This window comes from Cricetulus griseus, chromosome 5 (assembly GCF_003668045.3).
Source record: "Cricetulus griseus strain 17A/GY chromosome 5, alternate assembly CriGri-PICRH-1.0, whole genome shotgun sequence".
NCBI classification, from domain to species: domain Eukaryota; kingdom Metazoa; phylum Chordata; class Mammalia; order Rodentia; family Cricetidae; genus Cricetulus; species Cricetulus griseus.
Genome location: NC_048598.1, coordinates 120064454 through 120641169, shown reverse-complemented (window position 1 = coordinate 120641169; position 576716 = coordinate 120064454). Strand labels below are relative to the sequence as shown.

The 576716-nt window shown below is 45.1% G+C and overlaps 6 protein-coding genes, 1 non-coding gene and 2 pseudogenes across 22 annotated transcripts in view; 5 read left to right on the top strand and 4 right to left on the bottom strand.

The window, feature by feature from the left end:
* Rgs6 (regulator of G protein signaling 6) overlaps positions 1-71978 on the top strand; it is a 499978-nt gene extending 428000 nt beyond the window's left edge. For 2 of the 6 annotated variants that reach the window (XM_035445272.1, XM_035445267.1), the window contains exons 12-18: positions 11756-11866; positions 23473-23598; positions 32399-32585; positions 47760-47849; positions 51517-51570; positions 63313-63379; positions 71815-71978. In XM_035445272.1, coding sequence (XP_035301163.1) covers positions 11756-11866; positions 23473-23598; positions 32399-32585; positions 47760-47849; positions 51517-51570; positions 63313-63379; positions 71815-71978 — 799 coding nt within the window. Of the gene's footprint in view, positions 1-11755; positions 11867-23472; positions 23599-32398; positions 32586-47759; positions 47850-51516; positions 51571-63312; positions 63380-71814 lie in introns of those variants that run through there. The other 4 variants (XM_035445269.1, XM_035445268.1, XM_035445270.1 and 1 more) reach the window with 3 other exon arrangements.
* Positions 71979-127376: 55398 nt separating this feature from the next.
* Dpf3 (double PHD fingers 3) lies at positions 127377-404262 on the bottom strand. 2 transcript variants are annotated; one of them, XM_027418438.2, is made up of 11 exons: positions 404162-404262; positions 283829-283989; positions 265318-265425; positions 245486-245613; positions 238576-238671; positions 228549-228627; positions 208179-208316; positions 191749-191877; positions 142939-143051; positions 130811-130892; positions 127377-130292 (listed from the first exon to the last, which is right to left on the bottom strand). In XM_027418438.2, the coding sequence occupies exons 1-11, from the start codon at positions 404191-404193 to the stop codon at positions 130222-130224; spliced, it is 1137 nt and encodes a 378-aa protein (XP_027274239.1). In that variant the 5' UTR covers positions 404194-404262; the 3' UTR covers positions 127377-130221. The 2 variants fall into 2 exon arrangements, 1 of the variants encoding a protein (XP_027274239.1); XR_003485948.2 differs by lacking the exons at positions 127377-130292; positions 130811-130892; positions 142939-143051 and adding exons at positions 178640-180332; positions 187772-189103 and having other exon boundaries at positions 404162-404260.
* Positions 159055-159127, bottom strand: Trnak-uuu. The gene has a single exon. It is a non-coding gene; the product is annotated as a tRNA-Lys (tRNA).
* Positions 252528-253328, top strand: LOC103162140 (60S ribosomal protein L7a-like). The gene has a single exon (XM_035445273.1). The coding sequence runs from the start codon at positions 252534-252536 to the stop codon at positions 253326-253328; it is 795 nt and encodes a 264-aa protein (XP_035301164.1). The 5' UTR covers positions 252528-252533.
* Positions 333266-333364, top strand: LOC113836038 (annotated as a pseudogene).
* A 24838-nt stretch (positions 404263-429100) lies between the features above and the next one.
* Positions 429101-452054, top strand: Dcaf4 (DDB1 and CUL4 associated factor 4). 7 transcript variants are annotated; one of them, XM_027418443.2, is made up of 15 exons: positions 429160-429246; positions 431619-431725; positions 436053-436149; positions 438447-438547; positions 438873-439030; positions 439581-439663; positions 441656-441758; positions 443429-443572; positions 445353-445402; positions 446306-446385; positions 447647-447748; positions 447877-447974; positions 448889-449062; positions 449379-449493; positions 450732-452054. In XM_027418443.2, exons 3-15 carry the CDS (start codon positions 436061-436063, stop codon positions 450962-450964), a joined length of 1530 nt encoding a protein of 509 aa, XP_027274244.1. In that variant the 5' UTR covers positions 429160-429246; positions 431619-431725; positions 436053-436060; the 3' UTR covers positions 450965-452054. The 7 variants fall into 7 exon arrangements, with proteins under 7 accessions (XP_027274243.1, XP_027274242.1, XP_027274241.1 ...); XM_035445027.1 differs by having other exon boundaries at positions 431619-431817; XM_035445028.1 differs by lacking the exon at positions 431619-431725 and adding an exon at positions 438333-438370 and having other exon boundaries at positions 429231-429246.
* A 3260-nt stretch (positions 452055-455314) lies between these two features.
* Positions 455315-509456, bottom strand: Zfyve1 (zinc finger FYVE-type containing 1). The gene is made up of 12 exons (XM_027418447.2): positions 509226-509456; positions 506722-507650; positions 482624-483128; positions 477882-478096; positions 468708-468814; positions 466135-466243; positions 465595-465692; positions 465381-465498; positions 461970-462140; positions 460793-460973; positions 460086-460199; positions 455315-456949 (listed from the first exon to the last, which is right to left on the bottom strand). Exons 2-12 carry the CDS (start codon positions 507202-507204, stop codon positions 456717-456719), a joined length of 2334 nt encoding a protein of 777 aa, XP_027274248.1. The 5' UTR covers positions 507205-507650; positions 509226-509456; the 3' UTR covers positions 455315-456716.
* Positions 509457-512601: 3145 nt separating this feature from the next.
* LOC113836027 lies at positions 512602-515670 on the bottom strand (annotated as a pseudogene).
* A 14061-nt stretch (positions 515671-529731) lies between these two features.
* Rbm25 (RNA binding motif protein 25) lies at positions 529732-572924 on the top strand. Of its 4 annotated transcripts, XM_027418449.2 has the most exons (21): positions 529732-529915; positions 536133-536198; positions 539106-539223; positions 539332-539452; positions 541566-541615; positions 543093-543260; positions 544594-544651; positions 546059-546219; positions 553252-553437; positions 554826-554879; positions 555095-555178; positions 558515-558795; positions 560517-560733; positions 560844-560933; positions 561889-561962; positions 562898-563048; positions 564469-564793; positions 565175-565449; positions 567162-567260; positions 568586-568633; positions 571305-572924. In XM_027418449.2, exons 3-21 carry the CDS (start codon positions 539182-539184, stop codon positions 571395-571397), a joined length of 2577 nt encoding a protein of 858 aa, XP_027274250.1. In that variant the 5' UTR covers positions 529732-529915; positions 536133-536198; positions 539106-539181; the 3' UTR covers positions 571398-572924. The 4 variants fall into 4 exon arrangements, with proteins under 4 accessions (XP_027274250.1, XP_027274251.1, XP_027274252.1 ...); XM_027418450.2 differs by lacking the exon at positions 536133-536198; XM_027418451.2 differs by lacking the exon at positions 539106-539223 and having other exon boundaries at positions 529733-529915.
* Positions 572925-576716: the final 3792 nt, after the last annotated feature.

Genomic DNA, 576716 nt, shown 5'->3' with positions numbered 1-576716 from the left:
ACTATCTCACTGCCTAGGCTCCTTATAGTCTTCCCAGAGATTTCCAAGAGACCTAGTCCAAGGCTCAGTTTTTTTTCGATGTCTTCCTAGCCAATGTCTCTGCCTTACTTTGTAACTTCTTTTTGCAACTAGGAAATGGAATTGGACCATCTAGAAGCAAGTCCTTTCAGTCTCTGCCTTCAGCTTAGATTTCCTCCCGTATAAATGCTCAATGCTTTATTTTCTCCCTGCATCCTCACCTCAGAAACTCTAGCTCCCAAGAATAAGGCCCTTCTAGCCCAGATGGAGGACAAGAGAGAAAGAAGGCAGCCACAGGTGTGGAGCTCAGGCCTTGTGACAGTCTGATGAGGTGGAGAAGTAGAAGAAAAGAAAGGCCATCCCTGTCTGCCGGATATAAGGGATTCTCTAACCTCATCTTAGTAATGAACCCTTTTTCTCACCCTCTCTGGTAAGATCTTCACCCACAAAAAACCAAAAACAAACAAACAAAAAAAAAAAAAAGCAAGAGAGCAACCGAGGCAATAGACTATGAAAATCCGAGTGACCAATATGAACACTCCAAGGAAATGCACATTACTCTGGAGAGCACCATGCTAAGCTAAATAGGCCAGACTCTGAAAGACAAGTATCATGTTTTCTCTCATTTGGGGATCCTAACTTTTATATAGATACAAAAATATAAGTGTGTGTGTAGTAGAAAATATATACTGAAGCCCATCACAATGTACAATGAACTGTCCTAGTTAGGATGTCTGCTGCTGTGATGAAACACCATCACCAAAAGCAACTTGGGAAGGGAAGGGTTTGTTTTGCTTATACTTCCACATCATAGTCCATCACCAAAGGAAATCAAATGTGGCAGGAACCTGGAGGCAGGAGATTAATGCAGAAGCTATGGAAGGGTTCTGCCTATTTACTGACTTGCTCTCTATGACTTGCTCAGCCTGCTCTCCTATAGCACCCTGGACCACCAGCCCAGGGATGGCCCTGCCCAAATGTGGGCCCTCCCACATTAATCACTAATTAAGAAACTGTCCTACAAGCTTGCCTATAGCCCAGTCTTAAGGAGGAATTGTTTCAGTTGAAGCTCCTTCTTACCAGATGACTCCAGCTTGAGTCAAGTTGACATAAATTAGCCAGCACAAAATCAAAGAGAGAGAGAGAGAGAGAGAGAGAGAGAGAGAGAGAGAGAGAGAGAGAGAGAGAGAGAGAGAACATGTTTATGACTCCTGTCTTTTCCATGTAGTGGGGTGGCATTTATTCTTGAACACTGGGTTTCTTTGTTGGCATGAACTATGACAATGGCAATGAAGTACAGCATGTGGCCACCATTCCCAAGGCATGTCTACATCTACATCTTTCTGTAGATGACTTTGCCTTCTGCACCAATTCCTGTGGAGTGACAACTGCGATAGGCAGAATAATGATCTCTCAGAGATGAGCATATCCTAATGCCTGAAGTTAGGTTATCCTATATGGCAAGAAGAACTGAGATTGCAAGTGAAGTTAAAGCCAATAAGTACACTTTAAAATACATACATTATCCTCATTATGGGGTGGGCCAGATCTCATCATAAGTGTCATGAAAAGATAGACTAAAGAGCTAGAAAAGTCAGTGTCAGTGAGATGGAATGTGTAAAGATTTACTCAGCTATTGCTGGCTTTGGAGATGGGGAAGACCATAAGCCAAGGCAAGTGGGACGTCGCTAGAAGCTGGATGTGGTTAGCAGATGGATTCTTCCCTAGCATTTCCCCCACACCAAAAAAGTACTGCCCAACTGACACCAATTCTAACTAATGAGACCCATTTCAGACTCTGGCCCTCAAAACCAGGCTAATACAGTGATGTTACTTTATACTACTGAGTTGGAGGTGATTTACTACAGTATTATTAAGAACACATACGCAACGCCAATGTCTCCTTCTCTCTAAGATTCTGGTATATGCGTATCAGCTACATGAGTCGTTCACCCTCACCATCTTTAACATCCCTACATCACAAAGCATCTTTTCCTCTGGCAGACATACATGGCTGAATCTGACAATTCAACAGATCCCATGAAATGTAACACTGGAGTACATATGATTTCCTGACCCTTTATGAAGCCTCCAGTCAACTTCACTTATGTAAAACTTAAAAAAAAAAAGATACATTCCCTTTGTCGGTAGAATAAATTTTCCTCATGACCAATTCCACCCATCACTGTCACTGTGGCACTAAAATTTAGCCATTGTCTGAGCAGATTCAGATTGCTAGGGTTTTCCATGGAGAAGTCCCTACACTTCTCCCATGTGTTCCTTCACGGTCTATCCTGTTACCTGTCTGGACCCTATCTCGGGAACAGTTCCATTCATGCCTACTGCCTATTACAAAACCCTGCTTGTCTGCTCAGCCCATCACCATTCAGTCTCACCAGCTCTCCTCCACCCACTTCTCCCCCTGTTCTCTAAAACATCTCTAAGAACCTGTGTCATTCTGGCTTGAGTCCTCACAGTCCTTAGTCACTGCCTGGCCCTTTGAAATTCTACTACTGAAGGCTGGGTCTAGACAGCTTCCTCAGTTGCTGTTTGTGTGTTGTCAGACAGGCAACCTCACCCTGTAGGTCATTCTGGATGCCCAAGGGCTCCCTGAATTCTCATCCCAGCCTTCCCTGGACTTTCTCCCTCTCTTATGTTGCCCCTGTTCTCATTTAGGGCTCCACCCAAAGACTTAGACCTGGGCCCTGATCCTCAGAGTTGGATGCCTCCTTCCAGGTTGGAAAACCCCAGCCCAACTCTCAGAAACCCGAGGACAGATGAAAGAGGAGTGGGGAATTTGTTTCCTCCATTCCCATATTCTTCTTCAGGAAAGTCTATTTCTAGCGTTTAAAAAAAAAAAAATCCCCCAATTTGTAGTTTAGCTAGATAAGGAAGTCTCACCTTTTGCCTTCAGCTGTCAAGCTGATGCCTTTTCTTTGAGATGCAAAGCCAATTGTGCTTTCTCTCTGCCTGGAAGACCCGCCTATCTTCCCTGCCTAGCTATTGGCTGTTCAACATTTTAGTACACCAATCACAGCAATACACCTTCATACAGTGTACAAATATCCTGCAACAGAACACCTTAGCAGGACCTGTCATCCTCAGACCTTGAACAGAATTTAGGTTTTTTTGCTGATGACTTATGCTGATCTGAAGCAATCCAGTGACCCAGTATTGTTCCCTATACCCCCACTACTGTTTACAAGTTCCTTGCCAGGGGGTTGACGAGTTTCACCCCCTCTCCCCAAAGAGACATGTCCAGGTCTTGATGTGAAGAGCCTAGTGTTGCCTTGTGTGTGGAAAGTATCTTTGTGGGTGTGATTAAGTGGCCCTGGAGGACTGCCCATGCTCTGGGGGTGGCCCTACACCCATGCACATATGAGCAGTACTAAGTGGACGCAGGGGGTTAGGAAGAAAGAGCACATGAAGACAAGAGTGTGAAATGAGAAGGGGAAATGGAAGCCCTTGGAGGGGAAGAAAAGGGGGTGCTTTTGAGGAAACCACATTGTATGCATGTGTGAAAATTTCAAATAATAATTTCTTTCTTTAAGATCTTGAGATGAATTGTCCGGAAGAACCTTAAACCCAAATATAAACATTCATACAAGGAAAAGAAGGAAAGGGAAGAGTAGGGAAGGGAAGGGAGGAGACAGGAGGGGGAGAGGAGGAGAGAAGAGGGAAAAAGGGAGGGGAGACAGCACACGGGAAGCAGAGGCAGGCAGAGACCAGGATAGGCTCCAAAGCTACACTCAAAAAACAAAAAACAACAAAAAAAAACAAAAAAAAAAAAGAAGAAGGGGAGAGAAAGAGAGGGGAGGGGTAGGGAGAAGGGAAATTGGAAAACAAAGAGATGGGGTGAAATAAGGAGAGACATCAAATTGCCAACACAGAAGAATGGCACTAGTGACAAAGACTGGAGTACTGCAGCCACAAGCAAGGACTGGACTGTCCAAAGCCACTAGAGCTTCAATAAGGAAGAATCATTCCCCTCTGGGCCCTTGGAAGGGAACACAGTCCTGCTGAGCCCTTGATTTCAGACTTTCAGCTTCCAGAGCTGAGAGCACTCTCACACTATTTGAAGCCACTAAGCCTGTGGTCATTTGTGACGTCAATCTCATTTCTTTCAGGATGAATGAAATTAGTCCAAGTGACAAAGGAGTGGCTCCCAGTTGTGGGCACTCGTGCATCCTGCTCCTGGTCCCTCCTGAGCACACTTTCCCTGTGCACTATTCTTGCTACACTGTGAAGTTCTTTCAGATGACTCCCTACCTGTCAGGACACAAACCTCAAAGCAGGCTCACAGGGCAGGCGACGGCCCACCCCCACTGTCATGGTGGCTTCAATCGTGTATCCTATGTCTGCAGAAGATGTTCAAGATTCTTTTGAAATATTTTCCTGGTTTTTATCAAAATGCTCTTGAGTATTCCACAAGGTTGTTATATACCATATGTGAACTTGATAAAGATCAGATAAATGACCCACCCAAGAACTAAAACAAAGGCCTTCAAACTTAGACCACTGTTTCTTCTGCCCTGCTGGTGGATGGTCTATACTTAGGAGGTCAAGGGGGCTCTGAGATGTCAGAAGGTCGACTTAAAATTAGAATTAACAGTTTCCTTAATTATGGTGTGTGTGTGTGTGTGTGTGTGTGTGTGTGTGTGTGTGTGTGTGTGTGTGTTGCATGCAAGGTACATGTTCATCTGTGTGCAGGTCCATGCACATGTGTCCTAGTTTCCTTCTGTTGCTGTCATCGAACACCCTGGCAAAGGTAACTTTAAGAGAGAAATTGTTTACTTGGCTTACAATTGCAGACTACAGTTCAGCATCCCCATCATTACTGGCAATTTAAGCTAGACACTTGAAGCAGCCAACTGGTCCAGAGCAGAGAAGACGAATACACACATGCCTACTACTCCACTCCCTTTTTATATTGTTCAGGACCCAAACCTAGGGAATGGTGCTGCCCACAGTGGGTGGATCTTTCTGCCTCAATTAATGTAATCCAGACAATTCACCCACAGACACACCCACAGGCCAATCTGAGCTGGATGACCCCTCACTGAGAGTCTCTTCCCAGTGATTCAAGGTTGTCTGTGTATACATATGAAGGCCAAAGGTTAATGTCATTCCTCACCCTATTTGTTGAGATGAGGTTACTCACTGGACCTAGAGCTCACCAATACAACAAGACTGGCTCGTCAGTTAACTCCAGGTATCATCCCATCTTCATCTCAGTACTGGGGTTACAGGCACGAGCCATTATGCCCATCTTTTTATGTGGGTACTAGGGAATCTAAACTCAGGTTTGCACACCAAGTGTTTTACCACTGAGCTATCTCCCCAGCCCCTCCTTCACTATGGCTTAATGAATAAAACACCATATATCCTGTACTCTTCAGAAAATTGATCCAATTTTTAAAACATTCATGTGCATACAAGTCACCTGGGAACCTTATTAACATCAAGACTAACTGGGAAGATCCCAGGGTCTAAGAATCTGCATTTGTGACAGCTTGTAGGGGACACCTGTGTTGCTGCTTATGAACTACACTTCATGTAGCAATGGCATCTCAGCCTTATGACTTTACATTTCCAATATTAATCTAGTTAACCTTATTGTCCCTTTTCAATTTAGTAGCTGTGACTTTACTGTGGTAGAGGAAACTGGTGGCCCATAGATAGCCATACTTATGGAAAAAAATGTTATTGTGGATTAGTAACTATAAAAATGTTCATATCTTTGGGCCATATTATTCTGGTTACAGATACGATTTCTAAATAAATATGGCAGAATGTGTGTTAAGTCAGCATTCTGTTGCTATGACAAACTACTTGGGGAAATCAACTAAAAAGGACCAAAGGTTTATATCACAGCTTCAGAAGTTTGTATCTGTTGGTTCTGTTGTTTTTAAGCCTGTGGTAAGTCAGAATAGCATGGCAGAGCCAAACTGCCTACCTTATAGTGGCCAGGAGGCCAAAATACGGAGTGAGAAGAGCCAAGACAAAACACATCCTTTGGGGGCATGAGGCCAGTGACCTACTTCCTCCAATTAAACTCCATCTCCTAAATTTCTGCCCCACACTGTGGCCTATTAGTCTATGAGTCCATAGAAAGACAAATCCTCTTATGAGGTCAGAGCCATAGTAATTTATTCACCTCCCAGGACTCTGAATCTGAATACAGGGAAGCAGGCCTACAACACAGGAATTTTTAGGAGACACTGAAGATCCACATCACAGCAAGATTAAAAAGAAGAAGAAAAAGGAAAACACCCTGTGTGAGAACAATGAACTATACCTTACTAAAAATATATTTAAAATCTGTGTTGATTGTAAAGAAGATAAATTATAATAACTTTAAGTAAATTGTATATAATATATTGCACATATTTTATATATAATATGTAATTGTATATAATAAACTGCTCTTTTTCTTCACTTACCCCCCCCCAGTCATGCCACTAAATGAATGAAAATAATAGGAACTTTTCACTAATGAGATAGCAGAAGGTTTTCTTGCTATACTTGGATAGTAATCACATGTAGTCAAGGAGTAGGTATATTAGTTACTTTCCTTTTGGCTGTGACAAAAGCAACCAAAGGAAGGAAAGGCTTACCTCGCCTCACAGTTTGAGAGTGTAGCCCATCCTGGCAGGGCATTCTGGTGGCAGGAGCCTGAGGCAGCTGCTCACATTGCATCCACAGTCAGGAAGCTGAGGGTGATTGCTGGTGCTCACCTTCTCCTATTTATGAGTCTAGGATCCCAGCCTAGGAGATGATGGTGCTGCCCACTTCAATTAATCTAATCAAGATACCCCTGGAAGACATGACTAGAGGCTAAATGTAATCTAAATAACACCTTGAGGCTGTCTCCTACATGACTCTATATCCTATCAAGTTGATGATACTTTGACTGGCAGCCCTCAAATCCTGGTCTTTGGCAACTTTTGTTTCCCTTGGTGCTTGGCAGCAGGAAGCAATGACAAGTGGTATACTCCAGTGTCAGGGTCTTTGTTCAGTTCCTAGGTATGGAGCCTTAGCCCTGTGAGTGTTCTAACCCCACAGGTAAGCTTCAGGCATCGGGGCCCTCGGCTCTTGCTTGGTAGTGTCACAGCATTCAGTTTGGGGCTGAGACCCATAGTCCTGAAGACTGGACAGTTCTCTGGAACTCGTAGGGACTGAGGTTGTTTTTCTGGCTCCTTGTAGCCTGTTACCCTTTAGGCACCTCTCTGCTGTCTTTCATCTTCCTTCTTCCCCACTTCTTCCTGGCTGCTCTCAGATCTCGGATCTCAGATCTCAGATCTCTGCTGCCAGCACGCTGTTGAGATGACTCAGGATGTCTGCCTCGTCTGGGACATCTTTTGGGAGCCAGGGTGGCATCGACACTCAGGAAGCCCATGTCAGGCACTGTTGAGATCATTCAGACAAGGACACTTAGAAGAGCAGGACTGCTAGGCAGTAAGGATCACCAACTGCTGGCCATGCCTGGGTCTGTGGCCACTTCTTCCTCAGCCACAGAGCAATCATGCTAAGGCCACTACCTGCCTATCAGCAAGGTAGCAACCAATGCCATCACCAGCACTCTCCACTGTCTCTAACTTGGTGCTATCAGCTCAGTTGGTGGCACTGCTGAAAATAAGCAGGGCAATATCACTGTGGGGAATTCTTTTTGTCAGGTCAAACACTACAACACCAGAGAAGGCAGCACAGAAAAGCTTCTCCCAGCTCACTCACTGAGTGAGACTGAGCAGACCGTTTACATAGGCCTGGGTTTGGACCAAACACAGCCATTTGGGGGGGGGGGGCAATCAGAATCTTACATTTTAGCACCTTTCATAATTATTGAAGCTTGTTGTATTTTGGGCCACTTAGCCACTTACCTCTTAGCAGTAATTAGTCCTTCCACCAGGGGCAATGTCTTCCTCTTCATCCCGCCAAAATGGAAATGGTTGCAGGGTCATCTAGAGTTCATCCAAGTTTCTGATAACAAAAAGCCTGGCACAAACTGTTTCACGCAGCCCTGGCTTGAAAGATCCTTTAAGATCCAGGGCAGTCAGCTGTGTTCTTTTCATAATTATCCTAAACCATCCATAGAGTGTATAAAGTAAAGGGTGACAGTGTGAAAGAGGAATCCGGACAGCTGTTAGGCTTGGTCATTTTGCTCAGGGTAGCAAGGAGGAGTCCATAGCCGCTAATTAGGAGATCAGGTTGCCCCAGCCTTAGTGTATGCCTATAATATCAACTTAAAGAGTGTCTGATTAGCCGGGTGTTGGTGGCTCATGCCTTTATTCCCAGCACTCGGGAGGCAGAGACAGGTGGATCTCTGTAAGTTCGAGGCCAGCCTGGTCTCCAGAGCGAGTAATAGGATAGGCTCCAAAGCTACACAGAGAAACCCTGTCTCAAAAAACAAAAACAAAAACAAAAAAGAGTGTCTGATTAGCACTGACCATGACTTAACAGTGCTTGAGCAGAGCCTAACACCTGCCCAGTGCCTAGGGAGGAGTGGATCCTTCATCTGTCTTAAACTCAGGATTAACAAATTGACTGATTAATAGGTTCAACACATTTTTTGGAGAAAGAAAATCTATGAAATTGAGAAACAAAATCCACCAGCCTTCATTTCTCTATTTGTTAATATTTGAATTTTTTCAACCAGGCAGTGAGTAATGTCATTCCTTATCATTTTTGTTATATAGGGTTGGTTGGTTAGTTTTGAGATAGGGTCTCTCTAAATAGCCCAGACTAGTCCACAATCCACAATTTTCTGCCTCATTTTCCCAAGGGTTAGGATTGCACTCAACTGGCTCCTAGCCTTTTGTAACTTTGCTAGCTTATAGTATTTCAGAATTTGATCAAAAAGGAAGTGGGTAAGGACAGAATGAAGAACACTGTAATCTACATGCTGAAGCAGAACTGTGGTTAAAAGTGGGCTGGTTGACCTAACAGGTGTCATACTGGCCCCCAGAAGCATGAGAACCATGGGAGGCAAGAGTGAGCCATGAGCTGACGGCATCCAAACAAGCTCAGTCAGCCTCTGGAGACTTCTGTCCTTAGGTCACCTGCCCCTCCCAGAAACTGGTCTCTCCCTTCTCTCTGGGGAAACTGAGCCACATAACCTCAGAATTCAGATACATTCAACATCACTGATGCCAAGTGAAGACAAGAAAGTCAGTAGGCATTCTATTTACTGAACTATGGGGTTTCTGGGCTGGGGAGGAGCAGTGCTCCCCATCCTCTCATTATAACAGTGGAAGAGCTGAGATAAATACTATCTGGCCCACAAAGCCTCAAACATTTACAACACGGACCTTGCAGGAATGGCTTGCTAACAATTGCTTAGAGAAAAAGAATGTCCTCAGAGGAAAGACTCTAGCTCCATTTCAGATCTCTACTGAAAAGACAAGCAGGCTGGCTGGGACCTGCCCAGGATGTTCATCAGTTTACAAACTGTGCCCCCCCCCAACACACACACACACCCAACCTCCAAGCAGGTGTGTGTACTGAACTCTTCAGTACCAATGGATGACCAAAGATTTTTCCAGGACCTCAAGGAAAGCCCTGGACTGAGGGGGCATCATTGACATATACAAACAGAAGGAAGGGACTTGTAGAACCAAAAACAATTCAACTAACAGAAAATTGTAAATAAATATGGAGGATTAGAGACCTTTGATTAGGAGAGGACATGTCATTGCTAAAACAAGAAACTTGGTGCTATGATAAGAGTAAAGTCTTGAGAGTGTGTCTACCAACATTTTATTTTATTATTTTATTTTTGTTTTTTGAGGCAGGGTTTCTCTGTGGCTTTTGGAGGCTGTCCTGGAACTAGCTCTTGTAGGCCAGGCTGGTCTCGAACTCACAGAGATCCGCCTGCCTCTGCCTCTGCCTCCCAAGTGCTGGGATTAAAGGCATGCACCACCAACGCCCGGTCACCTACATTTTAAATACGTAACTAGATTTGTCAAAAGAGAGTCAAACAAGGAGACGAAATACCGAAGCAAAAATTGGAATCATAGTCCTGGCTGTTCATGTGTTAATAAAAATTGTCATGCTGAATGACAAAATTGGGAGATTAAGAGTATTAAAATAGCAAAGAAATAAAATTTATGGGAGTATTTTAAAATTTATTTCACATTGTGCTCAGTGTATTGAATAAAAACAACAGGCCATTATGAAATTGCAGAGCACTTTAGCAATAAAGCAGAGGCCCTAAATCCACATAGAGAGAAACTGACAAAACAACAGGCTACATGGACCCAGAGTTCTCAATAGCAACACCAGATGCCAAAAATATAGGAGCAATGCCTTCAGAATTCTGAAGGAGGGTGATTTTTAAGATGGTGACCTATGCCTATCACTATCAGTCAAATACTGAGACTAAGGGAGCATTTACTTTTAGGCCTCCGTTACTCAAATATTTAACTCTCAGGAACCTTTGTTAGAAAGCTACGAAAGGATGTGTTTTATCACAGCTGAAGAGTAAAACCAAGAGCCAGAAATGGAATTGATGGAAGAAGGACTCGATACATAAGTGAAAAGAGCCCCAAGATGATGGTTTTGTGCCAGATGGGGGGCAGTTGTCCAGATAGAAACATGGGGACTAAGGGCTGCAGAGGACTCCTTCTGGAGGCAGGGAAATCCTGATGGAGTATCTCACATAAGATGTGGAAAAATCTATTTCTAGATGTGTTATAGATTTATTTTAAAAAGAAGGAAGGAAGGGAGAGAGAGAGAGAGAGAGAGAGAGAGAGAGAGAGAGAGAGAGAGAGAGAGAGAACCGGCTGGGAAAGAGTGGGGCACTGCTTAGCTGAGCAGCCAATTGGATCCATTTAAATAATATGGACACTGATTTAACAACAATGAGTTCATCTGGAAGCTTGTCAGGAGGCAGGGATGGGGGTGCTAGAGGACCAATGAGTAGAAGGTAAATCCTTGTCTAAAATGAATAAATCAAGAACAGTTATAAAGCATATGCTTTCAGCCAAATGCTGGAAGAAGCAAAAGGGAGAGGGAAGGTGCTTCTGCAAGAAAAGATGGGGGGAAAAGCCAGTACTATTGCTCCCCCATACCCCCATTCCCACCCTGCATACGACCATTAGTACTGTACAATAGCAGTTAGGTTCACTGGACTTATCACATGTATTTATGTGTGTGTATATATGCGCACACACCATACACATATGCACCCTACCCTTTGAATGTCAAGATAGCCAGCATTGCCCCTAGTCATTTTCTGTTTTCGATATACATGTTAATCATATCTATTAGATTGTAATTATAACTATAAAAACTAAGTTGCTTTTGAGACTAATCCTATGTGAAGCTGTGGTCAAGTAGAATTTAAGAGTCTACATAGCAAGTGAATCATTTGTTTGGGAATTCTGGTGGAACTGTGGAATTCCCTGTGGACTTTACTTACTCTTGAAATCCATAATCTTTGGAGGTTGGGTATCACACCAATGAGTTGGGACCTCTGTATGATAAGCCTGGCATAAGCAAGCATCAAGGTTCCAGGAAAGAGTTAAGTATTGGGAAAGGATATCAGTGTGTGTACTAAAACCTATGGCAACAAGAGGGCAAAACTGACATTTGTGACAGGAAGGGAGAAGGACAACCGAGTATGGCTCGAGTAGTCAGAAACAGAAGTGGTTTTCCTGTGGATACTATTGCTGGAGTGGTACAGAGCTGAGTGCTTTCCTAGGAAATCAGTTCTTCTTTTCCTTGCTTCCTCCCACAGCTTAATCGCTTACACAGAGCAGTACGTGGAGTATGACCCTTTCATAACGCCAGCAGAGCCATCTAATCCTTGGATCAGCGATGACATCACTTTATGGGACATAGAGATGAGGTAAAATAATAATAATTATAATAATAAATAATGAGGTTCGGGAGTGGGAGGGATGTTGAGAAAAATCCATGTCACGCAATCACTTTATTCCCTGTTTTCATTTGAATAAGACAAGAAGAGAAAAGGCCCGAGCGCTCTCCATGCTGACATCTGTTTGCTTGAGGTTCCTTCCTCCTTGCAGCTTTGGTTTGTACATGAGTTCTTCGTGGCTTCTCTCTGGCCTCTCTCTGGACCTCTGTGTGTCATGGTAGCTGGCCCAGTTCCTCACCATTTCCTAGCAATGTATACTGGAAGGGAAGACGGCTGCCTCAACTTGTCTCCTTCCTTTCAGATGGCAAGAATCCTAGCTAGCCCCTCTCCACACTTGCCCTTATCCAACAGCACTTCCGCCAAACCCCTCAGCTGCAAACACTGTTCTCACTGAACAGATGAGGGACCTGAGACAGAGCAGAGCTGGGGAACTTGTCCAAGGATGCACAGTTGGAATGCAACAGCACTGAGGCTGGGGCCCAGACAGAGGACTCCGGAGCTGTGGCTGGCCTGATGCTGGTCTTCTGAGGTCACAGGCATCAGTAGCTTCATCACTGCTTGTCTCTGCCCTTGGAGGGAAGCAAGTGTGTTGACTTAATGGCTCAGAGGAACTTGGAGCACAGTCAGAATTCCATGACATGCAGGGACAGTTCTGTGTGGCACCGCTTCGGCTCTGCTTTCGGAACATGACTCCAGTGTTCTCTTTCTCTCTGCTGTTATCTTTCTCAGAAATGGAAAACCTTAGTAGCAATTAATGAAGTCATAGAGGTTTACTATATAAAAAGCTTATCCTATCCCTGGGTGCATGTAGAAGAAAACTCCTCTCTTCCTCCAACCTGCCTCTGCCCATAGTCTGAAACCCTGGTTTCCACACTGCACCAGGGTGTCCAGGGCACTGGGGGGCTTCCCGGGTTTTGTGTACTGATGGAAACTTCAAGACATCTGATGAGTGGGACATCACGTACACTATTGGCTTAGATGGATTCAGTGTGAGAATTAGACCACATCCCATCCTTTTTAATGCCACATCTTTGCAAAACTAGATTTTCAGAGAAATTTTGTAATTAAAAAGCTATGCTGTACAAAAATCAATATGGACTAGGAAATGAAGGTGACCATGGTCCTGTCAGATCCAGTTTGAGAAAATGTGCAGTGTGTAACATATATACATAGGGGTTGTCATAGTTAGGATTAATATCAATGTGATAGAAAATTATGACCAAAGGAAACTCAGGAAGGAAGGAGTCTATTCTGCTTACACTTCTGGGGAAAGTCCATCATTGAGGGAAGTCAGGGCAGGAACTCATACAGGGTAGGAACCCAGAGACAGAGACAGGAGCTGAGACAGAGGCCATGGAAGTATGTTGCTTACTGCCTTGCTCCCCATGGCTTGCTTAGCCTGCTTTCTTATAGAACCCAGAACCACCAGCCCAGGGATACCAACACATATAATGGACTGGGCCCTTCTCCATCAACCACTAGTTAAGAAAATGCCCTATAGGCTTACCTACAGCCCAATCTTTAGTGGCAGTCTCTCAATTGAGGTTCCCTTTTACCAGATGACTCTTGCTTGTGTCAAGTTGACACAAAAACTAGCCAGGAGAGGGATTAAGAATGAAATCGAGACATTTTTTCCTTCAATGCATGTGCATTTCACATAGTTGCTGTTGCTAGGAAACAAGCACAAAGTGATTGGTCCCAACCTTAGATAAACAAAAATTTTAGGTGTTTCTTTGAGGTCAGGGAGACTATAAAACTTACTGAGACCTTAAGGTGTCATGGACTCAGAATGTTTGAGGGGCTCTGAATTAGTGACTATCTCTTTAAATCTTTTATACATAGAAAATATTCTTGTCTCTAATGTAATTATGTTCTATATATACACATATATGTGCTATTTTAATTGGATATATATATATATATATATATGCACAGATCTACCTTATCCTTTTAATATCTGTATAATATCTCCTGGCATGAATGAAGTAAAATTTATTTAACCAATCCCTGGGCCATTAACTGTTTAACTCATGTCTGTTTCTGTAATATAAACAACAAATCAAGGAACAGCCATCCCTACACCCAAGTCTAATTAGTTTTTTAGTATCAATTTTCCAGAAGTAGAGTTACTTGGAATGGAATGCATATTTTAACTTTAGTCCACGTGCCAGATTTTCCTAATTAAAACTGAACCCCCCTTTTTCTATGACTTCAGTTTAAAGCATTGTTGTCAACCCCAGTGTTAGCAGTCTTTCTATCTTTGTAAACCCAATAGGTTGAATCAAATCCCATTTTGCTTTCTATTTCTTCACTGGTGGAGAAATATATCAATGGTTTCATGTGGTTATCAGAGATTCATTCTTCTGTGACCTTTCAGTCACCTGTCCTCTCCCCATTTTCCCTCCAATAGTGGCTTTGCTTTGCATATTGGGATACAAAATTACCCTTTGCTTTGGCTTGTCTTTTTTCCAATTCCTTCCTTCTTTTTTTATTTCTTGTCTTCTCCCCCAACTTTTAATTTTCTAATCAACTTTTGCATTACCTCTTCAAATTCTAGCTTCTATTCTAGCCATAGTTGTATTCTACTTTTATTTTGAAGTTTAAAAAATCATTGATTCATAACAGGGCATTGTGGAATTGAAAGCACAAGTTTCCCTGTGCCTTCCCATTTTGCACTCGTCCCCAAAAGGTATGTTACCATGATGTATTTTAAACCAACATTCTGAATTTACATTTCGGTTAACATTATGAGAACAAATAGATGCAAATGGACATCCACTTTTAAAATTCTCTTTCTGGTGTGACCGTTATTAGTTACTTTTCGGTTGCTGTGATAAAATACCATGGCAAGGCAGCTTTTAAGGGAAGGTTGATTTGGGCTATCGTTCCACAGGGTTAACAATCCATCGCCATCCTGGAAAAGTGGCAGGCATGGGCGGCAGGCATGGTGGCTGCTGTGAGTTCACATCTTGAATGCCAAGCAGGGAGAGCCAAGCAGGAAGTAGAGAGTGAAAACTGGGAGTAGGCAAGGCCTTACGCTCTCAAGGCCTGCCTCCAATGGCATACTTCCTCCAGCAAGGCCTTAGGGGACCAAGTGTGCAAATGCCTGAGACTATGGGAAACATTTGTTATTCAAACCACTGCATAGGGATAGAATTTAAAACTTTCATTATCTCAGGTTGTGTTTTTCCTCCTCATCCTCCTGTTTCTAATTACCCTAATTACTGCTTCTGTATTTCCTACATTATTCTCTTTTCTCTTTAACCGTATTAGGTGCATTTTAGTTCATATGTCTAAAGTTTTTTTTTTTTTTAATTTGTTCTTTAAGAATTCTCTGTCTGTCTGTCTGTCTGTCTGTCTTTCATTCTTTAGTAGGAACTCTAGGCCTCTGGGGTAGACCTATCAAATCTTTTTAGAGGTCTCCCTATATTACTCAAATAGATTTTGGGTTTTGTTTTAGTTTTATTTTTGTAGTTGTTGTTGTTTTTTTTTTTTTTTCTTTATGTTCTTGCCAGTCTGTCACCAGTGGTGGCACTATGCTGTGGTGTCATTGGTCATTGTTTTTTTTTTTTTTTTTTTTTTTTTTTTTTTATATCAGGATCTGGTCCCCCTCCACCACCACCACCACCACCACCACCCCTGAGACACACACACACACACACACACACACACACACACTTCTTAGCAAGAGACTTCCATTATGTAGAGCCTGTGTGTCTTTCAGAGCTTCTAGCCTGTGCTCCTGCCTCAGGCTACCCCAGTGCTTTTTTGAAGTCCTGCTGTTCAGAGTTCAAGGCTCCCCAGCTGTCCCCTTCCACAGCTCTGCTGCAGTCATGGTTTGTCCTCTCTCTATCAACTTTGTTACAAGTCTCATTTATTTGTTTCAAACCTCCCTGAAATGCCTGGACCTTACCATTCGCCCGAACAATATGTCTTTGTCTCTACATATTATGATTGGGTTAAAACCAAAAACAGCAGACAAACAAAATCTGTTTTACTGAGTTTCAGGGCCTTTCCTGTTTAGTCTTTCTAAGCCATTTGTCCCTCCTAGATAGTTTTCCTTCTCACTCAAGCCTTCCCAAGCTTGCTGACCCCCTAGCATAATGGCATGGCTGTCCCACTCCTCCAGTTGCTATGTCACACCCCCCTCCTCTAGTTCACTTCTAAAGAGGACCCATGATTGGCTTTAGCATCTAGTCTCCTAACTGGCACACAGCAGGCACTCAAAGTGCAGATTGGGTGGATGGTAGGTGAATAAGTTATTCCTTCTTTGGTCATTTCACAGGTAGTTGGAAAAAGAAAGGCAAGTGTCCAAAGCTAATTCACTATGATAAAATGAAATTTCTCACTTATCCCTAAATAGATAAAGAAGCACTTGGTGGTTTGGGGAAACGGTAGCCACCTTGTCACTTGATTTATCTCAAACTATTCAGCATTCTATCCACCCACAATGCTACCTGCCCTATGATAGGCGATCCAGTTCTGTTGTTACTGTTAATGCTTCTATGCTTTTCTTATGCCTAACATAAGAAAAGATTCCAAACGGAGCTCTATAGACACAGGTGAAAATGAAGCCCTAATTCTTCTCCTGGCAGAATGTCTGTACCCACTCAGAGGCGTACAGAGCTGCCAGAAGCAACGCAGAGCATGAGATCAGCGCTGACATCAAACTTCAGCCTAATGACTCGGTCCCTGTCTATACAGTAAAGTTCCAAGACGACCAAGAAAACAATCAAAAGTTAGTTTTTTCTGTGTCACCTTAATTCAGCCTGTATGGATTGAGACCTACTTTGCACTGTGTTCTGAGAAGGAAATCCTCTGGATAAAAATCTAACAAAGTCAATTAAGACTCGTTGTCTTACCACCTGACAACAGAATTCCTCCTTGCTTGGCAAGGGGCATTCAGCCACTTGGGGTATAAATCAAGTCCTGTGGGCAAGGCTTTGGCAGACTCGAGCAACAAAGGAGAGGGTTAGACTGTGCCCAGGGAGAAAGTGACAGGAGTCTGTTTTCTGTCCCTGAGAGAGAAAAACAGAGTTTAGGGGTGGGGGAAGTGAGAGGAGGGAGATGAGGCAGGGCAAGATTAGAAACCAGGGAAATTCTAGCAGCTAGTGACAAAGGTCTTTTCAAAAGCAGGAATACTAACTGAGTATGTTAGCTGCCAGGAGAGGCCATAAGTGCCCTCTTCCTAAGGCCTTGAATGTTGTCCAAGTCTCCTATCTCCCCAGACATCATGCAAACATGGCTCATGGTATATGGCAGAGGAGAAGCCATAAGTGAGCAAATAGGATTCTCTGGAGATTTCTTTCTGCTCACTGGCCTTTAGACTTCTGGGCTCAGAGAACTCCAGGTGTGAGGACACGAGAGGAAATGCTTGGACTCTACCAAAAAGAAGAACATATTGTTTCTGCCACAGGATGGATGCAGACAATGCAGTGAGGGACAACAGCCAAACAATGGGCAAAACAGTGTAAGATGTAATATAAAATAACAGGGAACTGTTCTTGGATCCCTTCTCAGTCTCAGTTAAGATATTAGATCCAAAAGTCTAAGAATAAGAAAGGGTATAAAGGGGGGAGCAATAATAAGTTACTGTTTTAAGGCATGGCAAACTCTTTCTGATAGAGTTTCTGAGAAGTCAACTTTCATTAGAGAAAATAACAGTATCCAGGGCTTAGCATTGAGGAGCAGTCAGCCAGAAGTCACTAGACCACAGCTGGAAAAGTGTCCTAGGGAGGGCTAAAGGGGGTAGTTCTGGTGATAACATTAATTGGAGGGTGGGACCTCATGAAACTGGTGTGGCCTGCAGAATCACAGTGAGCCATTTCTTCCATTCATGGGGAAGGTCTAAGGCTCCCTCTCTACTGAGTATCAGACACCTGAGCAATGGTTACATAGAACCTGGTTTATTCTACTTAGGTGAAGGAATCCACTCCCAGCCAAGCTGACCAGCCAAGAGGCAGGGCCTATTCCTGAGTTGCCAGCATGCAGCTATTGTGGCAGAACTATGAAGATCCTTTAAAAAAATAGATTTACTTATTTTATTTTATGCCTATGAATGTGTAAGTAAGTATGGCATGTGCCTGCCTGGTGCCTGTGGAGACCAGAAGAGGGCACTGGATACCCCTGAACTTGAGTTACAGACATTTGTAAACCATAAATTGGTGCTGGGAACTAAACCTTGCTCTGCTACAAGAGCAACAAACACTGTTAACCAGTGAGCCATCTCCCCACCCCCCTTAAGCTTCTTTCTTAAAGCAGTCAATTCCCAAATGTGGCCCCTTTGGTGCCTCCCTCCTCCTGTGCATATTCTGGTCCTGATGTCAAGGGAAGGCATTCACTTTCATATGCACGGGCCTTGATGCCTTATTTGGCCAACATGCTGTGGCACAGTGGCACTCTGAGAGGCAGCCATGCAGAGACCCAGCAGTTTCTAAACATTTGCTCCTAAAGTCTTTGAAATTGTCCACCATGCTGGGAGAAGTTCAAGCCATTGAGGGAGCCATGTAAGGCCATTCAAGGTAACCCTCAGATGAGCTATTGACCAACAGCAAGTGTCAGCTGCCACAGGCACCATTTAGACAGCCAGCCCATGCCAGCCCTTAAAGTTACCTGAGTGGCCACAAGTGAAAGGGCACAGGCAAGTCCAGACAAACGGAGAATACTGAAGAGAGTAATGAATGGGCGTAGGCTGGGCCACAACCCATCAGAATCTTCAAGACCTTTCAATGGTTTTTGGGGTGGTAAATAAATAAATCAAGACTGTTTCTTCACAGTGTGGCCCGAAGATGGGGTCATTCGGTATACTTTACTTGGAGGACTGGCCCTTGTTTCATAAATTTTCTGATAACTTATCTTAATCCGTTCAGGCTGACAAATGAAAGTACAATAGACTGTGTGACTCACACACGAGAGAAATCTGATTCTCATTGTCCTGAGAACTGAGAATGTTAAGGTCAAGGCAGCAGTGTGTTGGTGTCTGAGGAGGGCCTGGATCATGGCCCCATCAAGGCGTGTAGTAGTTTGAAAGAAAATGGCCCCCAAAGGAAGTGGCACTAATGGGAGGTTCGGCCTTGTTTTAGGAAGTGTGTCACTGTGGAGGCAGGCTTTGAGGTCTCATATATGCTCAAACCAAGCCCAGTGAGACAGTTCACTTCATGTTTTCTGCAAGATGTAGAACTCTCGCTCCTTCTCCAGGACCATGTCTGCCTACATGCCACCATGTCCCACCATGACAATAATGGACCAATCGTCTAAAACTGTAATCGAGCCACCCCAATTAAACGTTTACCTTTATAAGACACACATGGTCATGGTGTCTCTTCAAAGCAATAGTAGCCCTGACTGAGATAAGGTGGCATGTCACTATTATCTCATTGCTTAGGAGACTGAGGCCAGAAGGATCACAAGTTTGACTTGGCTACAGAGAGAATTTCTTATTTTCCCTCTGTGTTCTCTTGTGGCAGCCCGGTAAGAGCTCTGGGTTTACTAATAAGGACACTAACCTCAGTCCTCACAGCTCAATGACCTCCGAAGGCCCCCAGCCCTCAATACCATCATGTTGGGGGTCAAAATATCAACAGATGAGTTTTGAAGGGACAAAAATTTTAATCTATACCATTTTATACCTTCCCCACCTCCAGTTTATGAATTCTAGTATGCAAAATGCATCTAATATGCCCCAATATCACTAAGAAGTTTTGCTCTAATGTCAGCTTTAAAGCACCATCTAAATAACATGAGGGTGAGTCAAGATACACATCACATCCAGACAGAGTCCTTGCCATTTGTGAAGCCACCAAGGTACTTTATTTCCAAACTATAATGATGGGGAGTATGAGATAGACCTTTCCATTCCAATAAGAGAAGAAATGGGAACAAGTCAGAGTACAATAGGGCAAAGTTCAAGCTTTAATTAGAATAATTTTCTGTCTTGACACTGTACCCATTAGACCTGGACTGAGGCAATAGACCCACTCACTGAGGCAGTGAACCTACCTCCTCAGCTCGTTGGCCTCTCTGTGCTGTTGTTTTCCATGCCCATTTGGGTGGCAGCATCAAACAGCTCAGTGAACACCCTGGCTCTGCCACATCTTTGCAGCTTCCCCAGGCTGGACCACTACTCTGCAACTGTGTCATGAAGGCTTGTCCCAGTAGCTCCTCTGGTTATAGTCCACCTTGCAACTCTCTGCAGGGACTCCATCCTGGAGATACTAGGCATGGGAATCCTGGACTGCTTGAACTGGAAAGATGGCTACACCTACTAAAACTGTCCTGTCCCCTGCTCCCCTTGATTGCAGCAGTCTGAGGCTATAATGGGAGTCACAGGCCTAGTTACCTCTGAATCATTTTCCTATTGTCCCCCAAAATAGCTCCTGGATGGCAGAGCCCTACTATTATGTCCTTGTAACAGTTATTTGATTACACCACTCATAGTCTCTTTTTTGTTGTTTTGTGTGCTTGTTGTTAGAACACAAATAAGCTAGGGGTTTTTTCTCAATTCTTATTTAGATTCTAGTCCTATCTTTAGCTCATCCCTCTCTCTTTATGTACTGCTAAAAGCAGTTAGGAAAAGTCAAGCTACTCCTTCAACAAATGACTTAGAAAATTCCTTGGCTAAATATGTAGACTCATCACTTGCAAGTTCAACCTCCCACAAAACGCTAGCATTCAACACAGAGTTCAGCGAGTCTCTGCCACTTTATAACAAGAGTCACCCATCCTCTAACGTGCTCATGCTCACCTGAGACTTGTCAGCATGACCTTTACCCTTCATTAACACTCCACTCAGAACTATCAATATGTTATCTAATAAGAATGTGGGCTTCTCTTCAGCTTTTCTGTTTGTTCTCTCTCTCTCTCTCTCTCTCTCTCTCTCTCTCTCTCTCTCACCACACACACACACACACACACACAATGGATCATCTTTATGGGTCCACTCTCAGCAAACATTTTAAACTCCCCCTGGCCTGTCTTTGCTCCCCTTTCCCATTTTTAAGTATGTGTTACAGCAGCAGCCCACTCTTGGTTCCAATTTTTGTGTCAGCCCATTAGGGAAAAAAAACCCACCATAAATGGTGTGACTTATAAATACCATATATTTACTTTTCACGGTTCAGGAGACTGGGAGGTGTGAGAGCAAAGCGCCCATGGATTCACTGTATGATTGAGAGTCCTCTTAATGGTTCATTGATGGCCAGCTTCTTGCTGTATCCCTCCATGGGGGAAGGGTGAGGGGGCTCTCTGAGTCTTTTCTAAGAACACTAATTCCATTTATGAGCCAATCACCTCCAAGGGCCCCGCACCCAGACACATCACATTGGCAGTGAGAATTTCAACATGTGAATCTAAGGAAGGAGGCAAACCATCACTGACAACCCAGCTTGAGTCTTTTGAAAATGCCTTACATCTTTCCTTGAGCCTTAGTTTAGATACTAAATGAGGAACATGAAGTAGAAGACAAAGTAGTACCTACAGAGGCATTCCAAGATTTCTGTCATACCCCAGACTGCCCCTTTCCCAATCCTGCCATCACCAAGGAATCTGGTGAGGTGATCATGGGCTCACTGTTTTCATCAGAAAGTGGTGGCAGTGGCGGTAAGTGTGCATCCCTGAGACAGTTGTTAAAAATGTTGAGTCACTCTGCACACCAAGTCTCTGGGCATGGTCTTTGACGAGGACACGGCTACCACCAGCCATCTGCAGAACCTCGAATCGTTGCCTGGTAAAAAAGAAAATTATATCTCTGTCCCAGGTCAGAACATGACCCTGGAAGGAGAGTATTCCTATAGCTCTCAGGGACTTAAATTTGCTTAGAGTCTCAACTCTCTACAAACAGTACTTTCGATCCCTTGGAAAGTTACCAACTTCGATTAATTGTGTGGTTTGTTTCCAAGAGAACCTAGGATTCGATTCGTTGTCTTGTCTTATTGTAAAAAGCCCAGCCTGATACTTTACAAGAGATCATTTGTGGAGGAATTTCCCATGGCCTAAGCTAATATATTTAGCCTTCTATCATGACTCTACTGAGCTTTGCCTGGAAATGCAAACTCATGCTGGGAGAGCTTCCCATATCCCCACTTTGCCCTAGAAATAGAAGACACTGGTTTGGAAGGCTAACATCTAGACCATATATCCAGTACCATAGCCACTAGCTACAGGTAACTATTTAAGTTTAAACTTTAATTATTTAATTTTTCTCAATTTGACTTCAGGTCGTCTGCCATACTGGGGCTTTGCTGGCCCTTAGTGCATGTGCAGATGGTGGCTCTAAGCCTGCAAAGCACAAATATAAAATGGCTCTTCCTGCTCAAGCTGTGAATTACTTGCTCTGGAAGCGCATCTATGAGCCAGTTCTCTACTAAGAGAAAGTGGAAACCATGTCAGCTCTATAATAAGAAAAATCCTGTGGTCTTATATACTGACCATTAGGGATTATCAAGAGCCTATCTGTCTTTACAAGGAAAAAACTCTGTCCACACCACTGGTTCCCAGGTGTTGCTGTGACTAAGTCTCTAGGGTCCCTTGTGAAACTGGAGCTTCTGGTTCAGCAGCTCAGGATGTGGCCTGTGACTCTGCTTGGTCTGCAGAACACACCCTAAGCTGGAATGGGGGGTGGGGAGAGAGAGGAGGCGCCAGTGTGTGACTTGTGAAGTAGGAGCTATGGTCTCAGGAAGAGTCAGCCAGGGGACCTCATGAGAGAATCTGAAGGAGTTACTGTACTGGTTGAGTTACCAGAGGAATATGACCAATGCCATTCTTCCATGTGGGTGTGAGATTGCAGAGCAGGGACCAGCTCAAAGTCGAAGGCTGCACTCTGGCTCCACACAACTAGATTGGATTCTTGACTCCATCACTTCCCAGCTAGGAGGCCTGAGACAACTGATAACCAGACCTTGGTCTCCCTATCTGGGAAATGGAAGCAGTCCTAGCATACTTCACAGAGCAGCTGGAAGGACTCAGTCATTGGCAGGTGGATGTAAAGTCTTAGAACACTGTGTAGTGGCCAAAGCAATGAGCAAAGGCAATATGTTGTTTCCGAGCAAATGAATGGGATTTATTCTAGTTGAATCCATGCATTTATATAACTAGTGTATCACTCAAGTCTAATCGAACGCTTCTCTCTCCTTTGTATATTGAAGAAGAAACAGAAGATGGGGAGCCACTTTCTTAGACAAAGGGATGGATTCGTGAGGTATCCTGGGTAATAATTAAAGCACAAAAAGGATAGAGTCAAAAGTTGGATCTGTGACTGATGGGAGTGGTCCAGAAAGGCCCCATCAGTGGTGGGGATAGGCTTCCTTCCAGTAGACAACAGTCACTTGCTGGGCACTTTGGTGACCCTCACAAAACATGACCTCCTTACCTGCCCCTTTTCAGAAACTGTTCAACATCTGTTGCCATTAGTATGTAAAAGTGCACACATGAAATTTGTGTGGAGTTTGTGGTATCTGTCACCTTACACCTGAGATAATTCTCCTTGATGTGTAATGGCAAGACGATTCTTCAGGGAGAATATGATGGCAGCTTTTGTTTGATACTGATCATTTTCCTAACCTTCTCTTCTAACCCCAAAGCAAAGAGCCCAGCCAACAGCGAGTAAAACGGTGGGGATTCTCTTTTGATGAGATACTGAAAGATCAGGTGGGGCGAGACCAGTTCCTTCGATTCCTGGAGTCGGAATTCAGTTCAGAAAATCTCAGGTAACTCAAACATTTGAATTGTATACGTGTGTGTGTGTGTGTGTGTGTGTGTGTGTGTGTATAAATTTGCATAATTAGTCTTTCCACCCCCCTTTCTCAATAAAACATCACTCAGGATTCAAATCCAAATACCAGTTTATCTAGCTAAGTTTGGGATGGAGGCTTTTAATGGGGATAAATAGTTAAATGGATTTGATAACACCATCATCAAGTAAAACTATGGAAGTGTGTTGTTTTAGAGTGAGGGGCAGCTCAGAGTACCCCATCTCAAAAATGTGTTAGCCCTAGAGATTCTTGACCCCTTCAAGGTTAAACAGAAAGGGGGACAATGATGGGCTCAGTTCAGAATTTTAGCAAGCCAAGTCCTTGTTGTACAAGCTAATAAAAAAGTAAATGCTTTCCTCTTGAGAAGAATTTTGTCACTTCCATGAGGTGACTCCCCAGGTCAGCTGATACCACTGAAAATACCTGATTGTTTCTGTAGACTCAAAACTAATGTCTTAAGAGGGTAATATACAAATAATTACTATTTAGTAGGAGAAAAATGAAAACATCTGAAAAAAGAGATCTGATGTGAAAGAGAGGGATAAGTGAAAAGCAAAGAAGTTCTTGGTCACAGAAAATGAGAAGCTTGGGGTTCTTCAGCCTTCTGTTGTGTCAGATAAGGAACCAGGTGACTCACTGGAATGTGATTAGCAATGTCACTAGGTGAGACCCCTCAGTGATTGTCTTAGTTTCGGTCCTTACAAAACCGGAACTGACAGGAGGCATTAAAGGAGATTGTAGCCTGGGTTATCTAACAGTGGCTCTCACACACTGGAGAGGCTGAGAATCCAGTAGTTATTCAGTCCCAGTTTGGCACTGAAGGCCTGGAGGATTCCTGGAGAGCTGCTGGTCTTCCATCTACATTAGAATCCTAGAGAAATTAACTTTCATATGGATGAAGGAATACCATAGCATCAGAATACATAGGCTTGTCAACAAGATTGAGGGCAAGCATGCAAAAATCAAAATTTCCCTTTGTCCCTTTATCTGGGCTGGCACCAAAAGGTGCCATTCGAATTTAGGGTGTGTCTTCCCCACTGCAAATGTTTTGAACAAGAAAATCCCTCATAGGAGTGCCTAGTGGCTTTTCTTTTGATTCCATGTGCAATCAGGTTGACAACCAAGATTAGCCATCACAGTGATCTACCAACTGGTGACTTCTCCACAGCTGAGAACTACCGCCACCACAAACCCCTGTTTACAGCAGGTTCTCTTTCATATACTAAGTTAGTTTCTGCATTCAAATGCTACTTTTTGGAATAGACTTTTATTACTTTTTCTTATTTTTAAGATTAAAAAACACCAGAGCAAGTGGCATTGGGAAAGGACTGAATTCTCTTATGTTAATGGGTAAAGCCCATGTCATCAATCAGGTGATATCTATGGCAAATCTATACTACAGCAAGCCTCACCAGAGTCTACTAAGGGATGCAAGACAGTCAAGATATGTGATTTCTCCCTAGAAACAACCTTGTAGGTCCTTGAAGAAAATGCATAAGAAACAATTAAGCTATTAATTAGACATAAGTAAGTATAGCCTCTAAAGGCATTTTGGAAATATTTAAAGGAGGAAGGAATGGAAGTCAGACAAAGTAGGCAAATCATAAGCTTGACTTCAAAAAATTCACAAGAGATCACTGTTCCAAGTTAAAGGGAATATAGTCTAAGCTGAGGCACTGAATTAGCCATGGGGTTGGTGTTAGGCAGAATTTTTTTATGTTGGTGTTTTATGGCCCCTAATTACAGAGATTTCAGTGGACGGTGATGGAGAGTATGAGACCAAGCAGACACATGGGTGGCCAGGAAGTAGAGAGAGAACCTGCACTGTGGACATTCTCCTCTGCCCGCTTTCATTACATCCATGTCCCCAGCCTATGGAGGGTGATGCTGCCCACATCCAGGCTGTAGCTTCCCGGAGTTAATCCTCTCTGGAAATGAATTGACTGACACTCCCCGATCTTTACCAATATCCTAGACTATTCTCAAGCCAATCAAGTAGAAAATCATAAATCAAGATTAACTCTCACCAAGTGATGGTATGACTGTCCCAGGCCATACAGTCCTGGGATGATGTAGGTACCAATGCTATGTCCTTTCTGATCAGACCCCTGCCTACTGAGAGCCAAACAGGATGATCTCACTTTCAGGTTATAGCCCAGTAGTTCTTTCATCATTTTGTTTTTTAGAGTAGCTCAGCTCAGGGGTTTGCTTTGATTCTTGACCAGGCATTTGTATCAGAAGCCATGACTTCTAGTTCTCTTCATTAGGGTAACATAGAGGCCAGCCTCCCCACTCTATGTAAGAAGCATCTGTACATTCCCAGCTGGTCTCTCTGTGTCATCACCCCAGACTCCATGTCCAGCTGGGTCTCCATAGGTCTTTCTTACCTCTCCAATCCCTGTCACTTTTGGGAACCAAGATGGAATGATACAGACTGTGTCCTTTGCTGGTTCCTCAGCCCACGAGTAGAAGACTTAAGAGCCCTTGGCCACCTGAAATATTAAAGACAGTAAAAAGAGTGACCATAGGCCTGTTTCACTGTGAAGGCCCCAGGGGAATCTACCTGCTTAGCTGCTCCTTGCCCAGTCTGTGGGCTTTACTGTCAAAAGCCGCAGTGTAGCCAAGGGCCGCTTTTGCAATCAAACTAGTTTCAGGAAATATGCATGGAGTCCCAAGTGCACTGAGAAGTGCGTCCCTGGCAGGTGTTCCCTCCCTTCTGCTATTTCCATTTGTGCCTCTGCCAGCAGCTTGCCTGGTGCCAGGAGGGCTACATTTAATCTTGGGTGAAAGAATGTGCATGCACATGTGTGAATTCACCAGCCCCCAGCATGCATGCATAAATCCAGACTTAAAGAAGGTCCCCTCTGATCCATGACAGGAAGGAAGATAAAGAAAATAGAGCAGCAGAGGGAAAATGTACAGCCCAGGAGCTTCTGAAATCCCCTCCGGAGGCCCCGGTTCCATGTTGATGATATTCAGCATAATTGGATACAGGGAGGAAAGTTCAGTTTTAAGTCACACGCCTGGAAGACCCTTCGGTCCCTTATCACAAAACAGCTGCTTTCATTCCCCCTGTTCATTCCTTCAGCCACAGACCGTGGCTAAGCCCTCCCAGGACCCAGGTCCCAAAGGCTCAGGGTTAATCTGACTCTGCCCTTTGTCCACAGTAGCCATGCATGGCTGGCCAGGTGCTCCTCTGTCCCTGTGCACCGTGGCTCCTGGGAACTGGGGGAATGTACAGCATGAAGCTCTTAGTCGTCTGTTGCATTGGTCCTCACTGGCTTGTCCCTTCTCCCCAGCACCGGTCATGAGCCCAGGCTACTGGAATCTAAGCAGAAGATGAGAAGGGAAAGACTGGGTATATTACAAAGCACTGTTCTGCTTCTGTCTTCTGGGATCTCTCAAGTCTCTCTCTAGTAGAAGGAACGCTTCATTCCGCCTAACCAGGCATACATAGCACATGGAATGCCAGCAAAGTAGCCGATTGGTAGAACTTATACCAAAGCTTCAGAATCAGGAAGGGAATGTCCCAAAGTGCTACCTAGCCCTTTCAAGGAAAGTGTCCTGTGGTGACTTAGTATCACAGTGAGGCCTCAGCATGTATGTGGGGGGAGGGCAGAGAGGGTTACATGTTCACACAGATGTGTGAATACATGCATGTGTATGAACATGGGTGAGTAAAACAAGTGTGCAGAAGCCAGAGGTAGGCATCAAATATCTTTCTTTGGCCACCCTCCACATTTTTTTTCCAAGACAGGGCTTCTCTGTGTAGCTTTGGAGCCTTGGAGCCTATCTTAGAACTCACTTTGTAGACCAGGCTGGCCTCAAACCCACAGAGGTCCGCCTGCCTCTGCCTCCCGAGTGTTGGGATTAAAGGTGTGTGCCTTATTTTTTTGAACATGTAGCTCATTGATTTGGTAGACTGGCCTGCCAGAAAACTCCAGGATCCTCCCATCTCTGCACCCCCAGCATTCGGGTTACATGTGTAAAGACTGTCACACCTGGCTTTTCACGGGTGCTGGGGATCTGAACTCAGGTCCCCACACTTATGTTACAAGCACTATACTCAGCCCCACCCCTGCTCATTTTCCCCTGGGTGGAAGGAAGTCTGTGAGATGACTGAGGGTTGTCATCTCTGGGGACAGGAGAGGAGGGCAGGTCCAACAAGACATGCTTTGTTGTCACCATCTCCAACAGAGGCCGCTTGCTCTTGTTCTCAACACCCAAGCCAAGCCCAAAGCTGAGCTGCCTAAAGAGTATGCAGTACTGGGCCAGCAGCCTGGAAGCTTCACAGTCCCAAATCAAGCACTACAGAGCTGCCTTTATCCTTTCTCCTATTTGGGGAATTTCCCCCAAATGGAGACAGTGACATTTGCCGCTGCTCCTGCTCCATCTTCCTGTATAAACCTTTGTCCTCCCTGGCTCAACACCCTCTACCATACTGCAGGGCATGAGTTAAAAATCAAAACCTGCAACAAAGAACGTCCCCCCCTACATTTTTTATGAGCTGTAACATCTCCTGAGAGAGTAGAGTTCTTCTAACCTGCAGATTGATGACCCTGCTTCCACGGGGTGTCAGCTGAAGGCAGAAGCAATTAAAAGCAAGTGCAGGGGGCTGCCAGGTTTTGCCTCAAGAGTTCTAGCTCTGGTTTTAGCTTCAGTAGTTGCCCCAAGCCCTAGGAACACCCCAGAAGTTTCCTTAGGCCCAGTGGGGTCCCAGAATAACCAAACATATGCCAAATCAGAACCGAGTGATTCCACGAGGCTGTGGCCATCTGCAGCAGTTTGGCTCCTGTCCAGTGCAGAGCTTAGCTTGGGGGATGCTGATGCTAGCTGCTCATGGGGGTACCTGAGAGTCAAAGTCAGCTCAGACAGAGACAAAAGTCTGGTTTTGTCCATTGTTCTGAGTCACCCAATGACCAGCAGAGGGCACAGCGACACTTCCTTCTGAGGAGGAGTTCCCTTTTCTCTGGGAACCAGCCCAGGGCTGTATTTTGTAGCCTGGGAACATCCTGGTTTGTGAAAAGATGGGCAAGCCCGTGAGGGCAGAACTGTGAGGACCTCCTGATGGGATGGAAAATGGTCGATGGCTCACAGCTTCTCCTGCTCTAGCCAGTCTGGAGGAGAAAATCCCATTGCTTGTTAGCATCCAGGGGAAAAGGCGGCAAGTCATCCCTGGACCACCTTCTGATCCTGTGGGCTAGTTTCCTCCTCTGCATTCATTTCTAAGCCATTAGTGCAGCTCAAATGCCAGCACACAGCTGCTTCTCAGTGCTCTGACAATTGGCAACGACTAGGGGAGAGGCAGGCCAGGTGGTCTCTGAACACCCTGGAGCCCCTGTGCCCTGCCAGTCCCCAAGGCTCCCTGCTTCCAGACAAGGGCTTAGTGCAGGATGGTTGCCTTTGATGCAGCTGCTGGCATTTGATACCTAACCGCTTCCTCAAAAGAACCATACCTGCAGGCTTTTGATAAGAGCAGGGCCATTTCTCTGTCCTCAGTGGGCCACCCAACCACAAGAGACTATGTAGAGAGCTTTTTGTGGCTCTTTTGGTGATGGGGCGGGGGTCCTGAGCTCAGACCATTGGAGACGGAAGACAGCATGCACAAACAGGCTGTTCTGAATTTCAAATCGCCACAAAGGTTCCTCCAAGCCAAGATGGTAAATACACCTGAGATGTCAGGATGCTGTTGTGACAGGAGGGATAAGGTAGATCATCTCCAAGGCAGACAGAAGGCCGGGCTGAGTCCTGTGTACACAGAAAGAGAAAGCTGTCCAGGGAATGTCACTCTTACACACTATGTGCCCTCCCCTCCGCCCCCCTCTCTCTTCTCTCCTCCCCTCTCACTTCCCCTTCTCCCTCTGGCATGACATGACTGCTGTTTTTCCTTGTGCCTTTAAAACCATTCTCAGCTCTAATCAATGGAGGAAATCTTTTGTTTTTGTTTGTTTGTTTTCGATGTAAAACTGTAACCAGTTTGATTCTGAAATTTTCGTTGATACCCACTCTGCTCCTGGGGACTCAGATTAGGGATGTGCAGTACAGTGTCCCTTATATCACTCTGCAAAAGGGACTCCGAAGCTTCCTGGAACCACAGGGAGCCTGCAGAACTTGGAAGAAGCTTCAGAAGTGTCCTGGGGCCTTCCCACACCTTTCTCCATGGCTTCCCATACAACAGACTAGTCTAGCAAGGGACAGGGACAGCAGAAGGCAACTTCTCGGGACACATTGATGAAGAGGTGAAAACAAAAATCACCTGAGTACCATCTAAGTACCATCTGTGTGTATGAGTTGTCACAGAGGCCTTACAAGTGCAGGAGATTGCTGACCCAAAAGGCTGTCTGAAATCAGAGCCTCAGCCCAGGGGTCCCTTCCCACCTCAGCATCTGCCCATACCAATGGTACCATAAAGCTCTTCGGACTTTCCCTGGAGGCCAGAATGACATGAGCACCAAGAAAGGCAGATGTTGAAAAGCTGGAAATGATACAGACATCAGCAAGAAGCCTGGCAGTGTCTTCCCCCACCTCCACTAGAGAAAGAGCTCACACTGGGAGCTGCTGACTGACCTGCCACTTAGCTGTTCCTTGGCCCATAACCAGAAGCCTGGAAGCATTCCAGAGTTAACTCTGGCTGGGAAATCGTTCAGAAATTTGCTGTATCTCCCTTCACCCACTTTGTACCCATTTGCCAGGTAATAAAAGACTACCTGGGAAGGTACAATTCTAGACTGAGAACAGAACCAAATCCCCAGTTCTCCAGATGGAGGCATGTTCTCATCTTCTCTTCAGATTCAGGGAGGCCGGGCCTTGGTGGTACACACCTTTAATCCCAGCACTCAGGAGGCAAAGGCAGGTGGATCACTGTGAGTTCGAGGCCAGCCTGGTCTCCAGAGCAAGTGCCAGGATAGGCACCAAAGCTACACAGAGAAACCCTGTCTCGAGAAAAAAAAAAAAAAAAAAACAGATTTGGGGAGAAGGGGTTTCTTTAGTTCCAAGACAGCCAGGGCTAGTTACACAAAGAAACACTGTCTCAAAGAAAAAAATGAGAGAGAGAGGGAGATGGAGAGAAAGAGAGATAGGGAGGGGGAGGGAGGGAGGGAGGGAGGGAGGGAGAGAGAGAGAGGGAGGGAGGGAGAAAGAGAAAGAGAAAGAGAAAGAGAAAGAGAAAGAGAAAGAGAAAGAGAGAAAGAGAAAGAGAGAATTAAATTCCTAAAGGGCAAACCAGGAAAGTTGGAGCCTGACTTTCTGAAAACAAGCACACAATCCCAAATATTCCTTTCGGAAATGAGGCTGCGATACTTGCGATACTTCATTCTGCCACTGGGTGGAGCCTTTGAGCCACACATTTGACTTCAATAACATTTCCCAAAGCAGCAGAAAAAACTTGCTAACCCTTTAAAAATAATAGTAATAATAATAACAAGAAGTACATATTACTCTGGGTGACATTCTATGGCAGGTTGAATGTACTTTCTACCTTGTGGTTCATCTGTGAGCATCCTCTCCATTCACTGGCAAGATTGTGTGTTCTATGCCTGCGTCTGTGCAACCCGTACAGCATGGAGCCTGCTGTATCTTACTGAGGACACGAGCCTGTCCCATTTACAGGGAGAATGTGCTACCCAGTGCTGGGCCCCTGTGATAGGATACCCTGGGACCATCCTCGGGGCCTGGGAGCTGCTTTGGCTCTGGTGACTGCAGCTCTCTGCAGAGCGTTGCTCATAGGGGGCTTGTCAATAGCTGTTCCAGGCAGATGCTAAGGGATGATACTGAGCTGATAAGAAGTGGGGGAAGATGTTTTCCTCTCACAGTTTCTAGAGACTTTTTGGTATGGATGTCCCTTCAGCTATGTTTCAGACAAACCCTCTATAAACTTTATGGAATACCTACTAAGCGCCTAGCACCATGTTGAGTACTGATGTGAATGGCCCTATTTGTTCCACTCTAGCATGAATGGCTGACTCACTCCAGACCACATATCCTTTATAATTCCAAGGTTCTGCCTATTTTTGTGACATGTCCCTTCTTAAATTCTATTTTATTCATTTTAGGCGTGTACATGTGCACACGCCTGCTTGTCTGTGTGTGCACCACAAGTACCCATGGAGGCCAGAAGAAGGAATTGGATTCCCTAGAACTTGAGTGACAGGCAGTTGTGAGCTGCCCTGTGTGGGTGCTAGGAACCGAACCCAGGTCCTCTGCAAGAGCAGCGAGTGCTTCTAACTGCTGAGCCATCTTTCTAAGCTCCTTTTCCTTATTTTGATGGCCCCAAATGCCCCCAGCCCGATGTGACAAAGGAACTCACATTATGTAGAGACCTGAATGAATGGCAGTTGTCTTTTCAACCAGGCAGAATTTGCACTTCCCATGAACAGTTGGTAACGTCTGAAGATACTTGCTAGTTGCTGTAGCTTAAGGGATGCTGATGGTGTCTAATGGGCCGGAGGTAAGTGGCTGCTTAGCACTCTACAAGACAGCCCTTCCACACCAAACAAGAATTCCCCAGCCTGAATGGCTAACATGCTGGGATTGAAAAATCTCTTTGCAGAGGGGAAAGAACTTCTTGTGGTCTCTGGAAGCTCGTCTTCTATGCGCTTTTCTTCTTTTCTGCCCGCAACAATACACCCTGTGCTTGTTAGCAGTCCCCACGGAACTCACAGGTGGCAACAAGGCTGGCATAGAGATATACATCCACTCTGGGACCACCTCTAGCAGGATCCAACTAGAACTGACCGTGTTTCTGCTTTCATTCCAGGTTCTGGCTGGCTGTCCAAGATCTCAAGAAGCAGCCTCTGCAGGACGTGGCCAAGAGGGTGGAGGAAATCTGGCAAGAGTTTCTAGCTCCAGGAGCCCCAAGCGCAATCAACCTGGATTCTCACAGTTATGAGATAACCAGTCAGAATGTCAAAGACGGAGGGAGATACACATTTGAAGATGCCCAGGTTTGCTCAATGACCCAAATCATCATGTCCTTAACCACTTCACAACTGACCCTTTGATACAAATCAGAGGTTTTATGACTAGTTAGAATATCAGCTTTTACTATTGTGAGTCAGTCAGTTGAGGCTAATCTAGATAAGTACGCGGTGACATTCTGAGATCTTTCTCTTAGGTTGCGTTACTACACAGAAAGTTGCTGTTCTTTAAGTTAGGATGCTAGCTGGGACTGCATCCTGGTAAACCTGTCATGAGTTGAAACACCCTATTAAAATGCACTCAATACACATAAGAGTTTACCATTCACACAATGCTGTGAGGGACCGGCCCTTTCCCTCAGGAGCACAGGCTGACTGGGAGCTTCAGCTCACTCAGTTCCCAGCATCCAGAAAGAGCATCACACCAAACAACACTAGTCAGAGAAAGATCCAGATCTGAAATAGAGCTTCTATTGAGTGTCCGCTGCTTATGTACCGTTGTAAAGTCAAGGGAGTGTAAGTCAAACCACTATGAGTTGTGGAGCCATTTTTATTTGCCTTATCTTTTCCAGGAAAAAATATTGCACAAAATCTGTACTCTTATACAAGGTCAAGAGTAGATTCAGAACAACAATGCAACATCACTAAAGTAGAAATTGTGAGCTGGTTGGGTCAAGAGTCAAGCCCACACCGGTCCGACTGTGATGCCCACACTCTGCACTGCTTCCATGGTGACCACTCCCATGGACTTAGTATTTTCTGAGCAGCTCCATATTCCAGGCCCTGGATAATGGTGAGAGACACTGCAAAGAACAGATGAAAGTCCCTTGTCCTCAGCAAGGCCCAGGGCCAGGTGAGAGACAGACAAATAAATAGGCCATTTTAGCAGTGTGAGAAGACCCCAAAGGAGTAGGCTCTGGGGTTAAATGAAGACAGGAAGGTCTCAGCCCCACAGAGCACCATGAGGATGCTTATCGATGCTCACAGAGGGTGCGAGAGGCTTGCCCTGCCATGGGCATCCTATCCCACTTAGGATAGTCTATGCAGTTACACCAATGCAAAACAATTACATGAGGCTATTGCCCAGTGTCCCTTGTCATTTGCTCAAGATTTCAGACTGAAAGAAGCTATCTTATACCTCTTCTCTCCTCCATCATAGACTCTACTGAATGAATGCCTGTGCTGGGCAGATTTGGTTCCAAAGCAGTCAGTCGCCTCCCTGAGACATCATAAGGCCCCTGTGCTCTTTGTAATTCTGGAGGAAAATCCCTAAATCATGCGGACTCTTTTTCCCCCTGGCATAGTTTTGTATGTGTATATCCCCTCAAGGACTATATTGATGTGACTCGGTAAGAAGAGGGATGGAGATGTTCTTTGGGGACCCCCTGTGCAGATGGCCTGAAACAGGAAAGCCATCATAAGACACTGATGTCAAGCTGTGATGGTCCTAGTCTGTGTGACACTCCAAGCACAGCACAGGGAGGGTTTGCTTTAGCATTTTCTCGTGGGAACTCTTGAAAACAAACCAGAGAAAGAGCAGAAACACAAACCTTTATGAGCCTTCATCCAATGGTCATCAGTACATAACCCATCTCCTTTGAGATGCGCGCCCCACTGCGTCTTTTACCTGCTGCTGTGTGGGAAGAATACCCTCTTTAACATCGCCACAAGACCATTATCACAATTTAATAAGATGTCAATAACTCCTTAATGCCATCAGGCAAGTGTATGTACTTTTAATAGTCCTGGAAATGATTTTCGAAACACCATTTTAAATCAGATCCCAAATAAGGGCTGCACAGTACTGGAGACCAACACGGGTATTCTTTAATTATACTTTATCTTTCTCTCCCCTTCCCCGCCCCTGTGTATGTTGAATGAAGTTAGATGTTTCATCCCATGAAAGTTTCCCTCTGGAACTTTCTGGCGACAGCCCCGTGGTACTACAGCCTGTTCTTCTGCCACCCATATTTCCTATCAATCAGGTGTTTGACTTTGATATTTAATGAGATTTAGCTTTGACTTTTGTGGACTTCATTGTACTGTCCTGTCAGGAGGCAGGCAATGCAGTCTCCTTGTCGTGTGTGTGTGTGTGTGTGTGTGTGTGTGTGTGTGTGTGTGTGTGTGATTTTAGCCACGTTGGGTGTTTTTTGCTGAAGTCCATTCATTAATTAGGGTTGTGAAATGGTGATGTTCTCGTTTTTTTTCTCTGTCTTTCTACTTGCTGATGATCTGCAAGGCTTCCCAAAGGAGGGACTCCTCTCACCTCCTAGTTAATTAACTAGTTAGTATCACTGTTCATGTAAGAAGAGCGGAAGAATATTTGATTCTTCGTCTTTGTTGCTAGTTTCCAACTCAGTGAGTGGCTTGGCATCACCTTCATTTGGTGGCTGACTGGGGTTTTTGTTTTGTTTCCAGTGTCTTTTAAACTCATGAATTGAAACACATTTATGTGTTTCATGATCTATTTTCCTGATTTTTATTGATGCATGGGTTTTGCCATCTCTAGCCTCTTGATTCCTTCTGATATGACCCCATTAATCTTTAAGGTCATCCAAATACCACAGAGCTTCCATGGTTCTGTGTACTGTCCTTGACCTAGAAAAAGCCTTGTCTCTAAGGACCCCCCAGTTCCTCTTGGTGGCAAATGGTTCCTAGGGTCCATATTGTGGGTACTCAGTGCTCATGGTCGCTAAGTTGTTAGTCTTCTCAATATTTTTAGTGGACAAAGCTAGGAAATATATTGTAATTTGCAATAAGGACACATTTGTCTGGGCACACCTGTATCTCCAACAATTGGGAGGCTGAAGCAGGGAGATAACTAATAGTTTGAGGACAGCCCACACACCACCACCTCGTGTGTGTGTGTGTGTGTGTGTGTGTGTGTAGAAAGAGAGATCACAAGTTCATGTTGACACTTTCAGAGATTTAGAATTACAGGGGGCTTCTCCTCAATCTCTTCTTACTTCCCTCCTTCCTCAATGCTCAGAGTCTAGTCCCCAAGAACGTACAGATAAAATGTAGTTACTCATCTGCTTCATGCTACATTTCTGCAGAGCAGTCTGAGGGCCAGACAATGCAATCACTGCCTGTTTCTTTAACCGTTGCATAGCTTTCCATGATATGGAGGCACCATAGTTTGCTCAGCCACTCTTGCCCTCCTAGATGCTTGTGTTCTTCTTTATTCAAAGGGGATTTGATGAGAGAAATTGAAAAATAAATACATTGTGCCTTGATAAGATATTGAATACCCAGCCTTCATTAGTACAGTTCTACGTGATTCTTCAGGTACTTCAAACATGTTATGTCCTAGGCAAGCCTGTGAGGAAGACTAAACAAGAAGACATCTCTAAACCTAACTTCTATAAATTTATTTTATATTTTTACGCCAGTTCCCATTCCTAGCATCTTCCCTGTTGCTCCGTAAGTGTGTTTCCACATACAAATATACAGTCTCCCTAACAGCCTCACTTTGGGAATGTCACCTGATGCCCTAGAGAGCTTTATGTCAACTTGACACAAGCTAGAATCATTGGGAAGGGGGAACCTCAATTGAGAAAATGCTCTACCAGATAGACCTGTGGAACATTTTTTTTGATTGATTGATGATTGATATGGGAGGACCTAAACCATTGTGGGTGGGGTCATCTGAGGCAAATGAACCCGGGATGTATGAGGATGCAAACAAGTAAGCCACAAAGCTCCATTGTGTGTGCTTACCTCCACATTCTTGCCTTGAGTTCCTGCCCTGGCTTCCTTCAGGGCAACCTGAGAGTTGTAAGCTGAAATGAACCCTTTCTTCCCCAGGTTGTTTCACTCACGGTGTTTTATCACAGCAATAGAAATAGCAACTGAGATACGTAAATCCCCTCCTAAGTCGTCCTTCCCTCTCCTGTAGAGCAGAGATATAGCAGAACTTCGACCTCAGTTGAGAGGTGACAAAATGAAAAAAAAAAAAAAAAAAAAAAAAAAAAAAAAAAAAAAAGCAGGGGACCATAGTGACTGGCCCACAGAAATAAAGGAAAAGCATTTGCTATTTTGTTTTCCTAATGACATTAATGTGTTTTAGCCTTTCAGGCTGAGCACATTTGCCAAACGTTTCAGGTATTTTCATATAATAGCACACAGAGATAGATAGCCCCAATTTCAGTATATAGATGTTTCTTGACTTATTATGGGTTATGCTCCAACTCATTTGTGGTAAGTTGAAAATATCATTAAGTCAAAAGATTCCTTTAGTATACTTCACGGACCCAGTGTTAGGTTGAGCACCATGGAGGCACGGAGAGCCCTGGTGAGCATTCGGTTTTTCCCTCTTGGGCTCCCATGGCTGAGCTCTAGCTGTAGTTTGTGCCACTGCTATCCAGCATTAGGAAAGGGAGCTTGCCATGTAGCCAGCCTGGGAGAAGATCAAAGCTCAGCATATAGTTTGTATGAGATACATGTAGCTTTCTCACAACTTTGAAGTTGAAAAACTGTAAATCAAATTATCCCTTATAGCCACCCAATATCATGTAGGAGATTCCTACACTTCTTTCCTCAATGTGTTAGGTCTGCTTAGGCTGCTGTGACACAGTATCAGACTGGTGACTTATGGGAGCGTTTGCTCATCTCAGCCCTGTGCTGGCAACTCTGGAATTAAAGTGTTTGTGTGACTCTTGGTGCTGACCCTGTCCTGGCTCCTGGACAGCTGCCTTTTTGCTGTATCATCACATGCAAGTAGAGAAAGCTCTTTGGTCTCTTCGTTTATAAGAATCCCAACCCCTTCATGGGGCTCCACCCCCATGACCTCATCTAAACATCATTGTATCTCAAAGACCTCACCTCCATCCAACACCATGGTGTGGGAGACTCATGCCTTCAAGGGCATGAGTTTTGGAGGGACATAAACTTAGTCCATAACAGGGTGATTATGAAAATAAGGTAACTCTGTCTTTTACATTAAATTAGAGAGCAGTTAAAAATAAAAAACTAAACTTTTCCTGTAAGGACTAGATGATATAAACTTTAGATTTGTGGGACATATGGTCTATGTCACAACTGTTCAGTCTTGCCAATCAAAAACAGCTATGATGCCACAATGGAAAACACACATACAGAAAAAGGAAGAGGCAGAGAGAGAGAGAGAAAGAGAGAGAGAGAGAGAGGCTTTGTCCCCAAAAGTATATTTGTTGACAATGAAATTCAACTCACAATTTTTTGCACACACACAAAATCATAATTGCTTTAACTATTTAAAAAAATCCCTAAAACAAGAGCCAGATTGGAGCCACAGGCTATGTTATTTCGAACCAAGCAGTATAGCATGAAAGTCATCAAAAAGTTTCAATGAAGCAGAAAGACAAAGGGTCAGTGACAGTAACTCTACAGCTTCTATGGTAAGTTAGAGAGATGCCATCTTGGCTTGATCACAGCAACCCTGTGATTAATCTCTGAGGACATTTTTGTGTCAGCACAGAATGCTCTGAAGCAGAGGCAGGTGTGCACTGTGACAGCCACATCTTCACCTTCCTAGCCAGTCCAGTCACCTGCACCAAGCAGAGTGTTACAGCTTCAAAGAGATGGAGATGGAAGGGATGTAAAAACCCATAACAACTCATGACCCACAAAGACAGTAAGTGAGCTCTCCCAGCCTGCTTGCCAGGAGTCTACAGCCAAGCCCTGGCCTGGCACTTTAGTCCTGGAGCTTTGTCTGGCCCCCTAAGACCTGGAGAAACTTGAGTCTCCAGAGGCCACTGGGGCACAGGCCTGTTCCTGTGTCTACCCAATACTTTTTCTAGGCTGTATTTAAGGTCATTATACTTCTCTCCTCACTCAGTTTACCCAACTGCTAAGTGTGGATAATGACCCCTATACCCTCAGAAACACCTTGCTTTGAGACAGGAACTCTGTCAGGCTACCACAGTTAGTCCTAAGATAGTGACTCATGAAAATAGAAGCAAGTGCCTAATGCTGGTGGCCAGCAAGCAGGCAGAGTGAAGAGAGGCCGGGTGTGGATACAGAATCTCTGCTTTTCACTGACAGCATTCTGTAGAGTGAGGCTAATTGCCTACACTTGCTTCCTGGGAGGGTTTCGCAAGACATGTTCTACCAGCACAGGCCCAGCATTTGCTGATCCATTTGGTTCTTTTGACGATTTGGGCCGAGACCAAACCTTCTATAAGACTGGGGCTATAGCCCTCAGCTGTTTTCTGTGTTGTTCTGATTTCACAGACTTGGGGATAAATGGGCCATGGGTTGTTTTAAAGGGCTTGATTTTTCTGCTCTCACTGGTAGGGCATCAGTGAGTTTACCCTGTTCCTTACTTGCCCTGAGGTCTTGGGCAAGGTCCTTGGCCCCTTAGACCTCCTCATCTGTAAAATGAAGATGATGTCTTTCCACAGCCTAGTAAGTAGGAGTTTAGAAAAATCAGATGAGCTAAAAGCTCTCAAAGTTCTTTGAAAAGATTGTAAGTGCTATAGATCTGTAAGCGTGATCTCACAAATACTGATGGCTTTAGTATTCCCTGGGACCTTATAAATCCAAGCTAAGATCAAAGGTACAGTGGCACACTCCTTTAATTCCAACACTGGGGAAGTAGAGACGGGGGTTTCTGTGAGTTCAAGGCCAGTTTAGTCCACACAGGGAGTTCTAGGGGCAGGGTCTCCACTGTGAAACACTGTCTCAAAATGAAACAAAGTAATTCTATCATAAGACTGCTCTTGCAAATGCAAGCTGGATGTGGTGGTGGTTCGTGCCTATAGTACCAGTATTGGGAAGTTAAGGCAGAAAGACTGCAATGAGTTCAAAGCCACCCTGGGCTACATAGTGAGTTCTAGGCTAGGCTGAGCTATACCAATGACACTCTGTTTTAATAAAACAAAGAAGCCAAACTGTGGAGGTCCTTGGGTGTCCCCTAAAGGACTTGAATATGTTCATCCTAAAGCACTCATTCCAGAAAGCATTGGAGAGGGTAAGTAAAATGGTTGCAATCTGAAGGCTGGCACTGGAGAGAGATCTGAATCTTGGGGATTGCTCTTAGTCCTTCACTATCAGATTTGGGGGGTGATAAGTCAGGGGAAGTATAGGAACCTAAGGCCTCTTCTAGGGATATCTGTCTCTTGTGAGTCTTTGTGGGCTCTGAAAGAGGATAGTCCAGTGATCAGCCTGGTGACTGTACAGTTTGTTTTTAAAGCCTCAGAGAACCAAGGATGGTCCAAGGACTATGTCTCTAGGTCATTCGATCATTTGTCTGTTCACTGTCTATTGATTTTGTGACCATCCATCCTCCATTTGAGTTGGAAATCCTTGACCTGTGTGGGTGACCTCTATGGTAAAATTACACAGGAAGCAGGAGGTCTGAGTGGCTCTGAAGCCATAGACAGAGCTTGCCTCACTGTGCAACAGAACAAACAGGTCACTGAGATCCGGTTGGATTAGAAACCTGTCCTTCGAATGGACTGACAGCTGAATCAAGCCGAGTAACCTCCCTCATTGGCTTTATGGCGTGTACATTCCCACCTTGCCTTCTTAACTGTCCAGGCTCCACTGCTTCCCTGACCTATGTTGATACTGAGACTCACACTCCCACTCGGTACCTGGAGTGTCTGGACCTTTGATGGAAGCAGGAATCAGTTTTCTGTGCCTTTTGTAAGTGCCTAACCACACTAGGGTACCACTGTGTGTGGGGCTTCAAGTATTTCAAAAGCAGATGTCATGCTGGGCACAGTGGCTCCTGACTGTCATCAGAGTCAAGAAAACTACTTCAAGTCTGACTCTAGCATACATAGCAAGTTCCAGGCCAGCCAGGGATCCATAGCAAGACCCTGTCCCCACAAACAAACAGACAAACCAACCAATGTCCTTGAATCATAATACTCTTAGCTATGTCTATCATAGTAAAGGGGAGGGTGCAATTTGTCCCTTAGCTTTTAACTTCAAAGAGCCTTGAGGAGCAACCATAGTAATCAATAAGGACCAGCTAAATTATGTTTCTAATTTTACGTTCAGCAAAAACTTGGAATATTCACTGTGTACCAGATGTTCAAGTCACAGAAAATCTGCAGCTGTATAAGCAGGTCCCTTCCTGGAAACAGCCCTCAATCTACGTGACCAGAGCTCTCTGCAGTCCACATCCATTCATGGACTGGTCAAAGACTTCAAGGCCAGGATGAGGTCTGAGTGATAAAGAAATACCTTCAAATCTACCCCCATCGTGAGCAGACAGGAAGCCTCTTGCCAAAAGTGTCTGTGACTATGTAAACTCAGATGTTTAAGATCAGTTTGATGGAGGAATGCAAGGTGCTTTGTTTGAAAGCCAAAGTATACGGCAGTAAGGTTTCTGTTTGCCCTAAACAGTCTTTTGAGCCTGGGGAAAGCTGCCCATCCTTACTTTGGGGACATGCAAGTGATGCTGTGGGCCTGCTTCCTGGTACAAATCCTCTATCAGAGAAAATTTCCCAGTCCACTGTGCCCCACACTTGCCATCGTCACTAAGGAATCCCAACACAGCTTGCCTAGGAGGTTACTCATTGCATTCTGTGGGTGGTGTTATTTTAGGGGGACATACAGCAGAGGGGGATGGATGGTTCTGCACAGAACAAGTCAGTCGTTTGTGAGCCAGTTCTGTTTGTCACCAGGCATTCCCAGAGAGAAGGGAGCAGAGAATTAAACGCTAGAGTTTCTATGTTGCTCAATCTGAGCATAGATTTCTAGTATCAAACCCTCGAAGAGGGAAGGAAAAGACGGTTTTCTGTGTTAACATGTGGGAGATGGAAGGGAATATTTGAAGCTGTCTTTGTTGCCCTTATCTCAGAGAGAGGAGCATTAAAATCCTGTGCCTTGGGCCAGTTAAGGGATCCTTTTCTCTCACATTCATGTATGACTTTTGAATGATCCCCTCTGTGGAAACAAGTACGACCACCCCGCAGGCCCCTCCCCCTTCTTAGAAGGCCCAAGAAATCCAAATGGAGGCTTCTCATGTAAGAGTCCTAAAACAGTCATTCGAAGAGGTATTCTTGGGGTAGCTTACTGGTAGATAATTTGCCTAGAAGGTATTTGGGAGGGCCAGGGTTCAGTCCCCAGCACTGAAAGAAGCCAAGCCACCACCAAGCTGGCCTGATCAGGCTTTGCTGGTTGCTATCCATGTCACCACAGCTCCTCGTCTCTTGAGTACACACTGAGCTGGGATGAGAGTCCCATGGACATATATTCTGTCCTGTGAGACCCATCTTGAAACAGTTTAATTTTCCTTAGGATTCAGCTGACCATGCCCAAGGCTTAAAGATCTTTGGTTGAAGACAGTTAAGGAATGAGGCTCAAAGATCTGGATTTGTTCGTCCAAGGCAAGTTGCTTGTGATCTGCTCTTCTATGAGACACCAGAGCCTGGGTCTTTGCCATTTGCATCACTGACAGTGGTGATGGAGGATAGGGGATGGTGAGAAGTGGTAACCCTAGGATTAGGCTGACCCAGACTGAACACTTGAGGAGGAAGCCCTCACACCCCTGTACCTACCCACAGAAAGGCATACTATATCTCAGCCCTTGGCACTCCGGCCAATGAGAAGACAAAAGCCTTGAAAAGTAGCCCATCAGGGTGGTGGAGTGTGGCCTCAAATGCTGCCTCTCTGCTAACACTGAACGAGACATCCTTCCTGGTACAGTTTCAGTAGCCTTGATATTTAACTACTGCTCAGTGATCAGCGTCACAAGGTGCGGCTGAACTCTGTTCTCCGGTCCTCTTTGCTCCAAACCGTTTCTGTCCTCTGGAATCTTCCCCCTTCTGTCTCATCCACGTTGCCTCTCACACACAATCATAACGCAAGGTTATCATTATTACTTGACATGTATAATCATTTTGTAGTGCTTCTACTTCTATTTCTGCACTGAAAGTGTGATTGACAGGACTAGGAACGGGCCAAGTGGGGACTTGAATCCAAGCCTTTGGCTCTGGGCCCAGTTCCTTCTCCTTTAGCCCCCTCTGCACATCACGTTCCGCCCCTCATTTTCCTTCCAGGGACCTGACAGCCCCCCCAAGTGTGGCTATTACACCAGGAAGCTTAGGAATGGAGGGCCACAATGAGGCACACCCACCTGCAGAAAGAAAAATAGGACACTTGAAAAATCACAAGGAGGGCTCTTGGCCGCCATGCACATTCCAGCTGAGTGGTTTCCACTCCAGGAAGGAGTTCTAAAGCAGGAAGATGAGCTCTGTGCTGTTTTAGGAGCCCATAGCCCAGGAAGAGACATAATGATACTCTTGAGAGGTTCAGCTGCTCCGGCATGTGTGCAGCCCAAGGCCTCGGACATTCATGTGAATACGTACACACACACACACACACACACACACACACACACACACATACACACACACACCCCTCTCACCAGAGGCCCAGTGTTTTCCTTTTACCAGAGGCCTGGTGTTTTGTCTAAAAAGAAAGGACGTTTCTGAATGAGGGCTCTCACAGCAAAATATTGATTTGAAGCAGGTGCAGTCTGGAGATGCTGTGTTTGCTTGCTTACCCCAGCTCCCATGTGTTTCCTAGATGCTTAGTGGCCTCAGCCATCTTGCTTCTGTCTTAGTATCCCAGGCAAGCAGAGGACCCATCTACAGATCAGCCAGGCCCAGGAAGGGAAAATGAAGGAGCTGTGTTTCATCAGAGGGCGTTCATCCTTCCCACCCCTGGAAAGTGTGTGGCTAAGACACCCGTGTGGTTTAGGTCCTAAAGTATTGGTTTCTTAACACAGACAGAGCCATTTTTGTCCTCCCTTTAGGAGGTATCCCAGGGGCAGGTGTGGCCATGTGGTTCTGCCTTCTGGATGTCAACCCTCATCTCTCTAATATACAGAGGGAGTTGGAGGGAGGGGGCAGATAGCGGATAAGCAGGAGGGAAAGAAGGGGAAGTGAGAGTAAGACAAGACACGGAAAGGCAAAAGAAGAAAAGAGCAGATTTTTCCCCTCCAGCCCCATTTCCTCAACCAGGACTTGGCTGAGTTTACCAGTGGCTCCTTGCACTTTGCGAATGTAGATATACATTTCCCTTAGGACCAGTTGTCGGCAGAACGGTGAAAACACACCAGAACCCCTCATAAATCAGCAGAGGTCACTGCCAAGAGCTTTGTACACTTGCTGTCCCTGGCAGTGATAAACTCATTGCATTTGGGAAACGGCCAGAGACCCTGAGTCTGATCTTAATTCTCATTCCCAGAAAAATCTCAGCTCTGGGCTCACCCACCCCCTGTTTACTGTCTTTGTGTTTCCTAGACAAAGCTGGAAGGAACACATTTTCCTGACATCAAAGGCAACATTTCTTTGTTTGGGGGAGGAGGAGCAGGACAAGGGAGTCACCGAAACTCTAGGCTGTGGGAAAGCCAGGCTCAGGCCAGAGGGAAGCTGGCACTGTGGCCCCCATAAGGGGCCTGGGAGAGCTGCAGAGAGTCAAAACCCTGTTTTTGTCAGACCTGAATGCCAGGGATACTCTCTCTCTCTCTGTCTCTCTGTCTCTCTGTCTCTCTGTCTCTCTCTCTCTCTCTCTCTCTCTCTCTCTCTCTCTCTCTCTCTCTCTCTCTCTGTGTGTGTGTGTGTGTGTGTGTGTGTACATGCACACGTACCCATATAAAGTGATTTGAGGCTCCATAATGCTAGTAAAAAGTTGTAAGTGGGGCAGTGGGAGCAAGACCATGGTACTCACCCTCCAGCAGTCTGTGTTCACTTGCCTACCCTCCCTCATACTGTCCTTGCCTGGGTGTGTGACTTTGGAGTTGGCCGCTTCGGGGTGGTAACAGCGGTGTCCACACTTTTCCTTGGACCCACACTGACACATGCCTTTGGAGAGTGAGCCGTTGCCTGCTGTTTGCCCTAGGTTGTCCTGCCCACTCTGTGGGAACATTCTGTGCCAGCCCCTTCCCCTCAGCTCCTATAGAGCTGAGACTCACTCTTGTCAGTGTCTGCTCAGACCTTCCTGCCTTGAAGAGACATTTTCCAGTGATGGGCCACCTTTCTCCACCCAGGAAGATTTGCTCATCCCAGGGTCACACGCAAGCATAGCAGCTGTTCCTGGACAGCTTTGCAGCCCTTAGCCCAAATGGCTAAATGCATCTTGGGGGAATGTGTTCTTGTCTATAGATGCTAAGCTCTGTGACAACAAAGCTCTCTTTGTCTTCTTCAGACTATAGCCTCATGGTCAGACTTGGTGCCTGGCACCTACTAGATGCTCAATAAATATCTGGTGAATCGAGCCATGATTAAATGTCTTTTCCTGCCCTATTTCCGGTGACAAGGTCTATTTTGTTAATGAACCAATGTTTTTCCTAAGTGCACTGAGATAATAGGAATTAAGCAGATCTGAGTTGAAGTGTGTTGCTCAGGCCAGAAGGGTCGGGCTAAGAAAAACCTCCTTCTACCTTACAGGGAAGCAGAGGACTGTGAAGCATATACTAGGCATTTAGATTCCTAGGACAAGCCAGAAGCAGCAGCAGAGAGGTGTTGTTTTAAAGAGAGATTTGGAGAGGCTCGAACTGTTGGGACAAGCCTTCACAGATCGCTCAGGAGCCACCTGGCTCTATTGGCCAGACAGAGATGATGCCTGATAAAATAAAAAATAAAAAGACAGTAGGTCGTCTTTACACAGAGTTAACATTTGTACCTACGATATTAATGGTAGAGCAATTTAGAGCAGCAAATGAAAGCAAAGGCCAATGGCACCCCTGGGTCTAGGGTCTGGGGCTGAGAAGGAGGTTCGAGCTAAGAGGTTCACAGTCCTTTGTGGGGGATATGATCCTTACTCACACAGAGTAAGCAAGCAGATGCTTAGGCCAGACATGAACTAAAGCAGGCATGCAGCCTGCAAACTTGAACATTAAACTCAAGGAAGCATTTTAGTGAACAAAACGACCGTGCATTAGTGTGTTTTCTGTTTCTGTAACAAACTACTTGGGGACGGGCATCTGGCAGAGTAAAAAACTATTTGGTTCAGTTTTGGAGCCTGAAATTCTAAGATGAGGCAACCTTGTCTGTTGGGGCTCTGGTGAGGGCCTTCCTATTCAATATGGTAGGGAGTGTGTGATGAGAGAGGGCGTGAAAGGGAAACCAGCCTTCTTGCAGGAATTAACTGGGTATTGGGCCCTTTGGGAACATGTTTAAGCTGTAGCCAAACCACCCACAGCACTGTGTAAACCCAACTAAATGTTTGGCCCTGTGACAGACAGGATGCACCTCTAAAAGATGAAGACCATCCAGGGACTTAAACTGGGAGGCGGGTGGTACTGGATATTTCTGAGTTTTTCAGAAAAACATTTCACAGTAAGATTGTTAAATGAGAACACAGTCTCCAAAGCAGCCACTGTTTAATTCCCCGGCATCCTCTGCCCTTCCATTTCCCTTGATGAGGCTGCCAGCCAACTTTTGTAAACATGGGGCATCTCAGGAAGAGTGAGGCCAATCCCAGGATTCTTTGGGGTTCAGCTGGGCATGGGCCACAGAGGTTCCTGGCATAACCAACACATTTCGTGTGTTCCCTCTTCATTTTCACCCAAGTCATCTGTTTTTATGACGCAAACATCACATTTTGACACATGTATACACTGAAAAGTGCCTGAATCAAGTAATCCAACATGCGGATGATTCCACATGCTTAGTTTATTACGAACTTTTTAAATCAAAATTTCTAAACCGCCAAATACTGGGATGAACTGAAGTCAACCATGATGAACTATCGATACCCTGAACTTTTTCCTCCTGTCTAAATGAAGTGTTTCCCCTGAGGCCCAGCATCCCCCAGCGCCCCTTCCCTGCATCTGTCAGTCCCAGGAGCCATCACTCTCTCTGCTTTTGTGAGTCTGCTTGCTGTGTCAGTTCCACGTGTTAAGCAGAGTCAGGAAGCATTGGTTATTCTGTGCCCAGTTTATTTCAGTTCATTTCACCTAGGCTCATCTACATCATGGTAGGTAACAGCTTTCCTTCTTAAGGCTAAAGACTGTGTGTGTGTGTGTGTAAAATATATATCTCACATTTCCTACTTTATCTGTACATAAGATGATAGGCACCTCGATTAATTCTGTGTCTTGGCTATGTGCCTTTTATGCTGGGTAGGAAGGAATCTTGGCACAGCCTGACCATTGTTCCAGGACTCTCTAGCCAGGCTACATAAATAAATAAATAAATAAATAAATAAATAAATAAATAAATAAATAAATAAATTTAAAAAATAAATTAAAAAAGCAGTTCCCCACCCTACCCCAACCCCAGGGCTAAAAAGAGGAGTCAGCAGCTGAGATGCTTTTCTAGAGAACCAGGTTTGATTCCCAGTTCCCACAAGGCTGCTCAACTGTCAGTCCTTGGGGATCTATCGCCCTCTCTGGCCTCTGCATGCCCATGGAACACATGCATGCAGACAACACACCAGTACATATAAAAATTAAATTAAAATGAAAAAAAATACATCCCCCATGAGCTCTTATCCACTGGGCCATCTCCTCAGACTCTCTAGGCTGCTTTTTGAAGCTGTACTTCTTATTTAGAGACACTTGTAGACTCCCAGAAAGTTGTTAAAGAATGCAGAGATGGGCTGTTTATTCAACTCCCCAATAGCAGCATCTTGCAAAACTATAGTAGTATATAGTATTGTAACGGTGGAGTAGCCATCCACTGATTCAAGGTTACCAATTGTTCATGTACTCGTGTATGTGTGTGCTTCAGTCTTCACAGTTATATTACCTGTGTAGATATGTCAAGATACAGAACCACCCGTCACCACAAAGATCCTTCCTGTTGCCTTGTACAAACACCTACTCCCCCATTCCTAACTCTGGCCACCACTAATCTGTTCTCCATTTCTCTAATTTGTCCTTTTAAGAATGTTCTATAAATGAAATCAGGTGATATGATTGAGGAACAACTTTTTCACCCATCATAATTCCCTTGAGATCCTCCCCAGTTTGGGGATATACCAGTAGTTCATTCCCAGCCCTGATTACAAATCCTTTAAGACACAAACCTCAGTGGTCTCTTTCTCTATAAGAGAAAATTCCATTTTGTTTGTTTCTTTATTTCTTGGTTTATATGTGACATGGGAGAAGTGGGACACACTGCCAGTTGTTCTAGGTCCATCAGAACATCCCTAGGTTTGTGTGCCCACCCGCCCCCAGGTCAGGTGGATTGTCATTTCCTTTTAGCTCCAACTGACAGTTCTTTCTTGTGTCTCCCTGCTCCTCTGCTTCCCCAGGAGCATATCTACAAACTGATGAAGAGTGACAGCTACGCCCGCTTCTTGCGGTCCAATGCTTACCAGGACCTGCTGCTGGCCAAGAAGAAGGTATCTTGGGAAGGGCAAGCTTGTCTTTCTTAGCACTGTTGACCTCTCGCTGCTGCTTGCTGCTGGTGTGAAATGAGAATATCATCCCTTGGGTTTTTTATTTATTTTTCCTTTCTTCTCTCCCTTTTTCTGTCTGCTCCCCTCCAATTGAAAACAGTGAGGAAGGTTACTGTCCCCACCTCCCCCAGTACCCAGAACATGGCATCCTGCCCCTGTGTTCTCATTGCCTCTGTCTGCCTGTTTTGCCTACAGTGAGAGGAGAATGACCAAATAACATTGCCACGGTGGCTCAGCCCCAGAATGTCAGGTTGGCAGTGACCCAAGCAAATCTCTTAGGATATCAGAGAGACTGTCACTGCCAATTCCATTCAGCCATTCCCGACAGTCCTTCCCTCTTCCGCCAGACTAGAAAGGGAGCATGAGAAGTGAGTATTGGGACCTCCTCGTCCTGGGAAAGAAAGTCTTGTCAGTTTTAATGGATCCACCAGACATCTGAACAACCACTAAAATTAGGTGTTGATCCCCTATTGCCATGTCCTTCCTTGCCATTTCTCCAAAGTTTTTCCTTGTTATTTTAACCAGGAGGTCACCACATCACAACCACTTCATCCTCTTCCACTTGGGATTAAATCACAGCTCTTACAGCCCTTGGAGTCTTGGCTCACAGAGCCCCCAAGACCCTCAGAGTGCAGGTAGTGAAGGTGCCTGGAACAGAGACCAGTTTAGCTAGGTTTCTGGGGAAGGAAAAGTAGAATGATACATGGCCTAGGAAAGCGGAGGGTGAGAGACCGGGCTCATGAGTCTGGTGAATCTGCCAACCTTCTGTATACTTCAGCTCCAACCTGAAGGAAGCCCATGTGCAGTTAAGTGTGGCTCAAGTTGTTCCAAATTCTACCACTTGCATTCTCATCACACACACACACACACACACACACACACACACACACACACACACTCACACCCCTCTTCTTCTGGCCGCTGAACCCCAGTCCCCAAGCACATAGCTGTCCACCCACAGGCTTCCTGTCAGGCTGCCTTTCAGTCTCACACCCGTCTCTGTGTATTGGCAACTGCACTTCATGTTTGCCTGTCTGCCTATCTGGTTGGTGCCATGTTAACTTCAGAGTCCTGGAGGGCATTTACTTCCACCTTCTTGTTCTTACACAACCCCCAGAAGAATCCTAAGACTCCAGGGAAAAGGAAAGGACTTCTGGAAGTTCTGTTGTCAAAAGCTCAGCTCTGTTGGTTCCCAAGCCCCTCCTTTGAGTATAGCTCCTGGGATGGGGAATGTGAAGCCTAATCTTTTGCCAACTCTCTTTTTAGAAGGTGTGTTCTTATACAGGGGAGATGAGGGTCCCACCCGCAAGTGACTCTGGTGCCCACTGCACAAGTACTGGAAGATCCGGGTCATAGAGACTTTGGGTGCTTATATCCCAAGTCCCATGGGAGAAAGTCAAGAGAAGAATTTCTTATTTCTTGAGGCTCAAGTCCCCTAAATTGACCCTAGTTTGGGGACATTTAAGGCTCTAGAAATTTCACCAATCTGTGCCTAGTTACATAAACATTTAGAGGAAGTTTCAAAGGCCATTTAGTCTCACCATGGGTATGGTGAGGGAAGGTGCACCTCAATCCAGGAAGCAGGCTGAGTTTGCAGATCCTCCCAACACAGCAAAACCTTCAGGAGGCCAGTGGCGTGGGGTAGGAACTAACCTCCTTCCCGGGAAAGGTTTCACATGAAGTGCATTGCAGTTATTCCCCAGCCCTCCGATTAAGGGATGTTCTTCCAGCAGAAAGCCAGGGGTTCCTTTCTTTTCAATATGGAGGAGTTATTTCCCCAGATAGTGGTACTTTCCCATCCATATCTTCCTGAGACTCTCCAGGCACCAGAGTTGCAACTCCACACCTTCAGGAAGGCCCGGGTGCTCACCCTGTAATAGCAATACTCAGGTTATAAAAGTGTGTGTGAGATTCAGCCCTTAAGCTACAGAGGGTAAGAACCAGCCTCCCATTTCAGCTGAGAGTCATGCCTTCAGCTCTGTTGTCCCATTCTTCCTCTTTTCTGCTATCCTCAGAGGAGAGGGTAGTTGCTCTGGAGAACCAGAGTCTAATGGTGAGTGAACTGGATTTTGATGGACAATGATGTAGCCATGATGATGGGATTCCACAGAAGCTCAAAGGAAACCCAACTGTGTGGCCAGGAGATAAGAATGACAGGTCTGGACTTCTGGACCTGGAATGGGCCTGACTCAATGTCTACCATCTAGTGTCTCTAGGATGAGAGCTGAGCTTTGCCAACTCCATAGCAGACTGTGGGTATGGGCCAGACATGGATCCCACAGATCCTATCTGAGGAGAAAGCCCAGGCCAACTCTATGGTCATGTGTCACTTGTCTTGTGTTTTCCTTCTGCAACTTCCAATGTCTTTCCGGAGCTTGGCTGAGTCAGCAGGGGACATGGGTGGATGCCAAAGATGGCTGCCTTTGCCTGACCCCTCTGCTTCTAGCACATTCCAGACACACAGACACCTAGCTGCTTCTTCAGTTCCCAAGTTGCAAGTATTTGCCCTGTGTGTCCGTGTCCGTGTCCGTGTGTGTGTGTGTGTGTGTGTGTGTGTGTGTGTGTGTGTGTGTGTGTGTGTGTACACATATGTGTATGCATGTGTGCATCCATGCTACTGTATGTGCTCTCTGAATTTGTCAACCTCAGGCTCAGGACCTGAAGCAGGGCTCTAAGTCAAGCCAGCAGCAGGTATTTAGGATAGAATTCTGTTCTTTCCAAGTAGGAAACTTGGAGAAAGGGCCAGACTCGCACTGTACCTCTTTTCCTTCTGAGAGGCCTATAGCAGATCATTTCAGGCTTTTGCCTTCTCTTGCCCCTGCACCTCAAACCTGAACTATCAGTTCCCAAGGGAGGATTCTGAGCCTCCTGGAATACATCCTGAGTCCAGCTTGGAAGTGTCACTAAGGGAACTGAGAGAGTATTTTCTGCTCAGAGCTTGGTTTGTTGTTTCCTGGGGCCTAAGCCCCCTTTGTCGTAGCCTCTCCTTGCTTTCAGGGACACAGAACATCATTAGGAAGTCGTTGAAGTTAGCACATGTGCCTCTAGGCAGGAAAAATCTTGAGAGAGGAAACAGTCCTGACCCACACTTGTGGATGGATGAATCCAGGGCTCCCCAGTGGCGGCTTCCAGTGTCCCATCAGTTCCCCAAGACCACCATACATGGACAGCCCTCATAGCTAGTCTGTCTGTGTCACCACGTGGAGTATGGCTGCCCGGGGGACTCCTGGCCACAACCACCCAGAGCCCCTGCTTCAGAGCACAACACAGAGAGAGTAGCAAGCAACCATCTTGGATAGCAACCGGGGCCCTACGCAGAGCAAAGGTTCTGAAGCCTCCATCGCCCATGGCCCTTCACAAAGCCCATGCCCTCCACTCACTCCCCTGGGCTCCAGAGAGGCAGTGAGTGTGTTTCTTCTGGGCTTCTGTTTTCCCACTCTCCATCAGCTCTGCCGACAGCTCTGGCCGCTTCTCTCTGCCCGTTTTGCCGCATTTGGCTTTTGTGTTTGGTTCTTTAGCTATGGCTGCTGCTGTTTAGAAATCACATGTAAAGCTGAAGATTTTTTCCCCTGTATTTTTCTCCCTACCCTTTTTTTTTCTCCCCCCAAAGCCAGAAAGTGAGCAAGGTCGTAGAACTTCCCTAGAAAAATTCACTCGCAGTGTGGTAAGTTCAGCTGGTTCTCTGCCCTCCATGTTTCTTTTGCTTTTGGTTGTTTTTCAAATCTTTTTTTTTTTTTTTTTGGTTGTCATCTTTGGGGTGGGAGGGAGTCCAGTGCTTCCCCCTCCTCCCCAACCCCTTTTCTTTTGCAAGTGTCTGCAGCTTCTCTTCCAGGGATGGAATTGCAAAAAGGGCAAGCACCCCCCTCTGCAGAAGGTTCACAGCTCAGGGCCCAACCTGAGCCCAACCACAGATGGGACCTGTGGCCTCTTTTCAAGGCTCTGAGGAGAAAGGGACCTTACTGCTCCTGGGGCTGGGGCTGGGGCTGGGCCATCTGTGCATCTTCTACAGTGGCCTGGGGTAAAGGTCATGAACCAAACCATGAACCAAATTGGCTGAGAACCATCACTCACCTCAAAAAAAAAAAAAAAAAATCCAAATTTCCCTCTGTGAACCCTGACAATCGTGTTAGTGCGAGTTGCAAACTGTCATTGCTGCTTTGTAGATGGTTTTTGTTGTGTAGAGAAAGCAACCGTGCTGCATGGGTTGTGGCAATGTGGTCTAGCTGGTGTGTGTGTGTGGTAGTGGCCTCTGCATGAATACCTACAGCCCATAAGGTCCCTTGTCAGCCTCGTTTGCATAGTGTGACCTAGAGAGAAAGACAGTTGCTGAGCCCCATAACTGTACCAAGCACTTGTCAGGGCCAAGGTTTTATCAATCTCCTCTGTCCCTGACTCTGACGATGAGTACAAATAGGATACAGGGTCACTGTCCCTGCAGGGAAATGGTCTTTCCCCTTTACACAGCAGCTTAGAGAGGCAGAGACTCACACCATGACACAAAGGGAGGCAAGTAAGAGCAGTCCATGAGATCCCTCTGGGATCTAAACCATGATCTATACAACACAGAAGCATCTCCCCTTTCCATGGTGGTGTCTTCTCCAAGCCTAAGGCTTGGTACACACTGACTGATCTAGAAAAACCCATTGAGTTCATGGGCCCCTGCCTGTACTATTAATATTAAACTATCAGCAACCAAGATAGCAGTTGAGGAACACATGGGACTGACCACCTTCCCCTTCCCAGAATGGGGCCCACTGATGCTAACTTGCCTTGTTTCCCCACCTCTGTTGAAGAGCAAAGGCCTTGTAAAGCATGACTTCTGTATGATTAGTACACTTTTAATCCTTCTTAAAGAGTCTAAGAAGTCCTGGGTTGAAAGCTACCTAGTCGTTTTCCTGTTATAGCTGGATGCATTTTAACGACATTTAACCATGATTTTGAATTCACCAAATGTATACATCACAACACCTCAGGGAGATAGCAAATAAAGGATAGAAACTCCCCTCTTTGTTTTCATAGGTTCTCCCACCAGAGAAACCAGAAAAAGTAGGCTGTGAGACCTGTTGGCCCCTTGTCCTTATAGCTGGTTTGCTGTGGTCACCTGGTAATGAAGGTGTCATGGTCACTGTCTGAGGCTAGGCCCATGGGACCTCTTCTGCCCCACAATAGCTTCATAGAAAGTGGGTAGAGGTGGGTCTTTCTGTATTGAGCTGAGGCCTGGTTGCTGTAGATGGAGGAGGTTTGCAGATTGAGTTGATGAGTTAACAGCAAGCTGTACAGGCAACCGGGACTCCCAGGTACAAATTGAGAAAAAAAAAGAGTTTCCTTTGTGCGAAAGCTGAGCTCTGACAGCACAGAGTGGGTGCTCTGCAGGTAGACTTTGAGGGCAAGCTATAAGAGAGGAAACTTGGTACTTGGGCAAGATGTACAAACATCTTCAGATTGCTTTCCCTGAGAAGTGGTTATCAGGATGGACAAAGACAGGCTCAGGGAAGCTCCACACGGAGCATTTATTGATGTGCCTTCACCATCAGAAGTGCTGCTGGCTCGGGGGATCTCCAAGGACTGTTGATGAGCACAACAGGAGAGCACCTGCCCCTCCACACATCTGGCATACCATGTGAATTTACAAAGAAGCGTTTGGAAGCAGGAAAACATCCCGGGCTCTTGAGACTTCTGCATTTATGTGACAAAAGGCTCAAAGTTTTAAAAAATGATTCCCTGAGTTTCTTTCATGAAGGGAAAGCTTTACTAGGTGATACATTCAGGCTTTCTGGTCCCAGGATAGCCACAGATTGCTACTGACACTTCCTTGGCCCAAGCCAGTAGAGATATCATCCTCTGATTAGGCTACTCAAACTCAGAGCCCAAGAATTTGGGCTCAACAACCCAGTATTTTAATCAAGCATAACCAACCAACAAATATGCCTGTTTTCTGAATACAATGTACACAAAAGTTTGACTTCTCTAAAAGAAGATTTGCATTGTTCATAAGATGAAGAAGAAGAGGAGGAGGAGGAGGAGGAGGAAGGAGGAGGAGGAGGAGGAGGAGGAGGAGGAGGAAGAAGAAGAAGAAGAAGAAGAAGAAGAAGAAGAAGAAGAAGAAGAAGAGGAAGAGGAAGAGGAAGAAGAGGAGGAGGAGGAGGAGGAGGAGGAGAATGATCATGATGAAGATTTGCTTGTGTTTCCTCCCCTGCTTACCACTAACAAAGTGAAGGGCTGGTTTAGTAGCATTCTCATGTCAGTGAAATCAGTAAGTAGACTATCCATTTTTGCCACTGACAGAGAACTTGTAGGGGAAAGCAAGGCAGTTCACTAATAAGGGCATGAGGCTGACTGCCACTTAGAAGTAATCAATGGACAATGGATTTTATCCAAGTGGTTGGATAGCCTAGTTAGCTGGAGTCTTATCAAGACTGAATGTGGATCCAGAATTCTCCCCCAGAGCGTGACTATGTCCCTTCATTCCTTGATAGAGGATGGGCATCTGCAGAGAGAAGTTGCCCACTCTCCCTGAGTCTACGGGCATGCTGTGGCATGGAGGGACTGCCTGTTAAAGGAGTAACTGAGCATTTCAAGGAAGCATCTAAGTCCATGCTCTTAGAGTACAGAGAAGCCTGGCCATCCGAAAAAGCGGTGCTGGGAGGGCTTTTCCCTCCACTGGAAGTTTCATTTTAAGTCACTCAAGGCTTTAATGTGCCAGGAAAATATTGAAGGTGTTATGCCACATATCATGTCATCTGGCAGACTGGAACCATAAGCTTACCTAAAACCCTGCTTATCTGATGGGCAAAGGCCAGGTTCAGAACCAAAATGTGAATGAAAATCTGTGATGGGCTTGAGCTAACCCATAATGCACTTTGCCTTAGGACAGAGAGCAGGACTCCATCTGGTGGGCCCAGCCCCACTTGTACCCCTCTGGCCATTCAAATCACAGGCTTCATCTCAGCCTTCACTCTCAGCTACCTGTGCACAGTGAATAACCCACACCACTGTATACAGTGGCCCTGTTCAGAGAGCTCTAGCTTCAGAGGACTATAATACACAGTAGCTTCTCAGAGGGCTTTCACACAAGGGCTCAGGCCAAAGGGGCCTGTTTTAGAAAAGTCTAGAATATAAGAGCTAGACACCAAAGGTGGAAGGTGCTGAGAGACAGACAAACCCAGGATTGCCCAGAATATAGTGTATTAGGGACTTACTGACAGACGCATGTGCTGAGCGAGTAGCAGGAAGATGAGAGTCCCACACTCCAAGGTAGGAGGAAGGGGTATGTATGCAAGCCAGACAAAAATGGGTCTTGCCTAAGTAGAATGTACCGGAGCTTTTACAAACACTTTTAATGTATCATATATCAACTGAGGATCAGTCCAGGTTTCAGTGGCCAGTTAAAAATGCATGGTTGACTATCTTTGTTTTGCATTTTCAATTTTATTTTATTAATTGGGGGAATGTGAGTCTGGTGCCCATGGAATCCAGATAAGGGGGTCATATCCCTTGAATCCAGAGTCATAGACAGTTGTGAGTACTGGGGGCTGAACTGAAGTCCTCTGCAGGAACAGTACACACCCTTCGCTGCTGTTTGGCTAACTATCATCACAAACTTGGTTCATCCCATGTCACATGGAACACAGCTGGCCAGGGTCCCCTATCATGCAAGATGACAGTCATTGCCAAGATGTCAGCAGCTGGGTCAATCATCGGGGCAAGGATCCTTTTGTGAACCAGAGCCCATCTTTCCCTAGTCTTCCGCACTAACCACTTCCTTTCTACAGTGGCTATAATGTTTGAAATCAGCATTAGGAAACACCTAGTCATCTTCGTGGGCTGCATTTTCTGTCACCTTCTCTGGGGTCTTTGGTGAGAAGCCTGTCACTCAACATGAAGGGGAAGGATATCTCCTAATAAGGACCGCTTTCCACTACTCAGGGCCCACTAGCCTGCCAGCCTCTACTGTCTTCTGGTTTTGTGGTTGAGAGATGATAGCATGTGGGAAGAGAGGGGGGATGGGTGGCCTGATCTCTCTTTGATGTTGAGTTTAGAGCTGACCATAGACTGACAGCAGGCTGATGCTTCTGCAGGGCAGGACTCTGGCAGAGGACCAGGGGCTTCTGGGGAAGCAGGGCGGCTGAGAGGAAGCAAAGAGGCCCTAGCCAAAGAGCAGCAGCGATGTCATTTCCTCTTTTGGATGGCAGCTGAAGCCATCTGGTGTGAACTCTGAGCTGAGGAGGAGAAAAGTACACTATCCCTTGTGCATAGTACCAAGGAAGATATCTCAAAGTATGATGACATTTAGGATGAAATGGCAGTCCCAGTGTAGCTGGTGGCCTCTCACCTTTACCTTTCCCATTAAAACTCCAGCTGCCCCTTAAGAGTTCCATCAACTCTAGTTATAGACTGCAAAGACAGAAAGCTGGTTCCCAAGAAGGGCCAGGGGACCACAGAGGAAGGACATGAGGAGTGGGTTTCTACCAACCCCTAGGGGAATGTGGAGGGGTGACTTTGCCAGGGCATTCCTTAGACTCCAGCAGTGAGGGCTGGAAACAGGGGGCTCCTTGGCACATGACCAGTGGCATCTCTGCTTTGGGCTTTTCATTCTTTTTGTCCTGCCTGCCAAGAAATGTGGGGTGGGAGTGGAGGAAGTCAGATGGAGATGAAGCCCAGGGAGCCAGCCAGCTGTCATTCCCCTGTCCCCTCCCTCCTAAACAGAAAGCTAGAAAGAACCTGCTGGATGCAGGACTCAGCAGCTCACAGCCGCTCCAGGCAGCTCTGAGGGAAGTGACTCCAGCTCCAGGCCTGAAGTACAAGGCTGGGGCTTTCAAAAAGGGTTGGGGAACCAGGGTAGTGGACCCTGCAGCAACATCTCCTTCTCCCAGGCCGCTTCCTTCTGCCTCAGCATTTCCTGAGGAACGGTTTGGTGAAATGAGTCTTCAAAAGTCCCGGAAGGCCTGGACCTCAGTCAGAAAACCTTTTCAGGTCTCCAGCTAGAGACGACTGGCTGAAACCTCTCACACAGGATTGCCTTTGATGTCAAACAGTCCTCGGATTCTTTTGAAACCACTATGTTCCAGACATTAGAGTCAGCCTCTTCCATTAATACATTAATATTAGGTACCCATAGGGATAACCAGGTAACCATAGGGATACCTGGTTAGGGATGGCTGTCATAATATGTGGGTGGGGACCAATGAAGGTCTGCCTCCCCAGAGCACCATCAATGTCTCCTGGGACTCCTCTCTGCAGAGGAGCTACTGCCTAGCTGTAGGATCCCGGGCAAATAACTAGCCCTCTCTGAGACCTACTGTCCCCTCCCCCACCTTCCCAGTCTATGAGCTTGGACTGGTTAATTGCTAGCGTTTCTTTCTGTCCAGCTGGGAATGTTCTTCAGGTGTGTTCCTCTCTCTACACTGGGACTTCTGAGCCATGTGAATCATTCCTGAGAGTCAGAGAAGAGCTACCTTTTTGTCCCATTAGCTACCTGATTCAGACGTGTCTGCCAGCCTTGGAGGTGGGGAGATAAGTGCTGGGTAGAGTGGAGTCACAAGTATTTACAAACCCCAGACAGGCACCAGCAGGAGGCCTGAAGCCACAGTGTCATATAGGACAGTCCCTTCAACAACCCAGGGCTCACTCCTGCATTGAGTAGCTGGAGAGCCAGCAGAGGTCACAGGGAACAGGGAGTGGAGCCATCTTGCCTTGCCAGCTCAGCAGTCCCTCCTTTTGGTCAGGATGCCAAGTGGCAAGTGTCAGGTGCAGGTTGTCCATGTCAGCTAGGCAGGACAGTGGCTCCCAGTGTTGCTGCTGCTGGATCTGGGTACCATGTGCTGCAAGAATGAGCATCTGGGGCTCATCACTGATGCCCGTTCTTCAACAGGGGAACCTGGGCCTCTTAGAGAAGAGTAAGGGGGTCTGAGAGACAATGATGTCACCATTACAGTCAGTGGTGGGTAAAGTCTCCTGTAGTCTAGGTCCTCTCTATTTTGGTCCATGGGAAGTGTGGTAAAGCATACAGTTTGTAGTTATAAAAATGAAAGTGAGGAAGTCTGTTTTTCATAGGCTATAAAAGCCGCTGAACCAGCCCAGCCGCTGGAAGGCAGGGAAGACACCCTGATGAACTGATTGCCACATCAGGGTCTGGGAACAGGGAGGAGTTTGTTTTGTTTTATCTTTATACAGAGTTTCATTGTCATTTGGTGGTGACCCGTTGTCCCCAGACCCTGCTACCAGAACCCTGGTTGTTACAACCAATGATTCAGTGTGACAGCTGAAGGCACCCCCAAAATACCTTGGCCACCCAGTGCCAGTTCAGAAAAGACTCTTGTGGGTGGTTCAACATGGGGACACTGGCATGAGCAAGTTTCTGGAGTGGTTACTCTCCCCCAACCCCCACACTACCATTCCTGCCTTTCTCAGACCCCAGTGTGCCATGCAGTCAACTGAAAATCCCAGTCCTCTGAGGCAGAAGGGCTCAGCTGTGTGTTTACAGCAACTGATTTCGATCCAGATCTCCCTGCCAGTCTCCCAGTGAGGCAGGCTAGGGGCAGACAATGTGTATGTGCCAGGCAGGGATCTATTTTGGGAGGTGACCTGAGCCCTTTGCTGTCTTATTGCCTCGTGGCCACCCCCACTTAGGAAAGCCATCCTGCTGGAAGGTGATCTCACTTTAGCAGTGGCTGGTGGTGTGAGACTTCAGCCTGTTTCTTGTCACTGTGCAGCCAGACTCAGGCACCTGTCCCCGTGTGCCCACACAGGAACCTCGTGGGCTCCCATCTGTCCAGTGAGAAGACTTGAGGGTAAAGGCAAGCCAGACCCTGCACGGCAGAAGGCAGGCCACTCAAGAGATTGTGTATGCCCCTTTAGGAAACAGATCTGCCTCATCCTGCCATCAGGACAGAGTAGAGAGAGCCACTTCCAGGCATTACTAGGATTACAGGTCCTGGGAAGAGGACAATGCTACCTATACCAAGGTCAAGGAGACTTGGCCCTACCTATTGTCCATACTGGAAACTTGCAAGAGAAGTAGGAGAACTTAAGATCATAGGACTGGCCGGCTAGCAGCCCCACCCCCACACCCCACTCCTGCCTAAATGAGCTGCTGTGAAGGTAGTAGGTACTTCCCTTTGCTAAAGCAGCTAGTGAATTTCTCCTGTTGCACAGGGTCCTAGAAGGAGGGCACACATACAATGTATACATTGTAGGAAAAAACTACAGGATGTTGCTCAGAAGTAAATGGCTGCCTGGGACACTGCAAGCTTAGCACAGGGACTTTAGGTGCTGAGGTGTCTTTTATAAAGCCAAGGGGAGAAGGGTGACTGAGGGGTCGCAAGGCAGCTCCCTATTGTGTGGGAAAATGAGACAGGGCCCAAACGGCAGCAGGTCTTCCACACTCCCTCTTCATGTCCAAGTCCTTGTGGCCCTCACAACAACAGCAAAGTCTCAAACAAGAGTAGGCCTCATTGGCCTAACATTTGGCAGGACGCTCTCCTTTTCCTAGCTGACCCTAATAGCGGCATCCCTACTACGAGGGGCAGGGGGGGATTAAAAGAGCAAAAACCTGTTGTTAGTGAGATTTCAACCCAAAGATTAAAACTAATGTCTACTCCTGCCTACCTTCCTAGCCCCCTGTGGTTGTCTTTTCCAGCTTGAGGTTGTGATAATAGAAATGGGACTGGTCAAAGGCCAGAGGAGTGTTCCCTGCCTTGTGGAGTGTTCCCTGCCTTGTATTGCTCTAGGTATCTTGATGCTAAACCTCTGTATCTCATCCAGGGTTTTGGAAAGCCAGAAGAAATTGAGAAGAGAATTGGGCTGTGATGGTCATGACAAGGGAGACAAGAGTAGATAAAGATGTCTGGCCTCAAGCAAACCTAATGATCATCTTTGTTTCCCAGAATTAACAGGCCCATCTAGATTGTCCCAATGGGTAAAGTAGAACAGGTGGATAGAAGTCATGGGGAGGACTACAGCACTGGAGAACATTCTGACAGCATGTAGAAACTCAGTGGTCAAGAACAGTGCAGAAGAGCTTTCTGTGCTCAATTCCATAATGTCGTCCATCTGAAATTCCGGGATGCACTAAATATTTCTTAAGGGATCGTACCATGTTTAATTCAGTGGTCTACAGGTTGTGGGAAAGGTGATTGGGTTATAAGGGGGAGTTTGCTGAGATTGGATGAGAGGGATCCAGGAGTCTGCCTTGGAAAAATAACAAGTAAACAATGCCACACAGAAAGCAAGGGAAATTCAAGAAGCAGAATCTCTGCCCTCCACACATCACCCATGCTCTCCCCTTCCCTGACCTTGACCATTTGCTGCTGCTGCTGCTGCAGCTGAGCCCCTGGGCAACAGGACTGTCTCCTCTGCATGCCTGAAAGGAGGTCAACCAGCGAAGGACACAGGCACTCGTTGGCACCGGGGGCTGGGCACAGAGCACTGTGGCCCTGGGTTGGAAAAAGCATGGCTTGTCACAGTTCCCATCTGGATGGGTATTTTGTTGAAAACAGAAAAGACCATTTGTCTTTTACTCAACACCACTGAAGATTCCAGGCGAAGAAGCTGACACCAAGAACCTAACATGCCCCAGGGGCTTCAGACCAGAAAGAGACTGCCCTCCCTGCACACCCCTCCTCCCAGGTCCTGCCTAGGGAATCCATCTTAGACCCAGCTCTGGGGAAGGGAAGGAAGGGCTTTCATGTCACATTCTTTTCAGCTGTCCTAAGAACCAACCCAATTGCAGATGACACTCCCTCCTCTCTCAGGCTTCACCAGGGGCTGCTTTCAACTCATCCTGGGATTGTGTAATTATGGTGATTACAGCTCATGGCTTTTTTTCCTCTCTTCATCTTTTGCTTTCAAATTCGTTGAGGCCTCTCATTAAACATGGCGATCCTGGTAAAGTCAGCAAAGTTTTAACAAGAATTTTTTTTAAACTCGGAAGAAAGCTCAGGCAGGGTTGGTGGTAGTTGTGTTCTCAGACATTCCTTTAAATCCCTGTCAGGAACAGCAGGCCCTTGACCTAGGAGGTATGGAGCAGGGAGATTCAGGGATCCAGGGGCACCTGGCCTCATCCACATGCCTCTGACCTTCATCTCTTCCACAAAGAGTAGGCTCATAGACCCTTCATGTTTTATTGAACCCATAGACTATCCAGAAAGAACCAAAAACACAACCCTGTAGTCTGTAGCATAGGTAGCAGGCAGAATTTGTTCTGGGTGATAGATACTATCTGGACACCCATAAAGAATATGAAGAGGAGGCAACCTTTATCCTATGTGGGTGATCATGACCAGAGGTCATATACTGGATGGAGGTTTCCTTGGTAATGATACAGGGCTTCAGACCCCATCATTTGCTAGTCCTCAATCATAGCTTTCTTGACTAATTCCTAGGTCTGTAGGACATCATAAGAAAGACCACCAAGGAATATGGCTTGGATGGTAGCCACCAGGGCCCCTGACCTGCCTTTCAGTAGCTTCTTCCAGGTTTGGTGTCAGGTTCCAAGATGACCATGTTCTCCAGAAACTACTGCCTGGTGAGGTGTGTGTCTTGCCATGAGTGGCCCCTGGCTGGCCCCTCTCACCTGGCTTCTCAGAACCTTTCAGCCTGCTACTGTCCCTAGCCAGTTAACTCTGCTTGTGTCCCCCTAACTAGAGGATAGAGCTGGGTTGTGACTAAGCTGCACTAACTACCTAGGATTGAATGTCAAAACTTGGCTATATGTCCCCACCTGCATTCTCTCCCTATCACAGATGACCTGCTTGTTTCTTCCCATGAGAGCCATGTCCCTTTAGGGCTCACAGGAATTCAGAACAGGAAGTGAGTCAGAATCAAGCAGCCAAAATGACTCCCCACTCCCCCGCTCTACCTGATGCTCACGTAGGAGTCTGGAAAAGTCACTCCTGAACCTGAGGGGTATAACAAACCCTGCCTCACAGAGCAGAGGTCAGCACTAAATGAGAAGATGACAGTGACAGCTGCCATTTCCTGGTAACTCATGGTGTTAAACACATCATGCTGGGCATAGCTTGAGATGACATTGGCTCTCCTCCAATGCTATCCCTGAATTAGATGACCATGAGAAGATACTCTAAGCCTCAGTTTCTCCCTCTATGAAAGAGAGAGAATAGTAAGTGATGAAGTATAAATTTTACATAGAGCACACTGTTTGTAGCCTACGTATTTGACAACTATTTAGTATTATTTATCATAAAACGCACCCTTAGTTCTCCACTTACCACCTTATGTCACTTGCAACAGTGTTCTGTGAGGTAGGTGTCTCTGTATTGATTTTATAGTTGAGGGGTGTAAGTAGCACTATATGCAAGGTGCGTTTACTACAATGGCTGGCATGATAACAACACAGTGTGTGGTAGCCATTATTACTGGCCTGCTTTAAACTTAACTCGGTTCATCTGCTTTCCTGGGGAATAGAGAGGGACTATAGTGCCCGAGGGGCCAGCCTCTGGCACATGACCTATTATTTCTTGTGGCTTTTAAGGACTTCCCAGGAAGCCTTAGAGCTATAAGTCTCATCAACCCAACAGATGGAAGGGGCCATGGTTACACTGATGCTGTGTTGCCAAGACCTGGCCTCAGGACTCCCACAGAGGCCCAGGACTTTAAGATAACTCCTTTCTCCAGACACATACCAGGGATGAATGGCTTTGACCACAAGAGGCCTGCAAAATCCAGTTCTCCAAGCATAGCCTTCACAGCCACATTTCCAGGGCAACTCACCTCTCAGCTGTTTGCCTGCCTGGACCCACCCTGAGCAATGCAACCTCACACCAAGGCCAGTTGCTCCATCTGCCAGATAAACAGAGGTTTCTATTTTTTAAGCACTTATTATACAGCAAGGCTGTTAGGAGACTCAGAAGCAAGTGGCAGGAAACCAGGTGCCTGGGGTGCCAGCTCCTGCTGCTTGTAGCATTGGTAGAAACAGGGGTGACACAGATGGATTTTCCTGAGATTTTGGTTTTTTGGTTTTGCTTTGTTTTATATGTGTCTAAAGGCAAAGGCTTCAAGTTTGCAGTGTTGTCAAAGGTTGGCACAGTCTGGAGCTGATACAAAAATCTCTACCCATTAACCTCACAGCTGCTTATGTATCTTGCATGAGACGCTTACGTGAACGCCTGCCTGGTGGACATGCACACGTGTGTACATGGCTGTATATACATGTGAACAGGAGTGTACACAGGTGCATGTACTACCTATTTGCTACACACCTAGGTGTTCAGTGTATGGTTCATGTGCTACCATATGCTGCAGGCCTGCATGTGCCTTGTGTGTGGACTGCATGGCTGTCCTGGCTGTATGCGCATCTGGGCAGGGGCTCCTCTAAAGCCACAGGTCTTCACGGTTTCAGCTGGATGAGTTATTCTTCACTTCCCTTCCCCCAAACACAATTGCCTAGTGCTGCTGGCGCAGAGTCAGAATGGCCGCCGCGTTTCACCCCCGAGGTGGCTTCCTTCCAGCTGTGGGTGAGTGATCCCAGTGTCTGTACACTCTCTAACCTTGGGGATCCTTCTGCATAGACAGTGTTCTTCAGTCCAGCAGAGATAATCTGTCTGTCTGTGGCCTTGGCTCTGCTCACAGCTCCTATCCTCACACATTGGTCCCACGGACAGTCAGTGGCACCCATTTCTTGGTATCCCTGTTTTTGACACCCATAGTTTTTTTTTTTCTTCCTAAGAAACAAGGGGGTTGAGTATTCCAGAGATGATGCCAACATGAGTCCTTTGTCCTGGAGGCAATGCATAAATACCATCCTAGGTAGGGGTCCTATAGTTCATGTCTCAGGGTACCCACTTCCTAACAACTTCATGGGTGTTTTCAAATCCAATTGCAGTGACCTGGGGTTTCCTCTTCCAAATAAGGCTTTCAGAACCCTTCCTTTGCAATCCCGGGACTGAATCCTCAGGAAAGCCCAAACCTCCCATACTCCTATATGAGAAAAGAGCCTGTAGGGAAAGAGAAGTGGGAAGGTTCTCTGAAGCTAGGAATTTCAATGGCCCAAGGTCCTATCCAGACGACGCTTGAGAGTGCTGCTTAGCTTATCCCTTTCCCAGATTAAGAATGCCCAGGTGCCTATTTCATAAAATGCTGGATTGCTGTCAAGGTGGTAGAGAGGGAAGGGGGATGAACTGCCTTCTTTTCATGTGTCTCCAAGTAGTCGTGGGCATTCATGGAGCATTCTGCTTTGGGTTGACAGAAGGCAAAGGGTAAATCAGGAAATCGTCTCCCTGACTCCTGGGCTCTGCCTTAGCAGCTACCGTAGTTAGGGACACCAGCCAGTGTGTGTGTGTTTGCAGGAGATAAGTGCCTTTGGGTAAATGGCATTGAAGTTTTCACAGTTTCCCAGGAGAATCTCATACTGCCAAGCAAGCGACTTCTTCTGCTGGCTTGTCCATAATATCAAATTACTGAGTTTTAGCTGCATGCACCCTGTGGTCATAGCCCAGGGTTACTTGAACTTCCCTGTTGGAAAAACAGGAGCATCCAGTTGTTGCCAATGGCAACATAGTCATCTCCCTGTTTTCTTGAGTCTTTGGCCTTTTCCTAATTTGGAGTAAACCAGAGCTTAGATCTCCGTGTACATTTAGTGGGGGAGGAGAAGAAAAGCATGAGGCAGACATTGTGCAGGCCCCAGGCAGGTATGCTACTGGAGGGTTTTGCAAGCAAAATGCCCCCTCCCTTCCCGAGACCACCAAGAAGTTCCTGCAAGCTAAGAGTGGGAAGGGCAGGTTGCTCCACTGGAGCGACAAGAAATAGAGACCGAAGGCCCTATGGTCTTGGGTGGGGGTGGGGGGCTTTCCACTGCAGAGGAGATGGAGCTGCAGGGGAGGTGGAAATGTACGACTTGGAAAGGAAGCCGGAGAGTCCATGTCAGGGCATTTTGCCACCAATCCAGGGCTCAGCTGTTGCGCACTCATCTCTCCTGCCTGGTTCCAAATTAGACTCTGTGCAGTCAGAGAGAAATGGAAGAAGGTCTCCCACAGCTCACCCAAATGTACCAGCAAAGATTAGCCTGCAATGATATCCTAAGTAATGATTTCCATGACAGGCAGGAGCCAGGGTCCATGGACACCATCCGAATAGGGTTCCCTACACTCTCTGGGATAACCCAAATAGGGCACTTGGTCTATGACTTGAAATGGAGTCATTTCTAATAGGAGTTAAGTCCACTCTGCCTTATCTATCTTATAAAAGCCAATGTCACATCTGCTTTTCTGTCCTTGAGGTCACTCCAGGAGAGTTCAAAGGCACTAGTAACACACAGTCATGAACACAATAAAGGCTTCAGCTGGTGTGTTCAGGTTCCACTGCTGCAAATCTGTAGCACCAAGCCACGCCCAGTTGCACCCCGGCTCAGTGCAGTAGGCAAAGGTACCTTTTTCCAGGCTTGCCAGCCAACTAGGTATGCTTCCCCTGTCACAGAACTCCCAAAAACAGAAAGGAGAAGCCCTGAGCATAGCCGAAAGTATTTGAAATGGGCTCAAGGATATTCAAGGAAGAACACCCTGTACTGCCCAGAAAGCTGGTGCAGTATGAGTATGGAGGAGTGCCTGGTGCCTGGGTGTTCCCATCTGCCTCTTCCCTTGAGAGTCATGGTCATGTGCCAAGTAGATGGGTGGTTCTTGAGGCCCATCACCTTGGCTCTGCCACTGTGTGGCTATCTGCTCTCAGGCAAATCACTCTAGCTCTACTGGAATCCTTTTCCTCATACATTCCATGATGATAAAGAATTCCTAACCAGCAAGGATGCTGTGGGCATTTGTCCAAGTGTCTATCAAGTATCTAGATGGCAGAAGTTTCACCATCAGGGGCAGCTGCTGTTAACTGTCTGATAACCTGGGTCCCTAGTGACCCAGCTCCACCCTGCCTCCACCAAGGCCTGGGCAATTAGAAAAGTGTGCTTTGCAAAGAGAGGTACATGAGCTGGAGATGCCACCTAATGGGTGGAGAATTGGAAATTCAGAGAGAGGCCCTGGGAGGTCAACAGGTAGGTTGGCCCATTTGCATTCATCCAGCTAGGTTAGCTCATCTTTCCTAAACTCAAGTTGCAAACAAAAATAGAGGGAAATGGCCTGTAGGTGTTGGAGTGAGGGATCTTGACCTGAAAACGGCACCAGTGTTCAAATGATGTGACTGCTGAACAGATTCCCTGGTCCCTTCCCTAACAACGCACCCACCGGCACCCACCTGTTTATGCTAACACATGTGGCATGAGGAACTGTTTTCATGGTTTTTATTCTGGTTGTTTTTTACTTTATAAAGCAGATTCAGGTTCAGCTCTGCCTAAATATATACTACTTTTCAGCTATAAGTTTTTGTTACTAGTTTGAGTTTCATCTACACCTGTAGGTTTTTCCTATATAGAAAATAGAAAGAATATTTTAGTACAAATCAAAATCCTTCAGCCCCCTGAGAAGGATCAGAAAGCTCAGTGGGAACCTTGGAGGAATCAGCCCCCAAGAATCTTGCTGTGGGGTTCCTACCCTATTCCCTGTGGCCGGTGGAACAGCCCAGAAATGCCCTCTTCTTCCAGGCTGCTGTCTGGCCCATTGTGGATGTAGTCCGAGTGGTCCTTAGCATGTCCCATTGCCTGTATTTTCTATTTCCTCGGCCCCCCCTTACATAGTCGAGGGCAGGCTAAGAAAAGATGGGGAACTGAAGATGCTTTGAAATTCTTCTAAGGACAGGATCTTCTACCATCCCCTGCCAGAGTTTCTCAGACACCTGAACCATCCCAAGAAGTAGCCTTCTCCGTCTTCTTTTTCAAACATCACTGGGAAAGGAGATGTCATGGGATTCCTCAAACTTTCTATCCAAATCATTCCTCTTTCCTTACTCAGTGCAAGGAAAGCACCAGGAGTTCTGATCCCCAGGGAAAGACTGATGAAGTTAGACCCTCTGCTTCACTCCCAACTAAGCCCTCACCAGGAACCCTAGCCTTTGAACCTGACTCATGGCTTTCTGGCTGCTCTCCTTGGTCCACCCCACCACCATCCACTGAGCCTGTCATTCTGGATGCATGCACCATCAACTCATAGATGACCTTCACACTCCTTGAAAGGACAGCCCATCTCTGAGTTGGTGTGCCCAATTCGGCAGAACACCGAGTTTCATTAGCAAGGATGAAAAGTGCCTGTGTGTCACACCAAGCGGTTCAGTTGGGATCAGTGGAAGCTAGAAAGAGCGCCTCAAATTAGTCCTACCCAGAGGGATCTGAGTTTCTCCCAGGTGGGAGGAGGGGAGCATTTAGTTTCTAGAATGGCAAAGATGGACCCAGCAACTAACAAAGAAAAAGGAGTAGAAACTCGGTGGCGAGACAGCTGGGATTTTTTCCCTCCCTAATCTTATTTCTTGTGGTTTCTCCCTTGAATTATGATTATATGTGGTAAAATGCAGATCTGAAATATAGGGTTCAATGATTTTGACAAACTATACTCCCCTGTAGCCTACACCCCACCATCCTACAAAGTCCCTTATGTTCCTTCCCCACCAATGCCACTTCTCTGTCCCGGGGCAGACAAACCCTGCTGGAGCCTAGGTTTTGTTTGATAAATACTGCAGACGTCTAACTTTAGTTATATCAGCCAGAGAATCCTATCAGCTCAAATGTCCATATTCCATTATATTAAAAAAGGTGACCCCCCCACCCTGAGACCCTAGTGATTGGCCCTGCTGCCCCCAGCATGGCCTGTGACACCCACCCCCAGATTCCCTCTGAGCCACAGTTCTCCTCTCAGCCTCTGTCTCCCAGGTAAGTAAGTGACAAAAGTTCTTGGTCACGGGCCATGCATGCTTTGCTGGTTACTATCTAGAAGTGTGATGCCCGGAGCCTCGGCATGCCCTCCAGCAGCATGTTGGTCTTTCCTCTAGCACTGCACAAAAGGGAGCTATGCCTTTTGTGCATTTTCTTTCAGAAACAAAGGATCCCGAAACACCTTCTTCCAGGCTTCTAGCCATCTCAAGGGCCACAGAGCTGAAATCATCTGTTGGGGGGCGGGAGGGGGGAGCTGAATGTGCAAGTGTTTGTGAACCAAGCATCAAGTCCCTGATCCAGGAAACTGAAGCATCCCAAGTTCTCCTGGGCTGCACTTGGCCGAGTATGTGGAAGGGGAAAGGTGCTTTGTCTGTGTGCAAAGCTCTGGCGTCTGTGGAATGTACCTTCCGCAGTTCAGTTCTTAATCACTGTACGTTTTCCTCATTTGGACAAAGGCTGCCTGCTAATAGCATTTTCAACCACCCTCTGCTGCTTCACCCAGCTACCCCAAGGCCTCAGGCTGAGCTGGCACCATAGTCCAATCCCAACTGACCGGTACTGAAGAACACCACACACTCACACTCCCCAAACACTGCTGCCACTGTAACTCTATGAGTACCAGGCATGGGCAAAATGACCACTTCCCTTTGTTCAGAATCATCTAAGCTGGAGTCAGGGATGGGAGAAAAATAGAGGGATGAGAGAGCCCTACGGGGTACAGAAGACTCTCCTGTCTCTGGGTAGAGCAGGTGCCTGAAGCAGCCTGCAAACCCACTGGGTATAGCCTCTGGGGCAGCTCACCTCAGAACACAGACAGATTCACGGCTAGGATTTCACTTTGATCCCTGAACACCACAGGAATCGCTGCTCTTCAGAAGGCAGGCTGCTGCTGAGCCAGGGGGAATCTCACAATTTCTTCCCCAGAGCCTCTGGTCAGGCATCCAGCCCTGCCTGCTCCTGTGTGATTAACTTCCTTGCAACCAATAACCCAGCCTCGCTCACTCGGGTGATGGTGTGGCAGGTGGATTGTAACTAGACCATCTCAGCCAAGCAGAGTGCTTTCCAAGCCATCTCCCAAGCGGACCCTCCTGACCTCCATCTTTAGCATCAGAGCTGGCATTTGGTAAATGTGTGAGCTCAGCAGTAAGAAAAGGACCAAAGGCCACACACCACCACCTGGATGCTGAGAGACTGGTACTGATCCCAGGCTGGTTATCTACCTGCTTCATCCCTGAAGTCCCCAGAAATGGGAGAAGGGGAGAGAAAAGATGGGGACATCATTTGCAGGCTGGCCACAGGTCCTTGGAGTCAGAGCTATGAGGCTGAGTTTTGGCAGGAAGAGATTAATTATCGCCTCCAAATCCAGCCAGGCCCTTTCTGTAGATCTGGGAAAGGTGAGGGGTGGGGGTGCCTCAGGGCTAAAATCACTCAGAACAATCCTTCAGGAAAAAAATCTCTAGTCTGCCTCAACCTACAGTGCCTCTGCAGCCAAAATGACCTCAATAATGAAGATGGAACTATAATGAGCTTTTGGGCAACTGGTAAACCTTACCTTCTTTGAGCTGTTCACACACACACACACACACACACACACACACACACACACACACACACACACAAACACACACACACACTGGCTACATTTTTATTCAGATTTAGTGATTTTTTTTCACATGCACTAATGAAACTGGATCCCCAGTGTCATGTATAGCAACTCAGACACAGATATCTAAGTATACAATGTTTAATTTGGGGCCCTGATAGAGAAAGGGTAGAAAGAGAAGAAAAAGCCAGATTAAATGTGTGGTTCCTGGAACAATAGGCCACTCCTTTCATGTGAGTAGGGGTGAACACAGGTGATAGGAAGTAATATTGTCATCCCAGAAGGCCCTTAGACTTACATTTTCCCACGACTCTTGCCTTTATGCCTACACCTAGAAGGCACATTCCTAAATGAATCAACAGAATAACAAGTGTTCCCTGGTCCATGTGAGAAAGGACACCTTGGAGAGTGAGAGCTAGCCTGATATGGAGGCATTAGAAGCTAGTGTCTGTCTTCTAAGGGCATTGTTGTGCTGTCCCTGTTGTAAAAGGACTGGCTGTCCTTTTAGTGATTCTCAGACTGACAAAGGATGGGCTGAAGAGATAGCTAGGCAGCTAGGTACATAACATGCTTGCCGCATAAGCATAAGGACATGAGTTTGATACCCAGTACCTACATAAAAAGCTGGATACTGGTATAATCCCAGCACCAGGGATAGACACAGGCAGATCCCAATGGCTCCCTGGCCAGCCAGCCTAGGCTACTCAGGGGAGCCCTAGGCCAATAAGAAACCATGTCTCAAAAACCAAGGTGGACAAATGCTTCTTCAGAAATGACACCTGAGGTTGTCATCTGACCTCCACATATACCTACATACATACATACACACACATACACACACACACACACACACACACACACACACACACACGCACGCACGCATGCACGCACACACACAGACACAGGCACAGGCACCCTCAAAGATTTTTAAAATCTGACTGAAAAATTTTTAGCCTATTACAAACATAGCCTGCTGCAGGCTGAGTTTAGTGCATTCAACAACTGAGATAATGTTGTCAATGGGGAAGAAAGAGAGAGACAGAGAAAGAGAGAGAGATTTTTCTTTAAGATAGGGGAGAAATGAAGGGAAGGAAAAAGAAAAATTAGAGTTTAGATACAGTTTTCTGACAGTTCCTGGGGGCAATTCCATTTCTGGACAAGCCTCCATCCATGCCATCAGCAGTCCCAGCTAGGTTGACTGTGTTCATCCCTCAATAGAGATCTAAGCCAGATGATACACAGCCCTGGATCCTGCCAGCTCCAAGCAAGCTCTTGTTCATTTATTAGACCTGCCCATTTTCCATCAATTCATCAATCAGCAGGTTTATTGAGTGCCCTACTAGGCTTCACCAACCAGATCAATTTTTTTTAATTACATCCAGCTTACACACAGTCAAGCCCAGTAAACAAAATGAGCCCTCACACCCACTTGGAAATGAGCACGAGGAATGGCTGACCCATGCACTCGCATTGCCAAAGTCCTTGCTGATGGGGGATCATCTGCTGCCCTCTGCAGATGGTGATGGTGTCACTGACCCACTGTCAACAGCAGGACAGGCTTTGAATGTTTTCCCAGACATGGTGAGCAATCTGCTTGGGTACAGCCACACTCTTCCCCGAGACCCCTGTCTAGTAATATGATTTTCTAAAAAGGGTGCATGGGGAACAAGTAGAAACCATGTTTAGGGAAATAAGCAGAGTGATCAAGCCTCATTCATCCATATACCTCCTCAGGCTGTCCAGTGCTGAATTCCCTTCCAGATCATAGGTTCCTCAACCACCCCAACAGAACATGCCCCAGGACCTCTGTGCCTCATGTACCAGGCCTCGTGGTCCTTTTATTCTTTGATTCTGAGAAAAGCCACATAGGATTTAAGAGATCATAGACCTCCTGGTTTGAAGTCATCACACTTGGCTACTGGGTACTACCATGGGGAATCAAGAACTCAGACAGGGCAAGAGTGCACCATCCTGCCACCTCCGGTTGCTCCAGAGAACACTGAAGTTCCCAGTCATGTTTATAGTCCCAGCACCTAGAGCCAAAAGTCCCCCAAACCCTATGCCAAGCCTTCATTTCAAGTAGGTTTCACAGTTTTCAGAATTCCCATGACTAATTTCAAATCATGCAGATCTGTAGTCACCATCTATTTATGTCAACCCACCATTCCTGACCTCAGACTTCCCCAGTATACCTTTTCCTTCCACACTAGAGTAAAATCAAGTTCAAGGGCAGCCCACAGGCATTAAAGGATCTGAGGGCTTTAATGCCTAGGCTTTGGTAAGTAAAACTTCCATACTCCTGCTAGAGTGCTAGCCATATACATTCACTCCCTTAACCGGCCCCAGGTCCTGTGTTTTCAGTTGTCCTTAGCTGGGGCTTCCTTCTCTAGAGGTCCCCTCTTAACATGGTCAGCTGGGTTGGATGGTTGATCGTTTGGCCAGAGTAACTTCTACAACAACTAATCCACCTGTTTGGCTCCCTGTCTCTGTCCCTCTGTGTGTCTGCACACCTGTGTTGTGCTCTCTGTTGGCTCTCTCTGCAGGGAAAGTCGCTGGCGGGCAAGCGCCTCACGGGCCTGATGCAGTCCTCCTGACCGCCCCCACTCCAGGGCCTGGGCCCTCAGAGCACCCGGGCAGGCGGCGCTCCACATCCACGGACAGAGCTTCCTTGAGGGGAGATTTGGTCACTGTGAAGGAGAAAGAGTGAGGGCCACGGAGAGCAATGGTGGGGAGATGCAGTGGGTGTATGAGGAGACCAGAGAGAAAGAGTCTAGCTGTGCTGAGCCAGCTGGAGAGAGGCCCCTGTTGATAGCCTCTCTCTTGCACAGTCTTGCACCAATGCTTATTCTCTCCAAGGGCCCATTTCTAACTTGGTCAGAGAATGTTCCATGGGGTTCCTGTCTGACTATCACTTGAGATGTTAACCTTGCCTGTCCAGTCGTCTGGGGAATCATGCCTTCCAGCAAACTTCAGAGGGCTGAGTGGACCCGGGCAAATAGTATTATGCATCACCTCCTTACTCTCTGTGATGCACTCACAGTGCTCGCCTGCCTCCCCCGCACTGGTAGTCACCCAGGTAGAGTGGACGGACGACAGACACTGCTTTCACATAAAATGTCAAAAATGTCACATCTTCATCACTAATGGCACTTCAAGTTCTTTCCACCCTTTCTGAGGCCAAATTTTAAAGAAGTCTCTGTGGGTATGGTGGCCACCCTCAGGTGCCATCAAATGTCCACGGACCCAGAGCTTAAAGAGGCACAAGTGCAGATGACAGAGTGTGCTGTTGAGCCACCGAAGGTTCTGGTGACAATCTTTTAAAAATATTATCTCTTCTTGTCTAATGACATTTTCCCCCTTGCACCTTGGTTTGTTCCCTCATGTTTTACTCGAAATAAACATGGCCATGCACTCAGGGGCCATTGGGCTTCTCCCCACTGGTAGCCCAAGTTCCTGGAGGTGGATGGATTGCAGGGATGGCACCAGGGTTGGCCAGACTCTTAGTGGGTTAAGGCTCAGTTATTCCTGAAGCTAAAACACAATATTCAATGACAGGTCCAGACCAGAGCCACAGGATTCCCTTCTCAACCTCATTCTGATGGCCCAGCCAAAGCACCCTATTAAAAGTAGTTGATCATCTAGGAAGGAGCAAACTATGCAAGAACCTGCAAAAGATCTGTGTTCTTCCTATGTGTCAGAATGACCGTTTGCCAACCTGACTGTGAACTCATGCCCGCAAAGTTCCACATCAGGTTCTGAACACATAGGGGGTGCTTAGCAAATGGTAGTTAGTACGGTTGTCATTGTCATTGTTCTTGTGATTGCCATGAGCCTCAGACACCACTGTACTAAGCAGCGTGCTTTTAAATTCAAACACAGTCTCCCCCACAAACCTACCCTGCCAACACCTGTTAGGATGGTGATGGCCCTTCTTTTGATCTATTTTGGCCATTGGGGGAAACTCTCCTCCCTTGGAAGTATATAAACAGAGAAGGGGAAGAAAGAAAGAAAGAAAGAAAGAAAGAAAGAAAGAAAGAAAGAAAGAAAGAAAGAAAGAAAGAAAGAAAGAAAAGAGAAAAACATTGCTCATAAAAGCAAATTCACCAGCTGGTGACCAAAGGTCCAAGTGTTTGTTTAGTCCCAGCCTCCTGTGTGCATTACGTGACCTATCTGCCTAGCCCCCACCTGCAAGGCCTGTCCATACCTGCTTCTACACAGCCCCAGATCCACAAGTCTTCTGTCTGTCCATCACAGGGGAGTCACCACAGGCACTTAGATTCCTTCTTAAAAGATTCCCAACCACCGCATCCATTTCCCATGCCGTTCCCTTCTCCTTGAGATAAGGTCTCGGAGGCGGGTCTCCAAAGGCAACACCCAGACTCTCATCAGCTGCTCCCACTGACCCCAGCTTTTTGTAAATACTAGATGAGTATCAAGTGAAAGAAATGAAGCTGAAACCCAAGTTAGGGGTCTTCTGAATCGTCCTCTCTAGATCCACTTTCTTAAAAATCTCTACATAGAAACAACGCTCTAGTTTCTGAACAAAATTGTAGTCTAGGTTCATCTCCACCCAACATTGCACACAGGAAATTCCCTACCAAGGGTCCCCTAGGCCGTGCTGACACCAAGGCATCTCAAACAATGGGTACATCGGTGCCCTCAATCATCCAGGACAAGGATTCTGCTTCTTCCTGCCCCTTCCATGGACTACAGAACACATTCTAAGTCAGGCTGCAGCCCGGGTAGGGCATACTTCTTGGCTGTGGCTTCTGTACCCTTTTTCTGCTGTTTCTGCACTACACTAACCAGAAAACCAGCCGCACTCTGGAGGTCCCCACATGGCCCACCCAGAGCCAGGCATACTCTAGTCCTCAGATGGAATAGGAGGCAAACTTCTTAACACCCCCAGGGGAAAGAGGAGGGAAGTGTCAGCAGGCTCAATAGAACCAAGGACAGACACTTCAGATGGATTTCAGCCTGGAGCAATAAGTCCTCACAACAGGGGTGGGCTCAGTGTGTGGCCACTGTGACCTGTTCCTTAGTAGATCAGTCAAGGAGCTGAGATAAGAAAGTTGAACAAAGCTTCTCCACTCAAGTTGACCAGCCCAAGTCAGTTTGGTATGCAAAGATTTGAAAAATTGGGTATTGGCCAGCTTCTCTTTGGCCTGGTATACACAGACAAAAATCTAGATGTTTGATAATCATTCTTCAGCAATGTGGGTTCCTCTGCCCCGTTCTGACCCCTAGAAGCCTGCTGGGCCCAATATGGTCTCTGAGTCAAGACTCTACCCCATGATGGCTTGTGGAGAAAATTACTTTGGCGGCCTCCTCAGTCTTAGCAGGTGAACACACCCATGGCCCAGACAGGAAAGAAAGGCTGAAGTAAGTTTTCCTTGCATGGGAAGAAAAAAGCTGGAAGATTGTACATCAAAATACCCAGCAGCACCTAGACTGGCCCAGGTAGGCAGGAGAAGCAATCTGACTTTCTAGAAAGTAGCATGTCACTTTCATTCCCCCTGGCAAGCTGCTGCTGAGCCCCAGAAGCAAAGGGAGGCCCAACCAACAGTGTAGTTAGTTAAGTGTATTCCAGGCTTGCCCACAGCTCTGTAGCTAGGTGCCTGGCTAGTACCCAGGAAGGGCCTCTTGCAATGCTAAGTTGCGCCTTGGGCTAGCCAACCTCATGGGACATGCCCAACAGGAGTCCTGGGATGTTCAAACTACCTCACCAACAGGATACAGAACCAGGAGTCTGCCCCCCCATGCTTGTTGTGCAAGTGGGTGTTTTTTTTCCGTGAAATGTGTTCTCCTGTTCTGCTCCACATGTGTGGGCTTTAGAAGACAGCACCAAGAAGCCTTCCCACAAGCGGGAAGGGATTGAGGGCTGTTCATCTTTGGGCCCTGGAGAATTTATTGGAAGAAATTGTTCCAACAAGTTCCAGGAAATAGGAAGCCCAGGGCTGGGGAGAAATAAAGTGTCACCAGACTCTAAAAGGACGTAGCTGAGATGAATATGTGGCGAGGACTGTGGAATAGTTGAATAGTGGTCAAATAAATCGCTAATAACTCACCACCAGACCCTCTAAAAGAGGACTGTGCTCATATAACCATGGCAACAGCAGACGCCAGCAACTTACTCATTAGTGCCACCCAGTGATAAGGCCTCCCCTGGGCAAGACCCAGGGGCCATCAAGTAGCAAAGTAGCAAATGTAGCAATAAGGGGCAGGGACCCTGAGGTGGCAGGATCCAAATAACTGGGGCTCAGCTTTCCCCAAGCCTCAGTGAAGGGGCGGAACCAGCTGCCATCAGCTGTCTGGGGTGCAGGAGCTCTGCCCACACCAACGGTCCTGTCCTATAGCCTATGACCATTCACCGCATGATCACAGACACGTCGGAATGGCCTCCTCATAGTGCATGTGGTTCTCATTAATTTATTTTTCTGGAATTTGGGGACTGGACCCCAGGACCAAACATGCTGGAAATGGTCTAAAAATAAACAACTACTTGAACCCACTACAATCCAGTTAACTATGTGTGGCTCTTTGGTTTGGGGGTCCTACGGGCAGAATGCAACTCTAGGACCAAAAAAAAAAAAAAAAAAAAAAAAAAAAAAACTGGAAAAAAAAGTACTATCTCTCCCAATAGTTGCCTCTGGCTCATCATTCCCCACCACACTCACCACCACACACATACACATATAGCTGTTTCCCTCTCCTGAAGACACCAAAGCAAGAGAGAAAAGCAGATCGTACCAGTAGTTTGGATGGCAGTGTCACCAAAAGGCTGCAACCACTGACTCTGCCAGAGTACCTTTACCTGGGAGGTGATGTCTGTACACAGGAGTGGCCCTGTATCAGGGACCACTCTGATACCCTGTTAATTAAAGTCCTAGGACTAGAGTCTGCTGCATACACACCTCTCCTTACAGGGAGTCTTGGTTTCCTGAGCGACAGACAATCTCATTTCCCCACCGCTGCCTGAGCAGCAGGACACCCAGAGTCTGAAAATCAGGCTGTGGAGAGGAAGAAGAGAACAAAGTCACAAGGACCCTCTGGTAATGACAAGGCTGGCACCTCACAGCACGCTTCAGTGGCAGGAATTTTGCTCCTGGAAGTAGGAGTGATTTCAGAATGGATCCTCAGCCACATCTTTGTCTCTCAGTGTCAGGGCCATGTCATCGTACAGCTCTCCTGATGGAGAAGGTCAGGTTCAAGGTGATACATGCCCCATTCAAGTCTATATCCTGCCCTGCCATCAGATCCTGGCCCACCCACAATATCCATGCTTCCCTGCCTCCCTCAGCCACAACCAACCCCCACCGCTTCCGTGAGCTGGATCGCCTCCTTGCTACCTACCATCTGACTTATCTCCATAATCTTTGTCTAACAAACTGTCACTGTGTATGTATACAACTCTACACACCTCCAAGGATAGATACTGTTCAGACTCAGGGTGGGAGTTGGGGGAGGGACCAGTTAAAACCTAAAGGATGTCTGGAAGCTACCCTGACAACTTCCTATCTCCATCTATCTTTCTCAAGACCTAACAGGTATGAGGCTACCCTTCCCTTGGTGCAAGCTTTCTGCTGTTCACTGGTCCTAGCCTCCAGGGTACTCTTGGGACCTCTAATCCTAAGACTTCTCTTGGTATGTGACAGCCTGCAAACCCAGGTGTTCCTCAGACATGTCCCTTCCCAGGTTCACAAACTCGTTCCAGCATGTCCCCTCCATCCCCAGGAACTCCTGGCTCCTTTGGTGGCACTGTGTATGCCTGCAGCTTGGCCTGGCAGAGTTATCTGTCGGGCACACTCCTCTTTCAGCCTCCTCAGAACCCTGAGCTGGACTGCCCAAGCCTGACTTGTTTCGGCCAACAGAACGGGGAACCGCTACTGATTGTAAAGACATAGTCAGGTAGTCAGTCTGGACACTTGCTTCCCAGGAGAAGATCTGGAAACTGACGTGGATAACTGAGTCTGAACATGGCACACAGCAAGTTCTCCTGAAATAGGCACTGGTGTGAGCACCACATCTAAGATGGACTTGGGAACTGAAGATGATGGGGGATGTCTCAAACCCTGGCCAGGGAGGCAGGCAGTGTTCCCCTGTGGCTTGAAGTGCCACTCCTTCCCACCAGCTCAAAGGCTATGGGTCCTTTTGGCCTGTGTAGGCAGCTACCTCTCGGTGGTGGCTGCCACAAACAACTTGCTGTTTTCTCAGTGGAAGCCGGGATCCCTCCCAGTGTCACTGGGATGACTTCCTTGGATCCCCAGCAGTGTGCTTCAGTAACAATAGAGAGGGTCGCTATTGGGGAGGGTACGCCTCACTCAGACCCTGATGGAGGCAGAAACAGTAGAGACCACATCTCCATCAACAATTGTATTTGCCCTATAGGCCACACAGCTTCTTCCTTGGCATCTGGATTCTGAGCTCACACTCAGAAATAGTTCAGGCCAGACACTCAGATCCCTGACCTAGAACAAGAAGACCAAGCACACAGGGCTTCCACCCTGAGAATATCTGACATCTATAGGGACAAAACACACATTCACCACCACAAAGGGAGAGAGGCTTCAGTCTTGAGCAGTTGACCACAGAGACAAAGCCCACTTTTCCTCTTCCTCCCATTACATCATGGAAAGGAGGTTTGACTTAAAGAGAGGTGGGAGACTCAGGGGGGGGGGGTTACTTTTAAAAGCAAATCAAAGCCTTGGATATCTCTTTCTGCTGTCCATGATCACACCCAAGGGAGAATCCATGCAGGTCAGCACTGAGAAAGATGAGAGAGAGAGAGAGAGAGAGAGAGAGAGAGAGAGAGAGAGAGAAAAGAAAGGTGGGAGGGAGGGAAAGAGATCACTTTTGCTGCTTGTTTACTGAGTTGTAATTCATTTGTAACAAAACTCATCCCTTTTATGTAGAGTGTTATCAATTCTGACAAACTTACACAATGATGTAATGCCCCCAGGGGAGGGGGGATCATCACAATGAAGCAGGTCCATCACCCCAAATGTTCCCTGTGCCCCTTGTAACTAATCCCTCCCCCACCCCTCTGTTCCTGGCAGCTATTGATCTGTTTTCTGACCCTGTGTTTGCCTTTTTTAGAAAGCCACATAAAGGGAATGGTACAGTAGGTGACCTTTGAGTCTGACTCCTCTCTCAGGGTTCAGTGCATTCCTGGCCATTTTGCTTTTATATGGAAAGAAACTGAGGCTCAGAGGGGGCAAAGCAGAGAGGAGCTGAAGGAGCAGAGCTTAGAGCACAAGCCCCCACTGCAACTGAGCACCTGAGCCCATCCGCCACACTTCAGCCAAAAGCCATTTTGTTAACCTCCTGAAGTCTTCAAGCTCCTGTTTGAGAAGGCACGTGATCACAGGACCTGCAGCCTGCAGAGAAACACATGCTTTATTCATCTAATAGAAGCTTCTGGCTTGGAAACAAAGAGTAGCCACGCACTGCAAGTTTAAGATGCTGTAAGGGTGGAGTTACTCCCTCTCTTAGTTTTTGACAGTGGTTGTGCGTTCAAGCAGGCGAAGGTGCTTCTCTGAGGGGGAGCTGTTTACCCCACAGGCAGAGCCGGTTCGACTCTGGGTGGGGAGACCCCTTACCTGTAGCTGTGCAGCTCCCTACACCTTCCCCAAACAGATGGACACAGTGACAACAGCAGGCTGCCAGTGGTGTGCTGGCACAGAGCCCACGCATGAGGCAACCAGGTAAAGTGGCAAGGCCAGGCAAGGAAGACACTGAAGGTCCCTCCCGGATCACAGAGCCCAGAGCTTCCAAATAATAGTGCTTTCTTTGTGTAGCAGCACTGTGAACTCATGAATTTAACTATATTCCATGCATTAAGAGCCACCACAGTTATTAGCCGTAGTGATGTCCATAGTGCCCCTGTGTTGGACCAACTGAGCCCTTTAGTTGTGACCTTGATAGTCTTTGAGGTCTCTGTCTGTGGCTCCCTGGCACGACAAGATAACCTAGAATCCTCATCATATATAATCACACATGGGGGAACCCGTGTTGGTCAGCAGTGAGAGAGACATCAGAGGTGAAGGATGATACCCAATGTTGTCCTATAAGTTTCGCACACAGCACTGTGGCTCACATATTCCCGAACGCACTCCCCAACACACATATACACAGATACTAAGTCATGGGGTCCAATGATAGAATTGGCCTAAAGAAGCTGAGATTTCTTTGCCTCCAGAGTTATCAGAATCCAAAATTGCTTCCACAGTCAACTATCTCAGAGTCTGTACTTGGCAAAAGGGAAAAGAGACTGAGTGGCTCACACTAGGTTCCACAGGGCAGGTAAGGCATAAAAATGGTCTTCCCTCTCCCCAGTCTTTAATGCCGCCCAAGGTCCTCAGCCTCTGTTCTCAGGCTTTCCCCTCCAGCCACATTCCAACCTCCCTTAGATTGCATTCTTCCAGATGTGTACAGAAAGTAGAAAGACACTCATTTCAAAACTTAAGACCTAGATACGAGTACCAAGACAGTGTAATATTGCTAGGAGGACATATCCAAGGAAGAGAGCTGAAGGGCCAAGAAATACAGCCACACGTGCACAGACAGTCGACCTTTGCCAGTGCACTGGAACAGTTCAATGGAAGAAACAATGGCCTTTTAGACAAATGGTGCCAGGACAATCAGATGAAATAGAAGCTGAAGAGTGACCCCCATCTTACACCACAGGCAGAAATCAGCTTACACAGATCAAAGGGTTCAACTGTGAAATTTAGAACAATGGAGTGGACCTACATGACCTGTGAATTAGCTGGCAATGTCTTAGCTCTAACCCTCACATACAAAGAATAAAGAGAGGAGAAAAAAAAAAAAAGAAAACCACCACACACAAACAAAGAAAATTGACTTCATCAAAATTACAAGCTGTTTTGCTTCATAGGACACTGTCAATGAAATGAAAAGACACCCCCAGATCGGACACCGTTTGACAATCATGTATCTGACAGATACAGCTAGGATAGAGATAGAATTCTTGAGCGTCAATAACAAAAGATAAAGGGTACAGTGAAAAGGTGGACAGAAGTGCTCTGAGGATTTCTCCAAAGAAGACAAACAAATGGACAAGGGGCATAGAAAAGATCCCCGACACAGTAAGCCACGAGGGGAGATGCAAATAGAAACAAGAATGAAATACAGTTTCACACCCACTAGGCTAGCAATATCAAAGAAGACAGATAATAACAGATGTCTGTGGGGAAATTGAAACTCTCCTACAATACAAAGATGCACAACGGTGGGAATAGTATATAAAAGGCTGAATCATCTTTGGAAAAATGTATGGCAATTTCTTAAAAGTTTAAGCCTAGAGTTGTTAATACATGACTCCATCGCTCTACCCATAGTTATTATACTCAGGAGAAATGAAACACATAAAAATGTAAGATATTTCTGTTCACAGCAGCGCGACCCCTAATAACCGCAAACTGGAAGTAACCCATATCCGACAACTGGAAAACAAGATGTGTGATGTCCATAAGATGAAATATTATTTGGCAGTAAAGATATTGTGAAGTACTAGTGTATGATACAACACGGGTTATAATGATGGATTAGGGTATCATACGGCACTGGTCAGTCCTGGAAACACAATGCTAAGTGAAAGAAGCTGGACACAGAAGTTTATACTGGATGGTTCCACGCACATAGAATGCCCAGAAGAGGCAAATGTGTAGGGATGAGACATAGATTAATTGTTGTCCAGGTGGTGGAGAATGGTGAGGGGCTGAAAACGAATAATCCTTGCTAACGGATATAGGGTTTCTTTGGGGAGTGATGAAAGCGTTCACAAGTTGATTATAGAGATGTCTGCACAGCTCTGCACTCAGACTTGAAAGCACTGGCATGTGTTTTAAGTGAGTGGACTATATGGTGAATAATATCCCTGAAAAGATACTAGAAAAAGAAGAGAGAAAGAACAAAAGAAAGAACAAAGAGAGAGAGGAAAGGAAAGAAAGAGAGAGACAGACAGACATTATTCTGAGTCATCAGGAACAGGGTTGGTCAGTAGGGAGAGCGGAGTAAGTTATCCACAGAAGACTTTGATACCCTACACAGTGCCAAAGATAGGGTCAGAAGGTACCAGGTCATCCCAGAGTAAGTGAAGTGATCCATTTCTGCTGACTTGACCCCTTCTGAAAATTAAAGCCCTTGCACTCTCTTGGTAGACACTAATGTAATTAGATGGATTTGTGGTCTTCAGCTAAAGATGCTTTCAACAGTCTCTTGTATCCAGTATGAGCCATGTTTCCCAAACTTATAAGCTCTAGGACTCTTGGGTTGTGAGCAGGGGATATCTAGATGGAGGGTCAGAAGACTTTGTCCTAACCTTGGACCAGCAATATTGGCCTTGTATCCCTAAGCAGCTGAGGAGGCAACTCCTATGGGTAATGTTGCCCCAGCAAACCAGAAAGTTTAAGGGGTACTCAAGAAACCCACGTAAGCAAGCATTCATGGATGACTCCGATGCTTAGGGAAGATAGGGGGCACTAGATTGGATGCTGCCTAATTTCTTTGAGCCTGGGAACTATCTGACTCTGAGAAAGGTGAGAAGCCCAGAGCTATGCCTCTTTTCCACCTCTTCCCCAACCTACCTAGAACAAAGAAAGGCTTGATCTGTGATCTGATTGCATCCAGAATCTCTTCAGACAAGTTCCTAGCCCCTTCCCTATCCCAACTAGCTCTCTACCTACTGCCTTTACAAAAGCATGACCTGTACAAGCCAATCATGTGTTCCCCTCCTGAGAGGAAGTCCCTCATTTAAGGGTTAAAGCAGTTGCATGTACATATGCGCTAGCACGCACACACACACACACACACACCACTCCACACACACATACACACAGCACATTCTCTCTCACACCACACCATACCAGTTCTCTCTCTCCTCCTTTCTCTCTCTCTCTCGCTCTCAATTCTCACAAGTCGCACCACACACACACACACACGAATTTCTCTCTCACAAAACGCACCACCTAAACCTAATCAAATACTTTCTCTCTACGTAAAATCTCCCTCTCTGCTCCGTCTCTCTCTCTCACACACACACACACAGCATTACTCTCACACACCTAACCATAGACATTCTCTCCTCTCTCGCTCTCCTCTCGCTCACCAGCACACACACATACACACACTCACACGATTCTGCTCACCACAACACATAACGATATATCGCTCTCTCTCACCACACACACACATACATTTCCTCTCTCGTCTGTCTAACATCTGCTATCTCCACACACCACATACCGACACTCAATCAATCTCTCACACTACACACATAACATTCTCTCTCTCAAATCCATCTCTCACACACACACACCATACATTCTCTCTCTGTCTCTCTCTCTCACACACACATACACACTCACACATTCTCTCACATACATACATTCTCTCTCTCTCTCTCACACACACACATACATTCTCTCTGTCTCTCTCTCTCACACACACATACACACTCACACATTCTCTCACACACATACATTTTCTCTCTCTCTCTCTCTCTCTCTCTCTCTCTCTCTCTCTCTCTCTCTCTCTCTCACACACACACACACACACTTTCAGGACCATGAACTATATGCTTATCTGTTAAGTTAAACGCTTCTATTCATGCAAGACTTTGCCAAGGTGAACTCACTGAGCCCTCAGATAAATGCATCAAGTCAGAAACAAAGGGGAACACTGGATCAACCCAAGAGATAAATTACAAATCGGATTAGTGGATCTTCCTCTCACTTGGCCGTGGAAGCATGCTATTAGCTCTCCAGACATGCCCAGTGGCTTGCAACACCCATACAGGAACACACACAACATCCACAATGCCTCTCTTTGGTCAGGTACAAAGCAGAGGTGACCTTGACATGTCTGCCTCCTAAGCCTTCAGCACTGAGACCACTGGCTGCCCTCCTGGTTCTCAGCTTGGGCAGAAAAATATGAGCTTTCCCTCTGGCTCTCCCCCATCATGCCAGCTGGTGAGCCCACAGAACTGCTGCCAGTTCACACAGTGTTCTGTGACATTCTGTGGTCCCTGCTGCCTCCCACTACCACCACCACAGCCCTGCCTCCTGCATGGCAGACTAGGAATGACCACCCAGCAATTGGCACTACAAGGAGAAAAGAAGAATTGGCAGGGGGGCTCCGAGAGAGCATTTTCCCAGGAAAACCTTAGGGAGAGATGAGGTTGGGCTTGAGGCTTCCCTGATGAAGACCCAAGGGGCCTGTCTAAAGGAAGCATGTCCTGGGAAGTTTACAAATGTAATATATGGGCTAGGAAGATTACTTAGTCACTAAAGCACTTGCTTTGCAAGCTTAGGGACCTGAGTTTGATCCCCAGAGCCTGTGGGAGAAAAAAAAGCCAGGAATGACAGTGTAAACTTGCAATCCCAGCACTGGAGAGGCAGAGGCAAATGGATTGTTGGAGCTCTCTGGCCAACCAGCTAGCCTATTTGGCAAACTTCAGGCCAATGAGACAACCCAGCATCAAAAACAAGGCAGATGGTGGCTGAGAAATGACACCCAAGGCTATCTTCTGAGCACGTACACACACATGCTCCCCCATTCTCTCTCTCTCTCTCTCTCTCTTCTCTCTCTCTCTCTCTCTCTCTCTCTCTCTGTCTCTCTCTCTCTCTCTCTCTCTCTCTCTCTCTCTCCACACACACACACACACACACACACAGACACCACACACACACAAAGAATGCAATGTTTATCGAGATTAGCCATGGGGCAGGTGTTGTGCTTGCAGAGTTGACTAAAACTGGCTCTTGTCCCCAAAAACCACACCTTCTAGGAGAAGGCATCAATGAGTAGCCAACCTATCATGACACAAGCCAGAGACATACATACAAATAAAATGTACATTGGACAGAAGGTATGAAGAACAGATCACATGAAAATGCCTGGCCATTGGGGAGCAGTCGACGGACCTCATGGTGGAAGCATGAACAGTATGCAGGACTGGAGTGGACACAGAGCTGAATGGTCAGAGCCTGGGACCAATGGGAGACACCACCATGGCTTGATTCAGAAGAAGGCTTGGCAGTGAGGGCACAGAGGGGAGCAGGTTTGCAAGAGGCTGCAGCAGAAGGTGAAACCCTGTGGCGACTCTGGTTCTAAGGAGGGCATGGGAGCTGAAGATTTCAGAGGAATCAGACTGGGGCGGTGGGGGGAGGGTTGTGTGCTGTTGAGCTGTCCTAAGCCCTGAGGATGGGACTGGAGGAGCAGGGACAACAGACCTGTGGGGACAGGCAGAGAGGAGAAAGATGGGAGGAAGTGTTCAGAAAGCACATTTCAGAGTTCATTGTTGCAGAGGTCAGCAATTTTGAAGAATCCGGTGTGGTCATGGAGATAGCTGTACTGGACAGGAGCAAGCAGGTGGAAGGGAGGATGTCCAGGGCGGGAGCGGGGGTGGCTTTGGATGCTAGAGATTGTCATTGGGGGCACATTGGTATCCCTTGGACTGATAGCAGTGGGAATGGAGGAAGACAGTGGGACTCAGACATACCAGTTCTTGTCCAGAGGAACATAGAGAAATAATGTGGGGTCCAGAGGTGAGGGCATTGCAGATGATGAGGATGAGGATGGGCTCTCCAGCCAGTGTTCCTTCAGGAGACAGAAAAGCCCCAGACAGAGTTCACCAGCCAGTGTATGAAAGCAATGATGACACAGAGAGGGTGTGTGATTCCAGCATCACCCAGACTTTCCTCAGAGCTACCTCTGGATTGAACCATTCTCCACCACCCTAAACTCCAGGAAATAAAAAGCTCAGCCCGTTTGGATACAAGTGCTATGTACTGTTAGGCAGCTCAGCAACGACCAGCAGTTTAGATGGGATTGACTTCTACCTCTCACTTCCTCGTCTGGCATCCCACAAGTCCTTCCCACTCCTCCCTGGGAAGAGCTGAGACATGTGGAGGCTGTCATCCTGGCTTCAAGGGCCTCCCATAGAACCGCCTCATTAGTGGACTGATCTGATGACCGAGTGCCTTTGATTTGCAGCCACTCAGCGCCTCCGTGGAGTTCAAGGTGAACCACTTCACACTACATTTCAGTCACCAGGAACACAATTAAGGAAAGCTCTCCTGGCTTTCTCTTCCCCCAAAGGGAGCGCAAATTCCACCATCTGTGTTCTCTATTTGGGACACATCCTGCAGATCTCAGAAAAGCAATTTGGGTATGTCTGTTGGTCCACATGAGTATGCTCCACATAGGTATGCTACATGGAAATGCCCCCACCCCGAGGCATACACACCTACAGAGTTCCCAAGAATAAACGAGATTCTATTGCTCTCCCCCAAAGCGGTGTGAGCAGAGTTCTTGCTCAATAACATCGCCCTTTAGTCTATAACGATAACAAACAATGACAGTTGAGAGCAAAGGGACCCAGGTCTCCAACACAATAATGCCATTCCTTTAATGTGCTGTTGGCAGCAGGCAGATTCGACTCAGCTGTAATCTCATAAAATGCTTTTGGTTCCAGGAGCCATCGGCCCCTTTGTTTGTTTTAACTGTTTGGAACAGAACTGTTTCTGGGATGGGGCGCAATAAAAATGAATATCTCTTACAATGTTGTTTTGGGCATGGCCATGGGAGACATGTCTTTCCACACTGTAGTCCCATAGTGCAGACTGAATTAAGCTCAGTCTGTCCCTCTTCCTTACCGTCTATTAGGACGGTGTGGAATCCACCTAAGCTCTTATTCCCACAGAGCCTCTCACCCACTGCCCTTCACAATGTGAGAAGAATGGACCCAGTATGTCAGCAATCTTGATATTAGGAATTAAGTGGGTGTGATAGTTACTTTCTCTGACTCCTCAATCTGACCCCTAGTTTGAGTGACAGGCAGAGGGGTACAGGTGGGTGCTCCGACAGCATTAACCTCTGTTCCCTGAATGCCCCCTTTTATTTATGGAATCATCCATGTGATCGAAGTAGTGAGGATGTGGAAGAAGGTCCCATTTTGTCCACTCCTGTCATTTTCATGTACATCTGCACTCATGTCCCCAGGAAGGACTGTTCCAATAGACATGTATGTTGTTTGGCAGTGGCAATGACATCCAAACTGTCTCTGCCATATCAAACTCTTGGGAAGGGGATATAATCTTATCAATAATTTTCTTTTGCTCAGAATTCTATGCCCATGGTCAAGTGAAATTCATAAGTGAAGGAGAATTATCTTAAGGTTTGGGAAGATGCTTCAGTGGTTAAAGGTACTTGCTACTCTTGCAGAGGACCTGGGTTCAGTTCTCAGCACCTACATACATGGTGGCTCACATGTAACTCCACTTCCAGGGGATCAGATGCCCTCTTCTGGCCTCTGTAAGTACTACACACATGCACACATGCACGCACGCGCGCACGCGCGCGCACACACACACACATAGGCCAATAGTCATCATATGAAATATTTTTTAATGAAAATATTTTTAAAAGAAAGCTAGACATAGTGGTGCATGCCTTTAATGCCAGCACTTGGGAGGCAGCAGCAGGCAGATCCCTGTGAGTTTGAGGTCTTCATAGTGGTCTTCATAGTGAGTTCCAGGACAGCTGGGACTACATGGGAAGACTCCCCCTCTCAAAAAATATTTTAAAGAAAATTCCCTGAGCAAACAAACTGGAATCTTTGCATAAGAACTGCTTAGGGTGGCTCACAAAGGCTAAAATCTAGAGAGAACAAAACCTTTCAAAGAAGAATTGGTTCTCTGTGTTTAAATATGGTCAGAATTCTAGAGCCCTGTAACTTTGCGCTCATCTTAGGCCTTTATCCTTCACCCTTCCCACCTCTATCTTTGACCCCTTCTTACTCCATTTCTAAAAACACCCACGTTTAGTACAGTTCTAGTTGTAACTGTTCAGATGTCACCAGGCAACATAAGAAGGGTCCAACTTGAAAGAAGCCAGATTAGGTTCCCTACATTATCAAAAGGCACAAGGAGGAATGGGTTCATGGCACCTGAAACAACCAGGACACTAGCAGTCCTGTCTGCCTGTCGGACTGCTCAAGACTGGATGAGGCAGATAGAGAAGTGATGTGGGGTCCAGAGGCAAGGTCAATAAGGATGAGGATGGACTGACTCCTAGCCAGTGTTCCTCCAGGGGAAAGAAAAGCCCCAGACAGCATTCACAGGCCAGTGATCCAAAAGCAATGATGACAAAGAAAGGACAGGCTTGTGTGCTTACTGCCTCACCCACATCTCCCTCAGAGGTACCTCCAGATGGAGCCTTTCTTCACTGTTTGCACTTCTCTACGTGTCTGGAAGAAGTCCAGCAGATCACCCATTCGAGGAAGCCATATCTCACATCCTTAGGCTGCTGCTTTCAAATCTGAGAGGTCAGAGGAGCATAGCTCTAATCTGAGCCATAGGTCCCACTGACACAGGGACTCTCTGCTCTCCACAACCACAACACTTTTCACCACACCAGTTAGAGGGGAGACCCCTCCCCCCAGGCAGGCAAAGCACAGAAGCTACAGGAATGGCCTGGGTAAGTTCAGGAGAGCAGCCGAGGCCCTCCTTTGAGGGGTACAGAGTCCTTGATCAGTGAAATGCTCCCTTGCTTGCAGTAGGTGACTGACATTAACTGACCTTCCCTCTGCCTGGGTTCTAGCTTGGCTCATCTGCTTCTCTCTCCAACCAAGAACACAAACAGCCAATCTACCTTCTCTGGCCCCTAGAGATTCACTTCCCCTATTTGAAAGGTCCTTGTTTTACTCATCAGAGAACGGAAATGCTCATAGTATCTTCCCTTGACTTCAGAGAACCTTTAGCGTTTTCACTGGACCATCCCCCTTCTTGTAGGATGTTTCCCTTAGTGATTCCTAACACAAAGGCCTGAGAGTCAGTTCCTAAACCCCCTCCTTCAGCCTCCACACTCAACCTGGCAGCAAATCCAACTTGTGCTCCACTCTTCCCTACTTCATCTGCCTTAGTGGAGGTCCAGACCTTGACTTATCCACCGTAGCATCTGTCTCTAGGCAAAATCCTTTAGCACCAGCAAAGTATATTCAGTTCCTGCTCAAAACAGACCAGTGGCTCCTTCAGCTTTTGTTCAATTCTGAAAGCATCTGTTCAGGACCCACGGTGTGCTGGGTACTGGGCTACTGTTGAGAGTGCAGAGATGAACGAAGCGTAGTCTGAGCCCTTCACGAGTTCATAGAGAGACAGACTCACAAAGGAATCAGGCTTCATAGGGAAAGAGCGAATGTAAAGGGAGCTATAAAGCATTTGAAATCCTGGGGTCCTGGGGTTGGGAACTCCAGGCTTGTAGCATTGAAACTGAGGCTTGGTGGCTAAGTAATCATTTGTCAAGTGGACACTGATGAAAGAGAAACACTTGGCTTAGGCAAAGCCATAGACTTGGGATCATCGTTGTTAGGAATAAATTTTGAGGGGAACCTTGGCAGATTCCATGGCAGGTGAGGCGACGGAGGCAGAGGGACAAACATGACAGGCAGACAAAGCTTAGTGAATTTTATTAGAAAGGGAAGGGGAGGGGAGAAAAGAGGTAAAGAGACATAGAGAGAGGACAGAAGAGAAAAGGGAGACAGGAAAAGTCCTGTCTGCCCCAGGGAAACAGCAGGCAAGAGAGCAGGAAAGAGACTGTAAGTGGGTGGGGGTCTGTCTTTTAAAAGGGCCCTTTGCACCTGCAACAGACTACACAACCATGGAATGCTGCTTGGCCGAGCATTCCTAAACTTCCATCTTCATGCTTGTATGGTGATGGGGGAAGTACTTCTGTGTATGTTTATCTTATTGATTGTTAAATAAAATATTGTTTGGCCAATGAAACAGCAAGTTAGGCAGGACTAGGAGTCAAAGAGGATTCTGGGAAATGTAATAGAGAAGTGCTGATACAGGCAGGAAGTGATACAGGGCACAGATACTGATACAGGGCACTGCCAGAGTACATTCTGCCAGGTGACAGGGGCAGGCCAGCATAACGCCTGAATCCTTACAGTCATGACATTAAAAGTGTTGTGCAGGAGCTTGGAGAAGAACAAGCTAGACTCCTTGAGGAAAAATCTAAGTTATGTGTACCTACCTGCTTCATCCTGGGTTCCCGCCACACCTCCATCAACCCCTTCCATCTCTTCATCTCTTCCCTGGTCCAAAGTGGCCCCCAGGCTCTCTCTCTCTAACTAGATTCTTCATCACTGACCTTGGGGTGATCACTAAAGCAATAAGCGGATGCGCTGTGATAGCCATAGAGAGATCCCTGAACAACTGGGGCCCCTAAACTGGCCATCACTGCCCCTGTTCATTGTTCTCATGTCCCATATGTACCACCTATCACAAAAGGCCATCAAAATGAGGCTAGAATGCAGCACTCAGTCCTGTCCACTGATCCAGACAGGAAGCCACACATCTATATAATGAACCTTGATCAGAATATATCCTCCTTTGGCACCCTCTGAGGGTGAGGGAAGAGAAAGGGGGAGGAAACCTTCATCCTTGTTTGCCCAGAGACACTAAAGAACTTGGGCATGACATTTTTGTTTTTCTGGTTTTGGATGTGTCTGTGGGTGTGGTGTATAAGCATATGTGTATGCATGTTTGTGTGTGTGTGTGTGTGTGTGTGTGTGTGTGTGTGTGTGTGTGTGTAGGCCTAATGTCAGGAGTTTTCCTCATGGCTCTCCACCTTGTTCATTGAGGCAGGCAGGATCTTTCACTGAACCCAGAGGCCACCAACTGTGCTAGTCTAGCTAACCAACTTGCCCCAGGGATGCCTTGTCTCTGCATCCTGAGATTTCAGCCAGGCTACCATGCTCACCCAGCATTTACATGGATGCTGGTGACCTAAACTTCCATCTTCATGCTTGTATGGTGATGGGGGAAGTACTTCTATGTATGTTTATCTTATTGATTGTTAAATAAAATATTGTTTGGCCAATGAAACAGCAAGTTAGGCAGGACTAGGAGTCAAAGAGGATTCTGGGAAATGTAATAGAGAAGTGCTGATACAGGCAGGAAGTGACATAGCAAGGAGACTCATATTTAAGTGAAGGAGAAACAGAAAGGGCCCTCTTTTTTCCCCTTCCTCCTCCAGTGATCCACCGGCAAGGAGGGACGCCAATAAGGCATCCTATAAGATAAGTCTTATAAAATATATAGGTTTATGATAATTAAGACTGAGCTAACAGATGAGAATCCTAGTCATTGGCCAAGCAGCATTGTACCTAATACAAGTTTCTGTGTATTCATTTGGGTCTAACTCCGGCATGTGGCTGGCGTAAAGCTCCCACATGGTGATGGGGCTTGGCGGCTTTTGGTGGAAAGATTTATCGTAACAGAATGGTGTGGGATTTTGTGGGATTTTGTGATAGGTATATGTCTCCTCTTGTTTAGGTATTGTGTTTAAAAAGATCTTTTACCTATAATAGTCAAAATTTATAATTAGGTTACTTAGGTTTTCTAGATATAGGATGTATTTCAGATGGTTAGGTATTCTTCGAACCTTTCAAAGACCTACAGAAATATGGCATTTAAATAGTTTAGGGTATTTCTTGGCAGTGAGACACAACTGCTCCTGGCACACCAATTATGTCAGAAAGGAGGATGGGCATCGAAGAAACTTGTTATAGAGTTTGCTTTCAACATGGCAAGATTAGCCATTTGGGCAAGAAACTGCTCTTGCCTGGACTGTTTGTTGCTGTATAAACTGGACATACAGCACCCACAAGAAAGTGACTGCTGAACTTACAAAACAAGATAGTACTGAAGGGTTCCTGTCGAAATGGAGAAGTGTGCCAGACACACTGTGGCCTATGGGCTGAAGATGGATGTCCCAACATTACAGAGGAACTTTGGGTGACTGTCCAGGTGGCAGATGTCTCTGTCAATTCTAGAGTTTATATATTATCCTTCTGTGGTCTTTGATAGGGTTAAAGACAGATAGTTATGGTTATAGTTTTCTTCAGTTATTATAAAAGACAAGTTATCCTTTTATTTTTGACAGAAAAGAGGAGATGATGGGAGAAGTACTTCTGTGTATGTTTATCTTATTGATTGTTAAATAAAATACTGTTTGGCCAATGAGACAGCAAGTGGACTGGACTAGGAGTCAAAGAGGATTCTGGGAAATGTAGTAGAGAAGTGTGATCCAGGCAGGAAATGACATAGCAAGGAGACTCATATTTAAGTGAAGGAGAAACAGGAAGCATCCCTTTTCCCTGTTCGCCTCCTCCAGCGGCAGGATGTAAACCACCGGCAAGGAGGGACGCCAATAAGGTGTCCGATAAGTCTTATAAAATATATAGATGTATGATAGTTAAGACTGAGCTAACAGATGAGAATCCTAATCATTGGCCAAGCAGCTTTAAACTTAATACAAGTTTCTGTGTATTCATTTGGGCCCTAACTCGGGTGGGCAGCTTTCGTAAAGCGTACAGGTGGCGGTGGGGCTCTGTGGCTTTTGGCAGAAAGATTTATCGTAACAGTATGGCAAGCACTTTACCTATTGAGCCATCTTTTAAGGCCCTGGGCACTTATTTGTGGTGGGCCAATCTTTAGTGACATCTCTCCTGGGATGAGGCATTCCCATAGCCTTAGGATCATGACCTGTAATAACAACACCCTCTGAATGTCGTGGAGACTTGCCTCTTCAGATGCTGGTTTCTGGGCACTCAACCAAATGACTAGAAAACTAGTAATGGACATCAAAGCTCAGATTTGGATTCTGTAAGTCACAAACAGTAACAGAGCTCTTCAGACACTAGACGCCACATAAATATGGTCTGGAGCCATCGGGGGCAGGATCCTGAAGGAGACTGGGGCCTGAGCTGAACCATGGAGACTGGATAGCATCTAGACAACAAGAAAGGGGAGGGAGCACATACAGGGAACTATGGGCGGCAAGATGTTTACCTACTTATCCATCACACTCGCCACTGCAAAACATCCTCCTGCAGCATCTAACCACCCAGCCTCCCAACTAAAAGCTGCCGAGGCTAATGGCAAGAGCTGAATAAAGGGAGAGCATAACAGACACAAATGCTTGCCTGCACTGCTTCTCCTGATAGCGACAGGCTCCTAAACCTCAAAATGGCCTTTCTCATGGCTCAGAAGACCACCCTTCATTCTGACCTTGTATCTCAGCAAAAATATCATCCCTACTCAGGGTGGTAGCTCTGCCCTGCAGGACAAAAGCAATCAGCCTCCATCCTCAGCATCCATATTCATAAGAACTGTTTATGCTCTGACCTGTAGCCCTGAGTGGGATGTCAGCCTGGGAGCTGAGGCTGATGGTCCCCAGAAGGGCACTTCAGGAATGAGTCCACCACCATCTGCCTCTCCTTGCAGTAGCTCGGGCCTGGGAGGAATGCACAGCTGTTGTTGTTGCCTTCCTGGGGAACCATGAAATAGGACAAGGAGGAAGGGAGGCGGTGGCTTTCAGAGCCAAGGCTGCTCCTGGGAGTGTTTGAAGGTTATTAGTGTGGCTGAAATCAGGCTATTAGCCAAATACAGGTGGAGAATGAAGTGGCTTTGAAATTGCTTTTCAGAGAAAGTAGAGTCCGTGTTGGCATAATCTATGCATGTGATCTCTTTTCAAGTAGCTTCAGCTTCCTACCTGACCAGGATGGGGCCCAAGTACCCAGAGAACAAAGAACCATCCACTACCCTTACCCTAAAGACAGCAAGACTTGACAGGCAAAGCCAAACCCTCAGCCAGCATTTCCTGCCTGGTATACGAGCCCTGGGAGGCCAAGTAACTGAGTGACACTTGTCTTTTTCCTTACAGGCAAGTAGCTTCACTCTGCCCTGAGTGGACAGTGCCTAATGCCCCGTGATGCTCAGAAAGGCATCTTGTTCTCTTCAGATTTTCCTACATGGCTCAAAAGGAATCTCATTTCTTTGGGCAGGCTCTTAAGGAGAGAGGGGTGGCACTTGGTGGACCCAAGCCTTCTTCACAAACTGCAGGAAGAGGAAGGCACATTCTCACCTGCTTCTTCATGGGGACCTTTTTCTCAGTTCTTGGTACCACATCCATCTATTTCCCCAAGGCCGAGACTTGAACATCATACTTTCCTGGATCCCATTTATATCAGGTCAGCTGAAAATTCCCAACTTCTTTCTCCTTCCTCCCTACAGCTGGCATTTGTCTGGCTTCTACCATATTGACAATAAGACTAGCTGCAAAGTCAACCCACTGACCATGCTGCAACCACAGCCGTCTTTCCAAAATGGCTTATTGGCCTCTGGTCAATTCTTCCCAGCTCTTTCTGTCCTTGGATGGTTCCAGATGTATCCTCTGATGTGCAGTGTCCCAGGAATTCTTTCACTAGTTGCCTTTGCAAAAAAACACTCTGTTCCATGCCCCTTTCTAGTAGATAAAATCCTGCTCTTCTGCCAGAACTTGCCTCCAGAAGCCTCAGCCTTCAGGAATACTTTCTGGTTCCTCTTTTCCCCATGCTTGTGATGAGAGTCCCCTTTAGTGAGCACTAACAGTATATCCTCTGTGCATTTGTATCTCCCTTCCTATCTGTGGGCCCTGCCACATCAAGGATGTTGTAGTCACCTCCATCCTCTGTCCTCATTACAGCAGAACCGTGAGCATTGCAAAACTATCAAGCAGTTGAACTCATGAAAGACCAAATAAAATAATGAAGGAGGATGTAAATGACCCAACAGGCCAATAGTTTGGGATGAGCCTAATTGAGGACTAAGTAGGAAAGACCACACATGTGACATTAACGGCAGAACCACCAAGATTATCTTCAAACAGAACACCTTCAGCCCAGAGTTCCTCCTACAACTTTGACTGATAAATTGCACCTAGAGCCATCCAATCAAATAAGCTGACTCTTGGTTCTGGGAGCCTCATCACTTATCCAAAGAACACAACTGGGTACAGAATGTAGAACAACACAACTAGATAGTGAATGATTTCTTGGATCTACTGCAACAATTAAAAGTATAGTCACAGTCCCCACCTGTGTCCTTCCTTTCTACCTTATGATGACTAATTTTAGGTGTCAACCTGGTGACATTAGATAGATGCCTAGTTGGTTGGGAAAGCATTGTTCCTGGGCAAGTCTGTGAGATTGTTTCCTAAAGAGACTGGCATTTAAATCAATGGACTCATTAAGAAAGATTCATCTGCATCTAATGTGAGTGGACAATAGCCAATCAGCTGAAGGCTCACATAGGTCCAAAAGGCAGAAGAAAAGCAAATCCATCCACTCTCTCCTTGAGCTGGCATGCCCTTCTCCTATCCTTGAATACTATAGCTCCATGTTCACATGCCTTTGCACTCTGGGACTTAGACCAGAAGGCCCCAGCATCCCTGGCTTTCAGCTTCAGGCTGAAACTCACACCATCAACTCCATCTATTCTTGAGCGATCAGGCTTGACTACCATAGCTTCCATTGTTCTTCAGCTTTTAATGGCATATCAAGGACTAAGCTTTCATGGTGCACTAATACCCTAATATCCCATCTTGTCTGTCTATCCATTATCTATCATCTATCCATCCATCCATCAACTAGTCAATCCTGTTGGTTCTGTGTCACTGGAGAACTCTCTGGCTGATAACTGTGGTACCAGTATGTATTTTTTATTATTAGCTAGCAATCAATAGCCTTTGACATATCTGTCCATTTCCTCAATGGTGGGTCAATGGGAATGATACAAGAGCTAATATTTGAAGATTGCATGAAAAAGTGAAGAGAGGCCATTTAAATTACAACCCAACACATAAAGTGAAAAGTACTTCCCCTTGGCTTAGCTTTCTTCTTGGGCCAATTTTTTCTACCAGTCCTCCTGGACACTCTTAGGCCTCCTCTGGTCTCTTTCATATGTTGGCAGGTGCGTTTGATGAGGTGCTGGCAAAGTGTCACACAGGTGGCCACCCATATGGTGCCAGTTTGGAACCAAGTCCTGGAGTAAATTCTAAGAGCCCAGTCAGCCATGAAGAATACCCCGCAAGCTTCCTGTACAGGATCCAGAGATGACTACTCAGGAGGGACCCTGGTGGGAAGCAGGTGTTTCACATAAGTGGATCACCCTTTGCTAATCACCACCAATCAAGTCGATGGTGCAGGTGTAAACAAAATGAGAAAGAATCATCATCCAAAAGGTGGAATGAACTGGTAGCCAAGGTGGCAGGCGATGCACCTGGGTTCCCATAGCACACATCATATTTCAGGCAGGCTTTACTGCAGAACATGCTGGAAACTCAGAGAGAGGATGTAAGGACTTCAGGTCTAATTCCAGTTGATGCAGTATCTAGAGGCATTTAATATAATAAATTCAATATAATACAAGTCCACAGCAACCAAAAAGCAAATTCACTTAGTCGTTTTATATATATATATAAATTTTATATATATATATCAGTAGGTCAGGAATCTGCAACCTTGTGTTGGAGACATCAGCACCAGTGTCTGAGAGAGTATGGAAGGTGAGGACTGACTGTGACTAGCTTCACAATGCTTACCAGTGGGATGCACATGTGATTTGCACTAGGGCTAGACTTCCAGCTGAACCCCAGAAATAGCAGAGTCTAGTCAAGGTTGGAAATGAAGCAGGTGGAGGAGAGCCTAGAGCTGAAGCATGCCTGGATTATGGGATGGAAGCAGGACCAGGTTAGGAGTATAGGTAAGGAGGAATAGAGGCTAGGACAGCCCAGTGTACCCAGGCTACAGTCATGGTTTCATGTAAGGAGCCAGAGTTCCAAGAATGAAAGAAACCCAAGGATCATGGCACTTTCATTTTCAAGAAACATAGACTAATCTTCCTATTAGAATTGTACCAATTCAAGATTCCCAACCAACCCTAGAAAACTAATGACTTAATCTATTCATTTCTCTTTTATAATGTTTTTATTTATTATTTCATAGTCACACATGTATACAATGTATCTTGATTAATTCTACCCTTTATCCCTCTCCCAAATTCTCCTGGACGCTCCCCCAACACAACCCCCTCCCATCTGTAAGTCATATTAAAAAAAATAATTCACTGAATCCAATTGGTGCTGCCTCCATGTGCATGGGTACAGAGCCAACCACCTTAGCATGGGCAGCCCACCAGTAGCCACATCCCTAAAGGGAAACCAAAACAACCCACCCCATCCCTAAACGACCATCAACTGCCAACAGTTCCTCATCTAAGAGTGGGGCCTCATGAGCCCCTCTTCCTCCCAGCCATGCTGAATGTTGACCGGATGGATCTTGTGCAGGTAGCGATAGCTGCTATGAGTTCATGAGCGCAGCAGTCAGAAGACCGCATTTCATATCCTCATTCACATCCTTGACCTCATCCATTCTTTTACACATTCCTTTTGAACTCTAGCCTTGATTTTCTAATGCCTTGAGATATTCAAACTCAATATTTCCAGCTATTATCTCCTGCCCTATTCATTCCATCTGTGTTTCATATATGAATGTGTAACACCATCATCTGTGCTGCTCACGGGCCAGGAGATTGGCAGTTATAGCCCTGAGTTCTCTGGGGACACTTGGGATGGAGGTGGCCATGAGAGAGGAATTAGGAGGCTCCTTTGAAGACATACACACCTGAGCAAGGGAAGGGAAAGGCAAATTTGGAATAAGGAGGAAGATGAGCCACAGTTAGGCCTCCACCAACCACACCTTGAGTCCCAAAGCAAGAAAGGCCCTTCAGAGTTATTCTGAGTTGGAGTGGGGGACCTAATATACAGCTGGTATACCCAGATATTGACTAATCATTGGATACAGCCAGTCTAGGACAGCAGCATGGACTTGAACAGATAGATATCTCTAGGCAAGGGTAATTCTCCAGGAAACTGGGGAAATGAGTTCTTTAGCATGGAGGGGTGACATAGCACATCCATTCAAACATTCTCACCTTCTTCTCCCTCTGTCTTAGCTCTCTCATCCCAGGAAGGCTGAGTCCTGAGCATCTAGCTTCTGTATATACCTTCTGCCAGTTCTTTCACCTTAGCACAAGTTCAGGACTCAGTCCTACTGCTCTAGACTGATGAAGCCAACCCTTATCTGAACATTTTGGATGTACACTGCTTCCCTAGGCACAGAGCAATTTTAACTAATTTTCCCTATACATTTTCCTTTTTTTGTATGTTATGCATTGTAAAATTATTTTATCATAATTTTTGCTTTTGTGACTCTAGAACAAATTAAGACTCCTAAACTCAGGTGCCAGAGTTATTTCAGAGGGGTGAGGTGGGGAATGTGCTCATTTGAACAAGGTTTTCACATGCTGGCCTCGGCCTCCTCAACAGAATCCATGAAAGAACTGCCTTTCTGATGCACAACACAAACCATGATTGTTTAAGATTCTTTAGTGGCTATGTTCAGAAGAAAATGCGAATCCACCTTCTAATGAAATCTGAATTCCAGATCACAGCATCCAGACCCTTCATGACTGGCCCATTATGACCCCTGTCTCCCAACTGTCACCTCTAGACTCTACTTAGCCCTTTTCCATGATTTAGTATTCCCAAAGTCTTTGGATATGTAGCTCTTTAATCAAAAAGGTCTCCTTCATCTCCATCCAATTTGAGCTTTAGGGCTCAATGCATTATCCTGAAATAAAGTTTCCCAACAAAAACTAGCCATGACTGGTGGGTTTGTCTAGGAAACTTTGGACTTTAGTTGCTTCATAACAGCCTAGTGCTTCCTCTCTTCTCTATAAGACAGAAAGACCCTTGAGTACAGAAGCGATGTAATGTACCAGGCACTGCAAAAGGGAATTGAGAACTGATAAGGACTAAGATACAACTAAGATACAAGGAAGGGGGACATCTTTGACCAACCAGAGATGGCAGTTCCAAGTCAGGTGTCTAGTGGATGCCTCCAGGACTTGGAGAGCCCCCCACTAGATCAGTGGCCACACCAGAAAGACAAAGTTCTTTGTCTTTGAAGACTCCCAGGAATACTGATCACAGGAGCATATCTGGGTGACAATGTTATGATACTACCCGTGACACCATTTGTTGGTTGGAATTCCCACCTGTGAGCCCTTATGAGGCACCCTTCTAGAAGTTTCCAGAAGTACTTGTGGAGGACTTATTTATGAACTCATATATCAGATAATTAGGCATTATATATACTAAATATAAAAAGGTCTCTCAATTGTGTTCATACATGGGTCACACCCTAGAGGTTCCCAGAAAGACCTGGGAAGGACTATTAGTTATGAGGTCATGGTGAACACTGCTGGAGATCTCTCTGTGTAGGGTATGTGGGACACTCTGGGTCCAATATATTTGAGGATCCATGTGCAGGAGCTGGATATTCTACATGATCAGATAGAGGTAAGATCCAATGTAATTTGAGAATTGCAATTCATAAGACCTTTTACTCAAAGGCCAGGGGCACTCATTTTTGTTTTGTTTTGTTTTTGATATGGTGTAATTTATTTGTTTCCTAGTGAAGGATGAACCTTGAATGCTAAGCAAGATCTCTTCCAATGAGTTATCCCCCAATCCAAACCTAGAGGTATCTGCACACTCATTTTGATTACTAAGAACAACACCCCTTTATTCTTGAATAGCAAATGTTTTCTCGAGTCTGAGAATTCTTTTATTTTTTGGTTTGACAAGGTCTCACTATGTAGTGCAGGCTGCCCTTGAACTCCTTATCCTCTGTCCCAGCCTCCCAGGTGCTAGGATTATAGGCATGTTCTACCGACACTGCTGCCATGGTTCTGGCAATTCTTCAACAGAATTTCCTGACCTGAGATCCATTCTGACCCTGTCTGGTGACTCTGCCCATTACTGTTGACACTGGTTGAGACAACAGAATTATAAATGAACTCACAGAATCCAAACTTCTGTTCTGACTCTTTAGAGACCCCCTTCCTTGCCTGACCCCATCGCTGTTTGCAGAAAGAAATGGGACCTTAACATTTAACCTAAATGAAGAAAGAAGTGTGCAAAATTGCATGAATTAACTGTCATTTGCAGGGGCCCCCATGCTGGCCCTAACCAGTATAGTCTACTCCACCTGATTCCAATGCCAAACACTTTAAAACCTCCCACAACTACAATGCCTCTGCTGAGCTTATTGTCATATAACAGAAACCCATTTGGGACAAAAGACACAAATAAACAATTCACAGAAGAAGAAAAAGAAAAAACACTTGGAAGGATGTCCAGCTACACTAATAATTTATGAATTGAAGTTTAAAAGCAACTACCATCCCTAGCCATTAAAGAAACATTAAAAAATACTAACACTATCCAAAGCTGGCAATAGTGTGATAAAGAAGGGTTTCCACCTATTGATAGTGGCATTTAAAAATAATACAAACTTACTGGGAAGCAGTTGGGTGGCAGTATCCAAAGCGGGTGATGTTCTGTAGCTTTTGATCTATTTTGCTTCTAGAATTGTATCCCAAGGAACAAATCAAATTTTTATGAGAAAGCAAGTGTTAAACTGTTGATATTTAAAAAAATAGTTCTACAGGCCACAGAGGTGACTCAGTGGGTTAAGAGCATTTGCTGCTCTTTCAGAGGACCAGGGTTTGGTTCCCAGCGCCCACATAGGGCTGCTTACAACCACCTTTAACTCCAGCTCCAGAGAAACTGATGCCCTATTCTGGCCTCAGCAGGCATCCATGTGCACATACACAGACATACATACAAATAGTCCATTCCAATAGTCCCTCTACACTATGAAATTGTCAAAGAGATAATACAAGAAAAATTTCCAAAGAAAAATACATGAGCCAGCAAAGTGAAAACACCAACAAATGGCGAGTAGTACAATGACTAGGGAGTTGGGGCAGACTGGACCTGCACTTGGCATCTTATTATAAAATTTCAGAATACTATATATAAAGGATAAAATTCTAGACATTTCCAGTGGGTATAAAATAAGTTCTACAACTTATTTATGAAACAAAAGCAGGCTGATTGCTAGTTTCTCATAAGTAATGTTGGTGATTGTGATTTCAGTGTTCTGAGAGTAAATGATCTAAACTGAGAATTCTATAACCAATGACAGAACTGATCAAGTGTTATTATGGAATTTGCCAGGACTCAAAAAGTTTATCCTTCCACACCAAGTCATTGGAAAGTACTTGATGCCCTGTAATCAAACAGAAACCAAAAGGCAGAAAGGAGGAATACCCCGAAGAAGGGGAACCAAACCAAAGAAAAGAATGAGCGATCCCAACAGTATAACATGAAGTCTAGACTGGGGAAGACCCTGGAGGGAAGGGAGTCTCTGGGAAATATTTACTAAAACTTCTCATATCTGATTGGATAGAGTGAAATAGAGATTTTGGTAAAGAAAAAGAAGTGTGGAAACTCAATCGAAACAGAGAACAATTTGGAGACGGCACCTGAGTCCTTAGAGCAATGCTTGGGAGACCGGCAGACACAAGGACATAAGTGTTGTTTACTCCTTCTTAACTCTCTAGATGAACCTGCATGAAAGCGGAGAGCTCAGCTGGTAGAGAGCGTCGTGCGAATGTTGACACGGAGAACTTAAGGTAACATTGACAGGAGTTGGTCTAGGGGATGTGGAGAGGATGAGCAAGCTGTGGGGGTGTCAATATCCTCCGTGTAAAGTCAAGATGACTGTACAAAGCCGCTGAAAGCAAGACTGAAATGACAAAGTGTGGTCTTACACTAAAGTAGCCTTGATGGAGGAATTAGATGTTTTAGCTCCTCCCTCGCTTTGATCGGACTCCAGGAGTACATCTGCATCTGCTTCCATCTGTTTCCGGAATTTCCAGAAGAGAGCTCAAGCTTCTCTGAGCTTGTGGACTGTAGGCTTGGTATCTTTTGCTTTATATCTGGTATCCACTTATGAGTGAGCGCATACTATATTTGTCTTTCTGGTTTTGGATTAGCTCACTTAGTATGGTTTCTTTCCAGTTCTGCCCATTTGCCTGCGAATTTTAGGATGTCATTGTTTCTTACCACTGAGTAGCACCCCATTATGTAAATATACCACATTTTCTTTATCCATTCTTCAATTGAGGGGCATCTAGGCTGTTTCCAAATCTGGTATTACAAATAATGTTGCTATGAACATAGTTGAGCAAATGTCCTTATGGTGTGACTGTGCCTTCTTTGGGTATATGCCCAACAGTGGTATTGCAGGATCTTGAGGTAGGTTGATCCCTAGTTTTCTGAGAAATCGCTATACTGATTTCCACAGTGGCTGTGCAAGTTTGCACTCCCACCAGCAATGGAGGAGTGTTCCCCTTTCTCCACATCCTCTTCAGCGTAAACTGTCATTGGTGTTTTTGATCTTAGCTGTTCTGATTGGTGTAAGATGGAATCTCAGAGTGATTTTGATTTGCATTTCCCTGATGACTAAGGATGTTGAGCATTCCCTTAAGTGTCTTTCTGCCATTTGAGATTGTTCTGTTGAGAATTCTCTATTTAGATCTGTACCCCATTTTTTATTGGATTATTTGGTAGTTTGATTTCTAGTTTCTTGAGTTCTTTGTATATTTTAGAGATTAGTCCTCTGTCAGATGTGGGGTTGGTGAAGATCTTTTCCCATTCTTTAGGGAGCTGTTTTGTCTTGTTGACTGTGTTCTTTGCTTTACAGAAGATTCTCAGTTTCAGGAGGTTCCATTTATTAATTGTTGCTCTCAGAGTCTGTGCTACTGGTGTTCTATTTAGAAAGTGGTCTCCTGTGCCCATGTCTTCAAATGTGTTTCCCACTTTCTCTTCTATGAGGTTCAGTGTGGATGGATTTTTATTGAGGCCTTTGATCCATTTGGACTTAAATTTTGTGCATGGTGATAGATATGCGTCTATTTGCATTCTTCTACATGTTGAGAGCCAGTTATACCAGCACCATTTGTTGAATATATTTTCTTTTTCCCATTTTATATTTTAGCTTCTTTGTCAAAAATTACGTGTTCATAGGTGTGTGGGTTGATATTGGGATCTTCGATTAGATTCCATTGGTCCACCTGTCTGTTTTCATGCCAATACCAAGATGTTTTCATTAATATAGCTCTATAGTAGAGATTGAAGTCTGGAATGGTGATGCCCCCAGATGATCCTTTATTGTACAGGATAATTTTAGTTACTGGGTCAAATTTTAAATATGAGAAATGAAATGAATGAAACAAAACTGAGTATAAAAATGAATTCAAATATATGTGCTTGAAAGAGATTTAAGAAAATATGGACAATAGGACTGTGGGTGCTTTTGTGTTTTTTTTCGTCTTATCTTTATCTTTTCCCAATAATTTTCCATAATAACCATGCATTAAAACAGGTTTGGCTGAAGAATTAATTTTGAGCTCTCCATTGGCTTCAGATCAAAATAATTAGGTAATGGCTCTGTGTGGGGCCAGACACCTAGAAAGCCCTTGGTGAACACTTGTGGCTTTAACAGAACTGAATGTAATGAGGTTTGTTAGCAATTGCTTCTAATTGAGCTCACTCGGCTTTAGCCACTCAATCAGCATTAACCAAGCCCCTACTGTGTCCAGTGACCTGCACAAGACTCAGTGTGGGTGGTAGAAGTGGAAGATGCAGGTAGACATTGACCTTGTGGAGTAGCAGCCAAGTATGGAGAACAGAATTAGCACCCACACATAAAAACAGCTGGACAATGCACCCAAAGCTACATTAAATGTACTCATCAACCTGAAGAAGTAGGCATCTTTGACAGGCAGCTCTACCCTTACTGGTAGAATGCTGATAGCTCTCCTCCCCTCTCTACACTTGCTTTTCCTTCCAGCTCCTCAATGCCTACTCCCCTTCAGCCATACTAACATCAAGAAGGACTGTGTAAGCTTGTTCCTCTCCCCAGTACCAGGATGAGAGACCTCCAAATTATTCACGATGAGAATTAACAGCAACAGACACCTGAGGTTCCTTGTCAGTCAACAACACTAACTTTAGGAGAGTCAGCCTCATTGACAAACAAGGAAAGCATGAGAAGACAGAAAGTGTCCTGGGCTCTCTGAAAATGTTCTCCCAGGAAGGTCAAGAACTCACCACTGTGTTCTCTGGCCTGGGAAATCCATTGCTCCATCATCCGATGACAAGTCAAGGGAGAAGCCACAGGAATTTCTGATCACCCTAAGCCAGATTTGCTAGTTCCCACAAGACCATCTACCATGAGAAATGAATGGCACAGATGCAGGTGCCATTGGTCTCTGTCAAGCATCAGAATTTGGCTTCGTGAACCTTCTCTCCATCTGCAGTCACATCAGGGTCAATGTGAACACTTGGATGAGATGAGGTACCATGACACGGTAGATATGAGATTCCAGAATTAGTTATAAATTTTCAAGGAAAAAAACATCCAAAACTTTAGTTTAGTTTAGTTTAGTTCTTTCTGAACTAAAGTTCTCACCCACATCCTTCTGGAGAGCATAGAGCAATCTGACCCTTAGAAATTAAAGATTTAGGAAGATAAATTTAGAAAAGAAATATGGATGTATCATGAGCCTTGCCACTTTCTGGGGTCAGGGAGATGCAGCAGAGGAATCTGTCTCTCCTCTCAAATTGGTAAAAGGGATTTCGGGAAGACTGCTCAAAACTTGGCATATGTCCCCAGTGATGAGGGACACAGTGTACCAGTACTGGACTCTCCAGCCTGGAAATCTAAAAGGTAGGGAGAGAGAGATGGGCTTGGTGGATGTTCCTACCATGGAAAGAGGGAGCCATTTCTTCAACCTTGAAACTGACCTACAAACTCTCACCAAGCAGCTGGTTTGAGAGGGAGGAGAGGCAGTTTATCATGGCTTCTGATGAAAAGGTTCATCTCCAGGGGTGAACAGTGAACAGCAGAAAAGCTGAAGTGCTTCTCATGAGCTCGGGAGGCAGTGTGAGTGTGTGGGTGTGGAAAGGGAGTGATGAGAGTATGTGGTGTAAGAGAGCCGAAGGACAAGGCAGATGGGAGGGTCTGGTGGTTAATTTCCTCTGTCAACTTGACTGGATTTAGAACTACCTAGGACACTTGCCTCTGGGTGTGCTTGTGAGGGTGTGATGAGGCAAGACCCACCCTGAATGTGGCTGACACCATCCCCTAGGCCAGGAAGCCAGACTGAATTCAAAAGAAGATAGCAAGCTGAGCATCAGTGCTCATCTCTTCCTGCTTCCGGATTGTGGATACAACAGGACCAGCTACCTCCTGTACCAACAACCCTGCCTTCTCCACCATGACAGACTGTGCCTTCAAACCATGAGCCAAAAAAAAATCTTTCTTCTTGGGGTTAACTTTACACAGCTATGAGAAAAGTGATTAATACAGAGAGCCCCTCAAAGACCCTCAACCATCAGGCCCAAGAGAATGCACGGTGGCCCATAGGCCGTATTTGCCCTTTGTAATTTATTACATGTTTCTCTCTTCCTTGCAGCTCTTGTCCCCTGCTTGTTCCAACTCCAAATGGCTTCCACTTCTGATGGAGAGCTAGAGGAGGACAACTGATCAAGAAAGAAGAAACTGGACCAGTGAATAAGAATGCTTGCTGCCAGGCTTAAAGACCTAAGCAATGCCTGAAACCCACATGGTGGAAGGATAACTCCTGAAATTACCCTCTAACCTCCTCGTGAGCACTATGCCCCCACATGTATACACACACACACACACACACACACACACACACAGAGAGAGAGAGAGAGAGAGAGAGAGAGAGAGAGAGGAAGAAGAATGTCGTTGGCCCCATCCCCTCACTCTTATAGGCTCTCTACCTACAGTGGCTCTAGACGTTGTACTGTGAGATTTTTGCTATTGTACTGACACAAGCATTTTAATATCTGGATCTGAAACAGTATTTAGTGCCTTAAAGTAACTTCGAAAGTTTTAATTATCTAAGAGTGATCAAAAAAGCCATGAAACTGGGGCTGGGCAGTAGTGGCACAAGCCTTTAATCCCAGCACTTGGGAGGCAGGGGCAGGTGGTTCTCTGTGAGTTCAAGGCCAGCCTGGTCTACAAAGCTACAAAGAGAAACCCTATCTCAAAAAACAAAACAAAAAAGTCATGGAACTGCATGAATTTATTATAATCCAGATACTAAAAGGAAGAGGTCTTTTCTCCATAAATATGAAAGAACACCATGACATGGAGGTGAAAATGGCATTGCATTATAATAATTATAACTCGGGAGCCTTCATTTATCAAAGTTCATGTCATTCCCTCTGTTATGGAATCCACTGCATTTTACATTTTCAGGAGCACTTCCTCCCCAGAGCTGTACCAATTCTATCCTTTATGTGGGGCGATAGCTTGGCCAATGAAAGTGTCCAAAGGCACAGGCCAGGAGACCACAGAGACAGTTAGAAGCATTAAGAACACAAAAAAGCAGACAGAGGAAGGCATAAGATCAGATAAACAGCCAATATCTTAGGACCCAGATACTCTGCAGTGCTAAAACAAGTATTCCAGCAATGCCAAAAGAACACGTTGCAGACAGAATTCTGGTCTTGGGAAGGAGAGAAGGCAAGAATGAGATGAATGCTCAGCTGCACCTTCTGTGTGCCAACAACTTGCACATTTCATCTCATTTGCTTGTTGCCACCATTGTGTGAAGCAATGCTTTTATCCCCATTTACAGAGGGTACAGATCAGTCAAGAGTTTTGGGTCCGTATGGTTTGTAGAGCCCATCCTCCCATCTGAGAAGGCTGTCCTTCCAGCCTTATGAATGATTTAGATAGCAATTCTAATGGTCAAGGGAATATGTGCATGTGTATGGTAGTGGGGTTAGGGTGGCTAACAGTTCTACCAAGGATGGCCTAAAGCCAGTAGAAGAGACAACATGCTAGGAAGTCAAGCCCTAACATTGCTCTCACCCAAAAGACTACTGCTCCCAGGCTCCTGCTGAAGAAAGGCAGGTCCTGGACTCCTGATCCTCATTCTTAACCACAATGCTGTTTCTTCACTCAGTGGCCTCCTACCTGTAAACTCCAACACTGTGCTTTAGTTAACACATAGCTTCCCCTTCCAGAAGGGTCTTAATGAGTTATATTTAGAATTGACCTAGAGTGTTCTAATTCTCTCCTTTGAGGGTCTCCTGAGGCCCCTATGTTTCCGCTGTCCTGGTTCTGATACTCTGAGTGTGGACAGAAAGGGGATTTGAAACCTTCTTGCTGGTTATCCAAAAGCCTCGATACCATCACATCACTCTTCACTGGCTGCACTGAGAGAAAACCACTTCCTCCTGCTCCTGAGCTGCTCCCGATTCCAAAAGTCAATTGCCAAACCTCAGTTCTGCTGAATTAATTGCCTCTCCAGTCAATCCTTTTGCCTCTGATCATGGAGGAAATATGAGCGTGGAGCTAGAATAACCCTGTGCAGAAAGGAGGGTCCCTTCTTGGGTCAGGTGCCCCACAGAACAGGTGGAGATATCCCAAGGCTAACTTGGTGGACTTTGCCCGGTTGTTCCTTCCACCCCAAGACTGCAATCTTTCCAGTGTGTTCCAACCCCTTTCTGTGGTCAATGGTCATGCTTGAAACTCACTCAGAAATAGTGTCTGAGTTGCCCTTGACAGCCATATTTTCAGAGTCTTTGCCCAGCACGGTACCTTCTATAAATGATTCATGGGAGGCTTCTAAGTGCATTTTATTTTCTAATAACCATCTCTCTCTGCCAGTCCATTATAGATGAACCAAGATATGGAAGAATGGTGAACCCATATGAAAGATTATCCCCTCTGTGCCCAAAATGACCACCCTGACCTTAGCAATATTAATCCCTGGCCCAATTCTGTTGAGTATGTCCTACACGTCCCGAGGTTACAGGGACTAAATACACCATGTTATTTTTTTTCTATCTGTATTAAGCAACCTGTATGCACAGTTTAATCATCAGTGAAAATTTACAGGCATAAATTATAACCTCTATATCCTCCTGGCTGATCACCTGTCCAAAGGTCAACTAATCCATCCCCCTGCATCTTTAAAGGAGGCGTCTAAATCATCTCCAAGCAGACACAAATACAACCTCTTGGTAGAAAAATGGTTTTGTACCTCAGAGGGATGCCACGCCTATTTCTGCAAGCTGTCTTGGTATTTGGCGAGTCCTCCACAGGCCCTCACACCACTGTGATGGATCTCTCTCCTTTCTCTTTACTGTAGATGGAAAACAGCCCACCAAGAGAACAAAGCCAATTTACCATCACTGCATTATGAGACTGTGCCTGTGTTTACATTCCTATTCTCCCATTCTCCATCAAGGGATCTGTTTATTTAATTGATGGTCTCTGCGTTCGTTAAAGGTTACTCTGGTATTTAGCAGGGTGTCGAGAGAGCTTGAGATGTGACAAATTATACCTGTTTTTACTCAGTTCCGAGCCGCCACCATCTCACAGGTACAAACACTGACAGTCCAGACTCCATGCATTCCAGACTGCCTAAATTACTCACTTCCATGGAAATTCACCAGTGAACTGATAATTGACAGATTTAATGATCTCATCTTAGTTCTGCTATGGCTTGAACTTGTCAAAACATTCCTGTGAGGAGCCCCTGAAGGAACCAGGGTCGCACAGCATGGAAAAAAAGACACTTAGGGAAACAATATTTTTTTTTAACAGATCTCACTGTGTAGCTCTGGGTACTCCCTCTGTAGACCAGACTGGCTTTGAACTCATAGAGATCCACCTTCCTCTGCCTCTCAAGGGCTGGCATTACAGTGAATACTGCTTTTTAAAATCTAATTTGCTTATATGCTTTTTGATTGCTACCATAATAAATAAAGAGGCTTAAAACAACACACAATTATTATCTTTCAGTTCTGAGGGTCAGAGGTCATCAAAGCATCATCACAGTGCTTCTATTCTGAAGGCCCTAGAGAAAGTGCTGTCTTTTGCTTTTCTGTCTTCTATACATTTCTTGGCCTGTGACCAATGGTGGGTCAAGTCCCACTCACATCATATACCACTATGATGACTCTTCTTCCTCCCTCTGCCATCTTTTAAAGACACTTTTGAGTTTCCTGAACTCATCTGTATAGTCCAGATTAATCTCCCTATTTTAAGCTAATTAACAACCTTGGTTCCATCTTCGACTCTAGTATCCCCTCACCACATTGTATAGCATATTCCAAGGATTAGGATAAAGATCTCTTTGAGAGGCATGACCAGAAAAACTAAGTGGCAGGGCAGTCACTGCAGTAGATAGCAGTTACTAAGAATCAAAATCAGTCCAGCCCAGGGGTTCAGAAATTGAGGAAGATTTTATAATTATAGCAGCTGAGGTAGGACTGCTAGTGACTGTGATACCCAAGCCCTCCCTGTCAAGGCTGTAATGGTTTGTTTCTAGCCTTACCTTGATAAGATACAGAATCACCTGGGAGATGGAGCCTCTGGGTATGCTTGTATGTCTTTTTGTTGTTGTTGTTGTTGTTGTTGTTTTTCAGACAAGGTTTCTCTGTGGCTTTGGAGGCTGTCCTGGATCTAGTTCTTGTAGACCAGGCTGGTCTCGAACTCACAGAGATCCGCCTGCCTCTGCCTCCCGAGTGCTGGGGTTAAAGGCATGTGCCACCACCACCCGGCTTGCTTATATGTCTTAATTAGATAGATCTGGGTGGAAGAAACCTGTCCACTGTGGGCAGCATTATTCCATAGGCTGAAATTCTGGGCTGTGCAACAACTTGTATGGCTGTGGGATTGATCTGATTGTGGGACAATGGGGAATAAAATGACAGATGCACATACAGAAAAGCTGGGATAGGGTGGGCTGTGAGCTCTGAGAATGATGTACCAGCATCCAGGAACTCAGAGCACTTATTAAGAACCCCTGAAGGAGCTGGGCGTTGGTGGCCCACACCTTTAATCCCAGCACTCAGGAGGCAGAGGCAGGTGGATCTAAGTGAGTTCGAGGCCAGCCTGGTCTCCAGAGTAAGTGCCAGGATAGGCTCCAAAGCTACACAGAGAAACCCTGTCTCAAAAAACCAAAAAAAAAAAAAAAAAAAAAGAACCCTGGAAGGAAGAGGCAGGTAGGTTCATCTCAGGAGGAGGTCTCTGGAGGGGAGCAGTCTCAGGCTGCTGTCCCTTGAAAGGAGTAAACTGTGGTGATATTTTTTGCATACAATGTCTGCTTCCTCACTTGAATCAGGACAATGAAGGTCTCGCCATTCCCGGGAGTCTGAGGTATTTGAGGTCCTTGCCATGCTCGAGTTATTAATGCTCATCTATACAAGGATAGAAGGAGTGCATAAGAAGAAGAAAATGGGCTAGAAAGATGGCTCAGCAGTTAAGGGAACTTGTTGTTCTGGCAGAGGACTGGGGTTCAGTTCCCAGCACCCACATGATAGTTCATAACCACCTACTGCTCAATTCTAGAGGATCCAATGAGCTCTCTGGACTCTGTGGGTAACTCTCAGGCATGAATGAATGAATGAATGAATGAATAAATAAATAAATAAATAAATAAATAAACTTTAAAAAAATTAATGGTAGAAGTGAGCTGAGGACAGGCATTCATAACTCTTTGCTTCCTGGTACAATGTGAGCAGCTGCCTCACTGACTTAGGGTTTCCATTGCTCTGAAGAAACACCATGACCCAAAAGCAAGTTGGGGAGAAAGGGATTATTAGGCTTATGTTTCCATATTGCTATTTATCACTGAAGGAAGTCAGGACAGGAACTCAAGCAGGACAGAATCCTGGGGGCAGGAGCCGATGCAGAGGCCATGGGGGAGTGGGGGGAGCTGCTTACTGGCTTGTTCCCTATAACTTGCTCACCCTGCTTCCTTATAGCACCCCAGACCAGCAGCCCAGGGCTGACCCCACCCACAATGGGATTCGCCCTCCCCCACTGATCACTAATTGAGAAAATGCCTTACAGCTGGATCTGAGGCCGCATTTCCTCAGCTGAGGCTCCTTCCTCTCTGATGATTAGCTATGCCAAGTGATTACACCACGAAACCAATAAGAACACTCACGCTCCTGCTTGAGATAGCAGTGACTTCCCTACTGTCTTAGTCTGGGTTTCTACTGCAGTGAAGAGTAGCCATGGCCACAGCAGCTCTCACAAAGAAAACATTTAATTGAGGGTGTGGCTTACAGTTTTAGAGGTTCAGTCCATTATCATCATGATGGGGAGCATGGCCGTGTGCTTGCAGACATGGAGCTGGCTACATCTTGACCAGAAGGCAACAGGAAGTTGACTGACTGTCACACTGAGTGAATCGTGAGAGCTCAAAACCCACCCCGACAGTGACACACTTCCTCCAACAAGACCCCACCTACTCTAACAAGGCCACACCTCCTAATAGTGCCACTCCCTTTGGGGGGGCATTTTCTTTCAAACCACCACACTCACCGTGTTGGACTGTAACCTGGAAATGTGAGCCAGTCACCCTTCTTCCTTAAGTCCCTTTTGCCAAGGATTTCATCACAGAGTAACTATGACAGGGTTCCAAGCATGGCTAGTCCAAAGAGCTACTTCACCATGAGCAGTACCATGAGGCTACCAGGAGCACATCTAGGATGTAAGTGATCTCTTAGATCCTTGTTTTCCATAAGAATCCCATGAAACACAAGTTATTACGTTAGAGAAGATGAACACTATGTGACAAAGACTAGGGTGAGAATCCCAGCTCTGTCTAACATTCACTGTATAACCTTAGGCAGTTATTTAACTTCACTACTGCTCAGGTTCCCCATCTGTAGAATGGGTAGAACAGTGAATCCCATCTCAAAGGATAGCTCTGAGGATTCACTGTGCTCCTACTGGCACTAGTGCCTTGGGTAGTTGAGCACAAATCAGAACATGCTTAGCCTGGAGTCTGGCTCATTGTCAAGCTCTGTGCCTTGACAATGGCATGGGCTCCTTGGCTACCGGCCCAGCACTGACACCTTCTCTAGAAACCAGAATTCTGGTTGTCAGGCAGCCGTGTTTCTCCCCCTTGTCCCTGACCTCTCGGCCATGACTACCTGAACTAGAAATGGCCACCTGACTCTAGCTGAATTAAGATGTTCTCTCCCAGTAATTTGGAATGGAACCCTGACAGACGCTGAGTTCAGTCTGTGCAGACATTTTCCCTGTACTTGGGTGCAATGGGTATTCACTTTTCACCATGTGTACTGCAGAAAAGAAACAGCTCCGAGAGAGGATTAAGCATAGGTACTGAAAGAAGCCTTGACGAGAGATGAAGGGGCCAAGCAGCCCTCCACCTCCTCCTTCCCCTCCCCTCCTCAAATTGCCCCATTCTTACTAAAAAGGTGCCCCTGAGCCACTCTGGGTCTTCCTTGCATGTCCTGTTTCAGTTAAGTGGCCCTGGAGGGGCAGTGGTATCTATTATTCAAGACCAAAAAGCCCCCAATGGGTGGCATTGCAGTCCAAAGAGTTCAGGGGCCTCATCCAGGTGCTAAGATGGCAGAGCCCAGGACCAGCAGTTAGAACCTCCAACTGCTTAGGTAAATTCTACCCACCACCCCGATTGTCTCCCAATCTGTTTGTTTTGTTGCCCCACCCAACTCCAATTCCAATAGGCTGAGAGTTAGGATAACTACTAAGGGGTAGAACTGGGTGCTGGGAAGAGTCCGGAGTCTCTCAGAAGTGAAAAGGAATTTCACACTGGGAGACTGAAACACCCATTCAAGAGGCTAATTTCAGCACAGGATCTGGAACTCTTCCAACAGCACCTGGATCTGCCTGGATGGTACGGGAAAGAGATGAGCCAGGCACCATTTGCATATATGCAAATGAGGCCTTCCACAGCTGTCCAGAATCCACCACGGCTTAGAGCAGCCAGCTCAGCAGGCACAGGGTGAGGAGGGGGAAAGGGGGAGTGGGGGCTGCTCTTATCCATCTACTCAGCCTTGGAAGACAGAGAGACAGGCTTACCACAGCTTCCCTCCCAGTTGACCAGGACAGTCATCCCAAGCCACAGGGCTGGAGCTGTGCAGACTGTCAACCATCCCAGTAAGAAATGGAGTGGCCCTCCCTTCCCAGCCTTCGGGCAGATTTTCAGTTGGGCTAGAACAGAAGTATACACCAGAGTCCAGGATTCTAACTACTGCGGTGGGGGAACTGCCACCTTTCTGGAAGCTCTCCCAATCTCCCTTTCTCTGGCCCAGAAAAAAGGCCTTCAATACTCTCACCCCTCCCCTTGGGGGTGGGAGGGAGAACAGACTAGACTATTAGTCTAGCTGATGAAAAGCCTAAACGGAGACCTGACCTGTCTCAGCAACCGGAGTCCCAAGTCTCAACTTGTTTTTCTCTTTATAAAATTCTGAGCAAGGAGAAAGGGGAATCAAATCCATCATTTTTCAGTCAAGGGAGTCCCCAGAAAAACCTTTGCTGGGTCACCCATCAATACAAGTGTTGGCACTGGTTGATTCAAATGCTACAATATCACCAACATCCCTCCACCCTCCTTATTCTTTAGCAGCCCTCTGGCCATCAGAGCTGTTCCAAAAAAATATCTGGGTGGCTGATCTGTAATTTTCAAAGCCAGACATTGCCTCCTGACTGCTGAGGACTGAGAGAAGCTAATTGTTTGTTTGTGTGTTTGTTATTTGTTTGTTTGGTTGGTTGGTTGGTTGGTTTAGAAGCAGCATCTGGCTACATGCTCTGCCTGGTCAGGACTTACTGGCCTCACACTCACAAGCCTTCTGCTTGAGTCTCCCAGACACTGGGTATTAAATGTGTGTACAACTATACCTGGTGTTAGCACTATTTTGAACAACAAGCCCCTGTCTGGGGCCAGCCTATGAGTTCTGTGAGTCAACACACATTCAACCCTCAAGTTCACAGTCCTGGGATTGCATATTGGCTCCATCCACACCTGCCCTGGCCATAAGGTCTTAAGAAAACTTGTTTAGCATAGAGAATTCCCTTCTGAGGACTAGCCCAGCCTCTATACCATAGGGCTCCGTTTCTGCCCATCTACCCCCACCCACCCCACTCCACACACACAGAGTTAACTTGTCACCACCTTCACTCAGCTCTCCACTCCCTGGCCAGCTCAGCCCACTGGACCCTGGGAAAATATGTGAACAATACCCAGAGGAAGATCAGGTATCCTAGTGGGGACAGGCCCCTGCAAAACACACAGGTGGTTAATCCCCAGGCACTTCTGGGTTTTCCATTCTTCCCTCCTCTAGTCTCTCTGTTCCCAGCCCTGGGCCAGCTCCCAGTATCCCTGCTCTCCAGTAGACATCCTTCTCTTCTGTCTCATCCTTGATGGCAAGGATCCAGCCAACGCCCACCACCACCACCACAAACACTCAGTTTACTCACATAGCAAGTGAAGGGTTGAATTGGCAAGGGTTTCCTTGTTGTTTAAGATTTTTGAGATGTCATAGAACCCATTTGATGAAAGCCAGGTAGACACACATCACACACAATTTTACAGACAAGTTCAAGGGCTCCTGAAACCAGTCTACGGACTGCAGGGTGGCTATCCAGGGATCCTGCCCAATTGATCTAGAGTCAATCCCCAGTATTGTCAGAGAGAGAGAGAGAAGCAGAGGAAAGAAAGAGAGAAGACAGCTGAGGATGAAAGAGAGTGAGTTCCTATTTAGACAGGGTGTGGAACAAAATGTCTACAGCCTCTGGACCCTCCATACTCACCCTAAAGGGGTGTTTAGAGGGCGTGGGCAACAATACATCTGCCCACATACCCTGGGCATCTGGTTAACTGGGACAGGCAAGTCCCAGCTGTCATCATCTGGCAGCAGGGCCCAAGTGGCAGGGCTCTGGCATGAGAGTCAGGAGCACCCCCTGCAAACCCCTCTCAAACACAGCCCACTCTGTCCTGCTCTCAACATACCCAGGCTCAGGAGCCTTCCTTGGTTCTCTGTTGCTTCTAGTTGATGTCACCAGCCCCTTACTGTTAGCTCTCTAGATCAGAGCCCAACACAGGCTTCCCTGCCTCGTCATCTAAAGTTTTCCTACCCATGGGCCAGCCCGGACCATCATGATTTCTTGTCTCCACACAGATGCTAGAATAATCTCCTCCTTCCATCACTATTCTCGACATGGATCCCCAATACCACCACTACTCTGTGGTTTTTCTCCATCTTTCCAGATGGATCCCTCTCCTCATCAAACCCTGATGGGATACCCATCTGTTTCAATAGCTTTTCCCAAATTATACTCGATACCTATGGGCAAATTTGACAATAAGAGTCAACATTGGACTGCCAAGATGGCTCAGTGAATAAAGGTGCTTGCCTGATGACAGGAGTTCAATCCCCAGAACCCACTTGGTGGGAGGAGAGAACCAATTCCAACAAGTTGTCTTCTGGCTTCAATGCCTACACCATGGGACACAGACAAAATAAATAGATAGATGATAGATAGATAGATAGATAGATAGATAGATGTAATTTTAAAAAATTTAAGGCAATGTTACTATTTGGTTGGAGTTTGTTGCTTGCCAGGTCTGGGGCCAGGAGCTACTTCCCAAAATTGTACCACCAGATCTCCCCACAAATACAAGCTGAAAATAGCAGTTGTCACACTTTCTGTGAAGACTTAAGAGACATACAAAGTCACATCTCCCTTTTTCCCCAAACCTACACACTGCCCCTCTTCGGCCACCTGAGAGGACTTCAGTGTTGAGGGCAGGGTCTCATTCACCTTTAATCAGAGAATCAAGCTCCGTGGGAGAAGGGTCAAGAGAGGAAGAATGAACAGTGTGTGCCTGCACTACGAATTCACTCTGCCAGCAGCCTACAAGGGGGTGTTACAGGTGAAGAAACCGAGGCTCATCGAGTGACGTCATATGCCTGCCATCAGCCTATGTGTGTCCCTTGGCTTGCCTTCCAAGTGTTCTCAAGCACAAAGCCACCCCCCGAGAAGTCTCACTGAGGCCACCAGGACAGGAGTGAGCCCTCTCAACTGCCTTCCTTTAGAAGCAAATAGGTTCCCAAACATTAGAGTCCAATATTTTTTTTTCTAATTGAAAGTATTTTCTTACTGACTTCCATTATGTAATTGGAAATGTGTTTCCTGGAGCAATAATTTTGGCCTCAAGATATAATTAAAAGCATACAGGAGTGCAGTGTATATTTTTAAATGGCACGACGAAAGGAAAGCTAACGATTTTATGACAATAAAAACACAACAAAAAGATCACTCCAGAAGCTGCCATCCAGAACCCTGCCCACATTGGATCCAGTTGGAGAAAATCAAGACTGACTCTTTTAGCCCTTTAAAATCAAAGGGTATTTATAAACCAGCCACTTTAAACCCTGTAGTTTTAGGTGCTTTCTATAAATAGATTTAGCCTGTGGATGCCTGTTTAGGGACTGCGCTAATAATGGATTTGTTTCCAGTGTGCTTTATTTATCTATAGTTATTGTTTACAAAGTTTCTCTGTGTAGCCCTGGCTGTCCTGGAACTTGCTCTGTAGCCCAGGCTGACCTTGAACTCACAGAGATCTAAATGCCTGCACCACCACTGCCCATCCAGGGTTCTTTCTTTATCAGCTCTTTAAAGGGAAAGCTGGTCTTTGGGCCTCTGAGAAGCATGGAGGTCGTTTCCATAATTTATTATTTCTTTAAGCGTGTAGTGGATTTTTCCCCCCCAGGAACACAGGATGGCCCACTTAAAGTGGGTCAGAAGGACTTGAAGAATTACCCAGCAGAGAGAGACAGAGATTGATACAGGCTCCTGCCCAGTTGGTTCCTCGCCAATATGGCTGCCACCCCTGTTCCCCCTCCTTCAAACACACACACACACACACACACACACACACACACACACACACACACACAAGCATGAGAGTGGATCTCTGCTGATGATGGTGTTTAGGCCATCACGTAGAAAGACCTATGTCTGGGGCCAGCTGTGCTTCAGTCCCACCCCTTGTCAGTTCCATTGATTATTCTCCTTCATCCACTCATTGCTCAATCATTTGTTCAAGTAGGTCCATCCATCTTTCCATTTGGTGACCATGTACCAGGACAATGGGATTCAACAGTGAGCCAGATACAGTCCATGCTCTCGGAAAACTCAGTCAGATGGTGCAAGGCTGGCAAAAAATAAAAAAAATAAAGCAGACAAATTGTTCAGGGAACACCACGTGATGTAAGAGAGGTCCCCTAAGCATGGCAGGGCTGTTCCCTGGGCAAGTTAGAAAAGGCTCTGCAGGAGACAGGCTGAGGGGATCTTTTTGGATGCTTTCAGGTGGAAAGAGTGTGTGAGAGAGATAACAGGAGTGTGTGGGGGTTTGGTGGCATTCTAGATAGGAGAATACAATCCAAACACACAGACAAAAAGGCCGAAAGGAAGGCTGCTGGTGGTTTGCTCTGGGAAATGGGGGTTTTAAAGCACCTCATAAAAAGGATTAAGAGGAAGGGTTAAGGCGCTGGGGACCACAGAAGGAATTATCTTTCAAGAGGATGCATAGAGATGGGGAAGGGAGAATTTCATCTGGACAGAGTCCAAGCCCACACATCAAACAAAATGGCAGGAAAGCTGCTGGAAGATCTCAGGCATATTTTTCACAGGTTAAAGACTCTGAGATGCCCTGACAGACATTGGCTCTCAACTGCACAAGGCAGTCCTCTGTGCAGAAGACATGGAGCAGCCAGTGTGCCATAGGAGACTTTGCCCTAGACCTGGAATATAGCCCGAGTCTCTCAGTGTCTAAGACACAGGTCTGGGCCAGCCCAGCCCAGCCCAGCCCAACATCACCAGAATAAGCAATGGTTTTTGCTCAACTCAGCCCCTCTACTTAGAAAGCCAAATCCCTGGTTGCCAGAGACTACACACCCCTCTTGTCTCTGCTTTAGGGCACCTACCCATGAGGCCCTTTTGGACATGAATTCTCTTCCTTCATCTCTTTGGGACCTCAGATATGACCGTCTTTCCCAAATTAAAGCCACCCATGTGCATGCTATTCCTCTTCTGGCCCATGGACTCCACTAAAGGTCTTAACACTGATGCTGAGCTCTGTGCATCTTCTTAAGCCTGAAGCCATCTAAACCTGCCCAGGAATGGGCATTAAAAATAGCATGGAAGAACCTTCCTAACATCTCCTTGGACACAAAGGACCTGGGAATTTAAGAAAAGCAGAAAAGGGAGACAGCAAAGGGTCTGGACCCAGGGCAGCCCATTCTATATGCCTCAGACCCTAGAGGCTCCACGCATTGTGTTTTCCGTCTCTGTTTTGAGTTGTGCCTATGTTTAGTCCCTAGAGGGGCAGCCACTATTTTTCCTCCAGGTTTCAAGGGGGTTTGAAGAACTGTCTCATATTTCTCTGTTTGGCAAATAGTCAGTCCCCTGCCTCCCACCCCAGGAATCATGAATCCCAGAAATTAAATCCAGTGGGAATCAGGTTTCTTTTAGGGAGGGGCCACTAAGCAGATGCCAGTCTTCGAGGCCATGAAATCCAGCCAGGAGTTGGGCACATAGGACCCTGGATTTTTCTGTGAAGGAAAGCAAGGTAAAAAGCCCTGGAAACAATGCTTTGACACCACAGAAGACAGACTTAGATTCCACTCTGAACAGAGAACCTTTCTTTTCTCTGTGTGTTAGAGCCAGCAAGGAGCAGAGGCAGCATCTGTGGGCATGCTTTTCTTTGAGGAGGGACACAGGTGACAGAATGTTCTTCAGGAGAGAAAGGGTGGGAAGGAGGAAGTCCCAACTGAGGGAAACAAGGCCCCAGCCCAGATGCCAACAGCCAGGAGATAGGAGCTATAGGGGACATGGGAAGAAGCCAGGCTTCCAAACAGAGGCTTGGGGTGGTACGCTATGCTTGCAGCAAGAGCGGGCTGACACCTGAATCCTGCTGGCTTCCCCCTGGAGAACACTTTAATGAGGCTCACAGCTGTAATACCACAGAACGAGCATTAACAATGCTAATTACCTAAAGTTTAGCCAGAGAACATTCTCAACCCACCCACCTTAGGGACACACTTTTATTCTGGCTTTGCTAGGCTGAGGTTTACCAGGAATCTGTGACAACAGCATTAGTTGGCCAGGATGGGGGTGGACAGGCCAGTGAGCACGGCAAGAGAGGACCAAGTCACCTCCCCTTGTGATGACTTGTATGTCCTGTGTCCTGCGGCTCTCTATTCAAAGGAAACCCAAAGAAAGAAGCCTGGTGGAGATTGCATCCCTAGTGCATCCAGCTGGGGATGGATTTAATCTGCATGCACCTGGCAGACATCAGGGGCCCCTCTCATCATCATGCTGTCTTCTCTAACCTCAGAGGACACCCCTGTGCCTCTCAAACTATCTAGCCCAAAGATGGTTTCAAATTGTTGCATTGCCCGCCCCCCCATTTCTCCCTCTGTAAAAGATTCACCAATATGGCATAGATCCACTCAGCTCTGTGCTGGCTAAGAGTGTGAGTCCAGATATGAGGCCAGGGGATGTTCTTCCCACCCCTCTCCCCAGAGCATCCAGGGATCATTCAAACCCATCCTTAGCTCTCAGGCCTATGAAGGGTAAGTGGCTTTAGACCCCCTTAAGCCTCAGGCATTCCATCTCAAGGGCCTCCCTGGAAAGCAAGTTTGTCCTCTGCTCCCAGAGGGCCTTTGACTCAGGTGGCTCCAGGGACTGGAGGCCAGGCATGGTTAATGTGTGTATATACACCTTGATCTGCCTGGCTCTTTACCCAAACCTGCCTGAATCTAGGGCTGGATTCACTGTGTCTGTAAAAGCCAACTAGATATGAGATGTGGGATCGCCTACTTCTCTCTTCCAGTGTCCTTTCTGCTGACCCAAGGAGGGAAAGTCACTGCACAACTCTACCTGTTAGCCTGTCCCAGTCATGGTATAAGCAATACAGCATTCAAAGCATAGCAAACTGGGAACCCCACTGGTGTCCCTGGGGTTAGAGCAGAAACATGTGTAACCCTCCATGTAGACAAAAGCCAGCACATGGGTGTTTGTGTGACCTTTTGCTGCCTGGACTTTGTTTTGGGCCCAAGTCCCCACACTGCTGGAATCAGCATTTTAACATTGCAAGCTCAGCTATCACCTGAGGCACTTTGGGGTGAAGGCCTGGCCTTTCTCCTCTTGCCCCTGGATGTGGACACTGCTCCCTCTATAGGGAAGGCTTACCAGCCTGCTCAGTGGCCTGTATCTGCATCAACAATCAATGGCTCTTCTGCTGAACCAGCAGGCTCTCACTGTACTGAGAAACTCAGAGGCTGAAGGCATAGGCGTGGCTCCCACTGATACATCAAGGTACCCATGTTGTGCACACTGTAGTGTACCTAGCTCTTGGTGAAGTATGCATGGAGATTCCTGCTAACAACACGCCGACTGAGACCTGTTCTTTCTGCTGCTTTGGTGCCTCGGAACTGGCCCCAGAACCACTGCGTTCTGTCTGATGCCAGACTCCGAGACAAGATTGTCAACTTCACGAGGGGCCTGGCTTTGTCTTCTCAGCTGTATCCCCAGTGCCCAGCTCATAGCTGAGGTTTGATTTCATATTTGTTTATATTTAATTTAGCTTTGGAAGGCTGGCTCTTCACTTGCAGTCTTGGGAAACTACGTTCTGTGCAACAGGAGATGAGAGGATTCTGGATCTTCTCTGGACAGGTGTTTCTTGCGCAAGGCCTCTGGCTCCCTGCCCAGCACAGCCAGCAAGTGCCTCGTCTAGAAGGCAGTTTCTGACCCTAGAGGGGGGAACAATGGCTCAGCTAACTTCAAGAAGGTCCTGACCTGGGGCCTCTCTCTCCCTCACCATGTTTCCAGCATCTTCAGTGAATCACCTCAGGGTCATTGACTTCCCTCTCCCCAAACTCCAGTGGGCTCCCTTCAGAATGCCCTGTGACCTCTCAGAGGAGCCTCCTGAACATGAGAAAGTGCGCTTCTGCAGAGGAAACCATTGGCTGTGCCCTGAAATTACACCTCCTGCTGTGTTCGTGAAAGCTATATTGACCTTGGCTTGTGTATGATGGGGTCAGACTTCCATCACCCACTGGGAGCAACTGAGACCTGGAATTCATTGTGCTTCTCTGAAACCTGTGTGTGTGTGTGTGTGTGTGTGTGTGTGTGTGTGTGTGTGTGTGTGTGTGTGTGTGTTCATGCACATGCACTCTGCACACATACAATGCAGTCCCCAGACATCCCAACATTTGTAAGTTGTTTTGAAAGATGAGAAAAATAAGCAAGAGTTTCTGAGAGTTCTAAAGCTTTTATTTGTTTACACATTCTCTAAGTTGCAGACAAAAGGTTTGCTACATGGATAGTCAACACTGCTAATCAGTCACAGAACAAGGTACTAACCACAGCAAGGAGAGACCGGGCTGCGCCTCAGTCTTTACCAACGTGCAGGGTTCCCTCCAAGGGGCTGGGGTATTCAGTGGTTCTGAGGGAAAGGCTGCGAGATACTCCTATGCCTCATCATTTGCTCAGATTCTGACATCTCCAAGGCCTCCCTCCTGGAATGGAAACTGAGTCAGGTCAGGAGGAAAGGCAGGGAGGGGGAGGGTCCTGGCATGTAGGCAGTCCTTCCAAGACAACCGAATTTCCAGGCAAGCCCCAGTCAGAGAGGTCAAATCCAGATATGGGCTATTTCCAACCTTCATATTCTCTTGGAGATACGTGCAGTGTGCCAGCTCTCTAGAGAGTCAGAACCAGTGTGTCCCCTTGGGATAAGGGAAGGTATGACATATGTACAGCCCCCTTTCCAATACTGAAATACCAAGAGGTCCCATACATCCTTGGGGTGGGGACAGCACAGCACCTTTCACAATGGGAGTCACAAGACTGGGATTTGACATGTGGGAGAAAAAAGCATCCCCAGAAGACAGGGCAGTGGCACACACGGCTGTACACGTACAATGACAACACACCCGAAAGAGGAGGGAGGTGGTGGGGCCTGGGCTGGCTGGCCTTCCTGTCTGCTTGTTGCTGTGCTTGCTTTTCAGAGCAGCAAAGCAAGCCGGATGGAAATTCATCTTTGGCCCATTACACACAGTTTCCCAAATCTGCAGCCCTTTTCTCTAACCTCACGAAAGCTGTGTCAGCCAGCATCCTGTGCACTGTAGCTAAGCAGCTCACGGCAAAAACTCTAGGTTGTTCAGTCAGCAAGAGGCAGTGTGGTGCTGGGTCCCAAGGTTCAATGGGGGGAAACGTTCAAAGGCATGAAAGGAAGATCTTCATTTGTAGAGATTTCCAGTGATGGAGGCTGATGCTCTTGGCCATCCTTGTAAGATTAAGATCCTCAAGGTGCTGATGGGGTGGTAAGTAAGAGACAAGCAAGCTTGCAGCAACACTGAGGAGAAAGTGCCCGGATGGTGTGTGTCTCTCTCGTACCCACTGGAATAAGTCTGCGTCACCCTTCAACCAGACCAATAGGTACCAATGGAGACCATATATGATCCCCCAGATCATTAGAATATCACCGGGGACAAGAGACCCTTTCCCAAATGCAGCACAAAGCAGTCCAGGGTGCTACACCACCCCACCCCCCGCGCGAGGCTGTAAAACATCTGAAGACTAAACCAGATCCTTCCCAAATCCCTCACGCTCCTGACTTAACAAACCCAAGACCCCCATGCCCCTCTAGAAGCCAATGTAGCCATTAAATTCCCCACAGGACATCTTTCTCTAAAAGACTTCCCACCCCAAGGACCTCCTACCCAAGCTCACTCAGGAAAACCACAGGCTTAATAAACAGTGGTAGCCTCTACCAAAGCCACCAAGCCAGCCTTCCCTAATGGGAGACACAGCCAGGATTCCCCAACTAGAAGAAGAAAACCAACTTTGTGTAGCTTCCCGTGGAGGTCTTTCATGCCTTGGTTTTCAGGGATAAAGAGTAATTTGAAACCGATCCTTAAGGTTGTCCTCAGCCAAAACCCATATAGGGCAAGGAGGGGACACTGGTTGGGACTTAGTTCTGGCCCCTTCTCAAATGGACTGTAATGCGCACAGGCCAGTCACTCCTCAGATCTGCATTTCCTGTCTAGCAGGCCAGCCTCAGGATAGGAAGGGGTCTGAGAACACTAGAGTAGAGATGGGGAGAGGGGCTCCTCTCAGAGCTTGGGGATCCCGGGTCCATTGTGAATTCAGGGGCAGGAAACTCATGGCCTGAGACCCGCTGCCTGAGGGCAGTGCCACCAGTCTGACTTAGGCAGGATCCAGGTGGGTGGCCTTCCCTTCCCCTTTGGTACTAAACTGTCACTAAGGACAGTGGGGAGCTAACCATTCAAAGGAGAGTTGGGACAAAAGAACCCTGCCTGACAGCTTTCAAATGGCTCAAACTCCAGAATGTGTTTCTTGTTCTCTAGCACTTTAACTCCAGATTCACAGCCAAGCTTCATTCTGGCTGTCCCTAGAGACCCCACAGTCCCGCCTGCTGAGAGCTGTGTGCTCCAAATGTTCCAGAAGAGCCTTCTCTAAGACCCTCGACAGATAAACCTAAGGTTGCTTGTGAGCAGGCCTCCCCCAAGGTGAACCTTTAGCTGGCAAATAAGCCTGGTGCGACTTCTTTGGAGGAATATCTAAAAGCTAAACCCTGGTTGTGACATGTGCAGAGAGAGGGGGAGATAAAAGAGAGTGTTTGTCCCCAATGCTGTCAATATCGACAAGCTGGAGTCAGTGAAGCCTGAGCTAGGATGTGAAGAGCCTCGGGCCAGGGGAGATGTGCTGAAAATGCCTGCTGCCAGGCTGCGTGTGCCAGCTACACTGTAACAGAGGCTGGTCCCTAGAGGCCGAGCCCGACCCAGCAGGGCTTCGGGGGGTGTCCACTCCATGCAAGCATGAGACTCCCGCTTTCTCGTGCCAGTTAATTCTCAACGCTGTTCAAACCCTGCCATTACATCTCCCTGATTTCTCCACTCCAGAAATCCAAAAACAGCATTTTGGAGACAAAAACCTCAGATTCCCTGGCTGCCTGACACACTTCACTCAGGTACCCCCATTCCTTCCCAATTCTGATGCTAAAGATGAGCACCTGCTATGGCATCTCTAAGCTGAGGACATGTATATTCTATGGCAGCTAGTGCTCTAGATAACCAATCAAAACAGGAGGCTGGCATCAGTTGCATTCTTCCCAACTTCTAGAAGGTGGAAATAACTAGATGTTTCTACCTGCTCATCAGATGAACATATGTCCAAAACAGAAACTAACATACATATAACCAACCCTTTTTTTTTGGTGGTAGGATATTTAACAGGAGTCCCTGGAATATTTTTTTTTACATTTACAGCTGATAATGCAACCCAAAGGCTGGGCCAGGGTGAGGTTGTTTTTCCAGCCCCTGCAAACCAAGTCCATTGCTTTGCGCATATCCAGCGCCCTGCCAAGTGTTTCAGCCAGTACCAGCTTGCCCAGCACTGACTCTTGGCAGGCAAGAGATATGCTCATCTGCCTCCAGGGAAAAAACTAGGGTGGACAGGCATGGCGGATACCCAGTGGCAACTAGGCTGGACATCCTTTCCCTTGCCTGAGAGGAGCACAAATGCTCGCAAGCACTTGACCATTTATTGCAAAAGCACGATTTGTCTGCTTCCCCAAATGCCACATGGACCGGACACACTGGAAAGCTGGGGCTCCCTGCTTACCCAGCCCACCTGCTCCACATCGTCTCTGCCCTAAGAGTCTGTTTTCATGTTTCACTCATATATTATCTGGCCATGTTTCTTGAGCTGCTTTCCCCCCAGTCCTTAATTTAGGCCTCTTCAACTACACATTGAAAACGCACAGGGGTGTATTTTCCTTTTATGCCACTGTTTCTTCCAACCACCACTGGCACTCCTTAGCATTTGCATGGCTAGAGGGAAGGCAGGACGGGTGCAAAAGAAGGGAGGAGGTGGGCAAGCAAGAGAATGAAGGTCACAGCAAGAATAAACATGAAAGGGCAAACGAAGTCAACAAAAGCCCAGAACTAATTCCAGCCATAAAGTCTTTGCACCTTTTTGATTACAAAATTGAGGCTTTTCTTTTTCTCAGATCCTCAATATTTCTCCCAAATAGGCCGAGGTGAGGGAAGGGCCAAGAGAGTTCCTCTGTGGGAACCTTGGTGAGTGTTTAGACTGATCACTGGAGTTTCTGGCTGTAGAAAACTACAGGGACAGGCTTTCTTCAGGTCATCACGCGTGTGTGCGTGCGTGTGCACACACACACACACACACGCACACACGCACACACGCACACACGTACACGCCGGCACACATGCACTCTCATCATCAATATTACAGTAGAGATGGAGAAAGGCAAGCTAAGGAGATGGAGTGAGTGGAAATACAGGCTGGGAGTTCTCCATGTTGTCTGCTGAGGGAATACAAAGGCCCCAGGGCCTCATGGGCTGTCTCTATTTCCTACAATGTCCCTTCCCAGCCCCAGTTTTGTAGGTTTGCCAGACCCAGTTGGTGCCAACCTGAATGGCCATCTTATTTGCTTCCAGGCTAGAGGTCATTATTAGTAATTGTATCTCTATGGAAGAGGCTTCTGGCTGCCTGCCAGCCCAATGCTGCCTTCCTCTGCCATGCCCTGGGAAATGTCACCATCAGCACAAATGCTCCTGTTCATGGTGAGGCCAAAGAAGGGGAAACTATGGGGCGTTCCTTGTTTGAGGCTGCTGGCCCCTCCACCTGAGGATATCATAGACTTCAACAGGGCATCCCTGTACTCCTGTCCCTATGACACCCCTCACAGCTTCACAGACACCAAGGATCACTTTTTATCAGTTGGCGGGGGTGGGGGGTGGGGGTGCATAGCCAGGGCTCACTCAGATCCCAGAGGGATCTTTCTAAAACACCCCACTCTGGGCTTCCAGTTTTTCTCCTCACAGGGGTGAGTGTTTGTCTCTTCGGAGAGAGGGCTTTGATGTAGAAATGACAAAGCAGGAGCCCCCCCCCACTCCCGGCCTTGACTTCAGGGCTTCCTTGAGTTGCTTCCTTTGGATTTCTCTCCTACAGCCGGATTTGAACAACCCTACAGCTGAGCCTTCCCAGGGGCAACCTCTGTGATGCTCAAAGGGCTCACTCTGTTCATCTTTCCACATCCTCCCCTCTCTCTTCCCTCTGGACTCCCCCTCAGAGCACATTTCCCTGTCCCCCACCCCACTGACCCTCCAAACCCCAGAGGGTCTCCAGCCTCGTTAGAAAGACATTTCCAGCTCTCAAAGATCCCGAACCAATCTATCCGTCTCGCTGTTCCCACACTCAAGGCAGGCAACGGTGGTCTCCCAAAGAGGATCATAAAGACCCCAAGCCCCAGAATGCTGGGGAATGGAAAAGGAACCCAACTCATAGATGGCCTCAAAGGCCTGTCTGACTACTAATAAATTAGATTTGGTGCAGTTAGAGTTACAGTGGGGAGACTTGTGGACTTGGGACAAATAAAAATATGAGGTCCTCCCCTTTCTCAGCTGTGACACAGATAAAGCTGAGCTCTTGGAGAGGTCCAAAAGGACGGCAGAGAGTGGGGGACAGGGAGCCTTGTCTCCTTGGCCAGGTAGTAGGGGAAAGGCTGGCCAGGCCCTCCTGCTTCACTTTCCAGCTGCTAGAGTCAGGGCCTATGGGCCCAAGCCTTGCAGCAGCAGGGCCTGAAATTGCTCTCATGCACAAGGCTGTGGGCCAGGATCAATCTCACTCTGCTACCATCTGTCACCTGACCCTAGCCAATCTAGACCAGAGGGGCCTCAGCAGCTTACATCCGAATATTACAAGGACACGCATCTGTGGGAGTGGAGAAATCCATGCAGACTCAGGCCAGAGCTGGGGGTCCTTCCTACTTTTACTAGGTGAGGGGCACTAGTCCCACCCTCCTTGCTCTCAGATAACCCCCACAACCAATATGGATCCAGAGCTTGGGAGTGGTGGGTGCGGCAGAGAAAGGAGAGCTGGCTCCGTGTCCACAGCCAGGCAAAGGTTTGGCTTTTGTTTCTTTTTTCAAACAATTTTGTTTTCCAGGACCACAGGACTGAGGAAAAAGCATGTTGTGATAACTTCACTGCCCCTGGCCCTTTTCAGTGAGGTCTCAACCCACTCAAGGCTCCTTTTCCCTCTCTTCTCTTTATTAGGTTTTGCCTGATATCCTCACTGACCCCCAAATGCCTGCCCTTCAACTCTGGAATTCTGGCCTACTAAAGGGACACCAGTACACTGCTCCTGCCTGGAGCCAGGCCTGGGACTGAAACACTTTCAGTGGCAATGTGGATGTGACCATGACTCTGGGATTCCCTAAGGAGGACTAAGGTTGGGCATTAGTGAATAGAAGGGGAGAGAATTCTCACCTCAGCCCTTCCAAACCCAGTGGCAGAGGGCAGGCAAGGATCTCAGGATCCTGCCTAGGCCACCAACCAAGCAAGGCTGCCTTGCACAAGTGGACTGGGCGAGGAAGCCATGACCCTCTTCATACCTGCTGCAGCCTGGCTACTGGTGACCTTTCTCCCAACCGCAGCAGAGCATAGGTTTCCTGAACTTGAACAGTAATAACCATCATTTTCTTCCTTAAAATACCTGGATTTTAAATAGGAGGGCTGGAAGGAATTGTTCTTGAAGACTAAAGGGTACCCAGAGTGATACCCAGACCCTCCTCCCTCAAACCCTGCAAAGCCTCTCCAACCCTCCCTGCAGAAGTAACACACACACCCCTCTCCTACTCAGCCATCCACAGGAGGGCCTCTCAGGCTGAGCCAAGGGAAGCAGCTGTCTGTCCACCTAGCCTGGGCTTCCTATCTGGCCCGGAGGCAAACACAATACAGCAGAGTCTTGGGACCTGCTGGCTTCTGCCTCAGGAGGGCTTGATAGATGACAGGAATGTCAGCTCCCTATCAGAGGCATCACTCCTGTTTCCTCACCAGGTTGCCTGTCCTGGATTTGCTACAGGCCCCAAATGCAGGGTCTCAAAAATGTCTAGAAGGAAATAAGAGTTGATTTTCCAGCAGGGATTCCTCAGCCACCATGTAAGATCTAAGGCTGTAGGAGAACACAGCAACCCTGCCAGTGATTTGAGAGGCATTCAACAGCATCATTCTTTCCCCTTAGTGACCTCTGCACAAAATGACAGTGGCTACCACAGACAAGAGATCCTCTTAATAGCAAGATCTACACCAAGATATGTACCAGCATCACTCTGGTATCCCTATTAGATTTCTAAACAGGCCATATCTCTCTACCTCCCACACACGGCCAGTAAGGCTCAGAGAGGCAAAGTGACTGGACCAGAGTTAACCAGCTAGAGAGTGATTCTACATTTGAACAGGAACACAGGACCCTCCACAGAAGTTGGCTCCCACTCCAAGTGGTTCATCATGCTGCTGATGGTGGTGGTGGTGGGGTGTGTGTGTGTGTGTGTGTGTGTGTGTGTGTGTGTGTGTGTGTGTGGTGTGTTTCTGTCTGTCTGTCCACATGCACATGCATTTATGGTATCTTCATCCTCAAGTCCCCAGCACCTCCACAGACAACCTGGCCCTCGACGTGTAAGCTTCCTTCTATCAAAAGGGAGTTTCCAAGAAGGTGTCTAGCCTTGACTAGAATCCACAAGAAGGTGGATTCAGAAAGCAACTGGAGTTCCCGAAGACAAGCTGGGCCCCTCCCAGTGTCAGTGTAGAATGGAAAAAGATAAGTGCCAGCATTTCCATTTTACAGATGGGCAAATCAAGATTTGAGGATGCTAAGTGATTTGCCCAACGTCACATACTACTCCAGTAGAGGGACATTAGAACCCTGAACCCGTGATTGCCACTCATTCCAGTGCTCAGAAAAGATGATAGTCATTTTACTTTACTAGCACCTTCTTCTCTGGAGACCTGGTCTGTTACCCCCTGACAGGGCATCTCACAACCTGACCTGCTCTCCTCACTTTCTGCATGGGGAACTAAATGAAGCATCCAAAGCCGAAAGGCTGAGCCTATTCTTCAGGATCCCAGAGTCTTCCTATGCCACCCAGAGCTCTCGGCCAGCCCCAGCACTGTGGGCAAGCTCCAACTGGTGCCTTGACTTGGCTAGGGAGGCCTGTTACCCCTCAGCGTGGGTTGGCAGAGCAAGCAAGGCTGGCTATAGAACAGGGAGCACCCCTCCATTTGCATTTCTATAGAGAAAGGACTGACACACTCCAGAAGGGGACCTGTCAAGTCTCAGAGCCACAGTTTGGGGTTTGGGGCTTGTTTTTTTTTTTTTTTTTTTTTTTCACTTTTAAGCCAGTGTAGCATTCCAGAATATTTGGGCTCTTTTCCTCCTAAAATTAATTTAAAACGAATCCCCAACCAAGTAATTAGTCTTTGAGGATATTCTGCTTAAGGTGTTGTTGGAAGAAAGAGCAAGCCAGCAGATTCTGAAGAGGGAATGTACCTCTCTGTGGAGTTGCCCTTCCCTGGGCCTTTAGAATCCACACAGGCTCAGCAACCAACAGAAGGAAGGAGAGAGCTTGTGAGGAAGGCAAAAACACTGTCTGGACAGGGGCCCTTTAAATGAGATCATTATGTATGCATCTAACTAGCTCTGAGGCCACAAGGCCTGCAGGAGAATGACCCCCACTCTCTTGCCACAGGTCACTCTGCAAAGGAGTGGGGGTTAGGGTGCACACCGCTTGGCTCCATGCCAGGCTGCCCTGGGTCCACATGCCAAGAGCAATTAGCCGGGGGAGGATGACTCCTGTGGTGTGGGTAGAGGCACTGCTGCATCTGGGCAGAGTGGCCCAACTAGCCCAGGTCTCCAGGGGCTTCTTCAGGAGCTGAAGACTAAAAATAACCCAGGCCTTTGTTGCAAGCTGCTGGACCACAGCGATGGAGCTGATTTCAGGGAAGCCGAGCATGCGCGAGGGTCCTGCTCACTGAGACCTGCCCTTTGGGCAAATGATTTTTCCAGAAATGTGTCAGTTGTCATGCTGTGATTCAAAGACAGCCCAACCCACTCCAGCCCACAATGCTGTCGTCCGATTCACAGAGTTCTCGGAATCTAGGCCTCCCTACCTCTTTCTCTGGAAACTTTCTTATTTCAAACAGGAGTCCAGCTCATATGGGGGGAGGATTAAGGTACAAGAGCAGGTGAGGGTTCTGAATCATTGCCACCTGGTCACAAGTAATCACCATGCTCAATGATCTAGTTAAGTAATGATCATCTCTCCTCCATTCTAAAACTTCCAGTCACATCTCAGTAGTCACTGGCAAACATGGAAGGAGGAAATTGCCCGGGAAAGGAATTCATAGTTAGCATTAACACTGAAGTGTTTCTCAAACCAACACTCTCTTTTATCCAACATTGGACCATTGAATGGGCAGCCTTTGCCCACCTCTCTGATGCTTGAGACCCATCAGCAGAAATTGAGCCAGGCCTTGACACTCAATTCATTTGGGAGGCACTGGGAATCTTCATCACTTTTCTGTGTTTGTAGGCTGTGGTTTGTCTCACCTCAAGGACACCACAGGTCTGAAGGTCAAGGAACCACCGAGTCCCTTGCAAAGTCTCTCTTGATGAACAGCAAATACTGGCTGGTTATGCTGGGTTCCCAGCTTCCCCTCCCATCTCTCGGGCCCTCTCAACCCCTCCTCAGGTGGTGGTGCAGTGGATGGAGACCATGCCAGCTATTCATACCACTGCTCAGGTTCAAAAACTACAAATCTCTTTAACCAAGAGGTTTCCACCTTCCGTCTTCAAGATGGCCTCCAAATGTAGCCATTTCCGGTGAAATTTGTAGCAAAATAACAACTTCTCCACAGCGTCTTGTTCCTCTGTGAGAGTTTAGGATGAAGAGCCTAAGCTAAAGGTGAAGAGACTGTGAAGGGATCTTGAAACACAATAGATTAAAAAACAACACCACCAAATAACACACAAGAGATTGGTGAGCAGTCAAAAAATGGCTTCCTCTAAAATAGGAAGCAAGGAGAGGCATGTACTGTGAGGGCGAATGTGAGGAAGTTTACACAGGGCTGGGGCTGGATTGTTCTTCAGAAGCACAAGCTCCTTCTGGTAGAAAGAGGAAGGACAGGCTGAAGTACCACGTGTGGGGCTGGCGGTCATAGGCAGTAGGTGAGTAGAGACTTTGCCCCCTTGGTTCCACGAGTTCATGTCCTTCCATAACTATTCATTTTCCTTACAGTTGGTCTGTGTGGATATGCAGGAGGAGAACTCCATCTGGATCCAACAGGGCTCCAGTTCAGCCTCTCTGGTGGCTGGTCACACTCAGTGACCTGAGGCCCTAGGCCTGACAGCCAAAGGCTGAGGCTTTCTCTTTGAGTAGCTCCCAGCATAAATGGCAGCTCCAGCTTCCTATAAGAGACAATATAGCATTAGTAGCAGCCTTTCTAACTGTTGGGCCCCAGCCTAAAGGCATTAATGTCTGGTGACTCCTATTTGCCTTTGATTTCCACAAATCAGAGACCAAGTCTCAGCCCTGAAGGTTTGTGAAGTCCATTGCTCAGTGTAAAGTGGGTGCTCAGAGGTAACAGAGGAACTATATAAAGAGTCCCACCGCTTTGTCACACCTCTTAGCCAGCCTTGGTACACCTGTGCCAGTTCCCTTGGAAACTCACACCTCCCCGCTATTGCAGCCACACATCTGAGAAATATCTCCTTGAACCGTTGGTTAGAATGTCATCTGGTTGCGCTATGCCTCAGTCTCGTCATTGGTCCTCTGTGAGTAGCTCTACCTAACCTCATAGGACTGTGATAATGAAATGAGGCAAAACATGAAAACCCCCTTAGCACAAGGCCTGCACCATAGTAAGAGACCAATAAGGGGTAGGCGTGGTAGTTGTTGTTGTTATTGTTGAGTTCATCGTCATTACCTTCCGGGGGTTCAGCCACTGGGGGATTTAAACAGTACATGTGATAACCACGGTCACAGTCATCGCAGAAGAGTAGCTGGTCCTGGCAGATACAAAAGGGGTAAAGTGGGGAAGAGAGATACAATTACTCCAGGACAGTGTCTTCCCCCCACTTATTCCTCTACTCTTATTTCCATAGATAACTTTCTAGGCCCCATTTGGAGTCCTCGCTGTCCCTTAAATGCGGCTTATATTTTATTAACACCTGAAAATCACCCTCTTTCTCCCAACCATATAAATCCTTCACCACCTCGGGGCTCTTCTTAACTCACTATTTTAGAAGTCTTCCCTGATAGCTACCTTACATTCAAGTTCACAGAAATTCCTTGTCCTGGTCTCTCATGGCCAGTGATCTTACGGATTTCTCTGACCCTCCACCCCATGGCAATGACCTAATACATGTATTGAATTTCCACTCTTCCATCTGTGCAATGGGCAACAGCTGTACTGGGTGGTAACATCCATTGCATCTTCAAACTCCTTCAGGATTTAATGTAGATGCTAAGAAAAGCCTCTTCCCTAGCTGGAGACTGGAGCAAGAGAGTGGTTGGTTCTCGAAATAGAAGACAGTCACACTGGTGAAGGCTTGGAGTAAGGCTGTGGCAGTGCGATGAGGAAATAGTCACTGACTGGTGCCATTGCCTGGGCTATGGCATAGTTAGCCACTGAGACATGGTCAGAAAAGTGGCCATGAGGGTAGAAAAGAGAGAGGACAGCCTCAACTATAGATCCAGGGTCACCAGGGATGGATGTCCTGGAGGCTGGAGATCAGGACAGAGGTCTGGGTCCAAGATATGGATTTGAAAGTCATTGGTGGTTAGATGGCAAGTGGAGGTCCTGGGAAAGGAAGTCCAGGGTATATGACAGCAGATGCCTCTGAAAAGGTGTTCATCGAGGGCTATCCATGAAATGATAGGCACAATTTTGCATACAGGCAGAAATGTGTATTTTGAGAAAATGCGTATTTCTGAAAATAGAGTGAATCCATGGCTTTCATGGAAGTATCTGAAGATTTTTCCCAAAGAAAGCCAAGAAGACACCCTTTCACCAAATGGGCATTAAGGGACAGCAGAGACCAAAGAGACCAAAGGAAGCCCAAGCAGGGAAGAAGGTGAAAGCCAACACACCAGCTTGACTCTCAGAAGGTACACCAAGGCATCAGAGCCAAAGGAAGCTGTGGGACTATAAATTTGGTTGTGATATGAAGAGAAGTAATATTAGTGATATCCTAAGACATCAATAACCCCTACCACAGCACTGACACAAGGCTACAGGAAGGAGGGGTACCATAGCCTGGACTCCCCCCTCCCCAAAATTCAAGTGGCTGAAGGTGCAAGCACTTTTGTCATGTGTAGTTGTCTAGAACCATTGTCCCTTCTTTCCCATCTACTTTCAGGGCAGTGTTCACTCATGCTAAAACCCACAAAAAATACAATTTTAAAGGAGCTCTAACTCCTAAATCTAAGAAGCCAGATCCACTGTTGGCTACAGTGCTTGTGGGTTGGGAATCTCATTCTGGGATCTGCAGGAGACCTTGTGAGAAAATCCCCAATGTCCCAGCAACCATCCTACTCACTCATGGACCCTGACTAAGGCTCTGTAATAACACTCTCAGTAAGACCGAAGCCTAGAATCAACCCAAATGCCAGCCAATAAGAGCCCATGAAGCCAAGGATAAAGACTATGGCTATAGATTACTGTGGGGTGACTTCTAGGATGTTCAGTGAAAAAACTCAGAGTGGAGAAAACATACCTATCTCTTACCATTTAGTTATTGATTCGATATACAGCACATATGCTTACATTTAACCATAATGTAAAGACAAGCTTGGTAATTTTTAAGAGGTCATATGTAAGCAAAGAAGGAAATTAAGTTTGGAATCAGAAATGGAAGCTATGTTTTCTTGAATACGTCGTTATTTCTAGATTTGTTTGTGGAACTATTTTGTATAGTCATAAGCCAAAATTAAAATCTTAATATATTCTTAAAAGTGAATTCCTATTAAGTGAATATATTTGTACATCTAGTTAGTAACTATGATAATATATCTTTTTATTTTTTTATTTGGGTTTTCTTTTGATTCAGAGTCTTGCTGTGTAGCCCAGTCTGGCTGCAAACTCATGATCCTTTTGCTTCCATCTCCAGAGTACCCAGTAACATATGATCTTAACAACCAAGCTAAATGTAAATGTGTGTGTTTATTTTTCAGCAATTACATTATTGATGATAATGCTGGAACTGGTTAGCCATCTATAGCTAGTTGCATGTGCATCAAATGTGTGATTATATGGTATCATTGAGAAGCACAATGTTTTGTATGCTTCAGGAAGGTATAGCTATAAGATCAATGAATTAATAGAAAAACTAAAAAATTCGTTCTGGATGCAATCTAGAAGTATTTTAATGAATAAAAGTGTATTTTATCTTTTAAATAACAAAAATATGTTCTAGATCTGCCATTGAAAATGTTCTGAAGCCAGGTGCTAATGGCATGCACTTTTAACCCCAGTACCCGGAAGGCAGAGGCAAACATCCAGATCTCTGTGAGTTCAAGGGCAGCCTGGTCTTCATAGAGAGTTCCAGGTCAGCCAGGATTACACAGAGAAACCTTGTCTCAGAAAAAAAAGGAAGAAAGAGAAAAGAAAACATTCTGAAACAATAACAAATACAATAAATATTAGCCCCTTCAGACCAGCAGTCTTTGGGAGATGGCTGGGTCAGACTGGCCCATGAAATGTGTAGATACCTTCCTTTGTCCAAAAGCAAGAATGCTATTGAAAGCTCTCAGGATAGTATCTAAAGTGCTTAGTCTCCAGCCTGACTGTTCCGATGGGCCAAAGAGAATTTTAACTGCAATGGATGGAAACAAATATATTTAAGTTCTTCAGTTCATAAAGATAGCATTTTTAAAACTTAGTCCCTTTGGAAGATGTTAGGGAAATTGGATGCTTTTATTTATTTTGATACCATTTTAGACTTAGAGAAAAGTTGCAGCAATGATAGTTTCTCTATTCAGCTCTTCCAAATAGTAACATCTTACACTGCATGGTAAAATTACAGGGTGGAGATTGCTGTTAGTATAATGTTAACTGGTCTATAGGAAGGGCTTTAATTTCCTCCATTTTCCTACTTGCTTCCCCTTTCCCAGGATCCTCTATACATTTACTTTTTTGTCAGTTAGGTCAGGGTTTTTGTTTGTTTTTTCTTTTACTTATTTATGGGGGGGGGGGATGCGGTACATACTATAGCACCCATATGGAAGCCAGAGGACACCTTTAAATTGTCAGGTTTCTCTTTTCACCATGTGGGTCCCATGGATCAAACTCCAGTCCTCAGGCTTGGAGGCAAGTGCTTCTATCCACTGAGCTATCTCACAGGCCTTCTTTGTTTATATGGGGGCGGGGGGGGGTGAAGAGACAGGGTTTCATGCAGCCCAGGCTGTCCTCAAAGTCACTATGTAGCCCACTCTTCCTCCACTTCCAAGTGCTAGGATTACAGGTGTGAGCTCTCACACCGGTTTACACAGCATTGGAGACAGAGTTCGAGGCTCCATATGTGCTAGGTAAGAACAATTCCAAATGGAGCTATAACCCTATGTTTACTTGTGTTTTCTTTGTGTCCCTCAAGTCTGTGACAGTTCTCCAATTTATCTCCCATTACCTTGATACTTTTTAACTAATAAACTGTATTCATCAATGAGTCATACATGTTTATAATTATTCTGGTTAGGCTCCCCCCAACCTCTCTTATTTTTCTCCCACCCCTGTGAACCCCATTCTACATTACAAATCTCTTTCTCCCATATTAATTCAACTTCTTGTTTTATTTTGTGCCCCACAGAGTTTAACAAGGATATCTGTGTGACCCTAGGTTTAAACTATCCTTTGGAGTCTGGTGGGCTTGCCAGTCAGTACACAACTGGATACCATGTCCCACCCCCATCCCAGAATAGGTTAGTCACCAATAGTGCAGCGGTGGGTGGTAGAGTCCTGTGAGTCCCCGCCCATCCGTAGCTGACTGCTTATATAGACCCAGACCAGTGCACAGCTGCTGCAAGTTCATGGCTTCCATGGCCATGTCCTGTTCAGAAGACGGATGTCAGAGCCCTCCTCCACCCTGTGGGTGCTCATGTTCTTTGTTCTTTCCACCCCCGGATTCCACAATGTTCCCCGAGCCTGAAGAGGGTAGTGTAAATGTTTCATCTAGGGCTGAGTCCCCATCTGTTCTTTATCCTCAGCGTCTTGTACCACTGTGAGTCTGCACTGACCTCTGTCCACTATAAGCAGAGGTTTCTCTGATTATGGCTGAGGGAAGCCTTTGTGGGCACACACAAATGTTAGGAAGGCTGGCTATGCTATCAGGAACTTAATACTTTTGAAGAGTATGGGTTGGAGATTTTATAATCATTACTGGATGTTTGGACTGGATCTTTTCCCATATGAAGACTGAGGTATGCAAGCATTTTTGTCAAGAACACCATGGAAGTTACACTCTGCCCTTCTCACGGAACCACATCAGGACATCACTGGAACTGGTATGTCTGGTTACTTGCAATATCTTCACATAGCTAAGGTGGTGGCTGTTAATAATTTTCCTTTGGTAATATGTAATTGGGGGCATATTTTGAGTTTTATGCAAATATAGTGCTTACATGCTTTCACTCACCACATTTAAAAAAAAAAAAAAAAACTTAATTCTCGCCTAACTGTGGGCTTGCCTATGATTCTCCTTCTGTATTTGTTCATTGGGATTCTACCATAAGGAAGTATGTACTGTCTTCATATTCCTCCCTTGCCCTTCCTTCCTTTATCCATCCTTTCAACTTCATAATATAAGAAGGGGTATTTGTGTTATTCTTTATGTTGTAGGCTAACAGTATCATTATTTTCTTTCTCGGTTTTCCTAGATTTGGCCATTAAGTGTTCTTTCATGTTGTTGGTTCCTGTGTCCTTTAGACACACAGTGTCACTTTTTTTTTTTTTTTTTTTTAGCACAGCCCTACTTTCTGATACCACCAGATATTCCAGTCATGTCTTTTGTAGTTGGTACCCCATCCCCGGCACCAGTCATTTCTCTAAGGATCTTTGGCTCTTTTCACTATGGAGCACTATTTAGAACCAATCTCTGGGTGTTGGGTGTCCTCATTGTTTCTAGGTCCTTGCTATTTTTGAAGATGGGTAATGTTCCCTAAGGTCTATATGAGCTTGGTACCCAGGGCAATGAATGGTATTAGGGAAGTGCGAGAGACCTCTAGGATGTGGGGTGTAAGTCACTGAAGATAGACTTTGAAAGAGACCATGGGACCCTGATCCTCTCTCTCTCTCTCTCTCTCTCTCTCTCTCTCTCTCTCTCTCTCTCTCTCCCTCTCTCTCTCTCTCCTTCTCTCCCTTTCTCTCTTTCTCTCTGTTTTGTTATATGAGCACTTTGTTGTTACATGCTTTCCCTGTTAAGTATCCTCACCAAAATCCCAGAGCAACCGGGCCACTTGATCTTGGACTGAAACCTTCATGACCACCAAAACCATGAGATAGGTAATTCCTTTCTCTTTATAAAGTAATTGGCACATTGCTGTAGTAATGAGAAGCTGGTTAACAAGTCCTCTTTGCCAACATATCTAGGAAATATATGTGTGCATAGGTACATATACATATATCCATATTGGCATCTATATCATTCATATGTGCTTATACTGGCCATGAGTTCACACACACACACACACACACACACACACACACACACACACACACACACACACACACACACACCACACACACACACACACACACACACACACCACACACACACACACACACACACACACACACACACACACACACACACACACACACACACACACACACACACACACACCACACACACACACACACACACACTTCAATCTAAAGCCACGGGATCCAGGCTCCTCCCCTCCTCTTTTACGGCTATTCTTACTCTGGTGTTTAGAACTATGACTCGCCATCACAATGTTTAATTATTCATTTAGACATATAAAGTCGCTTTCAGAATTACTAATGGGTATGCCCATGAAAATAAATTTCTTAGCTGGGGTACAGCATTTGCGATGCAGCTGTGTCTGTCTTTAGTCTTGCAGCACACAGTCAAAACACCATTTTCAAAACTACTTAGGCTGGTTCTTCTCCCAGCTCCTTAGTCTGGTTATGCTATCTGCTTGTTGTATAGATAGATTCATTGGTGACTGCTTGCTCCATTTTAGCTTTTCTAGCCTCCTGGTTAACATTAAATATGTGTCTGTCTATGAAACTTACTCTTGATCCAAGCTATCCAAAATGTATATTGCCAAGGCCACGATGTTCCTCCCTAATCCGCACTCATTCCCACATCACTGTGTTTCTCCTCCCCGTTTCCATCCACTCCTGAAGATAACCACTTCAAAGATGTACTGACCTCGGTATGGAAACCCAGACATGTGTTACGTTGGGGTAGGGGTTTTGCATTTGTTTCCACAGGAGAAGAAAATCTTTGGATACCATCAAAATTGATCAAGATTCGAGTTGAAAAAGACAACCATCTCGACAAGGACGACTGACAGGTATTAACTGAGTTATATCTCATGAACCAAATAAAAGCCTCCCAAAGGAATGGGAAGTGCTTTGTTTTTATCCTCACAGGAAAACCCACCTCCAGAAGTCAAAGGACACTGCATGGGTAGATACTTAAAGGAAAGAAGGTAGCTATAACCATCAAACAAAAGGAACATGCCATATGGTAAACTTTACAGCTGTCTCTCAAATAACTCTATTTCTCTTCAATTCCTAGTCCCTATTCAATTAAATCAATGCTGGATTTAGAGTTGGATTTGGCTTTCCTCCCCTAAAACCCAAGAATGTTATTTAACAAAATTTTAAGGTTTCTATGTTATATCAAGAAGCCAATTGATGTAATACAGAATAAATGAAGAATTGGAGGACTATCTTTGTCTTTTCTTGGCTCTTTCTTTCAAGGCCTACACCCTCTCATAATTGTCGTTTTTCAATGGTTGCCTTTCCCAGTACACATACATGTGCAAGCAAACATTTCTCTGTTGACACTTATGTTTGAGTCCCATACAGCCAATGAAGAACCACCTGACGACAATCCATGTTCCGGAAAAAGAATTGGGCCATACCTCTCCGACTGCACTGGATTCAACTCACTCCGTTTCGACTGACACTCTGACCAGAGCCTCAGAGTACTGACTTCAATCAAGTTGAGGATTTCAACCTAGATCTTCAATCAAGCAAATCCTATCTAACGTGGACTGGAGATAACCCATTAGAGACTTTCCCTGTGCTAACATTTTTTCCCCCACAAGACCCCACAAGGCTACCATCATCCCATTTCAGCAGGAAGTAACTTAGAAGATGCTACGCCCCCGCTCCCCATTACTGTTTATTAGGGTAGTGTAAGCCTAGTTAGGAATAACTTTCTTATTGCTTAGAGTTGGGATTGGAAGGAGGTGTTCAAGTTAGACACCCTTTCCACATGACTTTAGGGCTTAGACGGAATAGATAGGATTGCAATAGCAGATTATTGTATCTTCTTATACTTCACCTTTATGATTGGTAATTTTGGATGTTTTACACTATTAAGTTTTAATCCTCTTTTAGACTAAAAGGGGAATTGTAGGAAGACACTGTAGCCCCGCCTCCTAGTAGCCCAGACAGGTGTGCTGGGACACGCCTATGAGGGCGTGGTGAGGGGAGGTCTAAAGGTGACGCTGGGAGGATTCTTAAGGGATGGTGGACATGTGGATAGCCCCTTCTCCCTTCTCCCTTCTCCTCTCTCTGGCCTGGCTGCCTTGCTGCCCCTGGCACGCTCTGGCTTGAGCTTGGGGGGTGTTTATCTGAATAAAGAAATCTTAGCCTTACGGACTTCGGATCAATCTCTTCCCTTAGTCTGGTTATGCTATCTGCTTGTTGTATAGATAGAGTCATTGGTTACTGCTTGCTCCATTTTAGCTTTTCTAGCCTCCTGGTTAACATTAAATATGTGTCTGTCTATGAAACTTACTCTTGATCCAAGCTATCCAAATTGTATATTGCCAAGGCCATGATGGTCCTCCCTAATCCACACTCATTCCCACATCACTGTGTTTCTCCTCCCCATTTCCATCCACTCCTGAAGATAACCACTCCCATGGCCTCCTTGTTTATTCTTTTACCTAAGTGCACAGATGTGTGTGTATTTCCTTATATAGTCCTTTTCTTCCAATAAACGCAGCCTACCATCAATAGATATTACATCTAACTTTGTTTTTGTCCACTTATCGTGGAAATTACTACACATCCATGCACAGGCATCCTCCTCATTCTTTATATGGCTTCATTGCACAGCTGTGCCAGTGTCTATCTCACCATTTTTCTATGCATCTACATTGAGGTTATTTGTAATGAATAAACCACCTAACACACATGTATTTCTGTAGTGGGATGTATCCTTCACGGTAGACTCCCACAGATGGGATGGCTCGGTCAGACATTAAGTGGGCAGTAGTCTTGTTAGAGCTCACCAAGTCCCCAACCCCAGAAGGATCATGCCACTTTGCATCCCCTCTAATACTAGATGGAGGACCCGGTTTTCCTATAGTTACATACATTGTTATACTTTAAAAAAATGTTGCCCCTCAGATAGGAGAGAAATAGGATCTTGGTTTTGCTTTGAGTTTCTTTAGTTGTGAGTGTGCTTGAGTATTTATTTCAACGGTTAAGGGCCATTTTTATATTGTTTATGAATCATCTTTCATGCCTATTTCTCCTTGTCTATCAAGTTTCTGGTTACCAGTCTCTCATTCATCAGAGCTCTCAATGTCCTGGGGCCATTGGGCCTTCACCAGCAGCTGCTACAGATGTGTTCTCCCGGCTTCCCAGTAGTCCTTTGGCTGCATCTTGGTTTTTGACTAGGCGAATTTTCATAGAGTCTACTTTTTCAATATTTCATTTTATTGTTTCTTTATTTTGAGTCAACTGGAAAACTGTTGCTGGTGTTTAGATGAAAGAAGAATCTAGTGCTGGTCTGGTCTTAGTCTTTACATTTAAATTCCCAGTCTATTTAGAGGTTGTTCTTATGTCTGGGTGTGAGATATGAAGCTAATTTTGTCTTCTCCCAAACAGCTCCCCTATTGTCCCAGCATCATTCATTAAAAAGTCTATCTTTGACACGCTAATTTTAGATGCAACCTTTATCCTATACTATACTCCCCTATGTAGGTGGATCTATTCATAGGCTTTCTTTTTTCTCTTCCAACTGGTCTACTTGTCCACTCACACATTACTACCACACTGTTCCACTCTGGGAGCTCCCCAAAAGATTTAATGTCTGCCAGTTCCTGTTTCCAGCACAGTTTATAGAATTTTCTTTGTTGAGTCCAGGTTTTATGTAGCCCAGGCTGGCCCAAAACTCACTATCTAGGCAGGGATGATCTTGAACTTCTGATCCTCCTGCTTCTTCCTCCCATCAAAGGCTGGGATCACAGACATGCGCTACTCTGCCTGGTTTCTACTATACTGAGGACTGAACGCCGGGATTCGGGCAAGCTAGACAGCACTCTATGACAGAGGTGCGACCCAGCCCTTCCTCTGCTATCCAAACCCACTTCTTCTTCCATAGGGATGTAAGTGTCAGCCTGTCTGATTCCACAAAGGATGCTTGCTGATGCTGTTATTGCTTCTGGTGTCCATTTGCAAATTAACATGGGCAGAACTGATGTCTCAGCAGTGTTGAGTCTTTTTATCCAATATCACAGGGCAGCGTTCCATCAGACCTGTTATGTTTTCAAACGCATTAAAAATTTTTTGTTCATATAGACTCTGCACATTTGTTGTTAAGCACATTCCTAAATATGACTTCCTGTTGCACTGTAAATATAGCAAATATGTTTACTAATTGGTTACTTTTTGCTTTCATAAGATTTATTTTTAATTGTGTGTGTCTATCTACGTGTGGGTATGCACACATGAATGCAGCTAGCGGCAGAAGCCAGAGGTGTCTGATCCTTTGGAGCTGGAGTCACAGGCAGTGGTGAGCCACCTGGTCTAGATGCTCAGAGCAGAACTCAGGTCCTCTGCAAGAGCACTCTCTTGACCCTGAGTCATTTCCCCAGTTCCTAGTTTTCACTTTGTATATTAGGTTAGCCCTATCATTGATTCGCCATGGTCTCCCAGAATACTGTCGCATTCACATAAAACTAGTGTCTCAATACAGTTAAACGTCCCGTATTTGAAGAGCTTGAAATCCAGTTGTGTATATAATGAGGCATCTTTGAGTTGAACTCCAAGAAGACAAAATCCATGTGCTTCATATATGCCTTACACACATATCCTAAAGATGATCTTATGTGATATTTTTAAACGACTTTACACATGAAATAAAGTTTTGTGCAGTAGAATTTTCCACCTGTGGCACCATGTTGGTAATCATAAAGCTCTGGCTTCCGGAGTCCCCGGTGGACCAGCAATATTCAGCTGGTATTGTCATCTATCATTGTGACTCTAATCTATTTCTCTTGTTAAATGGTGCCAACTATTATCTCCACAAAAATAGTGACTGCTAGCAGGATTGAGGGTATCCTTCTCACACCAAGTTCCTAATGTTGTTGGAAATACATAAAGTATTTTCTCATTAAATATGATATGGGCTCAATTAGAAAATATATTTCCTCATGTTTAGAATCAATCTTGTAATTCATATTTTCTTGAGCGTTTTATTTATTTTAGTGAATGGATGATATTTTTGTTAAGATTTGTTTCATTTTTAATTATGCATATGATGTGTATCTGGGATCAGGAATGTATTTGCCAGTGGAAGTGCCCCATAGGCCAGAAGAGAGCATTCCCATGGAGCTGAACTCGTAGGCAGTTGTGAGCAGTACACTCTCTTAACCATGGAGCCATGTCTTCAGCCCCGTGACTAGACAGCTTAGGTATCATATTATTTGAAAACTAATAAAGGAGAAAAGCAAGAACATATGCTGTCTTTTATATATGGTACCAAAGAGTAGCGTGGCTAAGTTTCTTACTAAGGAATTATTCCAGATAATAAGCAAAGAAGAAACTATCAAATAAGAAAATGCCTAGTTTGTAACTTCTAATGAAATGGTCTCATTGAATGCCATATAGAGGTACTGGCACAAAAAGAGAGACATCAGAACAGCAAACTCCATCAAAAGTGTGTACTGGTGTCTGTAAAGTAGTCTTCCAGAAAAGAGAGACAAATAGACACAGAAATGAGGGAGGTGGTAAAGGAAGAGTCAGAGAGACTCTGGATCAAGTCTCGAAATGCACAAGGCAGAGGGAATGTCCACCATTCAGAAAAATTAAATCCTGGGAACTCCATTGAACAACTGGCTTGTAAAGTGGAGGGAACGTCTATGTCTTATTTGTAAAAAACAGGTATTGAAAGAAACTTCAAGATACATTCACTAGCTGCAATGCATGGACCTCATTTGGACCTCAACTGCAACATTCAAGAGACAACTAAGTAGAAATTTTCATTGGACATTTAATTATATTAAAATTATGTATTTGAAGCTATAGTAAAATTTTGGTTATTTTCAGTTTAAAGGTAGCTATTTGTCTTTTTAAAGGTCCAGATGATATATTTACCAGTGAAATTATATGATAACCAGGATTGAAAAGTGGGGGAAGGATGATGGCTCAGTTGGTAAAATGCCTGCTGCACAAGCATAAGGACCCGTTTCCAGGACCCCAACACATGTGTAAAAGCTAGGTGCACATCTGCCACCCAGCTTTGGGTAGGGAAAGCAGTGTCTGGAGATAAAAAGAATCCCCAGAGCTCATTGGCCATCCAGGCTATCCAAACTGATGAGTTTTTGGATCAGTGAGCTATCAGATGAGGAGTGATGGAGGAGGACAATGGCCAGAAAGACATCCCCTGCTGGCCACCTCTGGCATCTTTCCCTGAAGGCACAAGAGCTCCAAAGGAAAAGTACAAGGGTCCCAAGGGCTATAGAGGCTGAAAAAGCCTGTTGTTTCCCCCGGGAACCCAGAGCCCTTTCAGAGGGCTCCAGCGCCTTCTGTCTCTTCTTGCCCCAGGAATAGCCTGAACTCACATCATTCTCCGAGGTCCCACACAGGATACAGGACTTGCATTCTATACACTGCCACTTGTAGGTCTTGACTGCCTCGGTCATATTCAGGGTGAACTGCAGGCAAGTTGGGTGACCTGAAAGAAGCCAGAAGCAACAAAAGAGTTGTATTAGCACAAAAGAGTGTGACCTGTACCCCAACACAGATGGGGTAGGTCATTCTGTGTATACATTTTGTCTTATTGGTTAATAAAGTACTGTTGGCCAATAGGGAAGCGAGTTAGGCAAGACTAGGAGTCGAGGAGGATTCTGGGAAATGTAGTAAAGAGAAGTCTCGTGATCCAGGCAGGAAGTGACATGGCAGGCAGACTCAGAATATAAGCAGGGACAAGCAGGAAATCGCTCTCTTGCTCCTCCTCTCTTCTCAGCAGCCTCCATGTGAGCCTGACAAGAGAGGACACATGCTGCCAGTGTCCTCGATCCGATACGTCTTTATAAAATATATAGAGTAAGAAATCCTAGTCATTGGCCAGCAGCATTTTAATTAATAAAAGACTCTGTGTGTTATTCTGGGCACCCACGCGGTGGCGGGGCTTGGGCAGCTTGGCGGAAAGATTTATCATTACACAACCCCACTAATTCAAGGCACATCTTGGAAGGTGTATGGAGGAGGGCAGATGTAGCACTGGCTGGGCAACAGACTGGGAGTCTAAATGCAGCTCTATTCACAGTCCTTACCACAGCCACCTCTAGTCATGCCAGGCAGAGGCCAAATGGAGAGATGGATATTCACCTTCTTACTAAGTACCAGCCAGCCCCTTTCACCCCAAGAACCACACAAGTAGAGTAGAAAGCTGTGATCAGAGAGCACTAAACAAGGTGATATGGAGCACAGAGCCCAAGGCAACCTGGTGGGAGGCATCCACATCACCCCTGCCCAAGCCCTAGCTGAAGCTGGGACAGGACAATTTATCAGAGCTACTTAGGGCTGGGACCTCCTATTCACACTGCCTGGGGGTGATATAAGGTTCTCAGGGATTTCATAGGGGTAACAGGTGGCATTTTTGTGGTTCCTTGAGTATCCAGGCCCACAGCCAAGAGATGAACAAAAACCCAAACCCTGAACAGTCACAGGAACAGAAAAGCAAAGGGGTCTGGCTGGGAGGCAAGGCAGTGACTAACCCAGCAAATAACCAGGTCTGTCCTACAACTGTCATGTTAACTAAACCTATAGCCAGATCAGGAGAGGGACTTTAAGCAGTGACCATAGATTGCACAGTCCTGAAGAAAAGTCTGAGGCCTAACCTGCCAAGCAGGACTCCATCATCCCTTCATTGACTCCAAAGAGCAATGCCAAAAGTGACCAGACAGCTGGGAGCCGACCCTCGGCATTCCAGCTGCCAGGGAAGAGAAACCTAGATGATGTTCCCAGTTTCTCAGTGCTGTGACCGGGATGGGCAGAGCCCACTGCTGACTCTGCTGGAAAGAACCAGCAGCTTGGCCTGGCCCAGCCCATCCTTCTCCAGAGTTCCAACTGCACAGAGCATTTGCCCCTCTTGTGTGAGGAATTTCTTTCTTTAAAGGATACTATAAAGAGGGAGCACCAGTTAGAGTTAGCATCACTTACCAAATGTGCTCACAGACAGACTTCCAAGTCCTGTCCCTAGCCCCCAGCAGAGCCGCATTCCAACAGGAACCCCGTGTTTCCCTTTGGAATCTTCAGAGAGTCCATCAGACCATGCTCATTTGGGTAAAATACTGGCTAGTCCATCAGCATAAGGACCTACCAGATTTGGGGCTCCCCACATATAAACCACACTGAGGTTTCTGAGAGTGTTGGTGTGGGAGTAAATAAGCGGTGGTAGGAGGAAAGGGGAAGAGATGAGGCCAGAAAGAAGCCTTAAATTAAAACCCTGCATGAATATTCCTCTGATATTCTGGAAAACGTCCCAAAGTACGATCGGAGGAGAATACGAGCCAAACTGTTTCCTGCGCTAATCTTTCAGAGTGAAAACAGAACGGGACTAGTGGGGACATTTTCAGCGGTGGGTTCAGTGGTATGGGCCACAGGTGCACAGGTTCTCTGACAGGACATTGTTGGAAAGGATGGAGCTGAGACTGTGGGACATACACCCACCTAGGCAAAAGGTTTTATCCAGTTCCCTGGCTTTGGGCCAGACCCCAGCTGTAAAAAGCCAGCTTACACCAAGAAGAGCTCATTAACTCAACAACTGTTTGGTGAGCAGCTGTTAAGCTGGCTGTTACGCTAGACAGAAAAGATACAGTGTGAGTAAGACACCCTAAGCCCTCCAAAGAGACCTCAAATTACTAAAACCCCGTGCACAACTAACACCATAAAAGTGAGGCAGAGGTGGTGGTGAAAACCAATGGGAGCATCTAGCCAGAGAGGTCAAGGAAAACAATCCTCCTGGGAAAGAGGCTTAAGTCAGTACTGGACAGATCAAAAGTTAACCGGGTGGGAAGGAGAGAGAATGCCAGGTAAAGGGACCTGAGCGCCCAGGCTCTGAGCAGCCAAAGAGCTTTGCAAACTAGAGGAAAGAGAGGACCTAGGAACATGAGTGTAGGCTTCTTTGCAAAATGAGGGGCAGGAGGCCACCGGGAAACAATGAAGCCAGACTAAATAGGCCCTTACATCCCTATGTAAGCATTTGGGCCTATAAAGTCATTGAAGGCTTCCAAGCAGAGCAGAGGCCTGATGACTATGTTTTTTAAGAAGCGTTCTTAGGGGATCTTGAAGCTGAGGACTTAGCTTTGGATCTTGGGGTTACATAGGTGATGACAGAGAACCATACAGAGGCATGCACCAAACATTCACAAATATGTATGTGTGCACGAGCCTGTGAAACAGCAAACCCCGCAAAGGGTCTAGGATCGCAATAGCTTTGCTACTGTAAGTGGGTCTCTAAGATGCTCATCACTGGGGGACAGGAACATGGGATCACTGTCATTTCATATAAACCTATAATTACTCCCAAACATTTGAAAAGATCTTTTAAAATAAGAACACACAAATGAAAATGTACATCAGCAGGAAGAAACTAGGGGGTTGGGGAGAAGGTCTGGAAAGGATTTGCTACGAGGCTGAGAAGACACAAGAATTTTTGCCAGGTTTGGTTCTAAGGCTGAGGCTCAGGTGTAAACCTGAGAAAACAATAAATCAGAAAGGGATAGGAACTGACCCACCTGAATACTGCAAATGTGGGAAAGTGAGTGTCTGAATGCAGGAATTGGGCAGAGAGCAGTGTGACTACTGAGACGAGGAACACTGTAGGAAGAATGTGTGGAACCCCGGAGGACCCCTGTTCTGAGTAGTGCACGTTGAATCAGGGAGCAGAACACAGAGTTGAGAGTTCAAAAGACATGTGTGGACTTGAAGTAGAAACAAGGCTGGTTTAGTAGCACACCTTTACTCCCAACACTAGGGAGTCAGTGGCAGAAGGATGTCTCTGAGCTCCAGGCCAGCCAAGGCTACACAGAGACATTGCCTAAAAAGGGAAAAGAAAGAAAGAAAGAAAAGAAAGAAAGAAAGAAAGAAAGAAAGAAAGAAAGAAAGAAAGAAAGAACCAAAAACCTCAAGATTGATTTCTGCTAACGAGGTGGTAATTGAAAATATGAAAATCAATAAAAGTAGGAAAAGGAAAACAAGAGAGAAAGGGGAAGAAAGGTGAAGGGATTTCTAAAAATCTAGGACTAAGATTTGAGGAATCATCTATTTAAAGACAGAAGAGCTGGTGATGGAACACAACACGCCTATAAATTCCAATACCAGAGAGCCTAGAGCGAAAGGACAGTGAGTTCAAGGCCACCCAGGACTACATAGTGAGACCCTGACTTGAAAATAAAAACAAGGGAGAAAAGAAAACCAGAAAAAAAAAAAAAAAAAACAGAATGGCCAGAGAGCCAAGAATCAAACTGGGCAAGTATGGATTGACCATAGCCAAAAGAAGGTATTTGAAAAACTGGCCAGCTGTGTGACACAGCAGGTCTATCATTGTTCCGTAAAGACCCAGAATGAGGGTATTATCTATGGTCATACCATCCTAAATGTGCCCAATCTAATCTGAATGAGGGAGTGTTGACAGATCAGCACAAATGCTGTCCTGCTAATAATAACATTCCTCATGGTGCCATCTTCCCAAGGAAGGAAGGTCAGCACATTCCATGGCCTGGAACTCAGCTGGCAGCTGCACTGGAGCATCTATCTGCCTGGGTGGGGCTGAGGTGGGCTGTGCGGTTCACGTATCTACAACACTGCAGATGCCAGTCATCAGTCTACTCTGTCTGAGTTCTCCTACAGGCACGCCCAATTTTTGACATTACAACAGGATACCATTGTCTACAAGGTTGACTCTTGAGAACTGCTCACTTCTGTTACAAAATGATGATGATGGTGGTGGTGGTGGCGGTGGTATTATAATAATAATATGAAATCTTGATAATCTCACAATGTTTTACAATTTTGTGTTGGGCCACATTCATAGCTGTCCTGGAGGGCACGTGTGTGTCCCGTGGGCCAAACATTGAACACATCTACAGCCTCTACACAAACCCTGTGCTGAGTTCTAGAGACATTTTGTGGTGATGGCTTTAGTTAAACAAGTAAATGGTGGCAAGTGGGTGTCAGAAGCATCTTTAGAAGTCTGTGGGGGGGGGCAGGGGATCACACAGGCTTTCTCTATGTTCTCATGTTGAGAAGCTTGTTGACTTTCCAAAGATCTTCTGACATGCAGGAAAAGACCTCAGCGCCCCCCCCCCCGTGCCTCATGCCTCCAGGCTAAAACTAGCCTCAGCCCCAGCTCAGAACTCAAAAACGTTACTCAGTCGAGAGGAAAAATAGAAGACAGGAATGTTCTTACTACTTCTCTACTAGGGAGGAAGAGGTGCAAGAAGTTTAGTCGCTGTACAGATGGGTCCCAAAACTAAGTCCAGAATGAAGTCATGTGCCTGTGCCACCATACCAAGCTGGCCACTCTCCCAAAACTAGAAACAATAAATGGCATGCAAAAGTCCAAAACTACGATGTCTTACTAGCCATAGAAAGGACATAAGAGCGCACACTGTTTGACAAAAGGGGATATTTCTAAGGAGAGCAGGGGAAGCTTGTTTCTAGAGTCTATTGCTGGACTGGTTTTGTCCAGAGTTAATGCTCCAAGTTCATGTAAGTAGGAGAAGAGTAGGTAGAGGCTTTCCAATCCAAGGGTGCAAGAGTAGAGAGGTTTGTTGCTGTCAGAAGTTTACTGAGGGCCACTTACTACTTGTTTGCTCTTTTGTGAAGTTAACCACCATTTTTAGAGGCACATGCCTGGAAATTAAGGGTGTTTTTTCTCATGTCTCCAGTTCTCTAAAATTTTAAAAATTTCTTCCTGTTTTATGCATATGGGTGTTTTGCTGCATATCAGTATATGCACCATGTGTGTACGATGCCTTTGGAAGCCAGAAGAGGTCATCAGAACCCTGAAACTGAGTTGTGAGTTACCCACTGGATGCTAGGAACTGAACCCAGGTCCTCTGCAAGAGCAGTCAGTTCTCTTAACTGCTGAGCCATTTCTCCATCCCTCCATCTTTCTTAAAGCAACAAATACTTATACTGCTATTTAGCTCAATGTATTGAAAGTTAGACAGCCAAGCAGTGGTGGCACATGCTTTTAATCCCAGCACTCAGGAGGCAGAGGCAGACGGATCGCTGTGAGTTTGAGGCCAGCCTGGTCTACAGGTTAAGTTCCAAGACAAGCCAGAACTGTTTCACAGAGAAACCCTGTCCCAAAAGAAGCAAAAACAAAACAAAACAAACAAACAAACAAACAAAACCAAAAACAAAGACAGTTTACTCCAAGTCCCTTGGTGCATGAAATTCATCAATGGGACATTTGTAAGATTCCGATTGTCCAAAGATTTAGCAAGTGTTGGTTGGTTATTTAGCGCAATAGTAGATGCATGCCTAGAAAGTACAAGAGTCTGCATTGTCTGCAGCACAGAAAATGGGTGGGGTTGGGGGTAGGGACCACAAGCTGTAGCCTGTGTGATTCATCCTAATAGCAACACTAAAAATCAATTCCTTGCTGAAAGTTGAGATTCAAAAGTGAACTTGGTGTAAAGATGCATCCCTTGTTCATACCAATCTGCTCCCAAATTGATCCCAATCCTCTTTAGAAGCTCAAACAGGAAATGTCACCCATAGGCACCTATTCAGGAGGCCTGGCCCCTGAACTAGGCTTTCTGATGATAGGATTTGGCTTAATGGGGTTATTTCAGCAGATGGGAAGGGAAAGGAAGCCAACAACAAAATAGGAAACTTCTCAGACAAGGGAAGATAGAACTCGGAGATTAAGGCATGGGGTGTTCAGGACACAACAGTCTACTGAGCTCAGTAGAAAAGCAAAGGTGGACCTCCAAAAGCAGTGGCCACTGCCTCATCCTCAACGGACACTTCTCCTGTCTGCACAGAAGACATGTGCTTGGTGATGAGCATATTCAACACACAGCAAAGAGCTTTCAGGGGTTTCGAGTCAGAAGTAACACATACAAAACTCTAGATAAAAGCCACACACCCCTGCTTGTGTTCTCATACAAAACTGTCCCCACACCTGGACACTTCTAACCTTTTAGGGAAAAATCACACCTAAATACACCACGCTGAATAAGTTCATGTTCTGATTATGGCTTAGAAGATAACACATGTTTCTAAGCAGCCCGTTTCATGCAGCAGCCATCCCATGCAATGGAATTCAGTTCATTTTCAACCAACCCTGAGCAAAAAATAAATACACAAACTGCTATGATGTTTTTCTTGTGTTATGATCCCTATTAAAAGATGTTTTACTTCATTGTTGCCAATATTCAATTTGGGCTTGGCTAAGCCACATCACCAATTAAATTAAAGGTTGGAGGGGGGAAATCATCTTGTGAGGTTTGAGCTGAAAATATAAATAAAAAAAGATACGAGAAGCATAAAGCTAGCAAGCTCTATTATTTATTCATTGTGAAGTTATAAACATCTAATTAGGTTTTATTACCTTATTTGTCAACACTGAGCTTTTAAAAACTAATTTATCTGAAAAGGAGAGCCTGGATATCCAAGGTTCTCATAAAAGTACATGTAAAACTCAAGATGTGTTCCTAGGTTTGCTGTTTAGCTTATAAAAATTATACAAAATGCATAGCATCACCTCTAACCTGAAACAGTACAAAGAGCAAGTCTCCATGGGCATTTGTGAGAAAATAATCTGGAGGCTGGGGAGATGGCTTGGTGGGTAAAGTGCTTGGTGAACAAGTATGAGGACCTGAGTTCAAGCCCCTGCACCCCTCTAGAATAAATACAAATCCAGGCAAGGTGATGCAGGGCTGTAATCCCAGGGCCAGGGAGAAGCTAACCGGATGATGGTTGGAGCTCACTGGTCGGTCTAGCCAAATTTGTGGAAAGTAATGGAAGAACACATCCAGTGTTGGCAGAAGGCCTCCATATGTTGTACAATGCACCCAAACACACCTGAAGACACACACACACACACACACACACACACACACACACACACACACACATCCATGTTCATATACACAAAATTATAATATTTATATATTGAAAAGATATACAAAGTTTTTGTTTGGTTTTGAACTTTTTATTGATTCTTTCTGGATTTCACATCATGTATCCTGATCCCATTCATTTCCCTACCCCTTCATATCCACCCTTTTGCCCTTGCAACCTTCCCCCCAAAATAAAATAAAATTTAAAAGCAAAAGAAAAACAAACAAACAAAAGTCTCAGCATGGAAGCTGTAGCGTGGACCAGTGAGTCAGACAGTATACCCTTTAGTCCATACATCTTTATCTTTACTTGTAAGTGTTCATTGCAATGAGTCATTGGTTTGGTTTAAGGCCTCTGACTTCTTCTACACCCTCTGTACTGGGTCCTCACTGGGACTCCTCTTGGATTTCCTGTTGTTGCCCTGTGTCATGGAGATCCTGCGGCTTTGGATCTGCAGGTTCACCCCTTCACATGCTCCAGCAGTTCAGAGACGATGTGGATATTGTGAGAGGTGGAAGGGAACTCATAGCTCTGGTTCTAGGCCTTGGTGGTAGCCAGGTTGGTCAGCCTGCCGGCTTTCCCTCATCATTACCACCAGGACAAGCTCTCCAGCACTGCCAAGCTAACTCACCCAGGCAGCAAGACGGCAGGGCCAGTTCTCCTGCTCTCATGCCCTCAGGGTGGCTCACCAGCACACATACCTCCAGGGCCAGCTTTATTATTTCGCCCAGGCAAGATGCAGGGCCTGCACTCCAGGCCTTGTGCCTCCAAGGTGTGCTCTCCCACCTGCCACAGGTGGCAAGGGGGAGGGGCATCTTTCCCTCTCCTTTGCCATCACATACATGGCAGGGCCGACAGGGAGTGGAGTCAGCTCTCTTGCTGTTAGGTCCTCAGGGCCAGCTCACCTGTGCCCCAAAACTATATACAAAGATTTAATGAAAGAATTTATATAAAGAATAATCAAATATGAATAAAAATACAGAGACATTTGAGAAAAAAATGTAATTTGATACCTTGAGAACAGAACTCATTCAGTCAGATCCACTCAGTCTCATATTCTCTCTCTCCCTGCCTCAATTCTTCACTGCCTCCCTTTGTTCCCCACTTTGACACCCAGCCTACCAGATGGGGAGGGAAGGAGGCTCTGAGTCTTTACTTTTAATCTATAAAGGGGGGAACCACTTCTGTAAAATCAAGACTCCAAACTCTTGTAGAGCTGGGACATAGCTCAGAGCTAAAGGTGCTTGCCTAACATGTGCTAAGGGCCTGGCTTCAATCCCCCAGCACCACACACACACAGCAGCCCATGTGGGTGTGGTGCTGGGAGATAAGAAGTCAGTTTTCTTCAGGGTCTGGCCACTGGTAAGCTGAGCATGCGCGTGTAGACAGATAGCACATGTAGGATTGTTTTTAAAAAAATGAAAACATGAAGGTGGAAGAGACACACATTGGGAGCCTGGCAGACTGGGAGAAGAAAGTTGGGAGCAGATATGGTCAAAACATATTGTAGGAAATTGTCAAAGAATTAATATTTTTAAAAAATTTTCCACATATATTACCACAGGTGTATTCACAGATACTTTCTTCTCATGGATTATTTCTCAAGGCCTGCTCTGTTAATCTTTTATAGTGGTCCACAAGCTCACCCTGTGTGCCCCAGATGTTACCTCTACTGCTTGAGACACCTGCAAATTGATGACCGTAATGGAATGGCACTCCAGAGGCACCCGAATGGCTTGCTTTTCTTCTTACCATTTTTCATGTACTTCAAAGAAGACAAAGAAGAGAAAGAGAGTGGAAAGGACAAAGACCAAACTAACAAAAATGCATTAAAAATAAATGATGGTGTGGCTGCCTTTTGCTCAGGCGAAACACCTCACTGTGGGGCAACTTCAACTCATCTGAGAGGTCAGCTAATCCTTACCCTCAAGCTAGCAAGCTGGACAGCACCCACGCATCACGTGACACAGAAGCTAGAGGTCTGTTACACCAATTGTTACTATAAATACCACACATAGGACATTCATGTAACAGCACCAGAGGCCTCTGATGGGCTCAGCAGCCAGTAGCTTATGGAGCCATTCTCATATGGACTGAGAAACTCGTTTGCATGGTCACGTATGGTTCAAGATGAAGTCTCCTAGAAACAACTCTATACCCATCTGTACACCCGAGGGCACTGTGGTTGATCCCCTCAAAGTGAAATGATGGATGGAAAAGTCTTGACCTGGATTTATGTGACTTACTTGATTGGTACAATTTGGGACCAAGGCACAACATTTGAAAAGTGCCAGGTTGCAATAAGGACCCCACCGCTCCTAATTAGTCATATATGATAGCTGAGGGTCAAAAACACCTGTTTGTTTATTCTCTTGATAGCTTTTGTTGTATAAATATATGTGGCAGCACTCTCTTGGGTACCGGGGACATAACAGTGAGCTAAAACAAGATCCTGACTCATGAAGCAACTGTCGCAATTTCAGATATGTGGCAGCAGCCAAGTCTTTTTAGACAAGTCACTTGGCCTCTCTGGGCATTATATTTCTGATATATTAACTTATAGGATTGTAATATGTGGGCCATGAATCCATGGCTCATTCTATTCTACCCATACATGATAAATTTAGAGATAGCTATTGATCCCAAATTACCTGTTTGGAGAAAAAGAGAAAAACAAGCCTTCTAGAGTTTGCTGGATAAAACACAAAATGAAAAGAAGAAATTAAAACAGCCAACAAGTGCTACTAGAATTCATGTTGACAAACCCAGTCTTAGTCCAACACCAACACCAACACCAAATACAGCCATGACAAAAATCCCTAGATATTAAAAAGCCCTAGAATGTTGTGGGATATTTGTACACTGTGTGAAGGTATATTGTTGTGATTGGTGTAACAAAAGGCTGAATAGCCATTAACTAGGAAGGAGGTACAGACAGGACTTCCCAGAAGAGAGAGAGAGAGAGAGAGAGAGAGAGAAAGGATTAGGAAATGAGTCTAGGCATAAGAGAAAAGCCAGGAGACATGGAAGAAGCAGGATGGGCATACATGACAGAACTTAGATTCATAGAAATAAATTAATTTAAGTTATAAGAGCTAGTTAAAAACAAGCCTAAGACCAAGCTTTCATAACTAGTAATAAGTCGTTATTTGTGAACCGGCAGCCCAAAGGAAAGTCCAACTACACTAGAAATCTAAAGCATTTCCCATCAATCATGCCACAATCATCCCATGATGTAAGTAGGACCTGCAAACATGAGCTCTCAAGGATCTGCAGGCAGACAGAAGCCCTGGGCAAGGTTATCCCTATGGGGAGCTTTAGGTCTGGGCTGAAGTAGTTGTTTGTGACAACAGGAAGATACTGCCAGCCAGGGAGAAAGAGAATGGTGATGTCAATAGAAGAGACTCGGCTGATTCTTTTAAATTCTTCACCAGTGATGTGTGCCCCCAACAGTGTGTGGAGCCCATCCTGAATAGTCATCTAGAGGCTACCGTCAACTTCAGATGCCAATCTTTGATATTGGCTATGCATTTCAGACCTCTCTAGATATCAGGAGCAGTAGCAGCCATGGGCCCTGGCTAAAGACTCTGGGATTTTCTAGGAATGTGAGCCCAAAGAAGAAACTAATTACTATGTTTCCTGCTGTCCTGAATAGACCCAGGAGGGCTGATATCTGTAATTAATGGGTCACTGATGGGAAAGAGTGATTAGTCAACTCTTGATTGCCTGTGATCCTCTAATCAGGACTGTCCAGGAAGTGGAAGATGAATTTATGAGTGGTTTAAGTTCTTGAGCCATCTAAGGATTCTGAGTAGAATTTTCAGTTTTTCTCTCAAAGATATTTCATAGGGTTGTGCCATGTCAGAGGAGAAATGGATAAATGCTCTCTTGCTTTCTATTGTGTGGTAGGAAAGACTGGGGGACAATCACAGAAGGGCCTGGGAATAGGGGATGTTTAGTATTAGTTTCAATACTTTGTTTTACATTTTTAAGTAACTGTGACCTAATTTTAGGATTCTGACTTTGTAATCTGTTTCACTGTGATCAGAGTCTCGGGGGAGGGGGGAATTTCCATTTCATTTGACCAAATCCATTGAGCTTCTTCTCTGGAACAGGAACTTGGGGCTCAAGTTTTCAATGAGACGTGAATCTTATCATAGAGAGCTCAGTTTAGCAGGTGTGAAGGTAGCCTCAAGTATTCTACCAGACAGTCTCACCAAGACTGGTGTCCATAGTCTTGTGTCATTCTCTCTCTTTCAGTATGAACTAGACTTTATAACACACCTCTATCAAGTACACTATGGCACTGGTGGTCACTATTACTTCTAACACTGGGTGACAAAAAGCTTTCCCCATCTCCTATGTTTTCTTACTCTAGGGGAGATAACTTCTATGTAGGCAGGTACCCTGTGGTGAGATCCATATGGCAATGAAGAAAGACATATAAGCTCCATGCAACAACATCTGGAGAGGATCTGTAGGATCCGGAAGACAAAGCTATGTAGGTGGGCTTAGACTAGATCCCCTACCAAATGAGCCTTCGGATGAGATCATAGCCCTGCCTGACAACTTGACTGCCAACTCAGGATGGGACTTGGACCTGAGATACCCAGCCTAGGTTCCTGATCACAGAAACTGAGTTCATAAGATTTCATTATTTTAAGCTGTTCTGTTTTAGTATAACTTGTTATGTAGCAACAGATAACTAACTATTCTGGGGAAAGAGGTACTTTTAAAAATGACTACAGTACAACATGGTTCAGCATTATAACAAAGAAAAGAATCAAACTCCTGAGGTGGGGAAGCATTAAATCATGTTGTGGAGACTTGGGGAAAGCCAATAAGAGCCGGTAGCATTTGAGCCTTGGATCCTGAAGGATAGGAGTTGCCTAAGTGAAATAAAAAAGGAGGAATGAACTATACAAGGGAAATGAAATAACAGAAAACATTAGGAACAAGGTCCATTCAGTCAAAGCTGAATAGCCACAGAAAGAAACTGAGAGGAAAAATGGCAACAGAAGATAAATGGAAAGCCATGCAAAGATCGGGGGGGGGGGGGGGTTTCTACTTCAGGCATAAGGACCACAGCATGACTCTGTGAGCAATGGACTGGTTTGCTTATAGCCATGCTTTCAAGAGATGACTCTAGTGGTAAGGCAAAGAGTGGATACAGTGGAGGTGATTGAGGAAGGTGGTGGCTTGCAGTACCTAAATAGTCAATGAATGCTGAGCACACACAATGTTCTGGGCACAATAACAGACAAAAATCTGGTCTTTTCCCAGCAATACTACTCTTGGGCATATACCCAAAGGATACACACTCATACCACAAGGACATTTGCTCTACTGTGTTCACAGCAGCATTATTCATAATAGCCAGAACCTGGAAACAACCTAGATGTCCCTCAGCCAAAGAATGGATAAAGAAAATGTGGTACACTTACGTAATGCAGTACTACTCAGTGGTTTTAAAAAAAAAAAGTGACATCTTGAAATTTGCAGTCAAATGGACGGAACTGGAAAAGGCCATTCTGAGTGAGGTAACCCAGACACAGAAAGACAAACACAGTATGTACTCACTCATAAGTGGATATTAGACATAGAGAAAAGGATAACCAGCCTACAGACCACAACCCCAGAGAATCCAGGAAACAAGGAGGACCCTAAGACAGACAGACATGGATCCCCAGGGAAGGGGAAATAGACATGATCTCCTGAAACCTTCATCCAGTAACTGATGGAAGCAGATGCAGAGATTCACAACTACCCACTGGACTAAGCTCCCAGAGTCTAGTTCAAGAGAGGGAGGAGTGGTAAAATGAGCAAAGGGGTCAAGACCATGATGGAGAAACACATAGAAACAACTGACCCAAGCAAGTGGGAGCTCACTGAACTGTCAGCTGGAGAACCTGCATAAAACCGAACTAGGCCCTCTGTATGTGGGTGACAGTTGGATGGCTTGGGCAGGGGAACCAGTATTTATGCCTAGTTAATGAACTGGCTTTTTTGGAGCCCATTCCCTATGGAGGGATACCTTGCTCAGTCTAGATACAGGGGGGCAGGCCTTGGTCCTGCCTCAAGTGATGTGACAGACTTTGTTGATTCCCCATGGGAGGTCTCACACCCTCTACGAGGAGTGGATGGGGGTTGGATGGAGAGAAGATGAGGGGAGCAGGACAGGAGGAAGAGGGAACTGGGATTGGTATAAAAATAAAATTGTTTTAAAAATAAGAAGAATAAGAAAAAAATCTGGTCTTTTTATGAGATGCTATTCTAGCAGGGTCCTGAATGAAAGAAAAGCTTATTAGTACTGGGAATAAAAGTAAAGTTGAAAGAATTTGAAAGGTAGAATTGGTCAACAGGACATGATGCCTCTCTGGACACATCAGTAAGAAAAAAATGGAGAAGTCAAAAATGTCACCAATGTTTCTAAGTAGAAAACAGGCCTATTAGCTGAGCTAGAGATGGAAGTCATGCAAAACGTATTTGTGTACTACACCATGGCATTTCTGTCAATAATGGATCCATGCTGGTCTTGCTAGATTATATGGCCCAGTGACATTACAGTCATCTTAGTTTAGCATTACTACATTTTTAAAACCATGAAATCACCCAATGATGCCCTTCTCAGAACAACCCCTCTGCTGTTAAGAGACACATGGGTGCATAATAACAGGCTTCATTTACACCCATTGCATTCATGTGGCATTCAGTGGAGATGTCTTAGAATCAGTGAGAGGATGTCGTTCTGTATTCAGGCAAGAAGACTAGATTGGGCATGTAAATTTAGAAATCCTGAGATTTGGGTGACAGAGGAGGCTTTTGGAATATAGTGAGATAATCATGGGGGTGACCACAGAGAAAAATTTGAAAGAACTAATCGGAATGGGAAATGGGAAACATTTGGAGGTTAAAGCATTAAAAAGTGCCAAGAACAGAACCTACTGAAGAAAAAAAATGGATCTAGCATGGTGAGAAAAGAGAACCTGAAGAAAGATGCATGGTGGTATCTAAGGAAGGGAAGACAGAGTACCACAACAAAGTGGGCAACAAAGTAAGACAAGACCCGAAGAGGACACGTAGCCTAGGAGAAGCAGCATCCTGTAGCAGCATGGTCTCGTGCCTCTTGGGATGATTAGATGACTTCAACACTGTCACAGGAAGAATTCACATTGACACGATCTACACGTCTGTCATGGGTTTGGTCCATCATACTTCCACTCATAAATGTCATGGGAAATAGTCTTTAGAAATATCATCCAACTCAATCTTTGAGTAACAGGGTCATTCTGGTATGTAAGTCCCAAGCCAAGGCTGTGGTCCCTTGCCAGCCTCCGTTTCAATTCTTCCCAGAGGAAGACTCATGCCCCAGTGGACACCTTCCTTTTCTTCTGATCTTGGACAAGGTCCTTCAGTGTTTGGTGTCTGAGCTTTGCTAACAAAACTGAAGTTCACCCTAAGTAATAGCTTCTCCCACAGCGCCCTAGTCGCCCTAATGAGAGCCATGCAAGTTCTCAAGGAGGATCAAAGACAGGAGTGTTGGTGGCCACAGGGAGCTTTAAAAACAACCATGAGTCTTTCATCTGCCTCCATTCATTGTCAAGAGGTGGTGTAAGTCCTCTCCTTAAATGTAGACTGGACTTAAAGGCTAGCTCTCAACAGATAAAGAATATAAATATTTTTCCTCCCTCCCTCTTTCCCTCCCTCTCTCTCTCTCTCTCTCTCTCTCTCTCTCTCTCTCTCTCTCTCACACACACACACACACACACACACACACACACACACACACACTCACCACTGGTTCTGGAGGAAGCCAGCTACTATACTTCCTAAGGGAAGCTTCTGCATCACAACTAACAAAGATCCCAGATTCAGTCCAACAGCCCATGAGGAACTATGACCAGCCAACACACCAGGGTTAGCTTAGAAGTGTCTCCTTAAGGCCCAGCAGAGCTGGGATGGCTGAAGCCCATGAGCACCCTATGACAAACCACCCACACAGTTAAGCCATTCCTATATTCTTGCCCCTCGAACACTGAGATAAATGAGGTTTGGGGTTGCTAGGTCGAAGGTTCTTTGTTTTGCAGCAATAGTTAACTAATACAGTACAAACTAATGCAACAAGAGGTCTGATTGGAAGGTTAGAAATTGACATTTGGAGGCTGGAGAGAAGCCTCTGCACCTAAGAGTGTGTACTGCTCTTGATGAGAACACAGGTTCAGGCCCCAGCACCCATGCTGGGCAGCCCATAGCCGCCTGTACCACCAGCTCTAGGAGATCCAATACTCTTGTCCCCATGAGTACTTGCACTTACATGAACACACACGTAGGGAGACACTGTAGCCCCGCCTCCTAGTAGCCCAGACAGGTGTGCCAGGACATGCCTGTGAGGGAGTGGTGAGGGGAAGTCTAAGGTGACATGGGAATGTTTCTTAAGGGACTGCGCACACATGAACCACCCCTTCTTTCTGGCCCTTCTCTCTGGCCTGGCTGCCTTGCTGTCCCTGACACACTCTGGCTTGTGTTTGGGCTGGTGTTTATCTGAAAAAAAGAAACCTTGGCCTTACGAACTGCGGATCCATCTCATCACTTGGCGCCCAACGTGGGGCATGAACCCACGACCCTGAGATTAAAAGTCTCATGCTCTACCGACTGAGCTAGCCAGGCTACTAGGAGGCGGGGCTACAGTGTCTCCCCACACACACACACACACACACACACACACACACACACACACACACACACGGGGAGAGGGAGAGAGAGAGAGAGATTTAAAAATCAATAAACCTTTAAATGAGAAAAGAAAAACCAGACATTTGATACAATTTCCATTCCCATATAGACAATGTGCCTATTTTCCCTGCCACGGTGAAGCCTAGCACTTGGCTGAACACAAAGGGAAGAAGCAAGAGTTGGGGTAGGTTATATTATTTTCTCCTCTCTATCAGAGGCTTTTTAAAAAAACAATAGAGCATCTTGTATAAGCCAAGAGGGGTAGGCTGGAGAGATGGCTCGGTGGTGAAGAGCATCTGCTGATCTTGTAAAGGACCCGGGCTCAGTTCCCTGCACCCTACCTGGTGGCTCACAATCACATGTAACTCAAGTTCCAGGGGATTTAATGATCTCTTCTGACTTCAGCGGACCAGGCACGTACAGGTACACATACACACTTGCAGGCAAAACACTCATACACATCAAATAAAGTCTTTAAAAGAAAAAAGAGCTAATAGTGGGAACCTAGCTGATTTAAGTGACCATACAAAGATGAGTAAAAGCAGTGAGTCCAACAACCTTACTGTGTCTGCCTTCGTTTGCCTGGACAAGATTCCAAAGAAACCCACTCCACCACGACCACTGGCCTCTGGTGTTACCCTTGGTTTTAGTCTCCCCCTCACTTCTGCGACACTCCTTCCACTTGTTCAAGTCTCTACCTCCAACAAGTTTCTTATTACAGTTTCCTGAAACAAGTCCTCAGTGTTAGGAAGCCAGGGGCTTCCTGGAAGTCTGATAAAACTAACAATGTACACAGCAAGTATCCACTACCTACGGGATTTCAAGTACCTGTGAATGGGTGTGTGAATATCTTCTTTTGTTTGAAGATGAGGTCATGCTGTGTAAACCCAGGCTGGCCTTGAATTCACAGAAATCTGCCTACCTCTACATCTTGAGTGCTGGGGTTAAAAGTGTACACTACTACGCCTGGTTTGGGTAGGTACCTTAACGATCACTACTCCCAACATCTCCAACAATATTCACTGGATTTTTTTCATTTCCCACAGTTGTCCTGGAAGGTACACAAGACAGAGGTCCTGATGTACAAAAGAAGAACTCGAGGCTCGGAATGGCTGAGGCAGTCAGCAAACAGTGGAGCAGAAATAACCTAGCTCTTCACATGCCAGTATCTGGTCATACACAGCTGCTTGTTTCAGAACAGCCAATCCAAATAGAGTGATCCCACTTCCTATAGAGTGATCTAGCTCCCTATTTGAAGCCATGGAAAATAGTAATATTCTCCCCTTTTTTGTACAGTAAGTTTGGCAAACATATTTGCACTGGAGTGTACTGTCCCCAAAGACTGCTTTGGGCCTTAATGCTCCATGCCTCTGATGAAGTCCCCAGGAAGCAGGGTATCAAGTCCTCATCACCTGGCAGTGACTAATCTTGGAGAGCCCCAGGGAACAGTTGGCCAGGAATGAGCCAGTCCAGCCCACACAAAGGCCCTTGGGACTACAGGAAATAGGTCAGCAGCCTGTGGTGGCATTACTGGGATTCAGCTCCTGAGAACTGAGGTACTTTGCCCTCACTGACCACAACCCCTCAGACAGCCATGCCAATGGGAGGCGTCATGCCTTCCCTCTGTCTCTCAGCCCCACCAAATCTTGCTGGGCTGGTTATTTCCACGTAGAGCCGGTTGTCCAGGCCCTCCCTAAGATCCCCCCGAGTGACTGCCCATCACCAGTCTGGCTGTGAAGCCACTGAGAGGAGCACAAAAGGACGTCTGGCATCCCATGCTGATTTCACGTCAGACACCTCCACTGCACTGTCAGCTGAGAAAGGACAAGAATGTTCCTCACTCACCTTAGGAAAGAACAAAAGAGCAAACGGGAAAGAGCCACTCTCCCTGCAAACCTGCACTTTGCAGGCATGAGACTGCACCTTGGTTAAGGCATCCACAATCTCACCCTCTACTACCCACACTCCAAGGCCCTGGCAAGGATCCAAAGGCTCGGTATCTCCTTTTAAGCCTTTCCCCCTTGTCTTTCTCCTCCCAATTTCTCCAGATCATGAATTCACTTTCCCAACTGCAATGACAGAAGAAAGGAAAAGGTGACAACCAGTCTCCCCTGGAATCTGTCACTAAGGCTTCTTGAGACCCTGAGGTCCCTGATGTCTTTCAATATCCTCAACACGAAGAAAACAAAATCTTACCACAGTAATATTGCTTAAAGGAGACTCGGCCCCAGGGTTACATCAGTGCAGGCACCAAACCCAGTACCATCTCTCCTTACATGAGTCCAGTACTCGCATCCAGCCCTCGGTTTACCCAAGCCCCAATCCTCATTCACTCTCTATCTTTGGTCACTCTGTCCAACAGACAGATAGCTTTCTGCCAATCAGATTTTACCTTCGATAGATGTGAATTTCCCCAGCAGTCTAACAAATATTTATCCAACAAATTCATGAATGAGAATTGATCTTGCTGTTTACTTTGAAAGCTAGAGGAGTTGACTTTTGCATGGCTTTATTTTTCCCTCCTCTGGAGAAATTAGAGAGTTAGGATAGCATGGGAGAAAGCAAATCAATGGCTATTTCCAGTTACCAGCATCTGTCTTCAGATTTAATAGAAATGAGGTCTTCAGACATGCTGTCTATTCAGGCTGCTCAGTGCAGAAACACCCGTCGATATTATAGTAATGGGTGAGGAATGCCTTCCCTGGTCCTCTAGAAATGTAGACAAGAACCTCGCAACTGTTGCAAGATACACAAAGCCCTTCTGGATGAAAAGTGATCAATTCTATCCCATCATCAGAGAAATGAACTCAGCAACCCTCTCTGAAATGGCTCTGGTCCACCTGAGGGCTAGCTGTGAGAGGATATGGAATACATCACCTGACTTGCCTTCAGGGAGAGCTAAATAACTGGTGCATGTGCTACCATCCTATCCAATATTCATGACAGACATAACTAATCAATTCGGCATGCTCTTCCCATCCACAAGGATAAGACCTTAGGATTCTTCTTAAAACAATATTTCAAGAATCTATCCCCCTATGAATTTATACACAAGAAAGAAAAAAAATACCCTGCTTGCTACCTCTGAGCTAGAGGCTATTGGGCTTAATAGGTTAAAAGCCTGGTATGGGGATTGAGGAGTCAAACCTGAAGCAGGTCACAAGCCAAATACATAACTCCTGCTTTCCTGTCTGTGAGTCAGTGTCCCCAGCCAGAGAAGCAGGACCACAAACCAAATGGCTTTGTTTTATAGTTAGCCTTGCTGACAACATTCCTGTAGTCACATAGCTCTGTATCCACAGGAAATTGACAACACCTTTCAGAAGGGAGATTTTTCGAATGTTGGTTAGTTTTCACTACACCATCAGCCAAGAGGTCTCTGTCAATCCCCCTTAAGAAAGCCCTCTGTCTTTATTGCCTGAAGTATGCTCTGCAAGCCTCTTTGCTAGGGGCTACCACTGCCCTTCATTGATCCATGTCTTTCCACCTACTGACCCCAACTGCCACCATGCTCTTAGCCAACAGTCACACAGAAAAATATTTGTCCCCCGTCAAAAACAAAACCCACAAACCCCACTCCTTTTGTACTTTCCCTTCCGCACACAAGATGCTCTCCTCTCCCAACTCATGTGCACAGCTGAAGTTATCAACCAGTTGTCTATTCTCAGCTACACAAAGTATGGTCTACCTGTCATCAGCATCAGTATCACTTAGGAACATGTACAAAATGCCCACCAGAGCTGCTGGATCGGACCTGCCATGCAGCAGGCCAGCAAGAACGCCAAATGCAGAGTGTTTATTGAAATGGGAGATCCATACTCCCTCCCTCCCTCCCTCCCTCCTCCCTCCCTCCCTCCCTCCCTCTCTCACTCCCACTCTCCCTACCTCCCTCTCTCCCTTTCTTCCTCCCTCTCTCCCTTTCTTCCTCCCTCCCTTCTGGGTTACCCACTCAGTCTTCATCCATCTAATCTGATTCATTATCTACAGAAAATTTTGCATCCAATGAGTGCATCTATCAATACACATATGAATAACAAAATAAACAAAATGTCACTTGCACTGTCTTTGAGATCTAGGGATTTCATTCATCCTTCAAGCCCAGTGTCAGTGAGCCCACTTCTGGAAGCCTTCTCTGTTCTCCAGTGCAGACAAGGAAAGCCAAGTGCAGGGAGGATGGAGATGATGCTAAGGGAACAGCCTTCCTCTAAACCTCACCAGAGCGTTCAGCACCCGAAGCATGCTGCCTTCAAGAATAGCATCAGAGGATTGTGTGACTGCCATAGAAGCCCTAGCCATTGTCTAAGACAGGAACCTGGACTCCGGAAGAGAAGACCAGCGTGGCATTGAAGATGAGGCCCTGTGTGAGCTGACTGCACAGCGGATCTCTTGTTTGGGCTCTGAGTCAAGATGCTCACACCTCACCCGCATCTCCCAATCTGCTTAAGACCCTTCTCTGATCTCTGCCTTTGCACACACATCACCAATACCTCGCTTTCCCTCTCTTTGTCCCTGGGCTTTTTTCATTTGGAGAACAAGGATCTGAGAGTGGAAATGTCAGATAGGTGTCTTCCAGTTTCCACCTTTCATAGAAAGATTTCCTCACACCCCAGAGCCTCCCAGATGCTAGAGCAAACAACAGTCACCAGCAGGGGTGAATTAAACCATCAGATACCCTGGCCCCATGCTTCAAGTCTACCAGCTCCAAAATGGGTGGGAACTGCTTATCAGTTAGTGTCCTGGGGAAACTCATGTAGATGGTCTTCCAGTCACACTTGGAGCCCTCATCCTTCATCTGATCAGCAGGCTGTGCTATGATGGCCACCATTCTAATGCTGAGTCCTCCTTGGTCCAAGAAAGGGTTCCAAGCCTTTCCTCCCCGCGTGTTCCTTTTATTGTGAGGGACGAGGCAACTAGGTGCATGCCAGTGCTTTGTTAAACTGGAAAATCCTTAAGATCAAAACAGACAAGGTTTATTCCACCTCTGCTCTGTTTTGGCTCCACCAAACCTCTGCTCCCGTTCCCAGAAAGTCTATATTTCTCTCCACATCACAACCCACTCTTGGCATACTCCTAAGTATTTCAGGCAGGGCTGTGATGGATACAAAGGGCACCAGCATGCACTGGCCACTGTCCAGGCACAGGCTGTCTTCCTGAAAGCCAGAGACCTGAGTCTTGCCCACAAACAAGAGACCTGGGTTTCCTAGTAGTAGTTTCAGACTAGCACCATTCATCTACATCCTGACTCCAAGATAAGGCCTTTTAGATGACAAAACATTCAGAATCCTCAGAAACAAATGCAAAACACCCAACCTAGTATTTGTGGAGCCAATAAGACTGGAGTAGGAAAGGGGAGCAATTGATTTAATATGTGGTTCCCTGTGTGTCATTAAGCAGCATGGACTGTCCTTGTAACCTAATGAAACAATGACTGAATTTAAAATACCCAGAAAAAGCATTTCTTCTTGCGATTTTTCATTTATTTTTATTTTATGCATTTTGCCTGCACGTATGTCTGCATGAGGGAGTCGGATCTCCTAAAACTTGAGTTACAGACAGGTGTGAGCTGCCATGTCGATGCTGGGAATTGAACCCAGGTCCTCTAAAAGAGCAGCCAGTGCTCTTAACCACTGAGTCATCTCTCCAGCCCCGCCATTTTCTATTTTAGTGTTTACTCAACTATTTTGGGAGGAATATACCTGAGCCAAAATCAAAAGGGACAGAGTGGAGAAAGACCCCAGTATTTCCTAGCACCCACATAGTGCCTTATAACCATCTGTAGCTCCAGTTCCAATGGATCTGACGCCCTCTTCTGACCTTCACAGAAACCAAGTGCACAGACATACAAGCAGGCAAAACAACCATACACGTAAAATGAAAATTTAAAAACAAAGGGAGACACAGCATGATAGCAATGTGATCCTCACTTAATGATGAGATGGGTATAATTTACCTTCAGTCCTGCCAGGGGCTGTACTCCACTGTTCAGCTGGCTCTCACCACATGCTATCCCTTGCTGCACTGCTGCCATGTGGCCATCTTACATCCCATGTTCATCCCAAAAGGCACACCCTTGCATATATCTGCTTACCTTCCTCTCATACCCCTACCACGGCTAAATCCAGCATTACACCTACTCTGCACTTATACCAAGCAATTCACCAAGCTGCTGCTGCCCAGTCTCCACTCACACAGCAACTGCATCTTAGCTGTGCCATTTGTTTCCCTGGTCAAATCACTTGGAAACTATATAGGCAATCAGACTGCTTCCTCTTTTCTGTGCCACATCTGCCCAGTCCCTATACCTGTACTCTTGTAATGCCTCCTTCCATTGTCAGGAATGCTATCCCCATCAGCAGTGGGTCCCAACTTCTCACCCTAGAACGTCCTGCCTACTATAATTCCCTCTGCAATCTCTCTCTCTTACCAACAGACAAATAAATTGTAAATGCTCCCATCTTCTAAAGAGACCCTTCATCACTAATGCTGAATTTCTTTGCTTGTCCACAGTCTGGTTTTCCTTCCACCTCCCCAGGCTCCCAGCAGCCCCTTCTTTATCTCCCTAATGGAGTCTTTCTCCACCACCATACTCCTAACTCTTTTGACATGGTTAGCTTCATTTCCCCTAAAATTCATCTACACATCATAGACCATACTGGGTAATTCTAGACTTACTGATCCATTTGCCATGGGAGTTGGGAGCCCAAAGGATAGAAAGTAGAGAAAATCCAAGGTGTGAAAGGATTATGGGAAATTCTCATCTCAAGGAGTAATAGGGACCCTGCCAGACAGGAGGGAAACCCTGGATTTGGGAATTTGAACTCTGGAAGGCAGAACTCAGAGCAAGCAGAAAATGAGGGTCATAGAGCAAGCTTTATCAAACAAGTTGTACTTTGAAACATGAACAAGTAAAGCAAAGAAGTCATAGTAGGTTCTGGAATAGCAGCAGTTCTCAATCTGTGGGTTGCAACCCCTTTGGGAGTCAAATGACCCTTTCAAATGGGGTTCACATATCAGAAAACCTGCATGTCAGATATTTGCATTACAATTCATAATAGTAGCAAAATCGCAATTATGAAATAGCAATGAAAATAATCTTATGGTTGGGCATCGCCACAATATGAGGAACTGTATTGAAGTGTCACAGCATTAGGAAGGTTTAGGGTCACTGCTTTAGAATAACAAAAGTAGAGAGGAAAAGTGAGAAGAGCAAGGAGACAAAGTAGAGCTCCAAAGGAAAAGAACCAGGAAAAGATGTTGGTACGTGCCTATTCGGCAAACACCAGAATTTTTAGCATTTCTTCTGATATTATTTTTCTTTTGGGACAAGGTCTCACATAGCACAGGCTGGCCCCAAACTCACTATATGTAGCTGAGGACAACTTGGATCTCCTGATCCTCCTGAGTGCTGGGATTGCACCTAGTTTTTGCAATGCTAGGGATTAAACTCAGGACCTCATGCACATCAGGCAAGTGCTCTACCAGCTGAGCCACGTTGCCAACCCCATTTCTTTTCATTATCACTATTATTTAGTTTGTTAAGACTGGGTCTTGTTAATCAAATTCCTTAAAAGATAGGGAAACTCAATTCTCTCACGCATCCCTGGGGAGGAATGAGCATTATTAATGCTAATTTAACGAGAAGCTCCCTATGTGCTAAGGACTTTCAGCACACTTCCTCATCTCATTTTTAAACAACCTGTGACTAAGGCTTATTGATAAAGAAGCCGGGACAGTGAAAAAACATTACAATGACCTAAGTAGTGACTGGTGGAGGTGAGTGAAAGGCATCTTATTCCAACATCCATGTGGGGAGTCATCGCAGCCCTCAGCCACAGGACACTGGCAATGGTGGTGTCTTCTCCTCTGAGAGGATCAGCAGCTCTCAGGGGACATGGGCTTCTGACCATTCTGGTGGCCTCCTGAGCCAGAGGGATTCTCTACACCACACTCTACAATCCCTGTCCATGCTCCAGGCTGTCTTCAAGAGAGAAATGTGAGGCTACAGAGTACTATGGGGGACGAGGGAGCTCTGCTCCTGGCTGTCTCACAAATAAGCTAGCTCCCAGATTAAAGGCCCTACCATACTTTCCCAGGCAGAACCAGGTCAAGGATATGGCCAAGTTCCACCCACATGGAATTACAGGTGAGGAACTGCATCCAGAAACATGGGTCTGCCCAGCCCCCAAGAAGCTTCCAGGAGATTCTGAGATTTGACAGTGTCTCTCCCTGGGTCCCCATTTCCTCCTCTGTGGGTTTAGCACCAGGGGCCTCTTGTCTGCACTCAGGAGTCAAGGATAGGGCAGCCCTTGCAGCCAAGGCAGCCTTGTCTGGAATGGGTCCAGTCTGCACATGATGAGGCTTGACTTCTCTAAAGCCAGTGGTGGACAAGACCAATGTCCTGTAGGAATGTGGCCCCTAGTCTCTCCCCCCTGTACACAGAGACCATGATTCTAGCCAGACTGGCTTACCATCTGCCTCCTCTGGGCAAGACAGATAGAGCTGGGAGTGGTCAGGTCAGAGAGAATTTGAAATGGAGGAGGACAGAGGAGACTTCTGCCTGGAAGATATGAGTAATGTTGGCAGGAGAGGGGTATAAAATGTCAACATCTCTCCCAGACCCCTACCAGTGCCAGAGGTGTCCAGCAGTGAAGATCCTCCAAGGGTCTTAAAACTAAAACTTCATCTACTTAAAACGCAGCAGGAGTGCACCATCCCAATGCCTATCTAACCAACACACACACTGTCGAGAGCAAAGGAGAACTCTGAAGATCACAGAGTCCAATCCCTTCTTTAGACACAGGACAAAAGGGGGCCACCAAAGGTTAAGCAGCTCGCCCATTGTAATGAGGCATGGTGAAAGCAGGACTGGGGCTCTAACCAGGTCTCTGTGTCCATACAATGTGGTCCTGGGCCCCAAGAGAGGGTCAAGGATGGGATGAACAGGGATCTGGATTCTTGGTACCCTGCTTCAAGGACTGCCCTTCTGCTGGCCACCACAACAAATAAGAACCCTTGGGATCTTAGCCAAATGACTCTCCTCCCTGGGTCTGCCTTCCAGAAGGGTGAATACACAGAGAAGAGCCAGGGCCAACTCCATCCTGGATATTATCTGCTCTGCAGTCAGTTCCCTATTTCCCTGCCTCCTAAGAGGACGAGCTCTCTAGAATGAATAGCTCAAAAGTACTTTACTCTTCTTTTGGGCACCAGAAGCAAGGTAGGAAGATGAGGGTTAATTTTTTAACATCATATTCTTACCAAAATGGTGCCTCTCAAAACCAGCTGACTAATACCTCATTGGATCCATTAATTACAAGGATGGAGACTGAACTGCATTTGAAGTAGCTAGCCAAATGATGGCTGTGACTCAAAATGAGGTAATGAGAGGCAACAAAACTGGGAACAGACAAAGCATCCTGTCTGGGTGTGACAGGGCTCATGGTCCTACAGAGTTGCCCAGCTGGGGGAGCCTGGTCAGGGCAGCTGGCTCTTTGCAACTAAGCAATTTGCTCTTTGCTAAGTAACCAAGGTTCACTTAAATACTGGCTCAAGACCCAGGCCTTGCCAGACAATGGTCAACAGGATGGAGGATTCTCCCAGAGGCCAGCAGGAGTCCTGTTACTATAGGAAGAGGACTAAGTCCACATGCTACTAAGTCCTCCCAGAGGAAGGAGGGCGAAAGAACTAGAGAAGCAAAGATGCTCGGAGGCCTTGGATTGGGGTGGGGAGAAGGCCCATGAAGATACCAGTCTCTGAAGAGGAGCAAAAAGACCAGAAGAAACACAGCATGTGAACACTTGCCTCATCTTGAGCAAGTTACTTTTCCCAGTCTCAGTCCTCTTGCTGTGAAGTTGGACCACCTCTTACCTCAGAGGGCCTTTAAAGAAGGCCTTGAGTGTAGAGATCGGAATGGCATGGGTGTGGGTGAGGCACAGTGAGCCTGGCCCGTTTCACTACCTTAGACAACAGGGCAGACACCACCAGAGGCAAGCCTAGTAATGAAGCATTTCCCACTGAGCCCTACAGGAGGGTGAAGTACAGTCTAAAGAGGGTTTCAAGGGACACAGAGAGGACAGCTGTCCAGGGCTCATAGGTAGTGGTAGGATCATTCATTGACCGCCCTTCTTTAATGCCCAGTCTTCCTACTTGGTGAGCCTTGGGTTATTCTTCCCCTAAATGAGGCATGGGGCAGAAATGAGCTATGATTATCACAGTAGATACAGCAGAAGGGCCAGGAGGACAGGGAGAGCAGCAGTCTGCAGAGTCTCCTGGAATTCATGGGGAAAAGGGGAAGGGCTCTTGCTCCCTCTGTCAATCATTAAGTGGATGCTTTCTTCCTTTAAAGTCAACCTCTGAACCTCAGCGGAGTGCAGCTACCCTTTAGGCTTCTTGTAATATACACAATACAGCCATCAGAGGTAGGCAGGAGCTGGCATGGTTTTGGCAGTGCACAGTGACATTTCAAGATAGTGAGTGGGTAATGCAGCTGAGTGCACTGAATACCGAATCAACACAGAACATTGCCCGCCATGATGAGTGCACAGTTCTCAGTAGGCCCTGGAATACAGACTGTAACACATCACCATGAACATCACTGAAGGCAAGTGAAGGAAAGAGGAGGTATACAAGGGTCTGTACTAAGTCCACTTGCTACAACAATGAGCCTGTCAGATCTCACGGAGCTGGACTCCTACTTTGTTGAGAACCCTCACCTGGGTGCTGGGAACCAAACTCAGGTCCTTTGCACAGGCAGAAAAGCAAGATGGAAGCAGGTACAATACGGATGTTTATATTCAATTATCCTTCCTTTCCTTAGAGGGAAGGTGGCTGTTATTATACTATAGTATTATGTCACGTTCTTTTATTCTGATGCTCTGTTCTTTTTATCCATGCATAGGCTAAGACAATGGTCGCTGAACATTCTAGGCAAGTAACATGTAATGGTGGGTGCACTGATGCAAACAACACAGAAGACACTTGGAGTCTGGACCAGCCCAACACATGTGCAAGGCTAAGGAACATGTGTGCAACACATGTTCTTTAGCCTCCCTAAGTGCTAAGCTGTTTATTCATCTGGTAAGTGGAACAATGACATCTGACAAGGCTTCTAGGAAGAGTACATTGAGAGTGAAGTGGTGATGACTTAGCATGACAGAAAGTGCCAGCCCCTTTTGAAGAAGTGGCCCACATTCTTTGCCCTCACGATCCACACTTCTCACACATGGCTGCACCTCTTTCAGCTTTCAGGCCTAGTAGGGAAGCCGCCAGTGGAATGAAGTAAGAAGAAAGGGGATGAGGTGTTAGAATCAAAAGACTCATGGTTGGGGCATTTAAGAGTTCATACTACTCTTGGAAAAGGACCTGGGTTTGTTCCCAGCACCCTTTGTGGGGCATCTCAGGACCACCTATAACTCCAGCTCCATGGGATCTTACAGGCTCTTCTGGTCTCAATGGCCACCTGTACTCAGGTGCACATACACAGACACACATAAATAAATCTTTTTTAAAAAAAAAAGAAAAAGAAAGACTTAGGTGTTAAAAGTCCAACTTTTCATTTCCTCTAAGAGGTAAACCAGCTGTGGTATCTAAACAATGAAGCCTCAAGATGCTTCAACATCCAACAATGGGCATGGCCAAAGTCCCAACTTGACTTCACTTCACCCTCTGTGAACTATCAACCTAGAAGATCAAGTACATTTGGTTCCAATTTGACCAGAACAAATCATAGATTTAGATCTCAAGTTGAAATAGGCTCTCTGGGATCAAGTGGCCAATGGGCCACTCAGAATATACCAAGTTCCTCCCAAGTGCATTTCAAACCAGCAAGTGGTTGAAAGAACAGTCTTTGGTGGGAAAGGCCCATTGAATCACCAACCTCCAAGTTTAACACTCAGAAAGATATTTTACCAGGTTGACATCACAAAGAAGATGGAGATGCTACGATTCTGTTTCATGTCATCTGGAAGGAATGTGATCACTGCTTTTCCCATGAGGACTAGCAACCTACCATCTTTCAAGAAGACAAAGGCTGCCAGGTGGGAGGAATAGATACACCCAGATTTCTTGACACTCACAGCTCTGCTGCCCTCACACAGCCATACTAAGCATCACATATATCCTTCTTATGAGCTCATGAGGGGCCCCTATTCCCAGATTCTCCTCATTCTTTCATGGTGGATCAAACCGTCCCTTGACATCAATGCTAGTAGCATGCCCATGACCTGCTTTCTCTTCTAATCAGGTCCCTCTCTGTGCTCTGGCTCCAAAAGCCCCATGCCCACTCACACCTCTGAGTTTCTGCCTAGCCACTTGCTGCAGTTGCTTTCAGTGGCCAGCCTTCTCTTTGTCCACACCAACTCTATCCATCCCTCTCTGAAGTGGTGCCCCCACAGCAGCCAGCACCAGTAACCCTCCTTGATGAGCCTGTCTAACATCTGCACTTTCAAGCAACATGGCGCTTAATTATGCATGGTCTTGTCTTGAATAATATGTTAACCACCTGTCTCTCCTTCACAGAAACAAAGGATGCCTGCCACACTGGAGAACATTTTAGAGTCATAAAAGACAGGCCAAAAAAAAAAAAAAAAAGTCCTTGCTTGCTTCAGCAGCACATATTCTAAAAAAAGAAAAAAAAATAGATGTCATCAGCTATCACCAGTATTTTTGTCACCTCGACCCCCTTGAGTCTCAGATTCCATCTCAATAGAATGGAATTAGCACCCAAGTGCTATTATATAACTTTAACTAGCAACCGGCTATGAAAATCCTAACCCCAGCCACTGGCATGAACACACAGAAAGCACACCCCCCCCTTTGCTTCTTTCTCTTCATGCCCCTCAGAACCTCAAACAGTATTTCTACACAAAAGGCAGTCCCTCGGTGATTGATTCATTGATTTGTAGCATAACCGATAACATGAGGATTATTACAGACAGTAACAATGGTCTGAACATATTGATTTATTTTTCCGTGGTGGACATAAGGTTGATATTTATGAAGGTAGAACAGTCTACTTTACCCAAAGAAGTGCTCAAGATTACAAACTGTCTGTGTCTCTAAACCCACACCTCAGCCAAGCAGATGCCACAGCACTAACAGCCCCCCCCCCCGTGCCCCCCTCACGGCCACCTTACTCTCTCACACTGGCTATCGCGCACCCTGCCTTGTTAGGATCACAGTTCCACAAAGCTCACTTCACACAAGGAACACAGCACAACTGGCACTTCTTTAAAACAAACAAACAACAACAACAAAAAAAAAAATGTGCACATGATTTCTTTCCCAAATAACTTGGGTTCTCTAGAAGAAATGCTGACCACTTTTTTCCCCAAGCAGATTTTGTTTATAAAACATTGTCTTCTACTGGGGCCTTCCTGCCTGAGCAGGTTGGGGAAGAGTCAGGAGGCAACTGTGAATGTCAGCGATATCACTCTATCCGAGCTGAATGGAATAGTGATGTCCTATCACAACCATGTGATTCATTCTCAAGGATGATGTTGGGCGTTGTGAAGTCCAAGGAGCTGAGAACTGGTACCCCACTCACTATGGGGATCTCTGCAGCATCATTTGCCTGGTGGCCTCTTGACCTGACTTACTGTTCTTGTTCATATCCCTAGCTTTTCTCCACAGGAAATTGTCTCTTCCCACAGTATTCACATTCCAGCCAGTGCCTTGTACCACCCAATCTGGATATTGCTTCAGTGCACACTCAGAAGTAAAATTTTCCTGACTGTAATATACATTCTTGGGACCAATCTTACCCTTGTTTCTACACTTGCTGGTGATGAGTTAGACACTGACTCCTTTAACATTCCCAATTGTAACCCAATGTGTTGCAGGGTTAGACCTTGGGAGCTCATCTCTCCTATGCCCCTAACTCTACATTGGAAAAGATCTTGGCTACTAGCAAGTCCATTTTGTCTCCAAAGACTAAAGTTCTGGGTGTCAAAGAGTGTCTATTTGTTCTCAGTTCCCCAAGGCACCTTTCCTGTCATCAAAGGAAACCATAAGGAACTGGCCAGTGTCTTTTTCTCAATGATACACTGAAGTTACTAAGAGAACACTAATGCTCTTTTCCAAGTTAGATAGCCTCTAATGCTAAATTTTTCCTTAAAGGGCTTATTTGCTCTTATGGTATACTGTTAATAATCTTTCTCAGAATTTTAGATTTTTTTAGGCTTTTTCATTTCATTTGAACATGGTATTATCACTAGTAGTACCAATATACATATAGCCAAATAATTATATCTCAGCCTTACATGTCATTTCCAACCTAACCTCATGCACTCAAAGATAATGAAGTCCCCTTGACTTGATATAGCTCCTGGAATGATCTATATCTATTCCATGTAAAACTACCCTTGGCAGATGATAACTAATAACATCACAGTCAAGCCAGACATGGTGGTACATTCTTATATTTCCAGTACTATAGAGAGACGGTGTGTAGCTCAGTGATAGTACACTTTTCCCTGAGACTTCAAGTTTCATCTCCAATATTACAAAAAAGGAAAAAAAAAGAAAAAGAAAGTGACATACCAGTACTTAGGAGGCAGATTCAGGAGGATCAATCAATTGAAGCCAGCCTGAACTATACAGTGAGTCCCTGCCTCTTATCCCCGGCACTAAAACAGAAGATAAAATAATAACATAGCAACACGGTTAATGCCATTGAATAGACTGGGTCAGTGTTAAGCCATGGATAACAACTGTTAATAACTCTCAGAAAGTATTTTCTACTCTAGTATAGGGAAGTTCACCTAACCAAGAGACCTGTGCTCCTCACACCAAGTCTACGTAAAATAGAAAGCACAGGATTTACTGACTTCAAATAATCTCCCCTTCCTAGCATACCCTGAGAACTTATTTCTGAGGGAGGGAAGCTAGAAGCAAGAGCAGACACAAAAACACACCAGTTCCAACCACTTCCCCCTTTCAGGAAACTCGGGAACACTAACAATAAGCCTCACTAGAAGGTTCCCTGGGATCTGAAAGGCTATCTCATTTTTGGCATGACAGTTGCCTCTGAGCATCCCTGGCCTCACAGTCCCCTCTTCAGGACCATTCCATGTTCAACTAGAGAGACAATCTCCATTCAGTAGTAAGTCTCAGGTTAGTACGCTTCCCCACTAACAAATAAGGGGAAATCATTTCTTACGAATTGTCTTGGGAGATGAAATAAAATGTTGTGGGAAATGTTATGATCCTGAATAAAACCACAGAATCTGAGATCTCGGGAAGAAATATATCTTAGCAATCTCAGCATCTCATAGGTAAACCATAGTCATCAAACAGCACCAGCAAAAGCCCATCTCTTTACCTTCAGCTCTCTGTACCTTTCCCACTGAATATCCTTTATCGTGTATCTCCTACAGACAAAACTCAAGTATCTACACTCATGTAAACACGTGATCTACTCACCATTTTTCACTCTTAAAATCAACATCAGTTGCTAGTGGGGAAGGGGTATTCATCACCAGGTTCTCAGGGACTCACTGTCAGGTAGGATTTGGTTATTCTAATCCTAGACACTTTAGTAAACACTGTTGTGTTGTGGTTTAGACTCATCACTGAGAGTGTTAGAACAACTTGGGGTGGGACCTTTGGCCTCTGAAAACCTTTGGTAGTGAGGCGTTAAAAGTTTCTATTACTACAGGGGCCATGCCCCTCTATCTCTTCCCCTGGTGATGTGGAACTTTCCTCTTAGTCCTATCACTTAAAAGAAGACCCACATGCTAGCATCACCACCCCAGTTAAATGTATAATATTCTCTGAATCAAGGATCATCAAAACTATACCCTGTGGACCAGCTGCCCATTTTTGCAAAGGCTTTTTTGAAACACAGCCACACCCATTCATGTACATATTGAGTATGACCCCAGAGTGGGGCAGCTCCAACAGATGCCTGACCCACAAAGTCTAAGAGATTTATTATTTAGGCCTTTACAGAAAGAGCTTGTAAACATCCATTATAAACAGGGAAATGGAGAGCTTGCTCAAAATCACCTCTTCCCCAGAAAGACAAAATAAGACATCAACTGATCCAAGCAAATAGTGTTTGTAAATTCAAGAGTAGATCCAACTCTCTTACAAGGATCCTCTATAATGAGATGAACATAAGATCTAAAGAGTTAAGAGACAAATAATTTAAATAACAAAGATTGAATCTGGAGAGTGTGTGTGTGTGTGAAAGACAGGGAGAGAGAGAGAGAGAGAGAGAGAGAGAGAGAGAGAGAGAGAGAGAGAGAGAGAGAGAGAGAGAGAGGGAAAGAGAGGGAAAGAGAGGGAAAGAGAGAGATTTTACTCAAAGTTCTGAATTTGAATTTGCTCGTTTGGGACTAAAACTCAAATTCAGCTCTGGTCACCTGGAATGTGACACAGAGTTCTTAAAAAAAAGAAGGAATGTGATATGATGGGTGACTTGTTGGCCAACAATAATGACATAAAATCAAAACATCCATATACTGCACAATCTTACTGGGTTTTACTGAGAGGAATTTTCATGGACATGCAGAGGAAATGGAATGGGCGATGATATAGTTTCTTTTGGGAACATATTCCAAATCCCTGACATGCTGATGACATAGCTCTACTCAGAGACCACCCAAGTCCCTTTCCCATCACATAACAACTCCAAGCCAGGATATACTATCTGCATCCCCGAGTTAACATGAGGATCTGCTGTCCTCAATGATTTTGGACAAGGCATTACAACCTCAGCTTCAACCTTTCCCATACTTCTAAGTCCAAAATCATCAAAATACCTTTAAAGCAGGTCCTATAAACAGTCACACATGGTTTAATCCACACTAAGTTGATCTTCAACAGTTGTTTTTCATAATACTACCAACTTTTTAAATGGAGAGTCCTCACCAAAATGCTTATGATGATCTACTTGGGAAGGTGTTTGCTGTGCAAACATGAGTGCCTAAGCTGGACATGGAGGCACACACCTGTAATCCCAGTGCTGAAGATGCAGAGACAGGAGGATTCCGGGGCTTTCTGGGCAGCCAGTGAGCTCCAGGTTCAGTGAGAGACCTTGTCGCAAATCGCAAGGCAGAGAAGCTATGGAAGAAGATACCAAAGTTTAACCTCTGTCCTACACACACACACACGCACACGCACACACACACGCACACGCACACGCACACGCACACGTACATACGCATGCACACCCAGAAAACCTGGGGACCCTGAGCATTCCTTTACTCAGTGCCCTTTGAGCTAAGTAGCAGCTGCCCCACACAAACAAAGCCATGAACCCTTCTTGTTCCCAAGGCTGAGCACTGAGAGCTGTCGCCTGCTCCCTAGCACTGTTAACTTCCTGCAAATCACTGCCGCACCTGTTTGGCTTACTGAAGGTACCTGCTCTGCAGGCATCTGAACATCAACTCTCATTCTAAGCCTTTATAGTAAGCAATGTGCTTGGACTTCAACCCAAGTGCTAATCCTTCACAGAAACTAATATATTTTCAAGTGGAAGAAGAAAGTGATTTCCTCTTCTCTTTCTCATTCACAGGCTTGTACATACATCCTCCTCCTCCATCTTGTCATGAACGTCTATGGACGCAAAGCATCTGCAAAGCAACGCTACAGCAACCTCTCATCCCAGTGAGCATTGCCATGATAGTGTACACATACAAGTCCTTAGTCATAAAGAAAGACACCTAAGAAAGCAAATGTCTACCCTTCTGGCTGGTTCAAAGTACCCTTTTTCTAGAATGCAAACTAGAAGGGTGATTTCAGATGTAACTACTTCTCTCTAGGAAAGACACTTAACCTCTCTGGTGACCTAGGACTTGGTTCTAATCTTCCAAATCTTCTAGATAGTCCGAGTATATAATAAATATGATGAACAGATGAATGGTTAAACATCACATACTTTATACATACATTCAAACCCCCCCAAAAAAGGTAAATATCATCCCATGCCCCAGCATAGAGTATTCTTAAAGATATTATGCAAAATGAAACATCAATGGGCAAAGGACAAATGTTGCATGAGTCCATTCATTCAAGTATGTGAGTTAGTCAGATTCATGAGGTCACAAAATAAAAAGTGGCTGCAAAGGCTGGGAAGCGGAGAGAGTTGGTGTTTAAAGGGAGTGTTTCACCAAAAAAAATTTTAAAAATTAAAATAAAAATAAAAAATAAATGGAGTGTTTCAGTTGGAAAAGATGAAATATTCTAGAGATGGGTAGAACTGGTTCCTCAACGACATGAATGTACTTTTGCCATAGAACTATACATTCAGCCACTAAAGTAGTCAGCTTCACCGTTTGTTTATTATACCACAGTATAAATGGGGTGAGGGAAAGGGGCTAGGAGGATGGCTCGGTTGGGTAGTGTTTTGCCGTGCAAGTGCAAGGACCCAAGTTCAAGTCCCCAGCATTGTATATGAAAATCCAGGAGGGACAGCAACAAGTCTGTGACCCTAGTGATGTTGGGGAAGCGGGGACAGAAACAACTGGATCCCTAGAGCTCATAAGTCAAGGTCTGGATTCAATAAGTGATCATGTCTCAAAAAATGAGGTAAAAATGATAGAGGAAAATATACATCAACAACAATTTCTGCCCCCCCACACACAAGTACACAAAAAATACATGCACACATGTATGCATACATGTACACACACATACAAAAATCAAATACACAATTTTAAAAGGGAGATGGGGATGTTAAGGTGGATAACATATTAGAGGTGGGGAACAACCTCCTTTCTAGTACTTAGAAAACTTAAGAAGTCCAAAATGGAATTGCATGTGACCTGCACTCTGAAAGAAGGTAAAACCCAATGGCAATAAGACTGCAATGTCACAGTCCACTCCACATGGCCCCAATTGGGGACAGGACCAGTTGTTCAGAGGGAAACACATGACTTGACAGGCTAACCTAGATGACCCTTCAGATAACATCCATTTTCGCCTTTAGGAAAACTCTACCCTAGAGGGTCCACTGACAGCTCACACATCTGCCAGCTTAGGGAATCTGCCCCAACAGTACCTTTCAAGCAGTAAAAAATGGTAACCTCCTATCCTTTTTCCAAGCTTATGCTCAATCTCTCATGTCTGTGCAAGACTTCTTGGCATCAGTATGATAGCAACATTAAATGGGTCTGCTATGCTTTTGCACCTAACAAGGATTTTGAAAAGTCTGTTTTGACCGTGGAAAGGAGGATGGATGTGGTGGTGATGTTGGGTGGGTGACAGTAACTCTGAGCCGAGAAGAGATGGTAACACCAACACCAGATATTGCTCACATTTGATACCTCTGTGTGGCATTTAAGCTAGTGGCAACTGCTGTCCCAGAATACGCTTCTAAATTTAAAAAAAAAAAAAAATGTTGGGCATGAAAGGGAGCAAAGTCTTTGCAAGAGTTCTTCTCATGCCACATTGTAAGAGTCACTCCTGCAGGCTGAGGTTGATAAGCAAATCTTACAGATGCTATAAGACCATTAGAAACAGTCTTTTATTTAACAGAACTTAACACACACTTCACACAAACCCTACATTATGCAAAGCTTTATCACAATTGTACACATACCATAACTTGTGAGTGTGGGTTGGAGAACAGATCATTATTATAATTAACATTTTTGACAAGGGACATTTTCTATCAGAAAATGATAGAAACACACTCTTGATGACACCTCCCTTGTCTTGAGTGGGAACCCTGAAGGGTCTAATGGAAAGTCTGCCCATCCACCCTTCCCTTTTGATGTTAGGTGACACTTATTCTCAGGCTGGGGACATTTCAGTAATACTGTGGCTCAAGCACCTTTGCTGATCAGAATGTCCAGCCTTAAACTGTAATGTGTCATCCATGACTCTGCTCTGGACATGTAAAAGACAAGCTAAGTGGAAGCCAAGAGGTAGAACCCAGTGGCCCAGTAAGTCAGCTGACTTCCTGGGCTAGGTCAAACATGTAACACCGAATTCCATTTCATTGACCATAAGAGCCATAAAGGACACACATAGAACACTGGCCTTCCTACTTCTCCCCACAAACAACTTAGTTTCAAGTTTATATCCTTCCAGTCAACCCCCTAGTCTTCAGAGAAACTCTAGGCTCTCAGGCCCCCTGAAGTCCACTCAGCAGAGCTCCCCTGGACAACTCTTGGAGTTGTCAGATGACTGAACTAACAGCATCTCATCCACTGCTTACTTGTGGCTGTTTTGTTTTTCTTCATTGAACTGTTTTAAACAGAATCATTTTTGCCTGGATCTGCTAAACTTGGCAGCAATGCATTCAGTCAGCGAGTAGAATTCCTTCCTCGATCAGGCCTCATGAGACAAGATGGGCCCGCTGCAGTTTTACATTCTGATCAATGGGGTTCATCTGAGGTGAGGAAGAGGAGGGAGTGGGACACACTGCCCGTTTGGGGTTAATTTATTTTAGTCAAATCCTAACACATAATTACCTAAAATCAACAATACTTTGCAGGGGATTTTGGAAGAACAACCAGTCCTTGCTTACTATATCCAACTAGCAGAAATTAACAACAACAAAAACCTAAAGCACATACACAAATGACTTTCTTTAAAAAGCCTGAGAGAGCAGAATTGATCTTTATTTCCTTATTAAAAATGTGGGGTACTTTTCCTTAAAGTCAATTCGATGCCTTTATTTTACAGTAAGCACTCTTTTGATTTCAGGTCTTCACAAAATTGCTTTTTTTGTAACTTTTGAAGTAGAAGGTACTTTAAACAAAAATACAGTGCAATGTCAGCACTTTTTTTCTTTTAAATATCGAAATAAATAAAATAGTTCACTTATTTTTTTGTCTTTGTCAGTTTACGTTTTTTCTATTGCAGAGCAAATTCCACTCTGAGCTGGGTACTTTCTCACAGACATTTCAAGCAAAGGCAATGAAGACTTTTAAAAGGAAAAAATAAAATAAAATCTTCTTATTGCACAAACTTGAGCAGTTTCCGAAACTTGGCTGAGCTGAGCTGAGAGATGCTGGAGGCCTTTCCATCCAATCCCTGCAGACTCCGGCATTAGCTGAAATCCATGCTCAGGACGGGCTGGACAAGAAAAGAGAAGGAACAGGAGGAGAGGCTCGGCGTCGCCTGGATTTGCTTCATCTTCTTCAGGAATGGCTTGCTTGAAGGATGCACAGTTCCTGGCTCACAGAGTGGACTGCAGAAGGAAAGGCAATGAGAGATAAAAAAAACAACAGCACAGAACAGCTACCTAAGAAAGAAAAATTAAAATTAAGGGTGAGGATGGGGTGTGTGAAATGAATTGAAAAGTAAAAGAAAGAAAACCACTAATTGATGACAGAGCTAAGGAAGCCACAGCTTTGGGCAATGAAAACCAGGCTTGACTCTCTGGTGCTTTGGACATTAGCAATGTGAAATCAGCCAGCAACAGGGCAGGGTAATCACTGAATGGCCCAGGAGATAGAATACAGAAGATAAAACTGAATGTGCACAAAGAAAAACCAAAGATTTTTACTTGGAAACCAAACAAACCAAATTTTTTCAAAGTTAAAACATTCCAGAAAAGACCCTTATGAAATCATATCTTCCAATCACTTATGTGGAAATGAATCATTCTAAGGTATAGGAACATCCACAGATAACCCCAGCACTGTCCCATCTGGCTCATAACCAAAAGAAGATGACTTTATACATACACACATCTTCACCTCTAACCCTGACCAAGTGATAAAGAGTATCTGAATTATTCAAAGAGAAACCAGTCCTCTACTAGCCCAGTGTTGACAGGTGTCAGCTTTGGATACTGGTGGCACTTCAAAACAGGAATGCCAACCAGGTATAGGTTTTGCTTCTGGTGGAAATGGAGCCCCGGAGTTATTGTTGGTCTTTAGCATGAGGTAGTCAATATGAGGAGCAGGCAATGTCAGCAAGTGCACTTGCATTTCCCTTTAGAGGCAGTTTGTGAGAACAGAGATGGAACCCCAAAGGAGACGCCCACATGGCTCTGAGCTCTTCACGGAGGGAAGAAGGAGCCTAATAGGAAAATGACCAAGGCAGAAGGAATAAAGTTTAAAGTCAAACAAACATCTCCACCTCCTCCTAGCTCAATCTCTTCTGCCTGCCATACTGCTCCTTCTGGTCAACCCAAGACATCATTCCCTAGCCAGGTGCACAGGCCATGATGAAACACATCCCCAAGACTGACTCTATCCATCTACTTTTGTTTTCAAAGGAAGCCTGAGAAAGTCCACATTTCTGGGCCCACCAAGTCTTCCATCCACATCTGCTTCTGTTTCTCTCCATCTACTTAATCCCACTCCACAGCCACACATCTCTGAGCTGCTGATTTGGTGCCCCCTAGCTAGCTACTCTCTTCTTTCCTATTCCTCAACTCCACTAGTACCACCTGACTCTAACCCTTTTGCTTGAAATATAAGCCATGGTGACCTTTCTTTTGACTTTCTCCAGGTTGCCTGCCATTTGTCTGCTTGTCAGATATTGATCATGATTCTATCCTCTGAAAGTTTTAGTTTTTTTTGTTTGTTAGTTTGTTTTGGTCCCTCTTACAATGCTCCTGACTCCTGTGGTCAGATGGTTCCTGTCGCTGTCAGAGTTCATATGGTAACTGTAATCAGACCCTTCGAGTTTCTATACATTTTTACCTTTCATCCATTTACCAGCAACGCCCACCACCCCCCCACACACACAAACTATTTTTGCTCCATTTAATCCACCTAGAAAATAGCTAGTTAGTTTTGACATACATTTTTCTCCTATTTATTTTGGCTAAGCCAGTTACAGGCCATGGAAAATGCTCCACTATTCTTGGTCTCCTACTCTCAACCCCTCCAAAGAAGCTTAGCTTTTCATCTTCCCCAACATTGACAGCTCTCTACCACCTTCATCTTTCACATACTCATTTCTCTTCTATATCCCCCTCTACCACTTTACTACCCTTTGACTCCCATCTTCCTCTCTGCCTTGACCAATGGATATTGCCTCCAATGACAGCTTCTCCACTGTTGCGTCAGAAACATTAGTTAAGCATCCAGTGTGTATAGAACAAGATTTTAGAATATTTCCACTAATTAACTCAGAAGTATTGTTAAGTTCTCACTTAATTTTAATAAATAACTATGTTATGGTGGTATTGGGTATTATCCAATAGACACTGAATGATGTCACCCTTGCCCTCAGGAACATACCATACCATCTTTGGAGGAGAAAACACTACTGGTTAAGAAGAATATATTACAACACACTTAAACATTCTTTCATGTTATTTTTGCCATTTTTGCACAGATCAAGTTGTGATTCTCAGCTTTGCTTTGGATTCAGCTCTACCTCAATTCTCTGAGGGCAAACCCACAGCTTAAAGAACATCAGTCCATCTGAAGCTTGTTGATTTGGGCGTCTCCTTCTAAGAACTTGACTACCTTGAGCCACAGCAAAAGACATCATGTAATAACCCTTACATATTGAGTATTTGTGAGTATCTAGTCTTCTTAGTCTCCCCAACTAGATTGCAAGGAATTCCATTGGTCAATAAATGCATTAGTCCTGTTTTTAACTGCATCTTTGCTTTACAGGGCTGAGCAGTCAAGTGTATACTACATTACGTGTTACTCAATTCCTGGTCAGCAAATGAAGAAAGGCATAGCTGAGTAAAAGCTTTATCATCCAAGACTTAGGAACTTACTATCTGGAAACCTCAGCTGATAGAACAAATGCCTTTCTTGCCAGCAAAGGACTAAGTCAATCATGGGCCTCCTTGAAAACAACGCAACCTCCTCTTTATAACGTCCTTGCTGAAAATGAACAGCTTTGTTTATGTCATTAGAAAAACAACACGGGAACCTAAAGGGAATGGCTATAAAAATTATTAGCCAACACTTACAAAAGCATCAAGAAATTGAAAACCCAAGGCAGGCACTGGGACTCGTTAATCCAGGTTAAAGAACTTTAGAAGAACAGATCAATGGGATTCGATGTGTGATCCTGGATCAGAAAAAAATGACATTACCAAGAAAATAGGCAAAATCTGAATTAGGTCTGAAGCTTGTAGTATTGTACCAAAATGAATTTGATCGTAGTCTGTATACTATGGTTACTGGGAGAATCTGGATGATGAGTATATGGATTTTTTTTTCAAATTAGTATCTTGGAAGTGTGAAATGATTAAGGTTTGTTGTTGTTTTAAATTTTAGGCATTGGTTGAAAGCCAGTATTGATATATTTTTTTAACTTAACTACAGTTTTGAACCTACTGGGGGTTTTGTTGTTATTTTTGTTTTGTTTTTAGCTAACGACTTCTTTTGTGTGGATATGGGGTGGGGAATGCAAGTCTGTGCGTATGCATTTGCATGTGCCATGCAAGTCATAGGACAACCTCAGGAGTCATTCCTAAGGGAACGGCCACTTTTTCATTGGACACTAGCCTACCTAGTAGGCTAACTTACTAGTACACTGGATAGTTCATTAGCCTTAAGGATCTGCCTATCTTTGCCCCTACACCTATCCCAGTACTGGGATTACAATTATGCCTGGTGTGTTTTGTTTAGGTTTGGTTTGGTTTGGTTTGGTTTGGTTTGGTTTGGTTTGGTTTGGGTGGGTCCTGGGAACTTAGGTCCCCAGCCCCAGCTAACAAATCACCTTTAAAGGGGATCTTCTATCAGTTTGGTTATTTTGGAAATCAATCAAGCAAAATGGCCTTTCCTTTATTGTTATTTTGAATAAATGGTCAGAAATCATTTTTATTAAGTGCATCAGTGTTGTAATGTTACAGGCTCTAGGGCACATGATCAACATGGAGTTTCAAGTGTTTACCCCCTGACACCCTACCACACCACCCAAAACCTGACTACACAGAAAGTCCAGTTTTAGTCCTTTCAGAAAGTTTGTGGGAACTTGGACATTGCTGCTTCTCAGCACTGTTCTACTGTCTAATGGGCAGGTTTTGTTGTTTCGTGTTTGTTTTACATTGAATAACTTCTCAACCCAAAGAATATAATAGAAAGCCCTTTACTAATTCTATTCAATAAAAATTCAAAAATGCAACCTGGGAGGAAGTCAGAGTTTTAAAAGATGAAAACTTGGTAGACCCAGACACGCAGAACTTATTGACCTTGGAATGTTAGACCAATCTTCTAAGCTGACTGAACCTCAGTTTCCCCACCAGCAAAAGGGAGCTAGATGACATCTAGCTCATGTCACAAGGTTGTTTTAGAACTATAATCAACAATGTTGGTCACATGTTATGATAAAAAGAAAGACATGTCCAAATCCTGGGCATAGAGAAAACTGAGACCACGTTCATGGCAATGAGCTCACACAGGGAGTCAAGCCCAGAAATTAGAAGTCTTTCATGTCTGCTATAGGTTTCTACTCACTAGATCAAATATACCTCACTCAGAAAACTCACAACCGAAGCAACTCCCCTTTCCAAGGCTAAACAAAATCCCCTGTGGAAAAATTCCTAATGCATGAGTCTGCTCAAACTCTAAGTACATGTTCAAGATCATATTCATCAGCTGTAACAGGAGGCATGTTGGAATAAAATTAATTAATTTTATTCCACCATGAAGTAAGCACCTCCAAACAGCCTTTAGTTCTCTCCCCAAGTAATGATCTCACGTTCCCTCAAGTGCTATATAAAGGCAATATCAGGCTTCAGCCCATTAGGTGCATGAAGACACACAAAGCAAGCAGGAAGACTTAAGGGATGCTGTTGATGTGAGCATCCTATTTTTTATTAAATCCCTATCTCTGAAATACCAGCAGTAAATTGGACTGCTGACTTTAAAGTACCTTTAAAAAATTAAATGCATATTCCTCATTCCCGGTGCTGTAGTGATCTTACTCTCTGATCTCATAGTCTCCGGAACAGAAAACGACACCTTTAGCTTGGGCTTGGAACAAACATCAGATAGTCACCTATGACAACAGCAGTTACCTTTACACCAATGATTCCCCGGAGCATTTGAATGCCGCAGAAAGTTCTGTACCTTTGTTTTCCCCCATGCTGGGACTGGTACTGAGGAAATTTTAGGTGACATTTCTGAAGCATTCTGGTCATGTCATTTCATAGATGGTCGTGATTTCCTTTTTGATCCTAAATGTTCATAGTGATGCTTAACCAGAACTTTCTAGTGGCTCATACAACTCCTGTGATTCCTGAAAGGGTTTTTTGTCCCTATCAGGCATCAGAGTCTTTTCTTAAAATTACAGTTTATGTAGAAGGTGAATTGCCTACAATATTCTGTGCAAACCTTGACCAGAATTAGGATTCTCTTCAATGAGATCTAATTGCTTATTCTTAGTGGTTAAAATGGCATTTTAGAGGGTTGGCTTTTAAAGATAAATTCATCACAGGTATCCTCTACTTCGACTGACCCTGATTGAGGTGTACAATGTATGATACATATTCCTTAACTAAGGCCCATTTGAGAGACAGCACAGGCAGATGGTCAGCCAATGGATTCTAGAATCAGGCTGTTGGAGGGGTCAAAACCTGATTCCTTACTTTATGTGGGGTCTTAACCTCATTTAACCTCATTACTTGGCTTCAGCTTCTTCACCTATAAGCTGGGGTGATACAGGCATCTATCTTGGAGTATCATGATGGACATCAAGCACCCCCAAATAGTGACCAGCACATACATGTTCACGCTGTTCTCTGGAGAAGGGGGCTATGGACCTAATCTCAACACCATCAAGTTTTCCAGGACCCAGGACCACCAGCTGCCACATCCTATGCCTTCTCTCTCCAGCACGACCCCACTGCTTTAAGGTGCTCCCCTGTAAAGCAATGTCTGTTGGACTCACTCAAACTGAGCTCAGTTAACCTGTCCAGGTTGACTTTCCCTTAATTAAAAGGTGAAAGATGGAAATCTGATCATCTTCCAGGTTCCTTCCAGTTCCTCTTAAAGTTTTCATTAAAGAATATGAATCCTGAGTCTGTTTATAGATGCTGGCTCAAACAACAAGAAACAGCAATGCTGTGCTCACATTGGCTGTGCCAACAGCCGCTATGCCCAATAGGAGAAACTGAGAAGCAAGCTAAACTAGTGAAGTAAATCAGACAAGCAAAGTCATTCTCAGACACTGTCCTGGGGGGTTGGCTTTGTTAAAAAGTTCTAAACTATTTGGTCCCTTATTAGACACACAGGGTAGATGCCTAAAGCAAGTGGCATTTTTTTATTATTAATTTGGTTTAAATACATGGGTTTTAAAATATCCCAAGTTCAAAGTCAAATCATCACTGATAATTCCAGGACGGCGACCAACTAGACAAGAGTTCAAATGATTGTGTAGACTGAATATACTTTTTATTCACTTGGAAGTTCATATTTCATCAGTGAAAGTCATAAGGCTATGAATCCAATGTCTGAATCAAAGGAAGAAAGACCAAAAGTAGCAAGTGGCAGCAAGAGCAGAAACCTACTGGAACCAATGTATGTGAGCATGCAGGACTATTACCACCACATGGGAGGCCTATGTTCCATTCATAGGACACAAAATCGGCAGAATACCCAAAAAATGGGTGGCAGCATCATTTCTGATCTCTCAAAACTAAGAACAAACATTCAGATAAGCTTATATCCATCTAAAACAGAAAAGTAGGAGTCCATCTATCTCGGACTATTAGGAAAACTCAAAGGGGTCCATTTGTAGTTTTGTCTGCACGTCCTTATTTTTGCTGAGTTAGCTTGTTATTTTATGAGTGGTCTAATTCAAGGAGATCTTCCAAATCTGGACTGTTGAAACAGATCTCCTCGCATACTCACAAGCAGCCAGTTGACCAGGCAACCAGAAGGACCTCGACGTGTGTGCTCATGGAAGCCCAATACCGTGGCCATTCTTACTCCACGGAAATTCAGAATCTTCCAAACAATCCAGTTGAGTGTTATGCTTAATTAGAGGTCTTTAATTTGGTCAATGTTTGTTTGGCAGGTCGGTTGGTTTGTTCTGTGTGTGTATGTATGCACGTGCTCATGCGTGTTCCTGTGTGTCTTTGTATGCTCACACATGCCATGGTGCACATGTGGATCCCAGAGGACAGCTTACAAGAGTCAGTTCTCTCCTTCCACCATGTGGATCCCACAGATCAAACTCAGGTGGTCAGGCTTAGCTGCAAGCACCCTTGCCCAATAAGCCATCTTGCCGGCCCAGAGATCCTTAATTTAGACTTAGCCCCTTGGCTGTGAAACAGGTCCCCAGAGCCCAAAGTACCACCCTAGACATGCAGTACACTGTTCTCTGCATCTTTATTCCTACCCAAGCCAACAGACTTCACTTCCACATTTAACCAAGGGAAAAGTCAGCCAAGCATTTCCCCAGCCACTTTCTCTTGCAGTTGAAGCCAAAAGCTAAAGCCAGAAGCCAAAAGCTTGCCATTCTCTACATCGAGCCCCTCCCCTCCCCACAAGCCAGGATCAGCCCAGCACCTAGGCCCAGCATGCACACACAGGCCAGACTCTTTATTCACCACCCCCACACCACAAAGGGGGAACCCAGAAACACAAAAGAGCAAGCTTAGAGGAACCAAAGGAAAGAAATAAAAAAGGAAAAAATAAAGGAAAACAAAAAACTATGATGGTTTTGCACTCGTTGTGAAACAACTCAGCCAGGACATACCTGTTCAAGAAGGGCCTCCCAGCTGTTCTCAGGGACTGCCAATGAGGTGGACAGTCTTCCTTATCCCTGAGGTCTCGGACCAAGTGTTGCTTTGGTTTATTTCAGGAAATGCTATTGGAAAGATAAAACAAAGTGCCTGGCAGGCACTATAAAAAGTGGAAGAAATATGGAAGACGCCATCATCCAGTGGGCAGCTACATGTTTTTACGCAGGGGCGAAGGGAGAGGGGAATTCATTGTGCAGTATCACTCTTCCTTCCAGGAGTGCCACCTCAGTTGCTCTGCCAGAGCCGAGCCTGTGACTTGCTGACATTCCATTCCTGTGTTCTGATGGATGGACGCTGATCTTTGCCAGGACGAAAGTGAGGGAAACCCAGCAACAAGGAAAGGAGAGGAGCCGAGGGGAGTGGCCACCGCTGGTCAGGGCCAGCGCTGGAAGGAGGCCAAATGTAAGTGTCCCCAGGCTTCTCTGGGATGGCTGCCATTTTCTCACAGCAGAGAGAAAGATGTAAAGGTCATGGAAGAGACATGGGGAGGGGTCTGCTCTGCGGAGCCACCAACTCCCATTGAGGAAATTCTCCACACATACACACACACACACACACACACACACAGTGGCTTCCCCCTAAACAGGATATCACCTCCATCTCTTTGATTCTCTCTCTCTCCTTCTCTCTCTCTTCCCTCATCTGAATCTAATAATAGATAGCATTTATAAATAATAATTGTTAATGTTGTTTGTTCTTTGTTTCCAAACCTCATGCTCCTGTTTCCCTTGAAAACTGGGGAAATCAACTCTGCTCACATCAAAAAGATGCCCTCCCCAGCAGAAAGAAAATCCACCTAACTTCCTATTTCTAGGGAAAATAAATAGCCCACTGTGGTGCCATATCTCCCCAGAGGACTCTGATTCTGCTCTTTTGTTGTTTTGCTTTCAGTAGTTTGTGCTTCTGTTGTACCCAGAATAGAAGGATGGTAGGAGGGGAAGGGACACATGGAAGGTAGGAGGAAAAAGCAAGGATAACGGGAAAAGCCCAAGTCATCTTTCATTTAAAAATATATATCAGAACTAGAACAATGATCAGAGTCAGAGGGGGTGGCTAATTGGCCAGCCAGTCTGTCCCATGGGCTCAGCAGTTGCCCTTTTTATCTGCTGTGGGTGAACCCCGGCCACTGCGGCGTCCTCGACAGGATCGAGGCTCTTCCAAATCGTCCTCATCAAAGCCGTAGAAAGTTGAGGTGTCACTTTCTGACGTGGAACCGAATAAGTCCTCCGTGGTACGTGCTGCGGCCGCTGCCTCCTTCTCCTTCCTGCCTTCTCCTCCCAAATGAGCTGACATGTATGATGAATATATCAGCACATGGGTTAAGCAACAGACAGCATCATTAATATTCTCATTACATCATTACAGTGTTATTCCTAACAGCAAGATAATAAGCCAGTTACACCAAAAGGGACTAACCAGGTATATCACCTGGTAAAGGTAATGGGACAAAGCACACATTTCCAGGAAGATTCCACTTCCCAGAAAATGTCCCGTCTCTACCACAACACATGTGTCCATAGCTTGTGACAGCAAGAGATACACGCACGATATCTCCTTTGGTCCGCTCGAACAGAGGCACATTCTCACCCAGCCCTGCCCCACACAGTGCTTTCGCTTGGCGATTTTAAAGCCTTGTTGGTATTTCTTTGTAGTTTCAGTTGACGTTTCTTTGAACAATGTTCGTTCGTCACTTTGACAGTCAGCTTTACCAAGGTATTACTGTCAGATAACCCATTGAAGGTGGTTAAGCCTCCGTCCATTTTATTTTTATTTTTACCTGCCTCTAATCCCGCTCTTTGACAGCTCTTTCAATTCTACCCTTCCGCCATGTAGTTCATTTGCACCGAAAGCAAAGAGCAGTGGGAAAGTCTAAGTGGCAGTTCAGAGAAACTTCTCACTCTCTTAACCCTGAAGGAAATGCTTATAATCTCACACACTAGGCCACTAAAGATACCAAGGTCTCAGCTACTGCAGAAAGTTCACCCTGGCAACTCAAACTCAAGACATACTGAAAGGTGAAAATGGGGTTTTAAAAAGCCTAATGAATATAGTATCCTGAAATCTGTAAAACTCAGGCTTAAATTGTTTCATACACTATTGGAACCCAATACCATAGTGATGGTCCCTTCCATGCCAGGGGTCAGACAAGGCACTTTCTTCTGGAAAACAGAGGCAGTGGGTAGATGAGCAGGGAATAGCCAGTATTCCAACTCATATTCTCTGGAAGGACCCTGGGGAGGCCCCAGAGATGTTTTCACGCATCTGACTTAGCAGCCCAAAACAGGGGCTATTTCAGAAACATCAGCATCAGGTGTTAATAAATGACCCACCAAATTAATTGCCAGCATTTACAGTGAGAATACCTATGGCACTGTAACATGACACGTGAGGCACATATCAGACAGAACCAAGGAAAGAAACTCTGAGCGCAAGTTGTACAAAGACAGGCTTCATGTAGGGAAAAAACAAAATTGACATCCTACTTCTGATGCCCCTGGGTCAGTTGAAGAACTCTAAAACTGTCTTCACTAACCCACCAAAGCCTACAGCAGTCCACAATACCCTGCTTAGCACACCACTCCATCAAGTGGCCTTGCTTCTGATAGAAGAGACATTTTTTTTGAATGCCTGACCTTATAACATATAAAAAGCATTGGGTTGAAGTTCATTTGTTTTAATTTTCTTTTTAAAAATCTAAAAACCATCTCCATCTATCCTAAGGGTTGTATCTTCTCAGTAAAAAGTTCAGTGTTTGGACCATGAATGAATTGACAGAATTGCATGAAAGGAACTCCCTGCCAGGGGTCCCTGAGAATGAAATGCAAAGGGTCTTATGCAATGACCACTAAGTCATGTTTCTAATTATTGGTTTACCACTCAAGGCTGTCTAGACCCCTAAACAACCTCAGCTTCAAAACACATAGCGCTAAAGGTATGGCTTGAGGGTACAAGAGGGAGAACTGAGTCATTGCAGAAAACCAAGATGAGGTCATCTCAGTCCTTCACTTGGGACTGGGACTGAAAATAAGACTGGGGTCAAAAGGTATAAGATGAAATGACCTCTCCTGCTAGCCCCAACCACCCAATCCGAGTGCCTCACCTATAGTGAGCAACTGATGAAATTGAAGATGGCATCTGAAAGCATCTCTCTTCCCTGCCTTGTGCTTTGGTCTAATTATGACATTGAAAAATGGGGACAGGGGGTGGCACAAACTAACCATGATCAGATAAAAATAATGATTTATCTACAATTTAAAAAACCAATCCACAGCCAAGACTCTTAACTTATTTTCAGAAGGAAGGAATGAGACCCAAAGTCTCCTTTTGATACTTTATTCTTTGGAAAGATTGAAGATGAAAAGACTAGGAAAGGCCAGCTGCAGGCTGGTCTAGGGGCACTTGCCCTCCTGCCTCTTGTGTAGATAGCTCTGCCCGGTTACACATAGAAATATGGGATAAATGGCCAATGGTGGTGGTACAAAGGAGCCCAGGAATCTCTGAGCCCCACAGTTCAGGATGTGGCTGCTTCCCTAATACTTATGTTTCCATCCTCTGGGGGTTGCCCCAGCTTTCCACAGAACAAACACAATTTTTGTTACATGTTCATCTTCCATTACAGGCTAGCATGTTGCCTGGGATCTTCGTGTATCTCTGCTCTGTTTTACTTTTGACAACTACACATACAAAGTAATGTCTGCCTCATGGAAGGGCCAGACCCTTTCCTTGCCCTTTCCCTGGGGACCCAGAGAACGGTTTTTGGTCCATAAGACCCAAAGAAGAAAAACATAAAAATGACCTGAAAACCCCTTTCCCCTCAAAGTCATCAGCCCATCATTCCCTACTCCTCTCCCTCCCTAACCTTGATGAGATGGCAGAGCAGTCCAAACAGAAGAGCTCTACAGCACGCAGTGCAGGAAGGGGCCTCACTCACCAGAACGTCCACAGTCTGCACAGGACACCAGCTCTTCAGGCCTCCCACTCTTCTTGTTCATGTTTGAGCCCCCCAAGCAGAAGTCACAGTAGTTGTTGGGAATGACCGTCCCATCTGGTCCTTTCTGGGCTGTGGAAACATTGAGAAAGGATTCCAACTTTAGACTTAGATGCTGCCTATTCTACTGGAGTGTAGCAGAGTCTCTTCCAGGGAGAATAGGAAACTTAGAAAGGAAGAATTTGTTAGAGCCTAGTGGTGATATTGACTAGGATTTGTTTGCTTTGTTATTTCTTTATTTTTTATCCTTCTTAGTCCATCTTACAAGTCATTCAGAATCTCAACTTTGCAAGTTTTTCACAGTTCAGTTCTTTTATAGAAACCCCATTGCCCCTCTGATTCCAGCTCTAAATTAGAAGTGGTGTAAGTCAAGTAAGCCTCTGTCCATCCTGCACAGAGTCCAAACATAAGATGGAAACTATAAACAGTGGTGAGTAGAGGGAGAGAACAGTCAATGCTTTGGCCTAGCCTTGGAGAGATATATACTTATTCACTATCTGTGGCTAGTCACTTCTAGACAGCGTGTTGGAGAGGCTCTTGAGAATTTCTGTTAAACATCTTGGGAGTTCACACAAGTGTCTGTTCTTAGCCTCAACTCCAGGTTTTAGACTCGTTGATCATGGAGAGCAAGTAGGATAGCTCATCTGAAGAACCCAAATGCCTAGAATTAGAAGCAGTCACAGGTTGCCTGGGCCCTTAGCTCGGTCTCATGTCAGAGACAGACAGAATGATGGGGGAGTTAGCATATATGTAGGCTTAAAATCGTCACAAGTAACTGGACACAATAATGCCATAACCCATCCCTGCTGAATTTCAAAACAAAGGTATTGAAAACTCTTCAGGTATGGCCTTGAAAACAGAACCCAGTAACAACACCCATGCCTTTGAGACCCAAAGTCATTCCCAGTTACTAGGGGCTGGTTGAAAGAGCTAGAACAGGTTCCTTGCATGGGAGAATGCTTCCTTTTTTTTTTTTTATTTCTCTCATCCTGGTGTAGACATTTCTTGGGGATATTCACACTCCATGACTGCCACTAAAAAGAAGTCTCTCTGCTTGTGGAATCAGCCTTAACCACTAGGGTATGTTCCTCAGCATCCTCCGTGTCTGCTGCTATCTTTCATTATTCACTGGCTAACTTTAATCAGGGTCCCGTAGGGTACAAATCTGTGAAGAAGCAGCAGATATGTGAGCAGAAATACCAGCCAGACAGTAAGAGATAAACGGATTCGCCCCCTTTAATATGATTCCCTCTGGCCTTTGCTTCCTCCATGCCTCTGCTTTGCCTCCAGGAATAGAAAACTTACCTGGGGAAGGCGGAAGACAAAAGCTGGCAGAATTACATTACAGAGGGTTAATCCATTTATCAGTTGCTATTTGAATTGTTTAATCAGTTTCTAAGTCATTGATTTCCATCTTCAAGCAGGCAGACAATCCTCTGCAAGAAAAGTGTTGGCTGTTTGGGGGAGACAGAGGAACGGGCCACCCTCTGTGGTCTTTTGAGGATGGGCTATCCTTCCATAGCCACTGGACCTCAAAGACATCCGCCGAGCAAGCAGGGTGGCTTTCCAAATACTCTCCCAAGGCCTGTGCATCTGCCAAAAATTTTCTCTGCCTATGAAATGTGCCTTGCCCAAGCCAGAAATACCAGTCTCTGCCCTTTCGTTCCTTTTCAATTGCCCTCTTCAGCATTTTCAGAACTTTCTAGAGAGAATCTAAGCATGTTTAAGAAGCAAATAAACTTAACGTTTTCAATTCAGAAGATGCACTGAAGTCTATTAAGTGGTAAATATAAAAACTAGAGAGGGGAAAATACTACATTTAGAGCAAAGTTTCATATTGGGTGAACTAGATATAAAGTGTGCAGTGACAATCACATCTGAGTAACTTCCCACATACAGGAAAAGAGTCCCATATACACCACGCCAAGATGGTCTCAGGGTCCCAGTCTGACTTCCTGCTTTACACACACAGGCTTCTTGCAATATCAGATATCTTTCCCATTCTCAAAATACTTATGCCACCAAAAAATCTGCATACCCTCAGTTGACTGTATCCCCTGATGATATATGAAGATGAAGAGGGAAAACATAGAGAATAATAACTTCTGGACTATTGTTTATAGTATTCACCAAATAGGTAGACTATTCTACTGACTCAAGAGCTCCAAGTCAGACCTGGTGGTACAGGTGTGCATTCCCAGTTACTTAGGAGGATGGGGCTGGAGAATCATAAGTTCAAGGCTTGCCAAGGAGAGTTAAAGGCCAACCTGGGCAACTCATGGAACCCTGTCTCAAAATTTAAAATTAACTAGTCAGAAGAGGGCTGGGTATACACATCACTCATTGGAAGAGCTCATGGGATCCCAGTTTCTGAAGACAGGGTGTCAGGGCAGTGTCCACTCGTATACAGGTGTCTATATAAGGGAGTCATGTGGGTAGACTTAGGTATGTAGTTGTGACAAGAAGAGGTGAGGGGTATATTGTTATTTAGCACAGTCTAGTTTAGAGAGTGATGTGAGGGGGTGTTGTAGCTCAGTAGCAGAGCACCATGAGGCAGGGGAGGAGAGAGTGAGGGGACAGTAATAGCCATGCTTTAACTTCAGTAGAGCGTCTGTCTACTCTCTTACTGCAGCGATAAGCTCAAAGCATCCTTCCATCTCAGTAAAATGACAAGGCATGGGCCAAGAGCATACACATTGGTTCTCTTATGCTTTCTGGTATTCAAGATTGGTTGGAGAGCACAGGTACTTCCATGGACCCTCCCTATTCCCAACCAGCAAGGACCAGTCATTCCTTGGGGAGGGCACTATGTTGGGATCACTAATACGTCTCCTGATGAATGTGTACACCCACCTCATATATTCACATGCAATGATCTATTCCTTCAGATGGATTCACTGCTGGGCCACCTGCATGACTTACATGCTGGCAATAGTGACTAAAATCTGTGGGATGAATGGCTTAGAAAATGTGACAAAGATGTAAACAGGTATCATACGATGCATCTGGGACCTTTTTGTGAACGCAGAGTATAGTATCAGCTTTCCCTCTATAGAGCAATCTTTTCTTGCTCTTGTTTTTTTCTTGACTCTTCAAAGAGATAGTCCGTGTCCAAACAGACAGACTCACAACCACTCCCAGAGTGTGCCAGAGTAGGTAGCTGAAGGTCCTGAATCACTAGAATAATAATACTATAACACAGCTGTTATGGTTTGGTATGAAACTGTATTTGTTGAAAGGCTTGGTTTCCAAGGCAGCAGTATTCCATGGTAGACCTTTAAGGGGAGTGACTATACTATACTGGTTCTGACCTAATCTAATCCAATGATAGTTTCAAAATCCAAATAGATTATTGGGAGATAGTGGACCTAAAGAAGATGGAGCCTTGTTAGCGAAAGTAGGTCACTGGGGCATGTTTTTAGAGGACATGTCACAGGCCTGGCCCCTTCCTGTTAAGGTACTCTGCTTCCTGACCATCTGAAATAGGTAGCTCTGTGCCACGATGTCTACCACTATACCCTGTCTGCCATAATTCTCTGCCTAATCGTAACCCTGAAAATCCAGAACTGAGCAACTGTGGATTGAAACCTGTGATACTTAGAACCAAAATAAATCTTTTCCCCTTTGAATTCTTTCTCTGGGGTATTTATCAGAGCAATGAAAGTCTGGCTATCACAACCACACCAAAAAGCACAAAGCCATAAGTCATTCGTTACCTTCTGAGAAGTGACACTAGGTCATATCTACCCACTTAGCCTCCCTGTGATTGAATGTCTTGCTAAGAAGGACAAGAATCAGGTATCTACAGTACAGAAATGCTGGGGCTTCTGCCAGACATATATTATTGCATTGGTTCCTACAGAACCTATGTGAAGTAGGAGTTGTTTGAAAGGTGAGACAACCAAAATCCAAAAAGATTAAGATATTGGCTCCAGGTCTCAGTTGCAAAAAAAAAAAAAAAAGATGGGCTTCAACCCCAGTTGTCTATATCCCCAAAAACTTACATTTCTCAACCTCTTAGGTGGTCTAAAAGCAAACTCTTTCTGGCCATACCTTGTATAGCAAGCATTTCATAAATCTCTCTCGAGTCTATTTGATTCACCCAATATATTAATTATAAAGCTTGAGGCAATAAAAATTATTTTGATTGGCCTGATAAAAGCAGAGATTCCTTTTGAACTTCAATTTAATGTTCCTGCCACAGTAATCCATCAGGATGACTGTGTGAAAACACTTCTCTTAAAGAGCGTTAAGTCAGCGCTCACACTACAGCTACATTGGCCTATGGCCTGACCTAGCCATGAGCAATTTCCAGGCACCATACATGAGATCATTATAAAAAAGGATTTTACTATAAATAGGGGCTTGCCTAGACCTTGTAAGTAGGATTTAAATAGAGGCTCTGCTTCTGCATATGGAAAATTGAGTCTCACTTTGTAGAATAAGACAACAGGGAAGAAAAAGACCCCAGTGGTGTCTTGATGGCAGTGTCCACAGTGATTTGTTTCACTGTTGACTAATGTCCATGACTGAGGTCATAGAAGGAATACAAGTAAACTGCCAAGAAAAGAAAGTGAGCCTTGAGAGTTTGGGGATTTACCTGGGGGAAATGACTCAAGAAAACCTCAAAGAAAAAAACAAATAGAGGTCAGGAACAAAGTTCATGAAGAAATGCAGGGGGAAATAACAGAAGAAAGAGGGGTATTCAAATAACTCAAAACAAGAGAAAGGAAAAGAAACAGGTGTCTATTCGCCATGTCCAACATATGCGATTTCACTGTTCAAGGAGTCTAGCCACCATGCTCAGAGAAGCAACAACAGGCATGCTAGGGGACATTAGTATGCTAAAGGACTTAATGATTAAATTATGTCTTATAGCTATGGAAAATAAAGCCCCAAATCCACGACAGGGCTGTTTTTCCCTCCTGTTAATGCCATCCCTGTTGCAATGTACCCATCACTAATGGGCAGAATGACTAGTGGGACAGTCTGGCCACTATCAGTAACCTCTCTCCTAAGCTCTGGAGAGATTAGAACCATATCCCAGGCGACCTAGGGAAAAAAGAAGCAGGCCAGAAGCTGACACTTCTTCCTGGCATATGCACAAAGGCATGGCCTCCCATTCTGAGCAGATGCTCAGGCTGCCTGCCAGGACCTGGTGTGCACAAGCATAAAGCCATGTTCAATGTCCACTAGCTAGCTTGAGCTCCAGCCCCCATTCTGCAGCTGTTTGTCCACAGCCTGCTTGGTTGGGGTGTATAGCACCTGGAAAAAATGGGGAGCCATAAGCAGAGCCCTTCAGGAAAAGACGTGCCTCTCCTAACCCCTCTCACTTGTTCCCCCACCACCCTCCATGGCTGACAGTTCCTGTGTCCCTCTACAGGTCTGACATGTTTCCATGGCAACTGGAATCCTGGGCTCCAGCAGCCTCTGCTCTTGCCACCTGTTATTACTTCATCTCTCAAGTGTAAAGCATCTTAGCCTGGTACCACTTGGCTGTGCAGGCGCATCTTTAGAAGACAGAGTAAAGGAAAGGGGAGCGGGAAAGAAGGCGTACAGAAAGACTGCCCCAGGCTGGCCATAGATGACACAGTGGACAGGGTAGGCTGGAGGAGGCAGCTTTGGAGCCAGGGAGGGTGAGGAGGGAGGGCATAAGCCAGTGTGCCTTCTCCTCAGAATCAGTGAGCAGGCCTCAGCTGGAGGCCACTGCCACATCTACTACCTTCTCCCGCCTTTAATGAGGGCTGTGGGAGGGGCAGGGAAGCAAGCAGCCAACAGGGAAGGGAAGGCAGCAGGGCAGAGATGGAAGCTGCCTGATATGGAACAGAGCCAGGAGAGGGTTAAAAGTGGTGTGATCAAGACTGTGGGGAAGGCTGGACCAGAGGGCAAGCAGAGCATCAAAGCCTCGATAAATGGCCTTAATTCTCATGCTTGCGCTCACCCGACCCCTTACGTGTTTACTCATATAAATTATCCTCAAGGCCTGCCACCTTTTCACTGCCTCCCTAGAATTGATGAAAAAATAAATCCCACAGATCCAAGGAATAAAAGTGGTGGGATTCCATTCAGGCTGGTGTGTGGCCCTCTCCCAGCAATCAGACCCGCTTCTGGGCTCTGGGAGAAAGGCAAACAATGCCTTTCATCCTGGAAGCACAAAGACAGAGGAGCTAGGAGTGCCTTGGGGGAACCAACACCAAGGTCCACTCACCACATGACCTTTAGGCCATCAAGAGTCCTCTTCCCCCGCCATTTGGCCACCAAGCACTGAGAACAACAGCAATGTGAGTGGAGTATAAGCAGTGTAGACCAATCACAGCACTGAGTTTAATCTGTGTGGAGAAGGGGAGGCCCGGGGCTGATTTAATAAGTCTTCAAGTTTATGGACGAGCCTGATAAATTGCCACACTCTGTATCGTCAAGGACAACATGAGACAAAGTGAGCAGGAAGGCAGCGCATGCCACCAGGAAGCTAGACACAGTTGGTAAGGAGTTAAAGGCAGGATTGGAGGGCTGGCACCTCTGAGGAGGCCTCAGCATACAGTGGGGGGGGGGGAGTGTCCCTCGGAACCACTGCGTACTCCTGTCTAGAGCAGGCAGCGTGTTACAGGACTGTTTAATGTCCTTTTAAGTCTATTACTTGAGGATTAGAATAGTGTAGAAGAAAAGACAGGAGGGGGATTTATCCCAACCCAAAGGGATGCTGGCTTTCATCGTTTCATGTTTGTGTCTCTCTCCCAATTAGCCAGGAGCTCCCTGAGGGCAGGAGCACTGTCTTTCTTCTCCGTGTTCCTAGCACCTGGCACATAAGATTGTCACCAAGCTGACAATAAACAAGAAACGGATACACATAAATTCACAGAGGCTGGTTTCGTGGAGGGACAATGTGCCAGGCCAGGGTGATCTCCCCATCCTCACCACCTCTGAATTCAGCTTGCAAAAGGTCTCCTATTTTCTGTGCCCAATGGACTAAAAATTGAGTATTTAAAGAGAGAAGAAAAGGCTGGACCTTGTGCTTCAGACCTAAGAATTAGGAAAAGACCAAGAGACTAGGAGACCAAAAGGCAGCAAAGCCCAAGCATGATGGCCCAAGGAGAAGGACACAGCCAGAAGGGCAGGAGGCAGGTGATTTGAGCCAGAAAGGTTTGTTGTATGGAACAGAAAGAGCACAAATAGCAAAAGTCATCAAAGAGCTTTAAGCAATGAATGCATCTGGTGTGGATGGAAGTGTCTCCCCACATCCCCCAGTCTTATGTTAAGCCCTATGCCCAATGTGATGGTATTTGGAGCCAGGGTCTTTGGGAAGTAAATAGATTTGGTGAAGCTGTGAAGATAGGCAGGGCTATCACAATGGATTAAGGGTAAGATATCAGAGAGTTCTTTGTCCCTCTGCCTGCCTGCATGCAGGAAAGATTATGTAAGAACAGAGCAAGAGGGTGGCTGATGTGTCCCAAGGATAACACCCTCACAGGACACCAACTCTGCTGTCATCTTCATCTTGGAACTCTAACTCTAGCACCATGAGACGTCAATTTCTGTTGTTTAAGCCACTCAGCCTAGAACTCTGATATGATAGTCTTTGACGGCTAATCTAGGTTATCAACTTGACACATCTGAAAAGAGGGATCCTTAAGGATTTGCCTCCATGAGACTGACCTGTGGGTATATCTGTAAGGCATTTTCTTGATTGTTATTGATATAGGAGAGTCAGTCCACTGTGGGCAGTACCATCCCTAGGCAGGAATGCATGGGTTGTCTAAGAAAGGCAACTGAGCAAGTCAGAGGGTACACGCCAATAAGCAGAATTTTTGGATTCCATTTCAATTTCTGCTTCAAGCGTTTCCTTGAATTCCTGCCTCAGCATCATTCTCAAAGATGGTCTCTAACTTACAAGCTAAAATAAACCCTTAGTTCCCCAAGTTGGTTTCAGTGTTTTACCACAGCAACAGAAGGCAAAGTGTGCTGGCTAGTTTTCATGTCAACTTGACACAAGCTAGAGTCACTTTGGAAGAGGGAATACCAATGGAGAAAATGCTTCCACCAGATTGGTCTGTGGGCAAGGCTTTGGTGCACTTTCTTAATTGGTGATGGATATGGGAGAGCCTAGATCACTGTGGGCAGTGCCACACCTGGACTGGTGGTCCTGGCATTGTAAAAAGGAAAGCTGAGCAAGCCATGAGGAGAAAGCCACCCATCCATGGCCTCTGCTTCAGTTCCTGCTTCCAGCCAGGGTCCTGCCTCCTGAATTCCTGCCCTGATTTCCCTCAGCAATGAAATGTTAATTAAAAATGTAAGATGAAATAAACCATCTTCTTCCAAGTTCTTTTTGGTATGGTATTTTATCACAGCAATAGAAACCTAACTAAGATGCAAGCAAATAGGCAGCACAGGCTAACAAAGATGTGGCCTGTTAATGCAGTCATCGACTCTGAAAACCTACTGTGTAATAAGATACATTTAACAGCTAGCTAACAGATGAAAAGGGACATCATGAGGACATCCATGAAAAAGATCCAGGAGCCTGGGCCTGGGACCCAACAGTTGGGATTCCGGTGTCCTGACAGAGCTGAATGGTGTCTAAGCCATCCATACCTCAGCTTTCCAACTTGCTGTGTATTTGAGACGAGTTTCTCAGCCCTCTCTGACCCTCCATTTTTCTCCTCTGTAAAATGAGAATTCTAGCACATGCCACTTGGACTTGTGAGTGTTACTTGAGATGATGTGTGAAAACTGCCAGATACCTAACAGATTTTCCATTATTTCTTTCCCCTTTTCCTCTCTTACATGCAAAATCATTTCATTTCTGATTAAGCGGAAAGAAAATCAAAGTTCTAAATAAGTAAGCTTTCTCAAGAAACAGAAATAAACTCATGAATCTACATTCATACCACGTCCACAGGAATGTCATTTGGTCTTCATGTGCTTCTGGACAAGATAGCACCTACATTGTAGGGTTATTGTTAGCAAGTGAATGAGCTAAGCATAGCAGGTTGAGCACTATGTCTGAGACACTCAAGATATGCTAGCAAGTGTTATTGTCACCAGTGCTGCTTGGTCTGTAGAATTCCTCAATCCTGAACATTCTATGTAATTATGACAGAAATGTGAGAGAGATCGTAGAGGCTCAGACAAAGTCAGCCTCAGGAAAGTGGCCTGGTGAATATGGGAGGGCACCCTTGACTGGATTCCATATCACTTCTTTCTCTTGCCAGGTTTCATGCATCCATCTTATTCCCCAATTACCCTAGAAGTTCTCCAAGGACAATGACTGTGGTGGTTTGAACAGGTATGGCCCCCATAGATTCATGTGTTTGAATGTTTGGCCCATAGAGATTGGCACTATTAGGAGGTGTGGCCTTGTTGGAGCAGGTGTAGCTTTGTTGGACGAAGTGTGTCACTGTGGCAGTGGGCTTTGCGGTCTCATATGCTCAAGCTATGTCTAGTGTGGGACACAGTGTCTCCTGCTGCTGATGATCAAGATGTGGGACTCTCAGTTCCTTCTCCAGTACCATGTGTGCCTACATGCCCCCATGCTTCTCCACACGAAGATAATGGACTGAACCTCTGAACCTCTGAAAGCCAGCCCCAATTAAACGTTTTACTTTTTAAGGGCTGTCATGGTTATGGTGTCTCTTCACAACAATAGAAACCCTAGCTAAGACAATGACCATATGTCATTCCAACCGGGCACACATACATCAAGGGCTCCATAAATACTTAGGTTTGCTGGAACAGAAGAATAAGCACCATGTCTAAGATTTAGCAAAGGACATGCTGGGGTCAGGTCAGGCTCTGATAATTTCCATGGATGCTAAGGAGTCCTCAGGGGCAGTTAGCATCAGAATGTCAGAAAAGTTCCCTCGAGTTGCCTCAGATAGAGCCCCTTACTCAGAATAACCATCTGTAGTCACAGGCATGCTCTGCTGGTCCAAATAGGACAGGGATGGAATGTGGCTACTCACAATGAACAGGCTTAGTGACACTCCCAAACCCCTCCATCTCACTGACGACACACGGCAAGTCCATGAGGCTAGGGTAGTTATTGCCATATTACAGATAAGACAACTAAAGGGAGGGAGGTCCCAGTAACTGACCCACATTCCCAGAGCAGTGGGTAATAGGTTGACAAGGTAACAGATCACACCCTGGACCCATCAATTTCAACACCATGGCCATCCTCTCAGTCACGGAGCTGAGAAATGACCTCTAGGTACTTACACTGCCAAGGACCCAAGCAACCCCTCAGGGTTCTTGCTTTGTAGCCTGCAAACCATGTAAATCTAGCAGAAGACCATCTGTTGCTAGTTTTCGGATTCACTCTTTGGGAAAGTAGGAGGGGAGAAGTGAACGACTTCCTCACAAAGAGCCAGGGGCCTGGCTTTGCCTCATCTCCTCTATAACCAGGGCTGACATACCAGTACCAAGCCTACTAAGCAATAGACTAAATGGGATTTTATAGCTATTCAGACACCCTTCTGAGATACCCAGGATTTCCAAGCACATTTCCAAAATGTTCTTCATTTCCTGAAGCCTGTGCTAGCTGCCCCTGGGCCTATGACAGAGGACAAGCATATCAGAAGACAAACATCTGCTAGACTTTTCCCAGCAGCGTGGCAATGACATCATGTACTGCTCTTAGATAATTTGCACATTATCAGACTAATTTCCAGATTATCTAATCAGCAGACATTACCCTTAATCAATTTGGCTCTCCCTTTACAGTTCCACAAAGTACACCCTGCCCTCAACAGCAGACTAGCTCTGGGCATTTTCCTCTCAAGAATGACAGAAAGGGAAGCTTAATTCTGAATCAACATGTGACCACTGCACAGGAGTCTGACCTCCAGGGACCTAGGACACCCCAACTTCAATTACATGGGCCTGAAAAATAAACGAGGTGAATTTTTGTAGAGCAGTATTTTAAAATATTTCCTTCTAAGAACTCCAAGTTTGGTTTGAAAGCACACATTTATTTATGCTTTTAAATAAGAGTTATTAAATAAAATGGGCTTCTTTTTGCATTCTCTCTTTCCTTCTCAGAGTAGCTCTGGTGGTTCCCATAGTATAAAGATTCTGCAACATGACACAGAAGATGCCTCCCATTGTGGTCTCTTGTCTAATTCATCCCTGACTTCAACACTACCATGCAATCGGCTGCTATCAACTGTATGAATTTGACCATTCTGTCTCAGACCTCCTTGCCTGCATCCATTCTGAAACCTGGTATCTTCTCCCTCCTGAACATTCCTCCTTGCTTTTCAAGGGCCAAACTGAACAACCCCTCCATAGAGAATGCTTTCAAAACCTCACAGTGCAGTGCTCCTTAAGCTCTAGCCTACACCAGAACACCCTTCATGTTGGTTCCTACTCCTACTCTAGTGGAGTTTGAGAATCTCCATGTCCAGTGAGTCAGCAAGTAAGGCTAGTACCACCCCAAGAGCACCCCTGCCTCATGACATAGAACACATACAGTGACTCTGAACTGTAGGCAAATTCATCCTTTGTACATGATCCACTTCACATTCCCACCCAAGACTCTGAGCTCCTCAAAGATGAGGCCAAATCTTATTCACACCTCTGCTTCTGAGCCTTGGTACTGAGTATTCAGTGCACAGGCACCAAATGTGGGGACAGACAGATGGGTGGGTGGGTGGGTGGATAGATGCATGGATAGATGGTTGAATGGGTTCAATAAATGAATGGACAGCACAAATTTATTTACATCATGTTTCTGCTTAAATCCAAGACTTTGATCTCATCCCTACCCCAAAAAGTATCCTGAAAACAACATCTGTAGTAGATTTCAGTTGTGTAGAGATAGCAAAGGGAATTTTAAAAGATTTTTGAAAGTGTGGGCCTGAGTTGTTGAGATTTTGAATGTTAATCTTGGTGACCAAATTTGCTCTGAAAGAATCACAACAGAGAGCAACGGAACGTCACTCACACTCAGAGTCCTGATCAAACCACCCCTGCTTGTATCCATGTATACCCATAGCGCTATGTGGACATAACTACATATAGATGAAGGTGGTAAGAGAAACTGAGGGAAAAAGAAGACCCAGCCTCGTCTGGGGAGAAAGGACAGTAGCCAAAAGGAGGAAGACCCCATAAGAAAGGTCATCTCTTCCCAGGAGGAAGGTCTGTCTAAACTCCAAGCATCCCTCACTACTCATCTGTCGTTGAGGTTGAGAGACTCAAGCACAGAGAGAGCAAAGGAGGCAAACCTATAGGAAAGAAACACAGACATGAACAGAGTGGGAGAGGAACAAAGGCAGGAAGGCATCCTCTGGGAGGGGCAGGAGGACAACGGGGTGGCAGTTGACTGCTGAGCTGGCAGCTCAGGGCAGCAAGGGCTGGGGGAAGGGGAGGCCAGTGCTGACTCCAGCTGGCCTTTCTGTTAAAAAGTGGCAGGTATGGGGGGTGAGCCATAGGCTCTGCTGAGGTCGCAGTTGAAAGAGATGGAGCAAGGGACAGCAGGAGTAGCAAAGTCAAAAGGTCTCGATGGCTGTGGGTGGTGTGAGCCAGTAGCCTATGGCCCTGCATACTCCTGTATCTGTGGGGCTCTTTTTCTATGACAGCAGCCTGGTCACCCGCAGCTCTACTAAAGGGAAAGTCAGCATTTCCACTTGCCAGCATCCAGACTTTCTCCTGGGGGAGCCGCAGATTAGCCTCCTGGATTAAGCTCGGCTGCCTCCCTCCCTCCCTCCCTCGATCTGGAAGCCTGGCTGGGGGAGGACCATGGAGCAAAGCCCTCAGGATACTGCTGAGCTGTCACATCCAGTTCACCACGCAGCCCCGGTGGCATTTAGGGGCAGTGTGGATGGGAGCCCACTCCAAACCCCAAACAGAGAGAGCAGCTAATGACTGGGTATTAATGATGCCAGCAATTAGTGCTCACAGGAAAGTGGCGGGGGCCTGCTCACCAGGGGCACATGGGAGGAAACAGAGCGCACATTCTCGCACATTCGGAGCAGCAAGCAAATCGGTAGTGTGTATGACCCACAGAAGCCAGAGTGAGCAGCTGCCACTGGGTTTGTCCAGAGAAACCGGGGCTGGGGGAAAGTGACTTCTCCAAACACCAGGAGCTTGTCTGCTGTACCCACTTCCCTGTGGGTGAAATTAGGGCTGGGCACAGAGTTTGCAGAAACAAACTTGTGAGAAGACACCACAAAAAAAAAAATAAAATAAAATAAGGAGTGTTTTTGAGGATTCTGGAACTGTCTTTGTCTGAGGAGGACCTGGATTAGCCCACATATGGCTATTCCTTTCTGGTCAGTCAAATGATGCTTGGTGAAGAAGCCTGTATCTATCTCATCAGCAGGGTGAAAAAGAAAGGAAGACAGGGAGGAGCTGGAGTATGTTGCTCACCCACAAGCCCACAGGTGATAGAGACAAGCATGGGACATATCTCCATGTATAAAAAGGAAAGGCACAGTTTCTTTACTAAGCAAGCCCATGTGATCTCTCAGGGACAACACCTAAGGAGAACACAGATACCCACTGATAATTTCACATTTGAGATCCTGGTAAAAAGAGCAAAGAATATAACAGTGCCGGTCACGGAAGTCTACTTGGAGGTGACTACAGGAATGGCTGGGGAGGAGACTGTCTCCTTCTGCTTACTGTTGTTGCCAAGACTTTGCACATGTACACACATATATACACATGTGTGCAAAACCACCACTCACTATGGACACTACAGGGGAGGTGGGGAAAACACAGCACAAAGGAAAAGCCATCAAAGCACTATAAAACAGGATGCTGGTACACAGGAACAAATGGCCAAGCACTGAGGAAATGCAAGAGATAGGCTAGCACTGGAGGAGCGAGAAAGAAAGCTGACACTTTGGAGAGAGAACAAATCACTAATCTGTGCTTTCCAAATAACACCTAAAACCAAAGATCACTTCCAGCCACTTCTTGATAGGAGGCCACAGCTCCTGTGACTTCCTAGACACTTAGACCAGAGAAGAAAAGAGAAAGGGAATTGGCATTGCCAGCTGCCTCAATACAGACAGGCTTCTACACTGACAGAAAAGGCAGGCTCTCCCAAAGGGCAGGCAGAGAGCTGGGTGTCATAGATAATCAGGATCTGGTGCAGAAAGAGTGACACTACCCTCCTCCTCCAGCTCTGCTTCCCAGATTCTGCCCAGATGGCAATAGGAGGTGAGAAAACGGGGGTCTGTCACATTAAAAGCTTGAACCCTCAAAGTTGGAAACAAATTAATGTCACAGGATGCATTTTCCCCAAATCCAAATTCCTATATTGAAGCTTAACCTCTAGTACATTGGCATTTGGTTCTATTCAAGCTAGAGATTGATAAAGAAGTAATCAAAGTGCTGGAGAGACAGACGGCTCAGTGGTTATGGGAGTGCACTGTTCTTGCTCAGTTTTCAGAGCTTACATAGGATGGCTCACAACCACCTGTAAATCCAGCAATGATCTTGTGCCCTCTTCTGGCCTCCACAGGCACTGCACTCATGTACACATACACACGGACACACATACACACGTGATTTAAAGTGAAAATAAATCCTAAGAAGAAGTGGAGGAGAAAAAGTAAATGAAGAGGTAAAGTTTGTTAAGTGAGGCCACTGGAGCTGGGGAGACAGCTCAGCTGGTAAAGTGGTTGTCATGAAAACATAAGGACCTGAGTTTAGATGCCCCCACCCCACCCCCTGGCAACACCCATGCACAAAGATGGAAATAGTTGCATGTGCCTATAATTCCAGAGCTGCTGAGGCAGAGACAAGCGACCTCTGGAGGTCTCCACAGCCAGTCTTGCCAAATCAGTGAATTCCATGTTCAGTGAGAGACGTGGTCTCAAAAACTAAGGTGAAAACCAACTGAGTACATGCAAGTGTGACAGACAGACAGACAGACAGACACACACACACACACACACACACACACACACACACACACACACACACACAATGCAGCTATTAGGGTGGGTCTTGATCCTGTCTGCCTGGTGACCTTATAAGAAGAGACCCCAAGAGAAGAGGGCAGAGCTGCCAGAGGACAGCCATTTGCAAGGCCAGGACAGGGCTATCCGGAAGCCAACACTGATAGAGCCTTGACCTGGGCTTCTCCAGCCTCCAGAGCCATGAGAAACTAGTTGCTGTAGTTTAAGACTCCTGACCTAAGGTATTTTGTTGTGCCAGCCACAGAACACTGTGGCAGCATGACCATGGGGCACAGGCCAGGGAGGACCACACACAAAACTTAACAAAGATCTTAGCCAGGGCTTGTTCTCATGGTTTCAGATATTTGATGAAAGTGTCCACCTGGCATCAGTCACACAAGCTGAGATACTCAACTACACAGGTGTCATCTCTAAATTTAGAATCTGGTCACTTTTAAAAGTCAGATTCTTGTTCGCTTTAAGAATGTATCCCAGGGCTAGAAAATTAGTTCAGTAGTTGAGAGCACTTATCATGCTTCCAGAGGACCCAGGTTCAATTCCCAGCACTCTCATGGGGGCTAACAAACATCTGGCCCTTCAGTCCCAGGGACCCAACACAGCCTTCTGACTTCAGCAGGTTCCACATGCACATGCATGTAGAGAACATACATACATGCAGACAAAAGCTCATATACATGAAATAATACACTAAGTCTAAGTGAAAAAAAGTTTTTAAAAATACATACCAACCAATTGTATAAACAAAACAAAGCCCACAACAAACATGCACAAATACCCCTCCCTCCAGTGGTCTCAGTATGACCCAGATCTTGAAGCAAGCTCAACAGATTCCATGACCACATCCTTTTTGGGGGGCTTTGGTCATCCCAGAAACCACAATGGTTAGGAGAAAGCCAGTCAAGCGGAGAATGCCTAGCCCCCTTTTGATTCCTAAGACATAACTACAAACTGAGGAAAGGGAGGAAGAATAGAAACAAATCTGCAGGATCACTTTGAGTCTTCAGAGCCAACTGTCATCCCAAGTGATGTATCCATCCAGATGGCAAGAGAGCTCCGTACCCAAAGTAGTGACCCACACAGGAAAATCAGAGCAATTAACCAGCAAATATCAGTCACTCCAACAGCTGCGAGTGGCTCTTCTGCAGCCAAGGGACATGATGGACAGGTCTGGCATGTGACAGTGGCCAGGTGAGGACACTCCCCTTTACACCCCACATCCATCTGGAGATAAGGCTGATCACATGTGTTCTGACCTGCTTACACTTTGCTGATTGCTCAGCTCAGACATAGGTATGGTGGCTGGCTAAGTTTAGGAATCAATTTACTGCAGAACACCAAGCCCCATCAGTTGTTACTGCCAGAAGATACCAGAGTGGAAAGAAAAAGGTTGTTCCCCATGCTACCTGCTCCATCCCTGACTCCCCAACATTACAAGTGGGGACTCACGTCTGTGGTTCTCATTTCTGTGGTTGGGCGGGGACCGAGTGTCCTGGTCTTGGGCTTCATCTCCCTCCTCGCTGGCCAGATGAGTGTGAGCATAGTGGTAGCTGAGTCCCGGCCGGTTCTTGTAGCGTTTGCCACAGACTAGAGAGAAAAAGAGAAGAAAAGATGGACAATGTGAGCAACGTTTTGTGGTCACTCTCTCACTCTTTGGGGCAACAGTCCCCAGCTGTCCACACCAGAGCCAGGTTTCCCCTTAAAGGTACCTCCCACCCTCAAACCCACACTACTGTAACCATGTGGCTTGTGTACTCAAAAGAGGTACAAGAGCACAGACATCGAGGGTTGAGTAAGCTCTACTATTCTGCCTGCGAGACCCCGGGCAAGTCAGTGAACTACTGGGTGTCTCCATTGCTTTAGAGATAAAAATGGGAATGATAGCAGTACTAACTCATTAGTGACACACAGCACAGAGTACTTAGGCAAGCACTGTTTGTGTGCTTGTTACGGCTCAAGGTATGCTAGGCAAGCACTTCATCACTGAGCCACACTCCCAGCCTTAACAAGGCACTTCAAATTTACTGAGCACAGAAGGGGGATTATCAGCATAACTTTGCAACTATCACTGGAAGCCTATCCAGTCCAACGTCTTCAGTCACCAATGAGGTAAATGAGGCCCTAAGCGACATACATGGAACACATCAGTGGAAGAGCCGCCAAAACCCAGGTCTCCTGGATTCCTCTGCAGTGCCCCATCTACTGTTCTGCAGCTGACTCTGCATAAAGTAGCAAATTTTCCATGTATCAGCCCATGATTTATACCAGCAAAATGTGCTCTACTCTCACCACAAACACAATGAGACTGAGGAATCCTGGTGGCTATAGTAGCCAAGAGCTTGTGACCTCAATGCTCCAATTAGCCTCTGGCACCCTAGACCTGTCTCAAATAAGACAGCTTGAGACAAGAGGCAACTAGCAACACTAATATGTCATCTTAGAGGCAAGAATATAGGGGGTGACTCCGCACACTGGATGCTCAGGGTATAGAGAGCAAAAGGCAGGCAAAGTGACCTCCGGCCAGACCACCAGCCATGCCTCCCCACACTCAACCCAGACCCCAGGCTTTGAGGGATGGGGTTGCCAAGAACAGAGACTTCAGGACCCCAAATGTTCATCCTCCTTTCCCCCCAAATGTTCATCCTCCTCTCCCCACAAGCAGGCCAAGCCTGGCAGACTCTACAGGAGCACTGGATGATGGGTTGGTTCTGAGGGACTCTCTCTTCTCCCAGATCACTGGCACCAGAGAGCATAAACCCTTCATAGTGAGGAAGAGCAGGCCTTCAGCATCAGACCTAGGTTCAAATCCCAGTTCTAGGCATCCAAATTCAGTGGTTGTGACCCTTACTCTATGAGAAGAGCAGTTGGTACTGCCATAAGGACTTCTCACAGCTTGTCTTTTCCTGTCAGATTTTCCTGGGCTTGGCAAAAGTAGAGAGCACCATCTCCTCTGTCCCTTATTTAAGCAAACTGCATCTAAGTAGTGTAACTCATTTTGGGCAATAGCCAGAACAACAGCTTTAAATGGTAGAATTGGGCATCTCCTATTTTTCTGAAGTTGGATCTAGCTAATTTTTAGCCTTTATTAAATTTAAGCAGTTCCTATTATTACTGTCTTAGAGTCTTATTATAGGAGAGTTTTATCAACTGCCCTTTAAGTGTCTCTAATACATGTGTTTCTTTAGTTTGTGGATATGGTGAATTAGGTTGGTTCCTAATATTTCCTATTATGGAACAATTCTTGTATTCCTAGAACACGCTCCATTTGGTCAGAGTGTATTATTTATTTGATATAATGCTGGATTCAACTTGATAATATTGCATCTGAACTCAGACTCGTAGAGCTATAATTTTTGAACTCTCTTTATCAGGGTTCAATTTTATAGTTATGTCAACTTCCAAAAAATGAATGGGCAAACTTTGCTATGTGAAATTGGACAAGACATGTAATCTCTCTGTGTCTTTTCTCTGGAAATGGAGATATAATATTTACTTTGGGGGTTAATTAAAAGATCATAAATAGTATTTGTACAGAATCTCATCCAGTCTGACATAATAGATGTTCAATAAACGGTAGGTGATGGACAAGAGACACCAGTCTTGTTGATCACATCTTAAGGGTTGGACCTCCCCAAGAGAAACTTTGATCCCTCAAACCATGCTGTGGAATCTGACAATTGGTTGAGCTTCCTTGATAAGTGTTTGAAATTGAAGCTGGTGACCTAATAACTATAAATTTAAGCATTCACTCTCCTCTCTCTCTCTCTCTCTCTCTCTCTCTCTCTCTCTCTCTCTCTGTCTCTCAACAAACTAAAATGGTGCCTTGCATCTGAGTTCCATGTGACTTAGGAAGCAGGACATAAAGAGGCCCCTGAGGTATATTCTATGCCTGCTTGTGGCTTTCCATTTAACCTTTTAAATGATCTAAGGTCAATAAGCAACAAATTACAGGGTCATTGGATGTGAATCCACTTAGTCGCCACACACTGTTGTTGAGGAATGCATGTCTGTTCAAAGTAGAGAAGCTTTCAGTATTTTCACAAGACAGCCTAGACCCTCCACACAGATGCACCCTGATCCCAAGGGAGCTGTATGGTCAAGCATTGCTTTTTTTCTTAATCATAGAATTTCAAGATCTTAACAGTCACTTAGACTGATCATCCACTAATATTATTCCCACTAATACTCTAGAAGCCTGTTCAGGGACTCCAGGGATGGGAACTTACTACCCTTCAAAGAAGTTGCTCTTCCCCTGGACTTCTTGACTTAGGGTCCTGTCTATACCCACAGTCTTCCCTTCAGGGTGGTTTCCTAATGGCTTCTCTGATATTCACCACTCCACCTCATCTACTCCAGCTGTCTACAAAACATATTAGTTGAGTGGCTGACAAATGGCCATAGAAGCACTTGTGGGAGAAACAAGAGCCAGGAGTGGAGGCAAGCCTACATCTATCCACACTAATCTCGTACTAATGACTCTTAAATTAAGCCTACAAGCTAAACCCAAGTGATACCATCACTTCTTCCCCTAACACTACAGAGAGTGATACTTTGGGGAAGAAATTCTTTTGCTAGAATGCAGATTCTCAGTATGTGATTCCCAGAGCAGCACCACCAGTATCACCTGGGAACTTGTTACAGAAGCAATTCTCAGGTGTCACCCCACCCCCTGGATCAAGCTATCAGGGGAGAACCAGCCATCTGCTTAGCAAACCAGAGAACTCAGATTATCCTGGAACTCACTAAAGCTTGAGAAGACCTCATAATAACCAGCTTGGTCTACCTACCCTCCTAGTATGTGGGTGTGGGGTGGAGGCAGGTAATTGGCCACTAGAAGTTCCAGATCCAGGGAGTTCAGAGAGGTGTCCTGGAAGCCAGACTCCTTCATGAAGTGCCTCAGGATGATGGAGCCACCTCATCCTTTATGGCTCATTTGAACAGTGTGCTTACTTCATCACCAGACCCTCAATTCAACAATGTATTTGTTAAATGCTAATATATGTTAGCCCAGTGGCACCAAAAAGGATGAAGACAATGGGGCCAGTATCCCTCTCATCAAATAGTTCTCAGTCTAGCAAATGGTATTTGCCTGTAAAGGAGACACAGAATGTGGCTAGCAGTATGAGCAGGCTGGCCAAGAAGGGTATCTGAGATGGGCAGCAGATGACCTGAACTGGGGGAGATGGCTTCCTAGAGTAAGAACCCCTTAACAGGAGAGCATGAGATGAACTAGACTTGGCCTGGGCTCCAGAGCACATCCACCCAGCACCTCGGGGGCACTGGAAGCCATTTGAGAAATTTGCAGCTAAAAATGGGGTGGAGCTGGGCGTTAGTGGCACATGCCTTTAATCCCAGCACTCGGGAGGCAGGCAGATCTCTGTGAGTTTGAGGCCAACCTGGTCTCCAGAGTGAATGCGAGGATAGGCTCCAAAGCTACACAGAGAAACCCTGTCTTGAAAAAAACAAACAAAAAAAGGAGAAGATGAAGGAGGAGGAGGAGGAGGGGTGGAGATTGAGGGGTTTGAAGGAACTAACAAGAAAGGTCTCTGGGCTTGACTCCATCCTGACAATGAGGGGCCAGGGGAGAGGGTTAGCCAGAAGAAAATCTTAATCTGCCTCACATGTTAGCATAGTGCTTACAAGATGAATTTGAAGGGGGCAGGACACTATTTGCCTTGTTGATGGGTTAAAAAAAATGGCCTTATAGGTGGAAATGAATTATTGGGTATTAGAAACCACCAAGGTGCCAACTAACATGTCTGTCTCTAGCCTTAACATGGTTGTCTCTGATGTGTGCCACCTAGCCTGGCCTCATCTGGCACTAGGTCCTGCCTCCTTTGCCTCCCTGCTTATTTCTTAAGCAGTTTTCTCCTTGCCACGGAGCCTTTGAGCATGCTCACCCCTCTGCCTAGCCTGCCGCCACCCCAATTTTCCTGATGAGCATCTAATCATCCTTTAGCTCACAGTTCTAATGCCCTTCCCAAGGGAGGTCCTGCCAATCATTGGGACCCTGGTGTTCACCTTCCTGGGACTAATCCATATCACTCCTACAGGCAGCCAGTGAGACAGACCCTGTACAATCACTGATACTATGTCTGCAGCAGCCAGCATGGGGTCTGACTGTGGCAGACACTTGGATGTCAGCTAAGGGAAGTAATGAAGACTCCCAGGTTCCTGACTTGGGTGCATTGTTAGGATATAGGAGAATAAACAAATTTAAGAAAGAAAGAAAATGGGTTTAGCCTATGGTACTTTTATCCTCATGGAAAGAGATGTAACTGGACTATAGGCACAGTGGCATTGGAAGTTACGGTGTTGTGACACACCAAGGGAAACTTCGGAGAGGAACAACAGAGCCAGTCACAGGAAAGAAATTGGGGAACACAAGATTCCTTTTTAAAATTGCTAAGAAAGACTCACATGAGAGCCGGGAGAATACTCCATGGGAAGAGGGTCTCAGGACTGAAGCAGCATCAAGCCTCCCAGCCATAGCTCCTGCCATCAGTCCCTGAGGGCTCCTCATAGGCTGGGGCTCTGAGTGCCACAAGCAAACACAATCATGGGAACTCACATTCCCATTGTGGTGACTTGAATGTCCCCCTCCATAGTCTCCAGCATTTGAACACCGGGTCCCCAGTTGGTGCTGCTATTTGGGAGGCTTAAGAGGTGTGGCCTTGCTGGAAGAAGTGTGTCAATAGTGGGTGGGATTTGAGGTTTAAAAGCTTCAAACCATTTCGCTGTCTCTGATTCCTCCTTGAGGTTCCAGATGTGAGTTGTCGCCTGTTCCTGCTGCCATGCCTACTACCTGCGACCATGATTCCCTGCCAAGATGGACTCATTGCCCTCTGGAACTGTAAGCCCAGATAAACCCTTGCTTCTGTTAGTTTCCTTGGCTGTGGTGTCATATGACAGCAACAGTAACTTATATACCTATCTTAAAAATGAGTAAACTTGGGCTTAGAGGCAGGGACACTAAGTAAGGCCAAAAGGGATGGAGACTGAGGGGGGAGCCATTTACGGCCCCTGGGGAGGCCAGCACAGCAAGAAAATAATCTATGACCTTCTGGAGGATGAGATGCAGATGACTGGCATGCTCCAGGAAATGAGGAAGCTAATAGACGATTCCTTCCTGCAGAGCTGTAGGAGGGGACGGGAAGCTGGTGGAGGAAGGGGATGCTGGGATGAGGAGAGGGGCGTACTGGTTTATCAGGGTGGATCTGTGAGCAGGTCATGCGATGAAGGGAGATGGCAGTGGAGGCCGGGCAGCTCGAAAGGCAGAGTTAGAGGAACTGGAGTTAATGGAGACGATGCTGAGCTCCAAACAAAACTGCTAACTCTAAGACTCAGATTTTCAAATGACATCATCACAGGGTGAGAGCAGAAGTCCAGACTCTTTGATTTATTCTGATGGAATTGCAATGGAATCATAGTACGACATTTCAATGGGAAGGAGTGCTTTAGTCCTGCTTTGACTGCCTTAGACAGGCTAGAGATGACACCATCCTGCCTACTTTGCAGTCCTCACTGCAAACACTAGGGGGCAACTTCATAGGCAAGTGATCTGGCCAATCAGAAAGAGCCTCTTACTGGGTTTCATGTTCTGTGGCCACCGTCTTGAAATACTTTCTATAGATTCCTCAAGGGCCCCTTGGTGTGTGTGTGTGTGTGTGTGTGTGTGTGTGTGTGTGTGTGTGTGTGTGTGTGTGTGTGTCTGTGTGTGTGTGTCTGTGTCTGTGTGTGTCTGTGCGTATGTGTGTGTGTGTGTGTGTGTGTGTGTGTGTGCGCGTGCGTGCGTGCGTGTGTGTGTGTGTGTGTGTGTGTGTGTGTTTGCATGCACTCAATGGTCTGGAGCTCACAATAGAGCAGACTGGAGAGCCAGTGAACCCCAGGAACATCAGTCTCTATAAGCCCAGTGCTGAGATTACCAGCACACGCTACCACACCTAGCATTTTACATGGATTCCATAAATCAAACTCAGGCCCTTATGCTTACAGAGCAAGCAACTGAGCTCTCTCTCTCTCTCTCTCTCTCTCTCTCTCTCTCTCTCTCTCTCTCTCTCTCTCTCTCTCTCTCCCCCATCCCTCTGGATCTTATCTTGCACTGAAAATCTAGGAGTGGAGATGTGGGAATAACTCACTCCAACTGCAAGTTTAAAATCCACCAGGGTAAACCTAGGTCCCAAGCAGCCAAGTCAAGAGTGGATTTCCAGAAGTCTACCTAGGACCACTCACTGGTCACCAGTCCAGTGTGATCAACTGTTCCAACCTTAGTCATCTTTGCCATGGGGGAGGTGTGACTGCCTTGACATCTGAATAGTCTACACCTGTACTGGGTGGGTTCAGGCTCTGGCTGAAACTGCTGACTCCCTGATCTAGGGTAAACTGCTAAGCCTCTCTGAAATGGGGCTCACTGTGACAGCACACCTACCTCACCATAGGAGAAAGATGTAAGAGAGATGATTTAAAAGTGGATCCTGCCCATGGTACCTCTCAGTCATCATCAGCTGTCATTGTCCCCCACCGCCATCAAAGGGGCTCGGCAAAGACAATAAAACCCCAAAAGGGAGGGAGCTAGCTGTTTCTCCTCTGAAGTCTGGGCTAATGGTGTAGGGTAGAAAAGTAGGTAAGGAGAAAAATAACATTCTGAAAATAAAGTATTGGCACCATCTGCTCCCCTTTTATCAAGTCAGCAATCCCACTCTGGAAGTAGCTGTCGCACGCAGGGAATCAGACTAAGCCTCAAGACTGCTGAAGCATGCAGCGAGGGCTGAGCCCCCATCTCCCCAATACAGTCTCCTTCCCTGGGGCCCACTCCTCTGAGTCATACACCTCTGCAGCCATCACCCCCGGGACCAGTCAGCCCCATCTGCGCACAGCCTAAGGTCCTTCTTTTCACCTTGGCAAGCAAGCACCTGGATTTTGTGTTCCTGGCACCGCGCATGTGGAGAGCAATGGCCGTGACAAGGGAAGTCCAGCTTGCCTCCCTCTCTCTCCTTCCCCCTGGGGCGGATCCATCTGTCAAGCTGCAGAAATAGCTTTGCCCACATTCCTGGTCCAGAGCTGGGTTCTCCACATGGGACCTCCAGGCTAGAGTTACGAATGCCATCAGTGTTGTCCCAGAGCAGGGACAGCCATCCCCTATCCCCCTTAGTCCTACTGCAATCATTGTCTGGGGCTGGATGGGGGGTGGGAGTATGGGGGGGCGTTGGCAGTTTGTGTGAACAAAGCCAGCCGCAGCAGACAGCAGAATCCTTCCTGCCGGGGAGAAGCGGCTGCCTTCCCTACTGATAACTTAATGACTCTGGCACATTTTCATCAGCCCAACTTGGAGCACGCAGTGGGTATCTGAGCCAGTGGTTCCCAGAGACTGAAAGCAGTGACTGAAAGCAATTACGGGATGAGTGTCCAAGAGACAAAGCCTAGGCCTTGGGAGCCACAAGCCGCATCACATTCCCAGTGTCTGCCCATGGCACAGACACATAGCCCCTTCTCTCTGGAGCTCAACTCCTTCAGCTAGGGCACAAATCACAGCACCCAGCATTTGCTGGTGACTCGAGGGCATCCTAACTACAGACAATTAGGCAGCCCCAGTCCCTACCCTGAGTCTTACCCCAGTCACCCACGCTTACCAGGGATCCCATTCTGCAGGACCTGAGTCTAGGAAAGGGTATGTGACTCCCCAAATGGCAAATCCAGGACTCAAACTTTGGTCCATCTGCCTTTGGAGAATACAGCTGGAAGATGTCCCGTGTATTTTCTGCTTGTCACTCCTGTCTCCAGCTGTCTCCAGTCACTCCAGTGCCTGGGGCTGACCTCCATAGCTTGCTTCTCTCAGGGACCTTCATTCTGCATCTGGCAATTTGCCAGGAAGAAGCAGATGCAGGAGGATAGAGGGTGAGAAGGGTAAGGTAGGGCCTGTGCCCTGCTCTTTTATCCCAATGGGACCGTCATAGTCATGACGTCACCATATTCTCTTCCATTCAGCCCTTCATTGTGGGGCCCGCACCCTGCAGGACCTCACACATACCATTTGATCAGAGGAACCATGCACTACACCAGGCTGCTTGGTGGACCTTTGGAGTTCCTCACACCTTGCCAGTGTTGTGCCCAGGTCACAAGGATCCCCAAAGAGACCAGGGAGACAGACCACCCACCGATGCAAATGCACAAGTTTTATTAAATTGTTTATCCTATACCATGGGAGGGACCCCATCTAGCAAGCTGTCACAGCAGCCTCCAGAGGGGGTGAAGTTCCCTGTCTACTGCTAGGTTTTAAAGACAAAAGTTACAGGATTACATCAGTAGGTACGGGTTGGTTTCTGATTGGTTGACATTTGGGGAACAATCAAGAAATTTCTCAAAGTTATATTTTGGCATGAAATACCTGTGTACCAGGTATTCTCATTGGTCAGTGCTGAGAGGGAACCTTCTGTGGTTTCTATGGCTTTGTCTTGTTACTTGTAGGTGGCCTGTTGTTCATAGATATCAATAGTTTTCAGAACTGTATCCTGGAGACTATAGGGGAGGTTTTAGCCTCCCCTGGAGTTTCTTTTGTGGCCAAACAGTTCCCAGGAACCAATTACCTAGGAGGCTCGGGGAGGGGGTCTGGAGTTTCTTTGTGTTTAGTTTTGGCCCTAGGCTCCAGGAGGCCAGAGGATCTAGAGTTTCCTTGTGTCAGAGGCCTACAAGTCTTTTCTGTAGCCTGTCATGGCTGCTAAAGCAGGGACTGAGTGAGGGTCTGGTCCCTTTATTTTTAAATTATTAGAAGTGAAGCCTTTGAGTTTAGTTTTTCCCTTTCAGCCAGCATCCCTCTTTCTCCTCTCTGCAGTACCATCAGGGGTGAGGTGGAGGAAAGCCCATGCCCAGTTCCCCAGGTGGGGAGCAGTCAAACTGAGAAAAGTCCTGTGTGACTCTATAATAAACTGAGATTTGGGCAAAAACCCAGGAGAGATGCATCTCAGACACGTGCTCTCAGGGCAGGCTTGTTCATCCCCAAGGACCATTTTAAATGACTAGGCGTTTCTTAAGAACCAACAACAGCTCCAGGTACTCAAACTAAGAGAAGTACAAGATTCATCCAGGCCCTACACTGTTTGCACCTGTAGTTGTGCAAATGGAAAGAAGCCCTCTCTAGCAATGTCAAGGCTCCCACCCTTGGGGAGGTCCTCCAAGGCTGGATTCCAGATGAGCTGGATGCCTCCAGAAGCCCTGAGATCCAGTTCCAGCTCTTTTATAGTCCTCTACATATCCTTGAACAACCCCCCTCCTCCCCCCCCCACCCGTGTGGAAATGTGGAAGCTAGATCAGATTACCTCTAAGTCCTCCCCATTCTAGACCCTCATGGTTCTGTTTTCTCTGGGCCTAGAAGGTGCCCCCTCGGCCATGACAGAAAAATAATATATACCCCTAGCCACAACATTTACCCAAAGCCTGCTGACTCCCATCTCCCCACCTACCCAGCAAGGCCAGCATCTACATTCCTGTGATGTCATTTGTTCCTTCAAACCACCCATGATTCTTATTTTAAGCTTAATTCTTTGAATAGGATCACAGGAGCTGAGGTAGTGGTAGGTTGTAACATCCTGATGTTTTTTTTTGTTTTTGTTTTTCTGTTTTTGGTTTTTTTGTGTTGTGTGTGTGTGTGTGTGTGTGTGTGTGTGTGTGTGTGTGTGTGTGTATGTGTGTGTGGTGTTTTTCTGTTTTTTGTTTGTTGTTTTGTTTGTTTTGGTTTTGTCTTGTGTGGTATTTTTTCATGCCAAGGTCTCATGTAACATAGGCTGGCCTTGAACTCACTGTGTATCCAAGACTAGCCTTGAACTCCTGTTTTCTTGCATTCAACTCCCAAGTGCTAGGATCACAGGTATATACCATCACACGCAGCCAACATCCTGTCTTTTTACAGACTCATCTCAAGGTCTGGCATTGCCCTTTATCTGCCGCCCGGTGGTAAGCAAGGGCAGCTGTTGCACTTATTTTAGGAATTTATTAAACATGAATGGTGCTCCCAGTTAATAACAGGAAGAAGAGAGAGACGCTGCAAGTCTTTCATTTTCAGAATACTATGTAACTTGCTCCTGAGCACCCGGAAGAGAGGTGCAGACAGACCACAAACCAAACCATGAAGTTTCCTGTCCTACCAAGAAACATGGAAACAGAATGCTGCCAATTTGCTATGTGACCTGGGGCAAGTTAGTTCACCCAAGCCTCAAGTTTTGCAAAATGGAGGTGATAAGTTTGTACACCACAGAGACAGTTTGAGACCCATGTCAGCGGACCTGACCCATAGCACGGGCTCTGGAACACTGGCCATTTTTGCCAAATTCATCCCATGTTATAGACTGCTTCCGTAGACCTAACAACCCCAGTACTCACAAGCAGGGATTCCCCTGGGGTGCTAAGTGCCTTTGTCAGTTTGTATAAAGAAAATAAATATTTATTTATCATATCCATGAAGCAAGCAATAGATTAATGTTTTTACACACTCTCTTAGACTTCCTAGAAACTCTGGCTTTCATATCAGTGTTATTATTTCACAAAGAAATCAAGGTTGGAAGAGGCTTTAGGATATGCCCAAGGTCGTGGCTAGGAAATGACATGGTAAGGATTCAAATCCTGGCCTCCTGATTTCAAGACTGTCTTCTTTCAACCATTGTCTCTTACAGTAAGGCAGTATCTAAATCCCATTCTAGTGAGGTCCCTGCTAGTATGTCTTTAATTAGCTTTAAAAGTAGAATATAATTCAATTATATAAAAATAATTGAAATAATAAATGCATTTCTGGGGAGAGTAAACAGAAAAAAATCAAAAATCAGACACAGTTACCATGGAGGCAGCTCCTACCCACTTGGAGACCCGTGGGTGCTCTCTCTCCAGGGACCTGTGTCCACCTGCTAGACCTGGATGACAATCTGACAAATGCAGAGTTTTATTTGTGAATCCTAAGCTACCTTGGGGGACTCATACCACCAAAGTTCATTGCTTCTGCTAAGACTTCCTGCCTGGATAGTGGAGCGAATGCCTGAACTGGCCATCTACTGTAATCAGATTGGTGGCTTCCCTAATTGTCATCAGAGAGCCTTCATCCAGTGAGTGATGGAAACAAATGCAGAGATCCATAGCCAAGAACTGGGCCTAGCTCAGGGAATCCTGTTGAAGAGAGGGAGGAAGGATTGTACAAGCCAGGTGGGGTCAAGGTCATCACAAGGGAACCCACAGAAACAACTAACCTGGGCTTAGGAACTCACAGACTCTGGATCAACAGTTAGGGAGCCCACATGGGACTGATGTAGGCCCTCGACATTTGTGTGACAGTTGTGTAGCTTGTTCTATTTGTGGGACTCCGGGCAGTGGGATCAGGGCCTGTCCCTAATACTTGGGCTGGCTATTCCTCATACTGGGTTGCCTCGCCCAGCCTCAATACAAAGGGAGGAGCTTAGTCCTACCTCAACTTGATATGCCATGCTTTGTTGACACCCATGGGAGGCCTGCCCCTTTCTGAACAGAAACTGAAGAGCAGATGTGGGGGACAGGGAGGAGGCATGGGGAGGGAAGGGAAACTGTGGTTGGGATGTAAAATAAATGAAAACATTTAATTAATAAAAAGAGAGAGAGAGAAAGACTTCCTGCCTGGGCCTCAGATACTTCTCCAGCTTTCATGGCAAAGTTTCATCACTCTCCAAATGTCTTCCCCTTTCAGAATGTTCCAATTAAGCTTCCCTACATGTCTCAGCTTCTCAAGCCCAAGATGCCAGGAGTCATCAGTGCCTCTCTCTCTACTCTTAAGCACCCATCATGGTCTCTACCATAGCCACGTTCTGTGAGGTTTCCTCTCTCTCCTCCCTGCTTCCCTCTCCCTCCCTCTCCCTCTCCCTCCCTCCCTCTCCCTCTCTCTCTCTCTCTCTCTCTGTCTGTGTGTGTGTCTCTCTCTGTGTGTGTGTGTGTGTGTGTGTGTGTGTGTGTGTGTGTGTGTGTATACATGTGGAGGCCAGAGTACAACTTCTACTATCATTCCTCAAACACTGTCCATTTATTTGGGAAACAGAGCCTCTCATTGGCCTGGAACTTGTCAAGCAGGCTAGGCTTACTGGCCAGCAACACCCAGGGATCTGCCTGTCTCCCCGTCTCCAGCACTAGGATTTCAAATTTGTACACCATACCCAGCTTTCTTCATGTCAGCTCTGGGAATCAAACTCAGGTCCTCAGGGCAAATTCTTTACCAACTGAGCCATCTGCACCACCCCTGGGGTTTTCTGTCACAAGGCCTGCCTTGTTTGCATCATTCATTTTACTCCTGCTCCCACCATCATCTCCGTTTCCCATCATCTTCTATGTGATTGGGAAGATAACTCAGCCCAGGCTTCGGGGATCTCTCCTAAATAATCCTATAGATTAACCTTTCTAGACATGTCCCTAGGGTTGACAGTGCAATCACCTCCAGACAAGCCCAGCCTGATGTCCCCATAAGCCTCTCCTGCTATAGACACTCACACACACTCTGCTCCAGACAAGGTAGTCTGTCTCCATCCCTAGCATGTCCCCTTCTCCACCCATTCACCAAGGGCTCTGGAATACTGCTGTGCCAGGGATATGGTGCCAATGGCCGCAATCCTTGCCCCCAAGATGGTACACTGTCTAGCCCGAGATGATAAACACACAGGCAACTGTGACCACACAATTTTAGAGGAAGCCTCATGGGAGGCACACTCAATCTCCCTGTAGAGAGCATCTATGTCTGTGGATGGAGAGGTAGGAAGAGACCCACAGCTACAATTAAATTCCACCTCCCCATTTATTCCCTGTGTGACCCTGGGAGTTATTTGTAGGAGCATGGGCATCTTCCTGTGCCCATGGGCATCTTCTCCCCAGCCTTTGTCTAGAAGATGAAGGTGACCACAGTTTCTATCTCATGACCCTGCCGTGAAAAGGAAACAGCTCATATAGAGAAAACCCATAGAACATTCTAGACCTAGACTCTCTCCACCCCTGTACATAAACTCTTCTGTCCCTGGAGACAGGAATCCATTCACTCTGGGCTTATTTAACTCTGACTGACCTCAGGATGTGTCTCTGACCACACATCACCTTCTACACACACACTTAGTTCTACTCTGGCCCCTAGAACATCTAGTATCTGTTCAACTAAATCCTTCCTTGTATGACAAGCCTGGTGCCCCCAGGTATACTAAGAAAGAGGAAATTAAGGTGGGAGAAATATTTCTTCAAACATAACATATATGTCATTGTAGTTAGCCAGCTCAGTCAGGTACCCTTCCTGCTTTCACACGGAGGACTTGACACCCACCACAAGTCATCTTCTCCAAGTCCCAGACAGCAAGTGGCAGAGCCACAGCATGGCTTCAATCATTTTATTCCAGTCAGGGTAGTGTTCAGCTCTCCCACCTGGCTCAAGCCACACACCACACCATGACTAGCACCAAGCCCTTTGACCTCATGGTTCTGCTTTGAGGAAATAATAAAACATTATTCAAAGACTGGGCCTGTTAACATTCCATTGTGGGTGGAGGAAGAGCTCATGGGAATCCACCCCTCCCCATGGAGCTACTAGTAGGCCACTCATGAGGAAGAGGAAGATATTTTCTTTAGCGGTATAGCTCTAGAAGATGCCCGTGCTCCTATAATGACCCCTGACTAGGGGTCATGTAGGTAACTGTAATTAAACTCATTGGGTTAACAAATATGAATAAAAATGAGTATGACAGTAGAAGAGAGGTCAGTTGGAAAGAGAAAATGGGTCCATGGGAGTAAGAAGGGGATGGAAGGGGGTAATAGGAGAAGGACATGATCAAAATACATTATATTCCCTTGTGAAAAGTGCCATAATGAAACCATTATTATATATAATTAATACCTGCTAATAAAAAAGACAAAACTATGTGAAGAAATTGCTGCAATGTTGTTAATAGTGAACTTACTCTAAACCAAGCATTTATCAAGTTGACTACTGACCACACACACCAGAAAGATCATAAGCTGTGGCATGTCCACATTGTAGAATACTATATAGCCCTAGGATTGCTGCCATAGAAACATATCTATTGACATGAAAAGATATTATTGACTTGTACTGGTGAGTGGAAGGCAAGAGGAGAATTGGGGAGGGAGGGAATAAATCCTGGAGAATCCTACAAAAACTGCAGACTGAGTTCCCTTTGAGGACTAAGATGATAACAGATTTATTTTCCCCTTCTTGACTTAACCTACAGCCTCTGCTTTCCCTGCCCGAGTACTATTTCCATAGAAAAAAGTTACTTTCAGAAGTGAAAAGAACCTGTTAGCATCATGGATAAGGAGGTTCTTATGGATGAGAAAGTAATTCCAGAGGACACAGGTGGCCATGGTGACATGCTTAGAGGGAAGAATCGGTAAGGCAAGGACATCCAAGAGTAGGGACACCAGGGCCAAGGAGCAAGGCAGAGAAAACAGAGGGAGGCAAGGTGGAGGGTATGCACCAAACACAAACTTCCCAACCCTGCCTCTGGCCAGCCCTGCAGGGACACTGCCACCTATGTCCAGGATATAATGACATTTACATATTTAAACAGGCCCAGCTTACTGGGGACAAATGCATTCCATCTCTAGTGACCCATCCCTCCCACAGGCTCTGCTCCACAAATCAAGTTTCTGGACCACTGGGCCTCCTCTGCCACCCCTCATACACACATATCCAAGGATCTGCGCGATAACAGCCAGAGACAACTGAGTGATGGGCAAGCCGCTGCACAAGAGCAGCAAGCCTGAAGGCCAAGTTATTGGCTTCTTTTTTTTTTTTTTTTGCCATGGTTTGAAGCACAAAATACATGAGCCTCAGAGAATGCTGGCCTTCATGCCCTCCAAAGGAAATTTTAATAAGACAGAAATAGTCACCTGAATCCCCCTGCTTTAATGAAACCATAGCGATGTATCTGAAGGAAGCTGAGGGGAGAGCAGATTTCCCAGGACCCCTTTGGCTGCCCATCCCACCAGTCACCCAGCCCACAGCTCCTCCCACTCATGGCCTAAACCCCCTGATGTCCCACAATGCACCGCTCCTTTCTGTTCCTGAGACATCTGGTCTGGGAAGACAACCTCACTGTGTGGGGGAAAAGGAGCCCTCAGTGCCAGGGGTGCTGATCAGGGAGGCCCAGAGCTCTGAGAGACACAAGGAGGAAATGTCACTAACAGAATTGAACGGAGACTCACTTCTCCCTCTCCCCTTCTCCCTCTGGAATAAACATGGCAGACAGCAGATGTTCAGGGCAGGCAGAGACCCCAGGCCTTACTCTGACACGGCCCCTACAGACATGGTACCACTGGCTGTTGTGGGAAAGGCTCCCTCCACCCAACCCTGACTCACGGAGCACTTGGTCCTCAAGCTGATGGCACTGTCTTGAGGAAATGTGGACCTTTTACAATACAAGTAGGTCACTGAGGCAGCAGATCTGAAAAGTTATATGTAGGGAGACACTGTAACCACGCCTCCTAAGGGCTGGCTACAGGTGTGCTTGACGACGCCTGTCAAGGGCATGGTCAAGGGGAGGTCAGGATAGGTTCTTAAAGGGCTGCAGACACCTGGGGACCCCTTCTCTCTGGCCTCCCTGCCTTGCTGCCTCTGGGCAAGCTCTGGCTTGTGCTTGGCTGGTGTATCTGAATAAAGAAAACCTATACTGACTGCTGGTCGATCTCTAACAGTTATAGCTTGGTGCTGTTCCACACACACGCACTCTATTTCCTGATCTGCTATGATGTGGACAGGCAGGCTCCTGTGCCCACTGCCACATTCTCGAGACAACATGAACTTTATCATGCCCTGCCTGCCATGATGGACTGACTATACACTTCCAAAGCAGGAGCCGAAGTAAACCCTTACTGCTTCAGAAGCTTCAGTTCAGTATTTTTATCACGGTAAGGAGAAAAAACAAGCAAACAAACGAACTACGTAATAGATACCTCCAACTGGGTTTCTAAGAGAGATCACCCTTGTGGCGTGGACATTAAAAAGTTGCAGGCCAAAGATCCTACTGACAGAGAATTGGTGCTGAGTGGACCTTCTTGATGTGTCAACACCAAGTGTGACTCAGAGGCGAGTCACACTCAGATGTGTCACTAACGTACACTAATGCTCTAGTGTTGTGTAATTTTAATAGATTTCAATTTAAAAGCCGAGGAACCATGCAATCCATTCAATTACAATTGCTACCTGACTGCAGCTTACCAATCTAATCCTAGAAGCCACCCATTAGTAGCACACAGGATCCTGGCTCATAAATAAAGAATGCATGTTTATTAGCTAATTCCTAAGACAATATTTCCCTCAGTTCTTGGGAGAACTCCATGGTAGGAGGACACTCTAAACCAAACCTAGAATAAACCAGACCTAGACTGTAACATTTCTTAAGGAAGTGGGGTTACTGTTGACCAGCTCTGTGACCTGGGGAAGTCCCTTCACCTCTGTGAGCCCTGGGTTTCTTCACAGAAGTGAGGCTTAGCTGTGTCTGTGGCTCAAGCTTACTGTGGGTGGTTATGGAGTCTTTACAAAAGGCCAGACACACTCCTCTGCATGCTATAGGCACACACTAACAAGACTGTTACTGTAAGTCAGAAGAAAATTCCCTGTGTCCTGCAAAAACACAGAGGTTCTCCCAAAATGCCTATCACATAGATACTTCATGTTCCCAGTCAGCACCATCTTCTTCTCTGGCGTGGTCCTGGAACAACAAGAATATGAAAGTAGGCTTCTCCTTAGGACCTGATGACAAGGGTGCTACAGAGCAATTCAGACCTGGAAGCCCCTAGGACAAGGCTGAGCAACTCAGGCAATGACTTTGTACACATACCAGGAGCCCGCACCCAAGGATTCCCTGCATGCCTGTCCCCACTTAACACCCCAGCTAGAACTTGTGATGATGGTACTATTAGGGTTTTATGCTACTGAGTAAATTAAAATCAGGTGTGGTAGCGCTGTGCTTTAGACTGGATGGCTGAACTTTATTATTGCTTAAAGAACTACCAAGGAAAGATTTAAAGGAAGCCAAGCAAAACAGCAAGGCAAGCCAGTAGCCGGCTGCCTAGAGGAGCCAGGGGCCATAAGATTTCTAGGCTTGAGAGCTGGTAAGATGGCTTAGTGGGTAAAAGCTCTACAAGAATAAGGTCCTGAGTTCTGATCCCACCACCCATGTAAAATACTGTGGCAGGATGGGCGTCTATAGCCCCGGCACTGGATGGGGTTGCAAATGGAAGGATTGCTGGGGCTTGCTGGCTGCCAGCCTAGTTCCAGGATCAGAGAGAGACAAACCCTGCCAGAAAGGAATAAAATGGAGTATCTGATGTCCTTCTCTGGTTTCCAGGTGTGCATGCATGTGTGCAGCCATGTGCACATATAACACATACATATGCATCCAAGAGAGAGAGATCCAGGAAGGGACATTAAAAGGGCTGGATGGTCCAGGGCCTTCAGATTGGAATGAGGAGAAACAGCCATTCTCACACATCAACACATGAATCCCCTGAGAGGTGCAGGAACATGTGGGCTCCAGGCAGGCCCCTATAATTCTGATGGAGGAAGTCTGCCCTGAAACACTGGAATCTGCATTTTCATGAGTGTCTAGGTTACGTCTGCACAAGTGGTCCAGATCCATAAACACCAACAGACTCCCCCACAAAGCCCATTTCTGTTTCCTGAGATAAAAAACAGAAAGGGAAGACACAGAACTTCAAGCTTCCGCCTCAGTAAAATTTCAAGATAATTAATAGAGATTGGTTACTTGTTAGGAAAACGAAGTATCCATGTGCACACCAAAAACTGGGTGAAAAACAAAACTACATTTAGATGATTTAATATTTATGAGATGAAATAAATCCAATGGCTGGATGAACGGCAAGAAGTAAACCTCTATCACCTCAAGTTATCCACTAAGACAATATTTCAGCCACCCATTGTGAAAATGAAGCCTGAACCAACAACATCAAAGGACACCAACTGCATCCAAGAACACATACTAGGAAGGGTTAAGCACAACTGCATCTGAAAAAAAAAAAAAGTAGCTATTACCAACCCACACAAATCCAGAGAGAGGTGTTTGGGGTCCAAGGTGACCTAATATTTTCATAAATAACTCCAAAGATGGAGTAGGAATTATGCAAATCAAACCACAGATGATACAAAAATGGCAGGGATTGCAAGTCTGTGGAGAATGGAATTTAACTACTGGGCAATGTCTTTAAATTTTCCTTTATTGAATCTTGTATATTGAAGTCACACATTATTGTATCTGTTTATTGAGATTCGATGGGGCCAAATGCAGAGTGATTTATGGAAAGAAAGATAATCAAATGCCTCAGGAGAAAGAGTCTACACCTGGAGAGACCCTGGTGCCGGACAGATAGGAATTGACTGGGAAGTGGTTAGGTGTGCACAAAGCAGTTTGGGTAGTCTCTGAAAATGGGGGGCTATTCCAAGAGCTGGTGTAGAAATCAAACAAGAAAATGTCTGTTCTCGGAGCTTCTTGGCCTTGATGCTACTTCTGGTAGAAGTGTTTAAATGTAGATCCAGAAGGGAATTCAAAGCAGAATGGCACCGAGATTATGGAGTGAGACAGACCCTAGTCTAACCAAGAATTCAGAGGATGCTAGGGCAAGATGCTGAGTGTGCCTATTGTTAGGGAAGGAGACACAAAAAGCAAAGGGATGTGGAGGAGAGAGTGGTTCCAGATCCCATTAAGGAAAAACAAGCATGGGGAGCACAGCTGGAATGGTGGAGAAAGGGCATCCCTTTCTGTATGGTGTATTAAGCAGCCAAATGAGAGTCAAGGAGTTTGAGTTGTGGCAAAACATTGTCCCACCAGATGTCATCCTCACAGGGCACAGAACATTTTGAAATCAAGAGGCCGGTGAGAGGATAGAGGATCGGTATCACCCCACTATGCTCCTTATGTCCTATCCCCTGGCTTTCTTTGCCTCCACAGAGCTGCAGGACCTGACAAGATGGAGAGGCACCCAGAAGCACCACCACACCAGGACCTGCCTTGTCTAGCTTCCTGCTGTTCTCAGAGCAGCCTGGTCCCAGTGGCCGAGCTCTGCGTTTTTAGATCAGACAAGAGGGGAAAGGAAGACCCTAGGTGTGCGGCACTGTGGCTAGCCTTGCCATGGAGTGAGCAGGAAATGTCCAATAGAATGTCAGATAACAGGGCGAGGCCGTGGAACCTAACCATAGCATACAATACCCTGGCATGTGAGATAGACTAAAGCTAATATCCTCCTGGTGTCTACAGTCCCTCCCTGCGCCCCTCCTTTGGTCTCTACCCTACTTCTAACCTCAGACTCTAACACAGGAGCCAGGCAACCACGCTTTCAATGATGTTTCTGAATCAGGAAAGGAACGGTGGAGATGAATTGAGGGCCATTTATTAAAGCAAGCCATCGTCATAAAAAGATTCATAACCAGTCCTGCCTAGGACAAGGAGAGGGGGAGAGAGAAATGAAATTAGAGGGAAACAAATGGAAAGCGACAGAAACCAGGCACTTTGGTTGGAGAGTTTGGGGTGACACTTTTGTTTGTGATTCTCGACTGGGAAAAGATGTGGAGGATGGATCTTGAAAGAGGCAGAGAACGGGAGAGAATGTAGGAGGAAAGCCGGGAAGGAGACCTGGCATCCTGGAGGGCCGTCTGAGAGGGGGAGTCCCCTGTGGCCACAGCAGTAACAACAGGCGGGAGTGTGGCCACACAGAGATGGAAGCAGCAAAGTCTGGTGCTGCCCAGAGCTGGTGGGCAGCTGCCAAGACAGCACGGGAAGACTGGGCTGACACAGCACACAAGTTACTTACTGTCACACACGTAGGGTTTGTCGTGGTCTTCCTGAGAAGCAGCATCATGTCTCCTCCTGCCACCAGCAGAGCCACGAGCCTGAGGAGACATTGAGTATGAGACACTTGTTATTATGACATCCACTCAGCTCGTGGGCATATGCTCTTTAGGGCCTGAGTGAATCACCTGCATCACAGCCTCTGTTCCCATGCCAACCCTGCTTTACAAGCAAGAAAATGGAGACACAGGGGATTAGGTAACTGTCCCAAATCACTCAGCTACTCGCCTGGCTCGTCCCATTATTTTCATAATAACTCCAAGAAGGAGGTATAACAGTGGTCCCCTTGTATAGGTGAGGGAACAGAAGCAACAGAGAGGTGAAGTAACTTTCCCAATGTCCATTCATCTGCTAAATGCAGAGCCAGAATAGAAATAGGAAGCGTGTCTGAAAACCGATGCCATGGCCTGAATATGAAAATCCCTAGCTAGTGGCATCATTCTGGGGGCTGATGGAAACTTTAGGAGATGGAGCCAAACTGGAAAATGTAGGGAAAGCATGAGGTGAAGTTTTTAAAGGTTTTATTTGTCCTGGGCACCCTTCTTCCTGCCCTTCATTGTTTCCGGGTCACAGTGAGGCAAACTACTTTGTGCAGCCATAGACTCTCGCCACCATAGGGTTCTGACTCCCCACAGACCCATAGCAATGGAGAAAGCCAACTGTGGCTGACCCTTCTGAAGCCATGAACCAAAATAAAACCCCTATTCCTTTAAGAGGCTCTCTCAAGTGTTCTCCCACAGCAAGAGAAGTCTAACCAATGCAGTCCTGTATCTATCAAATAGGGGGGGGGCTCTGCCACTCTACCATAAAGGGTCTCTCTACTCACTGACAGTAGAAGATGCCATGCTGTTCTGTGTGCTGGTCACCTGATGAGCACACTGGGGATAAGGGCAGAGAGTATAACTACAGTGTCACCTCAGGTTCCTGTGCCCATACTGCCTGCCCAAAGGCCTCGGGGGCCCAGTCTCCTCCTTCAAGCTTGACCTTCACAGTAGGGCTGGGCTTCAGGCAGGGCTCCTGTATGTGATCTACCTCAGGCCTCCAGCCAGGGACTAAGACCTTAACCTCCAAGGTCAATGGAGCTGGATTCTTGATACCTACCAGAGCCCTGTGTGTCTTCCTGGGTGGGTCATGTGAAGGGGGTGGCGGGCTGGCCGAAGGAGTTAGACTTCAGTAGTAACAGAGACTAGCCTGAAAGGCATCTCTGCATCCCCAAACGGCAGCTACCAGAAAGCGGCAAGGCTTATTTATAATCTACTCTAAGCCCCGTGCTGGCCTTTCTGCAGCCCCTTAGCCTCCTCCGGGTCATCCATTGCTAATGAGTAGCCGTAAACTCCCAGCCATGGAAGGGGCTGGCTGCAGGTCATCAGGGACAGAGAGGAAGGGTCAGCAGGAAAGGAACGTGACAGAACAGAAGACTGCAGTGCAAGCCCAGGACCCGCTCTAGAAAAGCGAGCCCAAGGATTCATGGTGCAAAGGCCTGGGATGGATTCTCCCACACATACTCACTCACAAATCTAAGTGTTCATATCTCACTGGGGATGTCACTGTAGACAGGCCCACTCTCCAGGCCTGTGGTGCTTGATCCCAAAATACACACACTTCACAACCAACTCCACCTGCCAAAAGGAGATCACTTTTGGATCTCCTCAGCTTGTCATTTTTTGGGGGGAGTGAGATGAAATCCCACCTCCCTCCTTGTCGCTACTTTCCTGCCCCAACCCCTGCTATGGATAATCAATAGAAGTTACTTCTCTCCTTTCTCCCCTCCTCCTCCTCTTCCTCTTCCTTTTCATCCCCCTCTGTTCCTCCTCCTCCTCCTCTTCCTCCCCAAGCCCTCATTACTCAGAACTAACCCTAGGAGAGGCTGTGAGCACTGGCCATCACCCTTGAGGCACCAACGGACACTGTGTCTAGGATGCTGAGGGTGGTTGCCTTAAGACCCTGGCCTTCCCCACACCTTCTCAGTGAAGCCAGGGACAGCTTGGATGCACAGCCGGCAACCCTGTCATAGCCCCTTGGAGCAGGAAAGTCAGGTGGAATGGTGAGGCCACAGCAAATGCTGTAGGGGCTCTGCAAGACTGGCCACATGTCAAGGCAGATGAGGGGGTGGGAGATGCAGGGGCAGGAGATGAAGGGGTAGCAGATGAGGGGGACAGGAGATGAGGGAGCACGTAAACAAAGGTACCTGGGACCTCTGAGGGAGCCAGGAGAGGGAAAGAACAGCACTGCTGGGAGCCAACCTCCCTTCCCTTGCTGCTGGGCTGACCAGCAGAGAGGCTGCATGTGCCCACACTCCCCACGCACTGGTCTTGCCAAAGAGAGATAAAGGCTACAGGGCATCTAAGGGACTCCGTGTGAGATTCTCCTAAGGCAATGGAATTCTTGATCTCCTGGAAGACTCAAGCTTGACAACTCAGAAGCCTATGTGTCCCACTCAAATGCCACTTCCTCCAAGACGCCCTCCCAAGCCCACTGATGTCCACTTGTATTCTTCCATCCTCTTTCTTCGTCTCTGCTTTTTGTTTGGTCACAGCACTGTTGTTACCTGGCACTATGTTGTACATGTGTTAGTTCATTTCTTGATTTTCTATCTGTCCCACAAGAGGTAGCGTCCTGTCTGGGCCACCATTATTGTTGGAACCACGTGCATTCCTTAAACAGTTGCCAGATCATTGCATCAACCCATCAGGCAGTGAGTTGACCATTGCTGTTGTTCTTCTTTATCTGTACCCCAATGCTATAGTTTCTTCCCTCAAAAGCCATTAGCTGATCCTGAGCTCCCCAGGAAAGCTCCCAGCTGGGGCTCTACTCCCCATTGCCCAGTCTAACCCATCCTGCATGACCACCTGGCCAAAAGGGATGAGAGATATGGGGATTTGAGGCCATTCATTCACTCACACTCTTCCATTCCCAACTAGGACACACTTTCATAGCTAATAGCAGCCGGCCGCCAACCAACACTCTCACCCCAGGCCCAAGCTGTGTCTACATCCTGATTTTGTGGCTCCTTTTATAGTCACCTCTCCCATGCCAGCCACAGACAACCTACACTTCATCCCTGCCAGCACCCCACTCCTCCAAAAATCTTCCTCTTGCCTCAGAGTAAAAACAGCATTGTCTTAAAGTCTAGTGGGCCTAAATTTAAATTCCAGTTGTATTAGTCAGATATTTGTTACTATAACAAAAAGCCTGAGGCTAGTACTTTCATAAAGAGAAGAGATTTATTCTGGTTCATGGATCTGGAGGTGCAACATGTCGGGAACTCAACTGGTGATATCTTTCTTGCTACCAAAATCCACAAGCAACACAGAACAACACATGGCAAGAAACAGGGAAGCCTCATGTATGTCTCTTTCAGTCTTTCTCCCTCTTCTTATTGACCCCCGGGACCCAATCAAGAAGCTCTCCCCAACCTCACCTAATAATCCTAGTCACTTTCCAAAGGCCCCTTCTAAATACTACAGCCATCCAATTTCTGACTTCTCAACATCTCACAATGGGTTTTTAATGTCAGCAAACGAAGTCTCAGGGACACTCAAGCCATATCCAAACAACAGATAACACCAGCTGTGTATCATAGAATGAGCTACCCCTCTAAGCCTTAACTTACTTATAAAATGCGCAACAGCAGGCCAGATATGAGGGCACACATCTGTTACCCCAGCACTCAGGAGACAGAGGCAGAAGAAATACTGCAAACTTAAACTAACCTGGTCTATACAGAAAATTCCAGACCATCCAAGGATACTTAAAAAGACTGTCTCAATCAATACATACATAAGTGAATAAGTAAAACGGTCATGGGCATACCTCTGAAGCACAGTTGTAGAGACAGGAGTGTCAAGCCACAAGACACAGGATCAAGTCAACAGGAAGTATTCAGTAAGTTATTGACCCCTCCATGCCCCTGTGGCTCCTCTGGGCTCTCATGCTTGGTTAGCACACGATGAGAAAGAAGCCAGCAGTTCTCTTACTGTATTGAGTATTACCACCTCCCCAATTTTTGAGTCTTACTTCCTTGAGGGGTAAAGATGGCATTTTATAGTTTATTGTGATCCCCTAACAATATGCTGGGTACACAGCACAGAGCTCTTCCACACATATTAGCTCAGGTGATTCTGTCATGACCCTGTGAGTTGGATCCCTGTCTTGTCAGTTGGTGCTGGTTCTGAGTAAGTCCATGACTTGCCCACAGTCCCAGAGCCAGTGGAAAGAGCAGGACAGGTTTCTAGACTCTGATACAGAACCCTTTGAACCTTGCCCTCCAAAAGCAACCCTACAGATGTTCACCTCCCACTCACACATTGGAGGCCACAGCAGCCATGACTGTACCACAGGGTCCTGCCTTACTGACCATCAGTGGGTAAGCTCAGAAAGAGTCAACTAATTACTACACCAAGCCTATTTTCACTCCAACCTGGGCTGCTAGAGTCTATCTTCAAGAGACTTGGAACTTGAAAGCAGTGACCTCTGTTGATCACTGAATTGTACAAACCCATAAATTCAGGAGCTCTGGGGTCCTGTGCACAGAGGAGCTAGATGAGAGAGAGATGAGAAGTACCAGAGAGAAGAGAGAGGAAGCAGAAGCTGTGGGCGGGGTCCATATTCTCCTTAGTGCTGATTCCCTGTCACCTCCCTGACCTTCTTGTGATCTGGATCTTCCAAGATCACTCACACTTGGGATAATAGCCCCCAAGCCTTCAAATCCTTCTCATTAAGGCTTAAAGACATTGAGTTTCCTATAACAAAGAGGCCCAGAGTGAAGACAGACTCCAGCCAGCAGTAGTTCTACAAAAGCTGCTCTCAAATGGTGTTCAGAGATGGGCATCACCCCTCTTCTCCTATAGGCTGGAGATAATGGCTCCACAGTTAAGAGCCCTTGCTCTTCCAGAGGACCCAGGTTCAGTTCCCAGCACCCACAGCTGGCTTTACAACCAGATCAGATGGCCTCCTCCAGCCTCTGAGGATACCTGCACTCATTACACATGACCACATACACATCATTAAAAATAAATACCTTTTGACCAAAGCTATTCTCCTGGTGCCACTAAAAGACCATTGCCTCTCTCATTCTCATTTTCTCACAAGTGTACAGTGGGGTCTTCCAGAGGCTACATGACATTTGACAGGGCTTTCAGTGTGCGCTTGCATATTCGAGAGCTGCGTTCATCAGCTGGATTTTGTCTTAATTTTGAGTAGAGCAAACATTAGTGAGATTAATGCCACCTGTTATACTCAGAACAATAACTTTGAGGGGGCTGTCAGTACTTGCTAAAGGTGTAAAGAATTCCTGAGGCAGAGAGAGAAGGGGAGGGCACTGCTCTGCTACCTTGCTGTTGAAGGCATGGTCTTCAGATCATCGACACCCAGGAGCTTATCATCAAGGCAAGAACTTAGCCCCCAAACCCCAGAACTACAACATCAGAATTTGCTCTTTAGTAACATCCCTGGTGTTAAGGGATATTCACTCACACTGTGATCCCTGAGTTTGCATTTGCGTTAATTAAATAAATTTAACCTTGGGTCAGGAGGTTGTGTCAGCAACTAGTTGGCAGAAAGCAATCATAGAGCTCTTTTCAGGAGAGATAGAGAGACACAGGAAGTAATAGGGTGGGGTTTAGAACAATGCAGATTTTTTTTGTTTGTCGAAGCAGAAGCATGGGTCTTCCATGGATGCCAACAAGGAATGAGGGTTAACTAGTTGCTACTCAGCCTCTCTGAGCTTGGAGATTTTCACCCCAGCCTTTGAATCTCCAGTCTTATTCATAATTAGAACGATAGAGGTTTGGTTAAAGCTACCTTTAACAGCAGCAACAGGGCCAGTGCCTGCAGGAGCAGAATTCTAAACAGGCAGTAGCCTGACCAGGCCACAGCTAGAGAAGCAGACCAGTAGCTGTGGAGTTGCAATTGCTGGCTAAGATAGCAGTAGATTAAAGCACAGCTACTGTGCCAAAGTTAAAACAACACCCTGGGGTCTTCATGTGCACATACAAGTTTGAAGAACAATGGGCTGCACCAGAGATGTACCAACAATTACTAATTTAATTGATTGGTTGATAATACAAGGATGAGTCATAAGAATTTCATTAATTTTTTAGGTTAAAGTTACCATAGACACAATTATTAATTGTTGGGTATGAACTGCCCTAACCACCCAGAGAACAAACATATAGTATTAAAACTCAGAAAGTTAGCCACTTTGCTTACAATATACTTCTGTATCTATTCCTTTATTGAGCACTCGGATTTGGCTGTGTGTTCTTATTCCCAACCTACTGATGAATACATTGAGACTCAGTCTACAGAAGCTGAATGATTCACCCAAGGTGCAGTAAGTGGAAGAGCTAAAGTTGGCACTCCTGTTAAAGTTAAAAGAAGGGAAACCCATCCAAGACTCACTGCTGAAGCCCTGGCCCCCTTCTCTGTACAGAGTGGCTAGGGTCTTGTCAGTGGTCTGTGGGATGGAGATTAGGCTCCTCCTGAATTCCCAACAAGCTTCCAGGTGAGAATGAAGCTGCAGTCCAGATCTCACAGGCAGATGTCAGGCCCTACTGTGGTTGCTCCAGTGGCTAGAAAGTCCCAGCAGTAGCTGCAAACCCACGTAAAAGCTTAGTGCTGTAGGTAGGGTAGCTTCCCATGCCTTTTCAGCCCAGAGACTCACGCATTCACCCTCCACTTCCTCCATGGCTCTCAGCATGGCGACATGTCCAGTGTCACTCACCGTACAACCGGGAGCCATTAGCTCCCACTCTATCGTGAAGTTCAAACATGACTTTCCTTCTTGCTTTCCTCATTCAGCCTAGACATGCAGTGTCCTGGGCCAGGCAGGACCCAGTAGGAAAAGCATAGACTTGTGTTCAAATTCTTCTTTCTGTATGACCAGATTGAGCAACCTGGAGCAAGCTGCTTAGCCTTTCTAGAATACCAAGCGACACTTGAGCTGACACATTTTCCAATAGCTGCTTTTAGGGATGAGATAAGCTAGCTGGGAGTGTACTCAGTGGTTAGCAACTAATTACCACATTTAAACCTGGGTTCAGCTCCCAGCACCCCCAAAACAACAAAAAGTAAAATGAGAGATGCACTTTAATTTTAATAACATTTTAACCAAGTATAACAAAACTTGTTATTGTTAATACTTATAGAAATTAATAATGAGGTGTTCTGCATTTTTTGCTACTCTAAGCCATCAGAATGTGGTGCATATTTTACATTTACAGCATCCTCCAGTCCAGTCTAGACTAGCATGTGCTAGGTAGCCATGTGCAGCCAGAAGCTGCTGCAATGGACTGTTAGAAATGGGGAATGCGGAACATAAAGTCCCCAGTACAGCCTCATGGCTCTCTAGAATGGGCTCTCTCGGGAGCCCTTCACTCTGCCAGTGGGGACAGTCACTCCTTGATGGGGGATGTCCTTCTGTATGCTGTGAATGTATGTTTCTCTTATTGGTTAATAAATAAAGTTGTTTCAGTCAATGGACAGGCAGGGTGTAGCCAGGCAGTAAGTATAGGCAGGGCTAACAGACTAGGAGAATGCTGGGAAGAGGAACTCGGAGAGTGAGTTGTTGGGGAGATGCCATGTTACTGCAGAGAAAGCAAGAGGCCTGGGCATCACCGGTCAGCCAAGACCATGTGTAGATACACAGATTAATAGAAATGGGTTACTAATTGAGAGAGCTAGCCAATAAGAAACCTAAGCCATAGGCCAGACAGTTTATAATTCATATTAGCCTCTGTGAGTTTATTTGGGATTAAATAGCTGCGGGACCTGGCAGAATAGAAACTTCCATCAACAACTCCCCACACCCCTGAGGAAAAGACACCCAACCCCTTCTCACTAATGGCAATTTCCATCTTCTACACTCATGCCAAGAGTACCAGGACCATTTTCCACAAAGCACTCTTCAAAGTCTGCCAGTGGCAGGGGAGGAGTGGAAGCAGGTTGGGAGGTACATAGGTCTTGGCATTCACAACAAGGCACAGAAACTCCGCGTCCCTATGCCTCCTTCGGTGATGGAATAGATGTTTCTTTTTTTACTGTCTGCACACACACCACGGTGAAATAATATGGCCAAGCAAGTTCATCCACAGCTTCAGAGAACCATTAGGTGAAACCCTGATGAGGAACATTATAGGAGAGAGGCTGGGCTGCAACAGTAATTCTGGTCAGTTTGAACACCACTAAAGGCAAAACACCATGGCACCATACACCCCTGAAGTGATACAAAGTACATATCTCCACCCAGGAAGGATGCTCACCCCTTGGGACAGATACAGAGATCCTGGGCCTATTCAAATCTCCAAGCAACCATAGTGCTCCTTGACCCACAGAGAACATGATTCAAGACACCCCATGGATTCCTAAACCTCAGAGAGTATTATATGAGCCCTACAATTGAATGCCTTGTCTAAGTACTTATTATGTACCATGACCATAACTTTTGTTGTTATGGTCTTTGCAGGGAGAAGGTTCGTTCTCTCTATAGAGTTTACAAACCTTAGCATTGAACACTTCCCTCAAGACTTAAGAAGAGAACTTTTGCTTGTTTGCTTCAAGGAAACTACTAATGGGCTCTCTTTGGCATATGTGAATTGGTGGTATCGTTACTATTGCACTTCTAGCCTGATAAGCATAATAAGGGTTAGTTGAATATAAGCACGGCAATACTACCAGTCTATCTGATTTGACAAATGCTAGATAATTAACAGGCAGTCAGCATACATAGAGCAGATACACTGGGCAAGGGTAGTTGGTAGGTATTAGAACAAAGAATATTTGTGTCATGTATAAATATGCCTGATAGAGATACACACTGAGACATAAAATGAGATGTACAGGATCTACTTTCAAATACTCCAGTGGGAAACAAGCACATAAACCAACAAACAATAATCAGGAAAAAAAAAGAATGCATTTGGCAAAATGGTGGAAATACTGGTAATTGATGAAGATGGTAACAGCCTGATAAAACTGCACCATCCCAGACTGAGAACTGTGTTTTTTTTCACCAGTGGGAGCATCTCGGCTCACGGTGCCATTGGCACTAGACTTCATGTAACAATCACTAGGAAGTTACTTATATTATAGCTCAAGGTCTGTTCCCAGACCTAATAACTGAGCACAGGTCCTGAGTGGCTAATCTCAGTAGATACTCTCTGTGGCGCTACTGTCTACACAACACAGGCTTACAGTAACTATCAGTGGGCCCAAACCCACAGATACCATCACTGACTTCTCACCCATAGGAAGGGGAAGGCCCTACTTAGAGTGGATAGGAGCTAGACCCTTGAGCACTCAAAAGCAGACTCTGAAGTAAAGAGCCCTAGTCCTCCCCTGGAGGTCCCTCTCCACCTAGTTATCACAATGCCCTTGGACATCTCCAAAGGTGATCACAGAACACTTTGCTGAACAAGTCCCTGGAGAATCAAATAGAACATCTGAAAACACAGCCTTGGTCAGCTCCCTTCCCCGTCAGGAACTAGCCAGGGTTTTCTTTCTCCCCATCAGGGTCTCTCTGTCATTCCTGCCTCTGACCCCTTTCTTGTTCATTTCAGGGCCACATGCCTCTAAAGTTCATGCAAAATCCACTCAGGGGACCATCAGCCACAGCCCACCTGCTTCCCTAACCAGCTTCTACTCTCTCTGCTCACGGAAGCATGTCCCAAGACAGGTGTTCTGAGCCTGTCATTCTGGAAAAACCCCAGGATTAACAAGACAAGAAACTCCTTTCATAATGGAGTCTTGGAAAATTCTCCTCACCCTCGGCGCGACCTCTGCTTCCTCTCCTCCCTCTTGCCAGCCCTGGACTTTTCTAGCCAAGCCCAGCCTGGGGCTTCCCCAGTGTTTTCCTCAGAGCAGTCTCCAAGTAAGACCATGGGGAATGTCTATCCAGGTATGGAGGGAACTAGAATCAACCCCAGTGGGGACTGATAGCTTGCCGGGCCTTGGCAACCTGAATGCCTCCCTCGTGGCCTGTCTCCACTTACCCGTCCTCTGGTCCTGTTCTTGCGCTTGGGAATGTCCTCTTCCAAATCCTCCTCTTCATTCCCTTCTTCTACATTTTCGTCATTTTCCAACACCCTCTAAAATAACAAGAAAATCAAATACAAGACTTGAGAGATGAAACGCAGTGTCAAAAACATCAAAGGGTAGGTTGGGTGGGGGGAGGGTTCCTGGGGCTTTGTTCTTCAGCAAAGCGAGGGTGCTGCCGCTGCCCACATACAAGTTGAAAGTCTCAGTGCAACCAATACTCTTGCAAGACCGTAGGCCCCTTCCAACCAAATCTTGCCAGAACACTGATCTTCCTCAACTCTTTTTACCCCCACCAAAAAAAGAGGTTTTTGGCAAGAGCATAAGAACACTTTTCCATGTGGGACCAAGTCGCCTTTTTAAACCTTACTGTCTTTAATATGACATGTTCTTTTATTTCTAAAGAGCCACCTCAGCATTTAAAAAGCCATTCCTCTTTTCTCTACCTTTGTGAAACTCTGCCCTGCTTGACGAAAGCAAGGAACTTCCTGTCCAACTGGCCAAAATACAGGGTTAATATACTGCTCATAATAATCCACTGTGGGGTTGTTTTTAAGAAAAATAAATTTTCATCAGGGCATAGTGCAACATGCCTGTAATCCCAGCACAGGAGGAGCAGGAGTTCAAGGCCACCCTCAATTACATAGTAAACCTAAGGCCAGCCAAGGTTATGTGTGACACTGTCTAGGGCAGGGGCTGAGGGGGATAATAGATTTCATCACAGCCAACGACTTACAATCAAGCTATAAGTTCATAAATTCAAATAAGGCCCTTAGAACATGGTGTCACAGAGTTAGTTTCCATTTTAAAGGTGCATAAACTGGGGCTGAAAACAGTTTTAAATGTTCACAGTCATCCAGCAAAGCCATGACCAGGGCAAGGTCATGTTGGTGAGCTTAGCTTCCCACTCATGTCCCAGCCCTTGCTGCTGAGACTTCTCAGGTACATTACAACAGACACTTCAGGAAGGATCCAAGTGCTTCATTCCCTCCCCAGGAGGAAAGGGGAGAGGCAGGGGTGCACCTCCAGGTCTAAAGTGGGCCAAAGGAGCATGGAGGACCCTGTTGCTACCAGGGAGCAGGAGATGAAGGAATGGGAGCCCAGAGAGTCCATGTCAAGGACCCACAGGGTGGGAGGAGTTTTTCATGAGCTCACTTACATGGCCTTGAGGGATACATTGTTTTGTGCCTCTTCTTATCCAACTAAAAACCAGCAATTGTTTGGCTCTATAAGCATGCGCCCAATGCTGACTACATGTAGGCTCTATGCCAAGCTAAAAATAAAAGCGACAGTCCTGGCCTCAAGAAGATCTTAAAGTGTACTAAGAGGAAGATGGATTTAAATAACATATGTAACTGCCTAAGCCCCATTGTTGTAGTGGTCGTGAGAGAGAAGTTCAAGGTGCTGTGAGATGGGGCTCTTGAGAACTTGGCCTGATCCGAAGGTCAAAGGAGGCTTTGCTGAGGCTGGGACAAAGAGAAAAGAGATGTGGAAGACAAGCAAAGAATGGATGAGAGCAGCTCAGACACACTTCCAGCTTGACAGAAGGGCTATGTATGTGAATGGAGGGGCAGAGAAGGTTCTAGACCAGCTGGTGAAGCGGTTTGGGGACTCTGGCTTGTCCGGTGGGAAGAAAGATTATGGCGTGACCAGTGCTCAATGGTTTCGGGAAAGATGGCAAAGATGAAGCCAGAGAGTTAGCATAAGCATATGGCACAGGGATACAGCTTGTGGTGGTGGTGATGGTGGTGCAGAAGTCACACCAACTATAAACGGGCTTAGAAAGTGATATGTCCTGCCCATGCAGTCTGATGTCACCATTATTGCTCAGATGAATTCTGGGATAGCACCTCTGCAACTTGTCTTCAAAACAGAAAGTCTAAGAGGTAGTTACCAGAACATCACACTCTAGTCTCATCTTCTAGGTTACTGCTGGTCACCCAGTCCTTCCACAGAACACAAAACATGTCTCATGACTTCTCAGCAGCTGGTAGCATATTGTGGTTTGAATGAGGATGACCCTAATAGGCTCATATATCCGAATGTTTGGTTACTAGTTAGTTGAACTGTTTAGAAGGCATTAGGAGGTGTGGCCTTGTTGGAAGAAGTGTGTCACTGGGGGTAAGCTTTGAGGTTTCGAAAGCCCATACCAGGCCCACTCCTTCTCTCTCTGCCTGTGCATCAGGGTGTAAGCTCTCAGCTACCGCGCCACCACCATGCCTGCCTGCTGATGACACACTGCTTGCCATGATGACCATGGACTCACCCTCTGAAACTGTAAGCAAGGTCCCAATTAAATCTTTTCTTCTACAAGTAGTCTTGGTCATGATGTTTCATCACAGAAATAGTAACCCTAACTGAGTCACAGCACTTACAGACAGCTCAGCCAACCTTCAACATCAAAGAAAAATGTCCTTGTCTGCTGGACACAGCCTCTGGCCCATAGCTAGAAGATGTTGACCAGGGTCCAGAGCAAGACTTTTGGTTTCCTGACCTTAAAAAGGTGTCACTGGTCAAGCCAGGCAAGGGCAGATCAGATGTTCTACCACTTGGGTAAAAATCGTAGAATGAACACAAAGTGCCACTGTGACTACCACTGTTGACTGTATTTTACAAACGTCCCAGGTCTTGATGTCATTTAAACACAGCAAGTTCCAACTGCTGATATCCAAAGGCCATTACCTCTAGCATCTCAGTACATTTCTGATGCCCCTGTAATATTTCATGATAGGGAATGTTTTCACACAATATGGATTCTTGGCTGGAAGGAAAAAAACAGATGAAGGCCACTGGGCAGGTCCCTACATGTCTTATGGTTTCTTGGTCCAGGACCAAACTGACTTCTCTGACTTTCCATCCCACTTGACATCAGCTTGTAACTCCAAAACACGGTCCTCTGCCATACACTACCCCAAGTGTTGTCATTTCCTGCCATACAGCCCTAACTCCAGAAGCTTGTCTACCCAACTTACCCAACTTGTTCCATGGGAGGAGTCAGGAGTTCCTAACAAACAAAGCTATGCTGGGACTCAAGAAGCTGAGAAGAGTCAGGATGTAGGATTAAAGGACAGGGACATCCAACATAACTGACACCCTCCTAACCCCCCTGTTACATACTGGCAGCCCCTGTCCACAGACATCTGAAAAATAGATACATTTGAAAATAACTTTCCCTGCTATTACTCTAAATAAACTTTATTGTAATTGTGACAATGATTTGTGCTTGTTTTTAACAGGAAAGAGGGAAGAAGAAAGAATGGAAGGAAGTAGGGAGGAAGGGGGAGAGAGGGAGGGAGGGAGAGAGGAAGACATCTCCTAACTGCTCAGTTTGACCGCTGTCCCCACACCATCTCCTCTCCATGCAGGGCAGGAAGGGGAGGAATCATTAAGAAATCTAAACTCATTGCCTGCCCTGGTCAAAACCCTCCAAATGGCTTCCTTTTCATTTCACATGAAGCCATAAGAGCCACAACTAGGTCTCCTAAGGCCTGAGGGATCTGGCTTCCGCCCACCTAGCCTGCTCCCCCCACCCCCACCACTCTACTCTGACCACGGGGCCTTCTATCTGTTCACTGGGCAAGATGGGCACTGACCTGTCTCAGAGCTGTCACTCCAATGATCTGACATTGTTGGTTCCCGTCATCCCACAGGACTGTGGCTACACCCATGTCCCTTAGCGCACTGCCTACGCTCTGCCCTCTAACACTGCTTCCTCCTGCTGGCCTTCATTTACCCCTTTACTCTAATTCTCTTGTCTGTTCCCTTGTTTTTCTAGCTGTGTGATACACTCAAATTCGAGTAGCCCCCAGCACCCCAGTCCCTGTTCAAAAGAATGCATACATGAATTAATGAGTAAAGATGAACAAAAAAGTACATAGTCCATTTATCATATATGTAGTTTTGCAATGCAAAGTCAATAAGAACTTAAACTCAAGTGGGCTACTTTCAGTTTCATACAACCTAGACAGTGCAGTCCCATGCTGTGGCCACACTGCCAACCCCAGGCCTGATGCAATGAAGGCGATACAGTGACAACATGTTTCTTGGCCCAGAGCTACGTGAAAGCAGCTCAGACTTGCTCCCAGCTTTACAGGAGAGAGGCTGTATGTCACTAGGTATTCAGGCTTCTGGGTACTGGCTCTGTATAAATCACTGATTCCATCAAAGTACACTAATGGAGCAAAAAATACTAACAACAGGGCAGTGGGGTCATACAGAGATGACGCACCTTGCTTCAAACTCTGCAGCTCCAAACACAGGGACTAATATATAACTAGCTAAACACACACACACACACACACACACACACACACACACACACACACACAAAGAAGAAAGTGGTAAGTGTCCCAAACTCCTAGGATAGAAAGAGTCTACTCTGGTTATGAGGGACCAAGAAAGGGTTGATGGGAAAGGTGGTGCCAGGGCTGGGCCTAACCACTGAATAGAATTATTATGGATGGAAGAAAACACAATAAACCAGAGGTTCAGAAGGCTGAGGAAGAAGAGACACTGAGTCTGAATGCTAGCCAAGAGCAGAAAGGAGATGCCCAAGAAGCCCATGGCTACCATGCTGAACTTATTTAGTGGAAGCAACAGATATATTAGGAAGGAGGTGACAGAAGCAGAGCTTACTTAGGACAGCAGGGCATGTGGGACAGAGGGAGGATCAGAATCAAGGCCCCCAGTCATCCACTCAAGCAAACATTTACTGTGCGCCTATGTATGAAGCTGGGCATGTGTGTTTAAGGTGTATTCGTGAAGAAGGTAGTCAAAGGGTTCCTACCTGTGGGGGTTTACATTTCACCGGGAGAACAAATAATCACAAAAAATAAAATCCAAAGAATACTAGATGGTAATAAGCACAATATGACAAGAAATAAGAAAAGCAGAATACTGGAATGAGATGGTGCAGGGTATGGCATTAATCACAACGGTCAAGGCACCCAAAGGTGAGATGAGAGCCCGCCACCCATGTCTAGGGAAGGGCTTCCCACACAAAGCAAACAACCAGGGCCTGTGCCATCTGAGAGAGGCAAGAGGCCCTTGTTTTCACTCAGGTGTGAGCAGCCATAGAAGGGGTTCCTTCCCCTCTGGTCGTCAGTCTTCTCAGAGCTACGACATCATGAAAAGCTGTGGAGGAAGAGTCCATGTGTGTGTTTGGTGACAGAAGCCAATCTGCAAAGGCTCCCTGTGTAGCTAGACTATGGGGGTGGGGGAGACAGTTGTATCTGGGGGCTGGGAGTGGGATGAGTAGCAGGGCACAGTTGGTTTAGGGCAATGAAATTTACATGTATTACACTATGCATGGAGAAGTCATAGCATTTTGCATTTGTCCAAGCACACAGCATGTCATGTGGCATACCAAACGTGAACATTAACATAAACTGTGGATTCTGTGAGAGAAAGCCCCTTTGAAGGCAGCTCACCGATGGAAACAAATGTGGACAATGTTGACAATGGGAGAGGTTAAGCTTGGGGAGATAGGGGAGGTGAGAAATCCCTTTACTTTCCGGTTTGCTATGAGCCTAAAAATCACAGGTTTTTAAAGAGATCTATGTTTTAAAATTTTTCTGGGGCATCAGTGGAGAAACCATTGAGAAGGCAATCAGGAGCTCCAATCAGGGACAAGGGTGGGATGACCAAGGCAGCAAGAGGGATGGATATATGGGACAATGGGATATGGGACACTGATTCCTCCTAATGACACTGCGGACAGCATTGCTGAAACATGGGATGCTGGGTGTGAAACAGACAGGAGCATCAAAGATGAGCCCGGGGTTGCCAAGTCCAAACCAGCAAGCATCTCCACGAGGGCTACAGCTTGTGGAAAAATCAGAGGCAAATATATCAGATGGTGGCAAATAAGTGGAAAAGATTTGACCGTTTATCTTCCCACTAAAAGGGCAGAGGAAGACAGACTCAGATGCACCCGGCATCTTTATGGACAGCCAACTCCATGTTGGCATGCGCAAGGACTGAGAGTGTCACAGTGAACACACCACAGTCCCTGACACACACGTGTTTATAAAGCAGCAAAATGCTATTTATTATTATTGTTATTATTACTGTTATTAATGAAGATTTTAACAAATTAGTGAACCAATCAAATTAAATGTCAAATTGAATATAAAATGAATGAATATGAGATGTATGACATAGAATATAAAAATTTAATATACAAGTTAATCAAGATATAATTTAATTATATTTCATTATTAATAATATGATATCACGATTAACTAATATTATTATAATGCTCTGTACCTCACTGAGTATTAGATAACAGGGATCAGAGATATACTGAGAATGAGCAATGGTAGGTGCCCACCATCACAAGGGTATCTAAGAGTTTTGCAGGTGTTATACACAGAGGGTAGTGGACGCATGAAGACCAAAGCAACTGCCCCTGCCTGAGGGAGTGACCAGGCTGGCTTTGTAGGATGGGTAGGTGGTGCTGGCAGGGGCTGAGAGATCTAGTGAGCTGGAGCTCGGACTGGGGTGTAAGGGGCAGAGATGAAGCAGAGGCCCCAACTCTTAAGTCTAAATGATGGGCTGCTCATTCCACAAAGGCAAGGACTCAGTCTATCCTGTTCCCGTTATGTCTTTGGGACTCAGCACAATACCTGGTGCTCAAATGGCTCAGGAGATACCTTTTGAGTACAGACACAGGGAAACCAGGGAACAGAGTGGAGGGAACAATGTTTTTTTTCCTGGGCTGGAGGGATGCTTTCCAGTCAAAAGAAGCTCTAAGCTTCCTGGCAATGGTGTCACAAGGACCTCATGACACAGAGGCAGCCCTGCCCCTAGAAGGCAAGGAGGGACCAGGTGGTGATGCTAAGGGGCTCTGTGGCAGGTGCAGGGTACCTGTATTTCCTGGATGCTTTCCTCCTCTCTGGCATCCACCTTCTTCTCCACTCCCTCACCACGAAGAAGGGCTTCAAGCGTGGTACTCTCAGAGGTGAAGCCATCTTTCTTCAGGGGCAGCTCTACTTCTGTAAAACCAACATGGACAGACAGGTCAGTCACCAGAAGTTGGTGAGACAAGATAGTCTTGGGGAACATGCAGAATTCTTAGGTAGCTCTCAAATGGCCTATGTCATCTCCTCTTGATGAACAGGACCATGGAACACTGGGGTTAGGTTCAGCTTCTCCACCAGTGCACACACAGTCCCAGAGAAGAGCTCAATCCTGCCCACTCCCTGGGGCAAACTGAGGCAGAACAGAGAGGGTGCCCTCTAGAGGTAGGATCAGACTGCCTGGGTCTCAGCCCGGCTTTTGCCATTCTTGGGGTATAACTTAGGGTGAGACGCCCAAGGAGCCTGGAGTCTATTTCCCCATCTATAAAGAAGAATAACAGAGCCCAGGACCACAGGGTTTTTTGCAAATGGTTAAGCACAACAGCAATGTCTGATTCCTATTGTCTTCAAGGTCTTGGCTGTGCTGGCTGCCCAGCTCTGCTTTGTTCCATAGAAAGCTCTCAGCCTCAGAGAGGCTGTTCACATCAACTCACAGGGGAAGCAGAGACCCCAAAGCAATGGGAAAGGAATGACAGTAATGTCCAACAGATGCCAGAGCAGCAGAGTAGAAAACCATTGCCATGCCCAAGAAAACTGTAGGAAGAGTTCCAGTGCTCCCAAACCTGGAGAAATCAGTAAAGTAGGATTGTAGGGCATTTCTCTACACACATTAGGAGTTACATTGCTGGACCTGTGAGTCAATGGCTGCTATAGTTTGGACACAGAAACTCCCATTGCTCTCAACGCTCATGTGTTTAAAGCTCGGCTCTCAGGGTAGCACTATTGAGAGATGGAGGGGCCTTTAGGATATGGGTACTAGTGGAAAATGTCCTTAAATTATTAGGATTATACCCATGAAAGGGACTGCCCAACCTGGTCTTTCTCTCTTCTCTCATTCCAGTCACGAAGCAAGCAGTTTGCTCCAGATACATACTCTCCACCGCTGACATCTGCGGAAGTCCCAAAACTGGGTCTTCCTGGCTAGGGAATAGCATCTTGAAAACTGTAAGCCAAAATAAACTGTTCTCTTTGCAGGTTAATATATCAGGTGTTCTCTTATAGTCACGGAAGGCTAACAAACTGGGCCAGTAAAGCAAAGATAGGACTGGAGGCAGCCTGCTCCTGAGAGAGACCAAAGTGATCTTCTAACTCTTCCCTAAGATGCTCCCCAAACCCAAAGTGCTCCTCAAACTCTTGACAGAGAATTTTAACTTTTTCTAAGAACAGAAAACTAAGGTATTAGTTGGTATTTTAGTCTACTATATAATTTTCCTCCAATCTCTCCTTGATCCCAGACCTCACCTATACAAAACACACCATGGGGGAGGGGTTAGAGAGAGAGAAAGAGGGGGAAGGAGAGAAAAGGAGGGGAATTAGATGGATGGTCCCCACCAGCTAAGGTGGTCACAAGAACAACCAAGTGAAATCAATCTCTCATTCATGTGGGCGAATCAAGAATTTAAAGTAGGGCTCACTGACAGAAGTGTGGAAGGACAAAGGGAGTCAATGAGGAATAGTGAGTAAAGCCAGGGGAGCCATCCTGCTGCTGCTTTAGAGGGACGGGGGCGGGGGGGGGGGGGGCAGGGGGTCCTTTCCGAAGTCCTACACAGGGACTGGGGCTTGAAGCGTAGGAACTCAAAGCCTGGGCAACCCAGGAACCAATGCATGGCTCTGTCTCCTCTCATCTTCCATGTCCTCTCGAATTGGCCAGCTTCAAACCAGAGCCGGTGGGCAATGGGCTCTGCCAATGTGGCCCACCTAGGTCAGCTTTTTCCGAGGCACAGAGCAGAATAAGGACAAGGGGGATCTAGGAGGGCAAATGGAAACAGATGGCTCCGCCACAGCCTGTTCCTCCAGGCTCTCTCCAGACTCCTTTGGAATGCCACCTGCTGCTTCCATCTCCTCCACCAAAGCACACAGGCTGACAGAAGACCATTGCTGCGTCCTTAAAACTGAAGAAATAAGCCTGGGAGCAGCCAGCCCCCAGCAAAAGGTATCCGAGGTCTCTTCTGAGAACTTTTTTGCAGAAAGCGATGGGGGAGGGGGTGTATACCCATCGAGAAGCACGGCCTGGGCTGGCAAGGTGGCTCCATGGGTAAAGGTGCTTGCTGCCAGGCCCGATGACTTGAGTTCAGTCACAGGTTGTCCTCTGACATCCACACATAAGCCATGTCTCACACATACCCACACACACACAAATACATACATGTAATTTTAAAAAACACAACCACTGGATCAACCATCAGTGAAATTCTACCATCGTCTATTTGACCAATTAATATCTATTGAGCACCTGTCATGTGACAACCACTGTGCTGGAACTAGAGACATAGGAAGTGAAGAAATAATGGCAGAACCCTGTCTTTGAATGACTTAAAGATACAGCTACAAAATGTTACATGGAAAATAAAGATCCAGTTATAAACTGTCCCAGGTGCTACCAAGGTAAATGGTGAGGGGCAGCTACTTCAGAGTTGGGGAAGGCATGCGTGATAGCGTTACAGTTGAGTTGAGAGTCAGAATCAACAACAGTATGCTTCCATGAGCCCTCTGTGATGTCATTACTCTCTCTAGTCAGAAAAGTCTTCCAAATGTCTAATCCCAAATAACTAAGGTGTCCTGCCTCGTGCACTGTCCTCAGTCAAGCAGCTAGTCACCAGCCCTCAAAATAATATTATGTGTACATGTGAATTTATCATTTAGCCTTCCTGACAATAAATGTGTCCAATTTCCAGAATGGTACCATGTTTTAGAGCAGGAAAAGTCCTGTCATCTAATCCAATTCCATCTCCTTTTATAAGAAAGTCACTCTAGCTCAGAGAAGGTAAGCAACTTCACCAAGGGCAGGCAAGAAAGCCAGATGCCACCAAATCCCCTTTACAAGGAAGAGCATAGGTGTAACCCATTTTACAGATGAGGCAGCTCAGGTGGGGAGGTTTAGAGCCTGCTTCCTATTTATCACAGGACTGGAGAGGGGCAAAGTCCAGCCTTTAACTCCGTACACTCCCAGCCTAATCATGCTAAAAGGGCTCTTCCACCAGCCCCTTCTCTCTTCCTAGGAAGAGGGAAGGTTTCTTTCCAAAGCTTCGTGTATTCCCATTGCATTCCTAGACCCTCCCTGTGGACTTCAGATTTCAGGATGAGAGGCACATCTCTGCTAAGGCTGCTGGCAGTTTGCAGCATGGTGCTGAGCTCTTTGAGAAAATCTCAAGAGCTCTCCAACCTCCCCGGCAACCCGTGCAGAATTTCCCATGGGCTGTGAATTTCTTCCTCCTGCAGCTCTTTCTTCCTCACCTGCAAAGCATGCCTCCATCTTGCCTCTCATCACTCACTCTACACTCGGTCCTCCTTAACTGGCATGCACAAGATAAGAATCAAGAAGTGAAATGCATGCAGGGTTCCTGGCATGCAAAGGGCTCCAGGGGAGAACCAGTAACACCTGGAGTCCAGTCCCTTCAGGAGGAAAGCAAAGCACAGAGAGCCAAAGGGACTTTAGACCACACTGACTGAGTGGCATGACAATCTCCTAATTGCCAAAATATTTTACTGGCTCAAATAGTTTCATTTTCAAACAGACCTGAAGTCAAACCCTGGTTAGTCTTTCCTGGAGTAGTTTCTTAGCCTAAATCTCTGTTGATGAGCTACACAGGGTGATACAGGTATGTGCCTCATAGTGTTGGTATAAGAATCAAACAAGGTAGGGGTTGGAGAAATGGCTCAGTGGTTAAGAGTACTTGCTGCTCTTGCAGACCAGAGTTCAATTCCCAGCACCCATATGACAGCTCACAACTGTCTGTAATCCAGCTCCAAGTGATTTGACACCCTCACACAGACACACACGCAGATAAAACAAAGTGCACATAAAATAAAAATAAATAAAGCATTAAATAAAGTAGGGCTGGAGAGATGGCTCATAGGTTAAGAGCACCGGCTGCTCTTCCAGAGGTGCTGAGTTCAATTCCCAACAACCACATGGTGGCTCACAACCATATATAATAAGATCCGGTGCCCTCTTCTGGCCTGCAGGCATACATGCAATAGGGCATTGTATACATAACAAATAAAATCTTAAAAAAAAAAAGTAGAAAAAAATCAAACAAGGTAGTATGTATAAAGAAACTCCAAAAATATCCACCCCAAAATTTAGTGTGAAACACCATGGCAAATGAGACATATTGATGTTTTTTAAAACTAGAGTGGCTATTAGGCTTCAATGTGGGTTTTTTAACAATGGGGAAACGATTGGTTTAAGGATATAAAACTGCAGTTGGACAAGAGGCATGGGCTCTGTGAAGTCTTGAGGTCTACTGAGAGCATGATAAATATGGTTGATAACAATATGCTGTATTTTAAAAGTTGTGAGACAGTATACTTTAAGTGTTCTCAAAACAAAAATGATGAATATGTGTGATATAACATGTTCATTGGTTTAATTTAGCCATGCCATTGTGAACATACTGTGTTGTGTATCATAATTGTGCATGACTTTATTTATGAGCTAAATAAATGAATGAAAAAAAAAAAGAAGGGACTTTGAGAGCCCATCCCACGTGAAGGGATGCTCTCATCTGGGACACATGGGGGAGGGCCTAGGCCTGGCCCAGGATGATGTTGTGGAATTTGGGGGGCCCTGTGGAGGCTCTACCCTCTATGGGGAGTGGAGGGGGGAAGGGGATGGTGGGGGATTGGGGGGAGGGGAGAGAGAGGAGAAGGGATTGACCTGTGAAATTATAATTTGTAAAAATTAAATAAAAAATTAAATTTAAAAAAATTGGGTGATACATGCAAAGAACCTGGGACAGTTTAAGTGCCCCACAAATGCTCTAAGTTATTATCACCAAAATTTTAATAACTGATGTTAATGGTCCAATAGAAATCCAATAAAAGCTATTTGTACCATTCTAAATTTTCTAGTTGCCTTGTTTTAAAAAGCCAAGAAACAGGTGAATTAAGTTTCACATTTTCTCTATCCAAAATACTACCATTCCAATATGAAATTAATATCTGAAAACTGATGTGATGTTCCACACTCTTAGACCTCACTGGTATGATTCCCCTTATAACACATCTAAATTCAGATGAGGGCTCCAAAGCCACATGGGGCTAGTGGCTACCCCACTGGACAGAGCAACTCTACAGCATTAAAAGAAACGCTTAGGGAGATTTTTGCTTTCAGTAAGTGGACAGAATTTAAACATGGCTTTAATGTTGCCTGCTTAATGCCCAGTGGAGTACCATTCCAAGAGCAGTATTCAGGCTAACCTCTGACAAACCCTGTTTGCAAAGCATTGTGGGTAAGACTTGCCTAGTCAGAATGCAAGGCTAACCCCACCCCACCCCCAGACAACCCAGAAGAGGGTACATTCTCTGCCTCCTAACCGCAGGGGGGTCCCAGAGCACATCAAGGAGAAAGGTGACAGGTTCAAGCTCTCCCACAATATACATACTTCACACAGTCCTGGGAGCCCTTGGGGATGTCACTGATTCAATTTTCTTCTAATGTGGCTCATCTGGATACAGGATCCAGTGACTCTTTAAAAAGCTTCTCTTGTTTAACCTCACACCAAGTTGGAGACCACATAACCAACAGGAACCATCAAACATTGAGCATTAAAAGAAAATTGACCAACACACACACACACACACACAATTCATCTTTAAATCTGCCTGATTTTATATGCATGGATATGAACCTATGGATCGTTACTCTCTCCAGAGTGGCAGCAGCTGTCACCCAAGCCAGCCACCTCCCTGGGACCCGGAGGCAGCTCTGCCTCCACTTATAATTGGGAACAGAGATACTCCTTGGGTGACTTCCAGCACGATCCATCACACCAGAGACAGCTTCTGTGCAAACCGGAGCAAATCGGTTTCCAAATAAGAAAGGAAAAAAACCTCTTAGACAAACAAGGATTGAAGCATAGGAAGTCAAAGAAGAAAAGAAATAAAACATGCCACAAATAAAAGGAGAGGAGGAAAAAAAAAAAGCACTGTGGCTTCTCCCCAGGCTCCGGACAGGACAGCCATCCTCTCGGGTGCAGATCAAAGCCATGAGCTTTTGACACAGGTGCCCTAAGCCTGCCACCCAATGCACCAAAAGAAAAGCTTCCACTGGGTCGTTGGAGCCACTGAGCTCATTAACAGGATGCAGGCAAGATGAGTCTGAAAGTACGACATGGGAGTAGAGTGAGTAATTAAATCCCAGGTCATTTAAAAATGCAAACGCCTTGGATGTCACAGGCTCCCTGAGCCTCTGACTCCTTCTCCTTCATTATTAGGCTAAGGATGGAAGACTGGGAACCTGCAAGTCATATATAGATTATAATAAAATATGCTGTAAAAAAAAACAGATTAAGACAGGTCTTCTTTGGGGAAATATACAAAGAGAGAAGCTGTCTGTTAGCTGTCGAGTTTGCAAGAGATACCATCTTTCGGGAGGCTGGGCTCTGCCAACAGACAGGCTGCCCCAAGGGAAATTGTGGTGAAACACCCCGACAAGGCGCATCCATCCGTCTATCCATCATGGGCTCCCTCTGACACAGGGGCCTGGAGATAGAGTCATGGTACAGAAAGGGGGAGGAGAGAGCCCACAGACAACAGCAAAAAAAAAAAATCTCCTGCTAGCATGTGAGTACTCAGGGGTTTTTGTTGTCATGGTTGTTTTTTAATGCCCGTCTCTAGTTTTTCTTTAAAAATACAAATGTGCCATTTTCTCTTCTGGGTGCTTATTATTTTGAGGAGTTAAGCTCATCATATGTCCTTGGATTTATACATCAACTTACACCAAGGAGCAAGGAGCTTCAAAATCGGGATTTTATTTATCCCTAGCAGACTCTCAGGCTTATAGAGCAAAAGGGAAAAGATAAGGGAGAGGGTCTTTTTTCCAGCCGAGCAAGATGCCCAAGGAAAAGAAGGCTAAGAGGAAGAGGGTGGCCCCAACCCACACCATCATGAAGAAACAGGAGGCCAAAAAGATGGTGAATCCTTTGTTTGAGAAAAGGCCTAACAACTTTGGCATTGGGCAGGACAGCCAGCCCAAAAGAGATCTCACACGCTTCATCAAATGGCCCCGTTACATTCAGCTGCAGCGGCAAAGGGCCATTCTCTATATGAGTCTCAAAGTACCTCCTGCCATTAACCAGTTCACCCAGGCCCTGGACCAGCAAACAGCTACCCAGCTGCTTAAGCTTACCCACAAGTACAGGCCAGAGACAAAGCAGGAGAAGAAGCAAAGGCTGTTGGCCCGTGCTGAAAAGAAAGCTGCTGGCAAAGGAGATGTCCCAACTAAGAGGTCACCTGTCTTTCAAACAGTGACCACCTTGATGGAGAAGAAGAAGGCTCATCTGGAGCTGGTGGTGATCACCCACAATGTAGACTCCATTGAGCTGGTGGTCTTCCTGCCTGCCTTGTGTCAGAAGATGGGGGGCCCCTACTGCATCATCAAGGGAAAGGCCAGGCGGGGGCGGCTGGTCCACAGGAAGATATTCTCCACTGTTGCCTTCACACAGGTTAACTCGGAAGACCAGGGTGCTCTGGCTAAGCTGGTGGAAGCTATTAGGATCAATTACAATGACAGATATGATGAGATCCACTGCCACTGGGGAGGCAATGTCCTGGGTCCTAAATCTGTGGCTCAAATTGCCAAGCTGGAAAAGGCAAAGGCCGAAGAACTCACCACTAAACTGAGTTAAATGTATACTCACTGCTAAGTTTTCTGTACATCAACATAATTACAAACTTTAAAAAGAAAAAAAAAGATAAAGGATAGGGACCAGAGACCTGATTTCCAGCAAGGGTGGCAGGCCCAAGAATCCATCTGTTGGTTCCCTAGGAAGACCTTTTCTTGGCTGCATTTGACTTCCTGGTTTATGACTCATAAAGCCTAAAATAAATGAGGTTCTCATTGAGAATCTGTCACCCAGGCTGCAGCCCTCAGGCCCTTTACAGCTAGTGTTAGAATCCCAAGATACCTACACAAGAGAACCATCATTCCCCCAGTGGCTCCTGCTGCACCTGCCGACACTCCTCTAAGGAGGCACTAAGGTAAGCAAGTTCTAGAATTTGAGACTAGTGCTGCAGAGAAGCAATTCCACAGACCTGAGGCACAAAGAAACATCCATGATATCAAAGGAAGTCACTGCTAGGCCAGCCCACAGGATGAGTAAGGACTGCGGCACAGGAAGGCAGAGAGAGGCATCATGGTGGCAATAGGCTGGGTGGAGGAGACATTTCCCAGGGTGTGTAGGACCCACTGGAGAAGATTACAAGGTTTCGGATAGGACGAATGCGGGTTCTGGAGATCTGTGGAATGGCATGGTAACTGCTTATTAATAATGCATTGTACTTAAAATTGCTGAAGGAGTAGATCTGAGTGTTCTCACCACAAAAAAAAATGAACTATATGAGGTGATAGACATGTTCATGAGTCTTATCGAATCATTTTACAGCATCCCTATATATCAAACATCAGGTTGGGTGGGAATGTGGCTCACTGCTAGAGCACTTGCATACCATACCCAAGGCCCTAGGTTCAATCTCCAGAATCACACCACACACACACACACACACACACACACACACACACACACACACACACGCTTGTACTTCACACACAGACACAATCCCATGGTCTCCCCACCCCCCCTCCACTCTAAATATACCTTTATAAAGCTTGGAACAGTTATAACTATAATAGTTCAGAAGTGGGGTTGTAGTTCAGTTGGTAGAGTGCTTGCCTAGCATGCACAAAACCCTGGGCTCCATACCCAGTACAATACAAAATGGATGTGATTACCCACACTTATAAAGATCAGGAGTTCAAGACCATCCTTGGCTACACCACAAGTTCAAGGCTAGCTTGCACTCCATGAGATCCTGACTGTAAATAAGTAAAATGCAGTTCAAAGGGGTTGAAGCAACTGGCTATTTGGGGGATAAAATCTCAGTTCTACTACCCTAAACCACAGAGTTCACTTTGAATGCCTCATCTGTAAAACTGAGAGAACAAAGCCCAACTTGCACTGTTGCTAAGGACCAAATGAGACAGCAGTTGTAAAAGATCTGAGCCCTGTAGATGGTCCAGAGTTGGGCTCCCTTCTTTCCTCCTCTTCTACCCTCCCTCTTCTTGGGCTCCTCGGCCCAAACTCCCTACCTCCCAACACTCTCAGGTCACCAGACAGAAGATGTGGAGAATGAACACAGCTCCAAGCAGAGACATGGGCCCTGCCCCAATGCCAGGGCAGGTACAGCCTGCAGCTGTGGAGGAGACAACAGCAGCACAGTAGAAGGCACCCTGCCTGTTTGTTTATTTGACAGATAGGGCTGTGTACTTACTAAGTACCGGGCTGTCCCAGGTACTTGGGACACAGCTGTGGATGAGGGAAAAGTCCTCCATGGAACTTACATTCAAGTTCAGAAGAGATGATATGTGTGAGGAGGAATATAAGAAATGAGTGAGTGAAGTCTGCAGTCTGACAGTTGGTCATTGGTGCTTGGAGAAAAGACAGAGCGCGGCAGGGAAAGTGGCATGTGGCATGATAGGAGGGCAGAGATCCTTTTAAACATGGCCAGGAGAGCATAGACCTGGAAGAGGAGTGAGAAGGGGCCTGCTCTGATGTCCACACAAAGACATCACAGGCAGAGGGTCATTTGTGCGTGTGCCCTGAAGCTGCCATTTGCCTGGAACACACACAGTGAGTCCGGGACTCACAGGAGGGCAGCTCAGAGTTATAGGGACTTTTAAGTGCTGCATAGGTGGCCGCAAGAATACCCGCTTCCACCCTGATGTGAGGGTAAGCCACAGGAGGTTCTGAGCAAAGGATAGCAGGATAATGCCTATATAGGAACGGCCTCCCTGAATTGGGGTGGGGACAGAAATGGGAAGACTGGTTAGGAGGTTCTATACTACATACAGAGCCCCAAGATAAGCCTGTGCTGGAAGGGAGCTGGAGAACAGGGACAAAGCTCTGTCCTCAAGGACCTTAGATTCTCCTTGTCAGAGCCATCCAGATTGCAGTGGGCAGGAGTCCCCTGGTCCTCAAGCAAGGGGGGCTTCCCCACATAGCAAACCTGTCCCAAGGCCAGATGTCCAATGCTGGGGGCGGGGGGCAAGGTGTGGATCCTTATGTGGGCAAGTCCACAGAGCAGTAGTTCCCCAAGAAGAAAGCAGACCAGCAGAAGACAGGCTGGGGCAAATGGGCCTGCCCTAGCGTATCACATTGTGGCTATCTGCCCTAGCATATCGCAGGACAGCAGCTAGAGTAAAAGCAGCCAGTGGGTCCCACAGCCAGGTTCCCAGAACTCTCCTCAACATAGAAGATGCTAGAATGAGGCTTTGGGGGAAAACTCAGAGGTATGATGTGTTCCTGCTCCAGACCAGACAGAGCACAATTTCCCTGCAGTGCAGCAAGCTGTCTGCAGCAATCTCGTCACTGATACTGGGGAGTGTCACAGGGTTAGTGGAGGCCCCTAGGCTCACTCCACAATGTCTGGAGAGGCAACACCACTGTGCCTCCTCACACTGCCTCCCTACCACATGGCCCTTAGAATGCCCCTAAGAAGCTACCATTATCCACATTTCACACATGAAGAATCAAGGTCAGATCATCCAGATAACTTGCCCAAGCTCCCAAAGCTAGTGGTTGGGGGAGTCTGAGCTTGTACTCGGGCCTTGGGATATCTATCCGGTGGTTTTTCTCCAATAGATTATGAGAAAAGAAAAGAACACTGGAAAGGGTCTACAACCTATGACTAAATAGAGAGCCAGGACAATGGTGGAGCTGGACAGGAAGCCCAGCTTGGCCAAGGCTTCTCCTCCCTCTCTTAGCCGCCCTCATCCATGAAAGGACATATGAGAGCTCAGTATGACCTCCCAGCATCATTTAACAAATCCTTATCATCCTTCTACCATGCACCAGGCCTGGTGTTGGCTGCTAGCGATACAGATGAAGAAGATGGGTCCCTGCCCTATACCTGTCAGTGAGAAGAAAGAGGTGCAGGAGGTGGGTGGGGGTAATGGCAGACTTAAGTGATTCTGAGGTGTGTAGCCCCTTCTCTAAACATGGTTCTCTGGCCCATCTATGAAATAAAGCTTTGGAAACTGTAGCAGCCATGTGGCTACCCTGCCCACCTCCAGCTGTAGGCCTGTGTCCCTTGCCAAGAACACAAGCAGTGACACGGACGCTTAAATTCTGCCAACCCCAATTCTGCCCCTGAGACCTAAGGGTAGTCCAGGAGCAGGTCCTAGGGACATAGGACAGCTGAAACATGAAGTGGACTGGAGGCCTGCCCACCTCTCCCCCAGCTACCTTACTCCTGGGGCCACCAAGAGCAAAAGAGGCAGCTCATGCAGGCATCTGGATAGATGGCTGCAGGCTCTGACATCGCAGGAAAGAGATAAATGACAGGTCGTTTCCCCTGATGCACTTGAAGGAATCTATTCTCCAGGCCATACCAAGCTCAGACACCCCCACACACAGGCAGATAAACACTGACAGATGGGGGTGGGAGCCTGTGTCCTTCTCCCTTGGAAGGACACAGCAGCATCCGTGGCAGGCCCAGCAGAAGGTCACACTGGCCACTGGCTCACACCTAGCTCCAGGCTTTCCTTGTCTCTTCTTCACATACCTCCCTTGTGCCCACCCCCCCCACCTGACTCATCCATCTAAGGAGTGCCTGGCAGAGGGGGAGGGTTGGGGGCACTGGAGCCCGCCGACAGCCCCATCAATCTCAACCTACATGCTTGGCACATCAGCGTTCCTTAAGCTGTTCCTGGACGGGAGGGTGTTGGAGGATCCGGGGGAACTGTCTTGGGGAGAAGAGAAATCACATCGAGCATCAGAGAGCCAATGGTGGAAGAAGCCCAGAGACTATTAAAATGTGGGCCATGTACAAAGACAGTAGGGAACTAATTAAGATGCAGGATTTGCAAACGCTGGGGAAGTTGGCCACAGCCTGCTCCCATCTGTAGAGTTCTGGCAGTTCTGTGCAGCAGGGACAGAACCCTAGGCAGGCTCAGGCCTCTTTCTGGACTTTTCCTTTAAGGACACCCTTCTGAGGGTCTTTGTAACTGGCTTGTTGGCTGGCTTATGGCTTTCTCTGTTTGGGAGCATCCCGAGCTACAGTCTCCTTCAGGGCTCCTGCCCTCCTGTAAGTTTCCCCCTGCAGCCCAAGGAGGGAAGTAAGTATATCCTGGTCATTCATCCCCAGTCATTGAAAAGCTGCCCAAAACAAGAAAACGAAGAGAAAGAACCAGAACTCGTTTCTGGCTGCCTTCCCTCTTGTTACCCTTGAAATTCACAAGGGAGGAAAAGAGCCTGCTGGTGCCTGAGCGTTGCAGGCCAGAGGCACTGACAAGGGCTCAGGTTCTCCAAGAGCAGGAGAGAGTTGGACATCCAAAGCCTGCGAGCACCAGATGAATGTGTGTGTTGGGTTCTGAAGAGAATGATGACCATCCTGACCTGCTCCCTTTAGTGTCTCTTTTTGGCTGACCATGGACCCTTGAGAAATTAACTTCCTAATCTGTGCCACAGTTTCCCAACCTCTAAAATGAAGATAATATCTTCCCGAGACCGCAGGGACCAAAGGTCTGGAGTTGAAAGATGCTAAACTAGCTGAGCATTTAAGAGGGATATTAAGGAAAAGTTTGTTAGCAACCTTTTTCTTTCCTTCTCCAGAAAAAAAAAGTTAACGGCTCCTTTTGAATGAGCTAATTGTGCTCACTATCTGCCCCTCTCCTTTTCCAGGACAGAGCTCAGTTACTGAGGGTGGGACGAGGAGGCTTCTCACTAGCCCCAGATTTCCTGTTGTAGGAATTGTGACCTCGCTACACGGCAAATGCCTTGTGCTGCCTCTGTGACGAAGTGTAAGCTACAGCAAATACTGCACTCAGTTGGAAGGCAGCTGAGAGAAATAGTGCTGTGTGTGTTGCCCTTCAGATGCCAGGCAAGTGGGAGGTTGTGGGCCCTTTACTCAAGATAGATTGGAGAGGGGAACGTGAGAAACACACAGGTCCAGGACAATGTGGATACCCTGAGATGCCCAAGAGTTCTTCCCAGCTTGCAGCCCCTTCCCACCCAACACCATACACTTGTCTTCCCAACAAGAAATAAACATAGGAGGGATGCCACAGTCACAGTGACAGAGAGATGGGATGAAAGCTGTCAGGCTGAGGAGCCCCTCTCCATCCGGTTAGAGCTCTGGCCAGGAACAAATGACTTAATGGCAGCCAGTCGAGGCTCCTTTTGCCCCCACTCAGGGAGCCTCCTCATTGAAGATGAGCTGTGTCCTGCAGGGAGTGCAGGGGAGCTAAGCCAGAACCTCCTTTAGGTTCTCTCTAGACTGCCTCCCTTCCTGTGCCTGGACCCGGTTTCCTGACAGCCTGCCAAGCTCAATCCAGACACAGGGACAGCCATCTCACACCTAGCCCATGATGCTCTTTGGGAACCTGAAGGAGGACAGGAAGACAAGCTGAGGGTTGGCATGAGGCTCACATAGCCTGTCCTCCTCCTCCTCCATGGACGATACTGATGACATGGGGCCATCAAGTTCTAGGCAGCAACCCTCCGTCCACACAGACCAGGGTTCTCCTCCCAGAAGCAAACGAGGCACTTCAGTATGGTGAGGGCAGGGAGCCCAGGAGTCGTGACATGTCCAGGAGTGCCCACCCCAGAAGTGTGAGAAGGTGGGTTGGCTGCCTTCCAATATAAATTCACTCTTCTAATTTCTGCCAAGATGAATAAATTATTGATTTTAAGCAAGTTTTATCCAAAGACGATTATATATGATGTTACACAATTTATTTTTCCCAGTTATCCTTATATCTTAGACATGCTTGATTTTCTTGAGTCACTTTTTAAATATCTGTGGGGTGTGTGTGCATACATGTGTGCATGATGGGGAACACACATGCCATGGCACACAGATGGCAGTCAGAGGACAACTTTGTAGAGCTGGCTCTTTCCTTCCACCTTCACACGGGGAGGGATTGAACTGCAGTCACCTGGCTTGTGCAGTGAGTGCCTTAACCTGCTCAGCCACCTCACTGGCCTTTGAGTCACACTTTTAAAAGGCAAAATAATATTCCATTTTATGAATGTAATATGCAACTAACTAGGCCCCATCAAAGGGCTCTATAATAGTTTCTAAACTTTGTTTATTGTGATTATGAGCAATGCCACAATAATTATATTTAAGCAAATATGTTTATAGTTTAGATAATATGTACCTAAAATTAAATAACACATACTGTGTGTGGTAGTTGGAATAAGAATGGCTCTCATGGTCTCTTATGTTTGAATTCTTGGTCCCAAGTTAGTAGAACTTTTTGGAAAGGATGAGGAGGCATGGCCTTGTTGGAGGTATACCACTGGGCCCATGCCAGGCCCTCTCTCTCTCTCTCTCTCTCTCTCTCTCTCTCTCTCTCTCTCTCTCAGCTACTGCTTTAATGCCATGCCTGTTCCACACCATGATAATCATGAACTCGCCCTCTAAAACTGTAAGCAAGCCCCCAGTTAAATGTCTTCTTTTTTAAGAGTTGCCTCGGTCATGGTGTCCCTTCACAGCAAAGGACAGTAACTGAGACACTATGCATGATCTATCACTAGCAATAGAATGTCTAGTCCAGTGGACCTATGCTTTGTGCGTACATGTGCATGTATTCATGTGTGTATTCGTGTACATGTTTGTGTGTATATATGCACATGTATGTCAATGCACATTGCACGTGTGCGCATATGTGTGTGGAGGCCAGAGGACAACATTGGTTTCTTCCTCTCCATCTTATTTTTTCTTTGTTTTCTTATGTGGATTTGGTGGGGGTGGGGGGGAGTACACACACATGCAAAGGTCAGAAGACAACCTGTGGGCATGTGTTCTCTCCTTGTACTATGGGGTTCTGCAAATCAAACTCAGGTCATCAGACTTGACAACAAGCACTTTCTCCTGCTGAACCATCTTGCTGACCCTCCAGCTCCACTCCACGCCACCTTTTTGAGACAGGGTCTCACTTACCATGGGGCAGCAAGGCCTTTGGCCCTCCTGACTCTGCCTCCCTAACACTGAGGTTAGAGGCACTTGCATGGCAAGCTCTTCACTGTATCACTTCCCAGCATGGAGCCAGTACTTTTTAAACACTGAAGGTGCTGCTAAGATTCCCTCCACTGTCACAGGCAAAGAGGACCATATCCCTCCTTCTCCCTCTCTGCTTCCCTCACTGCCACAAACACGCACGCACAAATACAGAGACACACACATACACATATATACAGAGACACGCATACACACATGTACACACACATATACATACAGAGACACACATACACACATGTACACACACACATATAGAGAGAGAGGCATACATACACACGTACACACACACACTTTCATACACACACATATATATACAGACACACATACACACAAGTACATTCACACTTAAACACCCATATATACATACACATAGATCTACATACACACATATATACACACACTTACACACATATATATATACAGACACACATATACACACGTACATACTTAAAAGACACATATGCATACACATGTATCTATATACACACACATATATACACATACAAACTCTTATACACACACATATATATACAGACACATACACACAAGTACATACACACTTAAACACACATATATACATACACACATATGTATACAGATGCACACAACTGACCTAATAGGAACTTATAGCAAGTTCTCCAGAGACCCCATCAGTGACTCTCCTCTGAGTCACACTCAACAGTACCAATCAAATCAATGAGCTCTCTTGGAGCCCAAATCAAGTAGAATAAAACTAAGAAATGACCATTTCAAAAAATTGTCCAGATTGACCTGTTTAGAGAAAACTTACTCCAGGAAAGGGTGGAGATCCCTTAGATAGGAACTGTATCTTATAAATGATGAAAGTAGAGACCCTAAGAGGTGAGCAGTCTGCACTTCCCATGAGGGCACTGAAGAGGGGCTGCATTCTTCCACCCACCAAAGATGCCATCCTTTTGTGGGCATCCATCCAGTGACAGTGTCACCTTGTCACCCCAAGATGCCTATGTGCTCACTGAGGCCTGTGTTGACGGGACGTTCCTGAAATTTTGGCTCTTTTGAAAAACCCAAGTGTTAGAATGGGAAGTTAGCTCAGTCAGTAAAGTGCTTGCATGCAAGCATGAGGACCTGAGTTCAATCCCTAGGATCTGCATTTAAAAGTAGATACACTCCAAAAGCTAGGCATGATTGCTTGTCCCTCTAATCTCAGCACTGGAGAGGCAGAGAGAGAATTCTTGGGGTTCACTGGGCAGCCAGATCAGCTGAATCAGCAAGCTCCAGGCCAATGAGAGACCCTGTCTTATAAAACAGGGTGGATGGTTCCTGAGGAAGGCACTCAAGATTGACCTCTGGCTTTGGTATACATGAACACACACATGTACACACACATGTACACACACACACACACACACACACACACACACACACACACACACAAATTCAAATGCCAGCCTGAATCATCTCCAGGAAGATCATGGCATGCTGCTTTGATGGTATTTCATACCGGCCATTTCCAGTTGCCAAACTAAGACTATTGACCTCAGAGCTAAGGCCACTCCTGGACATCTGTTCTCACCGCTTGCAGTGGGTCTGGGGGTCTGGCTTCACGGGCTTCACAACAGCTATGATTTCACAAAGCAGGAACAAATGTCTCTGAGAAGTGTGTATAGTTCTAAAGTTCCTGATTCCTGACCTGGGCAGTTTACTGTCTCTCAGCACCTGAGCTCTGGTTGGAAGAACAAGCCTCCCAAGACCTGCAACTGCATCCGTGGGGGATAAGGCTACACTTAAGGGCCCCCAGAACCATGGCTCCTCTCTCCAGAGCAGGTCTTGTTCTAGAATGCTGAGCATTGTTGGTCTGGGCCTTTCTCCCTGAAGTTGGTACAGCCACTTCCAACTCATGCTTTTAGACTCTACAAGTCTTTCCGAGAGGCACAGATACAGCCACTGTGTGCTGAAGGGAACTGCTACTGAAAACCGCCAACCCTGCCTTCTCCCTCAGCCATCATGGCAGACCAAGGATAGAGGCAGGTCTCCAGTGCCTATAAACACAGCTGCTCCCACCCAGCCACAGACAGGAAGCAGATGCTGGGAGGCCAGGACGCCCAATGTGAGTATCTGCAGACAGACAGATCAAACCCTCAAAAATCACTTTTTGCTTCAGTCAGTCCCACGAGCATAGCTTCTCAGACACTTGATCCACACAGTAAACATCCTTGACTGTCCACAGGCTGGCTGCTCTCACCTATGAAATAAACTTCAAACACTGTTCCCTTCCATTCGGCCCTAAGTATGAGGTAGGAGCTGGTGTCTGCTAAATGGGAAAGCTTTGGAAAGGGCTTTGCCAAGCACTATTCTAATCAGAAGCCACTGCTGAGGAAGGTGGTGACTCAGGCCCCTGCACGACAAGAATTTGTGGAGCAGACAAAAACCCAACCAGCTATTCAGTCCTCCCCAGGGCTTCTCTGCCACAGCTGGGGAAGGGGACCATCCTACTGGATGCCAAGTCTGGGGCCTCCCAGTGAAGAGAAGAACGTGTTGCCCATGCTGCAACACATACAGCCCCCATAACAGTTTTGGGTACCCCGATTTACTGTTCTCTGAATCAGTTTTCTATTTTTGGCTCAGGCTAGTCAGGTTTGAGCTTCTAACACATGTGACTGAAGGAATTGCAACTATCTCTTGGTGTATTTGAATGTTCAATACATATATTAATTTTATAATCAAAGTAAATGTCTAAAGAGACCTCTCTGCAGCTGAGGCAGCAGAAAAGCCCTTAACAGGAACTCAAGCAATTGGAGTCCTTGCTGGGCCCATAGGAATTCTTGTGTGATTTTTGAACAAGTTTCTTAACCTGGCTGGACTGCAATAAAGAAACTAGGGTTAATGGTACCTTTTATTCCTTTGAGCTCGATGACATTCTCTGACACATATTCTTTTTCTTTTCTTACATTTCTTTCTTATTTCTTAGACATGGTCTCACTGTGTATCCTTGGCTGTCCTGGAACTTGCTATGTAGATCAGGCTAGCTTTAAACTCTCAGAGATCCATCCACTTGTCTCTGCCTCCAGAGTGCTGAGATCAAAAGCATGTGCCACCACGGCCAGTGCATTCTTTAATTTTTTGTGGTTGTTGTTGTTTGGGGGAGGGGTTGTTTGTTTTGTTTAGACAGGGTCCCATATAGCACGGGTTGACCTAGAACTCACAAAATAAGTCAGGCTGGCCTCAAACTCACAGTGATTATAGATGCAACCACCACCACCACTACTGCTGCTGCTTGGGGTCACACTTTCTGTGTGGTCCTAGAACCACACTGACCGACACAGCTCCATTAGCTACATGGGTCTGTTAGGTACTTGAAGTGTGGCTGGATCAAAATGAGCCATGGAAAAGTGCCAAACCACACTACAATGCAAAAAGAAAATCCAAGCACAGAACAAAAATGCCAAAGAACTGCCATCATTCCTAGACTGGTTCATGCTAGGAGGACAATACTTGTGCTGACCTCATGGCCCTAATCACACTGAGGAAAGTGGCTAAAAGGCCAGCTACTTGTTGTTGTTTTCACCTGCCATCCTTTTTTTTTTTTTTTTTTTTTTTTTTTTTTGAGGTGGGGGGTAGGTTCAAGACAGGGTTTCTCTGTGGCTTTGGAGGTTATCCTGGAACTAGCTCTTGTAGAGCAGGCTGGTCTCAGACTCACAGAGATCCTCCTGCCTCTGCCTCCTGAGTGGTGGGATTAAAGGCGTGTGCCACCACTGCCTGGCTTTCACCTGTCATCTTGACCCACTCACTGGGCAGAGTCCGAAGCAACCAGGCTCAGCATTAAGGGTTCCATTAGAGCTAAGGATCCCACACACTAAGCAGAGGTCAGGGGTGAAGCAACTTTTGCCTTGACTATGTTGCAGCCCAGATACAGATGTGAAGACACCCACATGTCTAAAGTGTCACAGCTGGGTCAAGGCAAAGAATCCTGCACCCCAGGAAGGAGCTTGACAACCTGACTTTCACACCCCCAAAGCAAGTTCTAGTTTTAACAAGCTAGCCTTTTCATCCTAGAAAGTCACACAGGCGTGTGTAAGGTGGTCCCCTGGACACCCTTGCCTATTTGGGAGAACATACCAGGTCAAGGTGTCTTTGTTGAGGCAACAAGGAAGAGAGCAGTCAAACCAAAGCATTATTGGCTCTGGTAAGGAAGGGAAGTCACCAAGGTCTGCCTCCTACCATTGCAGGCTTTGCTTCTCAGGGGCGGCAAGATGGAAGAAAAGAGACAGCACAAGACCCCAAAGCCCATAGATGTTTGGAGGACCACGGGATAGACTGGCACACAAAGTAAGCACATACACATCTCTGTGTGCCACCTGGGCCCCATTCTTCTGTCGGAAAGTCATTCTGTTGGGGTTTTATTGTTATTATTATTTTGTTTTACTTTTTCTTGCAGTATAGGGGTTGAACTCCAGGCCTGGCACGTACTAGGCAAGTTCTCAACTACTGAGCTGCAGCCTCAGGCCAAGAAACTCGTCATGTGGATACAAGAGCAATGAGTCTTGCCATGGACTGCTCCAGCCCCCTCACCTCTCCTGCCACTGGCCCAGCTAAACTCCACAGGGCACTCACCAGGTTTTATTTCCAGGAGTCGCAGCTTTGGGTCCTCTGGCGGGTGCAATCGTCGCTTCTTGCGCCAGCAGCGGGCAGGGTACGTGTACAGCTGGCCCGGAGCAAGGCCTATTGGACAGACACAATGCAAAGATAAAAGGCTATAGAGCAGAAAGGACATCATAGACTTCCCTGCCTAACCTGTCATTCACAGTGAGAGACAACCAGAGCCCAGGGGGGTGAAGTAACTTGTTAGTGTCATTCAGCTGGTCCACAGTCGAGCCAAGGTGTAATCTATTATGTCACCCCAGACTCTATCTGTTCCATCACAATGTTCAGCAGGCCCATTGCCAGGTGGAGCTACCACCACCTTTAGCAAGAAGGTATTATCTGACTTGCGGAGACTTGTAAACCACCAGGTTTGCAAGACAGTGGCCCTGCGGTGACTGTCCCTCTGTCCAGAGCCAAGTTAAACAAGCTCCCTTCAGAGAGGAACAGCAAAAGTCAGTGAGCCTACCTGAGAGCCTCGACTGAGAAGCATTTCAAAGACAAAGGATCACAAGAGCCGTAACTGCTTACAGCATCCTCTCACCACTGACACGGGGGATCCATGGGGGCATGACCTGCCCTGGACACCTGCATGCAAAGCCTGTGTTCCTAGACTTCCTGGCCCATGTGCCAGGCCTCACACAAAGAAATGGGCAAAAGTCCATGGGATGGGTTAGCATGCCCTATCTCCCAAAGGCAGTCCCTATCTACATTTGGCCGCTAACACTACCAGCTTCATTTCTACGCCGAGCACCCTGCATACACACACATATCCCACACACACACACAAGAGAGAAGGGGGAGTATGTATATGTTATGGGATGGGAAGATGACTCAGTAGGTAGAATACTTGCTACAGTATCTCGAGGACCTGAGTCCAGTTCCCAGCACTAGAGGGCACATGCTTATAACCCCAAGTGCTGGGGAGGAGAGATGGAGACAGAGGGATCCCAGGGCCTTGCTGGCCAGCCAGTAGAGCCGAAACACCAAACTCTAGGTTCACTGAGTGACCCTGTCTCAAATAATAAAGTGAAGAGTGATAAGAAAGATACCCAATGTCAATCTTTGGCTTCTACATGCATGCATGAGTAAGCACACATGTATACACACACCACACCACCACCACCACCACCACCACCACCACCCCCAAAAACAGTTAAGAGAGATCATGGCTTCCATTGACTGGCAACCATAGCAGAATTAAAGGACCCAAAATGCCCATGTAACTTTGTATGTTAAGTACTGTTTTAATGATACAGCTGTTCTCATGTTTTTCAGGGCAGTAAATACATTAGAGGTTTGTATCTCTACTCCACTGACTCTCAGGAAGTCTTAAGGTTGGGGTCAGAAGGTTTAAGGATCAGCCTGTGCCAGATGGATAGAAGGCTAAATGAGTCAAATAAGTTATCTTGGGTTCCCCGGACATGGAGACAGGGCAGCTGTGACCTCCCTCTGAGAGAAAGCATCCCCAGAGATGGCTCCGTGTTTCTGAAGTGACTCACTTGAGGAAGATGTTATCTGTGGCCTTGTCATTCCTGAATAGACACATTCACTCTGGGCCCTGTCCAGACACTCAAACTGCCGGAGGTCCCCCAGGATCTAGGAGCCACTCCTCCACATCACAGAACAAGTCCTGGAAATCAGCACTCATCTGAGGCTAGTGACTCTAGTCCACTGAAATGGCAAGGACCTGGAGCACTCAGAAGTTCCAGAGCCCGAAGTCCACACCAGCCCTCTTATCCAAAGGGAGGTAGGCCTTTATGAGAACTCAACCACTGTTTTTAAGGAACTTTATAGGTTGTTTTAATGCCTACTGAGAACATCTGGAGGCCTGAACAGCATCTACTAGCTGCTTGCCTGTCGTCGCTGATGTACCAAGACTGGTTTAATAGCCTTTCCTGTAGGATCCTAAATCCCGTGTATTCCCCCAAGGTAATATAATTAATTGCCTGCATACTAGTGTCTCCCCTGCTGGCTTTGAAAGAGCTTGGATGGCAGGAATCATGCCATCTCTAGTGTCCCCTATATTTAGCACACCATACTTGGCAGGCACATCTAGGAATCATCATATAAACTCAACCAGAACTAAACAAGACTCAGAAATGCAAGAGGAAAGAACCATTGGCCCTGAAAGTCCTGGCTCCGGGGTACTCATTCACCGAGATATAAACCGTTCAAGGGCTGGGGGTATGGCTTAGCAGTAGAGACCTTACCTAGCATGTGCAGGACCTTCCCAGAACAACAAGGAAAGAAAATGTCTTGTTTAACAAGCTATCCAAGGACTCTGGGGGGTGGGCTCTGGCCTTAGTTCTGAGCCCACCTGTTATAATTTTAAAAAGAAACAGCATGGAGTCACACCATACAACAGGGTTCACATGGGAGGTTTATTGGAAGAGGAGAGAGAAGGAGCAGAGAAGGGGGCAGAGAGTGGGGCAGAGACTGGTCCCTGGGGACAAGAATGCTAAAAGACAGACAGACGACAGACAGACAGACAGACAGACAGACAGACAGACAGACAGACAGAGACAAAGAGAGAAAAAGAGACAGGAGGTGGGTAAGGCCCACCTTTTACTAGGGAACATAGTGAATGTACACAGGAGGTGTCCTTAGTGGCTGCAACTGAGGACATATCCTGCCAGGACCCCAAGGGCAGGCCAATGCAGATGCCTGAATACTAACACCACCCACATCTGTGTGGCCATCTCTGTGCCATGAGTTGTCTTCTTGCCCCATCCTCTTTGCTCCCTGGTATTTCCAACCTGAACCAAGACTAATAAATGAGAAGCTCATCCTTCCCAGCTTCTCAAAGGGTCTAAGGATGCATAATTTGAAAATGTCCACACTGGGTATTAAATGCTCTCTATACTCTAGTCACTGGCCTGTGGGTTAGTGGGACCAAAGCCACCCTCCTGGTAGCTTGCATCCACTCTCCTGAAGAGCTAAGGTTAGCACCAGTATGGATATGGAAGAAAGGCTGTTTTTAGTTTCTAGCTTAGAGAAGCCCTGTGGTGCAGAAGAACCTCACACACATGAGCATTAGAAAACATCACAGCCCCTGGCTGAGCCTGCCTCCTGCTCAGGGCCATCAGCAATGCCTACCGCAGGGGAGGGTGGTGGGAATTAGCTGATTTTGAAAGGGAATCTCTCTGCAACCATGAAGACTGGACAGGTGTCGGTTACTGACCATCACAAGCTCATTGAAACAGATGAGCCTTGGACCCTGTGCCCATGTGACAACTTTGTCCTTGCCACTGCTTGGCTCTTCAGCCACCGGGATGGACATGTGCTTCTCTTTGCATTTTACTTTGAATCCTCCTTGTTTCAACAAGTAAATGGGCCCCAAATCACTCCCCTAGGGCTCCTCAACCCTTCCCTCACCCTGCTTGACAGGCTGACAGTCACCAGGGCCCCTTTATAGGACCAACACATTCCATCAACTGTTGCCTCTATGGAGGGGAGAGCAGAGACCCGTGAGACTGATGTTGTTTATCTCATTAGAAGGGGGGCACATAACTCAAAGGCCTGTGTGTAGGGAAGACAGAGGGAGGAGGAGGAAGAAAGGGAAGGAGCCGGAGCCACAGCCACTCTCAGGGGAATTAACCTTGAGGACTGAGCCTAGGGTTAGGGTGGGTATAAAGGAGAGGAAGAGGGAGGCCCAAGACAAGAGGGGGGACCAATCCTCCCTGGCAACCAAGACCACAGCTACCCCTCCAGTCACTGACCCCCTGTGCAAACTGTAGCCCTGTTGCCTAGAGCTGCATCTCCAGTTCCCACACTCTGCCTGTGTGAAAGCACAGATGCAACAGGCACCCTCATATAGAAATTTGCATGCTTGCTGGGTGAACTGGTTCCACAGAAAGCTGTGCTGTGATGAGGCTCAGGCTTAAACGGCCAGCAGGTTGCAGACAAATACCTGGTTCACATTTGGGCCTGAGTATCTCTGACAACGCCTGAGCTAGGAAGAACTGAAAAGACAAAGTGACATAGAAAAAGCACAGGGAAAGAATTAAGTAGAGCAGAAAAGGACTGAGTAATTCACTCTTGCTCCAGTCAGATTCAAAGGGTGGAAGTTCAAGTCCACTGAGGGGAAGGTTCTTTCCACGACATCCCAAAGGTGGACCCACGGCTACAACCCAAGCCTCCCTGTAATGGAAGGAAAAGTCATACATTCACAGGGCAGTGTGCTAGCCAACACCTGTGCTACCCTGACTTTATTCAGAATCCTATTTTACCTCCCAGAATTTAGGCCAGTCTGTCTACTTCTCAGCCAGCAGTCACCACACACCACATACCCACTCATGTTGAAAGGAATCAGCCAAGACACCAAGGGAACCAGAGAGGAATGGGAGCACAAGGAGGTAGGGGCATCTGCTTGGAGCCAGATGACAGGATCAGAGACCACAGATGAAGATCCCAAATGCTGCTGGCCATTCATCATCTGTCTGCAGCCCCACCCAAGCCAGTCAAATGAGAAGGCACACATGAGGCTCTTCTTGGGGCCATCAGTCCCATTTAAAGAGCTCCTCCACATCTCACTCCCATTATATGTCACCACAATGGGTCATTAATGGCCTTCACATTTACAGGCAGACAGTGACATGCATTGAGAATTCTTCACCAAGACTGGGCGTTGAGTAGTTCTTGAACTTTTAAAACTGAACTAGAATATCACAGACATGCCGAGGCAGTTATAAAGGGGAAAATGCCTGCATAAGGCATTTTGCACAGATAACTCTTTCTCATATCACAGGGGCTCTGTCCATTCCCCTGGTTGAGAAGCATCCATTTGGACCATCCTTACAGGGATGGAGAGATGAGCACAAGGCCCAGATAGACAATGAAGAGTGGGCAAGTGTGTTTCCTAAACACACCAGAGCTGTGACCCTGGAGCTCTGACCAGCCTCCCAGCTTAGCTAAAATTTGCCCTGTTTTCAAGGTCATGAAGCATTCCTGACCCACCCCTAAATGATAAGTCTGGGCATGAGCACCACACTCCAGAATATAGTCCACATCACTGAGGACATCCCTCCTGCTTGCTCTCTCTAAGATTCCATCCTGGAGTCCCTTAAGTGTCAAGACTAGCTTGGCTTTGTCAACATGGAGATGTGGCCTGCCTCTTCTGACCCAGGGGTTCCCAAGCTTCATCTACACCACTTTCAGGGCAGGCACAGCAACAGAGGCTGACATTCAGCACACTTTCCCCCTTGAGGCAGAAACTCCACAAGATATTTAAAAGGCTGGATCCAGAGGCTACAGGATACTTTGTAACCAGCTCAAAATCATACAGATACTCATGGAGCCTAGCTCATAGCAGAGGCACTAAGCCTATCCTCTCCATCCTACCCAAGTCTCAGTGGGTCTCCCATTGTTTGCCCAGAAACAGCAGGGTTAAAGCTGAGAGTTCTGCTCTCTGGGAACATAGCTCCCCACACCAAGACCACAAGGAAAGGAGCTCTCAGTCCCTCTGCCCATGGCAACCAAGCCACTTTCTGTGGAATTCACTTTCCTGTCACATCACATTGTCATCATCACCAACTCTAACTATTCAGAGAGAACATACCTCCTCATGATATAAAGTGTTGTAGCAAGGTATAGGAAATATATGAAGAAGCAGAAAATCACCAGGACCCACTATCTACACTTGTCAGAAGAACTCTTTTTAAGAGTATTAAGATTATGCCAAGAGTAGTGGCTGGTACACACTTTTAATCCCAGAACTCAGAAGGCAGGGGGCAGGTGGGGAGTCCAAGGCCAGGCCAGCCTAGACTACATAGTGAGTTTCAGGTCAGCCAAGACTACATAGTGAGACCCTGTCTTAACAAAAGAAAAAAGAAAAGAAAAGAAAGAAAGAAAGAAAGAAAGAAAGAAAGAAAGAAAGGTTATGATGTAACCTTAAAAACACAGGTCTGACCACTACCTGGTACAAGAATCACCTCTACAATATCCCTGACAAGGGTGCCCCAAACCCCAGCCTTTGTATCAGTATCTGTAGTTCTCGCTCCAGCATGAATCAGCCTCCTACACTGTTGAAATATTCTGTTCTTAGAAATGTATCTACCATCCTTCTCCATTGCAAAGGATGCAGGGTTATGATATCATAAAGAAGTTGGCATCACTAGCAAAAGTCTGCAAGCATTCCCCTTTGACCTACCAATCCCATTCCCAGGAATCCCTAAATGTAAAAAAAAAAAAAATGTTTATTAACTGTAGCATAGCAAATATGTCCTAATACAGGGACCTGCTTAAATAAATGGCAAAATATACACACAATGGACATGTTAAGATGTGTGGTGGCCCTGATATACCCCCAGCACAGGGAGGGAGAGACTGGAGGATGAGGAGTTCAAGGCCAGCCTCAACTACAGAATAAATGAAACCCCTATCTTGAAAGCAAAGAGTAGGGGTCACTAGCGATGTGGTTCAGTTGGTAGAGTGCTTTCCTGGTATATATGAAACCCTGGATTCAGTTCTGCATAAAACCAGACATGGTGGAGTATGCCTATAATACCAGCCCTTGGGAAGTAGAGGAAGAGCATCTGAAATGTAAGATTAATTATCCTTGGTTACATAATGAATTCAAGGCCAGCCTGAGAGAAAGCTGGGTAGTGGTGGAACATGCCTTTAATCCAGCGCTTGGGATGCAGAGGCAGTCAAATCTCTGAGTTCTAGGCCAGTCTGGTTAGTTAGTTAGTTCCAGGACAGTCAAGGCTACACAAAGAAACCCTGTTTCAGAATAAAAAGAAGCAAGGGGAGAGTGGGAGGGAGGAAAAGAGAGAGGAAGGAAGAAGAGTTAAAGCTGTTGAAAGCTATTTTTTTTGAGAAAATTTCAAAGAAAAGCCTCTATTCAAAAGTCAAAAAGGAAAAATAAGAATGAAAGGCTACACCTACTACATATTTACATATACTAAAAAGCTAAAAAAAAAAAAACAAAAACAAAAAAAGTGTTTTCTGTTTGTTTCCAGATAGTGTGTGTGTGCACGCAAGAGTGTGTGCACATGTGTGTGCCATGGCGCATGTGTGGAGGTCAGAGGACAACTTGTGGAGATAGTTCTTTCCTTCCACTATGTGAATTCCACAGCAATGCACGTCATGATATGCTGAGCCATCTTATAAGGTCCTATGAACAATGATGCACAACTAATTTAAACAGCTTACTCACAATAGACAAACTATTAAGCTTACCCAAGATGGAGCTGACAATCTGAACAGCCAGCCCTATGTCTGCTCATGAGATTCACTTTATAGCTAAACACTCCCAAGAAACCACCAGGTCCAAATGAGTTCATCAGTGAATGCTATGAAACATTTATGGGAAAAACAATACCAAATCTATAGATAGTCTTCTAAAAATTAAAGGAAATTTAAACACCCTTCCCAACTCATTATATGAAGCATCCTTTGAGACTCAAACCAGACACAGCATTACAAAACAGCTATGGAGCTGGTTTCCACAGTATAGTGGTTATCACATTCACCTCACAAAACAGCTATGGAACAATAGCTCATCAAATATAGACAGAAAATCTAAATAAAACCTTGGTGACATGGATCCAGTTATATAGAAACAGGAATACATCATGAGAAAGTAATGCATGAGAAAGGAATACAGTATTAGTGGGATGTTCAAAACCAATACACATTACTCACCCTATTAACAAGCCACAAAGAAACCTCAATAGACAATTAAAAATGCAAAATCCATTCACATTTTTAAAAAACTCAGGGGCTGCAGGGATTGCTCCTCCATCTGACAAAAGCTCCCATGAAAAAAGTCTACAATCACTAGTAGTAAACATTAATAAGTGGGAAGATATGCTTGGAAGACTCTGCTGTGAAAACTGTCCCTTTCCCCAGATGTAGCTACAGATTTATAGAAATTAATAGACAGTAAAATCCATACAGGCTACAAAGGACCTAGGATAGTAAAAATAACTTTAAAACAAAAAAAAACTAATTTAGAAGAATATATCACCTGACTTTTTTTTAAGACAAATCTCACTATGTAGTCTAGGCTGATCTGGACCCTTGACATTTAGACCAGGCTACCCTCAAACACCTGCCTCCACCTCTAAGTACTGGGATTGCATAGTGCGCACCAGCACACCCAGCTCAACATCACCTGATTTCAAAGTGTATCATGAAACTAAATAATCCAGGCCTTGTGATAAAAGTAAAACCAGACAGAGAGCCATGGAGCAAACTGAGAGTCCAGAAGGAGACCCCCCAGACGTGTGACCATCTAGTCTTTAATAACAATACAAAGAAAATTCAAGAAGGGTTAGCCTTCAACAAACTACACTGAAGAAAACACCTGCAAAAATAAACTAGTTATTACTTTGTACTATATGCAATTTATAGATCCAAAATAAAATCTGAGAGTATAAGTTCTAGGAAAAGCCAGCGCCTTCTATTAGGCAGTAATTTCCTAGATCCATTGCCAAAAGCGCAATTCAGAAAAGAACAAAGGACAAACCGATAAACTGGATTCCACAAAAATTCAACCCTCTGCTTCCTGAAAGAGACTTTTAAGACAACAGAATATAAATTAGCAATAGAAAAAAATTTGCAAGGGATGGAATAAAGGTACCTAGACTATGTAAGTACCAAATTCAACAATCTTTAAACAGGCAAAAATGTCAAACACCTTTACAATGAGCAGGTGGATATATTGACCATGTGATACTGGGATCTATCCTTTTCTGGATTCCCTGGGTATCTTTTTGTAGACTGATAAGATCACCACTGATTGGAGGTTTCTGTCTAGTCTCAGATTGGGAACATTGCCAGGGATAACAAACACACAATTAACAGGCTGGAGCTTCCAATCTCCTCCAGACCCTCAGCCTCTAACTTCTGCCATTCAACCTCTGGTCTCCAAAGCCACTGGGAGTTGAGCCGGTCACTAACAATCAACGTCATAATCAGCCATACTCAACTAATGAAGGGCCACAGAAAGCCACATTGATGAAGTTCAGAGCACTCTGGCTGGTTGAACACAGGGGTACTAGGAGTGTCACAACCAGAGATGGCAAAGCCCCTCCTCACCCCTTGTCCTGGTGCCTCTTTGACAAACAACTGTTTTCCTTTTTATTTTTTACTTATTCTTCAAGAATCTTACACTGTGTTTTTATAATATTCTTCCCCTCCCCAATCTTCCCGGATCCTCCCCCAGCTTCTCTACCCACTCAACTTCACATTCTTTCTCACAAAGAGGAAGAAGGAAGGAAGGAAGGAAGGAAGGAAGGAAGGAAGGAAGGAAGGAAGGAAGGAAAGAGGGAGGGAGGGAGGGAGGGGGAGGGAGGAAGGAAGGGAGGGAGGGAGGGAGGGAGGACAAAAACCAAACAAACATGGCATCTGATCTATATTGGCCATCTTCTCCTGAGTATGGTACCTGCCCTGGAGTGTGGCATATACCCAGTGTCACTCCATCGAAGAAAACTGATTTTCTTCCTCTCACCAGCTATCATTTTCAAATAACTTCTTGGCTGTGGGTGGGACTTTGTGCCCACTTCCCCTCCCTCCCTCTGGGATTTCTGTCTGGCTTCAGCTTGTATGGGTTTTATGCTATCACAGTCTCTGTGAGTTTGTATATGCATCTTCCCTATAATGCCTAGAAAACACTGTTTCCTTAAAATTATCTACCATTCCTGGCTCTTACAGCCCTTCTCCCATCTCTTCCATATAGATCCCGGAGCCTTGAAGAGAGGATTGTGTTAAACGCACCACAGTCAGGGCTGAGTGTCTAGTTGTGGGTCCTATGCTGAGTATCATCTACTACAAGAAGCTTCTTCAATGAAGGTTGAGCAATGTGCTGATCTGAATCCCCACCAAATATGGCGGCTGCAATCCTTGCCATCGGATAATGACAAATGAACGGAGATGAACAGAGAAAGGCTGAGGAGAACCTGTGTGGTGATGAATCCCAAGGGAAAGGAGATGGCTGGGGTGGATCCTCTGTAATGAGCTGCTGGATAGGTAAACTGTTTCTCTGGGCTCTTTGAACCACTCAAGCAAATGACCACCAAATCTGAATGGAACTATGGGGGCTCCTAATTTGTATCCAGAGGTCAGAAACACAGCCGACAGCCTGGACTTGCAATGGCACGTGAAATGGGGCAGTCTTGGAAGACTGGACCCTTAACCTGAAGAGTCTGATGATTCTCTAGGTAGAGAATGTGAGGCTAGTGACACTGTAGACACCCAGGGCATATGTGTGGAGAATTAAACAATGGGTAGCATGAGAACAATGCATCTGTTGTTGGGGGGAGGAGGGCCTGAATATGGAGACAGAAAGAATGTTAATTTTCAGTGGCAAATAAGTGCATACAAAGATGATCAGTAACACCATTCATTAGAGGAACACAAATTAAAACCATAATAAGTATCACTATACATCCACCAGAATGGCCAAATTTCTCCTTGACTGACAATGTGTACAGTATTAGTTTGAGACATTAAGCAATGGAGCCCTCGAACTCGGCAGGAGGGAATGATCTCTACTTCACTTTGGAAAACTGCCTGACAACTTCTTAAAAGGTTAAGCATTCACCTTCTTTGAGATCTAGTCATTCTGTGATTGAGCCGTCTGCCCCACAAGAATTACAGCATGTGCCCATGTGAAGACTTGAACACAGATGTTCACAAAGGCCCACCTTAAGACTAGCCAGAAACTAGAAAGAAGTCCAAGACTATCAACAGGCGAATGATAAACCGTGTGGCAGCCATACATCAGAACACTACCTGGCATAGAAAGAAGTTGCTGGTGCATGCTAGCACCTGGATGAGCTGAAAATAGTTACATTACACTAAGTGAAAGGAGGTAGACACCACCGCCTCTAAAAAGGAGTACATAGCAGTTGATTCCAGTATATAAAGAAATCAGTGACCACCCCAAGAAAGAGAGAGGAGAGGTAGAGAGAGATAAAGAAGAAATGGTTCAAAGGGAGTTAGAAACTTTGTAGGGCCTAGGATATGTTCATTATCTGGGTTGTGCAAATGGTTTTACTCCGTCACATGTCAAATCATAACAAATTACACACACAAAAAAAAAAACATGCAGAGCCTACCATGTGTAATTATATGGGTTGAGTACCATTTGCCCAGAATGCTTGGAAGTAGAAGTAGTTCAGAACCCAGAGGGTTTTTTTACTTCTTGAAATATTTGTACCAACTTTACCTATATCATGCATCCTTAAATCAGAAATTCAAAATCCAAAGTGCTCCAAAAGCTGAAACTTGAAATTTTGGATGTTCAGGACTGTAGAACACTAGTCCTGCCTTCGGGTGGACCTGGATTTGATCCCCAGCACCTCACATGTACACACACACACACACACACACACACACACACACACACACACACAATAAATAAATAAGTTTTCAGATTAGGGATGCTCAATCTGTATCTAATAAAGCTATTTAGGTTTCATTTCATGGAAATATAATCCCAAGGATTTCTGTTTCTAGACATTGGAGTAAGTAAACTTTTTCTTATTCTTCTTATCATTTTTTAAAACATGCATGGGTGCTTTGTCCAAATTCATGTCTTGAACCATGCAGTGTCCCAGGAGGCTAGAGGTTAGCATCAGATTTCCCGAGACTGGAGATGAAGATGGATGTTAAGTTGTCAGGTGGATAGTAAGAATCAAACTTAGGTCCTCTGCAAGAGCAGCCAGTGCTCTCAAACTCTGAGTCAATTCTCCAGCACCATCATATTCTTTTAAAAGTACAACAAGTACTTTTAAAAGTACTAGACACTGTCCATTCAACAAACAAGACAATAGTGACACATAAGGAGAACAAAGCAGACCAATGAAGGACATTGGGACCCGAGGCACATGTGGACGGTTGAGTTCCCTGGGTATTACTTTTATATTAAGTTTCCTGGACTGGGTTCTGGGAAGGCTGATAACATGAAGAGATCAATAAATGCAGAACAATAAAAAGTCCCAAGAAAATCCTGTCCTCTAACCAAAGACCAGAAAACAATAGCATAAGCTATTTGTGAATCCAGACTATCTGGTGTGTTGATGTCAGAGAGAGTCAGGGGAGAAGCTTCAACTCATAAGGAACCTTGACTCCCACTCTCACCCTCTGGTAATAAGTAAACACACACACACACACACAGGAGACACACTCAGGCATAAACACACACAGAGACACACACACACATACACACACACAGGCACAGACACACACAGGTGCACACACACACACATACACCACACACACAGAAGACACATGCAGAGACACACACAGGCATACACACACACACACACACACACACACACACACACACAGAGAGAGAGAGAGAGAAGACACACACAGAGACACACACAGGCATACACACACACAGAGAGACATACCCAGGCGCGCGCGCACACACACACACACACACACACACACAGAGAGAGAGAAGACACATGCAGAGACACACACAGGCATACACACACACACACACCACACACACACAGAGACACACACAGGCACACACACACACACACACACACACACACAGAGAGAGAGACATACACAGACATACACACACACACACACACACACACACACACCACACACACAGAGAGAAGACACACGCAGAGACACACACAGGCACACACACACACAGACACACACAGGCACATACACACAGGCGCACACACACATACACACAGGCACACACATACAGACTACACACACACACACACACGCACACATGAGCGCATGTGCAGCAATAGAGGAGCCTACCTAAAACAAGTTATCAATAACAACTAGAGTCTCATAACAAAATAGCCAAAATGCCCAAGATCCAATCAACTTAGTAAGAAAAGTCTAGACGATGCTAATGTTAGAATTATCTGACAAGGATTTTAAAGCAGCCATCATAAAAATGTTTAATCAATTATGAACATACACAATGATTTTAAAAAAATCTCAGAAAAGGTAGACAGCCAACACAAAATGAACATCTTTGCATGTTCTTTGTCTCATAATGTTTTGTCAAGGCATACTTTTTTAACCTTATAGTTCCTTTGAGTATATATTATGGCTTCCAGTTTTGTGTTTTTATGGGATTCCCATTGTGTGTGTGTGTGTGTGTGTGTGTGTGTGTGTGTGTGTGTGTGTGAACCTGTCTGTCTCTGCATCTATATGTGTTTCTTGTGCTTTTCCTATTCTAATTTGTTTGTTTTTCTTTTATCTTATTTTATTATTATTCTTTAGATGCCTGTTTGTTTTCTAACTAAGGACAGATTCAGATGGAAGGGGATGTGGGGTAAGATATTAGAGGAATTGGGGGAGGGGAAACAAAAATCAAAATATATTGTATGAAAAAAATATACTCTCAATAAAAGAAAAATAGGAAAAATAGAAAAAAAAAAAAAACAGAAGGAACCAAATAGAAAATTGAGGGAAAAAAGATACTAATCAAAGAACCAAAAAATTCTCCCTGGATGAAGCTTATCAGCCAAATGCAAAGGAGAAAATAAAAATGTAGTAAAAGAAAGATTAAATTATAGAAATTGCCCATAAGGAACTGAAAAACAAAAATAATCTGGGGTGGAGGGGCTGGAGAGATGGCTCAGCAGAGGACCCGGATTTGATTCCCAGCACCCACAAGGCAGCTCACAGCTGTCTAACTCCAGTCTTAGGGGATCCAATGCCCTCTTCTGGCATCCACAGGCATTGCACACACGTGGTGCACTTTCATTCATAGAGGCAGAACACTCATACATAATAAAGGCTCACATTCTTAAACAAAAAATAGAGCAAAGAAGGCAGCTACGGGGCTGTGGCAAAAGATCTAGCATGTGTGTTGTTAGGCTCTCAAAAAGAAAGTGAATGGGGTTGAAAAAAAAATTGGAGAGTAAACAAAAGCAAAAACAAAAACAAAAAACTACAAGTCCAAGAAGCCAAATAAGCTTCAAATATAATAAAGCTGAACAAATCTATCCCAAGATACATCAGAATTAAATTTTCAAAAACTAAAATCAAAGAAAAAACTTGGCAGTGGTGAAATAAGGACACGTCTCATTCAAGGAAAGCCCCATGATTGACAGATATCACAAACCACTGGGGAAGTTGCAAGTTTTTCAAATGCTATTCAAAAAGGACTATCAATTTGTGATTTTATATCCATAAAAAGTATTCTTTGGGAATGAAGGAAAAATCAACATGTTCTCTCATAAAGGAAACCCAAGAGTTATCACAGATCTTTAAGTAAATCTTTTTTTTCAAGATAGCTATTTTATCAGTACCACCACCTAAGCAACTGGCAGCTATTTTATAGCACCTCCATCTAACCAACTGATAGCTATTTTATTAGTACCACCTTCTAACCAACTGAATAGCTAAATGGTCAGTAGGGCAGCTATTTTATAAATGGAGATTTGATGAGAGGAAAGGTTAGGTGTGGTTATAAGGGAGTTGTATGAAAAAGGTCTTTGCAGGGAGGAAATGATTTCATGTCTTGATTGTGGTGTTGGTTACGTGTGACAAAATGGCAAAGTCTCCGAGGAACCCTGTAGAAGAGAAGGCAGAGTCTAAGAGCCAAAGGGGATGGAGGACAGGAAGAAAACAGACCCTCTAAGTCAACATGAGCAAAGCCCATATGAGCTCACAGAGACTGAAGCAGCACACGGCCTGCACAGGTCTGCACAGGTCCTCTGCATGCAAGACTCTTAAGTTTAGTGTTTTTATGGGATTCCTGGGTGGGGCAATGAGTGGGCCTCTGACTCTCCTGCCTTCCTTTGGACTCTTTTCCTTCTGTTGGTTTGTCTTATCCAACTTCAATCTGATAGTTTTTGTTTTATTACATATTATTTATTATACACTTATTTTATATACACTTATTGTATATTTTATATATATTATGTATTTTGTTATTTGTTACATACTTATATTTATATATACTTACTACTTTTTTAAATCTTAAAATGAATGAATGAATACCTAGACACTGGTAATGGTTAACAATTAACCTGTTAATTGTCATTTATACCTGCTGGGAAAAGGAAAATCAGTTTTCTCCAATGGAGTAGCACTGGGTATATCAACCACTCCGAGGAAGGCCTCATGTTCAGGAGTTAGTTGACCAATGTGTAATAGACTCCACAGTGTGTGTGTGTGTGTGTGTGTGTGTGTGTGTGTGTGTGTGTGTTTTTATTTGGTTGTGGTTTTTTTAATTTCCTTTTCAGTAGTGTTTTATTTTGTTTTCTTGGTTTGGGAAATCTATTGTATTGGGGTTTTGCCTGTTTTTTGAAAAAGACTTTAAAGTTGGGTAAGTAGGGAAGGAGACAAGGTCTGGAAGAACTTAGGGGAAGGGAAGAATATGGTCAAAATAGATTTGAATTTTAAAATTGTTTTAATTTTTAAAAAAAATAGCAAGACTCTTCACTCAAATTTTACCGATACCAACTTGTGGTGTGATGTCTCATATGATCTTAGGGGAAAGTGAATGAAAATCAGACAGGCATTCTCTGTAACCGTGTTCGCAGTTCCCAGGAGCTATGCAATGACTCAAAATGAGAGGCTAATCTTAGGGAAAGAAATGCTATGGAGCCTCTGCAAAGAGCAATCCCTAATAAATAAAAGCAAAATGAAACCTATAAATCCAACCGTGTAGAAGACTTACTGTCACAACCAACACAGAAGACAATCTGATGTGACTTTAAGGCACGGTGGTTTGGCACTACAGCCTAAGGAGGACAAGACCTACAAACAGCAAAAGAAAACAATCTTAGGCCCTGTCCAGTAATCTTACTATGAATAATCTTGCTGTTACTATGAAATTGATATGTCTGTTGTGAGCTCTGTCCCAGATAAAGCAAGTGTGTCAGCATAGATAAATCCAGGTTTGGGGCTATATGTGCATATGTGTTGTATGTATGCATGCTTTTGTGCATGTGTGTATCTAAGTGTGTGATATGTATGTACATGTGTTCACTCATGGAGAGAGCTTGTGTGTGTGTGTGTGTGTGTGTGTGTGTGTGTGTGTGTGTGTGTGTTTTGGATGTCCATCTGAAAGAAGAACAAAGATAATTAAGTACAAACTATTTAAAACTGAATTAGCTAGGAAATAGTGTAACTCCACAGTATATTTCACTTAAAATATCATATTGCCTAGCTATGCTAACTGGAAAGCCTGCGAAACAATGATAATCCTAGAAGCTGTGAACAGCATAGATGGCAGCTTCTAAACATCTACAAAACAAGAAACCAGGGCTCCTAGAGAAGCAGCAGCTCCATCTAGGTCTAAGACAAGAAGTATACAAAGTGAGCCCGCATTGATTTGTCCTGATATTGGGATGGCAAGGAAGCCATCAGAAGGAATTGGGGCTGTTTCCAAAGCCCTACTGGCTGAAAGTGGGACCACGTAAGCATCAATCAGAATAATAACTGCAATGGTTTAAAGTGCATCAAATGTGTTTAAGTCCAAGTTCCTGATAGCACTTAAAATAACTGTATTGATCAGCTTTGGACAATACCAAGGAACTGACTCATTATTTTGAAAACTGGTAAATACAGAGGAAATGTCATTTATATCATGTCAGCTGTACCTCATGATAACCAAGTTTTAATAAGAGGATGTTCTTTAAAGAAGCTGTACAGCTAGTAAATGAAGAAACAATGATCAGACATCACATTTGTTTTTTTGATTTTTCTTTTTTTTGCAACTCTTAATGGAATAAGAATCTAGATGATTGTCATCAAGGGCTGCTAACATGAATAAAGGGAAGATAACCAGATTGTAAGAGTGAGTGTCCTGATGAAAGCACACACTACCACTTAGGAATTGCTCTAGCCAGAGAGAGAGAGAGAGAGAGAGAGAGAGAGAGAGAGAGAGAGAGAGAGAGACCTAATTACCAATTCACAGGAATAACACCATGGGGATGCAATCAGCAAATCGGAGCTCTGGGAAGCCCTACGGTGCAAACAACCCAGTTTTTTCAACAAATAACATACAAGGGAGAGAGTGTGTCAGAGAAAAGCCTGCAGATTTCTAAGAGGCACATCAACCAGTTGCAACGTAGAATCCTATTTGGAGCCTGGTTTACACTAGAGGCAGAAGGAGAAATGGGTGCCGACTACATGATTTGATAGCAGTTGTGAGATGGATTGGTTATTTCCTTTATCTTTCCAGGTAAAATCTTGTCATGTATCCCAGGCTGGCCTCCAACTTGCAACCCTCTTGTCTCAGCTTCCTAAATACTGTGATTGCAGGCATGTCCCACTGCACCCAAATGATTTGACATTTTAAGTCCATAGTATTTATACATGAAATGATGTGTTGTCCCAGGTCTACTTCAACGTCATCCAGAGTCAGGGAGAAAGTTAACAGCTAAGTATGAGTGTAATGATTGGCCATAAGCGACTGTTGTGGAACTTGACCATGAGGATTTCAGTTTTCTCTGCCATTATCCAAGTTTTACACGAATATGAAACTTTTCCAAACAGAAGTTTGTTTAAAATACTCATACAGAGCCAGGTGTGGTGGCATATGCCTTTAATCTCGGTACCTAAGAGATAGAGGCAAGAGGACCAGGAAGAGGTCAAGATCATAGCAAGTTTGGTTTGGCTCCATAGCAAGTTTGAGGTCAGCCTAGGCTATGTGAGACCCTATCAAACATAAGGAAAAAAAACAATAAACCAGAGGCTACAGAGATGGCTTGGTCAGTAAGGTATTTACTATGAAAGCACAGAATCTGAGTTCAATCCTCAGAATCCATGTAAATGCACACATTTTTAATCCTGGTGCTGGAAAGGAAAAAAATAGGCAGACCCCTGGGACTCACTGACTGGCCAGCTGAGCTGAATAGCAAGCTCTGGGTAAAAGTGAGAGAACCTGACTCAAAATGCAAGATGACGAGCAACTAATTAAGGAAGATACTTGCATGCACACATGTAACCCACACACACATACACACATCCCCCACACACATACACACATCCCATATACACACACACATGGATGGGTATACACACATATGTGTGTATATACACATGCACACAAAATTACATTTTTAAATAAGTATGACCACAGAAAACTGCATTTCTAGAGCTAGCTGTCTCCCTAATCTATACCAGTGAGTTTTTATTCTATTCCAAGAATCCAAGATTACAGTCATGGTCATGACAGCAATAATATCCAGCATTTTAGAGCATATACATATTGAGTTGTTTGTAGATATTGTCATTTAATCCCAATAAACTCTGTGTAGTAAATACTGAGATTATCCACACTTCAGAGATGACAAGCCTCGGGGACAGAGTTCTGATGACAAAACTAAGCTGTATTCCCACAGGTAAGCACATTTGCAGATTCTAGCCAACACCCAAGGGTGAAAAATGAAAACTGCTTTCACTGGACTCTTCCAGATAAACACCTCATCCATCTGTGACCCCCACCCTACCCAGTTGTGTGGACTCCCGGACACAACAGGACTTTTTCATCCAAACTCATGCTGGTCCCAGCAGTGGCCTGGCTCACCTGGGCCTCGGTGCCTCTTCTCCATCCAGATATAGCAATTGTTCTGGGCCACCCCAGTCTGCGAGTCCAGGAAGGGGAGACGCACACTCCGCTCTGCACACAACCGGGAGTTGTAGCTCCGGCAATGCTCAATGGCTTCCTTGTAGAACTGATCCCCAAGCCTACAGGAGACAAGACAGCAAAGGAGTGAGACCAGGGAAAGTAGAAACACCACCAGAGGGAAGCAGTCCCCTACCCTGTCCCCAGGAAGAAGCCACAGTTATGGCAACCAAGCCAATGAGCACCAGGAGCCCCATTTGTCATCAACTCTCTACCAGATTCCATGTCCTGTCCCATATCTACCAAGTCACTTAGAAACTCCTTTAAAATAAAGCCCAAAGAGCAAACCATCAGTAAAGGTGACCAGCCCTGTCCTGGGAGGCTGAGAAGTGGCAGGCCCCTGGAGGTGGTTCCATGGCAGTGTTCTGCATAGGACTTACAAAACATCCAGCTGCCAGAGCCCCCGCTTTGTGCACCTCCACACTTGGTTCTCAGAAGTTGCCAAAACACACCCAGATTCCTATTATGACAGAGAAGCATTTAGGATAGACCAAGACTATACAGGCAGTTCAGCCATTCATTGTAAGAAGCAAGGATCTTCTAAACCCACAGTTAAAGGAAAAGAACTTTCTCTGATCAAAATCAAGCAAGAGAAGTATTTAAAATGTCTGCCTCCCCCTCCCACTTAGGAATTGCTGAGGGAGAGTTACAGAAGGCAGAGCCCCCACAGGGAGCCCATTAGTGCATAGTCCCACACCCATGGTCGCACAGTCCTGCTTAAACACAGTAGGGCACAAAACAAAACAAAAAGACATGATTGTGAGACAAGGAGTTGTATGGAAAGGGGGAGGTCAATGCCGGTGGGTGAGCTATAAGGGAGGTAGATGTGGTCATCCAAATGTATTATGTGTATAAAATTTCCACACAATAAATTTAATTAATAAAAATTAAAACAGTGAGACTGGAGAGAAGGCTCAGCTGATCTTCCAGGGGACCTGAGTTTGGTTACCAGCATCCAGTCAGGCAGCTCACAACCTCCTGTAACTCCAGCTCCAGGAGATTTAACGTCGTTTTCTGACCTCCACATGCAAGCACATATATGTAGCATTTATACACACACATACATACATCATACACACACACACAGAGAGAGAGAGAGAGAGAGAGAGAGAGAGAGAGAGAGAGAGAGAGAGAGAGATGCTTAATCAGGTCAAGATTAATAATAATAATTATATAATAACAACAACAACAACAATAATAATAATAATAATAATAATACTTGAACTCAGAACAATTCAAAGAAGATACAAATAGAAAACCATCCTGGTTTTAAACAGAGTCAATCAGTGAACCAAGTATTTCATACAATTTAGCTCTCTTGAGGCCAGCATGTTGCACTTAGCATGTTATGGCACTCTAGGTTCATCTGTGCTGTGATGTGTGTCAGGATGTCCTTCCGTTTTAGACTGTGTTATATTCCATACTGTGCTTATCAGTTCATCAGTCAGTAGATACTTGGATTGCTTTCATGCTCTAGTCACTGTGAATATGATAACTACACTCTTTTTAGAAAATACATCACAATACCCTGTAGACATAGGGGCATAAAGTATCAAGTCTCTACTTTCAATTACTTTGAGTTCAGGCCCAAGAGTGGATTTGGTGGCCCATATAGAAATTCTGCTTTTCTTCCCTCCTTCTTTCCTTTCTTTTTTTTTTAAGAACTACCGTACTGTTTTTCACAGTGGCTCAGCCATTTCACAATCCTACCAGCATTACACAGGGTTCTAATCACATTCCTCTACTGCTTGCTACACAGCAAGGCTTAAAGCAGGCTTTCCTATTCTTTTTTTTAAGTCAATAGGTCAGATTCTACTAAGGATCTTTTAACTTTATGCTGGTTACTATTATTATTTATATTACTAGTGTGTGAGTGTGGGGATAGGGCATGTGTGTGAAGATCAGAAGACAAGTTTGCAGATCCAGTTCTGTCCTTCCATCAAGGATGGAACTGAGATCCTAAGCTTTGGTCAGCAAGCACTTTTAGCAAGCCTCTCACCAGCCTCCTACCAAAGGATGTAAAGCAAACATCTTACAGTTGGAGAATGAAGTCACAGGAGGTTCATCTGTAATTTAATTGTTGACAAGCCTCTGAGATACAAACAATGACTCCCCTCCCCCATCCTTCACCCCCCACACCCTCTCTTCACCTCTGAAGATCCTCATATTCACACAGAAGGTATCCCAGCAGTAACAAAACCAAACTGCCATCAAATCCTAATAACTGCACAGCAGGAAATGAACTGGGGAGGGGAGTTGAGAGCCCATTAAAATGCTATAAAATGGAACGGCACATAATCTGATGTAATCAAAGATACTAACAAGGACCGTGAGATTGATCAAAAATGAAGAACATTTTTGACAAAGTATTTGCCTATGTCGCAGTAGCTTGAATGGCTCCCCCTGCTAAGGCAATGTGTCTCAGAGGAATGGAACCATTTATAGGCAGGTCAACCCATGTAAGATGATACAGCTGGCCCAGGGCCTCCAGCAGCAACCGCCTATTGGTGTGAACTGATCAGAATACAAGAGAGAAGGTTTCCCATGGTCTATTGTTTTGTTTTAGACAGGATCTTACTATGTAACCCATGTTCCTGCCTCAGCTCCCAAGGGCCAAGAAGATGGGGTATGCACCACCATTGATCCAAGATTCATCCGTGATCTTTTTTTTTTTCAATAAAAACATGTTAACTAGTTGAACCTAAGAAATTCTGGTTAAGGGGAAAAAATAAAAAAAAATAAAAATAAAATTGAGTCAAAAGAAAATGGAGGATAGGATAAAATTCATCTCCTAAAGGAAACAGGATTTTTCTTCCAGATAGACTTCTGGAAGCCAGTACCAAAGAAATCCACAGTAAGATTTCAAGGTGAATTTCCCTTCCACGTTCCTCGCTTCCAACAGCTTTGGCCCACATCAGAGGAACAAGAAAGTGAACTTACTAAAACTGAACAATGAAGTTGTCCAATCTCTTCACCTCACACCAAGTGAAGGAGAAAGCCAAACAAAGCTGGGACACAGCGAAATTGGAGTTGATCTCTTAATACGCAGTGTCAGTTCCAATAGGTATGCTGGGAAAATGTGTATTTTCAAAAGTGTAATCTTTGGGTGAATGAAACTTCTTATAAATATTAAATACTGTGTGGTGCTGGAGTTCTCACCTTCCACCTTTACATGGATTCCAGGGATTGGACTCAGGCAGTTGGGCTTGCACAACAAGCACCTCTAACCCACTGTTAAAGACTGGAGTCTCACAAAGTGACAGCCCATATCATCTATCCCCAGGGAAGTCACTTTTAAACAGACCGGGTGCTGGCAGTGATTTGAAAACAAAAGTTAAAAGCCATTTTTGAAGATATGGGAAGAGAAAAAAGACTTCAACCTCCTGGATAAGTTTAAGTGGCACTTCTCCGAAAGTTAATTAGCCAAAATCTTCACGGAGCTTTCTACACACTCTAAAAGAAAATCGATGGCCAGGTCTCCCAAACCCATGGAAAGCAATTTAAACAGAAGAGAAGACAAATGTCCTTTCCAATATGGCATTTAAAAATAAATAAATAAATAACGTCCCACAAGGAAAGGATCCCACGGGTGACATTTGCATTAAAGCCACAGGGGGCAGGGGGCAGAAGGAGCCGGGACAGGCTGGCAGCATATGAGTCATTTTGTAAGAGTTGTGACCAGTATGCCCCAGGCTGGAGCAGGCATGGACCAACCTCAGCCATTACCTGTCTATACCAGACCATGGGGGCTAGATTACCAGGGCATGATTGATGTCTTAAGCTGGAGGAAGCTGGCACCAGGCAGGTTAGAGTGATGTCCTCATCAAGAACTGACCCCAGGCCACTAAAAGCTGCAATCAGCAACAGAAAGGCAAGAAGTTGCTGGGCTCTGAAAAGCCTTCCAGTCTGGAATACCAGCTGTCTGGTTCTAGCAGGCTTTGTAAGGGGTGGGAGGTCCCTTTATGGTCCCAAATGGACAGAGGGGTCCAGTCTAGCTCTGAGAACTGGATATTCCTCTCAGGAGATTCCCAAGGTCCTTTCTTGAGCATTTCTGTGGGGAGATGAATTCCAGGGCCTGAAGGGCCCTCTGCTCTTCTACAGAACGTGTTGATTAGCTCAACTACCTGTCTACCTTGAGCTAACGCTCAGGACCAACCCTCTAAATCAGACTCTTGTCCTTATTGTCCCACAGATTCTGAACTCATAACTAAGGACACGTATCACGCCATACCTCAAAGTATATCCGAATATGATGGAGCATGCCTACAATCCCAGTATCTGTGAAGTGGAAGTGAAAGGATTACAAGTTCGAGGCCATCCTGAACTATGTAACCAGTCACTGTCTCCAGTAGGGGGAGAGCAAGCGTTCAAAAGCAAACTCCTCTTCTTCCACCAGGAGCCTCTCCCCTCCCCAGCTCTCACTCTTCTGGGAGGGGGAGAAAAGAGGGTCACTGCTCCCCACCCACATAGCAATTGGCCCAAGGTCCTTCCTTTGCCCTCACTCCATCTGGCACTGAGTTCTGTCACTTTTCAGAGTTCTTGTCTATTCGCTCATACTATGTGGCCACAAGTCCCCTGTTGCTGTTACAACAAGACCTTGGCCTACTATTTGTGCCTGTAAACAGAGATAAGCAGCCGGGGCCAGTGACATTCCTGATCCCTTCTTCCCTCCCACCTCCACCCTTTGTAGTGCCTCTGTCTAGCACCCTAGCACTGGTAGTCTCTCCCAGCAGCCCGCAGACCCCAGACACCCACAAACACACATTAAACTCATCTCCAGAGCATTAATGCCCTGCTCTTTGCATTTTAGCCTCTGTAACGATGGCGTGGAAAGCTCTGTGGTCACTTAGCTTGGAATAAACAGTTTTTCGACAAGGTAAAGGAACCATTTTACTTCCTTTAGTGTTGTACTGTTCTTAGAGTGGCCCTTGAAAGAAAAGCTAGCTTAGTGATAGACTGAGTTGCATCACCCCACATGCAAAAAAAAAAAAAAAGCTAAGGTCCTGATCCCCAGACTGATGGGAGGCACAGCCTTTACAGGTAATTAGGTCTTGAGGGTGGAGCCTGCACAATGAGAACTAAGGGAAGACTAAACATAAGGGGGCTGAAGGGATAGCTCAGCCTGGGTAAATGCTTGTCTTACAAGCACAAGAACCTGAGTTCAATCCCCAGAACCCACATAAAAAATGCTGGGCATGGGGGGTGAGAATGCATACTTCTAATCCCAGGGAGAGGTAAGAGGACCAGAAATTCAAAGTCATCTTCAGCTATAGGGCAAGTCTGAGACTAGCCTAGGACACCTGAGATTCCCATCTCAAGAAATGAAAAATTAAATATATTAGTCCCCATATATACACACTTGAGGGCACAGCAATAAGGCAGCCATACCTAATAAGCCAGAAAAAGAGCCCTTACTGGAAACTTCACCTTGCTGGCACCGTGATCCTAAACTTGCACAACCCACAGAATCGAGAAATAAGTGTTTTGTTACAACAGCTAGAACTAGTGAATGATGTTTCAAACAAGGAAGGCTACTGAAATAGAGATTCCAAAACCTTTCTCCCAGATTTCATTTTCTTAGAACCAAAGCAACAATACTGTTACTGTATCAATTTAAACCAATTCAATGGTTATATTAACATGTGTCTTCCCTACTGGACTGTGACCCCAGGAGAACAGAGTCTGCATCTACAGTGCCACAGCACACAGCTGCTCAGGCTGGGCACCAAACTGCTCCCAGGACACATGCGCTCCAGTGTGAAAGAAGTGACCTGAATCGTGGAGGCCTGCAGCCCCCAAAGCCTGCACTTTCATCTGAGTTACTCCCAGCATCCAGCACAGAACCCAGTACACAGTTGGTGGCCAGGAAGTTGTGCTGCATTACATTTGATCACCCAGGTGCCACTTAGGGGGGGGCGCGGAGGGGGGGGCATTTCAAATTTGGCAACAACTCATGTACTACATATGTAGTATATCCTTAACATTACATGTGCTTGGTGGTCAGTGACTTCAAAGCCTGTCCACTTGCAACTTTAGCGGAGAAAGTGAGAATGTCTGTGTCTCCATCCATGCTCCATCACCCAGAACGTGGCTCATTGAAGCCATCTCTCACTATAAATCATCATAGTTCTCTTTTCACCCATCCTGGCAGAAAGAGATCTCCCACCAGCCAGTGGTGGTGGGGCTGTGGTTGGTGGTGGAAGTGGCAGAGGCAGGTAGATCTCAGTGAAATCTTCCTTGAACCTTCCTTTAGCCTTTTACTCCTGGGTACAGATCTCAAAGTGGCTCCCAGTGCTGTTCCAGCACTTCTGCCAGGCTGTGGAGGCTGTGAGAGAGCAGGTGTGTGAAAGGCTGGGTATCGGGCAGACCTGTCCAGCTCCACCACTCACAGGCTCCCCAAACTGGGCCTCACTCTGAACACTTCCTGTGGTTCACATAAACCGTTTATAGGCCTGTGGAAGGGCTGGGTAAGCTAGGATCCAGGGCACGTGAGCAGAAATGCATACAATCCACTTTTCCTTTCTCCTCCCCTTGATGAGCAATCCATTTTCTGCCACTTTGTGACAATAACGCTGCCTGAGAAGGCTGGTCCTCTGCATGTGACATCCCGCCATGCAACCGTCACTATGACAGTGACTTTGCAGCTGTCAGAAACCCATTCAAATCTCTGACCCCATGCTGAACCTCAGAGGAGAGAGAGCAAAGTGGTTTGGGCGTGATGTTCCAGCAGCACTCCCAGAGCCTACTCTGAGTACCGGAGACCACACCAGACTCATCTGTTGCTCTGCCCCAAAGCCCAGGACAAAGTCTACCACGCTGGGTAGATAGATGAGGAAGTGCATAAGTAGAAGAATCAATCAGTCAATCAAAGTTCATCTTCGTCTGATGATTTCCTACACAGAAGCAGCAGAGAGCCTTGTTCTTGTGCTCAACAAGCACACAGTTTGGCTAATCTAAACCTGTTCAAAGCTATCTGAAATCCTCTCTGTTCTAGGAAAGCTCCCAGGTTATCTTGCCCAAAACACTCTTGTCCACCTCTATTAGCCTACCTAATTATTTTTCCATTAAAATTTTGCTGGTCTTTGCTATCTTTTTTATCGCTTCCCTACTCAGTTAGACTGTGGATGTCTTGAAGATGGGGCCAGGGAATTGCATTCTTGCCTGTTCCCAAACTGAGTGTCTGAGTGGAATTCCTATCAAAAGTCTATCAAAGATGGCTAGCCCACCAAAGGTCAGTGATCTAACCCACCCTCCACCTTGTGAAACCGTTGTACATACATGTCTGTTTGCTCAGCCCCTAGATAGCCAATATTCTTAAAACTTGATATAAGACCCTTCCCCAATTATACATAAGCCAATAGCAGTAGATTGTGAGGTAAAGCTCCCACCAATGGGACAAGGCACAGTTGCAACCCTGTGCTAGAATGAAAGTGAAGTGCAATTGTCACTCTGGTGTGCTTGCCCACCAGTTTGGGTCTTCCCATACTCTTTAGCCAAAGTTAATTACCTCACCCAGTTACTTCCTTTTTTGTTCCTGTCTCCTTGTGCAATACTACATATAGTCTAATGTTGTTTTCCAACACAGATCATCCCTAAACCCAATAGAAGTGTCACAGTTGTGAGGTGTGCAGAACATGAAAACCTCCTCTGTTTGAGCATGGGGTGGGCCTGAAGGCACCTGGCTTCTCCGAGCACCAGAGCAGATATCTGAAAACAAACTTCCTGTGAGACTGTAGTCCACTCTATTTTCCCATGTCCTAAAAGGGAGGTGGGGGGGGGGTCACCTTAGCTCTAGAAGTTCATTTCTTCACCAGAATCCAAGCTGCCCTGCAGGAAGTCATTAAACTACTGACATACTTATGTGTCTCATTGCAAAAAAAAAAAAAAAAAAAAAAGTACCTAATCAAAGTAGAAGGAATGAGTGGGTGTGGCCTTGCTTGGGCTTACACTTTAAGAAGTCCGTCACAACGAGGAAGGCATGGAGGCAGGTGAGCAGGGCTGCTGCTCATATTGAACCCACAATAAGGAAGTAGCAAGGGATGAGTGCACCAGCTCAGCTAGCTTTATCCTTTTGATATCTGGGATCCTAGCCCATGACATGGTACTGCCTGAATTCAGGAGAATTCTTCTCTCCTCTATGAACCTAATATACACAATCCTTCACAGATGTGCCTAGAAGCTTGCCTCCTAGGCAATCGTAGAACCCTGTCAGTCGACAGTCAGTGCTCACCATTAGAACCCCCTTCTCTTTCTCCAAGCCTCAGAAGTCGACTGACCACTGTGTAGACATCCAACCTGCCCCAGGAGACATAGATCATCCCGTCTGTCATGAAATGTCCCTCTGTGCCAGGAGTGACATCACATCACCCTGCTCTCAGAAAACACGGTCTAAGCAGTGGCTCTCAACCTGGGGTTTGTAAAAGAAACTGATAGGTAGTACAAGACTGGGAGATTGGTCCTGATGCTGACTCTGTGGGCTTGGAATGTGATCCCCACACTTGAGCCCACTCCAAAGCCCCAGGCGCTCAGTGCTGAAAGGTGCACCCTTTGTCTAAAAGAAGGGCATATACTCTTTGGACACTGCATTTTGAAGTCAGTGTCCAAAGTTAAAGACTCTAATGCAGCTGGCTTGGTTCTCACTGGCAAACCTCAAGAAGCTGTATGGATTAAAATGACAGCACTGACCTGTGGAAGGCCAATCCCCCAGAAGTCCTCATCTCTTGCAAACAGCCAAGAGACCTAGTCAAGGCCTATGTATGGTATAGATACTTGGACATTCTCATTCATTCAGCCTGTGGCACTGATCTTCATAACGGCCCTGAACAGCCACACTGGGGACAAGGATGACCCTTGTGAAAGCCACATTAGACAAAGAATTTGAACCCTAAAACTCATTGTGATTTCAATGCCATTCGGCGGATGTTCAGGCCCACTAGACCCAATAAATCCCCCCTCCTCTGGTGAAGACTTTCTAGGGAGTTATTATGCAAAGCTGCCTAAGCAAGACGGAATTTATATTGAACCTGGCCATGATTTCTGAGCTGCCACTGGATGTTCTGATGACATACGCATCTCGGGGTTGAAGTCAAGGGGCTGCCAAGGACAGGAGACTGGAGGCAGTAGATTCCTTCCAGTAAATAATGGTAGGAGGAGAAGGGAGAGGGACGCTCTGGGGAAGAAGGAAACTAGCTTCACTTGTGCCCCAAGGTTTGCCTTTCAAATGGCATCTAGATGTAACAAAACAAATCTTTCCTCTGAAGGTTAAAGAATGTATACAATGTCACCAACTTCCAAACGTCAAGCAGCAGCAGCAATGCCCCATTTATGTAGGGTGATGCCTTCCTGGAAAAGGAAACATACCCAGAGAAGAAACTTCACTGAGTAAAAGGATGTCTCCTTCCTTAGCTGGGCATCATCGTGTGCCTGCCATCCTAGAACTCAGGAGGTGGAGGCAGGAACAGCAGGGTCATGAAACCAGGCAAAAGAAGAGAAGGAAGGAGGAAGTGGGGAGGGTGGAGGGTGGAGGGTGGAGGGAGTGAAACATACAGAGAAGGGAGAAGAAAAGGAGAGAGACAAGAGGGAAGGGAAGAGGAAAAGATGATGTTTAGATTACCTGCGTCACAGCCTGAGTCTCTGCTGAAACCCCAGCAGGGCACCGAGACGTTGTCCCCTGAGTGTGACCGTCATAGGAGTAGCTCATCAATTAGACTATCCTCAGACTAAGAGAGCCAGCCAGCTTCGCTGCTGGAGGACATGCGGCTCGGTGCTGCCCTCCCCAGCAGAGGGAATATGGTCTGGCATTTAACACAGCCACAAAGAACATGTTCTTCCACAGTCAATTCTCTACACAGCTGCCCAAGCGACCTTTTCAAAACAGAAATCAGACCATGACATTCTCTCCTCTTTAAATCCTTCCAGCACCTTCCCATAGCACTCAGAATAAATCCAAACAGAACCCCAGACTGTTGTCAGACTCTACTTGCCTTTCCTACTTCGTCTTGTCTCCACCCTCCCCGTGCTGGGTTCCATTCTCTTGGTACCTCTTCCTCTCCCTAGGTGATCTCACCTCAGGACCTTTGCATATGCTGCAACCTCTATCCTCACAGACTTCTCCCAGATTCTTTGGCAGGATTTAAAGACCAAAGCATTTAAATTATCTAGAGTAACCAACCCACCCCACTCCTTCCTGATCCCTTGCTATCTCATATCCTATTTTAGTTCTTATAACACTTTCTAGTATCAAATTTCTCTTTGCTTAGCCAGACATGTTGGTGCACACCTTTAATCCCAGCGCTCAGGAGGCAGAGGCAGGTGAATCTCTATGAGTTCAAAGCTACCCTGGTCTACATGCAAAGTTCCAGGCCAGTCAGAACTACACAGTGAGACCCTGCATATCAATCATAACAATAACAATATTATATTATTTTTATTTTAATATTAAAATAATGTAAGTATTAATTTTATAGGTTTTACTAAATATTAGAATAATAAATAATAAAAATTTTTAAATTTATATAAAATTGCCTTTATCGCCTGTGTAATTAAAAATTAACTCCTGGAGATCTGGCACTAGGGAGATTTCCAGAGACCTACAAGGATAACAGGAACTGATAATCCAGGCAATGGCGGAGAGGATAACCTAAATGCCCTTCCCCTAAAATGTGATTGATGACTACTTTTTATGCCATCCTAGAGCCCTCATCCAGTGGCTGATGGAAGCAGAGACAGACTTCCACAGATATACACTGAATTGAATTCTGGAATTTAGTTGAAGAGAGGGAGGAATGAAGATCGAAGGGGTCGGTACCAGGTTGGAGAAACCCACAGAAACAGCTGGCCTGAACAAGGGAGAGCACATCGACCCCAGATGCTGTCTGGGAGGCCAGTACAGGACTGATCCAGACCCCTGAACATGGATGTCAATAAGGAGGCCTCTGCACTCCAGGGAGCCCCTGGTAATGGATTAGTATTTTTCCCTGGTGTAAGAAGGGACTTTGAGAGCCCATCCCACGTAAAGGGATGAACTCTTGCCCTGGACACATGGGGAAGGGCCCAGGCCCAGCCCAGGATGATGTGGTAGACTTTGTGGAGCCCCTGTGGAGGGCCCTACCCTGCCTGGGGAGTGGAGGGTGGATGGGGTGGGGGGTAGGTAGAGGGTGGGGGAGGAGGGATGGGGTGAGGGGAGGGAGAGGGAGAAGAGATCGACATGTGAAACAAGCTTGTTCCTAATTTGAACTAATAATAATAATAATAATAATAATAATAATAATAATAATAAAACCTCCTGTTCAGCTAAGGCCCAGTCCCTTCAGATCTCCTGCACCCAACAGAGGATTTGGACTCTAGGAAATATTCAGGTGGTACCACTGAACAAATAATGGAAATATGAGGATAAACCGGAAGTCACAACAGAGGCCCGCAGGACTTAAAAATAAGAAATGCAGAGATGCCTCCTAATCCCTAACTATCCCCCAACCCAACCAACCCAATGCACCCAGGACAACAGGCTTATCTCCAACTCTACCATCTCTACATGAATTTTGCTCATGGTCCCAAAATGCCACCTATGCACCCCAAACTCTGGAGCGAGTGCTGGTAAATAATGCCCATGTGTAGTGTTGGTCATTGCTTTATATGTCCAAAGGGATGGTCCATGCTCGAAACCAGTGCTGCAAACCAGCCGTATCAGGAGATAGTCTCCAAAGTGCCCATTCTGTTTCCCTTCAAGAGCCTTCCTCCAAATTAACCTCCTCTGAGGGTCCTGTTCCAGCTTGCTGATCCATGCCCATGTTCTGAGCCCCAAGCCTATGGGTATGCCAGGGGCATTGCAGGCTGGGGGTGGGAAAAGGATTGACAGGAAATAAGTGAGAACTTGAAGTTTGTCTGGAGGGCACAGCCTCCCCACCAGGCACCTGCTGGGACAGGATTTGTGGTCCTGACCTCGCTTGGGGACCTCTGCCCTCCTGTCACAGTTGGTTAAGATCAGCAGCAGAAGCAATGCCCTGTGCACCAAGTGATCTTCAGGCTGCCCTTTTAAAGGACATCCAGACAAAGAGGTGTCTCCTTCTGCCTGCCACCCAGTTCAACAGCACTGTGTTCTCTTGTTAGGCTACTAAGAAAATCATCTCCAACTTGCCATCTTTTGAGGTATATACTTAAAAGTTCCAAAATCTACCCAGGAGCTTGGCTGGATTTAGAAGCTGACTGTCCCTTCTTCATCTACCTATTTCGTCTTTTCCTGCCACTACCTTCTCTCCCATTCCATCCACCTCATCAAGAGTCACTAATCCAAAAACTGAACATGAGTCTGGGGGGAAAACTCAGAAAGGTGGGCTGAGGAAATAGTTGTCTGTAGAGTGTTTACTGCACACCCTTGGTTAAAAAGCCAGTGTGATAGCACACGCTGTAACCCTAGTTACAGTTGGGGAAGCAGAAACAGGGTCTTCCCAAAACCTACCAGCCCACCAGCCTAGCCTAAGCACAAACCACCAGCCTAGCCTAAGCACAAATCCCAGGATCTGTGAGATATTCTCTCTCAACAATAAAGTGGAGCTGACCAAGGAAGATCCTCAACATTAGCCTGTGGCCTCCATGTGCACATGTATACACAAGCATGCACAACTGCAGACACAAAAATAAAGGAAAAAGAGGCACACCCAGCACAGTTTCAGGATGCTAGGATGATGGCAATAAAAGTGGCATAGCTGATGCAGACTGAGCACATACTATGGGTGGCTGCCAGAGTTTTATACGATTTACCTGTTTTATTTTATTTCATCTCATTCAACCCCACGTCATCATCATCCCACTACAGAGATTTGGAAACTGAGGTCCACAGAATCCTAAGCAATTTTCCTTGGGGCCTACCTGGCACTAGGAAGAGGCAAGTCCAGGAGACAAAACCAGAATAACTTCAGCGACCACACTTTCTTGTAAGTACTAAGTTTTACTCAATGACCATCATAGGCTTGCTTGGTAATCTTATCTTTTCCATTCCTTTATACCTCAGTTTCCCACACCACCCAAAAAGTCCAGAGTAACTCAAGAGCATGATTGGTTGGTGGTAAGAATTCCTGAAGAGATGCCATCAGAGAACTATCTAAAAAGGTATTCATCCCAAGAGTGAGCAAGAGGCACTGCACTCTAAAGGCCCTGTGGTCCTCACATCTCCTAAGAGGCGAAAGAATCCCAGCCTGAACTAAAGAAGCATCCCAGAGTTCTAGAGAGTACCTCATTTGCTCCCTGGGTGCAGGGAATCAAACTTGGGTCCTTTGGAGAGCAGTATAAGCTCCTAACCACTGAGCCATCTCCCCCAGCCCCTGCTGCCTAGTTTCATTGGAAAGAAGCTTAGCTGCCAGAGAGATGACATGATCTGTCCCTGGCACACAAAAGTGGAGCCAGCATGAGCTCGTCAGACCAGACTCTCCACCCAGGGCTTTTCACACCATTTATAGCAGGTGTCTGGGAACTGCAGACCCTGAACCAAAATCTGACCCACTATAAATCATTGTAAATAAAGTTTTATCAGCAGAGTCACGTACAGAGTTCCCGTGATCCATGGTTTTCTTTTTCACAACCCAAAAATATTCAATGAAAATTCTAAGAATAGGCAAAGCATAAGTGTTCATTTTCAAGCCACTCTGAGGTCTGTGGTGAAATTCCATGCTGTCCTGTTTCATCCAGTGGCACAGCACATCCTTACATGTCACCAGCTTATAGCTTAGGGACTGTCACATTGCCATTTATTGCCATCCCAATTATCAAGGTCAGCCGTCACAGTGTCAGTGTCTAGTTGTTGTTCTAATTCACCATTCCTTATTGTTCTTAACATTTTACTTGACCTAATATGTGAATTAAACTTTATCACGGGTCTTAATTACTTGCCTTCTTTTTTGCTATCATCAAATACTCAACCAGAAGAAATGTAAAAGGGGAAGATTTATTTGGGTATATAGTTTGAAGTTTGTACCTGTGGGGAAGGCATAGTGGCAGGAGCGGGAGGTGACAGGTCACGCTGCATCCACAGTCGAGAAGCTGGGAGCAATGAAAGGTGGAGCTCAACTTGCTCTTTCCTTTTTATTCCGTCAGACCCCAGTCCATGGGACAGCACCGCCCACATCAGGATGGATCTTCCCACATCAGGATGGATCTTCCTACATCCGTTAACCCAGTCTAGAAACATCTCACAGACATGCTCAGACCTTCATCTCCTAGGCGAACCTAAAGGCTCTCACCTACAGAACCACTATTAACCATAATAGGCGCACATGTGCTAATGGGTGCACATGTGTTAATAGGTTCATGTGTGTTAAGGACCACAGTATTTATAACCTCCATCTAAGGTTTCAAGCATCCACAAGGGAGTCTATTATATTTTCAACAGAGACCACATGGCATGCAAAGCTCAAAATATTTCTCATCTGGACCTTTATAAGCAAAGTTTGCTGGCTTCCAATTTCCAGCATAAGCCTTGAACAAGGCAGACTCTTCGTCATCATAATGGGAAAAAAAAAAAAACAAGGAGGCCTAAGAGTCATACAGCTTAAGCAGATAGTTTTACAATTATCTCAGCTTGGTACAACTTAATAAAAACCCATAAACACAGCTAATAACAAGGAAAACACGCAGTAGCTCACCCTGCCTATTTAATAATCATTGTTAACTACAGCAAGCAAAACATCACTGGAAATTATTTTTTTTCTAGGCTCCCTGGAAAGTGCTTTGTCGTTCTAGAAATGCTGCTGGCCAGTGGGTGAGAAGATGCTGCTCACAGCTTCAGATCCTGGTGAATGGAAGTCTGACTCTGAAGTAGCTAGAAAGCAAATGGGGCCCTTCCCCTGGGGTGCCCTCTTAGAACTCAGGGCTGTCAAAGAGATGATGCCTAAAGCCTCCTTGTCCTTCACACTCTACAAAAAGTATCTAGGAAGAGCAGGGTATAGCTTGGGGATGGGGGCGGGGGGGGCGGGGGACAGTTCTGGTCCTGGCTCCTTCCCACCTTGCCTAGCTATCCCCTCCTCTCCAGAAGTGATCAGGGGGTATACACGGCTCCCAGCAGCCTGCTGCTGTCTTCCTTCACTCCATGGAAAAAGGCCTGTCCCTGAAGGACTGAGATGGGTAACAGGGTGATGCCAGAACTAAGTTACTCTAGGTTTTCAGCGAGGCTCTCAACCCTCTGGGCCCCTGTCAAGTGGGAAGATTTAGCTGCACATGTTGCAAATGAAAAGATGTGTGCCAAGACACACTCGTGAGAGGTAGGTAAGAGGAGACAAGTGGGCAACACGGGCCAGTCTGTAAATCATACACACCATCACCAGGAATGTAGGAGCTGAGGAGTCTGACATTGCTCAGCATCATGGCAGGTGGGAAGATTTATTGTGTGATGGCTAATCTTGTCGTCGACTTGACAACATCTGGAATCACAAAAGACACAAGCTGCTGGGAACCACTGTGAGGGGGTTCCCTGATGAGAGCTTTTGAAGCAGGGAGACCTACCCTGAATCTGGGTGTCACCTTCTGGTGACAATTTAGATCAAAGGACGTAGAAGAAAGGAGCTTTGCTATTGTCTGCTTGCCCTCACAGCCATTAGCAAGTCCATCCATGCGGTTGCTGAGGCTTTCCTTCACCATCAGAACCAGCATCTTCAGGATCCCAGTGTAGACTGAAGACCAGCAGCTCTCCAGGAACCCTCTAGGACTTGAGAACCAGGTGGGGACTGCTGAGATATCCAGCCTCATGCTGCTATAGGATGCTTAGCTTCCCCATGTGAGATGGACACTTTTGGACTACCAGTGCCATATCCTGCAAGCCTTTAGTAAATCCCCTTTTAATATACTAATCATATATGTCTGTATATACATGTATATATATATATATATATATATATATATACACACTTATACATATATATTCATTCTCAGTCCTATTCCTTCAAAGGACCCCGACTAATACACATGGCTAGGAAAAGGTTGACACAAGAGTCCCAGTTCACAGCAAGGTCCCTGCACAGTAATTATTCTTTCCCTCTCAAAAGTGTCCTTGCTTGGCTGATCAATAATTAGGTCCCTCCAAGGGCAGATCTGGACCTCTGTCACCCCAACATCCAGGAGACAAGCAAAAAGAAGGCACCAGAAGAACTGGTGTGAGTGGGAAGCTGTGCAGGCCATGGAGGAAGGGGGCAGGGTGTGGCAGGACACTGAAGGAAGAACCAAAAAATAAATAACGAGGAGGCAGGAGGAGGCCCCAGGCTCACAGGCGAGCGCAGCCTCCTCCAGCACTGCCCCACAGCCATCAATACCTCCCAGGACAGGTTATCTCTGGAATTTACGCTCTCTGATAATTACCTTGCAGAGGGTTCCACTTATCTTATCCAAAGAATCTGCCAGTCGCCAGACACACAAGGTTCTAGTTAATTCCATCTTTACTGCCCTCCACCTCTGTCTGCCGCCAGCTCCTGGCTCCCTTCCTCTCAGCTGCCTCTCACATCCAACTCCCACTTCCTCTGACATCAAATCTGCTTCTGCATCTCTGGACCAGGGGGGACACTAGGGGGAGAAGAGTCTCAACAACCCCTAGCAGGTTTAAGGCTTTCTGTGGGTTCACAAAGGAATGAGACGGGGAAAGAGAGTCACTTGCTGATAAATATGAGAGGTGGAGGGAAGACCTAGGAAATATATAGACTGTCCCAAAGGCTATGTGTGATAGGCAGAAGCTTTGAGTCCAGTGATCTTAATTTTTTTATTGCTGTTGGTTTTTGTCTTTACCTGCCTAGTGCCATTAGGTCTGGTTATTTTTCTTTCTGTGTTTGTTTGTTTGTTTGTTTGTTTGTTTGTTTTTTCTTAACCGTAGCCCAGGCTGACTTTAAACTCCGTATAACCAAGGATGGCCTTGAACTTCTGATGCCCATGCCTCCACCTTCCAAATGCTGGGATTACAGGTGTGCACCACCAGACCCAGAGCTTCCTGAGTGCCGGGAAAGCACTCTACCAACTGAGTGACATCCCAACCCCAACCAGTATTTTGCTTGTCTTACTCATTCTTCAAAGTCTGCCTCACTTTAGCATTCAAAGGATGCCTCCCATGGCTCCCCCCACAAGTATTCTACATAGTGGCCCACTGGTGCTGTGATCTCTTTAAATGTGTGTCTCACAGCTAACCGCGAGCCACTGAGAGAGTCTTTGCTTACGGAAGCAAGTCCCTCAAAGACAAGACATTCAGCCACCTTCATTGTGGACCAGGTACTGCCCTATGTCTTGGAAATAGTACAAGACATCTTTACAGCAACTGTAGGAGAGGTCCTGCCACTATCCCCCTACATAGAAGACACAGGATTCCAGAGAGCTGAAGACATTAGCAAAGATCACTTAATACATGGCCAGGTCAGGGCTTAAACTAAGTGATCTTATCTCATTCTGGAGTCTCCACCACTCGGCTCCAGACTGCCTCTACAGTTAATTTTGCTGACTGATTGGAGCAGCTAGTGCTGTGTTCTATCTACATATGTATGCCATCCTTTCCTTACAAAGGAGATTTTATTAAAGCAATCATAACAATCACCAACAGCTAATGGTCACTAGACATGTTTGGGTGCTCAGAGCTTTCTAAATAGGAATTACATCCTGGAGGGCAAGGGAGGGGCAAGCATAGTCAGCCCCACAATACACCCTGTGAACCATCCCTTGGTCTCATAAACATGAGCCTAGCCCTCTCTCAAGACCTCTGCACCTGCCCCAACCTGTCACAGGACTGCCTACTGATACCTCCTTCTCAGGGCCTTCTCCAAGGGTGGAGATCCTTGGAGCACTGTGCTAAACTGTGGGGCCCAACTTCATTCATGTGCTAACTTCACATCCTTCATTCCCTGTAAACACATAAGCTCTCTGGGAGAAAGACTGTTCTGCTCTATTCACCTGTGCTCCCAGTCGCTAAGACTGGTTCCCAGCCTATAGTGGGCAATCAATAAGTATTAGCTGGATAGATAAATTACTAAATGTCTCCACTGAGTCTTCCACAAGCCAGGCTGACTACTCCCTTTCCTACACACCCCTGTCTGCTCTTTATTTATCCATGGGCCTTTATAGCTCTACTTTTTGCTAAGGACTGGGGTGGGGCATGGGGGTGCACTGCTCCTCACTGTAAGGTACGGAACATAGTCTTCCTCGTGCCCATTCTATAGATGAGGAAAGTGGAGCTCAGAGAGTTTACAGTGCTAGTTCACAGTCACACCGAAGTAAGATCACTCTTCCATTCTGCCTCCTAATCCATGACCTTCATATCCGACCTGTACTGCCCCCAGCAGAATCCCCCAGTAACTCAACTCTCTCCATCTAAACTGTCTGCAGTCTTGGCTCTTGACTCTCCCCTCTGAGCCCATCACCTCTCCTGTCTTCTCTGCCCTGACACTGTCCCCTAGACGCCTCTGGATTCTTCATTACCCCTCCTCTCCCTGCTCAGTGTCACAGAAATCTACCCTGTCAGTCAGCCACCTGCCTCTTTCCCCCTGCTCCAGTGGCCTGGGCCAACAGCAGGTGCCAGGAGCAGACAGAGTGAGAAGTGACAGGAGGTTTACTCCCAGTCTCCTCCTTCGTGGTCACTGTGGGGTGTGTGTATCTGTCTCCTGCAGGTCACTGCTTCTGCTGGGCAGCCTTCTTCAAGCTGCTATTCCAGTCAGTTTCCTGTTCCCCTTGACCTAGCCCTTGGGTTCTGCACCGTCCCCTACTTTGGTTCTCTGCCCACCTTTTATAATGGTTCTGTTATTAAATATGCCTTGGTTTGCTTCATCTGAACCTGCCACTTTCTTCTGGCACCTTGACTCTCCAACACAGTGACGTCACCCAGCCTCTCGAGCTCCTACGGTTGCCCCCATCACTACTTTGGCTCCTTTCCCTGCCCACCGCTCACTGCAGCTGCCTGTGCTGGGCCCTTCTTCCCTGCTTGGGATTGGCCTTTCCCTCTAATACCTATAAATAAATGTTCATTTGCTGGCTTGAAGGTTTTGTCCTGGCAGCCTCAGCTCTTTCCCTGGCCTCTAACAGCCCCTTTGTTAAAACTGAGGCAGTATGTGGTAGAGAGATTAGTATTCCACAAGAGTCCTGTGTAGACCATATCAACCTGAAATGAAAAGAGAGATGTTGGGGTTCAGCACAGGGATCCCCTATACCAGGATCAGGCTCCTTCCATGTAAAGTGCTGCGGGACCCCTCAGAGGCTATGCTGGTCACTCAAACAAAGCCACCAACATTTCAACAATCATAGTACCTTCGTTTACTGATCAGCTGCCATATGGGAGGTTGTGTCCTGGGCTGACACTCTCCTACATCCATTCTCCTTTAATAGATAAGGAAAGTGGGGCTCTGAGACGTGAAGAAGCAGAACCAAAGAAGCAGTAGGAGAACACTAGTGAAGCCAACAGAACTTCGGTCCCCACCAGTGCCACCTCCGTCCGAGGGAGCCACAGGCTCGAACCCTGTATGTGCATGCTGCTCACAGATGTCATCGCCCGTGACCACAAGGTTGGCTGAAGCAGGATGACAGTCAGAAAGATCGGTGCAGAAGGTCCATGCTGGCAAAAGTCACACTGTTTAAGAGGCACAGCCAAGTCTGATCCCAGTAAGTCCTGAGCAGCTGACAAGTGCCCACTGCTCCTTCCTATAGAGACTGGCTGTAGTCATGAGTTCATCCCAGGCACACAAATGGCCACACAGCACAGCGTGCTGTGGACACAAAGCCCTCCACATCATGTCACAAGGAAACCCCCAGGACTAAGAGTCAGAGTGGCACAGAAGGAGACTTCCTGCCACGAGTACTGCAGACCAACTGAGCTGACCCAAGTCTAAGTCCCCCTTGCAGTCAACACTGGCTTTCAGTTTTTATCTTCTGGAGACAATAACAAAAAGAAGATACTTCTAGTGTTTGGGGGCCATCACTGGAGGCACTTGTGAGCGTGTGTGTATGACACGCAGAGAGAGAATGCACTGCCATCCCTAGACCAAAATAGTACCTACTTCAGCCTTGGCTCTCTCATCGGCTCCCGGAGTGCCATCTGACCTTGGTCCACATGACTGCTGGCCGGCTCATTTCCCCAGAGATCCAGGCCCTCTCAGGACCCAGCAGCACAAAACCTGCTCTATTAGACCACCCCACCCTCCCACCGTGTCCCTGTCTGTGAGGCTAATAGAACAAGGTCAAGTGGAACGAGCTGTTTGCAGTGACACCTGGCAAGATGGTGCTATATCCCCAGAGCTAAAAGCACCTTCCCCCTCCCTCTTCAGCCCAAACCCTTAAGAATCTTGCTTGGTCTTTAGAATAAAAAAAAATTACTGCTGAAAAACAGAGCTGGGTGTCAGGGACTGGGAGTGTATCTCAGTTTATAGAATGCTTGCCTAGCACACATAGAGCCCTGGGTCCAATCCCCAGCACTGCATAAAACCAGGCATGGGGATGTACACCTATATTCCCAGCACTGGGAGGTCAAGGCAAGTACATCAGAAGTTCAAGGTTCTTCTCAGCCACATGAGAGTTCAAGGCCAGCTTGGATTACAAGGGAAACTATGGCGGGGGCGGGAGGGGAAGAGAAAAGAAAGGAAAAAAAGCCATGTGCCAGCTTCAAGTTTCTGGGCTCCTAGAATTCAAACATTCTCACTGAAACGAAAAACACTTTCTGCCCCCTTCAAACACTGCAACTTTAATCCCCTCCAAAGATAGGATGGCAAACATGATTAGACCCAATTAATTTATAGAGAAACCGGGAAAAGAAGGGAAATCAATAGAATTGCCCTGCTCTGACCACTGCTGCAAATGAAGTCATAACTGGAGGGTGATTTGGGGAGCAAAGAAGTCGCAGTGTCACCCGGCAGCCATGAGGCAATTTACTAAGGCAGCATGGGCCCATATGGATCGGCTGGGTGAAGATCACTGAAGCTGACAGGGCACTCTTGGGGACAGAGGGACAGAGGAAGGGAAGAGACTGCCCTGGTCACTTGCTTTCTATTTATCATCTGCCAGGAGGCTCATTGGCGGTAAATTCTCATCCTATGCAGAAGTGAGGCATAAAGGAAGGTGAAAGGCAGGAAGCAGCCATGCTCGCTGCCAGTGCATTAAGGACACCGGCAATTTCCACATAGGCAAAGGCCATACAGGCTGCTTCTGCAGCTAGCTTCACACTAATTTTATCTCTGTCCTCACTCTCAGTGCACTCATCTCTCTTCCATATCCAGGGAGGAAGGAAGGAAGTAAACAAACCTGCAACAAGCATCAATCCTAGATCACCAGCTGGGCCCTTCAGAGCCTCCAGAGATGGGGTGAGAGAAGCCCCCGGTGAAAAGAACACGCTGAGAGACCACTATTCCCGCCACCCACACTTTCTGTCTATAGATACGTGACAAGGAGGACACCAGTGAATTCAACAAGAATATGCTTGGGTTTAGCCAGGAATGCTGACACATAACTATAACCCCAGTACCCAGGAGGTAGATGCAGGAGATCAAGAGTTCAAAGTCCTCTTTAGGTACATAGGGAGTTCAAGGCCAGCTGGGGCTACATGAGACCTTGGCCAATATATGAGGAGAGAGGGAGAGGGAGCGAGAGAGACAATGTGTGTGTGTGTGTGTGTGTGTGTGTGTGTGTGTGTGTGTGTGTGTGTGGTGTGTAATGTACGTGTGGAAGGGTACACGTGTGTATGTGTATATATATATGTATATAAAATGTATGTGGGAGTATATATGTGTATGTGCATGTGTGTATATACATATTTATTGTTGGGCCTGTCTTTAAGTCCAGATTGAGCAGAGAGAAGAAACGAAGACAACACCAGAGGATCCGCCTGCCCATAAGAGTAAATGCTCTGTTGTCCTACTAGACTCCCTTGTGCCCACCTTGCTGTCTCTGGATTGAGTTCACACAGAGCGATCTAGCCTCCAAGTCATTCTTTCATGTGGCCAGGGACTGTTTAAGCAGTAACTACATGCCACTCAGTTCCACAATCCCGTCCAGGAAAGGCTCTTGAGTGAAGGACTGACATGCAGCATTTGAGTTCTGGTTCCTTGTGTGCTTATTTTCTGACCTTTTCTGAGCCCCACTTCTCATCTATAAAATGGGAAGCAATAGCAAAATTCCAATGGTACAGCTTTCTTAGTTATCACCCATGCCGGGGTGGACTTTTCAATGACACAACTACTCAAACATCTGTCTAAGTTTCCTCAGAAAACACCTGACTGTCTCACCAGCATGGACTTGGATGGGATCATTTGTACTGCCTGTCATTGCCCTACCTATGTGAGATAAACAGAAAGACGCCCCCTCTCAAGAAAAGCAATGCAATACGGTACATGATCAGCAAATATTAGCTCTTGATAGTGTGACGTGGGGGTCCCATCTTCCACTCACTGTCGCCACCCATGGCAGAAAACAGTAGGTCATGAGTCAATTATAAAATAATAGTCTCTGTTCCAGGGGACTCTGCCCGCTAGATAAACAGAGCAGACCATATTGAGAAATAAAGGGAACATAATGAAAAAACGTCATTAGTTCTGATGACCCTACTGGCTGTCTAGCCAGTAGGGTCAGGAATCAGAAAGAATTACAGTCTCGGGTGTATGGATGATTCAGGACAAAACCCTCCCCACCAGCAGAAGCCTGAGTCCCAGCACAGATCTTCACAGAGTCTACGGATTCCCTGACTTTGTTTAAAGGGCCCTGGACCATAGGAGGAGCCTCCACAAGTTGTTGTGATATTCTTTTGTGGACAGGTGAGTGGAACCCAAGGCTTCATATATACTAGGCCAGGGCCGTGTCACTGGGCTGCTCCCCCAACCCCAACTTATTACTATAGAAGCAAATGGTCACAGGCTAAGTAGATCAGTACAGCACTAGCTTACAGGCATACTGTTCTGAATATCAGAAGTCCAGAATGAGTCTCCCAAGGGCTAAAGTCAGGATGCCCAAGTTCCTTCCAGAAGCTCTAAGAATCTGTTTCTTTGCCTTTTCCAGCTTTCAGGGGCTGCTTCTGCTTCTTAGTGTGGATACAGGAACAGGGGGTCCTCCACTAAAAATTCAGCCTTCACTTTCAACTCTATATTACCAGCTAGGCTGTCAACCGCCTCCCTCACATCAGGACCTGTGATGATGTTGGGCCACCTCCAAGTCCAGGCTTTCCTCCCCATGTTAAAACCTTTAATCGCATCTTCAAAGTCTCTTTTATCACCTAGATAACATATTTATGGATTGTGGATTAGGATTTAGGGGTGGGTATCTTTGAAGAGGCATGGCTTCTTCTATCTGCCAAGGCAGGGTACATTTGGACACTATTAAAGCTATGGTGAAGATGTAGGGTGAGTATCATTGAGCCCGGAGTCCAAGAATGCTGGCTGGCACTGGGGCTGGAGAGCTAGCTCGGTAGTTAAGAGTGTGTACTGCTCTTCCAGAGGACCCAAGTTTAATTCTCAGCACTCAATTCAGGTGGTTTACAACTGTCTCTAATTCCAGCTCCAGGGAAATCCAGAGCCTCCCCTACCTCCAAAGCTACTATACTTACATGTACACAGATACACACATGTGCTCGTGATTTTCAAAATAAAATAAGAAGAATGCTGAAGCAGTCCAACTTTTTGAGAAATGTTCAATATAAAGCAAATGTTTGGGCTAGAAATTTATCCAGGTTGCAATCCCTAGCACTGTATAAACTAAGTATAGTAGCATACAGCACTCAGGGAGTCCATATAGACAGAAGGATCGGAAGTTCAAAGTCATTTTTGCCTATAGGGAGCTCAATACCAGCCTGTGAGACCTTCTCCCAAGTAACAACAAAAGCAAGTGCTGTCCAGGAGCACAGGTTTCAGAGACACAGCTCTAGTCCAAAATTCAGCTCCACCACTGATGCAGATTTTCTGTTCTTGTGATCATCTGCATGACCATAAGCAACCTAGAAAGGAATGGGTTGATTGGCTCACAGCGAAGCCAAGACAGGATTTCAAAGAAGGAACCTGGAGGCAGGACCTGATTCAGAGGCCACAGAGAGATGCTGCTTACTGGTGTTTTCTCTATGGCTTGCTCAGTTTGCTTTCTTATAAACCCAAGACCACTTCCCAGGAGTAATACTGCCCACAATGCAGCTTGGCTGGTGGCATGGGCCTTTAATTACAACACTCTGGAGACAGAGGCAGTGAGATCTCTAGGCGCTGGAGGCCAGTCTCATCTACACAACAAGTTCTTGGCCAGCCAAAGTAACATAGACCATACATATGGCCCCACAGATTTGACTACAGGAAAATATAATAGAGGAATTTTTTCACTTGAAGTCCCCTTATCCCAGATGGTCCTAATCTGCATCAAGTTGGCAAAAACTAGCCAATACAACCACATAATGTAATCTGAGCTTCTATTTGCTCACTAGAAATGTTACCACAAGAATAAAGAACAAACCAGGCACAGAATCCTTTACTCCATGCCTGGACCCAGTAAATGCTTAGCAAAGGGCAGCTCATGAACTGGGCATGCTCTTGTTACTCTACTACTTTGGCTCTGTCAGGCCCAGTCACTAAATCAATCTGCTAGACATGAACCATTTGGCTGTCAGCAAATACACCAGACCCTGTCAAACCCCAGGAACCAGCAAGCCTGCCCCACCCAAGGCAGATGAACCTTTCCATGCTGGGGTTTGAGGATCCCAGCAGACACACTCAAAAATTTACCAATAGTCCAGAAACTGTTTACTCTCTGCAAGAGGATAACAATGTAAGTAAAGCCTTTCTCTTCCACAGATTCAGACTCTGCTGTTCTGGGTGTCTTTCACTTACAAACCATTGCTTGTTATTCTTAATTATAGTGTAATAAATTAAGACTACAGATAATAGTCAATAAGACCCAGCTTAAATATTTCTATCCTCCCATTTTTAGATGGAAAAACTGAGGCAAAGATCAAAGGAACAAGGACTTTATCTGAATGGAACAACATTACAGGCTTTAGATTCCACCACTGAAGGATCTCAGATGGTGTTGGAAATACAAGAGCAGGGCATGGTGGAATGTGCCTGTAATCCCAGCACACAAGGAAACTGGAGCAGAAGGATCCAGGGCCAATCTAGGCTACAAAGTGAGACTCTGTTTCAAAAGCCCAACAAAATGGGGATGGGAGCAGAGGCAGGCAGGTACTGGGAGTTCGCTGGCCGGCTAGCTTATCTAAACTAGTGAGCTCCAGGCTCCGTGAGAACGTATCCCAAGGGAACAAAATGGATAGAAACAAAGAAAGACATCCATTATTCTCCCCAGGCCTCTGCACATGGATACACGGGCACATCCCTGCAGCCACCTGTGAACCCACGTGCATACACCACACACACACACACACACACACACACACACACACACACACACACACACACACGAGAGAGAGAGAGAGAGATAGAGAGAGAGAAAGAAAAAGAGAAAGAGAAAGAGAAAGAGAGAGAGAAACAAAAGTCAAACATCACCTGAAACTTTAGCCCCATTTTCCTAAAATTCTGCACTCTTGAGATTAGGCATTTTTGCACCTTCATTCCCAGTGAATAGTGAATGCAACATACACACATCATTACTATCTGATAGCACAGTTAACTCCACAATCACACCAGATGATTATGAAGGTGGAACCTACAAGCTAGAGTTAGATAAAGGAAGACACATGCTCCCAGGTAGTTAAGGTGGGGTGCAAAGAAGTAAGAAAAGGAACAAGGTCTGGAGGAAAAGAACTCCCTTTCCTAAGTACCTAAGTGTGGTGGGTGGGCCTACAAGATAACCCTCACCAACAGTGAGAGAACAATCCAGAGAGAATGTTGGGTTAAGCTAGTACCAAGCCCAAGATGCAAGATGCCCCGCATCTCTTCCCCACTCAAAGTCTCCTGGAAACCTGCCTAGCTAGTTGCTTGGCCACGTAGAGCAGAGGCAAGTTGTCCAGATTAGAACTGTTCTAGACTAAGCAGCCCCAACCTGTCCAAGCCCAGCTGCCTACAGACACCTAAGTGAGCCCAGGTTAGACCAGCTGAGCCCAACCCAATCACTAGCCCACAGAGCAGAGAACAAAACACATGGGTAATTATCCTCCAACCAAAGCCACTATGCTTTGGAGCGCTTTGGTAAAGTGCAAGACTAAAAGATACAGGCAAAAATCTGTTCCCTTCATCTTTATATACTCAACAGTCAACAAAAGGCTTCCCAGGTAATAGTTACATAAATATTTCATGAATCTGTTGAAATCAATAACAAGGTGAATTAATGAATAGTGTACTCTAGAAAGCAGCAATAAGGCTACATTGCAAAATGCTATTGAGACACTTTGGTTGTGTGTGTAGGGTTTTTTAAATAGCATATTTATTGAGGGAGGGGGCAAATATGTGACCCAACATGTCCATGGAGGTCAGAGAACAACCTGCCCAAATGGCTTCTTTCCTTCCACCATATGAGTCCCAGGGAGCCAACTCAGGTTGACAGCAAGCACATTTACCGTCCGAGCTATCTTGCCAGCCCTGAGATACTTTGGTTTAAGGAATACTTTTAAATTACATTACCAACACCTAATGCTAAAATCCACTTTCTGGTCTGGTGGTGTAGGCCAGTGAGTAGAGTGCTTGCCTAGCATGCACAAAACCCAACACTACATAAATTGGATGCAGTGGTACGTGACTGTCACCCCAACAGGAGAATCAGAAGTTCAAGATCATCCTCAGCTACACAAGTTCAAGACCAACCTGACCCTGTCTCAAAAATATGTGAATGAATAAACAACAAAAAAGAAAAACTTGACTTTCTATATTCTTCGTAGTCAGCATTCTTTCTCATTGAGTTTCATCTAGCAACAAAGGGAATTTGGTTAGTGGTCGTGATTAAGTGTGTGCAAGGTTAGGTTCTAAATTCAGCAATAACAGGGACCTTGCTGTCCTCCTAATTAACATCTTCACTTCTATGAGATAGTAATTTATGCTGCCCTCTCTTGACCTCACTGGGTGGCTGAAGTAAATAAGACAAACCAAGAAGGCTCTTGAACACTATCCATCATCAATAATTCTACTTCCTCAATAAACAGTTTTACCTTCTGATGGTTTTTATAAGATGGGCTCTCATGAGCTCCATTTATTCCCTTTGGCTAGGTTTCTTTTAATATTCTGCAGCTGGTACCCATATTTTCAACGATAAAATGACACAAACAAAGGTAAGAAGCCATTAAAGTGGTCCTGCATGGTGAAGGATGCAGTTGCTACATCTGAGGAAAGCTGGGGTTTCTGGCACCGAGGATCACATGTGACCAAAGTCAGCCCTGAGCATGTAGGGTAAGGCAACCAGACCTACCAGGGGTGCGCTGTGCTAGCCTCATCCTGGGGGTAAAGGGGTTGAGCAGGTGTCAGAGCAGCCTCTACTCACACTAGGAGGTGGAATGGGGCTGAATGGGCAGCTCTGGACCTGCTCAGAATTGTGAGTCACCAGAGTCCCCATCACCCCTGTTATCTTTTATAAACCCATTTTCCTCACTTACTTTGCCTGCATAGTCCCTTTACTGGATATACAAACAGAAAAAAACGGATTAATTAATAGATGAATGGACTTTGGGAGCCCATTCCACATAGAGGGATACTCCCTGAGCCAAGACACACAGGGGTGGGCCTAGGCCCTATCCCAAAGGATACGATAGACTCTGATAACACCCTATGGAAGGCCTCACCCTCCAGGGAGGAGCAGAAAGGATATATGATAAGTAGAGTTTTAGTTGGGGGGGTTGTAGGGAAGGAGGGGAGGGAGAGGGAACTGGGATTGTCATGTAAAACAATCTTGTTTCTAATTCAAAGAAAAAAAGAAAAAAAATAGATGAATGGATGAACTAATTCATGGATGGATAAATGGATGGTCAAACAGGCAAGTGATTCTGCATTTGCCAGTTTAACCAACACACAAATCAGAATGACACAATCAGGAATGAAAACCTCAAGCCACCACCATCAGGGAACATTTGATCACATGGGAAAGCAGTCAACCACAGACTGGTGAGTGATTTGATCTTCAGAATAATGGTGGTTAGCCCTCTGGGTTAAACTCACCTGGGAGCATCTCTCCTCCCCACCCCTCCCAATCAAAGTCACTAACACAATCTGAACACAATGGAACCCAAGAAAACCATTCAGCCACTTTCCCAGGCTGTTGTACCCGAGAGGAGCTGACCCTGAAAGCAGGTTCTCTCTCCTCCATCACCAACAGCTACTTGCATCTAAGTAACAGTCCCAGAAATCAAAAGTTTGCAGAAGATACAGGCACTGTGTAAGGTACCTGTACTTGGGAAAATGCAGGGAGATATCCACCAATATACCCATGAGGCTCTGGGCTGCAAAACAAAGACATGGGGAACTCAGGTGGCTCACTGAGTACACACTATCTCAGAAACATAGCAGCAGAAGAGATCAATCCAAAATGAAGGCTTGCCCCTTAGCCACCTGGCTGAAGGCATCACTGTGACCTCAGAGGTAACTGGTGATTTACAGAGAACCACCAGTGAACTATTTATTCACTGAGGTTCTATCAGCCCACAGTTCAGGCAATTGCTTAGAAGACTATATATCATCCACTCCACCATGAATCATACTCCCTTTGCTATCTCAATGAAGCATCCCTTAGTCTTTCCAGGGATGGACAAGGAGAAATGCTCACAGTTTGGCATCTCTAACTGCATCTGTTCAGAATGTGGCTTTTCGGCGGTGACAAAGCAGAAAAAGCAAGCCCTGGGGAGAGCAAAACCTGGCCACCTCCATTCATGCTTGCAAACACCACCCTGGAAACAGGACACATGTAGCACAAAGAAAGAGCTCATCTAATGACTCGTCAGAGCCAGGGACTGAAGGTGCATGACAGTGGGAGAAAATGAACTCACATACCCACATTTTCTAACGACATCAAAGAAGTGTGGCTGCCAAGGCCTTGTAGGAAGTACAGTCACTCTCAGTACCCACAAGGAACTGCTTGCTTCCAGGAGCTCCTCTCAGACACCAAAATCGGCAGGTGTGCTGGTCCCTCATAAACAATGGACTAGAACCTATGTGTGTTCTCTTGTGTGCTTAAGTCATCTCTAGGTCACTATAATACCTAATACAGAATAAACATTATGGGAAAGGATATTACGCTGTGCTATTTAGGAAATAATTTTTTAAAAAAAACTCTGGTATTCAATACAAAAGCAACTGTTTTCTTCTCAATGTTTTTGATCACCAGTTTAAGTACACAGATGAGGAACCCACAGCCAACGGTGCTAGTGATCATCCATGGCAATGCCACCCCTCTTTGGGTGCATCCCTCTTTGGGGTAGCTCAGTCTGAGAGGCAAGGAAACACAACACAAAGGGAGCCATGGAAATGATTTCTAACTGAATAGCGAAGATGATTCCAACAAAAGACCAACCACCTGGGAAAGCTAAAGTCTAAAAGCCAGTGGAGAGACAGCTGGGTTTACAGAGCGGTCACCAGCCCCTGGGACACAGAGGAGATGGCACTTGGGGATTCTGCCCTCAGCATACTTCCATTTGAGACAGTAAGATACATGGGTGAGGAGTCACAGCTCTTACAACCTGGGAACCGGGAGTCTAGTGTTCTTGTCCTGCTCCGTTGCTCTGGGGCACAGAAATCCATCACTGTGTTTCCTAGACTTCAGTTTCTTCAGCCATGTTGTGAAACCTCTGGTAGCTCAGTCCTGTGAGTGTCTAGTGCTTGAATTAGCTGATTTCTAACGCAGCACCCCTGCCCTATGATAGGTGCTGCTGCTGCTGCTTTGCTGCTGCTGCTGTTTGCAGGATTGGGTTTTTCTGAGACAGGGCCCTGAGTAGACCAAGCTGGCTTCAATCTCACTATGAAGCCAAGGATAACTTTGAAATTCTGATTCCCCCCACCTCTCCTACCAAAGTGCCTAGTTTCCAACCTAGTATGTTAGGCAAGCACTCTAACACCTGAGCTGCAGCACCGAGCCCCCAGACCTGTGCTTTTGAAATCTCTCTGGTCATCCCTAAGCATATGGATTTTCTGCCCTGAAGATTTGTTTTAACAACAGGTAAAAAGAATTTGGACTCCTTTTAAAATATATACAAAGGGAATGCTCTTGTTTATGACATATTCTTGGATGTAGCAAGAATTTGACGCAAGGCTAAAAACCACTCTTGGGGCTAGGGAGATGGCTCAGTGGGTAAAGCTTGCTGCACAAGAGAGAGGACCTGAGTTCAGATCCCCAGCATCCATCTAAATGTCAGGCAAATGTGACATGGGAAGAAGAGACAGGAGACCACCAGGACAGTGAGAGACCCCACCTCAATATATAAGGTAGAGAGCAATGGAGGACAACACTCAATATCAACCTCTGGCTTACACACACACACACATACACACACACACACACACACACACACACACACACACACACACACACGCATACACATAAAAAAAATAAATAAACACCAGCCTTTCCCTTGCTCCTGTGAGCTTTACTATACCATGGTGACTTCTGCAAAGACTACAAGTGGTAGAGAATATTGACCTTATTGGCTTCCAGCCAGCCTCAGTTTGTTACCCTGGCCTTAGGGAGCTCTCCAGTCTGCCTCCAGGACCTCAGCACTCCAGGGACCTGCATTTTGTCTTATCACCCCTGTGGGGGTGCAGAGTGCCTGGCAATGGCCACCTCTCCACTCACCCTACCCAATAAGTCTGGCAAGCTATAGGCCTCACCGCTAAATGGGCAAACAGCTTTGAGCAGAGCCTTTGCCTTTCCAGTCAGACTTCTCCCAGATGGAAGTATCCCTTTCTTCCCAGAGTGGGCTCACAGAGTCTCGGCCAAGCAGCCCTTGTGTCCCTTGGTTTCAGTGAAGCCTGTCACCACCCCTCAAGGCAAGATGTGAAAGTGACAGCTTCTGAGGCTGATGGTCACAGAAGGACATTGCACTCAGATGGCAATGGCTCTGGTCAGAAAGGCTGCTACAGCTAGGTCATAAACATTGCTAAATGTGACCGCCAGCCCCAGTGCAGGAGGGTCTGAGGACAGGAGAGAATAGTGACAGATGTAAGCATAGATGCCTCTTACAGATAGCCGGGTCTAAGAGGTTGTACAACATAAAATAACAATTGTTATTGTGATGCCTGGTGATGGCTGGCCCATGGGCATGAAGACCTATTTCTAATTTCTTTTTTTTTCTATTTCTAATTTCTATCTGTAAGAGTCAAGCTCTGAACATCCCAACCTTGCAGTCCACAGGGACAAAAATGAACTTAACACCTATACATCTTTGACCTGCCAGAATAGGCAACAGAATATCCACATAGGCAGGAATGGTGTTGGTCTCTTTTGCTCTTGTTAAAACTGTTGACTCACCATATAGCCCAGAACCTTGCTTCCTAATGAGCCCTCAATGACATGGGATGGATGGATGGATGGATGGATGGATGGATGGATGGATGGAGCAAAAGATTATGAACAACTCAAAGGAGCAATACAATACATCCAGTGAAAGGGGTTGACAAATTCACTGAGAGAATTTTAAACACTTCTTTCAACACCCTAGCCTAGAATTAAAGATAGAAGTTGTCATGCCCTGCCATTAGTGGTGACCCCAGAAGGAAAGGGTGCAGAGAAGAAGGGAAAAAAATGTAGTGAGGGACAAACAACAATAGGGTGTGGGTGAGAAGAAGAAATAGAATACGAGATACAATGTGGCTGCCCAGGACACACACTCACACACCACCAACACAGACAATGATTCCCTTCCTGATCCTCTCTGCAGGCCCCCTGCAGCCCAGCCCATCATTCTACACAGTGCCTCATTGTGGAACAGAACAATAGGTACATTGTGCCAACCTATAATTACCCTAGGAGAAGAGATGGCAAAGTCAAGGCATTAGTGAGCATCCAAATACTGGAGGCCACCCCACAAACAACAACAAAAACAACAACCAGCCACAGGATGCCTAAGATAGCAAGCTGCAGGAGCCAGTCCTCTCTGCTATCAGCTGGAAAGCAGGATACTTTTTCTTTACACACAAGGCCTCCTTTCAGTGCAACTGATAGAGTATTGGGGGAAGGGATGAGAGGGTCATATTCATTTTTTCAATAAGAAGACAGAGAGTAGAGGAAGGTATACTGGGCATGAAGAAGTGACAAAGCCAATACAGAGCACACAGGAAGCCCTCAAAAGTAGCAGAACCTAGTTCTACTAGACAGCCCTGTTCCATGAAATACCCTTTGGGGGCTGGAGAGATGGCTCAGTGATTAAGAGGCCTTACTGTTCCCAAAACCCATACAGCAGCTCACAACCATCCACAACCCCAGTTCTTGGGGATATGACAGCCTTTTCTGACCTTTTGACACACATGTGATGTGCATTCAAACAGGCAAAACATTCACACACATAAAAAAAAAATAAATGAATCTTTTAAAACAAGAGAGGGAGAGATCTCCTCTTGGTACTCTAGTGAAAGGGACCTTGCGATAAAATATACACAACTCTGGGTGGTGTCACTGAATGACAAGCAACCTGAATATCTGAATTCTCAAATACTAGCTAGTTATCTCCATGACTGACTCAATGAATGTGTGTCCCATGTCTGCCATAGGTAAGGTGTCCAGCTGACAACTGGGGAACATAAAGCCATAGCCACTTTCTCCTCAGAGCCTCAGCGTCTCACAGGCAAAGTGAGGGTTTCCCACCAGCTCTGGAGTTCCGTGTACACATGCACTACTTGCAGATTCCACATACAGCTCTGGCCCTACCTAGGACCTGCCTCCCAGCCCTGGTGGGGGCCAGGAAAAACCTATCATTGTTAAACCAACCCTCCAAGGAGGAGGACAGGCAGGGGGCGCCAGCCAGCCCCATGTGGGGCCGTTTTCACCTGACTGGGCAACGGCAAAAGTCTGAAAACAGGGTTGTGTTTTTTCAGAACACCTCTGGTTTTTAAGGAAAATAGCTCTCATCTCTCCACAGGGATTCTCCTCTTCCCTTCCTCCCAGAAGTAATCTGGGACCCTTTGCCCCCCCCATAACACACACTTAGGAGACTTCATGACAACAGACAGTCCCAGTAAGTCACTGAGGTCCTATGTAGAGATAACCAACCTACCTCCTCACATCAACCACTAAAACCTCCTAAATTCTATGATCTTTGGGGCCGGAGAGACGGCTCAGCAGCTAAGAGCACTGGCTGCTCTTCAAAGGATCCAGGTTCAATTCCCATCATCAAAATGGCAGCTCACAACTGTCTGTAACTCCAGTTCCAGGGGATCCAACAGACACACATGCAGGCAAAACACTAATGCACATAAAATAAAAATAAATAATAAACTTTTAGAAAGAAAAAAAAACACTACCTCAAGACTTTTTAAGAAAAGGTAAAAAAAAAAAATTGTTTGATCTTCAGTTGATAGAGTAGCCTGCCTAGCACGCATGAAGCCCTGGGTTCGGTCCCATGTGCCACCCAGACGTGGTGGCACATGCCTGAAATCCTGTCATCCTAGGAACAGTGGAAACAGAAGCATCAAAATTCAGAAGTCCAAGGTCATCTTCAGCTACACTGAGGCCAGTCTCTGGGATACTGAAACCTTGTATCAGCATACACATGCATACACACATACACATGCCTGCTTGTCCTTCATCTGCCCACCCCCTCACCTTTTAACCATTCCTCCCTTGACACTGTCTTGTGGTTACTCATTTCCTTCTCCTTGCCACACCCAGTGGCCACTTCCAAGCAGTCACGTTGCTCTGTCAACCTTCGACAGTCTTTACCACACATTATGGAGCCTCCAAGAGACAGGGCTCTACTCATATGCTGAACCACCCCTCCAGGATATTTCCTGAGCCTGTGCAAGCAATAAACAAGGCCTAGTGCCTGCCCCTCCTCCCTCCCTCCAGGCCCCCCACAGTGGCTCTAACTCCTGACAGCAAAGGGCTGTCAAAAGGGCACTCAAAGCACCTCCTCCATGCTTGCTACCTCCCTTTTATGATGTATTTATATCGTGTGGGCATATTTTGTGTCTATGTTCACATCACAGCTTGGGTGCAGAGGTCAGAGGACAGATTGCCAGAATTGGAGCTATCCTTATACGGTGTGAATCACATATATTAAATTTTGGTCACTGAGCTTGGCAACAAGCCCCTTTACCCTCTGAGCCATCTCACCAGCCCTTTCATTAGCCCTTACAATAAAAATGTTCAGTCCTGTAAACTTTGGGGAAATACTACATAGTAATAATTTTCTTTACTGGGTGTGGTAGTTTGAAAAAAAAAATGGCCCCCAAAAGGAGTGACACTATTAGGAAGTGTGGTCTTATTGGAGTAGGTGTGGGGCTTTTTTGTTTTTATGGTTTTGTTTTTTTGTTTTGTTTTGTTTGATTTTTGGGGGGGTGGAAGAAGTATTTCACTGTGGAGGCCGGCTTTGGGGTCTCATTTATTCTCAAAATACTGCCCAGTGTCTGAGACCACTTCCTGGTATCTATGCAAGATATAGAACTCCCAGCTACCCCTCCAGCACCATGTCTGCCTGCATACCACCATACTCCTAGCCACCATGCTTCCCATAATGATAATGGACTGAACCTCTGAACTCTCAGTGAGCCACCTCAATTAAATGTTTTCCTTTACAAGAGTTGCTGTGGTCATGGTGTCTCTTCACAGCAACAGAAACCCTATCTAAAACCCTGAGGGGAAAGAGCCTATTCTTATAACTAAAGCTGTTCTAGAAATGTGGGAGACAACCAATTGACACCCAAAATTTGGTGAGTTTTCACACCTACATTTCTCCACTTACTGCCTCACTCCCCTGTGGTACTTGCTTAGCCACATAAAACTGCAGTCATCTGGTCAACCCTGAGGCTCAGGCGAGACAGATCTCTCTTTAGCCCCCACACTACCCAGTGTGTAAATATTTGTTGAAATGTAGAGAGACTGGGAAGTCAGTCAGCATGGTTGGGTCAGCACGGTTGTTCACCTGCTCCCGGGGAACTGACCTTCACCCCTCAGCTCCTCAGGAAAGTCTCTCCTTTGTCTCTCACATGGCCCGAGACAGGGCTTACCTACCTGCAAGGTCAAGGAAATGAGTTTTCTCCCACCTAGTGCATCTCAGGGGCCACCATTAGGCCACACAAAACCATTCTAGCAGACCCACAAGAGAGATGACCAGGGACCTAGAAACAAACCTTTCACCTAGTCAGGACACAATCTAAGTGGAATTTGTGTCATTCTGTAATTGTCCTAACTCACTAACTGGATGCCTTAGGCAAATAATGTGTTTGTTCCTGTTTTCCATCCATTCCATTCAGTAGAGACTGAAATAGGTGTCTCTTAGGGTTACTGTGAGGACCTAATGGATGGACAAGAGAGAATGTGCCAAAGGCAGTCAGTGTACAACAGGTAACAGGCTCAGAGGATGCACTATTGTTGTTGCTATTATATTACTATAATTATTTTTACTATTATGACTGTTGTTCACAAGATTAAGAGGGAGGGGACAGTGAGAGGGTTCAGTAGCTAAAGGTACTTGCTGCCAAGATTTCCTACTGGAGTTTGATCCCTGGGACCCACATGAAAGGAGAGAAAACAGTTTACACACTCACATTCACACACACACACACACACACACACACACACACACACACACACACACACAAAGATGATGATGATGAATTATCTTGTTTTAAAGGTGGAGTGTGATATTGTACACTCAGACACTTGCTAGTGTTGACAGAAGAGCCTTTTGACAACACATAGAAAACAAGCCACTAAACTTTCAGCTTCTAAAACCTACCAAGAAAAGTGAGAAGCAAACAGTTTGGGACTCCAGCTGAAGGCCACCCCCATCCAGATCGCAAGAGATAAGCAAAGAGATGGGATAAGGGACAGTCAGAGTTAGGAGCAGGAAGGTCAGGAATGGACTGGTACTCAGGAAGGGGAGGATCAAAGACAGATTAGAAACCTGGAGGGAGAGCTCAGAAGTGGGGTAAGAGTCAGGGTTGAAGCAAAAAGATGAGATGCATTTTAGGGATATCTGATTGTGAGTCACATTGAGAATTCTTTCCACAACCCCACCACTACATCAAAATGTCCAGCTTTGTGAAGGAATTGGGAAAGAGAGGGGGAGGGAGAGGAAGAAAAATGCTTCACTGGGTATTTTAAAAACAAGATATTTTGAACTCCAACAGGAAAAGCAGGATGCTGAGGAGCAAGTCCCAGCAGGCCTTGCAACAGTTCTGCAGGCAAGAGGTTCACCACAGGGCCTCTCCACTCTGGTCATACGGTACACTCCAACCAAGGACATTTTTCCAAGTTAAATTTTTAACAATGTGGGAGAATAGCCTATCTATTTAGTCCTCAGATGATGTAGTATTTAGATGTTAGCCTGAAATCCCAAGCCAACATCTTCAAAGATGCCAATTTTTAAAATTATGAAGAAAAAAAAAAAAACCCAGCTTGCTACTATCTATCCAGATCTCTTCCTGCCAGAGTACCAGCCAGGGGGTCTCTTGGCTTTGTAAAGACAACTACTTTCAGAACCCATAGCTTACAGGCATTGTGGTCCCTGCCTTTTCCCTCTCTCTGGAGACAGAGTCAGGAAGATCATGAGTCTTCATAATGACTGTCCCAAAATGAAACAAAAGCAAGACATAGCTCAGATGTTGATTCAATTGAGAAGCCAAAAACAGTTTTGTTGACTTGGGTTTTAGTTCCAAACACTTATCTGTTGCATGATCAACAACATGAATATGGTGCCCCCCCCAAATTCACAGTAGAATTTAGTCACTATTATGAAGTATTAAAAATGGTAGAAACTTAATCCAACTTTGGTGTTTAGAGGCAGTACCCTTGGGAGAGTTAGAAAAGTAGATTAAAATGGAGTACTCCTGAGTGAACACTGATGTCTTCATAAGAAAGGAGACAAAGACCAGGAGGCAAGCATGTGTGCTGCCCCTCACTGGGCAATGTCCTGTATCATCTCATGCCTCTGCCTGCAAGAAGGCCATCGTACAAACAGCCCTTTGACTGTGGACGGGCACCTTGAACTAACTAAGCCTCTTGTCTTTATCACTCACCTAGCCTTTGGTATCATCTCATTAGCAACCACAATAGGTGTTATTACTAAGGTAAGTAAGTGCTTGTCACCTTGACTTGTTCCTCTGTTTTTCTATACAAGATTAACTTGATTGTGCTCTTCAGTTCAGTCAAACATCTAGTGAGCATCTACTCCAGGCCAGACATGTTCCCCACATGGGATGCAGAAGGTTCCTGCCTTCACTGGGCTGACACATTAGCTCCAGGGTCCTATGACTGCTAAGAGCCTGAGCCAGCTAAGCCTTCCATGATGTTTATATGTCTCAGAAAGAGACAAGGCAGGGTCTCCATAGGCGAGAACTTAAGCCTATGGATGAGCAAGTCACCACTGCCCAGGCAGTGCACAGGTCAACAGTGCCTGTTCTTTTGGTGGTGGTGACGGTGGTGGTGGTGGTGGCTGTTGTTTGCTTGTTTGTTCATTTGTTATACTGTCAGAATGGACTGGGTTTTTGGTTTGGTTTGTATTGTTTGTTTTAGTTTTTTGTTTGTTTATGTGTTTGTTTTTTGAGAGGGTTTCTCTGTGTAGCTCTGGCTGTCCTGGAACTCACTCTGTAGACCAAGCTGGCCTCGAACTCAAGAGATCTGCCTGCCTTTGTCTCCTGAGTTCTGAGATTAAAGACGTGTGCCACCACCACCCAGCGGGACTGGGTTTTTAGAAGAGTTATTGGTTTGGGCATGAGTATTTTTTCACCTGGTGATGGGATTCCAAATGGAACTGTGGGGGCAGGAGAGAATGAAGATGAGGAAGGCAGAAGAGCAAAGATGGTGCATCGGGTAAGACAGGGCAAGGTTCTCCACAGAGCCCTGATTCTCCCACAGTTTCACCCTAGAATACTCACTCACTCACCCCTGCAGAGTCTTGGGAACAATTCTACATCATCATCACCACTATCATCACCCAGGGCTTAGGCTTATCCCTCCCACCACCACATCCTGCCTTGCATGCTACCTACTGGCTCCAAGCCAGATGCCTTCCAAGGGACCATAGAACAAGCACAGGCTCTAGAGAAAAGGTGAAAAGTAGGGATGCCAACATAGCCACACAAGTCACTCTCTCACTGTAGGAGCCCCACCATACCTCCCAGGACCACTCTTCAGAAGAGAAGAGGCCTGGAGATGGTGAAAGGCAAGTCCCATGTGCCACTCCACTCAGAGCCCCCATAATTTCATAAGGAGTGATTGACACTGTTAGGAAGTGTGGCTTGGTTGGAGTGGGTGTGGCCTTGTTGGAGGAAGTGTGTCACTGTGGGGGCGGGCTTTGAGGTTTCATATGCTCAGGATACTGCCCAGGGTCTCAGTCAACTTCCCATTGCCTGAGAGATGTAGGTCTCCAGTACCACATCTGCCAGCATGCCGCCATGGTCCCCACCATGATGATAATGGACTAAACCTCTGAACTGTAAGCCACCACCCTCAATTAAATGTTTTCCTTTGTAAAAGTTGTCATGGTCATGGTGTCTCTTCACAGCAGTAGAAACCATAAGTAAGACAGACTGATTGCAGGCTCCCCCGCTTGGGAGGAACAGGGGGTAGGGAACACTAAAGCAAACCCAGCATGGCATGGATGGGTCTCACCCTATGTGTATAACCTGGGTCTCTGAGGGATGGATTTGGATACAGATTCTTGAGCTTACCTGACTCCTTGGGGTTCAGTAGACTGGAGGAACCCTGAAATATGACTTCTTATAAAGCTCTGCAGACAAGTCTAAGGAGAGTGGCCACTGCCCACATTCCCTCCTCATGCACAGGAGGAAATGGAGATGCAGAAATGACTGAGTCCCTCCCTCACTGAGTACCTTGGAAAGTTTATATCTCCACTCAAAACCCCAAACGCCCATCTGTAAGATGAGGATGGTGAAGTATCTGATTCCTGGGATTATTAAGAGATGGAAATGAGAAAAGCAATGGGAAGCATTTGGCATTGTGGTTCATGGAAAGGATTCTATAGTTCTCCTCTTCTTCAGGAGTAGCATATAAATAAAGACATTCTTGCATGTCCATCCATCTTTCCAAACTGGAGATACCATAGGGAAGATGCAGACAGGTGAACAGCAATGGAGCCTTGGAAACAAAGCACAGGCTGACAAGATGGCACCATGCCCTGCCAAGATTATCACCAGCATGATGGCCCAGCAGCACACCAGCTCCGAAATGTTCCAGCCCAAACCATGCCATTGATATGCCAGTACCTAAGTCAAATGGGGACACACAGAGAGAGATGCACTGAAATGACACTGGGGAACAGGACATTATATATGGCGCAAGAATGGAGAAAGACTGTGAATCCTGCATCAGCAGCTGGGCACCCATGATTCAGTGAAGCATAAGGAGGCTGGAGGGAAAGGATGGCACAGAAAAGAAGTGGGAAGCAGGCCATGCTGGGATATGCCTGTAACTCCGGTACTCGGGAAGCTGATAGGAGAGGAGTGACTTGAGTTCTCAGGCTGGCCTGGGATACAAGATGAATTCAAGGCCAGCCCCCGATAGATAGTAAAACAGGAAGTGGGTAGGGAGGGAGGAAGCGGGTAAAGAGTAGAAACTGGCACTACATTTGATTCTAAAAGACAAATGGAATGATTCTATTTTTTGTCAGTCATTTGGGGAAAATAATATTATTTCTAGGACACAAAGACTGCAAAAATTCAGGAAAAATTGCTGTCTTCTTTTAAAACTAAAATGGCCTCTTGGACACAGAGCCTTGTACACAGGGACACCACCACCCTGTGAGGGTAAAGCAGTGGGAAGGGTGATACTTCTCCACTAGGGAATGCCAGAATGCCAGGAAAATGGCAGAAGTGGGGGAAAGGCCATAGAACAGACACTTCTTCGGAGACCACAGGAGGGGCCCACACAGCTGACACCTTGATCATGGGCTTCCACTTTCCACCATGTAATAGATTACATGCCTGCTATTTAAGCTCTCCAGTCTGTGCTATTTGTTACAGCAGCCCTAGTACACTAATACAACCTGAGCCTTCCTGTTATTCACTAATCAGTGGAGTAAATTGGCAACTTCTAGAAAGTCATCATACATTACTTTGTATCCAATAGAGTAGACATTGTGGAGGAATTCACAGTGAACAAGACAGAGTGTCCTGCCTGCAGGATGCAAGCATGCTTCACCTGACACTTCCCAACACACACCCTTGTACACTGTCTCTCACAGACAGCAAGCCTTACTCGGAGGTAGGTAAGGCTGGCCGTGTTATTCTGGCCTGCAGATGAGAACACTGGGTTTTAGAGAGCTGGCTTCAGAGCCTGCAGCAGGAAGCAGCGGGGAAGGAGCAAGAGCAGAGGCTTCGGAGCACAAGGCTGTTAGGTGAGACTGTTTCTCTCAGCCTGCCTGGCTGCCTCCTTGGCAGGACATGAGCCTCTTGTCTCTCCTTGCAAGAGAAGCTGCCGAACTGAAGCAACTATGGAAAAAAAAAAAAGTTGTTAGGATCCAAGACCTGTTCCGAGCAAGCTCCAGAAGGCCAAAGAGAGGTCTGCCAGACAGGCCCGCTAAAGACAGATGCAGTCACAGCAAAATGAGAGGCAGGTGCAGTCCGCCCTCTCTCAGGATCCCTTACTTGCTGTTGCTCTCATCACCCCCACCCTCACCCCCACCCCCACCCCTACCCTTCTAACTCACAGGCAGGGCAGGTTCCTGGTAACAGTGCTGCCCTGTGTTGTCAAAATAGTGAGCTGGAAGGAATTCACAATGAACTCTATGTGCCTCTGCAGCCTCCTAAGTGCCTGTCACCGTGGCAGTGGCTAAACCCGCTAATGTGCTAAGCATTTTCTGGCAGTGCTGGGAGGTAGGGCTGGTATTTTGGGAGCTGGGAGGAGCTTGGAGGTGACATCCCTGGTAACCCTGGGAAGGAGGAACAGGCATGGAAAACCAACCTCAAGCACCTCACCTGAGGTCATGGAGCCACCGAGCCATTATTTTTGGATTCCTGAAGCACCAGGTAGGTGGGCAGAGAGATCAAACAGCCTGGCAAGCGGGACTCAGCACAGAGGCCTCACAGGGCAGGGCTGCAAGGGACAGGGTGCTCTAGAATGTGACTGGCGGGGGATACTTTTTCTGCTGACGCAAAGCAGCATGCAATGCTGTCCAGGAGACCAGGCAGCCAGGCTTGGCCCTGGCTCAGGTTTTCTGAGTTGGCAGGGGCCAGGAGCATGATGACCAAACAAAGCATAAGATGGATATTCAGAGGCAGACAAGCAAGAGTCCTGATCCCTCGAGGGCCCAGGGATAAAGGGTCCTGGAGAAGAGGGAGTAACAATGGGAACTTCCACTGTCCAGGATGCTGGGTTCCCCAGACATGCTCCATCCCCTACACTGTCTGCTTTTCAGGGGCCCTTTGAGAATGGCTCAAACATGACACAGAGAGCACACACGTGCGCACGCGTGCACGCGCGCACGCGTGCACACACACACAAGAAGTCAGTATGCTTTCATCCCTAGTGAGCTCACACCTCTTTAGAGGAAACCAAAGGAATTTGGGAGTGAGGAAGCAGATAACAGGGTCAAATGGTAGGACTGCTCAAGGGTCCTTCCCAGAACCAATGTGTGACAGGAAGTGTAGTGAGTGACAGGTGAGACTGCACAGGTAAGGAAGAAGTAGGGTCATCCTGGGAACAGATAAGCCAATAAAACCCTGACGGGATTCAATCTGGAAGAGAAGAAAAGAAAATCCCAGCTGGTAGATGCTGCTGAGAGATGCAACTTTCAAAGCCCCTTAGCAAAAGGACCTTCAGACTCTGCAAACCCCAATCATGCAGCCAGCCAGCCAGCCAGTTCTGCTAAGTCGGAGCAAACCCACAAATATCCAGCCTGTCATCCACTCCAGCCTGTGCCTGTCATCCTCTGAAAGGCAGTGTCCTCATGGCAGCTGGAGGGAGTATGGTATACCAGAGTCACATGGAGCCAGGAGTGGAGACCTCACCCTCAACATGGCAACTGGCACTTATCCTTTTGAGTCTTGTGTTTTAATCTGCGAGCATGGAAAGGATGAGGCTGCCCTTGTGAAGTGGAGGCTATCCCAGTGAGATGGTGTAGGCTGGATGCTGGGCACAAAGCTGAGGGTGGTGGGTGCTCTGTGAAGGTTGGTCCCTCTCCCTTCCTTCCTTCCTTCCTTCCTTCCTTCCTTCCTTCCTTCCTTCCTTCTCTCAGCATCATATTCATTGCAGGGACAATAAGACTTGGAGTTTCTGAGTTTGGAGAGACAAAGGCGTATGCGCGCACAACCGCTAGTGATGAGTTAATGGAATCTCCTCTAACCTGGTACACCCATAGTTGCTCACCCAACTCATCCCTCCTGCACGTGCTTGAAGTCACTTGGCCAGACATCTCTTTTTAGTAAGACCATTTCATTTTACAACTCTATGAAGGCATCAACCATTCTTTCTTCCCAGGAGAAATGGTGACCAAGTATTGTGTCTTTGCAGCTCCACAAAAGCCTCTTCAGTGTCACCTCCTTCATTGAGACTTCAGTGTCACCTGGCTTGTCCTTTCTTTGAAAGCTCAAAGCAGTTCATCTGAATTTGTCACATAAACTCATCAGCTCTGCCTCTGTCACTCTTGGAGAGGGGGGATTCCAGCAGGGGCCAGCGATGGTGAAACACATCCTATAATCCCAGCACTTGGGAGACTGAGGCGGGAGTATCATAAATTCAAGGCCAGTCTGGGCTATATGAGACTCTGTCCCAACGAAAGAATAAAAAAGAAAACAGGAAAGGAGAGGAGAACACTTTCCATCGCAGATCAGATTTTACCTGGATATTCCCCCGAAATACTGAGCACCATGAGGGCAGTATTACCCTGATTCCAAATCGGCTAGACATCAAATATTTTTAATTTTATAGACCTTAACCCTTACCTCATCCTCTGCAGAAGAATTCAGCTGTGTCAGAGAGCTAAATGAAAGAGCAAATTCTATGAAAGTTCTAGAACATAAATTAGAAGAAAATCCTGTTTGCCTTAGGTTAAACAAAAAATGCCTTAACTTGGGTACCCCACTATGTTGGATCTCATCAATATTTAAAACATCTGCTCTCTGGAAGGCACTAATATCAAAATAAAACACAAGCCACAGACTGCAAGGAAATATTTGCAGAAGGCATATCCAATAACGGATGTCTAGTCAGAATATATAAAGAACTCCTAAAATTTAATAATAAGTCAAATGACCCAATTTTTTAATAGACAAAAGAACTGAACAGACATTGCATAAAAGATGAGCTACAGATGGCCAAAAAGCATGGGAAAAAATGTTCAACATCATTAGTCATCAGGGAAATGCAATTAAAATCACAATGAGATAGCATTAAACATCTATTATAATGGCTAAAATTAAAAAGACTGACAATGCTGAGCATTGGCTAGGATACAGTGTAACTACAGCTCTCATAGCTGCTGGTGGAGATGCTAGATACAACAGTCACTTTGGGAAGCATTCTGGCAGCATCTTGCAAAGCTAAATAAGCTCTTGTGGCCCAGCAATCCCACACGTAGGCATTTGGGCAAATGCTCAAGAGACATGAAAACATACATCCATACAAAGATCTATATATGAATGTTCAGAGCAGCTCCATTCGTAACAGCTCACACTTGGAAGCAATCCAAACACTCAGCAGTTGATAAGTGGATAGGCACGTTATGGTACAGCCATGAAATAGAAGGCATCCATGCATACGATAATCTTAGTGACTCTTAAGTCCACTTTATTAGTTTCTTTGTGCTACTATAACAAATGGCCACAAACATGGCTTAAAACAACACAAATGTTTTATCTGTAGGCCACATGGCCAGAGTCAGTCTCACTGGACCAGGATCAAGTTGTCAGAAGGCCTAGTTCCATGAGATGATTGAGAAGATCTGTCTCTTTATCTGGAATAACTCCTGGAGGCCCATGGCTGCTGTCTCCAAATACCAATGCTGTGCCTTCCAATCTCCCACTTTCCTAATTGATGCTAGAGGGACAGGTGCTGGATCAAAAGTACAGGAACATGGCAAGTTGTGAAAACTCACAAGTCATTCCATATTTCCAGGGCATGTAATAACATTCCAAAGACGAGTAAATTGAAGGCTGGGGACGTAGCTCAGTGGTACAGTGCCTGTCTAGCATGCCCAAGAACCTGGGTTTGAATCCCAAGCACTATTAAGGAAACAAAAGGAGGGCTTGGGAGATGGCTGAGTGGTTAAAGAACCTGCTGAACAAACATACACACACGAGTTCATATCCCCAGCAGCCACATAAAAAGCCAGGCATGGCGCAGCATGTGTGCAACTCCCATGCTAGGGAGGCAGAGGCAGAGGACCCCTAGCGGGGCAGTGTAGCCAGATTTGGTGACCTCCAGCTTCAAGGAGAAAGCTTGTCTCAAAAAAAAAAGAAAAGAAAGAAAGAAAAGAAAGAAAGAAAGAAAGAAAGAAAGAAAGAAAGAAAGAAAGAAAGAGAAAGAAAGAGGGGGGAGGAGTCTAAGCACTTCCCCCATCAGGGAGGGAGGGAGGGAGTAGAAGGAAGGAGGGAAGGAAGGGAGGGAGGGAGGGAGGGAGGAAGAAAGAAAGAAAGAAAGAAAGAAAGAAAGAAAGGAAAGAAAGAAAGAAAGAAAGAAGAAAAGTAAGACACCTCTGACTGCCCATCCATAGGTTCATGTGTGTGTGCACACGCGCACACACACACACACACACACACACACACACACACACACACACAAAGAAAATACAAACAACCAAACAAGAAGAGTAAAATAAGAGTCAAGGGAATCACGTGTCCCACAGTATGTACATGACATAGTAAATTATATACAGTCCCAAAGCCTTTGAACCAAACACAGGTTTTCTGGAACATGTGCTCCCTTGGCTTCCTTGAAAACTTGGAAGCGTCAGGCTGCATGGGCAGCACCACCATGTCCCAGAGCCCAGCATTCCATCCCACTCCATAGGGCATGCCCTTGCCCTCCCTCGATCTTGTGTGCCGCACCAGTGTAAACCTGGATCAGCATGACCCTGGATTTCCCCATCTCCCCACCTGTGGCCAGCTGATCCCCAGCCACAGTACAAAGAGAGCATAACCTTTAAAAGGCTGAGGTTCGCATTCATTCACTTAGGTTGTTTTATTTGGCCTTCTCCACCACTGGGGCTGATGGTGCAAATATTATCAACCCTGTCAAACAGATAAGAACAATGAGTGGGTAGAAGCCCAACTCAGAATCTTACCCCCCCCCCCGCCACCCTAACCCACTGATACCACAAGTGCCAGTTATCTTAGAAAAAAAGATCCTAAGCTGCCTCCTAGCCATGGCAGAGCCTCCTTTTTCATCAGCAAGGTGGAAAACCTGGAACCCTGCCCCAGCAGGTATAAATGGAAAAAAAAAAGGAGGCTCAGTGGTTAAGAGCATTTGTTGCAGGTGGGTGGTGGGGGAGCACGCCTTTAATCCCAGCACTGGGGAAGCAGAGGCAGCTAGATCTCTGAATTCAGGCCAGCCACAGTGTTTCAGGACAGCTGGGGCTAAGTAAAGAGACCTGTATCAAACAACAACAACAAAGAACACTTGTGACTCTTCCCAAGAACCCAAGTTCTGGTCCCAGTTCCCACATCAAGCAAGGAGCTCACAACCACCCGTGAGTCCAGTTCCAGTTTCAGCCATTCTGATGTCCTCTTCAGGATCCATGGGAAGCCACATGCATGTGGCGGAGGCATAAATACAAATAACAAAAGCAAATTTAAAAAGAGAAAAGTAGCTTGCACAAGCCCTTTGCAGCCTTTAAAATGCTTTAAAAAAAAAAAAAAAAGAGAGAGAGAGAGAGAGTCAGTTCTGATTCTCCTCTCAAACAGTGTCACAAATATTCTCCAAAAGCAAATGCTTTCCACTTCCTTTAAGCTTCATCTCTGAGAAAGTTTCTCCCCTTACTATCTTTAGCTCTAGTTAAAGCTGAGATCGCCCCCCCCCCAACATTCCAACTTGGATCTCAAGGTCGAACCTTTAAACGCCTCCCTCCAGCTTTACCTATTCAGAAATCAGGCCATTTCCCACATCACCACCACCCTCCCCATCCCATCCCATCCTCAATCTCAGTCTTTCAGCAATCAGTCCCTCTTCAAGGCGACAGAGTGCTGGCACCCACTATCAGCCCTCATCCATTTGCTGTCTCCCCAATCAGACCAGCCATGACGCTAATAACCTGAGATGCTATGGGACGTTCCAGTCCTCTCTCGGGTCTTACAACACCCACAGGACAAATGTAGGGATCCACCATGCTCTGCAGCTTCTCCCCCATGACACCTCCATCCCACACAAGCCAAGTGGCCCCATTTCTTTGTTTTAAGGGGTACACATGCGAATGTTCATGTGTGTGGCTTGTGTATGGGGAGACTGTAAGTCAACCTCCAGTGTCCGTTCTTGGAAGGCGTCCACCTTGCTTTCCCTCACAAGTTCTCTCAATGAGACCTGGGGTCTACAGCTGGTCCCTGGGATGCCCCTGTCTCCAGCTTGCAGCTTCCAGCAGACCTTGATTACAAGTCTGTTTACAAGTATTGAACTTGGGTCCTCTTACTTGAGCACGTTGCTAACGTAACTGTGTACCCAGCTCTGGCCTCCATTTCTTAATAACTAGGACCTTTTCAGACCTTTATGCACTGACTACATTCAGTTACGGGGAATGTCAAGTGCAGCTATCACATAAGCTTAAACTTATTTCAGATGAATCAAGGAACTAGGTTGTTTAAGTCAAGCAGATGGAGGTGAAGGTGTATCTTGGTAGTAGGTGCTTGCCCTAGCTTGTGTAAAAATCCAATGGATTGTACAAATAAGTATCTACCTGATCTCTGATAGGGGTTGTAATTTCTAATCCACAGCAGAATAAAACAGAGGTTAATAACAAGGACTAGTGACTAATATGTACTTACATATTTTAGGTTTTTTTTTTACTTTACATTTGTTTGTTTGTTTGTTTGGGAGGTGGGAGTACACATTCCAGGGCACTCACATGGGTAGAGTTTGGAGGACAACTTTCAGGAGTCAGTTCCGTACTAGGGGATCAACTAGTCAGATCTCTACTTGATTTGGGGATCAAACCTAGGTGATCAGACTTGTCAGCAAGCTCTATTCTCCACTGAGCCAACCTGTTGGACCTTATTCACTTTAACCAGATCTCCATATTAAAATATATACCTTAGGGCTGGCAAGATGCCTCAATGAATAATGGTGCTAACCCCAAAGCCTGACAGCCTGAGTCCCCATCCTCTGGGCCACTTCGTGGAAGAAGAGAATCCTACCCACAAATTGTACTCTGACCACACCCGGGCTTGGTGTAGAAAAACACACAAAATCACTAAAGAAATAAAGACGAGATAACAAGTAAAGCTCTACCTGTACTTCATGCCACACCCCCAGTGTAATCAAAATGGGTTCTAGCATCACAGTAAACACTAAGATTCTAAGACTTCCAGAAGAAATCACCGTGGGAAGTCTTGGACATTGGTGTAGTCAAGAGTCTTGGAACAGAAAAAGCAAAAACCCAAATGAAAAATAAAACTAAATTGGAATTCATCAAAATTTTAAAATTCTGCTTCTTCAAGGACATTGCTGCAGACAGGGGTAATGGTTACACAATGGTATAAATATAATTGATTATAATAAACTATGTAATTAACAAGATTAAACGGCCGATTAAACTGCCTTTATTCTATTTTCCAGTAGTAAGGAGCTTGAGATGGGACCCAGGGCAAGTGCTCCACTGCTGAGCTACACAACCAATAAGCACATGACCATACTTAGCATCACTAGGAATCAGGGAGGTACAAGTTAAGACTGGAATAAGATACCATTTCACAGACTAGAATTTGAAAGACTGACAGTGGCAACATCTAGTAAGGATGTGTACCTACCAGAATGTTCATGTATTGCTCATGGCACTGTAAACAACCACTTTGGGGAAAGCTATAGTAGTTGCAGGAAAACTAGCAGCTGGAGAGATGGCTCAGCAGTTAAAGGTGCTCATGGTCATTCTATAGATCAAGAGGTATGTTCCCAGCAGCCATGCTGGATGGTTCTCAACCGCTTGTCACTCCAGCTCTAGTGGATCTGCTGCTCTCTGCTGACCTCCAGGGACATCCACACACATGGCATAAACTCAGACATACACACATTCATATACATAAAAAGATAAATATTTTAAATAAAGAAACATGTATGTGGTAGTCTGAATGTTACCAGCCCCCGTAATCCCAAAGGGAGTGGCACTATTAGGAGGTGTGGTTTGATTGGAGTGGGTGTGGCCTTGTTGGAGAAGTGTGTCACTGTGGGGGTGGGCTTTGAGGTTTCCTATGTCTCAGTCAGCTTCCTGTTGCCTGTAAGATGTAGGACTCTCAACTCCATGTAGGACTCTCTTCTCCAGCACCATGTCTGCCCGCATGCCACCGTGCTTCCCATCGTGATGATAATGAACTGTACCTCTGAAACTGGTACATAAACCACGCCAATGAAATGTTTTCCTTTGAAAGAGTTGCCATGGTCATGGTGTCTCTTCACAGCAATGAAAACCCTAACTAAGACAATGTACTAGTCACATGCCTGGAAGTTTCACTCCTAAGTATCCATCCCATAGTAAGAGGAAAAGAATTCTATTGAAAGAAACTCACTCCTAGATGCTGTCCCAACTTAAACCACATATTCCAAAACTGGAATCAGCTCAGCTATCTGTTAACTGAAGAATTTATAAAAAATGTGAATGAGTGGATTAAAAAGTGTCAGTTACACTAACTAATGGCATGCTCCCAGCAATAAAAACAAGTTACCAATATACACCGAGAAATGCAAGCCTTAGAGAAAAAGAGGCCAGGTGAAGAGCTAGCTTCAAAAGAATACATGTTATATGATTTTGTTTATGCATAATTTTAGATCCAGAAAAACTCATCTATGGTGACATAAAAAATTTGTGGTTGCCTGATGAGAGAGGTAGGACTGACTGCACAGAGGGACCAGAAAAAGTTTTAGCAATCTAGAGAATTCTGTTGTGGTTACACAGGAAGCATGGATATATGCATCTTTCAAACTCCTAGGATATGTAGGCTAGAGTCGATGGTTGTAAACAATAATAGTATGATACTGGTTTAAAACCTGTTGTGAGGCCAGGTACAGCAATGCACATCTGGAATCCCAGAACTTGGAAGGCAGAAGCAGGAGGATCAGGAGTTTAAGGCTATTTCTTGGCTATACAGTGGGTTCAAGACTAGCCTAGACTTCATGAGGCCTTTTCTAGAAAAAAAAGGGGGGGTGTTCACTTTTGCAGCACATAAACTAAAATTGGAACAATGCATGATTAGCATGGCCCTTGTACAAGGTAAAAATATTTGTCATGTGTATGACATGTCTATATCTTTAATATGTAAAGGTCTTAGGAAGTTGGTAAGGAAGAGCATTAGGACATTAGTAAATAAATAACCAAACAATGCAGAAAAGCCACAAGAACTAAATAAGGATAAGCATGTAAAACAGGACCAGTGAGACTGCTCAGCAGGTAAAGGCATTTGTCACCACACCTCACAACCTGAGTTTAAGCCCACACAGTAAGAGCCAGACTCCTTTGACTTAGCATGTGCATGTGCACACACACATACACACACACACACACACACACACACAGAGAGAGAGAGAGAGAGAGAGAGAGAGAGAGAGAGAGAGGGAGAGGGAGAGAGAGGATGAATGAATTAATTAATTTTCTAAAGACACAACCATAATAGTTAACTTAAAAATTAAGACAATAAATGACCATATTTCACATATGGCTGATTCTGTTTTGGTGATAATGCTAGGGTCACAAGGAGAGATGGACACTCAATCAGGATATAAGAAAAGACAGACTATAACTCAGCAATAAGGTCCAGAGCGTTAACAACTGTGGTGATTTGCATGAGGAATGTCCCTCAGAGGTGCAGATATTTGAACACATGGTGTCCAGTTGGTGGTACTCTTTGGGAAGATTTGGGAGGTGTCACCTTGGTGGAGGAAAAGTTTGGGGTGTGTGTGTGTGTGTGTGTGTTTTAAGTGTTTTGATGAGGTACCCTACATGGGTGGATAAAGCTGCTCCTAGAAGCCATACGTTATTTTAAAAAAATAATAATAATCCCAGCACCAGGGGTGGAATATCCCCCTACCAGTTAGTCAGGGAGATCCCTGAGACCCCCAAATTATCACTGCTGTTGGCGCCACACACCAGAACTAGTAGATAAGACCCTATTACCTAAGACTCCACAGGCCTTAATTACAAGACATAAAAGAATTCAGGCTGGACCTGGGCGGGAAGCTTCCTCCCTGCTAGCTAGCCCTCTGAGTGCCAAAGGTATGCAGACAGCTGGGGGAGAATTCCCAACAACAGTTTCACTCAGCTGTGGGCTGTGTGTGCAGTAATATTGGCTGGCCGAGCATGATGAACCAATGGCACAACAGTGGCAAGCCTGTTACAGGGGTAAACAATTGCTTTTTGATTGGATTTGATACCCAGTACACAGGACAAAATTCACATCTGGTAGCATAAACCCAGTCTAAAGCCTGTGGCTGGGGAGATGACAGGCTATAGTGGGAAAGCTACTGCTGCTGTTTCACTAAATAAACATGTGCCCATCAAATTGACCTCCAAATCACTGTTTATGGCCATCGAAGAGTGCTGCTGTCCATCTTGGTCAGAGAAGCTTGTTTTTGTAATGGTCCATGATGGCTGTAGAGAGGCATAACCGGTCAAAAGTACTGTGAATGGCTGTTGAGTGACCAGTCATAAATGGGACATCTATATCACTTCCTCCATGGTCAGGGAACATTGCAGAAGAAGGGGTAGAAAGAATGTAAGAGCCAGAGGAAAAGGGGGTTAACACTAGTGGACAACTCAGCTTTTGTCTACAGAATGGGAACTATTCTATCAACACCACATATATCTTCAAAAGCAAGCTGTGAACTTTACAGTTGTCCTGAAGTTCTTTGGGGGGGAAGAAACCAACCTATGGAGGGGGACCACAGCTGTAAGCCCCACACAGAGAAAAGGAAAACAAGAGAAAGAAGGAGGTGCTACCTGCCTGTCCACACCTCCAGCACAAACTCCAGATCCCCATTATGGCCCCACCCAACTTCCCAGAATCCTTTGCTCTCATCAGGCTAGCTGCTTCTCTCCAGAGGCCTTGCCATTCTTCATCCCTATTATTATTGAGACAAAAACACCACCCAAGACTAAGACATAAAATACAAGTTAGGAGGAAAAGAGAGATTGGGGAGAGGGGTTAAATTCACAAGTCTCTGAAGTCAGGATTTCAAAGTGGCTACTAAGCCAGGCTTGTTGGCATAAGACTGAAATCTCAGGATTTGGTACTGAGTCCCTAAAATGACAGCAGGAGCATTGACAAGTTCAAGTCCAGCCCAAACTACATATGGAGTTCAAGGCCAGCCCAAGTTAGATATTGTGAAACCCTGTCTCCAAACACCCAAAAGAGAATGTACAACTCTCTACTACCATCCTGTCTGTGTCTGCTCACCTTGAGTCACCTGTATCACTAACACGGCACCGTGTAAACCTGGTATCAGGGCCTCCCTCCTTAAAAGATTAGAGAAGTGAGGCTGGAAAGACTACTTACCAATGCCAGAAGGGAAAGCTAGAAGACAGGAGAGAGGGAGAGAAAGGAGACCTTCATTCCAACACGCAAGGACGTGAGTCTCTGCCCCTATCTCAGCTATTATGCATTCCCAACTGGCCTGGCCAACATCCAGAGAGACTCCAGGCTGGTGAGTCCATGAATGTGAGGCTGAGATAAGCCGGGCAGCGACGGGGAAGCTTGCCCAGGGTTATATATGGGCTGCTTGCACTGACATGAGGAGCCACGGGAATCTTCGGTTCCCAGGGCATTTTCTGCATTCGTTCCTGTTCCCCAGGATTAAGGAGCCTCTCTTGATTCCCCCCTCCCCCTGGACTGTCAGCAAGTAGTTGTGAACATGGGAAAGGAGAGAAGAGAGAGAGAATATGTGGGTTTTAATGTACGTGTTAAAGTCCCATGGACCTTAGATACTTGTTTAAAGTAAAACAGAGTAAAAGGCACCATTTCCCCTTTATCTATGGGACAGCCACCCAGTTGCACATATTTCAAAAGCTAGGAAAAGGCCAACCTCCAGGTCAGGCCCCCAGCTGGAATCATGCTTTGAGAGTCCAGAAAATACTGTGCTTCCTTCCAACAAGGGAGAAGCTGAGTCCTTCCGGAAGATGCAACGTGACAAAAAAAAAAAAAAAAAAAAAAAAAAAATGGGAGGAAAGCCTTCCAGAGAGGGAAACAGTGGAAGAAAAGCCTAGGGAGAGGTCATTCTTGTGCAGACAACAAAGAAGGCTAGAGAAGAGACAACGAAATGCCTCATGGGAGCTGAGGTGTCTATCTCCTTTTACCACCGAGTCCCCGAATCCCTGAGCTTGTCCTGCAAACCTTCCAAAGAGAGTAAACTTCAGCCCAGTGGTACTAACAAGGTCTGGATGAGAGGAATGTCTTCCCCTCAGCCTTGCCTGAGGGTCAGACGCCTGGAAAAATTCCTGGGATGATTTGGTGTTGTCTGAGGTGGCTTTGGAGCCACCGTGGCTGGAAGAGAAATGTGGTTTTGAACAAAAGCTGCCAGGACTGGTCTTGGCGAATGAGAGATACTTTCAGGTCTCAATATGTCTGCCCTTGTCATGTGTCAGCCTGTATCTCCTTCAACGCCTCTCTTCCTTGTTCAGGGAAAACCCTTGAGAATCTCCTTCACGAGCCATTTTATACAGGTTCTGGGGATCCAAACGCAGGTCCTCATGCTAGCTCAGGAAGCACCCTAACCACTGAGCCATCCCCCAAGGCCCCAGACATAATTTTTGACCAACTCCCTTCTAACATCAACCCTTCCTCTGCAAATAAATACCTACTGAACCAAACACACAGACCCAGGAGGAGCAGCCTGGTGTTGGCAGGCACTCCTGATTCCTACTTCCTTTCAGTCATTTGCTCCTCAAGTGTGTAAGTAGCTGCTATCTGCCAAGCCTGGGCATTCTCTCTCACACCTCTTTAATTGATCAGCTAAGAGTAAGCTCAGCATCCATCCAGCACTTCTCTTACCATCTAAGAAATAGAAAAATCCCACAGGCTCTCTAGGCAATCGTCAGACCCCTACAGAACAGAACAGCCTCTATTCCCTGGAAAGTCACACCCTCAAGGAGGGGACTGAAGAAATGGCTCATCGGGTAATGGCTCACTTGATGTTCTTCCAGAGGGCATGAGTTCGGTTCTCAGCACCCACATGGGGCAGCTCACAACTGCCTGTAGCTTTCAGCTCCACAGAAACCAGTGAGGGAATCCAGTGCCCACTTGGGACCTCCTCAGGCACCCACATGTGGCACACACACACACACACACACACACACACACACACACACACACCATTGCCTAGAATGTGTAAGAGTTCCCAGGCCCAGCCCACCCAGCCCAGGGGAACCCTGAATATCCTATCACTGAAGATGGCAGAGTTAAGATAGTTTATTCGCCTTTGTGCACAATACTCAAGGTACACTAAGGAACCTGTGTGTGTGTGTGTGTGTGTGTGTGTGTGTGTGTGTGTGTGTGTCTGTGTGTGTGTGTATGTCTGTGTGTGTGTGTGTGTCTGTGTGTGTGTGTGTGTGTGTGTGTGTGTGTGTCTGTGTCTGTGTCTGTGTCTGTGTGTCTGTGTGTCTGTGTGTCTGTGTGTGTCTGTGTGTGTCTGTGTGTTCCAAGAAGTCATCCCTGCTAGGCAGAAGATGTGGTCAGAGAGGTGAAGGATTAACCAGAAGTCTTGAGAAACATCTGCCCTGCCTGGAGATCAATAAGTACAAATTTCTTGAGAATCCGGGGTGTCCAGGGACAGCTCTGCTATGACAGACAAATACAGACAGAGGTGGGAGTGAGAGGGAGGGGGCAGGCTAGGGACAGTCATTTATCTCAGAGGTCTCTTCCCACACCAAAATTGTAGGTTTCTAATCTGAACCTCCCCTGCCAACAACTTGAAAAAGTTGCCTGAGCTCAGGGACATTTGGAGAGAAAGTTGAATCGCATTGTCAGATAATAAACCAAGAAGAAATTCTGAGTCAAAACAAGGGATAAATTTTCCTTATCTCTCTAAGACATGCATCAAAGCGGCTCAGTGCTGTCTGCCCAGCCTGGGAAGATGATAATGGTTTTTAATGGCCTGTAAACAACAGCACCGGCCTATGTAATAAAATTTAACCAATTAATCCTTTAGGCTTCCCTTCTGCATTGTTTGCCTCCACATTTTCTTTCTAAAGGCACAGGGGCAACCTGGAGGGGGACGGTCTAAAAACAGGGGGTGAGGGCTGAGTCTAAAGACTCAATATCTCTGAGTCAGTATCCAGAGAATGTGGGGGAACTGTGAAGTTGTCCAGAGAAAATGTCCCAGAAAATAAGAAAGATGGGGCCCCGAGGAACCAGAGCAAGAGGCAAATGTCATTCTTTCTCAATAAGTTCATTCATTCAGTTAGCACGTGGACAAGACACCTGCAGAGGGCAAGAGTTAACAAGAAAAACACCTGTCCTCAACGGAATCACAGCCTGGGGCCTGGGGGTGCTGCTGGGAGTAAGACACCATTCATGGGAGCTGGACAAAGTAGCCCAGTGCTCGAGTATGTGATTAGCATATATGAGACTACACCCAGCCCCACAAAGAGAAGAAGGAAAAGGAAGAGGAAGACAGGAGGAGAAAGAGGCCTCGGGAAACAGCTCAGACTGTAAAGTGTTTGCCTCACTAGATACCCAGAATCTGAGGGAAAAGCCAGGCATGGTGGCATACCTGTCATCTCAGAGCTGGGAGACAGAAACTGGCAGGAGCATGGGGCTTGCTGGCCAGCCTTCTTAGCATTATCTGGGAGCCCTAGACCAAATGAGACCCTGCCTCACAAAACAAGACAGCTGGTTCTGAGGTCGAACAACACCTAAAGTTGTCCTCTGACATCCACACATGTATAAACATAAAAGAATGCACACACATACCATACAGAGAGACAGAGGGAGAGGGGGGAGGGAGGGGGGGAGGGAGGGAGAAAGAGAGAGAGAGAGAGAGAGAGAGAGAGAGAGAGAGAGAGAGAACAAAGTGTGATGGTGCATGCCTATAATTCCAGCACTTGGGAGGTAGAGGCCTGAGAATAAGGTTTTCAAGGCCAGCCTGGACTACATGAAACTCTCTCTCTTAAAAGACTAAAACAATGCTGGACTGTGGTGGTACACGCCTTTAGTCCCAGCACTCGGGAGGCAGAGGCAGGTGGATCTCTGTGAGTTTGAGACCAGCCTGGTCTACAAGAGCTAGTTCCAGGACAGCCTCCAAAGCCACAGAGAAAAAGACCAAAAGAGAGAGAGAGAGAGAGAGAGAGAGAGAGAGAGAGAGAGAGAGAAAGAGAGAGAGAGAGATTTAAAGAAAAAAAAGACTAAAACTAAAAAAATGGGCAGGGATACAGTAACACTACTAAAGTTGGGTACAGACAGTATTTGCAAAGGGCCACAGAGTCCTGTTATGGCTTTCCATCTCTTTGCTTTCTCTTTCACAAGTGTACTTGGTACCATTTGGGATGTCTGGGCCAAGCAGGAATCAGAAAACCAAGCCCCTCCCTCCTGCCACAGCTCTCTCTACCTTCACCCCTAGTTCTGGGGGAAGAAAGGACCTGTTGTCACAGAGCCTCTGGAGGGTTGGCAGCTCAAACAATTCAAGTCATGTTGCTTCCTACACCATTGAGGCCGAGTTTTCCTCTCTGGTTTAAGGGTTCTTGTTGTTGTTGTTGTTGTTGTTTTGTTGTTGTTGTTGTTGTTGTTTTTGATTGTTCAAAATAGACAAAACATTACACTGTGATAATCTTGAGTCATGAGTTTCACTTTCTATTATTTTAAGTATGTGCATACATGTGTGTCCATGTATATGTGCACATGAGTGCAGATGCCCATGAGCTCCAGAAGAGGGTGTTATATCCTCTGGAGCTGAAGTTTGTAACATAGGCATTTGTAACATTTGTGAGCTTTCTTGATGTGGGTACTGGGGACCAAACTCAGGTCTTCTGAGAGAGCAGTATACAATGAACCATCTCTGTAGCCCCTACAGATTTTATTTTTTGAAATATATCTCACATAATTCAGGCTGATCCCAAACTCACTCTATAGTTGAGAATGGCCACAAACCCTTGATTTCTGTCTCTGTTTCCAGAGTGCCAGGTTTATAAGCCTGTGCTACAACTCACAAATTTTTTGAAGAAGTGTTATTGTTGTATTTGGTGGTGGTAATGTGTGTCATGTAGAAGTCAGAAGACAACTTAAGAGTCAATTCTCAGCCAGGTGTGGTGGTGTACGCCTTTATCCCAGCACTTAGGAGGCAGAAGCAGTCGTATCTCTGTGTGTGAGGCAAGCTTGGTCTACCTAGCAAGTTCCAGGACATCCAGAGCTACATAAGAGAGACCCTGTCTCAAAAAAAAGTCAATTATATTCTTCTACCTTGTTGGTCTCAAGGATTAAACTCAAGTCATCAGGCTTGACAGCAGGAATCTTTACCCACTGAGCCACAGTGCCAGCCCCACCCTAAAATTTACATAGTATTGGGATGAAAGCTGGGTGTCATGAGTGCTAGGCAGGTCTTCTCCACTAAGCTAGTCCAGTTCTAAATCTTTTTTTGTCCATTTGTTGTCTGCTCAGCAAACCACAACCGGCATCTGCCACATGTTAAGCACCCAGCTGAGCATGGAGTCTCCAAGAGAACCAGGTATGTGCAAGCCCTACCTTCCCAAAGAGCTCCTAGACCAGCTGGGCAGAGAAGAGAAAAGGGACTGTCTCCAGAGCCCAGGGCAACCCCCAGAGATAATCCACAGAAGTTTTAATAGATTAATTTGATTTTGCCAGGTGGAAGAGAAATGGAGATACCAGGTCAGTCTGCAGGTTATGCTTAGAAAGGAGTGAGCTGCCCATGTGTCCAGACCTGGGGTGAGTGCTACCCAAGGGCAAAGGCTGGGAAGCAACTGAGAGATAGGCGGGCCAGACAGAACCAAGAATGCCTTGATGAAGAACTTGGACTTCACCCTCTGTGCAATGAGGAAACCACGGGAGCCTATAAGCAGAGGTAGGCTGCACTCGGATTTATATTTTAACAAGAGTATTCCTGTGGCTGGGTGGCGAATGTTCTGGAATGAGGAGAAACTAGGACAACTCCAGAAACATTTTCAAAACGGAATCAACAGGACAGGGGTCCAGCAGAGCGAAGAGGGAAAGGAGGTGTCAGAGAAGACTGCCACACTCCAGCTTGAGGACTCTCATCCAAGACAGAAACTAGTGAGAAAGTCAGAGGCAGAAACCGTGTTATGTCATGCTCAGGTCATATAAGATACTAGGGAAATGGAGCATCAGGAGTTCAAGACCAGCCTTGACTACATAACAAATTCAGGGCCAGCCTGGCCTATTTGAAACTTTATCTCAAAAAGCTGATTGTTTAAAAAAAAAAAAACAGGGGGGAAGATGCAAGAAGATGAAGGGAGGAAGGGAAGGAGAAAGAAAAGAAAGAAAGAAAGAAAGAAAGAAAGAAGGAAGGAAGGAAGGAAGGAAGGAAGGAAGGAAGGAAGGACTCAGTTGGTAGTGATTGTTTGCCTGCCATACATGAAGGCCTGTTTGATCCCCAACACTACATAAACCAAGTATAGTAGGCGCACATCTGTAAACCATTACTGGGTGGGGGACTGGAGAGATGGCTCAGTGGTAAGAGCAGTGGCTGCTCTTCCAGAGGTCCTGAGTTCAATTCCCAGCAACCACATGGCTGCTCACAGCCATCTTTATGGGGATCTGATGTCTCTTCCAGCATAAAGTTGTACATGCAGATACAGCACTCATATTCATAAAAATAAATAAATAAAACTTAAAAAAAAAACACTAAAACTCCCTGGCCTTGGAAAAAAACATTATTGGAGAGATGGACTCAGGAGAATCAGAAATCATCCTCAACTCAAGGTTATCCTAAACTACACAGTAAGTTCACAGTCATCCTGGGCTATATGATACTATTTCCAAGGAAGGAGGAGGACAAGGAGGACGGGGGGGGGGGGGGTGTGTTACAGGAGGAAAGAAGGGGAAAGACCCCCTTGATCTGCTATGTAGTCGTCAAACAGTGGCTAAACCTAGCCATCTTTTGCCTGGCTTTCCCTGTCTCCTCCTTGACAGTGGTTCAATTATTATATCATAGAAGACTGTCAAAATCTCCCTTTAGTCTCTCCTAAGCCTTGGGCAGTGCTAGGCAATAAGTAGCCAGTAAACGCTTGTTATTAAATCGGACTCCGGAGGCCTGGAGAACTTGTCGCCTTAGTCATGGCCTCGTTTGCAGTATGAGGCACTCTCCTTCATTAATCCTTACTAAGAAGTTTTTATAGAATGCCTGGAATGAGTAATTCCTAGATGCTTGGATTTCACAATCCAAGAAAATTTTAACAACAGAAAGAAAAAAAAACAAAAAACAAAAAACTGGAGAGACCAACAGTAGAACAAAAGTCTTGACGGCTTTTCTTTTTAGCGCCATTGTTCCTTAAACAGGAGACCATCTGCGTCTGCAGCAAGCAGCAGATCTGGAGGATATGTGGCTAAGTGAAATGAGCCAAGCACAGAAAGACAAACACTACGTGCGTGTTCTTGCGCATACATGGCAGCTAGAAAAGGTGAAATCATCTTTGAGTAGGACAGTGGCCCCTGGAAGGTAAGACAGGAAATGAGGGGAAAGGATAGGCAGGCTGGAGGCTAGGAACCAAAGACAATTAGGAAAACCGAGTTTTGATTGTTGTTGGTTTTTTTCTTTTCTTTTTTTCAATTTAAATTAGAAACCAGTTTCTTTTACATGTCAACCCCAGTTCCCTCTCCATCCTTGCCTCCTCTGCTCCCCACCGACCCCCTACCCCATCCCCTTTCTGCTCCCCAGGGAGGATGAGGTCTTCCAAGGGGTATCTTCAAAGTCTGTCATATCATTTGGGACAGGGCCTAGTCCCTCCCCAGTGTGTCTGGGCTGAGAGAGTATTCCTCTGTGTGGATTGGGCTCCCAAAGTCCATTCACATACTAGGGATAAATACTGATCCACTATTGGAGGCCCCATAGACTAACCAGACCTCCAAACTGACATCCTTGTTCAGGAGGACTGGAACAGTCCTATGCTGGTTTCCCAGCTCTCAGTCTGGGGTCCATGAGTCTGGGTTCAGGTCAGCTGGGAAAACCAAGTTTTAGTGCTCTACAGTGCAGAGTCACTAGTAAGACACTACAGCTGGCACTTCTTTAATCCCAGCACTTGGGAGAGAGAGTTTGCGACCAGCCTCATCTATAGAGGAAGTCCCAGGACAGCCAGGGCTACACAGAGAAAGAACCCCTGTCTTGAAAAACAAAAAATGAAAACCAACAAACAAAAAGCACTTTAATGTATTTAAGATTTCTTGATTTTTATTTATCATATATGTATAAGTGTTTGACTGTGTGTATGTGTATGCACCATGTTCATGCCTGAACAGAAAGTCAGCTCCCCTAGAACTAGAGTTACTGTGAGCTGTCATGTGGGAGCTGGGTCCTCTGCAAGAGCTGCAAGTTCTCTCAACCACTGAGCCATCTCTCCAGCCCAAACTTATTACAACTTTCTAAAGAACTAGAAGAGTTCAAGATTTCTCAATGCAAAGAGATGATAAATGTTCTTTAAGGGGGTAGAAAGGCTAATTTCCAACATTTGATCCCTACGGGTTATACACATCTATTGAGTGATCACACAGAGCTTTGCATACATATTTACACACACACACACACACACACACACACACACACACACACACACACATATATAATTATCATGTCAACAAAAATATTTGTTAACGAAATAAAAGAGGGCTGTAGTGATGTCTCACTCAATAAAGTGCTGGCGGTGAAAGCTTGAGGATATAAGCACGGTGTCCAGCACTCAAGTAAAAAATCACTCAAGTAAAAAAAAATGTGGTGGTGTATGTCTGTAACTTCAACCCTGGGGAAGCTGCTCCCTAGAGCTTACTGAACAATCACTCTAGCTCTGGGTTCAGCACAAGATCCTATGTCAGACTAGGGTAGGGTATGGATTTGATCAAAACACATTACATACACATGTAAAATTCTCAAAATTAAGAACACTCATTTAATATCTGTTGCATTCATAGTGTGGGGGGAGGAAATTTCTTTTTTTATGTTTCTACTAGTAGTTGTGTTTGAACAGCTGCTCTGTGCCCAGGAAGATGTTAGGCAGCGTCTCTGGCCCCTGCCAATTATCCACCAATGGCACTTCCCAGCTGTAACAACCAAAAAGCTACCTTAGGCATTCCCAATAGCCCCTGAGAGTAAAGTTGCTGCAGCTGAGGCTCACTGAACAACACAACATAAGCCTTACTATAAATCTAACTGCATTGTCCTTATCTTTTGGACCAGCAGAAACCATCACTATGGTCGGCCCATAAACCAGCTTTGAGGACAGACACAGAAGCTGGGAATGTGGGATTTGAACTCTCATTTTTCATTCGATGACTTTGAATAAGGGTCCCCTTCTCAGTCGCCCTCCCCGTCAGGTGACTGGATTAAATGGTACTCAGCATGTGACTGTCAGGAGAGGAGTCACGACAATTGTGCCATTTGTACCACTCCTATCCCATGGAGCCCAGTGCCAGGTACCTAGTAATGACGGCTACCCACATTCAAGATTGCTGAAGCTAGAAGTGGTGATGCACAGTTATTATCTCAGCAATCTGGAGGCTGAAACAGGAAGATCACCCAAGTTTGAGGCTAGCCTGAGCTACATGGTGAGTTCAAGGCCAGCCAGAACGCACAGCAAAAACTGAAAGAGCCAAGCCATGAAAATAAGAAAGACTTTCTGGGTAAAAAGTGCGTGCACATAATACACCAGGCATCCCAGAAACATTTACTGAATGAATAAGCGGATCTCCAATCGCCGAGACTCGACAGTCACTTCCTTCAAGCCTGACACTCCTAAGTTCTTTTCTCTTTTACCAGAGCATTCTCCAGTTCCACTCATGGGAATTAAACCCCATAAAATGAGTCTGAACAGTCCAGGTAGGAACCCTGTTGGAAGCTTCTAGAAAACAGTATCAACATCCAACCCCCTCTGGATAATTCTCATCTCCATCCATGACAGTGATGCCTTTTTAAAAGTCCGACTGGGAAAGTCACTTGTGCCATCAACATCTCCTGGTTGCTGCTGTCTTGAGATATTAAACCTGGAGGTCAGCCAGGGACAGCCAGGGACAGCCAGGAGGTGGCAAGATCCTTGAACAAAGTAGCTATAAAAGGGTGTGGGAAAAGCAAGACAAACAGCAAATGGAAAAAGCAGTGATCTCAAAGAACTATGGGGGGAGGAGTTGGGGAGCCTCTAACACTGGTCACTGAGACACAGAGAGTTCAGAGTTCCTGCTGCCTAGCCTGTCCTCACCAAGCCCACCCCCCAGCCTCCACCTCTGCACTCTGTAGCTCCTATGAGGAACAAAAACACATCTTGTTATTAACCAGATGCAGTCCTGGCCACAGCCCAGCCAGTCATAAATTTCCTAGGTCCATCTCACAAGTACATTTAAGTATCTCCTGACAGTTTCCCAAAGGAGTGAGGTATTTTTTTGGCCATCCTGGGGCCACAGGATGTTGAGTACAGGGAGAAGCCTTCAAGAGCAGGTGACTTAAGCCCTTGATGTGTTAAGTGGAGAAACTGAGGTTTTCCCAAGTATGCTGCAGTTGGGCAGGACTGAGCCAAGAAGTCAAGCCGTGGGGTTCTGTGTATAGCTTGAAAACACCTAGAATGGAGGGGATGCTGTGTACTAATCTCATACTTCCTGCCAACAGGTGTGATCACATCCAAAGGGCTGTGTCCTTCGGCCCTCCATCCACCCACACACAAGGAGAAGGTAATCACACCTTCCCACAAGACAGTGCAGCTGCTTTCTTCTCTCCATCCTAGGTCACCTGTCTTCTCTGTCCCATCTCATGCCAGCTATCTTCTGCAGCTTATGTGACACAATGACCAAAACACAAAAAAGAACTGCGAAGACCATTTGGAGGGCTGTGTGTAACTGTCCGTATGTCTATGTGTGGGTGCACTCACTCCTGTGCCCCTAAGCAGGAGAGTAGGAAACCAATGTGGCCAATGTGGTGATGGACGGTGAGTCTAAGAAAGGGGGAGGGGCGTTCATTATAATATAGATGGGGAGTCTGAGAAAAGGAGAGGGGTATTCATTACAATATTCTCACAACTTCTCCAAAGGTCTGAAAGTTTGCTAAGTTAAAATAAGAGAGAGAAGCCAGGTGAGGTGGTGCACACCTTTGATCCCAACACTCAGGAGGCAGAAATAGGCCAATCTCTGTGAGTTCAAGGCCAACCTGGTCTACAGAGCAAGTTCCAGACAGCCAGGGCTTCACAGAGAAACCCTGTCTCCAAAAGTCAGAGAGAGGGCAGAGAGAGGGGACTAAATGACAATTTAAGGTAAATTAATCTAAAGCACTTTATGGAAAAGGCTAGGACTCACGCCTTAAATTTTATTAATCTCTTTATCTGAGGACTAACATACTGTGAAATGGTTGGAAGGCATCCTAAAGGTCAGAGGTGATCCTAAACAAGTATGTGATGCTGATGTTTACAGAAGAAGTCAGTGGCTGTGGCAACTTTGAGGTTCAAATTAATTTCAAATATGTTTTACTCATCAACTCCCGAGCTACACATCTGCCTCGTGATTCATAATATCAATAAAATGCAGTTTGGTTTTAATCCCATTTGGAAATTTTTCACATAAGGAAATTGGTGAATCAAAACCCATACCCAATCCACAGTCACCAGGTTCTCTAACCAAATAGCATTTAGCTTGGGCCACAGTGGGTCCATGGTCAAGCCCTGAAAATCTGTCCCCAGCCACCTTCATGAAGCTCATGCCAGCTCACAGCAGTTGAAGGACAGTCGTTCAAGAGGCCATGTGGAATTCCTCATGGCTACAGTAAGGACAAGAAGGAAAATGTTTAGAGAAATATGAGGTTTCAGAAAGCAGTCGTAGCCTTATTAGAAGGGTGGTATGCTTATCGAAGGGGCGGCAAGTTTGTCCTCAGGCAACAGAACCATGGAAGAGCTTGAAGATGACAATGATCAGACCATGTAGAGTGTGGGTGGGTGGAAGACGCTCAAAACTAAAGACCCTACTTAAAATGATAAAGATCTGGCCCACATCAGTCAGAGCAAGAGGGCAGAACTACAGACGCTGAAAAGAGCCCGTGGACAGGACTTGGTGGGTAGATGTGGCTCAGAGGAAAAAGTCTATGAGGACTTCCTCTGGCTGATCAGGTAGATGTTGGTGGGGAATCCAAGAGGTGATGAAGACTTGGCAAAGGAATGTGCTAAGTTGTGAACATGCTCAGGGTTTGGCTGTATGTATGTATGTATGTATGTATGTATGTATGAGTGTGTGTGTGTGTGTATATGCATGTGTATAAAGAGCTTCAAAGAAGGTTGGACACATACATACAGGAATGATCCCAATACATATAGTAAATGATGCCATGAACACAGAGCATCAACTCTGGGGATCAACTGCAGGCAAAGCAAGACTGAGTCAAGGACAGAAACTCATGTGAGGGAAGAGGAGATTCCCAGGCACATTTGAGCAATCAAAGAGGCAAAGATTAAAACCTGCTTTCAAATGACCCATTCAAATTCCTCCTTCATCACAGGCTGGTGACACCAAGCTAGCGGCGGGGGGTGGGGGAGTGGGGAGGAGCGGGGGAGGGCAGGGGGAAACAATGGTAAGTTTCAATAAACTCACTTCTCAACACCAAAAAGACAGCACTGAAAGATGGACAAAAGATGTGAACGGACATTGATTCAAAAAAGATGGACAAATGGCCAATACTCACATAAAAAGATGCTCAGCATCCCTAGTCATTAGGGAAGTGCTAACCAAAACCATAATAAAGATGCTGGAGAGATGGCTCAGCAATTAAGAGCACTGGGCGCTCTTGCAGAGGACCCAGGTTCAATTCCCAGCACCCACATAGCTACTCAAAACTGTGAAACTCTAGTCCCAGGGAATCTAATGCCCTCTTCTGGCCTCCGTGGACACCAGGCACGCATGTGTTTCATGGACACACATGCAGGCAAAACACTCATAAACCTATAAGTAAGTAGATAAGTACATGTTATTTTTTAAAACCACGGTGAAATACTTCTTCATGTCCACTAAGATTGGTATATTCAGAGGGGCAGACTGGGGCTCGAGGGGTTGTTCAGCAAGTAAGAGCTCTTTCTGTGCAAGCATGAGGACCTGAGTCCAGATCCCCAGCACCCACATAAAAAAATAGGCACAGACAAGACAAAAAGCACTACAGACATAGGGCCCACAGGCCCCGAGCTGGAAAAGTCCTGAATGTTCCCTCCCTGAGAACTAATTTTCATGGTACCAGAAGGTACCATACAAGCTTCCAAAGGAGGGAGGCTACCAACAATCCTAGCCAGCTATGATGCCTATGGACCACATCAATGCCCAACATTGCACGAAAACCCTAAGCATGCACTAGTGGCGTGCGTACTTTGACATACCAACAGCTCTCTAATTGGGCTTAAGATTTGCTCAGAAAGAGGGAGACCATGCCTGTTACTAGAAACCTATATAGCTACTCGGTGTGTGAGGTCATGGTTATAGGAGGAGAATCTACTGTAATTTACTGTAACTAGCATTATCTCTAGCAACCATCTAGAAATATGTCCTTATGCCCACAGTGTAGTCTTCACTCCTCATCAAGGAACCTTCTTTTTGCAACAACTATTTAAAAAAAACATTCACAACCAGTCAACATGTAGAGTTGTGGAGTCCAATCCCAATGGATACATCTACAAAATACTCCTGCATCTAAGGCTCAAGGAACAATGTGCAAGAAGGGGCAGAAAGTGATGTCAGAAGCCACACCTATAAAGTCTCACTGACACGACTGCCCAAATGCGAACAAAACAAGGACAACACCAATGGACATGCCAAGTGGATGGGGAAAAGCCCACCAGGCCTCAACCCTATATAAGGACCTATAGGTAACAAAGGAAAGCTGGGAGTGGCAGAGGTGGTCCTCCCTGAGGAAGATCACACCAATTGGTTGTCCAGTGCCAAATGGTCAGCTCTGAAAATATACATACAAGTAACGTTATATGAATCAAGCAGGTTATATTTATGAATATATATGTATATACATAGATGCATAAATAACAATGGAAAAACAAGCCATGAATTTGAAGGAGAATGGGGAAGAGTATATAGTAGGGTTCACAGGAAGGAAAAGAGAGGAGAAATGTAATTATAATCTCAAAAGTAAAAAATCTGAGCATGGCCACAAGCACCTATAACACCAGCACTGGAAGGGACTGTTGTGGAATGTTCCTTTACACTGTGGGAAGACATGTCACTGTGGTTGGTTTAATAAAGAGCTGAATGGCCAATAATTAGGCAGGAAGAGGTTAGGCAGGACTTCTGGGGACAGAGAGGACTTGGGGAAGAAAAAAGTCAGGGTCGCCAGCCATACACAGAGAAAGCAGCATGAGCAGTACAGAGAGATGAGGTAACAAGCCACAAAACAGAAGTAGATTAAAAATAAATGAGCTAATTTAAGTTATAAGAGCTAGTGAGACAAGCCTAAGCTAAGGTCAAGCTTTCATAATTAATAAGTCTCCATGTCATTATTTGGGAGTCGGTGGTACAGAGAAAGACTTGCTACATGGGGACAAAGACAGGAGGATTGGTGGGGCTTGGTGGCTACCAGTCTAGCTGGAAAAAGAAAATGACAAGATCTGGGTACAGTGAAAGACCCTGTCTGAAGGAAATAAGAGGAAGAGCAATTTAAAAAAAAAAAAAAAAGAAGACACCAGATATCCTCCTCTGGCCTTTGCATGTACATGAGTGTGCACACCTACACATATTCATACACACACACACACACACACACACACACATTCAAGGAAGGGCAGACAGTCACAAGTGTCAGCAAGGGCTTAGAGAAACTAGACTTTCATATATTTGGGTGGAGATGAGAAGTGGAGCAGACACTATGGAAAACAGACAGCCCCTCAAAAATTACACATGGAGTTGCTATATGACTCAAAATTCTTCAGCTATGTGTTAATCAGTAGAATTGAAAGCATATGTTCTGAGCCATGTGGGATGGCACAGGCCTGTAATCCTAGCACTCAGGGACTATCGCAGGAGGATTGAATTTGAGGCTAGCCTGGACTGTATTCTGAGTTTCAGACTAGACGGACTTCATTCCCAAAAAGAAACTATGGAGCTGGAGAGTTGATTCAAGATCAAAAGCATTTGCTGCATTTAGAAAGGCCCAGCACCCACATGGTGGCTTACAACTGCCTGTAACTACAGTTTCAGGAGAGTCAATGGCCTCTTCTGGTCTTCACAGGTTCCTATATGTACATGGAACACACACACATATGCATAAAAAAGGAAGGGCAAAAGGGAGGGGCATGACCACAGAAAAGATATACACGAAAGCATTCATTCTAGCATCATTCATAATGGCCAACATGTAGAAATAATCCCAATCACCACTAACCAATGAATGGATATGTAAAATGTGAGTTCATTCAATAGAATATTATTCACCCATAAAAATGGATATTTCTACATGCCACAACATGGTTGAACACTGAAAACATCATGCTAAGGGGAAGAAGACAGACACAAAACGCCACACATATTGTGAGATTTCATTTATATAAAATATCCAGAATAGAGGAACATTCACCATGACAGATACAGTTAATTAGTGGTTGCTGGGGCCCCAGGGAATAGGGGAATGAGGAAGTGTATGCTGGCTCCACAATATCATGATCATTTTAGAACCATGAGCTTGATTGTGAATTTTAATATCAATCAAACAACTAAATAACAATTAAGTTCACTTTACAAAGTCACTGTAGTAGTTTGAATGTATTGGCTCCCATAATCCCAAAGGGAATAGCACTATTAGGATATATGGCTTTGTTGGGGTGGGTATAGCCGTGTTAGAGGAAGTGTGTCAATGTGGGGGTGGGCTTTGAGGTTTCCTATGTTCAGGATACCACCTAGTGTCTCAGTCCACTTCCTGTTACCTTCAAGATGTAGGACTCTGCCTGCATGCCACCATGCTCCCCACCATGACGACAATGGACTGAAACTATAAGTGAGCCACCCCAAGTAAATGCTTTCTTTATAAGAGTTGCCTCAGTCATGGTATCTCTTCACAGCAATAGAAACCCTAAGACAGTTACCCATAAGCAAAAGGAACAGGGCAGGGGAGGGGCTACTGAGACACCCACTATAGAAACCAAAGAGCCTGCTGCTAGGGAGACCCTGAAATTGTTTCCCAAGTCCAAAGTCAAGGTGTAAGGCTCCGAAAAAGAAAAGGAGCTGAAACCCCCAGCCTCATGACCATTCCCACTTCCAAAACCCCAAGTTGCCAGAGTTGAGAAAACTAAACAAGTAGGTATGATTGTCACCAACCAGGCCTAACCTGGGCACAGTCACCACATGGATAGGGGTGAGCAAAGCACCCAAGATAGCACCCCCACAGTTCACGCTTCTTATTCAACTCTTCAGCACCCAGATCCTTGCTCTGTGCTTGAGAAGCACCTGCCCGAGACAGTGTCCATCACAGCATCTTTGTGACTAAGGAGTCCCTTGAACCTTTGTCTCTCTTGGTTTGGGAAACAAGTGGCTTTGAAAATAATACAACTTACGTGGCTTGGACCCAGCTCAACACCACCTGTGGCAGAACTCCAGAGAAAGCAGGTGAGTGACAGGAGACCAGAGGCACATTTATCAGAAGAGGTTGGAGTCCCTAGGAAGGAGGAGCTGAGGGCATAGATCGGGACTCTTACAGAAACCCATAAAACCATCTTCTCTCTCTGTTCCACCCTCAGCAATGTATCCACTGTTCTCTTGTTCTGCCATCTCTCTGGCCACTCCTCCACTGCCATACTGGATGTAGGTAGACAGAATTCAAATGAGGGAGGGTGACAGTCACCCTCCCTCTCCCCGGAGATTGTCAAGGCAGAGAAGCAGATCTGGGGCAAAATCCAGGCCCTAGGCCAACTGTGGCCATTGGGCAAACAGCCTCTCCTCCAGCCCATACCACTCCTGCCCGTCCCAAAGTGAGTTGAGCAGTGAAACTCAGACTTCCCTTGGGGTTCTGACCACCTTGTAGGGAGATTATGATGACCCTGCCGTTGCCATGCCAACTGTGATATCATTCCTTTCATCATTCCATCTGGGTGGATTTTTTTTTTCTTTTCCTTAAAGGACATCCTATTACCCGTGTCTGTCTGGGGGCCCACCAAGAGGTCAGCTCTTGTCATCCCTGGCTCCAGGTAAACGATGCTGTCTAGACGCTGTGGTCCTCATGGGAACAGCTCCCAGGATACAGGCAAGCTCTGCTCCCAGGCTGGCTGATCCACCAAATGGAAGTGGAAGCAAGGGAACGCTTTCAGGATGGAGGAGAGGGTGTGTGGTGTGGTCAGGGCCGAGCTTGGCTTGATAGGCCAAATGAAACCACTTTCTAATACAAGTGAGGGCAGAGAGGAATAAATATGGGGGATGGGGCCCCCACACTTGAGCCTGGACAGAGGAATGCAGAGGACTAGAGGAAAATCTTTCCCACGCAATAGAATTGAGGTTCCTACAGGAAAAACAGGTCCATGTCTTCCTACTACACACCAGGCACTGAAAGGCTACCAGAGACCTGCCTGTAAGGAACTCACAATGTCACTGTTCACAAAGACAGCAATGACAATGGTTCACTGAAAAGACCCTGACCCTCCAGGCAGATAAACTAAGACTCTAGAAAACCAATTCGTTAAAAATAAATTAATTAATTAAATTTAATTTAAAAAAAGAAAGAAAGAAAACCAATTCGTTTATGGCCAGGAGGCTCAGCATACAACTTGTAAACAAAGAGCCAAGGGTGCTGGCCCTGGGCAGGTAGACCTCATTCTAAACCTTCAAATGGAGACCATAGACTGTATGGAGCACAGTTCCTCCTCATTCCCTCCCCCTCGTGAGATCTGTGGGGACATTTGTAGGCAGTGAAGGAAGGCAGCAGCTAGTAGCTCCAGTGCCAGCTGGCGAAATCTCACCAGGGAAATGGCGGCCATCTGCCACAGAGCGGGCAGAGGAGCCCAGGACAGGCATCCCTGCAGCCAGCCAACCTCTGCAGTACAGTTAACTTTCATGAAGCAAGCCTATTCCCAAAGACACCAATGCTATTGTTAAAGTCCAAAGAAAGAGTGGTCTCAGCACACTGGATACAGATTTAAACAACAAAGTGGCCGTCACCAGTGGCATCAGCTTGTTTCCAGCCTCAACCTGCCACACATTCCTGGCCTTGCCTTTCTAGTGTATAGTACATATTTTGATACTTAAAACATAGAGACAAACATTTCATATCCATTCATGGGGTGGGAGAGTTTGGTGGGTGTGTAGTATGTGTGCATGTGTGTGGCGGTATGTGTGTCCATTCATGTAGGCCAGAAGAGGACATGTCACTGTCCCACTCTATCACTTCCTATCTGCTTCCCTCAAAACAGGATCTCTCACTGAACCTAGAGCCAGACTAGTGGCCAACCAGCCCCAGAACTCCCAGTTTCCACCCTCCGCCCCCCTATACATAATCTTTGAATAGCTAGGAGGATAAAAATTATATTCCCACTTTATGAATGAGGAACTAAGGAAAAGGAAACAGAAGGGACCATCCCAGGTGACATCATTTTGCAGAACTGTGACTTTAACCTTAAGGACTCCCTGGGGTCTTTTTGCTGACAACAAAGGCATGCAGCAATTTGTACAAACGTCCATTACCAGGCCACCAAACAAGCCACTCCTGTTAGTTCTTTTGTGGTTTGTGGGGTTGGGTATGGCAAATGGAGGTGAAGACAGAGAGAGCCTCGGGAGAGTCCAGGCACTTGCTACTTGCTCCCAAAGTAGCTGATGAGATGGTCCCGGGTCCAGATGTCACACTCAGTAACACCGTGCTCCTTTTTGACAAGCAATCTGCTCGCACCTGTCCTCAGGCAGGACAGCAAGATGCCCTACTTTGCTGTGCATCCTGCTCCACTGGGAACAAAGTCCCCAGCAGCTGCTGCACACACACACACACACACACACACACACACACACACACACACACACACACACACACACACACTGAATGGTGACTCGGGTAGTTTTAATAGCAAAAACACCTGTGAGAGAGGTCCTACAGAAATCTTAGCTATGATCTGAGCATGCGAACCCTCCTCCAAGTTTCAAACTGGGGCCACAGTGACACTTAAAAGAGCTGGACCTCAGCCGGGCGTTGGTGGCACATGCCTTTAATCCCAACACTTGGGAGGCAGAGGCAGGCGAATCTCTGTAAGTTTGAGGCCAGCCTGGTCTCCAGAGCGAGTGCCAGGATAGGCTCCAAAGCTACACAGAGAAACGAGCTAGGCCTCTACAAACAGAACTGGGCTTGAGTCTCTGCATCACTTATTCTGTATGGCACCTTCAGTGACTTGCTATTGTTTTTCCTCATCCCGTAAAATAGGGATAAAAATATTTCACTTTGAAAAATCAGGAGACCGTCAGCACACAGTATGCACTTCAAAGTGACAACTGTGATTACTGCTCTACCAAGCAGGGCAGTTTGTCTGTGCTCGGCCACCCACTTCTCATGGGTGCTCTTGACTGGCAACCACACTAACCGGGAAGGAGAATGCTTCCACTTCCAGAGCCCCACCCTTGCCTTGCCTAGGCTATCTGGCTCAGGAGCTCAGTCTTGTCCTTCCATTTGATTCTCTTCACTTATACACATGTATTTATGCATTTCTTTATGCAGGTACATTCGTAGATAATTTATTCAAATGACATTATATTGTTGTGCTATTTCCCTTTATTCCACCCTCCCAAATAAGCATCCTCACCTCTGCTTACCAGGGAGCTCCTAGCCATAGTTTGGTTTGTAAGTCCCATGAAGCTGAGGTACTAAAGGCTTAGGTCTCAAACCCATGGTGCTATTGGTATGTAGCAAAGCCTTTAAGAGTTGGGGTCTAGCCGGATGTTGGCTGTGCACGCCTTTAATCCCAGCACTTGGGATGCAGAGGCAGGCGGATCTCTGTGAGTTCGAGAGAGTGCCAGGATAAGCTCCAAAGCTACACAGAGAAACCGTCTCAGAGAAAAAAAAAAAAAAAAAGTTGGGGCCTAAGGGGAAGAAGTCAAGTCACGGAGGAGGTCCTGAAGGGGGTTTTAGGACTCCCTTCTCTTCCCCTCTTGTGATGTTAGGTAACACATCTCCAGACCCTTTTCCCTCTCTCTCACTTTGGGTACCCTGAGGTAAAAGGTTTCCTCCCCAACATGCTTCCACTATAATGCACTATGCCATCACAGTCCCAAAGCAATGCAGCCAGCAGGTCATGGGCTGAAATATCAAAAACCATGAGCTGGAATGCACATCTTGTAACAGAAACCTGACCAACATACGGTGCTGACTTCTCGGCTCCCTCTAAGTTGTGTATTGTTTAACAAATATTGTACACATCCCTTCCCCTTTTACTTTCCTACTATAGTTACAATTTTATAGATTTATAAAATCCTCTTACTGGTTCTATAAGGAATCATGGTAGGAAGGTACTATGCTCTTGAGTCATTCCCTTACTGATAGCCTGTAGGCAGACATTCCTTTCCCGCCCACCAGTTCTCAAATTACCATCATGGAGTCTTAATAATTCTTGGCCACTACAATCAAATGGGAAGTGTCTTCTTTAGGGTTTCTATTGCTGTGAAGAGACACCACAACCATGGCAACTTTCATAAAGGAATACGTTTAATTGGGGTTGGCTTACAGTTTCAGAGGTTTAGTCCACTATTTTCATGGTGGCACACTGGCAGACATGGTACTGGAGAGGAGCTGAGAGTCTCTATCTTAACTAGCAAGGAACCACTGGGTCTGGCTTGGGCATCTGAAACCCCAAAGCCCACCCCCAGTGACATGCTTCCTCCAACAAGACAGCGCCTATTCCAACAAGGCCATAGCTCCTAATGCCACTCCCTAAGCTTTCAAACATAAGGCTCTATGGGGGCATTCTTACTCAAACCACCACAAGAAATAAGTTCTTCCATGTGTCCTTTCTAATTTGGGGAGGGTGCATTTCGAGACAGTGTTTCTCTGAGGCTTTGGAGGCTGTCCCGGAACTAGAGCTCATAGACCAGGCTGGTCTCAAACTCACAGAGATTCCCCCTGCCTCTGCCTCTGCCTCCCGAGTGCTGGGATTAAAGGCGTGCACCACCACAGCCTGACCCCATGTGTCTTTTCTAAAGACTGGGGGTTTTTTTGTTTGTTTGGGCAGGGTCTTGAGTAACCCTGACTGGCTTCAAACTTGATATGTACAGGATGATGGCCTCAGACATCTGACTGTCCTGCCTCCACCTCCTAAGTAATAGATTACAGGCATGTCCCTCCAAGCCCACTTTATACATTGTTCTGGATCAAACTTAGGCTTCATCCAAAGAGCATTTTCTAAACAGACAAAACAAATACCAAAATGAGAATACCAACCACCAACATGGGGTCACAACCAGCTGGTAAAGCACATACCTTCCTCTAGATCCCCTTAGTAAAGACACCGCTATTCCCAGAGGGATTCTGACTTCCAAACAGCAATGTCTTCCAAGGTCCACCTAGGTCAGGGAAACTGCAGATCCTCAATGTCCTATCTTTGGGAAAGCACACTGAATGTACAGATTCAGCCCATGAGATCTGATCCCTCTAACTGCCCCCTGCAGCTGGACCCTAGGACTATTAGCAGACTCTTGCTTTTGTTTCCCTTTTTAAAAAATACTGAAGGGGCTAGAGAGATGGCTCAGCAGTCAAGAGTATTGGCTGCTCTTCCAGAGGACCCAGGTTCAATTCCCAGCACTCACATGGCTGCTCACAACTATGTGTTCAGTTCCCGAGGACTCAACACCCTCTTCTGTCCTTTACAGGAACTGGGCACATATGTGGTGCTCAGGCATACATGTAGGCAAAACACCCATATACATAAAATAATTATTTTTAAAATGTCTTCAAATTGTTGAAATGAGGGGGAAAAAAAGGCATGATTGTTTTGTATGTAAATCGAGTGTGTGAATGCCTGGAGAAGGGGCTGATCAACATCAACAAAATGGAAGGAGATTGAGAAGATTCATTGTAAAGTTCTAGCAGGCAAACTTGGGCTTCTGTTTAGTCATCAGTGATCCAGTAACAGCTAATGAAGGGTTTACATGGGCTGGGCATTTCTACAAGACCTCATGTATCTAGTCTCTGCTATGAGGTAGGTACTGATATATTTCCCATCATACAGTCTGGAGTGAAGATCCAGAGAGGGTAAGTAAATTGTCTAGAGGCACCACAGCTACTAGAGCTAGGCATTTTCCCTAGTCTGTGTTCTCACTGTTTCATAATAGGTGTTTATTAAGTCTTGGCCATGTGCTGGGTACTATACTGGACCAGAGGTAATTGGGGTGCATAAAATACTGGTTAGGAGCTACAATAATGAGTTCACATAGGCATCCAGGGGTCTCACTTTAAAATGTTAAGTTAGAAAATGATCTCTTAAAATAATAAATAAGATTTAAAAAATAATAATAAAAGAAAATGGTCTCTTCCTAGATTTGAAGTCAGTGCCATTTTCTCAGATTTGAAGTCTGTGACTTTCTGTTTAGACAGAGTAGGTTATCAGAGTAAATACCCTTGACACCCTCGCCCTCCCCTGGCTCAGGAAACTTAGTAATATTACATTCACTGTAATTGGAGGGAAAATACTGTGTGCTCTGGACATTGAAGCATGAAGAATACAGAGCAGTATGATGAAGTTCACAGCACATGGAATCACGTTCAAACTCAAACACAGGGCACACTAACTATGACCCTAAGAATCACCAGGTTATCTTTCTTAAATATTAATTCAGAATGCCCTAAGGTGTGGTCTAAGCATTGACATGCACCTGACTGAGCATAAAATCCAGGGCAAAGATGAGGTTGGTACCTCATTTGAGACTCTCTGGATGGGAAGGCTAACTCTAGCCAGCTCCCACAAGCAACCACAGACCCTTCATAAGCCTTCCTCAAGGGAAGGAGAATGAGCTCATCTGACCTAAGCCCTTGGTTGTTGTGCTCATACTGCTGCTGTGCTCACACTGCTGCTGTGCTCACACTGCTGCTGTGCTCACACTGGTACTCTCCACTGGCCTCTCCCTGTGGAGATGAAGATGGACGGAATCTTGAACACATGAGACCCTTCCAGCCCATGCCACCTTTTCTCATTTCCTGGAAGTCTACAATATGCTTTTGACGAGTATGAAATCACAGTTGGTGCAATGCTGCACCTAACGCAGCTTTCCAGAAGAATCTGAAATCCAGTGTCAAGGTACCAAACTCCTGAGACCACAGAGGGTGAGACAGCTGCTGGGAAGCCATTACCCACTGCACATGTCACCAAGAGATATCAAAGCTTTTGCTCCAAAGCCAGAAAGACACACTATCCAACACCTGCAGAAGGTAGAAAATATGTTTTTTCTGCCTATCACAAGACACCAGCTCCAGGGTAGGGGACATCCTGACCTGTTAAGCCATACCCAGCAGGGAGGCTGCCATGTTTCTCCTCTATCAAAGGAGCTCTAGAGAGAGCCTCAAGACTTTCCCTGAGAATAAAGTTCTCAGGCTTAGGGTGGAGTGCAGCGATAATAGAGTGTTTTCCCAGCATATATCAGGCCTGATTTGAATCCCTTGTGTCCAGTCCAAAAAAAAAAAAAAAAAACACACCAAAGTTCTCCCCCAACTTCTGAGGGACTCTACTAGCCAAAAACCAATTTTAGTTAGACCTACTTACTACTCCTAGGTATTTACCAGTCTCTCTTCTTGTGGCAACTCCTATCCACCACAGTTTCACCTAAGCATAGGTTTATCTGCTGTTGACCACATTTCCCAGCATCTCTTGCAGCTAGATGTGGCCATGTGACTAAATTCCAACTGATAGGATGGGAATAGCTCCTTCTCAAAGTCAAGTTGCTTGCCTTGGATTTCCTAGCCTCCTACCTCACACACCCTGAGACAGACTTAAGGGTGCAAAACAAAAACTCCTGCTTGTCAATCTGATGTGCTTTCTTTAGGACTTACTTGACAGCTAAATCCTGTCTTAGCCATTCTATTTGGGGATCTGTTTGTCATAACAGCTTAGCCTATATGCTAGCCTCAGCATCTAAATACACCCAGGCTGGTATAATGGTTCATTCAGCAGGTAAAAATGCTTGCTTCTCAACCCCACAGACCTGAACTCAATCTCAAGAACCCATGGGGAAGGACAGAACTGACTCCCTCTCTCTGGTGTCACACACACACACACACACACACACACACACACACACACACACACACACACGTCAACTAGTTACATGGTTACCCTTTTTTATTGTGTTCAACATCCCAAATGCCATTTCTTAGGGTGTGGGTCATAGTAGTTTCTTAGTAAATATTTGTGAACTACTGGGGGAGGGAGGGAATACTGCCATTATGTAATAGAGATAGACCCAGGCGCAAGAAGCTTACTCAGGTCCCTCAGATGATGCTTAGCCAGGTGAGGATGACTGCACTCCTGGGAAACGGGGACTCAGGCTAGAGGGTCTGTGTCTAGGAATGCATTTGCCGTGGGGGCAGGGACACGGTGACCTTGCACTGTGTCTCCTGTCAGCTCTCTTCTGAGACAATGGATTTTCTGCTTAACCACAGTTAGCTGAGGTTACTGCTTGTCTCAAAATAATGAGCTCAAACTGAGCGCTTACTGTGTGCCAGGCTCTGAGCTAAACTCCTCACACACTGTGGCACTCGTATTCGTTTATTCCTAACAATAACCCTAGAGGCAGGCACAATTATTTTCCCCAAATGAGCCACCCTTCCCCACCTCAAAGGTCAGTAACTTGGTGCAGTGGTAAGGCTAGTAAAAAGGGAAGACCCAAGCCCACGTTCTCTGAATCTGCACTCATTCTCTTCTTAACTACCAGCTGCCCTACTTCTCTCCCCGTATGACCGGCTTCTATTCCTAACTACAAGGACAACCTTCGAAGGCTGGGCCAAGTTCTGTGCTCATCCCAGTACATGCCCAGAGATGTTTCTGGTGACTGTGACACTTTCCCTCTGTGCGTGACTAGCAGGGCTGTGCACACCCGCCAGGCTACGTGAGGGCAGAGTATAAACAGCCTCAGCTCCAAGTCCATGGCAGCTCACTCCTGCCCTCTCCTCCAGAGCTGTCCTGAGGCCTCCCTGACCTCTGCACCCTACCTGCCCCCACAGCTGCCACCCACAGTTGTGCACACTTTTCCCCTCAGCTGTCCCTGGATTTCCTACTGGCCTTACAGCAATCCCTCCCGAAGCCTTCAGGGGCCCCACAGGCTGATGTAGCCTGGTGACAGTATAGACCCAAGTTTTGCAACCTCCCTTCACCCATATTGATCCTCACAACCAGTATAAGAGATCTTTCCTCTTTATACCCTCAACTTGCAAAGACAAGTCAATGACCCAGTGGAGAAGTCTCAGCCAGCGCTTGCAGACCTAAGGGCGTAGGTCAATATTGCCTCCAGACAACTTTCCTTTGGTCTGCACTATATTTTTTGAAGAACTAGTTCATTATATTTGAAGTTGTCAGTGTTCATGGCCAAGGATATAACTTAGTGGTAAAGCACTTGTCTAGCAAGCATGCATCCCTGGGTTTAGTACCATTAGAAAAAAATATTCTTGCAGGTATGATAGTACACACTGGAATCCCAGCATAAGGGCTGATGCAATGGCTCAGCAGTTAAGAGCACTGGCTGCTCTTGCAGAGGACCCAGGTTCAATCCCCAGCACCCCATGGCAGCTCACAGTTCAGGAGACCCAACTCCCTCTTCTGGCTTCAATGGGCACCAAGCATGCACATGGTACACAGACGTACATGAGCACAAAACATCCATATACATAAAATAATTTTTAAAGGTGGAAGCAAGACAATCATAAATTCAAGGCCAGACTGGGCTACATAACAAGTTCCAGACTAGCCTGGCCTATAGAAAGAGCCTGTCAAAAATAGAGTAATGGTTTTGCTGCTGCTGATGCTGCTGATGCTGCTGCTGTTTTGCTTTTTTTTTTTTTTTAAAGTTGTCAGAGTTTGTTTACAAATTCCTGTTCCAAACCTATGCAGAGCTCTAGAGCTCTGACAACACTGGGCTCCCCTCACCCCATGTAGGAAAGGTGGTCCTTGAATTTGGGATTCCCATCAGGCTAACAGGACCCTCCCAGTTTACAACAGTCCCCTTTGCTTTGCTAGTTCTCCCATGAAGACATCCCTTCTTTTGTTCACAGGGCCTGTCTGATCCCCTGGGGTTTGAGTCCACAGCACCTGCACTAAGAGTCTCCATTTTGATGAACAAACTGAAGAGAGAAGAGACACTAGTCCACCTGCTCTCAAAGGTGGCTTCAAGGATGGGTCCATCCTGCCTATTGCCACACAAGATCCATCAAGCTCTTGGCTGTCCCAGGCCCTGTGCAGGGATGGACACTGGACAGAGGCTGAAACGTGTCCTTTGAGCCATCCACAGCGCAGCTGCACAGCTGTGTGTGTGCAGTGCACACACAAGAGACACTTTCTTTGAATGACTCGTCTTCTGTTCTGTACCATGAAATCTGATACTCCACACCTCACTCCAAGATTTTCTCTTCTCAAGTCTGCTGCTCCACTCAGGTACCCTCAACCCGCTAAGGGATAACCTTTCTAGAAAGCTAATCCCTTCCCTGCCTGAATCCTTGTGCTTGAGACTACTCACCCAAGCCTATTCACACATGTTTCTAGATAGCGCTCCGTCTCCTTTGCTTTGCAGACGGGTAACACCGACATCATTTGCCCAGGGGAATGATCCAGAAGCTGGTAATCCACTGCCCTTTCCAAACGGCAGGTAGTCTTGGTGCAGTGAAGACTCAGATTGCCAGATCTTCAGATTTTTCAAGTAGCCAGGAAGCATATATCACACAGGAAGGACAGTGGCCTCCATTAATAAGACCTGTGCTGAATAGCAAGCTGTGATGTGCTTGAGAGACACCTGAGGATCTGGCTCCAGAGAGTTCACCCAAACACCAGGAAGTGAAGGCTGATCTCTCACCACCCCATTGGAAGGAAAGAGCAGCCTTGGGTGTCCCCACCCTCTTTGCACCCTGGTACCACCCAAAGCCTTGGAAGAGGACTCCAATATGCTTAGCTGCCTTACACCTGTGAGTCTTGTCTTCTACAAAGACAACAACACAACTGAGACTGTCGTTGATTCATTTTAATTCTGATTGGCATGGCCTCCAAAATAGACCTTTGTTAGTTTTGCTGTTTTTAGAGACAAGGTCTCCCATAGCCCAGACTAACCTCCAGCACAGCTCTGCAGCCTGGAACTCCTTGCTCTCATTCCTCTACCTCCCAAGTACTGGGATTACAAGTGCGGGCCACTGTGCCAGGCCAAACCCTCTATTTCTTAACCCGCACTGTATTATCTGGATCTTCCCAATAAGTGGCTTGCCAGTTCCTTTTCTTCTGTTTACAAAGAATCCATTGAGATGGAAACACTTATCTTGAAGCAGGTGTCATCCCTTCCTCCCCAAACCACGTGAAATTAACATATCAATAGCCTGGCAGAGGGACTTCTTTGAGAGGTGGCAGATTATAACTCCTCTTGCCCCTGACACTTATAAAGCTTTTTTAAAGAGAGAGAGAACAATTTCCAAATGAGAAAATGTCACAGATGGCCACAAACTAACTTCCCTGGGGATGATCATTTTGATGCTAATATTCTTTCTCCTGGTTAAAAAAAAAAAAATGCATAAATGCCCACCTGAGGATTTCTTCTTCCCTGCTGGGGCCCTCGCCCTTATATCCTGGGTAATGAAGAAATGAGACATATGAGACATTCAGGAAGTGGCCATGACAGGCCACTCTGCGCCTCTGCTGGCCAGACCTGGCACCAGCTTGAACAGAGGTGGGTGAGCTTTGAAGATAGGGGCTTGACTCTCTCTCTCTCTCTCTCTCTCTCTCTCTCTCTCTCTCTCTCTCTCTCCTTTCCTCTCTCTTCAAAGCACAGAGCAGACATCAATTAATCCTCAAAAGATACTTTCAAGGCAAACATTATCCCTTTTAGAGCCCAGCTAGCTAAGGCTAAGTTGGACGGAGGACAGAGGAGGAGACAAAAGGAGCTCGGAGCTCTGGGCCCCAGATCTGCTTCTCTGGAGAGACTCAAGTTGCAGAAAAAGAATGAGCCTACAGAAACACAATGAAGAAGGAGATGGTTGGCAGAGCACCTGCCCATGAGGCTGTCTCTCAAGGCTTCCTGGTGTTCTGTCCCCTAGGATGTCACAAAGCAAAATAGGTTCCGAGCCCTGAGCACACCTCTGTACCAGAAACCAGAAATTGAGTCCCAAAAACTGGATTGTTCTCCAAAACCCATCTACAGCAAACACAAGGGCAGAGTTCAAACCAAAATCTGGGTCCCATTTACCACACTAAGTTCACTCTGGATCTCCCTCCCCTCCTTTCCTAAAATGGGGCAGGGCAGGGTTTGTGTTGTGGGCAGAGGTAGGACCCTGCCTGACTGGTCTTTGCATCTTGAGGAAACGGATCCAAGCGCTCATAAGGATCACAGTCTGTTACGGCATCAGTCATAAATGGCACACATTCTCACATTACATGTTTATCCAACCTGCACAATTTTGCTCTGAAATTCCCAGAAAAAGTGGTATGCCCCCAGTCACACTATTCAAGCAGCCTCTCCTCAGCTTATGAGGGCAGCATTGCCACCTTCCTTACTGATGTGTGCTTGGTGAATGCTCACAGCCCCCACTGTACCCAATCAAGGCTTGGAGTAACTTGCTTTTCCACAAAGCGTGAACTGGTGTGGCTTTCCTAACAGAGCCCATGCAGTGTGCAACAGAGCAGACTTACTGCGGTGTTTATAGTGTTTATAGGAAGGAGTCCACTAGAGGATCAGAACAGGATTTCTCTCCTTTTTCATCAAAGTAGTAAGGGAAATTGCTTCACAGCTGATTTTTTAGCAACAATTCTGACACAGACTTGCAGACGTGTATACACGCTCACAAAGGCATAGGAAATGCAAGGAAGGATACAAAAAACAAAAACTGTGGACAACTCTGGAGAGTGGAATAGGCACATGGGGACAAAGTCTCTCTCTAAGATTTTATTTTTTAATTATATATACATAGGAGTGGGCATGAGTGCAAGTGTCCATTGAAGCCGGAAGACAGTGTCAGATTCCCTGGAAGCTGGAATTACGCTAGTTCTGAGCTACCCTGAATGGGTGCTGGGAACTGAGCTCAAGTCCTGTGCAAAAGACCATGTATTCTCACTCACTGAACCTATTTCCCGTCCTGGAAGTCCTTTGTCCTTTATTTTATGACCTTTTGTCCAATACATTATTTTAAATAATATACTGCTTTTTGAGTGTTGAAAAGTCACAAAATGAGAAATATACTCTTAATACCATTTATTTTTTCCCAAAGTGTGTCAAGTACCCCTACTCTTTTGTTTTTGTTTGTTTGTTTGTTTGTTTGTTACGGAGTTTCTCTGACCAGGCTAACCTCAAACTCACAGAGACCCGCCTGCCTCTGCCTCCTGAGTACCAGGATTAAAGGCGTGCACCAGCACCATCTAGCAATGTGCTCCTAGTCTATGCCAAGTACAAGGGTAGATTTTGAAAACATCTTGCTACCTACATGAATTGCAAACTCTTGAGATGCCATAATGACACATACATGTAATCCCAGCACTTGGAAGGCTGAGGCAAGAGAATCAAGGTGGTCATCTTCTACACAGCAGGTTTGAGGTCGTTCTGGGATACATGAGACCCTACCCCACCCCCCAAAACACTGCAAACTTTCAGCATGATACTGTCAACCTACGTGGCTTCCCTGAAACATACTACACCGAGATGCACATTGGATGGAAGAGAAGGCCAAAGTTGCATTTGTCAGTGTGCTATGTATTCAGACACATAGACCTGATACATACCTCCAAGATCAGCAACATGTGCAGCCTTCTTGTCTTTTCCTTGAGGATAATCTGACAAGTCATGTCTCCTTCCCTGCTTGCCCATCACCAGTGGGATCTGGCTCCAGATCCCATTCCCCAGAAAGCCCAACACACTGTCATAAAAGCACCCCACAGAATGGCATCCCTTCAATTATCACAGTTATCTTTTTTTTTCTTAAAAATTGGGGCTTTTCAAAAGGTACAAACCAATTTGACCATCGAAGTGTTTACTTAGAGAAATTTAGGCTGGAGGCTTGAAAAATGGAGACCTCGCCTCCCAAGGCCCTCATTGGTGTAAGGCAATCAGAAATGAAGTAAAGTTAAGCTGAAGTGATGTGGCTGATTGGAAAACCCAAATTGCTCACAATGGCTACAGTTACACGTTTTTTCTCATGAATACAGCTACATCAATGGTTCTCAGCCTTCCTAATGCTGCCACCCTTTGATACAGTTCCTCATGTTGTGGTGACCCCCAACCATAAAATTATTTTCATTGCTACTTCATTACTGTAATTTTGCTACTGTTATGAACCTTAATATAAATATCTGTGTTTCCCATGGCCTTAGACGACTCCTGTGAAAGGGTTGTTCTGTCCCAAGGGCATCTCCACTCAACAGTTGAGAACCTCTGAGCTAGACAGGGTTGATGGCAAATCTGTGACTGGGAATCTTAACATCGAGTGTCCATCCTGTGTTCTTTTCACTCCTGGTCTAGGGCAATAGGAAGCTCCAGGATCAAGCTGCCCATTTCAGCCTGGCCCTCAAATCAAAGCTCTCTAATAGTTACAGGAGTCCCATAAGCTAATCAATTACCGTTCACATTTGACATCACAAACCTTGAAGTCACAGGGTGGGGTGGGGTGGGAGGGGTGAAGGCCAAATTTGTGTAACCAGAATGCATTCCTTTCAGGGCACGGATGTCCTTTTCGTTCTACTTTGCCCTCTCCTTTCCAAGACTGATTTAGAAATGAAGAGAGGAAGCTAAGAAAACCCTCACCTTTAATATTAATCAGAACTGTGCAGTCCCCGGATGATCAGAGCCCAGACTACATAGGACTTGAAAGAACGATTGAGACTTTGATATGGAATATGAAAACGTACCAGGCAAGAGGGGTGGGGGAGAGCAACCTGGGAGGCCTAGGGCTCAGCTTCCCCCAGCTATATCCCTGCCTTACACAGTGTCACTGGCTCCTGGTTATTAAGTCACGATGCTCGACCACAATCCCCGCTCTACCCTTCTGCCTATGAGATGAACACAGTGAAACCCCATATGGCTTTTGTTCACTTGTCATGACATATTTAAAAGCAAGACCAGGAATGTTAGGTGCTATTCCCTGCCTTCTTTCAATGTCATTTCCCATGTGCCACTTCATCCCTACCCCTAAGAAAACAGTAGGCCTTATGATTAGCCCCATTTTACAGACAAAGAACTAAGGCCCCCGTGGTGGTGATGTGGCAAGGAAGCGGGGTTGTCTATGCAGCACTGATCTGTTTAGTGCATGGAAATGCATGGCTGGGAAGACGTGCTGTGAAGACTTCCTGTGTTGTGAGAGGCTCCTGCCCATGGAGGGAGAGAACTCCATCCTCACACCAGTCCTAGCACTCTCTGTAGATTCAGCCTAATCTACACAGCTGAAGTTTCTATTCTTGGATTTTTGTTTTCTTCCGGGGAAGCCACAGGTTTAATGTACCCCAACTCCTCAGACCTGCTATGCTGCTGAAGGTGGTCTTGAATTCCTAATCCTCCTCCTTCTACCTCCCAAATACTGGGATTACAGGTGTGCAGCAGAGTTTTGTAGAGAAATCTGCAGTTACACCAATCTCAGAAACCCAACAGCCAAGGCAAGGTGGGGAGTGGGGATGGGAACAAAATGTTTTACTGACCAGTACATAAATACATGGGGACTCTGGACCATGGATAGATAACTCTGAATCTCTGGAACAGGAGAAAGGGCAGCAGCATCAGGGTGCTGTTAGCTGGGGACCTCACACCTCAGGGGTCTTTTAATAACTCCAGGCATGAGCATCAGTAAGAATTCCACATCCTAATCCCTGTCGTTAGGTATCAGGAAATTAGATTCTAGAACCTAGATGGAGCACCGCTACCAAAGAGCTATGCGGATTTTAAGGAAAAAGCATTTGTGAGGTCACTTTACACTGTGCCTCCTGTCCAAGGGCTTCCAGCAAGAGCAGTCCATGGTTCCCTCCGCCCAGACTCAGTGGCAGCCACACACAACTTCATTCCATTATTGAAGACTTCTTCTTTTCCAGGAACCAAGGAATACAACCATGGTTCCTCTAGCCCCACTCCTAGACCAGTGCTTCTCAACCATCCTAATACTGCGACCCTTTGATACAGTTCATGCTGTGGTGACCCCCAACCTGTAGCAGGCTTTCTTTTGGGCCACCAACCAGCTCCCAAATCATGACACGGAGACTGTATTAGTTATGAATGCTCGATCTTATCCTCTGCTTGTCCCACTAGCTCTTATAACTTAATTTAAACTGTTTCTCTTCATCTAAGTTTTGCCTCAGGCTTTTTACCTTTCTCTCATTCTGTGTGTCCTACTCCACGTCTGGTTGGCTGGCCCCAGGCACCTCCCTTTCTTTCTCCCTTGTTCTCTTCTCCCTTCTCTGCTCTCCAGCCTAGATTTCTCCTATTTATCCTCTCTGCCCGCTAGCCCCTCCTATCCCTCTACTGCCTGGCTTTTGGCCATTCAGTTTTTTATTAAACCAATCAGGTGCCTCAGGCAGGCAAAGCAACACATCTTTACATCATTAAACAAATGCAGCATAAACAAAAGTAACACATCTTTGCCTAGTTAAAGTAATATTCTACAACACCAGCAATAAAATTGTTTCATTGCTGCTTCATTACTATAATTTTGCTACTGTTATGAATTGTAATGTATATATCTGAAATGCAGGATATCTGATATGTGACCTCTATGAAAGGGTCCTTTGACTCCCTCCCCAAGGGGTTTCAAACCACAAGTTGAGAAAACACTGTCCTGGAATCTCTCCTCTAAAATAGAGCCGCTACCTTTCTTCTCTGATAAATCCTGGTAGATGCCTACCCTACCCCAGTCAGAATATTCTCTATTTACTCTCTGCAGGAGATAGGAGCAGACAGGAAAGAAAGGAAGAAAGAGGTGGAGTCGAGGACTTAACGCTTATGGAAGAAGTCTGCTTCCCAGCCTACTTAGGGAATACCCCAAGCCCTGCCCAGGTCTAAGGAGAGAAACTACCTTCTAAGAATGTGGGGGTCGAGACAGACCTTCAGGAGCAGGGGTCCCGCCTTGCAGGAGAAGGTCCTCTGGAAAGAGAAGACAAACCCCCACCCAGGCTGAAGAGCATGGCTGTCTACTGCCCCCTTTTCTCAGCTCTGGTGTGGCACAAGGCACTACTGTTTTGGAATTTCTATTGTGTGATAAAACACCATGACCAAAGCAACTTGGGGAAAAGAGGGTTTGTTTCATCTTACAACTCTCAGTTTCCCACTCCATCATTAAGGGAAGTCAGGGCAAGAACCTGGAGTCAGGAACGGACTATAAAGCATTGGCCAAGGAGGAATGCTGCTTACTGGCTTGCTCCCTGTGACTGGCCCAGCTTGCTCTCTTATAGACCCTCAGACCAACTGCCCAAGAGTGGTGGCACCTTCAGTGAGCTGGGTTCTTCCACACCAATCATTAATCAAGAAAATGCCCCCACAGACTTTCCTACAAGCAATCTGGTAGAAGCATTTTCTCAATTAAGGTTCCTCGTCCCCGATAAATCTAACTTGTGACAATTTGACAAAAAGGAAGAAAAAAAAAAACAGGGGACTAATCGAAGCTAAACCCAGAAGTGCAAACAAGGCATGAGGTCAGCACTAGGCTCCCCATACAGGGGCCCACTGTGGACTACACAGGCTTCCCACCTTGCCAGCCATAGCTCTGCTACTTCAGGGTTGAGACTCCTCTGCAACCAGGGCTCCCCAGAAAAGGGATAGGGAAGCGATGGTCATCCCGGGGCAGACACCAGCAGCTAAAGTGATTTGTTAGTCCTTTTGTTCATGAGTTAATTCACTAGAAGATTCCATTAGTGACCTGACAGACCCAGGGTCTGGAGGAGGGCCCTGGAAGAGCTGCTGACTCAGCCACAGAAGGGGGTAACGGGGAAGGCCAGCCGTCTTGCATGGGAGCCCTTTGCCCAGGATTTCTGTTTGAAGAGCTTAGAATAACTATTTGCTCAGCTATTGTTAGGCAGCACCTCCACACCACATATAGAGAGAAGACACATGAACCTTTGGCCACTACACAGTAAATGGCCAACCAGAGGCTGATGCAATGCAGGAAAAGGGTTCTCATGTAAAACAATCTTGTCTTCCTGAGAGCAAGAATAAAACAAAAGTCAAGGTCATGAGGTAGTCCTATCTGTTACTAGGGATCCAAGCCTGGGATAGGGGAGGGACAGTGAACTCTGCAAGTTTCTGTGAGCCACTCGTGACACTATCACCACAAATAACAGCAACCTTGGTGAACACTTTGTAAGTGGGTATGCGTGTGCACATGTGTGTATGGAGAAACAAGGACTGCTTCCGGTGTCACTCCCCAGCTGTTCATCTTGATTTCTCTCTCTCTCTCTCTCTCTCTCTCTCTCTCTCTCTCTCTCTCTCTCTCTCTTTCTGTGTGTGTGTGTGTGTGTGTGTGTGTGTGTGTGTGTGTGTGTGTCTGTTTTGAGACAGGGTCTCTTATTAGCCTGGAGCTCACTGAGAAGGCTGGGCTGGCTGGCCATCCGTCCCCAAGATCCACCTGCCTCCACCTTCCTAGCACCTGGATCCCACTGCATCAAGTTCTAGGGGTCCTCAGGTGTGCCAGGAAGGCTGGCACATAGCCAAGGAGCTGGAAGTGAGCTCTGTATGCAGCATCTCATTTACTCCTCGGGACTTTGGGGTGATAAGCTGTGTCGGGGAGTGAAGTCACACAGAGGCAATGTGGTAGAAGAGTCAGGGTAGAACCGAGGCCAGGCGTGTTCGAGACTTCTGGCTGTGCACTTAACCACCCTGTGACACAGCTAAATTCCTCAAGTCACAGAAAGGCACTGAAACAAGGAAGACATGGGGAAGCTGGCTCCAGGCCCACATAAGCCCTGCCCAGATAAGGGCTCTCAACAGGTGAGTTTAACTGCTGAACTATGTCTTCCATAGGGTGAACGAACTGCTTCTTAATGGCCCTTTTAGTTCAAACCACAGCTACAGACTAGGCACCTGGGTACCAGCCCTGTGATTGGGTGGGCGTGGGGACATGCATAGCTAAGGCACCATCCTTCCCTCCAGGAGGTGACAGTGCACTGGCCTTATACAAAGGTAAAGAGTTTCAAATGCACTTCTAGCTCAGCAGTTCTACTCAGAGATTCCTTTTAAACATTAAAAAGTAGTTCTCGAAGCATTATGTCTATCTTCTATATGGACCTACACATAGGGGGTTGGGGGAGGAGAGAGTCGGGGTTTTATAGCAAAGTGACCAAATCACTTGACTTCCTCCCTTCTTAAAGGGGGGAAGACATAAGCTAGACAGGGTGATACATGCCTGAAACCCCAGTATTCGAGAGATAAGAGCCAGAAAGTTCAGAAGTTCCAGGTCATCCTCAGCTACACAGTATGTTTGAGACCAGTCTTGGCTACCTGAGACCATGTCAAAAAGTGTCAGCACTCAGCAGATATAAATAAATAAATAAATAAATAAATAAATAAATAAATATAAGTGCTTGTGACACATGCCCCTCCACACACACACACACACACTGACACTAACAAATTAGCCAATTAATACACTCCAAGCTTGCTTTGTACTACTGTGATAAACACCACGTCAAAAACAACTTGTGGAAGAAAGAGATGATTCAGTCTACAGTTGTAGTTGATAATGAAGGGAAGTCAGGGCAGGACTCAAAGTGGGAACCAGGAGGCAGGAGCTGATGCAGAGGCCATGGAGGGGAGCTGCTTACTGATTTGCTCTTCATAGGTTGCTCAGCCTGCTTTCTTATAGAACCCAAGACCACCGTCCCAGGGATGTCAGCATCCACAAGGGGTGGGATCCCCCATATTAATAATTAATCAGGAAAATGCCCCAACGGCTCAACTACAAACCAATCTGACAGGGGCATTTCCTCACTAGAGGTTCCTGCTTCCCAGATGACATGAGCTTGTGTCAAGTTGGCAAAAAAAAAAAAAAACTGGATATGTAAATATGTGTAGTAATTAAAGAATTTAAATTTTTTTTAAAAAGTTGGCAAAAAACTAACCAGTACAATATAGATTTTGTTTCTGAGATCCTACTATGCAACCTTGGCTGGCTTGGAACTCATATATAGATAGAGAGACAGAGATGTAAATATAAATATGGATATATTCACAATATATATTTAAGAAGAAGTTTCCTGTGTCACATTTCAGGTGTCCCTATACCATGACAGAGAAGCTGTGGTAGATTAGGGCAGCTCATAACATGGTGGCCAGAAAAGAGGGGTGTGGCATAAAAGAAGGAGGCCGGACAAGACAGAGTCAAGGACATGACCCCAGTGATCTGCTTCCTGCAGCTAGATCCCACCTCCCAACAATGCCACGATTTTAGGGATCCACTAAGGGACTAATTAATTCATTTGGTTAGTGGAGCCATCAATAGGCAATCACAGGCTAGTAAGAAGGCTCCATGGATAAAGGTACTTTGCCACCAAGCCTCATGGCCCGAGTTCAATCCCTGGTACCCATATGATAGGAGGAGAGAACTAACTCCTGAAAGCTACCCTCTGGCTTCCACAGAAGCACTGTGCCACGCACTCATGTGCACATGCACACGCACACACTAAACAAATGTGAGAATAACATGAAACTCATTACCACATGTAATCAGCATATGATAATTAAAATACTTTTAAATGATGTCTGGGATTTATTTCAATAATTCCCAATGAGGGAAGTAAGCTACTGACTATGAAGTGCTAAAGGTTGAAGCTGGCATATGAAGGTTCACTGTTCAACATATATTTGAGTTTTCCATACTATATGGTAAAAAAGGAAATGAAAAAGGAACACCTTTGACAACCAACAGGGAGGCAGTATTTCCCTGAAGCTGAGCTGAGCGCCCAACTAGAAGCCTGTCTTCCCAGCTTCTCTAAGTCCGTGGTCCCTCTTCACTTTGGCTGTCACAGTTCTCTGCAGCCTCCTCCCACAGGCACAGCATCCCCTCAAACCTTACAGAATCACATTTTTCCGTCTGTTAATGCAGTCTGGTGCCTGGCCATCCCCATTTGACCTTGACCTAGCCCAGGGAAGAGCAAGCATGGCCTGAGCAGTGTGACTTCACACCGGTGTTCAAAGTCAGCTACTGCCAGACTCTCTGCCCTAGAGACACACCTGTGACAGGTAAGACGAGGGGCATGCCCAAAGCCAGGACTCAGGAGCAGCAGAAGCTCCAGAAGGGAGTCCTGGAATGTCACCTCCCAGTCTTCCAAGACTCAGAGACAGGAGGATGGATGCCCTCCAACCCTGAAGTGCTTGGGATCTTGTCTAAACTGGGGAATTTCAACCTCAGAGACATAATCTGATGCCAAGCATAAACACGCCACCTACTTCCTTCCCTTCCCAACCCATAGGGCACGGAGACCAAAATAATAGAAGCCAAACGTGTAGGGAAAAAGGGACCGGGGATGACACACCTAAGCCTCTCCTGGTCAGATGCCCCACCCTACCCCAGTGCTCCTTTCAGTTAGGGGGTTTAGGGGAGGGGAGTTGTTTTGTTGGTTTGGCTTGGCTTGGTTTGGTTTGGTTTGGTTTGGTTTTTTGGTTTTGTGTAGCCTTGGCTGTCCTGGAACTCACTCTGTAGACCAGGCTGGCCTCGAACTCACAGAGACCTGTCTGCCTCTGTCTCCCGAGTGCTGGGATTAAAGGCCTGTGCCACCACCACCCAGTTCAGTTAGGGTTTTAACGGCCTTTGCTGTCATTCTTTTGCACCAACCTTCATTCATTACCTTCTGATCAGTGTTATAAGCTCTATTGTATGAAACAGTGGCCTGCTGCAGCTTAGTGCTTTTAACTGACCTATAACGTGAACGGAGACGATCCATAGTCCATAAGGTCAAGATACCTTTATTCAGATAAATACCAGCCAAACGCAAGCCAGAGTGTGCGAAGAGCAGCAAGGCAGGGAGGCCAGAGCGAAGAGCCTCCCATGTGCTCACCTGACCTCACCTTGACCACGCCCTGACAGGCGTGGTCAGGCACACCTGTAGCCAGCCTCTAACTGGCGTGGCTTACTGTCCCCTACAGTGACCACTGTGTTATTTGCACACACCTCTCTATATAACCAGTTTTTTAACCTACTTTTCTATTTTTACCTTCCTAGCAGCGAAAAAAATGAATTTGACAATCTCTAAAACACACACATACACTATACCACATACCCACAAACACACAACACACACAACACACACACACACACACACACTACACCACATACCCACAAACACACACACACACTACACCACATACCCACAAACACACATACACACACAAACACACACACACACACACACACACACACACACACACACACACTACACCACATACCCACAAACACACACACACACACAAACACACACACACACACAAACACACACACACTTTCCAACCCCTGGTTTCTAGCTGCCTGCCTACAATTTGTCAGTCTATCTGCCCATCAGTCCATCTGTATACTCTCCTAAACATCCTCTCCTCTCTTCCCCTGTGTATCTATATATTTTTAATAGATTTCTATTTCCTCACTGATTACTGTTTCTATGGCTATGGTTATATAAACTCTCTTCAGAGCTGAGATATATAGCATACTATGATTACATTTTCTCCTCTGGATAACTTGTGTTCTCTGGAATTAATAGTTAGATTACTTAATCCATTTGCTTAGTATTGTATTACTTGTAATGGTTGGTTTTGTGTGTCAACTTGACACAAGCTAGGAGTCATCAGACAGAAGGAGAATCAATTGGAGAAATGCTCCCATGAGATCCAGCTGTGAGGCATTTTCTTAATTAGTGATTGATGGGGGTGGGCCCAGCCCATTGTGGGTGGTGCCATCCTGTACTGGTGTTCCTGGGTTCTCTAAGAAAGCAGGCTGAGCAAGCCAATAAGCAGCACTCCTCCATGGCCTCTGCATCAGCTCCTGCCTCCAGGTTCCTGCCCTGCTTGAGTTCCTGTCCTGACTTCCTTTGGGCATTAACAGCTATATGGAAGTATAAACCCTTTCCTCCCCAATTTGCTTTTTGGTCATGGTGTTTTGTTGCAGCAATAGAAACCCTAACTAAGACAGCACTCAACATTGATTCAAGCACTTTTGAAAACAAATTAAGTAAATTTGGATGGGTGTACATGATTCTAGCATTTTCCTAAGGGAAAAGTTACTTGAGCTTGATAATATTACAGCCACCTTGATACAGCTTGCTATTAATATAGCAAGCTTGGCCATGGGAAGACACTTGCTTGGCATATACTACTAATGTCTGCCCTTGGTGCATATTCTCAATGAAGGAGGGGGGGTGAAAATCACCTTGGAAAAACCACAGCCATTTTCATATTTTCTATTTCATCACAATAATGGAAATAGAATGTCATGAGTAAAGATTTTGAATTTTTAACTTATTTCAATATATGCAGAGTCTGTACTGTATTGCTCATTAATGTAGCATCAGACTAGTAAAAAGGCAGGCTCTGAGCACATTTGCATAGGCTCTCAGATCTGAGCATGCTCAGTCCAGCAGCTGGAGAACTACTGAGCTATCCTTTCAGCACCTGGCATGACATGAGCATCCATTGGGCATACATCTGACTAGCATACACCATTGGCGCTGGTGAACAGTCCTCAGACTGCTTCTAAAAACGCCTTAAGACATGAAATAGGAATAGTTCCTAACTAGTTCACTGTGCCTTTAGAGTAGTTCATTTGCCAAAGGTTTCAATGAAACCCCCTGGCTCAGTGCTCCAATCACCCCAAATGGAAACCTGATAAAGACAGGTCCCCCTGCCCACCAGACATCTAAAGTGAGATCCCACACCTCCCAAACCTCAAGCTTTAAGTACGAGGCAGAGCCCACCCACAGTTGTCTCTCCACTTGTCCTCTTCAGCCTTCTCAGGCCCAGTGCTGTGGGGCCACTGGTAATATCTCTCTTTTTGTTACTCTCCCAATCCAATTCCTTCACACATCCTATCATTTGACTCAAAATGTAAAAAAGTCCAGCCATTCCCTGTTACTATTGCCACCCAGGGCTGAGCTCTGTCCTCTCCCTTCTCTCCCTGCTCTACCCCTGCCTCCTCCAGGCCTCCCCCAGCCTCCCCTCAATGGTGGTGATGCTATGAAGGCCCTCCAGGGGCTCCCAACTCTAAAGATGAGTCCCCTCCCTCGCTACCCCAGCCACACCCATATCCTTGTCATTCCACAAACAGCAGCCAGCTTCCCCCTCAGGACCCCACTGTGATCCACCTGCCTGAATCCTCTCCTTCAGGTAATCCCGTTTAGGGAGGTCCTCCAAGGCCAGATTGTTTTAAATTCTATCCTCAGCACTCCCTGTTCCGAGTTCCTGCTCTAGTTAGTTCCTCTGTAGACTTCCTGTCAGTTCACTTACTTACTGAAAATCTCTTCTGAGAGCAGCGCTAAAACACAAGCTCCACAGTGGCGGTGGCGAGGACTCTCCCCATTTCATTCACCACTGCAGGTCCAGCCCTAGAATGGTGCTGGCTTCAACGTAAGGAGTTCTCAAAATAGTATCTCCCACAGCAAGGTTGTCTATTTTATTTTATTTTTATTTTATGTGTGAGTGCTTTGCCTGTGTTATGTATGTGTACCATGTGTGTGTGTTATGTGCCTGAGGAAGTCAGGGGGAGATGTTGGACGCCACCCCTGACCCCGGAACTGGAGTTACAAACGGTTGTGAGTCACCATGTGGCTACTGGGAATCTAACACAGGTCCTTTAGAAGAGCAGCCCATGCTCTCGACTGCTGAGTCATCTCTCCAGCCTCAAGAAGGGGAAATTTTGTAAGCTCCTTCAAGATATAAGGGTTCATGGTTCAGTTCATTGTGCATGTGTGTCTGTGTTTCTCTGTGTGTCTATGAATTTCTGCCTGTGTGTATTTAGCTATGTGCATGTGTCATGTGTGTCTCTGGGTATCTATTGCTGAGTGTGTCTGTGTGTTTCTGTATGTTTCTGTGTATATATGTTTCTCTGGGTATGTGTCTCTGTGTGTGTATGTATGTTTGTATGTCTATATGTGTGTGCATGTATATGTGTGTGTGTTTCTGTGTGCCTATTGTTCTGAGTGTGTCTGTATGTTTCTGTACATTTCTGTGTATCTGTGTTTTTCTGTGTATGTGTCTGTGTATGTACATATATATATAGATATAGATATATAAATATATCTATATCTATATATATATATATATATGTTTGTATGTCTGTGTGTGTGCGTTCCCTTTCCTAGTCCCAGAGATGGAAATCACCTTCTCAGTGGAGACAGAAGGAGGTACAGGTACCACTGACCCGAAGGTGATTGTCACCTACAAGCTTGAGAGAAAAAGAAGGTTGCTGAGAATGGAAGAGAAATTAGCACATAGATGAGAAACACACTTTCAGAAACTCCTTCTCAGGCTGTGAGTCAGCTGAGGCTGGCACCGTTGACAAATTAATTTCATGACACTGTTGCTCACACTGGAACTTTAAGACTCTTAAAAAAAGAAAAAGCAACTGATGTGTGGAAAAGAGCCTGTACATCTGCCTGCATATCTATTAGTCCGGTCTACTAACAAAACAAGTTGTTTTCCAAAGCACTTGCTCGGAATGTGCACTGAACCACCTACTGTGTGCCCAATGGACCAAGAGGAAGAACTAAAACCCCAGTAAGATTCAGGGAGCTCCCACAGGTGGCACTGCCAACTGGAAGCCACCATGCTGAGCCACCATTCGCAAAGCAGAAAGTAGGCTCTAGGAGAACTGTTCCAAGATAGCTGGTTCTCCCTGAAGAAGACCCAGGCCCTGGAGGGGAGCAGAGACTAGAGGAGTTCATCAGAGAGAGGTGGGCAGCTGAGGAAGACAAGCCAGAGAGTTCTCAGAAGCAAAGGCCTGAAGGTGGGAATTCCACAATCAAGTATGACTCCACCTCAGAGTTCAGGAACAGGGTGTAGAAAGGAAGGCTGAATTATGATATTGGGTCATGGAGTTCTGTGCAGCGCTCTGAGAAGGGCTACCCGCTCCCTTCTCCCTTTGCCCCACTGCACAGTGTAACAGATGAACTCCCAACTCAGGACTTCAGCACAAGGTAGCAGCAGCTCCCTAAGCTGGAAATGCAGCTCCCCCGATATCTGCACGTCTCAGCTCAGCAACATCGTCACAGGGAGCGTCTAAAAGCACTGTCTACATGGGGCACACCCACACGCATGTGCCCCTGACCTTTCTTCATTTCCCTGCACACCATCTCTACTGCATCTCCCCAACAAGGAGCCCTCTGGCAGGGACTGTGTTTTGTCAGCTGCTACATCCCAGCACCTATAGAGCTTGGCACATAGGGAGAAATCAATAAATAATTGATGGGTAAATGAACAAAAAGTACCTATAATGCTTCTGAGATTTGGGTTGTTTATTTCTGTCCCCTTCTAGGGGATTAAAAATTGATACGAAAGGAAACATTGTACTTTTGGCTACTCTGCCCCAGCCCCTCCCACAGAGCTGCACAGGGCTGCCACTCAGCAGATGGTGGGTGGATAGAGGACAGAAGAATGGATGGATGGACAGATGCTATAATCAGAGGGTTCACTGATGATGGAATGGAACTTCCCTGTACACAGCTCTCCTTGTGAAGGGGACGGCCTAATGGGAAAAATTAAGTAGCTCTGGCCAGTGGTCCCATGGGCCATATTGTGGCTTCAATGACAGGCGTACAGAGTTGGGGACAGAATCCAGAGGTGACCAAGGTAATCCAATAGGACTTGGAACCAGACATGGGAATTCAGGCCTGTAACTCCAGCTACTCAAGAAGGCTGACAGGAAGATCCCAAGTTCAAGGCCTACCAGGACCCACAGAGTGGGTTCATGGAGAGCCTGGATAGTAGTGAGACCCTGTCTCAAGAGAGAAATAAATGGACTAGGGATGTGGCTCAGTGGTGCTTGCCTTGAGTAAAGCCTTGTGGTCAAACAACCTCCAGTAGCAGCAGTAACCCCTAGCCCCAACACACACAAAAGACTCAGAGCTAAGCATGGGTGAAGAGGAGGGCAAAGGAGCCAAAGAAGTCCCCAAGGCTTTTGTTTAGGTCGCTGTGAAGCCTGGGGAAGATGCGCAGCTTTTAGGGTATCAGTGGGGGGGGGGGGGGGGGGGTGCAGGTACAGGTAGCAGTGAGATGGGATTGTGATCACTAGCCCACAGGAATTACAGCATTTACTGTCATACTAAAGCCCATGCAGGCTACGGACACCCACGACAAGCCAAGTCTATAAGAGCCATGAACCTTAGTTCCAAATAGAAAAGCAAGCAGAGGCCAACAAACACACACAGAAACCTCTGGTATCAACAGACATAGAAAATGTGACATGGGGAACAATAATTCTCAGCTGGGTGCCCCAGGAAAATCCTCCTGAAGAGGGGGCTTTTGTCATGATGAGGCAGAGAGCATGGGTGACAGGAAGTTCCTGTTCCAGGAAAGGTTCTCAGGCAACTGGGAATCCGTGTAACAACCACCGCTGCCTCAAGGGAGTGAAAAGGGAGGGAAGGGAGGCCACCACGGGGCCACACAGCGAGGACTGAAACCACAAAGGTGAAGAGGCACATTAGATGTGGCACACATGCACACACCTTGCCGATGTTATCTGTTGGTGACACTTTATGTCCCTGCTGAGGGACAAAACCAAAAGCCCTAGCATGGCTCCAGGATCTCCCTGACCCTACTTGCTATGAGATAGGTTTGTAACCAAGAGCAGCCTCCATCCTGCCATACAGGTCAGTGGCTTGTTTGTTTGGGTTTTTACTTCTGTGTATGTGTTTTATATGTATATGTATATGTGTGTCTGCCTGTCTGTATGTGTGGTACACTCATGAAGATGCCCACGGAGGCCAGGAAAGGGCATCACATCCTTTAGAACTGCAGGCACAGGCAGTTAGAAGCCACCCACACTGTCTAGGGTTTCCTTTGCCTATTTGAACCCAAGCCATCAACAAACCCAGCCCATGGCTTGGCTCCACACATGCCAGCTGTGGGGTCTTGAACAAGCTGCTTTAACTTGGAATTTTCTCATCTGTACACAAATTAATTCTTGGGGGCCGGGAAGATAGCTTAGTGGATAAAGGCATTTACCACCAAGCTTGCCAACCTGAGTTTAATCTCCTAGCCCACAGGATAGAAGAAGAAAACTGCAAAACTAAAAATTATAAAAAAAATAACTACATATACTTTTATATATTTACAGTGTTCTTTTGCTCTGTCTCTTGGCTTCCACTGAACAAATGGATGGATGCTTCCTGGTGTTTTGTTTGGAGCTAGGGTCCCATGAATCCCAGACTGACCTCAAACACGCTATAAAGCCAAGGATGACTTTGATCTCCCGACCCTCCTGCCTCCGAGTTCAAGCACTAAAGCTGTAGACGTGTACAACACACAGTTTTCGCTTGCTTGCAACTTATAATCCCAAAATCTTCAACTGACATCTTCATTCAGTTTGTATCTGGTTCCTCAGACCAAAAAAAAAAAAAAAAAGCCCACCCAAAGAACAGGAACTCGCTTTACTTTTTAGCACCACACCCCTCACTGTGCTGTACAGAGCCTTCCCTGTGGGGAGCTGTTCAACAGCCCTGCTGAGAGACTGGCTCCTGTCTTTGGAGGAGCCTCCATTTCTTCAGCTCTCTAGCTTTTCTACCCATCAGTAAGGGCATAGCCAGTGAAAGGAAACAGCAAAAATGATTCTTCTTTCCTAAAGTGCCCTGGCCATCACTGGACCACGCCTGAGTCACATTTGCCTGACCCCCAGGGCAGGCTGAATCAGAAAGACTGAAGGTAGGGCCCATCTTGCATAGGGTTACAAGTTAAAGTGTGTTCCTTTCCAGCCACATGATGAAGCCTCCAGGCTACCCTAAAAGTCCTTTGCATAAAAATAAAGAAAAATGAAGAAAAGGCTGGGTGGCTAAATACTGCTACTTCAAGGGGTCTTCACAGCTTTGCAGGTCTCTTCATGCTGGGGAACAGTTGTTGTATAAGAGAGGGTTAGCGCTCCATCCCTGGCCTACCCCCACCCTCATATTAGCTGCATGAGACCCCGGGGCTACTGCTGACCTGGCCAGACCCTTTGGGGCAAGTCCAGGCAATGAAGAAAGCCCACAACCATCTAAAGCACTTCCTAGAGTAACCTTCTGTCCTGAGCAGGAGCCCTGCCTGTGAGCAGAAGGCTGAGTCAGAAGGACTGTCTCCCTGTCTGGCCAACAGCTGTGGAGTGGCTCAAGAGCCTCACATTCTCTCTGTACATCTTCCCCTCAGCCCCCTCGCTCAACCCAAACACACGAGTGGTCCTGGGAAAGTCTGAACTAACACAAAGGTGCCTCCTACACCTCTCACGATGGTTCAAGATGGCAGGGGTGGGGTGTCTTGGCCATTCTGTCTACTTTGTATAGGTTTGGAATCTCAGAGGGAAGAGTTGTAATATGAATAAAAATGCCCCCGCCTGCTTCCTCCCTGTCCTGAACTAAGTGGGTACATACTATATTGATGGAGTTTGTGAGCCTTCAAAAGATGCTGGTCACTGCCAGGTGGGATAAGACATACCTGTAATTCCAACACTGCAGGGATCAAGGGTAGGGGTCAGCCTGGGCCACAGACTTACTCATCCTTTTTTTAAAAAGAAAAGTGTGTCTGGAAATTGTTCCGAGAAGAAAAAAAGAAAAAAATAATATATGTGTATTATGTATGTACACACATACACACACACACACACACACACACACACACACATATATATATATATATATATATATATATATATATATAGAGAGAGAGAGAGAGAGAGAGTTTTACCCCTCTCACTGAAGAAAGAGTATGAAGGGAAAAGGATAACATGGGATAGAATTAACCCTCGGGATCTGAGGGACTAGTTAGTTCCAGCACCCCTGTGATACCAAAATCTATGGGTGCTCAAGTTCCTTCTATAAGCCAGTGCCTTAGTTTGCTCTCTACTACTGTGAAAAACAGTAAGGCCAACAGCAACTTAGGGGAAGAAGGGCTTGTTTCAGCTCACAGTTCTACTCTATGTGAAGGGAAATCAGGGCAGGCACCTGGAAGCAGGAGCCAAAGCAGAGACAACTGAGGAACACGCTTACTGACTTGCTCTCCGCAGTTTCCTCAGCCTGCTTTCTTCTACGACTATGTGCCCAAGGGTAGCACCGCACACAGTGAGCTGGCCCTCCCACATCAATCAAGGAACGGCTGGGAGGCAGAGGTAGAAGGATCTCTGTGAATCTCTGTGAGTTCAAGGCCAGCCTGATCTACAAAGTGAGTTCCAGGACAGCCAGGGCAACACAGAGAAACCCCATCTCAAAAAATCAAATTGAAAAAAAGAAAAAAAAGGAAATTCCCCCACAGACTTGCCTGTAGGCCAACTTGATGGGGACATTTTACCAACTAAGAGTCTCTCCTCCTAGATGGCTCTAGATTACATCAAGTTGACAAAAAACAAGCTAGCCAGCACACATGGTGTTCACAAACAACAACCACACATGCTCCCACAATCCTGAAATCTGCTCTACTTTATGTGGAAGACCAAATACAGTATAAGTTATACTGTTTAGAAAATGACAAGAAAGGCCAGGCAACATAGCACATGCCTGTAATCCCAGCACTCAGGAAGCAGGAGGATTGGTGTAGATTCAAGGCTATGTATACTAGGCTATCCCTAGCTAGGTTCCAGACTAGCTAGGACTACATAGCAAAACTCTATCCAAAATACTAATAGTAGCAATAATGATAATAATAAATACATAATGAGAAGGAAAGGAAGAGAGTGAAGAAAGACAAGGAAAGGGAAAATGACAAGGAAAAACTTTCTGTGTATGTTCAGCAAAAATGTAATTTTTTCCTGAATATTTTCTAGCCACAGTTGGTTGGTCCATAAATGTAAACTCCATGGGGCAGAGAGGATGCCCTGCACTTAGAGTCAGATATCTGGTTTTGTGCATCCTTCTCCACCAACTCTGACATTGACATTTGGTAGTTGTTGACTAGGATATCCTAGTGTCCCTAGCCCTGGTCTCCTTGGTTGTATTATTGTGGGGCCCAAAGCAAACAACCTAGGACTCCAAAGCACTTGGTCTCCTGTGGCCCCACAGGAAGCTCTGACATCTCCCAAACAGGACATGTCTTCTGCCACACAGAACTGTGTGCTCCAAGTGATCAGGGCATAGGAACCAGATAACAGAACCTTTGGGACTCTACCTGTTCTTCAGTCTCAGGTGCCCATCACATAGACATCCTCAGACCATACCCTGAGCACCCAAAAGGCAGCTGGAGCAGGCAGCAGGCTGGCAGAGAGAAGCTGTCTGCTTGACTCTACATAGGAGGAGAACAGAAACTTCCAAGGATGGCGAAGAGGTGTCAGTTCATTTCAAGCACATGGCTGGAAGCCAGCTAGCACAGACAAAGCCCTAGGGCCAAAGCCTTCTCCAGCTAATGCCTTGTCCTTCGTGCTCGTGATTGTATCTCATTTTTACAGTCTACATTTAACCCAGAAATACCTTCCCAGAACTTGCTCATCCTGTCCTTCCCAGGCCGGGTTGCTAAATCTCTCCATAGCTGGGAGGGAATATTTCAATATGAACTAGATGGAAGTGACTACAAATTCTTTTTTTTCAATTTGTTTTTTTTGTTTGTTTGTTTGTTTGTTTTGAGATGGGGGTCCTTCCATGGCTGCTTCCTGATTTAGGATAAAGTTCACTGTCCTTGCCATGCCATGAACCAGGCTTCCTGTCTTCTCTACTGCTCTAGACTCACTGCTTTCCGTAGGTCCTCCAGCAGGCCACAGGACCTTTGCACAGCTAATCTCACTACCTAACAGGAACTGTTCCCTCCTCAGGGAAACTTTCCCTCCATGCACAAGACCAAAACAGGTCTCCTGACTGCACTCTCCTGTCTTTGTGGACTTTTCAATAGAACACAGATTCCATTTTTACTTCTATAGCTGTGAGATTATATGATTGGTAGCTGTCTTCCCAAAAGAACCCCAAGGTCCGTGAAGACAGAACCTGTGTTGGTTTGATTTACCACTGAATGCGCAGGGCCAACGTAGCTGGTACAGTGTATGTACTCAATAACGTTAGACAAGGGCATCGAGTGCTGCCGCCGGAGGGGGGACAGGCAGACAATGAGGAAGCCTGAAACGAAGCTACAGATTCATGAAGCCTGAGACAGGTCAGCGAGAGACACAGTGTCCTCCCCTGGACATGGGGAACTGAAAATTGTCTAAGTTGTCACCGGACACCCCCAGAGTTCCCTCTCTTACACAAGAGCAGCTCTTCTGGGACTGTCCCCAGAGAGCAGTGATAAAGCAGCTTATCCCTTGGGGAATGAAGGGGGACGAAAAAGTGGGCCAAGAGAAGAGACGGGGACAGGAGTGGCAGCCTTCTGAGTAACCTAGTTAGCTTTCTGAAATGCAGCTTTGTCCCCAGCTATCAGGAGTCAGAAGGAGGTGGGGAGGAGAAGGTCACAGACAACCGCTTCGTCCCTCCCTCTGTCCCCAGCTGCAGACAGGGAGCTCAGGTTATCTCTGAGAACTGTCTTCCCTAGAGGCCAGTGGGGGCTGGGGTGGATGGGAGATGTAGAACAGTCAACTCAGAAAAACAGGGTGGCTTTTCTCTTAGGTTATCAGACACATGCCCATTCAAGGGATACAAACCAAGTTGAAGCTTAGATTCTCTGCCCGGGGCCACTGAGTTCCATCAATCACACCACATGGAGGAAGAGAAAAAAAAAAAATACCACTTCTGGACAGTTAAAAATAACATAGGGGTCTGGTGTTTAGCATGCCAGCCTGTCAAGCACAGAGTGGAGCCCTTCCTCCTAGAAGAGTGCTCTGGAAACTCAAATACACACACCAGTCTGCCCAAGAGGGTAAAGGTTAGTGGGGTACCTCAGCCTGCTCCCTATTACCCAGATAATGACAACAGGGGCACATCCCCAACCAGGTAGACAAGCACACAAACGGACTCCCCAGCCTCCTGTCATCCCACCCTGGGGTCTGAGGGATTTTCAGCCCTTCTCTAACTGTGAGACAGAAGGGCAGAGTCCATCATGCAAGAAGGAGGAGGCAGCCACAGGACACATGGGTGCTGGATGCAAGAGCCCAGATGCCAACCAGAGTCACTGCTCCTCTTCGAGCTCTTGTCAGGGTCTGTGAAGTTCATGTTCTTTTTCACAAGGACCCAATATCAGAAGCAATTAATTAGTATGTAAATAGTAGAGATAAATCTTCCTCAAAGCCTCTTCTAGATCATTTGTTCTATGAGTTAAAAAAAATTAATGATAATGCTAACCAGGCATGGTGGCCCCCACCTGTAATCCCAGTGCACTGGAAGGAGAAGCAGGAGGTAGAAGCCGGAGATCAGTTCAGGGTCCGTCTCGCCTCTATAGAGTTAGAGGCCAGCCTGATCTAAGAGACCTAGTCAATAATAATTAATAATAATAATCACCATGTTATGCTTCTTGAAATTCTAGCAAAATTAAAATTTCTCCTACATATTACATTTCCGGGTGTCCACTAGCAAGCCTTTCCATTTTAAAGATGAAAACACAAGTCACTGCCAACATCTGTCCCAAGGTGACATGTATGGACTCTTCTAAGGACCCTAAAAGCACTGACGAACTTGAGTCTTCCAACAGCCCTATCAAGCCAAAACTATCAGTCACATTCCACAAATGAGGACATGGAGGCACAGAGATCAGGAAGCCCGCCTAAAGTCATAAAGATTGGATTTGAACCCAGACTCTGCCCCTAGAGCCTGTACCCAAGCTACAGGTCACATGACAGCTGCTCCCCTGGGTCTTGGTATCTAAGCTTACAAAGAGTCCTCTATCTGGGTAACACAAGCCTCCTCTGAAAACCAGCTGTCTGTAAGAAGTAGCTGGAATGAAAGTAGATGGCTGGGTCGCCAGGGGTGTCTAGCTGTGGCCAGGACAGAACTACCTTTAGCCTTGTTCTTCCATCTGAACCATGATCCTTGAGACACCAAGCTTGGAGACAGAGAGTCCACATCTCTATGCTCCTACCTAGATTTAATTTTTAAAATGGGCGGGTGGTGGTCCCATGTAGCCCAAGCTGGCCTCAAACTCACTACATAGCCAAGGATGACCTTGGAGTTCTCAGCTGCTGGAATTACAGGAATGCAATAGTGCCAGTGGTGTGTGTGGTGCTGGAAACTAAACATGGGGTTCATGAATGCTGGATGGCTAACTAAACTACCCCCCATAGCCCTGGACTGGATCGTTACACTGTATTTACTAATACCATTTCTAGGTTATTGTCTTCAAAGAAAACATATGAATAGCTCGACATGGTGGTGTACAACTGTAGTCCTAGGAATTGTAAGAGAGAACCATGAGGCTCAGAAATTCAAGGCCAACCATGGCAACATGAGATTCTCTCTCTCTCTCTCTCTCTCTCTCTCTCTCTCTCTCTCTCTCTCTCTTTCTCACACACACACACACACACACACAAATATGCAAAGACTAAAGGAAAAACAGATAGAGATACTTAACTTTTGTTGTTCTGCTTTTTTGTTTTTGTTGTTTTGTTTTTGTTTTTCAATACAGGGTTTCTCTGTGTAGCCCTGGCTGTTCTGGAACTCACTCTCAGCCCACAAGTAGCCTCTGAGCCCCACCCCAAAGGGGCCAGTCCCCCAAAGACTACTGGCTGAAAGAATTCCCACATATAGCCCTGACTGTCCTGGAGGACCTTGTGTAGACCAGGCTGGCCTATAACTCACAGAGATCCATTTGCCTCTGCCTTCTGAGTGCTGGGATTAAAGGTATGCACCACCATGCCAGGATCAACAGCTAACTCTTTGATCCACTGCTTAGCTGGGCCCTATCCCTGAGCTCTGCCCCTTGTAGTAAGACTATCCATGAAACAAGACAGGGCTGTCCCAAATCAGGAGGGATTGATGGCTCACACCAGGACAGGACTGGTAGTGTATACCTCCTTAGTCTCTATTCACCTGAAAGGCAACTAGGAAAGTACTCAGAATACATCACAGGGGCCAGAAAGATGGCTGCGTAGGTAAAGGCACTTACCACCAAGACTGATGACCTGGGTTCAGTCCACAGGATCCACATGATAGAGGGAAAGAAACAGCTCCCACAAAGTTGTCCTCCACACACAAGCTGAGGCACAGGAGTGTACAAACACACACACACACACACACACACACACACACACACACACAAAGACCACATAACACAGGAACCCAGAGCCAGGATGCAGTTTAACCCTGAGAGTACAGAGATTAGAAGTAGACAGTCCATGTTTCTGGAGGACCCAAAGTTACCGCTCACCAAGTCAGGCTCTCCTCTCTGCCTCCGTTTGACTTCTTTCCAGGAATGGTTCCACAGAGGCACTCTCAGAGCTCAGCCTGGGGAAGAGTGCCCACTGTTTCCTGTGCATAGACACCAGCATTTTTGTCTCTTCCATGCTCCTTCCCATCTCATCTTCCCTGACCCGGAAAATAAAATGAGAGAGTCCTTGACGGAGTCCCCCAAATGCTTTCTAGTCTTCCTCCACTTCCCTTTCCTGGGTGATGTGTCCGAGCCTCACTTTCTATGGAGCTTGCCCAGTTCCCAGGGTCCTAAAGGCAGATGGGAGTCCACTTCCTCCGTATTCCTCCTTCTCACCCCACGCATAGTTCTTCTCTTTCTCCCCCATCAAATACTAACCAGCCCAACACTGCTTAGCCTCTGAGTTACACTAGATGGGTCAATTCAGGTCAGAACAGCTATAAACATCCATCTACCTTCTCTCTTCTGCTTGCAAAGACTACTTCCCTGAGGAACTACTGGCTGTCCATGGATGCTGGAGGAGCACAGAGAAAGGTAGATCTCTGTGAGTTCAAGGCCTGCCTGGTCTACATAGTGAATTCCAGGTCAGTCAAGGCTGCATAGTGAGACCCTGTCTTTAAAAAAAAAAAAAAAAGTTTTGTTTTAATTTACTGTTCTGTTTTTTTCAAAAAAGACCTCTTCCATCTCCTAGCACCACAGCTTCTCCTTGCTGTCTCTAAATTTGTCTTTCCCTCCTCGCTTCCCACCTCCCACTGGTAGATCCAAGGGACCATCCTTAGAGACAAAGCCAGGCTACTCTTTCCTCCCTTTTGTGTGCCTTTAATTCTTCCAGATGGTGGTGTTATCCACAGGGCAAAGGAGGAAACATAGTGGGGAGCAGAGGCAGGCAAGGAGGTCAGAAGGAAGCATAGGCCGGAGCTTTGGCAGGAAGTGGCAAGTGGATTATTCCTCTATCCGTGGCTCCAAGGGCCTTGGGGCAGCTTAGCTCTGAGTCGACAAATGAAATAAGAAACAGAAGGCAAAAGAAAAGTCAATGGGTTCCTGGTGGGATTCTCCTTCCTGGGGATTTGAGAAGCTGCAGAAAGTGGAACCTGAAAGAGAGACGCTGGGAGATGGGACTGCTCAGGAATACCAGCTCTGGGTGTTAGCGAGAGGTGCTCTGCAGTATTTAGACCAGTTCATCTGGGCAACTCAGGAGTCGGGCACTTGAGGCAACCCTGGGCAATAGTAAAGACAGTGCTTCCAAGGCTTCTAAGGGTCTGTATTTCCCTGTAAACTGAAGACATTCTGGGCAGATAAAGGCCAAGAATGAATGATCACTGGAAGAGGGGCCAATACTATTGGGTCCTCTCAGTTTGACAGATCATAAAATAAGAAAACAAGAATCAGATTTGCTCTAAGATCTAGCTGGGTCTCAGAAAGCCTCCAAAATCTAGACTCATAAACCAGCTAGACTCTGTCCTTCCCCTGACACTGGCTGGGAAGGCAAACAATGCCCCTTGTAGGCTCTGGGCCAAGGAGCTTAAAGAACTTTCCAAATTTCATAAAGGTCTATAGATGAGTGTTCATCCCAACTACCCTGTGCATCACTGACCTAAAATGGGGTAGTGCAAACCTGTTTCCACTCCCCAGAGGTATGTGTGATTAGATAAAATGAGGACAGAATACGTGTAAGTATCTGCTACACTGGGATGGCTGCCCAGAAAGGAAATGAGTGCGGGGAATGGGACAGCCCTGTGTGCCCCCTTCCCACTGAGGGCCTGTGAGCTTGGCTGTGTGCTGGAGCAGAGTTACCTCAGAGCACAGGTGCTAGTGCAATGTGACCTCACAGAAGTGACAGGCACTTTTGCACAGTTCTGTTCCTACAGCCTGCACTTTGTGCAGTGTCCTCATGTCTTCTGGCCTTCTACCCTGAAGGAGGGTTAGGAGGTCCAGCAGACCAGATCCGGACTAAAATTTAACTGCGAGGGTCTGACTCCTCGATCTTCATCTTCCTCCAGACACAAAGATGAAACTTCCCAGAAGTCTTTCATCCAAGTAACCCGTGTCACAGAAGTTCTCTAGAGGGTGGTGGTGCCCAAAGAAAGTGTGCAAGAGTTACAATGCCGAGCCGGGCGTTGGTGGTGTACGCCTTTAATCCCAGCACTCGGGAGCCAGAGGCAGGCAGATCTCTGTGAGTTTGAGGCCAGCCTGGTCTCCTGAGCAAGAGCCAGGATAGGCTCCAAAGCTACACAGAGAAACCCTGTCTCAAAAAAACAAAACAAAACAAAACAAAACAAAACAAAGACAGAGAGAGTTACAATGCCAAGTCAGTGCCTCTCCTAGTGTAAGATAGAGGCACTCCAGTGACCCTAGAACACCTTTCCAGCAGCGTCCAGTGCACTGGGCACGTGGGGACATGTGGGGACATGTGGGGACATGTGGGGACATGTGGGGACACTGAGTCATTGGAGTTACTATCCCACCTAGGCATCTGCACCATTAAAGTGTACAGAAGGTGTTCTCCAAAAAGACATAAGTACACTATGGCTGGACTGATGTCTGCTCTAGAGCTTGAGAGACCAGTCAGTGAACTCTCATTAGAATTAGAATAAACAATTACAGGGTTTATGCCTCTATTGTTGGCCATCTTAAAACTCCCAAATAGGCTGGAAGTGTAACTCAGTCCATAGAGGACTTGTCTACGATGGATGAAACCTGGGTTTGATCCCTTGCACCTCACATACCACAAATGATCACACATTCCTGTACTTCCAGCTTTTAGGAGGCAAGAAGATCAGGAATTCAAGTCATTCATTACACAGTAAGTTTTGAAATAAGCCTAAACTACATAAGACCCTATCTCTTTTCTGTTGTTATTGTTGTGTTGTTTTGTTTTTTGGAGACAGGGTTTCTCTGTAGCTTTGGAGCCTGTCCTAGAACATACTCTATACACCAGGCTGACTTTGAACCCACAGAGATCCATCTGTCTCTGCCTCTGCCTCTGCCTCTGCCTCTGCCTCTGCCTCTGCCTCTGCCTCTGCCTCTGCCTCTGCCTCTGCCTCTGCCTCTGCCTCTGCCTCTGCCTCTGCCTCTGCTGGGATTAAAAGACCCTATATCTTAATCCCAGGACTTGGGAGGCAGAGTTCAAGGTCAGCCTGGTCTACAGAGCTAGTTCCAGGACAGCCAGGGCTGTTTCACAGAGAAACCCTGTCTCTGAGAAAAAGAAAAAGACCAAAGTGTGGAAAGCTAAGCTATTTGTCTCTCCCAGAACAATGACAAGACTCAGAAGCAGCCACCACCCCCCCACATGTCAGCACAGCCAAGTCTGTGTCTGCTTCCTGACACCTGAAATTAAAGAATGTTTAAAAAGAATTCTACTGCCTTTCCCAAATGCACGCCATTAAAGTGGACAATGAGAACAAGTCAATCCTAAGGACAGGAAGAGCAGGGTACCCACCTCCTGGCTTCATTCACCCAGCTGTCCACCAAGTGACAGCTAGGCTAGGTCCTAGGGAGAGAAAAACACAGACAGCCAATGTCACTGCCTTGCAGAGCCTTTATGCTGTAACCAGCCACAGTGAAGTATTTCCATGATGGAAGGGGGAAAGACATGTACAGAGCTGAGCAGGCAAGGGGCAGATGTGGACAGCACCACCCGAGGGTCAGCAAGCGCTCCCTTTCCAATGGGGAAAGCATTTGGACTGCCTGGAGGCAACAGGCAGATGTGGACCCAGTGTGTCTGGAAGGAGGCTGGGGCTAGAGGACCGTGGAACTGCTGCTGATCCACAACAGCACTCTGAGTTTATTGAGATGTCAGAGGGCTAGGGGCAGGGCGGGGCTGCCTCCACACAGGGAAGCAGAGCAAGCAGCTTAGTCAAGGATGGTGATGCACACCTGTAATCCCAGCCTTCAGGAGGCTAAGGGAGGAGAACTGGGTTCTAAGTCAGCCTGGCCTAATATAGGGAGACTCTCTACCTCAAAAAATAATTCATTAATTATTACTTAAATTAAAGCATTCTTTCAGATTGAGAAATTTACCCACAATACTCATGCTGAGGCTGTCACCCAAGAGGCAGGACATCTGCAGGGCATCCACAAATGCATCCATCATAGGCTGGGAGCCCCATCAAGCCATATGTGGAGGTTCACACATGGGTGCATCTATTCCTAGGGAGCTAATCCACAGCCTCCAGAAGATTCCCGAAAGGGGCTGTGACTGCCACAAAATGGTAAAGAGAAAATGCTCATCCAGCCTGGTCTACAGAGAGTTCCAGGACAGGCTCCAAAGCAATACAGAGAAACCCTGTCTTGGGAAAAAAAAAAAATGCTCAGCAAAAAACTGAGTGGTGTGAATACCGGACCACCATGTTCAGATCAGCTTTTCCTCACTGTCTCCCAGCATGTAGCTGGGCTCCTGACATATAAAAGGTGGGTAGGGTTTTAGGACTGACAGAGCTACAGGGAGCAAAGGTACACTCCAGTGTAAGGAGATAGGCAGGGAAGACCATTTTCATCACCAAAACAAACATCTATGTGTCCTGGGCATCAGGCAATGGGCCACAGACTTTTAAAAACCTTAGGGAAGAATGTCTTCTCTGACTCTTGTTCCCTGGGCCAATACTGCAAATCGAAATGTAGAGACATAAGCCACCCAGGGCAATTCACTGCAATCCCCAGATCAGGCTCAAACTTTAGCCAGCAGTTGCCTAGCAACAGGTAACCCCAAAGACATACCACCAAACCCAGATGTCAAAAGGTCATTTTGTGGATACACTGGTTCTAAAAGAACTAGTCCGCCACAAGCCTGTCAGCCAGACCTCTGTGAGGCTATTGGATGAAGGTGCAGGCCCCTCAGTGCAAAGGAGGCTGGGAGGAGGAACCAAGAAGCTGGGCAGATAGCTACATGTTTGCCCACCATTGCAGAGTAGCAGGCAGAAGGAAATAGCTGCCTCTTCACTTCCCTCTTCAGATCACACCAGCAATTAATCTGCCAAGAAGTTGCTCAGCTGATCCCAGCCATGCCTAAATAAAGACGCAGTCCATGGCATGAACACTGAGCTGAACCTATCTCCAGCCTGCCATAAAGCCAGCAGCACCCTCAACAGCCGCAAGCATCTACGATGCCAGGTATGATGGTTGCAGCTACAGAGGAGCTGAGGCAGGATCCCCCAAGCACAGGCTGGGCAATATAGTAAGAATTATTAGTTTTGTTGTTGTTTGGTTGGTTGGATGTTTTGCTTTTTGGTGTTTTGTTTTATTTGAGACAAGGTCTCACTATGTAGATCAGGCTGTTCTCAAACTCACTTTATAGACCAGGCTGGCCTTGAATTCATAGAGCTCTACCTGCCTCTGCCTCCTGAACACTGAGATTAAAGAAATGTGCCACCATGCCTGGCCCCATCTGTTATTTTAAAAATAAAAAGCACTGAACTATATGAGGCTATAGTGGGCAGGATGATAAACCCCAAATTGAACCCCAAGATGCAGGTTTTAGCCAATACCCCACTGCTCCACACCCTCAGAGCAAGCACAAGAAGCCAAATTTCTTTTTCTCTTTTCTGTTTTTTTTTTCTTCTTATCCTTGCTTTCTTCCTTTTATTTATTTTTTTTAATGAAAACCTCATAAACTCCATCATCTAAGAGTCAAGTGAAACTTGAGTTTTCTAAGACAATGCCTAGGATCTGAAACCATCACAGGACCCACCACTAAAGTGGACTTTCTCTGGAATCCATCCTCCCATCTTGAGGAAAGGTCTTGGGGATAAGGGGTCAGGGGCAAATAAACATACCCATCTAAAAGCCATTCAGGAAGAGCAAATGCAGAAGTCAAACAACAACAAATAAGGGGGATATAAATCTAGATAAAATATTAAAATCATTAAATGGCTGCTGCTCCCTGAAGATTGGGAAAAATGAAGAGAGTTAATTAAAAGCAATCTCCATGCACTGCTGAGCCGGCCAGCTCTGATAAATCAACAGCGGGGGCTGCTGTGCAGGGCAGACACGGGCTGGGGCAGGGGCTCCGCCACGGAGATGCCTGTGACGGTGAATTGAACATGGGGACGGAAGTTTCATGTTTTATTAAATATTTTATGACTACTGAATAAAGTTGTTCTTTAGAGAGAGAGAGAGAGAGAGAGATGATGGGCTGAGAGAAAGGACGAGGGGGGCGCTCCTTACGGATGAAGAAGTGTGTTTGATTTCAAGCACACTTGGGGCATTTCTTATACTGTCCCCAAATGCAACGGTAGATAAAACATTGTCTTGGAGAGCCTCTCTACAAAAGCTGGGGGTTTTGTAAGGGGTTATGGAAAACAGCAGCACAGAGAGAGGGAAAAAAACACACACACACAGAAAAGATATGGGAGTAGGAAAGAGACCGAAAACAAAGACCCCGGAGAAGACTTTCAAACTTCCCATTGCTAATCCAAGCAAGACTTTTAACACAAAACTAAAGTCAGCAGAAAAAAATGGCCTCTTTCTCTCTCTTTCATCTTTACTTCCTTGAATTCTTTTATCTGCAGTCAAATATAGTCTGGAGACTTTATTATTATTTTAAATGTTTTAACAACACTCAGAATTTTCAAGCCCAGTTGAAGTGGAAAGACCGGCAACTTTTTAAGTGTTGATAGATGGATCCCTTCTCTATTCTGAGGGAAACCCTCAGTCCTTCCCTGATGAAAATATAATCAAGGGAAATGATTGGGGGGAAGTGTTTTTTCTCCTCCATGGAATTGGGACTGGAAGGGGAGTGTGTGCATTGGGGAAACATAAGGACTTATGCATTTGGATATGCATTTTAATTAGGTGGACAGAAGCAGCCGCCTGTTAATTTTTCTTGCTTGTTTCCACTTAGCATTCATCACAGGCAGAACCACCATAGAGCGCTCCCACGATAATAGATGGTTCTACATTGGCTAAGTCCTCAGGGAAAATAATTAGCGAGAGAGAATATATTCTCTCCACTCCCAATGCCCCCCCCGACACCCTGCCCTCCCCCATCTCTAGCAGCAGTTGCCACCCCTCTCACCCCCTCACCCCACCCCAATGACAGTGGTTTCCCTGGGAGAGGCCTAGGGGAACAGTCAGCTTCCTGCTTCACAGGCGCTGACTCTACCGTAGAGTAAGAGTCTAGAAGCAGAAACAGAAACCAGAGGTCCTTCCAGAAGTAGATGCTCCCAAATACAGACAGGGAGGCCATTTGGCATGTAACCAGCATTTGGCCAGGACAGGATGAAGGATACTCCTAAGACAGATCCAGTAAGAGTACCCGCACTGGGCTCAACTCGACGAAGATCCATGGAAAGCCAGTGCTCGAGGATGGTGGGCGTAAGGATGGCTTTGTACTTAATGCTTCTGTAAAATAAAAGCCCCTTTGTAGCTTGCTTCAAGATGGTATCTGAAGCATCTCCAATGATAGAAAACAAGCCGTAACTTAATGATTCAAACCCATCATGAGCTTTCATGTCTAGTCTTCTATAAATAAGATGCCTCCCACATCAAGTTTGCCTTCCTTGTGACACCAGCAGACGCAAGCTCCAGCTGCCTTCATGCTTTCTTGCTCCCTCATCATCTTGATGGACGGAGTCAGAGCTTGGCTGATGACCGAAGCCCACACTCCAGGGAAAGCTCCCCGCTACCCACTGACCTTCCCACTTCTGCCGATTCTGTGGGTGACTCAATTCAGGGCTTCCAAAGGGAAATGGGGGCTTTTCTGAACTCATCTTCTCACCTGCTTCAAATCTAGACCACGTGAAACCCCTCTGAGCTCCCAGGACGTTAAGTCACAGATGGATGAGCAAGGTTTTCCTAAAGAAACAATGATTAGATATGATGCCAGTGACGTGTCTAGATTCAGTCTTTTGGATAATGTTTAATCAGCTACCCATGGTGGGACAGACCTCTGACCCCAGTTGCTCAGGAAACAGGCCAAGAAGATACCTGGTAAGGCCTGGTCTCAAAAGAACCATGCTGGGTTTGTGGCTCAACAGATAACTCACCTAGCATGGGCCAGCCCCTGTGTTCCTTGTGACACACGCACATCTAGTAGATTAGGTATCATTGACTCTGAGAAGACCTCCGTCCGTAACAGCAAAGTTTGGCCTTCCCAGGAACACCCCATATTTGGAGTTTCCACTTTCTGAAAAGTTTTTGTCTTTTATTTCTCTTGGGCCCTTGGAGGATAAGCAGGGGCTAGGGCAGGAAAAGATTACATAAAAGGAGATGTAGGCTCTCCTCATGATGCAAAAAGACAGGCTCAGTTTTTATTTGCTTCCTGGGTTGTTTGGGGTTTGTTTGGTTGAGTGTGTGTGTGTGTGTGTGTGTGTGTGTGTGTGTTTCTACGTATCTATGTATTTTAGACAAATTCTGATGCATCCCAGGCTCACTTCTCACTCATTATGTAGCTGAGGATGACCTTGAACTCCTAATCTCCTGCCTCCATTTCCTGAGTGCTGGGATCATAGGCATATCCCACTATGCCTCCTGTATGCAGTGCTAGAGTTCAAACTCAGGGCTTCAAATGCCTACCAACACTTAACCAACTGAGCTACATCTTTAGACTTGTGTTATCATTGTGTTTTGTTTCAGACAGAGTCTCATTCTGCAGCCCAGGCTGGCCTTGAACTCCCAAGTGAGCCACCACTCTTGACCTCAATCTGTCCTGTCATCCCAGGTGCACTCTCCTTTACATGGTGACAGATCCCCTTATAAGGAGTTCTTACCCTAATGGTAAAGGGGGCACAAGGGGGCCATCGCTGTTGCTAGGGATGGGAGAAGTGAGGCTCTGAGTTTCCATAGTGGTAAGCCTAGAAAAGGGGGGCGGGGCGGTAAAGAGGCTGAATTCTATAACACTACTAGCATTGTCTGGGGTGTTCTAATGAATGTAGAGACACAGCCTCTGCCATCTAGAACTGTGGCCTCTATTTGTAAAGAGTCTGAAAATAAAGGCAATCCAGGCCTCTACCCAAAAGAACTGAACACAGAGATTCAAGCAGTTCTAATATAAATGTTCATAGCAGCTTTATTTGCAACAGCCAAGAGTAGGAACGGCCCAAGTGTCCACTAACAGATAAATGGATAAACAAAGTGTGGCCTATACATACAATGGCCATAAAAAGGAATGAAGGTCTGATGTCTGCTACAACATGGATGGCCCCAGAGACATTGAGCAGAATGACATAAGCCAGACACAAATGGGCAAATACTCTGAAGTTTCGATCCATCTGAAATCCTTAGGCTGAAAGATGTGGCAGGCATGGTATGAGGAGGATGATTTTGTTTGGTGCTGAAGGCTGAACTGAGGGCCTTGCCCAAGCAAGCCCCTGCTCTCCCACAGAGCTATCTCACCCAGCCCAGCAAGGTGTTTAATAACCTTTAATAACGTGATGAAAAAGCTCTAGAAATAGCGATAATGTCTGACCAGTAACTAAAAGTGTATTTAACATGGGCTAGCAAGATGGCTAAGTGAACAAAGGTACTTGCCACCAAGCCTGACAACCTGAATTCAATCTCTGGGACCCATATGATAGGTAAAGAGAACTGACTCCCACAAAATGCCTGTCCTCTGACCTTCATAAGCACATGGCTCACCAGGCCCACACACACAATGTTACTAATATGTATTTAACACCACTGAATTGCATGCCTTGAGAGGTGTTTTTTTTTTTTTTTTTGTATTATCCATATCTTATCACAGTCTTTTAAAAGTAAAGGGGATGCCTTCTGCTGGAGATCAACTATTTCATTTTTCTTTTGGTTTAAGACTCAGAATTTTTTTTAAGATTTACTTAATTTATTATGTATACAATTTATTATGTATTCTGCCTCCATGTAAGCCTGCACACCAGAAGAGGGTACCAGATATCATTATGGATGAGATCACCATGTGGTTGCCGGGAATTGAACTCAGGACCTCTGGAAGAGCTGTCAGTGAGCTTAACCTCTGAGCCATCTCTCCAGCCCCAAGACTCAGAATTCACATGCTGGCTTCTGTGAATTTGTTGATAAATTCTGCAAGCCCTTCTTCCTCACCAAGGGAGATTTCAACCACAGAAAGCCTGATAATAATCCCTCAGTGGAGACTGTGATGTCAATAAAGGGAAAGCAAAAAAATTCCACCCTAGATGCTGCTGAGACCCACACAGGTGTAAGCTAGCTCCTAGGTGTCTGTTGTGAACCTCTATTTCCCCAGCAGTAACGCAAGCTTCATTAGAGGAGGCTCAGTGAGTTACCAGTACAGACCCACAAGCTTCTGGTCACTTAGCAACCAGGTTCTTGTGGCTCTGCAAATGAAAAAGAAACAAGCACTTTACTTCCATTTGGACTAAGTACCATGATAAAATGATGGCTTACATGAAATCCAGGGGAGCAGCTTAAGTTCCCTGGTCTCTAAACTCAAGAACCAAATCCAAGGCTTCACACATCCTAGATGAGCACTCAAAAGTGATCTACAACCCCAATATTTTTTTTAAAGAAGGGGAAATGTTCTCAGTAATTCCATTCTTTCTCACATCTTCCCAGCTGTGAAATTTCCATTATCTGAGTGTTTTTGGTTGTGTTGGTTTGGTTTTTGGTTTTTGTTGTTGTTGTTGTTGTTGTTTCTCTGTGTAGTCCTGGCTGATCTGGAACTCTGTAGACCAGGCTGGCCTCAAACTCCCATGCTGAGATCCGCCTGCCTCTGCCTCCAAATGCTGGCATTGAAGGTGTGCACCACCACACCTGGCCAAGACCCAGGATGGTTTTAACTTGGAGGGAATTATGGAATTAAGTGTATCTCCTCATCTTAAAGGAATAGGAAGCTCGGGAAGGTACATGTCAAGATGGCAGATCTAGCCTAGAAAGCTCTGAGCTCCTTGTGAGCCTTTTCTCCACCCTTACTCCAAAGTCACCAAAGCTGCTATAGTCACTGGTAAGAGTACATACAGTAATAAAGACAGGGGAAGGATTAAAACAGGAAAAGTTTGCTGGTAGAAATTTCAACTATGTGTGTTACAAACAGCAGGTTCTCAAGGTAAGTAAGAATGACAAGACTAAAACGTCTCATTCACCACAACCTGAGGTGAACACAGTGCCTGGAATTGGGCAGGCATCGGGTGAGGGGGATAGGTAAATGGAAAATTAGACCTGTCATTATTGTTTTCCATCTTCAGCAGACCTGACTGGTGGAGGCTGGATGAGAGCTATTTGAACCCCATTACTAGGGGTACTGAGTCTGAACTCCTCGGCCTTCCCTGCCTCAATAGAGCCCCTGGTCTCAGCCTCCATCAGCTTCCCTGTCTCCACAAACACAGGATGACCCAGACAATTCTCTCCACACTCTAGTACTCCAGTCCCATCCCCTCCCCCAGCGACACCTCCTAACTCCTGCTTTTAAAACTCTAATGCAAATCACAGGCTTCAAAAGAAAAAAAAAAAAAAGATACCTTCTTTTTGTGACAGTTTTATGAAGCCAGCTCTGTTCATCCATATGGTTTGACAGAGTGTGAAACACCAGTAGCCTGACCAATAAGAAAAACAAATCACACACACACACACACACACACACACACACACACACACACACACTACACTTCATCCTTTCCCATTCGCTCCAGCAGCTAGAAAGCTTGAGAACTGAAAACAGTTCACCCTGTGGGCTCCTCTGCAGTTAAACAGTCACCTCTGGAGTTCCAACCACACAGTGGTTTTCTCCACTCTCCCATCCTCTCCTCCCCTCCCCAGACCACTTTGTCTTCCCGTGTTAAATACCTTCACCGTTAAGGACTATTTAAGATAGGGTCGTGCTTATATAAGACTCCTGTTGGAAAATCACAGCAGGGTAAAAAATATTCCAGTGCTTGTGGGATTTTTTTTGGCCTGAGGTTTGCCACATTTGGCTACATTTCTGCCTTCGAGTGACTTTCAAAACACTCAAAAACCACAAAAGTCACTTTGCTGAGGTTGGGATAACAAGCAGACCCCCGAATCCTGGGGCCGTTTTTATGACTGTCACTGCCATTTACAGGGCTACAGTTTGAAAAACGGATGCCAGCCTCAGTTTCCATCCTTTTGGGGTACATGCTCAAAACAAAGCATGCTGGTCATTCATATGTTTGATGTTGATCTAAAAGGATGGTTCTAAAACAGCTTGAGACATCACAGCCTTTAGAGGATAAATCTGAATTCCAGCTACCTGAGTGGCTCCAGGAGTCAAGGGAAGAAGTAGACCCTCCAAGTCAATCACCGTGGGATCCCAGTCTGTTCTATGGGTCTCAAATGATCCCGGGAGGTCAGCAGCAGTTGTTTTCAAAGATTTGCCACTTGGATTCTGACTGAAACTAATGTCCTTCATGGGTATGAACTTCCCATTGAAAAAATAATGTGTTAATGAAGTCTGGAGGCTTTGGGGCTTTTTTTTTTTTTTTTTTTTTAAGATTTATTGTATGGCCAGGCAGTGGTAGCAGCGCACGCCTTTGATCCTAGCACTTGGGAGGCAGAGGCAGGCAGATCTCTGTGAATTCGAGACCAGCCTGCTCTACAAGAGCTGGTTCAGGGACAACCTCCAAAGTCACAGAGAAACCCTGCCTCAACACCCCCCCAATAAAGATTGTGTGTGTATGTGTCCAGAGTATGTGTGTTCATGTGTACGTGTACAGAATCCAGAAAAGAGTGTCAAATAATCCCTCAAACTTGTATTACAGGCAGTTTGAGATGCTCTATGTGGGTGCTAGGAATCGAACTCAGGTCCTCCGAAGAGCAACAAGTGCTTTTACCTGGTGAGCTATCCCTCTCCCCCACATCCTTTTTTTTTTTTTTTTTTTTTTACACTGATGAGTAAAAGCAGAGAGAGATAGTAGTGCTGAAACATCTACTTTTCCACAAAGGACTAAAATAATGTCCATAAAAGGCTGCAAGTTCACAAAGCCCCAACCCTACTCACCACCCCCTCCCCAACGAAAATAGCCAAGACAAGATTAGCACCAGGAATGTGGCCCCCTGGCCCTTCCTCTCTGATAGCTAAACTGGCTACCACGGCAAGAGTAAGGTCTGGCTTCTAACTTTCATGTGCCCCAAACCCACTTTAGATTAGAACACACATCATCCACATCAGAGAACAGATAGGAAGATGAAAACTTGGGGTCCATCTATACACATGAGCCATGTTGGATCTCGACTAAGTAAACATTTACTTCTCTCAGAGTTATGTCCTTAATAATAAAGCATAAATAACAGCACTGACCTCCAAGCTAGGGTAACTCTTTACAAAGTAAAGTTTTGATGCAACTGTGTACATGGAATCATAGTGACAAACATGACTAAGTAGTTTGCTTTTCTCATTGTTTAAAATCAAATAATTAAAGTATTAAAGCCCTAACTAGAGTAATTAAGTAATGATAGCATTTATTCCTCTCTGAGCTTGGAGTTATAAAAATAGATACATATGTACATGATCAAGTCTGGCAGAAGGTGGCAGGCATTCCCAGTTTAAGTGCTTATGGCCAGAGTTTCGAGAAGTCACTGAGAGATTGCTCTGTCTAAAGTGCTGTTGGCAGACATGGGGGAAGGTGATTTACCTAAACTAGAATATTAAGGTTAGAACTTACAAAAAAAGTATTATAAGGAAAGGAGAGATAGCTCAGCAAGTAACCTTGCTTGCTTCCAAGTCTGAGCTGAGTTCAATCCTCACAACTCATAGAAGTAGAAATGACTCCAAAGTTGTCCTCTGACAACACACACATACATACACACACACACACACACACACACACTTGCACTTGTAACAGTACCTCACCAGATCAAAATATACACACATAAAATAGTAATTTTTTAACAGGTTCTCTCTATGTAGCTCTGGATGTCCTGGAACTCACTATGTAGCTAGTCTGGACACGAACTCACTGAGACCTGCCTGCCTCTGGCTTCCAAGTGCTGGAATTAAAGGCATGTGCCACCATGCCCAGCTAAAATAAGTATTTTTTTTAATTTAAGCATTTATTTCCTAAGTATACAGAAATCAACAAGTATACAATAGTAACTCTCACACACACATGCCTTTTTCAAATCCGTCTGTGGCCCTTACCTCTGTATACAGAAATTGAGGATGACTCCAACAATCTGCACTCAGACAATGTAGCTGCTAATTTAAACAGCACACAACACACATTTACACACCACACATGTCCATCCGTGCTTTTGAATTATATTTGTCCAGATGTGACCACTTTGTTGTAGGGCCACCTGCCGAGTCTCCTTTCTGATCTAATCTGTCCAGGCAGCTCCTCTTTCTGCCTCTAACACACCCTGTTGGGCAGTAACAAGAAGTTAAAGGCTACAACGGAGAAGCCAGACTGTCAGCTTCAGAGAGGAAAGGGTGAAAGCAACAAGGGGAGTTGAGGGGAGATTAAAGATAGCCAGGAAGAAAGGCAAACTACCAAGAAAGGCTGTTTTCAGGCGCTTGGAACCCTACAGAAGACACCCCCACCCCCACCCCCACCCCCACCCCCACCCCCACCCTATGCAAAGCAAAGACATTCAAGTTAACCATCCAGTCACCCAGTGAATTGAATTATTGAATGCCCCACATGGGAAAAAAAAAAAAAAAAAAAAAAAAAAAAGGCTAGCAAGATGAAAAGTAACCCATAGTCTAAGAAGGCAGAGCCCTGCACAAGATTGCATGAAAGAAACCTGAGCTGGCTTTTCCCCATACCCTAACTACTGCTACTTATCCCGCAGTCCAAGAGGAAATCTTTGTGTGACCAGTTTCTGTAGGGGGCGTCCGTGGTGTTGCCTTTTTAAGACGAGAGAGACTGCACGCACACGGAGAAAATGCTAATGCGGTTTGGAGCTCCGGTTCATTGTCAGGAGGGGCACACAAGGATAAACACATAAGCTCTCCAAACCATTCTCATTGCTCCTCCTCCCTGCGCCCCCATCCATCCCTTCGGCTTGCTGTGTCGCTGCGCTTTGTTCTAATTTAGCCCATGCATAATTTATTCACGTGTGTTTTGTTTCCTGAACAGCAACTTCTAAAAACAAATGAAATATACAAGATGTTTTATTAAACAAGTTTTTAAAAATAATAATAATAATAATAGAAGCAGATGACGTCGGTCTCCCAGTAACGACGCGTGTGCTCCTGCGTGCGGAGTTTTTAAAATATCCAGGCTGCAAAACCCTTGGCCGTTGGGGTTATTGTTTACACCCTTAGCCCTAGGGGTTGGGGGAGAGGATGGGATGCAAAAGGGGGCGGATAATTACAAAGTGACGGCTTGACTCCTTCCTAGGAAAGGCAGGCAGTGGTGATGTGTGTGAGCTCCCGTGTACGTGTGTGTGCCAAGACGGAGTTACAAATGCATCCCACGGTGTTTCCAATTATTAAGGAGTACACGTGTAATTCAGAACTAATTTCACTACCGAGATTGGCCACCTTCTTGCTGCTCTGTCCCTTCCCCCATTACCCCTACACTCGCAGGCTTCTATGTCAAAAAAAAAAAAAAAAAAAAAGTGAAACGATCTGGGGAACCCTGGAGCGTGGAGCTCCTGCGCGCGCCCGAGCGTAAGCCCGCTCCCGGGCATCAAGGAGACCGCTTTCCCAATAAGGAACCCCATACACATAGTAAATAGAACTCTCAGACTTCAGTTTACCAAGCAGCATCAGCTCGACTACGTGATTTCGGCTGGAAATGAGGAAATTGCAAATCAGCTGTGTGGGTTCTGGAGAAACTCCTGGCATCAGCGGTGTGGCGGCGCGAGTCGGCGAGGACGCGGCGAAGTTACGCCCATTTATTCTGCCATAAAACATTTTCTCTCTTAGGTGAAATGCTGTCGCGAGTGCAAAGTAGCTGAGCTTCCGAGCGAGAACTGGAGCCAGGAACTCGCATCAGGCTCAGCCTCCAGTGTCTTCTTTACCGCATTATCTCGTGGAAACTCCGAGATCTGGGACATCCCTGCCCTATTCCTGGTTGCTAGCTGGTGCAAACGCAGCGGGTTCTCCCTAGGCGTTTCTTGGCACTAGGAATCCCCCCCGCACTGCCTTGCTGCTCTCCAAAGCGAACCGTGTTTTTGACTCCACGGGTTAGGACGCTGTAGCAGGCAGTTAAAAGAGCCAGGGTCGACCACCGCCACAAATTGGGAAGAATTGGCACGAAACACCCACGCGCACCCTCCTACTCCCAGAGGCTTTCACCGGGCGGGGAAGTCCTAGTACAACCGGCACCGACCGGAGCCCACACCGCGCAGCAATTCCCAGGGATCCACCCTCTGCCAACATCCCTGCCAATAGCGCCCCTTGAGAGCCACACTAGTTTTCCGAGGCCACCCGCGGCTCCACGATCGCTCGCGGACTTGGCGGCTTCACATTCACAGTTCACCGACTGGAGGGAAGGGAAGGAAGAAAGGGAAGGAAGGGAAGGAAGGAAGGGAAGGGAGGAAGGAGGGAGGAAGGAAGGAAGGAAGGAAGGAAGGAAGGAAGGAAGGAAGGAAGGAAGGCAGGCAGGCAGGCAGGCAGCTCCGACCGGGGACCGGCCCCCGCGAATCCTCGCGCAGCCCGCCCCCCTCTGTCCGCTCAAAGTCTCCCGGAGGCACCTGCCCCTCGTTGTCGCCAGAGCCCCGAACCGCCTCCGCCTACCTCGGCTTTTCACCCAAAGCAGGCAAACACACCATTCATAAGACCTGCAGCTTCCCTGCCTCCACATCAACCCCCAAGTTAATCCAGGTCGTTAATTTACTACCGCCAGTTCGCCCACAAATACGCAGACACACCGGTGACCGCCCGGAGCGCCTCCCTGATCCCCCGGCTGCTCGAGTGGAAAAGCCCGGGGCTAGCACCTGGGCCCCAGGACTCCCGAGACCCGCCGCTCCGCGCGCTGTCCTCCCAACTCCGGAAGGTTTGCACAAACTCCCTGCGAGAGCTCGGAAGGCAGAGCGAACGCCCAGCAAACTCCGCAGCTGCAGCGGTTGATCAGCCCGCCCGGGCGGACCGACGAGCCGCGGAGCTGGGAAGCCTCGGGCTTGAAGCTCAGGGCTCAGCGGAGCGCACGACGCGGCCCCTGCCCCGCGCTCCGACCGGGCTCGGCCAGCCCCGCGAGGTGCCGGGAGAGGCAGAGGACTCCGGGGACCGTGCAGCCCGAGCTGCTCTAGACCCCCGCAGCTCCGGAGCCGCCGCCGCCGCTCCGGGCTCCCTCCCGGTCCGGGTCAGTCAATTAAGCAGAACACAGATGTAACAATTTTCTTTTTGTTAATTGCATCTCCTGACATTTCTGCGCGCTGGGAGGAAAAAAAAAAAAAAAAGATGAAGAAGTAAGAGCAGAAGAAAAGAGGAGCCCGGGCGCAGCGGGAGGCGTCTGCAAGAGCCGGGCGCCGGCTGCGCTCCGCAAGGCGCCTTTTTTTCATATTGAAACCACGCGGAATATGTACATTTTTTAGTCTTACTTACGCTTTCAGGGGGTTGTGAATGACAGTCGCCATTTTGCTACAATGTAACAGAATATTGTCTGTCTCAGAGTTCTAAAGGTTCGCTCAGGGGAAGCGGCAGGCCAATCAGAGCACGGGATACCGGCCTGCAGGCCAATCGCCGCGGCTGGTCGCCAGGTAGGCGGGGCCTACGTGGTGGTAGTTATTAGGGGAGCTGTCAAAGCCCAGAGGTCACTCCCTTTTGTAGAGCCCGAGAGCGAGCAGGTCTTAAAGGGGCAGTACAGTGTTAGTAGCGCCCTTGCTGATTGGGGCTAGTGGACACACATGGGAGAGAATTCTCTCTTAGTTTGAGCCCCTACTTTACTAAATAACTGCAGAGAGTTTGCGCTCCTGAGCAGGAATATTTACATAGGGCCATCAAAACCATTAAATCCCATTCATTAGCTTTGGACTTCATATATCACCGTCTTTACCTCCCCACCCCACCCCCGCTCCGGGTACACCTCCCGTATTTCAGTGCAAAAGTTGGAAGGCTGCAATTCCCTGCAAGAAATTGCTACTCGTGTTTCACCGATTGTTAATAATGCTGTAGGTTCTGAGGCTGTTGAATATTCTTGTCCCCGAAGTGTTTTCTTTATCTCAGCCACCTTCCCCTGTCGGTTTCTGGGAACTGGCTAGTCCAGGACAGCAACTCCCTTCCCCCTGGAATGTCTCAGCGTCAGGCTCGCCCTCTGCTGCTGCTACGGTTTTTTGTTACGTAATTCAGGGGTGGTCACTCTGCGCTGTCCCCTACGACCACACCGTTCTCCGCTGTCAGCGATTCACAATGATCTGACACGGGCCAGCTGGAGAGCAAAGGGAGACCTGGCGCTCTTTTGGCAAAAGGATAGGGAAGATTTGAGGCAACTTTAGCAAACGCAGCTAAGGAAGCAAAATTGTTAGAGCCTGAGGTGGGTGTTGCTGGAGTTCCCTCGGGGAACGGCGCTGCGGATACCGGCGTCACCTTTCTGGACTAATATAGGACGCAAAAAGAATTCTCAAGCCAATGTTGCGACGTGACTCGAGGCTTCCCGAGTCTGTTGCTGCTCAGAATCTGGCGAACACTTGAAGAAACTGAGAGACTTCTGCGAACTCAGGCTTCCACGGAGAACAGGGAGGGAGGCTCAGAGTGAGCGAAAGCACTTAGAGGCGTCGTTAGCATGTAGAAGCCTGGCTACCGACCCATAGCTGTTTAATACGGCCAAATGGATGGCGAGGCGGGGGGGGGGGGGCGAAAAGAAAAAAAAATGAGAGATGCTGAACTGCTGGTTCATAATTCCACCTGCTTTTTCCTTTTACTGCCCTCAATGAATAAAGTAAAATACAACTACAAAGCAGTCCAGAACTTTCAGATTCCAACTCCATTCACTATTAGAGTTACAGATAAGCCCAGCAAAGCTGAGTGAGTACGTGTGTGTGCAGACTGGAAATATTTAACTCTTTGTTTGCCTAGTAGGGTGTTGTTTTCCCCCACCCCCTTCTCTCATTACAGGGTCTCCTGTATCGAAAGCTGGTTTTGATGAACTACATAGAGAGAGCCAGGCATGATGGCGCTTCCTTGAAGTTCATAACCAGCCTGGACTACATAAGGAAACCCAGTCTCAAGGCTCTGCCCCCAAAAAAATAGCATTGCCTTGTTTTTTGTGCTTGATGGAATGTCATTTTAACTGTCAATACAAGTCTGACTTTATAGTCCTCAAGTCTGACTTTAGAGTCCTTTTTTTTATTTTTATTATTTATTTATTTATTTATTTTGACACAGGGTTTCTCTCTGTAGCCTTAGCTGTCCTGAAACTCTGGAGACAATGCTGGCCTCAAACTCAGAGATCTGCCTGCCTCTGCCTGGTTAGCACTGGGATTAAAAGCATGTACCACCACTGCCTGGTTATAGTCACTTTTTTTACTTGTGAGAAATAAAAGATATGTTACTAACTTTGGTTTTTGTATCATAGATAAAAAAAGACACAGATTTGGGCCAGAACCTTCAGAAACAAGGGACTTGGAGTGAACACGCTTAAAAAAAACTTGACCAGAATTAAAGTCTAGTCTTTAGCTGTGCTGTACAGTAGTAATATAGGCTGTGAAATCCACCTGTCTGCCCATCACTTGTCAGCTGGTGGCATAAAGAATATAGGGAATCCCAATAAGATGACAATAGAATGTAGCAATAACTATCCACTTCTGAAACTCATTGATTAGAGCAAATGAACAACAATGACATCAATAATTCCATGATATAGCTCCATAGACCCAAAACCCTTCTTACTAATTGTGATGTCAAAACATTTTTTTAGTTACATTTCAGGGACTAGAGAGGGTTTAGTAGTTGAGAGCACATGTTGTTTCTCCCAGCAACTACTTAGTGATATACACCATGTAACAACAGTTCCAAGGGGGATCTGATGCCCTCTCCTGAACAATTCAGGCACAAGACATGCACATGGTACACAAACATGCATGTATCCATGACTTCCATAGGTACTGCACAAGGCACAGAGACATAATATGCAGGCAAAACATCCACACACATAAAATAAAAATAAATAAATCAAATAAATAAATCCTTGACAAAGTAAGAGTAGTATTAGGGAAACAGCTAAGTGCTACAGTGATTGCTTAGCATGCACAAGGCCCTAGGCTCAGTCCTAAGAAGCATCCCTCATCCAAAACAAACTAAAGGTGCTGCAAAAGCCATCCTCAATGATCGAAGCTCCTCCAGGGCTCTGGGAACTAGAAGGATTATATCAAAAGCAAGAGCAGGTTCCCCTTCCATCTCTCCATTCATCCACAGCACAGGCAGCCGTGACCTCAGTAAGCGGTTTCCTGGTATCCACAACGAGCTCTGGTATGTTCTAAGCACTAAGCTGAAGTAAACTTCCTTTGAAGAAAGCGAAACATTAAACTGTGGCCAGCAAAGCCAGGCAGTGGTGGCACACACCTTTAATCCTACAGGTGGATCTCTGAGTTTGATGTCACTCTTGTCGGTCTACAGAGCAAGTTTCAGGATAGGCAAAGCTACACCCAGAAAAACCATGTCTTGACAAACCAAACAAATGGATAAATAAACAAACAAACCAGGCATGGTAACAGCCCTCAAAATGCAATTCCCATCCATCTGCAGAGAGAACTAACCTTGCAAGCAAACAGAGCAATTGCTTTATGTGACTTGAAAGGAAAAAGGAACCCTCCCCACATCCCAGCCATCTTCAACTGTGGCCTGGTGTACACAATCCCAATGGTCATATCCTTGAGTGTTTATTGGGTGCCTCTACTTTTTAGGACTGTCAAGGGTCCAAAGTGTGGAGGCTTTTACACATTAGTGTGAGACAAAGTGATAGGTATCAAAAGCCCAGAGTGGAGGCATTGAGCCATTCCAACATGAGGAGAGGGAAACTCTTCATGAAGAAGATATCAATTAATTTGGTTTGCTTAAGCAGACCTTAGACATGAGACAAGGGGTAAAGGGTTTTCTAGACTAAAAATATAACCTAGCAACAGCTACTTTACATAGCAAGTATTTGTAAATTCCCTATTGCTGGGTCTTGGACTCAGAGAAGCAAAGGACAACCCTACATATAGGAAGACTAGATGGTATTTGAAAGGCAGGGGAAGGGAGCATTGGGCACCAGGGTAAGACAAGAAACACCAACTGGGCCAGATCAGGGTCATCCCCTTAGAAGAGGGCTTGTCTGGGCTTCCTCTCAAATGACAATGATGGGGGTAGGGAGTAACCTCGCCTTCAGAGTTGTTTGTAAGAGAGCATTGGGCTTGTGAGCAATCCCTTGGGTGGGAAAATGGTTGTACAAGATGAGTGAGAAGAAAAACACTGAAGAGAGAAGGTGGGATGTAAATACTAAGAAATTGGGGCTGGAGAGATGGCTTAGCAGTTAAGAGCACTGACTGTTCTTCCAGAGGACCTAGGTTAAATTCCCAGCACCCAGCTCACAATTGTCTGCAATTCTAGTTCCAGGGAACCAGACACCAATGCACATAATATATATATATATATATATATATATATATATATATATATTTGGTTTTTTTCGAGACAGTGTTTCTCTGTGTAGCTTTGGAGCCTGTCCTGGCACTCACTCTGCAGACCAGGCTGGCCTCGAACTCACAGAGATCTGCCTGCCTCTGCCTCCCGAGTGCTGGGATTAAACGCGTGCGCCACCAACACCCGGCTGCACATAATTTAAAAAAAAAGAAAAGAAATGTGGTCCTGGAGGCAACTGACTGACATTGAGAGATTGTAAGCCATGGCTGAGAATGAGGACACTGCCTTTGGAGGCCAGAATGAAGGCTGGGAAACCCTTAGGAAGCAGAGACTTCCAGGGCTCAGGACTGAGGATGATGATGGGGGCAGCGTCAGGGGAGAGGTCAGAGTAATGTCCCTGGGCACAGACATCAAGCCACTCCCGTTGACTAAAGAAATGACAGTCATGGCCACGCTGGAGGCCTTGGAGGCCCTGAAACACTGCTACTTTCTGCTGTGGCCTGAGGCTACACGGGTCACCAATGGTTCCTCCCCTCCCCCGTCACTAAAACAAATCTTCTTTTCTGGGGTGATGGTGCCCTGAGCTGGGGTTCTCTTGACGCCACTCTCTACCATTTACTTTTTTGTTGGTTGCCTGATTGATTTGGGGGGTTCTCACTCGATAGCTCACACTGACCTAGAGCTTACTGGGTAGCCCAAACTGGCCTTGAATTCACAACAATCCTGCCTCACCCTCCCAGGTGTTAGGATTGTAGGAATAAGACGTCATACCCAGCATTGTACTCCACTTTCATCTGGATCTCATCCAACCCTGCCCCTCCAGCTAATCCTACCCTTGACCTCAAAGGCATTCTAAAAGTTAGGAGGGTTCCTAACTAGATTGTAGAGCTAGGTAGTGGTGGCACATGCCCTTAGTCCCAGCACTCGGGAAACAGAGGTAGACAGATCTCTCTGAGTTTGAGAGTAGGCCAGCCTGCTCTACATAGTGAGTTCTAAGACCTCCGGGACTGTTACACAGGGAAACCCTGTCTCAGGAAAAAAAAAAAATTAAGACTCTACAATCTGCTCACAAGGAAGAGGTCAAGACCTCCTCAACTGGATGTGCTAGCACACACCTATAATCTCGGCATGTGGTAGGCAAGGCTGAAAGACTGAGACTCCCAGGTCAGCCTGGGCTACATAGAGACCTTGTCTCAAAAAATCCAACAAGCAAAACAAAAGAAAAACCCCTCTTGAGATGCACAACACACACACACAGCCCATGTATAAGTAGTCACTGGACTCCAAGCACCAGGGAAAACAACAGATAGGACATTTTCCCCCATCATTTTCCCCTCTGAGTATACCCAGTGGCCCAGGTGTCATAGAGGACCAGTCCTTGCCCCTTTTCCTCACTGAGGCCAGTCCAGCCTGAGCTGGCCTTGGATCTTCTTTCCAGTGAGCCGCTGGCTGCAGAGCCCTTGTGGCTCTTTCTAAAATAGCTAATGCTCTCCCTTTACCCTCTACCCGCCAAGTTTGATTTGCCAAGCTTTCCGATGCCCTGTAGATGGATGGAATTCTAGGAGCTCTTACATCCTAAGTTAAAGCACCAGCAAGGACTCCTGCACCCAGGGAGGAAAACTGGCCACTGCTACCACAGTGTGACCCAAGATGGATGAGAATCGAATTTCTCTACGATCATGCACACACACTGGGGAACATGCACCACTCCCTTTGGCCACTTCTGAGTTAATCTTCACATCTGAGCGGTAGCTCCCCCAGGGTCCCCCAAGAGAGCTCACTGCAGGGTGTTGCTTTAAGTGTGGTAACAATGCCAAGCACCTGTTTCCCTCACTCACCCCACTTACATGACCTCAGGCTTCTCTGCTCTGGCACTAGGCGGGGAGTCCTCCCAAAGCCAACCAGCCAAGCATAGGAGGGCACATCAAGTCTTGTTGTTCGGTCGATATGTACACTACCATATAAAAATAGGTGTCTAGCAGCAGGAGAGATGGACAGAAGCCACAGGACTGAAAATGTCCCACACCCTGGCAAAGACTGGGACAGTGGCCTGCTGTTTTTAAGCAGGTGTTTTCTATTCTCTGACAGCTCAAAGGCAACGAACTCTGACCTGCATAACTGCAAAAGGACCTCCACTCCATGTTTACTACAAAATTAAAAAGGAGGAGGCAACTGTCTTAAGTGCCAGGTGTGGTAGTACCTATAATCCCAGCAGGAGGGAGGCTGGAAAAGTCACAAGTTCGAGGCCAACCTTATCTACATAGGAAGACCCTGTCTCAAAAAGAGTAGGGGTGGGAAGCAGTGTCACATACCTTTAATCCCAGCATTTAGGAAACAGAGGCAGACAGATCTCTACGAGTTCCAGGCCAGCCTGGTCTACAGGCTACTCAGAGAAACCTTGCTTGGAACAAAACAAAAACAAACAGAAAAAAAAAAGAAAGAAAAGGAGGGAGGGAGGGAGGGAGGGAGGGAGGGAGGGAGGGAGGGAGGGAGGGAAGGAAGGAAGGAAGGAAGGAAGGAAGGAAGGAAGGAAAGGAAAAAGACATCTAAGACAAGACAGCCAGTTGGGTTAGGAGTCTGATCTTACCTCCACCATCTACTTTTGGGTTTGTTTGTTGGTTGACTGGTTGGTTGGTTGGCTGGCTGGTTGGTTGGCTGATTGGTTGATTGGTTGGTTGGTTGGTTGGGTTATAATTCTATAGCTCATGCTAGCCTTGTACTCATAGCAATCCTGCCTTCCAAGTGTCAGGATTGCAGGAATAAGATATCATACCTGTTTTGTATTCCACTTTCATCTAGGGCCTCTTCCAGCCCCTGCCCCCTCCTGCTAACCCTGCCCTCTATCTCAGGACACGTAGGGGGTTTCCTTCTAGAGCTTAGGGTGGGCCTGTGTCTCAGTACACAGGATTCTGGAACAGAGGCCAGTCCCATAAGATCAAGAATCCCAAAGAAGATAATGAACAGAGGAATGGTACTGAGCAAATTCGTAAGGTGGTACTTTTGGAATAACGGGTAAAAAAGAAAGGTATTCTTTGTTTTAATAATAGGAGACAAAAATCTGTAAGTCAGGCCAGGTGGTGGATGCAAACACCTTTGATCCCAGCACTTAGGAGGCAGAGGCAGGCGGATCTCTGTGAGTTCGAGACCAGGAGGACAGATGTGGTTGGTGATTTGACATCTCCGGTGCCAGGCCACAGCCTAGTCACTGGTTAACAACTGGAAGTTAAAAGGTTCAATGAAACCATAAATAACTAATTTTAGTAATAGAGATCTTACCCTACTTTTAAAAAAGAAGTCTCTATTTACACCTAGTTACACCTAGTTACACCTACTTACACCTAGTTACACCTATTACACCTATTTACACCTATTAGGGAGGGCAAAAATGATAAAGAAACTAAACACTCTGGAGGCCCAGGCAAGATGATAGCAGGGTTGAGGTCAGCCTGGGCTACATAGTAAGATCTTGCCTAAAAGAAAGGCAAAATTCAGATTAACACATATTGTCAAAGATGGAGAAACCAGAATCCACACAATGGTGGGGAGCTTGCTTTGGAATACAGTCTTATCCAGTCTACAATTAAACACAGGAATACCATACGACTTAGCAATTCCACTCAAGAAAAATGAAAACCTTTATCTATACCCAGAGATTTGCACTTGAATGTTCAAAGCAACAATATTTGTAACATTTAAAAGACAGAAATAGAACCAGATGTGGTGGTACACAGCTGTATTACCAGAACTTGGGAAATGGAGTCAGTACGGTGGGGAGTTCAAGGTCCTTTTCACTACATAGGAAGTTCCAGGCCAGCCCAGGCTAGCCCAGGCTATATGAGGTCCTGTCTCATTTTTTAAAATACACATATAAAACAAAAAGTGGAGGCAAGTAGAATATTTATCATCAGACAAATGGATAAATAAAACCAGTGGGGTAGCCTGGAGCTATGGCTCTGGTCTTAAGAGCATCATTGGGTACTACTTTTACAGAAGACCTGAGTTGGGTTCCTGGCCCCATATCAAGTGACTCAGGACCACCTAGACCAGCTCTAGTGGGATCCAAAGCCTCTGGCCTCCAAGGGTACCTGCATCCATGTGCTTGTGTGCACACACAACACATGAAATTGAAAATAAAATAAATCTTTTTGTTTTGTTTGATTTTTTTCCAAGGCAGGGTTTCCCTGTTTAGCCCTAGGTGTCCTAGAACTAGCTCTGTGAACCACACTGGCCTGGAACTCACAGAGATCTGCCTACCTCTGCTTTCCAAGTGTTGAGATTAAAGGAATGCACCACCACCACCCAGCTCAGAGGGAGAAATTTTTTTCCCTGGGAAACTTAAAATACTGAAGCTGTAACCGTGACAAAACCCATGAACTCTTCAACTGAGCATACAGGACATACCACCAAGTGGCTGGAGGCCTCTGGGTTTCTAGAAAGTCTCTTCATACAGCCAAATAAAAACCTTTTCATCTTACATATTAGCCGTACTGAAGAGACCCCCTAAAGCAAAACCTCATATTGCCAGGGAGCCTGTTGTGACCACACCCAACCCCATCCCAAGTAAGAGAGTCTCTGCTATATAACTAAGGCTGGCCTCAAACATGCTATATAGTCAAGGCTGGCCTCAAAAATGCCATACAGTCAAGGCTGGCCTCAAACATGCTATATAGTCAAGGCTAGGCTCAAAAATGCTATATAGCCAAGGATGGCCTCAAACATGCTATATAGTCAAGGCTGGCCTCAAGCATACTATATAGCCAAGGCTGGCCTCAAGCATGCTATATAGTCAAGGCTGGACTTGAACTCCTGGTTAGACTGCCTCTACCTCCTTAGTGATGACAGCTTTGCTACACCATGCCTGTTTTTTTTGTGTGTGATTTTTTTCTCTTTCTTTTTCTTTTTTTCCCTCTGTTTTGAGGCAGGCTTTCATTGTACAATCTGGTCTGGCCTCAAATTCTCATCAATCTTCCTGCCTCAGCCTCCCAAGTGCTAGAATTACAAGCATGAGCCATCATGCCTAGGTTATGCTTGGATTATAGTTTAATTGAGAGTACAGGGGTGAATAGATTATAAGAATAAAAGTATTTTGTCATTTTTATGCCTTTAGTTTTATCATGAATTGTGGATTTTTTGTAAGCTTTCATGAAATGTCCTGAAACACTTATGACAACATTAAAGAATATGAAAGAACAAAAGAAATAGAAAAAAAACTTTTTGGTTTTTGTTTTGTTTTTTAAGACAGGGTTTCTCTGTGGCTTTGGAGCTGCCCTAGAACTCACAGAGATTCACCTGCCTCTACTTCCCAAGTGCTGGGATTAAAGGTGTGTACCACCACCTCCCAACTTAGGAAAAAAAAAAAAAAACACTTTTAAATAAATCAGAAATTAACCTCTGGCAAATAACTTAACCCTTAACATCAGTTTATTCCTCTATAAAATGGAGCTATTCATAGCAGCTTCTACATATGACAATGTAGGTGATACACAGAAATATCATTGATGGAGCCAGCAAGATAATTCTACAGATAAAAGTGCCTGCCACGAAGACTGACAACCTGAGTTTGATCCCAAGAGCCCACAGAGTGAAAGGAAAGAACTGATTCCCACAAGTTATCTTCTGCCCTCCAAGTGGATGTCATGGCCCATGTGTCCCCCACGTTAATCAACTGAGTAATTTCTTAAAAGAGGAAAGACTGAGCGACAGAGCAACCACCTGGTACGCACAAGGCCTTGGGTTCAATTTCCAGAACCGCAAAAGGAGAGGAGAAGGAAGAGAAAGAGAAAGTGGGGAAGGAGAAGGAAGAGAAAGAAGAAAATGAGGAAGAAAAATAAAAGGAGGAGAAACGGGGGAGCAGGAGGGGGAGCTGCCCCGCAGTAAGTCCTTGAGAGCTACTTCTCCCTGCTGGTCAGTGAATGAAGGACCAAGGGATGGTTGCTGAGGAGGTAAAGCAATTGGGGGGGGGGGGCGCGTTACAGGAACCAGAGGAGGTCACCAAATCTGAAGCCAAACAACCCTGGACCACAGTGGGAGCTGAGTCCCTCCTATGAGAAGGCAAAGAGGCATCAGATCAGCCAGAGTCTGTTGGGAACCCCCTTAGCTTAGGAAGGGGCCCATCCTGCCAAGGCTTTCCTTTTGGGGTATCATGGAGTTAGAAATGGATGAGACAGAGGACCATGGGAAGGATTTAAACTTAACACCCAGGACGCTAGTTTTTCACTGTCGACAGGGATGTTTCAAAAGTCTGATGTGTTGGAAACCAATGTCTAGACCTCATTAGCGTACCTCCTCAGCTGATGTCTGGTTGGAACCGAGGGTGTGGTTGCACAACTGTTCTCTTCAGAAAAGAGTAAAACCCAAGTGCAACGCGCACACAAAGTTCCGGGACCCAAATTTGTTAATGACAATTGAGTGCCCTCTAGTGTCAGTTAGTGGGAAGACACATTTGTTTAAAAAAAAAAGAAAGAAAGAAAAGAAAGTAGAGAAACTCCTAGAAGTGCCAAACAGCAATATTTTTCCTGGATATGGATATCGGGGTGGAGAGGGGTACCGATAAAGTGCTAATGTGTGGGGCGGAGGAGATGGCTCAACCCGTAAAGGCATTTGCTGCCTAACCTGATGACCTGAATTCGATTCCGGGAAACCACGTGGTGGAAGGAGAGAGCTGATTCCTGAAAGTTGACCTCTGACCTCAGGAACGTGCGCTTGGGTGCACGGGCGTGAGCGCACACGCACACACAAACACATAAATTTTAAAACTATTTTAAAAACGAAAAAAAAAAAAAACGCAGTATAAGCAAGCGTAAGCATGTACTTGGGTGAAGAAGTTCAAAAGTAGATCTTCCCAAGTCGTGTGCTGGAGGGAAGAATGGCACTAAGTCTGTGGCAGACGGTCCTGGATTGGTGCCACAACAGAGTGTTGACTATAATGACTACGCCACCTGCCAAACCCACATAGCAAAGGGGAACTTGGCTGCTCAGATTTAGATGCACACTGAGTGACGGTGGAAAAGAACCGTGGTGAGAGGTATTAGTTACTACTTTCTTTGTTGTTATGACAACATACCTGACCACACCAGGCTGGTTAACTGGAGTTAAACAATTTGTTCTAATGGGACAACAAAAAAAGCATTTGATAGCGCTAGGGAGACGATTTAGTGGTTGAGTTTGCTACTCAAGCATGAGGATCTGAGTTCAAATCTCCAGTACCCACATTAAAAGCCAGCCTGGTCACAAGCATCTTGCCTGGGGAAGCATAGGAGAATTATTGACGCTTGCTGACCTCTGGCCTACTTCCAGATTCAATGATAAATCTCTCTGGGAATAAGGGTATAAGATAGGACACAGTAGAGCAGGACACAGGACATGGACATGTGTACTTACACATACGCACACACACACACACACACACACACACACACACACACACAGAGTGTGCTGTCGTCAGAACTTTTTTTCTTCTTCTTCTCTGAGCTTTGGTGAGTCCACTTGGAAAGTAGGCAATGTGGTTTGCCTCGTAGAAAAAGACTAGCCACAGTTTGCATGTATGGGGAAATCCACAAAACTAACAGGATGTTTTTATCACTTGTTGGCTCCAGTGGAGAAAGCATGCCCACTTCCACAGCCAAAGTAGTGTTGGCATCAATCTGTTTGATAGTGGGAGAAAAACCCTAGCCACACTGACATACCTCCACCTGCTTGCCTGTCCAGTTCATGAAGGTTGCCAGGAAGTTATATTTGGTGGAGTCAACAATTCATGAAGGCAAGTATTGCCTGACCATCACAGCATGGGCTGGCCTGAAAAGGGGGTGGGGTTGGAGCCCTAGAATGCAAAGATGCACTTCGAGCAGAGAGCAAAAATGGATGCGATAGCTCACAATAGGAACCCCGTTGTCCTTGCTTTGAGAATCTGGAGGCATGCTGCCTCTTAGTAAGAATGCAGCGACCGAGGCTACTCCTGTTGCACCCAAAGTACAGCACCTCCAGCTTCCTCCCTTGTGAATGTTGTTCAGAAGTCCAAGAATTGAGCCAGGTAATGGTCAATTGCCTGAAAGGGAATATCCAGAAAATGGCCTGAGATCTGTTTTACAGACTAGTCCTTTTAGAAAAACTCCAAAAAAAGCGGACCTATAGATGGCTGAAGCCTCAGTTGACTACTGTGTGACATGAAAGTCACCAAGGGACACCTGTAGGTCTCCTACATTCTTTTTTTAAACATGTATCTTCATTTTTAATGTATGTGTATATGTATATGTATATGTGGGGGTGAGACCAGAGGCATCTGACACTGCAGATGTGAGCTACTTGACGTGGATGCTGAGAACCAAACTCAGGTCTTCTGTGAGAGCAGCAAGTGCTCTTAACTGCTGAGCCATTTCTCTAGCCTCCATGTCTGGGACACTTAACGGGGTTCTGTGTTAGTTAGGTTTCTATTGCTGTGATAAAGACCATGACCACAGCAGCTTGTGGAAGAAGAATTGATTTCAGTTTATATTTGTAGTCTATCATGAAGGGAAGTCAGGCAGAAACTCAAGGCAGGACCCTGAAGTTGGGAACTGAAGCTGTGGGGGACCAATGCTTACTGGCTTGCTCTTCATGGCTCGCCCAGATTGTCTTCTTATATAACCCAGGCCCACATGCCTAGGGATGGTGCTGCCCACAGTGGTCTGAGACCTCCCATATCAATCATGAATCAAGAAAATGCACCCACAGACTTGCCCACAGGCCAATCTGAGGGAGGCAATTCCTAAACTGATGCTACCTCTTCTTAGATGACCTTAGCTTGTGCTAAGAACAATTATTCTTGTTGCCAAGAATAATTAAAACAAACTTTAAAAAAATGGGCCTGACATAGTGGCACATGCCTTTATTTCCAGCACTCGAGAGGCAGAAGCAGGTGGATCTCTGTGTTTGAGGCCAGCCTGATCTACAGAGTGAGTTCCAGGACAGCCAGGAATCACAGAGAAACCCTGTCTCGAAAAACAAAAACAAACAAACAAAAACCCTAACCAGAACAGGTCCCCAGAGTACAGAATGTATGAAGACTCCAGTGGTTATCCCCTATTTTCCAGGTTGTTGGGGCTTCAGGCACATTAGATGTGATGGGAAAGGATTTCAAAGCCGTCCCAGACCAAACCCTTTAGGATGCCACCCATCAGAGCAACCTGAGCTTAGTCTAAAATCAAGGCAGGGCGGCAGAGTGACCAACCACCAATGGCACCCATCGTAACTGACTTCTATTTTAGGTAAGAAGCCCAGGAGGAGGAGGGAAATAGGGTAGGGTCCTGCATTTGCTCTGCACTGTGGTCATCATTCAACAGGGCATTCTGTTTTCTGGAAGCCACACAGGGGGCTCTCTAGCAAAGTCACACAGGGCCTCTGTCCTCTGCCTTCTCTTCCAACTCTTGGCCCTTCAATGCCAGGAGTGCTCTATCTTTCTATCTCTATCTCTCTCTCTGTTTTTTGAGACAGGGTTTCTCTGTGTAACAGTCCTGGCTGTTCTGGAACTCACTCTGTAGACTAGGCTGGCCTTGAACTCACTGAAATCCACCTGCCTCTGCCTCCTGAGTGCTGAGATTAAAGGTGTGCACCACTGCCCTCTCTTAATGGATGAGTGGAAATAGTTTAGGCAGAAATTGAAGACAGAGGAAGAAGGTAATAAAGACAGGACTACTTTCAGAACTAAGAAGTCGCATGGGCTTTGATGTGCCAGGATGAAACAAAACACCACACCTAAGAGCAAAGCTCTGTCATTTACCTTTCAGCATGATGATGTGACAGGACCTCTGGTGTTGTTGCTATTGTTTGTTTCCTTTTTAAATATGCTTGCCTGTTTTTGCCTGTGGGTATGTATATGTATATGTGCATCATGTGTGTGCCTAGTGCTTTCAGAGGCCAGAAGAGGGCATCAGAGCACCTATATTTTAATTATAACTGTTATAGATGGTTGTGAACTGCCACATGGGTGCTGAGAACTGAACCCAGTCCTCTGTAAGAGCAGCCAGTGCTCTTAACCATTGAACCATCTCTCCACCCACCCCCAGGACTTATCTTTAATTATTAGAAAACAAAACATTTTGGGAACTGGAGATGCTGGTAAACAGTTTAGTTGGTAAAGCATTTGTCAAGAGTGAACAAATCCCCCAGTACTATATAAATCAGGTATAGTGGTATATACCTGCAATCTCATCACTTTATAGGCAGAGGCAAGAAGATCATAAGTTCAATGTTATCCTCAGCTATGTCGTCATGTAGTCAGTTCAAGACCAGGCTGGCCTACATAGGACCTTTTCTCTAAGGAAAAAAAAAAAAAAGGAGGGTGGAGGGAGCAGGAGGGAGAAAGAAGAGGAAGAGAAAATAAAAGACATCTGATATGAAATCTATTAGCTGTCCCAACAGCTGAACTCACATCCTGTGGCAATCTGAACATCAGTCATGCCTGACTTTATTGTTGAAACACAGTTATTTAAAGAAATCAAAAAAAACTTCACAATCTATTAAGTCCCTAAACCTCTTTAGAAGTTGGCTATCTGTTAACTGTTGATAGAATTTAATGCCCTCAAGTTCACAGTCTCAAGTGAAGTATATTGTACACTGAGTAATTCAGACAGTGTCTCTGAATATTAAACTACATCAATACATTAAAGGCCATTTCAAAAAAAAAAAAAAGTTGTGTGGCATTTCCCAGGCAAGATAAGAAAAAGATGCATAGCAATAAGAATCACCCTTGGCTGGTGTCTCCCAAGTCCACAGTTTGAAAGCCTTTTATCCTTGTGAGCATTTGGAAGCAACTCTCAGCACCTCCTTCCCCAGGGGGAGAGCCACCTTTTGCAGTATCTCTGCAAATGGTTAATGATTCAAAGCAAACTCATCTATGGAGGTTTGAATGGGACTGCCCCCACAGGTTCATGTGTTTGAACACTTGGTCTCCAGTTGGTGGCACTGTCTGGGGAGGTTTAGGAAGTATGGTCCTACTAGAGGAGGTATGTGCCTGGGGACAGATTTGAGAGCTTAAGGCCGAACCCTACTCCCAGTTTGCCATCTCTCTGCTTCATGTTTTTGATGGGAGATATGAGCCCTTAGCTTCTGCTCCTTCTTGCCTGCTGTCATGTTTTCGCTGCCATGAAAGACTCTTTTTTTTTTTTTTTTTTTCCTGTTTTGTTTTTCAAGACAGGGTTTCTCTGACCTAAAACTTGCTTAGTAGACCAGGCTGACCCCAAACTCATAGAGATCTGCCTGCCCCTGCCTCCCGAGTGCTGGGATTAAAGGCGTGTACCACAACTGCCTGTCCATGATGGACTCTCATAACTCTGGAACCAGAAGCCAAAGTAATCCCTTCTTTCTCTAAGTCTCCATATAGTCATGGTGTCAATCACAGCAACAAGAAAGTGACTAATACAACATTCTAAGGAGAAGCCTCAACTTAAAATGAGACCAAGTTTCCCAGTCTCTAAGTGGCACTCCAAATAACCTACTTTCAGGTTCAGAGTACAAAAGTGAATTTTTACACTGGACTCTAAAACTGGCAACAATGGGTTTGTGACATCACACAATGCTCTTTTCGGTAGCTACCTTCCAGGCAAGGAAGAAACTCATTCACAAACCAATGAAACCAGACCTTCACACCAACAGGCGATGTGTCCCCACTGTCGCATAGGTCTCCCAGCCTTTAACTTCAGACTTGCCTTTCTCTGTCTCTGTATTCTCATCTGGGGAGGATGGGGAATTTCCAAACTAGGTTACTGCTGTACCTAGTGTATATGGGAGAGAGCACTGTACTGGATCTCAGACTCCTACTAAAAGTTTTCTAGAGTTTATTGAAAGCAGCAAATAATTCTGCTGATGCAGGAAAGCCATCAGAAAGATGTGCTGTAGCAAATCCAAGTGTGACTTTAAACACTGTCCCAGCTGCCCCATAATTTGCAATGGAGGAAATACTTCTGAGCAATCAGGGTTGCCTTTGCTCATTGGTTTCCATGCTTTTTTCCAAACTGAGCACCCTCAAGACAACTGTAAACAAGAGTGTATGTGTTACTGACTGCAGTAGGATTTCCCCTTTCAGAGTTATTTGGTTCCTTTATTTTACTTTGAAGTGGGAAGAATGTCTTCCTCTCCTTGGGTATAAAAATAATACATGCCCATTATAAAGAATTGGAAAAACACATAAAGAAGCAAGGATAAAAGTAAAAGTGCCTGAAACATCCGCATCTTTTGTTTTGCTTTGTTTTTGTTTATTTTTGTTTTGAGACAGGGTCTCACTATGTAGCCTTGGCTGACCTGGAACTCCCCATATAGACCAGGCTGGCCTCAAACTCATAAAGATCCACCTGCCTCTGCCTCCAGAGCACTGGAATTAAAATCATTCACCACCATACCTGACCAAAATATTTTTCACATATATTTATTTATTTAGGGATGAGGAGACATTGTGCAGAGCCCCAATATGGAGATCAGAGGACAACACAAAAGAGTTGGCTCTCTCTCCCTCCACCACACGGAGTCTGGGAATGGAACTCGGGTCATCAGACTTGGTGGCAAGAGCCTTTATCCACTGAGTCATTTCACTAGCCAAATCTCAGCATCTCAACATGTAACGGTGAAGTTGACACCCTCCAGTGCATAAATATACACCCATATTTATCACATACATGCACAGACATCTCCACAACTTACATGAGTAGGATCACATTACACTTGGTACTTTTATTATGGGCAACTGCTCTCTTTCCCTGTTCTCCCACAATATTAGTAACTTAAAGTGCTTGTGATAGATACATATCATATATATGATATACATCATGTGCATATATATATATATATATATATATATTATATATATATATATATTATCATACACATACGTCTTCATAGACATCAACACACACAGGGAGAATTTTGTTCTTTTTCCAATAATGAAATTGCATCACCCTCATTTCGAATCTTACCCTCCTTCTTCATGGGTACCCTGCAGATCTCACTGACATCTGGCAAGGCTATAACTCACTCCATTGAATGACCATGTAATATTCTATAGAGTAATATATTTTAATTTTTCAGCCATTCCCTGATTAACAGCCATCCACCATGATTCCAGCTCTTGGCAGCCACGAACGGCGCCATAACAACCACACTTGCACATGCGGTCTCACCAATAAGCACTGTCCATGGAGTGTGATTCAGGGATAAAAAGAAGTTATTTTTATTTTAATAGATGAGGCCAGATTGCCTTCCAAACAAGGCCAGACTGCTTCCCAGCCCCACCAGCCCCACCAGCCCCACCAGCCCACCAGCCCCCACCAGCCCCACCAGCCCCACCAGCACCCACCAGCCCCACCAGCCCCACCAGCCCCACCAGCCCCACCAGCCCCACCAGCATGTCACCCTCCCTACCTGCTGGCAGCAGGTGGGATAGCACTTAAGCACTTTTTACCAAGTTAATGGCTGAAAACCAACAGTTAATTTGCATTTCTCTGTGTCTGGGCCCCTGAATATGCAGTGCAAATTTATATGGCAGGTGATGGCATTGAAAGCCACCTCACAAGTGGCTCTTGTGTTCACCAGCACTCAGGAGGCAGAGGCAAGTGGATGTCTGTGAGTTCAAGGCCAGACTGGTCTACAGAGTGAGTGCCAGGACATCCAGGACTCCATAGAGAGACTCTACCTAAAATAAAATAAAATAAAATAAATAGATAAATAAATAACAATTTAAAAAAGCAACCTTACCTCACCACATTGCAGCCCCTAGTTTCCGTGTGCATCCCCACTTCTCTGGGTTTCTAGGATTTGAAGATCCAGTCTCCATTTATCCATTGGATTCTGCTATAGAAAACAGTTCTCTCCTCTCTTCCCCTCTGTTTGCTCACCCTGCAAGGTTTACCGGTATAGCTGTGGCACTTCTATAGATGTTCCCACTTATTGAGTGGCTTATTCAATCTACCGTTCTTCACTTGATGCTCAAATACTCCCAAATATTGCCAATAGAAACCAGCTCAGAAACTTCTAGAATTTCTCTGCCTTAATCCTGGATTCAGTCATTTCTCAAAAAAACAATGGCAACAAAAGCTCTCTGGTTCCTTTCAGGACAGACAGAGTATTTAGGAACCACTTTCTAAGCTCTTGCCAGGTTGCTGCTTCTGAATCCTCTCAGGGGCCAAAGGGAGGGAACAAAAACCTGTGTACCTTACACACAATTGCTTCAGCGAATGGGACATACACAGATGCCTGGGCATAGATACACCTGTGACTTCATTTCAGTATCTCAACTCCAGCTCAGTGTCTTCCTGGATATATAGCTAGCTCCCTTCTGTGGCAGTGAGAGGCCCGCCTCTTGTCATTCTCAATATACTTGGTTGCTAGGTCATGTCACAGGCCAAACTGAGTCAAGTTGGGGAGCAGGGAACCAAGGAAGTGAGGAACTCCCAGGTCCTCAGAATATGTCTAAATTTCCATATAGGCCCTTTCAAGAGAGTGGGCCCTAATTCAACTTAATTAATGTCCTTTTTTTGTTTTATTTTATTTTTGGATAAAACTAAATCCAAAACTCACTAGGTAACCAAACAGATCCTTGAACTTCTGATTCTCCTGCCTCCACCCCCAGAGTCACACCTTGCCGAGTGACCCATGGAATCAGGCCAAGGCTTCTGTGCATGCTAGATGAGCCACGTTCCAGCCCAGTCAGTGTTCTTATAACAGGAAATGTGACCACGAAGAGACACTGGGGTTGTTTGCCCACAGAGCAAAGGCCAACTGCAAGCCAAAGGAGATGCCCCAGAAAAAAAGCCAAATCTGCCAACGACTGAACTGCTACCTTCCCAAACTATGAGAAACTTCATTTCTGTTGTCTACTGCCATGCAGTCTGTGACATGTTTTTAGCAGCAATCCCAGCAAACTCATGTAGACCCACCCAGCCAAAGGCTGAATCCAGCACCTACTAAACATTCTATGGAAGTCTGGGCTGCCATAAGCAAGTTGAATGTTCTGTGTAAATTCAGTATTCTCTCACAGCCATCAAGGCACAGTCTACATACTTCTGCAGGCATGCTCAGTCTCACAGCGAAGAGACCAGAGGGTTTTGTCACATATTGTGTATATGTTGTGCTGTATGAACCCAAGTTATTCTTGGGCTGTCCCCAATGGCTCCGCTGATCTACCTCCCCTGCAAGGTGTATTTACTGAGCAGTTTTTTTGTTTTGTTTTGTTTTTTAAGACAAAGTTTCTCTGTGTAGCTTTGGCATCTGTTCTGGCACTGGCTCTTTAGACCAGGCTGGCCTCGAACTCACAAAGATCCGCCTGCCTCTGCTTCCCAAGTGCTGGGATTAAAGGTGTGTGCCACCACTGCCCAGAAGCAAGTGACCTAGGACAGCAGCTCCAAGCTCAGCATATTCCTCAGTAGGGCATTGCTCAACTAACTGCTCCCTGAGGACCTTTCTGTGCTTTCAATTTCACTACCCTACTGCCTTAACATATTCAACTTTCAGAAACCTAACAAACAAACAAACAAACAAACAAAATCCAAGAGGTTCTAACCACCCTGGCCCAACACACACACTCATATACACACAGAGACACACACACAAACACACACTCATACAAAGAGACACAAACACACATACACTCACACACACATATGCTCACACACATACTCATATACACAAAGAGACACAGATACTCATATACACAAAGAGACAAAGACACACATACACTCACACACACATGCTCACACAGAGACACACACTCACAGACACACACTTATACACACACAAACACACAGACACACACACACCCATATACACACAGAGAGACACACTCACACACACAGACACACATTCACACACACACACACACACACACACACACACACACACACACACACACGTCCTCTATCTGTTGTTCTTTGCATCGATGTTAGGATAAAGCTCGAAGGGGGTCCTGCATTGGGTACCATGGAGGATTCCATGGCAGGCAAGGGTGACAGAGGCAAGGGACAAACTCGCCAGGCAGACAGAGCTTGAGTGATAAATTTTATTAGAAAGGGGAGGGAGGGGGAAGGAAAAAGAAAAGAGGTAAAGAGAACAGAAGAGAAAAGGGAGACAGGAGCAGAAAGAGAGGAGAGCAGAGAGAGCAGAAAGAGCAGTAAGACAGAGTAGAAAGAACTGTAAGAGCGTAAGTGGGCAGGGGGTCTGTCTTTTAAAGGGGTCCTTTACACCTGCTTGCAGACTAGTACTCAGGGAACTCTGGGCTGACCTGAATGCATTCTGCCAGGTGACAGGGACAGGCCTGCATAATGCCTGAATCCTCACACTATCTCACCCAGTTTTATTCCTCTTAGAATTTATGCCCTGACTCCACAAGTCTGATTACTCCAGCCTCCCAAACTGCGCAGTGTGCGCGGGGCTGGGAGCCCCAGCTGTGCTTTCTCTGCCTCTGACACCTCCCCTGGCAATAAACAGAACTCTGCTGGGGTTTTTCTAATGATGCCTGCCGCAATGGGCAACACTGCAGCTCATTAACGGTAGCACTCGTGCTATGAGGCTAGTGGGAACAAATGCTTATTTAGTTCCAGAAAATGAGCCAGCCTCCTCCCCCCTCCCCCATTAGAAACCAGAGGTGGCAGGAGATGCGGTCTACAGAAGGAGGAACTTAGTGTACAGGAGCCGCCACCCTGGAGATAAGGTGCCGAGCCTTCTGAGACAGGAACACAGTGTGGCTCAATCTTAACCTCTGTGCTACAAAAATCACACCCTTGACTCCTCCGGGTGGGAAAAAAAGATGCCGGAAACCCCCAACTGGGCAATTCTCCTTCACTTCCCTAGCCTGTTCTCATGAGGTCCAGCTAAGCTCCGGTGTCCATGTTAGGGAATCCTGTGAACTCGCCCTGGGTAGACACTGTTCTGAGTGCTTTACACCATCCATCTAAGGGTGTCTAGTCCTCACAGTGAGGACTCAGTCTCCTCACCTTTCAAACGGGAAAAGTGAGACTCATTGAGGTTAACAACATGCCCAAGGGCCCACAGTTAAAGTGAAAATGTGAAAGAACAAGAATTTGAACCCAGGCCAGCGGGCTCCTTGGCACACAGCAGTCTTAACTACACCACTGTATTTGGAGTGGTGGTTGATAATGTCTTTTATTTATTTTGTGGGGAGGGACATGTGCATGTTACAGAGAACTTGTGGAGGTCAGAGGGCAAGTCCATTCTCTCCTTCCACCATGTAGATTCCTGGGATAAAACTCAGGCAGTCAAGCTTGGCAGAAATTGTCTTAACCCACTGAGCCCTCTAGAGGCGCCAAAACCCAGCTTTTTTTTTTTTTTTTTTTTTTTTTTTTTTTTTTGAGACAATGGTCTCATGTAGCTCAAAAAAAGGGCGGGGGGCAGGCAAGTGGTGGCACACACCTTTAATACCAGCACTCAGGAGGTAGTGGCACGCAGATTTCTGAGTTTGAGGCCAGCCTGATTACAGAGTGAGTTCCAGATAAGCCAAAGCTACACAGAGAAACCCTGTCTTGGGTGGGTTAGTTGCACCAAAAGACAGTGAATTTGCAAGATGGCAAACTTCTTCCTCAGCCACCAGACTTGATACAAGTCTGACAGCTTGAAACAAAGTCTTGTAGGCTTTTTTCCTCCCACCGGCAGACCCCCTGCTGATGGACTGGCTCAACAAGTTCGAGGCCTGATCAGGACATGTTATGATACAGTGTGGGCCAATCAACCATCCTATCTCTCTTCAAACTGACCAATTAAATTAGAGGAGGAAAACTTAAAAAAAAAAAAAAAAAAAAAAAAAAAAAAAAAAAACCTCAGTTCTCAAAAACAGACTGGATTTTCCAGCTTCCGGAGTCCCCCCACACGTACACAGACTCTGATTTGCAGGGGACTTTTTTCTCTGTGTGTCGGCTTCAAGTGTGGTTCCTCACTCCCGAGAAAACACCTTCCTTTAACTACTGAGTCTGTGGTTGTCTGCTTGTTTGAGATTTCCCTACTGCCAGCATTGCCCTTGAGGTTCTTCCTGTCTTTTAATTCTTTAACTGGCAGTGAAAGTAAACACCATCAAGACCCCCTAACCGGTATGGATGGAGGCCAGAGGTCAACTTTGACTTTGATGCCTCCCAGGTGCTTGGATTTTACACTCAAACACCACTGCACCTAGCATTTTAAATGAGTTCTCACGCTTGGATAGCAAGCACTTTACAGATTGAGCCATCTTTTTATGCATTAATATTTAATACTGATTTATTCTAGATAGGATTTCAAATAAGAATTTGCATTAGTTTCAGATTCTGGAAATTAATTTTTATCTTTATATTTTATTTTACAGATGCTTTGCCTGCCCTCGGAGGCCAGGAGAGGGCGCCAGATCCACTGGAACTGGAGTTACAGGCTGACTCGTCCCACATTGGATCACTACTTGTACCCCACATCTGGGTCCATCCTCAATAAGCCAATTTAGAGTTCAGCTTAAAAGTAGAAAGTGAAAAAAAGGTGATTTGTTCAACGTGGCACATAGCAAAAAAGGGACAATTATGTCGAGCAAACTCAAGTCTGTCTCCAGGGTCCTGAGGTGAGATCAAAGTTTAAATAGAGGGCCAAAGATATGTACACTAAGCGATCTGCCCATCACTGAATGAGAACTCCTAAGAAGAACCTGTGTCTGCAGACACTGATTGGTTTCAGTACTGAGGAGAGGTTGGAATGGTGCAGGTCTAAGGGCTAACTGCCTTATTTTGGGCTAGCTCTAGCCTTCCAGAAGGACATTCCTTGCCCGCCTCACCTCAGCATCAGAGCTAACATCCTGTGACTAAAAGATGAAAACCTTTTGGAACCTATTAACTTAGGAAACTATTAGCTTCCACCAACCCAGAAGCTGAGATAGCATATAGAAAATCTTCCCCACTGCACTGGAAACCTGCCTCGATTCCTGACTTTCTTTGTTCTTTATGACTATTCAAATTTCATTAAACTGCTTCCACGTTGAAACATGGAACTTGGGGTAACCTAAATGTGTTCCCAGACCATGGTCACTAACAACGAGTCCAGAATAAACTATCTCTTGTTCCCTTTAAGATGTAAGCTGTGGCTTTTGCTACAGACCCATCACTGTCTGGGCTTCAGTCTCATTTGGTAAGGCAACAACTAACAAGTTGTTGAGATTCTGTGACACCTCCCCCACTGGTGCCTGTTCGTTCTCTCAGCATGAGATTCCTGGGGAAATTTCCATTTCTTTGGGGTCCATTGTTTCAAAAGTTTGACAGCATGAGAGACATACAGGTGTCTCTTTAGAGTATCTTCATTTCTGCCAGGCCTGGTACACCGGGTTATCTTAAGAGTAGCCAAGTCTCCAGGCACTGAATATGAGGTTTGGTTTTTGTTTTAGGGTGTGTGTGTTGTGTTCTTATTATGTCTGGATATTAAACATCATCTAGACACCAGGAAACACAGGGTGCTTAGTCACTGAAAGCCATAAACCAAGCCCCTAACTCTGGTCACAGCATTTGCACTCCAGGCCTTCCTTTTTCAGCATTACACTCTGTCGTCACTTTACCTGATAGAAAACTGAGCTGGGAATGCCACATGACTTGCGTCAGGCCAAGCTTCCTTTGTAGATTGAGAATATTTTACTGATATCTACCCAGTGCCAGTGGCGTTGTCCCGTCGTCATCCGTGTGCGGGTCTTACCCCCCACACACACACACCCCCGCCGCCTCTGCCTCCTCAATCCTACAGGGACCTCAAGGCTTTACATAGAATCCTGTCTTTTCTTTCTCCTCCGTGACTACCTTCGACGTCACTGCTGTGCTGCTCCACCCAAGAGACCTCGGCTAAGCACAGATTTAGTTGTTACCCAACAAGGTTCCAGTCTCTGAAGCCTCACAGGTTTCCCTGCTTCCATCCACCTTGCTAAATCTTTCAGGTTCCTCACCGCCAGCCCAACCAGTAGCTGGAACAGGCTTCCAGTTACCTATTCTGTCAGTTTGGATTCTTTGCTCCCCCAAATACAGTAAGAACAAGCCTGTTTGCGATCCCCACCCTAGCCTGGCCTATTTGAACCAACTCTCCCCACACTTTTCTTCTTTCCCCCTCAGAGACTCCTTTGCTCTTTCCACAATACAATCATTTCACACTTCTGACCTATCACGGATTTCATCTTCCTTGGAGTGGTCCTCCGGGTTGTGAGCTGGTACAGGCACGCTAGATATCATTCTGGAAATACTGTCTAAACATACTTTTGTCTGGAGATCATTAAATTAGAATATCTTCTCGGTTTACTTGTTACTGTGGAAGAAATTAAGGCGCAGAGAAGAAGTGCGCACCCTAAATCACACAGCTCGCAGGAAACACGCAGATTCGAAGCCACACTCCGCAGTCTTGCGCACCTGCAGTCTCGAGGACTCCACCTAATCCTTTTCTCTCTTTCCCCCTCAAAGGCTCCTTTGCTCTTTCCACAATACAATCATCTCTTCCCCACAACATATCAGTGTTAACTCTGGCTCATGTACCGACCCCAAGCAGAAAAAAATTTTCTCCGGTACGATCTGCAGCAAGAGAGAAGACGAGCCGGGCGTTGGTGGCGCATGCCTTTAATCCCAGCACTCGGGAGGCAAAGGCAGGTGGATCTCTGTGAGTTCGAGACCAGCCTGGTCTACAAGAGCTAGTTCCAGGACAGCCTCCAAAGCCACAGAGAAGCCCTGTCTCGAAAGAAAGAGAGAGAGAGAGGAGAGGAGATAGAGAGGGGGGAGGAAGGGAGAGAGAGAAACTCCGTTTGCCAAGAGGGTGTCTGGAACTCAGGTAGCAATCTCCAGCCCCAGCCCCGCCCCCAAGCGCACCAGGCTCCGCCCCCAAGCACTCCAGGGCCAGGCACTAGGGGCTCTGACGAAGCGGAAGTCCCAAGTCCCGCCCTCTGCATAAGACCGCTCCTGCTGGCGTGGACGGGCAGAAGCCTGAGCCAATGAGAAGGCAGAGCCAGTCGCCTTAGTCCTATGGGCTGCTACAACACAGAACGTGAGTGTCTTTCCGGGTCCTCGCACGCCTCCTCTGTGCTCCAGCCGGACTTGCTAAGCTTCGGAGAAGCAACGGTGCAGGTAAGCCTGCTCCGATGCCCAGTGCGCTCCTGGGTGCCGAAGGTGGGTGTCACTGTACCCACGCAGACGTCGGGGAAGGCCGGGCTAAGGGCAGGAGGAATGAGCACGTGACACGACCGGAGTGGGTGTGGGCCCGGGCCTGGCGGGCCCTGCGGGATCCCCAGGGTCACCTGCTTAAAGACCCAGGGCCATCGCCTCCGTTGAAATTCGGACTGTGATGGAGCACCAGCCCAGTAGCGCTTTTTGGTATAAATTCTGGAAGACGTTCTTGTTTTAGTTTTGTTGTTTTGTGTTTTTATTTTTATGCGTATGAGTATTTGGCTTGCATATGTATGTGCGCTGCAAGCATGCCTGGTGTCCACGGAGGCCAAAAAAGGTCGCACAGATCCCATGGAACTAGAGTTACACGTGGTTGTGAGCTGCCATGGGAGATGCTGGGAATCAAATCTAGGTCCTCATTGCTCCTAACCACTAAGCCTTGTCTACACACACATACACACACACACTTTTTTTTTTTTTTTTTTTTTTTTTTTTTTTTGGCTTTTCGAGACAGGGTTTCTCTGTGGCTTTGGAGGCTGCCCTGGAACTAGCTCTTGTAGACCAGGCTGGTCTCGAACTCAGAGAGATCCGCCTGCCTCTGCCTCCCTAGTGCTGGGATTAAAGGACTGCGCCACCACCGCCGGGCATTTTGGGGGGTTTGTTTGTTTTGGTTTTTGTTTTTTTTTTTTCTTTTTTGGGGGGGTTTCCACACCCACACCTTTTAAAAGAGCATTTATTTGTTTCTTTATTTGGTTTTTCGAGACAGTTTCTCTATAGTTTTAGAGCCTGCCCTGGAACTCGCTCTGAAGACCAGGCTGGCCTTCAATTAACAGAGATCCTCCTGTCTCTGCCTCCCTGGTTCTGGGATTAAAGGCATGCGCCACCACCCGGCATATATATATAGAGAGAGAGAGTTGCGTGGGGGGGGGTGCACTTACACTCCTGTGTAAAATGCAGAGTACTGAACCAGGGTCCTCTGTAAGCAGCAAGTGCTCTTAACCACTGAGCCATCTCTCCAGCCACAGTTGTCTCAGACACAGAAAGAAAGGTTAAGGGTGGCTTGCCTGAGATTTTGTGCAGGCTGGTATATGGAAGCATTAGAGCATTAGTAAGCCCTGGTGTGGACCAACCTCCATTCCCCGACACACCACGTGTGTGTTAGTGAGAAAGGCAGTCTGGCCAGGCAGTGGTAGCACACACCTTTAGTCCCAGCACTTGGGAGGCAGAGGCAGGTGGATCTCTGTGAGTTCTAGACAAGCCTGATCCTCAAGAGCTAGTTCCAGGACATCCTCCAAAGCCACAGAGAAACCCTGTCTCTCAGGAAAAAAGTAAAAAAAGAAAGAAAGTCTGTCCACACCATTTCTTCAGAATCTGGGTGCATTTGTGGTCTCCCAGGTGACTTTGGGGAGCACAATGCTCTCTCCACCTTGAAGATCCATAGACACCATCATGTGTATTGAGCAGAGCAGTAAGAAGGGAGGAAAAAAAACCTAATGAATCAGCACCTTGGAGAAGTGAAAAACCCCACTGTCTGGAAATTGAGTTGTAAATAACAGTGGAAATTAATTGAGGTGTTGTCCTGTGGGTGATTTTGCCCTGAAGTGTTGGGGACCTCTTCTTGCTCCTTTAATGCAACTTTGTTAGCTAGATATTGTTAGTTCTATAAGCCTTGGTTTCCATGTTGTAAAGAGGGGCTTGATTTTATTACTGTTATATGGATGTTTTTGTGCAAGTGTGCATGTAGAGATCGGGGGCAACTTTGTGGAGGTGGTTTTTTGCTGTGGATTCAGGGATGGAATTTTAAGGACAGGGGCATGTGTGGGTGAATGCTGTTTGTGTGGGAGTGACCTCAAGGCCAGAAGACTGTTGGATCACTTGGAACTGAGATACAGGAGGTGGTGAGCCACCTCATAGTGTGTTCTGGAAACCAAACTCAGGTCTACAAGAGCAGCAAGTGCTCTTAACTGCAGAACCATCTCTCCAGCCCCTCGTTTTATTTTTTACACTGGACAGAAGTCCTACTGAGCCACTTGCATTTTCCCATTTCCCTCCTTGGTCCACATGGTCCACACTATGGAGGGTAGAAACTTATTGAAGGGGCCATTTTATGCCGGGTTCTAGCAACCAGTGGCATTAGCACTTTGCATCTTACTATGTGTTAGGAATCAGGGTCTTACTGGGTTTTCCTATGATTGCATTATTTCTCACCTTATTTATTGATGTGATTTTTGTGTGCATATTAAGTGAGTGTGGTTGTGTGGAAGTTAGAGGACAACCTGAGGTGTTATTTGTTACCTGCCTTGTTTGACACCAGGTCTTTTGTTCCCTCTTAGTTCATAGAGCTAGCTGGCCTTGGAACTTATGAGGAGTTTCCTGTCTCCACCTCCCATTTTACTGGAGAAGTGAAACCTTGTTTTGGGAATTCTGACCCCGCTAAGTGGCAAGTGCTTACCCTCCTGTCTCCCCAGCCCTCACTGAATACCATAGCATGCTGTTAGTGCATTTGCAAGGTTGTGCAGCCACTGTTACTATGTAAGTCCCAGGGTTTTTATCATTATCCCTAAACCCCAGGTCCCAGGTGTTAGGGTAAAGTGATATAGTCCCAGGACCCCAACTAAGATGTCCCCCAAGTGCATTAGCTGTTTACCTGATTGTGGGCCTGTACCCAGCATCTCTGGAGTTACAGGGGAAGTTTAGGGCCAGGCTGGCCTTGAACTCCTGATCCCTGCCTGACTTCCAGTATGTATCTGGACAGGGCAGACACCCACCTGGCAACTAAAGATCAGCAGGTGGTGGAGACTGTATGTAGGGGGTGGGTAATTTTAAGCACACTTACTTCCCCCCATTTCCATTTTTGTCTCAGAATGACTTAGACTCTAGAATCTTAAATTGCACAGCTTCATAGCAGCTTGTTACCTCACAATGGAATGCTGTGGAAAGCAGCATTCTTAAAGGAAACTCTGGTGAATGGAAACAATGGGTTATAGAATACTGTATTCCCTGGCATTTCAACACCCTCCATAGTGATGTGTAGCCTTCACCATTTAAGATGAGGAACCTCAAGCCAGGCATGATGAAGCACATCCGTAAACACAGTTTGTGGGGGGCTGGGGCAGGAAGAATCACATGTTTGATGCTACTATAGAGGGACTCCCCCCCAAAAAAGAGAAGGTTATAGATTTCATACTATTTGATGTTTAATCTAATTGGTAATGCTGTCATAAGTAGTTTTGTTGTTTTTTTGGGGGGGGGCTGGTAGGAGGCTTTTGTTGGGGGTTGCTTTTTTTTTTTTTTTTTTTTTGGTTTTTCATGACGAGTTCTCTGTATAGCCCTGGCTGGCCTAAACTTATTCTGGAGGGGGGGGGGGAGGAGGGGAGGGGATGGGGAGAGAGAGAGGGGAGAGAGAGAGAGAGAGAGCTGACTTTTATGTTTGGAAGAATAAGGATGACTAAACAGGGTCAGCAAGGTGGCTCAATAGGTAAAAGAGCTTGCTCTGCAGGCCTGCAAGCCTGTGTGCCTGAGTTCCACCCTCCGAACCCAGTGAAAGGAGAGAACTAACTTCCAAAGGTTGTCCTCTAACCTCATCTGCTGTGGCACATGAACACTCATATCCATACATGTGATAAAGAAATCTTTAAGGAAAGACTATACACTTCGACTAACAAACTGTCAGCTTAGGAAACTAGCTCCATAGAATTCTAAATGTGTCTTCCCCATTTTAACCTACCTTCAAAATAGAAGAGCCTAATATTGTAGCATTCTGGCCTCCCCCAAATCTGCTTCCCCACCCATTCATGTTTTTGAGCTAGTCTCCTGTGAAGCCCAGGTTGGCTTCTTGAGAGATGAGTTATCCCAAATCAGGCATTTGGGCTCCATTCTTCCATCCTTGGTCTCCTGGGTCCTGGTTCCAGTTTGTTTGCAATCCACCTGCCTCCTGAGGTTCCTCTCCTGACTTTCCACTTGAGTGCCATCTCTAGTTCGTGAGAGTTTGCCCTGCTGCAGTGTCCTCAGACTCTCTTGCTCTCTTTCTGACGGGGTACTCAAGCTTAGAGCCCTTCTCAGCCTGACCTACCTGTCTTCTCCGGCCTCTTCCGGCAGTCCCTTGCATTTGATTCTTTTGGTTTTTTGAGACAGGGTTTCTCTGTGTAGCTCTGGCTGTCCTGGAACTAGTTCTTGTAGACCAGGCTGGTCTCGAACTCACGGAGATCCACCTGCCTCTGCCTGGCCCCATGTACCTGATTCTCAAGGTACCAAACTGTCCTCAGGCTCCTCACATGTCTTTCCATCCCCCAGTCCTCTAGCCGGTCCTCACAGGGCAGTCAACTCCTTGCTCCCCTGCTAGGATGTGAGTGGGGTGTCATGAGGCAGGGGCCACAGCTCTGGTGTTCTGTAAATATAAACTACTAAGGGAAAAAAAACACCCAGTAGAGGAAAGCTATCTAGGGTTTGAAGTGAAGTGCGGCTAGAGAGACGGCTTAGTGGTTAAAGCACTGGCTTTAATTTCCAGAGGACCCGGTTTTGATTCCCAGCACCCACATGGGGGCTCATACTGTCTATAATTCTAGCTCCAGGGCCCTCTTCCTGGCCTCCATGGGTACCAGACACACAAGTAAGTGATGCACAGATGTAGATGTGGGCATCACACCCATATACTATTTGTCTTTTGAATATCTCATAAGTGAAGGGAGCTAGAGATAAAACTCAGTAGTGAGGCCCAGAGTTCAGCCCCAAGCACCACAGAATAAAGAGTAAATAGCAGCAGGTTTTGTTATTGTTTGGGGCTTTTTTTGTCTTTTTTTTTTTTTTTGCTCAGCAGTAATTTTCACATAGCCAACTAGGTCATTAGGTGCTAAGAATAGAAAAAACAACACTGGATCTCTTGCCTAGCATGCACAGGGCCCTGATGTCTCCAGCACTGTAGCAAAACATAAAAGAATTCACATCCCATGAGACAGGAGTGTGTAAGCAAAGTTTAAAACAAATAAATGCAGATTTAAACTACAGTATGGATCTTGCATTTTAGAAACATACTTTTCATTCTTAAAAATGGGCTTTTTTTTGTGTGTGTGTGTGTGTTTTTTTTTTTTGAAGGGGGTGCTTTTTGTTGAGGGTCTTGGGTAACTAGGGCTGATTTCGATTTCCCTGTGTAACCCAAAGAATAACCTTGAACATCTGACCCTCCTGCTTACCCTCCCATGTGCTGGGGATTACAAGAGTGCCACCAGGACTTCTAGGTTTTATTTCTATTTTATGTGTATGGGTGTTTTGCCTTCGTGTATGTCTGCACTGTGCAGTCAGTGTTGGAAGAAGGCCTTGGTGTGCCTGTGGTAGTCAGGACAACTGGAACTGACTCTACCAATTGGGTCCTGGGTTCAGATTCTCCTCATATTTGGGGAGGCCCTTACCACCCACCAACACCAAGCAATCTCCCAACCCTCAGCTTTTTTTTTTTTTTTTTTTTTTTTTTAGTTATGTGTATGTGAGGGTGGGATATATGCACATGAGCGTGGGTGCCCTCCAGAGCTGGAGTTAGCAAGCGGTTATGAGCTACCGGATGTCGGTGCTGGGAACTGAACTCAAGTCCTCTGCCAGAAGAGTGCATGCTCTCATAACTGCTGGGTTCTTTTGAGAGTCTCACTAGGTAGCCTAGGCTGGTCTTAACTTAGTGGCCTCACTGCCTCAACCTTGTAAGTGCAGGCTTTTGGCCATTCAAAGCCAAGTGCAGGAGTGGGGACTAAATTCGACTCCCCAACTTTGACCATAAGGATTGTTAGTTGCTATCTTGGCAAGAGCATTTTAGCAGAATGCTGGGGGTGGGGAGATGAAGGCACTGAATTTATGTGTAGGTCACTCTTATGAAGTGTTTCTGCACCTGTGCCTCAGAGAGGGGGCACAGAGATAGAAGAGAGACATTAAACAGGAACTAGACATCTGTGATGTCCTCAGGGAAGGATGAAGTAGACATCTGGGTGGGGAGGGTGTCTTGGAGAGGCACAGAGACAGATGTTTATTTCTCCAAGACTAGAGTTAAAATTCACACAAAGCCAACAGGCTCTGAGTTCGAGGCCAGCCCAACTGTTCTACAGAATGAGTTCCAGGACAGCCAGGGGTACACAGAGAAACCCTGTCTGGGAGGTGGGGGGGCAGGGTACAAAAAAAAAAAAAAAAGAATTCACACAAGTGTTAGTGGAGAAGATGTGGAAAGAATTAAGGTATTCATATCTGATCACATCTCATCTCTGTCATTGGTGGGAAGGGATACTGAGAAAGTGCTGGAAGCAAACTTTTAGGGCTGGAGAGATGGCTCAGAGGTTAAGATCACTGGCTGTTCTTCCAGAGGTCCTGAGTTCAATTCCCATCAACCACATGATGGCTCACAACCATCTGTAATGGGATCTGGTGCCCTCTTCTGGCCTGCAGGGATACATGCAGGCAAAACACTGTATACATAATAAATAAATCAAAGAAAGAAAGACCCAAACCAACAAACAAAAGCTGGGCGGGTGGTGGCTCACCCCTTTAATCCCAGAACTCGGGAGGCAGAGGCAGGTGGATCTCTGTGAGTTCTAGACCAGCCTGCTCTACAAGAGCTAGTTCCAGGACAGCCTCCAAAGCCACAGAGCAACCCTGTCTCAAAAAAAAAAAAAAAAAAAAAAACTTTTTGGGTTGCAGCCTCACCGATAACTATCATGAGCATAGTAGAGCTGCCAGGCAAGTGGGAGGGCACACAGCTGGGGTGTCTGATGTTCTGTTTTTTTCTCTTACAGGAACAGAAATGAGTAGAAGCATCTGGCAGAGCAGGAGGAGACGTGGGCGAGGCCGCCAGCAGAACCCCGCCTTCAGGCAGAGTGATTCCAGTGAGAGGTAAGTGTACAGGTTTTGGGAGCCAGCTTTGCCCAGTGCTCTTCTGGCTGTCCGGTACAATGCTTACACATGTACTCGCCTCTCAGAATGCGTTGGCAGTGGAGCCAGTAGGCTCAAAAGCTTGACATGTTGCCATCAGCTCACAGCTCCGGGGAGTAAGGGCACAGCCACACGCTTTGTTTCACAGTGACTAGCTTCTGACCAAGCTGTTTTCTGACACAAAATGGAGACCTACTTTTCCATTTGAAGACTTGAGGGGCAAAAAAAAAAAAAAAAAAACCTCTGGGAATATTATCTGTGTAAGTCCTGGAAAGGGACTTATATAACATGTAGTTACCATATATGTTGCTTATACAATATATGTAGTATATAGCATATTTACATAATACATGCAAATCTTTATGTAGAGTTATGTGGACTACAAGTCTTTTTGGTCTTTGGAGGGGAGCGGGTCTCTTTATAGCATCTAAAGTCCCCAGTGTAAACATTTCCCACATCTCACTTATTATCCTGCATGAAGGGAGTACAAACATCCTTGTCTCAGAACAAGACCCCCACCCCCCAGCCCCCGACTTCTGACAGTAGGAAGTCTTCGTGCAGCCCTCCGGTTCATAGGTTGCTCCCTCTTTGCAGGACATGTGCCAGTTGCAAATTCTTTCAGTCGGTCCTCAACACGTCAGACCTCCCATTATGTATTTGGTGTGTGTGTATGTGTGTGTGTGCCCCGTGTCATACCTGTGAAGGTGAGGTGACAACTTAGGGAATCAGTTCTTTTCTTCACCATGTGAGTCCCAGGGATCAAACTCAGGTCATCAGGCTTGACCACAAACACCTTCACTCACTTAGTTGTCTTGCCAACCCAGTCCTCCTCCTAAAATGGATAAATCTGGAGTTGGTGAGATGACTCTGTGGGTATGAACTCCTGCTGCCATAGTGGAAGGAAAGAGAAAAAAGGTATTGTGTTCCATAAGCTACCTGGGCTTGACTGTATAAAAACCCTTAAAAAGCTGCCTGGCTGGGCCCTGGAGTGGGTCTCATTGGGTGTAAATCTCAAATTTGGCCCGTACTGTAGAAAGATCAGCACTATACCCAGTGTTGGTATATTTTGTTAGGAGAGCCATGGATACTTTTTGGGCCTCGGGCCTTCCCCACAAGCCATAATGAGTAGCAAGATGTGATCTATGAGCGTCCCAGCCCAGTTTTGGCAGAGTGGCTTGGAAACCTGCTGGGCACAGCCATCTTCTGGGCTCTGTGTGGAAAAAAAAATGGAGCAGCAGCCCTTGGATGAGAAAGACCAACATTTGTCATGACACTTATTCCATCCCCTGCTGATCACAGATGGGCTGCTTCAGAAAGCTCTGGGCAGAAAAGGGAGAGAAGACAATTTCCCTGCAGCTGTGCACAGCTTTTGGTATTGATGGGACGCAGGCTGGTCTTTGCTTCCCTCAGCCGAGCTTTGCAAACTTCCTTTTATTGTGTGTGGGGAGAGGGATTCTCTCGGGATTTTCACCCTACATGTTAGCCTGTAATTGCCACAGAGGCCACTGGTGGCTTTGCAAATCCAGTGTGTTGGCCATAGCTCCTTCCTAATATTATGGAGGACATTGCCTCTGTCCCCCGAATCTCAGTTTCTCCATCTGTAAGGTTGTCTGGCCAGATAACATTTAAATTCTTCTGCTGCTGAAGCCAATAAGGAATGAGACTCACCTGGCTGTGTAAATGCTGCTAGGCAGACAGAAAGCCCAGCTAGTAACATTCTTAGTGGCAAAGATTTCTGGTTTTCTTTTCGTCCTGGATAATTGCGAAAGACCTCAGGACATGCAAAATACCCAAGTGAGAAGATAAGGAATTCCTATGACAGGTGTCCTCTTAGGAAGGAAGGGAGGGTCAGAGGAGGAGGAGAGAAGGGAAGAAAAGGAGAGGCTGGCCCTTGTTTTGGTGTGTTTGCAGGAGGGTCAGTGCGCCCCAGATAATCACAAAGGTCAGGTGAAGGCTACAGACCTGCTCAAGTAGGACCTCCAGTCAGAATGACTGAGAACTGGACTGGGGAGATGGACTTGTTTGGTTCCTTGGAACACCCACATTTAAAAACCGGGTGTGGTGTCTTGTGCTTGACTAGGAAGGCAGGGACAAACATATCCCTGGGGCTCACCAGCAAGCCTTGTCTATTTTGTGAGTTTCAGGCCTATGAGAGATCCTGTCTCAAAAAGACAGACAGCAAGTAAGGATTGACACCCAAGATTGTCCGTTGGCCTCCATGAGCAAACACACTCATTGCCACAACTGTGCATCAACAGGTACACCACGGCAACATCAAAGAGCCCACAAGATTCTGGCCACCATGATGCTGAGGCCCCATCAACCTCATCCGGCACAGCAGGAGAGTCGTCTGTGCCAGGTAGGGAGATAAAACTTCATCCTGCTTTAAACCAGGGAGCAAGTCTGTCCTAGCTACCATTCCTCGGCCAGGGCTTGGATGTGTCTCTTCACTTGTTGTGGGGTTGGGAGCCCATTCTTGACTTGAGGGAATTCTAAAAGCAAATTGATCTGCTGAAGGAAGGAGCCAGGTGTTGGGAATAATGATTGGTTCTAGGCAGATGTCCTCTCCAATACGGAACTCAGTGACTGACCATGACTGCCGCTCAACCAGCAGAAAAGATACACAGACCATTATTAGATGGGAGGGTGTTTTAATTTAGTCAGTTGGATTCTTTTTCTTAAAGAACTTCCAGGCTTTTATTTCGACCCTGAAAAGAACCGCTACTTCCGTCTACTGCCTGGTCATAACAACTGCAACCCCCTGACAAAGGAGGGCATCCGGCACAAGGAGATGGAGAGCAGAAGGCTGCAGCTGCTGCAGCAGGAGGACAGGCAGAAAAAGGTGGGCCCTCACCCTTGGCTACCCAGTGCCCTGGGTCCAACAGCCCACATCTCCTGGGGGCAGGCTGTGAGTCATACTCAGAGTATGTCCGTGTGCCATCCCATTTCCTAGGCCCGGCATGTGGCCTTGCTCTACACACATCAGCCCAGTGCCTATCAAAGAGCCTAGACAGGTGTGGCATAGACCCTCCAATACAGCCCACAGGGCTGCCTTGTGCTTGGCTTTCTTCTTGCCTTTGAGAGGACACCATCAAATTTTATTCATCAAATGTCTGACCACTTAATACCTGTTTCCCTCATTGTGTCCTGTGGAACTGAATACCTCTGTTACCCAAACATAGCACAGATAAATCTTCAGTGGCTTTTTTATTTTGTTTATTGGGCAGAGTCTCTTATAACCCAAACTGGTCTTCAGTACTATGTGTCCAAGGGTGACTTTGAACCGATGGTCAGGATCCTCCTCCCTGGTGCTAGAACTCCAGGTTCTTGCCACTATGGCTGTCTTCACTGACTCCTCTTTTTTTTTTTTTTTTTTTTTTTAATAAACTTAGAAAATTACTAGAATGGGATTTAATGCATCTTCCATCCTACGGAAAAAACAGCTGGGTTTTCTCAACATCACCAATTATTGCCGGTAAGACAATGTCTTACTTTGTCTTGAATGTCCTTTCCTGTCTTTATTTCTATAGTTCACAAATCTAGTCGGAAGAGACTTGGGCTACTCTGTGACAAGTCTTCTTAGCTGAGGGTCTTCAGTTTGCTGGCTGCCTTCTGCCTTCTATGTCTTTTTTTTTTTTTTTTTTTTTTTTTTTTTTTTCAAGACAGAGTTCCTCTGTGTGGCCCTGACTGTCCTGTCCTGGAACTAGCTCTGTAAACCAGGCTGGCTTTGAACTCACAGAGATCTATCTCCCTCTGCCTCCCCAGAGCTGGGATTAAAAGTGTACGCCACCACTGCCCAGCTCCTTTTTTATTTAAGCCAGGCATGGTGCCACATACCTTTAATCCCACTGCTCTGGAAGCAAATCCCCTGGGGCTGGAGTTACTACAGACAATTGTGAGTTGCTGGGAATTGAACCTGAGCCTTCTCTCTCCAGCCCCTCTAGGCTCGATCTCCAGCCCTACCTGGGTCCTGCGGATCACAAAAACCCTCCCTCTATAGCCAGCTTTACCTTCTACATCTTAAATAGCTCCTAGTAACTCTTTCTCTCCTCAGTAAGGGATGGAGACTCCTGGGAGTCAAGTGACTCACAATAACTTCTTCCTGAGCCCCCTTCTGGTGACACAAGGCATTAAGTGAGTGTGTATGTACTCAGCCTCTTTCAATGCGGGGGGCCAGAGATGTAGCCCAGTGTAAAGTAGTAGTGCTTGCTTCGAGGTCTGATTTAGTCCCCCAACATTTCCAAAAATTGTATTATTTTTGTCATGGCTGCTATCACTCTAACTAGATCTGATAAGTTGATAATTCCCTCCCATTTTCTAAAGAGAAATTGAAGTTCAGAGTGGAATGACTTGCTCCAGGTAAAAGCAGAAACAGGATCTGTCTGCCTCCAGCAGATGCTGCTTCTGTGAGTATGTGAGGGAGACCAGTGCCCACTTCAGGGAAGCCCAGCCACACAGGGGTAGCACACGGCCTCCTTCATATACTTCCCTCTCAAGAGGTAAGAGCGTCTACACAGAAACAGCCCTTCTGTTTGGGCTGGAAAGGAAGCTGTACTGTGGAAGAGGAAGGGGGTAGTAGTGAGGTGGGCGGCTGCACACCTGGGCTCTTCTAATTCACCCTCTGCCCCTCAGCAGCTTGTTCATCTCTCAGGCATTGTCATCCCGAGAAAAAGTTTGCACCAGGTGACTGCCAGGCAAATTCCTCTGAAGTCTAACTGACTCTTTGATTTGGGGAAGGGCTAGCCAGGTGTTTAGTTGTCCCTGGCGTTTTGTGAGAGAACTGAAGAGGAGGTGAGTGTGGGGAAAGGCAGAATCCCAGGTGTTTTTGTTTTTTATTGCTGAGACTTAACCTCCTAATCTGGTCTTGAAATTCTGAACTCAAATCATCTTTCTGACCTCTGGTTCAAGGCCAACCTGGCCTACAGAGTAAGTTACAGGACAGCCAGGGCTACACAGAGAAACCTGTCTCTTAAAAAAAAAAAAAAATAGTCTTGGGCTCGAGAGGTGGGCTCAGAGGTTAAGAACACTGGCTGCGGCCAGGCATTGGTGGCGCACGCCTTTAATCCCAGCACTCAGGAGGCAGAGGCAGGCGGATCTCTATGAGTTCGAGGCCAGCCTGATCTCCAGAGCGAGTGCCAGGATAGGCTCCAAAGCTACACAGAGAAACCCTGTCTCGGAACCCCCCCCAAAAAAAAATAAATAAATAAAGACACTGGCTGCTCTTCCAGAGGTCCTGAGTTCGATTCCCAGCAACCATCTATTATGGGATTTGGATTTGATGTCCTCTTCTGGTATAAAGGGGTACATGCAGGCAGAGCACTCATGTACATTAAATATATAAATGAATCTTTAAAAAAAAAAAATCATCTTCCCACGGAGGTGGTTCTACAGAAGTGCACCCCAGCATGAGTCTTAGGTGTCCAGCTGGGGCACCATGCCCTCCCTGTGTTTCTGTTTCTCTCTTTAGTTTAGCCCATGAGCTGAGAGTGAGCTGCATGGAGAGAAGAAAGGTGGAGATTCAGAGCTCAGACCCTTCTGCTCTAGCAAGTGACCAGTTTAACTTCATCCTGGTGAGTGACACATGTCTGGGGGTGCCCAGGTACGTCTGGCACTCCTGGCTCACTGTTAGTGTTCACTAAGCCTGGCTAACAAGAAGCTGATTACATTGAAAACTGGTGTCTTCCTTTGGGTTTGGTGGGATTTTTTGTTGTTTTAAAAGGGTGTGTGTGTGTGTGTGTGTGTGTGTGTGTGAGAGAGAGAGAGAGAGAGAGAGAGAGAGAGAGAGACTCACTCTTCAATCCTGTCCCATGATGTAAAGCCTGGGTCTAGTCACATGCTAAGAACAAAGGATCTTCTCCCTGGCTGTGGTGTGGGCAGCTGAAAAGGTGCACAGTGGACAGGATCCATGTGTCATCAGCTAAGCACAGTGGGTTTCCTCGCTTAGTGTCCCTGACCACAGTGGCGGCAGGGCCCTATATACTACCATCATATCATTCTCACTTACCGAGACCCGAGTTGGATGGAAATGAAGGCCAACTACTAGAGGTTGAGGACAGTGGAGCCAGAGTATACCCTGCACATAAAGGATGCTTCCCTCTCGATGGGCCTCCTGAGTGCATGTCTTGCCAGGAAGGCCACATCCTTCCTGGAGGCCGAGGGGAAGCCTGAGAGAGTGAGACTAAGCCATGGAAGTAATGATCTCCTTGCAGGATGGGAGACCAAAGCCACAGAGTGAACCTTAGGGAAGACGTTGAAGCCTCTTAGCCCAGGAGACCTTGACAGCAGAGCCTACCTGTAAAAGGAGTATTGGGGTCAGGCCCAGATTGTCCGTGCTACAGCCCTTGTAATGGCAGTGTGATCTGCCATCACTTGGCTGCAGTGGGTCCCCTCACACCCTTCCCTGCCACTAGGGTGCAGTCTGCTAACGTATTTATCACATATGACTGTTGGCTTGTATGGCCAGAGAACTGGGAAGGTGGTTTTCCATATCTGGTTCTCATCACTAGTAGGTTTATCCAGGCATGGAACTCTTCAAGCTTACAGAATAGGGGGAAATTCATCTGTGTGTGTACACTTGTGCACAAGCACATGATTACATATAAAAAAATTAAATAAATAAGCCAGACATTGGTGGCGCACGCCTTTAATCCCAGCACTTGAGAAGCAGAGGCAGGCAGATCTCTGTGTGTTCAGGGCCAGCCTGGTCTACAAAGCTAGTAGAGAACCCTGTCTTGAAAAACCAAGAACAACAAAAAAGATAAATATTAAGATTTTAGTTTGAAATAACAATGTTATGTTTTGTTTGTGGGGGAGGCTTTTTGAGACAAGGGAACTGTGTGCCCTAGGTTGGCCTCAAACTCAGCTCTCCTGCCTTAGCTTCCTAAATGAGTATTACAGGTACTCTGTTGTATTCTTAAATTAAATAGTGCAGGGTCTTATTATGTAGTTGGCCTAGAACTCAGAGTTCTCCATGGCTTTCATGGTGGTCATATGGGTGTAGTCAGTCCTCTTGGCCAACATTAAGATCCTCCTAGACTGAGTTCTGAGGTGGTCACTAAGGACACCAGACTTCCAGGCCGTGTCCTCTCTTTACCATCTTCATCCATACCTCAGGGCAGAGTCTGAGCTTTGCACAAAATCACTGCATTGAGCAGGAGCAAAGGTAGGTCCCTCATGGAGTGGAGCTTAGGCAGTCACATGGCTCAGCCTGAGCGATCACTTACAGCCGGTTTCCCTCCAGGCAGATACTAGCAGTGACCGCCTCTTCACAGTGAATGACGTCCAAATCGGAGGCTCCAAGTATGGCATCATCAACCTGCAGGGACTGAAGGCTCCCACGTTCAAGGTGCACATGTATGAGAACCTGTACTTCACCAACAGGAAGGTGGGTCCTGCCCTGCCTCTCCAGCCGTGCAGCCAGCTTGCCTTTGGGCCCAGGACACTGCTGTAGTTGCCTAAATCCAGAGAGGGAAAGGGAAAAGAGCTTTGTGAAGAACGCAGGAAGAGCTGTCTCACTTTTGCCAGGGACCAATAAATGGCTTGTTAGTTCCTGCGGACAAGGAAGGCCCAGAGCATCTTAAGTTGGGAGAGGAATGTAATGGGGAGATGGAGGTGGTGGGGTGGCCTTGAGGCTTTCTCCTTTTCTAAAGGATGGGAATTGATACGAAGGGGTGTGGTTCCTGGAATATAGGCTGCAGTGGTCACAGCCTGGATGGAATCCTCCCATGGCCATCACAAATGTCAGGTGTTCTCCATCCAAGAGCAACCTTTAAAGTGCATCTGAGAGGCTGTGACTTCCCGTTCAGCAGGGACATGAGCCACAAGGTAGATCCTGGTTGCAAATGAGCCAGGTGTGGTAGCTAGAATCTCAGTACACAAGAAGGCTGAGGGTCGCCTGGAGGGTCGCCATTCGCTTGAGGTTAGCTTGAGCTATGAGGTGAGCCTAGCTGTATTTTTTTTTTTCCCTATCTTAGAGGAGGCAGAGGAAGGAAGGAAGGAAGGAAGGAAGGAAGGAAGGAAGGAAGGAAGGAAGGAAGGAAGGAAGGAAGGAAGAAAGGAAAGAAAGAAACGCCTGGTGGATGAAACAGGACACAGGACACTTTAGGTTAAAAGTAGACTCGTCTCCTGGCCCTGTAAATTATAATTGAGAACTCAAGTCTGCCTTGAGTGGGGGTGTACCAGATACCTTAGCATGGGACCCACGATGGTGTGCACAAGGACTGAAGCCTGGCGTTTGCTTCCTTCCTGTACCTCTCAAGTCCCAACATGTCTGAGCAGGGAGCCCCACCATCCTCAGGATGCTTCTTCCAGCCTATTTTAAGAGCAAAAGCTGAAGAAAGAAATCACATGTCAGATTAAGTCAGTGGTTCTCAACCTTCCTAAAACTGTGACCCTATAATGCTGTTCCTTATGTTGTAGTGACCCCAACCATTTTGTTGCTATTTCATAGTGTAATTTTGCCACTGTTTTGAATCATAATGTAAATATTTAATATGCAGAATATCTGATATTCAACCCCTGTCAAAGGGCCCTCCCGGGTTGAAAACCCCTGGATTAAGGAGTGTTTGCCTAGTATGTTCAGAGCTTTGAATTTACTGTCAGTACTGTGGGGGTTAGGAGGTTGTGTGTCTGTGTCCCTACAAGTCTTTTAATTTTAAGGGGTGTGTATAATGAGAGCCGATCCTTAGTCTGTATGCTTAAGATATCTTTATTCAGATAAACACCAGCCAAACGCAAGCCAGAGTGTGCCAGGGGCAGCTAGGCAGCTAGGCCAAAGAGAGGGACTCCCATGTGCTTGCAGTCCCTTAAAAACCTATCCCTCGTCATCCTGACCTCACCTTGACCACGCCCTGACAGGCATGGTCAGGCACACCTGTAGCCAGCCCTTAGGAGGCGTGGTTGTGGTGTCTCCCTACAGGTGTGTGTGTGTGTGCATGCATGTATACGCATATACATGGGTCTGTGTGTATTCAGAAGAGGTTGTTGGATCTCCTGGAACTAGAGTTACTGGGTGTGGGTGCTGGGGTCCAAACTGAGATCTGTAAGAGCAGCAAGTGCTGAGCCTCTCTCCAGCCCCTACAAGGCGTTTTCTAGAAAAGCATTTGGCCATTGTTCCCCTGAGCAGCAGTCAACCTAGTCTTTCTCTCATCCCACTTCCTCTCCAGGTGAACTCTGTGTGCTGGGCATCCCTCAATCACTTGGATTCCCACATCCTGTATCCTTTGGCTGGTGAATAGGTTTATGGACAGCCATCTGTGGAGACGGCAGAGGGGTGGACCCTTCTGTACCCTTGTCTTACTTTTTGGACATAAACTAAACACCTGGGTCCACAGCAGGGCGTCTCCATAAACAACTGAAGATCAGAGGTGACTGTTGACGGGATGATGATGAAGTTCCTGTGTACCAGACATCTGGTCCTTGATGTGTAATTGCTAGAGACAGCACTGGACCTGACTCCAGATTCTATGTGCTCTACCTCTGATATACAGTCTCGGGATCTTGGGTCACCAGACAAACTCAGCATCCCTGCCAGGGGAGTCAGCGCTTTGAAAGAATAAAGTAAAGAAGGTACCCAGCTGTGAGATGGAGGATGAAAGCAGTGATTGGGGAAACACTGAGGAAGGCGGTGAGGGAAGTTCTTTGACTCTGAGCACAAGACTTGAAATCTCAGAACACACTGGTTTCTGGCCTCTCAGCGAGCCAGCAGGCTTTTCTCTAGGAACACAGTTGGGTCTGTTTAACACACATTGGTGACCCTTGTCATTGGTTCATCCCATAACCGATGAGTTCTTAAGTCTCTGTGCTGTCATTGACTTGAGACTTACTTCATCATATGCACAGACATGTTACAACATGGCGTCAGTGAACTCACTTCACTTTGAAACCCTAGTTCTCTGGTAGAAGGCAGGAAACAGATTACAAGGGACTAACTTTTAACTATGTCTGTGACATATTCCTGAAGAAGCTGAAACTGGATGTGGGAAGTGTAAAAAGTGTTATATCTGGACTCTCCACCCTCCTTTGTGTTTCATAATTTCCTGAAAGTTACTGATGGCCATTCTTCTCCCAGAAGAGGGCTCTGTCCATACCTGGCTGTCCTTAACAGATTTTTTTGCAGGCTATGCCTCATGGGCCTTGCAGAGACACCAGGCTGCGCCACCCTGCTCCCAGCATCACTGTTCGTCAGTAATCACCAAGGTACAGAGTCCCTTCCTTTGTCTTGAGAAAGCCCTGTGTCCTCTGGATGACCCCAGTTAAGCACATGGGCTGGGATAGGCTGCAGGGTGGGAGGGTTCCCAAAGTCTGTCCCAGGATCACTGCATCTTAGACTTTGCTACTTTTTATAAACCCCTTGAAGTCATTTCTGCAACCAAAGTGCAGGTGACTAGCTAGCACAAGACACCAAAACACTGGTCTGAGCTGCAGCCTGTGGTTGGTTAAGCTCCCAAGTGCTGGAGGCATGCCGGCTAGCTTGCTGGAAGCAGTTTGACTGGTTCTTCTGACAGACCTCTGCATGCTGTCTGCAGACATCAGGCAGAGCTAACCCAGAGCACAGCTACTCCATTCCCATATTCAACCATATTGCATGACCTCTGGAAGATGGAGGCAGTGCCTACCCCAGCAGGTTCCTTGTGGAGGTAAAGGAGGCCATGAGCATTTAGCCCTGTCAGCATCTCACTGCCCTGCAAACTTGAGGGGCGTGTATCTTACCACTTTACAGATAAGGAGTGGGTCAAAATTTTGCCCCAGGAGGGCTGGAGAGATGGCTCGGTGGTTAAGAGTACTGCCTGCGTTTGAGGCCAGCCTGGTCTCCAGAGCGAGTGCCAGGATAGGCTCCAAAGCTACACAGAGAAACCTTGCCTCGAAAAACCAAAAAAAAAAAAAAAAAAAAGTGCAGTACCTTCTCTTCCAAAGGTCCTGAGTTCAATTCCCAGCAACCACATGGTGAAACTACAACCATTTGTAGTGAAATCCAGTGTCCACTTCTGGCCTGCAGACATACATGCAGGCAGAACACTGTGTACATAATAAATAAATAAATCTTTAAAAAAAAATGTTGCCCCACGAAACTCATGTTTTAATGTTAGAAGTCTTGATAGTAACTCCCTTAGGAAACCATATGAAATGAGATAGAAATTGGAAAAGGACGTGAAGGAGGCTCCTGGGCTACTGGTGTGTCTTAGTGGTGGACACATGGCTGGATTTACCCCTCGAGATGTTCTGTCAGTTCATAGTTTTCAATGTTTGACTTGAGCACGCTGTTGGTATTGGGACAAGGATTGAAACCACATTCCCGACACCACCCCCATCCCAGCTGTTAGCACTACAAATGCCACAGTCTGGACTGAGAACATGAGTTGCTCCTTGAACAGACATCTGATCTTCAGGCAATCTTTATTTGGAAGATCATAAACAAAATATCACCACAGGTGACCCTGTTTTCCTTTGTTTCTTTTAGCAGGTACAGACCAGCCCGGCGTTCTCTGCAGTTTCCGGATCCCTGGTGCCTGGTCCTGTGCCTGGTCCCTGAACACCCAGGCCAATAACTGCTTCAGTACAGGTGAGCCATAGCCATAGCCCTGGGTGTCAAGTAAAGAACTCCACAAACCTGAAGGTCCCACCCACCAGTTCCTCTTCCTAGACTGCCAGCATCCCTGGTCTCAGGGACCCATTTCTTGTTTCCACCAGGTTTGTCTCGAAGGGTCCTGTTGACCAACGTGGTGACAGGACACCGGCAGTCGTATGGAACCAACAGTGATGTCTTGGCTCAGCAATTTGCAGTCAAGGTTGGTTGGATTGGGAAGGGTGTAACAGAACGTTCCCAGAGTGAAATGTTTTCGGGAGTGACACTGGGTTTCCCTAGTATATCATCTGGGCCCCGCCTTTTTACAATAAAAAAGGCATGGGAATGATCAGTGGGTACTTTGTTTTGTTTTGTTGTTGTTGTTGTTTTTTATTGGTTTTGGTTTGGTTTCCTTGAGACAGAAACTCACTATGTAGCCATGGCTGGCTTGGAACTCACTTGTAGGCCAGGCTATCTTTGAATTCAGAGATCCCTCTGCCTCAGCCTCCTGAGTGCTGAGATTAAAGGTATGTGCCACCGTACCCAGCAGAATTTGTTTTTTTTTTTTTTTTTTTTTTCAAGATTTGCTCTGTAGACCAGACTGGCCTCGAACTTGGAGATCTGCCAGTTCCAGGTCAGTCTGGTCTACAAAGTGAATTCCAAGACAGCCAAGGCTACCCAGAAAAAACTTGTCTCAAAAAAAAAAGAATAAGAGCTGGGTGTTGGTGGCGCATGCCTTTAATCCCAGCACTCAGGGCATGCCTTTAATCCCAGCACTCAGGAGGCAGGCAGATCTCTATAAATTCAAGGCCAGTCTCGTTTTCAAAGAGAATTCCAGGACAGTCTCCAGAACCTACAGAAAAACCCTGTCTCAAAAAACCAAAATGTAAAAAAATGAAAATAAAAAGGAAGAAAAGAAGCCTAAGGGGACAATGGCGCTACCTCCAAGTACCTACAGGTTCACCACAGGGTAGACACTGGAGAGACACAGGGTCCATGTCTTCTACCCTCTCACAAGAATTCTGCCTTCCTTCTGGGTCCATTGAGACCAAAACTCCTCCCAACCCTCATGCAGGACACACCCTTCCATCCGTAGGGGCCAATGGTAAAAGCTGGGCACTACCTCTCTCTCCACAGACTCCTTTACTGTTTAATGGCTGTCGTTCTGGGGAGATCTTTGCCATTGACCTGCGTTCTCCAAGTCAAGCCAAGGGCTGGAAGGCCACCCACATCTTCCATGATTCAGCAGTGACCTCTGTACGGGTCCTTAAGGAAGAGCAATACGTGATGGCATCAGACATGGCTGGAAAGGTAGGAGAGCCTGACTTCAGGCCTCGGAATGGTAGGGTCCAGGTCTGTAAGAGACCCTGACACCAAGACACCAGGGTAGGGGCTACCCTAAGTCCTTTTGCTGCTCCACATGAGCTTAATCTTGCCTAGACAGAAGTGCAGAAGAGCCTTTGGCTCTGTGATTCTGATGGACTCAAGCTTTAGGAGTTAGAGGCTTCAGTCTCCACAATCTAAAAGGCCCCTGGAGATCACCTCGCCCTTCCAGCTTCAAACCTGGTAGTCGCCGAGTTCCTGGTACACCCTTCCCGAGTAACCCTTTGTGTGCTTCTTCTCCCAGATCAAGCTGTGGGACCTGAGGGCCACCAAATGTGTGAGGCAGTATGAAGGACACGTGAATGAGTATGCCTACCTGCCCCTGCATGTGCATGAGGAGGAAGGAATCCTAGTGGCAGGTGTGTGGGGAAGGGGCGATCCCATCCATCAAATGCTGTCTGTGAGGGTGCTCACATCTTAAACAGCAGAGGGGGAAAGTGGTATAAGTAATGGGAATTATGGGCCACTGACAGCATCACCTTAGAAACAGGCAGGTGATGGACGGACACAGCAGCTGGGGACTGAGTTGGCTTGGAGGTCAGGCCTCTTTGAGTAATGGGATCCCATCAGGCACCGTCTTGTCTAAAAGCTGTCCATTCTATTCACATTCCCCTCAGAGGATGCCGAGAAATTAAGGGTACCTAAAGTGCTTGGATCCTGGCCCCTTCACATTCCCCGTGAGCAGCAGCTATCTGGCCACTAAGCCCTGAGGGAGTTGAAGTAACTGCAGATCATACTATTTCCAGGCCACAAAACAAATTCAGTGTTTCTACATATGGAACAGGAGGCCCTTGACATGGTCTCAGTTTTTACTGGCATGTGTTAATGGCGCCACAGACAGTACTCATTCCCTGTTAAATTCTTGGGGGCTATTACTGTGCTAGCACTGGGCTTGCTCTGAAAATGGTGCGCCTCGAGTCTTCATCTCAGAAGAGTTTTCATGTGCTGGATGGTAGACTAAAGATGAGCCCGCTGAGAGCCCCACACGGTGTCTGCACAGCTGCACTAGTGAACCACACACCCCAAGTGCATCCTCTGCCAAGGCACACTAAGTACCTACAGTCACTCAATCAGAGTCTGATTGCCAAAGCCCCCACAGACCTCTAAGAGCATACAGCATCTGGGCTGCCACAATCCATGGTGTCCCATGCCACATTGCTCAGAACTAGGAGTCCCGCAGACTTTTAGCTTGAATTCTTCAACCAGAAATAGCTGTTATCTGCTCTGCCAGGATGTAACAAAGTTGAGAGATCTTCCTGGCTAGTTCATCGAAAGGAACTCAGCTGCCTGGCATCTAGATCAGGTGGGCTGACTCCCACTTGAGAAGACTCCCTACCCATGAGCCAGGGAGCCGGCTGAGCCCCTGCTGTGTCAGCCAGCCAGTACATCTTCGTCACTTTGAACACCTGCAGCTAGCTAGGATTCAGGAGCAGAAGACCAACTTGTGGTCTTAATTTTAAGAAATACCTTCCACCCATGGATTTGTGTTTGGGCTTAGTACAATCACTTGGCCCTTCGAGGTCTTAAGGAGCCCTACATGCCGTAACTTTCTTGCATTCTCTTACTAACCCGCTGTGTTGTCTTTCCTCTTTCTTAGTGGGCCAAGACTGCTACACCAGAATCTGGAGCCTCCATGACGCACACCTGCTCAGAACCATACCTTCTCCATACCCCACCTCCAAGGCTAACATTCCCAGTGTGGCCTTCTCTCCTCGCCTTGGGGGCCCCCAGGGAGCCCCAGGGCTGCTCATGGCTGTCCAGCAGGACCTTTACTGTTTCTCCTACAGCTCATTCTGTCCAGGCAATCTGGAGGAGGACAGGTGGGAATGAATGGCAGCTTCCTTCAGTCTCTAACAAGGACATTTTGTTTGGTTTTGTTGTTTGTTTTTTTTGTTTTGTTTTGTTTTTCGAGACAGGGTTTCTCTGTAGACCAGGCTGGCCTCGAACTCAGAGATCTGCCTGCCTCTCCCCCTTAGTGCTGGGATTAAAGGCGTGCGCCACCACGGCCTGACTCTAATGAGTACTTTTAAGTGGAGCTTATGGTGTCCTTCCCGCTTGAGGGCAGTGCAAAGTGGTTGACATGGGGGGCTGGAGAGATGACTCGGTTGTTAAGATCATTGGCTGCTATACAGAGAACCTGGGTTTGACTCTCAGCAACCACATAGCAACTCACAACCATCTTTGACTCCAGTCCAGAGACGCCAACACCCTCTTCTGGCCTTAGCACCAAGCATGCATGTGGTACAGACCTAACATGCAGGCAAGACACCCATACACATAAAACAAAAATAGAATTTTTTCTTAGTTTATGTGGATGAACTTCAGTAAAGCAGCAGATAAACTGTGGGCTGGGAACATGAAAGGCCTTGTCACAAGAGGGATTTACTGGATTTTCCTATTGAGTTCCATAAGCAGCAACCCCACATCCCCCACCCACACCCCCACCCCCTTCATTGGCAAAGCAGACTCTGGAATGAAGACCAGCAAAACAAAATTAGTTAAAGCTGCTGCTTTCACCAGGAACTGCCCAGTGGTGGAAACTACCTGAGTGTTGAGTGCTGCAGTCCAGGAAGACCTGTATCTGCTCTAGAGAAGGCACCTGAGGTGCAGAGGGGCCGGCTTTGAAGCCATTACACGTTGCCATCTCAGTGGCAAAAGTCCTGGGCTCTTTTGTTACTGTGCAGGCATTGGAAGGGAGACGGACCCTTGCAAATGCTACGGCTTGCAACATCCATGAACATGCCTTTCCTGAGTTATCCAGGATGTTAGGGACACTGGCTTGTTACAGTGACTTGAGTGTCAGTTCTAAAGCCCAAGGCCAAATTTGGCTTTGATCTTTTTGTAATCTTGGAGCTGCAGTTTATGAAATATTTATAGTGTCTAAAATCCTTTCTACCTACCAATAAAGTCAAAAGAAGCATGTGTGTCTCCATCTAATTCAATCTTGATCCCTTAAAGCTGGTGAACCATCAAACTAAGCTTGCCAGTAGGGTAAAGAGACCCTAAGACCAGTTTCAATGGCTTGTTGGGGACCCTGGTGTTGCCCCTCCACACCACTGCCCTGCTCTGCTCATGTTCCAGGAGGCTGCTCTCTAGACTCTCCAGCCTCCCTGTCCCCAGCAATCAGTGGGAAAGCAGAGGCCAATGGAGCACTGGGCTGGGACTGATGATCCTCTGGCTCCCTTCCTGTTGGGACTTTGAGTATCTGTGACCAGAGGCTATGGCCCTTATTGGAACACAGCTCTCTATGTCCTATGACTATGCTATTTGTCTCATACATATAATGCTTATTAGGCACAATGTTCCCCAACTAAACAACTACCCATTAAGTATTCATCTTTTTTCCCCAAGACCCCTAATATAAGCAACTTACATGTAGAATATCACTATTCTTACTATCTAAAATTTTATATGATCCTTGTAACAATTCATAAAGGACAGGGAATACAAAGTAACATATTTATATCAGTGTCATCTTACAGATGAGGAAACCAGGCTCAGTGGTACAGAATGTGCTGAACAAGCAGAAGGTACTGGCTTCAGGCAAAAAGCTGGCAATTTTCAATTGTCCTCTTCAGAGGCCATAACCTAAGCAAAGACACAAGGATGACAGACAACAGCAATCTGAGAAACATAGGCTCTTATAATTGTAGATTGTGAGGACAAGGGGCGTCAGCATAAAGTAGCAATTTAAAGTATGGCAGTGGCTAAGATCACTCAGCACCAAGCAAGGGAGTGTTCTGTTGACTGCAAACCATCTGGTCACATGCAGTGCCTGGATCTATGACAGATTCGTGGGGGATTGTGACAACAGAAGCTCAGCAAGGGTGGAGTATGTACAGCATATAAGCAGTAACTGGAACTAGTTCCATTAATGAGAATATACAAGCTACAGGCACAGGCTCAATTTCCTCCCTGAAGATGATCCTAAAGTTAGAAATGCAAACATGGTTGCACAATTACCATTATGACAGGAATTTTACAACACCTGGAAGCCTGTTCCCAAATCTATAACCTCTGAGCCAGTTGCTACCATAGAGAGGTATTACTGTTGTCATTGCCACAAACGTCAGAACAAAAGGAAAGGTTAGGCTGCCAAGCCCTCCTCATCGTAATGGAGAGTGGCTTTTAAACTTCTCTTGGGAAAAAGGTACTGACCTTACCACAAATGCAGAATTCACAGCCTATGAAAAGGAAGGAAAGCATACAGAAGCAATCTGGCACCTGACACCAGGTGGCTCTGCACTTCCCAACCTGAGCCCACAGGCAGCTGTAAAACATGAACTCCAACACACACCTTCCAGCTGGGTGGGGAACACAGCCAAAGTTCACACAACACCTGGCAGTGCAACAGGCAACTAAGTGGTTTTTTCCAGCTCCCAATAAGCCTACCAGCTGAGAAAACCGACATAGAAGGATCCCACCAGGCCTCTGCTTAGGAGACCACTTAGCCACAGTGCTCTAACCACAGTGCTTATGTCTTCACCTATATGCTAGCTTTGGGCACTTACCTAAAGCCTGTATGAAGGACCTGGGGAGCAAGGACCTGTGCAACTGGTGCCAGGAGCACTATCTGTGAGGAGGGACAGGGTGTTCCTGGAGGACAGCCATGCTGTTTCTTAATCAGGGTGCTGGCTGCATTTGTAGCATCCAGCTGAAGAAAATTAACCAAGCTTATAGGTTTGACGGTTGAGGAAGTTTCTTCGGGCCTTGTTTTCAGCTGGCATTCAGCTAGCTACTCCCTCCATTGTTTGTTTGGCCAAGAAAAGAGCCCCTCGGATGCACCTCTCCTGCACCGGAGTGAACAGCATGAAGGAAAAAAAAAAAAAAAAAAAAAAAAAGGAGCTTTGCAGATTTTCCTGAGATTTCTGTAAGAGCCTGAAAAAGGTGGGGGTCAAGAAATGGCCCCCACCACATGCTGAGCGGGGCTCACACTCTAGCATCCCAAAATGACAGAACAACAGGGTCTTACACAGCCAATTTTCACCTCTCCCCCAAGCCCTCCCAAAATAAAGGTAGGAGAAGCAGCAGAAAAGAGAAAAAAAAAAAAAGGAAAAAAAAAAAGGTGGATGGAAAAGTTGCAGGCCAGAGTGTCAGTAGTCACAAAGGATTATGACAGGTGACAAGGTAAGAAGCACGTTTGGCCGGGTGTTGGTGGCGCATGCCTTTACTCCCAGCACTCAGGAGGCAGAGGCAGGCGGATCTCTTTGAGTTTGAGACCAGCCTGGTCTACAAGAGCTAGTTCTAAGACAGCCTCCAAAACCACAAAGAAACCCTGTCTCGAAAAACAGACAGACAAAAAACATCCAAGTTGCACGTCAACAGTAAGTAATGTTCAAACTGCACCATGACACAAGGGCAGGGGGAAGACTGGACCAAACAGCTGCCACCCAACTCAGCAGGGCAGCCACATATGGCCTGCTGCAACTGTCCCTAACTCTCAAACCCCACCCACCAAGAGAATCTGAGGAAAAGTGACAATGAGGTGAGAACTTACAGAGCCCACTGGTCACTACTAAGAATTCCAAGACCTAAGTGAAGGGATAATTCACAACAATCATAACATCAGGCCCCACTTGGCAAACTAACCTAGGTCATGCCAGCTACTGACTGGAAAATGAGGATGAGGGATGTAGTTCACTTGGTAGAGTGCTTATGTAGTGTGTAGGAAGGCCTGGGTGTGAGGTCCAACACCACCTGAACTGGGCATGGTGGTGTGCACCTGTAGTCCCAGCACCAGGAAGGTGGAGGCAGGGATGATCAGAGATTCAAGCTTGGGCCTGGACAACATGAAACCTGAGACTGGGAACTTTGGGAAACTCAACTGTTTAAGAGGTTGGCTAAAACCCATTCTAAGCTTAGTGTGGTGACACACTTTTGAAGTCCCAGTTACTTGGGAAGCTGAGATTGAAGAAGGATCACTTGAGTTCTTGAGTTCAAGACCAGCCTGACATAAAAGCAGACTTTCCATCTTAAGTGTGTGTGTAAATATAATTGGGTTTGTGGTGCCTATGTTCTAAAAAAAGCTTTGGTCTGAATAACAGGCTGAAGTATTATAGTAAAATATCACCTTTCTTAGCCATCTCTCTCTTGACTTCTGCTCTGCTAGCCACCAGCTATGTTCCTATCAACCAGAAAAGAGATGGGAGAGAGCAAAAAAAACGAGCCAACACAGCCATATTCAGCAGGAAGATTGCTTTATGGTGGTGAATAGATGACACAGTTCTAGAGTAGGGCCTTGGGAGGCAGAAAGGAACAGGTCTAAGAAGGACCAATCCATTCTAGGACTCACATCAAGCAGGTACACACCCCAGAAGTGACTGCCCAGAAACCTCCCCAAGGCTCCACCCACCCGTCAGTTCAATCAATAGCGATGTTGCTTTAATTCTTCTTTTTTGGCCACTAAAGATAAACTCCACCTTAAGGGGAGCTCAGCACAACAGGCTTTCCAGTCATGATCGATATGATGCCCAAGCTCTTGTTGAGAAACATTTGTTCATTTGGTTTCTTTTGTAAGAACCAACGAGAAATTTTTCCTTATGATCTGTTGAAATATTCATACATATATATATATTTATATATATATATTTTAAAAAACACAACCAACAGTCCATTCTGTGCTGTTTCCCTGGAAGGTTTCTCATGATCATCCCTCCCCCCTCTAATAGACAGAGGGGTTGTATGTCTGGAAACAAAAAATAAGACACTTTGAGTAATAAAAGTTGTAGTGTGACACTCAGAAGCAGGCTAGGACTCCAGGAGCAAAGGGGAGGTGTCGGGGTGACTCAGGAGCAGGGTGTGGCCCATTAAGAAAGCCTCTGGAGATACAAGCGTCAAGGAGCACATGCCCTGCTGGGGCAGACCTACTTCCTCCTGGACACCCCAACTGTAGGGGCCACAAGCACCTGCATCTTGACATTTTATGTCTCAAGGCCCTATCCCTCCGACTCCCCACATACACCAGTGGCTTGGGGAAGACAGATATCTCTGCCTACAACAGGCTGGAACCAAGGTCCAGGACTTGCTCTGGGAAAGCCTGGTGGAACACCACTAGGCTGCTTCAGGCAAGGGGAGGCTTGAACCCAGACAGCCATCCAGGCAGCCCAGGAGCAGGAGGGGAAAGGGCAGGAAAGCCTCTGCCAAGCTGGGGGAGATGCAGCCAAGATGACTCTGAACCTGGCTGACTTCATGAGGAAGACTGGCTCCCAAAGCCACCTTAACCCTGTGCTGGAGACACACTGGGGAAGCCTTTAGAGAGAAGCAGCCCAGTCACTCCAAATCCCCTCAACATGGATATATGGAGATACAGGTAGATAGTCATTATTTTTAACTGAAATAAATGCAATGGACTCGGGTCCATTAGCCTTTACTGAGAGATGCTCGGTCCTCTGCCCTGAGGTGGTTCATGCCTTCAGGTCTACAGCCAGGCTCGCCTCCACTGAGGGAAAAGTGGCCCAGGGGATGTGAAAGGAGAGCACGCACACACCACCACAGGTGACCAGGAGGGCCTACCTCAGTGAGACTTCTGTTTCTAACCCTGAGAACCTAAGGAATTGTGAAGGAGTCGGAGAAGGAGCTGGGGTTAAAGGTCACCGGGCTTTTTATTGCAATTGAAGCAGACTCGGACTGGATGGTCCCAGCCTCGAGAGGGGACAGCCCTCCGGTCATGGGAGCACTCATCACAGAAGCCCTGTCCACACGCTCGGCAGTGGTGCTTGGAGAGCTTGACGCTGAACTCCTTGCGGCAGTTGTGGCAGTGCAGGATCTCATGGTCGGGCACCCAGTAGGCCGGCCTAGCAGCATCTTTCACCAGGCCTGTATCAGAGAAGGAGCGTGAACAGTTAGGACACTGGAACCCTGCCCCCTGAATCCCTCTGACACCTCTTGGCTTGTCATCCCAACTGCACACAGAACCTTGTTTCTTTTTAAGATTTATTATGTATACAGTGTTCTGTCTGCATGTCAGAAGAGGGCACCAGATCCCACTATAGATTGACTGGGAGCCACCATGTGGTTGCTGGGAATTGAACTCAGGACCTCGGGAAGAACAGCCAGTGCTCTTAACCTCTGAGCCATCTCTCCAGCCATTACTCGTGTATTTTATGAGACGTGAAGCAGATGGTGGCCTGAGACTCATTGTTGCTGAGGATGATCCTGTACTTCTGACCTCCTGTCTCTACTTCTCCAGTGGTAGGATTATACAGGTATACCCCAATGCACCTCATCTATGGAGTGAATTAGATCTAGGCTTTCAGGAATGTCACCCAAACACTCTACCCAGTGAGCCATATCCTGGCCCTGCTTTATGTGGAAGTCTCAGGTAACTGTGGAGTCTGTTCTCTCTTCCACCTTTATTTAGGTGGGTTCCAAGGACAGAACTCAGGGTGCCAGGCTTGTACCGTAGGTGCACTTAACAGCTTGAGTTCAATCCCCAGGACTCATGTGGTAGAAGAAAGCCAACTCCCACAAGCTGTCCTCTGACCTGTGTGTGTGTCATGGCACATGCATACAAGTATGTGCACCTGCCACACAAACACAACAGATAAATTATTTTCTTAAAAACAGTTTCCACCCTTGACCACAGGATCTGTGGTTGAGGCTAAGGCATTGTTGTTTCTCTATCTATTACACTGAGTGACACCAAGGTGAAGCTGCACTCAGACCACAAAGAAAGTCCTGACTCTGTAGCCAGAAATTCAGTCTCGGGCCGGAGAGATGGCTCAGCGGTTAAGAGCACTGACTGTTCTACCGGGGGTCCTGAGTTCAATTCCTGGCAACCACATGGTGGCTCACAACCACCTTGAATGAGATCTGGTACCCTCTTCTGGAGTGCAAGCAGAAGACTGTGTACATACTAAATAAATAAATGGAAGGAAGGAAGGAAGGAAGGAAGGAAGGAAGGAAGGAAGGAAGGAAGGAAGGAAGAAATTCAGTCGCATCCTAGAAACACTGAGCATGGTAGCTATGGGATTAAGCAAGGTGACTTCACTTCTTAGAGCTTATTCGTCTTTAATAACCCCTTCTAAAGCTGTCATCAACAACCAGAAATAATATGAGTTGGCTCAGTGGTTAAGAACACTTGTAAGCCCAATGTGGTGGTACAAACCTTCAATTCCAGCACTTGGCAGGCAGAGGCAGACCTGAGTTCAAGGCCAGCCTGGTCTACAGAATGAGTTCCAGGACAGCCAGGGCTACACAGATAAACCCTGTCTCAAAAACTAAACTCAAAACAAAAAAGCGCTTGTTGCTCTTGTCAGGACATCTAAAAGAAAAAAAAAGAAGAAGAAGAAGAAAGAAAGAAAACACATGCCGAACTCAACCTAATGGGAGCTCAGCAAGGGGAAATTTGGTGACACCCCTCCACCACCAAAGGGCAGCCCATGAGCCTCCCAGGTGGCCAAGGGCTGATGTAATCTTAGTTTCAAGCCAGGGCAAATCTACCTATTCCTATAGGAATGTTTTGTGAACTACTCATGTATTTGATCTAAGTCATATTTTTGGTTTGGTTTTGTCTCTAGCAGCACTGGCCTCTCTGGTCTCCCCTTATAGCACACCATAATACATTCAAGGCCTCACCTACCCTGCCAACTCCCCCATCTGCTACTGGCTTCTCCTCTCTCCTTCCCACTCTGGTCTAAGTATACCTCACAATGGGAGCAGAACGGGAATCGTTTCTGTTGTTTTCTGAGACAGGGTTTCTCTGTGTAGCCCTGGCTGATCTGCTCTGTGGACCAGCATGGCCTCAAACTCACAGAGATCAGCCTGCCTCTGCCTTTTGAGTTCTGGGATTAAAGGCCTGTGCCACCCCTCCTGGTGAGCAGGAATCTTAAATGCTGAGTTTGCTAACCAATGAGAGGCCTCAGCAGGGAAGAGATAAAAGACACTTGCCACCAAGCTGGTACCTGCACAGGAGAATGGGATAACTTACTCCCAAAGTTGCCCTCTGACCTCCACACATAGGCCATGCCACACAGGCACAAACACAAAAGTTAATGAGTAAATTAATGTAACAAGTTCTCTGACACATTTTCCTTCTTTGAACAAGCATACTTCCTACCTCTTCAAACTTTAAAGCATTAGTTGCTTCTGCCTACTCCTCTTTTTCTTTTCTTTCTTTTTTTGAGACAGGGTCCCACTATGTATCCCTAGTTGGCCTACAACATGCTGTGTATGTAGATCAGAATGGCCTCAAAGTCTGAGACCCAGCTGCCTCTGCCTCCTGAGAGCTGCCTGTACCACCTGGCTTCATACATTAGCTTTTCCTTTAAAAATTAAGATTTATTTATTCATGTATACATGTGTGAGAGCCACGTGTGGGTGTGGGTGAACATGGAAGCACACACAAATGGAAGCCCCAAGAGAGTAGAAGAAAAGCCCCTGGAACTGGAGTTTCAGGGGGTTGTAAGCTGGCCAACACAGGTGCTGGACATGAACTTTTCCCTCTGTGAGGGCAGCAAGTGTTCGTAACCACTGAGCCACTTCTCTAGCCCTAAAATATTAGCTCTTGAAACCCCGAGATACCAGAGACTCCACAGGGAAAGGCCCAGAGAGTACACAGAGAGGAAGTGGGATGCTCCACTGAGCCGAGTTTCTAATTGTCCTCCTAAGGGCAACTTGGACCTTTCAAATCACTTCAAATGCTGCCCTGCAATATTCAGAGAGTGACTCCAGGCAATGACAATAGGGAATTTGCTGACCTCTGGATGCACACCACTTTAAGACAAAGCAGCACGGACCTGCCTTTATGTACAGCAACAGGAGATGGAAATGACAGCCTCCAGGAATAATACTGGTGCCACTGAGGATGTAGCACAAAAGCAAAAGCAAAGCTTTCCTTCATTCCCTGCTGCCAAACTCAACCCAGTAAACAAGCATTTCAATGACCATCCAGAGTACCCTGAACCCTCATCCTACATGTGTTACACCCGAGACAGGCACTGCCCAGGCTCACCTAGTGGTATATCAATAGCTGTCACCACGGCTCCCAAGGTGTTCTGCACGGCCTCGCCCACCTTCCGGGCAATCAGTGTTCCACCTTCATCATCTGCCTGCGCCTCAGTCACATCTGTGGATGATAACAAGGGATAGCGGCTGCCTCTCAACAGTCATTTCTCAAACGGGAGCTCAAGGGGCCACAGTAGAACCCTTCTGGATTCTCAGTCACTAAAAGGAAGTGACCTGTGGGGCCAGTCAGCTTAGACCCTGAAACTGCTTAGGGCATCTTTTGTTCTTTGTTCTTTACCTCCAACTCTCTAGGACTGATTGATGAATTACTTTTTTAAAGTCAACCAGATTGGTTCTAAGAGAAAGACCTAGAACTTTCTACAGAAGGAGGGTTTAACCTAAGCTTATCTCTGGATTATCAGAATTTATCAACTATATAAGAGATATATTTCTCTCTGAAGCACCACTGAGCTCAGAGCTCAGGCCAGGCCAGGCCAGGCCCAATCCTGCCTCCCAAACCTCTACCCCAAGGACCAGCATCATAGGTCTATACTAAGAAGGAGCTCAGGGATGCCTGGCCACAGCCAGAGGAGCAACTCAATTGCTCTCAGGAGTGATTCGGTTGGATCAGTGAGCACCCGGTACCCAATATTTAGTAAGTGCAAAAGAGGGTGACTCCCCTTGCACTCTCACAGCTTCTGAGCCTCGAGTTACCTAATTGGACATTCCTGGCCTCGTAGCAGTTGTCACACACGCGGACGGGTGCAGGCCCCCAGCCCCGCTCAGGCACCGGCCGCGTCTTCGATGAGCAGCTATCGCAGAAACCCTCACCGCAGGCCCGGCAATGGTGCTTGGTGTCATTTTCTTTGAAGGATGTGGCACACTGGTTGCAGCTCTGTTCCGAGTCCAAAACAAAGCAGAGATGCAGGGGTCCTGCACACCTGCTCGGCTGGGGAGTGGGCATGACCCAGGGGGCAACCACAAACTCCTGGAAGTTGGTTCCAGCTCAGCCAGCTCAGTCAGGAATGTGTTTAAGATGTGTTAACATTTTTTATGCTATGGGATATTTAATGATGCAAAGATATGTTGCATTCTTTTATGTTGCATTTGTTTAACTCTGTAAAGCTGTGTTACTTTGCCTACCTAAAACACCTGATTGGTCTAATAAAGAGCTGAATGGCAGGAGAGAGAGATAGGTGGGGTTGAAGGGCAGAGAGAATAAATAGGAGGAGAAATCTAGAGAAGGGAGTGATGAGCGAAAAGAGGAGGAGGGTAGGATGTCAGGGGGAAGAAAGATACATAAAGAAAGGTAAAAAGTCCAGAGGTGAAAAGTAAAGAGAAATGGGATAATTTAAGTTTGAAAAGCTGGCTAGAAACAAGCCAAACTAAGGCCAGGGACTCCGAGTGAGAATAAGTCTCAGAGTATTTATTTGGGAGTGGGTGGTAGGCCCCAAAGACTAAAAAACCCAACTACACCCCCACTTTCTTGTAATAATAATTCTTTGAATGCAGAAAGGAGAGAGGCAGAGTATTTCCTATAATAGGTGTTTGGACAGAAACTGACTCCAGGTTGTGGGTACTCTGAGGATTGTGTATCAAGCCAAGAACTGACTCCTTTCTACAGATTATGTAGCTGTGATTTCTGACATCTAGGCAATATTAATTGACCCTCATAGGTATGGAAATACAACCCAAGACAAAGAAAATACAGGACATAAAAGGAAGTCCAGAAGCAAAGAAGCAACCTAAAACTGAACCCTTCCCAAGACTCCCAGAGCTAACTATGAGGGGGAAAGGTTTGTGCTTCCCTCCTGGAACCAGCATAGCACCAGGCAAAGTGGCATAAACAGGGTAGTCTATGTAAGGACTCAAGAGGATTCCTACATCATACCAGGATCTGGGAGTTGGGCCTCCAGTAGGAAGGGGCAATCTGGTCTGTTAGCCAAGAAGTCACAGCCTTAGTGGGTCCAAGGCTAAGCTCAGACACTGACTGAGCCATGAAGTTCATCCCATCCAACAGACGCTGGGCAGCATTGTTGTTGTCCTTTAGAAATCCATCAGTCTGCAATGAAAACACAGGGGCTTATTAGTCTCTGAGTGCAGGGAAGGAAAGAGAGGAGCATCTGGGACCAACTCAGAACAGTAAACCACCAGGCAGTGTGGTGATATCTTGCTTGTGCAAATAAAGCTCATCTAAAGATCAGAAGGTGAAGCTTGCCACTAGCTAACCATAAAGGTCTAGAGGTCTGGAGGTCTGAACAGACAGAGAGGAAGTGAGACGGCTGGGCAGAGACAGGAAGTGAAACAGCTGGGTGGAGAGAGAATATAAGTGGGAAGAAACAGGAACTCCCTCTCCTTTCAGCTGGGAAGCTAGTTAATGAGGTAAAGGTGGCTTTGGCTTGCTCCTTCTCTCTGATCCCTCAGCATTTTCTTCTCTCTGACTCCAGGTTTTTATTATTTACACCTATTAAGAACTCTATTTGCAAAGCAGGGCAGGAGAGAGACAGCCTGGCAATCTCACTAGCTGCTTGGTGGTATCACATGCACCAGTCAGCACTGACGTATTCTCATTGCCTGATGTACAGGCACTCAACTCAGTCCTAACTCTGCCCCACAGTACAGAAGGTAACACATCCTACAGGAAGCCCATACCAAGTTCAGTTAGGGACCCTTCTTCCCAGTTCCCCTAATACCTGTAAATCCCTAAGAATCCTATTTCTGTAAGTATAGTAGCTGGACTATCAACTCTCAGAATAGTGACCTATCTTTTTCCAAGTATCTAGCTCAATTCTGAACATGCAGTACTTTAACAACATACATTAAAATAATAACTCAACAAAGGAATGGACAGGCAGACATAAAGAATGCAAGGTATTCTAGCTCCAAGGACTAAGGGGGTTGCAGCTGAGGTGCTATTTTCATGAGACAGAAACTAAAGTTACCACTTTATTGCTTTCCAAGGCCATGCCAAATCCTTGAGACAGGACAACCTATGCCATCAAGGCCACCAAATCAAGGAGGTGGACTCCAAAAAAGACGTCACACAACCACAACAAATTTCAGAAGGCCCAGAAATTCTGTGAGAAAAGGCAAGAAATCCTCAACTCCATGTGCCTGGAAGAAAGCTCCAAGGTGGATTTGCAGAAAGGACTGGATTGCAATTTGGATCTAGACTGCCCATTAAAGGCCCATGTTTTTGTTCTCTGCTTGGCTCTATGAAACACTGCTAGAAATGAAAAAGGTAAGACACCTACTGAGTTCTAGATCATTAGGGACATGCTCTTGAAGGGGACTATGGGATGCTGGTCTCTTCTCTTTTGATTCCTAGCCTCAAGGCAAATAGGATCCCTCCATCAGATATGTTGTGGAACAATCTTTTTGTACACTGTGAAGATGTGGTGCTCTCACTGGTTTAATAAAGAGCTAGATGACCAATAGCTAGGCAGGGAGAGGTAAGACAAGACTTTCAAACAGGGATGAAGGAGGGTGAAGTAGACAGAAGTTGGGGGGAGAGAAACATGAACATGCCATGCTGAAAAAAGGTACTGACCATGTGGTAGAACTTAGATAAGAAATATGGATTAATTTAAGAAGAGTTTGTTACTAACAAGCCTAAGCTATCGGCCAAGCATTTATAATTAATAATAAATTCTCTGTGTAGGAGCTAGCAGGAGAAACAGAAAATTCTACTAGCCTTATGGCAAATGGGTTCCCTCCATCACATAATCCTACCATAGCACTATTTTACTATAGTAAAATACTATTTTACTATAGTCCCAAACAACCCAGCCAATTAGTCATGGAAAGAAAACTATGAACAAAAAAACAAAACAAAACAAAAAAAACCTTTCTTGTTTATAAGTTGGTCATCTCAGGTATTTGTTACAGGAACGGAGGAGAGCTGACCAACATGACTGCTGGGCTAAATGGTCTGTATGAGTTCAAATAACACAGCTACAGCAATTATTCAAGGAAAACAATGCCCTCCAAGAAAATTAGTTGTGTAGGATTTATTACAATTCATGAATAATTCCAATAGTGAATAGTGATTTGATTTTATTCTGAGACAGGCCTTTCTAATGTTGCCCAAGCTGGACTCAAACTCCTGGGCTCAAGCCATCCTCCTGTCTCATCCTCCCAAGGAGCTTAGAACAGAGGTACTCTACCATGATCAACCATGAGCAGTGACAGATACAGAAAGTCTTGTATCAACATCTCCTACACAGATCTGGTTTTCCACACACAAATTCAATAGTCAAAGCGGTAAAAGAGTAAGAGAGGCCTCCAGTAATCCCACCTTTAAGCTGCAGAATGGACACACCTGCCGTCTCAGCACTTCCGAGGTGAAGCCAGGAGGGTCACAAGCTTGACGCCAGCCTGAACAGCACAGTGAGACCCTATCTGAAAAGAAACCTTCCACTTTTTAGAAGTACTTCACTGAAATGTCCCACACTGGAAGATGCTGAGCAGGTAATGGTGCTTGCTGCTAAACCTGTCAACCTGAGCCTGACCCCTGAGACCCACATGGTGGAAGAAGAACCAACTACAAATTGTCCTCTGACCTCCACAAGCATGCTGTACCATGAGTATGTGTGCACTTGTACACACACACACACACACACACACACACACACACACACAAATTTCCAAGAATACAGAAATAGCTTTCCCATATGCAGATAGTCACTAAAGCTTTTTCATTAAGAAATCATAAAATGAGTGTCAAAAGGCCAGGCGTTGTTGGTGCATGCCTTTAATCCCAGCACTCGGGAGACAGAGGCAGGCAGATCTCTGTGAGTTCGAGGCCAGCCTGGTCTCCAGAGCGAGTGCCAGGATAGGCTTCAAAGCTACACAGAGAAAACCTATCTCGAAAAACAAAAACAAACAGCAACAACAAAGATCAAGGAATGCTAGGGCGTGCCTATAGTTTCAGCTACTTAGAAGGCTCAAACCAGGAAATTGCTCAAGTCTGGGAACTCATGGCCAGCCTGAGCATCATTGTGTGGCCCCGTCTCTACATAAATAAATGAAGAGTAAGGACATCTATTGTACCTGTGCATATGGCAGTTGAGAACGACAGACTAATTTCCACCTATTTCATCCTAGCATCTATGCAATACAGAAATGAGTGAAGGGCTGGAAGAGGATGTGCTCTGCAGACCTGCCTTTCTAAACCACTGATGTGCTGAAACTCATGGTTGACTTTTCTACTGTGAGCAAGCTCTGCCTCTCCAGACACAAACACATGATCACTGAGCAGGGCAAAAGACAGGAGGGAACCCAATCAATAGTTCTTACTTACTCCAGGCCACACATGTACAATCTCAGTCCGAACCACTGTATCCACAGGATCTTGGTTCCCAAACCAGTACTGCCGGCTCCGATAGACCACACCGCAGTTAGGACATTCGATCACATACCTACGGGAGGTAAGTTGGCAAGTCAACAGTGTCCCTCTGCCAGGCGCTAAGAAAACAAACACCAAAAACCCCTCTAGCTGTGTTATTCAAACTCACCCAGACCAGGCGTACTTTGCAAGTCCCATCCAGGGAGAGTCAGTGGAGGCAGATGTTTTGGGCACCACGCTGACCTCCTTGCCTCTCTCATAGCAGGCCTGAAACATGGAGTACTCTGCCAGTTTATTCTAGGTACACTGAGCTCCGTGACCTCCTCACACCCCCACCCCACAAATCTCACCAGCTGAGGGGGTGCATGTCTTGAGTTTAGCACCTCAGAAGGAGGTTAATGCTCTAAAGAAGCCAGTGAGTACCATCCATGAGAAGGAACTGTGAACTAATCTGGAACCCAAAACTACCCTCTAAATTGTACTCCTGTCACAGACAGAAAAAAAAAAAATCCATCTAAAGCGGTTTCCTGAGAATCAGTTCTGCTCAGAAGTGGACAGATGATCCTTACTCATGAGCTCAACAGGAGAGAGAAATAAGCTCAAACAATAGAGAAGAGGCCCCAGAATGAGGTATAAGCCCTGCTGGGTCATCACTTTCTCATTCTGACCATCCATCCTGTTAAAGGAAGGAGTGGCATGGCAGACTCACCTTACAGGTATACACACGATTGTCATACTGGTGTGAGTACCTACAGCGTGTCTTGGCTTCATGAGGTACTCCTTCCTTGCCGTGGTTCATGCTGTTCTTGCAACCAACCCTAAAAGAAGCCAGCCACACACGGTGAGGGAGCGGGCCAATGAAAGCAGCATCACTCACAAGTAAGCATCTGGATCAGAAGAGACACGGGGCCCAAACCAGACCTGGTTCCCGAACACAGGGAGCAGGTGATTCCCCACACAAACCCCTCTGCAATACTCATGGTCAATCACAACAAAGGGCAAGTAACTGTTAGCCTGAAAGGGGGAATGAGGAATAGAAAAATCAGCCTGGCTCCTCAGTAAAACTTGAAGAGACACAAGACACCAGCTCAACTAGAGATGAAAGCTAAGCAGGTCTCAAGAAATTAAATACAAAAAGGATGAAATGGCACGTGGCAGTTTAAATGAGAATGGTACTAATATGTTTGAATGTTTGGTTCCCAGGTGGTATAAACTGTTTGGGAAGGATTAGGAGGCATGGCCTTGTTGGAGCAGGTGTGTCACTGGAATGGCCTTTGTCTCTCTCCCCCCTCCCCCTGCCTATTTCATGTGTCTCAAGTTCCCAGCAACTGCTCCAGCATCATGCCTGCCTGGCCACTGCCATGCTCCCACCATGATACCATGGACTCCAAAACCAAACCTTCTAGAACTGAGTCCCCAAATTAAATGCTTTCTTTTATAAGCTGCCTTGCTCATGTTGTCTCTTTACAGCAACAGAAAAACAACTAAGACAGGAAAGTTACACCATATGGCTGTCAAAATATAAAAATGAAAAGCAAGCCCCCAAATTGGCAACGTATCCAGGGGAAGCTTAATGATGAACCACAAAGACTTTCAAATGAACAGCAACCTCTGCCATGCTGACTAAGCAGACACAGAGATCAGCACTTTAGGGTTGCACTGTGGTAACAGAGAATTCTAGAAATCCTTCAGATGTTCAGATTGAAAGGTGATGACCCAACAGTGCTTAATCCTCTCATGCAGAACTCTGGCAGAGCAAAAAGGTGAATTCATACTGGTAACTAAAACCTCTTCCTCACCTCCCTTCACAAGAGGAACTCTCCAAAAATGCCCCTGCCCTCCACTCTAAAATTCAAAAGTCTTTTCACCCAGCTCAGAAAGGGTTCTGTAACCCTCAAATGGGAGGTAGAGTCCAAGGTCAAAGGCCATTTATAAAAGAAATGGGTTCAGGTCTCCTCCTGTAAATGGGCAAGAGTGGAGGATGCAGAGTAGGTGGTGGTCCTAATATGAGCAAAACAATTCAGAGGTAAAGAGAATTCAGAAGTGTGTCTACAGGACAAGAAGGCTGGGAACCTAACTTGACACACTATGTTTAGACCTACGGGATCCATCAGGCAAGGAATAAGACTGTGATCTAATTGCCCTCAACAGCTTAAAATGATACAACAATCCATTCAAGGTAAGGTGACAAGCAGTGTCACCATCACTTGGGAAGTTACCAAAACCAACACTTCTCAGGTTCTTTGCAGATCTACTAAATCTGAAATGGGATCAACCAATCAGTTCAGCATACCCTGAGTTCCTCTGGTTCACGCTAACATTTGTGAGTCACTGCTCTAATCCCTCGGCGGCCAAGTGGGATTCACAGACCAGGGGTAGCATCACCCTGAGACTTGTTCAAGACCCGGGCATATCTCAGGCCCCATCCAGACCTGCTGATCCAGAGCCTGTATTTTAATGACTAAAGGTGACACAGGTTAAAGATGGAGTATTATTCTACCCAATGCTCTCAGCTCAAAGTACACTAAAGAAAACCCTCAGGAGACTTGTGAGTACACCATTGCCAAGGGCACACCCAGATCCATCCAGGGAAGAGCCCTGGATCCAGCAAGATCCCTTGGGGGCCTTGGCCTCAATTCTGTGTTCTAAGGACTTATCCTTAGAAAAGTGTCACCCAGGACCAGCACCTGTCACAGAGCTCTGTATACAGCTAGAGTGAAGAAGGAACACTAAGTACTAGCCGAATAAGTACACTAGCGTGAGAAAACAGTCACCATTTGCAACTGTGGTTGAGGAAGCAGAGAAAAGCAGTTCACCCAGGCTCCTGCCAGGGAAACAGCCTGTACTGGAAGCCAACACTCAAACCTACACCAATCTTCAAACAATTTTTCCTAACATGTATTCCTAAAACCCTTACTGCCCCAACAGATGTTCTCTAGACTAGCAGGACCACCTGGAACTTGCCAGAAATGCACCATGAGGCCTTACCCCTGGGAAATAATTTTCTTAATTTTTAAAACTAACTATCTCTCTCTCATCTGTCTGTGCATGAGTAGAGGACAGAGGACAACTTGTGGGATTCAGGTCTCTCTTTCCACCAAGTGGGTTTTCAGGTTTAGTTGCAGGAACCTTTCTTTACTTGATGAGACATCTTTCCGGACCAACCCATCAGATTCTATACTTTCACCAGCAGTCAGGTGATTGGGCCACACACGTAGTCAGAAGCAATACTGTCAGCCTCTGGTTCCAAGCTGGAGGATGGATACGGATGCTTTCACTTACCCACAGCTGAGGCAGAGCGAGGAGCAGGTGAAATACTCATCTGGAAAAAATGAACTGTGCGCCATTTGGTCATCGGAGATTTCACCGCTGAAGCGGTCGCTCAGTGCCTGCCAAGGAGGGAAGGTGATCCGTGAAGGCCCTCAGCAGAAGCCTAGGCTTTGGCTCTTCCTCACCTGCCTTTGTAGGGTGGCCCATTCACGCCTAGCAGATTTCCTGCAGGTACCACAGTGGAGGAAGAAGCCCCATACATGAACTCCTGACTCTCCTCCCTGACCCAACCTGCACCAACTCTCACCACAAAAAAAAAAAAAAAAAAAAAAAAAAAAGGAAAGAGCAGCCCATTGCCCAAGAGATCACAAGTAAATGGTTACTCTTGTCCCTTAATTGCCTCAAGTCACAAGCACAGCTCTCTCACATGTGCAGCATTTTACTCAACACCATCACAGATACTAACTGATGCTCACTTCCTTTGGGAAAGAACTCAGACTCAAGAGTAGGAGCCCAGAGGCGAGGTGGGAGTGTCCTAGGCTTCCCTCCCCTTTCTAATCACTGCCTTCCCCATGAATGTTACTAGGCCACACAACTATCTGAACATAGGAAAAAAACGAATCTGTAAGAAAAAAATGGTAAGAGGAGGGAAAGAGCTGAAAACAAAAGCTTATGGTGTTATTCCTTCAGTGACAGATATAAGAAATGTTGAGATGAGAGCTGGAGGGCGGGGTAAGTGGGGTTGTGATGGCTTTGAGACAGGGTCTCATGTAGCCAGGCTGGCCTTGAACTCCCGACATTCTTGCCTGCATCATCCTAGTGCTGGGGTTACATGTATGTGCTGCTATACCTGACTCCAGGTTAGGTGTCAAACTTGAACTAGTTAGCTGTTTGTTTACTGTTTTGTTTCATTGGGTTTTTCAAGACAGGGTTCCTCTGTGTAGCCTTGGCTGTTCTGGAACTCACTCTGTAGACCAGGCTGGCCTCGAACTCAGAGATCCTCCTGCCTCTGCCTTCCAAGTGCTGAAATTAAAGGCCTGCGCCACCATCTGGTTATTTATTGTTTTCTTTTTGCTTTTTTGGGCTAGTCTGGAACTGGCTATGCAGGCCAGCTTCAATCAGAGAGATCTGTCTGCCTCCTAGTGCCGTGATTAAAGAGGCGTGCCACTCTGCCCACCTTTCAAGCTTTTGAAAGTGTCTCAGTTAATGGGAACTTACTTCAGGTTTTAAGTTAGTGGCGAGCACTGGCTGAGAATGCATTAGGACCTACATAAATTCTACAACAGCATAACACTACAACAGCTTTCTCTTCTTCTTTCCTTAACCAGAGCTGCAGGCTCAAGGGCTACAGAGCCACGTGGTGCCAGTGCTGCGTGAAGTCAGCGTGACACCAGGGTGGTAGTGACTCAAAGGCACTCGAATCCCAGATCCTGCAAGGACAGTCGGAGGCCCATAAAACACCCTTTGCAAGGGATGGCAACCAAGCGGCAATCTTTGAGTCAGGCTAACAAAGATGTAACACAAGCACAAAGACCTGAAACTGAAGATTGGAATAGTCTGTGGAATCATAAAGAGAATAAGATGATAACTGGGGCAAGGAGAACCACTTGGCTCTGACTTATTCGTCAAGGCATGTGTTGGTCTTCCCTCTTCCCCTGTAGCCTTCCCAACCACTGAAGACCACATCTTCAGCCTTCTTGGATGCACTAACTGCACCAGACACCTCAACCAGGTACTCATCAGGCTGATGGTACACAGGTGGAACACAATGGATATTTCATGCGTTTGCTTCCCGGGTTAGATCACAACAGACACTGCAAATGTCCTTTGCAGCCACCTCCAAACCCTAGTACAGGCTGTGCAGTGGAGGCACACACCTTTAATCCCAGCACTTGGGAGGCAGAAGCAGGCTGATCTCTGTGAGTTCGAGACCAGCCTGGACTACAATACAAGAGCTAATTCCAGGACAGCCTCCAAAGCTACAGAGAAACCCTGTCTCGGGACACACACACACACACACACACACACACACACACACACACACACACACACACACACCACACACACACACACCCACCACCCACCCACCCTCCTCAAAGGCAATCAAACAGCTCACCAGCATTAGCTCCCCCTCCCCCCCTCCTAAATCAACTCCTACCCCTCCTTCTCCATCCTGGACTTGCGCCCCCCCCCTTTATCTCATGCCCATAGGCCCTCTCAATTTTTATTCCTTTAAATGGCCAAATTTTTGCTAACTCTTAAGGCTGTGTTTCTCAAACATTGGCATAACTTTGAGGGTAACTACAGGAAAACATCATGTTATTAAATGACCAAAAGATTTTTAATTTTTTTTTAAATTTTTTATTTTATGTGTGTGGGTGTTTGTTGTAGCTATGCCTGTCTATCATCATAGTCTGATGTCTGAGGGCACCAGAAGAGGGTGCCGAGTCCCCTGGGACAGGAGTTACAGATAGTTGTGAGCCATCATGTGGGTGCTGGGAATTGAACCCAGGACCTCTGGAAGAACAGCAAGTGCTCTTAGCCACTGAGACATCTCTCCAGACCCCTGGGAAGTTATTTTTCTATTTTAAAAACCAACAAGATACAGTGCAAAAGTGTGAAGGCTCATTGTGGCTATCAGCTTGACTTCATCTGGAATTAACAAAAACCCACGCAACTGAACACACCTGGGAGGGATTCTTCTTGGTTGGATCTTTTGAGGTCAGAAGAACTACCCTAAATCTGGACCATACCCTCCCGGGTGGCAGCCCACATAAAAGAACATAGGAGAAGGAAGTTTTTGCTTTTTTGCCTGCCTGTCCTCACTCTACTGGCAAGTTCATCTATCTTGTCCCCGAGCCACTCCTTCATTGGAGTTAGAACCAACTTTTTCAGTATTCCAATATGGACTGAAAACAGCAGCTCTCTAAGAGCTTCCCTGGGACTCCAGCACCACACTGGGATGGCTGAGACATCCAGTCTTGTGGCCTGAACAACTACCTGGTCCTTGACTTTCCCGTGGGAGACAGCCATTGTCAGATCACTTGGAACATAGCCTGTAAGCCACTCTAATCAATCCATGCATGTGTGTATGTACGTACATAAGTTCATCAGTTCTGTTCCTTTTTGAGAAACCTGATAGAAAAGATGGAAATTCTGCATAACTCAAACTCGAGGCCTACAAAGTCATTTCCATGTGTAGCTGACAGCTCTGCACTGTCTGTGCCTGTTTCCTTGTTTTAGAATGGGCCATGCCTACACCACTTCCCTCATTGGACCTCACAAACAACACTGACAACCGTGTGGAACAGGGGGCACATTAGCTGCTGGTTTTGATGGAGGGATTGTTTTCCTTTCTTCCTAAGTCATCCTCACTGTCCAAACCCGACAATGCATAGGACCTAAGTAAAAACGTTTCTCAGACTGTAAATTTATAATCCCAATACTTGAAAGGTACAGGCAAGGCTGGAGAGATGGCTCAGCAGTTAAGAGCACTGGCTGCTCTTCCAAAGGTCCTGAATTCAATTCCCAGCAACCACATGGTGGATCACAACCATCTATAATGTGATCTGGTGCCCTCTTCTGGTGTGCAGGCATACATGCAGGTAGAACACTATACATAATAAATGTATAAATCTTTAAAAAAAAAAAAAACAGTGGCAGGCAGAGGACCAGGAATTCAGGGTCATCTTTGTCTACATAGTGAGTTTGAAGCCAACCTGAGCTAATGAGACCCTGATTCCAACAAAACAATGGAAAATATGGTGGAATATGCTATAGAAGGCATATGGCTATATTTTAGCCTAGGAGGTTTTGCAACAGATAGCCCAAAAACTCATTTATGTTTGTTCTGAGACAGTCTCATGTAGCCCAGGCTGGCCTGCAACTCACTCTGTGGCCAATGCTAACATGAACTCCTTGATCTTCCCACGCCCACCTCCAGGCCCCAGCATTAAGGATGCTGGCATGCTCTGGCAATAGTCGTTTTCTAGAAGACAAACAGTATCAAATCCAGCTGGCATGGAATCAATATCTGGGTTGAATTTAGAGGAGGGACTTGTCACCCAGTAACAAAGGCAGAACACTTTCTATCATCCCAAGTAGTTCAGTTCACTACTTCAAAAGTTCTTTATAGAAATGTGGGCATTTGGGGCTAGAGAGATGACTCAGAGGTTAAGGGCACTGACTGAGTTCAATTCCCAGCAACCACGTGGTGGCTCACAACCATCCGTTATGAGATCTGGTGCCCTCTGTTGGTGTGCAGATATACATGGAAGCAGAATGTTGTATACATAATAAATAAATAAATAAATAAGAACTTTAAAAAGAAAGAAAGAAAGAAAGAAAGAAAGAAAGAAAGAAAGAAAGAAAGAAACGTGGGCATTTGCTACCAGTGGTGGCACACGCTGCTAATCCCAGGCAGAGGCAGGCAGATCTGAGTTCCAGACCAGCCAGAGCTACAGAGTGAGACCCTGTTTCAAAACAAAACACAGCAAAATGACCATTTGAAAGTATCTCTGAGCTTCTCATGAGATAAGCCTCAGCTTCTTCCCATGGTACTCATGCCCTTAAAAGTGCAGCTTCCTCTCTGACCCGGACAATAACTGCTGCTTACATTGTCAAAGGCAACAGTGACCTCTTATGACATCAAAGAGAGAACTCTTACACAGACTAGCCTAAGCCCTTCAGAGGCTGGGTAAGAGAACAGGCGTGCCACTTCTTTCCCACATCACAAGCTGATAATGATAGATCCAGCCCCAACAAGCTTCAGGAGGACTTAGAAACATCAAGTGTACCAGAATAGAATAGTAACTTTAAAAAAAAAAATCAAAGATAGCATATTTTAGACATGAGGATAGAGAAACACCCTCCTCTTTCCACTGTAATTTTTTTCTAGTATAGACATAAACTACTACCTGACCCATTGCATTGGTTCAGCCAGTTCAAAATTCCCAAACCCAGGCCTGGGGTATGTACAGGCATGAAGTCCTAGGCATATTCCCCAGCACTAAAAAAAATCTAGAAACCTCACATCATTCCATGGGTCTTGGTCTCTGCTCCCCCAGAGGTCTCAAGCTACAAGGGAAAGGCAGGGAAGGGCTTCTCTTGAGAGTGCCTGTGAAAGTATTTGAGGCAAAATTGGAGACCTGGTTGCCTGGAGACCAGATGATCTTGAACTTTAGTTGCCTTGGCAACAGTAGGGCCCTTTCTATTGTACCTTTAAGGTTAGCCCCAGTTATCAGGAGCTAGCAGTGGAAGGCTTGGTTCCAAATGGACATTTCTCAATCAATGCTGCCACCCTCCAGCAATAACCTCATGAATATTTAACAGATGCTTGCTAATGTGATGGAATTGGAAAGTCGGGAGTTTCTACATTTAAGGATCGGAAGCTAAGAAGGTATTGAATGACACCTACATAGCTTCAACCTGAAACTGCATCTCCCAATTATTGAGGACGTAAGTACAGATATCCAACGTTAATTCTATTTTCAATTCCCCTTTCATTCAATATTGATTGATTCCCCTACTGGACTGGGACTTGGGCATCTGGGAAGGTGTGCTTACAGGTATCTAGGCTGGTGCTACTGGGGACCTTATGTAAAGGGACAGTTATCACAACTAGGGAATGGTACTGGGGCCTAGAGAACATCACGTGTCCAGATGACAGGGAAATTTACACTGTGAGAACACAACCATTTCTAGACACAAATGGGCAAGCCACTAGAGCCTGCAGACATCACTGACACTTGTGCAAGTCACAGCCAGCACATACTCCCATTGCTTCCTTCTCATAAATCACATTTCCAAAGCCATCTTTCCCATTCAGTCATGAACATGACTGAATGTCAACAACAAGAGGTTGGTAAAACCTGGCTTCAATCCCTAGGACCACCAAAACCAAAAGGAGCATGGAAAGTAGGCCAGGCGCCATAGCATGTGAGTCCCAGCAGTGGCAGAAAGGTCTCTGGGTTATTAGCAATCAGCCAGGGCTACACAGTGAGACCCTGTGTGTCTCAGTCATTGTTGTATTGCTGTGAAGAGACACCATGACCAGGCAATCCTTTGAAAAGAAAACATTTAATTGGGGCTGGCTCACAGTTCAGAGACTCAGTCCATTACTGTCATGGTGGGAAGCATGGCGGCACACAGGCAGACAAGGTGCTGGAGAGGTAGTTGTTCTAAATCTGGATCCCCAGGCAGCAGGAAGAAAGTGACACTGGGCCTGGCTTGAACATTTGAAACCCCAAAGTTCAGCCCCAATGACACACTTCCTCCAACAAGGCCAGACCTGCTAATCCGTCAAGTAATGTTACTCCCCAATGAACAAGCATCCAAATACATGAGCTTATGTGGGCCATTCTCATTCAAACCATCACACTGTCTCAAAATAAAGAAAAGAACAACAACAGCTATGTGGCATTATCTGGACTCCCTTCAAATTCAGTGCTGCTGCATCCATCAGGTGGACTCACACAAATAAGACACAGCTAGTTTTGTGTTTTTGTGAGGCTGGTCTTGCTATGTAGTCCATAGCAAGACCTATACCAGCACCGTTCCTGACCTCTTGTTAGCTAAGTGCTGATATTATTTATAGGCATGAACCTCAGTGTACATTAATTACTGTTAAAGGGTAAGCTACATACTATTAACTAGTATAAAAAGGTCATCAAAATGCATACTTAAATGGAAGGAAAGCCAGACATAGACTAGTATTGTGATACTATGATAAAAAATATCTTGGTTCTTGGCTTACAGCTCCCTCCTCAAAGCAAGCTATAGAAACTTAGAATTCACAAGTAACTAATTAAACTGAGTAGGGAGGGGGGAAGGGGGAACAGAGAGGGGAAGATAACTAGAGGGGGAATGCCCTGAGAAGAGGGATGGGAGGAAAACAAGACAGTAATGAGAGGTGAATACGGTCATACATTTATGCATGTATGAAATTGTCAAAGAATTAATGAAAAATACTTTAAAAAGTAATCTCTTACATTGTGTATGATGGTACATGCTTGGAATCCTAGCACTAGGAGAGAGACAGGCACGGGAGTCATAAGTTCACGACCAGCCTGGGTTACAACATAAGACTGTCTCCAGAAAACAAGGAAATAGAAACTCTAATTTACCCTCCCCCAAACGTGCCTGTCTTAGCATCAACCATAAGGAATTTCTCGCCGGGGAAGTGGTGGTGCACACCTTTAATCCCAGCACTCGGGAGGCAGAGACAGGTGCATGTCTGAGTTCAAGGCCAGTCTGGTCTACAGAGCAAGGTTCAGGACAGGCAGGGCTACAGAGAGAAACCCTGCCTCAAACTCAAACAACCAAAAAGAAAACAAAAAATTATGTTAAAGTCAAAGGCTTGATGGAAAGAGAGCAGGAAAAAAAATAAAATATTGAAATAGGATTCCATACTAAACGACATAAAACCTCATGAATGATGATCACTGTTAAAATTTATATATACAGCACTGGGCAGCTTGACAGCCGGGACAATGAGAGCAGCACGCTTCCAGAGACAAACAATGCAGAGATCACTTGGGAGTTAGAGGCAGGAGAAAGAGGAGTTCAAGGTCAGCTTCTGCAAACAACCAATTTGAGACCAGCCTGAACTACATGAGACCCTGTCTCAAAGAAAAGCCACCTGTGGCTCAGTGGTTAAGAGCAGGACCCAAGTTTGGTTCCCAGCTCCCAGATCAGGTGGCTCACAATTGCCTGTAACTCTAGCACCAAGTGACCCAGTGCCTTCGGGCCTCCAGGGGTACCCGCGCTCACATTCATACACATAATTAAAAAAATAAAACCAAATGCTAGGTGTGATGGAACATGCCCTTAATCCCTTGGGAGGCAGAGGCAGGCAGAGCTCAGTAAGTCTGAGGTCAGCCTTGTCTACACTGTGAGTTCCAAGACAGACAGAGCTGCATAGTAAGACCCTGCATAGTAAGGGGGATAGTGGGGGAGGTTCAGAGGGTTAGAGCACCTGCTGCTGCTGCTCTTGCAGAGGACCCAGGTTTGATTCTCAGCACCCACCAGTTAGAATAACTCACAACCATTTGTAAATCCAATCTCAGGGATCCAACCCCTTCTTCTGCCCTCCACCAGTATCAGGCATACAGCTTGTTCACAAACATACACTCAAGTAAAACACACATTCACATAAATAATAAATAAAAACGAAGGATGCCAGAATCTGCCTTTAGGTTCCACAGCAGCTGTCAAGTTTGAAGAGCCAGGCTCTACCACCACACATGTCAGGCTGTCTCACAAAGCAGTAGGCACCCTCCCTCAGAACATGCTCCAAATGGACAGCCAGGAGCTTTACAACAGGATTTCACTGCACTGTACTACCAAAACAACAGATTGATCATAGTGCCTGAAAGAATCCACAATATGCCTGGTTTCAAATGAAAATGATGGCTGTTGTGTGTTTTGTTTTGTTTTGAAAACAGGTCTCACTATGTAGCTCTGGCTAGCCTGAAACTCACAATGTAGACAAAGTTGGCCATGGACTCACAGATCTGCCTCCATAATACTGAGATTAAAGGCATGTGCCATCATGCCGAGCGGAAATGATAAAATTCTTAAAGATGAGCTTCCCAAAATGTGAGCGCACGATCACTTAATGAGTTTTAGATGACTGAGGGCATGATTTCAGGTGACACACTGAATGACATCAAATTCTGCAGTAGAAAAAAATCATCCCCCTTGCAATTTTTCCACCAAGTTTCAGACTCTGCTCTGAAGAAAGTCTCGAGCAAAGATCCTCCTGAATTCCCCCCCTCATGAGTCCCAAGTGCCCTCAAACTTGGTAATTAGCAGCCAAAATGTGCTTGATCTCTGACGCTCCTGCCTGTGCTTCCCCAATGCCCAGATTACAGGCATGCACCACCATGCCCAGTTTATGTGATACAGGGGAGCCAGCATTGGGCTGAATTCCTGCTAGGTGAGCAGTCTACTGACTGAGCTACAACCTCCTCGCCCTTTATCAACTGTTGACTGACTCAAGATTCCTTCCCACTGGAGCTCCTGGCAAGCAGAAGGCATATGACATGTGCAACCTCCATTCACACTCTCTCTTCTCTACTGACTCTTCCTGGCCCAGGCCTCCAAGCACCTGTACTAAGAGTACTGGAGAACTGGGTGTTCTGCTGGCATCCTCATGAGAAGTTCCCAGGGCAGGAGCCAACTGACCTTCAGAGCTTTGAAGATGACCCCCGGGTGCCTGGGAGACCTGGTGGTATTGTTCTCAAGCAGCTGCTCCAAAGCGCGCCGAAGCCCAGAGAAGTCTGTCGGGGGATTATATGTCCTTGTTCCCTTATAATGAATGGAACTAAAGGCTTCGGGAAATCGACCCAACTTCCTGAACCGGTCCTGGATGAGCTTCTCTGGCGCCTCTGAGGGGTGATCTGTATGAGCAGAAACGGGCAAGTGGGCAATGAGTGCCTTTCTTGAAAACAAGTTACCTACGATTCACTATAAAATTAAGATAAATTTTACTGCCAATATGTAAAGCACATGTTTAGGATTTGCTTGCCCCTGACTGGTATGGAGCAAGGAGAGGGTATGGGCATCTCATGAGCTGCTGCCGATTACATGGGTGTGTCATGCACTCACTGCCTTCCACACTGTGGTATGATGTTCACTTGTCTGGAACATCTGTGTATCATAGAAGAATCTTGAAGCTGGGCAGTGGTGGCATACGCCTTTAATCCCAACACTCGGGAGGCAGGAGCAGGCGGATCTCTGTGAGTTCGAGACCAGCCTGGTCTACAAGAGCTAGTTCCAGAACAGCATCCAAAGCCACAGAGAAACCCTTTCTCAAAAAACAAACAAAACAATCTTGAAAAGGATTCACTGGGAGAAAACATGATAGCATAAAAGGAGAGAAACAATGCCTGTGTCTTCCTATTCCCACATGTTCACCCTGTCTGCCAGACTTAGCACCATCCATACACACTTGCTCTGTGATCACTGGTTACACTATACACTGAGGAAGCACTTTGCTCCTTTTAGAAGACATATATTTTTCCAGACTGTGGATATACTTATCCAGATGTCTACTAGTGAGCATTCACAATTTTATACTTTGATAACTCTGGTCTTACACAATACAGCTGCGAAGCTGTAGCAAGCTAGAGATGCACGGCTTAGCACCTGTCCAGCAGCCATGGGATGGGCAGAGTCAGTGTACCTTTTCCAGGTACACTGACAAAGTGTTTAGACAGACACTTTGGCTTAACTTCCTTTAACATTTAATAAAGTCACTCAAACATTGAAGACACATTAGTTCAAATTTAAAGGGATGGCCATTAAATAATTCTGGACTTACCCACTACACCCAGCTCATGCTGAGATGTGAAAGAAGTAGTAGGAAGTGTTAGTCCCTGCCTTCTCCCAAAGCAGCCCCGGAACCCGACCTGGCCGCTCCCCTTTATCCCAACACCTCCCATATGTCTTTCCTAGAGCACACAATTACTGCTCCCAAGTGAATTCCTTCTGCTCACCTGTGTAACAGCATCCAGGCAGGGCACTCCTAAAATGAATATCCTAACTCAGAAATGATTCCAACACTGCCCTAGCTTGATTTCTATTGCTGGCCAAAAGCAACTTGGGGGGAAAAAATTTACTTCCTTACACAGCCTAGGCCCACCTGCACGGGGGTGGTACTGCCCACAGTGGGCTAGGCACTCCTTACCAATTAGCAATCAAGAAAACAGGGGTTGGGGCTGGAGAGATGGACCAGTGGCTGCTCTTTCAAAGGACATAGATTCGATTCCCAGCACCCACACAGCAGCTTACATACAATGTTTGTAACTTGATTCCTGGGGAGTCCCCTCTTCTGGCCTTCTCAGGAATCAAGGCATGCATGTGGTGTACAGGTAACATACAGACAAAACAGCCACACACATTCATTTGTCTTCTTTTAAGAAATTATAGGCCGGGGGCTGGAAAGAGGGATGCAGGCATACATGCAGGCAGGTATACATAATAAACTTAAAAAAAAAAATAGCTGAGTGGTAGTGGTGCATGCCTTTAATCCCAGCACTTGGGAGACAGAGGCAGGCGGATCTCTGTAAGTTGGAGGCCAGCCTGGTCTACAGTAAAGCTACACAGAGAAACCCTGTTTCGAAAAACCAAAATAAAGAAAGAAAATATACCCCAGGTGGTGGTGTGCACTTTTAATCCCAGCACTTGGGAGGCAGAAGCGGGGATCTCTATGAGTTCCAGGCCAGCCTGGTCTATGAAAAAAGTTCCAGGACAGCCAGAGCTGTTACAGAGAGAAACTCTGTCTCAAAAAAAAAAAAAAAAAAAAAGAAAATATGAGCTGGAGAGATGGCTCATGGTAAAAGCAACACTGATTGCTCTTTCAGAGGACCCAGGTTCAAACCCCAGAACTCACATGGTTGCCCAACAACCCTATGTAACTCCAGTTCCAAGAGAATGACACTCTCTTCTAGCCTCCACAGACACTGCATGCGTGGTGCACAGATATGGATGTTTTACCAAAAAAAAAAAAAAAAAAACAGGATGACTCCAGACGAGAGGATGCATGACGACGGCACTAGGGTGCGGGAAGAACCATGTCATAAGAAGGGGGGGGGCTCGGCCCAGATGACAGCTGAGTCTGAGAGCTGTCCAGACAGACACAGGTGCCAAGGTGAGGACACAGAAAAGGCAGTGGTGGGAGGAAGGGGAGGGAAGTGAGAATGTTTGTCCATGTGCACATGCAAATAAATATAGTATATACATAAATTTGCACATGTGAATACACACACACACACACACACACACACACACACAGTTGAGGACAGTGTCAACTAGTGGCCAGACTTATTGACAGGGGTTAGACAGAACACCACATTTGGGAGTCTAGATTTCATTTTGTTTCCCCCGATACAGGGTTTCTCTGTGTAGCTTTAGGAGCCTATCCTGGCACTCTCTCTGGAGACCAGGCTGGCCTCGAACTCAGAGATCCGCCTGCCTCTGCCTCCCGAGTGCTGGGGTTAAAGGCGTGCGCCACCAACGCCCTGCAATTTCATTTATTTTTATTTTTAGTTTCTGGAACAGGGTCTTGCTGTTTCGGGCTAGTCTCTAATTTGAGCTCCTCCTGCCTCAGTTTCTTGAGTGCCAGGATTACAAGGATATAAGCCCATATCCAGCTACTGGATTTTTTCTCTTGGCCTGGTTTACATTCTGATGTAATTGAAAGCAAGCAGGAATATCATAAGCTGGGGTATCTAAATTATAAATGAAGCTTATATTTCAAGAGAGCCCTCTGGAAGGCAGACAGAGAACACATCCAAGGGCTGATGCTGGAGTTTAGGAGTCTCCTGCAGAACCAGCTGCAGCCCCCTGCATACAGCTGCTTGGGAAGCTCCCAGGGATGTGCCCCTCCCAGAACATGCTTTTCCCTTCTTCTGCCTACCCAAGACTCAACTTGCAGGGACTGCTTCCTCTTTGCAAGACCCCAAGATGCATGGTACCTCCTCTCCATTCCCACAGCTCCAGTGCCTACAGGTGCTACAAAACCAAGAACTACAGTCTCTACAATTAGACCGAGGATAGGGCTTTTTAGCTCTACACCTCACTGTCTAGAACATGGCATGGGTACTTTCTTGGCTGTGAACAGTGTAATTATTCTAGAGGCCAGACTACTATTCCTACCATCTAATAACTATTACTACACCTGGTAATATTGCTCGGTATTTCTCAAAGAAAACGGAAACCATAAAATAACTTACAGGCACACTCACCACATACATACTTACATACATCTCCATCCTCTCTCCTGTAGACATACATGAACTGTCATGTTCCTAAGGCCAACTCCTCCACTCGAGAGTCACTCCAGCTGCTTCTGCTCTTTTCTTTTTCATCTTTATTTTGAAATAGGGTCTCACTGTATAGACCAAAAGGCTTCAAACTTGCAGCAATTTTTCTGGGTCTGCCTCCCAAGTACTGGGATTACAGGTGTGTACCATGACACTTTTCTTTTGCAGGGCTCAGGGTTCAACCAGAGCCTCCAGCATGGAGTTATCTGGCCTCTTTCTGTCCTGATGAATCATCTCATCAGGACACCAGTATCTTAAATACTTAAATATTTAAAAAGGGAAATTCTTAGAAACTTCACATGAGCCACCAGCTACCACTTTGCGGTCTTTCCAAGAAAGAATTCATGCAACGTATTCACAACCTTAATAGTGACAGTGACAATGCCTGTGTGTTATCTCTTCCTTTCTGGTGTTTTCAGAGTTTCATGTAACCTATGCTAGCCTATGACAGAATGTAGCTAAGGGTGGCTTTAAACATACTAATCTTGCTACCTCTAGCTCTTGAATGCTGGGAATACAGGCATGCACCACCATACCTGCCTACATTCCCGCTACATAACCCAGGTTGGCCTAAAATTCATTACCTTCCTGCCTCACGTTCCCAAATATTGGAATTACAGGCATGCATCACTCTGCCTAGCTCTTCTGGTCTCTCTTGATCCCACTCTGATCAAACTTTCACTATTAGCTTTCCAGGGAAAGAGATCTGACCCCAATCTCCCAGAATCCTTAGGCCACTGGCATGTCTTTTTTTTGTTTGTTTGTTTGTTTGTTTGTTTGTTTTCGAGAAAGGGTTTCTCTGTGAATCAGTTTCTGGCTGTGCTGGAATGCACTCTGTAGACCAGGCTGTCCTTGAACTCACAAAGATCCAACTGCCTCTGCCTTCCAAGTGCTGGGATTAAAGGTGTGTGCCACCACCAGCCACTAGCATGTCTTAATCCTTGCCACAGTTATTACTCCAGACTTTCTGGAACATTTTCTTAGTCTTGCCTGGACACAAGTTTTTCTGGGCATTCTGCCATTAACATATTGCAACCCAGAAGCCACCTCTTTGTGCCCCAAAAGGTCAATCTGTGACACAGCACTGTGCTGTCTACTCACCAGAACCCAGAAGCTGAGTGTGAACAGTCTCATGGAAAATAATAACTGCAGGGCCCAGGGTGGACAAGGGAACATCCAGGCCACAGCGTGCAGTGGTAGCCTTGAGTTCCTTGGTAAAGTGCTTCAGGTAAGCTTCGGAGGCATCCCCAAGGAATTTGAAGAGGTCATTATGCAGGCGGTCTGCATGAGTTCGATAGATGACCAGGTCTGAGATGGCCAGGACCTTTAGCAGCAGCCGTGTTCTCTGGCTTAGATTCACCGTGGCCCCCAAGAGTCCTTCTGTGTCTATCACTGCTACTTTATGGACTGGGTCATAGGCAGCCCACACTCCCACTGTGCAGGACTCCTGAGCAGGGGAGGTTTTGAAGACTTCGCGGCCATAGAAGAAAGTGTGGTTGAGGGTGTGGGACTTTCCATCACCAGTATTTCCAAATATGGAGACCACCTTGAGATGTTGATCAGGCTTACAGTCCAACTTCCTGATAAAGTCCTCTTCATTTGTCACCTTCAAAAAAACAAAAGAAAAAGACAATAAAATATAGAAACTGAAAAACTGATTCCTACATGAAACAGAAATGCTTCCCAGGGCCAAGACCCTTTCTGACTTGTCTAAGTGGAAGGAAGAGGAAGTTCTAAGACAACAGCTCTACCCTTAGCAAGCAGCTCAGAAGACCCTCTGAAGCTTCAGTCGGTGGAAGAACTTGTTAGTCACAAAAGAGCTAAAACTAAAGGGGGGGGGCTGACGAGATGGCTTGACAGTTAAAAGTATTTGCTATTTGGTTCTCAGAACCCACACTTTGAGAAGCTCATAGCTGCCTGTAATTCTAGCTCCAAGGGATCAAATGCCCTCTTCTGAGTCCATGGGTACCTACATTTACCTAAAATTACACAATTACACACACACACACACACACACACACACACACACACACACACACACACACACACACGGAGAGAGAAATAGAGACACAATCACACAACTGAAAAATAAAAACTTAATAAAGAGCTAAAACCATAAAGTTCTTAAAAGAAAACATGGCAATTGTTGGGTTAAGCAATAGCTTCTAAAAAGAAAGTTAAATGAATAGTTTAAGACCATGTGCTGTAGAGCCACCAACACTGTGAAAATGAGCTGGAGAGATGGCTCAGTGGTTAAGAGCACTGGCTGCTCTTCTAGAGGACTGGCTTCATTTCCCAGAACTCTTATCTTGGCTCACAATCATCTGTAACTACAGCCTCAGGTGTTCCAGTACCATCTTCTAGTTACCACAGGCAGAAGGTATGCATGTGATTTAAATACATATAAGAAGGACAAGCAGTCATACACAAAAAATAAATATAAATTAAATTAATGTATTATTTTCTGAAGTAACTCAAGAATTTGGATATTTCTCCAAGAAAGAGCTGCAAATAGCCACAAGAGCATGAAAATCTGCATAATACCATTCACCATGGGAGAAACACAAATCAAAACCATAATGACAGCACTTTCCACATCCAACAGAATTGGCTATGCTCAAAAAGGCATTGGCAAGTGTTGGCAAAACCAGAAATTACAACCTTGCAGGAACACAGAACAGCATGGTCACTCTAGAAATAGTGCTGCAACCACTAAAAAAGTTCTATTTAAAAAACCAAGTATGGTGGCACATGTTTGTAATCCTACTAAGGGAGGCTGAGACTGGAAAACATCATTAAGTTAGAGGCCAGCCTGGGATACATAAAAAAAAAAAAAAAATAGAAACGCTTATTTTTCAATGGTTGTGTGTATGTGTGTGTGTGTGTGTGCGCGCGCGCGCGCGCGCAGAAGGAAGGAAGAAAGGAAGGCAGGCAGGCAGGCAGGCTGGAGAAAAAGAGGAAGGGAGGATAAATTTGGGGCTAGAGAAATGGCTCAGAGGTTTAGAGCACTTGCTGCTTCTACAGGACCCAGGTTCAATTCCCAGCACCCACACAGCAGCCTACAACAACCTGTAATTTTAGTTTCAGGGGCTCCAATGCCCTCTTCTGACATCCATGGGCACCAAACATGCACAAGGTTCACAGACATACATGCAGACAAAACACCACACATAAAATAATTTTAAAATGTGCTGGGCAGTGGTGACGCACACCTTTTATCCCAGCATTCAAGAGGCAGAGACAGGCAGATCTCCGTGAGTTCCAGGCCAACCTGGTCTACAAAACAAGTTCCAAGACAAGCTCCAAAGACACCCAGAGAAACCCTGTCTCAAAAAAACAAAATTAGTAATAATAGCAATAATAATAATAATGATAATTTTTTAAAAGATTTTATTTATTATGTATACAACATTCTGCTTCCATGTATATCTGCACACCAGAAGAGAGCACCAGATCACATTACAGATGGTTGTGAGCCACTATGTGGTTGCTGGGAATTGAACTCAGGACCTCTGGTAGAACAGTCAGTGCTCTTAACCTCTGAGCCATCTCTCCAGCCCCAATAATGATAATTTTAAAATGTAATAAATTATATACAAGATTCCCATGACTTGGGATGTGAGACATGGCTCAGAGGTTATAAGCACTGGCTGCTCTTCCAGAGCTCCTGAATTCAATTCCCAGCAACCACATGGTAAATCGCAACCATCTATATGGAAATCTGATGCCCTGTTCTGTCACATAAGTACACATGAAGGCACTGTATACATAGTAAATAAATCTTTAAAAAAATTCCCATAACTAAGAAATACTAATTTTAGGCTTATATCCAACAGAATGAAAATACACATCCACACAAAACCTCTCTATATGTAATATAAACAGGAGGATTAGCCATACCAACCAAAAGGCAAAAAGCCCAGATGCCTATCAACTGATGAATGCATGGATAAAATGCGGTAGATCCCCACAATAACTATTATTTAGTCATAAAAAAGGATGTGTTCTTTTCCATCCATTATTGCAATTTACAACTATTATTTTCACCTTTAAGACATTTCTTTAGTGTGTCCTTACTCTGACCTGATTCAGTAGAAATTTCTGGGGTGTGCACTGAATATGGGTGCATGGAGGTCAGAGGGCCACCTCAGATGTCAGTCTTTGCCTCACCTTGAGACAGGGTCTCTTGGTTTCTCATCTCTGCTTATAGTCGGCCCCCTGGCCTGTAGGTTTCCAAAGATTCTCTGGTCTCCACCTCCCACCTCACTGTAGCAACACTGCCTGACAGAGGCAGGGCAGATGCACACTGGGGATTCAAATCCAGATCCTCATTCCTATATGAAAATGCCTTACCCACTGAGATCATTGGCAAAAATATTCTTTTTTTTTTTAATTTCTTTTTTGAGACAGGGTCTTAACTGTATAGATCTGATTGACCTGAAACTTACTATATAGAGCTGTTTTGCTTCAAACTCAGAGATCCCCCCACATCTGTCTCCCTAGTGCTGGGATTAAAGGTGTGCACCACCACCACCAGGCTTTTACATTCTATTTATTTGTGTGTGTGTGTGTGTGTGTGTGTGTGTGTGTGTGTGTGTGTGTGTGTGTGTGTGTGCACTCACACACCAAGTAAACTGTGGTGTACATGCAGAGATCAAAGGACAACTTGAAGGAGTCAGTTCTCTCCTTTCACTATTTGGGTCCCAGGGATCAAGCACCTTCAGCTAAGGAGTCTTCCCTCAGGCTCCTGTTTCCAATCATGACTGTGCAGGTTCCCCCTCTCTAGTCTTCCTAAGTCTTTGCTCACTTCAGAGAGGGACTACACAGTCCTGCAAAGTAGTGTCACTGCATGGAATAATGGTCACTGACCTAAAGCTCAGGTGGGCTTATTAACTATACCGTTTCTGTACTGAGCTGTTTTGATTGGTTGGAAAAAGCCTGAAAATAGCTTTGGAGGGGAATTCCATGTGTGAAGGATTCCGATGGAAAGATGAATCACGAATCATTTCAATTACTTTTCCAGTGGGGCAAGTGACTCTGAGGCGTATTCTCCTCAGACTCATGCTAGTCTTCCACCTAAAGCCACTTATAACAACCTTTTACTGAATCAGAAAAGCGCATGAAATAAACATGGTCACATCTGTTCTAAAGTAAAGAGCTTACAAATATTTTGCAGTACAGAGTATTTTTATTTGTAACTCAATACTCTAAATATGTTTATGAAGTGGACAAATGACAGTTTCACACACCTCCATCATCCCCCAAACTAGAACTACACACGCAAAAATAAAAATATTATCCCCACAAAAATAATAAAAAAGGGCATAGTTGTGCATAATGTAATCATGTCACTTGAGAGGCTGAGACAGGCAGATCGGTGGCTGGAGACCAGCTTGACCTAACTGGAAGTTTCAGGCCAGTCTGGGGTAAAAAGTACAAGTCTGACTCCAAAAAAAATTGATTGTATGTACATGTGTTTGCATGTGTGTGTACATATGCATGCATACACATGTGTATCTATACTTATAAACACACATGCATGTATATACATTTGTATATACATACATACATGTATGTATGGCAAGATAGCTCAGTGGAGCCAGGCATAGTGGTGCACATCTTTAGTCTCAGCACTCAGTGGGCAGAACAGGTGGATCTCTGTGAATTTGAGGCCAGCCTGGCTACACAGCAATTTCAGGACATTTAGAGCTACATAGTGAGTCCCTGTCTTAAAAATACCAGGAAAAAAAATAGCTCATCAGATACAAGCACTTGCCATGCAAGCCCAACATACCTGAGTTTAACGCCAGGAACCAATGGTAAAAGGAAAGAACTCCCAAAAGTTACCTGGGGGCTGTTGCAAGGTCACTGTGGCACACATATGCCCACATACACTCATTATACATACATACACAATAGTAGTATAAAATTGCATTGTTACCAATAACATTCAGACAAAAATGTCAAAAAAAAATATGACATAAAAGTAAACAACTGGGCTGGAGAGATGACTCAGAGGTTAAGAGCACCACCTGCTCTTTCCCGGGGTCCTGAGTTCAATTCCCAGCAATGACATGGTGACTTACAACCATCTGTCATGAGATCTGGTGCCCTCTTCTGGCCTGTAGACATACATCCAGGCAGAATACTGTGTACATAATAAATCTTAAAAAAAAAAAAAAAAAGTAAACAACTGCCAGGGGGTGGGGGTGAGGTGAGGGCTCACACATTTATTTATTTATTTATTTATTTATTTATTTATTTATTTGTATGTCTATTATGTGTAGGGTGTTCTATCTGCATGTATGCCTGCACTGCAGGCCGGAAGAGGGCACCAGATCTCATTATATGTGGCTGTGAGCCACCATGCGGTTGCTGGGAATTGAACTCAGGACCTCTGGAAAAGGGGCAACCAGTGTTCTTAATCACTGAGCCATCTCTCCAGCACTAAAATCTATCTATTTATTATTTATTTATTTATTATTTATTTATTTATTTATGCGGCTTATACCTTTTAACCCCAGTACTCAGGAGGCAGAGGCAGGTAGATCTCTGTGACTTAGACGTGAGCCTGCTACAAAGTGAATTCCAAAAGACAGCATCAAAAACAAAAACAAAAAGGTAAACTATCATCAATATTTACCAACACATGCTAAACATGACTACAGGAAAATGAAATTAAATGAAAAGAAACAAGACAGAAATGCCACATGTGATGTGACCCATTTATATCAACAAGCCAATTCATAAGGCAGGAAGTAGATTAGTGGCTGCCAGCCGAGGAGGTCACAGGGAGAGGCTGTTAATGGGGACAAGGTCTCTGCTTGGGGTTCTGGAATCACACAGTGTCCTGGGTTGTACTCCTTTATGAATATACTAAATGCACTGAATTCTCAGTTCATTTATTAACTTATTTCAGTTGTGGTGCTAGGGATCAGACCAAGCGTGGCTTGCTTCCAATGAACTGTATACTTTAAATGATCAATCTGGACTGAGGGTCAAGTTTAGTAGTATCAGACTTGTTTAAGACGTGCAAGGCCCCATATCTGGTCCTCACACTGAAAAGGCAACTCTAAAATACAATTAAGGGTGGGTTTGTGGTGTATGAATTCCACCTTGATAAAGTGGTGATGTTTTTAAAGAGCTTACTGTTCCAACTTCATACACTGATAAACCCCATGACAATTTAAGAGACATACAGGGGTGGGGTGGGATGGCTCACTTGCTACCACCCAGTAACCAGAAGTCCTCCAACCCGGTCACATTCCTCACACATGCTCTCAAGAGCCAGAATACATACATACATACATACATACATACATACATACATACACACACACACACACACACACACACACACACACACACACACACACACACACACAAACACCACATTCTCTCTCTCTGTCTCTCAATGTCGGATTTTTGTTGTTGTTGGTTTTTTTTCCCCAAGATCCACACCTGGGAACGGCTACTCCAAAACCTCACATCAACACCTCCACTACAAAGGTCTCCAGCTACAGGAGTAACAAGCCCTTTGTTTGTTTAGTTGGTGTTTTGTTTTGTTTTGTTTTGTTCTTTGAGACAGGGTTTCTCTGTGTAGCCCTGGCTGTCCTGGAACTCTGCTGTATACCAGGCTGGCCTTTAACTCAGAGATCCTCCAGCCTCTCTGCCTCTCCAGTCCTGAGATAAAAGGCATGGGTCACCACCTTCCAGCAGGAATAACTTTATAACCAATTTCTTTAAGCCATCAGAGGAAAAAAAATCTATTTCATTCAAGTGTCTGCAGCCTGACAGAAAATGCAGACAGACCACTGAGTGTGAAGATGGTGAGACTTTGTCCCCTTTAATCTCATCAAGATGGTGAAGTACTTGTGAATGATGTGACCATTGTTGAGATTATTAAGTGCCTTAATGCTGATGACAATACCAATAACTCACTAAGTTATCCTACAGTGACAGGGCTCAGCACTACACAGGGCACAGGACCATGTCTATCTTATCTTTGCATGCATAGCACTTAAGACACAGCCTGGTACACAGTATTGACACCTTGCTAGAAACTTTAATCGCCCACCCCCAAGACCTTCCACAGCAGCATTTGATAAGCTTGGGGACAGGCTCAGTGAACTAGCTTATAGCCCTGAAAAATGAGAGATCCCGAAGCTGGCATGGGAGTTCAAATCTGTAATCCCAGTATTGAGACAGAGGCGAAGGATCACAAATTCAAGACAAACTTGGGCTACACAGTAAGACTGTGTCAAAAATTTAAGTTAAAAAATTATAAGCACTCTAGAGGCAGAGGAAGGAGAAAGGAAGGAGAATCTCTATGATTTTGAGGCCAGCCTGGTCTGCAGAGAAAGTTCCAGGGCAGCCAGGGCTACAACAGAGTGAGCTCCTGTCTCAAAAAACAAATCAACAAAAAAATTAAAACACAGAACAGTCCATTTTGGACCTGTGTCACTCAGCCAGTTTGGTTCCAAGTTGCTAAGGTGGCCTGTAAGACACAAACAAAAGCCCCATAAACTTCTTTAGTAAGGAGTCAGCTAAGGTCAGGGTAGCCAGCTGCAAGAACCATCACTTTCTCAAACACTCCTGAGGCAGAAAGACCAGGCCTTCAGGGTGTCTCCTCTCAAAATCCATGATGTGATGAAACTGTCAATGCAGAAGCAGCAACTGGTACCCAAAGCAGTCATCTAGAAGCCTTTAGGTACAGAATTGAGTGTTTCTAGATTAATAGTAAGTGTTCGGCAAATGATGTATGTAATATATAAATAAGCCAGATGTGCTGACACACTCCTGTAAATCTCAACACTCACGAGGCAAGACAGGAGGCTCTTGAGTTTAAGGCCAGCACAAGCTATAGAACAAGAAACCATCTCAGGGAGAAAAAAAAAGTCAGTGTGTGCATGCAAGCACACACACAAACACACACACAAACACACACACACACACAGGTGCAAGCACACACACACATCTTGGTGTGTTTGTATGCTGAAACTAACATTTGGAATATTATCTGGTATTTACCATCCTGAGATATATTAAACATGCATGCTCTTTTGTTGGGTATAGCTTCTGGATCCAGTGAGCAGATTCAGAGAAAGAACTCAAAAGCCTTGGCAGGTTTTTCTTTTTCTATGGACAATCAGCACATGCCAGTGACTTTTTTCAGATACAAAGTGAGGCCACAGCCATTTTGAGCTCCACTAACTGGAAAGTGCAGTGGCTAACTAAATGAACAGACTTAGGAAACACTTCTTGGCAGTGCTGAAAGCAGGCCCCACCCTCCCGTCCTTCACATTACTTTGCTCCTTGGTAACATTACTAAACACATATCCCCACCTGTGGACATCTTTCCCTGAGTCAGAAAAGACCCAGCTGCCTTCACTTTGGCGGCAGCAATACTGGTTTTCAAACTGGGAAAGCAAAGGTCAAGGAAGATAAGAGGCCAGGTGTGGCGGCACAGGACACAGGAGGCTGTGGCTAGGGGATCAGGGCTGCAGAGGAGCTCTGGGTCAGCCTGGACTTCCTCATAAAACCACATCCCCCCCCAAAAAGGGGGGGTCCCTTTCACAGCAGAAGGAATGTTCTGGAGGAGACAAGGCCCTGCTCATCCACCCCATTTTCACTCCATTTCTGAGGTGAAGGAATTCCCTGTCCTTGTGAAGGAATTCTGAATGTCTGAAATAGCCGTGGGGCCTGACACAACACCAAAAGCAGGAACATCAAAGCCGTCCCTCTCCAGCATCACATTTGCTCCTCCACATCCTGGACCTCAGGCAAGTCAGCAGCTCCCAGATACTACCCCAGGCTTAGCCACCTCAGGGCCTTGAAAGAGCTACTTCACTAAGAAGCCTCAGGGACTTTAGATAACAAGGGACTGTCCAAACCTGTGAGGACACAGAGGACTGCCTAAGATAAAGTACTGCCTAAGCAAAGTAGCAAAGAGCATAGCCCAGAGTGCACCACACAGTGAGAAAGAACAGGGGCCATTATTACTTAGAACCAACCCACTGGGAAAACACCCAAGTGTGTTGCAATAGCAACAAGGTTCCCACCTGCCTGTTACCCAGAAGCTTCTAACTCAGCAGCATGGCCAGATCTAAACCAACTCTACCAAAAAAATGGATGTTTCCACTGCACACTTCAAATAACCCCTTTCCACTCCCTAACCAAAACAATGCTTAACAAGATGTGGAATGGAGGCCCATGTCCTGAATCCCAGCACACAGCTGGCAGAGGCACCTCTGTGAGTTCTAGGCCAGCCAGGGATACACCGTGAGCCCCTGTCTCGGAGAATAAAAAAAAGAGAGAGAGAAGGAACCAGGCAAGATGGCCCTACTAGTAGGTAAAGGCACTTGCTGTCAAGCCTGATGAGATTCTCTCATACACACACACACACACACACACACACACACACACACACACCAAAAAACAAACAAACAAAAAAAATCTAGCCAGGCAGTGGTGGCACATCCCAGGACTTGGGAGGCAGACACAAGTGGATCTCTATAAGTTCAAAGCCAGCATGGTCTAGAGTGAGTTCCAGGACAGGCTCCAAAGCTTCAGAGAAACCCAGTCTCGAAAAACAAAAACAATCTATCATAAAATTGAATTGCTAACACTTGTGTTGCACCTGACTCTAGTAAAGTGTCTATCTCATACACTTTCATAAGCTGAAAGGGGGCTGAAGAGATGGTTCAGTGGTTAAGAGTGTGTACTACTCTTCCAGAAGACACTCCCCCTCCAGCACTTGCATCAGAATAACCCAGCCCCAGGGGGACACAATGCCCCTAACCTACACACACACACACACACACACACACACACACACACAGAAAATTAAAAAACAGTCTTTAAGAGAAACTCAAAACACCTCTATCTTACCCACTTCTCTTCCCACTTTCTCCTTTACTAAAAAACTTGAATTTGTGTAACATTCCAAAACCCAGTTTGTAAAATTAATTAATGATCTCCACCATTCTCATTTGAAAATCAGAGTACTTCATGGGCAGAAAGTGCCCGGCAAGGAGAGCAGTTCAACAGCCCAGTCATATTCTACAAGATAAATGAGGCCTTCCAGACCCGGCCTCTCAAAAGATTCCATCTGTATCAACCTTGATCAGATGTCCCTCTACAACTTCCTACGAAGCTCCCAGTGCCAGGGACCCCCAAATCAGCTCCTTCCCCAAGCAACACACTGGGCTATCAGAAGCTCCACTGCTCCCATCACAATAGAAAGCACGTGATAAATTCCATCCCATCCAACAAAAGATTATTTTATAATCTTCCATTGAAATTCATACATTATTCTAAACATTGAATTTCTATTAATGATTTGTACTTGTTTGTTTCTGGCTGAGTACAGAGGAAGAGAGCCAAAGAAACTAAGCAAGATTCTCTAGCTATAACTGAGACCACTACCCTAAAATATACTAAGTTCACCTTTTGTTCAGCACTAACCTCTTGATGACACACCACACAAAAACAGACTCGGCGTTACATTTTTGTTTTCTTTTAGAGGAAGGAAAGAGATGGGAAGTGATGGAATTTCCCCTTGAGAAACCCAAAGCCATTTCCATTACATTCAAAAGAACAGGGCAGGAGAGCTGTCTCAGCAGTTAAGAGCACTTGCTGCTCTTCCAGAGGACCTGAGTTCAGGTCCCAGCACCACATCAGGCTGCTCACAACTTCCTGTAACTCTCTGCTCCAAGGAATCGGACATCCTCTCCTGGCATCAATGGGCACCTGCACACATATGGCATTCACTCACAGACAGAAACACACACCCATAAATAACATAAACCTTTTAAAAACTTATCAGAAGTTCAATGGTAGGGCATGTGTGAGGCCCTGGAGGATCCAACTCTCCCAAACCAAAAGAACATCAGGTATGTTCATGGTTAACTTGTATCTTGACTGAATAAAAAGGTACAATTTGCATCCTTTCAAATAGGACTTTACATGGCTGCTCTCACTGACTGCTCCACAAGTCAGTTCACAACTGCAACTCCAGTTCTAGGGCATCCGACACCCTCATACAGACATGCATGCAGGTAAAACACAAATGAACATGAAATAAAAGTAAATAAATCAAATAGGACTTTATTAAAACTAGGTCAAAAAACAAAACAAACAAAAAAACTAGGTCAAACAGATCAGTACTCTAGTCCCAACAAAGGTTCCGTTCTAGTAACAAATCCCTGTACCAGGTGGCAGAGGCAGGCAGGCAGATCTCTTTTGAGTTCGAGGCCAACCTAATCTACAAGATGAGGAATTCCAGGACAGCCAAGGCTGTTACACAGAGAAACTCTGTCTTGAGAAAAAAAAAATCCCTATAACCAGAACATTCTAGAAACTCTGCTTCTACATCACAGGAAGTTCAGATTTCCTTCTACTCACTCCTAAAGGAGTGCACACTCACTGTAGGTTCACAGGTGAGATGGCAGAGTTCCTTGTCAGAAACAGCCATTTCCCTTTCAAATGTTTTCTTAAGGTGACTGGAGTCACAGTTTGGCCTCACAAACACTGAGTACATTTGGTAAGGACAAAGATCACTTTCTTCAACTCCATTGTTCCCCAAGTGTCTCATGACTTGAGGTCAGGAATTCCCCTCCCATGTTTTATAACTCCAACAGTGCCTGGCCCTTGCCTCACAGACACTGCTCATAGCTCCTCCACTGTCTGAGCAATGAGAACACATCCACAGAGAAATGATCCTCACACAAATTCTTCAAACACATTTCTTTTTAGCTCCCTGACGAGTTTCTTTGACATACCCACCTAACCCAGTTCAGCTCTTCTTTCATATCTGAATAAAGAGCCTTCCAATCCTGAGGACAGGAACCACCAACTCAAGAAATCTTTCCAAAACCCTTCTGAATGAGACATGCAGCCCACTTTCACACAGCAGTCACTTTACGGTGGGTCCTGTATGTTCAGTCTTGACAGAACATAGTCAACAGTCCAGGCAAGAGCAGTTTCTTGCCCAAATAGCTAGTCTTGCTATGTCAAAGGCAAACTCCATAACAAGTTTCTTCAATGCCCATCTTCCTCTCTGAAGTAATTGGTGTTGCCAGGAGCAGTTGTGTCTCACTGTCATGAAAAAACCCTAAGCCATTTTAAAGGCCATATTCTGTAAGTCTTTGAAAGGTTTGAAGAGTATCTATTCATTTGAAATGTATCTCTGTATATCTAGAAAATCTAACTAAGGTAAGTTTTGACTATTATAGGTGACTACAATCAGTATTTAATTATACATTTTTAAAAGAGCTGTAAAAACACAAAACCTAAACAAGAGAAGAAATATACCAATAACAAATTGACCTTAAATTTATCAATAAATCAAATGAATACAAAGTATTCATTTCTACCAGGCACTGGTGGTGTACGCCTTTAATCCCAGCACTGGGGAGGTAGAGGCAGGCAGATCTGAGTTCGAAGCCAGCCTGGTCTACAGAGCAAGTTCCAGGACAGGCTCCAAAGCAATACAGAGAAACCCTGTCTCAAAAAACAAAACAACAACAACAAAAATTCATTTCTATATCATATACATAGCAAATTATTTAGCTACAACAAAACCAGCATAAGTTCTAGTGACACCTGGGACCTAAAAAACAGCCCCCCACACACACACACACAAAATCACACCACTCCTTCTCTTGCTCACCCCCTCACTCCCACCCACCCTCTGCCAACACATCCACATTCCTCCTAGCTCTCAGCATCACTACAGTGTACTCACTCCTTGCTGGCAAGGGTCTGGTCTGTGCTATTCAATACGGCACACCTAGCACTACTGTGTGTACTGCTTGAATGAATGGATGGATGGAGGTAGCACAGATGTCTAGATGGCGAAGGAAGAGAGTACTATCACCATGGAGGGTTTAGTCAGGCTGACTCACCGACTTTGGAACAATCTTGACAAGTTCATTTAACTTCTTTTGGCCTCAACTGTATCACCGTGAGGTGAATGAAACAATGTAATTTACTACACTATTTTTAATGTTTTGATGGTTATTTTTGACTCTCGACTAGAATCCAAGGAGAAACACCTTCTGGATGCATCCATGAAGGTGTGTCTAGAGAAGCTAAACTGAAGGTAGAAGAGCCACCTGAGTGTGGGTGACACTATCGCATGGGCTGGAGCTCTAGACTGAATAAAAGGGGAAAACAGGAAAAAAAGGGAAAGGATTCAGATTTAAACAAAAACTTTAAAGGGCCAGATGAGCACTAGTATCCCTGCCTGCTTCCTGCCTGTAGAAGCGGTGTTACCACTGTCTCACATCCCTCTTGACATGTTTCCAAGCTATGACAGGCTGAATCATTGAATGCAGAGGCCTAAATAAGCCCTTCCCTCCTTAATTTGCCTGCTTGGGTTTTCATCACAGCAGTGAGTACAGTAACGAATGCAGCTATTTTCATGGAGCTTACGTTCTAATACAAAGAAGAAGGACAATCAATATAAATATATGGTACAAGCTGAGTCCCAGGGTCACACCTAAACTCCAGTACTCAAAGAGGCTGATGCAGGAGGATCATGAGCTCAAGACCCTATCCCCCAAATAAATGGTGCATATATACATGTATTATATGACATATTCATTGATAAATGAATAAATTACGGTGTAGCCACATAATGTAGAAAGAAATTAATTACCTAGCAAGATATACAGAAATATGGATGACTCCCCAAAGCATAGTAACCTGGGTGTAACAGCTAGAAGCCTGACTACTCAGGAAAGTGAGGGAGAAACAAGGCCAGCCCAGACAACTTAGTGGCAGGGGACATCAATGTGATCGGTGATAGGAGTATTTGCCTCACAGGGACCAGACTCTGGGATGGGACACGGTGAGTCATTTATAGAAAACTCTAGGTCATTTGACTCAATAGTGATAGAAAGCATTCAGTGGCTGCTGGGGAGTGACCTTTCAAGTTAGTGGAAATCTTTCTTTCTCTTTTTTTTTTTTGGGGGGGGAGGGGATTCTGAGACAGGGTTTCTCTGTCTAGCCCTGGCTGTCCTGAAACTCACTCTGTACACGAGGCTGACCTCAAGCTTGAAAGACCCGCTCAGAATGCTTCTGCATGCCCCCTGCCCCTCTGTCTCCCCCTCCTGTGCCAGTGCTGGGTGTTCTCTCTGGAGCAGGCGGGAGGAGCAGTTAACCGAGGGCAGCGCGGCGGGGACTGAGCAGGGCAGGGCCAGGGTTCGGCCGGGGGCTTTCAAGCTCAGAGATCCACCTGCCTCTGCCTCCTGACTGCTGGGATTAAAGGTGTGTGAACCACTGCCCAACTGGTGGAAATGTTTTATGCCATTTTTTTAAAGATTTATTTTATGTGTATATTTTACTTACATGTATGTCTGTGTGCCATATGCATGTTTGGTGCCCTAGGAAGTCAGAAGAGTGAACTGGATTCCCTGGGACTAGAATTATAGGTGGCTGTGAGCTGTGTGGATGCTGGGACTCAAACCCAGGTCTTCTGCAAGAATAAGTACTCATAGCCACCAAGCCATCTCTCCAACACAATGTGCCATGTCTTGATTGTAGTGGTCATAGATATATATCTACCAACTCATAAAACTACACATCTCAATGAAGTTGGATTTTGTGCTTTGTTGAGTTTTGTAGACAGGGTTTCAACATATGGCCATAGAGGACACTGAATTCCCAATCTTCCTACTTGCCAAGGCAGAACTCTGTGAGTTCAGACCAGCTCAGTACACATACCAAGTTCTAGGTCAGCCAGGGCTACAGAGTGAGACCCATCTAGAAATAAATAAATAGCACACACAGCTAGTTTTCTGTAGTAAAGAAAAAGAAATTCAAGAACAATCCAGAATGAAACATTCTAAATAGAGTTTGCTTAAATTGTGGGGGTGGGGGGTGGATATGGGACAGGATAGCACACAACAGTGACCTACTAACTAAATTAAACCCATGATAACCAGGACCAGAAAGGCTATGCAAAAAGGTCTATGAAATCCTCAAATAACCTCTAATCAGGGCAAACAAGAACTGGGCATTCTATGTAATGTGGGCCTTTTACACTCCTCCCAAGCTCACTCACCACCGTGAGTTTCCATTTTAAAAATATTCTGGAATGAGGTAGGGATGTAGCTCAGGCCTGCCAGGTATAAAGCTCTGAGTTTGATCCCCGGTACTACAGGATAGAAAAGGTTTGCACAGAGATTATCCCAATGACTAAGATGCACAGCTCACTAAAAAGTTTCATTTCAAGGCAGTGTACTGATGTTTGAACCTGGAAAGAAAAGACTACAAAAGGATATGGAACAGTTTAGCCATGTGGATGACACAGTCACCAGCTAGCAGGGCTTGAACTAGAAAGTAGAAGAATTTCTAGAATTTTTTAGAAATTTTAGCAACTTTGCTAAGTTGCTCAGGACTGTGTTGTCACTTAACTTGGAGTGTCTGAAAGGACCAAACTTGGTTAGTTCTTTTCAAGCACCCAATGTCTAGAATCAACCAGAAATGATCCAGTATCAAGAAAAATGGCAGTGGAGGGATGGGGATTCCAGTAGCTACCAGAAAATCAAATCATCCTCCAAAGATAAAGCCAGTGGTCAGGTTCTTATATATGACTAGTATACCCTCTACCCTAAAATTTCAACCACTGCCACTCTGACCTACAAATTGGTCAAATAGAACCTCTTGACTGATGGCACACACTCTTTAGAGATAGGGTTTCTCTGTGGCTTTGGAGCTTGTCCTGTAACTCGTTCCGGTAGACTAGGCTGGCCTTGAACTCACAGAGATCCACCTGCCTCTGCCTCCTGGGTGTTGGGATTAAAGGCGTGTGCCACCAACGCCCGGCTGAGAGAATGGACTTCTGCAAGTTATCCTGACCTTCACACTCAGGCAGTAGCACACTGCATACCACACATGTCATGTACACAGACACATACAAAATAAAGTTGAAAAAGAAAGGCACAATTGGAGTTGGGAATATAGCTCACTTGTTAGACTGTTTGATGAAGCGCTGGGCACGGTCTCCAGCACTGCATAAACAAGTAGAGACGTATACCTGCTTATCCCATTTCTAAGGTAGCAGGAGGATCTCGGAAGTTCAAGGTCATTCTCAGCTACCTACTAAGTTCAAGACCAGCCTGGACCACACAAGATTCTACCTGGGAGAGGAGGGGGAGAAAAGAGGAGTGACATAAACAAAACCTATTCCTGCCTCAGAAAGTCCCTCTGTGTCCTTTCCCAGAGACCTTTCTAATTTCTCTTGCCTGCAACATGCTACAACCTAGCTTCTCTTCCCTTCATCATGGTCTCTCACTAGCTCCCTCTAATTTCTCATTACCAATCAGTTGTGCTCAAGAGCACTTAAACTACAAAGGAGCTCCTAGGAGCTCAAGCAAATCAGGCCAGGTCCCTGGCACAGTCCAGTCAGCCACCAGAGCCCCAGGAAAGCTCCACGTGCAGCCCAGCCAGCAGACACATCCCCAGAGAAAAGGCACAAAGTCAACTTAACAAGAAATCTGCCTTCCACAGTAATCCTGTCTCAAAAAAAAGAAAAGCTCTTGCCCAATTCAAAAAGATCACTTCAAAATCAACAGACAAGACGGGTGGTGGGGAGAACAAACTGGAGGTAAAAAAAAAAAAAAACCAGCTAAAGATGGGTTCCTAAAAATGCCGACCCTCTGTGACTTGGATGGTTTGTATGTGTCAAATTTTAAGCAGCCTGTGCTAAACAAAGTAGTCTCCTAGGTGAAAAGCCAGGAGTCAGTTAGAGCAGACTGAGCCCCAAACTGAGAACACTCAGGAGCCCCTGAGCAGAGCGAAGGCACACAATAGGGGCTCTTTCATCTTTCTGTTTGTCTGAGTCATCTCATCCCCAATGCTGTTTCCCAATAATCCCATTTAAGGCAGGCCAGTTCACCACCATCACAAAACAAAGGGCTTTTTACTTTCTATGAGTAAAAGGGGGAGGGGGCTTCCATTCAAGCAATTATTGCTTATTATTTTGACACTGCCAGGGAATTTTTGTGTTTTATTTTCTTGGCACGGCACCTAAGAAAGTAATGGCAAAATGTGTCTGTGTTCTGACCAGAATTCGCCCTAGGGTAACTACCCACCTTACCAAAGTCAGTTCTTATTCTCTGTATGGCCATTAAAAAGTAGAATGGAAAAGTTCAATAATGCAGAAAATCAGGATTCTTCTGTCTTATGACCTACTAACCAAAATTGAAGTCTTGGGGACTTTAAATAAGCCACCTAAAGAGCGGGCCCAGAAGGAGCAGAGCCCAAGAAGCTCTGACCAGGAGTCAGAGGACACAGTGAGGCAGGCCCACGGCACATGACAGGAAAACAGAAATGTGGCAGACCCGCCCAGCCAATCAGGGTAAAGACATCCCATCCAGTAAGAAAACACCCTCTGCTGTTTTCCCTTTTTGAGTCCTACTAAAATAAGGTCTCTTTTGGCCAATTAAAAAAAAAAAAAAAAAAAAAAGACAAGTCCCAGTATTTTGAGCTGCACTATTCTGGGACTGTAAACAAGGGAAGCAGCCAAGCAGTGTGTTGGGTCTTCTTAAAGAACCAGTCTCAGTGAGGTATCCAATGACCAGGCTAAGGGACGGGCAGAAGACTCAGCTTGGGTTCCCATTAGCCTATGGATGATTCTAACTCAAGGAGGGCTTGGCACACCCACAGGCTATTAGCCTCTTTTTCACCTTATGAGCCCACACAGTCTCCTCAGAAGACAAGTCCCTGCCTGGGCCCTCTTGAGTTGAGTGGTCAGTCAGCATGAAGGTGAGACAGAGTTTCTGGGCACCATGCTTCCTTTTTCTCCTGGAGAGGACACTGGTAAGAACTTTATTGAAACCTGACAAAGAAGCCAGGCATTGGTGGCACACGCCTTTAATCCCAGCAGTGGGGAGGCAGAGGCAAGCGGATCTCAATGAGTTCGAAGCCAGCCTGGTCTACAGAGGGAGTTCCAGAACAGGCTCCAAAGCTACACAGAGAAACCCTGTCTCAAACAAACAAAAACAAAAAACAAAAGGAATAAAAAGAAAACTGACAAAGAGGTGAATGGAGTGGGGTGAGGACAAAACCCTGTCTGGAGTCTTCAAACAAAAGGGGAGCTGGGGGCTGAAGAGACGGCCCAGAGCATCTGCTGTTTGGATGCCAGCATCCACGTGGCAACTCACAACTGTCTCTAACTCCAGAAGAGGATCCTGGCCCCTGTGGGCACCAGACATGCACATGGCACCACAGACACACATGCAGGGAAAGAACACTCATACACATAAAATAAAAACACACAGCACTCGGGAGGCAGAGACAGGCGGATCCCTGTGAGTTTCGAGACCAACCTGGTTGGTCTACAAAAGCTAGTTCCAGGACAGCCTCCAAAGCCACAGAGAAACCCTGTCTCAAAATCAAAAACAAACAAACAAACAAAGCACACAGCCTTAGAAAATGAAGTCACTGGCCTTAGTTGGAGGAAAAAAGAAAAAAGAATGAAGAATGACTTTTTGTTTCTCATCTTTTCCCCCAACTCATAAACATACTGACAAAACAAGATATCTGACTCCCTGAAGATCCCCAAACCAGGAAAATAACATCCTTTTCCTCCACTAAGAATCCTATGGCTAGAAAGTGTATTCTCCTATCCTCTGAGGCATTTGTTAAGGGCGCTGCCCTGGCTCCTCCTTTATCAATTAAATAACGTGTTTCTATATACTGTATTCCTCAGACGGCCCCAATGAGGCCTAGAAAACCAGTGAGTATAACCTATAAGTCTACCCATCTTAGCAGAAAGGCCACAAACACATGAAAGACGAGATGGGCTTCCTCAGCAGGACTACTGAGAGACCAGAAGCAAGAGGGAAGTAGAAAGGTGTCTGGTTAAAAACTTTGCCCTGGGGGGCGGTGGTGGCACACACCTTTAATCCCAGCACTCGGGATGCAGAGGCAGGTGGATCTCTGTGAGTTCGAGTCCAGCCTGGTTGCCTGTTCTCCAGAGAGAGTGCCAGTACAGCCTCCAAAGTCACAGAGAAACCCTGTCTCAAAAAACCAAAAAGAAAAAAAAAAAAAAAACATGTTTGTGAGGCCAGGTGGTGGTGACACATGCCTTTAATCCTAGCACTTGGTGGCAGGAGGCAGAGGCAGGTCGATCTCTGTGAGTTTTAAGTCAGCCTGGTCTACAGAGTAAGTTGCAAGACAGCCAGGGCTTGTTAAACAATAAAATCCTCCCTGTCTTGGGTGGGACAGGGGTCCTCAGCTCTTAGGAGCCAAGACTAGAACACAGAGAAAAGAAATCTCATGGCCAGCTGTGGTGGTGCACATATGTAATCCCAGCATTTGGAAGGCAAAGGCAAGATTGAAAGTTAAGGATAGACTGAGTTATGTAGAAGCTCAAGACCATGGACTACATAATGGACTCTCTCTAATTCTTAAAAATTTTTCATTTATTTGTGTGCAAGAGTGCATGAATGTATACAGAGCACATGTGGAAATCATAGCACAACTGTTCCCAGTTTGTTCTCTCCTGGTGACAAGCATCTTTACCTATTGAACCACCTCACAAGCCTGTCTAAAATAATGATATCAACACCGACAATGTGCTTATCCATTGCATATGATGTCGTATAGGACATAAAACATCAACTAGCTGGCGCTAGAGAGATGGTTCAGAAGGTAAGAGAACAGGCTGCTTTTCCGGAGGTTCTGAGTTCAATTCCCAGCAACCACATGGTGGCTCACAACCATCTCTAGTGGGACCTGATGCCCCTCTTCTGGCATAAAGGTATACAGATGTAGATGGAGCACTTGTATATACCAAATAAACAAACAAACATAAACTAGCCAAATTAATAGTCTACATTTGTATCACACAAGAGCTCCCCGCCTCCCCACCCCAGACAGGGTATCTCCATGGAGCTGGATTTATCTCATTACATTTCTTTCTATCTTCCTAATCCCTAGCTAAGAAGCATGGACTATCTTGTCATGTCCCAGCACCCAGAGGGCAGAAGCAGGCAGAACTCTATAGAGCAAGTTCCAGGACAGCCAAGGCTACACAGAGAAAGAAACATAGAAACAGGTACACAGTGAGACCCTGCCACAGGCTCTAAGGGGAGCTAGAGAGCTGACTCAGAGGTTGAGAGTATACCACTCCTGCAGAGACCCAGAGATTGGCTCCCAGAAACCATATCAGGTGACTCCAGCTTCCTTCCAACACCCTCTTCTGGCCTTACATGGCACCTTACATGTACACATGTGACACACATGAACTCAGACAAGCACACACACACACACACACACACACACACACACACATATAAATAAAAGTAATTTTTAATTAAAAAAATAAATATGCCACCCTGGGGAGCTCTAGGCATTTAATATCTGCTAGGGAAGAGAAGATGTTTCCTTCAATAATGTAGCCACTGGTAAACTGCCCATCCTCCCGTAAGTACCCCTAAATAAAGATACTGGTTCACAAAAAAAAAAAAAAGTTTTTTTTTTTTTTTCACCCAACCTGTTTGGGGAAAAAATATTTTAAGAAAACACAATAGAGGTAAACACGCTGACTGGACTGGGCTGGGCTGGGAATGTAGCTCTGTTGGTCAAGTGCTAACCAAGTATGTGTGAAGCAAGCAAGACCCAGGTTCGATCCCCAGCACCTCCAAAACCAGGCTTGTTGGTACAATCTGTAATCCCAGCAATAGGAAGGTGGTATCAAAGCACTGGTAGTGCACACTTTTAATCCCAGCACTCAGGAGGCAGAGGCAGATGGTTCTCTCTGAGTTTGAGGCCAGCCTGGTCTACACAGTAAGTTCCAGGACAGCCAGAGATGTTACACAGAGAAACCCTGTCTTGAAAAATGCAAAAAAAAAAAAAGAGAGAAAGAAAGAAAGAAAGAAAGAAAGAAAGAAAGAAAGAAAGAGTTGCTCATAAGTCAAGAAAAAGCCAGGTGTGCTGGCATATACCTTTGGAGGCAGAAGCAGGCTGATCTCTAAGTTCAGAGCCAGCCTGGTCTATCTACATAATAAATTACAGGGTATCCAAGGCCTGTGAGACCCTGTCTCAAGAGAGAAAAAAAAAATTAAGGTCATCCTCTATTGCAAAGAGTTTGAGGATAGCATGGACTACATTAGATGAAGTCTTAAAAGTCTCCAAAGAGGAGGAAGAGGAAGAGATGAAGATGACACAGGTGTGGTGGGGGGACATAGGTGAAGGTGAAAGCAGAGGGAGGAGGACTCCGGGGGCTTTCAGGCCAGACAGTCTAGCTTAAATAGCAAGCTCTACGTCCAGCAAGTGACCCTGTCTCCAAGAATAATTGAAGATCAACCTCTAGCTTCAGCATGCAAAAAGACACATACACCGGACTCTACCCCCACACAAAGCTTAGGGTAAATGTTAGGTTAAAATGAGCATGTACCTTAAGTACAAGCAAAGTTTTTAATTCATGAACATTTAAATATTCATGAAAATTACCGGTTCCTCAAAAATCTTCCTCTCACTTTAGAAAAGTGTCAATACCATGAACTGTGACTTTCAGAGGCCGACATTATACCAGAAAAAACAAGAACTATCCAGACCCAACTGCTCCATTTATAAAATATTCAGTCCACAAAGCTGCCCAATTAGAGCATAATCCATAATGAAGACATTACTGCTGACAAGGCAGGCAGAATGGGATCTGGGTCATTCTTCCCTAACTCTATTAGTTCCTCTAAAACCAATAAAGGGAAGTCTGTGTTAGAAAAGTATTCAGCAATTGTGATGTAATTCATTGCCATCAGTTTACCCACATAGGAAAAAGGTAGAGGTAAAAAATACTTAGTGGATAATTGGGAAATTTCTCTAATGGTGGCTTATATTGGTGTTCCTCCCTCTGGGGACTGAGTCATCACCACCACAAGTACTAAGTCAGTGGGCCACAAATACCACAGGGTACTGGCAACAGTAAACTGGTACTGAACATGAGGTTCCAGGCCCTGGGATAAGTCTTTTCCACTCCTAGTCTCTGAATCCTCTCGACAGTTCTATGAAGTTGAGATGTAAGGGACTGCTGGAGCTGGAATAACTCTCTGTGGCTGCACAGCCTGTGAGCACAAGCTCGGATATGATTTTCCACAGTGAAGCAGTCTTCCCTTAAAGCCAACCAAAGGGCCTGCCTCAAGATGGCTTCTCTAGTGAGCTCAATCCCAGGGACCAACGCGGCAGGAGGAAAGAATTGAGTCTTAAAAATTGTAAGGACCTCCATACATAAGCAGTGGGACACACAGACACATGATTTTTTAAAAGCCAAATCAAAAAAAAAAAAAAGATTATTAACAATATATTACCCTAGCAGGGCAGGGCAGCACTGGCCTTTAACCCCAGCACTTAAGAGGCAGAAGCAGGTAAATCTATTTCTACAGATTAGAAATATTTCTACTAGACAGCTAGTCCTACATAGAGACATTGTATTGGGGGGGGGGAGCATGGTGGTGCATGACTCTAATCCCAGCACTCAGCAGGCAGAGGCACTAGGATCTCTGAGTTCGAGGCCAGCCTGGTCTACAAAGTGAGTTCCAGGATAGCCAGGGCTGTTACATAGAAAAACCCTGTCTCAAAACACAAGAAAAAAAAAGAAAGAAAGAAAGAAAGAAAGAAAGAAAGAAAGAAAGAAAGAAAGAAAGAAAGAAAGAAAGAAAAGACAGAAAGAAAAGAAACAAAAAACATTACCCACATCTGATGGTCACAGGCCACCACCATCTCCCTCCCCACTTAAGGGACATGACCTTTGAACTTACTAGTTTATATATCTCCTATCTCTTGCTATCCTCTCACCAAGTGGGGAACAAACCAAAGATTCTCTATGCATTCTGGAAGCCCTCACTGGCTTCTACACATGAGAAGTCACCATGGTTAGAGTATTCCTCTGAAACTCTGTTTTAAATGCTGTATACTCATGTGTAGTTATGGGTTTGTACACATGGTGTTCTTAGAGGCCCACAGAGTGTGCTGGGTCCCTGGAACTGGTATTACAGGCCATTGTAAGCCACCTAACATTAATGCTGGAAATGGAACTTGGGTCATCTGCAATCCACTGCTCAAAACCAACAACCTGCCCTGCTCCACCCACACTTGTTCCTCATATTCATATGCTAATGTTTTCAAAGGTGACCCTACAAGTAATTGAGACAAGGTCATCTAAGTGAAGTCCTGTGATGGGAGAGGTCGCTTATCAAGCCAAGACATTTGAGCAGGATATGCATACACACACCCTCAGATGCTCATGCTCAGATACACTTCCCAGCCTCTAGACCTATGAGAAAAATGACCTTTTATTCATCATAAACAAGTTATCCAGACTCTCGTATTTTGCTACAGCAACAGATAATGGACTAAGAAGCTTGAATAAGAAAACCAAAAGAGGCCACTAAAAGAATACCCTCAATACTGAGGATAAACAGTCCCCCCCTTATCTGTCACATTATTCTTGGTTTTCTAAGTGCTCTCATGCAGACCGTTGTTCTAAGCTGTTCTTCCTACTACTACTGTTAGTGTTGGTAGGCAACAGCCTGCACAGTCTCATTTCATTCTCACAACCACTGTTCCCATTGTACAGATGAGGAAACTAAGGCTCAGGGGAAAGTAAAACTAATCTGGCCCAAGATTATCCAGCTAGTAAACAGCTAAATCTTACTCCACAGTCCCAGTGCCTCAGGATGCTGAGGCAGGAGAATCACCAGAATCAAGGCCAGCCGGAACGACTAGGATAGGCCCTGTCTCAAAAACCAAAATGTGCCCAGGCAGTGGTGGTGCAAGCCTTTAATTCCAACACTCAGGAGGCAGAGGCAGGAGGATCTCTGTGAGTCTGAGGCCAGTCTGTTATACAAAGCGAGTTACAGGACAACCAGGGTTACACAGAGAAACCCAGAGAGAGAGGGGGATGGGAGGGGGGAGAAGAGAAAAAAAAAAAAGAAAAAAAAGTAAGGCAGGCATAGAGGCAAACACCTACAATCCCAGTACTTGAGAAGCTGAGGCAGGAGGACTGTTGGGGAGTTCCAAGCCAGCTGAGCTACGGAGTAAAATTTCTCAAAACAAAACAAACAAAAAAACTAAATAAATATACCTCTAGGCAACTGAGCCCTTGGCTTTTACTTTTGGGAAGCAACCTCCCAGCAGAAGATCAAAACAACAGGAGTCTAAGAGTCCAGTAATGGCAGGTTACTTACCTGAATTTCTTCATTTTCATCTACCAGGAGGAAGCTCACAACCCTCTCTGTCATCTTCTTCCTCTTGGTCTCCTCATCCATCTCCTCTCCCTCCGAGGGTTCCTGGACCTTGCTGACATGGTACACAGTAATGGGGTGTCTCCTCTTGTTACCTCCTGAGTGAGTCCTCTTCTGGCACTCCAGGCATAAATTGATTTTGCAGGTCTGGCATCTCACAGCTGCCCTCTGCCTAACACCTGGAGAATGCCCGTTGGGACCCTTGCAGGGGTCACAGTAAGGGACGTGGCCAGCTTTGAGCCTTATCCGCTCATGGTTTCGTAGGCGCTCCTGCCTATGCAGCTCCTCCTCACAGCGGAGACACTGCAAACTGCAGCACTCATCGCATTCGAAGACAGCTTCATCAGTCCCGCTGCAGGCATAACTCTCCTGGCACATGAGCCCCGGATTCAGGCCCTTCTCCGCTGGGGATGTCTGGGCACTCATAACTTAGACTCGTCTAAAAACCACCCACCCTGGAACACACACTACTGTACTCTCGCAGGAATGAAGGAAGACAAACGCTTCAAGTCAAAAGGTGGCTAGTGCTTCCACAGGTTGTGAACACTTTAAAAAGGAAAACCTGTCTGGCTAGGAACTTAAGCACACTCAACAAATGTTCAAATGTTTAACTCTCTGCCTCCAAGTCTCCTGTATCAGCAGCAGCAATGTCGACTGGGTTGGAAGGTTTCATCCAACGCAAAGGACAGAGAAAGCTGTGGTCTCTGATGCACGCTGAGAGGTCTGCTACGTTCACAAAGGCAGGCTCATCAGTTAGGCCTCAGCCACAGAGTCATAGTGATGAAATAAAGTGGTGAGGAGCTGTTCCATATACATGAACCTTGAGCCAATTTCAAGAGCTCACTAAAATAGGGGAAGAAGGTTTCACTCATCTGGAAAAAAAAAGGAGAAGTCCACCTTAAAATGAACAAACAAAAAGAACACCTAAATGCCAGTCTACTTCGAGGACTCTAGTTCTTGCTCATAAAACTTACAATGGCTTATTCCAGTACTAGAAATTTTCATCTCAAAATGATGATTAAGGATCTTCCTCGTAAAAACAATCACCATGCTAGCTATGGTGGTACGCCTGTGACTCAAAAGGCTGAAGCAAGGCTACCGAACTACCCACAAACCATTTTATTCCCCCCCCAAAACAAACAAACAAACAAAAAAAAAAAAAAAACCAGCCTACAGGCATCTGCACGTGGGAGGCAGAGGCAGGTGGACCTCTGTGAGTTCCAGGCCAGCCAGGGCTACCTAGAGAGACGCTGTCTCAAAAGAAACATATACCAACCACAAAACATTCCTAGGCCCAGAGCCTCTAGAAGATTTTGTAGCTTTGTTGTTGGCACAATGCTCTGATCCTTTTACTAAATTCTGATTCAAAAATCACTAAACAAACAGTCCTTTGGAGGCTAGCCCTTTGCACCTGGTCCTTATATGTGAGAAGTGGAGAAGGCAGTCTTTAAAAAGCTAAATATAACAATAAACTTTAGACTTCCCTCAAAAACCTAGACAAACCCAATTATCCTTGTATGAGGATTGCTGAACAGGTAAAGGTCTACTAAGGACTCAAGTTAGCAACAACAGTCTCAATTTCACGTTCAAAAACTAAAACTACTACCATGCTTCTTTTTTGTCCCTTATTTCTCTGTCTAGAGCAAGAGAGCTGGGAGCAACAGGAGGCAGAAGTCCTGTACTCTGGTGCACAGGACAGTCAGGCCCTATAGTCAGTCAAAACAAATCATTTTCTCTTGACACTCAAAACCTAACTTAAAATAATTTTAAAGGCAAAAAAAAAAAAAAAAAAAAAAGTGGGGAGACAGAAAAGGGGATTTGGGTCACTTCTTCATGTAATTATACTCCTAATTCATCCTAGCTTTGCCTTCTATTCCAACAGCACAACAAAGTGTAAAGTCCTCCTTTCAGATAATTCACTCCTCCCTTACAGTAATCAATCATTCCATCTGATCTTCAGATAAACAAGGAAGGCTATGAAGTAACCTGGGGACACTATTTACACCCTAACCTCATACGTGCACAGCCAGCTCGCAAAAGAGAAACAAAAATCAAAACTTGTCATTACTGAGAAAAACAGAAAATCAGCCTTCAAAATACCTGACCCCTACACCAGGCCAAGCAAACAATCTGCTCCCTCGGGTCCCCCACCTCGACGCCTCTCTCCAGTCCCGGGTTCCTCACCACCACCTCGTTCCCGGACACCGCCGCCACAACCCGAGGGGTGGCAGCGGAGCCGAAGAACAAAGAAGGCCCCCCAAATCTCCCCTACACCCGCACATCCCGCAGCCGAATCCATTGTTTATGCCACCCCACCCCCACCCGAGCCGCACCCGTCCCCCCTTCCTCCTAGGAGCGACTGGAGCCCCGGGACCAGCGCTCGCCCGTGGATGGGCCGAACTGCCCCCGCCCTGCCCGTGGAGCCCGTCGTGGCCCACAGAGCCCACCCGGAGTAGCTTGGCCGCAGCAAGGCGATGTGAGGGACGCGGGGTGCCGACGGGACCCAGGCTGCTCTATTGCCCCGACGAATCCATCCTCAGCAACATCTCCGCCCCCTCCTCCTCTGCTGCCTTCCAGGCTTCCTCCTCTCTTGTTGTCAGTTGGAATCAGCTGATCAGAGTGAACTTCTCCCAGCTCGGACCAACAGGAAGGCATGAGCAGCGCAGCCCAGCGAGGGAGGAGCTGCCGGGGGCGGAGCACGGCGACGGCGGGGCGGGAAGGGCGCGCATGGCCTCTTGGGAGTAGTAGTTTTCTGGGATCATCCCTCTGTCCCAAAGCCCAGAAATACAGGCTCAGATGACTACAACTCCCAGATGGAACTGTCGTCCTTGCGAACAGGCGGTGCAGATAGGCGGACGAGCATTTCGGGACTTGGAGTTTCCCCTGCGACTGTGGTTTTTTGCAGGTCGCAGCCCGTTGTTTAGGGCAGTGGCCTGGAAAGAAGTTCTGTAAATTAGACAAATATGTTTATATAAGCGGGAAATGGAACGGCACATTTTTATTGTAAATGTTTCCTTCAGAAATGTGCAAAGTGGGAAAAGACCGGTAAACACTGATTGAGAGGATATTAGTGTGCTTGAGGGTATTTCCCTATATAGCCTTCATAACTTCTATTTTTTTTTTTTTTTTTGATTTTTTGAGACAGTGTTTCTCTGTGGCTTTGGAGGCTGTCCTGGAACTAGCTCTTGTAGACCAGGCTGGTCTCGAACTCACAGTGATCCACCTGCCTCTGCCTCTGGAGTGCTGGGATTAAAGGCATGCGCCACCACCACCCGGCATAACTTCTAATTTTTAAATTGTGCAAGAGAACTGGAGCACACACTCCAGTAAACTTTTAAGATTACAGTGCCTGCTAATGTTAACACTATTATCTGACTTTGTAAAAATAGCTTTGTATTTGTTTATTACTTTCATTTTTTCTCAGATATTTCTTGGAACAACAGTGAGGGAAAACATGAAAACACGATGCATAGAAAAGATACTGGTCTGTAATGCCTAGGAAAGTTAACTGAATAGGTAGTTGGAATGAATCACTTAATCTTTCCATGAAATAAAGGAATTTTGTTGTGTAATTTTCTGAAGGCTCTGCCAGTTTTAACGTTCTATGATTTTTATCTCGATAATAGTTAACCTGAGAGAAAAAAACTAAGTTAAGTTTCTTGCCAAAGTACACAGCAAATTATTGACAATGCTGGATAAGACCTCATCTTCTGACTTAAGCAGGACACTATTTTGCCTTCTGATTCAAAGGACATAATTCAATCAATAATCAAGCCAAATATACAAAACAATAAGTGGGTTATGTATAAGGGCTATATTGTTTCTTCATGACAGAAAACCGACAGTGGACTGCGTGGGGTACAGCTTTTTCTCCTGTATACATATCACAAACCAGGGTGGTAAGAACTAAGCTGTTTCTAGTGCTTTAAAATTAAATGTTTACGAAAGTGGTGGTGGTGCATGCCTTTAATCCCAGCACTCCAGAGGCAGAGGCAGAAGCAGAGAGGCAGAGGTGGATCTCTGTGAGCTCAAGGCCAGCCTGGTCTACAGAGTGAGTTCCAGAGTTCCAGGACAGCCAGGGCTGTTACACAGAGAAACCCTGTCTCAGAAAGAAAGAAAGAAAAAAAAACCAAAGAAAGTAAATAAATGTTTATTAGAAGTAAGGTCATGTGAGGAGAGGAAAGAGAGGGTTTTAGGAAAGAAGCTAACAAGTTTTAACCAAGCCTGGGATTGGTCTGTATGAAAGGTTTTATTCCTAGGACTGCCTCTGTGACTACCTGTAGCTTTGCCAGATTATGTCATAACCCTTCTTATAAAATGAAAATAGGGGCTGGAGTGATGGCTCAGAGGTTAAGAGCACTGACTGCTCTTTCAGCGGTCCTGAGTTCAATTCCCAGCAACCACATGGTGGCTCACAACCATCTATAATGAGATTTGGTGCCCTCTTCTAGGCTGCAAGCATACATGCAGACAAAACACTGTATACATAATAATAAATAAATCTTAAAAGAAAAGTTAACTAAAAGACAGGTCTTTTGTCCCTGTCTTGTTTAAAGCATTGTGAAGGAGCTTCTGCCACTCTGGTTCATGCCAGTATCCGACTGTCCTAAATGGGTCCTTTTTCCCAACGGGAAAACTGGCAAAACAGTTTTGTGTGTGTTTGTGGCCAGAAAGCAAACTGTTTTTTGTCGAGTTCTTAGTCTGCTCCAGGATGAGCACTCATGGATTCAGAGAGGTGAATGTAGTCTGTCTGTAGGGAGGCTGAGACTCTGGAAAGCATCTCAAAACTGGAACTGGGTATATCTCCTTTCTTCCTCCTGTAGGTCGGATGTACTCAAAGTTTAGGAATACAGGTCCAGTGTTTCACTCCATCTGGTTCAGATGGTCTCCTGTGGGCCCAGGTCCAATTCCTCTCTGCTCCATGCATCTCATCAACCACTCCAGCAGCCAGCACACCTCATTCTCCACCTTTGAGAAAACATAGGCATGCTCTCAAACCCCAAATAATTACGGGGTCTGGTCCCCTCTATTTATCTCTCCATTTGACCTGAACGAAATTCACTCGAGTTCTGTTATGCCAGAATCTGCCTGCAACAGATTGCTTATTGGCATCCACATTTAAAAAGTTTAAGATAAACAGTGCATTTTTAAATTCACCATGTGGAGACTGGGGGCACAGCTCCCCCCTTTTTATCTTAGAAGCTGTGTTTTTAGGGCATTATGGGCCGATTTTTTATTCCTTGTCCTTGGGGATATATAAGGAATATGTTTTTGTTTTGGTTTGGTTTGGTTTTTTGGGTTTTTTTGAGACAGGGTTTCTCTGTGGCTTTGGAGGCTATCCTGGAACTAGCTCTTGTAGACCAGGCTAGTCTCGAACTCATAGAGATCTGCCTGCCTCTGCCTCCCGAACGCTGGGATTAAAGGCATGCACCAGTAACGCCCGGCTAGAACTAGCTCTTTTTTTGTGTGTGTGTACACATTGGTTTTATTGTAACAAAGCAACTTGTACACTTTAACATTTAAAAATGAGCATCTTTTTCCTTCCAATGAAAACCAAAAAAAAATTAAAAATTAAAAAATAAAGTTACAACAGAGAATGTCATTTCCAAATAAAACCCTACAGGTTCTGTTGATTCTCCCATTGAGTCGCAGGGCTCAAGTCATTGTTAGGTGAGAATTTTAAAAGTGTCACCTTAAACTGCAAGGATGTCTGTTAAACATCACAATTAAACATGCCAAAGGAGAAGCCATGTTGTCACAATGCCCACTAACCCCCCCAGACACCTCAAACCCTCCCTTGCTGACCTTCTAACCCCCCCTTTTTTGTTTTTTTTTTTCATTTTATTAAACAAGAGAAAGTTGACAGATACATGTTGGTAAATGCTAATTGTCTGTATTCACATAGAGACACAGTGTAATCTCTGAGCCTAATATACAGAGAAAGGAAAAAAGCTAGAATTCTATGCACTACTACACAGGGGCCTAGCACCCCCAGTCTCCTGCAGAGCCCAGGGAGCCAGAGGGCTTTTCTTTTCCCCCCCACAGAGCACATTAGCGGTGTTGAATCCATAGTTTGAGATGAGGATAAAAATGAATTTAGAACAGAAGAGTGGAGATTCTTTTCTCGTTGTATTTCGCTCAAGGTATTTCCCCCCAAATAAGTTGAGAACCATGGTGTTGAGAAGAGACCTCAAAAACAGGGCAACTGAGCACAAGAGGGATTGGGGAGGGGAGGGAAATGACTGCAACTTGCTCCCAGGGACTGGAGAAAATTGAAAATAAAAGAAAATAAAAAAGAGGGTTGGAATCCATCAGTCTTCTGTGCTAGTCATCCTCGCCTTCATCCTCCTCCCCTTCCTCCCCCTCGTCATCATCTTCATCTTCTTCATCTTCATCCCCTTCTTCGTCAATATCTTCCAAGCCTTCCTCCTCCTCCTCCTCCTCCTCCTCCACTTCCTCCTCCTCCTCCTCCTCATCTTCTGCCTCTCCTTCTTCATCATCCATATCAGGAATCAAATAGTACTGCAAGGGGTTTGGCCAAATATCGTCTTTGATGACCTCTCCTAATTCATCTGCACCTGCATCAGAAAGGTCAGTAAACCAGGTAAAGAAGCTCTCTGGCTCTTCGTGCTGCCTCTTCCTGCTGGCCTTTTTCTGTGTTTGACTTGAGCGTTTTGTCAAATCCATTCCAGATTTCCATTTGATCTCCGTGGACTTTGGTGCCAGGTCACCACTCTCATTCAGATTAAATTCTTTGGAGAGAACTTTATTTTCAAAGTAAGGATTTTCATCAAAATAAAAATCTATTCTGTAACCTGATTTAATGTCTTCAAATTCTGTCACTTCAACTCTGGTCAAGTAATGCAGAGCCTCTTCATCGTCTTCCTCCCCAAGCAGGGCAGATACTTGGGGAAGGTTGACAAATGTTGTTACCCAAAAATTTGGGATTTTGGCGATCAATTCTGACCTCTTCTGAAAAAGTGGCTGGCGGAGTTTGTTATATTTTTGTTCTACTTTCAAAATTTCCTCACTGGCTTGTTCATTAAGTCTATTTCATTTCGTACTTCGTCAATGTGTTCAATTTCTTCTTGCTGTTCTTTTTCTGAGGTCTCATCGGCCCCGTCGTGGTTGGAGTTGAGCTACTTTTTACTGGTTTTGGCCAGTAATCGGCGAGGACATGGTGCCCTCCGCGGTCAGGGCGGGGAGCGGGGAGGGGGAGCGAAGGGACGGCCAAGGGGGCGGCCAGCGGCTTCCCCTCACGCCACACGCGCCGCGCCCGCTTGCTCCGGCTGCCTCCTCCCGGCGCTCTCTTGCTCGCCCTCCTCCTGGCTGCCTAGCGCTGCCCGCCGGGCCTGATGCGGAGGCAAGCCCGGGCGCGTTGTGTGGGGCCCCTGGCCGGGGCTCTCGCTGAAGGCGTGGAGGCGGTTGCTCGGCTGGACTCCTCGACTCGCCCCGTGCTCCTGCTCGCTTCTCGATTAGGAACTAGCTCTTGTATTGTAGTCCAGGCTGGTCTCGAACTCACAGAGATCTGCCTGCCTCTGCCTCTGGAGTGCTGGGATTAAAGGTGTGTGCCACACCGCTCTGCAGGAATATATGTTTTTTTTTGGGGGGGGTGGTTTTTTTGTTTGTTTGTTTGTTTGTTTGTTTGTTTTGAGACAGGGTTTCTCTGTGTAGCTTTGGAGCCTATCCTGGCACTCGCTCTGGAGACCAGGCTGGCCTCGAACTCACAGAGATCTACCTGCCTCTGCCTCCCGAGTGCTGGGATTAAAGGCGTGCGCCACCAACGCCCGGCAGGAATATATGTTTTTTGATCAATTTTTTATTGAGTACAAAATTGCTGGAAAGCTTTGTTAGTATATCCAAACTCATTATTTGTTTTTATTACTTTTGGCATTCCCATGTAAGTAAAACATCTTAAACAGTGACTTATAACATATCTGGTGGCTTTTCCTGTTTGTGGAGTGGCCATTGAGAAACCTGAACACACAATGTCATCAACAGATGTCATCGAAGAATGTTATCACCAGTCAGTAATGATGGGCAGATAGGTTCAGCAGCGGCTGATTCTACCCAGAGCTTCATGAATGGAGTGTGCAGGTCTCTCAGGAAGCACATGGCAATCATGCAAACCGCCACCAAGGATAACTTCCAGGACAATATTGAAGAGACCCGCCTGCCCCTGGGACTGACTATATACGCCAGCCAGCCCGTCGTCGACATGCAAAAGAAGAGGAAGAAACTTCATCACCCCAACCTAAAAAGGAAGACTCCTGCTTCACTCGAGGGATACAGATCCTAAGAGGTTGTGTAGAGTCTGGGGAGGCGGGGTGGATCAGGATTCTGCTGATAGCAAGCATTTCATTAAGAAATGATCCCACCTTAGGTTATAGTTACACCTAGAATTCAATGGGAGGGGAATATGAACTGTGCGAGTGGTGTTGGACCCAGAAGTGAAGTACAACTCCGGGAGACGCACCCACCCCACAGAGTCACTCACAGGACACAAGTTCAATGCAAAAGCAAAAGGATGTTACTCCAATGCCTTGGGATCGTTCCCTGGAAAGAGAACGACCCCGAGTTTCCAAAGCAGGCAGTTTTGTTTTGTTTTGTTTTTTAAGATTTATTTATTTATCATGTATGCAGTGCCTGCCAGAAGAGGACACCAGATCACATTACAGATGGTTGTGAGCCACCATGTGGTTGCTGGGAATTGAACTCAGAACCTCTGGAAGAACAGTCAGTGCTCTTAACCCCTGAGCCATATCTTCAGCCCCAAAGCAGGCAGTTTTTATGTCTTTTTGGTCACTAGGCAGGAGTAGGAAAACATATTGGCTATAACATACATACATACATACATACATACATACATACATACATACATACATACGTCATTTACTTACTGATTGGCTTGGAACTGAACTTACAATTTTTTTGCCCACAAGGGCTTTGGAATGTTATTTTGGTTTTTACACCTGCAAGTCCATAGGACAGCTAGTTTTTTGTTGTTGTTGTTGTTGTTTATGTTTTGTTTTTTCTGGGAACAGAATGACTTATACTTATTTTCAAAACTTGGGTGCCCTGGACCTGGGTAACCCATAACAATTTTTAGAAACCAGACAGCTGTTGAAGCTAACAGAAACTGGTAATGATAACAATTTCCAGAGACTGCTCATCATGACCGACCATTTCTTTGTCCCAGAGCTCTGTGTGTGAACTGGTGGGTATCAGGCTAGGCTTGAGTTGGGGGTCTTTCAGTGGCTTGTGGTCAGAAATGTAACAACAGGCACCAGTCATCACAGATCACAGGCTTCTTTGTTTTGTTTTTTGTTTTTGTTTTTGAGGCTCTGTTCTTGGCGTTCTTTAGGAGGGCCCAGTGGGAATTCTTGGTTCACTGGTGTCGGGGATTTTGTTTTGAGAGTCTAGGCTATCAACCACTATACACGTTTTTTTTTTTTTTTTTTTTTTTTTTCTCTCTGCCCTGAATTTCCCAGAGGGAAAAGCATTGATGATATCGAGAACAGTTAGGAATGAAAGTTAAAAAGGTGCTGGACAAGCATGATCTGTCTGCAATGCTGAAATGTTGGAACTTTGTCAAATGGCAATGTTCACCCAGTGGTAGTCCACACCATATCCCTTCCTCATCAATGTATACTCAATAATGTAAACAAGTGAATAAATAAATTAATGGGTGGATGAATGAATGAATGAATAAATAAATAAACCTGAATACGTGTTAATTGCCACATGGACATTTTTAATTTGCCAAACTCTGTGATGTGAGTCACATCTTATTTGCCATAAATAGTTGGGGAGCAGGTCTCAAGGATTCACCCCTAAATTAGCCATAGCCATATTGTGGACATATTTCACAGTGTTTGATGATTTGACCAGCTGTCTCTCTGGTTAAGCCAAATAGTTTTTTTAGACTTTTGTTATTTTGATGAAGAAAGTTATAAGACTGTTGAGCTTTCTCTATTTAAGGCAAATCAACCAATTTTGTTAATCAGTTAACTCATTCTATTTGGCTAATAATTAGGGAAAGGCCTATTTAATAGGTTCCCAGAGTGACCCATAAACCATGTTAATTCTCTTAGGTGAATAACATTTTGAATTTGTTTAAATAATATTCTAACCTGAATATTATTGGGTCCTATGTATGGAACTGTCTCTATTATCTTATGAGCCTTAAAGACATAGTGACTGTAGGCATATTAATTAAATGAATTATTTATTAGGACCTGAAAGAACATTGTAACAGCTCCCAATTTGACTATTTGAGCTGAAGCCAGAGCTGTCTGCTCCATCTATTCCTTTTTATCAATAATATCGGCTGCTCTTCCATTGGATGAGCCATCAATAAAAACTAACATAGCTGTTTTTATAGGATTGTTTTTTACAATTTTGGAAACACAAAAATGTATCAGAGTAAATTGTAACAGCCTATAAGCTGCAAACTGATTATCAATTCTTTCTGAAAACTGAGTATAGGCAATCGCTAAGGAATCATTGTTCTGAAACAACCAATTAAACTGTTGCTTGGCATAAGGGACATGTATCATATTTGGTTCTCTCCTAAAATATTTTTTAGACTCTATATGGCATTTCTGTATCATGTAGGCTATTACTTTAAAATAAGGGTTTAATATTAAGACTGGAGGCATAACCATCGTAATGGTTTCTTCTGCCATAGAACAGAAGTTGGACTATGCTTTGTGGGGAGCACATAAGCTTCCCATGGTTTTGCATAGTCAATACAATATATTTGTTGTTGCTGAATAGCCTCTTCTAATTATAGAACTTGTCTACCTTCTTAGTTAGTTGTTTGGGTACATTTGGATCATTATCTCCTTATAGAATCTTTTGTTTTGTTTTGTTTTGTTTTGGTTTGGTTTTTTGAGACAGGGTTTCTCTGTGTAGCTTTGGAGCCTATCCTGGCACTTGCTCTGGAGACCAGGCTGGCCTGGAACTCACAGAGATCCGCCTGCCTCTGCCTCCCGAGTGCTGGGATTAAAGGCGTGTGCCACCAACTCCTGGCTTAGAATCTTATTTAAAGGATTTAAATCAGTTTAGATGTCCCAAAAATGTACTTAATCAATGAATATTTTATAACAACTTCTAAAAAACCTCATTTAAAGATTTTAAACTATCTTTTTCAATTGCTATCTATTAAGCCTTAATTTCTTTAGAATACAGCATATGTCCCAAACAATTTTTAAGATTTATTTAAAGTTTCTGAGTAGCCTTTTCGAATCTAACCTTCGAAGCTGACAAGGTGATAAGACCTCATTTGCATCTTAGCTGACCTGGCCTAATTTGTATTTACAAAGATATATTCAAGTTGTGAATCTAACAAGATGGCTCTCTCCTGAGGCTTTTCATAAACCCTTTTTAAAATTATGTATCGCCAGGCGTTGGTGATGCACGCCTTTATTCCCAGCACTCGGGAGGCAGAGGCAGGCGGATCTCTGTGAGTTTGAGGCCAGCCTGGTCTCCAGAGCGAGTGCCAGGATAGGCTCCAAAGCTACACAGAGAAACCCTGTCTCGAAAAATAAAAATAAAAATAAAAAATAAAATTATCTATCAACTTTTATTTTCTAGATTTTCCTTTTTTAACCATATAAATTTAGGAAGATCTGTATCCTTTCATCTGCCAAATTTTATAGAATCATCCATAGATTCCTCATGTCTCTAAGCTAATGCTATAGGCTTTTGCTAACTTTTTTTTTGTTTTTTTTTTTGGGTTTTTCGAGACAGGGTTTCTCTGTGGCTTTGGAGGCTGTCCTGGAACTAGCTCTTGTAGACCAGGCTGGTCTCGAACTCACAGAGATCCACCTGCCTCTGCCTCCCGAGTACTGGGATTAAAGGTGTGCGCCACCAACACCTGGCTTTTTTGCTAACTTTTTTATTGACTATCTCCTAGGGCTCAAATCATTTATTTTCCTGTTAAGACATTGACTGACTGACTGGATGCTCTTTTTGACCATATTAAAGTGATTTTGATATTTTTTTAAACAATATCCGAGGCAATGTAAATATCTCTCTAATCATATCCAAGGCAATTTAGGCATTTCCATTCATCCGAATTCATAAATTCACAATCATATCACGCATCCAGATGTGGCCACACCGTTCATTCATAACTTGCATACTTCTTACATTTCTCCTTTTACCTAGGTTGTGATCAGTTTGCTGAAAAGAAAAATCCTTAATTGAAATTTCTCCTAACATAGTAGCTATAGTTGAAGGACTTAAAAATTAACAAAGAAATAAAATAAGGAGGCTTAGAAAAACCTCCCACACTAAAAGCAGGGCGACCTGACTTAGAAATCTAATCAAGGTCTCAAGAGTCCCTGGAATTTGCTAGCCGGCTACAATAACTCCCTTACAAGGCCATAAGATAGCCTAACTATATACCAAGAATTTCCAGAAGGCCACCCTGCTCTGGGGTCATGAAGATAAGAACAGACTATCCCACCGCTTAATGTAACAACAGCTGACAAAAGAGAGCCCCTGAGAAACCAAAGAGATAGCTGCAAATACTGTTTGCTCAGACAAGAAGGATTAGCACATTCTGTGGGCTGTTGACCCAAATGGTGAGTCAGGAGACCATCCCGCCCCAAAGATAAGAGACCTCCAAAGGACCTGTGACTCTGGTCACATACCCGAACCCCCTTCCCTCCCTAAAAACCTTGAGGTTTCTCCCTATAAAAGAAGCCTGCTTTTGAGGAATGGGGCTTCCTTTGTCTGCTGGACTGGGAGGCCCATTTGTACAAACGTCCCGTAATAAACTTGCCTCTTATTTTTACATCAGTTGGCCTGGACATTGAGTTTTGGGTGGGGGGGACCGTCCGATTTGTGGAGACTCCTTGATCCGAGGGTCTTTCATAGTCAATCCTTGAAATATGAGCATCCAGAATTTGAACAGATCTATGCTTAAATATGTTGCCCTTTCTTCAGAAGTCTCAAAACAGTTTCTATCTGGCTATATCAATAGCATTTATATACATTGACTAGCCATCAGCCATGGCAGCAGTTTCCAAGGCTGTAAGTTACCTGGAGGAGCTTCAGGTTGTCCTCTGCCCTGTCAGCCATTTTGTTCAGCCTGCCGCTGAAACAAAAGAATGGCAAAGAATGGCAGCTGCTGTGGAGGGAGAGCAAAATGCCCCAGGGTAGATGAAGTTGCCAGCACAATGAAGGCAAGTAGATAAGACAGCAAGAATTTCGTGAACTTCCATTTTATCTGGGCTGCCACTGGAAGTTACTCCCCACATTTAGGGTGAGTCTTCCCACTTGAGTTAAACTGGTCAAGAGGCTCCCTCACAGCCCAATGTAATGGTGATTCAGGCCTTCAATCTAGCACTCAAGAGGTAGAGACAAGAAGGTCTCTGCGAGTTCAAGGCCAACCTGGTCTAGATAGGGAATTCCAGGATAGCCAGAGGTACACATGAGACTATGTCTCAGAGCATAGGGGGCAGGAGGAAGAGCACACAAGTGTGTTCAACAGCTTATATGTTAGTTGAATCCAGAACCAGACAACCAAGAGCAACCCTCATAACCAGCTCTTTATGTGAATTTAGAAGATCGCCCTCAACAGGCAGACCTCTGTGAGTTCGAGACCAGTCTGGGCTACAAGAGCTAGTTCCAGGCAGCCTCCAAAGTCACAGAGAAACCTGTCTTGAAAAAACAAAAGATGAAGAAGGAGGAGGAGAAGGAGGAGGAGGAGGAGGAGGAGGAGGAGGAGGAGAAGAAGAGAAGAAGGAAGAAGAAAAGAAGAGAAGGAAGAGAGGAGGAGGAGGAGGAGGAGGAGGAGGAGGAGGAAGAAGAAGAAGAAGAAGAAGAAGAAGAAGAAGAAGAAGAAGAAGAAGAAGAAGAAGAAGAAGAAGAAGAAGAAGAAAAGATAATGATTGCCCTTGGGGCTGAAGACATGGCTCAGAGGTTAAGAGTACTGGCTACTCCTCCATAAGGCCCTGGTTCAACTCCCAGTAATGACATTGGTAGCTGACAACCATCTATAATGCAATTTGGTGCCCTCTTCTGGCCTGCAGGCATACAGTAATGCAGACTGCATATAAAATAAATAAACCTTAAAAAAAAAAAAAGGTCTGATGTTGGGCATTGGTGGCCCACACGTTTAATCCCAGCACTCAGGAGGTAGAGGCAGGCGGATCTCTGTGAGTTCAAGGCCAGCCTGGTCTCCAGAGCGAGTGCCAGGACAGGCTCCAAAGCTACACAGAGAAACCCTATCTCAAACAAACAAACAAACAAACAAAAATAAATGGTCTGGTTTAGAGGTTAAGAGAACTGGCTGCTCTTCCAATTCCCAGCACCTTCATGGTGGCTCACAACCATCTATAATGAGATCTGGTGCCCTCTTCTGTGGTACAACATACTGCATACATAATAAATACATCTTTAAAAGAATTGAATGCACGTCACCCTCATGCTTGCACCTAGGTCATTGAGATACTTTTAGGAAATTATGGAGATTTCTGTATGGTATAGTGGTGCATGCCTTTAATCCCAGCACTTGGGAGGCAGAGGCAGGCAGATCTCTGGGTTGGAGGCCAGCCTGGTCTCCAGAGTAAGTTCCAGGACAGCCAGGGCTACACAGGGAAACCCTGAGCTCTGGCTAAAAAAATGCATAGACATAAATAAATAAATAAATAAATAAATAAATAAATGCATACATGCATGCATAAGGTGGAAGAGTAAGAAGAAATAAATACGGTTTTGGGGTTATTTCGTGCCTGAAATGTCAGTTCTTGTGAAGCAGGAGGATAGTGCGTTCATGGCTTGTACAAGATCCTATCTAAATAAACAAAAAATTATTTCTTTCAACGTTTCATAAATGCTTAGTTTCCTCTTTTTTTTCTCTCCCTAAAACTTGTTTTATTTTAAATTATGTGTTTGTAGGGAATATGTGCACGTGTAAGTGTTCCACAGAAGTCTGAAGAGGGCATTGGATCCCTTGGAGACAGAATTGCAGGGGGTTGAGAGCTCTGCAATACAGATGCTGGGAATCAAACCCAGGCCCTCAACAAGAGCTGTGCTCTAACCACTGAGCTACTTCTCTAGCCGTTAGTTTCCCCTCTTCAGAGAATTTGTATTTGCCTTTGCTAATAGCCCTAGAGTGTTATTCAAATGATACACTTGTGTTTTACTGTTGTGATGATACAGTTTAGAAACAGCAACTAAAGAGAGGAAAGATCTACTTTGATTTATGGTTTCAGTCTGTGGTCAACTGGCCCCATGATTATAAGTCTGTGAGGTAGAATAGAGTTGCTTGCTTCATGGCAAGCAGGAAGCAGAGAGAGGGCAGAGCCAAGGCAAGTTAATGCTTCAAATTATGACTCCAGTTACCCACTTCTTCCAGATGGATCCAGCTTCTTCCTCTTCTTCTTTTTTTTTCCTTTCCTTTTTCTTCTTTTCAAGACAAGGTTTCTCCACTGAGAAACAGCCCTGGCTGTACTTGAACTCACTTTGTAGATCAGGCTGGCCTCAAACTCACAGAGATCTGCCTGTCTCTGTTATGGGGGTGAGTGGGGATGGATGAATTAAAGGTGCACACCACCACTTCCCAGGCCAAAAGCTCTTTCAGTGATGACCCCATGGATTAATTAATTCATTACCAAGAGCCCTTAGAATCCAATCACTTTCTATAGTATGTTTCTGAATACTACGCCTGCTGGTGGTGATATTTCTCTTTATATGTAGTCTATAATATGCCTTAATTCGTCTTTCAGAGTCCTGATTCAGTTGGTAGACCTCAGATACCCCACCTGTGGCAAACACAGCCTTGATCTCCAGAGTCTGTGTAAGTACTTATCCTGCCTCATTTGTCTTCTCTCTGCAGACCTGGCTAAGACAAAGCTCAGGAGAGTACTGCCTTTAGGAAGTCTTCCCTGGTTCCCACACACCATCCACATGCAGAAAGTATCACTGCCAATACTCTATGTATCTTCATTTTGCAGGGCTAGCCAAATTTCTCTTTCTCTCAACCCAAAATCTAATCTAATCTTCGCTGAAAATGACCTTTCGAAAAACATCAGTTTGCTTTGCATTTCCATTTTTTTTTTTTAATTTGACATAGAATTTTGCTATGCAGCTACGGATGGAACTTTCTATGTAAACTGCCTAGCCTGGAACTCCCTACGTAGCTCTGCCTGGGCTTGAACTTTCCTTTGTTCTGAAATGCTGGGATTATAGGAGTGCACCACTGTACTGATCAGGATGCCATCTTTTACTCCATATTGCTACTTGTTCTTCAGTGACTTTAGAAGATCTAACACAGCTTAGAAAGAAATGGTGCATGGGAGGGAGCTAGAGATGGCTCACCAGTTAAAAACTCTTGCTCTGGAATCATGAGGACCACAGTCTGGATCCCAGAACACGAATGGCAAACCAGCTATCTATGCAAGTGCCTGTAACCCCAGCTCTGAGGTGGGAAGTTTGTTGGAGTTTGCTGGCTTTCAACCTAGCCAAGAAGACCTGAGACCCAGGAAGAGAGAGGGAGGTAGGTAGAAATAGATGGATAGATGGATGAAAGATACAGGCACTCCCTGAAGGAATGGGTAGAGAGTGACAGAGGAGGACACCAGACTCTCTTCTGGCCTCTGTGCACATGTACCTGCATGTACACAGAGGCAAACACACACACACACACACACACACACACACCTTGAGATAAAAAAAAAAGAAGAAACTGGGTCCTTTTTTCTGTTCCTTTTTCTTTTTTTTTTTTAAGTCTTTTCTGGGCTTCAAAGTCTTCCTATTTGCTTACAACCTTATTTTACATCTTTGCTCTGCTAACTTTTGTGTCATTGGTGGGTCAATCTTCATTGATTAGGGTAACGGCTGCACCCCCCCCCCCCCACACACCTAGTCATGTAGCCTAAAAACCATGATTAAGGACTGGAGAGATGGCTCAGTGGCTACAGTGCTTAATGCTCTCATAAAAGACTTGGATTCGCCGGGCGTTGGTGGCACATTCCTTTAATCCCAGCACTCGGGAGGCAGAGGCAGGTGGATCTCTGTGAGTTCGAGGCCAGCCTGGTCTCCAGAGAGTGTGCCAGGATAGGCTCCAAAGCTACTTGTACAGAGAAACCCTGTCTCGGAAAAAAAAAAAAAAAAAACTATCGCCCCCCCCCTCCCAATTAAACATGAATCTGAGGGCTGGAGAGATGGCTCAGAGGTTAAGAGCACTGGCTGTTCTTCCAGAAGTCCTGAGTTCAATTCCCAGAAACCACATGGTGGCTCACAACCATCTATAACTAGTGCCCTCTTCTGGCATACAGGTGTACATACAGACAGAACACTATATATAATAAATCTTAAATATTAATTTGGTGGGATTGGAGAGATGGCTCAGTTTATCACTTGAGTCCAGTTAGTACTGTCTGTTGCGGTGTTGGCTGATCTTGTAGTCATTTTTTTTTTTTTTTGTCTAGAGTTGGGGATTAATCCTAGGGTCTCACCCATGTGGACAAACACTATCACTGAGCTGCAGTCCAACCTCCTACTATCAATTTATTATCTCTTCTATGTCTCCAGCTTAAATGCTTGGCATCTGGTTGATTCAGCTAAATAATGCTTTTCCTGTTTAGGCAGTTTTCTTGGAAAGTCACCCAATAGGCCACTGAACACTTATGTCAAATGTGCTCATAGGGACAGCATCAGAATACACATGGCTATTTGCTGTCTTCCTAACAAGTGACTAGGATAGCTCTCTGATGCTACAAGTGGATGGCTTAACCTGGCCTCCACAAATGATAAACAAATTTATTGGTGGCTCATCCTGACTTTTTTCTTTTTCATTTTTCTTTTTTCTTTTTTTTTTCTTTTTGTGATTGAATCTTATGTATTCCTGGATGGCCTCAAATTCTTTTTTTTTTTTTTTTTTTTTTTTTTTATAAAGCCAAGACAGGGTTTTTACATGTAACAGCCATGGCTATCCTGGAACTTGCTCTGTAGACCAGGCTGACCTCAAACTCACAGAAATTGACCTGCTTCTGCCTCCCAAGTGCTGGGATTTATAACATGTGAAACACCAATAAGCTTCTATTTTTCTGATGGCCCATTCTTTTTATTTTTCTGTAAATTCAGGATTCTACAAGGTGGCTTCATTGACAATTCTGTTCACCATGGTTTCCATTCATGCTACGAGAAAGCAACCTGTTCTTGCTCTTTCTTTTGGTTAGGTAATTGCCACTCAGCAGTCCTCTTAAGAACTGGTCCAATGGTTTTTAGTTTTGAAATTATTTTTTCTTTTGGTTTTTCGAGACAGGGTTTCTCTGTGTAGCTTTGGAGCCTATCCTGGCACTTGCTCTGGAGACCAGGCTGGCCTCAAACTCAGAGATTCGCCTGCCTCTGCCTCCCGAGTGCTGGGATTAAAGGCGTGTGCCACCAACGCCCGGATTTCTTTCTTTCTTTCTTTCTTTCTTTCTTTCTTTCTTTCTTTCTTTCTTTCTTTTCTTTTTTTGGGGGGAAATTATTTTCTATGTGTATGGATGTTTGTCCTGCATGTGTGTTTGTGTACCACATGGATGTCTGTTGCCCATGAAGGCCAGAAGAGGGCATCTAATTCTCTGGAACTGGAGTTATAGCTAGTTGTGAGCTGCCATTTGGGTGCTAAAAGCTGAACCCAAGTCCACTGGTTTCAGCTGTCTTGATTAGTGTTTCTATTGCTGCAATGAAACAACATGACCAAAAAGCAAGTTAGGGAGGAAAGGGTTTATTTGGCTTACATTTCAACATTGCTGTTCATCACTGAAGGAAGTAAGGGCAGGATTCTGAGGCAGGAGCTGAAGCAGAGGTTATGGAGGGGAGTTATTTATTGGCTTGCTTCTCATGGCTTGCTCAACCAGGACTAGCAACCCAGGGATGGCTCCACCCACCATGGGCTGGACCCTCCCCCATTGATCTCTAAATGATAAAATGAGGCTCCTTCCACTCTTATGACTCCATAGCTTGTGTCAAGTTGACACACAAAACCACCCAGTACAACAACCACTACCACCACCCCACCCACCTACCCTTGTGTGTGTGGGGGGGGCAGCTGAAGAGTTTATTTTGTCTCTTTTTCTTCCTTTTTTGAGACAGGGTTTCACAGCCCTGGCTGTCCTGGAACTCACTTTGTAGAAGAGTTTATTTTGGTTTACAGTTGATGCCTACAGTCCATCACAGCAGGGAAATCACAGTGGCAGGAACTTAAGGCGGCTGGTGGAATATATGACATCCACAATCCGGAAGCAGAAAACCATGAATGCTAGCGATCAGTCTTTCTTTATTTGGCCCAGACTTGAAACCATGTGTGGTGAGATATTATTTATGATTTATTAAAGCTTGCCTGGGAATTCAGAAAGCAGTCAGCCACAAGCCATAGAAGCCAGGCACATACCTTTAATCTCAGCAACCAGAAGCTAGGAGGTGATGGTACACACCTTTAATCCTAGGACTCAGGATTAAGAGATAGACACATTATCGGTGAGTCCTAAACGAGAAATAGCTCACACCTTGATCCCAACATTAGGGAAGTATATAAAACAGAAGCAAGGTCTCAGGGATTGATTCATTCTCCAGCCACACTGAGGAGAGGTTACAGTTTGAGGCTTGGTGAGAGATCCTGGAGACAGGATCAGCCTGAGGTAAACCTAAGAAGCTAGTGGCCAGCTGCTTTGCTTTTCTGATACTCAGCTTGAAGTTTGAACCCCAGTATCAGCCTCTGAGTCATTTATTTTTTTATGTTACACCAATAGAATGGTGTCACCAATATTTATATGTGGGTCTTCCCACCTCAGTTAACCAATCTAGGAAACCCAATCTAGGTAACCCCTCCTAGGCATGCTATGAAGCTTGGACACCAGATGAGTCTATATCCTAGTTACTCTATAATAACCATTACACTGAGTAAAGTTGAAGAACAAATGTCAGCCATTGAGTGGTGGCCCAGGCCTTTAATCCCAGCACGTAGGAGGCAGAGGCAGGTGCATCTTTGTGAATTCAAGGCCAGCCTGGTCTACACAGAGAAACCCTGTCTCAAAAAAAAAACAAAGAACAAAATAAAACAAACAAAGAAAACAGAAGGACAATGTCTACATGAAAGTTAGTCAATTGTCAGAGACAACCTCTTAAATTTCTTAGCCAGTCATTGGTGGCGCAGAGGAAGAGGCGGGCAGATCTCTGTGACAGTTTGAGCCCAGTCTGGTCTACATAGGGAGTTCCATGATAAGCTCTAAAGCTACAGAGAAACCTTGTCTTGAAAAACCAATAAATAAATAAATAAATAAATAAATATTTTTCTTTTTAGATTCATGTGTATGAATACTTTGCCTGAATGCTGCTGGCAGAGGTCAGAAGGGGGCATTATTGAATCCCCTGAACTTCAGATACAGAGGATTGTGAGGCAAACACGTAGGTGCTGGGATCTGAACCTAGTTCCTGTGCAAGAGCAACAACTCTTCTTAACTGCTGAGCCATGCCTCCAGCTACTACAACCATCTACAATTTTCAAGGCAGTGTTTGTCTCTGTAGCCCTGGCTGTTCCGGGAACCTGCTCTACAGACCAGGCTGGCTTTAAACTCAGAGATCTCCTAGCCTCTGTCTCCCAAGTGCTGGGATCAAGGTGTTTGCCACCACTGCCCAGCTTATTTATTTTTTGATTATTATCTACATTTATTTATTTGTTTATGTGTGTGCATATAGGTGAACTTGAGTATATCCCATAGTATTCAGATTCTGGGAGTCTCCTCTTCTACCCAGGTGAGTTCAGGGACTGAACTAAGGTTGTCTTGGACAACAGTCTTTATCTGCTGAGCCATCTCACTGGTCCCTACGGATTTATTAAACAAGTAGAAGAGAGATGGCTCGATTAAGGGCATTTGCTATTCTTACAGAAGAACCTGGTTCAATTTCAAGTCCACAAGATGGCTCACAACCATCTCTAGCTAGTTCCAAGGGATATGATGTCCTCCTTTGTCCTATACTGGCACCAGGCATGGATGTGGTACAAGACATATATAGTCAAAATCATACACCTAAAAATAATTTTTTTTTTTTTTTTTTTGGTTTTTCGAGACCGGGTTTCTCTGTGGCTTTGGAGGCTGTCCTGGAACTAGCTCTTGTAGACCAGGCTGGTCTCGAACTCACAGAGATCCGCCTGCCTCTGCCTCCCGAGTGCTGGGATTAAAGGTGTGCACCACCAACGCCCAGCAAAAAATAAAGTTTTTAAAAAGGGATTTGTAAACTGGTCAATGGTAGCACACACCTTTGATCCCAGCACTTGGGAGGCAGAGGCAGGCGGATCTCTCTGAGTTCGAGACCAGCCTGGTCTACAAGAGCTAGTTCCAGGACAGCCAGGACAGAAAAACCCTAACTTTAAGGAACAAACAAACAAGACCCCCACACCCCCCAAAGGATACATAGTAATTTGAGAGGATTTGGGTGTTTATGCTTATGGTTGTAAAAACAAATAGCATTTAATGATTTTTTTTTCTTGTTTGTTTTTGAGACAGAGTTCCTCTGTGTAACAGTCCTGGCTGTCCTGCAACACATTCTGTAGACCAGGCTTGCTTTGAACTCACAGAGATCTGCCTGCCCCTTCCTTCCGAGTGCTGGGATTAAAGGCCTTCGCCAACAACTGCCCGGCTAGTTACCCAATAAATATTGAGTACTTGCTAAATATCAATCACTATTCTATGCACTGTAGCTACAATAGATAAAAGATCTGTGCTCTCTTTATGTTTACATTCTAGTGAGGAAGGAGCAGGTGAACCATAAATTGAGACATATTAGCAGGCAGATGGTGAGACTTACTAGAATAAAACTACGCGATAATTGGGGTGTGGTGGCACATGCCTTTAATCCCAGCACCTATGAAGAAGGGGCTGGCGGATGTCTCAGACAGTCCAGCCTGGTCTATGTAGACTCTGTCTAAACAACAACTAAGGAAGACAACAGACTGAGTATGAATGATAACGTGGTCAGCGTTTGCTGTTACTCCTGGACTCCAGTTCTTCCAGGACAGGAATAATCCTCTCTGTATTTTCTGACTTGTTGGCATACCACCAGGCAGAGGAGCAAGACCCCTATGAACAAAATTACAAGCCTTCTCAGCAGCAAGCAACCAAGTACTAGATACTGCTTAGAAAGTCCATAAGTTGAATAACACAGTAATTTGTGAGTATTCACTTCATTATTATTTTGTTTTTTCGAGACAGGGTTTCTCTGTGTAACTCTGTAGACCAGCCTGGCCTCGAACTCACAGAGATCCACCTGCCTCTGCCTCCCGAGTGCTGGGATTAAAGGCGTTCGCCACCACCGCTCGGCATCTTTTTTTTTTTTAATTTTAATATTCTTTTTATCATTCGCACACTACAGAAAGTTGTATTAAATATTTTTTACAGGCTTCTGAAGCTATCAAGCATCTAGTTACCTCTGGGATCCTATTACCTCGCTTACGTTTGTAGTGAGTGTAAGCACAAAAAGTCAAAAAACCAAACCAAACCAAACCAATGTAGCCGTTGTCGGTTATTTCTTGACGTGACCAGTTGTTTTCGAAGGACAAATGACATTTGGGCTTTCTATTGAGGTTCTCGGTCCCGCCCAGGTATCAGTTCATCGAACCTCAAAGACCCAGGAGATCAAGGTTCTAATTCCCGGAAAAACGAACCACCAAAAAGTGAGAAATCCTCTAACAAACCCCGCGCGGGTAACCAGCCGGAACCTTGACCTCAAGATGGCGTCGCGCAGTCATCATAAGATTCACTCGGCTCCAATCAAAAATGGCAGGGTGGGTCGTAATTTACAGCTCGGGCCTCTCTAGGCCCCGCTAGGCGCTCCTTCTCTATGGTTGTCCTTCTGTGCGTAGTGAGTCAGAGGCAACAGTGGAGACTATCTAGGTACAATCCTCTCTATGGTTTCCCTTTTCCACGCCTCCTGGCGCAGTGCACGCCGGGCAAGAGGAAGACCTCTAGAAGCTCCCCGCGCAGCGCGGCTGTGTTTGCGGCCTATTCGAGTAGGCGCTTCGGCTTCGGACCCAGTCTCTCAGTCCGGCGGCGCGCAGAAACCTCGAACCGGTGGAGCCCACCCACGACCTGACGCCCAAGAGGCCGCGAAGACCGTTCCGTTTTCTGAGCGGCGGGTGAGTTCACGCTTCCGAACGCGTGAGGAAACCGATCGACCGGGTACCTCAGCTGCGGGAGGCGGAGGAGGAGGCGGAGGAGGAGGAGAAGCCAGGGTGGCTGCGGACGGCCGGGTGGAGTGGGGGGCGAGGGGGTGGGGTGGGGGAGGGGACGGGCACGAGGCTTGGGGCTTCTCCGCTCCTCCGAGGCCTCGAAAAAACCAGTGGGACCGGGAGCCCATGGAGGCCGGGCCCTCGTCCCGAGCGTGGCCCCCGGGAGCCCCGTGAATTTTTGTCGCCCACTTTCTCCGTTGCTGCACGCACATTCCGTCTGGGTGTGAGTCGCCTCGGCTCTGGCGGGGCTCGGTGTGAGCCGCGGATGGGATCGGGCGGCCCGGAGGCCCTTTTCTCGTCGGGCCTCCAGACCCTCACCTCACCTCAGGAGATTTCCGGGGCCGACGACTTGCGGGCCTCAAGGCTGCGTCTCTGAACTAGCCTGCGGGGGCCCCCTTGTTTTTGCGAGGGACGGGGCCACCAACGACTTTCTCTCTCCTCTCTGGTCCTCTAGTGCCGGCCGCCAAAAGATGGGGCCCCACCCCACCCCTCCTTGAATTTCGCGAGTGTCCACTTTTTTGTTTTCTCAAGCACCTTTCCGGCTTACTGAAGACGGTGATGAGTTTTTACCGTCCTGTGGCCTTTCGCGTTTGGACGGATGCCGTAGCTCCCTCCATTCATTCCAGGCAGCACCAGCCCTCATATTAAAAAATGTATCACCATCCTTTTTTTGTTTCCAGTATTGATTTTTTTTTAAATACGCTTTTCGAAATAGGGTATGAAGGTTATCTTGAAGTTATGTAATAGCAGATTAATATTGACGTGAAAAATGCCATTTTGTACAGAGAGTAAAGCGTGACCAAGAGGAGGGAAAGGGATTTGGTTTCTCACGCATCACAGTGATTTTAGAATTGAAGTCTAGCGGGCAGCTGGCAGTATTGTATAGACAGTTTTTTATTTTGTTTTAATTTTTTTGTATGGTCTGTGACTACCCTCTCCAGTTTCCTTTGGTTTAAAAAAGCTCTTGATTTTTGGAAAAAAAATTTTAGACTTGAAGAATGTCACAAGAAGCCTGTATATAGAACTAGGAATGGTCGATGGCTTAAGCGGGAGTCTTGTCGCCAGGAATGTAATTTTGTGAAAAGTTTTATTTTTTTAAAAAGGATATTCCAAAAACATTGAGATGTCTCAAAAGGCATTCTGTTGCTCAGATCTTGTGGATACAAGCAGACAGTGTTCTCTCTCCCTTTTTTTTTTTTTTTGGTTTTTTGTTTTTTGTTTTTTTGGTTTTTCGAGACAGGGTCTCTAACTCCCAAGTGCTGGGATTAAAGGCATGTGCCACCACCACCTGGGAATATGCTCTTCTTATTAAAGTTTTTAAAACTGTGATTTTCTTCATCAGTAAAATGAGTTATACTGCAATCCACTTCACAGATGGACTTGGGGACTGAAAAGAATGTATGTAAAATGCTAACTAAAGTGTTCCTATAACACGATGTTGGTTTATACTGATAAATGTTACTCAAGAACTAGATTGAGAAGGTCCAGAGACTTTTTACATTTTTTCCTGTGTACTTTTTGCATTAGATTTAAATAGTACTATTAATTTTTAAGTTCCTTTCTTTCTCATTGGTATGTTAGGGAATTGAGACCTTGTAGACTGAAAGTAGCCTTTGAATTGGTGATTTCAGGGTAATGGGGAGTCTCTACCTACTTACCATGTTCCCCTGAAGAAATTAGCTTCATCCATAAAGACAATTAGCCAGGCCTCACCTCCTTAATCCCAGCACTCAAGAGGCAGAGGCAGGAGTATCTCTGTGAGTTCAAGGCCAGCCTGGTTTACAGATCGAATTTTAAGACAAGTTCCAAAGCAACACAGAAAAACCCTGTCACAAAAAATGGAAAAAAGGTTTTTTTTTTTTTTGAGACAGGATCTCTGGCTCTCCTGGAAATCACTATGTAGACCAAGCTGGCCTCCAACACACAGAGATCCACCTGCCTCTGCTTTACAAGTGCTGAGATTAAAGGCATGTGCTACTGTGCCTGGTCTTAATGTTTTAAGGGTTAATATAGAGTTATTTATTTACTTGAGATGCTGGGGAGCAAATCCAGGGCCTTGGACTTGTTAGGCAAGTTCTGTTCCCTTGTCTTAATGTCATAACTACTATTCACATTCGTCAAGGGAATTTTTGAGTCCTTAAAAGCTTGAATACCTTGTATTTTTGGTCTTTGATACAGGATTCATACTCAACCTTCTACCCTGGTATCCCCAACACTGGGATTACAGGCATGTATGCAAACTAAGCTTCTTTCTTTTACGTAAAATGACTTTTTTGGGGCGGGGAGTGTGTTTCGAGACAGGGTTTCTAACTAGCTCGTGTAGACCAGGCTGGTCTTGAACTCACAGAGATACTCCTGACTCTGCCTCTTGAGTGCTGGGACTAAATGCGTGCACCACCACCTCCTGGCTATAAAACAACTTTTTAAAAATATTTTTTGAGTATTTGGAGAAAATATTAAGAATTATTAGTATTGCTTTTTTAAAATTATTTAACTATTTTATGTGCATTAGTGTGAAGGTATCAGATCCTCTGGAACAGGAGCCACAGTCAGTTGTGAGCTGCCATGTGGGTGCTGGGAATTGAACCATGGTCCTCTGGAAGAGCAGTCAGTGCTCTTAACCTCTGAGCCATCTCTTCAGCCCTAGTATTGCTGTTTTCCCTTTATCAAACATATTATGTAGTTCAGGCTGACCTAGAACCTCATGGGAGTTCTGTGCTTTTATCTTTTTACTTTGACAATTTAAAATTGTACATAAATTCTCAATCATCCTAACTCTGAGATTCCTTAGCATCTGACTCCCTTGTGCTTGGATTAAGGTGTGTGGCACCACAGACAGCTAGATTTTAACATTTTTGCCAATTTGATTTTGTTCTTTTGTGATGCTCTTACACCCACAAATAATATAGAGTAGTTCCTGAAGGCTTTAGGAAATTCTTTATTATTTAAAAATAATTCAGTGTGCCTTTAATCCCGGCACTTGGAAGGCAGAGGCAGGGGGATCTCAGTGAGTTCAAGACCAGCCTGTTCTATAAGAGCTAGTTCCAGGACAGCCTCCAAAGCAATAAAGAAACCCTGTCTCAAAAAACAAAACAAAAGTACAGTGATCACAATCAGGAAATGAACATTGATTTGTACAATATTGTTTGATCTTCAGGCCTTAGATTTATTTTGATAGTTGTCCTGAATTGATACTGCTCTTTTAAAAATAGTAGCTTTAGGAAGCTCAGTGATTTTTTTTTTTTCTTTGTACAGAATTGTGTAACCATTACCCAAAAGTATCTCTCTAGCCTATTTGGAAAGCACTGTATGTTCCACCTTAGTTTGTGGCAATCACTAATGTGTCTGTATAGGCAGTGCTGCCTTTCTCCTGTTGAAAATAGTGAAATAACACAGTGGTCAGGTAATGCTGCCTTTTTCTCAATGAAAGTGAAAAATTTTGAGGAAAATACTTTAGTATTCTTTCCTGTCTCTGTCTTGCCATCCAGTGTTTCTGTGTATTGCTGTCTACAGGGCCTTGACTGTTAGACAGTGGCTCTATGTCTGAGTTAAGGTCCCCAATCTGGTGGAAAGTTTTGCTATAAAAATTTCTTTTCAACATTTTCATTATTTGGGCACAGAAGTTTTTGTTTAGCTTAAAGTATTGCAGTCATCAGTCTTTAGTGTTGTGCAGACTGTAAGCAGGACAGGAGACAGTTGTAAAGATTTCTTAAAATCTTACCCTTTCATAACTAATACAAATAGCTCCTAGAGGAGAGCTTGCAACATAATTGGAGCTAGGTACTTATGAGTGTTTGCTGAGGGAAATCTATAGGTTCCTTCTTAACCATTTCAGATATTTGGTATATACTATCCTAAGAGAATTAATGTGCCGCTCTCTTCCTAGTAACATTTGGTTTGTTTAGATAAGTATGTGGTGGAGGACTGCCTAAAAGTAGTATTGGTTATATTTTGTATACATGTTGTATTCCCAGAACTAAAGAAAAAAAGAGTGGTTGAAAAAAGTGAGGGAGAAATAGAGTATATGCATATGCTAAACATTTATAATTATATTTCATGTCTGTTTTCTTTTTTAGACTAAATGTATACACATAAATTATACATAATTAAATTAATACATTTAAAAATATTTTATTTATTTATTATGTATACAACATTCTGCTTCCATGTATATCTGCACACCAGAAGAGGGCACCAGATCTCATAATGGATGGTTGTGAGCCACCATGTGGTTGCTGGGAATTGAACTCAGGACCTCTGGAAGAACAGCTGGTGCTCTTAACCTCTGAGCCATCTCTCCAGCCCAAATTAATACATTTTTAATTCCAGTGAGTCTTGACAGATAAAATTGTGTGACCACCATCACACTAGTTAGAAATTGGGAACACTTATATTACAGATATTTGCTATTTTGGGACATAAATGTTCATATTTAACAAATATCAATATTTTAAACCTTCTAAAAGTTGATACATTTTAGGTCAGGCCTACTGTTACACACCTTTAATACTAGGGCCTAGGAGACCGAGGTAGCAAGATCATTTAGGCCAATCTGGTCTACATAGTGAGTTCTATAAACAGCCAGAACTACACAGGAGAGACCTGGTCTCGAAAAACATAAAGACAAGCCCCCAAAATAAGAAATAAAAACATATAAAAAAAAGAAAGAAAAACAAAAAACAACAAACCGCTTTTAGCCAGATAGTAGTGGCTTATGCCTTTAATCCCAGCACTTACGAGGCAGAGGCAGGTGGATCTCTGTGTTCAAGAACAGCCTGGTCTACAAAGAGAGTAGAGGCCAGGCCAGGCTCCAAAGCTACACAGAGAAAAATCTTGTCTCCAAAAACCAAACCAAACCAACAAACAACCCAAAACAAACAAAAAACCCCCCACCAAAACAAAAATCATTTTATAAGTAGTAGTAAAATAATTTCGGTATTGATATCTGAATCTCATATTAAGCATAACCCTTAGGAAATCTTTTTGGCTATCTTTAAAATATGTCCAGAACCCAGGAACTTGTTAACTAGTACTTTGACAACTCCTAACTCCACAGGTACAATCTCTTGTTTGTATTATTGCAGTATTGTTTCCAACCTTCCAACCTATTTCCTTTTGTATTTAACAGGGTGACAAATGGTTATGTGAAGTCAGAAACATTTCGAAATGTGTTCTATCCCATGTACAGTAGTAGCCCAAACCTTTATAGTGTACTACTGCAAAGCCCTATCCTCTTTGATCAGCCCCTCTTCCCCAGTTAATACTCAGTTTTTACCTGACTCAGTGTTTATTCTCTCCATGACATACAGTTGATTGTCTCAAAGTCATGTTTACCTTAGTTAGTCTCTTTGTCTTTGCTTTGCTTGGAAGACGCCTCCCCCTCTCATGTGGAATAGGGCTTCTGCCTCAGCCTATTTCACATCTTTGCCCAAATCTTTACAGCAAGGCCTGATCACTAAAACTGAAAGTAAGCCACTCCCTAGCTCTTTTCCTTGCATTATTACCAATTTCCAATGTCCCTAAAACTTAGAAGAAAGTATATTTTTAAGTTTAAATTTACTTTAAAAATAAAATTTGGTACATTTTGCTATGGTTATATTTTCACTTCACATAACAAACCATAAAGCTAATGATAATTTGAAGTGTTTAAAGTAAACATTCATATTGTCAAAGGCATCAGGAATGTTTTTTGAATTTCCCAAGGAGGGGGCCATTGTCTCAAAAAAAGGGGGGGGACTATTCATAAATGTGGGCAGTTGACTATAATTCTTTCACCTTGAAGTTTACCCCATGTTAAGTTTTGAGAAGCTTTAAAATAAAAGGGAGGTATTTCATAGAAAAATTAGAAATGTATGCAATAATTATATTGATAAAACTAAAATGTATCTGGTTAATTAACATTTAATATTAAATTAGTATTTAATATTAAAACCATAAAATATAGTATTTATATCTAATACTGGTGGGAGAGAAGTGTCTGTAAAAGTGAATATATGGCCCAACTTTATACCATTGTGAAAGTAGACCCTGGACTGTTGCTGAAATGTAGTAGCTGTTTAATAAATATGTCAATGAGTCCTCAGGCATTGTTTACTGTTCATTAATTAATTTATTTATTCAACAGGTACTATACCAACTGCCTTCCTAAGAAAGTGCTGAGATAGAGTATTATTATAATACAAGAGCTTCTGTAAGTAGGACAGTGGCCTTCTGGTTTAACAGACACACCTTCCTGCTCATTTCTGTGCAGAACATTTGTAATACAGATGATTAAAAAAAAAATTCAATGGGGAAGGGGAACAAATAAGAATATAGTATATAACAACTCATGTATGAAGATATATAATTGAAACCCATTACTTAATGTGGTAATTTAAAGGTAATAATTATAAAAAAGGAAAAAACAACACTGGGAAATTGAATGAATAGTGTCTTATAAGCTTGTATCTTTCCTTTGTAAGATATGCTAATGATTACCTAAGTTTTTTTAAGCTTATCTACCACCTTTTTGCTAATATAGGAGTCATTCTGACAGCTTACTTGTGAATAAGAACACATTACTGAAACCACAGCTTTTTTTCTGTGTGTGTGTGTGTGTGTGTGTGTGTGTGTGTGTGTGTGTGTGTGTGTGTGTGTGTGTGTGTGTTTTCCAGATGGGGTTGCTCTTTAGCTTTGGAGCCTGTTCTGGAACTTGCTTTATAGACAAGGCTGGCCTCAAATTCAGACATCAGCCTGCCTCTGCCTCCCGAGTGCTGTCATTAAAGGTGTGTGCCACCACCACCTGGCCAAAAGCTTAAATTTTACAGTTTTTAAAATTATTATTTTGAGACAGGGTTTCTCTGTATAGTTCTGGCTTTCCGGAAACTTGCTCTGTATAGACTAGGGTATATAGTCTATATACCTATATATCATATATATACCTATATGAGTCTATATATCAGACTCATATCTTTGACTCTGGGATTGAAGGCATGGCCTCAAACTCACAGACATCAGCTTGCCTCTGCCTCACGAGTGCTGGGACTAAAGGCGTGTGCCACCACCATCCGGCTAAAAAACATTTTTAAAGTTATATTTCTATTTACCTATTTTGGGACATGTGTTCAGAGGCACATGTGTGAATTCCAAAAGACAACTTGTGGGAGTCAATTCTCAGGTATGAAATTTAATCTGTCAGTCTTGGTGGCAAGTACCTCTACCTGCTGATTCTTCTCACCAGCCCTTAGAGACTATTTAAAACGTCAGAGGAACAGTTTAAGAAGGACCAGTTGTGAGCATGTAGTACATTATTTTCTGTTTCAAAGAAATGCTAATTAACAGGCAACTTTAGGGATTAAGGAAATAAACTGAAATAGGTTGTTTTTATTTGTAAACCCTGGATTCTTATAATTTATATATACTGGTGATAGAGATACACATTAGTTTGGAGGGAATGATTTAGTATTAGAGTTTGAATGCAAACAGTGATAATCTGTATTCCAGAATTATTGTGGGCTCACAGAATGACTCAGTAAGGGTTTGCTTGCTGCTACACCTGCCAAGACCCAGGTGACAGAGAGTTGACTCCTGCCACACTCATACCCAAACACACATAAATTCACACAAACGAATAAGTGTAATTTAAAAAATCCTAAATATTTACAAAAATACAATTAAATGTCCAAGAGTCTTCAGTGTTGAAGGACTGAGGTAACTGTTGTTTCTGTATTATATATAATTATATATAATTTATTACATTATAAAGAAAAGAACTGATATGGACAGATGTCAGCGACATTGAAGGAGAAATGCAGGTAACAGTGAAGTATGAATACATTATAACAAGGCACAAATTATTAAATATTTGTATATAAAAAGATATGTAGAAAACATAACAGAGCAAACTGGTGGCATTTGTTGGGTAAGAGAAAAGTAGAAGACACCACAAGAAGCCAGCAATGATGGTATTATTGACAGGCTAAGGATGTTGTGCTTGAGGCCAGCTTGGGGTTCACAGAATGTATTAAACTGAAAAAAACCAAAACAAAACAAATAATTATATATATTCACCTACTAAAAATAAAACAATATACTTTTGAGACAGGATCTCATGCAGTCTAGGTTGGTCTCATAGCAGTCTGGCCTTGAGTTGATCCTCCTGCCTTTACCTCCCAACTTCAGTGATTACAGTCATGTGCCACCATGCTTTGCTTGAAAAATAAGTTAGCAGTTCCAGTCTTTCTCAATTACAGAATATGGGATTTTCTCCGTGTATGTAGAATAGTTTTTTTGCTAGTGACTTGACAGAAATAACTGCAGCTTAGTTAAAACAAAAACAAAACCTAATTCTGTTGGAATAAACGACTAGGTCATTTTAGCTTCATATTTTTCTTTGTGTTTTTTTGAGACAATGTCTCCCCATGTAGCCCTGGCTGACATGATTATGTGGACAATGTGGCCTTGCCTCTCTCTGTTCCTCCCTCCAACCCCTTTGCCCAGTTCAGCCCTTGGATTTTTGAGACAAATCCTAGCATACTCAAGAGTCTTCTGCTTCCAGCTCTGGGATTGGGATTACAGGCTTGTGCCACCAGGCCTGGCTAGAGGTTTGCTTTAAGAAAAATGTCTTAAACTGGGTATGGTGGTATATACCTGTCATCTCAGTACTTGTAATAATGGAGGCAGGAGGGTCAAGTGTTCATAGTTGTCATCAGCTATAGTGTTGAAGGCCAGCTTTGCTACTTGAGATCCTTGTCTCCAAAAAGAAGAAGAAAAAAGTTACCTGATTATATAAATTGTGATCCCTTTATATATGTTAGAGCAGTTACTATGTGAACTAATAGCAGGAATGCCCTCTTCCCCCTCAGTTTGTAATTTAAATGACACATTTATCTTTAAGAACTAGGTAATACTGAGTCATCAAATACTGATAACCTTGTTGAGTTTTCAGAGAGTTATTGGGTTAAAAATGAATGTATTAGAACACTTAGAAAATTAGCTACCCTCCTGGATTCTGAGTTTGTTTTAAAAGATTCATTGATGTTTGGCATTTAATTTTTTTGATATTAACTGAACCTCAAAATTTTTTTCTTCCTTTATATGTATTCCCACATGATTGTAGGAGTCTATCCTGAACTTAGTTCGTGTACATTTTGGGAACTTATTTTAGAAAAGATCTAAGTTTTAAAAAATTCTCAATGGACAGACAGAGAAAAGAGGGTCTTTGCCAACTCCTTTGGGTAAGAAACTTTAGAATTTTGCAGATACTCTAAAAATGAAGGTCAACAATATAGGCAAATCATATTGGAAAGGTTTCAAATAAAATGATTTGTCATTTCTTTCTTTAGACTGGTGCAGTCAGAATGTCTTTTCCCCCTCATTTGAATCGCCCTCCTATGGGAATCCCAGCACTCCCTCCCGGGATCCCACCCCCACAGTTTCCTGGCTTTCCTCCACCTGTACCTCCAGGTAAGTTTGATCACATTTTAAAAAATACTTTAAACCTGTGTCTTTGTAGTTGTGAAGTTATCTTTGGAACACGATACACATGTGATTTATTAGTAAAGATATGGTACTCTTACTGTGAAAATGGATGTCTGATTTTTCTGTGGCATTATTTGTTTGGGGATAGAACCTGTATTGCTCCATTTACACCCTCACCTTTAGTAGTCCTTCATGCTCCTGAATGCTAGGATTACAGTTGTGAGCCTCAACACCTGGCTGGACCAGTAGTTTTTTTTTTTTTTTTTGAGACAGGGTTTCCCTGTGGCTTTGGAGGCTGTCCTGGAACTAGCTCTTGTAGACCAGGCTAGTCCGAACTCACAGTGATCCACCTGCCTCTGCCTCCCGAGTGCTGGGATTAAAGGCGTGCACCACCACTGCCCGGCTGACCAGTAGATTTGTATTTGTGTCTGAGTTTCAGACTCATCTTGGAAATTCCTTGTTTTTTTTTTTTTTTTTTTTTTTTTATTTTATGTATACAGTGTTCCATCTGCATGTACCCCTGCAGGCCCAAGAGGGCACCAGATCTCATTACAGATGGTTGTGAGCACCATGTGGTTGCTAGGAATTGAACTCAGGACCTCTGGAAGAACAACCAGTGCTCTTAACCACTGAGCCATCTCTCCAGCTCTCATCATGGAAATTCCTTGAACAATATGTATTTAAAAGTGCTACATTCATAAGGTTCAAGATAAAGATTAGCAGTGAAATTTCCTTCATGTAGCTACATCAAGTAACATAAGTTGTTACTAGCCTGTTCCTGCCAAAGAGAAACAAAATGGTAGTTTATTTATCTTTCCATATATTTTTAAATGCATGACATAAACTAATTAAAGTTTAATGTTTTATCTTTTGTGTGTATTTTCTGTTATGGGTTTTTCTTGACCGGTTCTCTTTGTGTGTCCCTGGCTGTACTGGAACTCATTCTGTAACCAGGCTCAAACTCACAGAGATATACTTGCCTCTGCCTCCCAAGTCCAGGGATTAAAGGTGTGTGCCACCACTGCCTGATTTGAGACAATTTTTAGCTGGTTTGGAACTGTATAGCCCAGGCTAATCTTTAACTCATTATCCTCTTGCCTCAGCCTTACTGGTGACGGGCACCACACCCCAAATCTCACCTCTTTGTTTTACACACAAATACTTTGATGGGGACTGGACAGGTTGGGTCAGGCTTTGAGTTGGCCTATGATGGTCTGAAAGTTGCTGTGTAACTAAACATGGATCTTCCTGTCATATCTAAGTGCAGGATTACATATGTGTTTGCCAGCATGCCTAGCTTTGAATGTTTTCTTGTAGACTATCAACCACAGAGCCTTCTGATCATGTTCATTATTACTATTTCATGTATGTGCATGTGCTCAGGTGCAAAGCAAGGATGTGCCATGGTGTGGGTAACAGCTAGAAGCAGTTACAACTCTTTCCCCATGAGGTTACCAGGGACTGAACTGAGGTTGTCTGTGTTGCCACTAGGCACTTTACTTCTTCTTCTTCTTCTTCTTTTTTTTTTTTAATGTACACAGTGTTCTGCCTTCAGGCCAGAAAAGGGCACCAGATTTCACCACAGATGGTTGTGAGCCTCCTTGTGGTTGCTGGGAATTGAACTCAGGACCTTTGGAAGAGCAGGCAGTGCTCTGAACCACTGAGCCAACATCTCTCCAGCCCCTGCGGCAGGCACTTTTATCTACTGAACCACCTTTCTAGTACTGTCTGATTAATTGAGCAGGATCTTTTTCTGGAACTGGGGCTACTGTTAAGGCAAGGATGACTGGCCAGTGATCCCTGTCTTTATGTTGTCTCCTTGCTTTTCTTTTCAGGTGGGTGCTTGTCAAACAAACATCTTACTGTGTAAGACATCTCTCCAGCCCTGTCATTTTTTAATTGTATTCTTTTTTTTGTGACAGGGTTTCTCTGTGTAGCTTTGGAGCCTATCCTGGCACTCCTTCTGGAGACCAGGCTGGTCTCGAACTCAACAGAAATCTGCCTGCCTCTGCCTCCCGAGTGCTGGGATTAAAGGCGTGCGCCACCAATGCCCAGCTTAATTGAATTCTTAAAATATGTTATGCTTTTTCCCTGTTAGGGACACCAATGATTCCTGTACCAATGAGTATTATGGCTCCTGCTCCAACTGTAAGTATAGTTATTTTTTTGTCGTTGTTGTTTGAGATTGGGTTGCATCTCCTGTCTAGTCTTGGATTTACTTTGTTGCCCAGGATGACCTTGAACTTTGGTTCTCTTGCCTCTACCTCTTGAATACTGATGTATGTTCTAAACATGCCTGGTTTGTGTGTTGGGAATTGAACCTAAGGCTTCATGTTTTATAGGGAAGTAGTCTCCCAAGTTGAGTACTGTACCTCAACCCTGTAAATATAAAGGGGAAATTAAGATTTAGGCTAAAGCTAGTACTTTCTGAAATATAAAACTTTGATAAGCTTAGATAACTTAAATACTTGTATGTATGTGTCCTACTTGGGCAGCATTTGCATGCAGTCCTTCTGGAGGCCAGAAGGTCCTGTGAGCCACCTGAGCAGTTGTTTCGAACTGAATCTGGGTCCTCTGTAAGACCAGTGTATTAGTTACTTTTACATTGCTGTGACAGAACTTCAGGATGAAGGTAATTCTAGAAGGAAGGGTTGATTTACTCACTATTCTTAGAGGATTAGGGTCCACCTTGCAGGAAATGGTGGCACCAGATGGCAATAATGGCAGAAAGAGCTAAGAGCCCAAATCTAAGACTATTAGCAGAAAGAAGAGAGGAAACTCATAATGGTGGGAATCTTTAAACTATCAAAGCCCACATATTAGAGACATATTTCCTACAACAAAGGCCACACTTCCTAAACCAAATAGTTGGACTATATTTTGTTTAATTGCTTTTGTTTTGGGGGGACATTGTCTTACTTTTTAGACCTGACTGCCTAGAACTCATTATGTAAACCAGGTCCTCCTTGAACTCGTCAGGGATCCACATGCCTGAGTCTTTAGTGCTAGGATTAAAGATGTGTACCACCATAGTTGGGTTTTTTAAGAAGCCTCCAATCAACACGCCCTGTGTGTTGTAGAATAGGGAAAGGTGGAATTGGGGTTTGTAGCAACTCTACCAGTTCTCAGTTTACCCTACTGAGTTTGTAATCAATTCGTTGTCAAGTTCATAGATATCTGTTTCTATATGAGGGGAAGTTGCAAGTTTAAAATTACTAATAAGCTAATAATACAAGGACCTTATAAATAGCAAAAGTGTTGCAGTGTTTCAGTATTGTGCAACAGGGTTAGCGGGAATAATGAATGAATTTGCTTTCATCTTGGTACTGAGTATAATTGTGATGAAATTTCTCAATGTTTCTAATCTCATGGTTTATGTTTTAAACATTTAAAAAACATGTAAACAAAGGCTTGACATTTTTGTTTCCTTTTTTAAAGGTAATTAACAACGGTAATTTGTGAAGACTAAGTTTGTATTAATGAAACATACTACATGCTTTAGGAGTTTTTCGATTAATTATGTAGGGTCTTTAATACTATGCTATATATTTATACTTTAAAGTTGGAATTTTAAGCAGAATGTCATAATTGCCAGATCAAATTTTTTTGCCTTTCTTTATCATAGGTCCTAGTACCTACTGTGTCTATGGTTGGGAAGCATTTGGGAGCGAGAAAGGATCATCCCGGCTTAAAGTTGAAAGAAAATGATGAAAATTGTGGTCCTACTACTACAGTTTTTGTTGGCAACATCTCTGAGAAAGCCTCAGACATGCTTATACGACAGCTCTTAGCTGTAAGTTAAACTGTTTATTTTCTACTTTTTTTTAAAGATTTATTTATTTGTTATGTATACAACATTCTGTCTCCATATATGCTTGCACGACAGAAGAGGGTACCATATCTCATTATAGATGGTTGTGAGCCACCATGTGGTTGCTGGGAATTGAACTCAGGATCTCTGGAAGAACAGTCAGTAGTACTCTTAACCTCTGAGCCATCTCTCCAGCCCTATTTTCTACTTTTTAAAACTTAACAATTTCAAACTTAAAAAAAAGGGAAAAGACTGAGTTGTTGTTGTTTTATTATTTTAATAAAAGGCTGGTCTCAATGGAACCTCCTGCCTTTTGCCTGTCTTATTATTTATATTATGTCTGTATTTGCCTGTGTGGATCGCCCTGTCCTGTGAGTCACAATTCTTTGTTTGGTTTTGAGGTACTAGGGATAGGATATAAGATTTATTAATGAAGACTGGGGCCAGAGATTCAGTACAAGGGAAGCAATACAGTGTCCAGAGGGACAGTCATACAATCCTATTATATTAAAACAATCCATAGAATAAATGAAAAAGAATACACCCCACCCCGTCCCGTTTTCTTCTGTTAAGAGTCAGTAAGGCTCTTTTTTTGTTTTTGTATTTTGATTTTTTGAGACAGGGTTTCCTCAGTGTAGCTTTGGAGCCTATCCTGGCACTCGCTCTTGTAGTCCAGGCTGGCCTTGAACTCACAGAGATCCGCTGCCTCTGCCTCCCTAGTGCTGGGATCAAAGGCGTGTGCTACCACTGCCCGGCTCATTTTTGGTGTTTCCAGACAGGATTTCTCTTTGTAGTCCTGGCTGTCCTGGAACTCATTCTGTAGATCCGGCTGGTCTCAAACTCTTGTCTCCTGAGTGATAGGATTAAAGTGTGACACCACTGACTGGCTAAGGCTTTATGTTTTTGTTTATTTGTTTTATGTCTCATGTTTATGGGAGACTTAGTAATTTATTTTAACAAGTTTAGTTGCTGACCTGTTTTTTTCTGTAGTGGTGGTATTTTGAATCTGGATCTCACATTGTATCCTAGGCTGCCATTAAACTTGTTCTACCTCAGCCTCTTGGATTACAGGTGTGATCTACCATACTCTGTAGCCTTTAATTGTGATCTTACTTGTCTTGAAGGTATTTCATCTTTTTTTTTTTTTTGGTCTATTTTTTTTCTCTTTATTATTATTATTAATATTATTAATTCAAGTTAGGGAACAGGCTTGTTTCACATGTAAGTCCCCTCTCCCTCTCCCTCTCCCTCTCCCTCCCCTCACCCCCAGGTATTTCATCTTGTTAAGTGGTAAATTCTTAAATTTCTTTTTAAGAAATGTGGTTTGGTGTTGAGCTGGAAGAGAGTACAAGGTGCTTCTGGAAAACTTCAAGGTATACATATTTTCTTTATTTGTTGCTACCATTTTAACTTGCTTGCATAAGTCACTTAGCTTGTTTTACTTTAATTTTCCTATTAGAATGTATTAAAAGAGAAGGTTTTGGCTGAGATTTGGGATTAAAGGATTCAAAACTTGAAACAGAAATGAGGTAGAAGAGGAAAATTTAATGTATTAAACTGAACAAACCTAGTGGTTTCTTCTTTATCCTAACTCTGATCCTCACCCTTTTGTGGCAACAGCTCCCCAGCCTATTACTTTTGAAAGTAAATTAACCTTTCATTCTAGACAGAAACACTGTTTAACTCCCTGCTCCTCTTTCTCTTCTTGGTGCTATAGATTAAGTATAGTGCTTCATATATGCAATTGTTAGTACCTAGTCTTGATTTAGAAATATATTATGGATAAATTTATACATATATAAAATTGAGATGGAGCGAAAACTCCAAGGTTATCATCATTCAGCTTTAATGATTCTCAGTTTAAAGTCAGTCATTTCACTGGTCATTTTGTTCTGTCTGTCTGTCTATCTGTCAACCATCCACCCATCATCAACCGCTCTCCCACTTTCCCTGGCTGTCCTTGTACTCTGTAGCCTGGTCTGAAATTCTCCCAGATCTGCTTCTACAAGTGCTGTGATCCAAGGTGTGCACCACAATGCCTGGCCTTTTTCTTTATTTTAGTATAAACTCTGAAACAAAAATTTTTGTTTTTCTCTTTTTCCTTGTTGGGGAAAAAAAATGCTATAGGAAAAATAACCAAAATAGAATCACAATACCTAAAACTACTGGTTGTTTTTCCTAATATAGAAAAACTAGTCATGTTGTCTAGTTAATATTGAAGTGCTTATTCATGTTTCTCTGTTGTTAGGTTTTAAATGTTTATTTCATTTAGGATATGTGTGTGCTTTCTATATTAGGAATTTGTTCTGTCTTTTGATAGCTATTGTAGTCCTCATTTGCTTCTTTGTCTTTAGTATATATAGCTGTGTCTTCTATACCCAGCAAGAGTCTGCATGGGTAGAGCTATATCCTCAATCCTTTGATTTGTTTTTGTTTGTTTTATTATCATTATCATTAGTTAGCTCTTAGTTAAGTAATTTACTTGATTTCAACTTTTTTCCTTTTCCACTGGTCTTTTTATTTACACACACACACACACACCCACACACACACACACACACACACACACACAGAGAGAGAGAGAGAGAGAGAGAGAGAGAGAGAGAGAGAGAGAGTTGGTTTACAGATGCTAAAAGTGAAATGGTTATTAGAGCGCTAAAGAGCAGGATTGGAGTAATGACTTCAGTACCCTCAAGTAATGTATGTCCTTAATCATTTTACTTTGCTGTGTTTTTCGCTTTTTGTAACTTAACATATTGCAAATTTTTGTTTATTGCTAGCTTTTGGATTTTGTGAGTATAAAGAGCCTGAATCTACCCTCCGTGCTCTCAGATTATTGCATGACCTTCAGATTGGAGAGAAGAAGCTACTTGTCAAAGTTGATGCAAAGACAAAGGCACAGTTGGATGAGTGGAAAGCAAAGAAGAAGGCTTCTAATGGGGTATGCAATATCTTTTCTAGTCTGGGTGTTCAGTTCAGTGTGAATATTCATATTGTAATAAGTCTAACATGGGGACTCACAAGATCATTATTGTAATATGTGCTTATGGATTATGCAGGAGTGTATTTTTATAGTTTGTAGATAAGTGTTTTATCTACCCACAGTGGGTGGATGACTGTTGGTTTGCTTGTTCCAGGTTGGGATGAAGGTAGTAAGGGAGGCTGGACAAGGTTAACTTGCCAGAGAAAACACTTGTACAGACTATTCCAATCAGAGCTAATTCATTAAGGCAGCTTTGTAAGTAAGTATAAAATATATTTCAACCTACCCAATGTTTATTAGTTACCCTCTCTTATAGACGCACACAGATTGGGTTTTAAAGTGACTAAAAATAAGTTGTACTACTTAATGTATTGTGACTTATTTAGACAATTTTTTATTTTTCATTTTAAATTATCACAAAGGAGGTTTTTGTGTCTTGGGTGGTAATGTATCTATTGTCTCCTTCACAAAACAAATCTTAAACCTGAGTATATATTTTGTTCATTTTTTTTTTGTCTTCCTTTCTGCCTCCCATCAAAAAAAGTCTTTGTTCTCATCAAACTTTCATTGTTTCAAGATAGATGTAGCTTTCTTAACCCCTTTAAAGCTTTGAATATTACATTTTACAGTTTTTTTTTTAACTCAAATTTAAAGTGTAAGAGGAAATTAATTTTTACCACCTCTCAAGTAGACATTACTGTAGAGATTTCTTCTGTGTGACTGAATGTGGTTTTCTATTCCCCCCTTGTTTTTTCTGTCAGTGCTGAGGGTAGAGTCCAGGGCTCCTGTATGACAGGCAAGCACTCTGCCACTGAGCCATATTCCCACCCCATGAATGTAGCTTTATTTAGAGTATTTTCATCTTATAAAAGCAGGATTAAAGCCAGCCGTGATGGTACAATCCCAGCACTTGGGAGGTAAAGGCAGTAGGGGCAGGAGTTCAAGCTCAGTTGTACAGGGAATTTGAGTCCAGTCTGGATGACATGAGCCTATCAAATCAAAAATGATTTTTTAATAAATAGCTTTTCCCTCTGCTTTATTCTGGTTTTCATTGAACATCTAGTACTTAAATAATTTCACTGACACATTTTGTATATATCATGAGGAAGAATTATTGTTGCTTGTTTGTCAGACTCAATCTTAGTGGTTTGGATTTCCTTACAAAGTAAATACTGTTATGCATAGTATTCAGGTTTTGTTATATTGCATATCTCTTCTGTTTTTTGTTTTGTTTTTAGAAATATATATGTGTGGGTGAGTGAGTGTGTATATGTGCACCATTTGTGGTATTTCCTGTGGAAACCAGAAGAGGCTATTAGTCTCCTAGAACTGGAGTTAAAAGTAGTTGTGAGCTAACATGTGCTGGGCATTGAACCAAGGTCTTTAAGAGCAGAGCAGCAAGTTCTTTTAACTCTTATTATCTTTCCAGGTGTTTTGGTTTTTTTTTTTTTTTTTGAGATAGGATCTCAGGTAGCCCAGGGTGGTTTACTCCTTGTGTTGTATGACCTTGAACTGTACCTCCTGCATGTGTCAGGATTACAGTCAGATTGTTATGCTATTTATTCGATCTTAAAAATTAAAAAAAAATTTGTTGATTTTACTTGTGTGTATAGATATGTGTATATGTGTGAATGTGTGCATGTAGAAGTCAGAGGTCAACTCATGGAAGTTCTCTTCTATAATGTGGGTCCCGGAATCAAACTGACCTTTGTGGTAGGTTCTTATGTTGAGCCATCTGGTGGTACCAGCCCACAGACTTCTTTTTTTTTTTTTTTTTTTTTTTTTTGATACTTGATGTTTTTGGTCCTTATTGCCCATCATGCTCATCATTAAAATTTTGTCCATTCAGTTATAATTAACATGTCCTTTGATTCATATAGCTGTTGTTTGCTAAAACTTCCTGGAGAGACAACAGTCCAAATAGAAACCCCACAACAAACCAGTTGAATACCACTGAAGTTCAGTTTGGTGAACCAATGAGTTTTATTGGGGTTACTTACAGGAATATGGGTGAGGGGTTTCAGGAGCAGAAATGACTCAAGGACAGTATGGGTGACAACTCAGAAGAACTGGGAAACCTGAAGCACACTGCATAGCCTGCAGGGAGCTTCCCACTTGACTGGTTTTTCCTTTTTCAGGTATCTTGTCTGGTCTGTCTTTTTTTCTCCTTTGAGAGACTTACTTGCAGCTCAGCATTATTCCATCTGAGAGGGACTCTCAGATTTTTTTATCCTGGCAGGGCAATCTGAGTTTCAGGGACTTCCCCAAGCTATATTCAGTTGTTAACCTTCCTACTCAAGGAGCATCCCATCCCTTAAGGATGGAATGTTTCAATTTGGAAGAAAAATTTCACACAATAACCTTTATCATTTCTTTATTGTCTTGTCTTTAAATCCTGTCTTCCATAATCTTCTCCCCCCTACACAAATATGGTCTCTAGTATTTACTGTCTCTTGTCTCACAGCCTGTCACACCCTAATTTTCACATTCTGTACCCTTTCCTATCTCTGATTTTCAGTAGAAGGGGAAATGATTTCACTACCTTTGCTCTTGTACCCACACATCTAGGAAAATGACTTCCAAATTAATAATGGAATGAGCATTTAATTGAATAACAGTGGTTTGTGGTTAACTCTTGGTTTCCTCTGACTGTGAGGTAGAAGAAAGATAAAAACTTTTAATGAGTCAAAGAGGAACTTGAAATTATATGAAAGAAATGAAAATTTTTTCCTGATTTTGAGTTTTATGAAAAGGGTTCTTGTAAACTAACTTGATTGAAAATATTTAAGTCATTGCTTAGGTATCTATCTATATCTATCTGTCTGTCTGTCTGTCTATCTATCTATCTATCTATCTATCTATATCTATCTATCTATCTAATCTATCAAGATAGGGTTTCTTTGTGTAACAGTCCTGGCTGTCCTGGGATTCTGTAAGCCAGACTGGCCTCGAACTAACAGAACTCCTGCCTCTGCCTCTGCCTCTGCCTCTGCCTCTGCCTCCCTAATGCTGGGACTAAAGTTGTGCACTATCACCACCCGGCTCTTTGCATTTGTTAAAACCAGTGTTTACTAAAATTTTGTTTCATTCCAGCTAACCAGTCTAGTCCATGATCAACTTGCTGCTTTCTGTCTGCTCAGCAATAAACCAGTAGAGATAGATAATCCTGCTTGATTGTTTCAAGCTGTATTTGATAATCACCACTTAATAATGGGCTGTAGAAATGGCTCACAAATTACTAACACACTGGCAACCTTTGCAGAGGACTCAGATTTGATTCCCAGCAAACACATGACAGCTCACAAACTGCTTGTAACTCCAATTCCAAGGGATCTGACACCATGTTCTGGCCTCTCCACCACAGCACCAGGCTTGCAAGTGGTACATATATATGTAGACAAAACACCTATACAATTAAAAGAATGAATTGGTGAGCTTGGTATGCTTGGTGAATACCTCTAATGCTAGCATATGGGAGGGAGAGGCTGGTTGAGGAGGTCACTCTGGTTTGTCTATTAAGTCAGGCCAGCCAGGACTAGCACCTACCTTAGAAAGCAAAACAAAATAATGAGATGAACTGGTGATTGTTGGAGTACAGATAATCTCTGGAAAGCCATGTGTGTTATATTCTGGTAGATAAATTTGCTTCAAGTGAATATCTTTACATAATTGCTTCCAAATTCATGTAGTTAATGTTTTCTTAACAAACTGTGGTTTTTGTTTTAGATTTCCCTCAGAAGGGCTTGTTTCCATTTTATAGAAGTTAGTCTTGAGAATGTCTCTTGGATTTTTTTTTTTTTTTTTTTTTTTTTTTTTTTTTTTTTTTGGTTTTACAAGACAGTATTTTTCTGTGTAGCTTTGTAGATTAGACAGGCCTCCAACTCACAGAGGTTCACCTGCCTCTGCCTTCCAAATGCTGAGATCATAGGCGTGAGCCACTGCTGCCTGGCCAATTTGCTTTCACTTTGTTAGTATTACTTAGTATGCATTTTTTTCTTTGGTTTTTTGAGAACAGGGTTTCTCTGTGTAGTTTTGGAACCTGTCCTGGAACTTGTAGATCAGGCTGATCCTCCTGCCTCTGCCTCCCAGATGCTGGGGTTAAAGGCGTGTGCCACCACTGCATGGCTAGTATGCATTTTGGATTTGGAGATAAAAGTTAAAATTAGGAAAAGGGAAATTATTTGGGAATTCATCAAGAGCTTTGGATCAGATTTGGCAACCTATCTAATGAATTATCTTTCTAACCCAAAGTAACTTCTCTGCTTCCATGTTCTTTCAGTTTATTTTTGTTTTAATGATTATTAGCAATCAGCTAAGAGATGTAACTTAGCCTTCCCTAGCTTGCTTGCTTTTCCTTCCTTCCTTCCTTCCTTCCTTCCTTCCTTCCTTCCTTCCTTCCTTCTCTTCATTTCCTTCTTTCTTTTCTTTCCTGCTTTCTTTCTAAAAATTGAGAGGCAATCAGCCATTTGGAAGGTTGAGTTGAATAAGTTTATTATAAATCCTTCATGGTTATAATTCTGCCATATTGATTCTTTACTTTTCATTTTGTTTGAATGGTAATTTAGAGTCTGTGAGTTACTTTCATATTAGCAGGCCTTTGAGTTTACAGCTCCTATCCTTATTCTTCAGAAATAAGAATCAGGAGTGTAGGAAATGTCACACATATTGTATGTTCTTCTGGTTTGATTTTTAGACCTTTTCGATGTGTAGCCCTGATTGGCCTGGAACTCACAGATATACACCTGCCTCTGTACCTCCCAAATGCTGGGATTAAATGTACCAACAGTATGCTGTCTAATGAATATTTTGGTAGTGTAGAATTAGATATCAGAGGTCAGGTTTCAGGGAGTTGATTTTGATGGCACATAGCTGTAATCTCAGCACTTAGGAGGCTGAGACAGTATAGCAAGTCCCAGGCCAGCTTGGGCTGCTCATTGGCATCGTGTGAGGAAAAACAATAACAAAACACTCCAGACATAGGATTTGAATGTAAACCTAAGTGTTACTGGAGCATTCATTCTCTTTTCTATAAACCTTTCAGAGAGGCATAGTATATCATTGAGGTTTTGGTGACGAGTGTATAAATTTGAAGACCTTATTGTCCTTTTTTTTTTTACCTATTTAAAATAAGCAGTCACCACTACAGTTTACTACATATTGTTGATAAATAATTTTAATAGTTTAATTACAGTCCTGTATAAAGCATCTTGTCTTTATCTAAGATGCCAAGTAGAAAATTGGCTACAAGAAGATTGGATGAAGAGGCAGGTTTGAGAAAGTAAGAAACTCTTAACAGAGTGGGTTTTATCTTTGACATAATGCCTTGTGTTATCTGTCATAACCTTCTCTTTCTTACTGTATGTTCTTAAATGTTTATGGACAACGTTCTGATTTAAATATTTGTGCTTTATACTTTCTAACAGTGTCATACAGTGTTCTGAATAAGTTTGTTTAAATGTTGATTAATATAGGGCTTATTGACTATGTAATTGAATATATTCCTAATGGTAGAAACAACCTACTGATTGTTATGAAAGAATTGGTAAGTTGTAATTACTTAAGTAACCACAAAGCAAGAAATTGAAATTCAGTAGAGTTAAATGTGTTGTGACCAAGAGCCTGTCATTTATGTGAATGATTATAGTTCATTTTCCTCTTGGTATATTGATGGTTGAATCCAGGATGACACCTTAGGCAAGTTCTGTACTCTGAGCTATATATCTTTGGCTCTACAAGCATGGTTTTTATTACCTGCAAGTTGCTATTTAGGATATGTATGTGTGTAATTTTAATTTAGAAAAATGCCTTTGTACATGTGGTTTTTCATGCTTTTTTCTTCTATTCTTATTTTTGCCCATGTTTCAAGTAAAAAGTTGAAGTGCAAGTGAGGGGAAATCAAAAATTTTCAGGTCATAGTAAAGATTCTATTTTTAGTTTTAACTAAATTAACTGTATCTTAGAAGACTTTATTTCTGCTAGACAGGTTTTCCTTTTGAGATAGGGTCCCCTTATATAAGAGAAGCCTGCCCTGCCTTAGGGCTCGTTTTATTTGTCACTACTCCCAGCTTTGAGTGGAGATTAAATTCTTCATTTTTCACTTGTAGCCTTTACAGAGTCATCCTATTTTTTGAGGCTTTTGGAAAGATGAAGTCTCATGTAATCCCTACTCCCTATCTCTGCATTCCTAGTACAGGCATCAACCTTTATTGACCAATAAGAAATTTACTGTAAAATGATTATTAGAGTCTAATATTGAGAAATATTAAATTAAAAAAGTCATGTGTATGGTTTTGATTGACTCTGTGTTCAGTTGTTTTTGAGACAGTCTTTGTGTAGCCCCGGCTGTCCTGGAACTCTCCACCTCTCTGCCTCCTTAGTGCTGGGATTAAAGGTGTGCACCACCGTCCTTGGCTAGGTTTTAGTATTAATGATATTGCATGTGCGACTCAGAGGGAAAGAAGTGTATATGGTATATATAGAGCATGTGGAGACATGATTTCACTCTGTAGCTCTGGTTCTGAACCTATATACAGACAAGTCTGGCTTTGAACTCACAGAGATCCACTGGCCTCTGCATCCTGGGTACTGTGATTATAAGAGTGCACCTTCATATTCCTGGCCAGGTATATGTTTCTGGCGAAATTGTAGAAGCTGGGCTGGTGAAGTGGCTTATTAGGTAAGGAACTTTGCTGCTAGGCCTGAGCACCCACTTTGGTTCCTGAGATATCCATGTGGTAAATGGAAGTAGAGAACCAACATCCCAAGTTGTCCTGTTGATTTCCATATGTATGCCAAAGCACACACACATAGAAATAATTTTGTTTAAAGATTAAACAATATGTGGAGAAATAAAGCCGTCATTTCAGCCTATATAACCTTTCTAATGTTTGCATTTTGTAGCTCTACCTACCTAGTATTTTTTCTTTTGGTCTATTCATATTCTTTGGAATAATGTTTTCTTTCTCCCCAAATTTGTCTTGGTTTTTTAAGAGTGCCAGACCAGAGACTGTCACTAATGATGACGAAGAAGCCTTAGATGAAGAAACAAAGAGAAGAGACCAGATGATTAAAGGGGCCATCGAAGTTTTAATACGTGAATACTCCAGTGAGCTAAATGCCCCCTCACAGGAGTCTGACTCTCACCCCAGGAAGAAGAAGAAGGAAAAGAAGGAGGACGTATGTGTTCTGACAACAGTCATTTTTTTCCTTCCTTCCTTCCTTCCCTCCTTCCTTCCTTCCTTCCTTCTTTCTTTCTTTCTTTCTTGAGACAGGGTTTCCCTGTGGCTTTGGAGGCTGTCCTGGAACTAGCTCTTGCAGACCAGGCTGGTCTTGAATTTACAGAGATCCACCTGCCTCTGCCTCCCGAGTGCTGGGATTAAAGGCGTGGGCCACCACCGCCTAGCTCTTTTTTTTTTTTTTTAAGATTTATTTATTTTATGTATATGAGGATTCTATTGCATTTGTGACTCTATGCCAGAAGAAGGCATGAAATCCCACTTGAGATGGTTGTGAGCTACTATTTTATTGCTGGAAATTAAAACTCAGGACCTCTGGAAGAGTAGCCAGTGCTCTTAACCACTGAGCCATCTGTCCAGTCCTCCCCCAACATAGTCATGTCTAATATTAATTCCTCTGAAAAATTACAGTGTTCCTTTAGAAATTCAGGGATTGTTTATGTCATGAAAAGTGCTATAAACTAATGCTGGGTGGTGGTGGTGCAGGACAGTCTCCAAAGCCTACATAGAAAAACCCTACCTGAGCCTCCCACCTTCACCCCCCTACACACCAAAAAAAGGTGCTATAAGCTGTACATCTTGGCTGTTGAGGGTAGTAGAAGGTTATATTTTGGGTTTCATTGTTTGTGGGACATTTTAAGTTTTATCTTTGGCTAGATACAGTTGTATTGCTTTAATTGTTTTTCATTTAGTGCTAAAAGTTTGTCAGGTATTAGGCAAAATAGAATTTTTTCTCCTCCATGGATGTGGAAGGAGAAAAGTAACTAAAATGATAGGATAAGTTATATAAATACTGTTCTTTGGCAAGAATTATAGGCAAATCTTTTTGTAGGATAGACAAATTTGATTTTGTTCATTCAAGTACATATCAAGTGGCGGATGTTATTAAGTATCATTGTTTCTTATATCTTATAGATGTGAAAATATTCCTGCTACTTTGTTTTTTTTGCAGGGGTGTTGCTTTGTTTTTTTTTGCGATAGAATTTCTTTGTGTAGCAGAACTTGCAGTGTAGACCAGGCTGGCTGAACTCTCAGTGATCCCCTGACTCTGCCTCCCCAGTGCTGGGATTACATGTGTTAGCCATCACTTCCTGTCCAATCCTGACACTCTTAAGACACATTTTTTCCTGTCCACTCCAGTATTTGGGTTATTGGAAAGAGTGGATGTGATGGGTGATAGAGGAGGGATTTAAGGATAAGGTAATCATTTTTATTATAATTCGAAATCAAGAAAATACCACAAGTAATGTATTGTGTAAATATGTAGACAGTTGAATTATAGCATAATGTGAACTGTTTTTAAAAAAATCTTTGTGGGTTTCTCTGCAGATTTTCCGTAGATTTCCAGTGGCACCATTGATTCCTTACCCACTCATCACCAAGGTTCGTTTGAATCGTAACTTAATTTTATGTGTGTTCTGCTAGTTGTCAGATCTGGGATATTTTATTATTATTGCTATTATTTAATTTTAGATTAGATTTTACTGCCAAGTTGGTAGGTTTTTCCTTAGTTGTGTTAATGCCTGCACAAAATGCTGAATCAAGACATTTTTATATTTATGTAAATATCTATTCATTCTTTTCTGTTTTATTTTTAGGAGGATATAAATGCTATAGAAATGGAAGAAGACAAAAGAGACTTGATATCCCGAGAGATCAGCAAATTCAGAGACACACACAAGGTAGTACTCTTGTATTTTCAGTTGATACCAATCTAGACTTTTTACAGAATCCAAAGCAAACAGACAAGAAAATCATCTTTACATTAGAGTATAATTTATTGCCTTTTATAGGCTTAGTTGTTACTGAGGTAGAAACAAAAGAAGGTTAGCACCATATTTAAAAGTGGTCATTGCTTAATATTTTTCAGTCACTGACTACAGTCATCTCATTTAAATATGAACAGAAGTTAATTCATAGATTTCAAAATAGACATCAAGTTCAGGTTAAACTATAATTTAGGGGGCAGCAGGATAACCTACCATCAGTTTATTTTATTTTTGTGGGCAGTTCTTTAATCTTAGGAAAACTTTTTTTTTAAAGAGCTGAGATTAAAATTAAGATTTATATTTGTGTGGATTTAAGTTTGATTGGGGGAGATTTTAAAAAGTAGGTCAGTGATTACCAGACTTAACCAAATTATAGATGCATGGAAGAACTGTAAATTCCCATAAAGCTAATCTATTCATTGACCCCCACCATTATGATAGAGATCATATGGTGACTAATGCAAGATGAAACTGTCAGCTTGGAAAGTAACAAGGAATAGGATGTAAGTATGAGCTTCCGTTTTTTATTATATTTATGGATGCCCCCTCAGAAAAATATGCAAAGGGGTAACTGGCTTGGAAATTGGTATTTCTGTATAGTAAATCCCACTCACGAGTTTTGCCTATTTAAAGCTTCTCTCAACGACAGTGCATCTGTGAATGTTGGCTGGTATTGAAGGTGGTGCTTTCGGATGGTGAAATGCAAAAATGCATGAGATGTATTTTGATGTTAGAGGTAATAAGATTTAACTGGTTTTGACTGGATTGAGAGATACATAACATAATTGCGTGGTGTTAAGTGTTCATTTTCTCCATATTGAGTCTCATTTTTTCTCATTGCTTTCAAAATACCAAGTTGACAATTAATGCTGATGAATAAATTCTGCTGAACACTTAATGTCCAGGTGCCCAACCATTACCTCACATACAGTGCTTTTTCAGGAATTAAATGTGACTAAAAGCACAAATGTAACTCCAACAGTTCAGAGAGTTACAGTGGTGGTCTGTGGATTGTCATTGTAGAATACTTCTATGTATGTTCAGTATTACAAATCAGGGCTGAGTAAGCTTAAAAATGGTATACAGTTGTGTGTGTGGTTTACCCCCCCTTCTGTTTTTATTTATTTATTTTAAACCCTGTCATGTTACTGGTAAATAATGAGGAAATCAAGTTTGTTAAAAAAATTTTTTTTAATTCAGAAGATATTCAGCATTTTAAGTGTCTGTCAGGCATTTCATTGCCTTTATATTATTTCACTGATGGGAATGTTCTGAAAAATCAAAACAAAAAAGGTAAAAACCAGTTCGTTGGGTGGTGTGGTTAAGGGGATCTTTGAATTCTTAGCAATAAAAAATGAGCTCAGTGAACCTTTGCATGTTTTGGTATGAGTTTATTAAAGTAACCACAGACTGTCAGGGTGTCAGCGTGGCAGGGGGCGTCCATTTACAGCACGGATGAGTCTGAAGAGAGAATAAGGTAAGCGCTTTGATATTTCCCCCCCTCCTTTTTTTAACCTCTTTTCTTTTCTCTTCATTACTTAGTTAATTATTTTAAGGAATCACTTCATTTCTTTCTTTAATCTTTCTTAAACTATGTGCATATATGCTATAGATCTGCCTGTGAACATACACATATTTCATATATAAATAACAGCATTTATTATGGACTAGATTTTCTCACTTTTGCTTGCATAGAGCAATTAAGGTTTTAAAATGAGTTCTGAATGAAATTGTTTTTACATCAGATTTAAGTAGCATAGTAAATAACAGAAGTAAAAAATTGAGGACTTGTACAAAAGAAATTAAAAATCTGTAAGTATATATTATCCCGAAATAAATTTCTTAAGTTGTATGACACTGAGGTAAGTTTTGTGTAGTCTAGATTGATTTTAAAATTTAAAATTTAAATTCCATTAGGGATGTTCAGAAATTAGATTTTTTTCCCCTGTAGAAGCTTTCAGTATCTGACTTCTCTCTCTCTCCATGTCTCCTATCTTCCCCCTCTAATGTCAATCAATGTATTCAGTATTGGCTCTGACTGTACACTTAGTTCAGCAGCTGAATATATTGATGTCTCCCTCATACACTAGCTTTTTTCCCATAATCCTCTGTCAGTTCCTTGGTCCATGAGCAAGAGAAAAAGTATAACAGGTAAGACTGCTTTTTAAAGTTTTAAATGCTTTACATGACTGAGAAAAAGAAAAATGCACATTTTATTGTTGCAGTTTAAATTTTATTTCCGTGAAATTAAATGTGGAACTTCAGGGATAAATATGTTTTGATTTTGTTTTGTTTTACTTGATTGGGGTTTTTGTCGTGTTTTCTTTCTTCCCCTTCTTAGTTTATATAGAACTCTTGTGGTACACTGGTAATCTTTCAGGATACACTCTTGGTACGACTGTTAATTTGGTTTATTTGTGAACCGTGTACTTGCTCTTCCTCCCAGAAATAGCTTGTAGGCAAGGTTAATCCAGTGTTGGAGATCCATGTCCTAGCACAACATCTGTAAGTTAACATAAGATCCTTGCAAGGGTGGATTTATCATTGTAAATCAATTTTTATTGTCTTACAGGCATAATGGTGGGCATAACTATATGGCTTTTAACTTTTAAATTAAAATGTTGCCGTTATTTACATGTTGCTTGAAGTGAGTGGTTTTCAAAGTTTCTGTATTTGGAAAACTATCCATTTTGTAATGGTGGGAATAAATATTTCCATAACTGAGAAAAAAGATTCTGGCTGAAGCAGCTTCTGATTCTTGTGGACAGGGGGCAACCTAGAGGACAGAGATTGTTATTTTATGAGTTGACTGATTTCCACCTCCACTTTAAAATACTCATCAAGTAACCTTCAAGTAGCCAAATGTCTAAAGTTATAATTATCACTTTCCCCATTGACTTAACAATATTCATAATAGGCAGAATTAAGCTTTAGCTGATTGTCTCTTTAGAAATTAGTAGGAATTACCACTTTATTTGTGGTTATTTTAGATTTTATGTAGTTAGTGACCAGCCACTCAGCACAGTTTTCCCAAACCCAAATTTGAGACTTTTGGTTTCTATTCAGTATATGGTTTTGCACGAAATCTAGCCTTCTGAATGTTTCAGTTTAATTTGTCAAATAAAGCCACGAGTATTTAAAGCCTTGGTGGTTTGATGCTTTTCTTACAAGTATTGGGCATTGCGCCGGGGAAAGTCTAAATACTGGAGCCAGAGAACTAACTCTAAAAGTACTTTTATTGGTTTCTAGAAACTGGAAGAAGAGAAAGGCAAAAAAGAAAAAGAAAGACAGGAAATTGAGAAAGAACGGAGAGAAAGAGAGAGGGAACGTGAAAGGGAACGAGAGAGGCGAGAACGGGAACGAGAAAGGGAAAGAGAACGTGAACGAGAAAAGGAAAAAGAACGGGAGCGGGAACGAGAACGGGATAGGGATCGTGACCGCACAAAAGAGAGAGACCGAGACCGAGAGAGAGATCGGGACCGTGATCGAGAAAGGAGCTCAGACAGAAATAAGGATCGTAGTCGATCAAGGTAAGAAGACATGATATAAATCTTGATTGCTTCTCATAGCTTAATTGAATTACAAGACAGCCAGTGGAACCATTTGCATTCAGTGATAAGTTTTCCATGTCCTGCCTGTCTTGTATACACAATAATATCATTAGTGAAAGTAATAATGTTTTCCCTAGTTTTGGGGGACAGGGTCTCTCTGTGTAGCCCTGGTGGCCTGGAAATTGTTGGGAAGGCCAGGCCAATCGAGAACTCAAAAGAGATTCTCCTGGTTCTGCTCCCTGAGTGCTGGGATTAAAGGTGTGCACTATCATACCTGGCACATTATTATTATTGCCCCCCCCCCCCCCCCCCCCCCGACAGGGTTTCTCTGTGTAGCTTCGAGGCTGTCCTGGCACTCGCTCTGGAGACCAGCCTGGTCTTGAACTCACAGAGATCCGCCTGCCTCTGCCTCCCGAGTGCTGGGATTAAAGGTGTGCGTCACCAACTCCTGGCCTGGCACATTATTTTTATTTGTGTGTGAGTGATTTGTCTTCATGTGTATACACATACCATATATGTACAAGCCAGAAGAAGTTGTTAGATCACCTGGAACTATAGTTGTGAGCCATCACATTGGTCCTGACTCTATTGCATGCAAGATCAATAAGTGCTCTTAACTCTTTAGATATCACTCCAGCCCTGTTATTTAGATTTTTGAGGTTAGCTCTTTGTGTATGTACCGTAGGCTGGTTGTGAATTCTTCCTTTTGTCTCAAATTCATGTGTTCTGGTGGGCTTACTGGCATTCCCCATCATGTAGAGTGTTTGGTGGCACATTGAGCACTCTATGACTGAGGTATTTGCCAACAAGTTTTATGTAGTTATTCTTTCTTAGGCCAGTTTTTGTAAACCTAGAACCAGTTGTTCCCTCTGTGTTAGGGCAGACAAGTTCCATTATATCCTTGGGTTAGTAGGCAGTTTCTCTATTTGCACTGAGAAGTCAGTCAGTTCTGTCAGTATTCTCTTCAGTGAGTGAGTGAGTGAGTGTGTGTGTATGTGTGTGTGTGTGTGTGTGTGTGTATGTGTGTGTGTGTCTGTCTCTGACCCTGTGTTCATCTATCCATGTTGTCTAGTAATTTCACCCTCTAAGCAGTATTTTAATTTTTTTGGTAACTTGTAATATTTAGAGCAATGAGAAAATAAGAAAATTTCAGAATCTTATGTAGTTGTGGCTGGCTTTGAGGTCATCTTGTCTCTGCCTTCCAGACTTTAGGATTATTAGAGTTTACTATCCTGCCCTCTGCACCTAGTTATGCATCTCCACATTTAATCAGCCAGAATTTGTACTTTTCCAATCTTTTATGTAATCTCATGTTTATTTTCTGATGTGAATATTATTTTTCACTTCAGAATGTTGGACCTTGCCAGGCCGTGGTGGTACACACCTTTAATCCCAGCACTCGGGAGGCAGAGGCAGGTGGATCTCTGAGTTTGAGGCCAGCCTGGTCTCCAGAGACAGTTCTAAGACAGCCAGGGCTACACAAAGTCCCGAAAACCAAATAAACAACAACAAATGAATGGTGGACCTTGTTTATTATAGACAAATGCTTTACCTGAGTGTACCTTTGAGTATAGAGAAATTTACAGTTCTCCAAAAATTAATGTTCTGACTTGTTTAATACATATTACAACTTCCCTTGGTCCCTAAAGAAAATAGAATGTTATAAAATATACTCTATATTTATTGTTTTATTTCCATAGAGAAAAAAGCAGAGACCGGGAACGGGAAAGGGAAAGAGAGAGAGAGAGAGAACGGGAACGAGAAAGAGAACGAGAACGAGAGAGAGAAAGAGAAAGAGAACGGGAGCGAGAAAGAGAGAAAGATAAGAAAAGAGACAGGGAAGAGGATGAAGAAGATGCATATGAACGACGAAAACTTGAAAGAAAACTTAGAGAGAAAGAGGCTGCTTATCAAGAGGTAAACACAAAATGCTTTACATTATAAAGTGTTGTAATCACATAGGCTGGTGAGCCATGGTTTGCAGAATCTTGTTTGAAATTTTAATGTTTTGAAACTTTTCTTTTTAGCGCCTTAAGAATTGGGAAATCAGAGAACGAAAGAAAACTAGGGAATATGAGAAAGAAGCGGAAAGAGAAGAAGAAAGAAGAAGAGAAATGGTGAGATTTTAGGTTTCAAAAGGTGTTTTGTCAAGTCATAAACATTCAATTTTACTGTAACACGGAAAACCTTATAAATACATAACAGCTTCTCAGTATTAATTGTTTGTTTTTGTTTTTGTTTTGAATTTGGTCTCACTAGAAACTAAGAATTAATGTGTATTGTGATGTCAATTTTTAAAATTCTAAAAACTTCTTGAGCTAGCAAGGTGCTTCAGACGGGAGACTTGACTGCAACTTAAAGTTAGTTTAGTTGAGTATTCGTCATATCCCAGCCTAATGCCTTGGGTTACCATATAGAAGTCATCGTAATTTTGAAAAAATTAATGTAAGCAGATAAGGTAATAATTGTAAAGAAAATTGTGTTTGGAAATATGAAGTACTACAGATGCATGTTAATTGTGCCTCGGGGAGTGGTTACTAAGGAATAGATAGATGATTCCTATCAATGTCTGTTACAACACTTTTACATTGAGGTGGATGAGAGGTATTCAACGATTTTTAAGTCAGAAACCACTATCTGCTTTACATACAGATGTGAATCTAAGTATATGAACATTATTTAAATCTAAATCTTGCATTTTGCTTAAATCACTTGTAGCATTATCTACCCAATGAAATTTAAGATGCTTTTGTCTAATACATTTAATATGGTCATAGTGTTTTGCTTCCTATTGTGTTCAGATTTCATTGGAAAAGAATGTATTGTGGAAATTATATTCAAAGGATATTTGTTTAGCATATTGTATACATGGATGTTTTTCATGTTTCAGATATGTCCAGAAGCTGAGTTTATAATATTTTAATAATATACCCATTTCATATGTGAAGTAATTGAGAAGTATTATAGTTTTAAGTGCTATAAACATGGAGAAATATTTTCCTAAGAAAAAGGAAGGAAGTAGACTAACTTTTAACCTGAGTTTTATGTACTTTGTCCTTCTTTTCTGCAAAGGCTAAAGAGGCTAAACGACTAAAAGAATTCCTAGAAGATTATGATGATGATAGAGATGATCCAAAGTACTATAGGTAAGCAAGTGTAAACTGGTGGGCTGCTTATGAATATGAGGATACAGGTGTGCTGAGGTTTAGAATCAATAATCCCATGTGGCTTTAGAGGGGAGTCTATGATGGAGGACCTCTTTTTTTGTTTTTTTTTTTGTTTGTTTGTTGGTTTTGTTTTCCTCCTAGATTTATTTTGTATACAGTATTCTGCCTGTATGTCTGCTGCAGGCCGGAATGTTTGCTGGGAATTAAACTCAGGAACTCTGGAAGAGCAGCCAGTGCTCTTAACCACTGAGCCACCTCTCCAGCCTTAGACGGTTATTTTTAAAAACTGTTTAGATTCAGGAATTTGTCTTCAGTGTTTTCAAAAGTGTCCCATCTGATCCCTTCCTACCATATCCATATTGATACATTACTGTTATTAAGTTATGAATTGAACCACTTTGTCTTTACTGGATGACCCATTTTGCTTTGTAATCCCGGCTGGCCTTGATTTTACAACTTCCTGCCTTGGCATACAGATTGGGATTAAAGTCATGTACATCATGACCACTCATTTTGGTAGGACAGTGAACCTCAAACAGGTTAAGCATTCCCTCAGTGTTATCTGAGTTACACCCTCATACCCAAAAGTCTTAGCAGTTCTTGTATTGTCTTCACACCTTACTGAAAAAATATAAATTAAAAGTTGGAAATTCATTGGAACAGGCACAAAAAAAAGCTGTCTTCTTCTTGAAAGTTACCTTTTAGCTTTTAGGCTCATTAGAGTGATTTTCAGAGTAATACGTTACACAATAATGTAGAGACCAAGCACACTGTCTTGGGTGTTGTATAGATGTAGAACACTTGAGTCTTAGCATTCAGTTTTGTGGTTTCTAGTATTGAGACAGACACTGCTGGGGACATTATATATACTAGGCATTGATGTGGTTATTAAATGAGTCCTTTTACCTCTGTAGGGGGAGTGCGCTTCAGAAACGGTTGCGTGATAGGGAAAAAGAAATGGAAGCTGATGAACGAGATAGGAAGAGAGAGAAGGAAGAACTTGAGGAAATCAGGCAACGTTTACTGGCCGAAGGACATCCAGATCCAGATGCAGAGCTCCAGAGGGTGAGATACTACAACATCTGAAATTGTTTGGTTTAAATCACTGTATCATTTTAAAGTCAGCTATGTTGTATTTTTGTTTGTAGATAAAGGTAATATACAATATGATCTTGGGACTTAAGGTGCCATTGTCTTATAGGTTATTAGTACATCTGTTATGTTTAATACAGAAATCATTAAGCTGAGTTGAATCACACCTTTGTGTGTGTGTATTGGGGGAGAGTTTACGGGTGATGTGCATTGTAGAAGCCAGAAGTCAGGTCTTAGGTATCATTCCACAGGAGTAATCTCCCCTAGTTTACTTGAGACAGAGTCTCTCATTGTTGTGCTAGCAGGCCAGGGATTTGCCTGTCTTAATTAACCTTGTCAGTGTTGTCATTACTAGCATATGTGCTTGGTTTGGGTGTAGTAGGTACTAGAAATCAAGCTAGTCTTCATGCTTGCACAGCTGTCATGCATCTAGTGGAGCTATTTCCCAGGTCCTTGAATTTACATGTTAATTAAGTCTTCCCTTATAAAATTGAATAGAAAGCTGTCCTTAAAATTTTCTTTGACTTGAAATGCCTACTTAGTTTGAAATATTTTCTTCCTAAAATGTTTCCATTTTATAATGTATCATTTTTTAAATATTTATTTTTATTTCATGTGTATGGGTTTGCTTACATGTAAATAAGTGAATCATATTCCTGCTGGTACCCTTAAAGATTATATTCTCTGAAACTAGAATGATGATGTTTGGGAAGCCACCATGTGGGTTCTGATAACTGAACCTGTGTCTCCAGGAACAGCAGATGATTTTCATCACCAAGCTGTTTCTTCAACAGTCTATTTTTAAGCATAACAGACTGTTAGCAGATGTACTATGCTCTATTTTTGCATCTAAGAACTGTCATTTTTAAAACACTTTTAGTTCTTCTATCAAGTAATAATGGGAAGTTTCCATATTTTTGCATGTTATATGCTTCAGTAAAATCATGTCTTTTCATGATTTGTTGTTGATTACTGGTATTGGATTCCTTGGGACTGGAGTTTCAGAAAGTTGAGTTCTAGGAATGGAACCCAAGTCCTCTGGAAGAGCAACCAATGCTTTTAACCTGAGCCATTTCTCCTGCCCCTATTGCTCAGTTCTTAATCTTATTTTGTTTTGGACCCACTGTTCAAATAAATCATCTTTTTTTTTTTTTTTTTTTTTTTTTTTTTTTTTTTTTTTCCCGTTTTTCGACACAGGGTTTCTCTGTGGCTTTGGAGGGCTGTTCTGGAACTAGCTCTTATAGACCAGGCTCACAGAGATCCACCTGCCTCTGCCTCCTGAATGCTGGCAAATAAACCTTTTTATTGATTGTCTTATGTAATATGTGTAAAGCAAAGGGAAGAGTTACAGTCATGGTCTTTTTAATCAGGTGGGGTTTTTTTTGGGTTACAGATGGAACAAGAGGCTGAGAGGCGCAGACAGCCTCAAATAAAGCAAGAGCCAGAATCAGAGGAAGAAGAAGAAGAAAAGCAAGAAAAAGAAGAAAAACGAGAGGAGCCTATGGAAGAGGAAGAAGAACCAGAGCAAAAGCCTTGTCTTAAACCCACTCTGAGACCCATCAGCTCCGCACCATCTGTGTCCTCTGCCAGTGGCAATGCAACACCCAACACTCCTGGGGATGAGTCTCCTTGTGGTATTATTATTCCTCATGAAAACTCACCAGATCAACAGCAGCCTGAGGAGCATAGGCCAAAAATAGGACTAAGTCTTAAATTGGGTATGTTAGAATTGCCTTCCTTTTTTTGTCTTTTCTCCTCCAATGTACCAACAACCTTTATTATAAGGACAAAGATAATCCATATACATATATAGCTCCTTGGTAGATAGATAGCAAAGTATTCAACCATGCCTTTCTAGCTCACGATTGTTTTCGTAGTTCTACTAGTGCTCCTATATCTCCAGCTGCCTCAAGTTCTGAGAAGAAGTGAAAAGTTAAATTTTCTAGCACTTGTGAGTAGAGAGTTTTTTGTTTTTAAACAGTTGGGATCTTTCTCTGAGAGTGTGGAAGCATATTTGCACTTTATGAGGGATGGTGGGTTGTCAAATTTAGCATTTGAAAATGATGTTTTCATACTAAGATAATGTTTTTTAACTATAGGTGCTTCCAATAGTCCTGGCCAACCTAATTCTGTGAAGCGAAAGAAACTACCTGTAGATAGTGTCTTTAACAAATTCGAGGATGAAGACAGCGATGATGTGCCCCGCAAAAGGAAACTTGTTCCCTTGGATTATGGTGAAGATGATAAAAATGCTACCAAAGGCACTGTAAACACTGAAGAAAAGCGCAAGCACATTAAAAGTCTCATTGAGAAAATTCCCACAGCCAAACCTGAGCTCTTTGCTTATCCTCTGGATTGGTCTATTGTGGATTCCGTGAGTAGCACATTGCCCGTCACATTATATGTTTGGACTGGTTTTCAGTGTTACTGACACACACTCTTAGTTTTAGTCTTAACAAATAAGTTTGAATGCTCTCCTTGGCATGGTGGATCTTGTCACTAAGTAGATGCCATGGCAGAGTTTTTTTTTTTTTAAGGGTTGTTTTTCCCCTTAGCTTTTTTTTTTTTTTTTTTAAACATTTCTTTTTTTTAAAGATTTTATTTATTTATTATGTACACAACATTCTGCTTCCATATATATCTGCACACCAGAAGAGGGCACCATATCTCATAACGGATGGTTGTGAGCCACCATGTAGTTGCTGGAAATTGAACTCAGGACCTATGGAAGAGCAGCCAGTGCTCTTAACCTCTGAGCCATCTCTCCAGCCCCATGGCAGAGGTTTTTGTGTTTCCTTCATAAAATTGCTTTATTGTAGCCAGGTGATGGTAATGCATGCCTTTAAATCCCAGCCCTCTGGAGGCAGAGGCAGGTGAGTCTTTCAAGATCAACCAGGACTAACAAGGCTAAGCAGAGAAACACTGTTTCCAAAAACAGAACAATCATTTTCTTGTAATAAAATCACCAAGAAAAACATCACACAGCTATATTATGACCATTTAAGCCAGGCTATGGTCAATGCCCTTAATCTCAATACTAGGGAGGCAGAAGTAAGACTCTGAGGTTGAGGTAAGCACAGTCTATAAAGCAAGTTTCTGGACAACCAGGGTTATGCAGAGAAACACTGTTGCAGCGGTGTTGTGGGGGTAGAGGTACCACGCTATATACATTTTTAATCAACTTGTAGACAGGTTATTCTGAGGCCATGGAGCTTTGCTGGTGGTTTGATACTTTCACTGTCAATTACATTTTTATGTACTTACCCATACACACAGAATAATAAAAACAAAAACACCATGTAGTTGAAATAGAAAAATTAGCTTTGTCCACAATTTCCATGTCTTTTTCTTACATCCTGTCCACTAGTACCTAAAGCTACTTAAAAAAAAAAAATCATGTATTTATTTTGCATCACTGCCAAAACCTCCCTCTCCCAGAATACTACCTTTTTTAAATTCACCTATTTTATATCCCTGTTACAGCTGAACTCAATCAAAGTAACTACCCTTTTAAAGCCTCCTCTTTAAATGTTCCCCTACTGTACAACTTAAGAGTATTTACACACACACTAAGCTAAGCAACACATAGGAGGAAGACTATAAGGTTTTTTTTTTACCCCCCCTCATTTTGGTTCACAACACTTAAAAGTTTTATGCCTAAGTTCACCAATTTTCCTGCAAATTTCATGAGGTTTTCTTGGGTTTTGTTTGTTTTTCTTTATGCAGATTCTTTATGTGGGCCAGATACTCAGTTATCCATTCATCTACTGATGAATATCTTGGTTCACGGTCTTTTCTGTAGTAAACACAGCAGGAAATTCGGGTATCTCTGTGAAAGAGTTCTCTGGCTATATCCTAGGCATAGAATACTGAGTCATATAGTAATTACATTTATTTATTTATTTGTTATTTTTGAGGCAGTGTCTCAGTGTGTAGCCCAACTGTCCTGGAACCAGATATTCTGGGTTTTGTCTCCCGAGTCACGTCTGTGCCTCTACACTTGACATATTTTAGTCTTGAAAGTAGTGAGTATAAGAAAGAGTTTTAATTCTTTAGATTGTTTTTCAATCAGGCTTTGTTTTGCAGATACTGATGGAACGAAGAATCAGGCCGTGGATCAATAAGAAAATCATAGAATACATAGGTGAAGAAGAAGCTACATTAGTTGATTTTGTTTGTTCTAAGGTTGGTCCTTTTTTTCTCCCCTTCATCCCCAACATTTATTGTAGATACTTCCTAATTTAAGAATGTGGCATAGTTCATGATAATCAATTTTAATTAAGTGGCTTGTTATTGAAAGGAAGATTTGTACCTTGAGTCCCATCATTCCATTCCACAGCTTTGATACTTAGTTAGGGAGGACTGAGTAGGTGTCTCTTCTTAATCACATTTTCTTTTTTCTACTGCACATGTGATGCCGCCCTTTTGTCTTGGGGTTGCATTTTTCAGAGGTAGCCAGTAGTTTGTTTCCTCAATTTTTTTGGAAGTCACCCATTTTTGGTGACTGTCATGAATAGTGTTAAGCACCTACTGACTGATTAGAGTAATTGGCTGACACAGGGATTTTGTTTTATGGGAATTTTTCTTTTAATCTTGTAACAGTCTTGTAACAGTAAACAATTCTCAAATGTTTTCGTTACTGTATTTATACATGAAGAAATTGAACCTTATGGAAAAGTTGTGTCTTGGCCATTTTTATACAGACTATAGCATTTTAAATCCTATAGGCCTTTTGTTTTGTTTTGAACACACTTTCATGTAGCCCAGGCCGACCTTGAAATCGCCTCTATGTACTTAGTGCTGGAATTAATGGCAGGTACCAGTACACCCAACCATCATCCATCAAGATGTATTCTGTTGTGTGTTCTCAAAGCATAGTTTCATTTAATAAGATGGCTATTATAGAGGCAGTACCATATTCTTGTAATGGTATAAATATGTCATTCTTTCCCTAGTATTGCTCTTTTAATGCCTTGAAGAGCAAACACACTATTTTCTCTGCTTATAATTATTTTAGAATTAACACTTTGCATAGCAAAGTGGCAGATTTCTATAATCCTAGTACTTGGGAGTGTAAGGCTAAGGATAACAAGTTTGAGGTCACCCTACATTCCACAGCAAGAGGGGGAAAAAGCAACTTGGAAGTAATGATTGAACTGTCTAGTGATTAGGATGGGGTGGGGGAGAACCTTAGTCAAATAGTCATGGTGCATGTCTTTACCCACAGCACTCAGTAGGCAGAGGAGCTGAGTGTGCAGAGCATGTTCTAGGACAGAGAAACCCTGTCTTATCTCCCCCTCCCCCAACACACACACAAGGAAAAAATAAATAAAAACAAAACTTATAGAGCCAGGCATGGTGCCTGGCAGACAGATCTCTCTTTAAGTTCCAAACCTTCCAGAGCTTAACAGGAAGTGCCTCAAAGTAGAGTAAACTCCCCTAGGCACAAGAAATTTCCCTACCATTTTAGGTTTTGTACTATATAGCATAACAGTTGTTTTTTCTTTTAGGTTATGGCACATAGTTCACCGCAGAGCATTTTAGATGATGTTGCCATGGTAAGTTAGAGAAAGATTGTTACTTTCACAGCTGTATGAACAAAATAATCTATAAATTTCATGCATTTTCATACTGAAAAAATCAAATTCCTAATTGCATTTGATTTTGTATTAGGGTCAGTGGTTACTTTTATTGAACATTGTGATTTTATAAGCAGAAGGAGGGTAGAGGTTTGTATTTTAAATGAGAAAAATACTACATTAAATATGTGGGCCTTTTATGAAGAAAGGAAAAAAATTTGAGTATAACTGGTAGTTTGAATTAAGGACTGGCAGGTCAGTGAAAGATTACTTAGATTTAAGCAATTGGGAAAAGGTTACTATCAGAATAGGATGGTAAGAAAGTACAGCTGGGCATGGAATTGCACTCCTTTAATCCCAGCACCTAGGAGACAAGAAGCAGGAGGATCAAGCTCACCCCGGTCCTCTTATACTCTGTCCCATAAGAAAAAAAAATGAAAAAGAAAAAAATTAGTCCAAGTGATGACAAGTGCATAACATATATAAGAACATTTAGACATGGATTTGAGGAAAATATTGGAGCTAGGTTTCAGTACCATGGCATTTGTATTCTTATCAAACAAATATACATGTAATTTAAAAATGTTTGCATTTAAAACATTCCGTGGATAAGAACTCTTATTTTCAAGTATGATGCTTCCAAACCGAAGTGAGTTCATGTACATGTGCTCACTTTGTAGACTGGGCGCATGCACGCGCGCGCGCGCGCACACACACACACACACTGTAAAAATTAAAGGCCTCACATATATAAGTAGATAGCTCAGACAAAGTGCTCACTGCTTAAGCATGAGTTCTGTACCCACAACCTACTAAAAATGCTGAATGTGTTATGTTCTCCCAATCCCAGCACCGGAGAGTTAGAAACAACAGACCGTGGAGCTTGTCCACTCTTTCCTAATTAGTAAGTCCCGGTTCTAGTGAGAAATCTTATCTGGAAAAAACAATGTGGACATCTCCTTGGTTGACACTCCAGGTTGACTTCTACTCTTCATGAACTTGGAAACCCCCTATTCCTCCCTCCCCCACCCAATACCAGAATAAAAGTTGGAGAGATGGATAATCAATAAGAACACTTAATGCTTGGTCATGAGACCCAGGATTCTAGTCCCAGCAACCATGTTGTAAGTTAGGCTCCCCACACAAATGGCTTGTAACTCCTTCAAACACATGCATGTAAATGAATGTACCAATGCATCTTTTTCAAAAATGTTAATGGGGCCTGTAAATGCCTCTTAGGCATGTAAGATAGATATTTAGCTCAAGGAGTTCTTTATTCCCAATTTTTAAAAACCTCGTGTTTTTAGATAACAAATGTTGGTTGCATATTTTGTGATTTCTATTACAAGGTCATTCTCAAGCTATGGTGATGTAATGACCCAGAAATGTGTTTAAAAGAAGTATAAAGAAGCAGCTGGGCGTTGGTGATGCACGCCTTTAATCGCAGCACTTGGGAGGCAGAGGCAGGCGGATCTCTGTGAGTTGGAGACCAGCCTGATCTCCAGAGTGAGTGCCAGTTTAGGCTCCAAAGCTACACAGAGAAACCCTGTCCCGAAAAACAAATCAAAAACAAACAAAAAAGTATAAAGAAGCTTCTAGCTGTTTTTGAATATTTTACTGATCACTGTGTACCAAGTAGTCACATGAAATTTTTAATTTTAATTCCCACACTATTTCTACTGGTATGATGTAGCAAAATTTCTTTCATTTTTACAGTAAGGGAACTGATGCTTAGTGAGCTTAAAATGATTCAGCCAAGGCCACTTTTATTTAATAGATGGTAAAGATTTGAAAATAATTTTACTAGGTAAGGATTGGGTTCTCAAAATTCTTAGAGGCAGTTTAGGGAAGAAACCGACAATAAGGTGCTTCCCACTCAAGTTGTGATAATGTCTTTAATGAAGTAAGATCTTTTATGGCCCTGAGTGCCATAACCTTATGTCTATAGACCAGAGGCAGAAGTGATATTGGGAAAATTTTGTAGTAATGAAATCTTAGGCATATACAATAATAACCTAGCTTATTCATTTACCAGGCGAAAAAGATAATGTTAGTATTTTTGTATCCTGTGGCATTGGTGTTCAGTGTCACAAAAATAAGCATTTGTTGAATGTTAGTTGTAAGATGGTGAGTCTGGTTTGGGATAAGTAAAATTACTCTATGAGGCTACATGGTTGTATATTTCAGTTCTTCACAAATTATTCTTTGCATAGCAAATTCAGTAGTTTGGCCAGACACATATAAATGTAATATCTATAAAAATTAACTTCAAAGTAAAAAAGTTGTATCCAAATAGTATTTTTAGAGACGAGTGGTGGCATATGCCTGTAATCTCAACCCTTGGAGGAGAGAACAGGAGCTCAAGGTTATCCTTGTTTTCATTGAAGTTTAGGGTTAGTCTGGGCTGTTTGTCTAAAAATCAAAGCAGTAAACAAAAGTACAATGGAATTATTATTTAATAAGTCACAACATTTTGTTGAGTCATTAACTTTCTTTTGGTAACTTAACTGTTCTGTTTACAACCTTTTTCATACTGGACAATTTTTCTTAAGTCATTATATTGATTGTATTTGGGTAAGAATTTTCTTGTGTGTTACTGTCGATTTAGCATACTACCAATCTTTATATGTACTACTGTCTTGTCTTCTAGGTACTAGATGAAGAAGCAGAAGTTTTTATAGTCAAAATGTGGAGATTATTGATATATGAAACAGAAGCCAAGAAAATTGGTCTTGTGAAGTAAAACTCTTTTTACAGTCAGAGTTACATTTCAGATTTCTTCTTTCACATCCTTCAGAGAACTTTGAATTTTCTGTGTCTTCAAAGACATTTGTGAGATCTGTAATTTTTTTAATGTAGAAAATGTGAATTCTTTGTCCTCTAATTTGTTGATGCCCTGTGTACGCACTTGGTTGTAAAGCCCTCCGAAGCCCTGGTTCTCTTTCTACCCACCAGGTACAAATTGCTGGTGTGTTTTATAAGCTGCAGCTACTGTACACAGCCTATCTCATGTAATCTTGTTCTGCTGATTCGTCCTTGTAAATATTGAAATGATTCCCCAGTTCTTTTGCAGGATTCCACCTAATATTAAAATTGTACTATACAGGCACCAACATGGATAATTTGAATACTAGTCATACCCATTACCATCTCATCCCACTCCCCTGATCAGAAATGACAAGCCCTTGTAAAGGCATGGAGTTTAAAATTAGAGTGCAAAAACTAGCAGACAGTCATTCTTAATGTATCTCTGTATTAATGTGTTTATGTCAGTGTATGTATAAAAGTCTTTTTTAAATTTTCTTTGGTGGGCTCCCTAACATTTTGTAATTCACCAATAGACTCATAAAGGAAAAGTGATAATTGTGCCAACCCAAGTAACTACTAGTATGATTACGGTGTGAGTTTCCCAGAGCGTAGTATTCTGCAGTGAGCAACAACAGTCTGCTAAATCAGATTTGTGTTTCTCTGTGAATAGGATGATACATCATAGTCTAATTCTTCCTCCAATTTGGCTTAAACTGAAGCAGAGTCTAAAGTTCTGGAATATTTTACTCAGTACATTTTCAACTTGTCTTTGTTTAATTTGGGTGTGTTCTTTTTATAAAGCCGAATTAATTCTAAAAGTATAGGCGGGGAGGAGCCCACCTTCTTTAAAACAAATCACCAGGTGGTACCTCAGTTAGAGAGCTTACTATGCTTAGCATGAAAGAGGGCCTGGGTTCTGTCCCTAGCATCAATAAATAAGGTAAGTTTACAAAAGATTTTGACAAAACATAGTAGTAGTCCACTATGGTAGTTGACTGTTTACATCTTTCTTCCGACGATACATCATTCATGGCAGTTTCCTGTCCACAAATTTTTATCACTGGTCATCAAACTTTAAATATATTGATGACATGTTTAGAGAAATCCTCAGACTTTATTAGTAATTCAGAAGATCACCAGGGGACAAAATTTATTTGAAAAGTACCAAGTTCTAAATATTTCTTATAACAAATAAGGTGCAGCTGTTGCCATGTTTGTTTATTAAAAGGTAAAGACTGGCTTATTAGGGTAATGTAACTGTGAGCTTGAGTTACTAAGGTTTTTTTTTTTTTGTTTTTTTTTTTTTTTCTTTTAAACATCTTGAGGACATCCAAAACAATGTTCTTAATGTTCAACCTTGACATGGTTTCATTATGTAAATATTTCAGTTATTAAAAATGTATATATTTGATCTTGGAGATGCTTCCTTCAAGTCTTATAAATAAATGGCATTATGTTATAATTGTGTAGTGCGTATGCTAGAAAATATCCTGAAAATATGGGCTGAAGTTTTAAAATGAGTTGTTAACTGTATCAGAAGATCAAAGAGACCTTATTTACCTTATTTTGAATGAGGCTATCATCAATGACTATCTTTACATAGTGTTGATTATATTTAAAAGTTTGGTTTCTCAAGAGGAAGTTCCAGAAAGATGACCCTTCCAATTAAAAATTTACTTAATAGCCCCTTTTAAGACCTTGTTTAAGCAGGTCTGAAGAGTTGTTTAGGACATGATTTTGCTTATTTTGTTTGTGTGTGTTCTGAACACATTTGCTTTGACCCTATGTAAGGTTTTTGTTTAGCTAATATTACCGTGAAGTTAAGTAGACTGACTTTACCTTTCTAGTTTTAAAACTAGATGTTTACCTGAAGGTTTTAGGAGTATATACCTTATATTGCATCACACCCTCTCTTGAATCATAAAACAGCATTTTATTAGCCTTGGAGTGGTCATGTGGGTGGCAGTAAAGGTGGTTAAATTAATAGTTTAATATACCTTAAGCCATGTTTTACCATTAAAGCTTATTTTTAAATCACTTAGACTTCTTAGTTTTTATGATAGATCTTAGGCTTTATATTGGTGGGTATTGCTCACACATGAAAGTCTAAATTTTTTCCCTGGTTTGACCACAAAATAAAATTTAAGTATAGTTGGAAAAATAGTTAAAATGTTTGAGACAAATTTTTTTTAACAATATAGTGAGCACTTTTGTCCACCTGTTTTGTTTAAATGCCTATGTGATTTAGTGGAGTGGATAATACCTAAAATTTTATAATTATCAGGTGATACTAATGCCAGCTGATCCATGGGTTTCTCTCAATTGAATAATATTTTTCAGATACCTGCACATTATTTTATCTTGACAGACTATAGAGGTAATACATTTTTCCTTCAAATTGTTACACTCCCCCCCCCTTTTTTTTTTTTTTGGATACTACAGCTTCCCACTCTAGTTCAGGCTGTCCTGGAACTTACTGTCTTTCAGGCTGCTTCCTTCCATTGCAGTCCTAAGGGCTGGGTTACAGTGTACACTTATGGTGATGCGCTAGAAAAAATAGTTGGCTATGTACAACATGTTCTGCTAGTGAACATCAAAGTAACCCTCAAACATTCTAGGTTATATCCCAGCCAGACCCTGAGGATGTGCTTTAAAGAGTTTGTTATGTGAGCTTTATGATTGTGCTTCCCTATAAACTAATAGAAATGCCGATGTTTTCCTCATAGTGAAGTTTTAAATAATTAGTATGAATACCAGCAAAAGAAGTGATCTGCATATATTTTTTTAACCACCATGAAGAAAATAAAATTGCAAATACATTTAAGTAGGCATCCCATGTTTGTGAGGCTTGTTTTTGCCAAACTTGGTATGAAGGTCTGTGACACAGAATAAAGGTTTTTATGTCAGAATGGCCATCGACTTTTCTGGTTATAGTTCAGCTTTGTATTTACTACATAAAATTTTAATGTTTGCATTTAATTGAGCATACACCTTTAATTGGATTTTTTTTCCTCTATATTTAACTTGTCTGTTTTGCTTTTATTTTTGAGACAGGGTCTCACTAAACTTGGTATCCTGGAACTCACTATGTAGATGCCTGGCCCTACTTGAGTTTTTTTGGTTTCTCAAGGCAGTTTTTCTGGTTATTCTGGAACTCACTCCCTCTGTAGATTAGGATGGCCTCAAACCGGTGCTGGGATTAAAGGCATGTACCACTGCCTACCTTCCTTCTTAAGCCTTTGTCTTAGTTGTTTTTTTTTTGTTTTTTGTTTTGTTTTGTTTTGTTTTGTTTTTTGAGACAGGGTTTCTCTGTATAGCCCTGTATATAGCCTCAAACTCAGAGATCCTCCTTCTTCTGCCTCTCAAGTGCACCACTGCCTAGCTCTCTACTTGAGTCTTGAAGGGACCAAATTGGGAATGGTTGTAAATACCAACAGAAAAAGATAATTACAAAAACAAGAATGAAAAAAAAAGTTACACTATATTAGTTGAACTGATGCCCTTTATATTCTCATACAGGATGGGAGTTCATTTGTGTAGTACCCAAGCTTTTTTTTTTTTTTTTTTTTCTTCTTCTCCCTTCCTTGTAAGGGAGTTTTGCTAGGTAGAACTGGCTGGTTATGTTGAGCATGGTGACCTTGAAGTCACAGATGCTCCTACTGCCTCTCCTGTGCTGGGATTAGAGGCATGCATCACCACACCCAGAAAATCCCTCAATTTCAAGTGTGTATGCAGTCTTGTTTCATTTCTTTGTTTTTCTGAGACAAGGTTTCTCTGTGTAACAGTCTTGGCTGTCCTGTAACACTCTTCTGTAGACCAGACTGGCCTCAAACTCCTTTGCCTCCTGAGTGCTGGGATTAAAAGTGTACAGCACCACTGCCTGGCTTTTATGTGTGTAGTTTTTTATTGGGATTCATTTAATTGAATTCCTTCTCCGGGATCTTCCTTCCCCTTTCTGTCTCTCCCTGTCTTTGCCTAGGTCTGCCCTGGTTGGTGTCAACCTTTCAAAAAACAAGTCCAACAATACACCATTCTTTTTTTTATAACAAAAGGAAAACTGTAGAGTCCAACAGCTTTCCATTATTGATAGATATAGCCAATTACAGAGAAAAAATAATTAGAATTAGTGAGAAAACATTTTAAAGTTTCTTTTGGATGAGTTTGTTTCTAGGCAAGATTTTAAAGTATGGGGAAGTTTTTGATTGAAAGGTAATAAATATACAGGAATCATGAGGGTGTTACTATATGTAAGTAAAAGCAAATTATGATCATATGCAAATAGTAATTGTGTAGTACCTTGGAGTCATTGGTAATAGACATGGCCTTCTTTATTGACTAGGCCCTGGCTTTTAGTGATGACTTCATTCACACTTGCAGGCTCTCCTCCTTAAGTAGTGCTTTCAGGTCTAGGACACAGTTTCTGCTTCACTCTTTGATAGTCACTATTGGATTTCCTCACCTTCATTTTGTCATACCCCTGTTTCGGTTTCCAAGTTTTGATTCTTTTGGTTTTTTGTGCCAGGGTTTCTCTATGTAAGAGCCCTGGCTGTCCTGAAACTAGCTCTGTAGACCAGTCTGGCCACAGAGATCTGCCTGCCTCTTCGTTCCTGGCATTAAATGTGTGTACCTCCACACCTGGCTTTGCATATAACTCATACAGAGTTTTATAACATGGGTGAAATATGATTTGTTGCAGAACACTTAGCTTTATTATTTTTACATACCAGTACTCCATGAACGTCTTTGCACAAAACTGTTTTGTGTTGAGATTGGTTCTATCAAACAGACTGCAGTTAAAATAGTGAACAACTTTACAAATGTGTTTTAGCCTATGCTTGTCTAACGTGTAATGAGTTTGTTTTTTGTGGTCTTTACTATTTTCTGCATTCTTCCCATATGAATGAACAATTGGGGAAAAATCTACCTAAGGGTTAGACACTTATGGTATGAGGTATGCATGGTGGTATATCTCCTCCCAGCTGCCATTCTGCTGGTGGGAAAGATTAGTGTTAGAACCAGGCATTCTGGGATATAGAAAACGGTAATTTGACTCTGTGTAGCCAAGTTTCCCCTAAGTTGTTAAGAAGCCAGTCTGACCTCAACTCATTGACCACCTTTCCTCCATCTATTTAGGATTACAGGCATAACTGTTGATATTCATCTTTATATAAAATCACATGGTTGCAAAATCAAAATAGGAAACATTTTCTGCTCTCTAGATGCTAGCACCTTGGAAGACTTTCTCAGATTTGGA

Bases quoted from the DNA above. Each gene is read 5' to 3' on its own strand.
- LOC103162140 (XM_035445273.1), top strand. From the start codon at position 252,534: ATGCCCAAGGAAAAGAAGGCTAAGAGGAAGAGGGTGGCCCCAACCCAC.
- Dpf3 (XM_027418438.2), bottom strand. From the start codon at position 404,193: ATGGCGACTGTCATTCACAACCCCCTGAAAGC. The intron at 238,672-245,485 runs GTACCCTGCACC...TTGTTATTTTAG, and splicing joins AAAGCATCCAGGAAATACAG to AGGGTGTTGGAAAATGACGA. The intron at 208,317-228,548 runs GTAAGTAACTTG...TTTTCTCTCTAG, and splicing joins CAAACCCTACGTGTGTGACA to TCTGTGGCAAACGCTACAAG.
- Dcaf4 (XM_027418440.2), top strand. From the start codon at position 429,261: ATGCCCAGTGCGCTCCTGGGTGCCGAAG. The intron at 429,289-436,052 runs GTGGGTGTCACT...TTTCTCTTACAG, and splicing joins TGCGCTCCTGGGTGCCGAAG to GAACAGAAATGAGTAGAAGC. The intron at 447,749-447,876 runs GTGAGCCATAGC...TGTTTCCACCAG, and splicing joins CAATAACTGCTTCAGTACAG to GTTTGTCTCGAAGGGTCCTG.
- Zfyve1 (XM_027418447.2), bottom strand. From the start codon at position 507,204: ATGAGTGCCCAGACATCCCCAGCGGAGAAGGGCCTGAATCCGGGGCTC. The intron at 466,244-468,707 runs GTAAGTGAAAGC...GGCTTCTTTTAG, and splicing joins TCGCTCTGCCTCAGCTGTGG to GGTTGGTTGCAAGAACAGCA. The intron at 465,499-465,594 runs GTGAGTTTGAAT...TACCTCCCGTAG, and splicing joins GCAAAGTACGCCTGGTCTGG to GTATGTGATCGAATGTCCTA.
- Rbm25 (XM_027418450.2), top strand. From the start codon at position 539,182: ATGGACAGACAGAGAAAAGAGGGTCTTTGCCAACTCCTTTGG. The intron at 555,179-558,514 runs GTAGTACTCTTG...ATTGGTTTCTAG, and splicing joins AATTCAGAGACACACACAAG to AAACTGGAAGAAGAGAAAGG. The intron at 567,261-568,585 runs GTTGGTCCTTTT...TTTTTCTTTTAG, and splicing joins TTGATTTTGTTTGTTCTAAG to GTTATGGCACATAGTTCACC.